Below are 576,716 nucleotides of genomic sequence, written 5' to 3'. Positions count from 1 at the left end.
GATATTGCTCAGTCATGTCTGACTCTGCAATCTCATGGACTATGTAGCCTGCCAAGCTTCTCTGTCCATGGAATTCTCCAGGCAAGAATACTGGAGTGGGTTGCCATTTCCTTCTCCAATAGGTAAGTTTGTTTGTGTCTAATTTTAGATTCCACTTGTAAGTGATATCATATGGCATTTGTCTTTCTCTGTCTGACTTACTTAGTATGATTATCTCTAGTTGCATCCATGTTGCTGTAAAGGGCCTTATTTCATGGCCAAGTAGTATTCTGTTGTATATATGTACCACATCTTCTTTATCCACTCATCTGTGGATGGACATTTAGGTTGTTTCTATATCTAGGCTACTGTGAATAGTGCTGCTATGAACACGAGGGTGAATGTATCTTTTTTAATCAAAGTTTTGTCTAGATATATGCCCAGAAGTGGGATTGCTGGATCATATGATAATTCTATTTTTAGTTTTCTGAGGAAACTCCATGGTTGTACCAACTTACATTCCCACCAACAGTGTAGGAGGGCTTTTCTCCACATCCTCTCCAGCATTTGCTATTTGTAGAGTTTCTAATGGTGGCCATTCTGACTGATGTGAAATGGTACAATAAAGCTAGAGTTAACAGAATAGAAAAGATACAATAGGATGGTGGTGGTGGTTTAGTCACTAAGTCGTGTCCAACTCTTGCGACCCCATGGACTGTAGCCTGCCAGGTTCCTCCATCCATGGGATTCTCTAGGCAAGAATATTGAAGTGGGTTGCCATTTCCTTGTTTATATAATAGGATAAACAAACTCAAAAGTTTGTTCTTTGACAGTTCTAATAAAACCTCTAGCAAGATCAATTAAGTAAAAAATAGGGCATCAATAAACAATGTTAGTATTGAAAAAGGGATCTAACTAAGATTCAACAGAGCTAGATTTAATTAAAAAGGTTTTCATATTCATTACAAACAGTTTCTTTCCAGTATTGGCTCTGATGCTTAATAGGAGTGGACAACAAATGAAGGTTCACTAGATCCTTCTGCAGCTGAATGTTTAGCAGCCTGCTCTAGTCTATCAACATGTTGGCTAATAGCTTCCCTTACACAGGACTCTCTCCACATTACCAGTGTAAGTGACACAAACTTATGATGCCTAACAGTGTGGACATGAATGGTTTTTTTCAACTTTTTTTTATTGAAGTACAACATTCACACAAATGCACAAACCAAATAAACATCTCAGTGGATTGAGGCAATGTAAGCACTTGTGTAATGACTACACAAGCCAAGGTATATGAAGTTACCAACACTTAAGAAATCCTCTGCAAGCTCCCTCCTATCTACTGCTTCTTCCCTCTTCCCCAAGGTAATCACTATTGTGACTTCTAACTTTAGAGTTTAGATATGCCTGGGTTTTGAACTTTAGAGAAATTGCATTTACGGAGAACATATACTTTTGTTCCTGGCTTCTTTCAGTCAATGCTTTTTGCAATTCTCCCATGCTGCTGCATATAGGTGACTTTGCTGTTTTCATTATCATAAGCTAGCTAGCTAGCTAACTATATAAGTGTATTTTTATACATTCTACTATTGATGGACATTTAGAGTATTTTTAGATAACTATAAAAGTGTATTTTTATGGGAAAAAAAGCTAAGTGCCCTCCTGAAAGTTGTGTTTTCCTCTCGGTCACTTTGGCGTTCTCAGTCTTCTGAGTGTTTCATCCCAAAGGCTGAGAGGTTTGAATGCAGTGAAACGGTGAAGTGCCCCATAGGGAAACTTTTCCTCAGCCTTGGCTGTCAGGTTGTTTTTCTCGGAATCCTCAGGAGTAGAAGTTCAGAGAACCACACCAGGATAAGGGCTCCAATTCCTCTTTGAAGACCCAATGTCACCTTAGTGGGTGTATCCTACGAGCCAGTGAACCTCTCTGGGTGTCCCTCAATGTGGAGAAACTTTTCATCTCTAACCTAGATGTTTTATCATCGGTGCTGTATAGATGCAAAAGTCTTGAGGCTACTGTAAAAATAAAACTGAAAACCAAAAGCAGGAGGCTTAAGTCCAAATCCTGAGAACATCAGAGAACTCCTGACTCCAGGGAACATTAATCGATAGGAGCTCATCAAATGCCTCCATACCCACACTGAAACTAAGCACCACCCAAGGGCCAACAAGTTCCAGAGCAAGAGGTGAGGTGAGGTGAAGTCGCTTAGTCGTGTCCAACTCTTTGCTACCCCGTGGACTGTAACCTACTAGGCTTCTCTGTCCATGGGATTTTCCAGGCAAGAATACTGGAGTGGATTGCCATTTCCTTCTCCAGGGGATCTTCCTGACCCAGGGATCGAACCCGGGTCTCCCGCATTGGAGGCAGACACTTTAACCTCTGAGCGACCAGGGAAGCCCCCAGAGCAAGACATACTATGCAAATTCTCCAGCAACACAGGAACACACCCCTGAGCTTCAATATACAGGCAGCTCAAGTTACTCCAAAACCACTGACATCTCATAACTTATTACTGGACACTTCATTGCACTCCAGAGAGAAGAAATCCAGCTCCAGCCACCAGAACTCCGACACAAGCTTCCCTAGCCAAGAAACCTTGACAAGCCACTGATACAACCCCATCCACAGTGAGGAAACTCCATAATAAAGAGAACTCCACGAACTGCCAGAATACAGAAAGGCCACCCCAAACACAGTAATATAACCAAGATGAAGAGACAGAGGAATACCCAGCAGGTAAAGGAACAGGAGAAATGCCCACCAAGCCAAACAAAAGAGGAAGAGACAGGGAATCTACCCGAGAAAGAATTCTGAATAATGATAATGAAAATGACCCAAAATCTTGAAATAAAAATGGAATCACAGATAAATAGTCTGGAGACAAGGATTGAGAAGATGCAAGAAAGGTTTAACAAGGACCTAGAAGAAATAAAAAAGAGTCAATATGTAATGAATAATGCAATAAATGAGATCAGAAACACTCTGGAGGCAACAAATAGTAGAATAACGGAGGCAGAAGATAGGGTTAGTGAAATAGAAGATAGAATGGTAGAAATAAATGAATCAGAGAGGAAAAAAGAAAAACGAATTAAAAGAAATGAGGACAATCTCAGAGACCTCCAGGACAATGTGAAATGCTCCAACATTCGAATTATAGGAGTCCCAGAAGAAGGAAACAAAAAGAGAGACCATGAGAAAATACTTGAGAAGATAATAGTTGAAAACTTCCCTAAAATGGGGAAGGAAATAATCACCCAAGTCCAAGAAACCCAGAGAGTCCCAAACAGGATAAACCCAAGGCGAACACTCCAAGATACATATTAATCAAATTATCAAAGATCAAACACAAATAACAAATATTAAAAGCAGCAAGGGAAAAACAACAAATAACACACAAGGGGATTCCCATAAGGATAACAGCTGATCTTTCAATAGAAACTCTTCAGGCCAGGAGGGAATGGCAAGACATACTTAAAATGATGAAAGAAAATAACCTACAGCCCAGATTACTGTACCCAGCAAAGATCTCATTCAAATATGAAGGAGAAATCAAAAGCTTTACAGACAAGCAAAAGCTGACAGAATTCAGCACCACCAAACCAGCTCTCCAACAATTGCTAAAGGATATTCTCTAGACAGGAAACAAAAAAAGGGTGTATAAACCCAAACCCAAAACAATAAAGTAAATGGCAAGGGGATCATACTTATCAATATTTACCTTAAACATAAATGGGTTGAATGCCCCAACCAAAAGGCAAAGACTGGCTGAATGGATACAAAAACAAGACCCCTGTATATGTTGTCTACAAGAGACCCACCTCAAAACAAGGGACACATACAGATTGAAAGTGAAGGGCTGGAAAAAGATATTCCATGCAAATAGAGACCAAAAGAAAGCAGGAGTAGCAATACTCATATCTGATAAAATAAACTTTAAAGCTAAGGCTGTGAAAAGAGACAAAGAAGGCCCCTACATAATGATCAAAGGATCAATCCAAGAAGAAGATATAACAATTATAAATATATATGCACCCAACATAGGAGCACCACAATATGTAAGACAAATGCTAACAAGTATGAAAGGGGAAATTAACAATAACACAATAATAGTGGGAGACTTTAATACTCCACTCACACCTATGGGCAGATCAACTAAACAGAAAATTAACAAAGAAACACAAACTTTAAATGATACAATAGACCAGTTGGACCTAATTGATATCTATAGGACATTTCACCCCCAAACAATGAATTTCACCTTTTTCTCAAGTGCTCACAGAACCTTCTCTGGGATAGATCACATCCTGGGCCATAAATCTAGCCTTGATAAATTCAAAAAAATTAAAATCATTCCAAGCATCTTTTCTGACCATAATGCATTAAGATTAGATCTCAATTAAAGGAGAAAAACTATTAAAAATTCCAACATATGGAGGCTGAACAACACACGCTTCTGAATAACCAACAAATCACAGAAGAAATCAAAAAAGAAATCAAAATATGCATAGAAACTAATGAAAATGAAAACACAACAACCCAAAACCTGTGGGACACTATAAAAGCAGTGCTAAGGGGAAAGTTCATAGCAATATAGGCATACCTCAAGAAACAAGAAAAAAGTCAAATGAATAACCTATCTCTACACCTAAAGCAACTAGAAAAGGAAGAACTAGAGAACCCCAGGGTTAGTACAAGGAAAGAAATCTTAAAAATTAAGGCAGAAATAAATGCAAAAGAAACAAAAGAGACCATGGCAAAAATCAACAAAGCCAAAAGCTGGTTCTTTGAAAGGATAAATAAAATTGACAAACCATTAGCCAGACTCATCAAGAAACAAAGAGAGAAAAATCAAATCAATAAAATTAGAAATGAAAATGGAGAGATCACAACAGACAACACAGAAATACAAAGGATCATAAGAGACTACTATCAGCAATTATATGCCAATAAAATGGAAGAAATGGACAAATTCTTAGAAAGGTACAACTTTCAAAACTGAACCAGGAAGAAATAGAAAATCTTAACAGACTCATCACAAGCACGGAAATTGAAACTGAAATCAGAAATCTTCCAGCAAACAAAAGCCCAGGTCCAGACAGCTTCACAGCTGAATTCTACCAAAAATTTCTAGAAGAGCTAACACCTATCCTCCTCAAACTCTTCCAGAAAATTGCAGAGGAAGGTAAACTTCCAAACTCATTCTATGAGGCCACCATCACCCTAATACCAAAACCTGACAAACATGCCACAAGAAAAAAAAACTACAGGCTGATATCACTGATGAACATAGATGCAAAAATCCTTAACAAAATTCTATGATCAGAATCCAGCAACATATTAAAAAGATCATACACCATGACCAAGTGGGCTTTATCCCAGGGATGCAGGGATTCTTCAATATCCGCAAATCAATCAATGTAATTCACCACATTAACAAATTGAAAAATAAAAGCCATATGATTATCTCAATAGATGCAGAGAAGGCCTTTGACAAAATTCAACATTCATTTATGATAAAAACTCTCCAGAAAGCAGGAATAGAAGGAACATACCTCAACATAATAAAAGCTATATATGACAAACCCACAGCAAAGATTATCTTCAATGGTGAAAAATTGAAAGCATTTCCCCTAAAGTCAGGAACAAGACAAGGATGCCCACTTTCACTGCTACTATTCAACATAGTTCTGGAAGTTTTGGCCACAGCAATCAGAGCAGAAAAAGAGATAAAAGGAATCCAGATTGGAAAGGAAGAAGTAAAACTCTCACTGTTTGCAGATGACATGATCCTCTACATGGAAAACCCTAAAGACTCCACCAGAAAATTATTAGAGCTAATCAATGAATATAGTAAAGTTGCGGGATATAAAATCAGCACACAGAAATCCCTTGCATTCCTATACACTAATAATGAGAAAGTAGACAAAGAAATTAAGGAAACAATTCCATTCACCGTTGCAACGAAAAGAATAAAATACTTGGGAATATATCTACCTAGAGAAACTAAAGACCTATATATAGAAAACTATAAAACACTCATGAAAGAAATCAAAGAGGACACTAATAGATGGAGAAATATACCATGTTCACGGATCAGAAGCATCAATATAGTGAAAATGAGTATACTACCCAAAGCAATCTACAGATTCAATGCAATCTCTATAAAGCTACCAGCAGTATTTTTCACAGAGCTAGAACAAATAATTTCAAGATTTGTATGGAAATACAAAAAACCTCGAATTGCCAAAGCAATCTTGAGAAAGAAGAATGGAACTGGAGGAATCAAGCTGCCTGTCTTCAGGCTCTACTACAAAGCCACAGTCATCAAGACAGTATGGTACTGGCACAAAGACAGAAGTATGGATCAATGGAACAAAATAGAAAGCCCAGAGATAAATCCACATACCTATGGACACCTTATCTTTGACAAAGGAGGCAAGAATATACAATGGAGAAAAGACAATCTCTTTAACAAGTGGTGCTGGGAAAATTGGCCAACCACTTGTAAAAGAATGAAACTAGAACACTTTCTAACACCATTCGCAAAAATAAACTCAAAATGGATTAAAGATCTAAATATAAGACCAGAAACTATCAAACTCCTAGAGGAGAACATAGGCAAAACACTCTCCGACATAAATCACAACAGGATCCTCTATGATCCACCTCCCAGAATAATGGAAATGAAAGCAAAAATAAACAAATGGGATCTAATTAAAATTAAAAGCTTCTGCACAACAAAGGAAACTATAAGCAAGGTGAAAAGACAGCCTTCGGAATGGGAGAAAATAATAGCAAATGAAGCAACTGACAAACAACTAATCTCAAAAATATACAAGCAACTTATGCAGCTCAATTCCAGAAAAATGTATGACCCAATCAAAAAATGGGCCAAAGAACTAAATAGACATTTCTCCAAAGAAGACATACGGATGGCTAACAAACACATGAAAAGATGCTTAACATCACTCATTATCAGAGAAATGCAAATCAAGACCACAATGAGGTACCATTTCACACCAGTCAGAATGGCTGCGATCCAAAAGTCTACAAGCAATAAATGCTGGGGAGGGTGTGGAGAAAAGGGAACCCTCCTACACTGTTGGTGGGAATGCAAACTAGTACAGCCACTATGGAGAACAGTGTGGAGATTCCTTTAAAAACTGGACATAGAACTGCCTTATGACTCAGCAATCCCACTGCTGGGCATACACACAGAGGAAACCAGAACTGAAAGAGACACGTGTACCCCAATGTTCATCGCAGCACTGTTTATAATAGCCAGGACATGGAAGCAACCTAGATGTCCATCAGCAGACGAATGGATAAGAAAGCTGTGGTACATATACACAATGGAGTATTACTCAGCCATTAAAAAGAATACATTTGAATCAGTTCTAATGAGGTGGATGAAACTGGAGCCGATTATACAGAGTGAAGTAAGCCAGAAAGTAAAACACCACTACAGTACACTAACACATATATATGGAATTTAGAGAGATGGTAATGATAACCCTGTATGCGAGACAGCAAAAGAGACACAGATGTAAAGAACTGACTTTTGGACTCTGTGGGAGAGGGCGAGGTGGGATGATTTGGGAGAATGGCATTGAAACATGTATACTATCATGTAAGAAATGAATCACTAGTCTAGGTTTGATACAGGATTAGGATGCTTGGGGCTGGTGCACTGGGATGACCCAGAGAGATGATATGGGGAGGGAGGTGGGAGGGGGTTCAGGGTTGGGAACTCATGTACACCTGTGGTGGATTCATGTCAATGTATGGCAAAACCAATACAGTATTGCAAAGTAAAAAAATAAAAATAATAAGAAAATAAATTCAAAATGGACATTTAGAGTATTTTTAGTTTTTGGCTATAATGTATACTGCTACCATGAGCATTTTTTACATGTCTTGTGGCCCATACGTGTGCACATTTCTGTTGGATATGCTCCTAGGAACGCATGCTGATCATATGTTTCTCTTTATTGAATAATGCCACCTGTTTTCAAAGCAGTTGAAGCATTTTACACTCTTAACAGCAGTAGTTGAGAATTCATGTTGATTCGCATTCTTGTCAATACTTTGAATTATTGGTTATTTCAGTTTTAGCCATTCTGGTAGATTTATAATGCTCTCATGTGGCACCCCACTCCAGTACTCTTGCCTGGAAAATCCCATGGACAGAGGAGCCTGGAAGGCTGCAGTCCATGGGGTCACTGAGGGTCAGACACGACTGAGCAACTTCACTTTCACTTTTCACTTTCATGCATTGGAGAAGGAAATGGCAGCCCACTCCAGTGTACTTGCCTGGAGAATCCCAGGGACAGGGGAGCCTGGTGGGCTGCCACCTATGGGGTCACACAGAGTCGGACACGACTGAAGTGACTTAGCAGCAGCATGGTGACATTAATTTGCATGGCCCTTGTATTAGTTTCATGTGGCTGTTGAAGCAAATTATCATAAGCCTAATGGCTTAAAGTAACAGAAATTTATTCTCTCACAGTTTTGGAGTCCAAAAATTTGAAATCAGTTTTTGAATCAAGATTAAGAAGTTGTCAGGGATACACTGCTAACAGGTGAGAATCCACTCCTTAAGTCTTCCATCTTCTGGTGGCTGCCAGCATTCCTTAGCCATGTCACTCTGCCTCCATTGTTACATTGCCCACTCTTCTATGTGTCGAATGTCCTTCTGCTTCTCTTTCACATGAACACTTGTGATTACATTTAGGGCCCACCAGATAATACAGGAAATCTATCTCATGATCCTTAATTGTATCTGCAAAGTCCTTTTTTGTCATAGAAGACGATAACATTCATATTTTTCAGGAACAAAGATATCTCCTGAGAAGCCATTATTCAGCATAAAACATTCCTTATTTTGATTAATTTTCATGGGTTTTTTTATCACTTGGGTGTCTTCTTCTATGATGTCTGCTTTAAGTCTTTTGCTCATTGTATTAAATTGGGCTATCTTTTTATTGGGGCTTCCCAAGTAGCTCAGTGGTAAAGAATCCACCTGCCAATGTAGGAGACTCAGGATATGTGGGTTCGATCCCGGAGTTGGGAAGATCCCCTGGAAGAGGAAATGGCAACCTATTCCAGTATTCTTGCCTGGAAAAATCCCATGGACAGAGGAGTCAAACATGACTGAGTACAAGAGCACATCTTTTTCTTCCTGATTTTAAAGCAATTATTTATATATATTCTACATACAAGTATTTAGTCAGGTATATTTATTTAAAATATCTCTTTCCACTTAGTAGCTTACATCTTCAGATTCTCTCTGTCCTGTTGTTTTTTTTTTTAATTTCTTTTGGCCACACCATGTGGCATGTGGGATCTTGGTTCCCCAACAAGGGATTGAACCAAAGCCCTGCAGTGGAAGCTTGGAAGCTTAACCACTGGACTGCCAACAAAGTCCCTTCATATTTTCTTTTTATGAAGAGAAGTTCTTAGTTATAATATAGTCCAATTTATCAGTGTTTTCCTTTAAAGTTGGTGCTTTTTTGTATCCTAATTAAGAATCTGATTTCAAGATTATGATGATATTTTCTTAGATTATCACCTGAAAGCTTTATATTCTTTCCATATATAGATCAGCAATCATTTACATTTAATTTTAATGTATGATGGGAGTTTGAGATCATGTTTTCTTTTATTCCTATGGATATTTTGTTGACTCAGAACCATTCATTATAATGAAAATGTCTCACTGATGTGCACAGTCAAGATTCCTCTTAAATCAATGTATTATTCTGTTTCAGGACTTTCTGTTCTATTCAATTGGTTCATTCCTCTTTCCTAATCAACCCCATACTATTTTATAGGACTTCCTTAGTGGTCCAGTAGTTAAGACTCAGAACTTCCACTGCAGGATACACAAGTTCGATACCATGTCAGGGAACTAAGATCTGCACGGCATGCAGGTGTGGCTAATAACAAACAAAAAATCACACAGTATTTCACCGACTGTGGCTCTATAGTAAGTCTTGATATTCAGGCAAGCTAGTCCTCTCACCTTGTTCTTCAAGTGTGTATTGACCTCTTGGATTTCTATAAATTTTAGATTCAGCTTGTCAGGTTCCACTCAGGCTAGGTTTTTGTTTGCACTATATCTATAATCAATACTGGGAGAACTGGCATCTTTATAATATAGAGTCTTTTAATCCATGAGCAGAATTTAATATTCCTCTTTTTATTAAAGTCTTCTTTAATTTGTCTTCATATTCTTTAATAAATTTTGATATAGAAGACCTCTGTATCTTCATTAGATTTACCCATGGGATTTTTATATTTTTATATACATTTATATTTTATTTTATAAATTTATATATAAATTTTTATAAAAAACTATTATATTAGTCACTTAAACGGTTCATTTTCCAGTTATTTGTACCTGGTATGTGAAAATACCATTGTATTTATATTTGCATTTAATATAACCACCTTGCGTCCAGCAATGTCTAAGTTCTTTTGAATATTCTGTGTATACATCATGTCATCTGCAAATAAAAAGAACTTTATTCTTCCTCTGCTGACTAGCTCATCAGTACAGTGTTGAGCAGAAGTTAGCAATAAAGGATATTCTGTTCTTATTCCTCAGCTCAGAGAGGAAGATTAGAATGTTTTGCAATTAAGATGATGTTTTAAGGTTTTGAAGATACCTTCATACAGTTAACAGAAATTCTCTCCTATTCCTGGTTTGCCACAGTTTTTATAATGAATAGAGTTTAAATTTTATCAGGTGCAACACTTTTTTCCCTACTGAAATGATTACATGATTTTTGGTTTTTATTCTAAAATGTGATACATTAATTACATTGATCAAATTTCAAATGCTAAACAAATCTTGTTTTTCTGAAACAAAACTAACTTGGTTAAAATGCATTGTCCTTGTAGCTTCTGGTAAAAAAGTTTTGCTGACCTCACAAACCAAGTTTGGAAGAGTTATTTCTATTTCTGTTCTCTGGAAAAATTAAATATTCTCTTCATTAAGTGGCAGAAATCACCAACACGCTCTTTGGAATCGGAGTTTTCTTGGTAGAAACATTTTAATTTTCAGATTCTATTTATTTAATAATTAAGGAATTGTTTACCTTTTGCTACATATTCTTGTTTCCTTGGCTTGCTGCTTATTCCCAGGCCTGATTGTGATCCATCCAATATGCATTTTCATCCATTTTGATGTGCTTGTTGTTAGTCTGTTTTTATAGTTGCCAAGATTCTATCAGCACCAGCCTTGAAATGATCCCCTATTTTAGTGCTGCCTGAAGCCCAGTAGTTACTTTCACTGCCAACAACCTTCTTGTTAGCAACTAAAATATCAATCAGAACTCCAGAACATTTATAACAATCAATGGCTCTAAGTTAAGGGTCATTTGAGTGTCAGCCTCAGGGTTGCAGGAACAACCTTTAATACAAAATTTTTAGGAGTCTGCTCATTTGTGGGCTGAAGTTCTCTTAATATCCAAGTGCTATGGTCTGAATGTTCATGTGTGCCTCACCCCACCCCCCAATTCTGCATTCATATGTTTAAATCCTAACCCCCAAAGGTGATGCTATTAGTTGGTGGGGCCTTTGGGAAATGATCAGGTCATGACGCCAGACCTCTCATGAATAGGATTAGTGTTCTTATAAGAGATCCCACAGAGCTCCCTAACCTCTTCCAATGAAAAGCCTCCAATGGAGAAAGCCCTTACTTGACCATGCTGTCCCGCCTGATCTCAAACTTCCAGACTTCCAAACCATGAGAGATATATTTCTATGGTTTATTCTGTGGTATTTTGTTATAGCTGCCCAAACAGACTAAGGCACCAAGCTACAAAGATGAGGGAGAAAATTTGCTGAGTTTCATATATGTGGTTGAAAGTGAGTAATCAGAAAACAGAAGCATCCTAATAAATGGTGTTGCTATATGGTTATATTCTCATGTGATAAGTCTAATTAATCTTCTCTTGATTTAGTATTGGTTCAGTTCAGTTCAGTCGCTCAGCTGTGTCTGACTCTTTGTGACCCCACGGACTGCAGCACACCAGGCCTCCCTGTCCATCACCAATTCCCGGAGTTCACTCAAACTCATGTCCATTGAGTCGGTGATGCCATCCAGCCATCTCATCCTCTGTCGTCCCCTTCTCCTCCTGCCCCCAACCCCTCCCAGCATCAGAGTCTTTTCCAGGGAGTCAGTTCTTCGCATCAGGTGGCCAAAGTATTGGAGTTTCAACTTTAGCATCAGTCCTTCCAATGAATATTCAGGACTGATCTCTTTTAGGATGGACTGGTTGTATCTCCTTGCAGTCCAAGGGACTCTCAAGAGTCTTCTCCAACACAACAGTTCAAAAGCATCAATTCTTTAGTATGGATAGTTGTAATTGTTACTTGGTTGAAGTGAAGTGAAGTCACTCAGTCGTGTCTGACTCTTTGAGATCCCATAGACTGTAGCCTACCAGGCTCCTCTGTCCATGAGATTTTCCAGGCAATAGTACTGGAGTGGATTGCCATTTCCTTCTCCAGGGGATCTTCCCAACCCAGGGCTCGAACCCGGGTCTCCTGCATTGTAGACAGATGCTTTACCATCTGAGACACCAGGGAAGTCTGATATAGTCCAGTCCCAGACTAAAATAATCTGTACTCTGTCTTGATAGTGGCGATGAGAGCTAATTCTGAAACCCCAGAGGTTTAATTAGTAGGAGAGTGGCATTTCCCCTGGCAAGATTACTGCAACGACAAAACCATTAGCTCTGAATACAGGAATTCCCTGGTCCATTGATGTTTGATTCTATGAAAGATGCCTAAATGTGGTATGTGGCACACTATGATCTTGCCAGTCAATTTCTTATCAGCAAAATTATGAAGTCTGTTCCCAAAGACTTCCAGGCCTCCTAACATTCTTTTAGAAATGTAAAGCAGCCTGGTTACTTGTATATTAGGCAATTCAACAGGTAAGATGTCAACACCGGAGCTTCAAGATGAGGGACTGTGTTATTCCTTGCTATGTAACTAATTACTCCAAGACCTAGTAGCTTAAAATAACCTTTATCACCTCACAGCTTCTGAAGTTCAGGAGTTCAGACATGGCTTAACTGAATCCTCTGCTTCAGGGATTCTCACTGGTTGTACTGAAGGTGCCAACAGGTGCTGCAGTCTACCTCAAAGATCAACTAGAGAGGGATCTATTTTCAAGCACCTTCAAATGGTTGCTGGCAGGATTCAGTTTTTTTGTTGACAGACTGAAAGCCTAGGTTCCTCCAATGCTTAGCTCTTTACCATGTGTTCCTTTTCATAGGGCAGATCAAAACACAGCTGCTTGCTTCACCAGAGCAAGCAAAAAAAATAAAAAATAAGGCAAGAGAGTGCCAGTAGAGGGAAGTCACAGGCTTTTAAGACCTAATATTGGAAGAGACAGCCCATGATTTTTGCCATATTCTGTTCATTAGTAGCCATTCACTAGATCTTCTCCACCCACACTCAATAAAGGGATTACACAAGGGCAGGTATACCAGGAAACTGGGGTCATTGAGAACCACTTCAGAAGATGCCTACCACAGGAGCTACCAGCCAACTTAGACATGGTAAGATCCACATCTAATTCATTGGATCCTTCATAACCCTTTCTACTAGAAGACAATCCAAAAATCTTTGATGTTGATTAGTGATTGAGATGATTTTTCTTTTAGTAAGCATCACTCTAATGTCAACCACCTTGATGGAAGGTTCTTAAATTGTCTCTCTACTGTTGGATTTGATTTTGCTCCCAGGAGAGGAAGGAAAATGTAGAAAACCAGGTAAGTTTTAATTTGTTCTGGGATAAAAGTTAATTCTGAGATCTTTAGAAATTTTAAAATTTAAGTTCTCTGACCTTTAGTTTTCTCATATGTAGTAGGATGGAGTTAATACTGTGTGTGTGAGTTTAGTACTGCTTCTACATAGTAACTGAGACAACATAAGTAAAATCTCTAGCACCTGTCCTAGGGACACAGCTATTAAAGAAATGTGTAGGAAAATCTGGATGACATAAGTGCTGTTTTAAATTTCTTTATAAGAAGAAAATTAGCAAATAATGAAGCTCCTAGACAGTTTTATTTAAGACTTTACATATCTGAATAATCAGTTAAAAAGCAAATGTTCATTTTTAGAGTTGCACAAAAGGAAAATAATAGGGAAAGTAATGGCTGGATTGCCAAATTCATATGATGTGGGGCCAATTTCCATAAATTAAAAAAAAATCTAAGTTTTAGAACCTGGAGCTCCAAAACAGCACTTGTAATTAATACTGTTCTTCAGATTCACAGTTTAAGGAAGTCACTACATTTTATTTCTTGATGTTATAGATTTAACAACATATTGGTAGCAACATGTAACTTCTCACATGGATTAGACATCAAGAGTTTGTGTATATAAACTTAAACACTGAAAATGAATACATTCAGCTATTATGGAACTTATAACAAATACAAACTTGTTAACAACTTTCCAGAAGGCACAAAAGACAGCATTAACAAAGAGTGGTCTTTTGCATCATTTTCAAAAATTCTTCCTTGTTTATTTCTCCATCCCCATCATGATCAGCCTCATCAAGCATTTCCTGTAAAATGAAAGGTAAATAGGATATGTGAAATCTACTAAAAAGGGATGATATAAATGAACATTCAAATACACACTCAAAACCAAATTTTAAATTAATATAACCAAAGTAAGGATATAACTAAAAATTATATAAATTGTATAATTATAAATTATAATTATACAAATAAGTGAAGTTTACCTGAAGTTCATCATCTGTTAAATTTTCCCCTAGTTCCTTAGCAACCCTCTTGATATTGTTCAGTGATATACTTCCTGTATCATCATCATCAAATAATTTGAAAGCCTTCAGTATTTCTTCTTTTTCATCCTTTTCACTCTTTAGAAACAGAAACAACTAAATGTCATTAGTCTTTCATTTATTTATTTGATCAGTCTAGATGCATAGGTGTTTGAGGTCTAAAACAGAAATATAGCAGGTAGACTGAGCTTTATTTACTGCTCTTCTGACTTTTGGCAGTTATTCCAGTGCATTCACATCTGCCCTCAAGGTACTGAAACTCAGGGTTTATTTAAGTGGAAGAGCCACAGAATGACAAAGAGAATCTATCTGTTATTGACCTCAGGTAACTGAGCTCCCTTATCAAAAATGTAAGCTCCAAGACAATAGGGATGTTGTCTCATTCAGTGCTCTCTAGGATTATGCCTGAGAAAAAGAGGCAATAAGTTGCTGATTTCAAGGCTTCAAAATGCTGGCCCCATTCTCTCTATCCAGCCAAATATCCTTATTATTTCCTAACAAAAATCCTCTTCCCACACTGGACAGTCTTCATTACTACCCTGAAAATGTCTTTAATCTTGTTATTCCTATCTGTCTAAATACTACCCATCTTTAAAGATGGGTATATTTTCCTCTGATTGCTCCAGCCAAAAAATGTAGAAGGCTACTGCTTGTATTTCACTGAAAAACAAAATCACTACCATACCATTTTTACGCTCATTATGGCAAAAAATTCTTCAAAACTAATGGTGCCAATTCCTTCTTTGTCAGTTTCAGCTATTATCTTTTTAATTTCTTCTTTCTTCGGCTCAAATCCTAAGGCCCGCATTGCAATCTGAAATAGAAAGTAGATAAGTTATAATAGGCCACAGTCTTATTCCTAGCTCTTAGATTACCTGTTAATTCCTAGAGTCTCTCTTTTTCACTCTGGACTAGCTTAAACCTTGGAGAAGGCAATGGCACCCCACTCCAGTACTCTTGCCTGGAAAAAATCCCATGGATGGAGGAGCCTGGTAGGCTGCAGTCCATGGGGTCTCTAAGAGTCAGACACCACTGAGCGACTTCACTTTCACTTTTCACTTTCATGCATTGGAGAAGGAAATGGCAACCCACTCCAGTGTTCTTGCCTGAGAATCCCAGGGATGGGGGAGCCTGGTGGGCTGCCGTCTATGGGGTCACACAGAGTCAGACACAACTGAAGTGACTTAGTAGCAGCAGCAGCTTAAACCTAGAAAGTCAGGTCAGCATGCTTAGGTTCCAATCTCATGATGGGCTTTGGCCTGTGTGCGTGAGTGCTAAGTCACTTCAGTCATGTCTGACTCTGTGCGACCCTATGGACTGTAGCCCACCAGGCTCCATGGGATTCTCCAGGCAAGAATACTGGAGTGGGTTGCCATGCCCTCCTTCAGGGGACCTTCCCGACTCAGGGATCAAACCTCCACCTCTTATGTCTCCTGAATTGGGAAGCAGGTTCTTTATCACAAGGCTTTGACCTACTCATTCATAAAACAAGAGTAAAATGCTTAATAAGATACTCTTTCGGTTAGTGCAGGCCAGGTCTATACACTAAAGAGGCAGGTGTCTGCACTTAAAAGAGATTTTATATCAAGCTTTCAGAAAGCTACTGTTAATGAAAGACTTAAAGATTGCAACAAATCAATGATAAGGTTTTTCAAATGTTTCAGAATTAGAAGTAATTTCAGAACCTTCAGTTCTTTCACATCTATGGTTCCAGACCCATCAACATCGAATAAATCAAAGGCCTCTTTAATTTCTTGCTTTTGAGTTTCATTCAATTCAATTTTTGCTGCATTTTTTTTCCATTGGTCTGAACTTGGTCTGGATGCCTGTAATACACATGTGGGTGAAAGATAAACTGTGTAACTGGGAGAAGTACCAGAACCAGAATTAATGGACTAACTAAATATAACAGACATAGTCAAGCATCCTATTCCATATAATGAACCTCAAGCATTTTCCCCTTTCCCTTTGCTAACATTTATGCTTTTAGTTATAAATATATATCTTGCTGGAAAGCCTGGTTCTTTTTAACATCTTGGGTTTTTCTTTCAACTTAGTGCCCTTTGAGAAGCAGAAAAGGCAAAGAAGACATGCCAGAATAGTAGATGTTATATGGGAAAAAATTGGCCTTACTTGGTATATCTGAACAGCAGTGTTTAAGACATATTTACTTTCATCTGTGCCTGTATGTCTCATAATAAAATGTGTGAGATATGGTTAATTGAAACATCGTATCTTTTCCCACCTTCTCACATACTTTTCTATACAGCAGACTGGGAAATGAAAAAAATACATTTTTCAGGTTAAAAAAATTACTCCAGGGATCTGGAGAAGAATAAAGGTTGGACCAATTATCAATATCCAGGGAAGATGGAAGTCATCTTCCCGCTTCCTGCCATTTTCTGTTGTAGCCTCATTTCAGTATCTTCTCTTCAGCTCTGGGATAAGAGGCAGTAGTATCAGAGATTCCATGTCGCTGTGTATCTAGACACCAGCTTCACATATCTTAAGAGTTGGTCGTGGTAGCAGCGCATTCTTCATCCCTGGACGGCAGCTACACTGGTGTCGTCTTCAGTAGTTCCAATAGCAGAGGTCGTAGCTTCCCCGTCCAGTTTTTTCAGAGTTCCGGATGTCTCTCCTAGAGGCCCATATTCTTCAACAGTTTTAAAGCCTCTTATTCTCTGTATTCAACTCGTTTCTGGCTAGCGAGTGGTTCCTGTCTCCAACGCCTTTGGTAAGACGGTTGCTGGGGTTAAAGAGGGGAAAAAATAAACTGGAGAACCGCTCTTCCGTTGCTAGAGCTACGGACAGTGCGCTTCTATTCGGCGACGAATGGAGGGGTTACTAAGGACACTCGAGGATAACTTAGAAAGGAGGCGAATAATCCATTTCAAAAACCAAACAAAACTTCCTTATTTCAGGGAGAAACTTCAGTCTCAGCCCCAGTAAGAAGTTGCACTCTCGCACTCACCATGTCTCCAACCGGCGCCCCCGGCGGGCACCTCCCAGCTTTACCCGCCAGCCGAGCTGCCCAACACTAGCTCACCGCCCGCAAACCGTTGCTAAGGCCGCTTTCGCTGATCTCTTCTGCAGCCCCGCCTATCCAGGCTTTTTGCCCCCACTGACTGACAGTTGTTTCACCCAATAGTCAGAAAAGAAGACCCTCGAGGCCCGCCCCCTCTCTCTGGTCTCTACCAGTAGCGTAATGGTCTGCCTTTACCCGCCTACCGTTAAGCGGAACTTTCCCTCTGGTTTCTTAGCAACCAAAACTTAGCCCGCTCAGCTGGGCTCGCTGCGCGCTTGCGCAAAATACGAGGCGTAAGGGAAGGTTCTTTACCCTGGCGTTTTGGCTTCCCAGTGCCAGCCTGACGTCGGCGAGCGTCTCGTAGGGATGGAGACGAGAGCGAGGTTAGTAGGGAGGTGTTTCTACCAAATGGTGAGTCTTTGGTGGAGACGTGAGGGAGCTCTTGTTTCTTATTCTGACCCTTTGGGGCCTGGAGGAAAGGATGAGGCTCTAGGGCCTGGTAAATTGGTCCAGGTTTAGGTTTACCATCCGGCCAGATTACTAGAGTCGAAGGGGACTGCCCTTTGCTTGCGCCGCTAGACGTCCCTCAGCCTCCACAGTGTGCGGGCCTTGACTTTTGTAACTGCTTCCCTCCTCCGTGGTTTGCCGGTATTCCCGCCTAGTTGGCAACATTTCTTTCCAGGAGAGGCGTGCTGTGTGCCTGGGCCCTTGGGATTCACCTGAAAACTCCCAGCATAGGAAAGAGTTTTTACCTGTGTTGTAGCGTTTCTTTGCACTTTGGACTCACGTGTACTCGCTATCAGCCTTTTCTACCGCCCCCCCCCACCCCCAAAACGCACACACACACCACCACCACCACCACCACCACCACCACCACCACCACCAATTATCACATTCAACTGTTCCACTGGGAAGATTTTTTTTTGCCATATTTGGCCGGTTTTCCAACCATGTCCAGCATAGATCCTCACTTGAGTCCAGCATAGGTAGCCTAATAATCCATTTGACTCAGTAACCGTCGAGATTTAGATGTCCAAAGCAAATTCTTGTCCAGAGGGCCAGACTTACTGGTTCAGCCCAGGTCTAAATCTAGTCAGGGGCCAGCTTAAGTTTGGGGGGTAGGAATGAAGAGGTGATAGTCTCTTAAAACTTCTAACGCTTATCTGCTTACACGCCGGGACTCTATACCTCCTGCAGTGTCTTCTCTAGAGTAACTTCCAAAAATCATACTGGATTCTCCAACACTGGGTTCAGAAAGAATTAACTTTTGCATAGGGTTTTCCCTTTATCTCCCTTATCTTCTTGAAGGTAAGGAAAGAAAAATGTGCAAAATATATTCTTGAAGTAATCTCCCAAATCACTTCTATTTCAGTAAGTAGAAACGGCACGTTTTCCAAAGCCAACATCTTGTTTTGTTTACATTATATCCCAGGCACATTACAAGCACTGTAATCATTGACTGGAAAAAAACAACTCATTAGGATTCTGGAAAATAGGTGGGCTGTTCTAATGTTAGAAGTGAATTTTATGTGTAAAGTTACCCCAGTGGAAATTAAAATGATGCAAATTCAAGATAGTTTGTGAACTAAGTAAAATGTTCAGTCACTTCACTATACTATATATGGATATTTCAGGCCATTAATCTCACTGAGAAAGTTGCTCTTGATTGGTTTCAAGAACATACACTTCATCTTTACAACTAGTATTAAAGGGATTTCTGAAATAAAAAATGAATAATGACCAAGTAGAAACAATTCAAATTTTTAGACTTTGCTGGATCAAGTTTGATCTCATGGCAATTAAAAGACTGAGTAATGTGTTAACCTGTTTTTGCATCATTTTATAATTTAGGCTTTTGTATTTGGGATATTATAGTGAAAATGATTTTTCAATTATGGGTGTAGATTGCAGTTTCTAGGTCTTAGGAAGTACTCAGCATTGAAAAATAGCTTTTACTAATCTAATTTTACTCTAGAACATTAATAATATTAATCTAGAAAAAATATTAAACCCATATCACTCTTAAATCTACTAAATTTATTTAATGCTTTCTGTATATCACATACTATGCCATTTATTGGGTGAGTTTGAAAGAAACTGAGTGTAGAATATAGAGATGAAAGAAGGCAGGGAACCTAGAGAGTAGTGGGGGAGAAAGGCACAGACATAAACATACCATTTTTAGTTCAGGATGCTAAGTGCCTTAGTAGATGTATATAGAAAGTACTTTGGCAGCCCAAGAAGGAGGTACTACTACTCCTTGAGGAATTGGAAGAAGCTAAGAGTTGGACACGACTGAGCGACTTCACTTTCACTTTTCACTTTCATTCATTGGAGAAGGAAATGGTAACCCACTCCAGTGTTCTTGCCTGGAGAATCCCAGGGATGGCGGAGCCTGGTGGGCTGCAGTCTGTGGGGTCACAGAGTCGGACACGACTGAAGTGACTTAGCAGCAGCAGTACCAAAAAAGTGAGGCATTTGCCTTAGGTCATGAAAGATGTATAGCATTTGCCAAGGTGAAGAAAGGGTAGGATATTCAGAGTAGAGTATAACATGTGCAAAAATGAATGTACATGTGTGTTGTAGTGTGGTAAGATCATGGGGTTTATAAGGAAAGGTGGAAGAGATTAGTCTTATAAATTAGCTGGAAGTCAGATATATCAAGCTAGGAATAAAGATTCTTTTTTCTAAGATAAATGTTTTTAGGCAGTGGAATGATCTGATTAGGTTTGTGTTTTTCAAAGCTAATTCTGACAACCACGTAAAGGAGGAACATTTTGGAAGCAGTTAAAGGGCATCAACTAAGTGCCAAGTAAGAATTATGTTGACTCTAAGGGTGGCTGAACCTTAAATTTATTGTTGAGGAATGCTGACAATGGCATCTGTTTAATCTTGTTTCACTTCTGTACTCAAATGTGAGATAATAAATGTGAAAACCATTCATTTATTTGCCTGTCAGATAGTTGTTGAGTATTTGTAATATGTCAGACAGTGTTCTCAGTATATGGGGTACATCACTGACTAAAACTGCCCTCCTAGGAATTACTTTTCCAAGAGAGGGACATAGTCAATAAATAGTAAATTAAGTAAGTATACTGTACTATTTTATAAGGTGATAGCCCTGGCCACAGGACTGGAAAAGGTCAGTTTTCGTTCCAATACCAAAGAAAGGCAATGCCAAAGAATGCTCAAACTACTGCACAATTGCATTCATCTCACACACTAGTAAAGTAATGCTCAAAATTCTCCAAGCCAGGCTTCAGCAATATGTGAACCATGAACTTCCAAATGTTCAAGCTGGTTTTAGAAAAGGCAGAGGAACCAGAGATCAAATTACCAACATCCACTGGATCATGGAAAAAGCAGGAGAGTTCCAGAAAAACATCTATTTCTGCTTTATTGACTATGCCAAAGCCTTTGACTGTGTGGATCACAATAAACTGTGGAAAATTCTGAAAGAGATGGGAATACCAGACCACCTAACCTGCCTCTTGAGAAACCTATATGCATGTCAGGAAGCAACAGTTAGAAGTGGACATGGAACAACAGACTGGTTCCAAATAGGAAAAGGAGTACGTCAAGGCTGTATATTGTCACCCTGCTTATTGAACTTCTGTGCAGAGTAGATCATGAGAAACGCTGGACTGGAAGAAGCAAAAGCTGGAATCAAGATTGCCGAGAGAAATATCAATAACCTCAGATATGCAGATGACACCACCCTTATGGCAGAAAGTGAAGAGGAACTAAAAAGCCTCTTGATGAAAGTGAAAGTGGAGAGTGAAAAAGTTGGCTTAAAGCTCAACATTCAGAAAACGAAGATCATGGCATCCGGTCCCATCACTTCATGGGAAATAGATGGGGAAACAGTGGAAACAGTGTCAGACTTTATTTTGGGGGGGCTCCAAAAGCACTGCAGATGGTAACTGCAGCCATGAAATTAAAAGATGCTTACTCCTTGGAAGAAAAGTTATGACCAACCTAGATAGCATATTCAAAAGCAGAGATATTACTTTGCCAATAAAGGTCCGTCTAGTCAAGGCTATGGTTTTTCCAGTGGTCATGTATGGATGTGAGAATTGGACTGTGAAGAAAGCTGATTGGCAAAGAATTGATGCTTTTGAACTGTGGTGTTGCAGAAGACTCTTGAGAGTTCCTTGGACTGCAAGGAGATCCAACCAGTCCATTCTAAAGGAGATCAGTCCTGGGTGTTCGATGGAAGGACTGATGCTAAAGCTGAAACTCCAGTACTTTGGCCACCTCATGCGAAGAGATGACTCATTGAAAAGACTGATGCTGGGAGGGATTGGGGGCAGGAGGAGAAGGGGACGACAGAGGATGAGATGGCTGATTGGCATCACCGACTCGATGGACATGAGTTTGGATGAACTCCCGGAGTTAGTGACGGACAGGTAGGCCTGGCGTGCTGCAATTCGTGGGGTTGCAAAGAGTCGGACACGACAGCGACTGAACTAAGCTGAATTGAACTGAATGTTATGGGAAAAAAATTAGAGCAGATAAAGGGAGTCCAGAATGTAGAGATTTCCATAAGGGAAAAGAGGAGTTTGCATTGTTAAATAGCGTATTCAGGATAGACCTCGTTGAAAGGGGGATATTTGCATAAATATAAAGGAGGTGAGACCATAGATTTCTTGGAACAGAGCATCCCAGAAAGAGAGACGCAGCAGAACAGAAACACTAAAGTAGGAGGCATGCCTTACATGTTCCAGGAACAGAAAGGAGGCCAGAGCAGAGTGGTCAAGGGATAGAGTAGTAGGAGACAGAGAGGTAAAGGGGAGTACAGATTCTTAGCACACTTTAAGGACTTTAACTTTCACTTTCGCTTGAGTAAAATGGGAAGGCTTTGCAGAATTCTGAACAGAGGAGTGAAAGGATTTCAGATTATTTTTATAAGGGACTCTTGTGACAGGTATAAAAGCTTTATTTTCCAGGTTGGAGGTTTTAAGCAGTGGAATGAAATGATTAGACTGTATTGGGAAAGGATTAAAGTGAGTGAAGTCGTTCAGTCATGTCCAACTCTTTGTGACCCCATGGACTGTAACCCGCCAGGCTTCTCTGTCCATGGGATTTCCTAGGCAGAAATATTGGAGTGGGTTGCCATTTCTGATTCATAAAGAGTCAGGCACAACTGAGCACAGCATGGTTACAGTCAGTGACATTCTGTGACTTAAACATAGTATAGAGTGACTTCCCTGGTGGTCTGGTGACTAAGACTCTGAGCTCCCAATGCAGGGGGTCTGGGTTCGCTCCCTGGTCAGGGAACTGTGCCGTAACTAAGAGTTCTTGTGCTCCAACTAAAGATCCCACATGCCCAAAGCCAAGTAAACAAACATAGAATAGAAAGCATAGTACAGAAACCATAAACAGACACTGACACCTAAGAGAAAAAAAAAAAAAAGAAAAGGCCTATCCATGTTAAGGGTATGAACAAGGCTTGGAAGAAAGCATAAAAGCTTTGAAGTGGGAAGTGCAGTGGAAGATTCTACAAAAGAGAGTGAGTTAGTATCATGCTGGGTAGAGGGGCCCCCAGAAAGCAATACTGTTTAGTAGTTAATAACCTGGGACTTAGGCATTAGACAAACTTGTATTTTAGTTCTTAACCTTTTACTTACTAGCTGTAAAATTTAATATATTATTTAATTATTATTCATTTTGTACATAATTAAAATAGATTAATGGTAGTATATTTATATATGTGTGTGTTAATTACAGTACAGTAATAGGTTAATCATCTTGTTGTTGTGAGGACTACATTCTGTGATGCAGGTAAACTGCCTCCTACTTAGTAAGCTCCCAAAACGTGTTAGAAATGAAAAACAAAAGCAAACGGCAAGTTTTGGCTTTTCAGGCTTATCTTTTCAACAAATTTTTCTGAAGCAGTCAGTGCGAAAGGTAAGCAGAGATTGGCGTCGTGCTGGCAAAGCCAAGCACCTCTGGGAACAGCCAGAGGCTGGAAGAGGCACAGAGGATTCTTCCCTAGAGCCTTCAGAAGGAGTGTGGCCCTGCAGATACCTTAATTTCAGACTTCTAGGCTCCAGAACCATGAGATAGTAAATATGTGTAGTTGTTAAGCCACACATTTGTGGGTAATTTGGTAAAGCAGACTTAGGAAACTAATAGAGCAAGGGTGTGGAGAAATTTAAAGGCCTGTACATTACTGGTAGGAAAGTGGAATGGTTTGGGTGCTACAGAAAAGTTTGGCAGTTCCACAGAAACACATACAGAATTAGCAAATGTCCACTCCTAGTTGTGTACCTACCCCACAGAATTGAAAGCAGATACTCAAACACTTGTACACAGATGTTTTAGTATCACTTTTCACAATAATCCAGAAGTAGAAGCAATCCAAATGTCCATGAATGTATAAACAAAATGATAGCCACTGACCTACTTACATAAAAAGGAATGGAATACTGGCATATGCTCCAGTGTGGATGAACTTCAGAAGCGTGATGCTAAGTGAAAGAAACCAGACACCAAGGGTCCCTTGTTACATGATTCTGTTTATGTGAAATATCCAGAATAAGTAAGTCTGTAGAGATAACAAAGCAGGTTGGTAGCTGCTGGGGCTTCGAGTACAGGGAAGGATTACTTAACACCACAGGGTTTTCTCTTGGGGGATGATGGAAATGTTTTGGAACAAGATAAAGGTAGTGATTGTACAACACTGTCGGAGAAGGCAATGGCACCTCACTCCAGTACTCTTGCCTGGAAAATCCCATGGACAGAGGAGCCTGGAAGGCTGCAGTCCGTGGGGTCACTGAGGGTCGGACACGACTGAGCAACTTCACTTTCACTTTTCACTTTCATGCATTGGAGAAGGAAATGGCAACCCACTCTAGTGTTCTTGCCTGGAGAATCCCAGGGATGGGGGAGCCTGGTGGGCTGCCACCTATGGGGTCACACAGAGTCGGACACGACTGAAGCAACTTAGCAGCAACAGCAGCAGTACAACACTGTGAATGTTCAAAATGCTGCTGAAATGTATACTTTTAAATGGCTAGGTTTATGTTAGATGAATTTTTTAAACCATAAAGCTTTTAGAAGAAATATGAAATATCCTTTGTACTCAGTGGTAAATGAAACTTTTAAAAATAGAACCTAATAACAATTTTTTAAAATGGATTACAAAAATGGGTTGCCAGGCAGTATTAAGGGCCACTTACAGTTTGAAGTCATGAACTTAAAATGACGCCAGTCAGCATGGTTGTTTGTTTCTCTGTTTATTTTCAGTTGCCTCAATATAAGCATGGAGTAGACAGAGTTGGATTTCATCAAGATTAGTGGTTTTGCAAGGTGAGTAAGATGAACCAAAAGAAAGACAAAGGCTTTGAGGGAGAATATACTGGAGAGTGAGTGTAATAACTGGCAAATGGGAATTTAAACTGGATGAGTAGAGAATTGATACATGGGTTTGTTGTTGTTCAGTCGCTAAGTCGTGTCCGACTCTTTGTCTGACCCCATGGACTGCAACACGCCAGGCTTCCCTGTCCTTCACTATCTCCCGGAGTTTGTGCAGATTCACATCCATTGAGTCAGTGATGCCACCTAAGCATCTCATCCTCTGCTGCCCCTTCTCCTCTTGCCTTCAGTCTTCCCTGTCTGGGGTAGAGGTCAGCAGAAATATGGTAAAATGAGGGAACTGTAAGACAGGATGGGTCTCAGCATGCTCTCTAGAGACATAACTGAATATATCAGAGTTTTATTTTTATTTTACAGAATTGAAAATTTCACAGAAGAGGTTTTGAAGCCAAGTTCAAACAATTTGTTATATTAATATATTTTCCTTGGCTGTACTGGCTTTTCTCCTTAGCCCTTGAAAGCCTGTAGGAAGCTGCTGTTGAGCATCAGTTATGCCGTGGCTTCCTGCTGATCCTGTGGTGTGTCTGAACTGTGGTACTCTTCAGCTTCAGAGATGTATCTCAGTCGTATAGGTACTATACCAGTGTCAAGACCAGCTTTAGAGGAAAAGCAAAACTCTGAGAGTTGTTTGCTTTTTGATATTTTGAATTTAAAAGATTGTGATAAAAATATATAGTTAAAGAAATTAAAGGCTTAGAGTTGGAAGAGAAGTGTATGTTATCTACAGTTTTAGCTTTAGTACTTTTAAGTGCTCGTACCTCACAACTCAGGTTATTTTATTACAGATGGTTTTTCAATTAGAGGGTACTTTGTTAAAAAGTTCTTTTATTGGACTAAAGACTTCCTCTTATAATTTCTTCCTCTAATTTTAGATGTGAATTCTGAAATATTATGTGAAAAAGTCTAATTGCTCTTGAACTTCCTTTTAAATAGTACTTGCTCCCCCTACCTTTATATTCTAATCAATAACCAAATCCATCCTTTCACTTCCATCCCTCTTGCACAGTTGTCATCTGGAAAACCATGGCCTCCAAGCCCCCAGTCTGGCACCCATCCAATCAGTGGTCTACACTGTTACCAGTCTGGTAATATATCCAGAGCACTAATAATAATAAAGTTATTATTTTTATATTTTTAATTTTATTTTTAATATTTTTTGCTTAATTTTATGTTATAAATGTATTATTATTATTGCAAGTACTCATAAGCACTAATTATGTGCCAGGGACTATTCTAAGAACTGTCTACTCACTTAACACCTTATAATAACCCTGTGAAGTAGATTCTGTTATTATCCTCATTTTTCAGATATGAAAACAGGGCAGAGATGTTAAGAAACTTGCTGAAGGCCACACAGTTTAAGCAGTAGAGACAAGTTCAAACCCAGACTTCTAGATTCAGAGTATGTGCTTTCAAATACTACATCAAGGTGTTTCTTCTTCTCCCCTTAAAACACTTCCATATTTCCCATGATAGGTAGGATCAGGTTTGACATGGCGCCTACTACCTTTCATGATCCAGCCTCTTTCCTTCTATCGCTTTGTCTTACTACTTGCTTTATATTCCTGTGAAACTAAATTATGTGTGTTACCCCAATAAATTGTTTTTGTCACATACAGTGCATTTACTACTACTTCTTCAGCTTGCTAGTTATTTCAGATTATTCATGTGCAGCATTACGTTCTTCTGGAAGTATTGCCTCTTGCCTGCTTTATAATCCACTTCCCCCGTTGAATGAAGTATTCCTTCTCCACACACCCATGCTTTTATCATTAATGCTGTGTTATTGCACTGGCTGTATTTAATGGAAACTACATATATCAGAGGGGCTTCCCTGGTGGCTTAGAGGTTCCCTGGAGAAGGAAATGGTAACCCACTCCAGTATTCTTGCCTGGAGAATCCCATGGGTGGAGAAGCCTGGTAGGCTGTAGTCCACGGGGTCGTAAAGAGTTGGACACGACTGAGCGACTTCACTCACTCACTCACATATATCAGAAACTCGTCAAAAGCAGGAACTATATCTTATTTTTCCTTTTAATAAGCATCTTTTAGAACCCTGAATTACCCTGAATAAAGTTCCAAGTTTTCATTTTGTTTGCAGATGATGATTCTTGGTGATGGATTGCAGGGTCATAAACAAAAGAAGGCACACAGGACTGCAACAACTTGCCTCATTTGCCGAAACAGGAAGGACTTTCCTAGGCCCAGTAAAATCATCCAAATTTATTATAGATGAAGAGTGCCATGAAAGTGTGTTAATTAGCTCAACAGTAAGGCTTCTTGAAAGTTTGGATTTAACCAGTGCAGTGGGACAACTTCTCAGTGAAGCAATTCAGGCACAAAACAACACATACAGAACTGGAACCAGTACTCTTTTGTTTCTTGTTGGTGCATGGAGCAGTGCTGCTGAAGAATGTCTTCATTTGGGTGTCCCCGTTTCATTAATAGTGTCTGTGATGTCAGAAGGCTTGAATTCATGCATTGAAGAGGTAGAATCCCTTCAAGTACCTGTCCACAGTGTATATGACCATATAGACAGCACAGAAACGTTTTCTGGACTTAGTGTCAGCTTGTACCCTTCTCTACAGATCCCTTCAGGTACTGGTTTAGTCCAGAAAGAGCATGATCTCAAAGATGTTGCCTCTCAGTCACTGGCCTTTTGCAGTCTTTCTGGGAGACCTGTTAAATCACCTCAACTGTTTAGGCTTCAGGCTAAGTTTGAAGCAGATGAGAACACATCACGAACTCCTCAAACTCTGAAAAACAACCTGCTTGCAGACACCCACTGCCGAAAGTCAGTCCTAACCCACAGTAGACATTTTAGTAGGACAGATCATCATCAGTGGATAAGCAAGTCAGGTGGATTTCTAGAACAACTTAGTGCAGCTGCTCCAAAGACTTACAGATGTAGTGATCTGGCAGAGTTGGAGGTGGGTTTGAGTCACGGAGACCCCAGCAGCATGAGGCTAGTGGACGAAGCAGTACGGCTGCAGCATCAGAATGCAGGCACTCAGCGAGGCAGCCGTACCGTGCTATTCCCCTTTGACATTTCAAGAATCTTCACCTGCTGCTTACCGGGCTTACCTGACACTTTGTCTTGTGTCTGTCCAGGATACATCACCGTTGTGTCAATGTCCAGTGCTACTCTGGTCAAGGAATTGCAGAATCAGCTGGTCCGTATAGTTCTTGTTGAGGGTGACCTCACTGAGAATTACCGCCATCTGGGATTTAATAAGCCTGCAAATATTAAAACAGTGTCAGAAAGCGTCAAGGTTCAACAAGACAGCTCAGAAGAACTGTGGACAGATCATGTATTACGGGTGTTAATCAAGTTCAACGTGAACCTTGTCCTGGCACGAGGAAATGTGTCTGAACACTTAGCTGAAAAATGCACAAATAGTAAGCGGCTGGTAATTGGATCGGTTCATGACAGTGTGCTGCAGGCTTTCGCAGAGGCTTCGGGAGCAGTGCAGGTGGCCTACCTCACACACGTGAATGAAAACTGTGTGGGCAGTGGGGTCTCTGTAACCATGTGGAGAAGCGTTCCCTCAGACACTGTAGATGGGATCAGCAGAATGGCAGTCATGTTAAAAACAGAAGGAATTAATTTGGTTACAGTAGTGCTGACTAGCCCAGTCACTGCCCAGATGCAAACCAAAGAAGACAGGTTCTGGACTTGTGCCTCTCGTCTGTATTACGCTCTGAAAGAGCAAAAGGTTTTTCTTGGAGGTGGCGCAGTTGAAATTTTGTGTCTTGCCCATCTTCAGAGTCTCGCGGGACAGTCTGTGAATAAAGGAGATCAAGACTCTTCAGGGTGGCTGCATAACACTTCCTCTTGGCTGGCCTCATCTGCAGCACTATACAGACCTACGGTGCTTAAATGCCTGGCAGATGGATGGCACAGTTACCTCTCAACTCTCCTGCGTAACACTGCCGTTTACTCCTCAGACTCTGAAGCTGCTACGTCCATTCATTGTCATCTGCAAAATGCTGCAGACTCTGGCTCTCCTTCATCTTACATCTTGAATGAATATAGTAAACTTAATAGTGTAATTTTAAATTCAGGCATTTCAGATAAGCTGGAACCAATTCCAAGAGTTTATGACGTCGTTACACCAAAGATTGAGGCATGGCGCCGAGCTCTGGATTTAGTACTGTTAGTACTTCAGACAGACAATGAAATTATCACTGGACTTGCACACACACAGAAAAGTTCACAGGAAGCAGAAGGCTTTTTATTTTTGTAAAGTTATTGGCTAAGTCTTTGGAAAATTGTCTTTGGTAACATGTCATGCTAATAATAAATTTTCCAGTAGTTAAGTCTCAGTGTCTGAAATGTCAGCTTTTACCAAGAAGAAGATAATTGATATGTGTCAATAACTATACAGGATATGAGATTTTGCCCTACTTATAATCTCACAAGTTAGCCTGTTACTTTTCATGGAATGCTACAGAATACACAAGATGCTTGGATCAGAGACAGGACTTCTATTATTCACAGCAAAAGCAGTACCCAGAGCTTTGGGTTGGTCTATGTCAGGTCCCCATTTCTCTTAAGTCCCACAAGAGCAACAAAAGGGCCACTGATGGAAACCAGCACACTCAGTGTGTGTGTTAGGGCAGAAGAGCACTGAGCTTGGGGTCGCCACTGCTTTTATAGTAAGCAGAAACACTTGTTCTTTGTGCAACAGGAGTTGTTTCCTCATGCCTGAAACATGTAAACACAAGCCTGAGACATGAGCTGGTTAAAGCTAGGCCATGGCACACTGAGAATATGTGCAGTGTCACTCAGAGCCCACGGTGGAGAGCCTCCTCCAACAACTCACTGTTCAACAATTCTCAGCCAGACTTGAATTTTCATGGCTGTTGGCTACTCTGATTACTCTGGCAAAGAGGTTACTTTGTTCTATACCTAATCGACTCAACTGGTCTCATATAGCAACTAAATTAAAGCTACCAAAGTGGACTCTGAGCAGCTGGATAAAATCAGTCTGCAGTATTGACCTCAGCCATGTTCCCCAGCATCTTGAATTGAGTCAAATGTCAATTCCAAGGAGGACCAGTAGGTCTTTTTATTAGCCAGAATGTAGTCTATAATTTGGTGTCCATAATGACCCATGCAAGGGAGCTTTGACTGACTCACTTATCTTTGGTGTCATTGCAAAAATTACAGGAGGCTATAGATGGGCCAAAGGCAGCCCCCATCCCTGGTGGAGATTTTGTGGCCCACACTCCCTACATATGAGCACATGTACTCACAACAGGCCCAGGTCACTATATTTCAGGATTTGTTGTGAAACCTGATTTGAATCATATATGCCTAGTTGCTCAGTCACGTCCAGCTCTTTGTGACCTCAGGGACTGTAGCCTGCCAGGCTTCTTTGTCCATGGAATTTTCCAGGCAAGAATCCTGGAGTGGGTTGCCATTCCCTTCTCCAGGGAATTCGTCCCAACCCAGGAATCTAACCCAGGTCTCCTGCATTGCAGGGAGATTCTTTACCACCTGAGCCACCCAGGGAGGGTCGCAAAAGTCAGACACGACTGAGCAACCAAGCTTGAGCAAACAGAATCTCAGTGAACCTGGCTTCCCTAATTTGAATTAACCACAAATTTAAGTCAGATAGGTATTGTCACCCAATAATTGCAGCCTCAGTTGTCACACATGGCAAAATCCAAGGCTCCTCAGACATTAAGAAAAGCATATGATCAGTCAGATTGAAACAAGGTTGTCCTGGTCCCTGTGTTTGTGATGTGTTCTTATCTGGGAGCTGCCATTGGTGGCATCACGTCCTGCCTCCAGTAGTGAATAAGAGGCTTACCAAGGAGCTGAGCCTTCTTTGTGGTGGGCATGGAGATGGCATTTGTTTGTTTGACTCCCAGAGGGACTGAGTGCTATGAATCTATCCAAATAGTCTCAAAGAACTTTACTTGGCAAACAGTGTTCTGAATTTTGTTAATCAGATAATGCCATAGTCAGGAAGAAAACTGCCACAGTTTGGGCCATTGAGAGAGGCTTCTAACTTGTCAACCTTGTAATATCTAAACACCACCTGTACAGTGAACATTTGAGGCATCAGTGTGTAGAGGCACTCACTCAGTTCCAGCCTGTTGGTGGGTTAGGATGAGGTAGGGCATGGTGGTGATTGGCGGGAAGCCTGTCTCATTTCTCTGCTTGTAGCAATACCCTGAATGGTGGAATCTTCTTGGGTACTTCATGAACATTTAAGTTTAAGCACCTCTTCCGCATTCCAGGCAGACGCTTTAACCTCTGAGCCACCAGGGAAGCCCAAGCACATAACACACTGATGCCAATTGTGTGTTTTTATAATAATAGTACAGTGAATTGGGCCATTGGGCCCCACCCACAGGGTCACTTTTTTCCTTTTTGCAAGATTTGCTCCAATCCTATCAGTTGACTTCATCACTTTTCCTCCATGGGAGCATGGACCAAGAAGGTTAACACTTTCATATTAGGGGCTTTAACAGTTGCCAGGAGATGATGTGATCTCCCTGACTGGGAGCTCAGAAAGGGGCAAAGAGAGAGCAGCAGGCAAGGAGGTTTTTTTTTTTTTCCTGGCTCTTCATTTCAGTGTTAGGGCCAACTTTTCCTTTGTTCTCTTGCCAATATCTGTAGAGTACCCAGGCTCCAGGGATCTTTGTATTTGCCCTCTGCATGCCACCACATCTCCCCAGTACCCTGCAGCCCTAGGTACCTTTGGCCACCCTGTGCCCAGTACCCACTTTCTTCAGGGACTGCTGGGTAGGATGTTACTTGGGCACCTGTATCTAACAGCCATCAAGGTTCAAGTTCCTTTCTTCCCCAGAGTTCCCCCATCACACTCGTGTTTTTCCTTAACAGCTGCTGAGATCAGCGGGGAGGTGCCAGATGTATTAAGTTTAGTGGGAGAGAAGCGCTCCATGCCAGGAAGCAGTGCTTTGTGTTTACTTTTGATTTTGATCAGCTGTGCAACTTGTGCTCAGAAAACTTTGTCCTTTTGTGTCTACTCAGTTGTATCTCTTCATTGCTGACAGCGTTCCTTTCAGCTCTGGGACTTAGCAGCTGCAGCCAGTTTCCTCTCTTCCTTATGCCGTGGAGCATGCTACCTTGTGGTCGTGTTCACTTTCTTCCTCTTCCCACTCAAGGTGAGAGGGCGACCACCAACACACCATTTGGGTGGCTTTTTTTATTCCCACCTCTCTCACATACTTAGTTTCCAAACATTGATTTTCAGGTACAGTAGGCAGCCCATAGTCCCTTCCCCCCTTCCTACTTCTTGAGTGAAAACATTCACTGTTGGAGCCCAGGGATTCATATCTCTTAACCCCACCCACTGGGGCTTATCTTTTCCAGAGAAACATGGCGCTCTCAAGTCAAAACTGGCAAGAAGTACACAGGGTCTGGTTACAAGCTAACAAGTTATTCTATTAAAATTTCATGAGACACTGGCAGAAGACTCGAGACTCCTGGATCAGAGACACAGGATTTTATACAAGTAACCGGAGCTTCCTGTTAGTTTATGTTGGTCCGCTGTGCTCTCAAGTCCCTCAGGGGTGACATAAAGAGCCCGTGATGAATGCCTGAACACACAGTAGTTTGTATTACTGGAGAGGAACACAGAGTTTAAGCAATTCATAACTTTTATAGTAAGCACAAGTAAGCCTATTTTTTGGAGAAAGATATTACATCATCATTCATGGTTGCTCACTGCAAACTCAGCCTTGAGAAATGGCCTGGAAAAAGAGAGCTGGATACCTAGCAAAAACATGCAGTGGTGCCCAGAGCCCATGGCAGACTGCCTATCCCAACAAAGTCTCTTTCGCTACTTAGCCATAAATTGAACATTACAAGACCTGAATTTATGTGTGTAGTTTTGGAAATGAGTATTAGAAGAGCTCTAAGAAAATAATAGTAATTAAGTTACTGTTTACCTACCAGGTTCCAGGCACCCTTCTAAATTCTTTATACATTGCACCAATTTGCTACTGTCACCACAACAAAGTAACACATACTAGGTCACTTAAACAACAAACATTTATTTTCTCACAATTCTGGAGGCTGAAAGTCTGAGATCAAGCTGTGGACAGGGCTGGCTTCTTCTGAGGCGTCTCTCCTTGACTTGTAGATGTTATCTTCACATCTCTCTACCTGTCTTTCTCCAGATTTCCTTTTTTGGTCAGGATACCAGTCATACAGGATTAAGGCCCACCCCAATGACCTCATTTTAACTTAGTTACCTCTTTAAGGACCATATCTCCAAGTATAGTCACATTCTGAAGTACTGGAGTTTGGGACTTCACTGTGTTAATTGGCATAGGGACACAGTTCACCCCATAACTCATGTCTGGTCTCAGTCTTTGCGACATCTATTCTCTCCATTTTATGGTTGAGGAAATTAGCCTAGTAAGGTTAAGAAACTTGTCCAGGGTCTCACAGATAATAGGTAATAGAGCTGAAACTTGAACTAAGGTTTTATCTAGTTCCAAAGTCTATATTTCTAAGCATTAATTGTGACATGAAGCTTTTTTTTATTTCTATGACAGCAAAACAAGAAAAGAGAATGTCTGGTTTATTTACAGGATTAATTTAAATGTATTAGAAAATGTAATTTGATTATCCTCATGGTTGAGAAAAAAATATCATTTTTGCTTTAGTGTTTATCTTATATGTGTCACTGTGAGAACTTTGCACAGATAATCATTTCAGTTATACAGACTTTGTTCAAAGTTAGAATAATAACAGTGTTGAATATTAAATTAACTATTTTAAAAAATATATTATTTTACTTGCTATCAATACTTTTATTCTCCTTCTTATACTATTAACACTCAAGTTTTTGTTAAAATATCATGAAGATTATGAGTGCCACTAATAGTAACATAGATGTTTAACTCATACAGTAGAATTTTTTTTTTGCAAATGTGGTATTTGCATGTGTTCATGCTATTATGAATCATCAAAAAAGCGAGATGGTTCATTCGTTGTTCATTCATTGGATCATCGAAAAAGCAAGAGAGTTCCAGAAAAGCATCTACTTCTGCTTTATTGACTACACCAAAGCCTTTGACTGTGTGGATCACAGCAAACTGTGGAAAATTCTTCAAGAGATGAGAATACCAGACCACCTTACCTGCCTCTTGATAAATCTGTATGCAGGTCAGGAAGCAGCAGTTAGAACTGGACATGGAACAACAGACTGGTTCCAAATTGGGAAAGGAGTACATCAAGGCTGTATATTGTCACACTGCTTATTTAACTTACATGCAGAGTACATCATGAGAAACGCTTGACTGAAAGAAGCACAAGCTGGAATCAAGATTGCCGGGAGAAATACCAATAACCTCAGATATGCAGATGACACCACTCTTAAGGCGGAAAGCGAAGAAGACCTAAAGAACCTCTTAATGAAAATAAAAGAGCGTGAAAAAGTTGGCTTACAACTCAACATTCAGAAAACTAATATCTGGGCATCTGGTTCCATCACATCATGGCAAATAGATTAGGAAACAGTGGAAACAGTGACAGACTTTATTTTGGGGGGCTCTAAAATCACTTCAGATGGTAACTTCAGCCATGAAATAAAAAGACACTTGCTCCTTGGAAGAAAAGTTATGACAACCTAGACAGCATATTAAAAAGCAGAGATGTTACTTTGGCAACAAAGGTCCATCTAGTCAAGGCTGTGATTTTTCCATTGGTCATGTATGGATGTGAGAGTTGGACTGTGAAGAAAGCTGAGCACCGAAGAATTGGTGCTTTTGAACTGTGGTGTTGGAGAAGACTCTTGAGAGTCCCTTGGACTTCATGGAGATCAAACCATTCAATCCTAAAGGAAATTAGTCCTGAATATTCATTGGAAGGACTGATGCTGAAGCTGAAGCCCCAATACTTTGGCCACCTGATGCAAAGAACTGACTCATTGGAAAAGACCCTGATGCTGGGAAAGATTGAAGACAGGAGGAAATGAGGGTGACAGAGGATGAGATGGTTGGATGGCATCACTGACTCAATGGACATGAGTTTGAGCAAGCTCTGGGAGTTGGTGATAGATGGGGAAGTCTGATGTGCTGCAGTCCACGGGGTCACAAAGAGTTGGACACAACTGAGCAACTGAACTGAACATACTATTAAGTACTGAGTAGATCTTGTTATAAATACTCTGTAACTAGAAGTCTTACTCTAAAAATATGTTTTGTAAGTTTTTTTTTGTTTCTGTATTAAAAACTGCATGCTACCATGTGGTTTATCAGCTGTTTTTCTAATTCTTATAATCATGAGAAATATCTTTAAATTTTAATTACTCATGGAACTTTTCTGTTTTTACAAACTGAGGACAGTCCCTCAAATAAACATGATTCATCTAAGTAAGTGGGGTTTTCAAGAAACCCTGTCAGTAAGCAGGTATAGACATTTCTTTTAAAAAATATATATTTATTTTTGGTTGCAGTGGGTCTTTGTTGCTACACACAGGCTTTCTGTGGTTATGGTGAACAAGGGCTACTCTGTAGTTGCAGTGCAGAGGCTTCTCATTGTAGTGGCTTCTTTTGTCATGGATCACAGTCTCTAGGGTTTGTGGGCTTCAGTAGCTGTGACACATGTGCCTCAGTAGTTTTGGCTCCTGGGTGCTAGGGTGTGGGTTCAGTAGTTGCGACGTACAGGCTTAGTTGTTCCTTGGCATGTGGGACCTTCCTGGACCAGAGATGGAACCCATATCCCCTGCATTGGCAGGCAGATTCTTAACCCCTGGACCACCAGGGAAGTCCCTAGACATTTCTTAAAACACCAGAGCAGTGTTGCTGTCTTTCCAACATGCCTGTTGAATATTGCAGACTACAAAGAGGTTTGCAGTTACCCTACATCTACATTATAGCCCATTTTCCCAAAGATAAATAACTCCTCCTAGACCCAGGGTTAACTAGTTCTTCAAAAAATTATCTTGAAAAAGTTCTTGCAACAGAGTTCCTATATATTGCAGGTGTGCCTGCCCACCCAGAGGCTGGGCAGATGCAAAATCAGCAGAAAGGAAGCGGTAAGCTGCAAGGTAAGTGAAGGGTTAACTACAGGTCATTGTGAGCTGCAGTCCCCTAAACTGTACTTCCAAAAGGGAGGGAAATATGAATGGAAAAATGTGTAAGCAAGTTTGAGAGCTAACCTGTGCATCACATTCTAGGTGAGTGCAAAGCAACAGCAAACCACCCCAACTCTATGTGTTTATGTTGTTGACCTGAAATAAATATTTATCTTCAGCATATATATATATATATATATATATATCTTCGGCAAAGATGGGTTTATTTGGGATCAGTGGAGAATTGCAGTTCAGGGTCTGCAACCACGGCAAGCCATGTGCAAGTCCCCATATGGCAAGGGAAGGAGAACACTTTCATAGGGAGGAAAAGGAAGGTTGTAGTAAAACAGAGTGCATGGCTTTAAATTGGCAGAGTCCTTGCCAGGAAAGAAGAGGAGTCTGCTGAAATGCCAGGGTGGATGAATCACAAGCAGGAATCAAGATTGCTGGGGAGAAATATCACCAACCTCAGATATGCAAATTGTACCACTCTAATGATAGAGTGAAGAGAAACTAAAGAGCCACTTGGTGAGAGTGAGAGAGGAAAGTAAAAAAGCTGGCTTGAAACTGAACTAAGATCATGCCATCTATGGAAATCATGGAAAATAGAAGGGGAAAAGTGGAAACAGTGACAGATTTTATTTTCTTGGGCTCCAAAATCACTGCAGATGGTGACTGCAGCCATGAAACTAAAAGATGCTTGCTCCTTGGAAGGAAAGCTATGACAAAGCTAGATAGTGTATTAAAAAGCAGAGGCATCACTTGGCCAACAAATGTCCATATAGTCAAAGCTATGATTTTTCCAGTAGTCATGTATGAATATGACAGCTGAACCATAAAGAAGGCTGAGCACTGAAGAACTGATGCTTTCAAGTTGTAGTACTGGAGAAGAGTTGAGAATCCCTTGGACAGCAAGGAAATCAAACCAGTCAATCCTAAAGGACATCAAACCTGAATATTCATTGGTAGGACTGATGCTGAAGCTGAAGCTCTGATACTTCCGCTGCCTGATGTGAAGAGCTGACTCATTGGAAAAGACCCTGATCCTGGGAAAGATTGAAGGCAAAAGAAAGGGGGAAGCAGAAGATGAGACGGTTAGATGGCATCGCTAAGTGAACATGAGTTTGAGCAAACTCTGAGAGATAGTGAAGGACAGGGAAGCCTAGCGTGCTGCAGTCCATGATGTTGCAAAGAGTCAGATAGGACTTAAAGACTGAACAACAGCAAAATTGTCCCAGGACATGAGAGCTCTCCATTCTGCTAGCTCTATTTAATTGAGATATCTCTCTCTATTTTTTTACACAGTGGATGCAGGAGAATTGATTAGTTCTATGGTGATCTAAGCTCTGAAGAATATCAGAAACATTCAGCAAAGGGCTCAAGTGCTCACGGCACAGAAAGCCAGACTCTGGCAGCAAGAGTTTTCAGCAGAGTAAGGATTTGCTGGGCGGCAAGCAAGGCAGTGGGAGGCAAGCCTCATATCCACTCTGACTGGATCGTTGAATTAGGAATCTTAAAAGGGGGAGAACAGAGGTTGGGGTTAATCATCATCTTGTGGTGTATTTTAATTACAGTTTCAGGAGTCAGGATGTGTCTGGTTTACAATTCTCTGGCCAAGTAGTCCATGGCTTGCTGGGCCTCTATTAGCTCATCTTGTCCTAGCAAAACAACCAGAGTTTGTATGTTAATGATGATATCTATAATAGCAATTTTGGTACATTAATGATGTCATCAACAACAGCAATTTTAGTATATTAACGATGTTATCAGCAGTGGCAATCTTAGTCATCTGACTCTAGTTGATTAGTTCAGTTAGCACAGTATTGACATCAGAGGGTACAAGAACAGGAATAAAGATTTGAATAGAGAGATTGTAATCATAAACTTAGTATGGGAACTCAGTTTTAGGGGGACTTGGTTTCAGTGGTTCGTTCCAGGAGAACTGAGTCACAGTCTGAGTGGGGAAAAAATGTTGGAAGCAAGTAAAATAGAGCCGGATGGGAACACTTGGAATAAGGGTAAGAGAAGTGTTACACTGGGAATGGTGAAACAATGGCATTTTGTATTGGTACCACAGGCTAGGAGACGCTATAAGAGCTCTGAAAATAAATGTGACCTTGAAGGCAAGGTCCGTGCACCTCTTGGAAACACAGAGCTGGAGGTAGAAAATCTTTCCAACCAGACTAAGCTTTGATAAGCAGAGAAGGACTACTCAGAAAGGTTGTATTTTCAGTCCTTCACTTGTAACAGGAGGGAGACCATGAGCTGAGAAACTGGCCCTGGCTATTCCCATCTCCTCCACAAGAATCTCCCACTTGGCGGGATTCACAAAAATCCATGCCGTTTGAACATGAGGGAGAAAAAGATGCCATTTACACTCAAATGACCTTAGGACAAGCAAAGAGGTTAAAATAGATTAAATAATATTTGAAAATGAGAGCTCACCAGAAACAAAAATGGAGCTACAAAGCAGATTAAAAGTAATATTTCTAAATGAGTTAAAAGAAATAATTTACTTTGAAGTGTTTTTTTGGGGAAAAAAAGCATTAAATAGCAATGACAACCTCAGAAATTAGATGGCTAACAAGTTTATGAAATGACAACTAACACAACTCAGAAAAGCATTGGAATAAATTATAGTTGACCCTTGAGCAACATGGGAATTAGGGGCACTGACCACCAAGCCCTCGCAGTCAAAAATTTGGATATAACTTTGCAGTCAGCCCTCTGTATCCACATCTGAGGATTCAACCAACCTAAGATTTTATAGTAGTTTAGCATGTATTTATTGAAAAAAAGAATTATGTGTAAGTGGACCAGCATAATTCAAACCCGTGTTATTCAAGAGCGAACTGTACAAATAACAGAACAAATGAACTCCACAGAAAGCATAGTGAAGGATGTAAATTTCACTCCCAGGAACCCTGGAAAGTGATCTCTTTCACAAATTCTTCTAAATTTCTGTAACATACCTGCAGTGTACCATTTTTCTTTTAAGATGATGATTTAAATAGCCAAACTTTACAAAGGTTGACTTTTCTATGTAAAGCAGAGACCAATCTAATATAGTCACCATTAAAGTCAGTGCCTTTAGTCACTCATTTACGTTTAGGGGCAGCTTTTGGCTCCCTAGTTCATGCCAGAGATCTGCTCTAAAAGTCTCTGTTTAGTGAGGGGCAAGCAATAATGGGTCAAAGGAATCCAGAGTCTCTCAGGGTGGCAGTGGCTTGCAGACACCCAGTGGCAGGCTTTGCATGACCGTAGGTTCACAGGTCCACAGACTTTTTTAGGCTAACAGAGGTAATCATCATCAGCATAATCAACTCATACTAACTAAACTCACAGACAGTTGTGGAAACATGCTAATTTCATATTTATACCAAAACTACAAGGAAAAAGAATACCCATGTGTACTGAGCCAGAATTATTTTCTCCTGTGTATGAAAGTCTCTGGGAAATTAGGAAGATTGCTTGTTGAGGCTAGAATTTCAGCCGAGGGCCTCCTGTGACAGCACTAGCAGTAGTGTCTACCCTTTCTTCAGAAAAACAGTGGTGGGAACCTAGCACTAACCAGGAAGGTGAACGCTTTGCTTACTTCTGTTGTGATACCGTTTATTCAGAATGTTAAGATAATGAATTCAGTTCAGTTCAGTTCAGTCGCTCAGTTGTGTCCGACTCTTTGTGACCCCATGAATAGCAGCACGCCAGGCCTCCCTGTCCATCACCAACTCCCGGAGTTCACTCAGACTCACATCCATCAAGTCCGTGATGCCATCCAGCCATCTCATCCTTGGTCGTCCCTTTCTCCTCCTGCTCCCAATCCCTCCCAGCATCAGAATCTTTTCCAGTGAGTCAACTCTTCGCATGAGGTGGCCAAAGTACTGGAGTTTCAGCTTCAGCATTATTCCTTCCAAAGTACACCCAGGACTGAACTCCTTCAGAATGGATTGGTTGGATCTCCTTGCAGTCCAAGGAACTCTCAAGAGTCTTCACCAACACCACAGTTCAAAAGCATCAGTTCTTCGGCGCTCAGCTTACTTCACAGTCCAACTCTCACATCCATCCATGACCACAAGAAAAACCATAGCCTTGACTAGACGGACCTTTATTGGCAAAGTAATGTCTCTGATTTTCAATATGCTATCTAGGTTGATCATAACTTTCCTTCCAAGGAGTAAGCATCTTTTAATTTCATGGCTGCAGTCACCATCTGCAGTGATTTTGGAGCCCCCCAAAATAAAGTCTGACACTGTTTCCCCATCTATTTCCCATGAAATGATGGGACCAGATGCCATGATCTTCGTTTTCTGAAGGTTGAGCTTTAAGCCACCTTTTTCACTCTCCTCTTTCACTTTCATCAAGAAGCTTTTTAGTTCCTCTTACTTTTGACCATAAGGGTGGTGTCATCTGCATATCTGAGGTTATCGATATTTCTCCCGGCAATCTTGATTCCACTTTGTGTTTCTTCCAGTCCAGTGTTCCTCATGGTGTATTCTGCATATAAGTTAAATAAGCAGGGTGACAATATACAGCCTTGACGTACTCCTTTTCCTATTTGGAACCAGTCTGTTGTTCCCTGTCCAGTTCTCACTGTTGCTTCCTGACCTGCATACAGATTTCTCAAGAGGCAGGTCAGGTCGTCTGGTATTCCCATCTCTGTCAGAATTTCCCACAGTTTATTGTGATCCACACAGTCAAAGGCTTTGGTGTAGTCAATAAAGCAGAAATAGATGTTTTTCTGGAACTCTCTTGCTTTTTCGATGATCCAGCAGATGTTGGCAATTTGATCTCTGGTTCCTCTGCCTTTTCTAAAACCATCTTGAACATCAGGAAGTTCATGGTTCATGTATAGCTGAAGCCTGGCTTGGAGAATTTTGAGCATTACTTTACTAGCATCTGAGATGAGTGTAATTGTGCAGTAGTTTGAGCATTCTTTGGCATTGCCTTTCTTTGGGATTGGAATGAAAACTGACCTTTTCCAGTCCTGTGGCCACTGCTGGGTTTTCCAAACTTGCTGGCGTATTGAGTGCAGCACTTTCACAGCATCATCTTTCAGGATTTGAAATAGCTCCACTGGAATTCCATCACCTCCACTAGCTTTGTTCATAGTGATGCTTTCTAAGGCCCACTTGACTTCACATTCCAGGATGTCTAGCTCTAGATGAGTGATCACACCATCGTGATTATCTGGGTCGTGAAGATCTTTTTTGTACAGTTCTTCTGTGTATTCTTGCCACCTCTTCTTAATATCTTCTGCTTCTGTTAGGTCCAGACCATTTCTGTCCTTTATCGAGCTCATCTTTGCATGAAATGTTCCCTTGGTATGTCTAATTTTCTTGAAGAGATCTCTAGTCTTTCCCATTCTGTTGTTTTCCTCTATTTCTTTGCATTGATCGCTGAAGAAGGCTCTCTTATCTCTTCTTGCTATTCTTTGGAACTCTGCGTTCAGATGCTTATATCTTTCCTTTTCTCCTTTGTTTTCCACCTCTCTTCTTTTCACAGCTATTTGTAAGGCCTCTTCAGACAGCCATTTTACTTTTTTGCATATCTTTTCCATGGCGATGGTCTTGATCCTTGTCTCCTGTGGTGTCACAAACCTCATTCCATAGTTCATCAGGCACTCTATCTATCAGATCTAGGCCCTTAAATCTGTTTCTCACTTCCACTATATAATCATAAGGGATTTGATTTAGGTCATACCTGAATGGTCTAGCAGTTTTCCCTACTTTCTTCAATTTGAGTCTGAATTTGGTAATAAGGAGTTCATGATCTGAGCCACAGTCAGCTCCTGGTCTTGTTTTTGTTGACTGTATAGAGCTTCTCCATCTTTGGCTGCAAAGAATATAATCAATCTGATTTCGGTGTTGACCATCTGGTGATGTCCATGTGTAGAGTCTTCTCTTGTGTTGTTGGAAGAGGGTGTTTGCTATGACCAGTGCATTTTCTTGGCAAAACTCTATTAGTCTTTGCCCTGCTTCATTCCACATCCCAAGGCCAAATTTGCCTGTTACTCCAGGTGTTTCTTGACTTCCTACTTTTGCATTCCAGTCCCCTATAATGAAAAGGACATCTTTTTTGGATGTTAGTTCTAAAAGGTCTTGTAGGTCTACATAGAACCGTTCAACTTCAGCATCTTCAGCATTACTTGTTGGGGCATAGACTTGGATTACTGTGATATTGAATGGTTTGCCTTGGAGACGAACAGAGATCATTCTGTCGTTTTTGAGATTGCATCCAGGTACTGCATTTCGGACTCTTTTGTTGACCATGATGGCCACTCCATTTCTTCTGAGGGATTCCTGCCCGCAGTAGTAGATATAACGGTCATCTGAGTTAAATTCACCCATTTCAGGTCATTTTAGTTCACTGATTCCTAGAATGTCGACGTTCACTCTTGCCATCTCTTGTTTGACCACTTCCAATTTGCCTTGATTCATGGACCTGACATTCCAGGTTCCTATGCAATAGTGCTTTTTACAGCATCGGACCTTGCTTGCTTCTATCACCAGTCACATCCATAGCTGGTATTGTTTTTGCTTTGGCTCCATTCCTTCATTCTTTCTGGAGTTATTTCTCCTCTGATCTCTAGTAGCATATTGGGCATCTACTGACCTGGGGAGTTCCTCTTTCAGTATCCTATCATTTTGGCATTTCATACTGTTCATGGGATTCTCAAGGCAAGAATACTGAAGTGGTTTGCCATTCCCTTCTCCAGTGGACCACATTCTGTCAGACCTCTCCACCATGACCCTCCCGTCTTGGGTTGCCCTGCTGACATTGCTTAGTTTCATTGAGTTAGACAAGGCTGTGGTCCTAGTGTGATTAGATTGACTAGTTTTCTGTGAGTATGGTTTCAGTGTGTCTGCCCTCTGATGCCCTCTTGCAACACCTACCATCTTCCTTGGGTTTCTCTTACCTTGGACGTGGGGGGTGTCTCTTCACAGCTGCTCCAGCAAAGCACACCCACTGCTCCTTACCTTGGACGAAGGGTATTTCCTCACCACCGCCCTTCCTGACCTTCAACGTGGGATAGCTCCTCTAGGCCCTCCTGCGCCCACACAGCCACTGCTCCTTGGATGTGTGGTTGCTCCTCCCGGCTGCAGCCCCTGGCCTCGGACGTGGGGTGGCTCCTCCCAGCCACCCCGACCTCGGACGCGGGATAGCTCTTCTCGGCTGTTCCTGTGCCATCGCAGCCTGGCACTCTTGGCCGCTGCCCCTGACCTCGGACATGTGGTAGCTCCTCTCGGCCGCACTTAGGGCGCCGGTCGCACTTAGGGCACCGGTCGCAGCCGCCTGCACTAGATAATGAATTAAACACTGCTTTTTTATTACTCAGTCATATTTTAGACTTGCCCTCTAGGGGCATCACCCTGCGGCCCCTTTGGGTTTTTTTTTGTTGTTGTTTCTTTGGCTTTTTTCTTATTTTTAAAAAATATTTTTAATTGAAATATAGTTGATTTACAGTGTTGTTAGTTTCAGGTAAACATCAAAGTGATTCATATATATTCTTTTTCAGACTCCTTTCCCATACAGGTTATTACAAAATATTGAGGATCATTCCCTGTGCCATACAGTAGGTCCTTGTTGTTTATCTATTTTATATATAGTAGTGTGTATTTGTTACCCCTGCTCCCACCTTTCCCCTTTGGTAACCATAAACTTGTTTTCTATATCTGTGAATCTTATTCTGTTTTATAAATAAGTTCATTTATATCATTTTTTACAGATTCTACAGTAAGTGATAACATATGATATTTGTCTTCCTCTGTCTGACTTACTTCACTTGTATGGTAATCTCCAGGTGCATTCACATAGCTGCAAATGGCATTATTGCATTCTTTATTATGGCTGAGTACTATTCCATTGTACATCTATATCATATCTTCTTTATTAATTCATCTGTTGATGGACATTTAGGTGGTTTCCATGTCTTGTTTATTGTGAATCATGCCTCTATGAACATGGGGTTGCATGTATCTTTTTGAATTGTAGTTTTGTCTGGATATACGCCCAGGAGTGGGATTGCTTGATCATATGGTACTTCTATTTTTAGGAACCTCCATACTCTTTTCCATTGTCTCTGTACCAACTTACATTCCCACCAACAGTGTCAGAGGGTTCCCTTTTCTCCACACCCTGTCCAGCATTTGTTATTTGTAGACTTTTTACTGATGGCCACTCTGATGGTACCTCATTGTAGTTTTGATTTTCATTTCTCTAATAATTAGCAATGTTGAGCATCTTTTTCATGTGCTTATTGGTCATCAGCATGTCTTTTTTGGAGAAATGTCTATTTAGATCTTCTGCCCATTTACTGATTGGGTTATTTGATTGGATCTATGATCCCACATGTGGCATAGTGCAGTCAAATAGGAAAAAAAAAAAGATTGCTTTGACTATTCAGGTCTTTTGTGTCTCCATAAAAATTTTAAGACTATTTGTTTTAGTTCTGTGAAAGATGCCATTAATAATTTGATAGGGATTACATTGAGTTTATAGATTGCTTTGGGTAGTATAATCATTTTGAAAATATTGATTCTTCCAATCCAAGAACATGGTATATCTTTCCATCTGTTTGTGTCTTCTTTGATTTCTTTCATCAGAGTCTTATAGTTTTCAGAGTACTGGGTCTTTTGTCTCCTTAGGTAGGTTTATTTCTAAATATTTTATTTTTTTATATGATGGTAAATGAGATTGTTTCATTAATATCCCTTTCTGACCTTTCATTGTTAGTATATAGGAATGCAACAGATTTTTGTGTGTTAATTTTATATCCTGCAACTTTACCAGATTCACTAATGAGCTCCAGTAGTTTTCTAGTAGCATCTTCAGTATTTTCAGTATCATGTCATCTGCAAACAGTGACAGTTTTATTTCTTATTTCCAATTTGGGTCCCTTCTTAATTTTTTTTTTTCTTCTCTGATTGCTGTAGCTTTTTCCTGATCTTAGAGGAAATTCAGCTTTTTACTATTGAGTATGATGTTAGCTATGGATTTGTCATGTATGTTTTTTATGTTGAGGTATATTCCCTTTCTGCTCACTTTCTGGAGAATTTTTATCATAAATGGGTATTGAATTTTGTGAAAAACTTTTTCTGCGTGTATTGAGATAGTCACATGGTTTTCTGTTCTTCAGTTTATTGATATGTATCACACTGATTTGTTTGCAAATAATGAAAATTCTTGCATCCCTGGGATAAATCCCACTTGATCATGTGGTATGATCCTTTTAATGTATTGTTGGATTTGATTTGCTAGTATTTGCTTGAGGATTTTTGCATCTATGTTCATCAGTGATACTGGCCTGTAATTTTCTTTTTTGTGGTATCTTTGTCTAGTTTTTATATTAGGGTGATGGTGGCTTCATAGAATGAGTTTGTAAGTGTTCCTTACTCTGCATTTTTTTTTCTTGGAATAGTTTAGAAAAGGTAGGTGTTAACTCTTCTCTAAATGTTTGGCAAAATTTGCCTGTGAAGCCATCTGATCCTGGACTTTTGTGTTGGGGGAGTTCATACATCATAGATTCAGTTTCAGTACTTGTAATTAGTCTGTTCATATTTTCTATTTCTTCCTGGTTTAGTCTTAGGAGATTGTACCTTTTGAAGAATTGATGCTTTTGAGCTGTGGTGTTGGAGAAGACTCTTGAAAGTCCCTTGGACTGCAAGGAGATCCAACCAGTCCATTCTAAAGGAGATCAGTCCTGGGTGTTCACTGGAAGGACTGATGCTAAAGCTGAAACTCCAATACCTTGGCCACCTCATGTGAAGAGTTGATTCATTGGAAAAGACTCTGATGCTGGGAGGGATTGAGGTCAGGAGGAGAAGGGGACGACAGAGGATGAGATGGCTGGATGGCCTCACCGACTCAATGGACATGAGTTTGAGTGCACTCTGGGAGTTGGTGATGGACAGGGAGGCCTGGCGTGCTGTGATTCATGGGGTCGCAAAGAGTCAGATAGGACTGAGCGACTGAACTGAACTGAAGAATTTGTCAGTTTTCTTCTAGGTTGTCCATTTTATGGGAATATACTTGCCTTTACTATATGATTCTTTGTATTCCTGTGGTGTCCATTGTAACTTATCCTTTTTCAGTTCTAATTTTATTGATTTGGCCCCTCTCCCTTTTCTTGATGAGTCTCACTAAAAGTTTACCAGTTTTGTCTACCTTTTCAAAGGATCAGCTTTTAATTTTATTGACCTTTAATTAAAAAAAAAGTACATGAGTCTCTGCTATGCCAGCTACTAGAATGTCAATCTAGTAAAACCCTGATTGTTTTGGGTTCCAAGGGAAAAGCAGAAACTCAACATTCCTAGCATCTTTCTTGACTCTACTCCTCCTCCCCAGTCAAGTTTAGCTACCCCCTCCTATGTTTTCTCAGCAGCTATTCAGAGAAATGCCAAGTACCACACTCTACTACAATCAGCTATGCATTTGTCTCTATCCCCCAGTAGACTGGAATGTACAGTCAGGCTTGAGAATGCTGACATAAAGCGGTGGTTTTTCCCCTTGTTCATTGGTTCTCAATACCTGGCAGCACTCTAGAATCACCTGGGGAGCTTTAGACAAATCAAAAACTATAGTTGGGTCCTAGCCATCTGGATTTTTAAGGCTTCTCATATGATTGTTAGGCACAGCTAGGCTTGATCAGCACTACTAGAACTTAAATGAGGCTTCTCTAGTGTCTTCAGTGGTAAAGAAATATGCCTGCCAGTGCAGGAGACATGGGTTCAATCCCTGGGTCAGAAAGATCCCCTGGAGAAGAAAACAGCAACCCACTTCAGTATTCTTGCCTGGAAAATTCCATGGACACAGGGGCCTGGTGGGCTTCAGTCCATAGGGTCACAAAGGAGTCGGACACTACTTAGTGACTCAACAACAACAGCAACCATAACTTAAATAGAATATGAAGAGGTTAAAGAGAATGTGAAGAGGTATTTTTAATACAAAGCAATTGCTAATCTTTCCAGAGAAAACTGTGTGCCCACCTTCAGGGGGAACACACAGTTGCAACTTAGTAAAAATACAAAAGTCGTTCACTTAGCTCCAGGCTGGGGAGGGCAACGTGGGGAAGGCGCAGTGACAGAGAAAAACAAGGACAGATGCAGAGCTTCATGCATCACTTTATGTGAAACAGCTGCAACTCCTAAAGTAGCAGATATAATTAACTTTAACTCAGCAATCATCCAAAGAAGGATTGCCCCTGGCAGAGTGGTGATCGCAGATCATAGCTACCATTAGACTTCTTCATGCCAAGCCTGATGGAGAGCACTTTACAGGCACTGGCTTGCTTAATCTCCGCAGTTGTTCTGTGAGGCAGGTTCTACTGTTATCTTCACTTTACAGATAACCTGAGGCTCAGAGGCTGTGTCCTGCCCAAAGTACACAGCTGTTTAGAGGTGTAGGCTGGCTGCAGGACTAGAGAGACCCTAATGGCAGCCAGTGGTCTCTGAAGAGGGGCAGACAGAGACGGGAAGGTCCACTGGAGTGCAAGAGGAATATATTAGATTTTCTACTTCTGCTTAACTTTGTTTTCTGTCATTTTTTTGTTATGTAATTTATATATCATTTTAGTTTAATAGGATGTATATTATTTATAAACAAGTAAATGTGCAGATATTGGGTCATATAATCAGAAAAGTTTGAAGACCTTTTTCTGTAGGAGCTGAACGGTATACAAAGAACATGTGGCAGAATGTGAGTCTGTTTTGATACAGTAGAAAGTGATCTAGGAGCTAAAGGGTGAAATAACCTCAGATTTGAGATGACGCCACCCTTATGGCAGAAAGTGAAGAGGAACTAAAAAGCCGCTTGATGAAAGAGGAGAGTGAAGAAGTTGGCTTAAAGCTCAACATTCAGAAAACTAAGACCATGGCATCTGGTCCCATCACTTCATGGGAAATAGATGGGGAAACAGTGGAAACAGTGTCAGACTTTATTTTTGGGGGCTCCAAAATCACTGCAGATGGTGATTGCAGCCATGAAATTAAAAGATGCTTACTCCTTGGAAGGAAAGTTATGACCAGCCTAGATAGCATATTCAAAAACAGAGACATTACTTTGCCAACAAAGGTCCGTCTAGTTAAGGCTGTGGTTTTTCCAGTGGTCATGTATGGATGTGAGAGTTGGACTGTGAAGAAAGCTGAGCGCCGAAGAATTGATGCTTTTGAACTGTGGTGTTGGAGAAGACTTTTGAGAGTCCCTTGGACTGCAAGGAGATCCAAGCAATCCATTCTGAAGGAGATCAGTCCTGGGTGTACTTTGGAAGGAATGATGCTAAAGCTGAAACTCCAGTACTTTGGCCACCTCATGCGAAGAGTTAACTCATTGGAAAAGACTCTGATGCTGGGAGGGATTGGGGGCAGGAGGAGAAGGGGATGACAGAGGATGAGATGCCTGGATGGCATCACCGACTTGATGGACGTGAGTTTGAGTGAACTCTGGGAGTTGGTGATGGAAGGGAGGCCTGGCGTGCTGCAACTCGTGGGGTCGCAAAGAGTCGGACACGACTGAGCAACTGAACTGAACTGAACTGAAAGGGTGAGAATCAGATGAATTTTGGCTAGCTCTAACTTCTTCTGTAGGTAAAAACATTGAGACATAAAAATATATTTATTACAGTGTGTGTGTGTGTGTGTGTGTACTCAGTCATGTCCAACTCTTTGTGACCCCATGGACTGTACACCCCTCCAGGCTCCTCAGTTCATGGAATTGTCCAGGCAAGAATACTGGAGTGGTTGCCATTTCCTCCCCCAGGGGATATTCCTGACACAGGGATCAAACCCATGTCTCCTGCATCTCCTGCACTGGCAGATGGATTCTTTACCACTGTGCCACCTGGGAAGCCCAGATTTTGAAATACTTTTCAATGAGCCAGTTTTTAAAAATCTGTAGTTTCTTTGTTACTTTTAAATGAGTTTTCATCTGTGACCACTTAGTAATGTGTTTTTAATGGAGTTTTAAGACAGCATAGGTCTCCTTTAGACTGGAAAATTTATTAATTCTCTTAGATTGATTCCTGGGATAACAAAATCCACATTGTCCAAAGCAAAGAGAAATGTATTAGAATTCACAGGCATGTGAATTTGCGTGTGCTGCTTGTGGCCTCATTTCCAAGCTCCTCAATCATGCTCATGTTGTACAAGTTCTTACTTTGCATCTGACTTTATCCGTCACCAATTCTGTTGCATATTCTGGTACCTTCATTCTTCCTAAACACTTTTGTCTCCTCATAGCCAAGCCCCATTCTTTGTATCTCTCTAACTATAAGTTGTCTTTTCCTCTTCCCCTGTTCATCCTTCCTGAGATTTATCTTAATATCTTCATTATTCTTTGCATTATTCTTCTAGGACGTTTTCAGAGGAAACTTAGTGTCTTTTTCCCTGCGCACACCAAGACAACTATTATTAGTATCTGGCTTGGTTTTCCCAGGTCTCTTATAGCTCAGTTGGTAAAGAATCTGTCTGCAATGCAGGAGACCTGGGTTCGATACCTGGCTTGGGACGATTCCCTGGAAAAGGGAAAGTCTACCTACTCCAGTATTCTAGCCTGGAGAATTCCATGGACTGCATAGTCCATGGGGTCGCAAAGAGTCAGGCATGACTGAGCGACTTTCACTTATTCTGTGTGTTTGGATGTAGATAGTGTTTTTCAACAATCTCTAAATGGGATCATATGAAACACACTGCCATATAACCTACTTCTGTCAAATAATAGATTAAAAAATATCCCAAATATCATTAAAGAGAGTACAGTAAAATAGTTTCAGTGGAAGCATATTATTCCAACTCAATAACCTACTTTAATATATTTATTTAACCCATATCCTATCAGACATTTAGGTCAGTTACAGTTTGGCTGCTGTTATAAACAAGACAATAAAAATGTATTTATAGCTGAATCTTTCCTCTTAATGATTATATCATTTGAATGATTCTTAGAGATGGATATTGCATCAACAGATAAGTGGATATTTTAGCTTTTCTTGTATATTTCTGCCAAATTGTTCTTCGTAAAGTCTCTGTAAATGAAAGTGTCATTTCCACAGCCATTGTCAACACTGGATATTATTTTTTAAATTTTGCTTCACTAATTTGAATGAAAATGCAGTCTCATTTTGACTAACCATTCTTTGATTATTAGTGAGGAAGGAAGAACTGGTTTTTCTTTATATTTTTTGTTTGTAAAATGTCTATATTTTAAATTTCTTCCTTTGATGTTATGTTTAGAAAGGTACTTCCAGGCCCAGGAGTGTGTTATGGTCACCTGTATAGACGTCTAGTAATTTTAAGTTCTTATTCAAAGTTTACATTTACATATTTAACCCATCTGAAATGTGTTTTAGTAGATGATGTAAGATTCTTAAACTAAAATTTTCTAAATGGTTATCTAATTGTCCCAACATCATTATGGATTTTCATTGTCCACTCAGTTACTTCTTGGCCATGAGAAGAAAAATACCAATAGAAAAAGAAACACCATGTTCTCAGTTGCTGCGAAACATTTTCATGCTGATCTAATTATGGATTTGTACTGTTTGGTGTTCCACCATTCTTTTCTGCTACTGTAGCACCGTATACTACTGAGAAAAGAATATAGTAAAACCCTTGTCACACGAACAGTGATTAGGCAGAATCCCCATTATAGAAGTAGTCCTATGCTATACTGAGAGCTACTCTCTCAAAGAAGTATTTTAAAACATTTTTGCTTCATAAGGGTCATCAGAGATTTACTCTGAAAACCCTTAAAACATTTCTTCTTTCTTTTGACCTGTAGGTGGCAAACTTTCATTCTTATGTTCTTTTAAATATTTGAACTGCCGTTTAAAGCCCATAACACCCGTGGCAGATTCATGTTGATGTATGGCAAAACCAATACAATATCGCGAAGTAAATAGCCTCCAATTAAAATATTTATTTATATCATAAAAAGAAAGTTGAGATTATTTTAGTGTGGCTTAGCATAAACATAATTTAAAGTAAAAGGACAGTAAAAGTAAGAAGCAGTTCCTTTTTAATTACTGTATATTTTGAGAAGGTCAACACAGACCCAGGTTAGCATGGCTCTGCTGTTAACTGGCTGGGCCTAGGGAAGGTAATTCAAGTTCTCTTGGCCTCTGTTATCACATTTTTAAATTACAGAGTTGAATGAGGTCATCCCTATTATACTTTCCAACTCTAAAATTTATGATTCATGTTACAAATTTAAATCCTTGACAGATTTTGAATGATAGTGAAACTCACTTGAAAGGGGGCCCAAATGCCCCAAATTGCTTCTTTAAAGATGATAGTGATAAGGACCACCTTTAAAATTGATTACAAAAAACTATAGTACATGATGTATAGAACATTAAGTGTTCAAAAACTGGCCAATTATAGATTCAAACCACTATTATGACCATATTGCAAAGGAAGAGTAATACAATAGAGTGAGATGAATTTTTTCAATGATAGGAAAGAGAATTAACATAGATCTGTTGTCACTTCAGCCAAGTTAGTAATAATGGGTTCACAAGTAAAATATAAAATATAAAGCAGCAAGAAACCAGAGCATAAAACGTAGAAGCAAGAATAGAATATGCATCACTTTTGTGGATGAGAGTTAAATTCATGGATATTAAAAAGGAGAAGAAGGTATTAACACGATATATATTCTTGTTTGCTCTGCTGTGCTTAGTCACTCAGTCATGTCCAACTGTTATCAGCCCCGTGGACTGTAGCCTGCCAGGCTCCCCTGTCCATGGGGATTCTCTAGGCAAGAATACTGGTGTGGGTTGCCAAGCCCTCCTCCAAGGGATCTTCCCAACCCAGGGATCAAACCCAGGGCTTGTGCACTGCATACAGATTCTTTACCATCTGAGCCACCAGGGAAGCCCACATTTTACTTTACTACAAGAATAAAAACATTTTCAAGTGACAGGAAGAACTAAATGTGACAGGCCATTAAAAGCTTACTATTTTAAATGTATGAATATGTATAATCTGGGCAGCAGTTGGGATCACCATAGCTTAAATCTAGTAACTCTGATAGCAAAAAGGCCTTCTGAGAATTTTATTGTGCCCCCCAAAACACACACACACACACAATTCTTTTGCTTCAATTTTTCCTTTCTTCTCACTGCCCTTGACTTCTCCAGTCTTAGTGTCTACATCTAATCTATCCATTCATTGTACACACTTTATGGGTTTTTTAAAGTACTTTTTCAAAGATCTGAGGAAGTTACAGAGAGAGCAGGTTTCAGAGTGTGGAGTGCTGACCTTTCACAGCTTCCTTCATTACACCCTCCTTTCCTGATTTTTCTCTCTCACTCTCTCGTCTTCCTTAATCAATAGAATCATCCCTAGTTTCAGGATGAGTTTTTCTTACATTCACCCTTGGCTGCAAACACCCAATGTCCCCAAAGGACAGTTCTCCTAAGAGAGATATTAGTAAGTAAAATTTTCTTCATCTAATATCTATAGGGTTGGCATTTAATTCCACTTTAAAAAGGAGAAGCAATTTACAGAAGACTTGGAAAACGCACAGCTTGCTTCTATAATGCAGTGTATACTTTAAAGCAGCACTGTACACTCGAGTAGAAAATATATGAAAGATAAAACTCTGTGTTTTTGAACGTGTGGGAAAGCATGCACTTATCTACCTTGCTGGAAAAAACGCAGATTGGTTCAATTCTAAATTGTTCTTGTTCAAATATGTTAATAGTAGTATTATACAAAGTGAAAACAAGCAAAATATTCCACAGTGGGAGAGTATTTATATTAATATGATGGAATGAGTACTATACTGCTTTTTAAAATATCAACTATGCATTTTGCTTTAACACATAAACAAGGTTATAAATGGTGACAAATTAAAAATCAGAACTAAGGTAATATTAACTCTATGGCTATGTGAAAATAGTAACAATGTTTGGAACTCAGAAGAATGTAAATAATTTCAGTGCTTATTAATTTGTAAAGTTACCAGTTTTCAGAAATGACAATAATTTTATGAGTCATGATTTTATTCTGTCTTGTATTATATCTCTATATATGCTAAGACCAAATATTCGAGTTTTATTTGAATTGATTCTAATAGTGTAAATGACCTCCCAAAGATTTTTTCCTTTTAATATTGCTGTGTCAAATTTTTCTAGTGCATTAATTGAATATAGGAATAAATTAGGTATCTTTGAAAGTTTGTTAGTGTGTGACATTCTAAAAAATGACCAGCACTGCTCAGAACTATCAAGGTGATGTCAAAACAAGGAAAGTCTGAGAAATAGGCACAGAGGGACGTAAGGAGACATGATGACTGAAAGTAATGTGTTGTCCTGGCTGGGATACTGGAACAGAAAGAGGACATTGCGTGAAAACTCAGGAAATCAGAGTAATGGACTCTAATGAATAATTATGTATCAGTACTGACTCATTAATTGTAATAAGTGTACCACACTAAAATAAGATGTTAATAATAAAGGAAAACTTTAAACTAGGGTTTATGGGAATTCTCTGAGTTTTTTTCACAATTTTTCTGTATGTCCAAACTATACTAATATTAAATTTTTATTTAAGAATGTCTTAGTACATTCAGACAATTAAATACCATCTCATGTACTCGACTAATGCATTAAATAATAGAATCTAGTTTACTGTTAGTGTCCAGCTGGTAAGGTGAACAGTTACAAGGTCATGTCTATAATCTGGCAGTAGAATAAGAAAACACTTTAGTAACAGAAGATACCCTTCAATAAAGACAATGATACATTTTTAAGAGCTGAGGATGTGAAAAGTACTATGTGGAACATTTTCCTTGTCCCTGGTAAAAATAAGCCCTCTCCAACAGGAGTACTGACTCTAGCTTCTAACAATATGTTCTTACTTAATCTGTATGTGAAGTTGTTACTATTATATTACAATATGTAAGGAAATCTATTTCAAATTGTTGGAAGATTTCTCTTCTTAATTTTTTTCTCCTTTCCCATTTTGTTTGCCATTTTTCTTGGCAGTTGCATTTTTAAAATTTTCTGATGTGTTTATCTGGTGATGTGAAGAAGATTCTTTGTACATTGTCCACTACGAATGAAAAGCAACTGGTAACTGCACAGTCTGTTGACAACATTGAGACTGGTGTGATGTCTAAAAAAAGTAAACCTGTTTTCCGGTGTTAACCTCAGAGTAGGAGGTGGAAAAGGCTACTTCCCAACAGGTTTCCATTTCAGACTAGTAGCAAAACAAAAGAAACAAGGCAGATGGAATACAGTTTTCTCCTCATCATGCTAAATTATACATTAAAATAATTTCTTTTTAGTGTATTAAAATGTTTTAAACTTGTGTTTTCTTTTTCAAAGGCAATGGAAACCTCTGTTGATGAAGTCATTTATTTTCTTAGAAATAATTATTGGTTTCCCGCAGCATTTTTAAAGCTGTCTTCTTGACAAGAAGCACATGGACCCCTTGTCAAAATGCAGATTCCCTGGCCCACCCTCTCAAGATTCAAGTATGCCCCAGGGCCCAAGAGAATCTGTCTTGTTAACTAGAGCCCACTTCTGGTCAGGTTAAGTCTTCTGATTGGTTGTTTGCAGTAGTTTTTAACCCTGGCTATCCAACAGAATCATCTAGAAAACATTTAAAACCACTAAGGCTCCAGCCCTACCCCCTTCTACACCATCAAATTGTCATTTATGTATTTTGGATGGGGCCTACACATCAGTGATTTTTAACTCTTGAGATTGATACTAGTGTGCAGTCAGGGTTGAAACTACTAGTCTTGTGCCTGGAAACAGAAATAATTAGAAAAGCCTGTGTTTTACTCCTTAGGCTCTATTAAAAAAAAAAAATACTGGCTACTAAACACAGCATATAGATCTCACAAGCCTAACAAACAGTGAACAAAAGGCTACTAATAGGTACAGGAGGGTAGAAGGGAGGGATGGTGGTGGAAATGTTCTGGAACTAGATAGTAATGACTGTAGCACAACATAGAGAATATAGTTAAAAAACAAACCAAACCCACTGACATATATACACTTTAAAGCGGGGGATTTTATGTTGTGTGAAGTATATCTCAAATTAAGAATGCTACTAAGAAAGAGATGGGATTCCCAGGTGGCTCAGTGGTAAAGAATCCACCTCAAATTCAGGAGACATGCGTTTGATCCCTGAGTCGGCAAGATTCCCTGGAAAATGAAATGGCAACCCACCCCAGTATTCTTGCCTGGGAAATTCCATGGACAGAGGAGCCTTGTGGGCTATAGTCCATGGGTTCACAAAAGAGTCGGACATAACTGGGCGTGCACACACTTACTAACAAAGAAAGAACATACGGTTTAATCACTTTTATAAATTTATAAAACAGGCACGTGTAAACCAAAGCATTAGAAATCAGGTCGATGGTTATCTTTGAGGAGGCAGGAGGGATGGTTGTTGGCAAGGAGAACAAGGAGGGGTCTTGGGTGCTGCTGGCAGGGTTCTTATTTCATGGCCTGGGTGATGGGAGAATTCACTTTGTGACCTTTCATTTTTGAGCTATATATTTATGAGTTGTGCTTTGGGAAAAGTGAGTTGTCAAGAGTAGGTTAAATGATATTCAGACTCCTCCACTTAAGAATCCAGGAAAGACTGACTAAGAATCTGTCTTAACCTATCAGAAAAGCATGTCTGTTGAGACATAAAGATAATGTTAGACAATAAAGGTCATCTAATATTAACTTGTTACCAAAGAAGACTATAGAATCTCTGTCTTCAGAACTCTCTGAACAGCCTTGCTGAAGAATCAGTTCTGTTTGGGAATGGTATCTTGTGATAATTGGCTAAATAATGTTTTGAGACTTAATCCAACTCTTTGAGACTACCTTTAGTTTATGTTTACTTTTTATTCTTGGAAATTTGAATTCCTATAACAATACTTGCCAAAGAGAATTAGCTAATTCAAGTATTTTTAGTTACAGCAAACCTTATGGGAATCTGTTTTACCAGTTAGTATCTAACTGTGTTTCCCTAAGCTCAATTTAATTTTCTATTGTCTATTTTTTTTGTTAATTGGTACCGATACACTGACAATTCTAGATTCTCCTTCCTTTCTTTTTTGCTTATTGCTTTTCCAGGCTTTGTGAATCTGGTTGTTTCCCGCTTTCTTTGTTCATATGCTCCAGAGTTTTCATATCTCTTTTTATATTTCTTTAGCACTACTTGTATTTCTAAGACCTTTCGTTTCCAGGAATAACTACAGTATTGTGAGGTTCTAGAAAATGATCAGTTCCTTTTGCAATAATGTTTGTGGGCTAAAACAATATGTTTCAACACTCACTCCTCTGGTTCCAGGATTACATCTTTAAAATTGAGTCAATTTAGCATTGCCACTGATTTCATAAGCTGTGTTTTGCATGCAGTCTACTTCCTTTGAAATCTTTTCATGAATTTCCAGACGTCTTGCTTATTTCGTTAGCCGCTTGTAAACTGTGCTTTTATAGTCTTACATCTAAGGTTTTATTTATTTTACAAAGGAAACAAACATCATTTCAAATTTACTTTGTTCTTAATTGTTCTCATTTCTCTGAGGACATCACTGTCCTATAAGCACTCATAATATTAGCCAGATTCAGGGATAATGAGTATTTTTTTTCAAATCTTAGTTTTTCCAATTGTTTCTTCACTTATTGACAAATCTTATGTCAACTCCTTTATTAATGATGTTATTTGTTTTCATGTAAGAAAAACAAAATTACAGAAGAGCACATTTTTCTTCTTACATATTAAGCAAATGTATGTAAAACATATATTTAAGAATATATATATATATACCTATGTGTGTATATATATTTGTGTGTGTGTATATATATGTGTGTGTGTATGTGTTTGTGTGTATGGTTGTGTGTGTGTGTATTCCCCTTTATTGAGGAACAAGTCCCTGTATTAGCTATGGAATATTTTCTAGCTGGAGGGAATTTTATAGATTCTCTCTTCCAGTCTCATGATTTTATAGACAAAGAAATTGAGGCCCAGAGAAATCCATATAGTTAATTGTTAATAAAGTCATTTTTCTTCCACAAGTCTTTCCTATTTCATTGTACTTAATTTAATCTTATTTTCAACATAAAATTTTAACATGTGAGTACACTGAGCCATTTTGGATTTTTCACTTGTTTAATTTCTTTAAAACTTTCTGGTAAATCATTTAGCTCCCTTTCAGTAACAGATGTTAGCCTAACTACTTCAGCTCCATTTAATATGTTATTATATGTATTAACACAACTTTAAAAACTTCCTTAGAGCAAAGTATTTTTCTTTGTTGTTGGTTTTTCACGTGTGTTTTTTCCTCCACCCTTACTAAATTTTTCAAATACAACCATTCCAAGAAAAGATCCATCCCTGACATTCTCATACTCTTATTTTCTTTTTTAGAGACCTGTTGATTAATAATAACAGTTGACAGATAGTGGACTCTGTTGTTCACTGGACAGTGTTGACCCCATTTTTACTGACAGAATAACTAAGGCACAAAGACAGGCAGAGTGGGATGCTCTTAGGCTTCCTTATTCCAAATCTAGTATTTAGCTCTGTGTGAATTCCTTTAATAATTCTGCTTTTATGTATTTCATAATGTTCGTGATGTATTTACCTGTAGTGCTTGTGTATAATTTCTAAATTTATAAAGTTAAGAATTATCCTCATCTAAAGAGAGGCCTGTCCTTTTCCCTCAGTTCCCAGGAGACATCTCTGAGCCCTTGCAATGTCCTGTCTGATAAGAGTGTTTTTATTACCTGGTGATCTCAGGCTACACTAGATAGTTTAATAATGTGACTTACAGTAGGGCTTTCTGCCAAGTAGCATCGGCCTACATGCATGCGTGCTTAGTCGCTCAGTTGTGCCCAACTCTACAATCCCATGACCTGTAGCCCACCAGGCTCCTGTGTCCATGGGATTTCCCAGGCAAGAATATTGGAATGGGTTGCCATTTCCTTCTTCAGGAGATCTTCCCCACCCAGGGATCCAACCCGCGTCTCCTGCATTGGCAGGCAGATTCTTTACCACCACTCCAGTGTTCTTGCCTGGGAAATCCCATGGACACAGGAGCCGGGTGGGCTACAGTCCATGGGGTAGCCAAGAATTGGACACAACTGAGGGACTGAGCACATGCACACACAGCATCAGCTTGACCTTCAAAGAATCTGAACAGTAAAGGCATGACCAGGCCCCAGTAAAAGCCCTGGACACCACACCTCAGGTGAGCTTCTTAATTGGTAATACTCCACGTGTAATGTCACACACCGGTCCCAAAAGTTAGCGCTATTTATGACCCTACTGGGAGAGGACAACTGGAAACTCTGCATGGACCCCTTCTGGATTCTGCCCTATAAGCCTCTTCCCTTGGCTGATTTTAATCTGTATCCTTTCACTGTAACAAATCATAACTGTGACTATCACACCTTTCAGTGAGAGCTATAAGTCGTTCTAGTGAATTATTTAGTGAGAGTGATCTTTGGGACCACATGAACTTGCAGTTATTGTCAGAAATGAGGGTCTTGGTGACCCCAAAACATGTGATCAGAAAAGTTTGGAGCCCATTAGTTTAGGCAATATTAGCAAATGATTATCTATTTTCTTCTTAAAGGTCTATTCGTAGATTTGTTCAGTGATCTATATTATGATGGTGGTGTAAATGTAGTCACTCACAGCAATAACCAGTAAACGTCAAAATTTACCTGTTCTAAAAGTTTGTCTGTTTCTTTCTTTTTTTAATCTCCTTGGGTTATTTTGTTATCTTTCTGGTTCCTTTGACTGTGTTAAAAATTTTTGATAGCTCCAATCCCTCTTTAAAAAGACTTTCTCCTGGCTGATCCCATAGAGCTAAAGGCTCCTGAAGGCTGAGACCATAACTTATTTGTATTTTTAGTTCCAACGCTTAACACAATGCCTGAGTTTCCTTTGTTAGAAGAAAAAACCAAATCATGTCTCTAATGTAGAGACAGTATTAGAGAAAAAGGCTGATTTCTAGTCCCTGGTGTTTTATTTGCTTTGTCAACAGTGGGTAAGTCACTTACCTTCTCTGAACCTCTGTTTCATCATATGTTGAACAAAGAATGTGGCACTCTTTTCAAATAAAATCTCCCCAGGAAGCCCGGTGGAAGCCTAAACAGGTTGTGGAAGCTATGGGAAGGCACCCAGGGCCCCTCTGCTCAGAATCCTCCCTTACCCTCCCTGGTGTGGCCCCCAAGAGCCCTGCAGGACCCAGTGACTCTGGAGAACAGCCCCAGGAGCTCACAATTCACCGGAAAACTCACTGTACACAGTCTCCGCAGTCCTCTCAGGCTCTAAAACGCTATGTTCCAAAATCAGTATCAAAGTATTTTTTAACAGTTATTATCACCCCAAATGTTATTTAATGTTAGAAACTTTGTTTGATTCAGTGTTTTACTTTGTAGCATGACCTTTACATTGTAAAACAGATTGGAGTTGAACTCTTAAAGGGATGGAACAAATAACAAAGTAAATTGGAAGACAGATTTGTCATTTTCCTTCTCCTTTTCCAACTTAAGTCCAGTAACACCAAACAGATGGTGAGTAGTTAACAAGTCCAGAAATCTTCAGTGACATGGGTGCTTTATCTAGTCAGGAGGCTGCCATTCTTAGCCCACTGGGAGAAAAAGAAGTCATGAAATGAGAAGCAGTTATGCAAAGCTGAGTCCTGAACTTTCTAAATGCCTTGGGAAGTATCTTCCAGATAGTTTGTCTTAAAAAAGGTCATTAATAAAACCTGAACTTGGATTGAGAGTGAACAACATTTTGTTTTGTAACAATAAAAATTTATATAGCATCTAATTTTATTTCATAAATCTTAAGTTTCATAAATCTTACTTTATTATCCAAATATTAATTTGTTGGGACTTCCCAGGGGGCACTAGTGGTAAAGAACCTACCTGCCTATACAGGAGATTTAAGAGACACCGGTTGTGAAGATCCCTTCAAGAAGGAAATGGCAACCCACTCCAGTATTCTTGCCTGGAGAATGGACAGAGGAGCCTGGTGGGCTACAGTCCATAGTGTTGCAAATAATCAGACATGACTGAAGTGACTTAGCACACATGCACACATTAATATATTATTGTCATCAATTCATGCTAATAAGTTTAATATATTTACTTTTATTGTGATTAGTAATACATTTGAACTTATGTTTACCACTGTTTCTGTGTTTTATTTACCATGAGTTTTCTTTACTTCTTGTTTTCTTTATTCTCCTTTTTAAAACAGGTATAGTTTATATATAACATTATATATGTTTCATTTGTACAACATAGTGATTCATAATTTCTAAAGGTTATATTCCATTTTTACTTATTATAAAATATTGGCTATATTCCCTGTGTTTTACTATGTATCTTGTAGCTTGTTTATTTTATACACAGTAGCTTGTATCTCTTAATCCCCTACCCTGATGTTCCCCTTCCCCTTCCTTCTTTCCACTGATAATCACTAGTTTTTTCTCTATATATGTAAATTTCTTTCTTTTTTGTTATGCTCACTAGTTTTATTTTTTAGATTCTATGTATAAGTAGTATCATACAGTATTTATCTTTCTCTAACTTACTTCACTAAACATAATACCCTGTGTGCCTATCCATGTTATTGCAAATGGCAAAATTTAATTATTTTCATGATTGAATAGTATTCCATTGTTTGTGTGTGTGTGTGTATATATATCCCATGTTCTTTATCCAATCATCTATTGATGGATACTTAACTTGCTTCCATATCTTAGCACTTGTAAATAATACTGCAGTGAACGTTAGGGTGCATGTATCTTTTCAAATCAGTGTTTTCAGGGCTATTTGGAAATATTTCCAGGAGTGGAATTGCTGTGTCATATGATAATTATATTTTTATTTTTTTGGGAAACCTCTATACAGTTTTCCATAATGGCTGCACCAATTTATAGTCTCACCAACAGTGTAAAAATGTTCCCTTTTCTCCACATCTTCACCAACATTTGTTATTTGTGTTATTTTTGATGATAGCCATTCTAACAGATGTTAGGTGATACCTCATTGTGGTTTTGATTTGCATTTCTCTGATGATCAGTGATGTTGAGCATCTTTTCATGTGTCTGTTGGCCGTCCGTGTGTGTTATTTGGAAGAATGTCTATTCAGGTTTTCTGCCCTCTTTTTAATCAAGTTGTTTATTTTTTTGATGTCGAGTTGTATGAGTTTATATATTTCAGATATTAACCCTTTATTGATCATATCATTTGCATATGTTTTCTCATATTCAGTAGGTGGTCTTTTCACTTTGTTAACAGTTTTCTATGTGTTGCAAAAGCCTTTTATGTTTAATTAGGTTCCATTTTTTTTTTTTACTTTTGCTTTAGGAGACAGATCTAAAAAATGTTGCTATGATTTATGTCAAAGAGTGTTCTGTGCATGTTTTCTTCTAGGAGTTTTGTGGTTTCCAGCCTTACATTTAGATGTTTACTTCATACTGAGTTTATTTTTGTATATGGTATTAGAGAATGTTCTAATTCCATTCTCTTACATGTAGCTGTCCAGTTTTCCTAGCACCACTTTTTGAAGAGACTGTCTTCTCTTCATTGTATAGTTTTGCCTCCTTTCTCATAGATTAATTGACCATAAGTATGAAGATTTGTTTCTGGGCTCTCTCTTCTGTTCCATTGATCTATGTGTCTGTTTTTGTGCCAGCAGCACAAAATTACTGTAGTTTTGTACATAGTCTAAGTCTGGGAGTGTGATCCCTCCAGTTCTGTTTTTCTTTCTCAAGACCTTTTGGCTATTTGGGGTTTTTTGTGTTTCCATACAAACTTTAAAATTATTTGCTCTGATTTTGTGAAAATTGTTCACAGGGGCATTAGAACAATATATACAACTAACAGGCTGGGGGTTTCTAATAACAGGAGGAAACTAGTTAAGGTATGTATAGCCTTAATTTGATAAGGGGTTGCATTGAATCTGTAGATTTCCTTGGGTAGTATGGTCATTTTAATGATACTAATCTTGTTTCCTTTTTTACTGTCTGTTATCAGTCTATAAGAGGAAGGTTACCATATTATTTCTATTTGTTGAGTGATTACTCAAATTTTAATATGCATATTTAATTTAATAAAGTTTAACCAACATACAACCCTTCTACCAAACAAAGATCTTTAGTATCCAATTGGTCTTCCTCCGTACCTATCCCTGGATAGGTCTTGGAGTCTTCTGGTACCCATTTTATGGCTGAAAGGCCATTTCTGAGCCTTTTGAGCCGCTAGGTTTATGAAGAAACTTCTGTCTATCACCTAACATGCATGGAGCTATAATACATACCTTAACTGTTTTCTCCTGTTATTAAAAATTCCCAGCCCATTAGTTGTATGTCTTGTTCAAATGCCCCTGTGAGTGCTTTTAGCTCTCCCTCACTCGCTACATCTTGGCTTCTTGTTTCCCCTTTATTTCATTATTTGGAGATCTCCCTTTCTGTTCTAAAACTTTCTGGAATGAGTAGATCTCCATTATTGGCCCAAGCTACCAAATAGCTGGAAGTCTCAGAGATACTTTATTTCCTTCCTTCTGATGTGGAAGCTTGCAAGCACAGAGAAGTTATGACTAGCCTATGCCAGCATTAAAAGAAAGGATAAGCAGACTTTACTTCAGATCTTATAACTCCAAGTCCAGCGCTATTTCCATAATGTTGGAGTTATTGTTTCTACCTCCTCCTTACTTATCCCTTGAAGTTGTTCCTGGATTCCTATTGACTCATAGCGCACCAGTCTAATTTTACCCTTCCAAAGAAAGTCCTGTGCATTCATTATGGTCCCAGAAGCTTTAGCCCAGTCTTTGCCAGTATAACTTTTTAGAGCCATTTAAGCATTTTTTTCCCAAGCTTGTATTAAGAAAAAACTAGCGCTCTAATGCCTTAGGTGAATCATGAATACTAAGGTTTACCTCTTGCTTTTTACCTCTCGTAGACTGATACAAAGCCATGTGAACCTTGTCCCCATTATTTATAAGTCCACACCTTTCTTTTACCTTTATGAATAAAAACAAGTTTCTGGACTCCTGTGACCCATGCATAAGAGAGTTTGTATCCATAGCCATAAATGTAATTGGCATTTAAAAACTTATACCTCTGTGCCGTTTATAAAGGCATATTTTTTTCTCTGAAGAATTATTCTTATCTTCACCTTGACTGTATTAATGCTCACTATTCATTCAATAAATATTTGTTGACTGTTGTTCTGTGCTAAGCGCTAGAATTACAAAAATTGGAAGGGAGCAATTACACAGTGAAATCACTGTATTTTTACATCTGAGCCAACCCAGTCTATCTGTCTAGAGCACAGGTTTCTCATGTATTGAGATGCATTTATTGATGGTACAGATAAACTTGTAAAGGTTGATTAGGGACATGGATGACAAATGATTGAGGTGTAGATTCTACATGTTCATTATTGAAGATGAGATTGAGATAGGTAAGAAGCAGAGATTCATCTTATAGTGTGTGTGTGTGTATAAAGTTTATAAAGTTATAGTAATTAAAAAATATGATACTGATAGTTCAGAAAAATAGCTTAATAGACCCTATTATATTACAAAAATCTGACATGATGATGCATTAAAATTCAACAGAAATTGAATATTCATAGTCTAAAAATGAACCTTGATCTATATTTCATACCTTTTATAGAAATTAACTTAAAATGGATCATAGACCTAAATGTAAAACATAAAACTGTAAAACCTTTAGAAGAAAACATTAATCTTTGTGTCTGGTTATGCAAAGAATTCTTAGATATGATACCAAAGGTGGTATCATTAAGAAAAAAAACTGATAAATTGGACTTTCAAACAAAGGCTTTTGTTCTGAGAGCTTTGTTAAGAGAATGAAAAGACAAGTCACAGACTTGGAAAAATATTTGTAAATCACATGCTTGTACTGAGAATACTCATAACAACATAATTAATTAATTGTGGTGATGATTACACAGCTCTAATTATAGTGAAAAGAAAAACATTGAATTATACACTTTTAAGTGGTGAGTTGCATGGTATGTAAATTATATCTCATGAAGACTGTTATTAAGAAGTGGAGGAAAAGTTTGATCACTGAGGGAAGTTTTTTATAGGATGATGAAACTTGATCCTGGTAGTGATTACATAATTCTATGTATTTGTCAAACTGCACACTAAAAGAGTGAATTATACTGTATGTAAATTTGATAGTAAATTTTTAAAATTAAATTCAGCGGAGAAATTAAGGTTTAAGATATAAATGGTGCTAGGAAAATTCATTAGCTAGTTAGGAGAAAACCTTTAAGAGGCTGACCTTGTACTATCTACTGAAACAAATTCTGGAAGGAGTAAAGAACTAATTATTTTGTCATGGAAAATAAAAGGAGATATTTATCAAGACTTTGTTGTGGGGATAACTTTTTAAGTTAGAGAAGATGAAGGAAGTGCTGAATGAAAGATTTATGGATTTGGTTACATGAAAATGTAGAAATCTGGATATCATAAAGCCCCCAAAGTAAACAAACTGGGAAAACATGTATTCAACAAATAGAACAAAACAGTATCTCTACTATATAAAGAACTCATACAGATCAGCCAGGAAATTACTTAAACCAAAATTGGTAAAACATATAATTCCTATTTAATTGTATAGTTACTATTTTTTATTTTCTCTACTATAGCTGTCATGTTCTGTACATTTTAAAGATGATTGATATAATATGTCTAGTATAATAACTGGCTTATCTTTGCCTCTAAAAAATAATTGCTACTATTATTTTATTCAAGGCTTTACCAAGAATTTGCATGGTTTAATGATAATTAAACATTTTGTTAGCACTTTCTTATATATTTTTCTGGCTGAAGTGATACTTGATAAACTTATGATAAAAATTTTCCAAGCTAAATTTATCATTACCCTATTCCATGGGGTAAGAATTTAGAACCTTCTTTTTCTATTTGTTCATCTGCTGGAAACTGACCTAACACTATTGCAACAGTCAGTTATTACTGTGTAATCACACACATGGTGTTTAACAAAAGCATATATTTTGCCCGTGGATCTGTGAAGTGGCTGGGGTAGTTCTGCCTCTGCTTGCAGCCCCTGGCTGTTCTTCCCTTCTGCCAGACTATCCATAGTTTGGGACAGCTCTTCCCAGCATGTTTATTCTTAGACCTAGACTAACAGGGCCATAACTACCCAAAGTAAGGTTGTCTCAGGGTGATAGTGCAAGTGCAAGAGAACAAGCAAAAATATGCAGCATCTCTTCAGGTCTAGGTTTGGAATTGGCATCCTGTCACTTCTGACCATGCTTGCTAATTTGCTTCAGTCGTGTCCAACTCTTTGCGAACCTATGGACTGTCGCCCACCAGGCTCCTCTGTCCATGGGATTTTCCAGGCAAGAATACTGGAGTGGGTTGCCATGCCCTCTTCCAGGGAATCTTCCTAAACCAAGGATCAAGACCCAGGGATCAATACATTTCCTGCATTGGCAGGTGGGTTCTTTACCACTAGCACCACCTGGGAAACACTTCTGCCCAAGCCAGTGGAATAGGTAAATTTACCTTTATAACAGGAGGCACTACTGTGTCGCAGAGCCAGCTCCAAGCTACAGTACAGGATGAGGAGTTGAAGACAATAATAGAATCTACCACAATAATGATTATAGAATCTTGGCCTGCTGGCAGACACTCCCTAATCCTACCTCCTTAAAGAGGCATGTATCCCTGTTAGGCTTCTCATGCTTTCTCAGTAGGTTTAAAATCCCCCAGCTGGCTGATGCGGAGAAGGCAATGGCACCCCACTCCAGTACTCTTGCCTGGAAAATCCCATGGACAGAGGAGCCTTGTAGGCTGCAGTCCATGGGGTCGCTGAGAGTTGGACATGACTCAGTGACTTGACTTTCACTTTTCACTTTCATGCATTGGAGAAGGAAATGACAACCCACTCCAGTATTCTTGCCTGGAGAATCCCAGGGACGGGGAGCCTCATGGGCTGCCGTCTATGGGGTCGCACAGAGTCAGACACAACTGAAGCGACTTAGCACCAGCAGCAGCAGCTGGCTGACGATTGAAGCTTATGATTTTTTCCTCAAATAATAACATGGAATGTCTGCCTATTAGTTACCTAAAAGAGTGTACCTGTGAATTCTGTGCTGCCTCATAAAATCTCATTTTGGAAAACTGTATTTGCAGAGGATTTCCTAATGAATTATCATCCCTCAAATTAAACTAAATTTCATACCTTCAACAAGACAGATTACAAAAAAGTTTCTCTGTACAGCATAGCATGTTGGCTTCTTATAAAGTTGCTTTTACTTAAGTAAACTTGGGTGTTAAGCTCTCTGCCTACATTGCAGAGAATTATAAAGAACTAGTTTATAGACCTAGTTATTAGTTAAGGTTGACATTGGTGTGACCTACATATTGCATTTTTTTTGAATAACCATGGCAGAATTTCCTCTTGGCTCACATAAACAGGAATTTTCCACACTCCTCCTAGTGAATTGGCTTATTTTTATCTTTTAGTCTCTGTGATATAACTGATCATCTTTCCACTTTTATATTGGCCAATAGGAAGCTCTGATACAGATTTATAAGCCATCTCTGCTGGAGCACAGAGCCTTATGCACAGTATAGCCATTATGTGTCAGGCTTTAGGGAATATATTTAGCCATTATGTCATGCTTAAGTGCTTGACACATAGGAAGTGCTTATATGTTGGCCATTTTTAATATTTTATTATTATTATGGATAATAATGGGGTAAGTTTGGTATAAATGAAATTCAATAATATAAGAAACTGAATCATAATATTTGACCTCCTTTATACTTTTGGAATAAAAAGCACTCAATTCATATGTTGCTTTTCAAGACTTTTGTAACCAAATTTCCTAAAGATAAGCAGACCAAGTATCAGATGGGGAAATTTTCTTCTCTTTCTGCTTAACCAGTATTTTCCTGATTAAATTTGTACCAAAATAAATGTCCATTTCTTGCTAAGAACACTTATAAGAAATAACCAAAAGCTTAGATAGGACTAAAATAAATATTATTAAAGGCTGGGAAAGAGATTGAAACTATCTTTAATTATCTGTGGCATGGGGGTTGGAGAGGATAAGACATCCAATAAGGAACTCTCTTCTTCACAACAGTTAGTTTTTGGCCTAAGCCGGGACACTAAGATTGCACTTTGCTCCTTTTTCCTGTAGACTGGGAGGGAGTAACCTGCCTACATTGGTTAGGATCAATAATCTCATAATCTCAAAGATACTATTCCCTCAGGATCTCCTGGTGGGAGAACAGACCAGAGCTCCAGCGTTCTCTCCATTGAGTTTGGTGCACTCTTGCCTTGATGCACACATCAAGTCTGATGTACAGTTTAACAACAAAGAAAGAAAATGGCTGTTTTATCCATAGTCAAAGGGCAAAACAAAGAACACAAACTGTCAACCCCCAGCCGTCACTCTTGACCAGAAGGAAGGACTCAAAAAGTCCCCTGCTAGATAGAGCAAAGTGTCAAGAAAAAATTCCCCACCAGTTTGGGGCTAATTCTGTTATTCGTAAGAGCAACCTTTCACAAAAATAGACACATAAATCAATGGAACAGAAAAGAAAGCCTAGAAGTGAACCCATGCTTTTATGGGCAATTGATTAATGACAAAGAAGGCAAGAATATACAGGAGGAAAAACAGCCTCTTCCGTAAATAACACATGCAGAAACAAACTATACTACTACTTTCTTACACCATATACAAAAATAAATTCAAAATGGATTGAAGGCCTAAATTTAACACCTGAAACCATAAAACTCCTAGAAGAAAATATAGGCAGCACATTCTTTGACATCAGTTTTAACAATATTTTTCTGATCTACCTTGTCAGATAAGGGAAATGAGTAAAAATAAACAAATGTGACTACATCAAGCTAAAAAGCTTTTGTACAGCAAAAGAAATGATCAACAACAGCAACAACAAGAGGCTGCCTACTGAATGGGAGAAGATATTTGCAAATGATATATCCCACGAGAGTTTAATATCCAGAATATATAAAGAATTCATACAACTCAACATCAAAAAACCAAACAAGCCATTTAAAAAATGGACAGAGGACCTGCATAGACATTTTTTCAAAGAAGACAGACAGATGGCCAACAGGCACATAAAAAATTACTCAACATCACTAATTATCAAGGAAATGCAAATCAAAACCACAGTGAACAAACACTTTTTGCTCTTGTCAGAATGGCCACTATCAAAAAGACAACAAATAACAAGTGTTGATAGGATGTGGAGTAAAGGAAATCCTTGTGCACTGCTGGCAGGAATGTAAACTGGCGAAGCCACTGTGGAGAACAATATGGGGAATCCTCAAGAAATAAAGTTATGATCCAGCAGTGTCAGTCCTTAGTATTTATCCTAAGAAAACAAAAACATTAATAAAAATGATACATGTACTCCTGTGCTCATTGCAGCATTGTTTACAATAGCTAAGATATGGAAACAACTGAAGTGCCTATCAATAGGTTAACAGATGAAGATGTGGTACACACACACACACACACACACACACACACACACAGAAATATTACTCAGCAATAAAGAATGAAATGTTGCCATTTGCAGAAACATGCCATTTCACTTAGCATGATGAAATTAGTCAAGGGAAGACAAATACTGTATGTTTTCACTTGCGTGTAGAATCTAAAAAACAAAACAAATATAACTAACCAGAAACAGAGTCACAGATAGAGAGAACAAACAGATGGTAGACAGAGGAGAATGGAGGGGGAAGAAGAGAAATGGGTGAGGGAGATTAAGAGGTGGAGACTTTCAGTTACAAACTAAATGAACCATAGGTATGAAATATACAGTGTGGGTAATGTAGTCCAGAATTTTGTGAAATCTTTGTATGGTGATAGATGTTAACTAGACTTATCATGGTGATCATTTTGAAATGTATAAAAATACCAAATCACTATGTGTGTACCAGGAACTAACATGGTATTGTAGGTCAGTTATACTTAAAAAAAAAAAAAAAAAAGCAAATCCATAGAAGAGATCAGATTTGTGGCTACAAGAAGTGGGGGGTTGGGGAAGGGGGAATTGAATGAAAGTAATTGAAAGGTACAGATTTCCGGTTATAAGATAAATAAATACTAGGGATGTAATGTACATTATGTTAAAGATAATTAACACTAAAGTAAATTATATATAAAAACTGTTAAGAGAGTAAATCCTGAGTTTTCATTGCAAGGCTTTTTTTCCTACTTTAATGATGGATCTATATGGTAATCACCTCATGACATATGTAAGTCAAATCTTTATGCTCTACACCTTAAACTTATATAGTACTGTTATATCAATTTTATCTCAATAAAACTGGAAATAAAAAAGAGCAACTTTTGGACAAAGAGAAGCTGAATTTTAAAATTTTTAAAGAAAAGAATAGAATGTAATATACAAAAGACATGAAAAAATCTATATTAGAAGACATCTGAGATGAAATTTCCAAGTAATAAGATTAGAAAGATTTTACACTTTAAAGAGCATATCTATAGTGAAGATTCTACAAATATTTTATGTCCCAGTAAAGACAGTATAGGGAAAAAGCAGTGAAGTTTGATGTTAAAATGTAGGCTAATTTAATTATCTGCATTAAATTACAGATAAATTAGTTTAAAATGTAGACAGTTGGTTTTTTAAAGACAAAAATGATACCATGCCAGTTTTGTGGGAAGCAGTTTGAAAATATCTTTGAAAATAACTTTGATTTGGACTTTATCCTGTGTGTCGTGTGTGTGTAAAATCAGTAGAATCATATGTGTATAAAATTATGTATATATGCGATTATTTATTATACTGTTGTTTGTGATAGTAAACTATTGGAAATGATATGCTGCTGCTGCTGCCAAGTCGCTTCAGTCATGTCCAACTCTGCAACCCCATAGACGGCAGCCCGCCAGGCTCCCCCGTCCCTGGGAAATGATATAAATACCCATTTGTTGGAGAACAGCTAAATAAATGATGACAATTCATATACTACAATAGGTGGTCATTAACCAGAGTGAGGTGGATATTTGCATAATAATAATACAAGCTTCCCAAGATGTATTTTAAGGAAGATGTGGAACAGAGGATGTAGAACTGGTGTTCATGTAATAATATTTACTTGCATTTACCTGTTTTCACATACACATCCCTGGAAGGACCCACAAGAAAATAACAGAAGTGTCAGTTCCCAGGCAGGAACTGAGTGTCACATATACAGGAGTTTTTTATTCTATACCTTTGAGTTCCTTTTGAAGTTGATGTCATTTAAATGTGTCATATTTAAATTTATTAAAATTTATATCATTAAAGAAATAGAGAATTCATCTGAAACAACAGGAAGCAAAATTGGCACAGTTGCAAGTAATCTGTGATGTAGAGGACAAGCTTGAGAAAAATCACACAGAGAAAACAGATCATCCAAAGACATATGTAGGACATAGCACCAAGTTTAAACCTACAAATAATCAGTATCACCAAAGTATGTGTATTAGGATCCTAACTGTAGAGAAAAAGCTGTGCCTACCAATTACCTTATATTTGTATGTGTAAATATCTCCTTATATATGATTGTATCCTCATCATCAACAAAAGCAGCACTCACCATGTGTCAGTCACTGTGAGTGCGGTAAGTGCCCTATAATGCTACTGTTAATCTTCCCAGCATCTCCGGGAGGTAAGCAGTTACCTGCACCATACAGATGGGATTCCAGGACACTGAGAGCTCAGTTTCTTGCCCCTAGGTCACGCAGTAAGTGATAGAGCGAAGATTTGTGCCCAAGCAGTTTGATTCCCAAATCTGCCTTCTCAACTACTAGGTCACAAGGCCTCCATGTTATATAAAGAAAACTGTTTGGGAGGATAAACAACAGTCAGTTAATATCTGGAGATTAAAACTGTTGGGAATTTCTATTTTCTGTATTAACATGTTTATATCCTTTAAAATGTTATAATAAAGAACCAGTTTTGTAGTTTAGAAAAAAATAGCTATAAATTGAAGACAGGGTATAAAACACTAATATGAGACTACTCTGCTCTCCCTACTCACTCTTACCAGCAGAAGTTTTCTAAGGAACCTTTTTTTAGTTTCAGAAATCCACAGAACCCATAACACACTTCTTCCAAGTCCAGTATTTAGGGTTCACCCTGATGCTTTTGATCTCTTAGTGAAGTTCTCTGATTGCAGGTAAATAATGTTTCCCTTGCTCCCGGTGACCCTCTTAAAAACAGAGTATGCCGGGGTTCCTTGTCTTCAAACCTACAGTTGCCCACCAAACCACTGGGCTCTGGCTCCTCCACATATGTGTTCAGTTGGTCCCTGCTGCTGCTCTTCTAATCACCATGTCAGCTTTAAAGTTCTAGTCTGGATATTGTCCTCTCTGCAAGGATTACTATCTTTCTCATTTCAGTTCAACAATACCAGCATATCGTAGTTTAGCCTGCTGTATCAGAATGTATTTAATTCTATTATTAATAGAAACTTATTTCTCATAGTTCTGAAGGCTGGGAAGGCCAAGATCAAAGTGCCAGCAGATTTGCTGTCTGCTGGGAGCTTGCTTGCTGGTTCGGAGCCTGCCTATGTGACCTTCCCACCATGTCCTCACCAGGCAGAAATGGCAAGATATGTACCTGGGGTCTGATTTGTAAGAGAGCTTTACCTTCATGGCCTAATCACCTCCGAAAGGCCTCACCTCCTAATACTATCTCATTGAGGATTAGGATTTCAGTTTATGCATTTTGGGGAAATACATTAAGTCTGTGGGGGAGCTTCCCTGGTGGCTCAGTGGTAAAGGACTCACCTGCCAATGCAGGAGACACAGGGTCGATTCCTGGGTCAGGAAGATCCCCTGGAGAAGGAAATGGCAACCCACTCCAGTATTCTTGCCTGGGAAATCCCATGGACAGAGGCATATATTATATATCTATAATATATATGGTATATGTCATCAGTACTAATCTATAATATAAAAATTCCATGGACAACACATGTAAGAATTAAAGATTTAAAAAACAAAAACAAAAACAAAAACAAAAAAAAATAAAATAAAATAAAAAGCAAAAAAAAAAAAAAAAAATTCCATGGACAGAGGAGCCTGGCAAACTATAGCCCATGAGGTTACAAAGAGTTGGACATGACTGAGTGACTAACACAACACACACACACACACACACACACATTTATACTATATATTATATATATCATCAGTACATATATAACAGTATATACTATTATATACATGCATACATACACACACACTAGATGTTTAGCATGTTAATAAGGGACACACATAATTGAGTCTATTTGAAATTTAAGCTTTTTACTATGATGTTGTTTGAATAGCTATGTTCCTTATATCTTAAGACTTCTAGTGATAATGGCATTTTCTCTTTCATGACAATGGGATATAGTTAGTAAGGTACTAAGGCTTTTATATATATAACATTTAAAATTATTAAGAATCAGCAGTTATAAAAATCTTAAGAGCATCTTGCTCTCTCAAGAATCTAGATCTCTGTCTAGAGCCTAGATTGCCTTAACAGTTAAGATGATTATAGAATTAACAAATTCAACTTGTTCCTGGTATCCATCAGGTTTATTTAGATGTAAGAACTCCTATGTGTGGGCATACAGTGAAAAAGAGATATGGTGACATGTAACTGTAATAAATGTAGTTATCATAACAGTGTCTATATATCTATGTGGAATGAGGATTCCAGCTTGAATTTATGTCGACAGTTTTCTTGGCAATTCCCACCCTCTCCCACCGTTGAATTATCAGGAATCCATGGAGAGCTTGGCTTGAAACAAAGCCAGTCTCCCAAACATGCCCAGACATGTCGGAACAATGTGTGTTGCCAAAAGATTAGAAATGGTGAAAGGCCATGGGACAGAAAATAAACTCCTGTTGGCCCAGTTTCCTTAGTATTTCAGCCTAATGAGTTAATCCGGTAATCTGCCCTTTTAATTTATTCTTTTAATTCTGAAATCTCTTGCTTATTTAGTCATCTGACTACTAGGAATTATTTTGAAGTATAATATTACAAGAAGACAAAAACCAGAAGTAAGTATTATACACAGGATTTCCTGTTTATAGATTTGCAAAATACTTTAGGATCCTAATTAAATGACTAACGGGGGTGAATGCAATATATCTAAACAATGTACTCACTAAAAGCTTCTACACAAATGCTTTGGATAGCGTGTTCCAATGTCTTGACTCAGAAGAAAGTATTCTAGTGCACTTATGTACATGGAGAAGAACGCTGATGATAGATGGATGCAATTGTTGGGAATGAAGTGACAGTATTAACACTTCATTAAAGTGATTTCATCAAAAAAACAATACTAGAACGCTGAAATGTTTCTTAATTTTAATTATTGATTTACTTACTTTTGGCTGTGCTGGGTCTTTGTTGCTGCACGGGGTTTTTCTCTAGTTGTGGAGAGCAGGGCCTATTCTAGTTGTGCACTTCTCTTCTTGTGCCTCGCGGGCTCTAGAGTATGCTGGTTCAGTAGTTGTGGTCCACGGGTGGAGGCTTAGTTGCCCTGTGGCATGTAGAATCTTCCTGGATTAGGGATCGAGCCAGTGTCCTCTGCATTGGCAGGCAGACTCTTAACCACCGGACTACTAGGAAAGTCCCTGGGATGCTGATATTTTTAAAAATTTATTTTTAATTGGAAGATAATTGCTTTACAGTGTTATGTTGGTTTCTGCCACACATCAATATGAATCAGCCATAGGTATACATATGTTCCCTCCCTTTTGAACCTCCCTCCCACCTCCCACCCCAATGCTGAAATTTTTAAATGATAGCATGTGCTGCTGTCAAATTGTCCAGTGATACTACTCAGTTTCTCTTTCCTTGTAATGTCAACTTCAATCTTCTGTTCTGTTTTTCTACCAGTTTTTGAAAATAAATATGTAAGAAAATCACCAAAAGTAAACTGTCATCATTTTCATCTTTCTAACCTCTAATAAGTGTTGACTACTTCCCTTTTGTACAGTAATTCTGACATGTGGAACAAAGAGATTTTCTGATTCTTAATAGAAGTAACAATGTCATATCTTTTTGCCTTCTCATACTGTAAAAAAACTATGGTTTTCCAATAGTCATGTATGGATGTGTGCATTGGACCGTAAAGAAAGCTGAGTACCAAAGATTTGATGCTTTTGAACTGTGGTATAGAGAAGACTCTTGAGAGTCCCTTGGACTACAAGGAGATCCAACCAGTCTATCCTAAAGGAGATTAGTCCTGAATATTCATTGGAAGGACTGATGCTGAAGCTGAAACTCCAATACTTTGGCCACCTGATGCAAAGAACTGACTCGTTGGAAAAGACCATGGTGCTGGGAAAGATTGAAGGCAGGAAGAGAAGGGAACAGCAGAGGATGAGATGGTTGGATGACATCACCAACTCGATGGACATGAGTTTAAGCAAGCTCTGGGAGTTGGTGATGAACAGGGAAGCCTGGCGTGCTGCAGTCCATGGGGTTGTAAAGAGCTGGACATGACTGAGTGACTGAACTGAATAGAAGTAACAATACGAATTTCAGTGTTTGGGGATTTTTGTTTCTTTCTTGAAATCACAAACTAATCTTTTGCACTCTTTCCAGGAATTACTATATGATAGTTTCTAATCTGATTAAGACTGTTCTTTATCAGTATGCAGAAAATTCAAAGAAAATTACTATTTAGTACCAATTATCAATAAAAAAGAAAAGGAGAAATCTCTAGTTTTCTTTTTTCTCTCCCCTCCCCACAACCTATAACATATATGACAAGAAGTTTCTTAAAGCATTTGAAGAAGAGAAAGAAAACTTTTTTAAAAAGAGAGAAGAAAGAGGAGAAAATGGATACTGTTCAAGTTCGGAAGATTCTTGAATTTGATGAAGTTGTAATAAGAACAGTTTAAGAGAATACAGAATTTGAAAGCAGTTTAAATGTTGGAAAACAAGTAGCAACATGAAGTTATTGCTGGAGCATGCGGCTGCTGCTGCTGTGTCGCTTCAGTCATGTCCAACTCTCCCCCGTCCCTGGGGTTCTCCAGGCAAGAATACTGGAGTGGGGCACCATTTCCTTCTGCATTGCATGAAAGTGAAAAGTGAAAGTGAAGTTGCTCAGTCGTGTCCGACTCTTCATGACCCCATGGATGGCAGCCTACCAGGCTCCTCCGTCCGTGGAATTTTCCAGGCAAGAGTACTGGAGTGGGGTGCCATTGCATATCCCAGTGCTAATTCCTTCTTTCAGAGCAAATCAAAAGTCTTACAGTCCCTTATCTGACCTGTTCTACTCCAGCTTCAGTTTTGTGGTATAGCTTTTCCCAAGATAAATAGCTGTCACCACATGAACATTTTTTTAGATTTTCCAGATTCTTTTTCTTGTTGCCCAATTACAAGGATAAGCAAGTTATTTCTTCTGGGTTATATGTCAAAACTCTTACTAGTAAATAGGATTTTGTAAAGCTCAGAAAGACACTGTACATAAATGTACTTTAAAATGCACAAAGAATCATACAAATATAAGTCAACATCATTACCAGAATCATTTTGTAATGTCTACTTTTTTCTTTTCTTTTTCCTTTTTTCTCATCCTATTTTTATTTTATGAATAATCAACACTGCTCTATTGAAATTATAATGTTATTCAGTTAGGTTCAGAATGTCAAGCATTTTTGATTTTACCTTTCAGTAAAAACTAACAAAAATACTCCACCTTGCAAATTTTTACTTTAGATTGAAGGTGACGGTATGTTAAAAAAAAAAAAAAAAGGTTAGAAAACACAATCTAAAAATATTGGGGCTTTCCAGGTGACTCAGTGGTAAAGAACCTACCTGCCAAGATAGGTGACGTGGGTTTGATCCCTGGAGCAGGGAGATCCCCTGGAGAAGGAAATGGCAGCCCACTCCAGTCTTCTTGCCTGGGAAATCCCATTGTCAGAGAAACCTGGCAGGCTACAGTCCCTTGGGTCGCACAAGAGTTGGACATGACTTAGCGACTAAACAACAACAACAACAAAGTTGTCATTTTCTAAAAAGTAGTTTTTCTTCTCGGTTTTCAGTGATTAACCAGCTGCCTTGGTGGTGGTGGTTGTCATCAAAACTGTCATTGAAGTAAAATTCCACAGCTTGGTATGTAGCCGTTAGAACTCTCGTACTGCAAGGTAATTCAAGTTGTTACAAAAGTCATTCAGGGGAAAGAAATCAGTGGTCATAGTAAATTATTCCTTTTCTTAGTGTTTATAAACAAAGATCTCTGGGAAACACAGTCTGTGCAAAGGAAGGCAGAGAAAGCAAGAACAAATTGTCAGAGTGGCTACAGACACAGAAAGTACGGTCTGTGTCCGGCCTGTGTCCCGTTCCTCAGGGGTTCTGTTCAGACTAGCACTACAGTAAGAACACGTCTTATACGTTAAACACACAAGAAGGCAAAACCAAAACCTGAAATGCAGTCCACTTCCAGTAATCTCCGTGTTTTATAGTTTTTCCTCATTTATCAAATAATGTTTTCTCTCAGATAGGAGATCTGGCTGGCTTCCCTGCTACTTCCCCTGACTATTGCGTTAGTGTTTATTATGGTATTATAAATTATTTTTTATTATTTTCCCAAGTAAAAATAAGAAGGAAAGTAGTAAACCCATTCTTTAAAAAACATAATACATTACATAGAAAAAAAGGATTCAGAGTGTTGCTCCAGCTCATTCTCTAGAATGGGTAATTATGAGGGGTTGTCAGATCAGTGAATACTAAACAGAACAGAGACATGTTCATGAATCAGCCCTCATTCTCTGTTAGCACGGGACCTTTAGTTTATCTTCCCTCTGCTTTTGCTCATCTGCACCAGCACAGAAAAGCCAATGACGATAAAAGAGTATATCTTCCCAATATTCTTCCTTTATAGGCCCTTTTTTACTAAAGCTTGGTCATTTTGATCTCTGTACCTTTAAAAACCCATCAGACATAGAAAAAAGAAATTATAGTTACCAGGGGGTAAGGAAGGGAGGGATAAATTGTAAGACTAAGATTGACAAGTACACACTACTATATATAAAATAAATAATAAGAACCTAGTATGTAACACAGGGAACTCTACTCAAAGCTTTGTAATGGCCTATATGAGAAAAGAATCCAAAAATGGGTGGATATATGTATAACTGAATCACTTGGCTATACACTTGAAACTAACACATTATATTAAATCAACTATGCGCCAACAGTTTTTTTTTAATGCCATCTGAATCCGCATGGAGACTGAATATTGGCAGAATATGCTTCCCCAAAATATGCCATTAGGCATAAAAATTATTTCTCGCTAAAGGTGCCTGAAAAACAGCAGGTACAAGAAAGGTGCTCTGACTTCCCCTTTTCTTCCTGAAAGCAGAAGATAAAACTCCCTTGTGAAAGATGCCCTTACTGTGCCGGGAGGAAAGGGACACTCTTATCACCAGAGATGGGGAGTGGAGGCTGAGAGAACGCGGGACAAACAGACCCTATTAAAATGACTCTGATTTTCCTTTGCTCTCCCCATATATTTTACTTATTTTCCCACAACTTTCTCTCTTTGTTCAACCTAGTATATAAACACTTAGACCTAGCCCCTTCTTTGGGTCTTCAGCTTCAGCTTCAGCATCAGTCCTTCCAATGAATATTCAGGGTTGATTTCCTTTAGGATTGACTGGTTTGATCTCCTTGCAGTCCAGGGGACTCTCAAGAGTCTTCTTCAGCACCACAGTTCAAAAGCATTGATTCTTTGGTCCTCAGCCTTCTTTATGGTCCAACTCTCACATCCATACATGGAAAAACCATAGCTTTGACTATATGGAACTTTGTCGGCAAAGTGATGTCTCTGCTTTTTAATATGCTGTCTAGGTTTGTCATAGCTTTTTTCCCAAGGAGCAAATGTCTTTTAATTTCATGGCTGCAGTCACCATCCACAGTGAAAATAAAGTCTGTCACTATTTCCATTTTCTCCCCATCTATTTGCCATGAAGTGATGAGACTGGATGCCATGTTTTCATTTTTTGAATGTTGAGTTTTAAGCCAGCTTTTTCACTCTCCTCTTTCACTTTCATGAAGAGGCTCTTTAGTTCCTCTTTGCTTTCTGCCATAAGAGTGGCATCATCTTCATATCTGAGGTTATTGATATTTCTTCCAGCAATCTTGATTCCAGCTTATGCTTTATCCTGCCCAGCATTTCACATGAGGTACTCTGCATATAAGTTAAATAAGCAGGGTGAAAATATACCTGAGAATATATAAAGGAGCCTTGACAGACTCCTTTCCCAATTTGGAACCAGTCCATTGTTCCGTGACTGGTTCTAACTGTTGCTTCTTGACCTGCATACAGGTTTCTCAAGAGGCAGGTAAGGTGGTCTGGTATTCCCTTCTCTTTAAGAGTTTTCCACAGTTTGTTGCGATCCACACAGTCAAAGGCTTTAGTGTAGTCAATGAAGCAGAAGTAATTTTTTTTTTTTTTTTTTTTAGAATTCCCTTGCTTTTTCTGTGATTCAGTGGATGTTGGCAATTTGATCTCTGGTTCCTCTGCCTTTTCTAAATCTAGATTATATATATCTGAAAGTTCTTGGTTCACATACTGTTGAAACCTAGCTTGAAAGATTGTGAGCATTACCTTGCTAGCATGTGAAATGAGTGCAGTTGTGCAGTAGTTTGAAAATTCTTTCGCATTGCCCTTCTTTGCGATTGGAATAAAAACTGACCTTTTCCAGTCCTGTGGTCACTGCTGAGTTTTCCGAATTTGCTGGCATATTGAGTGCAGCACTTTCACGGCATCATATTTTAGAATTTGAAATAGCTCAGTTGTGATTCCATCACCTCCACTAGTTTTGTTCGTAGTAATGCTTCCCAAGACCCACTTAACTTCACACTCCAGGATCTGGCTCTAGATGAGTGACCATACCATCATGGTTGTCCGGTTCATTGAGACCTTTTTTGTGTAGTTATTCTTTGTATTCTTGCCACCTCTTCTTAATATCTTCTGCTTCTGTTAGGTCCATACCATTTCTTTCCTTTATTGTGCTCATCTTTGCATGAAATGTTCCCTTGATATCTCTAATTTTCTTGAAGAGAAAATTAGGAACTCCCTGATCCTGTTTCTAAAACGATACTGAGATGTTTTTCAGAGACAGCAGAACAAAACTCACAAGTCTACGGCCAAAGTCTTCCTAGAGGAGTAAATTTCACCAAAAATAACACCTGGAACAAAGCTCCTCCCCAGGGAGCAGAAGGACTGAGATAGGACTAGAACCTGAACCATTTCAGAAGCAAAGGGTCCTGAGGCAGGGCACACAGGTTGTGGTACCCCATGTCAGTCAGTCGTTGGGTCCCTGGTTGGGTGCGGTGTGTGTAAGTGTGTGGTAACCTCCCAGGCAGTTTTGGACAGTTCCCTGACAAGGGCAATTTCTGGAGAAGGGCAGGTCCACAAGCTGCTATCAGCTGACAGTCACAACAGCTGAGGCTGGAGTACTGGTCAGGTAGAGGGCGTGGGGTGGGACCAATGGTGTCTAGTAGAGGGGGCTTCCAAGGCATCCAGGTGTTGGCCATGGGCCTGGATACCTGGTCTCCCACCACTCCGTCATCCAGCACTCTCCTTTATCAGCACTTACTGGCCCGGTGCTGTACAGATACACCGTCCGTGTGGTCTTCAGGTGGCCATCATCAACTGAGATCTGGCTGAGAATTCAACTGGTCCCCAGGTGTGGCCAGTACTACAGCCCCTTAGGGTCCCAGCCCTGGGACCCTCCTCCCTCTCCCTCGCTCCCTCTCTCTCTCACTCACTCACTGTCTGAACCCTCTCGCTGCTCCAGGACCTGGAAGCGCTGACTGCTCTCCGCACCTTCCTGGGTGAACAAGGTGAGTGAGGCTACCCCAGGCCTTGTGTGGTCTCAGAAGGGAGCTTTCTGCTACCCCAGGGCTACAGCTTAGGACAGGAGGCTTCCTGGTCTTGGCATTTTGAAAAATAGATTCTCTTCAGCTTCCCTCCAGGGGCTCAGGCCCTAAGGAAACATGGGTTCGAGTGCTTTCTCTGACCTAACTCTGAGCTGCTTTCCTCCCCTCTTCTGGCACAGTGCTTTTCTAGTCTTTGGGTTGGTAGGTTCTTTATATCTTTTCTGTTAAACTTCACTGGGAGATTTTTCTGTTGATACTTAAAACTATCTTTTTGGAACCAAAAAAAAACAACCTTTTCTCCCTCAAAAAACCCTGATTTTTTTTTTTTTTTTCTTTCATAACTATTGTCTCAGTTCTGGGTTTCAAAAGTTTATTCTTAAAACAGAAAAGCTGGACAAGAACATTGTTTGGTTTTGCATTCCCGCCTTAATAATGCTGATCCTCCCTGAGGCAATGCATGCCTCTGACTAAATAATAAAATCTTTGAAACAAGGATGATTTCAGAAGAGGACACCACCTCAGCCTGGCCACCGGGAGGGAACTACAAGACCAGAGGCATGGGAAAGTGGAACCTGGCTTAGAGGCCGTGGAAGCATAAGGAGTTTGCTGCAGAAGAGGAAGCCTGCCAGAAAGACAAAGGCAAAGGAATGTGGAAAGAAATCAAGATGAGTTGTTAGAGGTTTTTGGTTCCAGGCTCCGTAGGGGAATCCCTAGATCACTGGGCCTGACCTGGGGCTGCCCTTCCTAGGGCATGTCCGGACTTGCAAGGTCTGGATTCTGGAAAAGAGGATAAGATGGAAAAGAAAGAGAAACTACCATGAATTTGTTCAAGATATTTAAAATAGGCAGCGGTGAATATTTGGCCTTGATCTAGATACACAAACAGCCCAGTTGTCTACTACTAGAGAGGAATTTAAAAGACATAGAATGTAGTTCAAGATATGTCAGAGCCAGATAAAAAGAGTCATGTGGAACCAGTAAAAAGAAAAATTAAAGTATAAGTTTTCTTCATTGTAGAAAACTCAGATGAAGAGGGGATACTGTTCTGATTGTCAAACTAGAATTAATGGTATTGGGTCAGGGCAGGCTGCCCCCAATTGTGCCTAAGGGGCATACTGATCTTTTTGAATTTAAGTTACTTAAGAAACAGCCTGTCCAGGGAGGACACTCGGACCTTCCTCTGTCCTCCGTGAAAGCTGGAAATAAGTCCCCGTATGAACAGTGCCTCCCCTAACAGCAGGAGACAGGGAGATGTTCTCCTCACCAGAGCAAGGCCAGTGCTCAGAGGCTGCAGAAACAACACTTGTTACTTCACGACCCCAAGTCCAAACTAATGCGTCTTGTCAGTTTTTCACAAATTTATTTTTTCTTTGTCTAAAAAGTATAAAAGCTTCATGCCTTGATCATTTTTCCTTATCTTTGACACCTCCATGGTACAAAATTTAATTTGATTTTCTCCTGTTCATCTGTCTTGTGTCAATCTGATTATTAGACCAGCTGAAAGAACCCAGAAGGGCAGGGAAAATTTTTCCCGTCTTCAACAATGGCATGGTTGAAAACAGGCCTAGTAATTTAAGTAAATCATGTAAAAGGCACAATGTGTATTCCAGACACTTACCAGGGTAAATTGAGGATTGGCCACATAATTCCTCTTGGTTTCTGATATTTGGGTCAAACAAACATTTCCAAACTGTTTTTTAAAGTATTATCGTCTGTTCATAAATAAACAACAGAGTTTGTTTTCTCTTTAGCCTTTTAATTGATAATTTATTATCAGTCAATCGTCTCTGAATTGATAATCATATCTATATTTACTGAGAGCTTAATATTTGTACTTTACATATAATAACTCATTTAGTCATCACAAAAACTCTGTGAGATGGATTCCCATTTTATAACTGAGGAAAAATTAAATGTTCTGTCCTTCGTACTAAGTGCTTTGTATGTAGTATCTCATTTAATTCTTAAATTAAAAAAATAACTATGGTCACCAAACTTGGGTCTGCTTGCCTGTCATACAGCAAAGCCAATCTAATGACACCAGGTGGTGATGAAGGAAAGTACAGCATTTATTTGCAGGGCTCCAAGCAAGGGAAATGGGCAGGTGTCACTCAAAAGACCTGAACTCCCCTCTGGCTTTCAGGCAAGGGTTTTTAAAGACAACCTGTTGGGTGAGAGTGAGAGTTAAGCTTCTGGACTTTCTTCTGATGGACTGGTGGTGACGTAACAGGGAGCTGTGTCAGGAATCTTAATCATCAGCCATCTGGTTCCAGCTGGTCTGGCGTCTAGCACTTCTGCTCAGCAGGTAGTCACCATCCTTCACCTAGACAGAGAGAGGCCTTTGTTTCTACAGGACAACTCAAAGATATGCATCTGATGGTTACCATGTCTCTTGAGGAGAACCAAGACTTTTATTGCTGAACTCTTGCTTCTTGACTGCTTTTCCTTTGTTTCAGAATTCCTTCACTTCCCTAATTAGTAACTGCTTGCTCTTTGGAACTGAGGGACAGTCTAGGAGACTAACGCCTTTTTCTACAAACCAGAAACAGGTGACACAGGGACTTTTGTACCCAGGAGGGCCCTGCAGGGTGCTGCTTGGTTTCAGTCCCCTCTTTTTCTTTGATACTCCTCAATCCTGAGCAGGGATGAGCCAAAAAAAAGGGAAGAAAGTTTTAGATAGAGAGGTTGGTCATAAACTCAGCAGGGGAATTTGATTTTAGGGAGGAAGGACTCAGTTTTCACTATGAGTTTCTATTACTTTCCCCATTTTGTTGATGAGAAAATAGAGACTCAGATGAATTTGTTTTTGTTTAAAATTTTTATTTATAGTTATGTATTATTTTTACTTTTGGCTATGCTGAGTCTTTGTTGCTGTGCATGGGATTTCTCGTTTTGGAGAGTGAGAACTACTCTCTAGTTGCAATGTGCTGACTTATTGTGGTGGCTTCTCTTGTTGTAGAGCCCAGGATCTAGAGTGCGCGAGCTTCAGTAGTTGTGTCTCATGGGCTCTAGAGCACAGGCTCAGTAGTTGTGGCACACAGACTTAGTTGTCCTGCCACATGTGAAATCTTCCTGAACCAGGGAACAAACCCATGTCCCCTGCATTATGACATGGACTCATAATCAGTGAACCACCAGGGAAGCCCTATGAATTTGTTTTAAGGTGATACAACTAGTAAGTGATACAGAAAGGATTTAACCCAAGCCTACCTGTTAACCCAAATGTAATGTTAAAAATAAGGCAGAGTGCTAAAGAATTGGTGCATTCAAACTGTGGTGCTGGAGAAGACTCCTGAGAGTCCCTTGGACAGCATGGAGATAAAACCAGTCAATCCTAAAGGAAGTAAATCCTGAATATACATTGGAAGAACTGATGCTGAAGCTGAAGCTCCAGTATTTTGGTCACCTGATGTGAAAGCTGACTCACTGGAAAAGTCCCTGAGGCTGGGAAAGCTTGAGGACAGAAGAGGGTGTCAGAGGATGAGATGGTTGGATGGCATCACTGATGCAATGGACATGAACTTGGGCAAACTTTTGGAAATGACACGGGACAGGGAGGCCTGGTGTGCTGCAGTCCATAGAGTCACATAGAGTTGGACACTACTGGGTGACTGAACAACAACAATGTTAAAAAGCTAGAAATAATCTGTTCTCCTCTTCTAGGAGAGGGGAACACATCTTCAAATGGAAATTGATATCACCTTTATGAAGCGAAATTTATGCCCTATTTTTAGGCAGAAAGAGGAAGGCAGAGTTCTTTCTTTGTCAGTTGCTTCTCAGTTGCCTGCAGTTCACAATAATCCTCATGAAAAGTAATATATGGTATGTTCTGATTCCCTTCACAAGCAAAAAGAGAGTCCAGAGTGTTTATCACTGGGGCAGCTGCATGGGCACGTGGCCTGTGCAGTCATGCAGAGCCCTGTACTCAAAAGGTCCTATACTTGGTTCAGTGCTGTGCTGTTTCCATCCTGAAATTCTTAGTAATTATTGAACAAGTTTAGGGGAGGGAAAAAAAATTTCCCTCTACCCTTTTGAGTTCTTGCCTAAGTAAATATTAGTTGCTCAGTCCTGTCTGACTCTTTGTGACCCTGTGGACTGTAGCCCACCAGGCTCCTCTGTCCATGGGATTCTCCTAGCAAGAATACTGGAATGGGTAGTCATTCCCTTCTCCAGGGGATCTTCCCAACCCAGGATTTGAACCCAGGTCTTCTGCATCACAGGCAGATTCTTTACCATCGGGGCCACCATGGAGGCCTTGGCTGAGACCCCCTTGTTAATTAAAAAAAAAGTTAAGAGAAAAAACACAAGTTTATTAATATGTATACCTCATGTATATATGAGAGATACCCAGAAAAAACAAGTAACTCTCCAGATGACTCTAGTATTCTTGACTGGAGAATCTGTTTAAAAAGTAGAAATAACATATATATTCAATAATAAGTAATTAGTTAAGTAAGTTAATGGTGAAGTGAAGTGTTAGTTGCTCAGTCATGTCCAACTCTTCGCGACCTCATGGACTGTAGCCTGCCAGGCTCCTCTGTCCATGGGGATTAAACAAGTTCTGTCTCCCATTTATTTCCTAGTCATCTTCCACAGTTGACTACCCATACAACCCCCAAACCCCTTTTCCTTTACTCCTCCACAATTTACCAACCTTTGTTAAAGAGATACATATTACATAAGTCAACAGGTTTAACTACTTATTGGGATTTTCACTTTTTTTCTGTAAAGCTCCAGTGCATATGAAAATATTAACATCTGTAAAAAAACATGGCTTTTCTTTTATCTGTCTTTTGTCAGTTTGATTGTAGGCTCCTAGATATAGAACCTGAGAAGGTAGAAGAAAAAGTTTTTTCCTTTCCTACACTTATCAGCATTACATTGCTTGTATGTCTTGCTTTGGGAATAAAAAAAAGGCCCTAATAAAGTAATAATAGAAAGGGCAAGGGCATCAACTACAGTGATGGGAGTTTTGGAATCAGTTCAGTTCAGTTCAGTCACTCATTCATGTCCTACTCTTTGCGACCCCATGAACTGCAGCACTCCAGGCCTCCTTGTCCATCACCGACTCCCAGAGTTTACCCAGACTCATGTCCATCAAGTCAGTGATGCCATCCAGCCATCTCATCCTCTGTCATCCCCTTCTCCTTCTGCCCCCAATCCCTCCCAGCATCACAGTCTTTTCCAATGAGTCAACTCTTCGCATGAGGTGGCCAAAGTACTGGAGTTTCAGCTTTAGCATCATTCCTTCCGAAGAAATCCCAGTGTTGATCTCCTTTAGAATGGACTGGTTGGATCTCCTTGCAGTCCAAGGGACTCTCAAGAGTCTTCTCTGACACCACAGTTCAAAAGCATCAATTCTTTGATACTTAGCTCTCTTCACAGTCCAACTTTCACATACATACATGACCACTGGAAAAACCATAGCCTTGACTAATGTCTCTGCTTTTGAATATACTGTCTAGGTTGGTCATAACTTTTCTTCCAAGGAGTAAGCATCTTTTAATTTCATGGCTGCAGTCACCATCTGCAGTGATTTTGGAACCCCCCAAAAATAAAGTCTGACACTGTTTCCACTGTTTCCTCATCTATTTCCCATGAAGTGATGGGACCAGATGCCATGATCTTAGTTTTCTGAATGTTGAGCTTTCAGCCAACTTTTTCACTCTCCTCTTTCACTTTCATCAAGAGGCTTTTTAGTTCCTCTTCACTTTCTGCCATAAGGATAGTGGCATCTGCATATCTGAGATTATTGATATTTCTCCTGGCAATCTTGATTCCATACATGACATATAAATATAGGTATACATGTACATACATGTATAGCTAGATAATTTTTTTCTAATTGCCTTCCTTCCTTCTTTCTTGTTTAAATAATTTGATCCTAAAGCCAGTAGATGAAATTGAGGAAAAGTAAATATCCATATTGGAGAGTGTGTGCTAGTGACCCAGTGCAAGGAGATGGTACCCAAGAAGCATGAGAAAGGCATTTGCATGGAGTGGGTGGTGGTTGCAGCATGTGGCATGTGAGCCCATGCAAGGTAAGGGCAGCATCCACACCATGGAGGGGCAGCTGCCAGGCATGGATGTTGAGGGCAGAATGAGGTGAGGAGGATGTCCACTCAGGGAGCAGTGGTGATAAGAGACTGATTACATGGGGGGTGGATCCAACAAACATACTGAGATAATGGGGGGCCAGGTTTCTCACCATTAGAAAAAGAATTTACAAATATGGAAAGGGAGAAAATCAGAATAAACCTGTGATACGTAAAATTAGAGTTGGATATGTCAGTGATTTTGTGTTTTTGATAGTATGCCTGTATGTTATATACATACGTAGATATATATTCGCTAGTTCTTTCCATTGAGAGAGCCTAACAGCAATGTCATTGCACTAACGTTGAGCATACCTTCTGTTCAAATCCACTACTAAATAACCATTCTCTGCAAAAAAATAAAAATAAAACAAAAACAAACAAAATTAAAAAACCCCAGAGCTCTTTGAAAATATTCTTGATTCTGGGGTTGGTGTTGTAGAAGTGTAAGATAAGCCTCAAAAATTTTTGTGTGTGTGCTAGAAAGTAGTGTTCGAAGAATGATGGGATTATGTCAAAAGAACATGAAAGCCAATCTGAATGAGTTCCCACTAGCCAAATCTGGGACAATTTGAGCATCAGTAAGCAGTGATAGTGGAGAAGGCAATGGCACCCGACTCCAGTACTCTTGCCTGGAAAATCCCATGGACGGAGGAGCTTGGTAGGCTGCAGTCCATGGGGTCGCTAAGAGTCGGACACGACTGAGTGACTTTACTTTCACTTTTCACTTTCATGCATTGGAAAAATGAAATGGCAACCCACTTCAGTGTTTTTGCCTGGAGAATCCCAGGGACTGTAGAGCCTGGTGGGCTGCCGTCTATGGGGTTGCACAGAGTCAGACATGACTGAAGCGACTTAGCAGCAGCAGCAGCAGCAAGCAGTGATAGAAACAGATATTGCCTACTGAACAAAATAAGCATCCATGAGTTCATACTAATAAACATAAATGGATGGATGAAGAGAAGAAGAAGGTTTTCCTTATGTATCTGATGCCATATATATAAAATGCTCACTACTAAATGTGGAGGGAATGATGGATTTAGTAAATCACCATTTGGCATCATAGTAAAAAATCTTACAAGGCTTCTTGACAAAGAATAGGACTTTCAGAGGCAACTGATGAAGGAAAGGTAACTAGACTAGTAAGAGACTTCTTACCTGCAACCTTGGTTGAGTCAGACAGTTTACATTTATATTTACAGATCACTGGAGGTATCCTTCTATCAAAGGCAGATCTCATCTACACGTGAGAGCAAAGTAAAGAAATTTTGGTGTGTTGCAGAGGCTCCAAAAATATCCTGCCCATGTACCTTTCTGAGAAAATGTTCCAACCAAATGAAACTCAAGTCTCATGACAGGGAAAGTGAAAAGTTCAAGAAACATTGATAAACAATGAATCTTCTAATATTTGGAATTATATCTAAATGGATAATGACAGTTAACTGGAGATTATACTCTGGTAGGAATTTTGAAACAGGAGGGAGATTCTGGGAGGAAAACCTCAATCACTGTCTGGGATTGAAATCCTATAATTACCTCATACAAACCCAAGATTTAGGCAACACTGGGAGGACCTGGGCAGTTAAATATTCTAAAGGTTTCACTTCAGTGGAAGGAGTGGAGAAGGATTAAACTAATAATACAGGGTGGTAAGAAGGCAAAGTTTTTACTTATTTTTTTTTTGATACATCAGTATAAATATTAGTTGGGAAGACAACTATTAGTAAAAATGAAAATATACATGTCTGGTAGGAAATGAGCAAGTTGGAGGGTATTATTTAATTTTCAAATATTCATAGAAGTATAAATATGATTGTTAAATCCAGGAACATTATGAGTAGCAGATGGACATCCAATTTATGAGTAGAGGAGGAAAAGCTAAAAAGAAACCTTATCAATCTAAGCGAGGAAAAGAAAGTATAAAAATGCACAATAAAATGGAAGAAATAAAGTTAACTATATAAATTGTCACAATAAATGTGAAATTCTCCCTTCAAAAGGCAAAAATTCTCAGGTTGAGTTTGAAAATCAAATTCAATTATATTCTCCATCAGGCAAGGCCTCAGTAAAATGACACATTTGAAACAGGGTAATTTGAGAACGGTTTACTCTGGAAGCTGTGGGTGGGGAATGGAAGATCCGCAAGGCGTGGTGTTACAGCTGGGTGAATACCAGCAGGGCTGTTGCCACTCCGAGCCCCAGAGGGACAAGGGGAGAGTGGGATTGCCAGAGTCTGGGATGAAAGAATCATGTCAAGTTGGACACCCTGCAGGGAGTAGTGAGTCTCATGTCACAGAGGACATCACAGGAAAGAGCCAAGAATTAACTTCAGTCTACTTCTTTCCCTTCCCATTTAGCCAGAGAGCGAGGGAAGAAGTTGGTGTGGTCCCTCCAAGTCAGCCTCCTTGTAGGGACCAGAAAGATGAATGGTGGGTCCAGAGAGGCAAACAAACCAGACACCTTCCACCTATAACGTTGACAAAAACCATACTTAAAGCAGTGCAGAAAATGTTGAAGAAAGGAAAGGTACATAGCTGTAACAGGATATTGATAGGACTTTTCTATTATCTACAAATTGTGGGATTTAGGCTGGACCCAAAGCTAGGGAGCTATGAGCTCCCTACATGGGGGATTACATGTTCTCCCACGAGAGAAGTATCTGGAAGTCAAGCTGCCAGAATATCCCAGGACTTACTAATGGGCACACCGGCTAGTACCCTCTTCTTCCCACTCTCTGTAAAGGGAGATTTAGGGATGGGGAACAGTGGTTTTTAGGCCTTAAGGAAAGCAGTATTCCTGGAGATAAGAACTTGAAGAGATACGCAAAGGTTGTAAACTAGGTCACTTGTGTCCAGTTTCTTGACTGGATATGTGCTGAGTTGCAAAACACACAGGTCTAATCAGGTGATGCCACCAAAGTAGTGAATAGTCAGAGAGTCCTTACAGGAGTAATGTGATCTCCTGAAGCATAGGTCATGCCAGAATGTGGACACTGTGTCTCCTTCTGGCCTAGAGAGCCTTGAAAATGGCCACTGAGTGAACCCTGCCAGCAGGGCTCATTGATGAAGAATAACCAGGATGATGAGAGAGCTGTCCTCCCATTCCAGGGTCAGCTTGATGTGGCCAGACATTATGGAGGATCTTATACTTTTTCCGGAGTAGATAGAGTATCAGCCACTGTGTAGGATAGCTATATCTCATGTCAGGCTTCCCCCAGTGGCTCAGCAGTAAAGAATCTGCCTACAATGCAAGAGATACAGCTTCGATCCCTGGGTTGAGAAGATCCCCTGGAGGAGGAAATGGCAACCCACTCCAGTATTCTTGCCTGGAGAATCCCATGGACAGAGGAGCCTGGGGTGCTACAGTCCATGGGGTCCCAAAGAGTCAGATGCAACTGAAGCAACTTAGCACACATATCGCATTTTAAATGACTCCTCCACAATATTTTAATATATGGACAAACAATTCACACAAAGGCTATTACTAAATTAGGTACTTAAAGTGCTTAACCACAGCGATATTTGTAACAATAGTAAAATGCCATCTAAATGGCCCAAAACAGTGAATGGTGAAATGAATTACTCACATATCAACTAGATGAAATTTAATTCCTAAAATATGAATTCTTTAAATTGTACCACAAGATAGGAAATTATATTGTCAAGCAAGAAGAGTGGCATAGAAAAAGATTCCTAGTCCATGACTGGCACAGTGTAAGAGAGGGCATACACCAATGAGCAAATACAAGACGGAAGCACAAATAGGACTGAGGTCTTAGGCTCGTGGAATGTGGATGAAGTCTTTTTTGTAGTCATCTCTTTTGCTGTCATACAGTTGCTTAAGTCTTCAGCAATGAATGAAAGCAAAGGCTTAAAACAGAGAAATAAATGGGTGGAAGTAGAAGAGACAACCATTAGACAACCCTTGAAGAATTTTGCTTTAGAGGGAGGCATAAAATGGGGTGGTGTCTAAAATGGGCTGTGGGGTCGAAAGGGAGGGGCTTTTATGATGATATGAAAAGAGCTACATATTTTTATGCTGATGAGAATGATCTGTTAGAGAGGAGCAAAACTGATGCTGGAGCAAAGCCCTTCAGCAAGGGAGAGGAAATGTGACCCACTCTCAAGTGGAGATAAGCAGGGACAGGCCAGGGGCCACATGGGGAATAGGGGCAGAGATACAGGTAGGTTGGCTGTTTGATGGTGGGAAGTTGAGGAAATTCTATTCTGATTGATTCTATTACCTTCAGTGAAATAAGAAGCAAAATAATGAATCAACTAAGAATGGGGTTTTTTGGAAGTTTTGAGATAAAAGGTGAAGAATTAAATGGTCTCAGAAATTGAAAGAGTTAAGGGACCAAGACAGTATGGTAGAATTTCCTGAGAAAACAGAGGATCTTGGGTAATAGGTCTTACTGACATATCCCACTGCAAGACAACTTGTCTCAATTATATGATATCAGTGCCTTGAACACACCGTCTTTCTTTTTTCTGTCTCTTAAAGAATCCAGTTTCAGTTCTATAAATTGCTAGTATCCTCCTTTTTCATTTTATATGTGAACAATGATGTTGAAACTACACTTGAGAGCAACTGTCTTTAAGTATCAGCTTACATCTACTCTTTGAATGTTTTGTCATTATACCAGAACATCTTCTGCAAAGAGAATAATCCAACCCTAGGCACTGACACCATCACCCACCAGAAGCCATGACCTGTGATTTATGGGTGTGAATTAGATCATAGACTCTCAAGAGAACTGACACCCCTCAGCAACTGCAAAATGAAGAAATCTGTATCATTTTGCTTAGGATGAGTGATGTAGGATTTTTTTTTTTTTAATGTAGTGGCTCTAAGAGAAGACAAGGCCACACAAATTGCATGACTAACTCCTCTCAAAAGTCTGATATTTTTTTGTAGCCTACACGCTGATGTCATTAACAGTACTTAATACCAGTGAGGTGGATATGATTGCACAGTGGAGTTTAAGTGGATCAGGAAATGGGGGAGAGAAATGAACATATTAAAAGGAAAACCAAATTTAAATACTTAAAATAATTGACCAAGAAAAATGGTCAGTGTATATTTTATCTTTTGTTCCTTTAAAAATATGTGTTGTATGGAAATTATGATGAGCAGAAAAGAACAGTTCAAAGGTACAGGTACCTAACTGGGTTTTCCTGTCAATTTCCCCAAATGTCTAGCTCATAGGCACCTCTATGGTCTACATCTGCACAGATGAAAATTTTTCTTTAACAGACTAGAAGTCAGAATTCTGAATATTTATAGCCTGAAGTTACTGTCTGTGAATCTGGTAGCTTAGACCAGAGAATGTTGTTTTGAACACTGGTGATTTAGGCACTTTCCAGATAACATTGAAACGACCGTTTCTAAGCACTTGCCAAACTTGTGAAAAAATTTAAAAATCTAAATTAAATAAGTAGTGAACTGACATTTTTTGCATGCCAAAGTAATGCCCGAGATGATACCCAAAGTGAATGTGGAAAAAGAGGGATGCTCATCCTGCTCTCAAGCAAAGTCTGAACTGACACAACTTTTTCAAGCAAACTTGATAAAATGTTCTCCAAAGTTTTAAAACGTTCATTTATTTAATCAAAAGTATTTATTGAGTGTCTTCTATATCAAGTGCTAGACATTATATTCTGTCAATAAGTGAATAAACATTACAGAAATAATTACAAGGGCAATGGCCCCTGTGAAAGAGAAATCAAAAGGACCTTAGACCAAAGTATTAGTCCTAAGAAAGTAATTAGAATTATACAGTTACATATAACCTAAACAAGGAGAACTACTTATATGTCCACAAGCAAGGGATTAAATAAATTATTGTATATCCATGCAATGGAATAATATGATGGAAATAAGAGTAAACTTACAGAAAAATACCTAATGACATGTACAAATGCTTATAACATACTGTTAATGGAAACCACTGCTATAAAAGTGTGTCCAGTATAACCCAATTTGGTGAAAACTAAACAAAACTATTTCTAGATCTCAATCCTTATCCGTCATCAATGAAAGATATACCAGAAAATACTACCAGTCAAAATTGCTGGCTGGGGATATTATAGTAATACCTTCTTCTTTGTGCTTATCTTCATGAACATTCTTGTAGTTTGTAAGAAGTAGTAATAGTGAAGAAGTATAGAATTGGGCATGAGATAAGTGACATTTGAGAGAGAAGACCTAAGGAGAGTATTATTCAACCACTCTTCTAAATTACCTAAAATCTGTTCTTGTGTTAAATTAGATCAACAGAATACAATATTCCCGAAACGCATTTTTAAAATCCCCTCCAGAAATGCTTTCACCAAGTTATAATTGAATGTTGAATTCAACTTTATTAAGGCAATCTGAAGAACATTTTCTTTCCTTTTTTGTGGTGAAGGGAAGTGCAGCATTTATTATAAGGTGCCAGAGTCTAGGACAGTTAGTGCTGGAAGAAACCAAACTCCCATATAGGTTTAAAGAAAGCAGTTTTTTAATTGGAGTTTGTTTGATTTGCAGTGTTGTGTTGGTTTGTGCTGTATAGCAGAGTGAATCAATTATATATATATATATGTGTATATATATGTATGTGTGTGTATATATATATATGTGTATATATATATATGTGTGTGTATATATGTGTGTGTATATATGTGTGTGTGTGTGTGTGTGTATATATATATATCTATCTCAGTATCTCAACTCTTTTTTAGATTCTTTCCCCATGTAGGTCGTGACAGAGTATTGAGTAGAGTTCCCTATGCTATACAGTAAGTCCTTATTAGTTATTTATTAAGAAAACATTTTTAAAGGCCAAATGAGGGAGGACACTTACAGGGTGTGTGATTAGCTTGTGCGCAGTTCTCTGATTGCTGGTAACAGGGTGGTGTCACAGGGGTCAATATTATCAATCCTTAAACTCCAGTAGGCCTGAGGGATGCATACTCCTGTTCATCAAGTTTAACACTGTCCATTTGGTGGGGGTTTTCACAACTGTAAAACAACTCAGAATACTATTATATAGGGACTTCAGAGAGGAGCTAAAGCAGATAATATAGGGGCGGTTCTGTCCCGGGAAGGTCCCATCGAGTCCTATTTTCCTAACTCCTCCATGGTGCTAATCCTAAATGCCCCTCTTCCCCTGCCCCCACCTGCCTCCAAATTCGAGCAGACAGATCTCCATTTGAGAGCCTATTTCAAGGGAACCAGACCCAAGATGCCATCCAATCTGATCTTCTTTTTTCTAAGGTAAGGTTGTCTTGCTATAAGCTTCCCTCTTAGAACTACTTTTGCTACACCCCACAGGTTTTGGGCCATTGTGCTTTAATTTTCACTTCTCTCTAGGATCTATTAGTTGTTTAGTGGCTTATTGTTTAGCCTTCACTTGTTTGTGTTTTTATAGTTTTTTTCTTGTGACCAGTGTTAGTCACTCAGTCATGTCCAACTCATTGTGACCCCATGGACTGTAGCCCACCAGGCTCCACTGACCATGGAATTTCCCAGGCAAGAATACTGGAATGGGTTGCCATTTCCTTCTCCAGGGGATCTTCCTGATCCAAGGATGGATCCTGGGTCTCCTGCATTACAAGCAGATTATTTACTGTCTGAGCCACCAGGGAAGCCTCCTTTCCTTTTTTTTTTTTTTTTTGGTAGTTAATTTCTAATCTCATAGTGTTGTGCTCAGAAAAGATGACTGAAATGATTTCAGTTTTCTTGAATTTATCAAGGCTCACCTTGTGGCCCAGCATATGGTCAATACTGGAGAATGTTCCATGTGCACTTGAGAAGAATATGTAGTCTGCTGCTTTTGGATGGAATATTCTATAAATACCAATTAAGTTCAACTGGTCTAAAGTGTCATTTAAGGCCTCTGTTTTCTTGTTATTTTCTGCTGGATAATCTGTCCATTGATGAAAGTGGGGTGTTAAAGCCCTCCACTATTATTGTGTTCCCATCAATTTCTTCCTTTAGGTTGCTAGTATTTGCCTCACATATTGAGATGCTCCTCTGTTGGGTGCATATATATTTCAGTTCAGTTGCTCAGTCTTGTCTGACTCTTTGTGACCCCATGAACTGCAGCACGCCAGGCTTCCCTGTCCATCACCAACTCCCAAAGCTTGCTCAAACTCATGTCCATCAAGTTGGTAATGCCATCCAACCATCTCATCCTCTGTTGTTTCCTTCTCCTCCTACCTTCAATCTTTCCCAGCATCAGGGACTTTTCCAAGGTGGTCAGTTCTTTGCATTAGATAGCCAAAGTATTGGAGTTTCAGCTTCAGTGTCAGTCCTTCCAATGAATATTTGGGACTGATTTTCTTTAGGATTGACTGTTTTGATTTCCTTGCAGTCCAAGGGAGTCTCAAGAGTCTTCTCCAACACCACAGTTCAAAAGCATCAATACTTCGGGGCTCAGTTTTTCTTTATGGTCCAACTCTCACATCCATACATGACTACTGGAAAAACCATAGCTTTGACTAGACAGAACTTTGTGGGCATATATATTTATAAATGTTATATCTTCTTGGATTGAACCCTTGATCATTATGTAGCATCTTTCTTTTTCTAAGTCTTTGTTTTAAAGTCTATTTGTCCAATATGAGTATTGCTAATCCATCTGTCTTTTGATTTCCTTTTGCATGGAATACCTTCTCCCATCCCCTTACATTGAGTCTGTAAATGTTATTAGGTCTAAAGTGGGTCTGTTGTAGACAGCATGTATATGGGTCCTGTTTTTGTATCCACCAAGCCAGTCTTGGTGGTACATTTAATCTGTTTACATTTAAGGTAATTATTGATATGTAGGAATGAAAAGAAATTAAGACAGCCTAAAGAGACCTCTGGGACAACATTAAACACACAAACATTCACATTATAGGGGTCTCAGCAGGAGAAGAGAGAAAGGACCTAAAAGAAAATATTTGAAGAGATAATAGCTGAAAACTTCCTTAACCTGAGAAAGGAAATTGTCAACCAAGTCCAGGAAGTGCAGAGAGTCCCAGGCTGGATAAACCCAAGGAGGAACACACTGAGACACATAGTAATCAAACTGACAAAAATTAAAGACAAAGATAAATTATTAAAGGCAACAGGAAAAAAACACAAATAGCATACAAGGGAACTCCCATAAGGTTATCAGCTGATTTTTCAATAGAAACTCTACAAGCCAGAAGGGAATGGCACAATATTTTTAAGGTGATGAAGGGGAAGAAACTACAACCAAGAATACTCTACCCAACAAGGCTCTTGTTCAGATTTGATAGAGAAATTGAAAGTTTTGTAGACAAGCAAAGTTAAGAGAATTCAGCACCACCAAACGAGCTCTCCAGGTGCAAAAGGAACTTCTCTAGAAACACAACAGAAGGAAAAGACCTACAAAAAATAAGCACGAAAAAATCAAGAAAATGGTGAAGAACATTTTCTTAATCTTTGGCAAAATTATAGTTCAAAATATTGACCCTTACTGCTCCTTTTATTTATTTTCTTCTTTTTTTGGCTTTGCCCCAAAACTCTCTTGTCAGTGTCTCCCTAAGATATTAACATTTCACATGTGATTTGTTCAAAGTTTAGAGAAATTATACCCGTTTATCATCTGCTCACTAAACATCTATTAATGAAGCCCAGTTATGGTAACTTTGGGGGCAATTATTTACCTACTGGTTTCTACTAATCATGTGATCTTTTATTTTTCTTTTTTCGGTATACCAACAAAACTGATATCCCCATGGCATTTAGGATCCTAGTTCGCTGACTGGGGATTGAACCCATGCCCCCTGCATGGAAGCTCAGAGTCTTAACCACTGGACCACCAGGGAAGTCCCATGTTCCTTTGATAAAGAACAACTAGGCAGGTTTTTAAGAGAATTGATTCCAGGAAAGAGGTTACTTTTCATTGAGTTTTTATCAAACAGCACACATTTGAGAATCTTATTTTTCATTGCCTTGTCTGCCACAAAGATTAGAGCTAAATTCAGGGATCAATTAACATGAAGATTTAGCTCCTGGTACAACTAGTTTTGTCCTTTTAAATGACATGTGCTGCTCATTTTTATAATTTTAAGTTCTTCTGTCTTTTAATAGGCAAATTTCTAAATGGACATGCAAGGTAGAGGGATGTCCAGATGCGCTATAGTAAATAAGCACAAAAAATCGGTAATACTCTTTTGCTCTTTGTACATATCCATAACACTAAAGTTTTAAAATAGTCATCCTTGTAATAGTCAATATGCTTTTCCTAACTTGTTTAGCCTTTTACATGAATAGTGAAAACATTAACTTTATCTCAGCCTCCTTGAATTATAATGGTTTTAAACAGATTCTTTACTATAACTTCATTATTCTATTAGTAAACTGTTGGTCAAAACATTAGTTTTTCAGACAGCATATTGTTTTGGAAAGTTTAAATTAATGAAATGCATTTTCCTATCATAGAAGGAATATTGAGAGAACATTTGAAACTTTTAAGTCTAGCCAATTCTGGTTCCAGCTTTTTAAAAAAAATCACTACTCCTTCTTTCTGTATTAGTTTTGTGAGATGACTTTAACCTTTAGGAACACTAATTTGGGATGAAATTTTGAATTCTCCTAATGACTAGGGGGTGAAGTGTCTAAATGACCTTTTTCATCTCCAGGGAGATAACTGCTGTAGGTCAGGCTTGAGGTCATTGGCTAAAGAATTACAAAGAAAGTCATAGTTTTTGCAGATACAGATAAAGCTACCACAGATAAAGCTGATGCTTCTGTGATGAAAGAGAAAAATATTTACTCCTCTCCTCTAGGCATAAACGTTGGCTATAATCAGCCAGTTTTGGTGGTTTGGAGTTTAAAATATTTCTAAATTTGGTACACATTACCATATGTGGTCAGGTTAAAGTTATTGATGTCTGGGAACATTTCTGGGAAAACAGAAATATTTCCAACAAAAGATGAAGAATCTTAGAACTGTAGAGATGGAAGAACTCTATGGTAGTCTATCTGGTATCTAGAAAGGCTAACAAAGAGTCTGTAATATGCAGAAACTCTCTCTATAAAACCGAAGTAAGATTGTTTTTGCAACTTCTTGCTGTAATGCACTTTTATTTAGCCTTTGCATAAAAGAAACTGATGAAAAGTAGGAATTTGCATGATTACCACAATATATGATTATGGTAATCAGTGTTGCCCTGTCCTGAAAACTAGCTTGTCAATGTCTCCTTAAGATATTAACATTCCATATGTGAAGTGTTCAAAGTTCAGAGAAATTATACCCTATTATCATCTGCTCATTAAACATCTATTAATGAAGCCAAGTTATGGTAACTCTGAGGGCAGTTATTTACCTATTGGTTTCTACTAATCATGTGATCTTTTATTTTTCTTTTTTTGGTATACGAACAAAACTGATCTCCTTTCTTTTCAGATCGTGGATAATCAGAGGTATAGATTTACATGAGGATTGTAGGCCTGGAATTAGGCGATTGAATTTTTAACTTTCATGTCATCTTTTTAAATTGACTTTTCTCTAACCAGATTTTGCCATGCTATACTTGCTCAATTTATTTTTTTTAAACTTAGAAGTAGAATTTTACTATATCTGCTAATTTTATCTTAACATTTCTAACTTGTAAAAAGGCTTTAAAATTTTTATTTCATCATCTGTACTACTAATTGGCATTCCCAGCTTTATGATGCTAAAATTTTAACAAGAATGGTACCTCTATAAAGGCATGAGCACTGTTCATTGGTAAGAATATAACATAGTACTGTCACTTTGGAGGTGAATTTGGCAATGTCTTTTAAAATTAAAATCGAAAATGCAGGAACCCAATAAATCCATCACTAGATAACAGCTCTGGAGAAAAAGTTGAATATATGAGCATGGAGACAAGAACAAAGAAGGATCCTACAGCACTGTTTGTATTGGCCAAGATTTGTAGACAGCCTAAATGTACATCAGTCAGGGAACGGTTAAGGACTATGGATATATTCCTTGGGAATACCCTGTAGCCATTAAAATGAGCAAAGCAGATTCATGTTTCGTTATGACATAAAGAATTCTAAGATATACATTGAGCAAAAACAACAAGTTACTGAGAGTTAAGGAAAAATGATAGCATTTAAGTAAAGATACATATACTCATTGGGCTTCCCCGGTGGCACATTGGTAAAGAAACTGCCTGTCAATGCAGAAGACACAGGTTCAATCCCTGGATGGGGAAGATCCCCTGGAGGAGGAAATGGCATCTCACTCCAGTATTCTTGCCTGGAAAATCCCATGGACAGAGGAGCCTGGCAGGCTATAGTCCATGGGGTCGCGGAAGAGTCATACACTCACACTAAATGATACTGTGTGTTTTCTATGGTATACATACATATGTAAATGCACAAAGGAAAATTTGAAATGATATACACCAAACTGAGAAAAATGGTTTGATCTGGGGAGAAGTGGGAAGTGCCTGGGATTGGAGGTTGAGTCCAAGGGATACTCTCACCATTATCTGTAATGCTTTCATTTTCTACAGAGATATTATATAACTTAGTATTACTATACAAAGTTAATCTTTAGTTAAAACCCAACAACAAAAAGAAACCTAATTCAAGTTGCCAATAAACATGTTTAAAAGGAAAACATCCTTAAACCCATATTAAAACCATACTTCATTTTATAGAAATGACAAATTAAGAAACGGGAAAACAATTATAAGATATTGGCTGCCTAAAAAGCCCAGGAACATCTTCTGAATGGAGGAATCTCAACATGCCTTTGTGGAATTTTGGGGTGGATGGCAATGGGTTAGTTACTAAGTCATGTCTGACTCTTTGCGACCTCATGGACTGTAGCCCAGTTCAGTTCAGTCAGTTCAGTCGCTCAGTCGTGTCTGACTCTTTGCGACCCCATGAATTGCAGCACGCCAGGCCTCCCTGTCCATCACCAACTCTCGGAGTTCACTCAGACTCACGTCCATTGAGTCAATGATGCCATCCAGCCATCTCATCCTCTGTCATCCCCTTCTCCTCCTGCCCCCAATCCCTCCCAGCATCACAGTCTTTTCCAATGAGTCAACTCTTGGCTTGAGGTGGCCAAAGTACTGGAGTTTCAGCTTTAGCATCATTCCTTCCAAACAAATCCCAGGGCTCATCTCCTTCAGAATGGACTGGTTGGATCTCCTTGCAGCCCAAGGGACTCTCAAGAGTCTTCTCCAACACCACAGTTCAAAAGCATCAATTCTTCGGCGCTCAGCCTTCTTCACAGTCCAACTCTCACATCCATATATGACCACAGGAAAAACCATAGCCTTGACTAGACGGACCTTAGTCGGCAAAGTAATGTCTCTCTGTAGCCCACCAGGCTCCTATTACCATGGGATTCTCCAGGCCAGAATACTGGAGTGGGTAGCTGTTCTGTTCCCAACCCAGGGATCAAACCCAGGTCTCCTGCATTGCAGGCAGATTTTTAACCATCTGAACCACCAGGGAAGCCCAAGAATACTGGAGTGGATAGCCTATCCCTTCTCTAGGGAATCTTCCTGACCTAGGAATTGAACCAGGGTATCCTGCACTGCAGGCGTATTCTTTACCAGCTGAGCTACCAGGAAAGTCCCTATTTTATTGTTTATTTCCAGTCTGTTGCAACCACAAGCAAAGCTGAAGTGTGTGTATTGACCAAAAAGTTCATTCCTGTTTTTCTGTGAGATTTTTATATGTATGTCTCTGTGCCCATCTGAGAACTAGAATACTATATCTGATTCTAGGTTTAATTTGCATTTCTTTCACTCCCATGTTTTATATTTTATTTGTATTTCTTTTTCTATGAACTACTTGTTCATGAGCCTTTGCCTGTATTTTCTCACTAATACTTAAGGTCTCTTTGTTTTTTAGATTAACTTTGATTCACAGATAATGTGTAATTTCCCAGCTTGTCATTTGTGTTTTGACTTGGTTTAGAGCAGGGAGGTGTGGCACTGGAGGGGGTACTTCTGTTAAATTTATGTAATTGAAGGGTTCATTCATATAGCTTTCCCAAAATCAAGGAGCAGTCTGTCCCAAAGGTAAATTCAAGTTCCCACTTCTTGCATTGTTGCTTTAAGATAACGGGTTTTTTCCTCCTGTATTTTGCCCATTAAAAAAAAAAAAAAACTGCCTTGTATTGACAGTCAGGATGCCCCCATTTAATATCAAATAAAGAATAGATGGACAAGGTGATTGAAATCTCTCCAATCTGAGCAGACCACACAGAAGATAAAGCATAACATAAAGAAAGGGCCTTTCTGTAAGGGGCGTCTTTGAAATGTATTCATTATTAACAACAGTTTATTTGAATGAAACTAATATAAAGAGGGCTGAGCTCCTCTGCTTTAATATCTTTCTCCATCCAACTCTTACTATAGTATAGAGCTAATTAAAAAACATAGAACATATTACTTCTAGCATCCCTCTCTTTAATAGGTAAAAGAACAAGGCATTGTAGTTGTCCAGTGGTCCTCAGGGAAGCCCAAGATAATTTAAGGGTAAAAGACATCGTGAAGTTTTTATTTTTCTGATTTTAGGAGTTGATTCTGGGAAGGCAAAATCATAGAGCTTATGAGAGGAGACTGATTACTTGATTAATACAGTCATAGATGCCTGAAAACAGTGCATGATTGCAGCTTGACTGTCTGTCTAGAGTGACAGTACAATATTTAAAAATAAAACGCCCTGAGGTGGCATAATTAAGCTTCTTGGCTATTTCAGGAACTTCGGTATGTTTGTTGTTACTTACCTGTTCTAAGAAATCAAGGACACAAAATCAATATAAAGCACAAATCATTATTCTGAGACCAGAACCTGCCATGTAGGAGGAAAGATTAACCTTTTCCTACCTCTCGTGGAGATGGGATAGAGGCGCTCACTCTGCTGATGGTCATGTGGTGACTCGAGAACTAGTTAGACGATTTCTGATATACTAGGCTTTGGAAGTCAGTAATTTATGTATTTTAGTAAACTTTCATAAGGAAATGGGGTTAGTGTGATTTCTTTGAAAAACGGTTCACATTTAGAGTTCCACTGTCATTGATCACACCCATGCATGATGTAGATAAGAAGTTTGGTTTTCCAAAACAGCTTTCTAAATGAAACTAGTGCATGTGTTCATTTAATATATATATGTTAGTTCAGACTCTGCTTATTGCCACTAGGTCCAAGAATACAGCAATGTTTAGGGCAGAAAGATCTCTTCCTTTAAAGCACTTTATATTCTATTGAAGTGAGGTGACTGATAACATATAAGGCAATGAATAAATAAGATACAATTTTAGATAATAAGTTTTATGTAGTAGTGAGTAGCCAGAGGTTATTTTTATAAAATAAAAATAATTTGACTATCCAAGGTAATCAGTACTAACATTTTAATATATCTCATTCTAATATGGGCTTTAACAAATTTAACAAATGGATTATTATTCTATAGTTTTGCAAACTACTTTCAATTCACAATATATTATAAGAATTTGTATTCTATTACAAAACTGTCTATGTGGCTTCACGGGACAGATTGGTTTCTATGACTATAACATGATTTACTAAAATTAATTTGTTCATCTTTAATTATTTAGATTATCCTTCATGTTTTCTCATTATGATCAATTTACTGAACACCAGGGTTGCTAAAAAAAAAAGTATGTGATTTTTTTTCTTGAGAGTAAATTTCTTACACAAAACTGTTGGTCCAAATTAAATTTACATAATTTCAAAAATTTAAGAATGTGATGCACACATTGCCTTTTAAAAATGCTACAATAATTTATCCTCTGATCTGGCAGTTCGTGAAGTTTCCTGTTTATCCTGTCTTTGGTAACCTGTGGTAATATTATTTCTTTTTTTCTCTCAATTTCATAGGAGAACATTTCCATTTTTATTTCAACATGCATTTCTTGGTTTTTTCTAAGATATAATTCACATACCATAAAACTCACCATTTTAAAGTGTATAGCTTAGTGTTATTTTAGTATTTTCACAAAGTTGTGCAACCATCACCATTATCTTAACTCCAGAGCTTTTCCATCACTCCCACTAGTGGTCACTCCTCAGCTGCCTCCTCTCCCACCCCTTGGCAGCCACTCATCTGCTTTGTATTTCTGTAGATTTTTGTGTACCTGAAGCAAAAGTTGCTCAGTCGTGTTCGACTCTTTGCGACCCCATGGACTCCTCTGTCCATGGGATTCTCCAGGCAAGAATACTGGAGTGGGTTGCCATTCCCTCCTCAACGATATCTTCCCAACCCAGGAATTGAACCCAGGTCTCCCACATAGCAGGCAGATTATTTACCTTTATTTATTTATTTTTTTGTATACATGGAATCCTGTTTTCCTATCTGGCTTTTCTGCCTTCACTGTTGCAAGGTTCATCTATGTTTTACCATGTATCGTTACTTTATTTCTTTTTATCTGCCTGCGATGGAGGAGACAAGGGTTCGATCCCTGGGTTGAGAATTTCCCCTGGAAGGGGGAGTGGCAATCCATTCCAGTATTCTTGCCTGGAGAATTCCATGAACAGAGAAGCCTGGCGGGCTACAATCCATAGGGCTGCCAAGAGTCGGACACGACTGAGCGACTAACACACACACACACACTATTCCATTTTATGGATATACCACATTTTGTTTATCCATTTGTCAGTTGATAGAAGGCAATGGCAACCCACTCCAGCGTTCTTGCCTGGAGAATCCCAGGGACGGGGGAGCCTGGTGGGCTGCCGTCCATGGGGTCGCACAGAGTCGGACACGACTGAAGCGACTTAGCAGCAGCAGCAGCAGCAGCAGCAGACAGTTGAGTAGTTTCTACTTTTTGACTATGATGAATAATGATGCTATGAACATTCGTTGATGTGTTTGTTTTTGTGTGAACATAGATTCAATTCTTGTGTGTGTGTGTAGAATTAACGAATGGAATTGATAGTCCATATTGTGAAACTGTAATTTTTTGAGGAAATGCCAGTCTGTTCTGTATATTGGCTATACCATTTTATGTTCCCCCCCAGCAATATATTGAGGTTCCAATTATTCCACACCCTTGACAGCCCTTGTTATCTTTTTTTTAAAATTATAGCTATCATATTGGGTGTGATGACTCATTGTGATTTTGATTCATATTTTACTAATGACTAATTGTATTGAACATTTTTTCATGTACTTATTGGTTATTTTTATAGGTTCTTTGGAGGAATGTCTATTCAAATACTTTGCCTACTTTTAAATTAGACTGTCTTTTAACTGTTGAGCTGTAACAATTCTTCACATGTTTTGGAGACTAGACTCTCATCATATATATGATTAGCAAGATTTTTTCCCATTCTCTGGATACCTTTCATTTTCTTAGTAGTGTAACTCAGTGCACAGAAGTTTTTGATTTGGGTGAAGTACAATCTATCTGTTTTCTCTTATAGCTGTCTCTCTGGTGCCATATCTAAGAAACCATTGCCTAATCCGAGGTCACGAAGATTTCTACCTATGTTTTTATCTAAGAGGGTTCGTAGTTTTAACTTTTACATTTAAGTCTATGATCTATGTTAATTTTTTAATAGTGTGCTGTTCTTATACATTTTTTTGTCCAAATGAATTTCACAATATTGTTATTTAGTTTTAAAATGGTGCCAAATTTTTAAACTAATATTGTTTAATTTGACATTGTTATTTTACTGTATGTTTCCATCTCGGAACACTTAAGTATTTTTTAAGTTCTCATTAAGTCTTTGTACTTTTCATCATTTAGATTTTGAACAATTCTTATTAATTCCAAAGTAATTTACCTTGGTGTTGAGAAGGAAATTCTGGAACCTAATTTAAAAAAAAAAAATAATGGGTTTTGTATCCATCATCTTATAGAATTCTGTTGGTTCTAGTTTTTCTTCAAAATTACTTTTATATTCATCCTTAGAGTTGGGTAAAATGAGAGTATAAGTAAATTGCTCATGGTTCAACTGAGAGCAAATTGATTGCATCTAAGAATATTGTATCTGTCTTTGTGTATCTACAAGTGTGTGTTGAGAAGAGTCTGGTTAGGAACATAAGAACTTTCTTAAGGATGTCTTCTTGGAATTAATGCTATTTGACTTAGAGACCTAGATTCCCTGAGCTGGCTTATCCATTTCCAGTGGTATCGGCTCTCCTGGTTTTGCAAGGATCTAGGAAACAAGAAGTTATTGTACATGAGATGAAGTTCCACAGGACCTGTGGTCCATTAGCATACACACTGCTGTTGCTGCTGCTAAGTCACTTCAGTCGTGTCGGACTCTGTGTGACCCCCTAGATGGCAGCCCACCAGGCTCCCCTGTCCCTGGGATTCTCCAGGCAAGAACACTGGAGTGGGTTGCCATTTCCTTCTCCAATGCATGAAAGTGAAAAGTGAAAGTGAAGTCACTAAGAGTCGTGTCCGACTCTTAGAGACCCCATGGACTGCAGCCTACCCAGGCTCCTCCATCCATGGGATTCTCCAGGTAAGAGTACTGGAGTGGGTTGCTATTGCTTTCTCCAAGCATACGCGTTACTTAACTGCTTGTAACTCTTCCCCAAATTTCTGAATACTACTGTGAAATAAATGGTTTGACTTAGCTTTTATCCCTGTGTGCTTCGAATACTCAGGTTTCTGTGCATGGATTTCAAAGCTTGTTCAAGTCTAACTTGATTTCAGAGTAAGTGGCACCTCAATTCATGCTGCAGTAACTTTAAGCATCCCTGAGGATTCCCACAGAGATATCTGCAAGGGAGCTGTTTGTCTTAGGAGATTTTAAATGCAGCCAAAACCTGTTCATTTTTGAGGGAGATGTCCGAGAACATCCATCAGCCCAGGGAAGAGTATTCCGTGGTTCTTAAAGCTCCAAAGAATCGTACTCCTATTTAACATCCTAGAAATGTGTCTAGAGTTAAACCCATCTCAGAGCCTTACGAACAAATGCACCCATGGATAATCTTTTGAAAGCAAACAAGTCCTTAAATAGAGGAACTTCTGTATTCTCACTTCTTCCAAGAAGCTTTCCCTTACTCCTGCCTATCCTCAAGCTGAGTTACTCCTTGTCTGATATCTCCTGAAACTTTACTTTTCTATCGCCTTGACGTGTTCTACTGTTACTAGTATTTGTGTTACTCTTGGTCCCCTTGTATCATCTTCACTGTGCCAGAAGACCCCGTTTGATCGGGCATCTCCCACTGCACTTACAGGAATGCTTTGCACACAGTAGCATATGAAGTTCTAAAGATGAGTATTTTGCTAATCTGTAGTGCCTGTTATATTCTACTGAAAAATAAAGTGTAATTAACCTCAATTTTGTAGTTTGGGATTTTCAATAAACTACCCTTCCTCCAAGAAGTGCCTAACAGTTTAGCTAGAACAAGACATTAACATGCTGCAGTCGCGATAAGGATTTGAGGGCTATTTTCATCTTTGCACGTTGACTATCAGGTTAGTCAGAGAAAAACCTTTTCCTCTCTGCAACTCAACCCTTTCTCTGGCCTCTCTCCCCACTGCTGTTAGTAAAATACTTCAGCCTCCGCCTTCCCTGTTAACAGTTTGCGTGCCCCTCGTCTTTGGATAATTAAGACGTTCAAAACCTATTCTGACACACAATCCTCCCTGACTTCCAATTCCTCCACTTCTTCGGGGTGGAAATAGTTCCTACGCTTTGAGACGCTGGCAGAGAAAAAGACTCGGGGAGAAAATTGCATTTAAACTTTGAAAAGTTGAGTCACGGCTGGTTGCTCAGCGAAAGCTCCGCAATGTGGAGAAAGTCGAAACGTGGTTTGGGCTGCGCGGAGCTGGGCTGGGGCGACTTCTGGGGAACCGGCGGGGCTGAGCCCCTAGAGCGGCGGAGGCCTGGGCCAGAGCCTCCCGCCGCGTCCCCGCACCTCCCCCGGCCCTGGCTCTCCCCCTCGGGCTCCCGGGGCACGGATGTCGCGCGCTTGCGTCCTGAGGCCCCAGCGCCCGACCCAGACACCCGCCCCAGAAAACCCGGAGCGAGTAGGGGGCGGTGCGCCGGAAGGGAGGCGGGCGGGGGGCGTGGGGGGTCGTGGGCGTCGGGGGTGGAGACGTATTAGATGTGACGCCGCGGCCCGGCGGGTAGCAGACCGGCGGACGCGGTGCCCGCGGTGGCGAGCGGATCCCGGGTGCTGCGGCTTAGGGAGGCGGCCCTCCCGAGAGCGGCGGCCGCAGAGGCATCCAGCCCTCACCCCCCGATCCCGGACCGCCGGGCTCCCCGCGCTCTAGGGCAGGCGGAGAGGGAAGCGGCCGAACAGCTCGAGGCTGGGGGCTCGCGGGCGCGGCCGCGTGCCGCGGGGAGGGAGGCTGGGGGGCCGGGGCCGGGGCCGCGCCCCGGAGCGCGTCGGCGGCCGGGGCCGGGGCGCGGCGGCTCCCCGCGCGGCTCCAGGGGCTCGGGGACCCCGCCAGGGCCTTGGTGGGGCCATGGCCGCCGGGAGCATCACCACGCTGCCAGCCCTGCCGGAGGACGGCGGCAGCGGCGCTTTCCCGCCCGGCCACTTCAAGGACCCCAAGCGGCTGTACTGCAAGAACGGGGGCTTCTTCCTGCGCATCCACCCCGACGGCCGAGTGGACGGGGTCCGCGAGAAGAGCGACCCTCACAGTGAGTGCTCCCCAGGTCTCCCTCGCCGGTGCCGTCTTCATCCCCTGCGGTTCTCTCCCCCGCCCCTGCCTTCCAGCCTCCGCGCTCCTTCTTCCTCTTCACTGTGACCCCAGTGGGACTTGTGGTTTCTCTCGGCTCGGCCCTCGGCGGTTTCGGGCTCACCACTCGCCCCGTCCTGCCCCGAGCTGCGGTGGCGGTAGACGCTCCTCCAAGCTTTGGAGTGTGCCGGCTGCTCAGCTAACCCAGTCCCCTGGGCCCCGAGCCCCGGTGCCCGGGCTTTGCGGGCGGCTCCCTGGGCGCAGACAACCTGTCGCGTCGGGGGTGCCCGGCGGCTGAGCAGAGGTGAGCGGCTCAGCGAGGTGCCGCCCGCGCCCCGAGCCTGAAGTTCCGACCGCTTCTATGGGATGCCCGTTGTCTCCGGGGCAAAGCCAGGAGGGACCGCAGCCCAATTAAAAGATCCTTGTTGGAAAGATACTTTGCATCAGGTTTGAGGATCAAATAAGAGTTTGAAGTGCGCAGAGGACTCAATTTACTAGTCTACAGTTGCATTTTCTGTAATAATAATAATATATCTGTGGTAATAGAAATGATTGGTCTGAGGCGTTAGTTGTCAAACTAAGAGTGCATAAGAATCACCTGCAAAGTGTGTTTGTTGTGTGATTCATGGCTGAACCATCTCCCAGAGTTTCAGATCGCTTAGGTCTGGAGTGGGGCCTCATTTGCATTTCTAACTAGTTCCCAGGTGATGCTGACCTGGGAGCACTGTTTGAGAACCCGCTGGTCTAGAGAAAGAGGAAGGAAAGAGGTATAAAATAGGCTGATAAAAATAGATGAGTTTGAAGTGAGAAAGAGATCAGGTATTTTTTAACTGTCATCCTGTAAGTGTAGGTAAAGCATGTTTTGAAAGCTGTTTGTTCTGCCAGTCCTCCCTTACATGGTTTTCAGGTGGAAAACTTGATCCTCTTTTTCTTTTTTTTCCCGTAAAACCCGCAAGAGGCCTTCTTTACCTTGTGATGCTAATACTGCCTCCTTTGGGGCTTTCCAGGTGATACTGGTGGAGAACCCACCTGCCAGTGCTGGGGATGTAAGAGGTATGGGTTGGATCCCTGTGTTGGGAAGTTCCCCTGGAGAAGGAAATGGCACCCCACTCTAGTATTCTTGCCTGGAGACTCCCCGGGGACAGAGGAACCTAGTGGGCTACCGTCCCTAGGGTCCCAAAGAGTTGGACACTGAAGGAACTTTGCACACTGTCACTCTGGGCTGAGAGTTAGGAAGAGGAGACAACTCTGCAGCCAAACCTAGCTGACAAATTCAGTAATGGGAAATGTCCCTTCATAAGAGTTTGTCTTTATTGATTTCAAAATAGCAACAAGCAAAGGATTCAGGTCTGTAACTTTTTTCAGGCCTGCCATAATTAAACAATTTTCTCAACCACTTACATTATCCAGTAAAACTGAAAAGATGCTTGTAGCCCAGTATATTGGTTAGTGCTCTTTCTCTGTTTTGGTAACTATTTAGGTTTCAAAAAATTATCTTTCTGCGTGGGGTTTATTCTGTGCTTGTCTGCCTGGACGAGGTGCACATGTCCCAGTTAGTTTCGCTCTTTTCTAGTAGCACAAAAAGTAGTATGTTCTTTGACGAGAAGACAGAACTCTTCCCCCAGATTAGGTTTATACTGGGGCTTCCTTTAGTACATTTTCTTCCAGACATTTTATGAGTTGCAGGTATTTTCTTTGACTCTCTTAATGCCCTATTTCCTTTAAAACAAAACTGGATAGGGGCTGGGCTTTCCAGGTGGCGCAGTGGTAAGGAACCCGCCTGCCAATACAGGAGATGCAGGAGATACTGGTTCGATCCCTGGATTGGGTAGATCCCCTGGAAAAGGGAATGGCAACCAACTCCAGTATTCTCGTCTAGGAAATCCCATGAGCAGAGGATCCTGGCAGGCATAGTCCACGGGGTGGCAGAAAATCAGACATGACTGAGTGACTGAGCATGCAGGCATGTATGGGAGTTAGTAAGGATAATTCTGAATTGCATATTACATTACCACCCTCAGAGGTTAAAGTGTCTGCCTCCAATGCGGGAGACCTGGGTTCGGTCCCTGGGTCAGGAAGATCTCGTGGAGAAGGAAATGGCAACCCACTCCAGTACTATTGCCTGGAGAATCCCATGGACGGAGGAGCCTGGTAGGCTACAGTCCACAGGGTTGCAAAGAGTCGGATACAACTGAGCAACTTGACTTAACTTTTTATTCCCAGTTTTGGGCTGGGCCATCATTACTGTATTCTTATTTTAACTTATTTTATTGTATTCTTATTTTAACTTAATGGTCTGAAATAGGAATGATACTCTCCAGGGGACATTTGGCAATGCCTGGAGATGTTTCCACTTGTCATGCCTGGAAGGATGCTACTGTCATTTGCTAAGTAGAGGCCAGGGATGTTACAGTGCACAGGATGCCTCCCTAATCGCTCAGCAAAAAAATAAAAAATGTTCTGACCATAAACTTTAATAGTATTAAGGCTGAGAAACCCTGCCAACCTGATAACTAGCTAAAGACCTTCAAAGGTAGAGAGAAGAGTACTCATCCAGAGTGATGAGTACTGATTTTTAACAATCACCTTGTACCAGGTGATAGACTGACAAGAATACAAACCTGAAAATGATCAATTTAAATGACTTTTGTATAGGCCAACCTGAACAATATGTTTAATTAAGGACAGTGTTTTGTTTTTTCCCTGACATATCAAAGGTGTACTAATAGTTGACAAAACCAGGAGGAGACTGTTAGGAAATATATAGGAGAAACAATGCCATACCAGTATCCTCTTAACCATATCCCCTCCATTCCCCTAAAGGAGCAAAACTGATCAGCAAACGTGGAGAAATAAAAGCTGTTAATGCTTGCTACAGCTTCCCACCGAATTAAGGTTCAGATATCTAGACATATTTGAAACATTGGAAAACCCAAGGCCCCCTCCCTCAAACTGGTTTGTCCATACACCCAAAATCCATCACTGGAGATTTATTCCTTTGGCATAACTCTCTGTCCAGATGTTTCTAAAATGCAAACGCAGTGTGCTCTCAGAATCCACAGTCTCCATCTGTGGTGACGACGGCCGACAGCCCTACACCATTTCCATGAGGGACTTGAGCCTCGGCGGGTGCAGGAGCCTGCGGGAAACCCTGGACCTGGGTCCTCATGGATACGGGACGGAGGGTGCCTCTGGAAGGACGAGTGGAGCAGTTACCTGGTTTTAACATTTCATGTGAATTAAATTGTGTGTGCACGATTTCTTCCCCCAAAGCTGACCAGCAGGACTGCAGTTAAGTGGGGAGGCTGTGAAGTCGGTGGCATGAATGTGGGGCGCTGGTCAGGGGCAGGGGACATGGTTAGGTTCTGAAGGGACACAGGGCAGGGTGGTGTGGGGCCGGGCGGACAGCTGCAGGAAGCGCGGGCCAGTGACACCGCCAGCGTTTCCAGCTTCCCAGTTTTGCTGGAGATCACCTGCGTTTCTCCCCAGGTTCTCTCTTGAATTGTTTTCACATCAAAAGGCCCACTTTCCTGCACTTTTCTCACAGTCCTGAAATAACCTGTATTTGACACGAGTGTGTTGGTAAAAGCAAGATAAAAAGACAGGGCCAGTATGGGTGCCGCACATCCACCTTCCCTTTGGTGTCCCGGATGTTTGGCCAGGCCCCTCCCACTTGCCCATGGGGATGTGTAACGGAAATATATGCTCTGAAGTACTGAACCATGTGAAAACATTCAGAAGAGAGCACATTTTATCCCAGGCCGCACGTTCAACATGTGGTGGAGTATAGTAAGGGCAAAGTGTACTGCTTGTGTACATTTTAGCATTAAATTTATTCCAGATGCTTTTATTTTGGAAAAAATGAAGGTAGTTAGAAGTGCTGGAGCCACCTTTGGGTCTTCTCCTGGGACAGCCTGCTTGCCACACTCCTCCGGCTTCTGGCCTCCAGAAGACACTGAGCCTTGAAAAGGCTGAGGGACCTGCCCACCCCCAAGTGGAGCAAGGTTGGGATCCCGTCTGACTCCCACCCTCTGTGCCACCGCACATATTCCATGCAGCCCCGTCATTAAAAACAAACTGTTCACCAGCCTCATTTTGTAGAAGAGGAGATTGAGGTCCAAAGGCGGAACTGATTGCCTGAGTTTACCTGCCGATTCTTGCCCACCTGCCCCCTTGCGGACTATCCCTGCTGTTCTGGCTTTTTAGGCTTCTTCCACTTCAAAATATTGACATAGTCAGTTGCTCTGGGGAGTTATTATGAGTTCACAGGTTGCCTCTGGTTGTACCCCTGGAGTAATGAAGAAAGCCACCTTTTCTTCTCTTCCTTTATGTCAATGGAACTTTTGATTGATGACACCAGATTCTCCCTCCTCCACACACATACACTTTTTTGGGTAATATCTGGCAAGTGGATCCCACCAATTTACTTTAATAAGCATACTGTTTACTCTAATGCCATTTGTGCGCAGTAAACAAATGAAGTAAGAACCCAATAGCTCATTTAATTGTGGAAATCGTGTAATTGGTTCAGCAATGAAAGGACAATTCATGAGTCATGGATATTACCACACCTTAGGAGCCTTTTAAAATGAGTTTGGTGCCAAGTGACTTCAGCCTAGAACTGGCAATATCCTGTGACATGCCCTGAGGGCTTTCTTTGTGTTTATAAAGTGGCCATTCCATAATTAGATTTTGACACAGGTATGAGAAGTGGATTCTGAGTATTATGTTCAGATTTATGATGTTTTAAATGGATAGCTGAGATTTTTAGGTGTAATTTGAAAAAACGTTATAGACAAAACAAGAGTCATCCTCAATACATTATAATTATAAAATTGACTGTTCATCTCCATATTGATTCTCAGAAATTACCGTCAGCAATATTGAAAAAAGGCAGTGTAAGGTCTCGCATTATTAGAATTGTTATTTTCTGGCCAAAAGATGCCTGTGGAACAGGGAGGTAACTACTCACATGCCATTGCCTTTACTTGTTTTTCGAAACCCCCTGCTTGGGCCCCTTTGTCTTGTAACAAACATCTGTGCGAGACTGGCCTGGGGTAACCACTCTATTACTGGGAATTGGAACAAGACAAGTCAGCACATTTGGACTTGAACCTTAACCTCATTACCGTATCCTCTCCAAACAAGTATTCTTGGTTCTATTTTGTTTTTGAGCTTGTCATTTTCTGCACTCTGAAACCAGGGATCTGGTCTTATGCTTAACTTGTATGTTGTCAAGTGTTTGGCTGTTGACAAAATAACTCAAGTAACAATTACCATTGTGGAATTTTCATTGTGTCACTGGTGGCTCGGGGGTAAAGAATCTGCCTGCAATGCAAGAGACCTGGGTTTGACCCCTAGATCGGGAAGATCCTTTGGAGAAGGAATGACTACCTACTGCAGTATTCTTGCTTGGAGAATCCCGTGGGCAGAGGAGCCTGGTGGGTTACAGTGCGTGGGGTTGCAAGAGTGCGACATGATTTAGTGACTAAACTGCCACCACCACAGCAATGGGAAATGCAGTTGTGGCACCAGGATTTTCAGTGTTCCCTTATTGCATCCACTGCTGCTGCTGCTAAGTCGCTTCAGTCGTGTCGGACTCTGTGTGACCCCATAGACGGCAGCCCACCAGGCTCCCCCGTCCCTGGGGATTCTTCAGGCAAGAACACTGGAGTGGGTTGCCATTTCCTTCTCCAATGCATGAAAGTGAAAAGTGAAAGTGAAGTCACTCAGTCGTGTCCGACTCTTCGAGACCCGATGGCCTGCAGCCTACCAGGCTCCTATCCATGGGATTTTCCAGGCAAGAGTACTGGAGTGGGGTGCCGTTGCCTTCTCCGGCATCCATTGTTAGGGGGTAGCTATTGCTTTCTCTCTCTAAGCTAGGTTATTTATGGCCGTAGGAATTTAGGCAGGGAATAAAGGAAAAATGGCAACTCCCAGGAAACCTCACCCGTTGAGCCATATACCACATAGTTCTTAGAAACTGGATTAGTCCCATTCTCAATTCCTGTGGGATATTTTTAGTTTGAAGAAATTTGGAGGGCCTAGAGGCAACAGATAGCCGATACTCAGGTTTTAATGTATGTCTCCTCCCAGTTGTTCCCTGTCACTCTTCCTGCATAGGGTGACTTTTGAGTTGACTGGTATATCCTTAATACTTACTCATTCACTTACAGTAATCAGTAATGTGTGTGTGTGTTTGCATTTGGATTTTCTTTTAAAAAATTATTTATTTGGCTTCTCTGGATCTTAGTTGCTGCATGTGAACTCTTAGTTGCCACAAGTGGGGTCTAGTTCCCTGAACAGGATCGAACCCAGGCCCCTCCGTTGGGAGTGCAGAGGCTTAGTCACTGGAAAACCAGAGAAGTCGCGGGCATTTGTATTTTCAAAGGGTTACTTACTTCCTCAAATTAAGTTACCCTCTAAATTAAATTATCCCATAGAATTCTAAAGTGTAAAGTTCACAGATTTTTTAGGATATTGCAGAGGGTGGGGAGGGAAGGTTTTTTTTTTTTTTCCTGTTTGTTTTGTTTTGCTTTTTAAAGGAAATTTGTGTAGTGTAGTAATGATCTGGCTACATTCTGTGAGTGGGTTATTTTCTCTGTTCATGATTTATGCACTTTGAGAAAATTTGGCATCTTAAGGTAGGGACCATGACTTCTCCATATAAATAAACATCATAAAAGACTTGTACCTTTTACTCTGGGAATTCTCACTAAAAGTGAGCTGCTGATGAAAACATTCTATGTGGATAACTACTCATGGGCCACATGCTATTCAAAGCCTGGTCAAGGTTTACAGTTCTCTTGGTATAGTAACATATACAATTAGGCACTTAGTCAGCCTTTTAATGAAGATAGTTATATGTGACAAAATTATATTTGGAAAAATGTAATTATATTGAAATATTAAAAAGCTGGCTATTAGCATTTTTGGTGTAGTCTATAAAAAGATGAATCATTGCTCAGGATAATTAGTTTAAAGCTCTCATTATGAATTGTTTTCTTTAAAAAGCGTCTAAGATATTTACCATGTACTGTGTGATGTAAAATTCCTCAGGTATGCTGGGCATTGTTCATTCATTCTTCTGTGACCAGTATCCTAGAATCCTGTACTCTCTTCTACTTCATCTCCTTTTCTCTTTCTAACTCTGGATTGTGCTTCTGGTATTCTACTTAAATCATTCTGGGCCCCGGCAGTCTTCCAGTTCAGTCACATGGACTTATCCAGTTTGTCACCCTCCTTCTGCCACTTGACGCCATTGTCTGCCTCTGTCTTCACCAGAATTCCTTGGCACATTAACCCGGTTTCCTCTCACCCTTCCAACCGTCTTTTCCTCTGGTCCCTCCTATCTTCGGTCTTTTGCTGTTATATCCCCCAAGGCTCTGTTTTTGCCTCTCTTTCCGTCCTTCTGAATACTTGTGATCCTTCGGCACAGATCATTTCAAATCTCTCTGATTTTCTGTCTCTGTGTTAGTATCGTGATCCTGCTGCCTAAAGGACGGATGTACTGCCACAGCCTCAGTTCATCCCACAGAAAACAGAACATAGCATCATTTTCTCCACCTGGCACCCTTCCTACTGAATTTCTGCCTGAAATGAAATTCTTCTTCTAGTCTCCAAAACTAAACACCTGGGATTCATCCCTGCCTCAGTGACTTTTCTTCGCCCTGTCTCTTGGTTTCCTTTGTCCTTTTCTTACCTATGAACAGACCTTCCTGACTTTCCCTCTGAAATATGGCCTACCTTCTCAGTGTTACTTCAGCTGTTTACTATCCACACTCCCCTGATGCTGCCAGCGCTCCCTGCCTTCGTGATTGTCTCCAATCTGGCACAACCATCACTATTACAGTTGGGTTTTCCACTTGTGATCCTTGTTGTTGGAAAATCCTTCTTTATCATACCAATTCTTCTCTCACACCCTGCTTCCACTCTAACTTTTCCCTGAAAAGATCTTTTATGAGCCAGCTCAGTGGTCTTTTCCTTTGTGAAACTTTCCCCTACCTTCCCAGGGAGACTTAATTGTTTCTGTCTGTGCTTTCTTTCCCCATAGCAGTTGGGATGTATTGTAGACTTAACAGTTTTTCTTGTAATTGTTTACATGTCTGTCTCTTGCACTGGGACTGTGAACTCTGTCCACTCAAAGAATGTGTGTTAAGTTCAGTGTGTACCCAACAGATGAGCCAAGTCTTCTGACTTCCTCTCTGACGGCCTTCTGACATCCTTCTTCTCCTCTTAGCCTTGAATCAGGCCGTTTCCCTGAGCTGAAGTGCAGTTAAGTCCTCTTTCCTGACCCCAGTCCTAGGCTTTGCGTCAGACTCTATGGCTTTCACATGGCCCTGTACCCATCTGTCCTCTCCTGCATGCTGTCTAAAAATTTTCTCTAATAGCTTGATGTGTTTTAACCTCCTGTCCCTCAGTTTTACTGGAACTTTCTAGGTGGCAAGGATTTTGAACAATTTAAACATTACGCAGTAGTCCTTGGCTCTCTTTTCTGCTCTGAGGACTGAGACTGACTTTAGGCACTCCAGAATTCCCTCGACTCAAATGAATGACCGCGCTGAGGCCCATGAAGAGGTTCGATGTGTATTGTTGGATGAGCTAGAACTTTAGATAAATAAGCATATACACTTCAGCATGAAGTGTGCAGAGCAGATAAGTTGAACGTAGCATCACTGTGGTTCCTTCTGTGGCCACCTTTCACATTATTCAAAGGAAGCAATAAAGCTAAAACACAGTCATTTCATTAGGATTAATTTTTATTGTGGAAGTTTTTCTTTTCAGCTAATGAAGAACATGTCAACATCTCTAGCCAATTTCAGAACTAGCTGTGATCTAATTAAAAACCATAGATCTGAGAGTTCATACTTGAGTCAGATATTTAATCCTTAAATCCCTTTCTTTCCCTCTGTCTCTTTCTTTCTAAAAGCTGTGAATCATTTTATAAATTAGGATTAAGAACTGTCTGGTACCATTGTTAATATCCCTTTTGGCTGTGAGGAAATGGCACAAATAATTTCATCCTAATATTCAGATTTATGAGCCAGTATTCATCACAACAATCTTAAAACTCTTGAAAGGATAGAAACTGTATGACAAAGTGAGTCATAGTCTTTGTGATGTGATGTCTGCAAGGGTGGGTGGGAGAGACTGTTGAATGACCAGTCTCATTCTGCTTTCTAGCTGAATCATTTTGCAAATAGAAAACAATTCATAGATTTATAGATGGTCATAACATAAATAGGAAATGGAAGACAGTAACAGAGTCAAATAATACCTCTATTAAAAAAATTACTTTTTGAAACATAACACTTGAACAGTAATAATGCATATATTTTGATACCTGCTATATGTCTTTATATATTGTCATTTTTTCCTATTGGTTATGTTTCTTTTAAAAAATTCTCTTATGTAATTTGACCTTTATCTTCATAGCTATTTCTAGCTTTGGCTTATTTGACAATTGCGTGTGTGTTTGTGTGTGGAGGAGGAGGTGACTACTTGTATGGAAACTTGAGAGAAGAAGGTCCCTTTCCTCTTGAAAATTCTGATTCTGGGATAAATAACATAATGCTGCATTTTGCATGGCCGGTCTCCTTTTGTTACTTTTCATCTTATTAGAATTAGAAATACGGACAGTCTCTCTCTGAGTCAGATTTAACCTTTAATGTTTAAATGTAAGATTGATTTACCTTATTTCTTTGTTTTCGTTGAGGCAGAGCATTTGTCAAAACAATCATATGAAAAGTAAACTATTCTAGTTTGAGTGTGTTTCTTGAGTTTTAGAACTTTAGAACTCTTATATTTATCCATTAAACTCAACAATTTAGTAATGGGGATATACAAATAAAATTGGGAAGCTAATTTTTCTAACTGGTTTAGTAGAGGACAGTAGTATATGAAGAAGACATATATTACATTTAATACAACGTGTTGGATTAAAAAATAGTTACAGCAATACCTTCAGTTGTTACAAGGTGGGAAAAGTAAGGCACAGATTACTTTGGAAGAAAGGTATTAAAACCATGACGTGTTGATGGGATCTGTCCAGCCTGAGCCAGACACCGAAGCAGGTTCCATGGCAACTTGGCCATGTCCCTGCGCCTTTAAAGAGGAAGGGCCCATTGTTTGGCCTTCACCAAAGAACTTCACCTGGGACCTTGTTATTTACTAAATGTTTTTTGAATGGATGGATGAAATTCCTGAGAACATGCTGTGTGCCAGCTTTATGAACAGTATGTTTAATCTTGTTATAGTCTTATGAAACAAGTATTATTTTCATTTTACAGATAGGGATAGAGGTTTTGCTATTGGCTTTTCAAACCATGATCTCTTTGTGACTGTAAGTAATTAATTGTGTCTTCCAGATTTGTTAGTGTTTAGAATACAGTTCATGGCCAGAATTTCAGATGGACAGTATAGCATAAATTTGAACAGAAATAGTGATTTTTAAAAATAGTTTAAACTCTTCCCAGAGCCTTTACTGTGCTCAGCAAAGTTAGTCTCTGTCATCTTTTCTTCTACCCCTTTATTGCATCCTTTTTTATTTAGAAAATATTTGTCCTGAATTAATATGAAACAATTCTTTAATATTTTAGGGATTGCTTTCTAAAGAACTCAAAGATTTTTAAATGGCATATTTAAAAATTAAAAGAGTAGGACATAATTAAGGATAAATACTATATAAGAATGGGACAAACCTCAAAGATAGAGTCTGTAAAGATGCAGAATAAGCTAAGGCATGCAGAAAATACAAAGAGAATGATTAAAAGGATGTTTAAAAAGTTAGGCCCTTTCAAGGAAATTTGAGATAGGCTTACTATTTAAGGACATAGTGTAAGGTGGAAAAAAAAAAAAGTAAAAGGAAAAAAAAGCAGATGGACCTGGGCCTATTTTATGTTAATGTTAATCTTCTTCCCCAAGTGAGATTGTCAGTCAACAATTGTTTGAGTGTCTGATTGAGAAAATAAAGACCAAGGTAGACAAAGAGATACAAAGAAAGCACTTAGCCAGACACATCTAGACATGTGTTTATAATGAAACTCCTCTTTCCTTGAAATCACTTGTCCCCCTTTTTTGACCCCCTGTATTTTAAAATATAAAATATATTTAACTTTGTAAATTTCTTGCCAACCAGCCCATCTCGCAGAGTACATTTCTACTCTTCATCTCCCCCGTCTTCACATCCTTGTCTCAGGCTCTGTGGTCTCAGTCCGGCTGTGTCCCTCACGCCCTCCGGGGTCTCTCAGTCCGGCTGTGTCTCTCACGCCCTCCGGGGTCTCTCAGTGGGCTGCGTCCCTCATGCCTTCCGGGGTCTCTGCATTGTTGCCACAGGCGCTTTCCTTCAGTCCCTGACTGGTGCAGCTACCTTCTACTTGATCCCATCTGAATCAGTTTGCTGGGGCTGCCATAACAGAATACCATGGACTGAGTGGCTCAAACAACGGAAATTGATTTTCTCATAGTTCTGTAGACTAGAAGTCCAAGATACAGCTGTCTGCACGTCTGGTCTTTCTGAGGCCTTTTCTGGACTTGCAGCAGCCACCTTACACATGATCACCCCTCTGTGCACACATCCCGATCTCTTCTTGTTGTAAGGACACCGTCCAGATTTGGTTAGGGCCCACTCTATAACAGCCCCGTTTTAACTTAATCCCTCTTTAGAGGCCCCATCTCCAAATAGTCATTTTCTGAGGTACTGGGGCTTCGGGCTTCAGTGTATGAATTTGGGGTGGGGGTACAGTTCAGCCCACAACACCAGTGCGTCAACTGGATATTGTTCCTTGGCAGAGTATCTTTCCAGAGAGCAGCTCTGATCTTGTTATCCCTTTCTTTAGAAAAACTTTATGGACTCAGAACAGTCTAGTCCCCTGGTTCACACATTGCTTACAGATGTGGGCACTGTTGAAAGTCTATGAGAATTACAGAGAATAGGAAGTTAACAGCAGATGAGTGATTGTCTTATATATCAGAAAGTGGGATACAGGTATTTTCTGGAAACTCTAGATAGCTAGTAAGCCTGATGTAGGTCCTTGAAAAAAGTCCGAGAGACTTGAGAATACTGAGAAAGGAAGATAACATAGGAAACAGGAAATAGGGTCGTATATAGTGGGAGAGCGGCAGTATACGTAGGCTTCACATGCTATTTTGGTGGAATATCTGGCCAATTTCTCATAACCACCTTCTGCAAAGGTACATTTTCTTTGGGAGAGTAGAGTTTTTTCATATTTGGGCTTGTAAGGCCAGGACTCAAGGACTGTATCACCGTTAATGAACTGGAAGTATGCTCTCCCTCCCAAAGGTAAAGAATTAAAGATAAATAAAATTGGTGATATGGATTTATTATCCTGATCTGAAAGTATTCTTAATAGACAGCTGAGTCTGTTTTCTAATTACCACTCTGAAGTGAAGCTTTAGATTCTCATTTTAATTCAAAGCTTTTTGCTAGACCCTCCACCCAGCTATTGGCAGTATCACTCACATCCTCGTACAGCAGGAGAATTTTTAGTGATTTACATTATGTTTTGCAGCTCAACGAATTTTTCTTGAAAGGCATTGCAGGAAGCTACGTTACTCCAGAAGTAGATAGTCTTCAAGTGTTTTAATGAGATTAGGGAAAAAAAACACCAGTTGAGATACCTGTTTGGTTACACCTCTGTTGAATATTTTCCAGACTTAAGTTATTTTTGGCTATACTTAATGATGTTGAAATAGATGGGGAAACAGTAGAAACAGTGTTGGACTTTATTTTCTGGGCTCCAAAATCACTGCAGATGGTGACTGCAGCCATGAAATTAAAAGACGCTTACTCCTTGGAAGAAAAGTGATGACCAACCTAGACAGTATATTCAAAAGCAGAGACATTACTTTGCCAACTAAGGTCCGTCTAGTCAAGGCTATGGTTTTTCCAGTAGTCATGTGTGGATGTGAGAGTTGGACTGTGAAGAAGGCTGAGCGCCAAAGAATTGATGCTTTTGAACTGTGGTGTTGGAGAAGACTCCTGAGAGTCCCTTGGACTGCAAGAGATCCAACCAGTCCATTCTGAAGGAGATCAACCCTGGGATTTCTTTGGAAGGAATGATGCTAAAGCTGAAGCTCCAATACTTTGGCCACCTCATGCGAAGAGTTGACTCATTGGAAAAGACTGTGATGCTGGGAGGGATTGGGGGCAGGAGGAGAAGGGGACGACCGAGGATGAGATGGCTGGATGGTATCATGGACTTGATGGACGTGAGTCTTAGTGAACTCCGGGAGATGGTGATGGACAGGGAGGCCTGGCGTGCTGCGATTCATGGGGTTGCAAAGAGTCCGACACGACTGAGCGACTGAACTGAATGATGTTGAACTGTAGAGCTTTTGTGTATAGGATTCTGGAGACTCTTGGCCTTGCCCATGCCCTCACCTCCAACAGTGAGAGGGTGTTCCTACTAGGTACCTCTGTTTTCTGGAAGAAGCCTAATGCTCACCATGGCTGACAGTTAATGTATGTGGTTCTTTATAATTCAGCCTCACTCAAAGAGATACAGTACCTCTTCCATCCAGGTTGGGTATTTTAACGTGGACAGTCCATGAACAAGCTCCAGGTTTTCTATAATCCCTTGAAAATATATATAAAATACTGTATCAAGGTGTTGTTTCTGAGGGGAGAATACACAGCATTTTATCAGATTCTCAAAAAGTTGTCCATGGCCCAAAATATATCAAGGACACTGCTGCTGATAACTAAGGTGTATCTTCTGACTAACCCAGCTGTCAGGAAGAGCTGATTTGAATGTGTTGAGTCTGTAGTTTATGGGGAACGATTCTTAGGAGTAACATCTCTGAGAAACTGGTGTCTGTGTTAATTCTAAGAAATATTTCAAGCTGCTGTTGATCTCATTACATAGTCTCCACTCTGAGGTCTCCTGAGGGAAGTTTCTCTGTGGTAACTGTTGGGACTAGTTCATGCTTCTCCTTGGCAGCCGGTTTATTTTAACCTTATGGACTCTGGGAAACTTGTTATTGCTGCTGGCTTCTAGAAAGCCAAATATGTGGTCCGCTTCTAGCAAGTATGATATTCTCAATCCTGGCTTCACAAATTTTTAACCCTTATTTCCTATTTGCCTTATTTAAAAACCATTTTTTAAGTGTGTGTGTGTGTGTCTTGGTATATTGTCAGTATCTTTGTATCTCATCTTAAATATTATTTGGGGCCAGATAAGTTACATACCTCAATAAAAAATTTTATTGATTTGTTATTTTAACCACAAAAAGTCTACTATATAGACCTATATAACATTGGCTGCTGGAGATTAAAAGTCAAATAAGATAGGCATCTAACACTTGAAACTAACACAATATTGTACATCAGTTATACTTTGATTAAAAAAAAAAAAAAGGTAGGCTTGTGCTCCTTAAGCTGTGTGTTGTCTGACAGGATGAGAAAGATGTAAGTCAGCATTGACACCGAAATGTTACAGCTGTTTTGCTTGTGCTGTGTCCTGGGGGACGGGTGAGATCATGTCAAGGAGGATAGTGATTCTCACGGCAAAGTCAGAAAAAGGCTTCAGACAGGAGTGACTGCTCCACTGGGTGTCGGGAGGCAAGTAGATGTTTGCCAGGCAGCTGACTCTCTAATCACCACCAGAAAAAGATGCTTTAGGTTCATACTCTAAACAAAGTTAGAAACTTTATTCTGACTTATTCTAAACAAATTTTTGCTAGATTAGCCCCACCACTTTTATCAGTGATGTGGCTAATCTCCCCATGCAGCAGGAGAATTCATTTGGTTATTACATACGTGTTTTGTTCTTAGAAAGCAAAGAAGGGCGTGAAGAACAAGGAGCAGCACCAGCTTTGGTGTGCTTTGGGGACTGCAGATATGTTGCCATGGCTGGGGTGTAGGCTTAGGGCAAGAGGTGAGGCCCGCCACATAGGAAAGGGCCCAGAGTCTTTGTTTTTTTTTTTTTTTTTTAATTGAAGTATAGTTGATTTACAGTGTTGTATTAGTTTCTGGTGAACAGCAAAGTGATTCAGTTATACATTCATGTATCTATTTGTTTTCAGATTATTTTCCCTGATAAGTTATTAAAAAATATTGGGTGTAGTTCCCTGTGCTATGTGCTGCTGCTGCTTTTATCCATTCTATATATAATAGTTTGCATCTGCTGGTCTCAAACTCCCAATCCAAGCTTCCCTGCACTCCCTTCCTCTTGGCGACCACATGTCTGTTCTGTGTGTCTGTGAGTCTGTTTCATTGCTAAGTTCACTTCTGTCTTGTTTTAGATTCCTGATATGAGAGATGTCACATGGTGTTTGTCTTTTTCTCACTTCACTTAGTCTGATGATCTCTGGATCCATCCATGTAGCTGCAAATGGCATTATTTCATTTTTTGTGGCTGAATAATATTCCATTTTATGTCTGTGTGTGTGTGTGTGTGTGTGTGTGTGTATATATATATGTATCTGTATAAATTATATCTTCTTTATTCATTCATCTGACAGTGGGCATTTATGTTGCTTCTATCTCTTGGCTATTGTAAATAGTGCTGCTATGACCATAGGGGTGCACGAATCTTTCTGAATTACAGTTTTGTCCTGATATGTGGAAGAGCCTGGATTCTGGTGAGCTTTGTAAGCCATACTAACAATTCGGTCTTGCTCCTCAAGGCAGTGGGAAGTCAGTGAAAGATTTTAATCAGGAGAGTAAGAGTATCAGGTTTGGGCTTCTGTAAAATCACTCAGACCGGCATGGGAAAGACTTAGGGTATAAGGCTGAGAGTAGGGAGGAGCCTTAGGGAATTACTGCAGTAGTCCAGCTGAGAAATGTCATCCTCTTACACCATTGCCCGGCATATCATAAGTGATATAAATGCACTAGAATGGAAAGGTCTCCATTTTGTCAACAGAAAAAAGGAAATTATTGAAACAACACTAAAAATATTACCCCAAGTATAAAAATACAAAAAAGTATTATTTACTTACAGAGTAAATATGTAGGCTGAGATCTGAAAAGGATATATACCAAACTGCTACCTAGTGCTTGTAACTTCAGAAAGGGAGCTAGGATTGAGAGAGGAGAATTGAAGGGGAACCTTAACTTCTTTATCTGTGTATTTGGAAAATGTTAACAATTATATATCCATATTTATATAAAAATTTCTAAGAAAGGTGAGTGGGGGTGAGGGAGAGGCGGCAGAGGTTGGGGTGCGGAGAGCGATGAGATAGTAACCAGTAGGCTGCTGTCTTGGGAGGGTGGAGCTGTGTGTGGAGGTGGTCTTTGGCTATTGGTCGCACAGATGGACACGGCACACTGACTGACTGACTCTTGGACGTCAGTGCTCATTAGAAGTAACCTACTTCTTACTCCTTCATCTGTTCCTTGGCTTATTTTCATCCAATTTTTGGCTTATTTTCTCGTAAGTCCCACTCAAATGAGTGGCCTTGGTCCTTATGAGTGTAAATGTTTTGCTTTGCTTTGGGAAATCATGCTGTATTTGAAAGTAGAACATTATATCTAATTCACTATACTTTCTAAGTAGCATTCACCACAGTTGTGCATAATATATTTTACTCTTCTAAGGTGAATCCTATACTGGTGGAACAGTGGCCTGGAAAAGACATGAAGGGACTGGATCAGATCACAGAGGGGTGGAGTAAGTTTCATGGAAGCAGAGAGACTCCAGGAAGGGAGGAGACGGGCACAGGGGGAGTCTGGACTGACCCTGTGCACAGGGTGTGATATATGAGCAGCAGCGCTCCCCATAGGTCAGTCTGACTTTGGAGTCTCATCACTGAGGCAGCCCTGCTAGTGAAGGTGCTGTGAGCGCAACAACTAAACAGGTGCTCGTCTCCTGATGACCTGGTAGCTCAGTTTGTAGGAAGACTGTGCAGTATGAGTCAGGGTTCTCCAGAGAAACGAAACCATTAGGAGATATCTGTGGGAGAGGGAAGGAGAGATTTAAGAAACTGATTCATGTGATTATGAGACCCAGAGAAGAGGCAGATGTTGTGGTTCAAGTTCAAAAGACTGTCTGCTGGCAGAATTCCTTCTTACTCAGGGAAGGTCAGTCTTTGTTCTGACAGACCTTCAGGAGATTGGATGAGGCCACTCACGTGGAGGACAATCCAATTTACTCAAAACCCATCAGTTTAAATATAAACCTCATCCAAAAACATCCCCACAGAAATATCAGAATGATGTGTGATCAAATATCTGGGGTCCATGGCCCAGGCAAGTTGACAGTGAAATTAACGATCACAGGGCCCTTGTTGGCATAAATCCCAGACTGGCCTAAGTTTTCAACCCTGGCTTGGAGAGTGCCCCCTTATGCACAGCGATATCCCAAGGATGTGGGGGCACATGGTTCCCAAGGGAGGCATAGACTGGCCTCCTGTCAGTGCCAAGGTTGTTTGGTTTTACTTTGGTCTCCACTGAGAGCCCAAGGAGACTCCACCTTCCATGACTGGTACCTGCCAGGGGAGGCGGAGGCTATGTTCTTTCTCTTCCTTCCTCTCCTCTTCTGCCTCCTCCCTTTCTTCTTTCTCCTATAAATTGAGATATAATTGACATATAGCACTGTATTAGTTTTAGTAATGTATCAAATCATTGTTATATGTATATATTGCAACATGATCAAACAGTAAGTTTAGTTAACAACTGTCATCTCTCTTAGTTACAGATTTTTTTTTTCTTATGATGTGAACTTTTAAGATTTACCCTTTCCCTGCAGAGGGAAATGGCAACCCACTCCAGTTATTCTTGCCTGGGAAATCCCATGGACAGAGGAGCATGGTGGGCTACATTCCATGGGTCACAAAAGAGTTGGGCATGACTTCATGACCGAACAACAAGATGCTTTTAACCCTAGCACCAGCTGGCTGAGTGAGTTCAACCTTTCTGAGCCTTGATTTTATCATCCAGTGTTCTCTCCTATAGTAGTAAATATTGTTAGGAATGAAGAATCCTTGGAGGTGAGAACAGTGTTGTAGAGTGTTGGACTTAAATTCTTGTCGCTAAAAATGGGCATAGTTTTGGCAAGTCATGAAGCTTCTATGTCTCAGAATTCTCATCTGTAAAATAGAAGGTGGTTCTTTCCAACCCTGAAATGTAGGTATGTGTTTATCAAGAGCTGAGAGAACAAAAACGTTTCAAAGGTGGAGTTTATAGGTTAAAAAGACTGGCAGCATACAAATAACAGATACTAAGAAGCCAGACATACCATCCATGTTTATATCATAGTGAGTTCTTATCATTATTAGGAGAAGCAAATTTCAGAAAGTAAAAAATCAAACACAGATCTCTTCAGTGTTGAAAGGTTTTATTTTTAACAATATTACCATTTGGATTAAAAAAAAAAAGATTTCTCTTAGAATTTCTAGAGTAAGAGTTTGAAAAAGAAAAAATAAAACATCTACCCTTCTAGCAGCTTTCAGTTACACAACACAGTTTTGTTAACTGTAGACACCGTGCTGTACATTACACCCCCAGGGCTGCTTTCTAATTTGAAGTTTGTACATTTCCTTTATCCATTTTGTCCACCTTCCCAGCTCCTTGCCCCTGGCAATCAGTCCATCAATCTGTTCTCTGTATCTATGAGCTGTTTTTTTTTTTTTTTAAAGATTCTACATGAAAATAATATGCAGTACATATTTTTGTCTGTTGGCCTTATTTCACTTTGCATAATGCTCTTAAGATCCAACCATATTGTCATACATGGCAAGATTTCCTTCTTTTTTAATGGCTGAATAATATGCTCCTGTATGTGCTTGTGTATGTGAGTATTTCACGTTTTCTTTATTTGTTCATCCATCAGTGGTGGACACTGAAGTTTTTTCCATGTCTTGACTACTGTAAATAATGCTGCAGTGAACATGGGTGCAGTTTTTTGTTTATGAGTTAGTGATTTTGTTTTCTTTGTATAAATACTCACAGGTGGGATTGTTGAATCATATGATAGTTTTATTTTTAATTTTCTGAGGAATCTCTGTACTGTTTTTCATTAGCTTTTTTCTTCTGGTTCTCTTTTCCTTTCCCCAACGTATGTGGGTTAGTCTTGCTTCCTTAGGATTTCTGAAAACAAGAATAATGACCCTATTCCAGAAGAAAGGATATTATTAAACAAACAAAAAGGATCCCCAACAAGATCAGAGCAGCACTTCCATGTGGAGACGTCTGAGGCTGCTGTCGCCTGTGGTCATCAGTAGGATGACTGCTGTCCTGGTCTCTGTCAGCTGCCATCTGCTCCAAAGGCCCCCCTGCTCAGCCATCATCACAGAAGTGAACTGGGCCTCAGATGCTGGTTTCTGAGGACCAGACAGCAGAGAGGAATTGAGGCTGCAGTCTGATTGCATAAAACAGGTGCTAGTTTTTCTTTTTTTTTTTTATATCATATTCTAGTCTGTGATTGGAAATGTGTTTCATACATCATCCTCTTATTCTTAATTAAGGAAAATTAGCATTGACTATAAGCAGGGGTATCAGCGTAACTAGAGGTTCTTTTGTTGTTGTAGTCTGAGCCTCATGAGAAATCCAAGTGGCAAAGGAGCAAAGGAAGGGGGGATCAGATGGTTTTCTGCTCCTCAGTACACATCACTGGTGCTGCTGGGAGAGAGCAAGGACGTGAGGGAGTGTGGTGAGCTGTAGGGCCAAGAGCAGGGGGATTTTCCCTTGAACTGTGGGTCTCCCTTACTGCACCTTGGACTGTTGGGTCTCCTTGACTGACTCTCCTGGTTTATATCCTCAGGGACAAGTGCCTCCCCACTGAGAAGCTAAAAGGCCATGCCAGGCAGTACCACCAGATAGAGAGATTTCATTGTGTCCATTTGGTAGCAAAATGGCACAAAATGACAAACCCTCTTTGGTGCCTTAGTTGCTGTTAAAAAAAAAAATAGATGTGTTCTGCTAAATGATGAGCTTAGCTTGGCCAGCACAGTGTGAGTGAATTCATTTTTAGGAAAATGGGAACACTGAAGGACACTGTGTCTGCGATAGTCAGTTTTTTTCTTTGAAGCAGGAGGCAGTGCTGTCTCTGGAAGAGAGGTGTGGCTGTGGGCTGGGGCCTGTAGAGCGTGCTGTAAGTTTTGTGGCTGCTATAGAGGATGGGATAGGATAGAGACGCGAGATGTGCCCACGGCTGCTGACGGCTCACTTCAGGCTGGAGACCCACATTCCTGATAACACCAGTCTGGATGGTTGTCACTTCTGGGTACACTTCCATTGTGTGTGTTCAACAGTGCAAGTGCAGAAGTGGAGAAACCAGATGGCTATATTGGTCCAGAAATTGGAGCTTAGGTTTTAGAAGTGCTAGAAAGAAAAAGCAGAACTGAGAGATGACCCACAGAGTTCAAAGTGATAAGGGAAGCCCAAGAGGCTACGGATGGGTAGATAAATGGTGGCATCAGGGTCAGTTACATCAGCGAGGCTAATAAATCAGCCAAAGGATATAAGGTTATACCTTATCACAGTTTTAGGTGAAGCTGCTCTCGGATGATGGCGTGGCCATGAAAGTGGTGAATGCAGGTTCCTGGAGCTGATGAGCCAAGGATCTTGGAGGCTGTTTAGCGGGTCTTCTACATGAAAGGGGCAGTCTTTCTAGGTGATGGCAGGAGATGCAGGGTGCCAAATTCCAAGATCTTCAGTGAGTGATAGTGGCCATCAGTGGATAGCCCCGACAAGGAGGAAAGGCTTGAGAATGGTGGTGGGAAACTAATATTGTAGATGCCGCGTTGCAGGAAGCCAGAAAAAAGCTGCATATATAAAGAGGGGAGCAGCCCACTCCAGTACTCTTGCCTGGGAAATCCCATGGATGGAGGAGTCTGGTGGGCCGCAGTCCATGGGGTCGCGAAGAGTTGGACATGACTGAGTGACTTCACCTTCACTTTTCACTTTCATGCATTGGAGAAGGAAATGGCAACCCTCTCCAGTGTTCTTGCCTGGAGAATCCCAGGGACGGGGGAGCCTGGTGGGCTGCTGTCTATGGGGTTGCACAGAGTTGGACACGACTGAAGTGACTTGGCAGCAGCAGCAGCCCAATCCTAGTGAAAAATGGCAGTTTGGAAGAACTGGCTGGACCCCAGTGTGCTTAGCTCCCAGTGGTGTTGCAATGACCTGTGATGACCAGCAGCCCTTAGTGTTGCAAGGGGAAAGGTCTGGGTGGAGTAAGGAAAACATCTTTTGGTCGAGGTGACTGTTTCCTATTTTTAAAAATATTGGTGTTGGGACAGGTAATCTGCAAAGCACCTTCCTAATTTAACAGTTCTTTCCATGAACCTAAAAAAATGCATATCAGGAGTTTGATCCCTTGTATTGTCCAGCTGGAAGAAGCCTAGATTCTGAATATTCTTTTCTTCATGGGAAAGTCATCTTTCCCAGAGACACAGAAAGTAGAATACATCAGAAATTCTTGGGGGAGAAAAAGATTTTAAAAAGGTAAAAGGTATGAATTGAGCAAAGTGAGACGTAATTTTGTGTCTGGTTTTGGAAAAGTCTGGCCTCTGTGGTAAAGAATCAGCCTGAAGTGCAGGAGACACAGGAGATGTGGGTTTGATCCCTGGGTTGGGAAGATTCTCTGGAGGAGGAAACACAACCCGCTTCAGTATTCTTACCTGGAGAATCCCGTGGACAGAGGAGTCCAGCAGGCCACAGTCCATGGGGCTGAGAAGAGTCAACGGAGCACACACTTGGAACAGCTTCCTTGGGAGGGTGGCTGTCTTTTAAGCCTGAGATAGAGAGGTTTCAGTTTGGAGCATCTCAAGAAGAATCGCCTTTCTGTGCCTAAAGCCTGTACTTACTCCTCTAAAAATAATGCTGAGACAATGATGGGTACCTTTATTAGATGTCTAATTTTTTTTCTCTTTTTCATAGCCCTCATTTATTTTCTGGAGGAAGCAGAAAGGATAAAGTAAATCAGGGGAGCAGACAGGGTGAGGGAGGTAGAAAGTACAGAGGGAAAGGAAGAAAGAGGGAAAAACAAACACACACCCAAGAATACGCAAGAGAAGATTTAGCCTGAAACAGACTTTCATATTCAGCCTCCTGAGTAATTAGTTGTCCGGGGCTCTTGGCATTCGCTTCAGAGAGTGGTTCCAGATCTGGGAAGGAGAAAGCAGCAAAAGAAACCAAAATGCCGACTTTTCATGGCACAGAGGAGGGAAATACATTCAGTGATTATAATTTTAGGCTCGTTTTTTGGGATCCAAGTGTGAATACTAGAGCCAGATGCTATATGCTTTGCTATTTGTGTACTTTTGTGACTTTTTAAAAATGTTGTAAGCTATAGCAATGAACTCTTTGTCATTTTATTATAAGGAATAAGAAGACACAGTATAAAGCTTTCTTTGGGAAGATAAATTCCCTTGAAAGTCAAAGTGTTAGTCACTCAGTCATGTCCGACTCTTTGTGACCCCGTGGACTGTAGTCCATCAGGCTCCTCTGTCCATGGGATTCTCCAGGCATGATTACTGGAGTGGGTTGCCACTGCCTTTTCCAGTGGATCTTCCCAACCCAGGGATTGAACCTGGGTCTCCCACATTGCAGGCAGACTCTTTACCAACTGAGCCACCTACTTCTTGGTACTTTTCTCCATTTGCCGCTTCCCCTCACCACTCTCTTCATCTTCACACAATTCTCTGTTAGAAACAAGGCACAATTTCAGCATTATTTCAACTAGCTGTTCTTTGAAGAATGGAAAGCGAGAAAACGACTTGCTTTTCAGGGCAGTGCCACTCAGCAGCCATCCAAGAGAGGAGGATTGGGACTGCTGACCTTTAACCCTGGGTCCTTAGCTCAAGCAGTCCACCAGCCTGGGACTCTGCCTCCTTATCTTGAACTGAAAAGTCGTCACTAGATGAGTGCCAAGGTCCAGGCTCTGAGGATTTTTGACTTAGATTCTGTTGGAGGTTCAAAGAATCAGTTTGGGGAAAGGGCTGATAATGTCATCAGAAATAAGCATGGCCAAAGGAAAGACCACGAGCCAAGACAAGAGGGCACTTCATGCCAGGCTTGTCCCCAAAGATGGCCTGACAGTGATGCTCCTAAAGCAGAAAACCTGAAGACCACGAGTGGCTTTGCCTGTAGCTGCAGGAGACACTGCTATCACCAGAGTTCAGTACAGAGGGAGAATGACAGGCAGGAGCCGGCTTTCTAAACAGGGGCTCGACTTCATCATTCCCTCCCTGGACACATCCCCTCACTAGAATGTGTTTTGGACAGCTGTTCTTGAAGTTAGAGAAAAATGCAAAACCGTAAGCAAGTCATTTGTTATTTCTCCCTTAGTCCTGCCCCCCGCAGTCCTCTGTTAAGGTCATTCTCATCTTTCACATTTGTACAGGTAACAGGTAGACCTGGGTTTAGGTCAGCTGTGCCTTTCTAGTTGTGTGATCTTGGGGAAGTAACTTCAAGTACCAGTTGCCTCATCTGCCAAATGGGGATGCTAGCTCATGATAGCTACCATGTTTATATTGTATGAATACGTCAGATGGTGAGCCCTTACTGGATGTCAGCTGTGACTATTGTTTGTTGTTCCTAAAGCTCCCCTTTATAAACTTACATCTTGTCTATCTTCCAGTGCTTGAGATACCTACTGCTGGGTAACAAATGTCTCAAAATTTAATGGCCTAAAATTAGCACTTTCTCATGATTCTGTGTGTCAACTATAGTTCAGCTGGATGGTTCTTCTGCTAGCAGAGTTTGAAATTTGTCATGCAGCTGCAGTCAGATGGCTGGAGCGGGAACACCTGAAATGGCTTGACGTACATGTCTGGTCCTTGGCAGGGAAACTGGGGCCCCAGTAATCTTTCTTCACATGTTCTCTCCATGAGACTCCCTTGGGCTTCTTTACACCGAGGCTGGATCGCAAGAGCAAAGCTCCAGCCTGTAAGCACTGTTTACATCATGTTTGCTAATGTCCCATTGACTAAACTCAGTCAGCCTGGCCCAAGACTAGAGTCAATATGGGAGGGACGGACTACACAAGGTATGACTATCAAGAGGTGTGGTTCATTGCAGCCACCAAAATAAGTCTCTACCACATCCAGTTTCCAAACCCCTACTGTCTGGAAAACATCTTCACTTGGATGTCAGTATTAGTTTGAACATAGCTAATTCACTTCCAATTGAATATAGGCAATTCGTTGTTCTTATTGATGAGCATGGAGCTGGTGCTGGATCATAAAAGACAGCCTCATTTTGTCAGCTTTCCTCCCAGATTATCCCATCAGTTTTCTTCCAAGTTAAAAACCTAAACGCAACTCCCCCCTCACCTTTTTATTTATTTTTAACCAAAGTCTAGATTTCGTGAAACCTTGGCATTTATTCCTTTGTTTTCCACCCTCACTGCCACCATTGAAGTCCAAATCCTTATTGTCTTGCATGTGAACAACTGCAGTAACCTTTCAGTTAGGTTTACTTTAAACACCATTTTCAGTTTGATGCCTTTCTTTTCAAGAACCTGCAGTATATTTGTTGTTCTTACTGAATCAAACCTGCTTGTTTTTCCAGTGCCCTTATTTATCTTATACAACTTATTTTCCACTGTTGTATATCGTCCACCCTTCAGAATCAGAGAATGAGGGAAGGTACTTGAAAGAATTTAAGTGCGTCTACATTATAAATATCTTTGAACACAGAGAGGAATAAAGGAGGTGATGAGGAGGCCGAGCAAAAATCCTGAAGGTAAAATGTGAAGTGGAAGGGATTTTACTGTTGCTGTTTGTGTTTTTGAGAATTAGGTAAGAATTAAAGGAGGAAACTAGGTATTTCAGGGGGTTGGAAATTAGTTCCGTTTGAATGGAACGCCTTAAGTTTAAGAAATCTTGAACTGTCTCGTCCTTCATTGCACTGCTCCTGGCTCAGTTGGGTTTCACATCCGCATAGTTTGTTTTACTGTTGTCAGCGGCGCCAGGTGTATGTTCTGATGTGGTGCTTGGCCCACACTGAGTGCTTCATGAATGTTTGGATGAAAAATATAAGCAGAACTTAGTCAGACTTTTTATAAACTAAAATGGGCAATATCCACAAATTATAAGGAAAGGATGTAGTTCTCTTATATTAAATGGACAGAGATCCAGGAGGCAGTTCTGTAAATTATGTCCACCACTGAAAGCAGATGTCTGTTAGTTAAGCACTCAGTGCATGTGCTCTGGATGCTGACTGAGGCTGGGGTGAGTGAGGCTTAGCTAGTTATGCTGCACAATGAGAGCGCCCATGTCTTCTGTAGATTGGCATAGAAAATGTGTCAGGAATGTGGGAAGAGAGACCTATTAACATTTTTTTTTCTTTTTTAGACCTATAAGCTTTTTGAATTAGATAGCATTTAAAAAATAAGACATTGAAAGCATAACTTCCTGTTCATATGAGGGAACAGCATTATAAAGTGATAAACACAGAAAGGCATGAACCTAAGGAATTGAACAAGCATATTCAGTTAATCCCTGACATTATTTTGATAGTTCATTTTTATTCCAAAGGCATCAAATTTTTTGTGAAATCAGTGATAGTTTTTAACCTCAGTATTTGAGACTCTGTGTAAGGAAATGGACAATGTTTTGAAGAATCTCTCCCATTCCACCAACTTTCAACCACAGTTTCAAATACACTATTTTAAAGAACTTAACTCCAGAGTAGTCCACTTAACTTTATTAACTTGGACTTCAAGGCAGCTGCATTCTTTGGGGTGGAGCCATGCTCTTTTTTCACTATGACCCTGTTTTATTCCTTTAACTTCTCATCACAGCCGAAGAAGGGCCCCTATTTCTTCCTGGAGACTTAGAGGCCAAGGAGCTGTTTCCAGCTTCCTCCTGAGTCCGCCCAGCGTGTCATGCAGGGGCTGCAGGGGAGAGCTGTCCTTGGGAGGGCCTCCTCAGAAGCTCTGGGGATGGGCCTCGAGCTCTTGGCTGCAGTCAGGGTTTTCCAAAGTGGAGGCCGCAGTAACGCTCGTCATTGACTGAGAGACGTGCTGCCTGGGCTATTTTCATGAGGGTCAAATAAAACTCTCTTGTCTTCAGCCTGCTTTGAAAGGTGTTTTCCTAATGATTTTACCAGTCAAACAGAATGACTGTGTGGGAGAGTGTAGTTAAAGAGCTGGAACACTCCGGGCCACTTCCCTTCTCCACCCAGTGCCCCTGCTTGCCTTTCCCCCCGAAGCTCCTCCTTTCCCAGGCACACACTCGCTGCTCTGTTTTCTGTTCTGGAACTGCCTGAATTGTGAGATTTTTGAGGAACTCCTCAATCCAGAAAGAAGTGCCAGGAACACAAACAGCTAACTGGCATTCATTCCTAGGGGAGCTGCATGACCAGCCAGGCTGGTCACATTATCTCCTTGGGGCACTTAGCTTTGAGAGAGACCTTGGCACTCTCAAATCATCCTAGAAGCGTTTCCAAAAGGTCGAAAGAATTGCCAAGAAAAGGCTGTAATCAGGAGGTGCTGTATCTTTTAGGTATGTTGGACTGGTTGCAGAAATACTGGCTGGAGGCAGTGTATATTTTTGCTGTTTATCTTCATCTGATCTGCTTGTGATTTATTTCAGGGAACTCTGGCCAGGTTAATAAACCTTTGAAATGGATTTCTGATTGGTGATCCATAAGCCAAAATGCGACCTCAGCCAAGTGTGTGTGTGTGCACGTGTGCGTGCACACTCTTGGCTGGTGCTGAGCAGTGGCTGGCCTGTCGGTTGGGGAGCACATCCTGTGCTGTATCATGGTCCCCACTATCCCTTCTCCTCCTGGTCTTATCACCAAGCTGCTTGCCTCTTGTCTGTTACACGGTCCCTGCCGGCTTTTGAGTTTGATGCCCTGCTTTTAGTACAAGTGTTTTCAGTGGTCCTCAAATGCTGAACCCCATTTATTCTGAGACAAACCAAAGGAGCTGATAAAAGATTTTTAAGAAAATTTAGGAACATCAACTGTTATTTTTCAGTGAAAATATTTCTCAGCTTCTAGCAGGCTGCCCTTGACTGAAGGTCTGTCTGGCTTGCAACAGCTTGGCCCACGTTAGGCTGTTGACTTCCTCAGGGGCCTTTCTGCTACCGTCTGCTTAGACAACACAGCAGCAGTTCTGAAACCCGGTGCTTCCTGCAGCCTTGGAAGGCTGCTGCTGGAAGATGGTTCCTCATAAGTGGTACAGATACCTGCTCTAAGAGCTGATGCGCATCCTGTTTATTCAGCAAACCCTGTAGGAAATGTGAAGAAATGTGAAGTGCCCACACGTTCCGGGGTCACCAGGGCAGTTCTTAGTGTTCTATTACTGATGAAAAATGTAAAGATCTACAACACTCCGCTATCTGATGCATACAAAATTTTTCAGTCTTTTTTTTACATAACCACCTTCCACCATCTATCTTTTTAATTGTAATTTGGCTCCTTTGTTATATAGCAACTTAGCACCAGCTACACGATAGTGTATATATGTCAATGCTGCTTTCTCAGTTCATCCTACCTTTACCGTCCCCTGCTGTGTCCACAAATCCATTCTTTAGTGGGTTCATCAGTACCATTTTTCTAGATTCCGCATGTATGCTTTAATATATGATACTTGTTTTTCTCTTTCTGACTGACTTTGTATAAGAGACTCTAGGTTCATCACCACCTACCTTTTAAATATGGCAACAAAGAGGTAGCAAAAGTGATATTTGAACTTCATTCTTCCTTCCTCTATCCTGTTTCTTTACCATCTAGTGGAAATACTGAGACGCTGTGAATAGACAATGGAAAAAATTGAGAATCTATGGGGACAGAAGAGCCCATAGACCATGTAATGAGCCTCTGTATAATTGAGAATTCAATAAAATAAGCCATCAAAAAATTTTCAAGTAGTGATTCGTTTTTGAATCATTTCATATTTCCCCATGATTATGAGAGTAAAATCATTAAAATGTGATGTTAACTGAAACTTTGCATCAGATTTGTTATACTGTATTGCACTGTTTTATTCCATGTGCCTAGATAGGACTGAGATCATGGTGATCAACGAGTTGTAGAATGGAAAACTCTACTGCTACTGCTGCTAAGTCGCTTCAGTTGTGTCTGACTCTGTGTGACCCCAAAGACTCCCACCAGGCTCTCCCGTCCCTGGGATTCTCCAGGCAAGAACACTGGAGTGGGTTGCCATTTCCTTCTCCAAGGCATGAAAGTGAAAAGTGAAAGTGAAGTCGCTCAGTCATGTCTGACTCTTAGCGACTCCATGGCCTGCAGCCCACCAGGCTCCTCCGTCCATGGGATTTTCCAGGCAAGAGTACTGGAGTGGGGTGCCATTGCCTTCTCCGATGGAACTCTAGAGGCGTGTATACACTGGAGCCTGATTATTTGGTTTATGGGCTGTTCTACCTATGGGTTCTCAATTCTATCCATTTCTATTCACTAAGGAAATGGAAGTTATAGTAAAAATAATATTTAGAGTCTGTCTTCTTTACTTGGCTTTTTTCTTTCTTAAATAATTTTGTCTCTTAAAGCATATAGTCAAATATGAATTATTAAATGAGATGACATTTTGAATTAGTTGGCTGACATTTTTTAAATGAAAAAATTTGAGATAATTTTAGATTCACTTACAATAGTAAGAAGTAACACAGAGATCTGTGTCCTCTTTGCCTGGTTTTCCCCAATCGTAACATCTTATAGTGCCTTTCACAGTTTCACACCAGGATGTTGACATCAACACAGCCAAGACACAGAACATTTTCCTCATCACAAGTACTCCTCAGGCTGCCCTTTTATAACCACAGTCAGTTCCCCAAGCCCACCTCTGGCAACTGCCAGTCTCTTCTCCATTTCTATAACTTTGTGGGCAGCTTATTTTTAGAAACATTTCTCCAATAGTTGGCCTCTGGGAAGAAAGTAGCCATTAACACTTACACAGAGCAGATGACTTTTGTAGGTGGAAGCTGGTAGTTATGCACACATACTCAGTGCTGACTCGGGTTGCTCTGCCAGGAGACAGTGTGGGGTCCCCAACTGCAGATTACTGAGGTGTCAGAACTGAAACTATTCTTGCCAGAAAATGCCTCTGCCAAAGGCTGTCAGAATTTTCCCTCCTGAATTACACACCTCCACAAAGCAGGCCAAGAAATGACTTGGGTGGCAAGCATTTCTAGCCTCTCTCTGACACTAGAATAGTCACATACTGTCTGGGATCCCTAGTAGCTACGGAAAGGGTGAGGGAAGGTATTTTTTGTCAGTTTGTGATTATCTGCTGAGGGAACTCTTTCCTTTTCTTTCCATCTTTGTAGTTATCTTTGCTACTTTGAAGCTCTGCATTAACCCTGTATTGCACTTAGAGCTTCTGGAATGCCTCAAGGTGCTAAATTGTCTTTCTCCCTTCCTTCTCGTCAGTCTGACTTCATTATCTGGTGCCACTAGCAAAGTAAAAGCCATGGTGTGTGTTAGTCGCTTGGTCTTGTCTGTCTCTTTGCTACTTCATGAACTGCAGGTCATCAGACTCCTCTGTTCATGGAATTCTCCAGGCAAGAATATTGGAGTGTGTTTCCATTCCTTCTCCAGGGGATCTTCCTGACCCATTGTGGGCAGATTCTTTGCCGTCTGAACCACCATTATTGTTGTTCAGTTGCCAAGTCGTGTCTGACTCTCTGCGACCCCATGAACTGCAGCACTCCAGGCTTCCGTTCTTCACTATCTGAGTTTGCTTAAACTCGTGTCCATTGAGTCAGTGTTGCCATTCAGCCATCTTATCCTCTGTCACCCCCTTCACCTCTTGCCCTCAGACTTTCCCAGCATCAGGGTCTTTGCCAGTGAATTGGCTTTTCACATCAGGTGGCCAAAGTATTGGAGCTTCAGCATCAGTCCTTCTGATATTCAGGGTTGACATCCTTTAGGATTGACTGGTTTGATCTCCTTAACAGTCCAAGGGATTCTCAAGAGTCTTCTCCAGTACCACAGTTCAAAAGCATCAGTTCTTCCATGTTCAACCTTCTTTATGGTCCAACTCTCACATCCATATGTGACTACTGGAAAAACCATAGCTTTGACTATATAGACCTCTGTCGGAAAAGTGATGTCTCTGGTTTTTAATACTCTCTCTAGGTTTGTCATAGCTTTTCTTCCAAGGAGCAAATGTCTTTTAATTTCATGGCTACAGCCACCATTGCCATTGTGTTATTAGAAGAATCTAGAATCATCTAATGTCTGCAGCTGTTTGGACCTGTGTTACTTTTGCTCTTACCTGTAGCTCAGGTAGCTCAAACACTTCCATTTTAGGACAGGAAATAGGAGATCCAGTAGATACTGGAAGAAATTGATTTTTATAAGTTTTTATGGATTGGAATTGCTTGAAACAGCCCTGTCTTTGGCATAAATCAGCTGTACATTAAAATTTTTTATTGCAGGAATTAAATGATATGGTTTAAGACATAAATGGCAAATTTGATGTTTCGGACATATTACACTGTAATTGTTTTATATATTTTGTCATCATTGGTAGTCTTAAGTTTCATAATGAAAACAATTTCTACTTTGTAGCTATAAGACTTGATACAGAGAAAGATTTAATCGACTCTCAAAGCCATGTCCTGACTGAGTAGCAAAGAAGTCATGGATTTCTGAGGTCCTTCCCTTCCTTCTTATTTTTGTTATGCAAATTTTAACCTTCTTTGAAAACTGAAGAGTTGCTAAGAATTTCAATGAACTGTGTGTCTAATAATGTTCCTGTTTATAAACTTAAGTAGCCAGTTGAGTTGTGAAGAGAATGGGATTTATGGGTTCTCCCTCCCCATCCCAGGATGATATACAAAAGGAAATGATTAAAAAAAAAAAAAAAAAAGGTTAATGAGAGAGTCAGTGTGAAGCTCATTAGTCAGATTTGTGTTTTGTCCACACAAAAAAGGAATAATTGAATAAATTTAGGTTGCTGATCTTTGTTATCTGATTACTACCCTCTGGTATTCCAGTCATATATGGAGATTTAAAGGTTTTCATTTTCAGGAAGTGTTTCGTTACATGCACTCCTTTGTCAGTTATCTGTGCATTAGAAAGTTTTTAGTGTGGTCTTCAGCATTAAACTGGATGATTTTTGACGTAATAAACCAGTGGGTTATGCCTTGGAATTTAGTTATTAGTTACTCATGAATTACAGTTCCAAGGAGACAGCTGAACCTCAGTTACTTTTTGACTGAAAAATATTTTATTGTAAAGCCACCACACTTTATCATCAAGTTTTAAATTAATGTTGGTTTTGAATGAGTAAGGAAGGAATTAATATGTGTGCAGTGTTCTAAGAGGAGGATGTCAGGAATATGAGTACTGTCAGCTGTAGACCTATATAGTGATCCTTGAAATACAGTATTAGACAACTGCTTTCTGATGATTTTTGTGTACTAAATTACAAATTTCACTTTGCTTTGACTTCAGATTTAAATGAGAAGTAATATTAATGTTGGACCAACTAAAGAACACCATGCATTTGCCACCAGAATGTAAGCTGCGTGAGGGCAGACACTTTGTAGTTCTTGGTTCCTGCTGTATTTCTAGCTCCTAGAACAGTTTCTGACACATGAGGCAAGTGTGATACCATTTTGTTGAATGAATGAATAAATATTAAACACAGGACAATAGGTTGAGAAATTGTATAAGGCCTGTGTCTTCTTTGCAGTAAGTACCTTTTAGTTTACTTCCCTTGAGAATAGTGAAACTATAAATTTATTTGCTATAGAAGTCAGCCTATGGTAGGACGTTATATGCAGCATAAATGACATATTTGTGAAAGGTGCCCCATCTACACACTTTGTAGATCCTACCCTTTCCTAGATATTCTAGATAAGGTTTCCTAAAAAATTATACAATTCTTTGAATTTCAAAACAAAGCAATACAAAGAAGCAGGTGTAAAATAGGGGGGCCAACATCTCTGATGATTACTGTGTACTAAAACTTTTATATATGGGGAGAGATCTAATATCTAATCTTCACCGTATAACCTTGTGCACTAGTAGTGATTTTCAATTGTGCAAATGAAGAGGTCAGCTCAACTGTTAAGCGGGGAAGCCTGATGAGGGGAAGCCTGATGAGTCCAATTTTGTCTGCCTCCAAAATCCATGCATTTGACACTGTGTTTTTTTTTTTTTTTTTTTTTTTTTACTACAGTCTAATTTCTGAGGTTTATTTCAGCCAAACTGCTTGAAGTTTTCTGCATTCACTGTTCTCAAAGTCTGAATAACCCAGTGATGACTACTCAGTTTGCATCACCTCACTTCTTGTGTGCCATTTGACAGTGAAGGGCTTTTCAGAGGTCCCACTTAAGATTTCTGTCTTCACTTGGTTTTTACTCTCCCCTAGTTTTCTACTTCTGACAACTCTCTTGGGGGCTCATTAAATGTATTGACTATTTGGCAGGAAAGTGATATCTTAGCTATATTGAGTCTTTCCATTGGTAAGCATACATAGCTCCCCTTTTAAGTCTTTTCAAAATGACTTTCAATAAACTTTTAGAACTTTCTTAATAAAAGTCCTCGGTACCTATAGTTATTATTAGTTATTATCTCAAATGGTATCTTTTTTAATTACATGTTCCAATAGTTTGTTGTGGGTTACATAACTCCATTGATTTTTGTGTATTCTTGTATCAGGCAACCTTTATTAAGTATTCCCAATAGTTTGTTTGTATTTTGACTTTCAAAAAACTTTCTATTTAGCGGTAATTATAGAAGATTTGTTGAGTTGCAGAGGTTTTACAAGTTCCCCTATGCCTTTACCCAGCCTTCCCTGAAGTTAACTTCTTACATAACTTACACAGAAGTGTGGCACTTTACTTAAAAAAAAAAAAAAAAAAAGAAGCTGATACTGGTACATTACTGTTTGCAGACTTCATTTAGATTTCACCACATTTCCCACTAACATCCTTTTTCTGTTTCAGAATCCAACCCAGAATATTACGTTGCATTTAGTGTGTTAATTTTAATGCAGAATATTATACTACTTGGAAAGAATAACAGTTTTGTGTCTTAGTTTCCAAATCTCTGTATGCATGTGTGTGTGTGTGTGTGTGTGTGGTGGTGGTGTAGGGATTAGGTGTGTATACAGTACATACCCTCACAGGCTGGCTGAGAGTGTGTGTGTGTGGTGTAGGTAGGTATTAGGTGCATGTATAACACATACTCTCACAGGCTGGCTTATAGAGTGTGTGTGTGTGGTGTAGGTAGGTATGAGGTGCGTGTATAATACATACTCTCACAGGCTGGCTGAGTGTGTGTGTGTGTGTGTGTGGTGTAGGTAGGTATGAGGTGCGTGTATAATACACACTCTCACAGGCTGGCTGAGAGAGTGTGTGTGTGTGTGTGTAGTGTAGGTAGGTATGAGGTGCGTGTATAATTCATACTCTCACAGGCTGGCTGAGAGTGTGTGTGTGTGTGTGTGTGTGTGGTGTAGGTAGGTATGAGGTGCGTGTATAATACACACTCTCACAGGCTGGCTGAGAGTGTGTGTGTGTGGTGTAGGTAGGTATGAGGTGCGTGTATAATACACACACTCACAGGCTGGCTGAGAGAGTGTGTGTGTGTGTGTGTGTGTGTGTGGTGTAGGTAGGTATGAGGTGCGTGTATAATACACACACTCACAGGCTGGCTGAGAGTGTGTGTGTGTGGTGTAGGTAGGTATGAGGTGCGTGTATAACACTCTCACAGGCTGGCTGAGAGTGTGTGTGTGTGTGTGGTGTAGGTAGGTATTAGGTGCGTGTATAATACACACTCTCACAGGCTGGCTGAGAGAGTGTGTGTGTGGTGTAGGTAGGTATGAGGTGCGTGTATAATACTCTCACAGGCTGGCTGAGTGTGTGTGTGTGTGGTGTAGGTAGGTATGAGGTGCGTGTATAATACACACTCTCACAGGCTGGCTGAGAGTGTGTGTGTGTGTGTGGTGTAGGTAGGTATGAGGTGCGTGTATAATACACACTCTCACAGGCTGGCTGAGAGTGTGTGTGTGTGGTGTAGGTAGGTATGAGGTGCGTGTATAATACACACTCTCACAGGCTGGCTGAGAGTGTGTGTGTGTGGTGTAGGTAGGTATGAGGTGCGTGTATAATATACACTCTCACAGGCTGGCTGAGAGTGTGTGTGTGTGTGTGGTGTAGGTAGGTATGAGGTGCGTGTATAATACACACACTCACAGGCTGGCTGAGAGTGTGTGTGTGTGTGTGTGTGTGTGTGTGGTGTAGGTAGGTATGAGGTGCGTGTATAATACACACTCACAGGCTGGCTGAGAGTGTGTGTGTGTGTGTGTGTGTGTGTGGTGTAGGTAGGTATGAGGTGCGTGTATAATTCATACTCTCACAGGCTGGCTGAGAGTGTGTGTGTGTGTGTGTGTGTGTGTGGTGTAGGTAGGTATGAGGTGCGTGTATAATTCATACTCTCACAGGCTGGCTGTGAGTGTGTGTGTGTGTGTGTGTGTGTGTGTGTGTGTGTGTGGTGTAGGTAGGTATGAGGTGCGTGTATAATACACACACTCACAGGCTGGCTGAGAGTGTGTGTGTGTGGTGTAGGTAGGTATGAGGTGCGTGTATAATACACACTCTCACAGGCTGGCTGAGAGTGTGTGTGTGTGGTGTAGGTAGGTATGAGGTGCGTGTATAATACACACTCTCACAGGCTGGCTGAGAGTGTGTGTGTGTGGTGTAGGTAGGTATGAGGTGCGTGTATAATACTCTCACAGGCTGGCTGAGAGTGTGTGTGTGTGGTGTAGGTAGGTATGAGGTGCGTGTATAATACACACTCTCACAGGCTGGCTGAGTGTGTGTGTGTGGTGTAGGTAGGTATGAGGTGCGTGTATAATACACACTCTCACAGGCTGGCATGGACTGACCACTCTTCCAGGCTCTACACCCTGTACTCCTCCTGTAAATGTCGGCGCTCCCCAGAATTGCGTCCTTTGCCCTTTAATTCACGCCTGCTACACACTGTTCTGGATCTCATTTTGGTCTTCCTGTGTGGGTTTGGAGCAGCCTGTGCATCCAAGGTAGCCACTGTTTGCCCTGATTAACCAGATCTTTATTCTAGCAGATTTCTTCTTTGAGCTCCATATTCATAGAGCTGACCATCTTTTGGATGCCTGTGTCTGCATTTTCCAGAGACTTCCAGTATTATCTTAAGGGAACATAGCTAATCATCTTGCCAACTTGTCTCTCCTTTTGTATATCCCACCTCAACAAGGAGAAACAGTTCTTTCCTTCCTTGCCTGTGTCCTTACCTCCATTATCTCCATTCCTTTCAGAACTATTTTTGTTTCCTTCATCTCTCACATATTTATCTACTTCTCTCCATCCAATTTCATGCAAAGCACTCATTTTTTCATCCTTTTTCAAATTCCTTAACACAGTATGCAGAGCCTCTGGCCTCACCCTGTCCCATGACGCCCTCTCCCACAGCACACACAGCACCCTCACTGTGCTGGCCGTATCCATGAACGTGACGTTTGTGGCTACGCCATGATTTCTCCTTTGCAAGTGTTGTCAGGATGCTTTTGTTGCTGTCCTACTCTCTTCCTGACAACTCCTGCTAATTCTGTTGGTCTCCATTCAGTTGTCACTGCTTTAGGAAGCCTCTCCTCTCCAGGCTGGGTTAGGTGTACCTTCTGAGTGCTCTTGGGTAGCTTGTGTGAATTCCTCTCATGGCACTTACAGTACTGACCTTGTTTAGTTACCTGTACCATCTGTCTTCTTGACAATACTGTGTTTCTTAAGGTCAAAGACTTATGTATTTCACTCTGTGATTCCTATTGCTCTGCACAGTACCTGGTACATAGCTGTTACTAACAAATGTTTATTGAATTAATAAGTGTATTCCCTGTTCTAGGAAACACTGTCTTGTCTGTTTCCAAAAACCATATTATTTTACCAGGGACAAACCTCTCTAAACGTCAGCTTATTTATATATGAGTAGGGTGCACTGCTGGAGAAGGCAATGGCACCCCACTCCAGTACTCTGCCTGGAAAATCCCATGGACAGAGGATACTGGTGGGCTGCAGTCCATGGGGCTGCGAAGGGTCGGACACAACTGAGTGAGTTCACTTTCACGCATTGGAGAAGGAAATGGCAACCCACTCCAGTGTTCTTGCCTGGAGAATCCCAGGGACGGGGGAGCCTGGTGGGCTGCCATCTATGGGGTCGCACAGAGTCGGACACGACTGAAGCGACTTAGCAGGAGCAGCAGCAGGGTGCACTGCATGACCTCAGTCCTTTATAGCTCTAACAAGTTAGTATTTATGATTTTAAGATTTATCATCCTTTGAGCCTATTCAAAAGAAAATAATACAAATTCCAAAAAAGGAGTTGCAAAATGTTGTGAGCCATAGTGGTCACATTGAAATAATCCTTTGGCTGGCTTTTTGGTTATACTGTGTAACTAAATGTGTCAGATGTTAATGGTCTGAGCACTTGAACATTTGAGTAGTTTACTTACTGTAATCAGAGTTTGTTTCTTTGCTTACCTATCAAAATCATGTTAGAAAGACCATGTAAATTCTTCTTTGCTAAAGACTGTCAAGTAAAAGTAGACAATTGTTTATGGATATTGTAGATGGGATTTAAGATGTAACTGTATTATGATGGGACCAAGTGACGACTAGTGAAGTGTGTGTGTGAAAGTTGCTCAGTCGTGTCCAACTCTTTGTGACCCCACGGACTATATGATCCATGGAATTCTCCAGGCCAGAATACTGGAGTGGGTAGCCTTTCCCTTCTCCAGGGGATCTTCCCAACCCAGGGATTGAATCCAGGTCTCCCGCATTGCAGGCAGTTTCTTTACCAGCTGAAATGGAAAAGCTTCCCCAATGGAAGCTTCCCTAATGATAAGGTTCTTCAATTCGGTGCTTTACAGCTTTTGTTTTTATGTTACAGCAGAGGGGAAAAAAGTTGAATTTTAAGCTTGGATAACACACTATTTTTCCAAGTTTGTCTCTTACTGGACTTAAATATCAACATTAGAAAGCCATGAGAAATCTTATATTTATCAAAATTGTTGACTGTGCTTCCCAAACCTGAACATAGATTGGTGGTCTCCAGCATGCTGAAAAGACCTGGGCTATATCAGGGTTCAGAGGTCCAATTTAGAAAGAAAGGTTTTCTACTGTAGACTATTTTTAAGAACTTTCCAAATGTAAAATATAATGTAGATACAGGAAACCATATAAAACAAATTCATACATTAATGGGTTATTACTAGGTGAACATTCTTATAGTCACCACTACAGAACTTTGCCAGCCACCGCAGATGCCTCTCTGTGTCCACTGCCTCTCCAATAAAGTACACAGATTTCTAAATACTTTGAATTTCTTAGTAGTTTCATCACAGTGATAGGCATCCTTAAATATTCTAGTTTAGTTTTGCTTTTTAAAGTATGAGCTTTAGTCCTTTTTTAGTCTCAGGTCCCCCTTCCATCTTTTTTTTTCTCCATAGTAATTGATTGATTGTTGAGGAAACTACATTATTTGACCTGCCAGGTTTCTCAATCTGGATTATGCCTGTTGCTCGAGCTATCTCAGACGTGGCTGTTTAGGCTTTGTGGCTGTCTCCTGCCTCAGTCCTGAAATGACAATCTGCCTGGAATATAATTTCTTTTAATCTCCCTACCCTGTACCTTGTTTGTGATATTATCTCCTACATATCTTTCAAACCTTAGCTCAAATCTCATCTCTCCTAGAAAGATTCTCGGATTTTTTCATCTGGTAATATATGTGATTTTCCGTAATCTCATAGCACCTGTATAATACTCACATACAATACCAAGGACATTACAGCAATGAGTTCCTTTATCCATTTTTCTTTTGCATGAGATGCTTTCAACTCACCAGATGTTCACAAGGTATTTCTATGCGCCTGGCATGGGATAGAGATAGATGAAGTATAGTTCCCTTTTGGATGATATACTTCTCACATCTCTTTTAATTGAGATACTTCCTCTTCCTCTTGTTACTCGTAAATGCAGTTATTTTCAGTCATGTTTAATATGGCATACACTTGGTATTTTATACAGCATATAAAAATTGGCTCACAATGGATCAAAACCTAAATATACAAGGTAAAACTAAAACACTTAAGAGAAAAGCACAGGCATAAGTCTTCATGACCCTAGGTTAGGCAGTAGTGTCTCCGATACGACAAGCAATGAAAGAACAAAATCAGTACACTGGATTTCATGAAAATTAAAAAATGTTTATGCATCAAAGGATAACATCAACAAAGTGAAAAGAACCCACAGCATGGAAGAATATATTTATTTGCAAGTCAGATATCTGTTTAGGGCTTGAATCTAGAACATATACAACTCAATGTGAAAAAGTCTTAAAAAATGAGCCAAGGATCTGAATAGACATTTCTCTAAAGATACACAAATAGCCAATAAACACATGAAAAGATATTCAGCATCAGAAAAATACAAATGAAAACTAAGAGATAACCACTCTATACCCAATCAAAATGACTATAACTAGGAAAACAGAACAAAAACCCAGGACTACAAAAAAGAAGTGGCCTGGATGTGGAGGAACTGGACCCCTTAATTTCTTTTGGGAATGTAAAATGGTTGCTTTGGAAAACAATATGACAGTTTCTCAAATGATTAAACATGGTACCATATTTACTTTTCAGTATATGCCCAAGAGAAATGAAAATGTGTCTATACAAAGTCTTGTACAGGAATGTTTGTAGCAGCATTATTCGTAACAGCCAAAAACTGGAAACTAAATGTCTATCAAACTGGGTGGGTAAATCAAATATGGTCTATTCAATGGAATGTTGCTGCTGCTGCTGCTGCTACTAAGTCACTTCAGTTGTGTCCGACTCTGTGCGACCCCACATACAGCAGACCACCAGGCTCCCCCGTCCCTGAGATTCTCCAGGCAAGAACACTGGAGTGGGTTGCCATTTCCTTCTCCAGTGCATGAAAGTGAAAAGTGAAAGTGAAGTTGCTCAGTCATGTCCGACTCTTCGTGACCCCATGGACTATAGCCTACCAGGCTCCTCCATCCATGGGATTTTCCAGGCAAGAGTACTGGAGTGGGGTGCCATTGCCTTCTCCCCAATGGAATGTTACTTGGCAATAAAAAAGAATGAAGTGCTGATTCATGGCTATAACGTGAGTGAAACTTGAAAACATGCTAAGTGAAGGAAGTCAGTCACAAAAGACCACATATTGTATGACCACATTTATATGAAATATCCAGAATAGGCACATCTATAGAGATAGGAGGTGGATTAGTGGCAGCCTAGAGTTGGGATGGTGCTACTGGGAACATAGGAGGTGTGGGTGAAGATGTTCTAAAACTGATTGTGGTGATGGCTGTACAACCTTGTGACTGTATTAAAAACCATGGAATCATGAATACTTTACATGCATTGTATCATACATGAATTGTATCTTGACTTAAGAAACAAAAGTACCAGGGGCACCAATAGTTTAGTACAAGAGCCATTGACAGTACTTAAACATCATGGTAACTCTGGAAAAAGAACTTCTAAGCTGGAGTTAACTGATATGAACAATTCAAGTCAGGTAGGCAAATAAGCATAGGATTGCTTACCATGCTGGCAGTTTTTTTTTTTTTTAAGCATAGTTTTCAAATGACGATGTTAAGAGAATAAAGTCTCAGGTAAATGAAACCTACCTGATCTCAAAAGGAAAAAATGTCAGATCAGGTTAGTTGATGATGTTATTCTTATATTCCATATACTTACTGATTTGTCAATTTTTATTTCAGACAATTCAATTCTGTTTTTTTCCTTGAGGTATCTCTCATGATTATGAAATAACTTTGCTCATATCTAGTTATACTAGTTGCCTTGAAGTCCACATCAGATACTAATATAGCCATACCAGCATTCTTAATAATTAGGGTGTGCAACTTACGTATTTTCCTACATTATTTTCAGTTTGCTCATATCTTTGTATTTAAAGTGCTTTTCTTGTAAGCAGCATAGTTGGGTTTTGCCTTTTATCTTGTTGACAGTTTTTTCACCTTTAAAAAGTGAAGTATTTAGTTCCTTTATATTTAGTTTAATTATTGATATGTTTGGGTTTAATTTACCATCTTGGAATTTGTTTACCCCATTTGTTCTTTGTCCTTTTGTTTCTCTTTTCCTGCCTTCTTTTGGGTTGTAGTTTTCCATATTCTACTTTTCTGAGACAAAAATGGCCCAGCTGTTAACTATTGGGGTAGTTCAGGAGTTAACTTTGCTCTTGAACCCTACCTTGTCTTTTCAGATCTCTCTTCATCCTCCTTTTCATTTGGTGAAGGCTCAGTGCTTCTCCGGGGCTCTCAGCTCTGTTCTGCTTCCATTCTTCAGTGGATAGCTGCTTTGCACTCAGCAAAGCCTAGGTGATTTCAGAAGGATCTGAGGCTCTTCTGTTCTGTCTTCTGCCTGTCGGGTGTGATGGTTGTACACTAGGTGCAAGCTCTGTAGGAGAGAACTGGCAGGTGGGTATGGAATTGCTCTTTGATATCAGCAGCTGTTAAAAGTCTGTAAAAGTTCAGCTGGTTTATTCATACTCCCCATTTTGGCAGGATTATTCTTCTATTAAAATGAAAGCAGGTCATCTCTTTTTGGGGGGAAGGGACCCCAAATGTGGAATTCTTTAAGTGAAATTGTGTTTGTTTAGATCTCTTTATACCTCAGATCTGATGGTTTTTTAAAGAAAATCTAGGATTCTGTGGATTATCCAGCTTCTTACTGATTTAGGCTCTGGTTCCTGTCTATATTTTTATGGTTATATGGTAATAAACACTTTTCAGGCATTGACAGTTTACTTTTTAGTGGCTTATCAAATAACGGTATCCAAACGTGAATTCCCAAGGAATCTATGAAAAGCCAATGAATAAATGAATGACATTTACTTTTGCTTCTGAGTCACTGGTATTGACCACACGTTAATATCCATAATCTGCCTTATGAACAGTAATTATACATTTACAAAATGGTGGGCTAGAGCTAGGCTAGTTTATTGATAAAGTGCCAGAAAAAAGTATAGTGATTGTGCAGTCATGAGCATTTATACAACCTCATGAGTTAAAAAGAGATGCTCATGTATCATATATGACTTAACGATCTAATCATTAATAGAATTTTGCTTATATTTGCCAAAAATCTTATTTTCTACATTTTTCCATAATGTTGTGAAAAACTGTTTTCATGACTTGACTATATTCCTTTTACTTTGTATCTTATTTATTTATTTATATTTTACTTTGTATCTTTTAAGGTTCTGCAGAAGAATTTCACCTGAAGTGACTGGTACATTGAGGAGAATCAGACATAAAATTAAATGTCCAATAAATGTTTTTTTTACTTGATTCCCTTTGTGGTAATTTATAATGCAAGTTATGAGAAGCACAGTTCTGAGAAGGCTGACAGTAAAGAGTTAATTTGACTTACCAAGAATTTCTTAAATTTAACTGGCCCCAGAACCTGTTTTTTTAAGTAATCTCTGTTACTCAAAATACATTTTGGAGAATGCTGCCTCTGAATAGCAAAAGAGAAATTTTAAACTTAATTTTCATTGAGTTGATTACATGATTATTTGTCCATCTACCATTATCATGCTTATCTATTTTTTTTTCTGATGATCTGTTTAATATTGACAATGTACTGTAACACATAGGTCATCCTCTTCAGGATCTTATAGTCTGAAAATCTTCATCACACCATATAAGCAAGTTAAATGTAAACATTATTTTTTTGCAAATATCTAGTTGAAAAACAAAATCTATATATCAAAATATGTCCATAAAGAAAGATGAATACATTTGGCATTGTATTGAAGGGAAAGCTAGAAATAAGAAACCAAAGGAAATATAAACCAAAAGATAATAGTGAGCAATTATATTTGTGAAGAACAGGTTAAAAATAGCTTTTAAAGAATTTAAACAGTAGTGTGAAAATTCTAATTGGTTTATATATTTATGTACCCTTCAAATATGTACACTCAAAAAAAGACTTTAGTTAACAAGGCCAAGTAGAGGTAATTACCTATTCAACAAGAGAAATTCTCCATCTGTCCCTCTTATCAGCTGACACTGGAGTGAGAAGGGAGTCTGGAGGCACTTATGCTCTAGTGGGTCACTCGCTCTAGTAGAATTTAGTTGACGTTTCACCTCAGCCCCCAGCTCCTTGCCAGAGTGGACTAGCTGGTTGCCTGCATGTTTCATCTTTTCCCTGTATGTTGCATAAATGTGTTATGTAGATGCTTCATTTTCCTGTGATGCTACAAAGGTAATTTTTCTGTTATTTACAGTCAAACTACAACTTCAAGCAGAAGAGAGAGGGGTTGTGTCTATCAAAGGAGTGTGTGCAAACCGTTACCTTGCTATGAAAGAAGATGGAAGATTACTAGCTTCTGTAAGTAATGCTTTCTGTATTTATATATATTTTTTAAATTTAAATTTATTTATTTTAATTGGAGGCTAATTACTTTACAATATTGTATTGGTTTTTTCTTTAAGCTGTGAATTTACTAGTTTTGGTATTTATTAAATTTTTATTAAGGTTTTGCAAATATTATACCACTTAATCTTCATATAAATAGAGTATTATACTCTTATTTCACAGATGCAAAAACTATAGTTCTGAAGGAGCAATAAAGCAACCAAGAAAACACAGCTCGTGTGAGGCAGTCTGGAGGGCACGCCAGGTGGTCTTGACTGTCTTGACTCCCCAGTAGGCACTCTAATTCACTGCATTTTGCTGCAAACCTATTAAACTTTAGTTATAAAAATATATTGTGCAGTTGTCTGAAGAGCATTGGGATGGACATATAAAATTTTGGGTATGAGTTTTTAAAGCTTCTTTAAAATTTGACATACAAAACACTATATAGAATATTCTTTGCCAATTCCATGTACTGTAGCCTACCAGGCTCCTCTGTCCACGGAATTTTCCAGGCAAGGGTACTGGAGTGGGTTGCCATTTCCTTCTCCAGGGGATCTTCCCAACTCGGGGATTGAACCCAGGTCTCCCGCAATGCAGGCAGACACTTTACCCTCTGTGCCACCAGGAAAGCCTGTGGACTCCTCACCTAGGTACAGATGCTCGCTCTGCCACTTATTAGCTGTGTGTTCTTGGGCAAACTATTCTGAGTTCATTCCCTTATCTATAACGTAGAGACAATAATGATCCTATCTCAGTTTTTGTGCAGACTAGTTTATATCAAGTGCCAAAATCAGGGTCTCTTATACATAGTAGGTGCTCAAAATTTTTACCTCCTCCTCCTGTTCTCATTTATATATAAGGTCATTTATGAGCAGAGACTTTTAACTTTTTATCACTGCCACTCCAGGGTCCTCACTCCTGGTTAGTATCTTCTCCATTAATGCAGGTTCTCTGTCAACTTCCACCATTATAATTACAACTGGGATTGCAAGTGTGTTGACCAGACTGCGTGGGGAATGATGCAGGGAAACAGAGTGGTATAATAGACCAAGACCCTCCTTGTGTCATTGTGGGAGTAGAAAAGACATGTACCTAGAAGTGTGTATATATACAAACCTCAGCCATGATACCAGTAGCAGTTAGAAGCTCTCTATAACTTTCCTCACAGAAGGGATCTAACAATACTGGTGTTTTGAGCTTATACAGATAGTTTTTTATTTTTCTGAGTGAAGATCTTTGGATTTCTTTTTAATTAACTTAATGGTGTGTAGTTGACAACGTCACGTTAGTCTCTGTTGTACAGCAGTGTGAGTCAGTTATACATAATACATTCTCTTTAAGACTCTGTTCCCATATCGGTTATTAGGGTTTGAGTAGCTCTCCCTGTGCTATACAGTAGGCCCTTGTAGTTACCTGTTTTATACGTGTGTATATGTCAATTTCAATCTCCTAATTTATCCCTCCCTCCTGGGTGATTATCAGTTTGTTTTTTACATCTGTGACTCTAATAAATTCATTTGTACCATTTCTTCAGATTCCACATATAAGCGCTATCTTATGATATTTGTCTTTGATTTACTTCTCTCAGTATGACAATCTCTAGGTCCATTCATGTTGCTACAAATGGCATTATTTCATTTTTTTATGACTAAGTAATATTTCATTGTATATACATACCACATCTTCTTTATCCACTCCTCTGTTGATAGACATTTAGGTTGCTTCCATGTCCTGGCTATGTAAATAGTGCTGCAACAAACACTGGAGTGGCGTGTATCTTTTTGAAATATGGTTTTCTCCAGATATATGCCTAGGAGTAAGATTGCTGGGTTATATGGTAACTATTTTTGGTTTTCTGAGAAGCCTCCATACTATTCTCCATAACGACTATACCAGTTTACATTCCCACTAACAGTGTAGGAGGGTTCTCCTTTCTCCACACCCTCTTCTAGCATTTATTGTTTGTGGATTTTTTAATTACCGACCATTCTGACTGATGGGAGGTGATACCTTATTGCTCTAGTAATTAGTGATGTTGAATATCTTTTCATGTGCCTCTTGGTCATCTGTACATGATCTTTGGATTTCTGAAGGGACTGAAACATACTTACAGAGAAAAAGAATATTCACTGAGTGATCATGTGATTAAGATATATTTATTATTATGTTTGTGATTTTTGCAGGATAAAAGTCTAGGTGTAGTGGTGCTTTCTCTCTCCCTTTCTGTAACTAAATAAAAATTTAGAATGATCTTCAAGAATAGTCAGTGTCTTTTGAGTGTACTAGTGGCACCCTACTCCAGCACTCTTGCCTGGAAAATCCCATGTACGGAGGAGCCTGGTGGGCTGCAGTCCATGGGGTCGCTAAGAGTCGGACACGACTGAAGTGACTTAGCAGCAGTAGATACTATGCTAGGCATTAGGATTATAAAACTGAATGCAAAATGGCCTGTGCCTTTAATGAGTGGCAGTCCTGGGGAGGCAGAATTGTAAGTAAGTATTTGTAGTAATGTGTAAGGGGATTGATATGTTCCTTTTCTATCTTGCATGCATGCATAGTAATATAGGAAAGGAAGTAAAATGTTTTGAGATAGGAAATAGTATAGGAAAGGAAGTGATTAAATGTGTCTAGCTTGGGGAAGATGACCTGTAAGAGGATTGAATGGAGATTGGGTTATGGGTAATTTTAGGACATAGCACATGCAGAGACATGGATGCAGGAAGCTTACTAGGAGTCTCTCCAGAAGTACAGTTTACTACTGTGGGAGTGTAAGGTGCAAAGGCAGTACAAGGTAGAAGGGAGGAGATGTGGCTGGAGAGGCAAGTAAACTGTCTGCTGAGGTATCTAATGTGTCATGTTGCAGTCAGCAGTGGGAAGCTGTGAAGTGTTTTAAGAAGACACACATCAGATTTGAATTTGAGACCGTTCTCTTGCAGCAACGTAGAGGATGGATTGGAGGGGGCCAAGACTGGCGGAGACAGACCAGTTAGAAGGCTATGGGAATAGTCCAAGCAAGTGATAAGAACCTGGCAATAACAGGATGGAGCAATGAAGTTGATTAGGTTTAGGACTGGAATAAAGGAAAAAGTCAAAGATGACATCTGGGTTTCCAGTGTGGATGAAGAGGTAGATGAGAAAGGGGTTAGAAGAAAAGAGCAAGTTCTAGGAAAAGGTAATACAGGTTCAAATTTAGTCTTATCTAGTTTGAATTGTCTGAGAGAAATTCAGGTGAAGATGTGTAACTACATAGTTGGAATTATGGGTTTGGACTTTAGAGGAGAGGTCTGTGTTGACCTCGGTGTCATCAGTGTATAGGTAGTGGACAAACAAGTGGAATGGATGAACTTTCCTAGGCAAAAAAAAAATATATATATATATATATATATATATATAGCAATGAAGACTACTTGCACGTCTTCCACTGTTCTTGCTACAAGCCTGTTGTCAGCTCAAGGGATGATGTAATACTTGAGAATGTACTGAAGTAGCATGTTAAATATTTCCAGGACAGTAAATCTAAGGTTAACTCCAGTATTTTCACCTCGGGATGTGACAGATACACACAGTGTGAATCACTTTGTCTTCTGTAATAGTGTTGATTTGGCTACCACCAGACAGTCATGGTGGTGGAGATAAGAAAGGAGATTACAACATTAGCTTCTGTCTTAACTATGGACAACACTAGTCAAAATGGTTTCAAAGCTCCAGACTTTGCTATGTCTGTCTCAGTGAGTGACTTCAGATTCTTACCCTGTGGTTTTCCATTATTGAGATTAGAAGATCCAATAACGTGGTAATCATGGTGTTCCTGTAAGATTGTCACTGGAGGGGTTATTTATCTTGAGAACATAGGCTGGAACACAGGTTCATCTCTAATGATAAAAAGCTCTATAATTATCTAAAGTGATGATAACAAGCTATTCTACTTTATTTAGGAAAACTTTTTTTTAAATTGAAGTTTAGTTGATTCATAATATTTTAGTTTCTGGTATACAGCAAAGTGATTCAGTTTTACACACACTGCACCTGGCAGTTTAGTCTTTGGGGTTGCAAGAACTGGACACTTCTTAGCGACTAAACCACCACCACATACATACACACATTTTTTTCACATTCATTTCCCTTATAGATTATATAAGACACTGAATATAGCTCTCTGTGCTATAAAGTAGACCTTTTTTGCTTTTTTTTATATATAGTAGCTTGTATCTGGTAATCCCAAACTCCTTATTCTTCTTCCCCATTGGTAAGCATTAGTTTGTTTTCTATGTCTATGGGTCTGTTTCTGTTTTGTAATTAAGTTGATTTGTATATTTTTCAGATTCCACATATAAGTGATATGTGGTATTTCTCTTTTTCTGTCTGGCAGACTTCACTCAGTATGACAATCTCTAGGTCCATCTATGTTGCTTCTATGCCACTGTTCTATTTTATGGCTGAGTACTATGCCCTTGTGTATAGATACCACATCTTCTTCATCCATTCTTCTGTTGATGGATATTTAGGTTGAGAAGCTACTCTACAGTGCATCTCTGAAACTACTGGGGTTGTAGAAGAGGAAATTTATGACACTAGACCTAAAAACTGACTTTCTCCTCATTCTTACAGAATACTCTACAAGTTAGAATTCAGAGAATTCTGATTCCTTCTCTTGGTAAATAGGCATTAAGTGTCCCAAACTTGCTTTTGTACCATCAGAAGCATAAACTACTCTAAAATGAACAGTGTTTTCTAGTGTCTCCCTTAGCTAATAAGCAGGACCTTTCACAATGTTTATGGTCACAGCATTTTTAGTCTTAAATATATTTGTCCCCTTGGAAATGTATTAATTCTTCCTGATAAAACAGACTTCCTTTAGATTGGTATATCAAGAGTTAAATCAGCAATGCTCAGATATTTACCACAAACTCTGTAGGGACAAAGCCACAGTTGTTACACATAAATGGAAAATTCAGGATTTATCAGTTTTCTTTGAGGAATGGCACCAGCCAAGATCCATTTGTTCCAGCTCCCGTCCTAGAAGCTATTCCTGCCAAGTTCATGAGTTAATCTCTAGTCTTACGATTCAGTTTGTATGGCTTTCTGCCTTGTGTTTCAACAGCCATCCTCTTTCAGATTAGTCTGGGTGGGCTGTGTCAATTTTCACATGAAAAAGTAAGTATCCCTACTCTCAAACCAGGGAGGTGGTTCAGTAAGAGGCATACTTCTTGGAGCCAGATCCATAGGCATTGGGCTGTGAACAGCAGCTTTTAGATACGAAATTAAAAGTCTTGACCCTTGGCTATTATTATCATCTTGCCAACATTTACTGGGTTGAAATCAATCACTGATGGTAAGACATCCCATAGCTAGGGATGTCACTGGAGACCCACTCAGGTGACTTCCCAGAGACTACTGGGCATGTAAGAAAAAAACAAAACGACTTTGCATGTAAGTCCAAGGTTGTGACCAGTAGCCATCACGTGGGGATGCAGATGTTCCTTATTATGTAGAGACACTGGATTTATGAACTTGAACTTGCCAAAGGCATAATTCTTTCCACTCTTCTTCTACGGGGCCCTATTTCAAACAGCTGTATTATGGCACATCCCTGGTTCTTCTGCATTTCCCCGTGTGTGATTCCTACACAGATTTCTAAAACTTGTTTCCCTCCCCTCAGAAAGAGCATTCTGGATAAGAAAACATTTTAGTTTCTAGGAGTCACATTAGGTTGACTACCACCAGTTGAGACTATAAAAACAAGACTTAAGTTGTGTACCTCTTTTTTTTTTCCCAACATCTTCACATGTTAAGGGTCTTCTCCCCGCTCTTCGAAGCTAGAAAATATAAATGTACAAGCAGTAACTAAATTTATCTGCGAAAGCATAAATTAAGGCTGACATTTGAGTATTCTTTAATACACAAGAGACTCCTTATTCCACTCCATAGCAAGATAAATTTTGTTGCTATGAGCAACAGAAGCCCATAACAAATATTAGAATTTGATTTCTCCAGTGTTCAAAAATTGCATATAATAAGGTTAACTGTGATCTTAAGTTTAAATCACCAAACCTCAGTGTTAGCACTGGTATGAAAAAATTTGCCTGATCTTTATCTGCTAGCCAGTTGCATGTTGTTTTCTATATTATGTGATATATTGTTATAACCTAAACAAAATAACTTAGAATGTATTTGACCTGTGTTGATCCATATGAAATATGCAAAAATTATATTTGAGGATACACATTTAATTACTGTAAAATACTTTTTCACTTATCAAATAGGGGGCCTTATAATGAAATGAAACTTACACACATAGTAAAGTAAGGAAAAGATTTTTGAGGGTTCACTTAGATTGGCAAAATATACTGATTAAATTTGTCAGAAAAATGCAGTAATTAAAGAGCAATATATATCATTTTAATTTTCTTTAAAATCATTTTTAAAAGATAAAAAGCTTCCCTGGTGGCTCAGACGGTAAAGAATCCATCTGCAGTGTGGGAGACCTGGGTTTGATCCCTGAGTCAGAAGATGGCCTGGAGAAGGAAATGGCAACCCACTCCAGTATTCTTGCCTGGAGAATCCCATGGTCAGAGGAGCCTCGTGGGCTACAGTCCATGGGGTCTCGAAAAGTAGGACATGACTGAGCAACTGACACTTAACACTAGATTAGATGCAAACATTACTGCATATTAAGAACTACTGCTTTTTTGTAGAAACCAATCATAAAATTTTACACAGGCTACATATATACTACAATATTAAGATTAAATTTACTTCTAACTTTCCACACTGTGTGTGTCTTATTTTGTTCTGAAATAGTCAACACTGATACTGACATCATGTCTGTCTTTAATTCTCAGAAGTGGGGTAAGCAAAAGCATTTCTGGATTTATGTTGAGCAAACTCATAAGTTAAAACTGCAACATCAAAGTACTGTAAAAGAATGAATAATCCAAAAAACAGCATGGTGGAATGGCCCTAAGGGTCAGTTTAACAGAAGTGGATGAGAATTCTGAGGCCAATATGTAAGGACAGGAGATTGGGGTGAGGGGGAAGGAGAGGAGAATTACTCTAGTTCTTTTTTTTCTTTCTTATACTGTGCCAGGGCTTTAAGATTGTTTGAAGGCTTAAAAACTGTTAAAAACTGGGAGGGATCTTAAAGATCATCTAATCCAATCTTATTTTACAGATGAGAAAAGTAAGGTTCAGACAGGTGAAGAGCTCAAAGTTACAAGTTAGTTAGGGATCAAGGCAAGACTGGAACCCAGGCATCTTGACTCATAAAGATCCTCACAGATATTGTTAGGACAGTCAAACTCTTGAAATGGGCCAACTGGCTTAAGTTTCCTTAGGGACTAAATAGTTCATAAAAATGAGACTATATTCTATATTTCAATACTTATTCTGAATTATTCCTTGGTCTTAGCTCTTTAATGTTTATTTTGATTTTGCAGTTTCACTGAATGGTATTTTACTATAGCCTATATAAAATAGTTTCATTTATTCATTAATTTAATAAATGTTTATTGATCACTTAGTATGTGCCAGGTACTGATACAGCAATAGAAGAAGAACAACAGGAGACAGTCTCTACCCATATGGCATTTACAGTCTGGTGAAATAAAGTGGATATGTATATATAAATAAATGATGTATCTGGATGTTTTAGAGCACAAAAATAAATGAGATGCTTTTATCCATCATGGTGTAACAAGAGTCATTAAATTCAGTTACTTGAAAGATGCTCTTATTGTGGTCACACTGTAGCGCTAGGGTCAGGTTTTAAAAATATTGATTTTAGAATAGTTTTAGGTTTTCAGTCAAGTTGTGAATATATAATACAGAAAGTATCTATGTACTCCATTCCCAGCTTCTCCTATTAACATATTACATTAGCATGGTATCTCTGTCACAACTAATGAATCAATATATTGATACATCATTATTAGCTAAAGTTCACACTTGATTCACATTAGTTTTACCTCATGTTCTTTTTCTGTTCCAGGATTAAGTTCAGGATGCCACATTTAGTCATCCTGTCTGTTCAGTCTCCTCTATACTGACAGTTCCTTAGACTTTCCTTTTTTTGATTTGACAGTTTGAGGAGTACTGGTCAAATAAGGTCTTTCAGTTTGGGTTGAGTGATTAGACATGGGTTCTAAGTGTTTGGGAGGTAGATCACAGAGGTAAAGTGCTATATTTTCATTGTATCATATCAGAGAACAGACTCAGCACTAGTAATATTAACCTTGATCACCTGGCTGAGGTAGTGTTTGTCTCTGCTGTAAAGTTAATCCTATTCACCCCTTTCTGTACTGTATTCTTTGGAAGAAAGTCACTATACACAATCTACATTTAAGAGATTGGGGGGTGGGGATGGGTGGGGTTTATGCTCCACCTCCTTGAGGAAGTAGCTACATAAATTATTTAGAATTCTTTTGTATGAGAAATTTGTCTATTCTCCATTTATTTATTTAATCATTTTTATCAGTATATGTGCATGGGTATTTAATTTAATGCTTTGGGTTATAATCCAAAACTTTGCTATGTATTTGAAATTGTTTCAGCTTTGACCACTGGGAGCTTTTTCAGTTGGCTCTCATGCTCTTTCACATACCCTAGACAATGTGGGCTTTTTTGAATATTTCCTTATCTTATGGCCTCTAAGAGTGCTCCAGGCTTATCTTGTATATTCCCTACTCCAGCCTAGAATGAGCTATTTCTCTAAGGAGCTTGGTTCCTTCTAATACCATTAGAAAATGGTATTAGAAACCAAGATATGGGTGTTTGCTTCTAGGCAGCCTTACCTGACAGGTCAAGGCATATAGGCATATACCAACCAGAATATACATACACATATCTATGAACAGTTCCTGATTTAACCATGTGTATGGTTTTATATTAAAAAATGAGTACATGCTGATGTATCCAACCCTACTCCACTTTAGGGTTGGATCACATGAACCACTTTAGCGTTCCATGCTGGCTTGTCTATAGCCACCTACTCCAAGAGTGAGAAACCTGGTTCCTCCCATCTCCTGCAATTAGTTTTTCATTGTGTGTAAATATCTCACACTGGTTCACTTTAATTTCCTTTGAAATTTCAGAATGTCTAGATGAAATACAAATCAAACTATTAAAAAATGTTGAGTATGCTTTTTCAAACTCTGTTCAGTTCTTTGCTATTTAGATTCCTACAAGGGGTCAAACTTCCAGCCCACACCATCTTTAAAATCATTAGCATCACTCATCAGTATCAACAAATGCTTATTAAGTCCCTTATCTTATTTTATTAAGATCCTAGGCTATGCTGGTTCATGTACATAGCATTCAGGAAAGTCCTAAAGTGTGGTCTACCACTGACACAAGACAGATTTATATTTAACTCTCATACATGTACATCTACATTCATTTTTTAGATTCCATACCTTTTAGAATTGAGAATAATGGTTTACTGAAATTATTGTAACATACTTCCTAGCTTTCAAATAAATTATTACTTTTCAAGTTCCAATTCTGTGGTTATTAGCATTAGTATGAGGGAAAGAAGGTTAAGTGATATCTGTTACATAGTGCTCAGTAAACATTATTTTTCTCCACTAGAATACCTACTATTCATCTCAAACCCAACATGTCCAAAACTGAATTCCAAATCTCTCCCTATAAAACCCATTCCCACTCATAGCCTTCCCCACCTCAGCAAGGCCATCACTGAGCACTAATGTCAGTGCCATCTTTGATTTCTCTGTATCTCTTACCCTGAACATCTGATCTGTCAGGTAACTCTTGACAACTCTACCTGCAGAACACATCCAGGAGGAGACAGCTTCTGATCCTCTCCGGTGCCACCCCTGTGGTCCGAGCCTCCCTCTCTAAGTTCCTGAGCAAGCTGCCAACAGGTGTCTCCACATCTGCCTTTGGTCCAGAGTAATCCTGGAAAAATAGATCAGATCATGCTCAAAAGTCTATAGGGGCTTTTCATTTTCTTAGGATAGAAGCCAAAATATTTGTAATAGCCTACGACTCTTATATCTTATTACTTCTCTGCCTCATTTCCTATTCCTTTTCTCCTCCAAACCCTCTGCTTTATTTAACCCTCTTGCTGCACTTCACACTCTAGGCATGATTCTCTTGAAGGGATTTTACACTGGCTTTTCCCTCTGCTTAGCATGCTCTTCTCTGATATCTGGAGGGTTAACCCCACCTCCTTCAAATTTTTGCTCAGATACCAGAGCCTACTGTTACTATGCTATTTAATACTGCAACCTAGTCTGTACCCCCTACCATTTCCATCTTATCCTATTCAGCTTTATCATATAATTTACTCATTTATGCTGTTTATTGTATATCTCCACCAGTGAGAATTGGAGCAGCAAAAAGGGAGGGATCCTTGTTCAGATTTGTTCCCTTATGTATCCCAGTGCCTAGAAGAAAATATATGTTAACTGAATAAATGTATTATTTGAACTATGTGCTTTTTGGGTCCCCAAACTATTCCTGAATTTTAAAAAATGGAAAATTAAATTTGATGAAAAGGTATCTGATAGATACATGGGCAAAGGGTATCTATAATCTGAAGTTACTAAGAGCCTTGAATCTTGGATTCCTCATTTGTCAATGAATATAATATTGTGTTGGTCAAAAAGTTCATTTTGACTTTTCTGTAATATGGTATGAAAACCTGAACCAACTTTTCGGCTGACACAGTAAATAAAATGCTATGCATGAGAGCAGCCAATAACCATGAATTAAGGGATTTCCTAGCTCCTGGGCCTATGTAAAATAAGGCCTTGAAGAACAAGTTGTATAAGCCCTTAGAAGCTACTTATCTTACTTCCTCTGTGATGTCACTTTTCCTTTTCTCATAAGTTTGAAATGGTGAGCAGTTAAACACTGAGTATAAGAAAAAAGCTCTGTAAATATGTTTATAACGTTAAAAAAAAACTACACTGCATCAATTTTTAACAGGAATACTGACATCACAGCCAGTGAAGAGAATTTGTAAATTCAGAATGGAAGGAACTGAAAATCACTTAAAATGGGATGTTAAATGCCTGTTTTTAGTGAGACTGAATTTTGGCCCTGCTACCCATTAAAAAGATGGGAGTTTGTTTTCAAGTGCAGAGCAGCAGTTCAGGAAACTTACATGTCTGAATGGCACAGATGCAGTTTCCTTCTCGCCTCTCTGTGAAACAAGAAACCCGTTTTAAAAAAATTGTGGGTTCCATGATGTATTATCCACTTAATCCCTGGTATCATTCCTTTTCTCTAAAATATTAGCAGTTGGCTGAGAAGGCATATATTATTGGTATGGTTCATATATCCCATTGGCCAAACATTATAGGTGGGACACCCTTGAGGCTAACCAAACACCAAAAAATGAGCTTATCAACACCCTGAGGATAACTGATGGGGGTTAGGTCTGCTTCTGGGGAATTAGCCCAAATCTCAATGGTGACCTTTCATGTTATCTTTATGATTACATGACTTTTCCTTTAACTCTCCTCTTCTGCTTCTGATCTCAAACCTAGAATAGAGAAGAGGAAGATGTTTATTGCTGGCACTGAAAAATGACAAGATAACCTGTATTACTTTAACACATGAAACACGATAATTTCACGAAATATAGAGTGAAAATACTGGCTATAAAATATTCACATTAGTATATGTATTCCACTGTTATCACAGTTGAATCTCTCTGAAAACCCCAAGATAGTCCTATGTATCCTACAGCTGTTCCTTGTGCAATGTCTGCTTCTTTGTAAGGCTACCTGTGATTTATTTGCAGCAGAAAGTCTGATGAAGTTGCTTTCTTAGTTGCAAAAAATGAGCAAACTAGATAAATTTGCATTTCAATTTATAAAAGTTAACTGTAGTCAGAACAAGCCAAGTAAAATTCTTATCCCTAGAAGATGACTAAAGGAGCTAATATTCACTTTTAGGGCTTTTTCAGTACTTTACTTTTAGAACACTGATTATCATGCCAGTTCTTTTCATTGTTGTACTTACATGCTTTTCTCACACTTTGTGCCACTGTGTTTATCTTAGACCAAAGAATCTGGGAAAAGATTCAAGTCTTTTGAATGTGGATTTCCCTAAACCTCAAGTTTCCTAGATTTGAGTATGTAGAAATCAGCTGGAATCTGGTATGGTCATGATACAAAACCATAGGTTTATGTCATGTATCTGTGTACACATGTTGTATTTATATGTGGAGATATGTGTAAATTTATATGGTTTTCTATATAAAATTATCATCCTACCCTACTTAGTTAACTAATTGTAACGTAAAATATAATTTTTCTTCTCTTCCCTTAAATCGAGTAAGTCACTTGTTGACTTTTCCCCCCAGAGGTCAGCAAATATCATCAGTGCTGCCCTATGAAGCTGATTTTTGAACATTTACCTGAAATAATGCAACAGCTTAATGGACTCTATAACTTGGAATACTATTTCCAGGTCTCACTATTTGTAAATCTAGCTATTTTCCACCTCCTCTAATAAACTGTTGAAGTAAAAGGGCAGAGTAGTTTCCCTTCCCACAGAGACTGTCTAGATTATTTATTCCTCATTATCTATTAGTATTTTGAGAATGCTGTGCTGTGCTTAGTTGCTCAGTCATGTCCGACTCTTTGAGACCCCAAGTTCTGCAGCCCACCAGGCTCCTCTGTCCATGGGAATTCTCCAGGCAAGAATACTGGAGTGGGTTGTCATGCCCTCCTCCAGGGGATCTTCCCAACCCAGGGATCGAACCTAGCCCTCCTGCATTGCAGGCAGATTCTTTCCTGACTGAGCCACCAGGGAAGCCCTTGAAAATGCTAACCGTATTACAATGTTCCAGTACAATTTTTTGGCATTATATACACTGGTAGTTTTCTGTACAATAAATTATTCTCTTTATGCCTTAGAATCAGTGTTAGTCACTAGGAAAACACATAATTTAAGGAATAAATTCTGTTTCTTTGAGTTAAGTATTAGTAAAACCCTTCTTCTTTATGGGAAGGTTACCCATGGGTTATAGTACTAGAGATGGATGGACCATAAGTACCTAAGTAAAAGCCATTGCTTTGCGTTTCCCTAAGTGTAGCATGCTTCCTGTTACTGGATTTATCCTTTGTGGAGACCACTGAAAATCTATATTCATGGGATGTTTTAGGTCTGTGCCAGTGTGGTTTTTAGACCACCTGGGTGCTTTTGCTGCCCAATATCTGACCTGTCCGTTGTGAGGCTGCAGGATGGTCCTTGGACTGCTCCTCCAAAGAGATGTGCTTCAAGTTGTCCTGCTGATATGCTGTGTTCCTGTCCTGCATCTTTCTGCAGAATGAGAAATCTGTGTCAGATTTTGGCCTGTTGAGTCTTGCTAGTTTAACTGTCCTGCTGAACCCAAAGCACTGCGTACTATTCTTTAAATATTTAATATGAAAGTATCACAACAACTACTAATTTTTCCTTTATTTTGCAGAAATGTGTTACAGACGAGTGTTTCTTTTTTGAACGATTGGAGTCTAATAACTACAATACTTACCGGTCAAGGAAATACTCCAGTTGGTATGTGGCACTGAAACGAACTGGGCAGTATAAACTTGGACCCAAAACAGGACCTGGGCAGAAAGCTATACTTTTTCTTCCAATGTCTGCTAAGAGCTGATCTTAATGGCAGCATCTGATCTCATTTTACATGAAGAGGTATATTTCAGAAATTTGTTAATGAAAAAAGAAAAATGTGTACAGTGAGCTGCTCAGTTTGGGTAACTGTTTAGATAACCTTTTATCTAAGAGTAAGATATTTAACCATTGCCTTAGTTTCTTTAAAAGAAAAGACACAATAACAGCAAAAATTCCTGGAAAATGTATACATTTCCACTTTTTATATACCATTCCTTTTATCCAGTGAAACTTACTTAAAGCTACAATCTTTCATACAGTTGCTTTATTTGAAAAGAGGCTTTTAAAATGTGTACAAACAAGTTTTCTTCATGGAAATTATAGACATTAGAAAATTAAAGTCATATTTAGTCATTAACCCAAATGTCCACTACTTCCTATAATATGGCACACATTAATCTACATGTACAACTTAAACATTTTAAAAACATGTAAATATGAATTTAATCCATTCCTGTCATAGTTTTGTAATTGTCTGGCAGTTTCTTGTGATAGAGTTTATAGAACAAGCCTGTGTAAACTGCTGGCAGTTCTTCCATGGTCAGATCAATTTTGTCAAACCCTTCTTTGTACCCATACAGCAGCAGCCTTGCAACTCTGCTTGTGATGGGAGTCGTATTTTTAGTCTTGACTAGATCACTGAGATTCATCCACTCACACTTTAAGCATTCATGCTGGCAAAGATTTATGGTGAATGAATATGGCTTTAAGCGGCAGATAATATACATATCTGACTTTCCAAAAGCTCCCGGATGGGTGTGCTGTTGCCGAATACTCAGGAGGGATCGGAATTCTGATTTTATACCAGTCTCTTCAAAAACTTCTCGAACTGCTGTATCTCCTACATAAAAGAAAATATACAAATCAATAACAATTATACTTTTATAAATTTAATAAAAGATTTTCAGATAAGGAAGCATTATTATGTAAAGGTTCAAAAGGTAAAAGTTTACCCTAAGAAAAGAAAGCTTTCCCTGTAAACTCTGTCCTCTGGACATCCTGAAATAACAAAGTATTTTCTTAGCACTGTATAGCTAAGAAGCTTTTAGAATACTGAATATTTCTTTGGCTTCTACTTGCAAGCTTACCCATCTATATATATGTATTTTGGGAGTCACATATTTTTAAACTCTTCCTGCTTTATTTCCCAAAAGGTGAAAACATAAGTTGCAAAGCTGTAGTTAATATTCCTGTATATTTTTTCATTATTATCTTGTTCCTGATTATCCATTAAAACTGCCTAAACTGATAAACATTTTAGTAAGAAAAAGTGATCCATTCTTCTTTACAGAAGTCTGTAGAGCTGCAGAATGTATAGAACTAGAAAATGATTCAAATCATCCCTGCTCTCTCCTGGGACTGTCAGGCCTCTGAAGTCATAGAGCAGATTTCGTTATAACCGTTTTGTTATGCTCTTCTAGTTATTCTGTCAGTGGAATCCCACCTGGTAATTTCTGGCATTTTCTTTGTTTCTTGCTGTTTCAAAGAACTTGGATTCATTCTTCTAACACCAAAATGCTACAGTCATCAGAAGTTAAAAAAAAAAAAAACTGGCAATTTACAGAATTTTATAATATTACCAGGGTTTTCATTTCATAAAGTTGATTTTTAAATAATATGCAAATTTCTAGGACAGGATTTTTATTGCTATTAACTTATTTTTGTGGCTGCTCTTTCTAAATATCCAGATGAACCTCCTACCTGGGATTTCTGTAATTTTGTGATGCTGTCATTGTCTCCCAAAGTGTTTATGAAGAGCCCTTTAAAAAGCTGCCTTCCTTGTCTATTTTCTGGGAAGTTTCACAATTGCCACAAGTATAGATTTTTGTTCAACTATCTTTTAATGCCTTCATTTTCTTGTTTGTCAGGTTGTAAACTGTATTTGGCTTCTCAGTAGTCCTACTAGTGAGGAATAGGCAAGGAAGAGCAAGTAAACAAGAAATGTTGCAATGTTTTTTCTAATAACAGCTCTGGAAATAAGCACAGGAAAAGTAGTGTGTAAAATATGACATCTGTCTGCCATATTTGAATTCTATGTGAATGAACTTTTTAATTGAGATTTGCCAAAGATCAAATAAACATGGTTAGAAATTATATTTTTAAACTGAAAATATAAAAAAAATTTATGTTAAGAAAAGGGAAACTTGGCTTAAGAAAAATAATTTTTGTTGTATTAAAAAACTTGTATTAAGTTTGTTAAAGATTGTGGCAGTAGTCTTAAATTTTACATGTCATTTGCTGATCTGACTTAAAAATTGTTTAAATGTTTAAAAAGTTCTTTAAACATTTTAAAATGACCATGGGGGTCTTGTTTAGCTCTTAATAACACTAGTCAAGAGTTTAGCATTTAGTTCCTGTGTCTAGCCTGCTTGTATGTTATGGAAGCACAGGATGGGGCTGGTGAGTGAATCTGCCGGGCTTAGCCATCACCACAGCAGCTGATTCAAAATCAGCACTGCCTGGGTATTTTGATCCATTTAACTTGAATCATGATGTCATTAACTAGACTAAAAACTGAATGGGCAAATAAGTGCTTGTAGATCTAGAGGAACCAACCCCTTCTATATTAAGATTGAAATCTCTTTTCCAAGGATTTTATGATGAATTTAAAAATTTTAATTTAGATAAAGTTCTTTATTTGCTTGTATTATTTTAAATGTACTGTAAGTAAACTGAATAATGGTTTTATAGATTTGAAGAATATAGGAAAAACCAAGAGGGTTTTGTTTTTATTTTTGCTGGTTGAAAGATAGAAATGTTTAAAAACATCATAGTGTTTTATTTAGTTAAAGGACAGTAATGGAATGGAGTTTATATTTGTTACTTCTATTTTGTAATATTTAATAACAGGATTAGGTTGAAATAAAATAACAGGAAAAACTGTGTGGAATGTGGATTTTCCTGGTGTCTCCCCCTCACTCTGGTACACTGATGAGCTCTGAGCAGACCCCACTGCTTTACAGACCTTTGGCTATACAGGGGGTTCTCTTCCCATCAGTGCTAATGAGATTTTTTTTCTCCCCCAGAAAGGCAGCTTCTGTTTCTAACCTTATCTATAGATACCTTTGTACTCTGCTTCATTTACCTAATACTTCTCAAGGAATGAAGGATTCCAAACAAATGAGCTTCTTATTTTAACTAGTGTTTACTGCTTAAGAGCCAGTATGAACATTTGCACATTTATGATGGCGGCAGTCCTATTACATACTTTCCTAAAAACAGAGTTTAAAGAAAATAAATAATTCCTGGTTGATTTGGCTTCATCATTAACAGTAATCTATTACTGTACAGTTTCAAAACAGAAATGTACTCTACACAGACATGGTCTTTCAGATCTCTATGTCTCTTATCATTTTTAGCTGCTTTCAGAGTTTTATCACTTCTGAGGCAATGCTTCAGTTTTTCCTACTCCTAGGCAATATGGTAAATGCCAGTTGCTGCTTTTTTCTTAATTCCATATGGCTGGAGGCATTAAAAACAATCTCTGACTAGGTGGGTTGTTGTCATAACCACAAATATTTTTAAAAAGTAGTGAATTTCTAGTTATATGGACTTGAAATGTTCCGGAGTACACTCAAACCTAAAGTGTACTTACCTGGTATGGAAAATGTGTTTATTTACATTTAAATATCTCTGAAATTCAGAATATCGATGAAAACTCAAATGAAGAAAGTTATTCATTTGAGAAGGCAAGGTTCAGAAGAGGAAGTTCTACAGACTTCCTATAGACTGCTGTTTGCCCAGTATGGATTAGATAAGGATGTAAAACAGACACTTAACTAGTTCACATGATCTCATATCACATAAGGATGTGAGATAATCAAGAGTTCTAGAATAAATGGCTTTTTCTTTCTGTACTGGCACTACTACAAAATCCTTTTATTTCAACAGAAGACCTAGGGAAGTCTAAGCTAAAGGTTAGTAAGTACCTAAAAACCAAAATCTGCTATGATATATTTGAATGTAGTGAATTTATTTATAGGATGTTAGGAGTTGGCTCTATACTACGAATAGGGCATTTTCATCTGTGGAACACTAAAAAAATCATTTCAAGTATATATATACATTTAAAAATAATTTAGGACACTGCCTTCATATAAATGATGGCTAAAGAGAATAGGGGACATATACACACTGAGGAAAAACTCACAGAAAAACAGTTAAGTATTGAAATGAGTTATCTATTGATTTATTATGATAAGAACTGCACCTGACACAATGGTTTAAGGAAGAGACAGGAAAACTCAGTTTCTACTCCCAATTTCCTGTAAAATCAGTGACATAAAGAATTCTTAGATTATTTCAAACTACCCTATCTTAAATACTGAGCTCAGTAAATTGTTCTAGGAAATTATCTCTCATTTCAGACTTTCTCACATAAGACATGTTACCATCTTTTGGCATTCTGACTATCCAAAATAAATAGTGGATAAAATTTCCATAAACAGAAGAATTATACCACCACTGTTCAATAATTGCCTTTATAAATATTTCACATTTCATTTAAAAGTTTCTCCTCAACCTTGTGATAAAATGGTCAAGAATTTTTCTAATAGTTCAGTTCCAACAATTTTGCTATGCTGAGTCGCTCAGTTGTGTCAGACTCTTGTGACTCCATGGACTGTAGCCCACCAGGCTCCTCTGTCCATGGGGATTCTCCAGGCAAGAATACTGGAGTGGGTTGCCATGCCCTCCTCCAGGGGATAGTCCCAACCAAGGGATCAAACCCAGGTCTCCCACATTATAGGCAGATTCTTAACTGTCTGACCTACCAGGGAAACCCTCCAACAATTTTAGTCAAATTCAGAATATCCCTTAATGCTAACCTTAACTGTATATCCAAAGCTTCTCATTTTCAAATTAATCTAGAAGCAGTTCTAAGCCAAAAAACAGGTGTTATGCTCTGAATGGTATTATTTATACTAATGGAATACATTATAATGTTAAGTTTTGCTATTAATTTTATATCAGCACTGAATAACTTCATTGAAATTTTCTGACTTAGTCTAAACCAATTAGAAAGCTTAAAATCTCATTCTCAGCTCTAGAGCAAGAAAGTAAACACATAAATTTATTCAGCATTTTCAATTCAATTATAAATATATAAGATACCCACCAATATCTTCTCCAGGCTCTGACAGGCCTCCTGGGAACTTCCACATATTTTTCAGCTGCAGTATTAAATCAGAAAGCAAAGTTAACACAGCTTTTATTTACTAACATACACATACATAGAGATGCCACAGAAGTTACCCATAATTGATCAAGGTGGTTGAGAATTTATTTTTTGGTAACTGCCACCAATTTTTTTCAGCTTCCTTCCTTCCTCACTCCTCCCTTCTTTTCTCGGGAAATTGCTGACTTGTGAAATCTTTCCCATCTTTTTCTTTAGGAAATAGAAGTGGTTTTTTATGTTAATGTGATAAATTCTGTATGAGTGAAACAGTGGGGGGAACATCTACTGAATTTGTGTAGTTAAAAATTTTTGCTGCTAGTTTATTAAAGAATACATGAATCTTACTGATGCTGCTATAAATTAGTAGAAAAAATATATATGTAATCACTAAAGTATGCTATTTTTAATTTTCAATTTACTTTCTATATTGTGTGTCTAATCAGATATATTAAGAGTTTTCTTGTTCTCTGTGTTAATGATTTTATGTAAAAATATAACTGTCTTTCATGGGAAGTGTGAATAAAATTGATTTACATTTCTGGCTTTTTGTATACACCATTTCCTTTTTTTGGTGGGGAGGGGCAGGTGGAAGATCTGATCTAGGACTGGAGATAAATATGAAAACTTGATTTAAAATCATTCTGCAGTAGTATGGAACAATATTCTTATGGCTGACATGATTATTTTTTCCTGTTAAGAATTCTGTTATATCAATCTATCACCATGATAAAAACTGAAGAATTAGAAATTACAACATACTCATAGGTGCTGCAGCTTGGAGCCAGTACACCTCATACTCTTCATTCATAAAACAAGTTTATGGACCTTACTGGTGTGCTTTGTGGACCCACTCATTTCCTGGACAAGAGCTCCTTGAAGAATGTGTCATTTCTCAACTATGCTAGGTTGGAGACTAGTGGCATGGTTCCCAGAGTTTCCACAGACTGTTGATTATGTGGGTACAGAGTTCTGGCTTTCCACCCTTCCGTGTCTGGCTCAGACTTGAGATTAATTTATAAAGCACAGTATGTTTTTTTTAATGTAGTGATATCTCCAAGTATATCTCAACATTAATGCACTGTCATTGGGGTTCCATTTTGAAACTGTTCCAGAAGCTACATTTCTATAGAAACTATGCAGACTTTGTCTGCTAGGATATTAAACTTCACCACTATAAATTCTGCTTCTAAAAAAGAAATGTTATGAGGCAAACAAATGCTTCCCCAGAGCAACCGAAGTAAATTTTGAAAAAATCTTTACCTGGACTTGATTATAAGTAATTGGAAATAGTTGAGCTTACAGTTTATAGAGCTTATAGATTATTATAAGTTCTAAGTGGTAGGCTGAGAGGCATAAGTTTCATCATTTGAAAAACCTGGTTAATGCTGTAGATAATAAAATCAATCACTGAGGGGATAAGTCTGCCATCAACCTTTTTTTTTTAATATTAAAATTACTCCCACTATCTGGGTTTAGCTATGTAAGTAATAATAATAAATACTAGATAACATATTGAATGTCCACTATGTTCCAGACGCTATGCTATGTTTTAAGAACTGTACCCATTTACAGTAACCCCATGAGAAACTATTCTTGTTCCCATTTTTTTCTTTAAATTGAACTATAGCTGATTTATAATACTGTGTTATAGCAAAGTATATAATGTACAGCAAAGTAATTGAGTTATATACATATTTTTTCAGATTCTTTTCCATTATAGATTATTATAAGATATTGAATGTTGTTCCTTGTACTATACAGTAAATCCTTATTGCTTATTGTTCCCACTTTAGAACTAATGAAATTGAGGACAAAAGATTTAATAATTTACCTGGAGTGACACAGTCAGTGCATAGTACACTCATGGTTAAAATCAATATAATCTGATTCTAATCATCTGTTAAATTTTAAAAGTTGATTTGGTATTTTCATACTAACCTTTTACCACTATTCACTGCTTTTTCATGTACTTTTTGATCTTTTCTTCAGTTCTGACTGGAACATTCTATATAAAACCAACTAGAATCTGTTTCTTAGTCTGACATTCCTCCAGGGGTTGTGAATTTGAACTAACACCTACTTTGGTGTCAAATGTCTATCTACCTCTTGCCTATGAGTTCCCTATCTAGAATCTTCTGATTGGCATCAGATTTATTATTTTGTTAGTGATTTACTAAGATTTCCAGTATATGGGTTCATACAGTAAAAATTACTGAGGAAGGAGTAAGGTTGGGCTTTGAATATTTTTTATTTATTATCTGTTTTCATCTTTGTTTTCTATCCAATAAAAGAACACAAAACACCTCTCTGTGTCAAGTATAAAATTCCATGATCCTTTCCCTGCTAATCTTAAAAAAGAAACTTTCCACTCCCTTTTAAAATAAATATTCTGCTCAGACATTTTTGTGCCTCTTTGCCTTCTGGGTCTTACCTAGCATTCACGTATATGACTCCTCCCTACTTTGAGTTAGTGAGGTCATCTAATTCCTGAAGCATATCTGACTTTTACAAACTATAAAAAGGAAATTATCCTTCTAAAGTCATAAAAATGTGGGATTTTAAACTATAGAGTAATTCCATCATATTACAGAATGGTGAATGTGATGATAAATTTTTCCTATACATTTGCCAATTATAAATCTGATGTTTGTGTGTTTGTGTGTGCACACGCATGAGTGGCAAACAGAACAAAGTGTGGATGAGGTACAGTGCTCCCATCTATCACTGAACTGCTAGCCCAAAAAGTAGGCATTATCAACAAAGGGTAACTACTGTTTTTCAATGCATTCTTAATATTAACAGAGTGTTAGGTATTTTCTCTGTTAAGGCTATTTCAAGTTTAATTGCACTGCTGCTTTTAAACCTGTCCTGAAGAAAAACTCCCAAGTTTAGTGTTTCTAAAATAGATAAAGAGGAATGATTCGTTTTCTGATCCTTTTTCTATCAGTCCTATGGACATCTTTTGTTTTCCTAAGCAAATGATTAGCTTCAAGATCTTCCCTGCGTGTGGCTGCTGAAATCCTAACTAGGAATTTGTGTAAACAGCAGCCCCCCACCCCCCAAAAAAACCCCATTACTTTCAAGTCAGAAACTAATCTCTGAACAAGGGTTCAGACTTGCTAGTCTATTCCTTTTGGTTCTCTCGTACTATGTGACCTTCTCATTCCTCCCTTACTCCAACTTGCTCAGATACAGAGACCTCATTAGCTTTTATTTTCATTGTTCTAATCTTTAATGTTACGATTCTCACTTTTCAGAATTCAAAGCTACTGTACTTAGAAAATTCACTGAGTGCTAGGTTTCGGGCACAGAGAAATTTATGCACAATACAGTAGGCCAATCATTCTCTTTTTCCTTGTACTACTGTATTTTTCTTAATAACATTTACCACCACTTTTATATATGTTTTATTATTTGTATCTCATTTAGTTGGTAAGTCGTGTCCGACTCTTATGCAACCCCATGGACTGTGCTCCTCTGTCCATGGGATTTCCCAGGCAAGAATACTGGAGTGGGTTGCCATTTCCTTCTCCAGGGGATCCTCCAGACAAGGGGATGGAACGTGCATCTCCTGGCTTGGCAGGTGGATTCTTGACCACTGAGCCACCCAGGGAAGCCATTTGTATCTTACCTATTTGAATATAAGCTCCAGATGTAGAAACCTTGCTTTGTTCACTGATATTTACCTAGTGCTTAAAACTCATGAACTCTGTAATGTTTAGTGAATGAATGATAAGGCCCCTACCATTAATTCAGCTCTTGAGCACCAGGTTTACAATGTCAAGTCACTGTTAGGTCTTGACAGTGATGGGGCAGGAGTAAAAGAACTGTATGGGTAGGAAAGGAGAAAGGACATGTTTAAAGTATCATTTTAGCTTTGAGTCTTGAGTGTACATTTGCTTACAGTGAAGGTTAAACTTTCCTCTCTAAGACATGCTTGACACTAATGCCTGGGAGGAGTGAATCACTTAAAGAAAAACTGGCTCAGATGTCTGAAAATATGCTGATTAGTTTTTTATGGCTAATAGCTATCATCAGGGCTTCCCTGGTGAGTCAGACGGTAAAGAATCCGCCTGCAATGCAGGAGACCTGGGTTTGATCCTTGGGTTGGGTAGATCCCATAGAGGAGGGCATGGCAACCCATTCCAGCCATTCTTGCCTAGAGAATCTCCATGGACACAGGAGCCTGGCAGGGTACAGTCCACAGAGTCTCAAAGATTTGGACATGACTGAGCAACTAAGCATAGCACAGCTATCATCAACCTCAGATATGCAGATGATACCACTTTAATGGCAGAAAGTGAAGAAAAATTAAAGAGCCTCTTGATGAAGGTGAAAGAGGAGAGTGAAAAAGCTGGCTTAAAACTCAACATTCAAAAAATGAAGACCATGGCATCTGGTCCTGTCATTTCATGGCAAGTAGATGGGGAAAATGGGGAACCAGTGTCAGATTTCATTTACTTGGGCTCCATAATCAATGTGGATGGTGACTGTAGACACAAATTTAAAAGACGCTTGCTCCTTGGGAAGTATAGTTATGACAAACCTAGATAGTGTATTGAAAAGTAGAGATATCACTTTGCCGACAAAGGTTCAGATAGTCAAAGCTATGGTTTTTCCAGTAGTCATGTATCGATATGAAATTTCAGTTATACCATAAAGAAGGTTGAGCACTGAAGAATTGATGCTTTCAAACTATGGTGTTGGAGAAGACTTGAGAGTCCCTTGGGCAGTGAGATCAAACTACTCAATCCTAAAGGAAATCAACTGTGAACATTCATTGGAAGGACTGATGCTGAATCTTTTGGCCACCTGATGTGAAGAACCAACTCACTGGAAACGACCCAGATGCTGGGAAAGATGGAGAGCAAGAGAAGGGGGTGACAGAGGATGAGATGGTTACTGCCTAAGTGGATGTAAGTTTGAGCAAACTCAGGGAGATAGTGAAGGATAGGAACACCTGGCATGCTGCAGTTCATGGAGTTGCAAAGAGTCAGACACAACTTAGCAACTGAACAACAGCAACAATAGCTATCATGCTTAAATTTCACCTAAAACCAAAACAATTACGTTATAATATAACAGCGTCTCACTTTATACTTTTTATTACAACATTGAGCTATACAAGAATACTCAGTTTTCACATTTTATTGCTCCATTAGATAAATCTGGTTATAACAAAAAAATCAAAACCCTAAGTAAGAGTATCACTTCTATTTAATCCACAAAGAAACCAAAGTCTTATATTAATATAATGTGAATTTGTTCCTAACTTTTGCCAATCCCAACTGCCTAGAGGCATAAGGGGAATCATGATTAGATTCTGAGAAGCAGCACTTTCTTATTCTTGAAGAACCAGTCGTTGGCAAGACTGAAAATCAGCAAATGAAGAATCTGGGTGCCCAGTGTTCTAGTTTGGTGGTTCTCAAACTTGACCATGCACCTAAATCACCCAGAGGGCTTGTTAACACATCAATTGTTTAGAGTTTGAAATCAGGCCTGGGGGTGGAGCAGAGGTGTGAGCACGTGTGGTTTCCAAGAAGTTGATGCTATTACTGTCCCTCAGTTTAAAATTCACCCTCCATGCTCTGCCTAGTGATGCTGGAGCTGGGACTTCACTAACCAGTTTGTTTTGCCAACTGACTTCCTTAAGTCTCTACCAACAGACTGTGGGGCTGGGGGAGGAAGAAAGGAGGAAGAAAGCTCCTCCTGTCTGCTTCCTATGCCTTTCCCATGTGCCTGTGGGTCTTGTATTGCTTCAGCATGTTGCTTCATTCTGGCAATGGCAAGTCCTTCCCATAGCAACAGTCATATCCACTTTGCAGTTTTCTAGCATTTCCTACCTAAGCTTCATTGTGCCCTGTCTCCAAAGCTATCAGAAAGCTGATGCTTCATTAACAGAGGTCTGGGCCCCATGTTCTCCTGAGTTCAGAGACAACAGCAGGAGTCGAACAACATTTCTTATTAGAGACTTAATTAGCTATGGGCAGTCCCAAATGAAGGGATGCACAACCTATTAGAATGGCATAAATATGACCTTAAACCACAGACATCTAAGATACAACAAGATGTAGAAAGAAGCCTTTTCTGAGATTCCCTTTATCAGATTAAAGGGAAAGCATTCTGAGAGTGAAGCTGCCATAAATCCCTTCTAGGGGAACTTCCAGCCAGGAAGGAAATGAACGTTTAGTACCTGGTGAGAAACTGTATACATATACTTTATCAGAAGCTGCCATACCTTCTAAAGTTACTCTAGCTCCTTCACTTAATCATCTTCCTTTTCTCCATAGTACCTTTTTCTTCACACTTTTGTTCTAACCTCTCTTTTTGTACTACTTAAAGTATCACTGCTGGTACCTGAATTGAATGAAATTGTTAATCTCAGCAACAGACAATGGCATCTGTACTATATATTAAAAAAAAAACAAAAACACCTATCTCCCTAAAAACAAACCTCATTCAAGTGAAGTCTTGATCCTAATATATAGGCATTGCCATATAACTACTGACTCCCTCAAATTCAGGTATTAATTCATTTTATGCTTTCATTTGCTTTATTTTAATGAACAGATTCCTCTCTAGGCTTAAATTCTCATTCAGTTGTGTAATGATGAAAAAGTTATTCAAAGTTTTTCTGAAAAATGGAGATAATATAGGAAAATTTTTGTGGAAGTATTTTATGTCATCACAGTGATCATCATTTATGTGATTTTATTTCTATTAAATAGCAAAACATGATGGAATTAATTTTTTTTTTAGCCTGAAAAACTCAACATCAGGATCAGGAATGTGTACTATAACAGAAGAACAGGTGACTTGGGGAACGTCAAGTGTTAGCAAATGGTTAGTTATGAATTTTTAGGAGGCTGGAAGCCATAGCAGAGCTGGTGCTACCATTTTACCTGGGTTTTTAATCTTCTTCAGATATGGTTCCAAGAGACACCAAATAAACCATTTAGGAACTTATGCAGAGTTATTTATTCAAAAGTCCCCCCAGCTTAAAGGTATGACCTTCAATTGGCCCTAAAGGCAATTGATACCCCAAAGAATCTTGAGGCAGAAGATGAAAAACTCTCCACTTGTATCTTTGTAAGTAAATGTTACAGGATGTAGAATGGCTAAAACAATGCCACTTTGGATAGGTCTCTTGGAATTTTTGTTTAGTCATTAAGTCTTGGGTCTCCCTTTTTTCTTGACTACCTTGGAAAACACTAGCAATTATTTCTTTGAAAATAAGATGAGCAAAACTAGAGAAGCACTGATTGCAGTCATGATTAACTAAGAATCAGAGTTTTTTTGTCATTTATAGTGGAGTTTACACAAATTTATACATACTTTTGACCACAGTCCTGTTTTAAAAATGTAGCTCTTTTGACCACAGTCCTGTTTTAAAAATGTAGCTCAACTCAATTCTTTCCTTTTCAATTGCTGTAGTACAGATTGCTCTGCAAGTTTGATTTCTCCAAACTGAACTTGTTAAATCATGTCTTGACAGACCTTATAAGGGAAAAAAAAAACACACACCCCCAAAAACATCATGCTGTATAGGTTTGGAGTAAGACAGGTTAGCCCTAACTGCTGGGGAAGCCCTTTTCTTTTTTTTCAGACTGCAACCCAATTTTTAATATTTTTAGACTTAGGTTTGTTTTCTATGAATTTCCATGTTTTAATAAATGAGTAATTATATAAATAGATTCTTTCTTGGTTTATCTACCAAACCTGAAAAATTGCTTAGAGTGGAGACATCATGGTAGCCTGGCTGTCTTTCATCCTCTGTTGAAATTTTATTTGACAAAGTCATTTCCAAAATTGTGTTATTTTAATATCTTAAAAGTTTACCCTTTTCTTTTCAACTGGTATGCTACTATACATGTACATAAGGGTATAGGGAGCATTACAGTACTGGGGTATTTAATTTGTGATCACCAAATCTAACTCAGTTTCATAAATGGTGCAAATTAGGTCCCCAGAGGCTCATAGATATGCCCAGAGTTGTTTCTTTGAACCCAGGTCTCCTGACCCAATTTTGTTTGTACAACTTCTTATGTCACCTGAGCATAGAAAAGAATAAATAAATTTTGGTGATACTGCTGGTTCTTTAAATGCAAGGAAAAGACAATTAAAGGGATACACTTAAAAGATAGTAAAACCTTTTATAATATCTCTTTAGAAGTGTTTTTTATATACCAAAGTATAGATTTTTTTTCAAACTTAGCAAAAGAAATGAACCAATTTATGTTACTTGTATATCCTTGTATAGCATATATACATATATGGAATCTGTCAATAATGTTTGGGCATATCATTCATCTGCCATACTGCAGAGAGTTATAATGCTTTAGTATAAGCCAATTTAACTTAACAAATTCCTAAATAAGTTATCTGACCTTAGGTACTCAATTATATATAAGCCCCTTTGGTCTAAGGGTTGTAAGACTTGAATGATAAAATAATAAAATAATGACTACAGGAACTCTTCTTTTGTGGGTTAGAATAGGATAAGTTAAAGAACATCTGGTGTCCCTCATAATTTCATGGAGAATAGGGAAATAGCTGTATGTCTTTGAAACCTGTAACTCAGTGTTTGAAATTGAGTATGAAGAGAATCGGGTCTTCTTCAGTTCAGTCGCTCAGTCGTGTCCGACTCTTTGCGACCCCATGAATTGCAGCAGGCCAGGCCTCCCTGTCCATCACCAACTCCCAGAGTTCACTCAGACTCACTTCCATCGGGTCTTATTACTTTCAAAGAAAATGAGTTAATTTAGGTTTTGACTGATTTTTTTAACAATTACAGATTCTGAAATTGCACTGACTAGACTGGTTCCACTACTACATTATCTGCATGATTTTGGGTAAATAGCCCCTCTATATGCCTTTCACCCTATCTCTAGTCTCTAGATCTAGCAATTTACCCTATGGTAAAAGATCCTTGTGTGATAAACAACAGAATATAATCATGAATATAATTTCTTATTCACCTTGTCTCATTACCATAATTTACACCTCAAAGCATCATTCCATCTGCAAGTAATATATTTCTTTAAAATATTCTATAATTCAGATTTCCATTTAGATAAAGTTCTCCTCTTCCTCTTTTCTCAACCATTGTAACCTTATGGTATACCTCATTAAATTATTTTCTCCCTTCAGTGAAAACTCCCTCAGAACTCAAACTATTATAATAATGCAAATACAGATGGAGCAAAATTAACATATTAAAAGAAAAGGATAAAAAATACATATGGATCCAGGCTGAGATAATACAAAGCAAAAACCACGTAACACTATGCTATGAGGAGGACCCTGAGTGCACCCTGGCTCAGGTTAACTGATGTTTTCAGACATCCCAGATGTTCTCAGTGTCCTGCACTTTAATATAGTTAACTGCTCCATTAAAGATGTTTCTATGTCTATTTCTGTTCGTTCAAAACAGTCTATAGCAACTTTGACTCCTAATCCTGAACGTGACAATAAAGCAGTACCGTATTATGTTTTTAGTCAAGTCATAGATTATAACAAGTATATTCAGCTCTTACTTATCTGTTTAAAACCAGGCATTTAGGGAGCTAAGCAACATAACTGGTTGGAGATTTCAGATATATCATTTAACTATCCTCTGCTTCAGTGAGAAAGGATCCCTAAAGCTACTGACAAAAGAAAGATCTTCAATTAAAAACCAAGCAGGCTGACTCAGTGGTGGGCTGGTGAAGAACCCTTGCCCACAAAATCATCTGTAACACTCCAGTTTTCTCTCCAAGACCAGGCTGTTCCTGACCCACCATTATAACACAACCAGGGTTAACATCAGAACATGAAGTCGAATAGACACTAATTCAAAACTACTTTTGGAACAAATGTCAGATTTTGATCTGTCAGTGGTTCCATAGTGCAGTTGTCTTACAAAGCAGAAGCTCTGCATCACAACACTTGACTTTTCCTCCATTGAACGTACCAAGTTAAACTGCTAAAGTAAAATAAGGCCTGAAAGAAGTACTGCATCTGAAATTATAATTAAGGCTAAATAAATATGGCTGGTTTGTGGTTCAAACTAATGTGCCAGTGATTATGTTAACCAACAGTTTCACTTTTTGTCCTATGTGCCTGTTTGTGAAGATGGTTCTCTCTCTCCTCCCAAGACCAGCATTCCCAGATGTGAGAGTGAGGCCTCCTTCATGGCTTTGGACTGGATGCATATGTGGTGGCGCTCAAAGGTTAACTTATCAGCACAGCGTTTTTCACGACAGAGTGCAAAAGACCAGGAATGGGCGTTTGCATCACAGTCAGGTCACCATGAAAGTATTTTCTATGAAGATGAACATCTTATCCACCCCCACCTTCTACTTCCATGTCAAATCCACCAACAGTTAGGTGGATCGATACTGAAAGTCATTCCAAAGCCAAAGAGCTTGCCAAAAGCCAGACCCCTCTTCATGAACCAGTTGCTGCTCCACAAGTGGCAGAACATCCTGACTGGCACAAATGATGGCAGGGTTGTAAAGACAACACCACAGGGTCAAACACCCTTCTTACTTGGTTCAGCATTTAACTGGCAGCTGTTAAGGTATTCAGCTGATAAATATGTATCAACATCACAAAAAACATGAAGACCTTTCCCTATTTCTCAAGCTCAGACACCTACATTCAGTCCTTATCTATGATTAAACTCTTCATTCAATGAGACCAAAAAGATGTAATTGTGAAAATTAAGACTTATCTGCTACAGATTTTAGGCTAGAACAGACTCTAGATTAGTCCTTCTTTACAAAATACATCACTATGAGATGAATTCTCTAGTCCTGATGCATATATTTATACCCCTGAAGTTCTGCATAAACTGTGCCAATACTTGAGTTCTTTTAGCAAGTGGCAAAATAAATATTAATCGTGGCTCTAGTGGTCAATCATCTGATTCTTCACTTTCATGAGAGGTCGAAAAGGGTGGGAAGAGGATCAATCACGTGTCTATACACTGTAAGATCTGTTTTCTTCAAAAAAGAGTTGATAATGTGTGCCCATCTCTCAGTGTAATAATACCCTTCTATGATGTCATCTTCATTAAATATTAGTTTCTCTCCAAGAGGACCATCCTCATCTTCCTATTCATCATTTTCATCTTCATGATTAATGTCCTCTAAGCAAGCTTCAATAATTACTACCAATTCATCTCACTTCAGTTCAGTCACTCAGTCGTGTCCGACTCTTTGCGACCCCATGAATTGCAGCACGCCAGGCCTCCCTGTCCATCACCAACTCCCAGAGTTCACTCAAACTCACGTCCATCGAGTCGGTGATGCCATCCAGCCATCTCATCCTCTGTCATCCCCTTCTCCTCCCCAAATCCCTTTCAGCATCAGAGTTTTTTCCAATGAGTCAACTCTTTGCATGAGGTGGCCAAAGTACTGGAGTCTCAGCTTTAGCATCATTCCTTCCAAAGAACACCCAGGACTGATCTCCTTTAGAACGGACTGGTTGGATCTCACTTATCTTTCTTTTTAAAATTTATTTATTTTTAACTGGAGGATAATTGCTTTATAATATTGTGTTTCTTTCTGCCATATATCAACATGAATCAGCCATAGTATAGGTATGTCCCCTCCCTCTTGAGCCTCCCTCCCACCTTCCACCCCTACTTCTCTTTTCTAACAGGCTTTTCCTTAGGATAGTGAATTAGATTCATTATCAACTGCAATACTTTCATTGCAGTAAAACATTCAAAGGGGATGACTCCATAAGGTAGTCTGGCTCCTATGCTAACTTCAGCTTTGTCAATTTGAGAATGAAGAGACTCCAAAAGATCCTAGGTACTTGTTCCTTATTGCCTTGATAGCCTTTGCTATTAGCCCCTATAATACACTCTAACAATAACATCTTCTCACTCATTTCCTGTAATTCTTCTTTTAATTGGGACATTTGGCCTTTCATACTGGTTGCCCAGTTTGATAATGTTCTCACTTATGTAGGAGGGTTTGATAAAACTCTGCCATAACTTTCCATAATGATACTAGTAAGAGATGCATTTCCAGTCTTGGGGGCACATTCCATAAAGTACAGAAATAATAAACTGGAGACTAAAGAGAGACCTAACAGCAGCCAGTAGGTCCTGCTGTGAAGAATCAATCATTTTCTAGGCATTCTTATTAATGTGAACTTGCCTAATGAGATAATTTCTTTCCAGCAAAAGGTTATCAAAAACTACAAGAGTCAAGGAAAGGCATTACATAATGATCAAGGGTTCAACCCAAGAAGATACACAGTTGTAAATATGTATGCACCCAACATAGTAGCATCTCAATATATAAGGCAAATGCTAACCACCATAAAAGGGGAAATCAACCGTAACACAATTAATAGTGGGGAAAATTAATACCCCACTAACAGCCAATGGACAGATCATCAGGAAGAAAATTAGTAAGGAAACACAAGCCTTAAATGACACATTAGACCATACAGACTTGACTGATATGTTCAGGACATTCCATATGAAAGAAGCAGAATACATTTTATCCTCAAGAGCACATGAAACATTCTCCAGGAAAGATGACATGCTGGGCCACAAATAAAGCCCTGGTAAATTTAAGAAAACTGAAGTCATACCAAGCATCTTTCCTGATCACAACACTATGAGATTGGGAATCAACTACAGGGGAAAAAAAGAAACTGTAAAAAACACCAATATATGGAGGCTAAAAAGCATGCCACTAAATAACCAAGGATCACTGAAGAAATCAAAGAGGAAATGGAGAATAAAAAACGTAGAGACAGATGGCTATGAAAACAAGGCAATCCATAACCTATGGGACACGACAAAAGCAGTTCTAAGAGGCAAGTTTATAGCAATACAATCTTACCTCAGGAAACAAGAAAAATCTCAAATAAACAACCTTACACTTAAAACAACTAGAGAAAGAACAAACAAAAGCCAAAGTTAGTAGAAGGAAAGAAAGTATAAGAATCAGAGCAGAAATAAGTGAAACAGAGACAAAGGAAAAAACATCAAACATCAGTGAAACTAAAATCTGGTTCTCTGCGAAAATAAACTGATGAAACCTTTAGCCAGACACATCAAGAAAGGGAAAGGTCTCAAATCAATACAATTAGAAATAAAAAGCAGAAGTTACAATGGACATCACAGAAATACAAAGGATCCTAAGAGGCTACTACAAGCAACTATACGCCAATAAAATGGACAACCTAGAAGAAATGGACAAATTCTTAGAAAAGTATAACTGTCCAAGACTGAACCAGGATGAAATGAAAAATATAAACAGACCAATCACAAGGACTGAAATTAAAATTATGATTAAAAATCTACCAACAAACAAAAGTTCAGGATCAGATGGCTTCACAGGTGAATTCTATCAAACACCTAGAGAATAGTTAACACTTGTTCTCAAACTCTTCTCAAAAATGCAGAGTAAATAATAATCCCAAGCTCATTCTACATAGCCATCATCACCCTGATACCAAAACCAGACAAAGATACCACAAAAAAACTTTTACAGGCCAATAGCACTAATGAACATAGACACAAAAATCCTCAACAAAATACTAGCAAACTGAATCCAACAGTGGATTAAAAGGATTATACACCAGGATCAAGAGAGATTTACTCCAGAGATGCAAAGATTGTTCAATATGTGCAAATCAATCAGTGTGATACACCATGTTAACAGACTGAACAATAAGCATCATCTTAAGAGATGCAGAAAACACTTTTGATTAAATTCAACATCCATTTATAATAAGAAACACTCCAGAAAGTGGGCATGGAGCTAGGGAACTTACTGCAACATAATAAAGGCCATTTATGACAAACCCCTGTCAAACTCCTTTCTCCAGAGGATGAGATGGTTGGATGGCACCACCGCCTCGATGGACATGAGTTTGAGCAAGATCCAGGAGATGGTGAAGGACAGGGAAGCCTGGTGTGCTGCAGTCCATGGGGACTCAAAGAGTTTGACATGACTAAGTGACTGAAAACAATGAAAAAACCCAGAGCAGAGTCTTTTCCAGTGAGTCAACTCTTCACATGAGGTGGCCAAAGTACTGGAGTTTCAGCTTTAGCATCATTCCTTCCAAAGAAATCCCAGGGCTGATCTCTTTCAGAATGGACTGGTTGGATGTCCTTGCAGTCCAAGGGACTCTCAAGAGTCTTCTCCAACAGCACAGTTCAAAAGCATCAATTCTTCGGTGCTCAGCCTTCTTCACAGTCCAACTCTCACATCCATACATGACCACTGGAAAAACCATAGCCTTGACTAGACGGACCTTAGTGGGCAAAGTAATGTCTCTGCTTTTGAATATACTGTCTAGGTTGGTCATAAAGTAATGTCTCTGCTTTTGAATATGCTATCTAGGTTGGGAAAGCTCCATGCCCACTGTCTGGAGTGTTTCTTCCAAGGAGTAAGCGTCTTTTAATTTCATGGCTGCAGTCACCATCTGCAGTGATTTTGGAGCCCCCAAAAATAAAGTCTGACACTGTTTCCACTGTTTCCTCAACTATTTCTTATGAAGTGATGGGACCAGATGCCATGATCTTTGTTTTCTGAATGTTGAGCTTTAAGCCAACTTTTTCGCTCTCCTCTTTCATCAAGAGGCTTTTTAGTTCCTCTTCACTTTCTGCCATAAGGGTGGTGTCATCTGCATATCTGAGGTTATTGATATTTCTCCCAGCAATCCTGATTCCAGCTTCTGTTTCTTCCAGTCCAGTGTTTCTCATGATGTACTCTGCATAGAAGTTCAATAAGCAGGGTGACAATATACAGCCTTGACGGACTCCTTTTCCTATTTGGCACCAGCCTGTTGTTCCATGTCCAATTCTAACTGTTGCTTCCTGACCTATATACAGGTTTCTCAAGAGGTAGGTCAGGTGATCTGGTATTCCCATCTCTTTCAGAATTTTCCACAGTTTATTGTGATCCACACAGTCAAAGGCTTTGGCATAGTCAGTAAAGCAGAAATAGATGTTTTTCTGGAACTCTCTTGCTTTTTCCATGACCCAGCGGATGTTGGCAATTTGATCTCTGGTTCCTCTGGCTTTTCTAAAACCAGCTTGAACATCTGGAAGTTCACGGTTCACGTATTGCTGAAGCTGGGCTTGGAGAATTTTGAGCATTACTTTACTAGCATCTGAGATGAGTGCAATTGTGCGGTAGTTTGAGCATTCTTTGGCATTGCCTTTCTTTGGGATTGGAATGAAAACTGACCTTTTCCAGTCCTGTGGCCACTGCGGAGTTTTCCAAATTTGTTGGCATATTGAGTGCAGCACTTTCACAGCATTATCTTTCAGGATTTGAAATAGCTCAACTGGAATTCCATCACCTCCACTAGCTTTGTTCGTAGTGATGCTTTCTAAGGTCCACTTGACTTCACATTCCAGGATGTTTTGCTCTAGATGAGTGATCACACCATTGTGATTATCTGGGTGGTGAAGATCTTTTTTGTACAGTTCTGTGTGTTCTTGCCACCTTTTCTTAATATCTTCTGCTTCTGTTAGGTCCATACCATTTCTGTCCTTTATTGAGCCCATCTTTGCATGAAATGTTCCCTTGGTATCTCTAATTTTCTTGAAGAGATCTCTAGTCTTTCCCATTCTGTTGTTTTCCTCGATTTCTTTGCATTGATCACCGAAGAAGGCTTTATCTCTTCTTGCTATTCTTTGGAACTCTGCATTCAGATGCTTATATCTTTCCTTTTCTCCTTTGCTTTTCGCTTCTTTTCACAGCTATTTGTAAGGCCTCCCCAGAAAGCCATTTTGCTTTTTTGCATTTCTTTTCCATGGGGATGGTCCTGATCCATGTCTCCTGTACAATGTCATGATCCTTATTACTCAGCCATAAAAGAAAAAATGAAACAATGCCAAAAAACACAGATGGACCCATGGATAATTATACCAAGTGAAGTAAGTCAAATAGAGAAAAACAAATATGATGTCATTTATATGTAGAACCAATGATATAAATAAACTTATCGGCAAAACAAAAACAGACCCACAGACCCACAACAGACTTCTAATTGCCAAGGTGGGGGTAAATGTGAAGTGAAGGGATACATTTGAGGAGTTAGAGATTAATGTGTACACCGTGCTATATATAAAACAGATAATCAGCAGGGATCTGCCTTATAGCACAACATACTACTCAGTATTCTGTAACCACCTATATGGGAAAAGAACCTAAGAAAGAATGGATATACATATATGTTTAATGGACTCAGTTGTATACCTGAAATGAACACAAAATTGTAAATTAACTATACTAGAATAAAAATAGAAACTTTTTTTAAAAAAGAAGGCTGACCACTATCATCTCTTCTATTAAACAGAGTATTAGAAGTCATAGCCACAGCAATCAGAAAAAGAAAAGGTATCCAAATTGGAAAGGAAGAGGTATTTCTCTTATTATATGTAGTTGATATGATTCTTCACATCAAGTCCCCTACATATGAAAGAGTTTGAGTTCTATTCTGAGAGCACATTTATAAGTCCAATTTTTCGTAAGTCAACAAAATCAGTGTAGGTACTCAACTAATACAATCAGCTGTATAGTATTATAAGCTTTATAATTCTTGTCATACAAATAATACATAAAAAATGAACACAAAAATAAAGCATTTTTCATCTTACAGTATGCTACCAATGAAAAGGATAGTAGTACAGTTCAACAGCTGACATACACAGGCTGGCATCCAGTGAACAGGCAAGACTTACTGACTGGAGGAGTGAGAGGAGGTGGGAGTTGATAGAGCTGAAAGATTGTCAGAAATAAGAGACAGATGGCCAAGTTGCAGTTTCACTCATGCTTGACATTGATGTAAAGCTCATTCACATCTTTGAACATATGCAACTTGAAGGTTCATATGTAGGGGACTTACTGTATAGAGAAAGCCCTAGAGACGCCACTCAAAAACTACCAGAGCTGATAAATGAATTCAGCCAGGTAGCAGGATATAAGATTAACAGAATCTGGCTGCATTTCTTTAAACTAACAATTAAATATCATAAAGGGAATGTAAAAAAAAACTTTTCAAAATTGTACCCCCAAAATAAAGTACTTAGGAATATAGCTAACCAAGGAGGTGAAAGTTTAAGACAATAATAAAGGAAAGTGAAGATGATTTAAAGAAATGGAAAGATATTCCATGCACTTTGATTGGAAGTATTCATATTGGTAAAATGCCCACACTACCCAAAGCAATCTATAGATTCAATCTAATCCGTGTTAAATTACATATGACATTTTTCACAGAACTAGAATAAGCCTAAAATTTAATTAGGATTCATAAAAGACCCAGAATTGCCAAAGCCAAGCCTTAGGAAAAAAGAACAAAGCAGGGGGCATAACCCTCCCAGACTTCAGATAATATTACAAAGTTTCAGTGATCAAAACAGCATGCTATTGGCATAGAAACAGCCAGATCAATGCAATAGAACAGAGCACCCAGGAATAAACCCACACAGCGACAGTCAATCTTCAATAAAAGAGAAAAGAATATATGATGGGGGGGAAGTCTCTTCAGCAAGTAATATTGGAAAAGTTGGACAACAACACATAAACTAATGAAGTTAGACACACCCTTTCACCATACACAAAGATAAATGCAAAATGGCTTAAAGATTTAAATATAAGATATGACAGTGTAAAACTAGAAGAGATCACAGGGAAAACATTCTCTGACATAAATCATGCCAATGTTTTCTTGGGTCAGTCTCCTGAGGGAATAGAAATAACAAAAATAAACAAATAGGACCTAATGAAACAAATATTTAAACAGCAAAGGAAAACATAAACAAAAAGACAAACTACAGAATGGGAGAAAATATTTAAAAATTATGTGACTGACAAGGGCAAAATATAAAAACAGCTCATACAACTCAACAACAGAAAAACAAAAATCCAGTTGAAAAATGGACAGAAGACCTAAACAGATATTTCTCCAAATAAGAAATACAAAATGGCCAAAAGTCACAGGCAAAGATGCTCAACATGGCTATCCATTAGAGAAATGTAAATCAAATTTACAATAGTCACCATTAAAAACTCTCCAAATTTTAATAACAAATGCTGGATGAGATGTGAAGAAAAGGGAACCTTCCTAAACTCTGGCTGGGAATATAAACTGGTACAGCCAGTATGGAAAACAGGATGGAGGTTCCTCAGAAAACTAAAAACAGATTACCATATGATCCAACAATCCCATATACCCAGACAAAACTCTCACCCAAAAAGATACACACACGCACCCCTATGTCACATAGCAAAGTCATGGCAGCAATCCAAATCGTCATCCACAGATGCATGGAGAAAAATGTGGTACATATACACAATAGACTACTACTCAGCCATAAACAAGAATGAAATAATGCCATCTGCAACAACATGGATGCAACTAGAGATTATCATACTATGTGAAGCAAGTAAGAGAAAGAAAAATAACACATGGCATCACTTATATCTGGATTCCAAAATATAGAAATGAATCTATCTGTGAAACAGAATCACAGATACAGAACAGACTGGTGGCTGTAAGAGGGACAGGGAAAGGATGGAGTGGGAGGTTGGGGGTAGCAGATGTAGGCTTTAATACTGGGAATGGATAAGCAGCAAGGTTCTACTGTGTGGCACAGAGACCTACGTTCAATATCCTATAATAAATCAGAATGTAAAAGAATAGTAAAAAAAAATAGATATAATTCAGTCACTTTGCTGTGCAGTAGAAATTAACCGAATATTATGAGTCAAATATACTTCAATTAAATTAAGAGAAATATTCTTTCTCTTGAGAAACTGAACAAAAAAACCTATTAGAACTGATAAATGAATTCAGCAAGGTAGCGAGATACAACATCAGTATATAGAAAATGGTTGTATTTCTTTAAAATAAAAATGGAATGTCAGAAAGCAAATGTACTATCTCATTTAGAATAACATTAAAAAAAAAACAACCAAACCCTAGAAATAAACCTAACCAAGGAAGTGAAAGATTTAAACTCTGAGAATTATAGAACTTATAAAGGAAATTGAAGATAACCAGGGAAATGGAAGGTAACCCATGCTCTTGGATTGTAAGAATTAACACAGTTCAAAAGGCCACAATACCAAAAGCAATCGAAGATTTAACATGATCCCTATCAAATCACCCATGATATTCTTCTCAGAAATAGAATAACCCTCACATTTACATGGATCCACAGAAGACCTAGAATTGCCAAAGCAATCCTGAGGAAAAAGAACAAAGTTGAAGGCATATCCCTTTCAGACTTTAGACAACAGTACAAAGCTACAGTCATCAAAACAGCACAGTAGTGGCACAAAATCAGAATTACTGATCAGTGTAACAGAATAGCGAGTTCAGAAATGGCAGATTAATCTTTGACAAAAGTGGAAAGAATACACAATGTAGAAAAGACAGTGTCTTTAGCAAGTAGTGTTTGGAAAGCTGGAAAGCATGTAGATTAGTGATGTTAGAACATACCCGCACACCATACATGAAAATAAACATAAGATTTTTATGAAAATAAAAAAAATAAGAGGAGTTTCATAAAACTTCTCAGAAATAACACAGGGAAAACATTCTCTGACATAAATCTTAGCAATATTTTCTTAAGTAAGCATCCCAAGGCTAAAGAAATAAAAGCAAAATTAATTGTTTCAAGAAGGACATGTGTTCATCTTCTGCCAGAGCAGCAAAATTGCACCTAGCTGTAGAACCACCATTGATAAGACAATGGAACCCACCAAAAAAGATACCTCACATCAAGGACAAAAGAGAAGCCACAATGGAACAGTATGAGGGACACAATTACAATAAAATCAAATGCTATACATGCTACATGGGGGACCACAAACTGGAGAATAATAATATCAAAGAAGTTCTAGGTATGAAGGTTCTAGTCCCCACATCCAGCTTCCTAGCCTGGGGATCTGGCCAAGGGACTGGGAATCTCCAGGGAATCTGACTTTGAAGGCCAGTGGGATTTGATTATAGAAATTCCACAGGATTAGGGGATATAGACTCTTGGAGGGTAAAAACAAAATCTTGTCCACACCAGGACACAGAGAAAAGGAGACCCAAAAGGAGACTGAGCCAGACCTTACTATGAGTGTTTGAGGGTCTCCTACAGAGGCATGGGACAGCAGTGGTGCACTATGGGGACAGGGGCACTGGCAACAGCAGTCCTGGGAGATTCGTGAGTTCTCCAGGAGGTCGCCAATAGCCCTACAATAGTCTGTAGACTCTAGGACTGGGTTACCTCATGCCAAACAACTAACAGGAAGGGAGCACAGCCCCACCCCTCAGCAGATGACTGGATTAAAGTTTTACTGAGTACAGCCCTGCCCACCAGAGCAAGACCCAGTTTTCCCCACAGCCAGTCTCTCCCATCAAAAAGCTTACATAAGCTTCTTATCCTCTTTCACCAAAGGGAAAACAGAAGAAATAAGAACTACAATCCCAGCAGGCCAGAACTAATACCACAATCACAGAAAGCTAACCAAAATGAAAAGACATAGAATTGTGTTCCAGATGAAGAACAAGATACTTCACTCACTTCAGTCTCTCAGTCGTGTCTGACGCTTTGTGACCCTATGAATTGCAGCACGCCAGGCCTCCCTGTCTATCACCATCTCCTGGAGTTTACTCAGACTCATGTCCAGCGAATCAGTGATGCCATCCAGCCATCCCATCCTCGGTCGTCCCCTCCTCCTACTGCCCCCAATCCCTCCCAGCATCAGAGTCTTTTCCAATGAGTCAACTCTTCTCATGAGGTGGCCAAAGTACTGGAGTTTCAGCTTCAGCATCATTCCTTCGAAAAAAATCCCGGGGTTGATCTCCTTCAGAATGGACTGGTTGGATCTCCTTGCAGTCCAAGTGACTCTCAAGAGTCTTCTCCAACACCACAGTTCAAATGCATCAATTCTTTGGCACTCAGCTTTCTTCACAGTCCAACTCTCACATCCATACATGACCACAGGAAAAACCATAGCCTTGACTAGACGGACCTTAGTCGGCAAAGTAATGTCTCTGCTTTTGAATATGCTATCTAGGATGGTTATAACTTTTCCTCCAAGGAGTAAGCGTCTTTTGATTTCATGGCTGCAGTCACCATCTGCGGTGATTTTGGAGCCCCCCAAAATAAAGTCTGACACTGTTTCCACTGTTTCCCTGTCTACTTCCCATGAAGTGATGGGACCGGATGCCATGATCTTCGTTTTCTGAATGTTGAGCTCTAAGCCAACTTTTTCACTCTCCTCTTTCACTTTCATCAAGAGGCTTTTTAGCTCCTCTTCACTTTCTGCCATAAGGGTGGTGTCATCTGCATATCTGAGGTGACTGATATTTCTCCTGGCAATCTTGATTCCAGCTTGTGTTTCTTCCAGTCCAGCATTTCTCATGATGTACTCTGCATATAAGTTAACTAAGCAGGGTGACAATATACAGCCTTGACGTACACCTTTTCCTATTTGGAACCAGTCTGTTGTTCCATGTCCAGTTCTAACTGTTGCTTCCTGACCTGCATACAGATTTCTCAAGAGCCAGGTCAGGTGGTCTGGTCTTCCCATCTCTTTCAGAATTTTCCACAGTTTATTGTGATCCACACAGTCAAAGGCTTTGGCATAGTCAGTAAAGCAGAAATAGATGTTTTTCTGGAACTCTCTTGCTTTTTCCATGACCCAGCAGATGTTGGCAATTTGATCTCTGGTTCCTCTGGCTTTTCTAAAACCAGCTTGAACATCTGGAAGTTCACGGTTCACGTATTGCTGAAGCCGGGCTTGGAGAATTTTGAGCATTACTTTACTAGCATCTGAGATGAGTGCAATTGTGCGGTAGTTTGAGCATTCTTTGGCATTGCCTTTCTTTGGGATTGGAATGAAAACTGACCTTTTCCAGTCCTGTGGCCACAGTGGAGTTTTCCAAATTTGTTGGCATATTGAGTGCAGCACTTTCACAGCATTATCTTTCAGGATTTGAAATAGCTCAACTGGAATTCCATCACCTCCACTAGCTTTGTTCGTAGTGATGCTTTCTAAGGTCCACTTGACTTCACATTCCAGGATGTCTGGCTCTAGATGAGTGATCACATCATCATGATTATCTGGGTCGTGAAGATCTTTTTTGTCCAGTTCTTCTGTGTATTCTTGCCACCTTTTCTTAATATCTTCTGCTTCTGTTAGGTCCAGACCATTTCTGTCCTTTATCGAGCTCATCTTTGCATGAAATGTTCCCTTGGTATGTCTAATTTTCTTGAAGAGATCTCTAGTCTTTCCCATTCTGTTGTTTTCCTCGATTTCTTTGCACTGATCGCTGAAGAAGGCTTTTTTATCTCTTCTTGCTATTCTTTGGAACTCTGCATTCAGATGCTTATATCTTTCCTTTTCTCCTTTGCTTTTTGTCTCTCTCCTTTTCACAGCTATTTGTAAGGCCTCCCCAGAGAGCCATTTTGCTTTTTTGCATTTCTTTTCCATGGGGATGGTCTTGATCCCTGTCTCCTGTACAATGTCATGAACCTCATTCCATAGTTCATCAGGCACTCTATCTATCAGATCTAGGCCCTTAAATCTATTTCTCACTTCCATTGTATAATCATAAGGGATTTGATTTAGGTCATACCTGAATGGTCTTGTGGTTTTCCCTACTTTCTTCAATTAAGTCTGAATTTGGTAATAAGGAGTTCATGATCTGAGCCACAGTCAGCTCCTGGTCTTGTTTTTGTTGACTGTATAAAGCTTCTCCATCTTTGGCTGCAGAGAATATAATCAATCTGATTTCGGTGTTGACCATCTGGTGATGTCCATGTGTAGAATTTCTCTTGTGTTGTTGGAAGACGGTGTTTGCTATGACCAGTGCGTTTTCTTGGCAAAACTCTATTAGTCAAGGCAAACCATTCAATATCACAGTTATCCAAGTCTATGCCCCAACCAGTAATGCTGAAGAAGCTGAAGTTGAACGGTTTTATGAAGACCTACAAGACCTTTTAGAACTAACACCCAAAAAAGATGTCCTTTTCATTATAGGGGACTGGAATGCAAAAGTAGGAAGTCAAGAAACACCTGGTAACAGGCAAATTTGGCCTTGGAATGCAGAATGAAGCAGGGCAAAGACTAATAGAGTTTTGCCAAGAAAGGAACAAGATAAGTTCCCAGAAAAAGAACTAAATGAAGAGATAAGCAACTACCTAGAAGAATTGAGAATAATTATAGTGAAGATAATCTAGGATCTCAGAAAAAAGAATGGAAAAGATGCAACAAAGAGTCAGACATGAATGAGCAACTTCACTTTCACTTTTCACTTTCCTGCATTGGAGAAGGAAATGGCAACCCACTCCAGTGTTCTTGCCTGGAGAATCCCAGGGATGGGGGAGCCTGGTGGGCTGTCGTCTATGGGGTCGCACAGAGTCGGACACGACTGAAGCAACTTAGCAGCAGCAGTAGAAGAACTAAAGAACCAACAGAGATGAACAATACACTAGAAGGAATGAATAACTGAGGCAGAAGAATGGATAAATGACCTGGAGGACAGAATGATGGAAATCAATGCCATAAAACAGAACATAGAAAAAATAATGAAAAAAAATTAATACAGCCTAAGAGACGTCTGGAACAACATTAAATACGATCAATATTCACATTATAGGGGTCCCAGAAAGAGAAAGAAGGAGAGAAAGAGAAAAAAAAGAGAGTGAGAGAAAGAGAAAGGACCTGAGAAAATATTTGAAGAAATAATAGCTGAAAACTTCCCCACCATGAGAAAGGAAATAGTCAACCCAGTCCAGGAAGCACAGAGAGTCCCTGGCAGGATAAACCCAAGGAGGAACACACCAAGATACACAGTAATCAAACTAATAAAAATTAAAGACAAAGATAAAATATTAACAGTAATAAGGGAAAAAAGACAAATAACATACAAGGGAAAACCCATAAGGTTTCAGTTGATTTCTCAACAGAAATTCTACAGGCCAAAAAGGAATGGCAAGTGATGAAAAGGAAGAACCCATAAACAAGAATACTCTACCCAGAAATCCCCTCCTTCAGATTTGATGAAGAAATCAAAAGCTTTCCAGACAAGCCAAAGGTCAGAGAATTCGGCACCAAACCAGTTTTACAACAAATGCTAAATGAACTTCTTTAGGCAGGAAACACAGAGGAAAAAAAAAGCTACAAAAAATAAACACAACTAAGAAAATGGTAATAGGAGCATGCTGCTGCTGCTGCTAAGTCGCTTCAGTTGTGTCCGACTCTGTGCGACCCCATAGACAACAGCCCACCAGGCTCCCCCATCCCTGGGATTTTCTGGGCAGGAACACTGGAGTGGGTTGCCATTTCCTTCTCCAGTGCATGAGAAAGTGAAGTCACTCAGTCGTGTCTGACTCTTAGCGACCCCATGGACTATAGCCCACTAGGCTCCTCCATACATATCAATAATTATCTTAAATGTAAATAGAATAAATGCACCAACCAAGAGACATAGATTGGCTGGGTGGATATAAAAACAAGAACAATATACATGTTGTCTGCAAGAGACCCACCTCACACCTACAGACAGTTACTGACTGAAAGTAGGGGGATGGGAGAAGGTATTTCAAACATTTGGAAATCATAATAAAGCTGGAGTAGCAATACTCCTATCAGACAAAATAGACTTTAAAACAAAGCTGTTATAAGAGACAAAGAAAGACAATAGATAATGACCAAGTGTTCAATCTAAGATGATATAACAATTATAAATACATACACACATAGGAACACCTCAGTATGTAAGTGGAAACTAATAAAGGGAGAAATTGACAGTAACACAATAATAGTAGGGGACTTTTATACCCCACTTTCATTAATGGACAGATCAACCAGACAGAAAATCAATAAGGAAACGCAGGCCTTAAATGATACTTTAGACAAAATGGCCTTAATTGATATTTATAGAGCATTCCATCCAGAAGCAGACTACATATTTTTCTCAGGTGCACATGGAACATTCTCCAGGATTGACCACATGCTGGTTCACAAGGTGAGCCCTGATAAATTTGAAATCAAAACCATATCAAGCATCTTTTCTCACAACGGCATGAGATTAGAAATAAACTACAAGAAAAAACACCTCTAAGAAACACAAACATGTAGCACCTAAACAATATGACACTAAACAACCACTGAATCACTGAAGAAATAAAAGAATGCCTAGAGACAAAGGAAAATGAAAGCAATGGTCCAAAATTTATGGGACGCAGCAAAAACAGTTCTAAAAGGGAAGTTTATAACAATACAGTCTTACCTGAAGAAACAAGAAAAATCTCCAATAAACAACCTAACCTTACACCTAAAACAACCAGAAAAAGAACAGCAAACCAAACCTAAACTTAGTAGAAGGAAGGAAACCATAAGGATCAGAGCAGAAATAAAGGAAATAGTGACAAAGAAAACAATCACAAAGATCAATGAAACTAAAAGTTGGTTCTTTGAAAACATAAAACTGATAAATCTTTGGCCAGACTCATCAAGAAAAAAGAGAGAGGACTCAGTAAAATTGAGAATGAAAAAGAAGTTACAACTGACCACAGAAATACCAAGGGTCATAAGAGACTACAATGAACGACTGCAGGCCAGTAAAACGGACAACCTGGAAGAAATGGACAAATTCTCAGAAAGGTACAGTTTCCCTAGACAGAAACCAAGAAGAAAGAGAAAATATCAACAGACTAATCACAAGCACTGAAATTGAAATCATGATTAAAAACCTTCCCACAAACAAACGTCCAGGACCTGATGGCTTCACAGGCAAATTTTATCAAACATTTAGTGAAGAGTTAACACATATCCTTCTGAAACTGTTCCAAAAAGTTGCAGAGGGAGGAAAACTTCCCAGCTCATTTTATGAGGTCACCATCTCCCTGATACCAAAACCAGACAAAGAAAATAGATAAAAAGCAAAATTATAGGCCAATATCACCGATGAACATAGATGTAAAAATTCAACAAAATGCTAGCAATTTGTATCCAACAATAAAAAGATCATATACTATAATCAAGTGGGATTCATCCCAGAGATGCAAGGATTTTTCAACATCTGCAAATCAATCAATGTGATATACCATATCAACAAATTGAAGAATAAAAACCATACCATTTCAATAGATGCAGAAAAAGGTTTTGAAAAAACTCTGCACCCATTTATGATCAAAACTTTCCAGAAAGTGGGCGTAGAGGGTACATAGCTCAACATAATAAAGGCTGATATATGACAAACATATAGCTATCACCATATGCAGTGGTGAAAAGCTGAAAGTGTTTCCTCTAAGATAAGGAACAAGACAAGAATGTCCACTCTCACCACTTTTATTCAACATAGTTTTGGAAGTCCTAGCTATAGGTATCAGAGAAGAAAAAGGAAAAGGAATCCAAATTAGGAAAGAAAAAGTTAAACTGTCACTGTTTGCAGTTGACATGATACTATACATAAAAATCCTAAAGCTACCAGAAAACTACTAGAACTCAATGAAGTTGGTAAAGTTGCAGGTTACAAAATTAATACACAGAAACCTGTTGCATTTCTATATACAAACCACAAAGGATCAGAAAAAGAAATTCAAGAAGCAATTCCATTTACCATTGCATCATAAAGAATAAAAAACATAGGAATAAACCTATCCAAGACAAAATTAAAAAATGCTGGTGAAAGAAACTGAAGACATAAACAGATGAAAAGTTTTTGTACTGGACAAATCAGTACTGTCAAAATGACTATACTACCCAAGGCAATCCAGACTCAATGTAATCCCTATCAAATTACCAATGGCATTTTTCACAGAACTAGAACAAAAAACCTCCAAACTTGTATGGAGACACAAAAATCCTGAATAGCCAAAGCAATCTTGAAAAAAGGAGCTGGAAGAATCAGGTTCCCTGACTTCAGACTAAACTACAAAATGACAGTCATCAAAACAGTATGGTACTGGCCCCAAAACAGAAATAGAGATAAATGAAACAGGACAGAAAATTGAGAAATAAGCATATACACCTATAGTCAATTAATCTATGACAAAGAGAGGCAAGGTTACACAAAGTTGGAAAGACAACCTCTTTAACGAATGGTGCTGGGAAAACTGAACGGCTACGTGTAAAAAAAAGAAATTAGATCGTTCTTTAACTCCATACACAAAAAGGCTCAAAATGGATTAAAGACCTAAATGTGAGACTGAGCACTATAAAACTCTTAGAGGAAAACATAGGTCGAACACTCTCTAATATAAATCATAGCAATAGATCTTTTTTGGATCCATCACCCAGAATAATGGAAATAAAAGCAAAAATAAACAAATAGGAGCTACTTAAACTCAAAAGCTTTTGCACAGCAAAGGAAACAATAAACAAAATGAAAAGACAACCACAGATTGGGAGAAAATATTTGCAAATGATGTGACTGATAAGGGATTAGTCTCCAAAATTTACAAACAGCTTAGTAAAATCAAAACAAACAATCTGTTCTTTTTTGTTTAGAAGACTTGAACAGACATTTCTCTAAAGAGTACATACAGATGGCCAATAGGCACATGAAAAGATGTGCAACACTGTTAGTTATTAGAGAAATGCAAGTCAAAACTATACTGAGGTATCACTTCACACCGGTCAGAATGGCTACCATCAAGCATCAAGAAATCACAAAGCACAAATGCTGGAGAGAACATGGAGAAGGGAACTCTCTGCACTTTTGGTGGGAATGTAAATTGGTACAGGCGCTATGGAGATCAGTATGCTGCTGCCGCTGCTAAGTCACTTTAGAAGTGTCCAACTCTGTGTGACCCCACTGATGGCAGCCCACCAGGCGGCTCTGTCCCTGCGATTCTCCAGGCAAGAATACTGGAGTGGGTTGCCATTTCTTTCTCCAACACATGCATGAATGCTAAGTCACTTCAGTTGTGTTTGACTCTGTGTGACCCCCACGGACAGCACCTTACCAAGTTCCTCTGTCCACAGGATTCTCTAGGCAAGAATACTGGAGTGGGTTGCCATTTCCTTCTCTAGGAGAAATCAAGCTACCATATGACCCTGTAATCCCACTCCTGGGCATATATCCAGAGAAAGACATGGTCCCCAAAGATACATGCACTCCCATGTTCACTGCAGGACTGTTTATAATAGCCAAGACATGGACGCAACCTAAATGTCCACTGACAGAGGAATGACTAAATAAGATGTGGTACATATATATAATGGAATATTACTCAGCCATTAAAAAGAATGAAATAAGACACTTTGCAGCAACATGTATGGACCTAGAGAGTGTCATACCGGGTGCAGTCAGACACAGGATAAATATCATATGACATCCTTATATGGGGAATCTAAAAAGAAATGACAGAAATGAAGTTATTTACAAAACAGAAGAGAGTCACAGAAAACAAACTTATGGTTGCCAGGGGAAAGGGTTAGTTAGGGACTCTGGAAGGTCAAGTACATACTGCTATATTTGCTATATTTAAAATGGATAACCAACAAAGATCTATTGTATAGCACATGGAATTCTGCTCAATGTTATGTGGCAGTCTGGAGGGGAGGGGAGTTTCGGGGAGAATGGATATATGTATATTTATTCACTGTTCACCTGAAAGCATAATACTGTTAATTAGCTACACCCTAATAGAAAAGGTTTTTGGTGTTGAAAAGACATAAAAATAAAAAAGCAAAATAAAACAGATGGGATTTAATCAAATTTGTACAAGCTTTAGAACAGCAAAGGAATCCATAAACAAAATGAAAGAGAACATACTGACAGAGAGAAAAGATGTGCAAATGGTATGACTGACAAGGGCTTGATTTCCAAAATATATGAACATCTCATACAACTCAATAACAAAAAAACAAACCAATTGAAAAATGGGTAGAAGATATGAGTCATTTCTCCAAAGACAGACAAATGGTCAACAGGCAATGTCACTAACTCTTAGAGAAATGTAAATCAAAATTACAGTGAGGTATCACCTCATACTGGTCAGAATGGCCATCAGCAGTAAGTCTACAAACAATAAATGTTGGAGAGTATGTGGAGAAAAGGGAACCCTTCTACACAGCTAGTGGAAATGTAAACTGATGCAGCCACTATAGGAAAAAATATGGAGGTACCTTAAAAAACTGAAAATAGAACAACCACATGATCCAATAATCCTACTCCTGGTTATATATCCAATTAGCAATAATCATACCTTGGATAAACCTCAGTGGCTACAACAGTGCCACTGCCCAAAGCTTGGGTACATATCCAGAAAGACATAAACTCTAATTCAAAAAGATACATATCCAACAATGTTCACAGCACTACTATACACAAAAACCAAGGCACAGAAACAATCATAAAGAGGAATGAAATACTGCCATGTGAAGCAACATCAGTTCAGTTCAGTCGCTCAGTCGTGTCTGACTTTTTGCGACCTCATGAATTGCAGCACGCCAGGCCTCCCTGTCCATCACCAACTTCCGGAGTTCACTCAGACTCACGTCCATCGAGTCAGTGATGCCATCCCAGCCAACTCATCCTCTGTCATCCCCTTCTCCTCCTGCCCCCAATCCCTCCCAGCATCAGAGTCTTTTCCAATGAGTCAACTCTTCACATGAGGTGGCCAAAGTACTGGAGTTTCAGCTTTAGCATCATTCCTTCCAAAGAAATCCCAGGGCTGATCTCCTTCAGAATGGACTGGTTGGATCTCCTTGCAGTCCAAGGGACTCTCAAGAGTCTTCTCCAACACCACAGTTCAAAAGCATCAATTCTTCGGTGCTCAGCTTTCTTCACAGTCCAACTCTCACATCCGTACATGATCACAGGAAAAGCTACAGCCTTGACTAGACAGACCTTAGTTGGCAAAGTAATGTCTCTGCTTTTGAATATACTATCTAGGTTGGTCGTAACTTTTCTTCCAAGGAGTAAGCATCTTTTAATTTCATGGCTGCAGTCACCATCTGCAGTGATTTTGGAGCCGAAAAAAATAAAGTCTGACACTGTTTCCACTGTTTCCCCATCTATTGCCCATGAAGTGATGGGACTGGATGCCATAATCTTTGTTTTCTGAATGTTGAGCTTTAAGCCAACTTTTTCACTCTCCACTTTCACTTTCATCAAGAGGCTTTTTAGTTCCTCTTCACTTTCTGCCATAAGGGTGGTGTCATCTGCATATCTGAGGTTATTGATATTTCTCCTGGCAATCTTGATTCCAGCTTCTGTTTCTTCCAGTCCAGTGTTTCTCATGATGTACTCTGCATATAAGTTAAATAAGCAGGGTGACAATATACAGCCTTGACGTACTCCTTTTCCTATTTGGCACCAGTCTGTTGTTCCATGTCCAGTTCTAACTGTACCATAGATGGATCTAAAGAATACTTAGTTAAGTGAGTCAGAGAAAGACTAATATAAGATAATAACTGTCAGTGGAATCTAAAAAATAATAGACATGAATCTATACATACAAAACAGAAACAGATTCATGTAACAAAGTTATTAAAAGGGAACATTATTGGGAGTGATAAACTAGGAGTATGGGATTAATAGACACAAAACACTACACATAAAATAGATAAGCAACAAGGATTTACTATTTAGCAGAAGGACTCTGCTCAATATTCTGAAATATTCTTTGCTCAATATTCGGATTCAACTAACACCTGAAACTAACAATATTTTAAATCAACACAGTTTAAAATAAAAAAAAGTTAAAAAAAATTGTATCACGCTGTGTACTGCCACTCCATGCAAATGGAATTTAAAGAGAGCCAAAGAATTCTAAGGAAAACAAAAACAGTTCTAAGAGGGACATTTATAGCAATACAATCTTACCCCTGGAAATAATAAAAATCTCAAATTCACTGCTAAGTGACAAAATAGTTTAAAATAAAGTCTATTACAAAAGACAAAGAAAGATGGTACATAATGATAAAGGGATCAATCCAAGAAGGTATATCATAAATATATGTCCTGAATATAGGACCACCTCAATATACAAGGCAAATATCAATAGCCATAAAAGAAGACATCAACAGTAATACAATAGTGGGGGACTTTAACAGCCCACTTTCATCAATGGAAAGATCATCCAGACAGAAAATCAACAGGGAAACACAGGCCTTACAAGACATATTATTCCTGATGGCCTTAACTGATACTTATAGAGCATTCCATTCAAAAGCAGCAAATATACATGCCTCTCAAGGGCACATACAATGCTCTCCAGGATTGATATCTTGGACCAAAAAGCAAGACTCAGTAAATTTACGAAACTTGAAACCGTATCAAGTATCTTTTCCAACCACAATGCTATGAGGTCAGAAATCAAGTACAGGAAAAACTATAAAAAAGAAACACATGGAGGCTAAACAGTATGCTATTAAATAACTAATGGATCACTGAAGAAATCAAAGAAGCAATAAAAAAATGCCTAGAGATAAATAAAAACAAAAATGGTGATCCAAAACCTATGGGATGCAGCGAAAGTAGTCCTAAGAGGGAAGTTTATAGCAATACAATCTTCCAGAAACAAGAAAGTCTTAAATTCACAACCTAGCCTTATACTTAAATCAACTAAAGAAGAAAAAATAAAACCTGAAGAAAGGAGAAGAAAAGAAATCATAAAGATCAGAGCAGAAATAAATGAAATAGAGACGAAGAAAACAGCAAAGATCAATGAAACTAAAGCCTGGTTCTTTGAAAAGTTAACTAAATTGATAAATCTTTAGCCAGACTCATCAAGAAAAAAGGGGAAATGGCTCAAATCAATAATAACAGAAATGAAAAAGAACAAGTTACAACAGACACCATAAAAATACAAAGGATCATAAAAGACTACTACGAGCAAATATATACCAATAAAACAGACATTCTAGAAGAAATGAAAACCACTTAGGTATAATTTTCCAAAATTGAGCAGGAAGAAACACAAAATATAAACAAACTGTTCACAAATATTGAAACTGTGATTAAAAACCTCCCAACAAACAAAGGTCCAGGACCCGAAGGCTTCACAGGCTCATTCTATCAAACATTTAGAGAAGAGTTAACACCCACTCTTTTGAAATTATTCCCAAAAATTGCAGAGGAAGGAACATTCCCAAACTCATTCTATGAGCCCTGATACCAAAATCAGATGATATCACAAAAAAAGAAAATTACAGGTCAATATCACTGATGAATAAAGACACAAAAATCCTCAACATAATACCAGCTATCTGAATTTTATAATATATTAAAAGGATCATACATCATGATCAAGTGGTATTTATTTCAACGATACAAGATTTTGTCATTTTCTACAAATCAATCAGTGTGATATATCACATTAACAAATTGAAGAATAAAAATATATGATCATCTCAATAGACGCAGAAAAGCTTTTGTAGAAAACTTAAAGACCCATTTATGGAAAAAAAAACACACACACAAAAAGCAAAACTCTAGAAAGTAGGCACAGAGGGAACCTACCTCAGCATATAGGAAATATATGACAAACCCCCAGCTAACATCATACCCAACAGTAAAAAGCTGAAAACATTTTCTCTAAGATCAGAAACATCAATGATGTGTACTCTCACCACTATAATTCAACACAGTTTATGAAGTCCTACTACAGCAATCAGAGAAGAAAAAAAATTAACAGGGATCTCAATTGGAAATAAGAAGCAAAATTATCACTGATTGCAGATGACATGATACACAGAAAATCTTAAAAATGCTATTGGAAAACTACTAGAGCTCACCAATGAGTTCAGTATTAAAGTTTCAGGGTACAAAATGAATACACTGAAACCTGTTGCCTTTCTATACGCTAACAATGAAAGACTGGAAAGAGAAATTAAGTAAACAATCCAATTTAACATCAGTATTTAAAAACAGTATGGGACTGACATAGTAATAGAAATATAGGTCAATGGAACAGGACAGAATGTCCAGAGATAAACCCACACACTTATGTTCACCTAATTATGACAAGGGCTTCCCCCATGATGCACTGGTAAAGAATACAGCTGTCAATGCAGGAGATGCAAGAGACATGGGTTTGATCCCTGGGTCCGAATATGGCCTGGAATAGCCAATGGCAACCCACTCCAGCAATCTTGCCTTAAAAATTACATGGACAGAGGAGTCTGGCAGGCTACATTCCATGGGGTTGCAAAGAGTTGGACATGACTAAGCACACATACACACACTCTATGATAAAGGAGGCAAGAATATACAATGGAGAAAAGACAGTGGTTCCCAGAAAACTGGACAGCTACATGTAGAAGAATGAAATTAGAATACTCCATGACACCACACAGAAAAATAAGCTCAAAATGGATTAAAGACTAAATATGAGGCCAGATACTATAAAACTCTTAAGGGAAAACACAGGCAGAACACTCTGACACAAATCACAGCAAGATCTTTTTTAACCCACCTCGTAATGAAAACGAAAAGAAAATAAACAAATGGAACCTAATGAAACTCAGAAGCTTTTGCAGAGCAAAGGAAAAACCATAAACAAAATGAAAAGACAATCTACAGAATGGGAGAAAATATTTGAAAATGATGAGACCTACAAGGGCTTAATTTCCAAAATATAACAACTCGTACAACTCAGTAACACAAAATCAACAACCCAATTGAAAAAGGGACATAACACCTAAATAGATATTTCTCCAGAGAAGAAATACAGACATCTAGTAAGCACATGAAAAGATACTTAACATTGCTAGTTACTACAGAAGTGCAGATTAAAACTACAACGAGGTACCACTTCACAGCAATCAAAATAGCCACCACTAAAAACTCCATATAAATAACAAATGCAGGAGGAGATGTGGAGAAAAGGGGACCTTTCTACTCTATTGCTGGGAATATAAGTTGGTAGAGCCACTATGGAAAACAGAATGGAAGTTCCTCAAAAAACTAAAAATAGAATTACCATGTGATCCAGCAAAATGCAAATTCAAAAAGATACTTGCATGTTTATGTTCACAGCAGCATTACTTACAATAGCCTAGTCATGGAAACAACCTAAATACCTTCCACAGATGAGCAAATAAAAATGTGGTAGTTCCAGTTTAAGATGGCAGAATAGAAGGATGGGTGCTCATCTTCTCCTGTGAGAACACCAAAATCGCAACTAGCTGTTGAACAACCATTGAAAGGAGGATACTGGAACCCATCAAAAGATATCCCACATCCAAGACAAAGAAGAAGCTGCAGAGAGACAGTAGGAGGAGCACAATCACAATAAAATAAAGCCCCATGACCACCAGGTGGGTGATCCACAAACTGGAGAATAATACCAAAGAAGTTCTCCCACTGTTGTACAGGTTCTGAACCCCACCTCAGGGTTCCCAGCCTGGGGATCTGAAAAATGGACTGGGAATCTCCAGGGGATCTGACCTTGAAGGCCAGTGGGATTTGATTACAGGACTTCCACAGGACTGGGGGAAACAAGGACTCGAGTCTTGCAGGGCACAAACAAAATCTTGCCTGCACCAGGACCCATAGGAAAGGAGCAGTGACTCCACAGGATACTGACCAAAACCCCTGCTAGTGTTGGAGGGTCTCCTGTGGAGGTGTGGGTTGGCAGGGGCTCATCACTAGGACTGGAGCACTGGCAGTAGTAGTCATGAAAGGTCCCCCTTGGTGTAAGCCCTCCTGGGGGTCACCATTAACCCTACTACAGAGCCCTTCACAGATCACTGCCTTGTTGTGGCAAAGGGGCTTGTGTAACTCAATGAAGCTATGAGCCATGCCATGTAGGGCCATCCAAGACAGATGGGTCACAGTGGAGAGTCCTAACAAAACATGATCCACTGGAGGAGGGAATGGCAAATCATCCCAGTATACTTGCCGTGAGAACCTCATGAACTGTATAAAAAGACAGAAAGATATGACACTAAAGGATTAGTCCCCCAGGCCAGAAGGTGTCCAATATGCTACTAGGAAAGAGCAGAGGACATCTACTAATAGCCCCAGAAAGAATGAAGTGGCTTGGCCAAAGTGGAAATGATGCTCAGTTGTAGATGTGTCTGGTGATGAAAGTAAAATCTGATGTTGCAAAGAACAGTATTGCATAGGAACCTGGAATATTAGGTCCATGAATCAAGGTAAATTAGACATGGTCAAGCAGGAGATGGCTAGAGTACACACAGACATCTTAGGAATCCATGAACTAAAATGGACGGGAATGGACAAAGTTAATTCAGAAGACCATTTTATCTACTACTGTGGGCAAGAATCCCTTAGAAGAAATGGAGCAGTCCTCATAATCAAGAAAAGAATCCGAAATGCCGTCCTTCGGTGAAACCTCAAAAACCGTAGAATGACCTGGGTTTGTTTCCAAGGCAAGCCATTCAACATCACAGTAATTCAAGTCTATGCCCCTACCACCAGTGCCAAAGAAGCTGAAGTTGATCTGTTCCCTGAAGACTTGGAAGATCTCCTAGAATTAACACACAAAAAAACGTTCTATTCATCACTGGGGATTGGAATGCAAAAGTAGGAAGTCAAGACACCAGGAGTAACAGGGAAATTTGGTCTTGGAGCACAAAATGAAGCAGGGCAAAGGCTAACTGAATTCTGCCAAGAGAATGCACGGGTGATAGCAAACATCCTTTTGCCACAATACAAGAGACGACTTTACAAATGGACATCACCAAAGGGTCAATACCGAAATCAAATTGATTACATTCTTTGTAGCCAAAGATGGAGAAGCTCTTTAGAGTCAGCAAAATCAAGACCTGGAGCTGACTGTGGCTCAGATCAGCTTCTCAAAGCAACATTCAGGCTTAAACTATAGAAAGTGGGGAAAAGCACCAGGCTAGCCAGGTACAACTTAAATCCCCTATGAATATGCAGTGGAGGTAATGAATAGATTCAAGGGATTAGATCCAGTAAAAAGCATGCCTGAAGAACTATGGACAGAGGTCTGTAATATAGTACAGAAGGCAGTGAACAAACCGACCCTAACAATAAGGCAAAGTGGTTATCTGAAGAGGAAAAGTGAAAAGCAAGGGAGAAAGGGAAAGGTACATCCAGCTAAACGCAGAGAATAGCAAGGAGAGACAAGAGGCCTTCTTCAATGAATGATGCAAAGAAATACAGGAAAACAACAGAATGGGAAAGACTAGAGCTTCAGGAAAATTGGAAATATCAAGAGAACAATTCATCTAAAGATGGGCACAATAAAGGACAGAAACAATAGCGACCTAGTAGAAGCTGAAGAGATTAAATGAAGCTGAAAGAATACATAAAGAACTGTACAAAAATTAACCAGATAACCACGATGGTATGGTTACTCACCCAGAGCTAGACATTCTGGAGTGTGAAGTCAAGTGGGCCTTAAAAAGCACCACTGTCAATAAAGTTAGTAATGGATGTGATGGAATTCCAGGAGAGCTATTTAAAACCCCCAAAGATAATGCTATCAAAGTGCTGCACTCAACATGTCCACAAATCTGGAAGACCTAGCAATGGCTATAGGCCTGGAAAAGGCCAATCCTCATCCCAATCCCAAGAAGGACAGTAATAAAGAATGTTCAAACCACTGGACAATTGCACTCATTTCCCACGCTAGTAAAGTAAGGCAAAGTCAAATTGCTCAGTCACGTCTGACTCTCTGCAACCCCATGGACTGTAACCTGCCAAGCTCTTCTGTCCATAGGATTTTCAAGGCCAAGAATACTGGAGTGAGTTGCCATTTAAGATCATGCTTAAAATTTTGCATGGTATGCTTCAGCATTACATGAACCAAGAACTTCCAGATATCCAAGCTGGGTTTAGAAAAGGCAGAGCAACCAGAGATCAAATTGCCAACATTTGCTGGATCATAGAGAAAGCAAAGGAATTCCCAGAAAAACATCTACCTGTTTCATTAATTACACTAAAGCTTTGCACTGTGTGGATCATAATAAACTGTGGAAAAATCTTAAAGAGATGGGAATACTAGACCTCTTACCTGTCTCCTGCGAAACATGTATGCAAGCCAAGAAGCGTCAGTTAGAACCCTGTATGGAACAACTGGCTAGTTCAGGATTGAGAAAGGAGTACGACAAGGCTGTCTGTTGTTACTCTGTTTATTTAACATATACACAGAGCACATCATGAAAAATGCCTGGCTGGATGAGTTACAACCTAGAATCAAGATTGGCAGGAGAAACATCACAACCTCATGTATGCAGATGATACGACTCTTAACAGCAGAAAGCAAAGAGGAACTATAGAACCTCTCAATGAGGGTGAAGCAGGAGAGTGAAAAAGCCGGCTTAAAGTAAATAATAAAAAAACTAAGATCATGGCATTCAGTCGCATCACTTCATGGCAAATAGAAGGGGAAAAGATGGAAGAAGTAACTGATGTCCTCTTCTTGGGCTCTAAAATCACTGTGGATGGGGACTGCGGTCATGAAATCAGAAGACAAGTGCTTCTTGGCATGAAAGGTATGACAAGCCTAGACAAGCCTTGTGTTGAAAAGCAAAGACATCACTTTGCTAACAAAGGTCCATATAGTTAAGGTTATGGTCTTTCCAATGATCACATATAATTGTGAGAGTTGGAGCATAGAGAAGGCAGAGTGCAGAATAATTGATGCCTTTGAACTGTGGTGCTGGAGAAGACTCTTTAGAGTCCCCTGGACAGCAAGAAGATCAAACCAGTCTGTCTTAAATGAAATCAACCCTGAATATTCATTGGAAGGACTGATGCTGAAACTACAATATTTTGGTCACCTGATGTGAACAGTCGACTCACTGGAAAAGACCCTGGATGCTGGGAAAGACTGAGGGCAGAAGAAGGTGTCAGAGAATGAGATGGCTGGATGGCACCACTGACGCAACGGACATGAACTTGGGCAAACTCTGGGAGATGGTGTGGGACAGAGAGGCCTGGCCCGCTGCAGTTCATGGGGTGGCAAAGAGTCGGACAGAACTGGGCAACTGAACAATAGCAAAAACAGAGCCCTTAGACCCCAGGGCTGGGTATCCTCAGGCCAAACAACTAACAGGGAGGGAGCACAATCCCACCCATCGGCAGTTAACTGGATTAAAGATTTGCGGAGCAAGGCCCTGTCCACCAGAGCAAGACAGAAGAACCACAGTTCACAGGGGCTAAAACAAAAACCACATTAAAGAAAGTTAATCAGGATGAAAAAGCAGAAAGTTATGTCTCAGAGGAAGGGACAAGATAAACCCCCCCCCCCCAAACAAGTAAATGAAGTGGAGATAGGCAACCTTCCAGAAAAAGAATTCAAGATTCTCATTTAGATTTGATGGAGAAATCAAGCTTTCCAGACAAGTAAAGTTGTCTATCAGCCTATCAGGCTCCTCCATCCATGGGATGTTCCAGGCAAGAGTGCTGGAGTGGACTGCCATTTCCTTCTCCAGGGGGTTTTCCTGACCCAAAGTTAAGAGAATTCAGCACCACCAAACCAGCTTTACAATAAATGTTAAAGGAACTTTCTAGGCAGTAAACAGAAGAGAAGGAAAATAAACAGAAATACAGAAAATAAACCCAAAACAATTAAGAAAATGGTAATAGGATCATACATATCAATAATTACCTTAAGGTAAATGGATTAAATGTATCAAACAAAAGACATACACTGGCTGGGTAGATGAAAATATGTGCATGTATGCACTTTCACTTACCACATCACTCTGCTTGGCCCCCCCCTCCAAACTGTATGTAATTATTTTATTGTTAGATTAATCATGTTCCCATTATGGCTTGCAATTGTAATTATCTTTTATTTTTTGTCTGGCTATTGACTGTGAAACTGATCAAAATATTTTACTGTTGTGATTATGTAACTGTTGCTTACTTAATACCATTATATCATGATTGGTCAACAGAAAATATAATAGAATTCTGTATCACCAAAACTACCATTTAATAGAAAAACCTGTAAAAAGATGAGGTACATATATATATATACATAATAGAATACTACCTGTCCACAGAAAAAGAACAAGACAGGGCTTCCCTGGTTGTCCAGTGGTTAAGAATCTGCCTTGCAATGCAAGGGACACTGGTTTGACCCCTGGTACAGAAGGGTCCCACATGCTGGCAAGTTGCTGAGCCCATGAGGAACAATAATGAGCCAGCACTCTGGAGCCTGCAAGCTACGACATGCTACAGTTACTGAAGCCTGAGCACCTGGACCCTGTGCTCTGTAACAAGAGAAGCCACCTCAAAGTGAAGGCTGCACACTACAATGAAAAGTAGGCCCTGCTCAGCACAACTGAAGAAAGCCTGCATGCAGCAATGAAGACCCACCACAGTCAAAAAATTAAATAATCTTTGGGAAAAGAAAGAATGAAATAATGCTACTTGCAGCAACATGAATGGAACTAGAGATGATCACACTATGTGAAGTCAGAAAGATAAATACTACATGATATCATTTATATGTGGATTCTAAAATATGATACAAACTGATCTATGAAACTGAAACAGAATCATGGACATACAGAACAAACTGGTGGTTGCCATGGGGGAGAAGGTTGGGGGAGAGATGGAGTTTGGGGTTGGCAGATATACGCTTTTACACATAGAATGAATAAACAACTAGGTTCTACTTTATAGCACAAGGAACTATACTCAATATCCATCGATAAACCTTAATGGAATAGACTATTAAAAAAGAAATGTGTATATATGTATAATTGAATCACTGCTACACAGCAGAAATTAACACACTGTAAATCAACCATATGTCAATAAAAATACTGACTGCAATAAATAAAAAATATCTTTCTATGTTTTTTAAGCATATCAAAGTTTCCACACTTTATTTTTCTCTAAATAGAAGTAAACATTTAGAAAGCAACTATAAAGAAGAAGCAACTTACTTTATTTCGATCTTGGACAACCAGTATTTTTCTAGCATTTTCATCAAATACAGCTCCTGTTAGGGGGAAAAAGATAATCAAGAAATATGAATCTCATTCACCTCAGATTACTCCCATCTGAAGGCCTAGTTCAAATAACCACCTCATCCTTGAAAAGTTGTAAAATAACTTAAGAAACCAGTTGCTCAGTTATCTTGGGTCTTTTAATGGCTGAAAGTAACAACAATGGTTCTAGCATATGCTATCTTACAGAATAATTATTTGCATCTTGTTATCTAGATCATCTATTCCTGATGATAGTTAAAATATTCTATTCTTTTAAGCATCTAGTGTCCAATTTTAAGTGCTTAAAAATATCCATTGAATCAATGGATTGACTTTTCCACTCTGATATTTATTCCTTGAATCACTACATATAAACATGATCCAAATCTCAAATATCTCAACATTCAGTTCAAGACTTCTTCCTTAAAGCCACTTAAATTCCCTTATCACATTATGTATACTACTTTATAACTTACCAATATATTGCTACAGAATACCTTTTGATCAGCAGTTTATATTTTTAAAGTTCTAGACCATTTATTTGATTTATTCATTCAACATAGACACTGCCCAGCACACTAGGCATTTTGCTAGATATTAGGGACTCAAAAATAAGTTTTTTTCTCTCCTTGGGTAATAGTAGGTCAAAAATAAAATGACACTTTAATGACCTAGAGCTTCCCTGATAGCTCAATTGGTAAAGAATCCACCTGCAATGCAGGAGACCCAGGTTCGATTCCTGGGTAGGGAAGATCTGCTGGAGTAGGGATAGACTGCTGCTGCTAAGTCGCTTCAGTCATGTCTGACTGTGTGCATCCCCACAGACGGCAGCCTATCAGGCTCCGCCGTCGCTGGGATTCTCCAGGCAAGTACACTGGGGTGGGCTGCCATTTCCTTCTCCAATGCATGAAAGTGAAAAGTGAAAGTGAAGTCACTCAGTCCTGTCCGACTCTTCGCAACACCATGGACTGCAGCCTACCAGGCTTATCCGTCCATGGGAGTTTCGAGGCAAGAGTACTAGAGTGGGATGCCATTGATCCACTCCAGTATTCTTGGGCTTCCCCTGTGGCTCAGCTGGTAAAGAATCTGCCTGCAATGTGGGAGACCTGGGTTTGATCCCTAGGTTGGGAAGATTCCCTGGAGAAGGGAAAGGCTACCCACTCCAGTATTCTGGCCTAGAGAATCCATGGACTGTAGTCCACGGGGTCAGAGTCAGATACTACTGAGCAACTTTCACTTAAAAGATCTGCATTGCTGCTGCTGCTGCTAAGTCACTTCAGTCGTGTCCGACTCTGTGTGACCCCATAGACAGCAGCCCACCAGGCTCCCCCGTCCCTGGGATTCTCTAGGCAAGAACAATGCAGTGTTTCTTTAAATGCTATAATTTAAACATTATTTGTATTTACATAATGTGGGAAGATATTGTTAAAAATATATTTTCTATCATTCATTCAACATTAATTGAGCTCCTATATATAATACATGTAGGTTCTATATTTATAGTATATGAATTGAGATCCTTTTTTTGTATCAGGCACTTTTCCAATTGCTAAGGATACAGCCTCAAAGAATCAGACACAATCTACCAACTGAACCACAAGGATAGTGTTGAACAAAATGCCCTATTATGAGGCTCTTGTTCTGAGGCTGGTACGAGGTTACAAATGAAAAATAAATTATGTAGAACATGTGTGCAAGGTGAGTTGATTCAGTAGTGTCTGATTCTTTGCGACCCTATGCACTGTAGCCACCAGGCTCCTCTGCCCATGGGATTCTCCAGGCAAAAATACTGAAGTGGGCTGCCATTTCCTACTCCAGGGGATCTTTCCCACCCAGGGATAGAACCTCTGTTTCTTACTTCTCCTGCATTGGCAGGTGGATTATTTACCCTTAGTGCCACCGGATGGTGCTTAGTCACTTGGTTGTGTACTACTCTGCATGGATTGTAGCCCACCAGGCTCTTCTGTCCATGCAATTATCCAGGAAAGAATACTGGAGTCAGTTGCCATTTCCTACTCCAGAGGATCTTCCTGATCCAGGGATTGAACCCACATCTCCTGTTTCTCCTGTCTGGCAGGCGAATTCTTTGCCACTGCACCACCTGGGAAGCCCATAGAGAACATGAGGTGGTAACAAATATTACAGATGCAATACAGTAGGGAATAGATACATGCAACAAACCGAAGAACAATTTTCTCTGAAATTTAAACATTCCATTTTAGCACTTCAAAGTCAAGAAAGAAAACCACAAAGTGAGATAATTAACATTAATGTTGGCTTCTATTAGAAAATATAAACTATAATTGGTTGAGTGGGCCTGAGGAAGCATTACTACAAACAAAGCTAGTATAAGTGATGGAATTCCAGATGAGCTATTTAAAATCCTAAGAGATGATGCTGTTAAAATGCTGCACTCAACATGCCAGCATATTTGGAAAACAGTAATGGCCACAGGACTGGAAAAGGTCAGTTTCACTCCAATCCCAAAGAAGAGCAATGCCAAAGAATGTTCAAATCAGCATATAATTTCACTCATTTCACATGCTAGCAAGGTAATGCTCAAAATCCTTCAGGCTAAGCTTCAACAGTATGTGAACTGAAAACCTCCGTATGTACAAGCTGGATTTAGAAAAGGCAGCAGAACCAGCGATCAAATTGCCTAAATCCAGTGGATCACAGAAAAAGGGAATTCCAGAAAAACATCTGCTTCACTGACTATATCAAAGCCTTTGACTGTGTGGATCACAACAAACTGTCGAAAATTCTTAAAGAGAAGGGAATACCAGACCACCTTACCTGCTTCCTGAGAAATCTGTATGCAGGTCAAGAAACAAGTTAGAACTGGACATGGAACAATGGACTGGTTCAAAATGGGGAAAGGAGCATGTCAAGGCTATATATTGTCACCCTGCTTATTTAACTTATATACAGTGTACATCATGTGAAATGCCAGGCTGGATGAAGCACTCAATCCAATTCCAGGCTCAATCAAGCTGGAATCTAAGATTGAGGATGAAATATCAACAACCTCAGATATGCAGATGATACCAGTTTAATGGCAGACAGTGAAGAGCTAAACAGCCTCCTGAGGAGCGTGCAAGAGGAGTGTGAAAAAGCTGGTTTAAAACTCAACATTCAAAAAACTACAGTCATGGCATCCCATCCCATAACTTCATGGCAAACAGTGGCATGAAAGTAGAAACAGTGGCAGATTTTATTTTCTTGGGCTTCAAAATCACTGTTGATGGCAACTACAGCCATGAAATTAAAAGATGCTTGCTCCTTGGAAGAAAGCTATGACAAACCTAGAGAGCATATTAAAAAGCAGAGAGATCGCTTTGCTGACAAAAGTCTGTATAGTCAAAGCTATGGTTTTTCCAGTAGTCATGAACAGGTGTCAGCGTAGGACCACAAAGAAGGCTCAACACCAAAGAATTGATGCTTTTGAACTGCAGTGCTGGAAAAGACTCTGACAGTCCCTTGGACAGCAAGGAGATCAAACCAGTCAATCCTAAAGGAAATCAACCCTGAATTCATTGGAGAGACTGATCCTGAAGCTCCAGTATTCTGGCCAACTAATACAGCCAACTCACTGGAAAAGACCCTGGATGCTGGGAAAGATTGAGGGCAGGAGGAGGAGGTGACAGGATGAGATGGCTGAATGACATCACTGACTCAATGTACATGAGTTTGAGCAAACTCCGGGAGACAGTTAAGGACAGGGAAGCCTGGAGTGCTCTAGTCCATGGGGTCACAAAGAGTTGGAAATATCTTAGCAACTTAACAACAAAAGCAAATAATTTAATTGGACTTTACGTGAGTTGAATGCCAAATAAATAACCAAGAAAATCTACTCTTAATTTTTAGTAATTTGTCATTACACAAATCAAACTTTTCCTTAGTTCACTATAAATGAGCCAAAAATAGCACTGGTAAACACAATGTGAGCGACCCCTGCTGGTCACAACACAGAGGCTAAATAAACCCAAAGAAATGGTGAAAACAGCGAAAAAGTGGAAACAATGACAGACTTCATTTTTGGAGGCTCCAAAATCACTGCAGATAGTGACTGCAGCCATGAAATTAAAAGATACTTGCTCCTTGGAAGAAAAGTTATGACCAACCTAGACAGTATATTAAAAAGCAGAGACATTACTTTGTCAACGAAGGTCTATCTAGTCAAGGCTATGGTTTTTCCAGTAGTCATGTATAGATGTGAGAGTTGGACTATAAAGAAACCTGAGGGCCGAAGAATTGATGTTTTTGAACTGTGGTGTTGCAGAAGACTCTTGAGAGTCCCTTGGACTGCAAGGAGATCCAACCAGTCCATTCTGAAGAAATCAGTCCTGAATATTCATTGGGAGGACTGATGCTGAAGCTGAAACTCCAATACTTTGGCCATCTGATGTGAAGAGCTGCCTCATTTGAAAAGACCCTGATCCTGGGAAAGATTGAAGGCAGGAGGAAAAGGGGATTACAGAGGATGAGATGGTTGGATGGCATCACGAACTCAATGGACGTGAGTTCGAATAAACTCCGGGAGTTGGGGATGGATAGGGAGGCCTGGCATGCTGCAGTTCATGGGGTTGTAAAGAGTCAGATATGACTGAGTGACTGAACTGAACAGAAACCCAAAGAGATTAGGGATTCAATTATTGTATTATGATGACTAGTCAGGTACTTGGAGAAGGCAATGGCACCCCACTCCAGTACTCTTGACTAGAAAATCCCATGGATGGAGGAGCCTGGTGGGCTGCAGTCCATGGGGTCGCGAAGAGTCGGACATGACTGAGCGACTTCATTTTCACTTTTCACTTTCATGCATTGGCGAAGGAAATGGCAACCCACTCCAGTGTTCTTGCCTGGAGAATCCCAGGGACAGAGGAGCCTGGTGGGCTTCCGTCTACGGAGTTGCACAGAGTCAGACATGACTGAAGCGACTTAGCAGCAGCAGTCAGGTACTATACTATTTTTCATAATAATCGTGTCAGTGGTATAATTTTGAGTGCCCAACTTCACAAAGCCTTGAAACCGATGTCCTTTCTGGGTCACAAGCAGGTACTCTCACTGTCCAGTACTGTACCCTCACCACACAATTGCCTTTTCAGAGGGCTGACATTACCATTTGAAGATCTATCCAACCATTCATTCAAGAAATATTTATCGAGCACATAGATTATACCAGACACTGTATTTTTGCATGTATGCTCAGTTGTATCCGCCTCTTTGCACCTCCATGGATTGCAGCCTGCCAGGCTTCTCTGTACTTGGAATTCCCCAGGCAAGAATATTGGATTGGGTTGCCATTCCCTTCTCCAGGGTATCTACCTGGCCCAGAAATCCAACTTGTGTCTTCTGTCTCCCCTGCTTTGGCAGGCAAATTCTTTACCACTGTGCCACCTGGGAAGCTTAACACTGTGTTTAGTCTGAGGATTAAGAGGTAAACAAGAGAGATAAAATATTTGCCTTCCTGGACTTCACATTATTGTGGGGACAATTAAGGACATGATAATTGCAAATTGTGATAAGTTCTACAAACAAAAACAGAGCTGGGAACTTCCCTGGCGGTCCAGTGGCTAAGACTCCATGCTCCCAATACAGAGGGCCTGGGCTTGATCCCTGGTGGGGGAACTAGATCCCACCTGCCACAACTAAGACTTCACATGCTGCAACTAAGACCCAGCACTGCCAAATAAATAAATTAATATAAAAAAAAAACCCAGAGCTGGATAAAAGATGACAGGATTGGCAGGTGGGAGGACTATTTTATGCAGGAAGGTCAGGAACTTTTCTGAGGAGATATTTCATCTCTTAAGAGCTCAATAAACAAAGCCCTCTGGAGGAGCACTGCAGGAAGAGAAGCCAGTAGGTTTAAAAGCTCTGAGGCATATAGGAGCTTGCTGTTTGAAGACAGCAGGAAAGCCATAGCTTTCCAATGTAGAGGAGGAAAGATTTTTTTCCCTTTACTCACTTCAGCTGTCAGACCTGAACTGAACTGACATATGACAGATTAATGGTAAGAAATATGTACATTTTATTTGGTGTTAATATTACCATGTGGCCTGGGTGGAGGTCTCCACAGAAATGAAAATCTCCTCAAAGTATTTAGACCCAGGGGCTTATATACCATTCTAGGAAAGAGGGATAAATTGTGCATAAATGACCAAAGAATGAGGGCTTTGTTCTAGGGGAGGTAAATGGTGAAAAAATGCCGAGGAACTAACTATATGGGGAAACTAGCAGAACACAATGGTTGTTTTCATAAGGTTTGTACTGATGGTAAAGAATCTGTCTGCACTGCAGGAGACACCAGTCTGATCCCTGGGTTGGAAAGATCCCCTAGAGAAGGAAATGGCAACCTACCCCAGTATTCTGGCCTGGAGGATTCCATGGACAGAGGAGCCTGGAGGGCTACAGTTCATGGGGTCGCAAAGAGTCAGACACAACTGAGTGATTAACACTTTTTTTACTTGTTATTTCATAAGGTTTGTACAGATTTATCTCAATGTCAATTCCCCATCTCTGGTGATAATGTTCTCTTCATTATGGTAGAAAAATTTATGCCCTGCTTTTAGGTAGAAAGGGTCAGGCAGAGAGCCCTTCCTGCTATCTCTCAATTGTCTTCACTTTGGCATATTTGAGGGTGGTATGTTGTGACTTCCTTAACCAGCTACATCTTGTAGCTTTTAGCAAAAAATGTCAACTATTTTCTCTTCATCTAAAACACTCTATCTTTCTAGAAAAATGTCTTACAGTATCTACCGACCCCTATGGCCACTTCAAATCCTGGTTGTTCTTCAAAACTCTGGTCAAGTTCCAGATCTCTCATCCCCTAAACTCCTATGGCATATCTTAACCATAATATATAGTACTTAGTTATAAACAAGTTCTTTATAGGTGACTCTTTATGCATGTGTTACCAATTATAATTCTCTAGTACTAACTGGAAACTCTAATTTGAAATTCTGTACAATGAACTGATAATTATCTGTATGTCTTTCTAAAGAAGTGTGAGACTGTCATCAAATTTTCAAGTGGTCTTTTGAAGCAGAGATGAATGGAAAGCTGAATTGCCTCTATTTGCTACAGGGTAGTGAGACTGTGGACAGAGAAAACACTAGAAATCCTTGAACAGCTCCTTAGAAGACTTTGAAGATGAGAACTACCTTTTAAAACTTATTAATTATATGAAGGCAAATGATGCTAATTACTAACAATACATATTACTGCCTTGTAATAAATTACAAGGATTTTTTTCCCCATTTTCATGTTTCTGAAAACCTGAGAGTTTTCTTAACCCTCGTTCTCAAAGGGTCATCCTAGAGAACCAGCATCAATACCAGCAGCTGCAGCAGCAGAGAATTTATTAGAATTGCAATTTTCGGGCCCCATCTCAGACCAAATGAATTAAAAACTCCTGAGGCTGGGGCCCAGCAATCTGCTTCAACAACCCCCTCCAGGTGATTCTGATGCACTCTATAGTCTTGCCCGGAAAACTCCTTGGACAGAAGAGCCTGGCGGTCTACAGTCCATGAAGTCAAAGAGTAGATACGAGTGAGTAAGCACGTGCACACACAATTTGAGAACTCCTATCATAACTCAAAGCACTCAAGTTAACCATGACTTAAAAATTCTTTATTTAAATTATACTATTTTAAACAACTGTTTGGAACAATGACTTCCTTAATTCTTTAAGAAGTAATGGCTAACCAACATAATACTGCATTTTTCCTTACTAACACATATATATGGAATCTAAAAAATAAGTAAATATTTAAAAAGTTATGTTCAAATCACTGAAAAATTGGTTTGCTTTACGCTAAATTCAACTTTACAGTTTTATTAAATCACACAATTCATACTAACATGTTGTACCATAATAAAATGATCTATTCCTGGATCCCAGTTAAGTGTTCCTATTTCAGTAGTGAAGTTCAAATGTCTGTGTAAAACATGTTCAAACATAGACTTGGAAAACTAAACTTGCTTGTTCTGTGTGCTGCCCTCTGCTGATTCATAAGGCAAACTTCATCTCTTTAAAGCACTAGTTCCAGTTGGAAAGAAGATAATCATTTAATCAAATTATTCATTCCACATGAATAAAGTATGGCTCAGATGGTAAAGAGCCTGCCTGCAATGTGGGAGACCCGGGTTCAATCCCTGGGTCGGGAAGATCACCTGGTGAAGGGAATGGCAACCCACTCCAGTATTCTTGCCTGGAAAATCCCATGGACGGAGGAGCCCGGAGGGCTATAGGCCATGGGGTCGCAGAGTCGGACAGAACTGAGCGACTTCACTTCCAGCTCTAAGAAGAAATCAGGTAACCCTCTAAACAGTTGATTCTGATTATCTTCAGTTTGAAACTGACCTGCAACTCCCACTTGATGTGTAGCATATCCTGGTAATCTGCTGGGCCCATCTCCCAGCCACAGAGACAGCATAGATGAATCTGATTCTGCGTGATGAAAGCAGAAGCCCAGGGAAGCAGCAGGAGCAATAAATCGACTTTGAAGGATCGGAATGTGCAGCCACACTGCTACTCTACCTTCTGATCTCCATTTCTGTACTGCAGCTGAAACGCAGAAAACAGACATCTATAAATATTTTCCAGAGAGAAAACTGGAATAAATTAAAACTCATCTCTGGGTGTCACTTCCTCCAGTAAGTCATATTTAAGCTCCACTTGGGGGGTGGTGGTGGAGGGGGTGAGGGGGGATCCCAAAATGTCCTATTAACATACATCAGCAGCATAATTTCCCCACCATTTCTTGAAGTCAGTATAGTAATGATCTTTATACATCATCTTACAATACCTGACATACAATTTGTGCTCAATAATTGCAGAATGCACAAACCGATTTAAATAAATTACTGTTTCAATGCTGTTCTTTTTAACAATGAGCTTCAGTCTTTATAAATGACTACTATGGACTTTTATTTACTGTCTCAAATATATGTGTTTTTTTTGGTTTATACATTTTGAGGTGGTTAAAAATTAACTTTGCTTTTAAATCATGTATGGTAGTTCTAGAAAATTTTGAAAATAAAATGAAGAAATCAAAACTTCCCATTAGCACACAGAGAAATTTAAAATTTTGACACGTTTTCCATGAATATAATTTTGGAACTGACATACCACATATAATTTACAACTTTTTTTTTTCAATATATAGATATTTTACCATTAAAATTCTTTAATGAACATATATTTTTAACGACTGCATAATTTTCCTCATACATTTAGGTGTACCACGAATTACTTAACTAACCTAATTTTGGACATGTAGATTGTCTGTTTAGTTCAGTCGCTCAGTGTCCGACTCTTGGCGACCCCATGAACCGCAGCACGCCAGGCCTCCCTGTCCATCACCAACTCCCGGAGTCCACCCAAACCCATGTCCACTGTGTTGGTGATGCCACCCAACCATCTCATCCTCTGTTGTCCCCTTCTCTTCCTGCTCTCAATCTTTCCCAGCATCCCACCCTGATGCTCTCTGCATCAGGTTGCCAAAGTATTGTTGTAATCTTACCTTATTATTAATTATACCATGACAAACATTAAAATATATTTTTGGCCTTTGACTTTAAATTATCTTACTTTATTACTTAAGATTGAGTCAGGGGGAAAAGATGCTAACATTTATCTGGCTCTTACTAAAATCCAGACATTTTAGATACAGTATTTTATTAAGTTCTCACAACATGAAAGGCAAGTACGGTGACTGCGAAATTTACAGGTGAAGAAATGAATACTTAACAGTTTTAGAAAATCTTCTCAGATCACTTTCTCTATCCACCACCTCAATCTTTACAATAATCCTATAGAATGTGTGGAGAGAGGGGAAAAGACTGGATCATTTATTTAATGGTTAGATTCCATTCCTTCCTCTTCTACAGCCTCTGAGGTAAGCATCTCCCCGTTAAGGACCATTGTTTCTCTACTCTTTCAAAGTCAGTGTGACTAACACAGTGACAAACAACTTGGGGCCTTAACAGACTTCTTGATTTGGGGCTATGGGGTCCTGTCACATCCTTCTCACATCGAACTTTCTCTGGTATCTTTTTAAAAACTGACATAGTTACATAAAGTGAAATGCATAAATCCTAAGCGACCATTTGAGTTTTGACCTATGCATTCACTTGTGTAGTTCACATTCCAGTCAGGATTACAGAAGATTTCTATCACCACAAGAAGTTCCCAAGTCCTCCTTCCCAATCAAGGGAAAAAGCTGAAGCTCTGAAAGCTTAGGAAAAAAAAGTTCAGAAAAAAAGTTCTGAAAAAGCTGAAGCCACTTGTTTACTATTTTTTATCTTCACATTCTGACTTGGACAATCTGTCCACTCCCACTGCTTCAGCTAACTATACAAGGATGCTTGCCCAGTCCTGATCTCACTGAACGCTGGATTTTGCTGCTCTCCAGCTGCTCTCATTTTCTGAAGGCTGCTGCTTCAAACTTCTTCATACCCGTATTCAAAACTGACTCATAGCCATCCTCAAGTAGTTTTTATTTACTGGTATACTTCTGGCTCCAATGCTTAAAGTCTAAGAATCAATTTTTAAAATCTTTTTTTCCCTCTTTTTTCGCTAACAAACTTTAATGAGTTTTCCTCCTGCCCCTCATTCCTTAGCTCAAATATATCCTTCAAAGTGAGCTCACATACACCTCTTTTGACAATAAGCTTTCCCTAAATGCTTTCCAAATGTGAACTTAACTCCTCTAATAGATTTACTAGAACTTACTACACAATGCCTAATGACATCTTTTGTCATTTATTTTTCTAATCCTAATATTCTGTGGACAGAGGAGCCTGGTGGGCTACAGCCCATAGGGCTGCAAAGAGCTGGAAACGACTGAGCACGCACACACACAATATTTTGTGCATCTGCAATCCTCCAGGTTAACATATTATGCTTGGGCTCAATTCACATTTATTAAATGACTAACTTGTGTAAAGTCACACAGCTAATGAGTAGCACAGCAAGGATCAGAATCAGCGTTATTTCCCCACTTATGCAGATATTCGTGACACTTAACACCACAATACGTCTTCACCTAAATTTAGTTGTCTATAACAGGAACAGTAAAAGAATAAACCTCATGTGCAAAAAACTACTGCTTATACATTATATACAATCAGTTTTATTTATTTCAGTTTCTTTTTACATCATTCAGTTTTGTTTGACTCAATAACAAAAAAAAAACAGCAATGGTTCTTATAGTGCAGCAAGAACAAATTCTAGAGCCAGGAGAAGTTAATCTGTGTTAGTACCATCATCTTTGAAATGCAGATAATAATAGTACCTACCTCACAGGTTATAAGGACTAAATGAGTTAATTATTTTGAAGTCCTTAAAACAGTATCCAGCACTTATTGGGTGTACTAGGATTTTATTAAAAAGTATGTAAGACTTCAGAGTTTATAAATTAGTCTCGTAATTTATCTTTGATGACCGTACCTATCCAGTAATTAGAGCTGGCATTATTCGTATAAGCAGCCTAAGGGGCAGATATTTTCAGTGATGATTATCCTAACGCCTGGTTAAGCATGTGGCAGAACATGGGACTTGAAACCTGGTCAAAGAGAAAGCCACTCAGTCGTGTCTGACTCTTTGCAACCCCATGGGCTATACAGTCCATGGAATTCTCCAGGCCCAGAATACTGAAGTGGGTAGCCATTCCCTTCTCCAGGGGATCTTCCCAACCCAGGGATCAAACCCAGGTCTCCCAAGTTGCAGGTGGGTTCTTTACCAGCTGAGCCACCAGGGAAGACCGAAACCTGGATGTGACACACCAAATCCAACCCACTTTCTGCTTTGCCTTCCTGATTGAGGTAGAGCTTTAATCACTAACAAATTCAAGTGTGTACAATAAACACCTGTGTCGACCCACACATATTACACAGATTTGATTCTCCTACGGTCAACCCTATTGGCAGTTAACAACTGTTCCCGAGTAGGAGAGAAAATAAGGTGAAGGGGTAAACAGTTTCGAAATGAAGATAGTAAGATTAAAACAACTAGCTCAATTACATTTCCATAGATGCTCACTCGCCATATGGATTCATATTGCTCCAGGATAAAGATCTGAAGTTTCCTTTTTAATGAGAGAAGAGGAATTTTCATGCCTTGCTTTCAATTTGATCCTAAGGACTCTTGGGCAGCTTGAAAAACCGGCTGCTCCACCAAATTAAGGGCTCTCAAGTGAAGGCTCCTTTATTCTGTTATCTTTCCTATCAGTGGACTCAAGGTTCCAAAGTGCTGAGTTTTCCTACCGAGGACTGAAACCACTCCATCAATATCCGCGGCTATTCACAAAAGGCAACCAGCTTTTTGTGAAATAGACGCAAACTAGTTCACAGGCTCCGCAGCTCCTGACCCAACCTGTGTAAAATACGACCACTCAGACCTCTCCAGCCTATTCACTGGCCACCATCTGTACTAGGAAGCGACAGTTTGTCCTAGGCAAAGTGCCGGGCAGAGCCAATTGTCGGTAAAGGTCAGTAAATAATAATAATATTAACTAACATTTACTAAGCGCTAAGTATGTGGCGGAAACTGCGAGGCACTTGATACGCGTTATCCATTTCATCCCTCAGCAATTCCACGAGTTCCTATTACCTGGTTTTACGGATGAGAAAATGGTGGTTTACACAACTTGGCTCGAGGTTACACACTAGAAAGAAGACCCGAAACAACGGCTGCAGATGCCAGAGTCTGAGCTGGCTACCGTTTCACCCAATCGCCTCAGAGACCTCCCCGCCAAGGGCACAAGAACGAAAGGCAGAAAACAGGTGCGGGTCAGGCATGCCCTCTCCTTCCCTCGGCCGCGACTCGGGGGTGGGGACCGCGGTTACTTCACGAGAAAGACTCAACAGCCCGGAGAGCCTCGGACCAGGCCGCACTTGCCCTGCAAGGCCCTCTGGAAGGCGACCGGGTCCAGGCGGTCCAGAGCGTCCAGCCTCCCCAGGCGCACGGAGACGCCTCCGAATCTGTCCAGCTCTCCCCGCAGCTCCTCAGCTCCGAAACGGGAGTCCCGAGCGCAACCTGAACCGCCCGCGGACCAGCGGGGCCCTGCACCGAGCACTGCGCGGCGGGCCAGAGCAAGGACCACACGCCGGTAGCTCCCCCTCAGCAGTGGCGGCATTTTGGCGCCGACCCTTGTTCCTCACGCTGACGCTCCAAATCACTCAACCCGCGTGACCTGGAAAAGAGGGAGATACCGTAAGTTTTAGAAGAGTGCCGCCCAGAGTTACCTCTTTGCAGAGGAGACGGCGAAGTCCAGTCGAACGGTTCCTCTCAAGAATCTGCCCAGATTCAGGAAAGCGGGAGAAACTTTCCCACTACTGCCCTCCCACCCCAACGTACCCCAGCACCTCCCATCCCCAGTTTAATTCAACAGATTTGTTCAGGATTAGGGAAGGCGGCGGATATACGGAAAAGTCCTGTTGTTAAGGAATTTACAATCTAAAAGAACGTTCCGTTCACCTAATCTGTTTTCCTTGGCCATTCAGGAACTCTTCAAAGACCGCGGATTCTGAAAAAGCTCGGTTCTCCTGCTCTTACTGCGCTGCACTCAGGGGATTACGGCTCGGGACGGAGCCTTGCCGGCTTCTGCCCCGGAAGTTTTTCTCTCAGAGAAGCGCGCACGTTGAGCCGGCTTTATCGCTGCTTCTCTCAGGCTGCGTACGGATCATGTCGTCCAAGAAGAACAGAAAACGGCTAAACCAAAGCGCCGAGAAAGGTTCTTCCTCGGCATCCGCTGCTTCCTTTTCTGCAGGGGCCACAGCTTCTGCCGTGGCGGCCGGGACTCTGGTGGTGATCAACTTCTTAGAAAAGGGTAAAGAGTTCTGAGTGGGAGAACCGAGGCCGAGGGGGCGCCGTCTGAGAGGACCGAAAACCTAGCGATTCTGCCTTGAGGTGTAGATGTTTTTAAAAATTGAGCGAGGCAGAAGTGTGAGAGCGCAGAGAAGTCTGTAAAATACCCGAAGTCGCCCCTGCACTGGAGAAGTTAGGCAGAAATGACTTATCAGTGCCTAAGTCAAGTTTTTTGTAAATTGCCTTGAATTTCTAGTAAGTTGTGTTTGAAGCAGCTTTGCGTTAAGATTAACGGCATCTCTAACTGCAAAATCGTTCGTATCTAGCGAGGATAGTATACGAAAACTCTGAAATCCATTTCTGTAACAGTGTGGATTCGTCTTTTGTAAGAGACGTTAATGTGCCTTTAAAACCGAAAGGTGGCTTTTTTCTTACCACACAGGTTCTGGTATTTAACAAATAGCTGTTAATTGCGCCGCGGGTGTTAGCAGTAGGTTGAGTATTTCAGGTATATATCTCATTCACTCTTCTCAAAGCTTTGGGAGATGAGTACTATATTATTACGCTCATTTTACAGAGAAAAATTAACGCGATTCGCCCCCAGGTTAGGCAGGTACTAACTAAATGGCAGAGACTTTTTTGAGTCCATATGTATTTGACTCTAAAGCCATTGAGCTACATCCCAACAACCTTGACTTGGAAGAACGGATTTAGTTGTTATAGCTTTAAGCAGGCTTGACCTCGTGGCAAAAAATTTATGTCTGTGGCAGACCCTAAAGACAGTCTTTCAGTTGACATAGTGTTTTCAGTCTCTCTTGGGATCAGAGGACAACTTGCTCTGTCCTGCATATCAGTCCCTTTTTCGACTGGATTTTTCCCATTGGCATTTAAACCTGCTGATAAAGCTCCACACCCTCCATTCCCAGACTTCTTAAATGGAGCCATCTCTGCCTCCTCAGCTCTCGTTTATTCCTTAGGCCATTCCTGTTTGACATCCATCCCAGTATTCCATGGAAACTGCCCGCTCCCTGATCTCTGATTATCCCCAGGTTGGTAAATCCAGTGGATGGTTTTCATTGCTTATTTACCTGAGCAGCTTTTGGTATTGCCAGCCGTTTCTGTTTTCTTGAAATACTTTATTTTTCTGACTTAAATGTCATCAAACTCTCCTAGTTTTTCTCCCTCTTTTGGTTGGCACTTCATCAGTTTCCTTTGCAGGTTGCCTTCTTCCGCCTAATGTAGAAGTTCCTTTATTCTTAGCCCTAAACTCTCTTTCTCTGTATAAAAATTTTTTTTTCTTTGGCAAGTTCATCCAGTGCCCAGAGTTTTCCATTTACACTCTTATTATTTTTAGATTTATATTTGTAATTTGTTTCTGAGTCATGATTCAATGGTCTTCTAGACCAGTGCTTCTCACACTCTGTAGGGAAAGTTTAAAAATTCCCAACATGTCACAGATCAGCACTTTTGTAAAATATGATAAAAGTAAATTACTGGAAAAATAAATTAAAAAATAAAATTTTATTAGATTCAACAGATGTAAAATTACTCTGTTAAATTACAATAAAAACTACTTAATGCGTATCCTTATTTTCTGAGGTAAGTACCTCTCATGGATAAAGAGTTTGTGGACCACGATTTTTTTTTAACTGAAATATAGTTGATTAACAATATTAGTTTCAGATGTAAGTCATAATCACTTTTAAATACATTGGGAAATGATCAACGTGATGAAGTCTAGTAACCATCTGTCACTATCCAAAGTTATTACAGTATTATTGACAATATTCCTTATGCTGTGTGTTAATTCTCTGTAACTTATTTATTCAGTACTTTATAACTGGAAATTTGTACTTCTTATTCCTCTTTTGCTCAGCCACCCCCACCTTTCTCCCATTTCAGAAACACATTTCTGTATCTGTGAATCGGTTGCTGTTTATATTTTTGTTTTTTAGTATCCACATGTAAGTGAAATCATATGATACTGGTCTCTGACTTATTTCATTTGGCATAATATCCTCTAGATCCATTCATGTTGTTGCAAATGGCAAGATTTCATTCTTTTAAATTGCTGAGTAATATTTCAATATATATGTATAAATGTTCTTTCTATATTTTGGATATTAATTCCATATCTAGTTGTCATTTGCAGATATCTTCTTTCATTCAATAGGCAGTCTTTTTGTTTTGTTTGATGGTTTCCTTCATTGTGCAAAAGCTTTTTAGTTAGATATAATTTCATTTATTTTTGCTTTTGTTGCCTTTGTCTCAGGAGACAGATCCAAAAAATATTGCTAAGACTAACATCAAGTAATTTACTGCATTTGTTTTTTCCTAGGAGTTTTATAGTTTTGGGTCTTACATGTAAGCCTTTAATCCATCTTGAATTTATTTTTGTAAGAAAGTGATTTAGTTCATTTCTTTTGCGTGTAGCTGTCCAGTTTTCCCAACACCAATGACTGAAGAGTTTGTCTTTTCCACATTATATATTCTTGCCTCCTTTGTCATTGATTACTTATCTATATATGTGTGGGTTCATTTCTGGGCTTTATATTCTTTTCCACTGATCTATGTATCCATTTTTGTACCACTACCATACTGTTTTGATTACTATAATTTGAAATCAGAGAGTGTTCAACCTCCAGCTTTGTTCTTTCTCAAGATTGCATTGACTATTCTAGTTCCATTCGAATACGAGCACAGTGTATCTTTCTGTTTATTTGTGTCTTCAGTTTCTTTCATCAGAATCTTAAAGTTTTCAGAGTAAGAAGTCTCACCTCCCTGGTTAAATTTATTCCTAGGTATTTTTTATATTTGATGCACTGATAAATGGGATTCCTTTTTTTTTTTTTTAATTCATGGTCTTCACTTTGAATATAGCACTGTGCTGTACCTCTTCTTTTGAATTTTTCAAAGATACTTCAGGACTGACCTTGTGAACTGGTACTTCCTCCAACAAAACAAATGAGCTCTATTCAGTCTTTCTCACTGTAAAATTCAGAAATCTCAGATTCACCCTTGACACCTCCCTCTTAAATCTCACATTATCCAGTCCACCATCAAGTCCAGTTTACTAGCTAAAATTTTTCCCATGTTACACTTCTGCATTCCTTTCCCACTGCTTCAACGTTAATCTCAGACACCATCCTCTCTCACCTGGGCTACTACACTGATTGCTCCTTTCCAATTCCTTTTCCACTCTGCAAGACAGAATGATCTTTTAAAATAAAAATCCTGTCATGATTCTGCTTTTCTCTATTAACTGGCCTCCAATTACTGTCAGATTGAAGACCAGGAACTTGATACAGCCCACTGCCCTAGGTGGTCTTGACCTTACTTATGTGGCTCTCTTTTTTCTCCCACCTCTCTGCCTACACTTTTCCCCTCAAATGTGCAGTGCTCTCTTCTGTCAAGGATCTCTGTACATGCTGTTCTCTTTATTCAGAATTGTCTCTTTTTCTCTCTCTTCATTGAATTAATTTTACTCTTCCTTCACACAAATGTAAACATTATTCCTTGAAAAAAAAAATTCTTTGATTCTTCTAAGTTAGGTCTGACCCCACATTATATGCTCTCTTAGCATTCTTAGTTGTTATTTCATTGCATTAATCTTAGTTTATAATTATACAGTTATTTAGTGATTGTTTAATAGTTTGGATTCTATTAAGTTACATGTTCCATGACAAAGATTGTGTCTGCTTTTGTCCACCTTATATCCCCAGTGCCTAGTTTACTATTTGCCTTAAGAGTGGGCCTGTGCTGTTTGCTGAATGAGCAAATGAAGGGTAGATGGTTGTTTGAAATTACCTTTATTATCTCACTAGTTAATCTGCCCCATAAGGTGCTCAATAAATTAGTCGGGAGGTGGATGTGTGGATGTAGAGATAGAAAGAATTGGAGGAATGAGAACTAGTGAAGGGAATTGTGCAGTTAACAGTATGTAAGCAGAGAAAACGATGGAAATGTATTAGGAAATAAGGCCAGTGGATGGGAATTTGAATCCATTGGTGGTGGGGAAAAATGGAGGTATTTAAGTGTGTGATTTATCAAATATGGGTTCAGGGTAGGATGGAGCGAAGAGAGAAAGAAAACTTAAAATCTTGTCAGGAATTGAGTACCTCTGCAAGGTAATTATCAAGAGGGAAGGGTAATTCATAGAGGTTTCCTTCGTAAGGAAGAGAGAATTGGCAGAAACTGAACATTACGAGGTTATCAAACAGGACGCTTTGCTGTTAATGATGTGTAAACTGTGTAAGAGACCTGGTGCTCATAGGAAAAGTTGAATTTATTTTCAGTCTCTCATTATAAAAAACGGTTATTTTATGGTCACTCCTGTTAATCTTAGCCCTGGGAGATGCTTTGTTTTTCTGTATTTGTTCATCTAATGACAGAGGGAAAACAAAAGTTTTAGGAAGTTACTTTGCAGTGGCAAAAAATGATGTAAATCAAACCTCATGGTGTTGCTTTTGTTGACTTCAGTTCAGTTCAGTCACTCAGTCATGTCCGACTCTTTTCGACCCCATGAATCGCAGCACACCAGCCCTCCCTGTCCATCACCATCTCCTGGAGTTTACTCAGACTCAGGTCCATCGAGTCTGTGATGCCATCCAGCCATCTCATCCTCTGTCGTCCCCTTCTCCTCCTGCCTCCAATCTCTCCCAGCATCAGAGTCTTTTCCAATGAGTCAACTCTTCACATGAGGTGGCCAAAGTACTGGAGCTTCAGCTTTAGCATCATTCCTTCCAAAGAAATCCCAGGGCTGATCTCCTTCAGAATGGACTGGTTGGATCTCCTTGCAGTCCAAGGGACTCTCAAGAGTCTTCTCCAACACCACAGTTCAAAAGAGTCAATTCTTTGGCACTCAGCCTTCTTCACAGTCCAACTCTCACATCCATACATGACCACAGGAAAAACCATAGCCTTGACTAGGCGGACCTTAGTCAGCAAAGTAATGTCTCTGCTTTTGAATATACTATCTAGGTTGGTCGTAACTTTTCTTCCAAGGAGTAAGCGTCTTTTGATTTCATGGCTGCGGTCACCATCTGCAGTGATTTTGGAGCCGAAAAAAATAAAGTCTGACACTGTTTCCACTGTTTCCCCATCTATTTCCCATGAAGTGATGGGACCAGATGCCATGATCTTCGTTTTCTGAATGTTGAGCTTTAAGCCCACTTTTTCACTCTCCTCTTTCACTTTCATCAAGAGGCTTTTTAGTTCCTCTTCACTTTCTGCCATAAGGGTGGTGTCATCTGCATATCTGAGGTGACTGATATTTCTCCCGGCAATCTTGATTCCAGCTTGTGTTTCTTCCAGTCCAGCATTTCTCATGATGTACTCTGCATAGAAGTTAAATAAGCAGGGTGATAATATACAGCCTTGACGTACTCCTTTTCCTATTTGGAACCAGTCTGTTGTTCCATGTCCAGTTCTATACTGTTGCTTCCTGACCTGCATACAGATTTTTCAAGAGGCAGGTTAGGTGGTCTGGTATTCCCATCTCTTCCAGAATTTTCCACAGTTTATTGTGATCCACACAGTCAAAGGCTTTGGCATAGTCAATAAAGCAGAAATAGATGTTTTTCTGGAACTCTCTAGGTTTTTCCATGACCCAGCGGATGTTGGCAATTTGATCTCTGGTTCCTCTGCCTTTTCTAAAACCAGCTTGAACATCAGGGATTTCACGGTTCACGTACTGCTGAAGTCTGGCTTGGAGAATTTTGAGCATTACTTTACTAGCATCTGAGATGAGTGCAACTGTGCGGTAGTTTGAGCATTCTTTGGCATTGCCTTTCTTTGGAATTGGGATGAAAACTGACCTTTTCCAGTCCTGTGGCTACTGCTGAATTTTCCAAACTTAGTTTCTTTTTAATTACAACAGATCTGTTTTCTGATTATGGAAGAACACGAATACTAGTCAGAGCTCTCTTATTATATGTGACTATAATAAGTTTTATAATAAAGTTTGTGACAGGCATCATAAGTGCTAGCATGGATTTTGTGCTGAAAAGAAAAATACTGTATACTTACTACTGCATCCATTCTTATCACGGATATTTATTATGCAGACGAACTCTATATTTGATGAACTTCTAGGCAGTGCAGCTTACAAAGATGAGTATGACCCAGTTCCTGTCCCCAAAGCAGTATATAGTTTAAAGGAAAGTTGAATTGTAAAATAAATGAATATTATGATGATAAGTGCTAGTATCAGACAATATAAGATTCTGGGAGATGAGAGGAGGGGCAGCTAACCAGATGTGCAGCCTGAGGGAGTGGGTAGGCAGAGCTAGAGATGTTAGGACATCATTTTCAGAAGTTTTGTAACTGGACTGAATTGCAGGCCCTTCTCTGGCCAAAAGTTGAAAGCACTAATGGTCATTTGAGCCAGTGTGTCTTCACCTAAGGAACAAGACCTGTGTTATGGTTATCCATGTGTTCTTGGGAATAGAAAGGAAAATGTGTGATTCCTGTCCTGTGGGTCAGAAGTGGAAACATAACTTAATCCTCTAGAGCCAGATTATGTGCCATTTCCCCAGTTCAGACCTTTCAGTACTAGTAGCCAAGTCAATGTAAGAATTTGTAATAGGAGATGTTCAGAATGCAACTATGAAAAGCCCTATTCCAAGTATGTTCAGTTAGTAATGAAATTAGAGATTAAAAAAATAATAATGAAAACTAATAGCTACCCATAAAATATCCTTTTTTTTTTTTTATTTTTTTTTAAGATTTTTTTTTTCTTTTTTTTTTTTTTTATTAAATTTTAAAATCTTTAATTCTTACATGTGTTCCCAAACATGAAACCCCCTCCCACCTCCCTCCCCATAACATCTCTGTGGGTGATCCCCATGCACCATGCACTATCCTTTTTTAGTTAGCATTCATATTGTCAGTGGAATCTCACAAAGTCTTGGTTTTGTATCTGCTAAAATAAAGAGGGTTTGAAAAATAGTTTCTCCAGGGTATGGTAAGTGCATTCATGTGGTAATGTAGATTAAGGATTTTTATTTAGTCCCAAAGAAATCTTGCTTTAACTTCAGTTACAGAATACTGTGAAAATAATTTTCTTCTTCTTGGTAGATGACAAAGTTCCTAAAGCATTCCAGAATTCTCTTGTTCAACTTGGACTCAATACCATGAAGTCTGCAAATATTTGTATTGGTCGACCAGTGTTGCTTACCAGTTTGGATGGAAAGCAGGAGGTAAGAGTCCTTTTCATTTCCTTTAGAAATATTTGAGATGTTTTTGATTTTCAACACAAGCACTGATGATTGAAAAGCTATATTTTACAAGACCCTCACATCTGTATAAACTTCTCCTTCCTATAATACCCTGGGAGTTGTAGCTCTTAAGTGTCATGATGTGGAGAAGCCTTTCCCCCAGCAGTAGTGACTCACTAACAGCCCTATATTTTTCTGTCTGTGAGTTGTATTTCCTCACAGAAATGTTATTTTGGGTCATTTGTTTTGTATATACATATTTGATTACCCTCTGTTTGTCCTTGCAGCCACTCATCATACCCAAGACTCTTCAGTCCAGGATCTTTCTTGAATCATTTTTGGCAGCTTGGCTTTCTTCTTCTGCCTCTGCCATGTCTTCTGCTGCTGCTTCATCAGTCAGTGTTCTCTCGACTGGTGGGGTCCTCTGGGAGTATTTTGTCATCTCATATCTGCGGATGGCATATCCCATTCCTTTTGTTGTCCTGGGCTTATACTGTAAAAAATCCTTCACTGTGTTTTGTGGAAGAGAAGACTATAAATGCATAAGCTCAGCCCACTAATCTGGAGCTAGAAACCTTCTCCCTTAGAACATAAGTCTGATGAGATCCAGGTTCCCATGGAGCTCTTGTGCTGGTCCTCCCTGTTTCCTAGATGTAGTTTATGCTCCAGACTGAATTACCTTACAGTTAGCTTGCCTTCAGTATTTTTTCTTATCTTCCTCTTATCACCTGTTAACGTCTTATCTCTTTTCCTAAAAACCAACTCTCAGTTCTTCCACCATTTACCCTGTGGGATTACCCCTAATCTTCACCAAAAAAAGATGTAATATTTATCAGTTCAGTTCAGTCGTACAGTCGTCTGACTCTCTGTGACCCAGTGGACTGCAGGATGCAAGGCCTCCCTGTCCTCACCAACTCCCAGAGCTTGCTGAAACTCAATAGTTTTTTTGTAGTTTGTATCTCATAGTATCTCCTTTGAGGCAAAGACTGTGTTTTGCAGAGCCATATACTTGACTGTGCTTAGTTTTCTTTCTTATAAATTAATGATATTCTACAAATACATATTTTCTATTTTTTTGTTTCCTCTGTTCTGGGCAGGTCTATACAGCCTGGCCTGTGGCAGGATTTCCTGGAGGAAAGGTTGGCCTGAGTGAAGTGGCACAGAAGAATGTGGGTGTGAGGGTTGGTGATGCCATCCATGTCCAGCCTGTTTTGGGTGCTGTGCTGCAGGCTGAGGAACTGGACGTGGCTCTCAGGTTTGGCTCTTGTTGTTGGTGATTGTCTGGATTAGTGCTGCCCAGTAATACAATGAGTCAAATGTGAACCACATGTGTTATTTTGCATTTTCTAGTAGCCACATTTAAAAAGTGAAGAGAAAGAGAAAGTAATTGTATATTTTATTTAATCAACATATAAAATTTTATTTGAACTTATAAGTACAAAAAGTTATTAACAAGATTTCTCATTCTGCTTTTCAAACTGAGCCTTCAAAATCCACTGTTATGTTACCTTTGTAGCACATCTCAGTTTGAGCTAGCCACATTATTAGCACTTGCTAGCCACAAGTGTTGAGTGGCTAGTGACCTACTGTATCAGACAGCACAGACTAGATGGGTGTTATGTCATTTATGGACTATAGGCTTTCTAATGTCCTGTGATTATAGTATGCTCTGACATTTTAGGTAAGAGGAATTACTATTGATGGATATTTAATGGTGATTTTCTCTCATGGTTTGTGGTGTAATCAGGGCTTCCTGTTTTACAGTTGTAAAGACAGTAGTAGATTACTGTGAGTAGGCAAGAAACAAGTTTTAATTAAGACTGCTCAAGCAAAGTATGTGAATGTTTTCTTCACTTTTGCTACTTTTGTAGATTCCAAGCTTAAGCTTTAGCTTATTTTCCTTTTTATAAACAGGAAACTATCTTCAGTGCATTTTATAACAGTTTAGTGAGCAACAAAGTAAAAGGCAGAAAGGAAGCAAGAACACAACATATGTTGAGCACCAACCATGTGCTAGGACACAAGTGCATACACTTTTCCCATTTTTCTTCCCTCATTTAATCCTCTATCCTGCAAGGTGTCCATGTTTATCCATTTTTACAGGTGAGAGAATGGGCTCAGTGAGAAGTAACTTGCTGATTATTTTATGGTAATTTTTTAATTAACTCAGGTTAAATAGGATTAATCTTTCAGTTCAGTTCAGTTGCTCAGTCGTGTCCGACTCTTTGTGACCCCATGAATCGCAGCACGCCAGCCCTCCCTGTCCATCACCAACTCCTGCAGTTCTCTCAGACTCCCTTCCATCAAGTCCGTGATGCCATCCAGCCATCTCATCCTCTGTCGTCCCCTTCTCCTCCTGCCTCCAATCTCTCCCAGCATCAGAGTCTTTTCCAGTGAGTCAACTCTTCACATGAGGTGGCCAAAGTACTGGAGCTTCAGCTTTAGCATCATTCCTTCCAAAGAAATCCCAGGGCTGATCTCCTTCAGAATGGACTGGTTGGATCTCCTTGCAGTCCAAGGGACTCTCAAGAGTCTTCTCCAACACCACAGTTCAAAAGAGTCAATTCTTTGGCACTCAGCCTTCTTCACAGTCCAACTCTCACATCCATACATGACTACTGGAAAAACCATAGCCTTGACTAGATGGACCTTAGTCGGCAAAGTAATGTCTCTGCTTTTGAATATACTATCTAGGTTGGTCATAACTTTTCTTCCAAGGAGTAAGCGTCTTGATTTCATGGCTGCAGTCACCATCTGCAGTGATTTTGGAGCCCCAAAAAATAAAGTCTGATACTGTTTCCACTGTTTCCCCAGTGATGGGACCAGATGCCATGATCTTCATTTTCTGAATGTTGAGCTTTAAGCCAACTTTTTCACTCTCCTCTTTCACTTTCATCAAGAGGCTTTTTAGTTCCTCTTCACTTTCTGCCATAAGGGTGGTGTCATCTGCATATCTGAGGTGACTGATATTTCTCCCAGGAATCTTGATTCCAGCTTGTGCTTCTTCCAGCCCAGCGTTTCTCATGATGTACTCTGCATAGAAGTTAAATAAGCAGGGTGACAATATACAGCCTTGACGGACTCCTTTTCCTATTTGGAACCAGTCTGTTGTTCCATGTCCAGTTCTATACTGTTGCTTCCTGACCTACATTTAGGTTTCTTAAGAGGCAGATCAGGTGGTCTGGTCTTCCCATCTCTTTCAGAATTTTCCACAGTTTATTGTGATCCATGCAGTCCGAGGCTTTGGCATAGTCAATAAAGCAGAAATAGATGTTTTTCTGGAACTCTCTAGGTTTTTCCATGACCCAGCGGATGTTGGCAATTTGATCTCTGGTTCCTCTGCCTTTCCTAAAACCAGCTTGAACATCTGGAAGTTCACGTATAGCTGAAGCCTGGCTTGGAGTATTTTGAGCATTACTTTACTAGCGTAAAGTAATCTTTAGACTGTTCTAAAATAGTCCTTTAGGCAGTTATCAGTTGACTGTATATACAGTTACTAACAAGTGTGACCTCTTGAGGGCGCAGGAGTCTTAGGTGATAACGAGTACCTATTATAGAGGGACTTTTTATGTATTAAATACATGAAGCTTTTTTTTTTTTTTTAAGAATCTTGTTTTAAATGTGGCAGCAGAACTTAAACAAGAAACTTAATTTTCAATAAGAAAAATCAGTAATTTTAGTCTGCTGCTTAAATTCTTCAGGTGTTATCTGAAAAATTTTATTACTAATGTTAGAGCTCCTTCTAGTGGAAATGATTTTATCTGCACACATTCTTTTTTTTTTAAAACAAAACTGTTTACTTTTATGTATTTTACATATTTACAAATATTTTCTATTCAAAGTTTAATAAGTAACAGTCTACATAGTTTCAGAGTTCTATAAACAAGTAAATTTAAGTATTTAAGGAAATGCATAAAGTTTCCTCTTTATACACACATTTGATTCATGAAATTTCCTCCTTTTTTATTTCAATAAATAAAATAATCAAATCATCATTTGCAGTAGTTAGGTTACATGAAGTTGCCACATGTGTGTGTGTTTATTTAACATGTAAATATATGAAAATATATATCTTAAATAGATTATAATTTATAACTTATAACTCCCTGAACAACCCATTCTGGTAGATTGTATTTTCTTTACTTTAGAAAAGATAAGTGGCTAAGAAGTATTAACTGACTTGCCTGAGGTCACCCCATTCAGAGGTGCCAGAGTTAGGATTCAAACCCATCTCTACCTGGTCCTGGAGCTGCAGCTTTTTGCTCTATATTGTACTGCTCCCTTCCCTCCCCAACTTCTGTCTTCTGGTCACCTGTGAATGAGAGTTGAAATAGAGGCTTTTTTTAACCTCAGCTGGGATAGTGTTGGGTAACTCACATTTTTGCCTGTTCTGTTCTCTTTCACAGATGTCTGGGAAAGCCCTGCTAGTATTGATTTGGGGGTTACAAACATATTTTAGCAAGTAGATGAATTTGTATATGGAATCCTGAAATAAGTTTGTATCAGTTTTCTTCCTGATAATGTGATTGAGAGCATGGCTTAGATTTGAACCACATGGGCCTGCTAATACACCTTTTCCTGAGCTAAACCATTCTCCCTCTGTGATCTCTGTCAGAATTCAACAGCCATAGCCTGCTTCTCCTGATACTGACTGCTTACACATGGAGGAGGAAAAATGCATGTTCTGAGAACTCTCCAAGGATGTGTTTCGTTACAAGTATAATGATTTTTAGCCATACTTCTGTAGTCAAACAAGCAATCTTCCTGGAAAACACAGTAATTGGTCAGAAGAAGGCGTTTTCATTTTTTTTAGGCATGCCCTTTCTCTTGAATAAACTTCCATTGTACCATTACCTTGCTTTTTTCGTACCTCTTCAGATAATGTACTCTGTAGGATTTAAATTTCCTTAAAGGTAATTTATAAATGATTCATAGAGAATAAAGTAAGCTATTAATAAAAGCCTTTATCCAAGCTGGGCAAGTTCAGAAAGGAAATGATTAATTGAGGCCAGTGGTTTTTTAAAAATGTTTTTGGCTATGATATACAATAAAAAACACATTTTTTGTTTTAATTTATTGTACATATACTACATCCAGAGATGTAGTGCATAAATGTATACCACGTTTGTACATGTATGGGTGTGCTCAGTTGCTTGTACATGTATGCACCTGAGTATAAGGGGGTTGTGTGTGTGTGTATGAGTGATATGTAAGATAGTAAAAAAAAAACATTGATTTAGGCTTCTAGGAAACGAAATTACAAATGATTTCATGGCTGTAAGACATATCTGAAAAGTATAAATCGTTTAAAATAGTATAAACTTTTTCTAGGTTGTAAACTAATGATTTTCTTGATTAGGTCTGTGTTATCACAGTGTACATGTCATTTTATATTACATTTTAGTTTCTGGTGTACTTAATGCTGATTTTTATTTCTCCCACCCTTCACAGTGACAAAAATGCAGATATTAATGAAGAACAACTGGCTGGTTGTATTTTGAGAAAACTAGGTGAGATTTTTAACTATTTTTAATAGTTTCTAAATTTTGAAAAGCAAGGCAGCAGCAAATAAACTAATGTGTCTTCTAGGTCTTGTGTGCATAATACTTTTCTTTGAAATAGCGTAGAGAATATTCTTTCCAATGAATTGATATCCCTTTAAGATAGGAATGTAGTTTCTCTCTCCTTCCCCCCACCCACCCCCCCCAGCATTAACTTCAGCTGCTGTGTAATTGACTGATAGTTGAGCTATGGAGAGAACATATGACTTAACCTGTGGACAGTTGGTGGTAGAACTGACACTTTTAACCCTTGAGCTCTGTTCTTTTCAGTGAGGAATGTTGGAGTGTTAGTTTAGGTGTGCCATTTTAGGTTGGTTCATTGTTGAACATGGAATGCCTGGCCATATGGGAATATAGTTGATAGAATCATACATGTATTGAGTATAGAGGATTTCAGAGAATCATCTTTTCCTTCTGTCTGCAAATAGTGCTGTATCTTAGGGGACGAATTTTAGGTCCTGTTTTTCATCTTTGGTTTAGTCTTTTCAGGCATAATTATGTTAATAGATTAAATTGCTATTCACTCTTTAAATGAATGAAATTGTGCTGACATATATATTTAATAAATTGTTTTCCAGATGGCAAGGTTGTTTTACCAGGCAACTTTCTGTACTGTACATTCTATGGACGACCGTGCAAGCTGCAAGTGTTGAGAGTGAAGGGGGCAGATGGCACAATGTTGAGAAGGGCTCAGAATGACTCTGACAGTGCTGCCTGGGGAATGGCCTCTGAGCTGTCCAGCAGAGATCCCAGCACCCTGGATATATCCTTACAACTAAGCCAGTTAGATCTGGAAGTGCCCCGATGGCCGGCATCAAGTAGTACTCCTTACAAACCAGTAGATGACAGAATGATGAATAAAGCTGGTGGCATTTCGTCAGATGGTACACAGAGCCCTGGGAGTGGCAGTGGACGTGGACTAGAGGAAGTCACAGGGCTTGCATGTAGTTTTGAGTCTTCCAGGGAAGGAAGATTGCTAAAGTCACCCAGCGTGGGAGCACAGAGCAACACCGATACCTTTTATTTTATTTCTTCAAAAACAAGAGTCAGTTTTATAAAGAACCGTACAAATTCAAAAGATCAAGCCAACCAATTAAAAGTGACTTATGACATGATAGGTGGCTTAAATAGTCAGCTGAAAGAAATTAGAGAAATTATTGAATTACCTCTCAAACAGCCTGAGCTTTTCAAGAGTTATGGTAAGATTTTTTTCAGTGTATTATACCCAGAAATGTTAAACTAGAAAGCAGTTGGCTCATTGCACTTACCTAATAATTGTTCACATTCTCTTCCTGTTTTTCTTTCCTGAGTGGGACGTGTGGTATGAGTTGCGAGTTGCTTTGGGAAATGCCTTTTAATTGAGCCTTTTGCTATGTTCCGGATCTAATACCTAATGCCTCTGATGTGGAGCTGATGTAATAATCATAGAAATAAAGTGCACGATAAATGTAAAACACTTGAATCATCCCTAAACCATCCCAATCTTCCCCCCTACCTCTGCACCCCTGGTCAGTGGAGAAATTATTTTCCACAAAACTAGTCCCTGGTTCCCAAAAGTTTGGGGACTGCTGCTTTAGGGTATAATGTGAGTCAGTCATAGTCTTGTCTGTTTTAACTGCATACTACCACAGTTGTTTGTATTGGATCTGGAATAAGTACCATGCTAGATTAACTGTAATGACTAAAGGAATAAACCAAACATTAAATAGTTTGGGTTTCTTTGTTAGGCAGTGTAGCTGAATGCTGATCTCTTTGTATTGAAACAAGTGCAGGGAGTGACTTGACTTTTAGAAAACTCAGGGCTTCTGAAAGATTACTGCCCAGATCCTCTGCACATATGTGGTGCATACCATGTCTTACTCCGTTTTTTTGCTTTTTCCTTTTTCATGAATCTTTATATGTATCAAGTGAACCCTTGAATTGACATTTTGCTTGTAATGCTTATATTCTCTGAGATGACTAGTTGGATGAAAACTGGGATTGGTGGCTTCTTTTGGATGTCTTTGTTTGGGTTTTGTTTTCTGGTCATTGGACAATGCTGTGTGGATTGGGGCATGACAATAGTGTGGGTATCCAACCAGTTTTTTACTAACCACTCTGGCCTGGTTGGGTCTACACAGAGAGAAAAAGTCGGAGATGAGTGTTTAGGCTAGTTGGCATGTCGAGGGTGGGGTGGGGGGAAGTTCTGACTCTTACTTTAGTTTTGATGCACATAAATTCATTTTATAACACGTGTTTGAAGTCATGTGACAGTGCTTACCATTAACCTACTAATGCTGAATCCAGTGTTCTCTACTTCTTCTAGGAATTCCTCCCCCTAGAGGAGTGTTACTCTATGGCCCTCCGGGTACGGGAAAGACAATGATTGCCAGGGCTGTTGCTAATGAAGTTGGTGCCTATGTTTCTGTAATTAATGGCCCTGAAATTATAAGCAAGTAGGTGCATAATTTAATAGAATAAACAATATTATTAGATATACTTCTTAAATGTAGTTTAAAAAAAATGGCTACATAATATTCTCTCTGGATGTTTTACACACTGAAATGTTAAATTTGCTTTTAATGTGTATAAAATTTAAGTTTAGAAAATATTTTTTGAAAGTAGTTTTAAGTATTCTGAAAATATTTGAAGTCAGATGAACTTTTATAGGCAGAGCTTTAAAAATGATAAGAGTTGGTCCTTAAACGTAATATATTTCTTACAGATTCTACGGGGAGACGGAAGCAAGATTACGTCAGATATTTGCTGAAGCCACTCTGCGGTATTCTTTATTTTCGGATATTTGGAATTTTTTGGATATAGTCAAGGCTATATTAATGAAAGTAGAGATAGTAGCACTTTATATGAAACAAGAAAGAACAGAACAAAAATAGTTATAGCACTGGAATTAGATTATAAATTTAATGAGGTTCTAATCCAGTTTTATCTAATTTTATTTTAGAAACAATCTTTAGAAATATGGTTTTAGATAAATAAGTTACTAAATTACATAATATAATAGCAAAAGGTACAAACTTTCAGTTATAAATCATAGAGATCTAATCTATAGCATGGTGACTATAGTTATATAAACTAAAGAATATATATAAACTATATAAAGAAAATTTAAACAAATAATGAATAATAAAGAATGTTTCTTACTTTCTATCCCTTGAACTTTAAACCACAAGGAATAGCTTCACTGGCCTCAGTTTCTGAATTGATCAAGAGATAGCAATTTCGGGGGCCTTAGTGGGCAAGCTCTGTCTGAGCATTTGCTCTCATCTCATGAGCTATACAAGTTCTCAGTATTCTGCTTTTTATTGAGGGCAGATCTACTAGCATGTGATATTTGTGACTTAATAATTGAGGCAAGAATTAATCTAAGATTTTTCAGCTTCATATTCTGTTGCTTTTGTCTTTGATACTAATTCTAAATTTGATGCATTGTGTTTCAATCAAAAAAACATCAATTTTTTAATTGAAATGCAACATATCAAATTTAAAAGCTAAATGTGTGCTAGAGAATTCATTTTGCTTGTTTATTTTTAGGCACCCATCAATTATTTTCATTGATGAGCTGGATGCACTTTGCCCTAAAAGAGAAGGAGCTCAGAATGAAGTGGAAAAAAGAGTTGTAGCTTCACTCTTAACACTGATGGATGGTATTGGTTCAGTAAGTGTAGCACCAGTATTGATTTCTTTAGTAGGGGAGATTTTCTTAATAATATGTAGTAGCAAATACTATCAAGTATGTCTGAGTTTTTTGGGATCTCTAGGGCTGCAGTCCATGGGGTCACTAAGAGTTAGACATGACTTGCAACTTAACTTTCACTTTTCACTCATGCATTGGAGGAGGAAATGGCAACCCACTCCAGTGTTCTTGCCTGGAGAATCCCAGGGACAGGGGAGCCTGGTGGGCTGCCGTCTATGGGGTCGCACAGCGTCGGACACGACTGACGCGACTTAGCAGCAGCAGCAGGAGCAGCAGGGTAAAGGAAAAAATATTAGCTCTAAGAATTGGAGGACCAACACCCATAAAATAATTTTCTCCAGTAATTTCTTAGTAATAGCAAGGACAGTATAACCTGGCAAGTGTTTTTCTAGCATATAAAATTATTTACATTGATAAATCTCTTTTTTTAATAAATGGTATTAACCTAAAAACCTGAAGTAAAAATCAGTGAGGAAAATTTAGCAGTTAAACTTAAGGGGAATTTACTAAGAAATTTCATGAGTAAATCTCATATAACTCTTGTAAAAATTAGTTTGGTGGGAGAGCTTTAAGTTTTGCAAGTGAAAGGACAAAGTGAGAATCATGGGAAATGTACATTTAAAAAAAGTTTACTCATGTTGCCAAATTCTTTGTATATAGTGCATGCAATCTTATATTAATAAGAACTATGTGCTGATTATGAAAGGAAGACCAGTAGAACTAATAGGGAAGAGGAATGAAGAAAAATTCAGACTCCTGGCAGGCATTTATCAGAAGAATACACTTCTTACACAAGACTGTAAAGAACTCAGTTTTTAGAATTTTAATAATTGTTAGAGCCTAAAGAAATTTTAGAAATCATGGAGTCCCATGTCCTTCTTTTGCACATTAAAAAACTAGAGAGTTGGAGCCTTTTGGTTTTACTACCTATTGGTAGAAACTGAACATATGAAAATAACAAACTTTTGGTTATTATTTCTGTTATTTGCTTACCTGTGCTACAATTTTAAGAGTAACCTAAGAGAAGGGTTGTTGCCTACGGCGCTCTGGATGACCGCCTGGTTCTCAGTCTTAGGGAAGTAACCTGGGTGTGATTATAATGTCCCAGGTTTGGACCTCAGCTTACAGAGCGTGGGAGGCTTCCCCAGTGGCTCAGTAGGTAATGAGTCTGCCTGCAATGCAAGAGACACAGAAGAAAAATCCTGTGGACAGAGGAGCCTGGCAGGCTGCAGTCCATGAGGTCACAAAGAGACACAGCTGAGCACACAGCACACATACACTACAGAGCTGGAGGAGTCAGTGTTGTTAGTTTATTGGAGAGTTTATTAGTGGGGCTCTGAGGACAGGCCCATAATAACAGTACTCTCAAGAGACTGATACATACAGTGGGACACCAGTTTGTCCATTTATAAGAAGTACAGTTGTTAAGCTGACCAAATGCCTTGTTTATAAACAACTCTTTTCATTCTTAAAAATACATGTGGAGAGCTATATTATAATTAGTAGTTTTTTGGTGAGTAGAAATCTGATAGAAGGCTCTGTGTTGGAGGATCTTAATTACTATGTCATTGCTATTTCTTTCTCTGCCACTGGGATAGGCTGCTGTGAACTGATGTTCTTGCCTTTGGGCAGGACTGGGAGCAAGCATGTGACACTAATGTTTTGGCCTGGAAATGTTTAAGGGCCTGTGTTTTTTGTCTTCTAAAGTCATAATTCATAGATTCATTGTAGTCCATGCATTTTCTGTTGGCACATCCAGTTTAATTGATTAGGTTTAAGTTTTCTTACTTCAAATTACATTTCAGTTAAACTTGTCTCTGTGAGATTGCACTTAGGTCATCTGAATAGAATGTTGGATAATTTCTACGGATGGCTTATTGTGATCATATTGTTCCAAGTTTTATCCTCAGGGTAAAAATCCATATGTATTCAAGGGTATCTGATACTTGGGTGTTGGTTATATTGTGTGTGTTTCAGGAATTTGAAGATTTATCAAAACAAAAAAGAAATAGTCCATATGTAGGAAGATTTCTTAGACAACTGTGTAATAGAGCCTTGTTCTGTTTGAAGCACATGTAGATCATAATTTTAATGACTGTGAGTCATAATCTTAATTTCAAGTGGGCGAAAAAAACAACTTAAAACAGTTAAACTAAAACTATATGGTACAGGGTATAAATGTTATATAGATTGTTAGTCATGAGACTTGTGTAGTTAAGATGCCAGAAGTGAGAGAGACGTCACTTACAATAGATGGAGAATTAAGTATTGGAAACTTTCTAAGTGAAGGGGTATTTAGAGTGAGCTTTGGGAAATGTGGGATGAATGATGAAATTTGAGAAAAAAGGGATAGGACTTAGCAATGTGAACAGTTAGATCTATCCTTGTCTGTATAACAAGTGCATTTTTTTTTTTAATTTCGGAAGAATATGTAATATATTTTTATTTTATTTTGTTAGGAAGGAAGTGAAGGACAGGTGTTGGTCCTTGGGGCCACAAATCGCCCTCATGCTTTAGATGCTGCACTCCGAAGACCTGGACGATTTGATAAAGAGATTGAGATTGGAGTTCCAAATGCTCAAGACAGGCTGGATATCCTCCAGAAACTGCTTCGAAGGGTACCCCATTTACTCACAGAAGCTGAACTGCTACAGCTGGCAAATAGTGCTCATGGATATGTTGGAGCAGACTTGAAAGCCTTGTGTAATGAAGCAGGTGAGAGTGATTGCTATAGTGAGTCTGTACTGATGGATTTAATAACTCTGGTTTATTTACAAGCTGATAATTTATATCTCATTACTTTCCTATTGGAAACAGCTAATTTTTTTCTAATCATAAAAATATATATGTTTTTAAAAACTCAGGTAATTCAGAAAACTGTAAAAAGAAAAAAATCACTCTTAATCCTTCGTCCTAAAAATAACCAGTGTTACAGTGTGTATCTTTCTTCCTAAGTACACAGATACACACAGACACGCACACACGTAACTAGATGCATTAGTGGCAGTATTGATGGTGAAAGTGTTTATTGATATTGTCCTATTAGAAAATAGAAGTGCTTGCTGGAGAATGAAAATTTTTGTTACAGGGCAGCTTTGTATTTGTTGAAGTGCTAAAAAAGTACTTAGTGAGACCTAAGAATTCTATGCCTCAAAATGTGACAGTGATGTTTCAGTTTGAAAATGTATAAAGGCTGTTATTAATCGGTTGACTCTGACTTTAACCACGGCATAACTGTAGTTGCTTTGGAAGCTCTTAAGACCTGTTTTTTCAGGGTAATTTTAGCCATGGAAAATGTAATCAGATCAGAGCAGTTTTTATAGCCTATTAAAGTATTTGATGGGCTTCCCTGGCGGCTCAGACGGTAAAGCGTCTGCCTGCAATGCGGGAGACCAGGTTTCGATTCCTGGGTCAGGAAGATCCCTTGGAGAAGGAAATGGCAATCCACTCCAGCACTCTTGCCTGGAAAATCCTATGGACGGAGGAGCCTGATAGGCTACAGTCCATGGGGTCGCAAAGATCAGGCAGGTAAGACTTTATTGAAAATGTCGAATAATCTTTTGTTGTTGTTGTTCTGAGAGTATTTATTTCTAGAAAAGGCATCTTTCCTAGAAAAGATATCTTTCTTCTAAGACTGGGTGTATACTTTATAGCATTTTTAGTTTGCCAGGAATCTTAGGTTCCTTAAATTTATTTTTTCCTCTAGTATGGACGTATGTTTCTAAGTCCTTTTATATTTTGGAGGAATCTTTTTTCATTTGTGGCATTCTGTTCCAGTTTGTGACCTATCCAGTATTTTCATAAGGTGCTTTAAATAAAGTTTAACCCTTGTAGGTCATGAAAGAAATTGAATTCTTAAATTGGGAATTTAGTTTCTTGGGGTTTTTTTTTTTTTTTTTTTTTTTACAGTTTTGGTATAGAAATATGGTAACTTTTATTTGCAAAGCTTTGGTTCATAGTTAATCAAATTTACTAGGTTCTGGACTCTTTTATTAGTCATTTGATCTTTCTAATCTGACATGGGGTGTAGGGAAACAGTTTTGAGAAGGAAGAACAAAATATATTTGGAAGAAAGAGATAATTTGGATATCTTATTTTTTGTATAAAAAATAAGTTTTAATTCATTCTATTTGGTCATTTTCACAATTTCCATTTTAGAGGACACACAACTAGGGAGGACTGTAGGTTACGCAGACGACAAGGCAAATATGAACATTCTTCTGGTACTTTATGGTCTAGGACAGAGTCTCTTTCTGCCTAGTTTCTTGTTCTTCATAACATTGATGAGTTTGATCATGAAAATGAATTTCCCTGCTGATCAAGAAACAGAAATATCAGTGGTTTACTTTGCTTCCTTCATTCCATTAGGTGACAATGAAGAGTCTGGATTACTCTTTAAGCATTACTTTGTACTTGCTTATCTAGGCAAGGATTCATTCCTCAGCATCCTTTTTCAACTTTCTAATAGATTTCATGCTTTCTAGAAGGTTCTGGGATTCATGCTGTCTAGAAACATACAATCTAATGAAGGAAAAAGATCTGTAAAGAACTGTACAGTGGGATAGAGCTTCCCTGATGGCTCAGTGTTAAAGAATCCTCCTGCTAATGCTAGAGACGTGAGTTGAATCCCTGGGTCTAGTAGATAACCCTGGAGAAGGAAATGGCAACCCACTCTACTATTCTTGCCATGGACAGAGGAGCCTGGTGGGTTGCAGTCCAGGGCGTTGCAGAGTCAGATACGACTTAGTGACTAAACAACAACAATACAGTGAGATACATACTCAAAACTAGGGAAAAGTGATATTGTAACTCACATACCAGATATAAATAGGATCATCTACTTTCTAGTCACATACTAGATATAAATAGAACCCCACCCCCCCACCCCACCCAAGAACTTTAGGAAGATGGCAGGAAAACTTAATTTCTACTGCTGTGTTACATTTAATTGAAAAAGTTGTGAAAGGGTCAGAAGGTAGGGTAGAGAGAGAACGCTTATTTGAAGATATGTACACATGAAAAGGATGTATAGTACATGGCATATACAAGCAGTAAATAAATATTAACTGCTGTTAATATGACTTAATGATTTCAAATCATCAGGTATTTAAACTTCTGTTTCCCCTAATCTAGCAGTGGATCAGATTTTGAGAAGCTAATTTTAAAAATGATTTAGTCTCAGAGCTGAAGTGTCCAGTAGGGAAAATAATGTGATTTTCTGTATACTGTCTTAAATACTAGCCTGTGTTGTACTACATAGTGTTGTTCTCTAATTTTATGTAGAGAATAAAGCTTAAGAACAGTGTCCTAGAAGTTTTTGCAAGGGATATTCCTAAAGAGGTGGCAGGGTGGGGAGTTATAGTAGAAAATGGATTTTTAGTAGAAAATACCTTTACGATCAGACTTGTGGTCTTGGGCAAGTTCTTTACCTTATCTGAACCTTAGTTTTTTCCATTTGTAAATTAACAGAGTTATGGTAGATGATATCTGCTGCTGCTAAGTCACTTCAGTTGTGTCTGACTGTGCATTCCCGTAGATGGAAGCCCACCAGGCTCCCCTGTCCCTGGGATTCTCCAGGCAAGAACACTGGAGTGGGTAGCTGTCCCCTTCTCCAGGGGATCTTCCCAATCCAGTGATGGAATCTAGGTCTCCTGCATTGCAGGCAGAGTCTTTGCCAGCTGAGCCACCAGGGAAGCCCATGGATACTGGAGTGTGGGTAACCTATCCCTTCTCCAGGGGATCTTTCCAACCCAGAAATCAAATTGAGGTCTCCTGCATTGCAGGCGAATTCTTTACCAGCTGAGCCACCAGGGAAGCCCATAATTACTGGAGTGGCTAGCCTGCCCCTTCTTCAGGGAATCTTCCCTAAGTTGGGAAGATCAAATTGGGGTCTCCTCCATTGCAGGTGGATTCTTACCAGCTGAGTTATGAGGGAAGCCCCTACTCCTCTTGGTACAGTAATAAAAACATTTATTAATCTCAGGATTGAGTTCAGTTTTGTCTTTAAACTCCTGTCTTCTTGACCTCTGGTGCCTTCAAAAATCCCTGCTCTGTGCTAAAGGAATAACTCCAGGTGATTATTGCTACCATCATAGGTAGCAGTAGACAGATGAGGAAGTGTTTTGTGGTGCCTTAAATGTGTGCTCAGTTGTGTCTGACTCTTGTAGCCCTGTGGACTGTAGTTCTCCAGGCTCCTTCATCCATGGGATTTTCCAGGCAAGGATACTGGAGTGGGTTGCCATTTCCTCCTCCAGGGGATCTTCCTGACCCAGGGATCGAACCCACGTCTCTGGTGTCTCCTGAATTGGCAGATGGATTCTTTACCATTGCGCCACCAGGGAAGCCCCCTTAAATAGCTACTGCTGTTTTTTGTACAGTTCCAGTCAGTTTTGGGTTTCCCCCTGACAAGATTTCTCAGGTCTAGTTCTGACTGTGGATTTAACTACATCTTGGTTAAAACCAGACTTCCGTGGTGGCTCAGAGGTTAAAGTGTCTGCCTGCAATGCAGGAGACCTGGGTTCGACCCCTGGATCAGGAAGATCCCCTGGAGAAGGAAATGGCAAACCACTCCAATATTCTTGCCTGGAGAATCCCATGGACAGAGGAGCCTGGTGGGCTGTAGTCCATGGGGTTGCAAAGAGTTGAACACAACTGAGCAACTTCACTCACTGGTTAAAACCAGTGCTTTTTAGGAGGCATTTTCATTGTTCACCAGTTAGGTTGTGTTTAAGTGGACAGCTTGAGAAGTCCCACTGGCACGTGTAGGAAGTAAGACACCTAAACCTCCAAATCCCATGAGGACAGAAAATCCAGCTCCAGGAGATGTATTCATCAGTAAACAAGTTAATTCTTCCTCTATTGTATATTCTCTTCTGCAGAATTCATTCATTTCACATGTTCTCAATTCCAGACAGATCACTTGGAGTTGAGGTTCTCAAACTTTATCATGCATCAGAATCACTTGGAGAACTTATTAAACTACAGTTTTCTAAGATGTCTGGCTGTGCACTTTTCCCAGAATTTCAATTTCAGTAGGTCTGGGCTGGTGTCTGTGAATTCCTAACATGTTTCAGCTGCTGCTGATGGCAGTCGGTCTGGGGACCACACTTTGAGAGCCACTGACATAGGTTATTGTTGCTTAAACCTTGTCATGCCTTAGGTTGACATACACGCTCCCTTTCCATACTTGATTGAATAAAGGAAGTGGGGAACTGGAATCAGTGTTTGTAATGTTTCCCAAGTGATTTGAAGTAGCCAGTGTTGAACTTGCTTGTGAACAAGAATTTGTATTATTAACTTAGGCCAGTGTTTCTCCTGTGTTAAACTTATGTATGAGAATTAGTTGTAGAGCTTATTAGGACACAAACCTAGGCTGCATCCTACTGGTTTAATAGGTCCAGGCCAGGTACAAGAATTTGCATTTCTCTCAGGTTACAGCTGATACCAGTGCTGCTATCCCAAGGGCTATACTTTGAGAACCACTGATCAAGGCCACCCATCTCTCTGATTTTTGGAGTTCCTCTGTAACTGATTTAAATAAGTGCATTAAGTTTAGGTTATATAATTTTGACTCTTTGACTGATAGTGTTGAGTTTCTTCCTAGTTTTTTTGTGATAGTGATCTACTGTCCTGAACCACTATGTCATTTCTTCTAGAAGATGAGTGTCCAGGTTTGTTTTGCAGGTGTGTATAATGGTTTTGAATAAAACTTTAAAGTGAAAAATAAATCTATTCATAGATTTTTTGATGATGGCCACTCTGACCGGTGTGAGGTGATACCTCATTGTAGTTTTGATGTGCATTTCTCTAATAATTAGTGGTGTTGAGCCATCTCTATGTCTTTGGAGAAATGTCTGTTTAGGTCTTTGACCAATTTTTTTATTGGGTTTTGGTTTTTTGATAGTGAACTGCATGAGCTATTCGTATATTTTTGAGATTAATCTTTTGTCAGTTGCTTCATTTGCAAATATTTTCTCATTTGAGAATTGTTTTTCTCTTGTTTATGGTTTCCTTTGCTTTTAATTAGGTTCTGTTTATTTTTGTTTTTATTTTTTTACTCTAGGAGCTGAGTCAAAAAAGATCTTGCTGTTATTTATGTCACAGGGTGTTCTACTTAGGTTTTCCTCTTAAGAATTTTGTAGCGTCTGGCCTTACATTTTAGGTTTTAATCTGTTTTGACTTTATTTTTGTGTATGGTGTTTTGAGAGTGTTCTAATTTCATTTTTTTACATGTAGCTGTTCAGCTTTTCCAGCACCACTTGTAGAGGAGACTATCTTTTTCTTCATTGTGTATTCTTGCCTTCTTTATCACAGATTAGGTGACCGTAGGTGCGTCTGTTTATCTCTGGGATTTCTATCCTCTTCCATTGATCTATATTCCTGGGTATATACCCAGAGAAAACCATAATTCAAAAGATACATGCATCCTAATGTTCATTGCAGCACTATTTACAATAGCCAGGACATGGAAACAGCCAGAAGTCCATCAAAAGAGAATGGATAAAAAGATACAGTACATATATACAATGGAATATTACTCAGCCATAAAAAGGAATGAAACTGTGCCTTTTGCAGAGACATGGATGGACCTAGAGCCTGTCATATAGAATGAAGTCAGTCAGAAAGAGAAAGACAAATATCTTGTAATATCACTTATATGTGGAGTCTAGAACAGTAATACAGATGAACTTATCTGCAAAGCAGAAATAGAGACAGAGATGTAGAGAAACAAATGTGTGGATAACAAGAGGGGAGAGGGGGTGGGATGAATCAGAAAATTGAGATTGACATATGTAGACTACTATGTGTAAAGCAGATAGCTAATGAGAACCTGTTGTATATCACAGGAAGCTCTACTGAATTCTCTTCAGTGATCTAAATGGGAAGGAAATAACAGAAAAGAGGGGATATATGTATACATATAGCTGATTCACTTTGTTCTACGGCAGAAACTAAAACAACATTGTAAAGCGGCAGTACTCCAATACAAAGTTAATTAAAGTAACAGGTAAAATGAAAATAATTTTGAAAGCTAGGAAGGCACAATTAAGGAAATATTTGAGGATTAACAATGAAGAATACAAAGAAGAATATAGATGTGTTTTTCCTAGAACATCTGCTTGTTTATGCTTTGTGGACATATATGTTCTTTGAGCTTTTTGTGTGTTGGCTGCCTGATGGTTTTCCTTTCTTCTGAACTGGCCTCTTAGTTGGGGAAACTCTGCCCTTTTTAACAAAAGTGGTGCATGGGTATATCTAGTCATTGCATACACTGAAGTGATTCAGAATTAATAAAACTGAAGTGCACTATGTTCCTGATTGCTTTGGTAATCATAAGGTTATTATTTGTGGTTTATTAATACAAAAGGTCAAAATCCTTGTAGTATATATGTTTGTGCATGGTTTTCCAGAGGACAGAAGGTTTGTAGTCGCAATGTGTATACTCTCAGCTTTTCTGCTCTTCTATTCTAGTGTTACTGGATATTATCCATATTTTTTAACTTTATGTCTGTAATGAATAAGAAAGTTGGAAATGCTACTGTAGTGTTGCTTTCAACACTTGTATCTTGTTTTATCTGAGCAGATACAGTGTTTGATGTTGAATGCTGGGTGTGAAACTGATTTTCAAATGTTATATTTTCCGTATAATTAATTTTGAGCTGGAGTGTGGTTTGATAAGTCCTGACTTGTCCAAAAGCCTAATGTTTTGTAGTTCACCTTTTTAAGCAAAGAGCAGCTGCATTTTGAAATGTTTTATCTCAAGCAGACAAGCTGTTTTAAAAGCTCAACTCTGACACATCTTGACATTTAATGTCTATGTTTGTATCTGTCCTGGGATTAGGCTGCCTTTCTAATTAATTAGTTGCATAACCTTTTATTAATTCCCTCAAAATTTATAATATTTTAAATTAACAGCATAGATAAGCATACCATGCTTTTTTAGAAAACATGAGATGTTAATTATGCAGCAGAGACTGAATTATATAAACTCTGCTGAATGTTAGAGGATGCTTAGCAACAATGTTTTCCAAATGCAGGGATTTATTATAAACTTATCCTTCTAAGGCTGCCTGTGCCATTTCAGGAGAGTGAATATAAATAGAGCTTGATTTCTTCAAGAAATGGACTCAGTCATTTTGTTTACAGTGGAAGGAAGCATTCGCTTCACATCTCTAAGAATTTATCTTTAGCATCCTTGTTGATTACACAGCATTTCAACATATTCATACCAAATGCTTGGGCCTTGATAAGATACCATCACAGAACAGGAAGAACTAAAACTCTTATTTAAACAATGGTTTTGTCATTATTACACTTATGTAGGTCTAGTAAAAATACTGAATCTAATTACTATAACATAACTTTTTTTGAAATGGAAAATTTTATCTGTCTTGTGGCAGAGTTCTTAGATATTTATAGCTGTTAGTCCTCCCACCCTTCACTAGCTTGTTTTAATAGGAATTTATGGAGGATCTACTCCATCCATTCCAGCTCTTAAGAAAGGTTCTTTTTCTAACATTTTCCACCATTTTTTGAATTCTGCTAATGTAATTTTCTAAGTTAGAATTAAAATATTGATACTGTAAAAATTCTGTATTTTTAAATAAATTGCAGGGAAATAGTGGAGCTTTAAGGAAAGCCACGGTAAGCTCTAGTTTCAAATATTAACACTACCTCCTATCAGCTGAGAGTCATAGGGCAAGTCATTAACCTCTTGAACTGTTCTCTCACCTGCTAAATAGGGATAACATTTTTCTAAAGAGTTCTTAAACAAGATTTAGAAGTATAGCCTGACAGCAGTGTTCGTGGTTTATAGAGGCTCTTGGTAGGTGTCACTTTCTCTCTGTTTTGGGGAAAAAATTGTTTTGTGTGTATTTATGCACTTCTCTGGTAGATGTTTATTTGAATTTTGACAGTATTCTTGATTTTATGAAGTATTTGTTACTCTAGTACAAGAGATCTCAGGGAAATATAGCAGATTCCATTCTCTTCTAGAGTACTGATTTTTACTGAATCTGGATCAGTTAAAGTCATGCCCATCAATAGAAATATGCAGACTAGACTTAGATATGGCTTTTGGGGGTTGGGAGGGGTGCCTCCCTGACAGATGTTCTTGCTGAATATGAGAGCTCTCCTGTCATACACAATCAGAGTCACAATCTCTTCCCTCCCCTCCCCACTTCGTCTCACAAGTGAGTCCACTGTAGGCCTGTGGTAGAGCAACAAAATAAAATTGATGTATGAATCACGATTGTCACTCTAATTAAAGCATTTTATAAGGGAGCCTATCTTTACTTATTACTGTAACTGGATAAATAAGCAGTAATTATGCAGTATAATATTTCATATTGCAGTGAATTTTCCCCTCTGGTTTATAATTCTGAAATATAGTGATAGTTATATTTGTGATGTTGGGATTTTTCCTACTGCATAAATATTATGGATATTATATAAGAAGTGGAATTTTTTTTTGGTTAGTGATTTGGGTATCTTAGTATTACGTTTACTGTTCATTTGAAATGACTGGAGTTGAATGGTTTGTTTTAGGAAAACAGGTGGTAGTTTAAATTCTGGTTAAGCTCTAAGTGATATATACCATTTACTTCACTAATGGAAAATTTTCTGAGTTGCCTTGCCAGGGCTATAAAAGTAGAAAACTTGAGGAAAGGTTTTCTTTCTAATTAAAACAATTGCAAAAATAAAATCAGTCTTTTTAAATGGAAGTTATTTCTAAGAGTTATTCTTGACTGCTTTTTTTGTTACTCTTTATCAAATCCTGTCAGCTCTTTTTCAAGATTTATTTGGAGTTTCAACTTTAAAAGATTTTTTTAAACATCGTAACTATTTTGATTACTCTTGTCTGAACTGTAGAGATTTTTCTTCCTGTCTACTCTGTCCTCCACACTCTGTCCTCCACTTTCTGTCACTTTTTATTCTTCACATTGTCTTAGCTTCAGGACTTTAAATTGCAGGTTTTGGAGATGAGAGTTTTGGTTGGATATGTGGGTCAGCGAGTTCTCAGCAGTTAGATGATGACTGAAGCCATTGAAATGAATGAAATCACTTAGAATGAGCAAAGTTTATTCATTCATTCATTTCTTGAGTCAGGCACTGCACGGGGTGCTGAGGCTACCTCAGCGAGGAAGAAAGAATTGGACTCTCAGAGCTCACTGGAGAAGGCAATAGCAACTCACTCCAGTACTCTTGCCTGGAAACTCCCATGGATAGAGGAGCCTGGTAGGCTGTAGTCCATGGGGTCGCTAAGAGTTGGACATGACTGAGCGACTTCACTTTCACTTTTCACTTTTATGCATTGGAGAAGGAAATTGTAACCCACTCCACTGTTCTTGCCTGGAGAATCCCAGGTATGGAGGAACCTGGTAGGCTGCTGTCTATGGGGTTGCACAGAGTTGGACATGACTGAAGTGACTTAGCAGCAGCAGCAGCGGCAGCAGCATAGAGCTCACAGAGAAGGCAATGGCACCCCACTCTGGTACTCTTGCCTGGAAAATCCCATGGACCGAGGAGCCTGGTGGGCTGCAGTCCATGGGGTTGCGAAGAGTCGAACACAACTGAGTGACTTCACTTTCACTTTTCACTTTCATGCATTGGAGAAGGAAATGGCAACCCACTCCAGTGTTCTTGCCTGGAGAATCCCAGGGACGGGGGAGCCTGCTGGGCTGCCGTGTATGGGGTCGCACAGAATCGGACACAAATGAGGCAACTTAGCAACAGCAGCAGCATAGAGCTCAGGGTGCACAGGGAAGTGCAGCAGTGTAACAGGTAAGATTATAATACATTTGTGTTGTATTTGTGAATGATCAGGGAGGTTTTAACATGCTAATGAGGAAAGAAGGGATCCTGGGGACACTGCTGTTCAGAGGTTGAATTGTTGGGAAAAGTAGTAGGAAACTGAAGAAAGGCAAGAGAGAGGGGAAGAAAACCCAAAAAAGTGGTGACATTTAAAATGAGGGAAGATTCCAGGGAGAAAGTAATTAGAAATAATATGTTATTAGTTACCACCAGTTGAGTATTTAGTGTCAGCCATTGTTTGAAGTGCCTTAACACAGAATAATTTCTTACAGCCTCCTTTATATGGTTATCTTCATTGTATAGGTGAAGAAACTTAGTTCAGAAATTTAGTGATGGAACTTCACCAAGATCACATAGGAAGTAAATAGTGAAGCCAGGAGCAGTGTAAGAGACCACAGGGATATCAAGTGCTTAGTACCTGGAAGGTCATGAGGTCCTTAGAAGAGAGTGGGTCTCTGTAGCTCGCTACTAGATTGCAGTAAATTGAGGGGTGATTGAAAGTTGAGGGAAAAGAGACAGTGATTGGAAATTTTTTTTTTCAGTTTTAATGATGTGTTATTTAGTTTTTGTACCTTCCAAAAAAGAGATAAATATAGTTGGGTTGCCCACCCTTCCTGCCCCCTTTCCTCAAGTCAAAGTCAGACCTGGCTCTATCCCTTCATTATTTTCCTAGTTCCTCTCTTCCATGGGCCTTGCGCTAGTCCACCAAGCCACAGAGCTTCAACCTTTGTTGGCATAAAAATTGTCCTCTAATCAATTGTCCTTTTTTAAAAAACTCTACATTTTAATAGGGTTGGTAAGCCAGATGAGTAAATAATATGACATCAAGAATTTGAATCTAAAAGCTGTATTTTTGGGAAAGTTTGTTAAAACCTGGGACTGGTGAAGTGAGTTAATTCTGATGTTTTATGGGACTTCCCTGGTGGCTCAGACTGTAAAGCATCTGCCTGCAATGCTGGAGACCCGGGTTCGATTCCTGGGTCGGGAAGATCCCTGGGAGAAGGAAATGGCAATCCACTCCAGTACTCTTGCCTGGAAAATCCCACGGACAGAGGAGCCTGATAGGCTACAGTCCATGGGGTCGCAAAGAGTCGGACACGACTGAGTGACTTCACTTTCAGAAGACTTTACCCAGAATCATTTAGTACATTCCCTAATTTCACAGATGAGGACAGACTATGCGACCAATCCAAGCTCAAGCAGTTAGTGAAGTCTTGGCCCATAATTTGGGTCTTGAGACCCAAACTGCTTTCCATAGTGCCATTCCATAGTGCTTTCCATAGTGCCGTTATTTTAAGAGCAACTTTTAAAAGTGATAGGGGATTCAGAATAGACTTGGCTTCTGCAATCAGTTTAAGTTATATCAATCATTTGTAATATAAATAACAGAAGAACCACAGTACCCTCTTTGAGAGTATTCTGTTTAACTTCTTTTCTATGAATAAGAAGTGAGAAATAGAACTCTCCCAGTGATATATCGAGTGATACTTACCACCTTGTCTATACTTAATGCTGAGTTGAGGGAGAATAAATACTCCAGATAAAACGTTTACTGGAGCTCTACTATTTTGAGGAAAGTTTATTTTAAAAAAAGACCAGATTTGTTACAGTTGCTCCCAGACTTCATATTTCTGAGTTTACTACTCAGAAGTTTTATGCATGACTTTTAAAATTCAAATCTGAGATCCAGATGCCTGTGTTTCATGTTGCTTCTTTATGTTAATTAAGTATCTGTAGGGTAGACAGTAATTCTAAAAAACATTATTACTCTTGTGATCAATTTAGTTTTTAAGAAGGAACTTAATTGCAGTCTCAGAAAATAACATTATTATTTAGCAAGCGTAAATTGTAAAATTGTAGGATGCCATATGCTTGGGACAAGGTGTTTGTTGATTGAATATGGAGCATATGGTTTTGAAGAGCATGAATTTAGAGTAATTACTCTTATCCAGAACTGATTATATCTAGAGAGTGATATGGGTCTTAAGGAGAACATGTCATATACTGGAAAGAATGTGTTGGCATTAGGCTTGCTTGGGGCATTTTGCCTTTTTTTCCTTTTCCTTGCGTCTTGTTTTCCATTTCAAAACTTTGGAGATCATTAGAACATAAAATAATGAAAACAAAATGACACATTTAATTAGCTAAATCTGTTTTTTGTTTCAAAGTTGTGTTTCTTAAGAGCATAGAAGTATTGCTTCTGTTTTTGTTTATATTTTTAAAATCAACTTTAAACTTAGTAAGGAAAGGAAATGTCACAGATGGCTTGCCCTAAGCTATATATTCCTTGATGATGTACATGTGTCCATTTGCTCCCGTAGTTAATTATTTACTTCCAGTTTATAAAAATGTATGTTTTTTTCAAATTTTAATTACTTGGCATAGATTCGAATATGGCTTCCTTAGGAATGGTGATGTCCAATAATTTAAGCTTAGCATCATAGAATTTTAAAGATAAAAAAAGTAATTTAGAGAAAATATATTTTATTCTTTCCATGTAATAAATGAGATAACTGATGGCCAAAGGAGCTAAGTTTTATATGTAAAGTGACACCTGAGCTGGTAGCAGATCTAGGACCCTGGAAGACTGGTTGCAATAATATGATAGCTTCAGAAATTTTTAATTTTTCAAGCTCTGATATACACTTAACATATAATTCATATAAATTCTGTTTCAACTTTGTTGTTTTCAAGAATAGCATTTTTATAAAATACAATACCTTTATATATAGAGTCTAGAAACATTGAACTTCATATTGAGAAAGAATCTGAAGGCCTATGGCTGCAATTTCCAGTATCCCTTTGTTAGGTTTTGCAAATCTGTAATCCGTCTTTCAGTTTTCCCTTTCTGACAGTCTGCCGTTCTTTATTTTCTCACATATCTGCAAATGAACAGAGTTGGATTCAGTTTTTAGAACATGTTTTTTCTTTGTAAGAGTGAACTCTATAAGGACAGAGATTTTGTCTTTTATTGTTCTTCAGGACCATGTAATCTCTAAAGCGTTATGCTCATTCTTGTCCCTAGGCCTTTATATATGCTATCATCTGAATACTCCACTGCCTCTTTGGCCTCAATTCCCATATTATCAGTTTTTCATCAATTCATTTTTCAGGTCTAACTACTTGAGCTTGTACACATGTTTTAGTCTCTCTTCATTTGTGAAATTAAAGAATATTCTGAATGATTTCTGTGAGAGTTACCTAACTCTAAACTGTCACTAATCCTACTAAACTGAGTTAGATTTCCCTGACTGTTTTTGTGCTACTTTGTTCTTTCCATGTCATTGTACTTGGCACGGCATATAATAATAACAGCTTCTTTAATATGTCTTCTCTATTAGACAGTTAGCACTGTGAAAGGTTTATCTGCCTTCTTGCACTTTTGCATTGTAGCATGAAAGAGTTCAGTACATTGCTGGGTAAGTTAAATATGCCTAGGAGTTTCTCAGTGAATATTTTGAATATATAAGTAGGGTTAATATTGAAAAAGAACACTGTGAAAGAGTAACTTGTAGTCAATGGCTGAATCTTCTCGGTGGCTTCATGACATAATATTTTATGATTTGCTTTGCTTTAATATGCATAGTACTGAATTGGCAAGTAAGTAATACAGGTCCAGAATAGAGATTCTCTCATTGAGAACTGTTCTTTAAAAATACTTGCAGATTAATTAACATAGGGAATGCTCTTGTCTCTCAAGTCCAGTTCTTTTCTCCCTTTTTTGTAGTGTCTTTATTTATAATTTTTTTCCCTTTAACTTTACTTTTTTATGTATTCTATTTTTAAATAAACTTCTTCCTGAAATATATATAGAAAAATGAATAAACTATAAGATCTATGCATTTTCCAATGTGAATGCATTTATATAATCACATGAGTGTTTTTATATAGGTAACTGGATATAAAGCATTATTAGTACCCTAGAACTTATATCAAATTCTCTCCCATTCACTACTCCTCACTTCAATCCAAAAGGCTTCTAACACCATAGATTAGTTCAGCATGATTTGTGCTATCTTCTTTCACTCATATTATGATTTGAGAGCTTCATCATTTTATTCTGTCTCATTAGTTCATTTTTATTGCTATATTTTATTGTATAAGTATTGTGACTAGTTATGCCATCAATATTCATGCACATAGTTTTTTGGTGTGCAAATGTACAGATTTCTAGTTGTATTATATCTAGGGTGAAATTATAAGGATATGGAATATGTGTATGTTCTTGTTAGTAAATGCTGTCAAACTATTCTGTAGTGATTGCATCAATTTACTCTTCCACTAGTAATGTGTGAAAATTCTAGTTTCTTCTCATTCTTGCCAGCATTTGGTGTTTTTTTTTTTAAACAGAATTTCATTGTGGTTTTATTTCTTTGATGCTTTGTTGAACACTTTTTTATGTATGTATTGTCCATTTAGATATCCTCTGTTGTGACATGCCTACTGCGGTGCTGTGCTTGTCGCTCAGTCATGTCCGACTCTTTGTGACCCCGTGGACTGTAGCCCTCCAGGCTCCTCTGTCCATGGGGATTCTCCAGGCTAGAATACTGGAGTGGGTTGCCATGGCCTCTTCTAGGGGATCTTCCCAAGCCAGGGATCAAACCCAGGCCTCCCACATTGCAGGCAAATTCTTTACTGACTGAGCCACCAGGGAAGCCCAAGAATACTGGAGTGGGTAGCATATCCCTTCTGCAGGGGATCTTCTTGACCCAGGAATCAAGCTGGGATCTTTGGCATTGCAGGTGGATTCTTTACCAGCTGAGCTACCAGGGAAGCCCATGACATGCCTATCAACTATCTATTTAATTTTTCTATGCTGTTGCTTTTAAAGAATAATTCCTCTGTTTATAGTGTCTTTGAGGAATAGAAGTTTGTTTTATTTTGGATATTATTATTCATTGTATTCTTTACCTCTGTTCTTTTCATTATAGTTTGCCTCTGTTAAAATTTTCACTATTCCTCCATTCTGTTCCTGAGTTCACTGAGCATCTTTATGATTATTACCTAACTCCCTATTGAGTAGATTGCTTATCTCCCCTTTGTTTAGTCCTGTTTCTTAGGTTTTGTCTTATTCCTTTGTTTGGAACATATTCCTCTGTTTCCTCATTTTGCATATTTTGGTGTTTCTTGTTTTGTTTTTCCTGTGTGTCAGTACAGTTGACAGTACAGGTCAATTGTATTGAGTGATTTTGGAGAAGTGCCCTTTTGTAGGTGATGTTCTGTGAGGCCCAGCAGCACACTCCCCTCTTGTCACTAGAGCTGTTAATACATGCTTTAGGGTGTGACCCCTATGTGGGCTGCACAAGTCCCTCTATTTTGGTGAGGCTGACTGCTGCTGGTGCACTAGGAGACAGAGCTGTCCCCAGATCAGTTGCCAGCCAGTCCCTCTCTCATGAATTAGCTACTGGCCTGCTGGTATGTGCAGTTGGGTTCTAAGCTGGCTAGCTATGAAACTCAGGATATTCTGGGACTGGAGATAGTCTGCTCACAGGCAGGGCAAGATCCTGGTGTGACTGGGTGTCCCAGGAGGATAGGGTCTGTGCAGTTGGATTCTAAGCTGGCTAGCTATGAAGCTCAGGATATTCTGGGACTGGAGATAGTCTGCTCACAGGCAGGGCAGGATCCTGGTGTGACTGGGTGTCCCAGGAGGATAGGGTCTGGTGCTGGCCCACTAGTGGGTGGTAAGCCCCTGGCACTAATATGCTAGAGGAAGGACTCCACAGTAGTGCTGGCAAGCACCACTGTCCTCATGACAAAATGAGCTCCTAAAAAATGACTGCTGCCAGCATCTGTGTTTCCAGCAGAAATTCCATTTGCCTCCTGCCTTTCTAGAAGGCTCTCCAAGATTAGCAAGTAGATCTGACTCAGGCTCATTTGAAATTACTGCCTCTGTACTGGACCCATAGTGTATGAAATTTCACCTGACCCTTTTAAGAGCAGAGTCTCTGTTTTGTACAACTCTCTGACTCTGCTGTAAAGAAGCCCAGCTGGCCAGATATTCTGGGGGCTTGTCTTCCCTTCTCAGTTAGGGCAGGATCCCCAGGCTGGGGAGCCTGGTGTGGGGCTTGGGCACCTCACTCCTTGGGGAGAATTTTGTAATTGTGATGATTCTTCTGTTCATGGGTCACCCTCCTAGGTGTATGGGTATTAACTGTGTTGCATCTCTGTCCCTTCTACTGCCTCATAGTTCCTTCTTTTTATCTTGAGTTGTAGAAATCTTTTCTGTTAGTCCTCAGGTTGTCCTCATAGATGGTTGCTCTGTAAATAGATGTAATTTTGGTATCCTTGTGAGAGAAGATGAGGTCAGAGTCACCCTATTCTGCCATCCTTTTGACACCCTCCCTAAACTCTAGGCTGCTTTATTCTTTTGCCTTTTCTGTCTCCTCTGGGAATATACTGCTATTCCCTTGCTATCCTCGTAGATGTGAAATTTTTGCCCAGCTCTATGTTCTGTAGTTTGTATTTGAACTTGTAGAGGTTTTGTTGTTTTAAAAGTATACATTTATATTATAATGTTGTGTATGATTTTAAAAACCATATATTGCTTTGTAATTTGGTATAGTCACTGTGGAAAACAGTATAGAAGTTCTTCAGAAAAATAAAAATAGCTTTATCATATGACCCAGCAATCTTTAACTATATCTGCTGCTGCTGCTGCTGCTGCTAAGTCACGTCAGTCGTGTCCGACTCTGTGTGACCCCATAGACGGCAGCCCACCAGGCTCCCCCATCTAGACAGAGCTATAATTCAACATGTACCACTATGTACCACTATGTTCATAGCAGCGCTATTCACAATTGCCAAGACATGGAAACAGCCTAAATGTCCTTCAACGGATGAATGGATAAAGAAGATGTGGTGCATATATAGAGTGGAATACTACTCAGCCATACAAAAGAATGAAATAGTGCAATTGTCAGCAACATGGGTGCAACCAGAGATTATTATACTAAGTTAAGTCAGAAAGAGAAAGACAGATTCTATATAATATCACTTATATAAGTGGAATCTAAAATGTGACACAAGCAAACCTACCTATGAAACAGAAACAGAATCATGGGTGTGGAGAATAGATTGGTGGTTGCCAGAGGAAGGAGTTAGTGAGGGAAAGGAGTGGGGTGTCAGGGTTAGCAGATGGAGGCTTTTATATATGGAATAGATAAGCAGCAAGGTCCTACTGTATGGCACAGAGAACTGTGTTTAGTATCCTGTGATAAACCATAATGGAAAAGAATATTTTTAAAAAGAACATATATATGCATAACTGAATCACTTTGCTGTACAGCAGAAATTAACACAATATTATAAAGCAACTATATTTCAATTTAAAATCTCATATACTTCCTATCTTTTCCAAATCCCTTTCTCAAATTAAAATTTTGATTTCTTCTATTGTCAAACTTTTTGCTTCATGCCATAAATTTTGGAAAATTATTAGACTACTTCCATTGTTTAAGTTTTTAGTATATCACTATCAGTAAGGTATCTGATCTAAATTAGAAATGTTGACAAGTATTACCAGATAGCCATTTGAAACATGCTGCTGCTGCCGCTAAGTCGCTTCAGTCATGTCCGACTCTGTGTGACCCCATAGACAGCAGCCCACCAGGCTCCCCCGTCCCTGGATTCTCCAGAAGAACACTGGAGTGGGTTGCCATTTCCTTCTCCATTGCATGAAAGTGAAAAGTGAAAGAGAAGTCGTGCAGTCGTGTCCGACTCTTTGCGACCCTATGGACTGCAGCCTACCAGTCTCCTCTGTCCATGGGATTTTCCAGGCAAGAGTACTGGAGTGGGGTGCCATTGCCTTCTCCTTTGAAACATGAAGAAGTGTTAAATTCTTTTGGTCTTTTGATCACTTCCATTCATATGAGTTTTTTTTTTTTTTTTTTTAGCACTGCTTACATTCTTTCAGGTCACCAAGGTGCCTTACAATCAGTGCATCATTACTGAAGTTTTACTTATTTAGTTTATTATGCTATTACACTGTTTCACTAAAAGGTTTGTTGGGCAGTGAAACGACCTAGTTTAAAGTAAACTTTTATTTTCATGTCAAGAGCTGTGAAGGATTTGAGATTTTATCCTACTTGCAAGCTAACAAGGATCATAAGTTCTTGCAGAGGACACAGTATTCCTGGGTCAGAGTCAAAGGATAGACAGTTACTTATAGCAACAGAAATAGCCAGAGCAGAATAATTTGCACCAGCTCCTAGAGCCTCACTTTTCCCAGAGAGACACAAAGACTGGGTGACATCTGAGTCTGTATAAGGTGGCATTACAGGAGGAGAACCTAAGCTTAGGGAACCTGAATCTTTTGTAATGGGCAATAAGTATATCTGCCCTTTGCTTTGGAGGGAGGCATTCTATCTTCTGTACAAACATCCTTGAAAAGATAGTCTATAAGAGAGGCAGTTAATGCTGCAAAGATAAGTAGAAATTTGAGAGACATGAAGAAGAATTATCTTTCAGCGACTTCCCTTGTGGTCCAGTGGCTAAGACTCTGCACTCCCAATGCAGGAGACCTGAGTTCAATCCCTGATCAGGGAATTCGATCCCACATGCTACAACTAAAGATCCTATGTGCTGCAACTAAGACTGATGCAGACAAATTAATTAATTGTTTAAAAAATAAATTACCTTTCAGTGTTTTTGGAAGGCAGAAAACCAAATGGGCATTTATAAGATAGACTTAAATAAGTGACTTACAGATTTTAGATTTCAGAGAATGGCCTAAGAAAATTTCCCTAGAAAATAGTGATCTTTTTACATAATATCCTTGATTTCCTCTTTTATATCTTTTTTCTAGTTAGCTATTATCTCAAAGACCTCCATGAATATTAGACTCACAATGATAGTTTCCTTGGGAAAGATTATTATGTACCTGTTTTCTGAGTGGTGTCCTAGTATTCAGTGTTTCCCTTAGTAAAAAGGAAAGATACCCAAACTTTTGTTGGAGGGGATTTATGTTTGCCTTCCTTTCACCATTGCTTCTGTTTCAAAGTTCAAATAAATGAAAGCAAGTAAAATGACTATTATGGTATTATTTTAATTTGGCAAGATTCACTGAGGCATAACATTTTAGACAAAAGACATTAAAAATGATGGAGCTAGCTAGTGTCCAAGGGCAAGTTCAGTTATTCAGACTGGATTTCCAAGAGGTCTCTGAGACTTAAATTCTTCAGAGTGGAGCTTGATTTGTACTAGAACATAAATATAGTACTTCATTACAAAAGACCCTAAAGCCGAGAGCACAGGGGGACTATGCTGCCCTCTAGACTAGAGATTCTTATCACAGATCAAAAGGCTTTAAATCTGACAACTTAGATTTGGAGGGGATGAGTTGGGGCTTTCAGTTCTGTCAGTGTTTAAACTCCAAGCAAATAGCAAAAACAAAGAATGTAATATCTTTAACTTTTTAGGTCAGCATGATCTTTTTAAAATTATTTTGTATCTCTCTAACTCTGACTTAGTTGATCATTTTTTAGCTTTGTGGCATTTTACTATCTCTCTATCTCTGCCTATTCTCTCTATTGTCTTACACCATCATTTCTTTTATTCTCCTCAAATGATCAACTTTCCTAAGATTGAAACTTCAGCCACCATTCTTCCATCCTGATCCCTCTTTAGCTTCCCTTTTATAGGTTGCTTCTCCTCCTATAATTTTTCATATATATACATATAACTCTGAAGTTTGATTCTTCCTTGAATTCCAAAACCACATTTCCAACTGCCAGCTGAACATTTCCTTCAAGATGTTCTGCAAATACTTTATAAGACCTGTAACTCTGATTTGTATGTACTAACAAAAAGGGCAGGGCAAAAAGTATGTTCAGTTCAGTTCAGTTCAGTTGCTCAGTCGTGTCCGACTCTTTGCGACCCCATCAGTCACAGCACGCCAGGCCTCCCTGTCCATCACCAACTCCCGGAGTTCATTCAGATTCATGTCCATCGAGTCAGTGATGCCATCCAATCATCTCATCCTCTGTCGTCCGCTTCTCCTCCTGCCCCCAGTCCCTCCCAGCATCAGAGTCTTTTCCAATGAGTCAACTCTTCGCATGAGGTGGCCAAAGTACTGGAGTTTCAGCTTTAGCATCATTCCTTCCAAAGAAATCCCAGGTCTGATCTCCTTCAGAACAGACTGGGTGGATCTCCTTGCCGTCCAAGGGACTCTCAGGAGTCTTCTCCAACACCACAGTTCAAATGCATCAATTCTTTGGCACTCAGCCTTCTTCACAGTCCAACTCTCACATCCATACATGACCACAGGAAAAACCATAGCCTTGACTAGGCGGACCTTTGTGGCAAAGTAATGTCTCTGCTTTTGAATATACTATCTAGGTTGGTCATAACTTTTCTTCCAAGGAGTAAGCGTCATTGAATTTTATGGCTGCAATCACCATCTGCAGTGATTTTGGAGCCCCCCAAAATAAAGTCTGACACTGTTTCTACCATTTCCTCATCTATTTCCCATGAAGTGATGGGACCGGATGCCATGATCTTCGTTTTCTGAATGTTGAGCTTTAAGCCAACTATTTCAATCTCCTCTTTCACTTTTATCAAGAGGCTTTTTAGTTCCTCTTCACTTTCTTCCATAAAGGTGGTGTCATCATTATTGATATTTCTCCTGGCAATCTTGATTCCAGCTTGTGCTTCTTCCAGCCCAGCATTTCTCATGATGTACTCTGCATAGAAGTTAAATAAGCAGGGTGACAATATACAGCCTTGACGGACTCCTTTTCTTATTTGGCACCAGCCTGTTGTTCCATGTCCAGTTCTAACTGTTGCTTCCTGACCTGCATACAGATTTCTCAAGAGCCAGGTCAGGTGGTCTGGTACTCCCATCTCTTCCAGAATTTGATCCAGTGGATGTTGGCAATTTAATCTCTGGTTCCTCTGCCTTTTCTAAAACCAGCTTGAACATCTGGAAGCTCTCGGTTCACGTATTGCTGAACCCTGGCTTGGAGAATTTTGAGCATTACTTTACTAGCATCTGAGATGAGTGCAATTGTGTGGTAGTTTGAGCATTCTTTGGCATTGCCTTTCTTTGGGATTGGAATGAAAACTGACCTTTTCCAGTCCTGTGGCCGCTGCTGACTTTTCCAAATTTGTTGGCGTATTGAGTGCAGCACTTTCACAGAATCATTGTTTAGGATTTGAAATAGCTCCAACTGGAATTCCATCACCTCCACTAGCTTTGTTCATAGTGATGCTTTCTAAGGTCCACTTGACTTCACATTCCAGGATGTCTGGCTCTAGATGAGTGATCACACCATCGTGATTATCTGGGTCATGAAGATGTTTTTTTGTACAGTTCTTCTGTGTGTTCTTGCCACCTTTTCTTAATATCTTCTCCTTCTGTTAGGTCCATGCCATTTCTATCCTTTATCAAGCCCATCTTTGCATGAAATGTTCCCTTGGTATGTCTAATTTTCTTGAAGAGATCTCTAGTCTTTCCCATTCTGTTGTTTTCCTCGATTTGCATTGATTGCTGAAGAAGGCTTTCTTATCTCTTCTTGCTATTCTCTGGAACTCTGCATTCAGATGCTTATATCTTTATTTTTCTCCCTTGCTTTTCACTTCTCTTCTTTTCACAGCTATTTGTAAGGCCTCCCCAGACAACCATTTTGCTTTTTTGCATTTCTTTTACATGGGGATGGTCTTGATCCCTGTCTCCTGTACAATGTCACGAACCTCATTCCGTAGTTCATCAGGCACTCTATCGATCAGATCTAGGCCCTTAAATCTATTTCTCACTTCCACTGTATAATCATAAGGGATTTGATTTAGGTCATACCTGAATGGTCTCGTGGTTTTCCCTACTTTCTTCAATTTAAGTCTGAATTTGGCAATAAGGAGTTCGTGATCTGACCTGTTTTAATTATTTACTCTTTTCAAAGAAATTCTCCAAACAAATTATTTTGACACACTTTATGTTCTTTTTTATGGGTGGTGTTTTGTACATTTTATTTCACGTATGTAAAGCATCTATCAAGATCAGTTTGTCATGTTTTCACTGCCAAAACCAAGCAGTTAGATTTTTGCCTTTATCCCTCCACGTTATTCCACCTCCCTCTCTACCCTTCCACCGCTATACGCAGGCACACAAAATTTGAATGTTATAATATGCATGAGGTTTGGGGTTTTTTTTTGTTGTTGTTTCTGTTGGTAGTGGTTCAGTAGGTATTTATGAGGTAGAAGATAAAGCTTGTGTTACTTTCCTCTTTGCAGGTCTTCATGCTTTGCGGAGAGTTTTGAGGAAACAGCCTAACCTCCCTGACAGCAAGATGGCTGGATTGGTGAAGATTACTCTGAAAGATTTCTTGCAGGGGATGAATGACATCAGACCCAGTGCCATGAGGGAGGTAGCAGTTGATGTCCCAAATGTAAGTCATTTGACTCTCATGCTAGCCACACTGTTTGAATTAAATTGTGAAAGAAACTAAGATCCCAGGGAAACTACCTTCCTAAGCTAACCTTAAAAAATTTTTTTAATCAAATTTTTTATGGAGATAATTGTAGATTCATTACAGTTCTAAAAAATACTTTAGGGAACTCCTGTGTAGCCTTTATCCAGTTTCCCTCAATGGTAGCATCTTGCAAACTGTAGTACAATATTATAAGCAGGATATTAATAGAATCATCGATCTTTTTCAGATTTGCTCAGTGTTTCTTCTACTCATTTATGGGTATGTGTGTGTGTTTAGTTCTGTTCAGTTTTTTTACATGTGAAGGTTTGTGTGTTTATCTCCAGAATCTAGATACTGGGGAGTTCTGCTACCACAAGGATCCCTTTCTTTGTCTTTCATAATCATACCCACCTTGTTCCTGCATCCTTTTCTAAAATTCTGTCATTTCACAAATGTTATATAAATGAAATTAAACAGTATGCAACTGTTTGGGATCAGTTTTTTTCACTTAATATAATTCCCTGGAGATTCATTCAAGTTGTTATATATCAATAGTTTGTTCCTTTTTTGTGCTGAGTATTGTTCCTTGATACATGTGTACAGTTCTTTGTTTAACCATTCACCAGTTGAAGTGCATCTGGGTTGTTTCCAGTTTGGGGCTATATGAATAAAGCTGCTGTGAACATTTTTCTACAGGTATTGTGCAAATATAAGTTTTCATTTTTCTGGAACAAATCCCCGACAGTACAGTTACTGGGTTGTATACTAATTCCATGTTTACTTTTATAAGAAAATGTCAACTAGGCTAATTTTAGAACAACAAAAATATCTTCTAGTTATGATACTTTTGTACTAATGATGCTTGTTATTTCTTTGGGTTTCTTTACATATGCTTCAGCATTTACCATTTCTCTAATCTTTCAGTCAGATCACCATGAGGGCAATAGAAGTTACCTCTTATTGCATGAACCACCTGTTATGTTATTCATGACACACATGGGCCTGATATTTGAGGGAGAAATGGCCTTATAGTTTTCTTTGAATATACTAATATTTTAAGAAAATACTGAAACAAGTATTGGCAGTGTCTTCTGTATTATAATATGTCATTGTGTATTTAGTTTGAAGTATCAAAAGCAGGCTATGATTTAAACTTATTTCACTGTGGACCATGTGGAGCAGAGACTTTCTGCATTTTACAGTGTAGATTGCAAAAAATGACCACACTTCCCATCACTGTGTTTGCCCATTTATATTGCACCCTGAAGTTTCTGCTGTAAAGACTAGGGAGTCAAGTTTTCTGTCCTTGTATCTGCACTTGGCAGTGTAACTTGTTTGGCCAGTAGACTATTAGCAGCCGTAATACAAGCAGGCTTGGAAGTGCATAGGGCTTGTCTTTACTTGCTGATCTTTGATCTTGTGTTAACTTTCTTGAATCTGTAGTAACTTCCTGGAGGATGAGAGACTCTGTGGAGCAGAAATGAAATATCCTCATTCCAGCCGAGATCCCCTCATTTTAGTCATCACCAGTTATCAGACATGTGATACCATTGCTAGACTATTGTACCCCAATGGAAGTTTGCCCCAACCAGAAGAAACCACCCAGTTAACACTCAGAATTGTCAAAAATAATTAATGTTTTGAGCCACTAAATTTTTTGGTAGTTAGCAAAGGCTAAGTGAAGCAGGCGCTTGTTAGATTTTTATAGAACACACATGTTTTATAAATTTGGGCTGGGAAATGGTACCTTGGAGATAAGAACATTCCCACGGACTAGCTGCTATCAGGTTGATGCAAAAGTAATTGCGGTTTTTGTATTGGTGAACTTTGCTGTTTGATATTGGAATATATTCTTTAAATGTGCTTATGTTATACATCATTTTAATGCACATTCCTTGCTTTTTTTTTGCTAATGAGTTATTACTTGCTGTTTATTTCATATTTATTTTAGACTATGGAAATGATGTTAGACAGAAAGCAAATTCCAGCAATTCTCTTATTCGAGCTCAACATGGGTCGTAAAATAGCGGAAACAACTCGCATCCTCAGCAGCGCATTTGGCCCAGGAATTGGTAAAGAACGTACAGTGCAGCAGTGGTTCAAGAAAATTTGCGAAGGAGACGAGCCTTGAAAATGAGGAACATAGTGGTCAGCCATCAGGAATGACAGTGACCAAGTAAGAACCACCATCAAAGCTGATCCTCTTACAGCTATGTAGAAAGTTGCCAAAGAACTCAGCATTGTCCATCCTACAGTTGTTTGGCATTTCAAGCAAATTGGAAAGGTGAAAAAGTTCAATAAGTGGTTGCCTCATGAGCTGACTGAAAGTCAAAGAGATTGTTGTTTTGAAGTGTCATCTACTTTTATTCTACACAGCAACAACAATGAACCATTTCTCAATTGGATTGTGACGTGCAATGAAAAGTAGATTTAATGTGATAGCCAGCAATGACTAGCTCAGTGGTTGGACCAAGAAGAAGCTCCAGAGCCAAAGTTGCACCTAAAAAAGGTCATGGTTACCATTTGGTGGTCTGCTGCCCGTTTGATTGACTACAGCTTTCTGAACCCTAGTGAAACCGTTACACTTGAGAAGTATTCTCAACAAATGGATGATATATGCCAAAAGCTGTAACACCTGCAGCCAGCATTGGTCAACAGAAAGGGTACAGTTCTCCACTACAATGCCTGATTGCATGTCAGAGAACCAATGCTTCGAAAGTTGAATGATTGTCCTACAAAGTTTTGCCTACTCCACCATATATTCACCTGCTCTCTCACCAACTGACTTCAAGCATCTCTGCAACTTTTTGCAGGGGAAATGTTTTCCAAGAGTTCATTGAATCTCAAAGCATGGAGTTTTACACTACAGAAATAAACAAACAGTATATTTCTCATTGGCAAAAATGTGTTGATGGTAATGGTTCCTATTTTGATTAATGGAGATGTATTTGAGCCTAGTTATAAATAATTTTAATATTCATGGTCTGAAACCGCAATTACGTTTGCACCAACTAATAGTTTAGGCTGCCTAATGTGATTGTGAATTCTTTTTGAAACATTTTCAGATTTATTACTGAAAGCTCAACTTTGGGTTTTTCTTTTTTTTTTTTTTCAGAAGCTCCATAGAACATACTAATTGAGTATGAATAATTTGAGTTATAGAATAAGAATAATTGATGTTGAGTTAGAAGCATTTCATTTCTTTGGAACTTAGGGTCTAAAGTTTGGGGACATCGATTGATACGAATGCTTTTGTTTGCAGTATTTATAGTTTATTGGTTACCATTGCATGATATGTCAGGTAGATGCCTAATTATCAAATGCCACATGTGAAAATTTCAGGAGATAGGGTTATAACCAACTATACCATCCCAAGACATTTTAGTGATTAAAAACATTTAGAAACTAAAGAAACATGTAGTAGGCTTTTAAACTTAGTTACTGCCGGTGGAGAATGTTTAAACAGTGGCTGTTAACTCTTAGAATTGCTGAACTGATTTATTCATCACAGGAACTAGTACTACAACTGCATTTTTAATTGCTCTAATGTAAGATTTTTTCCCTTTATTTCCTTTTGATACAGTATTTACAGTCCATGGACTTGTGCCATTTTCCATTTGGCATTTTATTATTTGGCCTAGGGCCATGGTGTACTATGATGTTACTCATGGTCTCCAGAGTGATTAGCCTTGGTCAGAGTACTTTGTTACATTGCTTTTCATGTTCACTTCAGATTGTAAAAGTTTTCCTGAGAAGTCAATATTTCTATAACTGGATTCCTAAACTTTACTCTTCTGATTTCTATTACACCAACAAAAATATCTACAAGTTATTTCTGCAGAACCTGTTTTAAGTAGCTCATTAACTGCAATTTTTTTAAAAATAGTAAATTGAGCATTCAGCATCTTTTGAGAAAAGATTTTAGTGTGTGAAATTAAACCTTCTAAATCACACTTGCTAAAGTTTGAAAGAAATGTCTTAAAGTGGGAATGCATATAATGCCAGTTTTAATACATTATTAATTTCAGGAGAGCACAAGCGTTAGCCACTTACTTTAATATTTCCTTTTTTTGGATATTCTGAGTTGGTGACGATAGCAATTGATGTATTAAAAGTCAAATGTATTTTACATTTGATCAATGATAAATGTCAAGTATATTTCTTTACTGTAGGGATTCTTAGAATCTTTGAATATTGCTAATATGCATTGTGAGATTTCAGTTTTTCACACAGAGATAACTGTTAATATTGTATTATAGTTCCAATAGATTTTTTAGAAATTTATAGATACTTTTTTGTGCATAGATTCTTTACCATCTTAGCCGCCAGGGAAGAAGCCCTCTAACGTAGTTAATAAAAAATTTAATATTTATATTTTGCTTTTTTTCACCTAAAGTTATATGATAAACATTTTACTCTAAACTTCTTTACAAACATCTTTTTTGTTGACAGCTTAATAAACTATTATGTTGATAAACTGTAATTGTCTTATTTTTCTTTCATTCTCAAATATTAAGGGTTTTTTTGCTGTTTTTTTTCTCTTATGTTTTATAAGCATATTTGTCCATTTTTGATTCCCAGAAGTGGAATTACCAGACTTAAATACGTGATTTTTAAAGTGTATGATGAATATCATTGTTATTTTTTTCCCAGAATGTTCTGATTTTTAATTATGTAATAAATATGTAAAATTATGACGTGCTTAAGGAAAATCTCATTTTCACTTTAGTTCTTTTCTTTTTTTACTTTCCACTAGTCGGTTTTTTGACTGAAAAGTTCTTTTGCAAGGAATAATACTGGATAAGTTTTAGAATAGAGATTTTAAAAACAGAGTGAAAAATATCTGTTAGTTGTATATCTTCTCCTTCCTATAAAACCGTTAAAGTTTTAGATACAGGGTATACGTGGATGGTTTTTTAATGGATTTTAAGTTCCATAAAAGAAGAAGGTCTTACTTTTATTTTTATCCTTAGTATTAATATTTAGCATCGGACTAGCACATAATGGATGTCCAATCAGTGTTTGTTGAATAAATGAGTGAATAATTATAATTTTCATGAAAAAATATTACATGGTCAATTTCATTCAGATATTTGAAGAATGTTTGCAAAAGAGTATCTAATCCTTCTTCTGTACCAAGGTATAATATAGGCCATTATTACCCTCATGTAGCATTCTTTGTATTTTTCATGTTTTATAAAGCAGCTGATTTCTTTAGTGAATTATAGCCATATTGTTAGTGAATGTAACACTTTTGGAATACAGATGCCTATAATAGTGCTAAGCCTGTCCACTCTGGAAGGATATACAGTAATCCTTTATATTTAATGCAGATCATGTTACTTTCTTGATCTATCATTAAAAATTCTTACTTTATTAAGGTAAACAAAACAGTACTTTTAAAGAGTGTTTATATTAATACATTACTGTTGTAGTAAGTCGTTGTGTGTACATCATAGCAATCATCACCGATAAGTGGTATTCTTAATGAAATATATGCAGGTTAGTTCTATCGTTTATGTAATTCATATGTGTATCTTATGAATAAGGTACACTCCCCTTCCCCCTGTTTCATCTTATGTAGTTTAGGTTATCCCTTATTATTTATAAATAATCTATCTGTATGCTTCTGATATTACCTTTGGATTGCAGTTTTCAGAATTTGGACCTTTGGTTTAGAATAAGCCAAAAGCCAGGTAAAAATAGGACTCTGCTCTGGTATGAACCCACTTTTGTAAAGTGAACTGCAACAGAGCATCGATACTAACTGTATAGCCCCAAACTCATTTGCAGTCTTTAATCCAGGTTAAATATCTCTATAGTTGGTTGTCAAATTGAATGTCTGCCAAATGTCATTAGTTAAATAAACATTCCTCAGTTACGGGCTTCCCTGATAGCTCAGTTGGTAAAGAATCTGGCTGCAATGCAGGAGACTCCGGTTCAATTCCTGGGTTGGGAAGATCCGCCTGGAGAAAGGATAGGCTACCCACTCTAGTATTCTTGGGCTTCCCTGGTGGCTCAGCTGGTAAAGAATCCGCCCGCAATGTGAGAGCCCTGGGTTGGGAAGATGCCCTGGAAAAGGGAAAGGATACCCACTCTAGTATTCTGGCCTGGAGAATTCCTTTGACTATTTAGTCCATGGGGTCACAAAGAGTCGGACACAACTGAGCAACTTTCACAGTTACCCGCGTTTTAAAAACTAGGCGACTTCTTAGTTATATGAATAATCAAAAGGTTGTTTACTAATTACATATTCAAATGTTGCTGCTGTATTTTTCATTTGATGCTTTTTTCAAGATGAGACTAGAACATCAGAATGTGACAAGTGAACTGATTTCCTCGGATGAGCTAATGAGCATTATTCTTCTGTTGCAGAGATTGAATTAAATAGTTTAATTGACCATATTTACATTTCATTCTTTTATCCTCAGGATAATTAGAAGGAATTGGATTGTCTGCTTTTTAAAACAGTACTGTATTCTGTAACTTTTATTTCTTACAAACACAAAAGATTGAGGGTTTCTATGATGCTTTACTAAATAAATAGCACATTGCTTTCTTTTGGAATAGACAGTACAACCTGTGGACACTGTATTAACTCCATATTGGTTCTTGGCAGGGCTTTGGAATTTGGTTTCTTTTGATTTTGCTTCTTGTTATCTAGACAGAAGAGGGTCTTCTGTCACTTCCAAGGTCCTAGTCTTCCCTGCCAACTTCTCTTGTGCATTTTTATAGCTTTAAGTAATAACAGTTGAATGGGAAAACACATTTAAGAGAGTCGATTACTTTTAACTAGGAAATACTCTGTGCCAAAATCACAATTGTAGCTTTAACATTATTAGCTATTGTAGAAGTTCAGCTCTTTCATTCCACTCTTCTTTTTTCTACTGTACTTTTCTCAGGGTTCTATAGGGGAAGAAATGAGTGGAAGGATCACTAATTTCCATTCTCAGCTCTGATCCCAGTTAACATTGATGAAATTGAACATTTTTCTGTTCAGTTTGTAGAGAACTCTTAATTTGTGGTTTCTGATAGGTGTCTCCTTATAAATAATGTTGAGGTTGTCCTAGAAGGATATGCCACACTTGTATATTTAGTTGATCAGTACTCAATATAATAAGCACAGCTCATTTTGTTGTGTTTCACTTTATTGCGGTTCACGGATACTATGTTTTTCCTAATTGAAGGTTTGTGGCAATTCTGACTAGCAAGTCTACTGGAGCCATTTTTCTAACAGCATTTTGTCTTACTTTATGTCTCTATTACATTTTGGTACTTATTGCTGCCTTTCAGACTTTTTCATCATTATTATATTTTTAGGGTAAGCTTTGATCAATGACATTTGATGCTACTATTGTATCAAATAATTATTTTAGGGTCCACAAAATGCCCCCATATAAGATGATGAACTTAGCTGATAATTGTTGTGTGTGTTCTGACTACTTTAATGGACTAGCCGTTCCCCTATCTTGCTTCCTCTCCTTTGGCTTCTTTATTTTCTGAGACACAACAGTATTAAATTTATGCCAATTAATAACCTACAGTGGCCTCTGAGTGTTCAAGTGAAAGGAAGAGTCAGATCTCTCATTTTCAGTCAAAAGCTAGAAATGATTAAGCTTAGTGAGGAAGGCATGTCAAAACCCAAGATAAGCCACTAAAAAAGGTAGGGCCCATTTGCTGTATGATGCAGGGAGCTCAACCCAGTGCTCTGTGACAACCTATGGGGTGGGAAGGAGGTTCAAGAGGTAGGGGACATGTATACCTGTGGCTGATTTGTATACAGGTATGGCAGAAACCAATACAACATTGTAAAGCAATTATCCTCCAATTAAAAATAATTTTGTTTTTAAAGCTAAAGCTCTTGTGCTAGACAGTTAGCCAAGTTGTGAATGCAAAGGAAAAGTTCTTGAGGGGGGTTTAAGTGCTACTCCAGGGAACACATGAATGATACAGAAAGTTTGCATGGTCTGGATAGACAAACCAGCTACAGTATTCCCTTAAGCCAAAGCTTAATCCAGAGCAAGGCCCTAACTCTCTTCAGTTCTGTTAAGGGTGGGATAGGTGAGGATGCTACAGAAGAAAAGTTTGAAGCTAGCAGTTGTTGATTCGTGATGTTTATGGGAAGAAACTGTCTAAATAACATAAAAGTATAAGATGAAACAGCAAATGCTGATGTAGATGATGAAACAAGTTATCCAGAAGATCTCGCTAAGAAAATTTAATGAAGGTGGCTACATAAACAATGAAACAGGTTTTTCTTTGTAGACAAAACAGCATTATATTGGAAAAAGATGTCATCTAAGACTCTAATAGCTGGAGGGGAAATGTCAGTCAGTGCCTGGCTTTATTAAAGGACAGGCTGACTCTCTTGTTAGTGGCTAATGCAGCTAGTGACTTTAAGTTGAAGCCAATGCTGAGTTCAGTTCAGTTCAGTCGCTCAGTCGTGTCCGACTCTTTGCGACTCCATGAACTGCAGCACGCCAGGCCTCCCTGTCCATCACCAACTCCCGGAGTTCACCCAAACCCACGTCCATGGAGTTGGTGATGCCATCCAGCCATCTCATCCTCTGTCATCCCCTTCTCCTCCCGCCCCCAATCCCTCCCAGCATCAGAGTCTTTTCCAATGAGTCAGCTCTTCGCATGAGGTGGCCAAAGTATTGGAGTTTCAGCTTTAGCATCATTCCTTCCAAAGAACACCCAGGACTGATCTTTAGGATGGACTGGTTGGATCTCCTTGCAGTCCAAGGAACCCTCAAGTGTCTTCTCCAACACCACAGTTCAAAAGCATCAATTCTTTGGTGCTCAGCTTTCTTCACAGTCCAACTCTCACATCCATACATGACTACTGGAAAAACCATAGCCTTGACTAGATGGACCTTTGTTGGCAAAGTAATGTCTCTGCTTTTGAATATGCTATCTAGGTTGGTCATAACTTTCCTTCCAAGGAGTAAGCGTCTTTTAATTCCATGGCTGCAGTCACCATCTGCAGTGATTTTGGAGCCCAAAAAAATAAAGTCTGACACTATTTCCACATCTATTTCCCATGAAGTGATGGGACCAGATGCCATGATCTTTGTTTTCTGAATGTTGAGCTTTAAGCCAACTTTTTCACTCTCCTCTTTCACTTTCATCAAGAGGCTTTTTAGTTCTCTTCACTTTCTGCCGTAAGGGTGGTGTCATCTGCACATCTGAGGTTATTGATATTTCTCCCGGCAATCTTGATTCCAGCTTGTGCTTCTTCCAGCCCAGCGTTTCTCATGATGTACTCTGCATAGAAGTTAAATAAGCAGGGTGACAATATACAGCCTTGACAGACTCCTTTTCCTGTTTGGAACCAGTCTGTTGTTCCATGTCCAGTTCTGACTGTTACTCCCTGACCTGCATATAGGTTTCTCAAGAGGCAGGTCAGGTGGTCTGTTATTCCTATCTCTTGAAGAATTTTCCAGTTTATTGTGATCCACACAGTCAAATGCTTTGGCATAGTCAATAAAGCAGTGCTGATTTACCATTCTAAAAATCCTAGGATTCGTAACAATGATGCTATATCTACTCTGCCTGTGCTCTCTAAATGAACAACAAAGCCCAGATGACTACATTTGTTTACAACATGGATTTCTGAATATTTTAAGCCCACTATTGAGAACTAAAACTCAGGGAAAAAAAAAAGATTCCTTTCAAAATGTTACTGTTCATTGACAATGCACCTGTTCATCCAAGAGGTGTGATGGAGATAAACAACAAGATCTATATTGTTTTCATGCCTGCTAATAACATCCATTCTGCAACCCATGATTCAAGGTGTTATTTTGACTTTCAAGTGTTATTATTTAAGAAGTTCATTTTGTAAGGGTATAGCTGTTATAGATAATGATCCCTTTGATGAATCTGTGCAAAGTTAATTAAAAACCGTATAAAAAGGATTCACCATTCTAGATGTGGGTATGCTATTAAAAACATTCATGATTCACAGAAAAAGGTCAAAATACCACCATTCCCATCATCGAAATACCACAGGAGTTTGGAAGAAGTTGATTCCAATACTTGTGGATGACTTTGAGCTATTCAAGACTTCAGTGGAGGAAGTAACTGCAGATATGGCAGAAATAGCAAGAGAACTGGAATTCGAAGTGAAGCCTTAAGATGTGACTGCATTGCTGCAATCTCATGATAAAACTTGAATGAATGAGGAATTGCTTCTTATGGATGAGCAAAAGAAAAATGGTTCCTTAAGATGGAATTTACCCCCAGTGAAGATGCTATGAAGATTGTTGAAATGACAACAAAGAATTTAGAACATTACCTAAACTTTGTTGATAAAGTAGTGGCAGAGTTTGAGAAGATTGACTCCAGTTTTGAAATTCTCCTGTAGTTAAAAATGTAAACAAACATTGCATACTACAGAGAATTTGTTTGTGAAAGGAAGAGTTGACTGATGTGACACACTTCACTGTTGTCTTAAGAAGTTGCCGTAGCAACCCCAGCCTTCAGCAGCCACCACCCTGGTCAGTCAGCAGGCATCAGCATCAAGGCAGGACTCTCCCAATACCAAAAGATTACGACTCACAGAGTGCTCAGATGATGATTAACGTTTTTTAGCAATAAAGCATTTTTTAGTTAAGGTATGTACATTTTTTTAGGCACAATACTATTGCACTCTTAATGGACTACAATATAGTGTACACATAACTTTCATACACACTGGGAAACAAAAAAATCTGTGTAAATCACTCTATTGCTATATTCACTTTATTGAAGTGGTCTTGAACCAAACAAACCTACATTATCTCTGAGGAATGCCTATAAATACTTGATGTGTTGTGCTTAGTCTTAGTCGCTCAGTTGTGGCCAACTCTTTGCAACCCCATGGACTGTAGCCCACCAGGCTCCTCTGTCTATAGCAGGCAATAATACTGGAGTGGGTTGCCATGCCTTCTCCAGGTGAAGTGAAGTGCAGGTCACTCAGTCATGTCAGACTTTGCAACCGCATGGACTATATATATATAATATATATATGCTGCTGCTAAGTCACTTCAGTCGTGTCTGACTCTGTGCAACCCCATAGACGGCAGCCCATTAGGCTCCTCTGTCCCTGGGATTCTCCAGGCAAGAACACTGGAGTGGGTTGCCATTTCCTTCTCCATTGCATGGAAGTGAAAAGTAAAAGTGAAGTCGCTCAGTTGTGCCTGACTCTTAGCGACCCCATGGACTGCAGCCTACCAGGCTCCTCCATCCATGGGATTTTCCAGGCAAGTGTACTGGAGTGGGTTGCCATTGCCTTCTCCATGATATATATATTTAGTCCCTGAAATTCTCCAGGCCAGAATATTGGAGTGAGTATCCTTTCTCTTCTCCAGGGGATCTTCCCAACCCAGAGATCAAACCCAGGTTTCCTGCACTGTGGACTGATTCTTTACCAGCTGAGCCGCCAGGGAATCCCAAGAATACTGGAGTGGGTAGTCTATCCCTTCTCCAGCGAATCTTCCCGTCCCAGGAATTGAACCAGGGATCTTCCCAATCCAGGGATTAACCCAGGTCTCCCTTATTGCATGAGAATTCTTTACCAGCTGAGCCCCCAGGGAAGACCAAATACTAGAGTGTTTGCTAAAAACGGTTTTTCATTTACTGTAAAGGAAATCATTGGTAGGGTTAATGTTTCTTTTGTGGTACCACTTTTTCACTTCACCTTATACAGATATGGAGCAATTACACACTCATCTGATCTTGCCCTTTTTGTTCATCGGTCCCAACTGTCTTAAAAGACATTAGCATAACTACCTATTGATAATCTCTAAAATGAAGTCTAACCTCTTTAGCTTATTCATAACCTAATACCTATTCATGCCTTCTTCACTTTCATCTTACATTGTTCTATTCAACCATTTTGTACTTTTGCACATTGTCCTTTGCCTGAAAAATTTCTGACCTCTGTTACTAAAGATCTTGTAATTTGATTCCTAATACACACATGCAAATCTTACACATATATGCCTTGTGGTTCTTTTGTCTTATTCATCTTTATATCCCCTCTGTTTGGCAAATAGTACCAACTAAATTTTGTTGAATAACTGAATATTTTGTCAAGCGTTTTGGCTCATAGTGTTTCTTATTTTTCAGAAATATTTATTTTTCCTTTTTGTATAAAAATACATGTAAATATATTTGGTAACAGCTTTATTGAGATATACTTCATGTATTAATCATTCACTTACTTAAAGGGTACAGTTAGTGTGGTGTGCTCAGAGCAGGGGCCCTGAAGAAATGGCTTACTGTTTACAACACACCCAACAGGAATCTGGGTTCATTGTGACAGGAGACACAAAATACGTGGCCTTTCCTTGAACAAGTACCCAACACATGTTCCCCTGCACCTCCATGTGGCTTCTGGGCAGGACCAGTGAGACAGGGCTTAATATTGGAAGAAAAAGTACAGTATTTAGTGGGGAAGCTTGCTACCTAGAGTTTTCCCAGTCCACACATGGGTGGGCCATGATTAGTCTTATAAAGGCTTTGAACCTCTCTTTTCAAGGAGAAATAAAAAAAGAAAAAGAGATTCCAACTATATGCCATTCTGGAAAAGGCGAAACTGTGGAGACAATAAAAAGATCAGTGGTTGTCAGGAGTTTGTGGAGAGATGAATATACAGGGTAGAGAAGTTTTTATGAGCAGTGAAATACTTTGAATGACTTTATAATGATGGATACATGTCATTATGTGTATGTGCTAAATTGCTTCAGTTGTCCAACTCTTTGCGGCCCCATGGACTATAGCTCACCAGGCTCCTCTGTCCATGGGATTCTTCAGGTGAAATATTGGAGTGGGTTGCCATGCCTGTCTCCAGGGAATCTTCCTGACCCAGGGATCAAACCCATGTCTCTTCAGCCTCCTGCCTTGGCAGCTGGGTCCTTTACCACTAGCAAAACCTGGGAAGCCCATATGTCATTATACTTTTGTCTAAATACATAGAACGTGCAACGCTATTCTCATAAAAGTGAACTCTGAGTGAACTGAGGACCTTGGTGATTATGAAATGTCAATGCAGTTCATCCTTGGTTTAAAAAGAAAAAAAAAAGTACCATTTTTGATAATGGTTATCCCTGTGAGGGAGGGGGTATATGGGAAATTTCTGTACCTTGTCAATTTTGTTGTAAACCTAAAACTGCTTAAAAAGAAAAAGTCCCCCCCCACCCAAATTAATAATACTCACTGTAGACATTTTTGGCAGAACTTTCATTTCACTTTAATATTCATTTCACTTTAATAATACTTATTATATATGTGTGTGTGTGTTTGTTGAATTGTGATGTAAAATGTATGTTTTAGATCCAAAAAGTTTGCAGGTCACTGTAGTTATTTATTTTGGCAAATGAAAACAAATTCACATCAAAAAAAGGATACAATTTTAAAAAAGGGTCTAGTATATGCAAATAGTTGTACAGCCATAATTACATTAATTTTAGAACATTTTCATTATCCCAGAAGGAAACTCTGTACACTTTTTCCATCATCCCCCAACCTGTCCATTCCCTCAGCCTTAGGCAAGCACTTACCAATTTTATGTCTCTAGATTTGCTGTTTCTAGATATTTCATGTAAATTATATCATAAAATATGTGGTTCTTTGTGGCTGACTTCTTTCATTTAACAAAATTTTCAAGGTTCATCTGTGTTGTGTCATGTATCACTACTTCATTCCATCTTACTGCCAAATAACATTCTATTGCATGGATATAACACATTTGATTTATCCATTCCTTAGTTGATAGACATTTGGATTGTGTCTATATTTTTGCTTTCATGAATAAAGATGCTAAGAACATTCAAACATTCATGTACAAATTTTTATGTGAATACCTGTTTCCTTTTTTTTTTTTTAGTTAATTTAATTGGTGGATAATTACTTTGTAATATCATGATGGTTTTTGCCATACATCAAGATGTATGTCCACACATATATATGTGCCCTCCCCATCCTGAGTCCCCCACCTACTTCCTCCCCACCCTATCCCTCTGGGTTATCCCAGAGCACTGGCTTTGGATGCCTTCATGCATTGAACTCACTGGTCATCTGCTTTACATATTGTAGTGTACATATTTGTTTCAATGCTATTCTTTCAAATCACCCCACCCTCTCCTCCTGCGGAGTCCAAAAGTCTGTTCTTTAAAATCTGTGTCTCTTTTGCTGCCCTGCTTGTAAGATCATTGGTACCATCTTTATAAATTCCATCATTCAGTTCAGTTCAGTTGCTTAGTCGTGTCCGACTCTTTGCGACCCCATGAATCGCAGCATGCCAGGCCTCCCTGTCCATCACCAACTCCCAGAGTTCACTCAGACTCACGTCCATCGACTCAGTGATGCCATCCAGCCATCTCATCCTCGGTGGTCCCCTTCTCCTCCTGCCCCCAATCCCTCCCAGCATCAGAGTCTTTTCCAGTGAGTCAACTCTTGGCATGAGGTGGCCAAAGTACTGGAGTTTCAGCTTTAGCATCATTCCTTCCAAAGAAATCCCAGGGTTCATCTCCTTCAGAATGGACTGGTTGGATCTCCTTGCAGTCCAAGTGACTCTCAAGAGTCTTCTCCAACACCACAGTTCAAAGCATCAATTCTTTGGCGCTCAGCCTTCTTCACAGTCCAACTCTCACATCCATACATAACTACTGGAAAAACCATAGCCTTGACTAGACGGACCTTAGTCGGCAAAGTAATGTCTCTGCTTTTGAATATACTATCTAGGTTGGTCATAACTTTTCTTCCAAGGAGTAAGCATCTTTTAATTTCATTGCTGCAGTCACCATCTGCATTGATTTTGGAGCCCCCCAAAATAAAGTCTGACACTGTTTCCACTGTTTCCCCATCTACTTCCCATGAAGTGATGGGACCGGATGCCATGCTCTTCGTTTTCTGAATGTTGAGCTTTAAGCCAACTTTTTCACTCTCCTCTTTCACTTTCATCAAGAGGCTTTTTAGCTCCTCTTCACTTTCTGCCATAAGGGTGGTGTCATCTGCATATCTGAGGTTATTGATATTTCTCCTGGCAATCTTGATTCCAGCTTGTGTTTCTTCCAGTCCAGCATTTCTCATGATGTACTCTGCATAGAAGTTAAATAAGCAGGGTGACAATATACAGCCTTGACGGACTCCTTTTCCTATTTGGAACCAGTCTGTTGTTCCATGTCCAGTTCTCACTGTTGCTTCCTGACCTGCATACAGATTTCTCATTAGGCAGTTTAGGTGGTCTGGTATTCCCATCTCTTTCAGAATTTTCCACAGTTTATTGTGGTCCACACAGTCAAAGGCTTTGGCATAGTCAATAAAGCAGAAATAGATGTTTTTTCTGGAACTCTCTTGCTTTTTCCAGGATCCAGCGGATGTTGGCAATTTGATCTCTGGTTCCTCTGCCTTTTCTAAAACCAGCTTGAACATCAGCAAGTTCACGGTTCATGTATTGCTGAAGCCTGGCTTGGAGAATTGTGAGCACTACTTTACTAGCATCTGAGATGAGTGCAATTGTGCGGTAGTTTGAGCATTCTTTGGCATTGCCTTTCTTTGGAATTGGAATGAAAACTGACCTTTTCCGGTCCTGTGGCCACTGCTGAGTTTTCCAAATTTGCTGGCATATTGAGTGCAGCACTTTCACAGCATTATCTTTCAGGATTTAAAACAGCTCAACTGGAATTCCATCACCTCCACTAGCTTTGTTCGTAGTGATGTTTTCTAAGGCCCACTTGACTTCACATGCCAAGATGTCTGGCTCTAGATTAGTGATCACATCATCATGATTATCTGGGTTGTGAACATCTTTTTTGTCCAGTTCTTCTGTGTATTCTTGCCACCTCTGCTTAATATCTTCTGCTTCTGTTAGGTCCATATGTATGTGTTAATATATAGTATTTATATTTCTCAGTCTGACTTACTTCACTCTGTATAATAGGCTCCAGGTTCATCACCTCATTAGAACAGACTCAAATGTGTTCCTTTTCATAGCTGAGTACTATTCCATTGTTTATATATATCACAACTTCCTTATCCACTGATCTACTGATGACGTCTAGGTTGCATCCCTGTCCTCAGTTCTGTTCAGTCGCTCAGTCATGTCCGACTCTTTGCGACCCCATGAATCGCAGCACACCAGACCTTCCTGTCCATCACCAACTCCCAGAGTTCACCCAAACTCATGTCCATCAAGTCAGTGATGCCATCCAGCCATCTCATCCTCTGTTGTCCCCATCTTCTCCTGCCCCCAATCCCTCCCAGCATCAGAGTCTTTTCCAATGAGTAACTCTTCGCATCAGGTGGCCAAAGTATTGGAGTTTCAGCTTTAGCATCAGTCCTTCCAAAGAACATCCAGGAGTGATCTCCTTGCAGTCCAAGGGACTCTCAAGAGTCTTGTGCAACACCACAGTTCAAAAGCATCAATTCTTTGGCGCTCAGCTTTCTTCACAGTCCAACTCTCGCATCCATACATGACCACAGGAAAAACCATAGCCTTGACTAGACGGACCTTTGTTGCCAAAGCTATTCTTAATCATGCTGCAGTGAACATTGGGGTACATTTGTCTCTTTCAGTTCTGGTTTCCTTGGGGTGTGTGCCCAGCAGTGGGATTGCTGGATATTGGTTTCAGTTCTTTGGGGTATATAGCAAGTAGTGTTATTGCTAGATCCTTGATAACCACTTGTTTAACCTTTTGAAGAGCTGCCAAGCAGTTTTCTGAAGTGGCTGCAGCATTTTACATCTTCCACAGCATTGTATGTTCCTACATTTGTATCTTTTTGAGTGTAGCTATCCTAGTGGCTGTGAAATGGTATCTCATTCTGGTTTTTGATTTCTATTTTCTTTGTGGCTAATGATGTTGCAAAGCTTTTCATTTGCATATTGACCATTTGTATGTGTTTTCTTTAGCGAAATGTCTATCCAGGTTTTTTGCCCTTTTAAAAATATTTTTATTATTGATTTTATTAATATATGCAATTGATTTTTTTGATTTTGATTTTATTAATATATACAATTGAGTTGTATACAACTAGATAGAAGCCCTTTTTTAGGTATCTGCTATCAGGTGGCAGAGTGGTAAAGAATCCACCTGCCAATGCAGGTGATACAAGTTTGATCCCTGGTCCAGACGATACAGAAGAAATGGAAACCCATTTCTGTCTTCTTGACTGAAAAACCCCATGGACAAAGGAGCTTGGTAGGGCACAATTCATAGTGTCTCAGAGCGTCAGACACGAGTGAGCACTCACACGTCAGATATATGTGATTTGCAAATATTTTCTCCCATTCAGTGAGATACCTCTTTTCTTGATAATGTTCTTTGCGGCATGAAAGTCTTTACGTTTGAGAGAATCCAGTCTCTCTCTTTTTTCTTTTGTTGTATATAGTTTTGATACCACGTTTGAGAAAGTATTGCCAAATTGAAGGTCAGGAAGATTTAGCATATATTCTATTTTGAGAGTTTATACTTTTAGCATGCACATTTAGGTCTTTGGTTAATTTTTTTTTCCCCCGAGTATGGTTAACTCTGCTTCTTTACTTGTAACCATGCTGCTGCTGCTAAGTCACTTCAGTCGTGTCCGACTCTGTGTGACCCCATAGATGGCAGCCCACCAGGCTCCCCCGTCCCTGGGATTCTCCAGGCAAGAACACTGGAGTGGGTTGCCATTTCCTTCTCCACTGCATGAAAGTGAAAAGTGAAAGTGAAGTTGCTCAGTCGTGTCCGACTCTTAGTGACCCCATGGACTACAGCCTACCAAGCTCCTCCATCCATGGGATTTTCCAGGCAAGAGTACTGGAGTGGGCTGACATGTGTAACCCATGGGACTATAAAACTCCAACTATAGCTTGGAGTTATAACCATATGAGGAAAAAGATTTGTTGTGTTTTTTTTAAACTGTGGTAAAATGTGCATAACATGAATTTTACCATTTTCACCAGTCTAAAGTGTATAATTTTGTGACATTAAATATATTCCCATTGCTGTGCACCCATCACCACTGTTCGTCTTTAGAACTCTTCCTCTTCCTTCACAGAAGCCCTGTACCCATTAGAGAGTGACTCTTTGTTTCCTCCCTCACTATTAAATATGATGTTGGCCTTGTTTTTTTTTTTTTTTCTTTTAAAGATGTCCTTTACTAAGTTCCTTTGTATTCCTAGTTTAATGAGAGGTGTTTTGTTTTTTTTAAATCGTGAATGGATGTTGAATTCTCTTGAGTGCTTTTTCTGTTTCTATTGAAATGCTCATATGGTTTTTCTTAGTCTGTCAATACAAAAAATTACATTGAGTTTTTTTTCACATGGAATTGTTCCTATAGTCTTGGATGAACTCTACTCTGCTGTGATATAGTATCCTTTTTATATATTACTGGATTCTATTTGCTAACATTTTGTTGAGAATTTTTCCGTATATCTTCATGGGAGATATTGGTGTGTAATTTTCTTATAATGTTTTGTCTGGTTTTGGAATTAGGATAATGCTGGGATTATAGTGAGTTGCAAATGTTCTCTACTCACTTATTTGTTGGAAGAAAGTGTGTAGAATTAGTATTGTTTCTCCCTCAAATGGTCTCTATTGAAACCATTTGGTCCTATTATTTTCTTTATTTGGAAGGATTAAGTTATATTTAATTTTGTAGTAAACCTAAGATTATTCAGGTTTTCTGGTTTTTATCTTGAGTAAGTTTTGATAGTTTGTATCTCTTAAAAAAATTGGTTGATTTTGCCTTAATTTTCTGATTCATGGACATATAGTTGTTTATGGTCTTCCTTATTATCTCTTAACTGTCGGTGGGATCAATAGTGATATTTTGTCTTTCATTTCTGATACTGGTAATTTATGTCTTCTCTTTTTTCACAATAAGTCTGCCTGGAGGTCTGGCAATTTTATTGAATTTTTTTCCCAATCACCAGCTTTTTGTTTTATTTTTCTGATTTTGATTTCATTTATTTCTGTACTCATCTTTATTAGTTTCTTTTCCATCTGCATTAGGCTTAATTTGCTCTTCTTCCTTTAGTTTAATGTGGGATATTGAACTTAATATGTGGGTTAATGAACTTACTTCTGTCTCTTCTAGGTCAGTGTTCAGTGTTGTAAATGATCATTAGACATTGTTTTAGCTGCATCCCTCATATATGATATGTTGTACTTTCACTTCCATTAGTTTAAAATATCTTTTATTTCCCTTAAAACATCTTTAACTTAATATGATCTAATTTTAAGTGAAAATGTATCACATGTATAGTGCAAGAATCTTAAAACAGTCTACTTGTATTGCTCCCCTCCTGGCCTTTGTGCTGTTGTCATATATTTTACTCTGAGTTCAGTTCAGTCGCTTAGCCAAGTCTTACTCTTTGCAACGTCATGGACTGCAGCATGCCAGGCCTTCCTTTGTCCATCACCGACTCCTGAAGTTTACTCAAACTCATGTCCATTGAGTCGGTGATGCCATCCAACCATCTCATCCTCTGTCAGCCCCTTCTCTTCCCACCTTCACTCTTTCCCAGCATCAGGGTCTTTTCAAATGAGTCAGCTGTTTGCATTAGGTGGCCAAAGTATTAGAGTTTCAGCTTCAGCATCAGTCCTTCCAGTGAATATTCAGAATCCTTTAGGATGGACTGGTTGGATCTCCTTCTCTTCAAGGGACTCTCAAGACCCAGAACCACAGTTCAAAAGCATCTCTTCTTCAGTGCTCAGCTTTCTTTATAGTCCATCTCTCACATCCATATATGACTACTGGAAAAACCATAGCTTTGACTAGATGGACTTTTGTTGGCAAAGTGATGTCTCTGCTTTTTAATATGCTGTCTAGGTTGGTCATGGCTTTTTTTCCAAGAAGCAAGCATCATTTAATTTCATTGCAGCAGTCACCATCTGCAGTGATTTTGGAGCCCAGAAAATAAAGTCTCTCACTGTTTCCCCATCTCTTTTCCATGAAGCGATAGGACCAGATGCCATGATCTTAGTTTTCTGAATGTTGAGTTTTGAGCCAACTTTTTCACTCTCCTCTTTCACTTTCGTCAAGAGGCTCTTTAGTTCTTCACTTTCTGCCATAAGTGTGGTATCATCTACATATCTGAGGTTATTGATATATCTCCTGGCAATCTTGGTTCCAGCTTGTGCTTCATCCAGTCCAGCATTTCTCATGATATACTCTGCATATAAGTATAAATAAGCAGGGTGACAATATACAGCCTTGATGTACTCCTTTCCCGATTTAGAACCAGTCTGTTGTTCCATGTCCAGTTCTAACTGTTGCTTCTTGAGCTGCATACAGGTTTCTCTAGAACCAGATCAGGTGGTCTGGTATTCCCATCTCTCTCAGGATTTTCCATAGTTTATTGTGATCTGCACAGTCAAAGGCTTTGGCATAGTCAATAAAGCAGAAATAGATGTTTTTCTGGAACTCTCATGCCGTTTCAATGATCCAACAGATGTTGGCAGTTTGATCTCTGGTTGGTTTGTCTGTCTTTTCTAAAACCAGCTTGAACATCTGGAAATTCGTGGTTCACATACTGTTGAAGCCTGGCTTGGAGAGTTTTGAGCATTACTTTGCTAGTGTGTGAGATGAGTGCAATTGTGCAATAGTTTGAACATTCTTTGGCATTGCCTTTCTTTGGGATTGGAATGAAAATTGACCTTTTCCAGTCTTGTGGTCACTGCTGAGTTTTCCGAATTTGCTGCCATATTGAGTGCAGCACTTTCACAGCATCATCATTTAGGATTTGAAATAACTCAACTGGAATTCTATCACCTCCACTAGCTTTGTTCATAGTGATGCTTCCTAAGGGCCACTTGACTTCACATTCCAGGATGTTTGGCTCTAGGTGAGTGATCACACCATCGTGATTATCTGGGAGATAATCTTCGTGATTATCATGAAGATCTTTTTGGAATAGTTCTTGTGTGTATTCTTGCCACCTCTTCTTAATCTCTTCTTCGTCTGTTAGGTCCATAGCATTTCCTTGTGCTCAGCTGGTAAAGAATCTGCCTGCAATCGGGGAGACCTGTGTTTGATCCCTCGGTTGGGAAGATCCCCTGGAGGAGGGAAAGGGTACCCACTCCAGTATTTTGGCCTAGAGAATTCCATCGACTCTATAGGCCACGGGGTCTCAAAGATTCAGACATGACTAAGCGACTTTCACTTCGTTTTGCTTTTCATGATGTAAACCCGTATTACATTGTCCTCAGTTTTGCTCTAAAGAGAATATCCTTTTGAAGAGATTGAAAAAATAGTAATAAAAAATCTCTATGTTTACACAATGTAGTTACCACTCCAGCTCTCTCTAGTCTTTTGTGTAGATTCAGGTTTCCATCTGGTAACTCTCTCTAGAGTTTTGTGTAGATTCAGGTTTCCATATGGTAGCATTTTCCTTCTTCCTGTAGAGTTTACTTTAATATTTCCTGTAATGTAGGTGTGCTGGTCAAGAATTCTTGCAGTTTTTGCATTCTCACATTCTTTTTTTTTTTTTTTAGTCCCAAAAAAGTCATTATTTTGTTTTTATTTTAAAAAGATATTTTTATTGGAGAAAGAAGTTAGATTGACGATACCTTCCCCTACCCCACATACCCTTAGTTCTTTAGTGGTTTGTTCTACTGTCTTTTTCACGTTGTCTTTGAAAAGAAATCTTCTGTTTCTGTTTTCTTTTTCTGTGCGTAGTCTTTTTTCCTCTGGTTGCTTTTTAAGATTTTCTCTTTAGCTCTGATTTTAAGCAATTTGGTTATCTTGTGCCTTGTTAGTTTTCTTCATGTTTTTTTTGCTGATTCCTTGAACTTCTTGTGTATGTGGTTTCTGTAGTTTTAAACAAATTTGAAAAAAATTTGGCCATTATTTCTTTAAGGATTTAGTCTGTTTCTTTCCTCCTTCACAGGGTAATAAAAATACACATGTACATTTGTCTGCTTGAGATTCTCCCAAAACTCAGTGATGCTGAGTTTTCAGTCTTTATATTCTGTTTTCTTTTACCCTCTGCTTTGTTTTAGAGAGTCTCTGTTTCTGTGCCTGTCAGTTCACTAACCTTTTTCCCCATTGAAGTGTCTAATCAGCTATTAATTCCATCCAGTTCATTTTTAAAACTATGAACACTGTAGTTTTCTTCTCTAGAAATTTGATTTTTATCCTTTTTTATATTTTTTCTTCTCTACTTAGTGTTTTCAATGTTTTCTTCATTTGAACATATACAATAGACTTAAAATAATGTTATAATGTCCTTGTCTACTAATTCAACCTATGTTATTTCTGGATCAGATTCAATTTGTTGATTTTTCTCCTTATTATAGATTATATTTCCCTGCTTCCTTGCATGCATGATACATTTTGGTTAATTTCCAAAAATTTTGACTTTTGTTGGAAGCTGAATATTTTTTATACTCATGAACATTCTTGAGGTTTATTCTGGGGTGTGATGGTTATTTGGAAGTAGTTTCATCCTTTTGGGTTTGCCTTTAAATTATCTTAGGTACTCACATCCATCGAGTCGGTGATGCCATCCAGCCATCTCATCCTCTGTCGTCTCCTTCTCCTCCTGCCCCCAATCCCTCCCAGCATCAGAGTCTTTTCCAGTGAGTCAACTCTTCGCATCAGGTGGCCAAAGTATTGGAGTTTCAGCTTTAGCATCAGTCCTTCCAAAGAACACCCAGGACTGATCTCCTTTAGAATGGACTGGTTGGATCTCCTTGCAGTCCAAGGGACTCTCAAGAGTCTTCTCCAATACCACAGTTCAAAATCATCTATTCTTCGGTGCTTAGCTTTCTTCACAGTCCAACTCTCACATCCATACATGACTACTGGAAAAACCATAGCCTTGACTAGATGGACCTTTGTTGGCAAAGTAATGTCTCTGCTTTTGAACTTTGGAAGGAATGATGCTAAAGCTGAAACTCTAGTACTTTGGCCACCTCATGCAAAGAGTTGACTCATTGGAAAAGACTCTGATGCTGGGAGGGATTGGGGGCAGGAGGAGAGGGGACAACAGAGGATGAGATGGCTGGATGGCATCACCGACTCAATGGACGTGAGTTTGAGTGAACTCCAGGAGTTGCTGATGGACAGGGAGGCCTGGTGTGCTGCGATTCATGGGGTCGCAAAGAGTCGAACATGACTGAGTGACTGTACTGAACAGAACTGAGACCAGGCAATGTTTTGTCTGGGGTTAATTTTTCCTTATTAGTGAGCTAAGATCCTTATCAATATCCTACCTGATGCTCTGTAAATTATGAGGGCCCACTCTGGCTCTTGGGAGTAAGCAGATTTCCTTCTGTTCTCGTTTTTGTTTTTTTCCCTGGCTTCACTGTTTTTTCTCCCAGCATGTATTAATAACAATATTTATGGAGACCTTCTTTAGATTTCAGACATTTTCTCTTTATCTACCTCTTTTATCTCTAATACCCTGCTATACCTACTTCTTTGGCTTCCTCATACTCCTAGTTTCATCATTTCATCTCAGGGAGACTGTGGACTCTGCCTAGGTTTCCTCTGTGCTGCTGCAATCTGTGGGCTTTCTCCAGGCAGTTAGTTGGGCACAATAATAAGATTCACCTCATTGTTTCCCTTCTCTCAAGAATCATCTTCCTTCATTGCCTGGTGGCCAGTGTCTTAAAGAGTTTGTCACCTTTTAAAGTTTTTTTCTTTTTCAGACAGAAAGCTGAATCTTATCTCTTTCTCTTTGGCTGGAAGCAAAGAGCCCTGATTTGGCAGTTTTCAAAAGTCCGATGTTTAATAGTTTATATCTAATCTGGGTGGGGCATAGAATCACTATTTCAGAATCTCATGTCCTCTTTAGAAAAATGCTTTGCAGTTTTTTGTGTAAGTGTTTTTCTTTTCTTAAGTGTAGTAAGAGTGAACATTCTTCTGGTTTTGACTCAATAGAAAGATCAAAGCTTTGAAGTGGATGGAATGTAATGCCAAAGGTGAAAAAGGTGGAAAATTGAGAAAATGTAATTGAATATTAGCAGATGTCTGAGAACTCCAGTATAAACATGAGATAAATTTAAAGATGCATTTAATTGCTTGAGATAAAGTTTCCTTAATGTTCAGGCCTGTAGATGGGTAGTAGGGGAGTAGGTAGGAATGTGAGTTTTAGGGAATTTTAAGTTGTTTGTAATTTTTTCATCTATCTGTCTTTGTGAGGGTCCTCAGACTACCCTAGGCTTGATGATTCACTAGGTCTCACTGAACTCAGAAGCTATTATATTCATGCCGTGTCTTGCTAAGTTGCTTCAGTCATGTCCAATCCTTTGCTACCCTGTGGACTGTAGCCCACTGGGTTCCTCTGTCCATGGGATTCTCCAAGCAAGAATACTGAAGTGGGTTGCCATGTCCTCCTCCAGGGGATCTTTCCAACCCAGGGATGGAACCCGTCTCTTTACGTATCCTTCAATGGCAAATATGTTCTTTACAGTAGCGCCACCTGGGAAGCCCCATTATAATCATTGTGATGCTTTATTACAGTGAAGAGATACAGATCAAAGTGCTCAAGGGGAAAAGTCACTTGAGATGAATTCCAGGATCAACCAGACACAGGCTTCTAAGTGTACTTTCCCAATGGAATCCATTGGGAATACACTTAATTCTCCCAGAAACAGTGTGTGACAATATGCATGGAGTGTTATTGACCAGGGAGGCTCACATGAACCTTAGAATCCAGGGTGTTATTGCAGGTCAGTCATGTAGGTATACAGCACCTGCATGTCTGACTTTCACTACTTAGATTCTAGCCCTTCCCAGAACAAAAAGGAGTGTCCATAAATCATATTGTCAGGGTAAACTTAGCCTTGTCAAACTGGTAGAGCATACCACAAGGCTTCAGGCATAAAAAACACTCTTAGAGGCAACATATTTAACAAGCCCAGAGAATATCTCCTAGTAGACTGGCCTTTCTTTAAAATGGGCAGGGATTGAACACCCTGATGTTCTGAGTAAGCCTGTCTTGAATACTATTTATTAAATTCCATACTTTGTTTGTATTTCATTAGTTTCTTGTACTATCCTTTGTCTGAGAATAAATTCTTTATGTAGACAGCCCATCAGCCTAAATTCTGTCTACATAAAGAATTTATTCTCAGTGACTCTTTTTACTAGTATACAACAATCCTCTTCCCAATAGTTCGCCATCTCTAATGTTGTCTCTAATGTGCACAAACTCAGATTTTCCCAGAGACAGCATGGAAAAGAAACCAGAAAGTATGACAGTAACTGGTCAAGTCATAAATGAGGGGCCAAAATGGATCTGTTTTACTAAATTGAGTCTGGTATGATAACCAGTCAAGTATCTCAGTATGACTGGCATTATGCTCAAATGTTTCTTTCCCTTCTTCAAGATGACTAAAAGCCAGTATTAGGGCCTACAGATGGTTCAGTGTCATTCATTCTCTTTAGTTGCTTGATTCCTACTCATCTTTCCTGCTTGTTTAAAGGTCAGCTCTTCTAGAAAGCTGTACTTGACACTCCTGGACCCTCTAGTCCTATTATATGCTCTTTGTGGCATTCCATACAATTTTTTGTATAGTTTTTAAATTAAATACTTCAGTTGCTCAGTCGTGTCCGACTCTTTGTGACCCCATATACTGCAACATGCCAGGCCTCCCTGTCCATCACCAACATGCAGAGTTTACTCAAACTCATGTCCATTGAGTCAGTGATGCCAGCCGATCATCTCATCCTCTGTCATCCCCTTCTCCCACCTTCAATCTTTGCCGGCATCAAGGTCTTTTCAAATGAGTCAGTATAAATACGTATTAATTAAATACTTATTTGTTTAATCTACTTCTCCTTTAAACCTGTAAGCTCCACCCTGGTGGCTCAGATGGTAGAGAATCTGCCTGCAATACAGGAGACCAGGTTCAATCTCAGGTTTGGGAAGATGCCCTGGGGAAGGGAATGGGTACCGACTCCAATATTCTTGCCTGGAGAATTCCATGGACAAAGGAGCCTGGGGGGCGACAGTCCCAAAGAGTCAGATACAGCTGAGTGGCTTTCACTTTCTTACAATGTCTGCTTCTCCTTTTAACCTGTAAGCTCCACAGTCATGGGCCACGTCAGTCTTGTTCATTTTTTGTATCTCACCATGTATACTGTACCAGTATTCCTAGAGCCTGGCTAAGCACTCAAAACCTAACAGCCTTTTGCACCAAGATGAATGTATCTGGATGAATGAGTAAATAAATGAGTAAATAAATGAATATTTTATATTAAAGCCTCAGCTAGATTATCTATAGGAGTCTGACTTTCTTGTTGACAACTGCAATACAGGAGACCCCCCATCCTTACCAGAAGTTACAAAAGATGGCACCATTAGGCAACTTTTACTGTAGGATAATTAATTATTGCTCAGCAGTCTTTCACTTACACTTGGTCAGTTCTCTGATACTTGTTTGATCTGTCTCCATGAACTCAGTATATACCTAGGATAAATGTCTTAATTTCTCTAGGCAGCTTCTTTCTCCAGGGTTTTCTCGTGGCATCTTGCAGCTTGATTCTCAAGTTGATCCTGTCCCACTAATATTCATATCACTGGCTATTACATGTAGCACAGTTAGCAGCCAGGGACCAGCTTTGAGTATAAAGGTAAAATATTTTATTCTTTTTCTAAATATTGCCTATTAAGACTGTGCTGTAAGGATTGTTCCCTAGTACCTCTTTCACTCTTTATAGGGGCTTTCTCCTTACACCTGTTGTCCTCAAATGAAGATATCGGCAGCAGTCCTGTTTCCCTAACATCTTGGCTCTCTGGCCAGCATTGGCTATTCTCTGCCATGTAAGAACTTCCTTTCTGGTCTATGTCTCAGGACCAAGTCGGGACAGCTTGGGAAATTTGCTGACAAGAGTTTGCTCAGCTTTCTGACAGAGAAGGGCCTCTTCCCTTTGCCTTCTATTTAACAAAACTTAGAGCCTTCCTCAGTGATCAGTGCAAAGAAATAGAGGAAAACAATAGAATGGGAAAGACTAGCGATCTCTTCAAGAAAATTAGAGATACCAAGGGAACATTTCATGCAAAGATGGGCTCGATAAAGGACAGAAATGGTCTGGACCTAACAGAATCAGAAGATATTAAGAAGAGGTGGCAAGAATACGCAGAAAAACTATTCCAAAAAATATCTTCAGGACCTAGGTAATCATGATGGTGTGCTCACTCACCTAGAGCCAGACATCCTGGAATGTGAAGTCAAATGGGCCTTAGGAAGCATCACTATGGACAAAGCTAGTGGAGGTGATGGAATTCCAGTTGAACTGTTTCAAATTCTAAAAGATGATGCTATGAAAGTGCTTCACTCAATATGCCAGCAAATTTGGAAAAGTCAGCAGCGGCCAGAGGAATGGAAAAGGTCAGTTTTCATTCCAGTTCTAAAAAAAAAGGCAATGCCAAAAAATGCTCAAACTACGGCACAATTGCACTCGTCTCTCACTCTAGGAAAGTAATGCTCAATTTTCTTCAAGTCAGGCTTCAGCAATATGTGAACCGTGAACTTCCAGATGTTAAAGCTGGTTTTAGAAAAGGCAGAACCAGAGATCAAATTGCCAACATTCGCTGGATCATTGAGAAAGCAAGAGAGTTCCAGAAAAACATCTATTTCTGCTTTATTGACTACGCCAAAGTCTTTGTTTGGATCAAAACAAACTGTGGAAAATTTTGAAAGAGATGGGAATACCAGATCACCTGACCTGCCTCTTGAGAAACCTGTATGCAGGTCAGGAGGCAACAGTTAGAACTAGACATGAAACAACAGACTGGTTCCAAATTGGGAAAAGAGTACATCAAGGCTATATATTGTCACCCTGCTTATTTAACTTATATGCAGAGTATATCGTGAGCAATGCTGGACTGGATGAAGCATAAGCTGGAATCAAGATTGCCCGAGAAATATCAATAACCTCAGATATGCAGATGACACCACCCTTATGGCAGAAAGTGAAGAAGAACTAAAGAGTCTCTTGATGTAAGTGAAAGAGGAGAGGGAAAACTTTGGCTTAAAGCTCCACATTCAGAAAACGAAGATCATGGCATCTGGTCCCATCACTTCATGGCAGATAGATGGGAAAACAGTAGAAACAGTGTCAGACTTTATTTTGGGGGGCTCCAAAATCACTGCAGATGGTGACTGCAGCCATGAAATTGGAAGACGCTTACTCCTTGGAAGGAAAGTTATGACCAACCTAGGCAGCATATTGAAAAGCAGAGACATTACTTTGCCAACAAAGGTCTGTCTAGTCAAGTCTGTGGTTTTTCCAGTGGTCATGTATGGATGTGAGAGTTGGACTATAAAGAAAGCTGAGCACCAAAGAATTGATGCTTTTGAACTGTGGTGTTGGAGAAGACTCTCAAGTCCCTTGGACTGCAAGGAGATCCAACCAGTCCATTCTAAAGGAAATCAATCCTGAATATTCACTGGAAGGACTGATGCTGCAGCTGAAACTCCAGTACTTTGGCCACCTGACGCGAAGAGCTGACTCATTTGAAAAGACCTTGATGGTAGGAAAGATTGAGGGCAGGAGGAGAAGGGAATGACAGAGGATGAGATGGTTGGAGGGTATCACCGACTGAATGAACATGAGTTTGGGTAAACTCTAGGAGTTTGTGATGGACAGGGAGGCCTGGTGTACTGCGGTTCATGGGGTCGCAAAGGGTCGGATGCAACTGAACTGAACTGAACTGAACTGGAGCATCCTTTTAGCCAGTCTTGGCAGGAGATTTTTCTCTTCATGTATGCAAACATTTTTATTATCAGGCAACCATCAAAAGAGATCAGAAGAAATGGTCTGAATTTATGACCCAACTATTTGGATAGATGTGGGCTAGAAAATGTTTCACAAAGCATATGTATGGCCCAACACTTTTACATGTTGGCAACATTTTTGACTACATCTGACCACATGTGTTGGTTAATTCCTAACTCCCTAAATCTCCTATTTTTCCATCTCACCTCCTATAGTCTATTTTCTTGTCATTTCTACTCTTCTGCCACTTTTTTTTTTAAATATAGCACAAATGAAATTTGCATCTGCTCATTTATTTATTCCCATACCAAACATTGAGCATCTATAATGTACAGACACTGTTAGGAAGGTCCTAGTGATAGATACACACATAACAAAAGAATCCTTCTGTTTGGTTATATTATTCACTCATATCACAGACACCCAAAGAAGAATAATCTGAACAAAACTTAAAAAAAAAAAATCTTTGCTATTTGAAAGTTTTCTGGGCCTTTTATATGATTTCTTTTAGTTTTGGGGGCATTTGGCCATATATTACATGTGGCTGATTTAAAATTCACTTGAGAAACTTGTGTATATGTGCTTCTTTGGTCCCGGGGCTAGGGGCCCAATCAGCAGAAGTCCCAGTCTTTTTCTGCTGTTCCTGTATGTTTCATGTATTTTAGCCATATTTTTATCTTTTCCCTATTGTGCTATGCCATAGTAAGAATGGCAGAGGTTAGTAAGTTTCCTTAAATAATCAAAGAATTTTTTGCTGAATGCAGTTAAATTATTCAAGGAATTTGGTGAATTAGCAAAAATATAAAATATTTTAATGAGACATGAAGAATTTTCTAAGTGAACCTTTGTCATTTTCATGATGTGAGTTTTATTGTTTTTTTAAAGAATATTGCTGCAATTGGGGTTTTTTTTTCTCGTTAAGTTTCCATTTTTTTTTTGGTGAGACTTTTCATTGTTTATCAGACAAAAGTAAGTTGTTTTTTAAAAGCTCATTTTGGAAATAGTTAACCATTTTTAAGTTGAAGTAAGGCATAAAGTTTTTTGATCTAAGGGCGACTTATTTATATAATTATTATATTTGTAAGTTTGACTTCAGGATAGCCAGCTCTCTGAGCACAGATCATAGTAGACTCATTAAAGTGTGATTGTAATGTAAATGATGTTTTAGAAATTGAACTCAAGTTTTAATATAACCTCTTAACTGATCAAGAAACCTATAGTTTGAAATTTGGTTACAGTATTTGCCTTGAAGCTGATCATTATTGCCATGGTTTTTGGAATATCTTTTTATTTACTGGCATAGTTCCTTTCTTCTTTACCTTAATGTTTTCCTTTATTAATTAGAATTAGAGAACCATCTGGCTCCCATAACTTTTATGTTTCAATGAGATTCTCAAATGTGATTTACTCAACAACAAAATCACTCAGATTAGTAGCAGTTTGTAATTATTAGCAAAGTTCTGGTGTACAGTTTCTTATCTTCTTTCTCGTCTACTATTTTTTAGCAGTTCTTTCCTGTGAAACTGTTAGGTATTTCAACCTAGCAACCTGATGCAAAATGGAAGCAGGAAAAGGGGAAAAGCTGAGTCAAGGGAGAAGAGAAGGGAAAAAACACTGCATGTTCAGCCCCTTCCACCACCTTGTACAAGGCCTTTCTCCGTATTTTTATTTGCCTTATGCTCCACTCTCCTTTTACTTTTCAGAGTCCTTATGTAGTTGGGTTTTGTACTTTGTCTGAAATTCGTATTTTTAATCAGTGGGGCTGGGAGACAGAGGCTGTATATGGTTTATGGTACTATAGTGGAACTGGAACTTAGACTTGTCTTTCCAGAAACCTCAAAATAACGTTCATTTATTTGAGTTTTTTTTCATCAGGGCATAGTTGCTTTACTCAGTCCTGTCCGACTCTTTGTGACCCCATGGACCATGGAATTCTCTAGGCCAGGATACTGGAGTGGGTAGCCTTTCTCTTCTCAAGGGGATCTTTCCAACTCAGGGATCAAACCCAGGTCTCCTGCATTACAGGCGGATTCTTTACCAGCTGAGCCACAAGGGAAGCCCCCACAATGTTGATGAGGTTTTGCTCTACAGCAAAGCGAATCAGTTGTACATATATCCAGTCTTTTTTAGATTTTCTTCCCATTTAGATCACCACAGATGACTGAGTAGAGTTCCCTGTGATATACAATAGGTTCTCATACACAGTAATGTATATATGTCAATCCCAGTCTCCCAGTTTGTCCCACCCCTCTTCTTCCTTTGAAAACCATAGGTTTGTTTTCTACAAACAAAAGTCACCCATCTGTGACTCTATTTTTGCTTGTAAATAGGTTCATCTGTGACATTTTTCTAGATTCCTATATGAACGATATTATACAGTAGTTGTTTTTCTCTTTCTGACTTACTTCATTCTGTACGTCAATCTCTAGGTCCATCTACATCTCTGCAAATGGCACTGTTTCTTTCCTTTTTATGGCTGAGTAATATTTCATTGAACATATGTACCACATCTTCTTTATCCATCCTTCTTTCAACGGTCATTTAGGTTCCTTCCATGTTTTGTTCACTGTAATAATGCTGCTATGAATATCAGGGTGTATACATCCTTTCGAATTGCAGTTTTCTCCAAATATATGTCAATGAGTGGGATTGCTGGGTCAGATGGTAACTCTATGAATATTTTTAGTTTTTTACTGTTTTCCATAGTGGTTGTACCAATTTACATTACCACCAACAGTGTAGGATTGTTCTCTTTTTTTCCCATCCTCTCCAGCATTTATCCTTTGTAGATTTTTTGGTGATGGCCATTTTGACCAGTGTGAAGTGATATCTCATTGTGGTTTTGATTTGCAGTTCTGTAATAATTAGTGATGGTGAGCCTCTTTTCGTATGTTTGTTGGCCATCTGTCTTCTTTGGTGAAATGTCTGTTTAGGTCTTCCACCCATTTTTGGATTGGGTCTTTTTTTTTTTAATACTGAACTGCATGAATTGTTGCTATATTTTGGAGATTAATCCCTTATCAGCTGCTTCGTTTGCAGATATTTTCTCCCGTTCTGGCAGTTGTCAGTTGTCTCTTCATTTTATTTTAGAATTATTTTTTAAAGCAGGAGGAAAAGTATTTTGTCTTTTCACCATATAAAGCTAATGGCTTTCACTTATTTTTACTTTGATGTAAGAATACTTTTTAAACACTGTTTCCTAAATTTGATTTGTCTTCATTAAAGAAGCATCTGGAACCTTTTTTTTTCTTTCAAATCTTGGAAGTTAGTTTTCTAAGCTTATCTTTCTGCATTAGTTATTTGGTATATTTATGATTTCTTATCAAATTAAATGTATCTTAAATACTTGAATTGTCACGAAGCTGGTGTATGACCCAGCAGAGAATTTGGAACAGGTGCCAACCCACTTGCTAGGTGCCTGGCTTCTTGTCCTTATTTCGGGACTTGTTAGTGTGCAAGAACAAAGTGAAAAGCACTCTTTGTTGCCATATATTCTATAAAAATTAACACTTTCAAAAGAATTTTTGTTCCTGGCAGTGTAATACTTGGCACATAGCAAATAAGAGAATCTTGAATCACAGGTATATAAGGACACTGTCAGCTCCTCTGGAGCTACTGAATTCTTTTTTCATAGTCATTTTTCTTGTTCCTTAATTTTTATTTTGTCCTCTTGGAGATTGTCTGTAAAAGTTTTTTTTGTTTGTTTTAACCTGATCATCAGGTCTTCTGGCTTCTGTAGATGTGCAGTTTGAACTGAGTTTTTGTTTGTGCAGTTTGAATTGAGTTTTTTTGGGTGGGGGTGTTTTTGGATTCGTGTCAATGTTGGATGCTTGTTCAGAAAGTACTTATTTGGGAGGGGCATTTCCCTTTGGGAAATTTATTTCACTGTTCTGTGCTTATTTGACAGCTGTTCCTTCACTTCTAACTTTATTACTAATTTAAAATGTTATAAAGCCATATGTGAGCAGCTGTTCACCATTTTCATCAGAACAAAATAAGAAAGAAAGGACCCAAATATTATCAGGAATGATTTACGTTAGATTGTAAGAATAATTTTTTTGGTAGTTATGGTATAGTGTAACTTATTTAAAAGACAGTTATAGAATTAAAAATGATTTTAAAGAGCATAAAATAGTATTTGTTGAAAGATGAAAAGACTTGAAAGATGAAATACTGACTGAAGGAATGATAGTGAACCAGCTAGTTTTTGAATTCTTGTTCTAGAATTTTATGATTTCATGGTGTTTATTCTTCTCTTACAACAGACCTTTTCCCATTACTTTCTGTGCTTTAAGACTCTTCTATGCAATAGTATTCTAAAACCAATTTACATTTATTTTTAATAGGTTTATTAGCTATATAAAGGCATTTATTTGGCATGCATTTGCTAAATAAAAGTGCAAAACCTGTTTGCCTGTAGTTTAAGAAATGTGATAATACATTTCTTAATGTATTTTAAGAAAAATAATAGAAAAGTTATGGTAATTCACTATTGTTCATGAAACTACAAATGTTATGGCTTGATTGTCCTTAATCTCCTATCACTAGTCCTTCAAAATATTACTATTCATTGTAATCATCTTTCAGACATTTAAAATAAAAATAATACTTATGTAGTGTTTATTAGTTACCACGTGCTAGGCAAAGTTCAGCTAATGAAATATATACTAAACTGTTTGATTCTCATAATAATCCTGAAACTTTAGGTTTCGTTGTCCCCTTATTATAGATGAGAGAGAAATTTACAGAGATTAAGTAAATTGGCCCAAGTGATACAGTAACTAGTGAAAATGAAAGTCACTCAGTCCTTTGCGACCCCATGGACTGTATAGTCCGTGGAATTCTCCAGGCCAGAATACTGGAGTGGGTAGCCTTTCCCTTCTCCAGGGGATCTTCCCAACCCATAGATCAAACCCAGGTCTCCCACATTGCAGGTGGATTCTTTACCAGCTGAGCCACGAGGGAAGCCCAAGAATACTGGAGTGGGTAGCCTTTCCCTTCTCCAGCAGATCTTCCTGACCCAGGAATCAAACCGGGGTCTCCTGCATTGCAGGCAGATTCTTTACTGAGCTATGACGGAGGCTAGTAACTTCATACAAAATGAAGTGTATGAAGTTTTTAAAAAGTAGAATGTACAGTTGTGTTTATATTATGCACAGGCACAGGCATTTGAAAGACTAGAAAGTACTACCCCAAAATATTAAAAATGGTTCTTTTTAGGTTATGAGGTAACAGGTAATTCTTACATTGTCCTTCATAATTTCTTGTAGGTTGTACTAGCTATAAGAGCTATAATACCTTTCCTCATAAACATATGAGGTGGGAATTGACATAAGTCTTTCATATATGCCACCTTTTCCAAATTTCTGTCCTCCTCATCTCACATATTTAAGAATGTTAACCTTTTTATTTTTTCAGTAGTTTTTATATTATTTTGTGTGTAGACAGATGTTTTATGTCTTTAGCCAAAGACTATGTCTTTTAGGATACTTTCCGTATTCCTCTTTCTAGATTAAAAATATTTGAGGACATTATCTCACTTTCTTTTGTGCCCTTACACTCTCTAAGACAAGTTGAGCACAAAGAAGACATTAAAGCTTATTGAATTTATTTCCCTTGTAAATTCCTCAGTGCAATTGGAAACTAATTCTTTTCCCAAATGTATTTTTCTCTCTTTTAATGTAACTTTCAATTATACATTTCCCCAACTCTGAATCCTTACTGTTAAGCTTGACTTCATTTTCTTTTTTACATCTCCTCTCAAAATCTAATTATTATTAAGACTCATTGATTAGCCTTATAAGATAAAGTTTAATATAATTTTAATCTTTTTTCCTCTATAGTAATGCAGATTACCACAGTCTCTTCTAAGAATTAGTGTAGAAGCCTCTCCTCCCCATCTTCCCAGTTTTAATCCCCACTCTACCTTATAACCACGGTGCTCTTCTGGAGATCTGATCACGTCATTTTCCTTATTAAGTTGCTCTCCATTGCTCTCAGGATAAAGTATAAATTTCTTGATGTTTTATGCATCTTCAGTGTTTGATAGCTTCATATGTTGGCTGACTTCTTTTGTTTCTCTTCTCCTGGTCTCAATTCTAGCCACACTGAATTACCTTTATTTCTCCTAATGTTTGATACTTTTTTTTTTTTCTTTTCACACCTTCTCTTTTCCATGGCATTTGCTGTTATTTTCAGCTGTTCATCAGATCCCACTTCATATGTCACTTCTGAAAAGCTTTTCTTAACCATCCATTTAAACTCTGTGACTACATAGAGGTACATATGCTACATTTTAGCATATACCAGGCTTTATAGTAATTACATAACTATGGAAATATGCCTTTTTAAGGAAATATTCCATCAAGTCAGAAACTCAATATGGAAGGAAATATTCCATCAAGTCAGAAACTCAATATGGACAAGTATTACTTTGTCCCTAGGAACTAGCATAGTATGAATAGGCATTTAAACAACATTTAATAGATTGATTGATGTTTTGCAGATGACTTAGCTTCTATTTTCCTGAAAGGCTAGTTTCTGATATAACTTCCTGCTTTCCTGCGAGTCTTAAACTTACCTTTATCTTTTTACTCTCCTTCCCTGTCATTGCTTGGGAGGATAAATACTTCACTGAAGTATAAAATGGAAAACATAAGTGCAGTAGAAGTAGAGGAATATGAACTATCTTTCAAGAAGTTTAGCAGTGAGAAAGAAGGGGAATACAGACGTTAAGTAGAAATAATATCAACGTAAGGTTGCTTTGAAGCATAGGGAGAAATGGGAAATATTTGTAGGCTGAGGAAAAAATACAGATTCATGTTGATGTATGGCAGAGGCCATCACAGTATTCTAAAATAATTATGCTCCAATTTAAATAAGTAATTTTTAAAATATTTATATAATTAAAGCAGGAATAGAGAGAGACAACTGGTGAAGCAAGAGACCCCAAACATCAGGAGATAGGAAGGGGATGGCTTTGTTTCACTTCAGGGCAATGGACCAGCACTTTGGTATAGATGACTAGGCCATGCAGTGACCTTGTTGTTTTGGCCTGTTGCATTTCCAGTGAACATTGAATTTTCTGGTAAGAGCATCTTAGATTTTCTTGAGAAACAAGCCTTCTCTAGCTTTTGGTCCAGCTGACACTGATTACTTCTATTCTCTGATCTGTAACTAAAGAGATTATTTTTATGCTGTGGATTTCCTTATCTTATATTTTGGTGATTTCCATGTATGTTTCATGGAGGTGCTTCAGGAGTTTAATATCTGATATTGGGTTCTTTTAAATGATTCTTTTTAAAGATTTTTTGAAAGGCTGATTAAAAACAAAATATACTCAAATGTATTAAGTTTTATCATATTGAAGATTATCAGATTATATTTCTAGTTATAGTTTCATATAAATCTGAGAAAACCATTTTCCTCACCATTTATAAGCATACCATTGAATTTTGTTTTAAATGCTATTGATTAGGAAGGATGTAATTCTATACTAACTTTTAAGAAAATTCTATCTGTATATGTGTGCTTATGTAAATTTTTGTTATTCAGTCGCTAAGTTGTGTCTGACTCTTAGCAACCCCATGAACTGCAGCACACCAGGCTTCCCTATCCTTCACTGTCTCCCTGAGTTTGCTCAGACTCATTGTCCATTCAGTCACTAATGGTTATCTCATCCTCTGTCACCCCCTTGTCTTGCCCTCAGTCTTTCCCAGCATCAGGGTCTTTTCCAATGAGTTGGTTCTTTGTATCACATAGCCAAAATATTAGAAGTTCAGCTTCAGCACAGGTTCTTCCAATGAATGTTCAAGGTTAATTTCCTTTAGGATTGAGTGGTTTGATCTCCTCACTCTCCAAGATCTCCTCACTGTCACTCTCAAGAGCCTTCTCCAGCACCACAGTTATAAAGTATCAATTATTTGGTGCTCAGCCTTCTTTATGGTCCAACTTTCACATCTATACATGAATACTGGAAAACCATAGCTTTGATTATATGGACTTTTATCGGCAAAGTGATGTCTCTGCTTTTTAATACACTGTCTAGGTTTGTCAAAGCTATTCTTCTAAGGAGCAAGCATTCTGCTAAAGGCTTCCCTGGTGGCTCAGACTGTAAAGAATCTGCCTGTAACACAGGAGACCTGGGTTCCATCGCTGGGTCAGAAAGATCCCCTGGAGAAGGGAATGGCTACCCACTCCAGTATTCTTGACTGGAAAATTCCATGGATAGAAGAACTTGGCAGCCTACAGTCCATGGGGTTGCAAAGAGTCGAAGATGACTGAGTGAATAACACTTTCATTTTTTCAAATATTCTTCTGTAGTATTCAAGGTATAACTCAAATATGCTTCAAGGCATGGTATAGCTGCTCCTCATGGAGCATGTTCTCCAACAGAATGTGCTGTTCTCATTGCATAGGTACGATAATTGCCTAGTAACAACTGAATGGGTATCATGCAGCATCATATCATTTGAAGTCATAAAAGTTGCTTCTCTGACTTATGTGTTTATGATAGTTATAAACACAGCTTTTATCCATTAGATAACATACATACCCTCCCTCTCTATATGCATGTTTGCATGTGTGTATGCACGTATGTGTGTGCTGTGTGTACGTATATATGCCACTTCTGAAAGGGATAAAAATAAAAACTACTGATTGAATTAAGCAACTATCCAATAACCACATTGCCAGATCTACTGATCATTTCTTCTTAATTATCTCTAGTTTCTGATCTGTAAATTTTTTGATAGTTTTTGACTACCATTAACAACTACCCATCAGGGTATGACAACTCTGCTGTATTTCTGCTTATAGCAGGCTTTGGCTACACAAATAATAGTTGCCGTCTGTGATAAACAGTCACTTGGACTCCACTGATGATAGCTACATGTTTTTAAGGTAGTAAGATCATGTGCACTAATCTTAGGTTTAATTTTAGTTTTATTAATTGGTGAAATCAGCAATCAGTTAGGAAAAACAAAGACAAAGTAAAACCCAAGGCTGATGATGCTTCAGGGAAATATACACATATTCCTCATGGCTTTAAAATGGATGAACTGGTTGAAATAGCAAACGGCGTTAAGATCGTTTTTCTTGTTCAGTCGTGCAGTTGTGTCCGACTCTTAGAGACCCCATGGACTACACCACAGCAGGCTTCCCTGTCCTTCACTATCTCCCAGAGTTTGCTTAAACTCATGTCCATTGAATTGTTAATGACATTAGGTATTAAGAGACCTAAAATGTTCATGCCTTTTAATCTAGTAATCTCACTTCTTGAAATAAATCCCAAGAAAGCAATTTAGAAAAAAAAAATAATTAAATCTTATCTCAGTGTTACGGTCGATAAGACAGAATTATCCTGGTTCTGTGTACAAAAAACAAAAACAACAGAAAGAAAGAAAGAAAGAGAGAAAGTGAAGTCACTCAGTCGTGTCTGACTTTTTGCGACCCCATGCACTGAAGCCTACCAGGCTCCTCCGTCCGTGGGATTCTCCAGGCAAGAATACTGGAGTGGGTTGCCATTTCCTTCTCCAGGGGATCTTACCGACCCAGGGATCAAACCCAGGTCTCCCACATTGCAGGCAGATGCTTTAACCTCTGAGCCACCAGGGAAGCCACAGAATCCACCCCGCCAAAAATGCAAATTTATTTGGAAAAAATAATCTTTACCTGATAGTAACAAACAAAACCTATCTCTTTTTTGTTTCTATCAATAGATTATTTGTTTCTGACTTTTCTTCCTCTTTCTTTTCCTCTTTCCTCTTAAATGTAGGTAGCATTCATTGACCTTACTTTTACCCACATCTCTCTTCTCATGGTTGGCAATTTTAGTTGATCTCATGGTTTCTATTGTTTGTAGGTGGATAACTCTGAAATCCAACATTTCAACCCTAATATCTTTCCAGAGTTCCATTTGTGACACATATTCGACTCCATTTGTGATATGTATTCAATTGTGAATATATGCAACTCTGTTCAGTTCAGTTCAATCGCTCAGTCGTGTCTGACTCTGTGACCCCGTGAATCGCAGCACGCCCGGCCTCCCTGTATATCCCCCCAAAACTCTTACTTTCTCACCTACCAATCATTTTTACTGTGGTCTATATTCTTACCAATCCATCTTGAAATCTTTAGCTTCACATTCTCCTTCTTTCTTTCACTGCCTTCATAATCCTCAGCTGTAGACCTGCAGTATTTTTCTGGTGTGTCTTCATCATTTCCATGTGATTACTGTAGTTCAGGCTTGCCTTTTTTTGGTGGGGGGCAAGGTGCTTCCCTGGTTACTCAGCTGGTAAAGAATCTGCCTGTGTTACAGGAGTCCCTGGTTTAATTCCTGGTCAGGAAGTTTTCCTGGAGAAGGGACAGGCTACCCACTCCAGTATTCTTGGGCTTTCCTGGTGGCTCTGCAGTGCTGGAGACCTGGGTTTGATCCCTGGGTTGGGAAGATCCCCTGGAGAAGGCCAAGGCAACCCACTCCAGTATTCTGGCCTGGAGAATTCCATGGACTGTATAGTCCATGCATAAAGAATTGTACAGGCCTGAGCACATTCATTTTCACTTTACTTTTTTTTTTTTTAAGAATGTTTGTGATAGATCCTTAATTGTTCTCTCTGAAGACACCCTCCTCTCCAGTGAATCTTGTTAGAGAAGTCTTTCTGAAGCACAGATCAAAGCATATTGCTTTCTAGATTTAAAACCTTCAAAGACTTCTTATGAATAAAGAGATTCTTGAGCTCCATCTAGTCTTCAAGGTTATCCACTAGATGGCTTGAATTTGCTTTTTTTTTTTTTTTAGAAAAAAGAACTTTCTTTTTTGACTTCCCTCTCAAGTCTTTTTTTCTCTCATGTTCTTCATGTTTCCTTCTGAGCCTTTCATAATTTTTTGGCTTCTACCTAACCATTTCTCTATTTTCATATTTCTGGATTTCATCCATGCTTCAAGAGTTGGCTTTCAGATTTACCTTCCAGCTGGGAATAATCTTTTCTCCCTAGGAACTCCCAAAGGATTTTTCTGTTTCTTTGTCATTGTGCTTAGTATACTTTGCATTGTACTATGGTTGTTTATATGTGTGTTACTGATATTTGTTAAGTTCTTTAGGATCTGAATTTATGTCTCATCTATTTCCTGTGTACTTTATATGGTATGTAACACACATTTATTAAGTAAATAAACATAAAGAGCTCTCTTGTTTGGGGAACATTTTGAGAAGAACAAAATTTTGAGGATTCTTATTAATATACCAAAGGCAGAAAAGATTATATGTTCCATAAGGACCTACAGAAGTGTATTTGAAAGTAATTTTGCTTTCAAGAAAATAATTTTTGCTTTCAAGAAAAGAAATGTAAGAAATTAGATATGTAGATTTGACCATGAATCACTGATTCAAACTGTTTTCAAACAGATGAAAGCTAGTTTTTAAAGGCATGTAGAATAGAATATAGACTTAACAGTATATTAAATTGTTTAAACAGTTACTTATACAAGTAAGACTTGCAAGCAGTAACATTTTGGTTTTCTTTAGTATTTCTATAATACGCAGCTCACATTTTATAAACTCCTAGCTCTTGTTGAAAATTTTTTAAGGAAATTATTGATTTTTAAATAGTTCTCTTTTCTTCCTTGTATACATATGTTTTAAATTTTTTCTTTGTTTCACAGGTATCCTGGTCAGATATAGGAGGACTGGAAAATGTCAAGCTGAAACTAAAACAGGCTGTGGAATGGCCCTTGAAACATCCTGAGTCTTTCACCCAAATGGGTATTCAGCCACCCAGAGGAGTTCTTTTGTATGGGCCACCTGGATGCTCTAAAACAATGATTGCAAAGGCTTTGGCCAATGAGAGTGGACTGAATTTCCTGGCTATAAAGGTAAGGTTTAAGTTTATTAAATTGTTACTCTCTCTCCAGCAGCCCACCCCCCCCCACCCCCGATTCCTACCCTTAGGAGAGCATGGACCACCCTCTTAAGGAGTAGTTGAATTTTTTTTTTTTTGCAGTTAATGGCAATATAATATAGGGAGATGAGAGATAAACAAATTAGTGCCTATAATCAGCAAATCATGGTTTAGTTTCTTGATTTTCAGTATTTCTTACGCTCACCCATATGTAATAGAAACCGATTTTCTTTTTTTCTACATTTTTAAATTGTGCTAATCACTTTTGCTGAACCATGACTTAAATATGAATTTAATTATGAATTTAATAAATTTAATATTTATAAACATAATAGTTTCAAAGAACTCAGATACTTTATATGGAAAAAATAAATTAAAAAAATATTTTTCTAGTCAGAAGGTATATATATATTGTTTATATTCTGAAATATACATACACATATTGTTTGTTCACTGCATGCTAAGTTGCTTCAGTTGTGTCTGACTGTGCAACCCCATGGACTCTAGCCTGCCATGCTTCTCTATCCATGGGATTTCCCAGTCAAGAATACTGGAGTGGGCTGCCATGCCCTCCTCCAGGATATGTACACACACGTACACACACACACACACACACGTACACACGTACACACATACACATGTACACACACACACACACGTATGTATGTAAAGCCTTAAATTCATCTCTGTAGACTTTATCACAGAAATACATATTTAAATATGTTAACCATCAAAGTCATTTAGAAAAAAGGCACATGATAATTTATTTTGATGTTGTCAGGGAATTTTTTTCGTAATAAAATGTTTTCTGTCTTAAAACATTGAAATCATTGGCAGTTTTCGCAGTTAGTTTAGTATAAACATTTCAGAAGGTCAGTCTTTTATTGATACTTTACTGTTGATTCTTGAACACCCTAAGTTTGAACTGTGTGGTTTCAATTATACAAAGGTTTTTTTTTTTTTTTTTACAGTAAATACTATGATATTACATTATCTATGGTGGATTGAATTGGCGGATATGGGGGAACTGTGTATATGGAGTTATAGTTAAGTTATACTTAGATTGCATGGAGGATCAGAGCCCTCACCCCCTCATTTTTCAAGGATCAGCTGTACTTTTTGTGGAATGTTATTTAGATGTATTTAGGCTGTTTTCTTTTTAAGAATCAGTATCATCACAGTCACTAGTGTTTGCCTGTTTTTTTTAATCTTGTCGAAGATATTGGATATGAATTTGGAGAGGGGACCATTTTCACTATGATTAGTTATGCTGACTCACAACCATAGTTTTAAGGGTTGCAGTTTTAAATGTTGGAGTAATGAGTGATTTTGAAATTTCCAGAGACATCTTGATTTCTCTTTGGTCCTTGTTCTCTTATCTTGTGAACATGGCCATTTTATTGGCATTTCCTCCTTTTTTTCCCCCCTGTCATCTTCATTTCTCTATGCTTACCTTCCACAACTGTATAGTCATAATTTTTGAATTTTTCCTGTGTACTGGATACCTGAAACTTATTTAATCAGGACTTAGCTCACAGTTATTTACACTTGAATATCAAGGAAGAAAAAGCATATATATTTCCTTACAAATTAGTATCTCACTCTTTTGTGATTGAAGATAACAGTTGCTACCAGGACTGCTTTCTGGCCTACCCTAGGATTACTTAGAAATATATCTATTACAATTTTTGACTATGAAACCTTTCATAACTTTATAGTTTCACTTTGGTCTTTTTTCATGGTAAGAAAATAGTGAAAAGATTTTTTGTAAGGTTTATCTTGGACACTGTTCATATAAAATAATCATGTGTCAACTTATAAATGCCTTTCACTAAGTATTTAATTCTTTTAGGTCACATACACAAAAGATACATGATATTAAGAAATTTTCTTCATAAGTTGAGTTTGTATTTTCTTAGAGAGGGTTACATATCCTACTTATTAATTTTTATTTAACGTGGACTTTTATTCATTATACAATTTCGTGTACTTTGAAGGTATTAATCAATTTTTGAATCTGGGTGGAGGATATAGTTAATGAACAATGGATGTTCATTTACTGTTCTTTCAGATTTTCCTATCTGTTTAAAAATTACAAAAGAAAAAATTAAGAACACAAAAATAATTTGCTTTTCTATGCATTTTCATTGGTTCTTTCATCTTGGTCTGATTAATTTATGAGAAAAGTTAAAGTAGCTATGGGCTTCCCAGGTGGCGCTAGTGGTAAAGAACGTGCCTGCCAATGCAGGCGACATAAGAGATGTGGATTTGATCCCTGGGTCGGGAAGATCCCCTGGAGGAGGACAGGGCAACCCACTTCAGTGTTCTTGCCTGGAGAATCCCCATGGACAGAGGAGCCTAGCGGGCTACAGTCCACAGGGTCACACAGAGTTGAACACAACTGAAGCGACTAAGCATGCACAAAATAGCTGTATCATATAGTTTATGTATGAGGAAATCAAGTTAAAGAAGTTAGGGATTCATGTTGTATTCTTGCAAGTTTTATTTTCCTGTGAAAAGTTGTCTCGTTTTCAACATAGATATTTGTTTTCTATGAGATTTAAATATTATGATTAAATTTGAACTTACTGCAGTGACAAATCTTACACATTTTGAAAGTGACCAGAAAAAAATAGATACCGATATTGGGAGACCTAAGTGTTTTGGATATATTGGAAAGAATAAATTCCCTAACACTTTTTGCAGTGGTGATTTCCTTTAATTTCCAAGATATAGAGTTTTAAAACTTTAAATGTTTCTTTCAGTTAGTTTATGAAAGAACCCTTTAGCTCCCCCTGTGCATCTTTTCTAAACAGTGATTACAAGATTTATATTCTACTCAGAGTTAAGTCTTCACCTTGGCTTGTGTGGGCTTTTAATATCCTTTGGCATCTGTATGTGTTTTTGTACAGACTGTAGCACTTGACATATGCTTAAGTTTGGTTTGTCATCTGGGTCAATTACGTCAAAATATTTTCCAGTTGAAATTTCCTCTCTGCTTCTCTCTTGCTTTTTGTCTGGAGTGCTACAATAGATTAATTACCCTTGAATAGCTGGGCTACTTCACTTTATGAAGAACTGTTACTGATTCTGGAAGAAGGGGGGTTAGGCCTCTGACAGGGATTTTCGGCAAGTCCTTTATGAACAGTATTGGCAAGTAGAAGAATATAATGAACCTAGTGTATTCTTGACTTTTGGAAGAAATTTTTTCTGATACATCTCTCATAGAGGAATTGTCCAAAATATATCCCATTTTCAGAAAAACAAACAAAAAAATACAACCCTGTATTTTATTGAAATCAGTGCACAATTCAGAATAATTACTATTGTCCATTTAACTAGATGCCCTACTATTATTCTGTTACCAAAGGTACAAGTTAATCTGAACTGTATAAATTCCATGTCTATCTTTAAGCTTTTTTAAAAAAACATGTAGGCTAGTCTATAAATCATAAAGCTTTCATTTTATAGATACTACATGGAAAACTGCATAGATACCTCTTTTATATACAAAATGCTTTAAGATTAGTTTCTAAGATGACAAATAAGAATAGTGATGTTTAAGAAGGTGAAGTGACTTTTCCAAGTCAAAGAAATGGTGATAGAACCGAAATTTGATCTCAGGACTTCCTGACTCCAGAGTCTAAGCTCTGAACCACTGTATAATACAATCTTCCTTTTTTTTTTTTTTTTTTAAATAAAACTAGTGTCCAGTATTTTTTTTCATTAATTACACCAAGTTACTAGAGAAGGTAGTTCAGGCAGTTTCTATAGGGCAGGTTCAGAGACATGGAAAGACATTTCTGGGACCTAGTTTAAAAAATAATTTTGCTTCTCAAGGGCAAAGAAAACTGAATAAAATAGCATGGCTTTGGAGTGGAAGTTGGTTGAATTAATAAGAAAGGGTAAGCACTGCCAAAGAAACAGGAATCTGATGAATTAAATGGAAGTTCAGGAGCAAAGGCTACAGGTTGAATAATGTAGAGCTTGAAATTTACTCATTAGAATATAGTTTGTGCCCTTGAAATTGAGTGTGTTACAATGAAAAGAGCATGAAGCTGGGATTCAGATAGCGTTGGTTCAGTTTCTAATACTAGCACTTTTTAGGTCTATAGCCTTAACAAGTTCTGTAAGACTTAGTTTTTTCACCTGTATAGGCCTTTGGAGAGAATTATATTAAAAACATAAATGAAAGTTTTAGAGGGCCTAACTACTTAATCCTGCATATAGTTATGACTTCCTTACCGAGGATTCAGTGTGGAAAGGAGGGAAGCGAAGAGTTACTTGGTAGTGGAGAAACCTCCCTCAGCCAGGTGATCAGGGTTAACATCATTAGGATTAGTCATGTTGTTAGTATGTACCCTTGTATGTATGATGTGATGAGAATGGTACTTTATTCCCAAGGTCTTCCTCCCAAACACTCACAACCCATGTTTACCTATGAGAAAAACAGCAGGCAAACCCAAATGGAAGGACATTAATTCTGTAAAATACCTGACCACTACTCCTGAAACTGAGTTGTGTCTGACTCTTTCAACCCCATGGGCTGTAGCCTGTCAGGCTCCTTTGTCCATGGAATTCTCCAGGCAAGAATACTGGAGTGGGTTGCCATTTGCCAATTCCTTCTCCAGGAGATCTTCCTGACCCAGGGATTAAACCATGGTCTCCTGCATTGTAGGCAGATTCTTTGCCAACTGAGCTATGAGGGAAGCCCCTGAAACTGTCAGGGTCATCAAAAATAAGGAAAGTCTGAGAAACTGTCACAGCCAGAAGGAGCCCAAGAAGACAGAAGAGTGAAATATACTGTTGTGGTTTCCTGGGTATATCATTACTGTTTCATTGGTTGTAACAAATATACCATATTAATAATATATGATAAGAATAGGAGAAACTGGGTGTGTATTGGGGTAGGAGTGAATATATGGAAAGTCTTGGTAGTGTATGCTCAGTTCTTCTATAAACCTTGCATGAGTGCTCAGTTGTGTCTGATTCTTTGCTGCCCCATGGACTGTAGCCTGACAGGATCCTCTGTCCAAAGGATTTTCCAGGCAAGAATACTGGAGTGCCATTTTCTCCTCGAGGGGATCTTCCCGACCCAGGGATTGAACCCATGTCTTCTGCATTGCAGGCAGATTCTTTACCACTGAGCCATCAGGGAAGACCTCTGTAAACCTTAAACTTTACCAAAGAAAAAGAAAAATCTGTGAATTTATTTAAGTATTAAGGCCAGTATCACAGATCGAGCCATATTATGACCTGACTGAGTATAACTGAAGTTTTAAAGGCCAGCTCAGATTTTTGTATTGTGCTGTACATGATGGGTGGAATGCATGGAAGGACAAGAATCATGGGGAGATTGTCAATTCCTTGGGTGAGGGCTTTGGAGGAGACCTGTTCATCACTCTCCTATTCATGTTCCCCAAGTTAGCGGAAAGTTATTGAGAAAAGCCCTTAGAGGGGGTTGGCTGGAGAAAACTGGGTTTGGGGCTGCTATGAGCTTGGCTGTTTCAGTTCTCTGTTGAAGCCAATAAAGGTATGTTGGTTCTGGCCCCAGACCCAGACCTCAACATTATAAAGAATACTTGCTTTTAGTGTTTTAGTTATATTTTTTCTTTCACCTTGGGTGCAGATTCTAATTTAGAGTCTCACCAGTAACTATGTCCAATTCCATGCCTTTTGTGGACCCTAAGTCTTTATTCTCTTTCTACAGGTTTTTATTGCTATTTGGGCTCCTCTAGAATGTGAAACCATTTGTTTCTTTTTAACTTCTGTTAGACTTGTGTTTTTTTTTTTTTTAATTTAAAATCTCCGTTATGTCTCCAAATAGGGTTGTCTTATGTGCCCCATACTCTTTGACAGTTACTGACGTCAGAGTTAAGGACATATACTTAGTTAGTAATGTTTAATGCTACTAGGGAATAACTAATAGTTCTCTATTTTTCTTAGGACAGATAGAATAGTTACTGATCCATGGTCAGAAGCACAAAGTTATGTAGGAGTTAGATTGAATTTACTTAATTTTTAAAAAATTTAAATTTATTTATTTTAATTGGAGGCTAATTACTTTACAATATTGTATTGGTTTTGCCTTTGTGCACTATATGTGCTGCCATGTTAAAGCTGAGATATCATATATTAAAACCGTATGTTAATTATTTTTTTTAGTTGAGTTTGTATCAAATTGATGTCTTGACATGGAAGTATTCTATAACATTTGGCTAAAAGAAAAAAAATGACAATGTATAAATAAGAAATAATAAAACCTTTAGTATTTGGAATCCAGGAAGACCTAGAGAAATATAAAAGAAAAGAATGCTTTTACATTTCCAGGAAAGAGAAATAGAATATTTAATAGAAAACTTTGTTATTGTGTTAGTTTAATTTTTTACTTGTGGATTTCAGCTGAGAGAGATTGGTTATTTTTTCCTTCTTTTAAATCTCCTTTGAATGAAATTTAATTCATGTCTATAACACTTAAGCTATTTGTAAATATTTTACTTTGTAGCAACAACTCAAATATATATTAAGCACCTTCTGTGTGTCAGGCACTGTACATGGTAAATGAAGTGGTTAGAAGGGTTTCTTGCTACCTACCCAAACTCATAATTTAGTGAGAATAAACAAATGAAGTAGCAAAATGATTAGCATTTAGAATCTTGATGATTAATTATATTGAGAAATGAGAAAGAAGTTAAAGGTGATTAAAATTTTGCTTTTAATGACTGGCAGGAAGAGTTAGCGGATGAGGAAAAGTAGGTTCGAGGTGGGAAAGCAGGTACCATTTGGGATTTAGACTTGTGGAGTTTGAAATGCCTTTAGAATAGGATGACAGAGATGTCTAAAAGGGTGTTGAACACAAATTTGTAGCTGAAGGGGGCTTCCCTTTAGTTGAAATGGTAAAGAATTGGCCTGGAATGCAGGAGACCCTGGTTCAATCAAGGGAGGGAAGAGCCTCTGGAGAAGGGAATGACAGTCCACTCCAATATTCTTGCCTGGAAGACTCCATGGGCAGAGAAACCTGACGGGCTGCAGTCCATGGGGTTGCCAAGAGTCAGACATGACTGAGCGACTAACACTACTACTTCTACTACTGTTTGTAGCTCAAGAGAATGGTCATTTCTAGGGATGAAGAAATGGAAGTTGAGACCTCACGTTTAAGATTCTGTACAGTAGTCAGTAAAGAAGATTGAGAGCGATGAGAGTGATCAATAATAATAGAAGGGATTTTTCCGGGGCCAGGGAGTGTGCACAGGCACACTATAGCTAGCTGAATTGTAGTCAGCATGGTGCCCGCATTGTTAAGTTCCAAAGAAATGTGTCCTTTTCTTTTCTTGAATGAATGAATTGTGGGGAAGGTTTGTGTTATAATTTTTGAGAAAACAGTTTGGATTCTTTTCCTTCCTTGTCAGCCGCTCTCACTTTTTTAGATTTTTTTACTCACCCAGGCATTTCTTGCCTAGTACCTAATGCCAGTTTTCAAACTCTTTGAGGTACCTTCCCAAAGTGGCCTTTTCTGTGTGCTAATGCTGTACTTTTTACTAATTTTCAAGATCCTTTACTCATGTTTCTATATGTAATTCTACCTCATGTGAGTTTGGGTTTTTATGAGCTTATTCCATAATATTTAACCATAGTTAACACTTGGGTTAACTTGCCTTCCCTAGACATTTTGGAATTTATAAAAGCTGGATATGAATTGTAAAAGCCAAAAGTAACAGGCAGGTGTCAGACACATTTAAAAGCCCTTGAGAAGACTGGGAAAAAGCCCTTGAGAAGACTGGAAAAAACCCAGTAGTGATTAAAGGGGCAAAATTGGAAGAGCATAATCTATGACTACTGTACTTGAATTTGTGGCTGGAATGGTGGAAAACACTAAAACAAAGAGATAAGTCAGGTTTAGTTTCCACTAGATTAATAGAACAGTCGGACATATTTTTACATGTATTTATGTTATTTTTGTTGTTTTATGAATTTAAGCAGTTGAAATCTTTGTCACGGAAAAATTAAAACTAACACCCCAATTTATGGCAATTTTGGTGGGTTTATTGGTCACCCTTATCAATGAGGCACTTATCTAGTCAGGTGAAATGTGGCAGGACTATCATAACATAGTTATTTTGGCAAGTAAAACTAGAATAGAAATAACCTTATCTAGTTTCATAAATCTTATCTATTCTAGGGATTTATTATTCCTTTTTTTAAAAGTTAAATAGTTTATTAGGAAATGTGAGACTCCATATGTATCCAACCCTTGTAAGTAGATACTATTAGTCTCTCAAAACTAGTTATCAATAAAATTCTTTTTTTCAAAGTAACCTATGCTCAGTTCAGTTCATTTGCTCAGTCATGACCAACTCTTTGTGACCCCATGGACTGCAACATTCCAGGCTTCTTTGCCCATCACCAACTCCTGGAGCTTGTTTAAACTCATGTCCATCAAGTCGGTGATGCCCTCTAACCATCTCATCCTCTGTACTCCCCTTCTCCTCCCACCTTCAATCTTTCCCAGCATCAGGGTCTTATCAAATGAGTCATTCTTGGCATCAGGTGGCCAAAGTATTGGAGTTTCAGCTTCAGCATCAGTCCTACCAAAGAATATTCAGGACTGATTTCCTTTAGGATGTACTGGTTGGATCTCCTTGCAGTCCAAGGGACTCGCAAGAGTCTTCTCCAACACCACAGTTCAAAAGCATCAGTTCTTCAGCACTCAGCCTTCTTTATAGTCCAACTTTCACATCTATACATGACTACTGGAAAACCCATAGCTTTGACTAGACAGACTTATATTGGCAAAGTAATGTCTCCGCTTTTTAATATGCTGTCTAGGTTGGTCATAGCTTTTCTTCCAAGGGACAAGCATCTTTTAATTTTTTTGCGCAGTCACCATCTGCAGTGATTTTAGAGCCAAAATATATAAAGTCTCTCACTGTTTCCATTATTTCCCATCTATTTTCCATGAAATGATAGGACCACATGCCATGATCTTAGTTTTCTGAATGTTGAGTTTTAAGCCAACTTTATCACTCTTCTGTCAGTCAGTCTCATCAAGAGACTCTTTAGTTCTTCTTCACTTTCTGCCATAAGGGTGGTGTCATCTGCATATCTGAGGTTATTGATATTTCTCCTGTCTGTCCTTCAATACTGTCCTTCAATAATTATTAATTAATAGTTTATTGGAAGTGAGTGACAAAGGTTATTCATATTTCTACTGGCAATCTTGATTCTAGCTTGTGCTTCATGTAGTCCGGCATTTCACATGATGTACTCTGCATATAAGTTAAATAAGCAGGGTGATGACAATATACAGCCTGACATACTCCTTTCCAGATTTAGAACTAGTCTGTTGTTCCATGTCCAGTTCTAACTGTTGCTTCTTGACCTGCATACAGATTTCTCAGGAAGCAGGTCAAGTGATCTGGCATTCCCATCTCTTGAAGAATTTTCCAGTTTGATTCACACGGTCAAAGGCTTTGGTGTAATCAATAAAGCAGAAGTAGATGTGTTTCTGGAACTCTTGCTTTTTCGATGATCCAGTAGATGTTGGCAATTTGATCTCTGGTTCCTCTGCCTTTTCTAAATCTAGCTTGAACATTTGGAAGTTCACGGTTCATGTCCTGTTGAGATCTGGCTTGAAGAACTTTGAGCATTACTTTGCTAGCATGTGAGATGAGTGCATCCAGTTGTGGATGTGACTGGTGATGGAAGTAAAGTCCAGTGCTGTAAAGAACAGTATTGCATAGGAACCTGGAATGTTAGGTCCATGAATCAAGGCAAATTGGAAGTGGTCAGACAGGAGATGGCAAGAGTGAACATCGGTATTTTAGGAATCAGTGAACTGAAATTAACTGGAATGGGTGAATTTAACTCAGATGACCATTGTATCTGCTACTGTGGGCAAGAATCCCTTAGAAGAAATGGAGGAGCCATCATAGTCAACAAGAGAGTCCGAAATGCAGTACTTGGATGCAGTCTGAAAAATGACAGAATGATCTGTTTGTTTGCAATGCATACCATTCAATATCATAGTAATCCAAGAATATGCCCCAACCAGTAATGCTGAAGAAGCTGAAGTTGAATGGTTCTATGAAAATCTACAAGACCTTCTAGAATTAACACCCAAAAAAGATATCCTTTTCATTATAGGGGACTGGAATGCAAATGTAGGAAGTCGAAATACCTGGAGTAACGGAAATTTGGCTTTGGAGTGCAAAACAAAGCAAGCCAGATGCTAATAGAGTTTTGCCAAGAGAATGCACTGGTCATAGCAAACACCCTCTTTCAACAGCACAATAGAAGACTCTACACATGGACATCACCAGATGGTGAATACTGAAATCAGATTGAATATATTCTTTGCAGCCAAAAAGAAAGAAACTCTATACAGTCAGCAAAAACAAGACTGGGAACTGACTGTGATCAGGTCATGAACTCCTTATTGCCAAATTCAGACTGAAATTGAAGGAAGTAGGGAAAACCCCTAGACCATTCAGGTATGACCTAAATCAAATCTCTTAAGGATTATAGAGTAGAAGTGACAAATAGATTCAAAGGATTAGATCTGATAGAAAAGTGCCTGAAGAACTATGGACAGAGGTTCATGACAGTGTATAAGAGGCAGTGATCAAGACCATCCCCAAGAAAAGAAATGCAAAAAGGCAAAATGGTTGTCTGAGGAGACCTTACAAATAGCTAAGAAAAAAAAAAGAAGCAAAAGGCAAAGGAGAAAAGGAAAGATATACCCATTTGAATGCAGAGTTCCAAAGAATTGCAAGGAGAGATAAGAAAGCCTTCCTCAGTGATCAGTGTGAAGATATAGAGGAAAACAATGGAATGGGAAAGACTATAGATCTCTTCAAGAAAATAAGAGATACCAAGGGAACATTTCATGCAAAGATGGGCACAGTAAAGGAAAAATGGTATGGTCATAACAGAAGCAGCAGATTTTAAGAAAAGATGGCAAGAATACACAGAAGAACTATTCAAAAAAGATCTTGACCTAGATAACCACAATGGTGATAATCACTCTGTTTGAGCCAGACATCCTGGAATGTGAAGTCAAATGGGCCTTAGGAAGCATCACTACGAACAAAGCTAGTGCAGGTGATGGAATTCCAGTTGGGCTATTTCAAATCCTAAAAGATGATGTTGTGAATGTGTTGCACTCAATATGCCAGCAAATTTGGTAAACTCAGCAGTGGCCACAGGGCTGGAAAATGTCAGTTTTCATTCCAATCCCAAAGAAAGGCAGTGCCAAAGAATGTTCAAACTAAGCCATGCCAGCAGCTATTTATTGAAAGTTAAACTTTGCGCTTGCCACTTGATCTCTTCCAACAAAAACCTTTGAATTTGAATTGCCAGTATTGTGTCTAGTCTTAGGACATTTCCTTATTTATTTATTTATTTATTTTTAGAACTTGAAAATCAGAAAACATACGGTTTTTAGAAAGTGTAGTATTAGTAGTCTGGAAAGTCAAATACTCTATTTTCTGTCATTGAGTTTGTCTAGGACTTTTGGTATTTCACTTAATTTCTTTTGCTTTGTTTTCCTCAGGCTTTACGTGAGATAGCTTAGAGTAAATGATTCTCCTGAAGCTCTTTCACTAATAAAATTCTGTGAGTAGCTCACATAATGTTTGTATTCTAATCTGTTGCTTATCTTTTTTGCCTATTGGTGGCTAACCATTTGGGGCATTTTTTCTAATTGTCAGCATAACAATTAAGAGGCTTCAATATCTGTTCTGTCATCTACTAAGTTGTGTGACTGTGCAAATTACTTAATCTTTTTTTCACTTTAATATTTTTTTCTCTAAAATTATGATAAGTGTATTCACCTCAAAGGTGTGTTGTAAGCAGTTAGGGGGATAATGCATATTAAGCATTTTGCAGTATTTCATAAAATTTGCTGACGCTAGTTGCTGTTTTCTTCTGTTTTTAATAATTGGATGTATATTTGACCTCAAATAGGACAAAAAGCATAGCAGCACAGCTTATGATCCCTTAATAAGGTTTTCTGTTAGTGTTAAAATGTATCTATCTTTAAAACTGAATTTAATCTTTTACAGTTTGTTGTACCAGAAAATAAGAAATTTTTGGCAGTTGAACTTCAAATTCAAAATTACCTTCCTTAGTGATGATGACTTCATAAAGAATTTTGGATTCAGCCAGCAACATAGTAAAAAGATCATACATCGTGACCAAGTGGCTTTCTCCTGGGGCTGCAAGGATTTTTCAGTATTTGCAAATCAATCCGTGTGATATACCATATTAACAAATTGAAAGATAAAAACCATATGATTATCTCAATAGATGCAGAGAAAGCCTTTGACAAAATTCAACACCCATTTATGATAAAAACTGTCCAGAAAGCAGGCATAGAAGGAACATAATTCAACATGAAAGCCATATATGGCAAAACCATAGCAAATGTTATCCTCAATGGCAAAAAATTGAAAGTATTTCCTCTAAATCAGGAACAAAACAAGGGTGCCCTCTCTCACCACTACTATTCAACATAGTTTTGGAAGTCATAGCTGCAGCAATCAGAGAAGAAAAAGCAGTAAAAGGAATCCAGATTGGAAAAGAAGTAAAGCTCTCACTGTTTGCAGATGACATGATCCTCTACATAGAAAACCCTAAAAGTGAAAGTGAAAGTGAAGTTGCTCAGTTGTGTCTGACTCTTTGCGACCCCATGGACGAGAGCCTACAGGCTCCGCAGTCCGTGGGATTTTCCAGGCAAGAATACTGGAGTGGGCTACCATTTCCTTCTCCAGGGGATCTTCCCAACCCAGGGATTGAACCCAGGTCTCCTGCTTTGAAGACAGACACTTTACCGTCTGAGCCACTAGGGAAGCCCAGAAAACCCTAAAGAAGCCACCAAAAAGTTACTAGAGCTAATCAATAAATATAGTAAAGTTGCAGGATATAGAATTAATACAAAGAATTCCTTTGCATTCCTATACACTAAGAGAAAGTAAGGAAACAACCTCATTCACCATTGCAACAAAAAGAATAAAATGCTTAGGAATCAGTTTACCTAAAGAAGGAAAAGACCTGTATATAGAAAACTATAATAAAGACCTGTATATAGAAAACACTGATGAAAGAAATCAAAGATGACACAAATAGATGGAGAAATATACTATGTTCATGGATTGGAAGAATCTATATAGTGAAAATGAGTATATTACCCAGAGCAATCTATAGATTCAACTCAATCCCTATGAAGCTACCAACGGTATGTTTCACAGAACTAGAGCAAATAATTTCACAGTTTTTATGAAGACACAAGAAACCTTGAATAGCCAAAGCAATCTTGAGAAAGAAGTATGGAACTCGAGGAATCAACCTGCTTGACCTCAGACTATACTACAAAGCTACAGTCATCAAGACAGTCTGGTACTGGCACAAAGACAGAAATATAGATCAGTGGAACAAAATAGAAAGCCCAGAGATAAATCCATGCACCTATGGGCACCTTATCTTTGACGAAGTAGGCAAAGATATACAATGGAGAAAAGACAATCTGTAACAAGTGGTGCTGGGAAAACTGGTCAACCATCTGTAAAAGAATGAAACTAGAACACTTGATAACACCATACAAAAAAATAAACTCAAAATGGATTAAAGATCTAAATGTAAGACCAGCAACTGTAAAGCTCTTAGAGGAAAACATAAGTAGAACACTCTCTGGCATAAATCACAGTAAGATCCTCTATGACCTACCTCCCAGAGTAATGGAAATGAAAACTAAAGGGACCTAATTAAAAGCTTTTGCACGATGACGGAAATTATGAGCAAGGTGAAAAGACAGTCTTCAGAATGGGAGAAGATAGTAGCAAACGAAGTAACTGACAAAAAATTAATCTCAAAAAGATACAAGCAGCTCGTTCAGCTTAATACCAGAAAAATAAACAACCCAATCAAAAAATGGGCCAAAGAACTAAACCTGACATTTCTCCAAAGAAGACATAAAGATGACTAACAAACACATGAAAATATGTTCATCATCACTCATTATCAAAGAAATGCAAATCAAAACCACAATGAGGTACCATCTCACACTGGTCAGAATGACTGCCATCAAAATGTGTACAAACAATAAATGCTGGAGTCAGTATAGAGAAAAGGGAACTTTCTTACACTGTTGGGAATGCAAACTAGTACAGCCACAATGGAGAACAGCGTGGAAATTTCTTAAAAATAGTGAAATAGAACTGCCATACGACCCAGCAATCCCACTGCTGGGCATATACACTGAGGAAGCCAGAAATGAAAGAGACACATGTACCCCAATATTCATTGCAGCACTATTTACAATAGCTAGGACATGGAGGCAACCTAGATGTCCATTGGCAGAAGAATGGATAAGGATGTTGTTGTACATATACACAATGGATTATTCCTTAGCTATGAAACATAATGCATTTGAGTCAGTTCTAATGAGGTGAATGATACTGGAGCCTATTATACAGAGTGAAGTCAGACAAAGAAACACCAATACAGTATATTAACACATATGTGTGGAATTCAGAAATATGGTAACAACAACCCTGTATGCAAGACAGCAAAAGAGACACAGATGTAAAGAATAGACTTTTGGAATATGTGGGAGAAGGCGAGAGTGGGACAAGTGGAGAGAATAGCACTGAAACATATATGTTACATATGTAAAATAGATGACCAGTGCAAGTTTGATGCATGAAGCAGGGCACTCAAAGCTGGTGCTCTGGGACAACCCAGAGGGATGGGGTAAGGAGAGAGGTGTGACGGGGGAGATACATGTATATCTGTGGCTGATTCATGTTGATGTATGGCAAAAACCACCACAATATTGTAAATTAATTAGTCTTCAATTAAAATAAATAAATTAATTTTTTTAAGTCATACAAAAAATAGAATTTTGGATTCAGGTAACATATCAGTTCAGCTAGTGGCATTGCACTTTTAGGTCAGGCATCCAGATATAATTCCTCAGCATGTACTGTACAAAATCACATGTTTTCTAGAGGCCTTACAGAAATTTTCATTACTACTGTGACCTGTTAGTAATACATGAATTATTCTAACCCAGATTTTCTTCTCAGTGCTAACTTCCTAGGTTTGATTTTTGTTTTTGTTTTTGTTTTTGTTTTTGTTTTTTTCCTTTTGCTTTTGGAGGAAAAAAGCACTCTTTCTTACCCACAGAGTTTTCTGTAGCCTACTTCTAGGTAGTAATGGAATAACCCTTCACTGGTTAAGGCTATAGGCTGTATTTTCACATTTTCAACAAAGTATTTATTGTCTGTTTGCTTGTACATCAGATTTTTAAAACAAGTTAATCTTTCTGTTATCAGTAGCAGCATATTGTATTCTCATATCATGAAATGATCATAGTCTTGTTCCAGCACTGATATTCAAGTCATCTTTTGAGTCAGCTCTATGGAGATCAGTAATCATTTCTCCAAGTTATCTAACTACTTTCCTTTAGTTAAAGCCAGATAATTAAAAGGTGGTATATATGCATTAAGTAAGTATATTGCTTACTTAAAAAAATGGCTTCAGTAGATTACTATTTTATGTTATGCTATTGACTTTTATGGAGAGTTGCTGTAAGAACAACAGTAATACAGAGTTTGTGTGATAATGATTAAAAATAATAGTGACACCTGTAGTTTTCTTTCTTATTTTCACTAGGTCAGTTCAGTTTAGTCACTCAGTCATACCCGACTCTTTGTGATCCCATGGACTGCAGCATGCCAGGCTTCCCTGTCCATCACCAACTTCTGGAGCCTGTTCAGACTCATGTCCATAGAGTCGGTGATGCCATCCAACCATCTCATCCTCTGTCATCTCCTTCTGGTCCTGCCTTCAATCTTTCTCAGCCATGAGGGTCTTTTCTAATGAGTCAGCCCTTCGCATCAGGTGGCCAAAGTATTGGAGCTTCAACCTTAGCCTCAGTCCTTCCAATGAATATTCAGGATTGATTGCCTTTAGGATTGACTGTGTTTGATCTCCTTGCAGTCCAAGGGACTCTTCAAGAGTCTTCAACACCACAGTTCAAAAGCATCAGTTCTTTAGCACTCAGCCTTCTTTATGGTCCAACTCTCATATCCATACATGACTATTGGTAAAACCATAGCTTTGACTAGATGGAACTTTGTCGGCAAAGTAATGTCTCTGCTTTTTAATATGCTGTCTAGGTTTGTCACTGGAGAAGGCAGTGGCAACTCACTCCAGTGTTCTTGCCTGGAGAATCCCAGGGATGGCGGAGCCTGGTGGGCTGCTGTCTATGGGGTTGCACAGAGTCGGACACAACTGAAGCGACTTAGAAGCAGCAGCAGCAGGTTTGTCACAGCTTTTCTTCCAAGGAGCAGGCATCTTTTATTCATGGTTACAGTCACCATCTGCAGTGATTCTGGAGCCCGAGAAAAGAAAGTCTGTCACTGTTTCCATTGTTTCCCCGTCTATTTGCCCTGAAGTATTAGGACCTAATGCCATGATCTTAGTTTTCTGAATGTTGAGTTTTAAGCCAGCTTTTTGACTCTCCTCTTTCATCTTCATCAAGAGGCTCTTTAGTTCCTATTTGCTAAAATGGTGGTGTCACAAGGGTGGTGTCATCTGCATATCTCAGGTTATTGATACTTCTCCTAGCCTGTGCTTCATCCAGCCTGGCATTTCGCATGATGTACTCTGCATGTATGTTAAATAAGCAGGGTTTCGATATGCAGCCTTGATGTATTTCTTTCCTAAGTTTTAAATAATGTTGTTCATGTCCAGTTGTAACTGTTACTTCTTGACCTGCATACATATTTCTCAGGGGGAAGGTCAGGTGGTCTGGTGTTCCCATCTCTTTAAGAATTTTCCACAGTTTGTTGTGATCCACACAGTCAAAGGCTTTAGTGTAGTCAATGAAGCAGAAGTAGTTTTTTTGAAATTCTGTAGCTTTTTCTATGATCCAGTGGTTGTTGGCAATTTCACACTTGCCTAATCATTCACCCTAAACTAAATGAAATTGGCATAAAGTTTTCTTATCCCTTCCTCACTCTCCCCTGCTCCAAACCCTCCCCAACAAAAATCCAAACTTGTCTTATTGGATGGGCTCTGTTTTTTTTGTTGTTGTTTACTTTCTTAATGTAGTCCCTTTTCAGTTAAAGTGTAATTTATATGATATATTATGAATGTACAGACCTTGTTTTGTCCTGCAGTGCAGGAGTGTAAACATGGTCATACCAGCTGTAACTGTGGAAAATGACCTTAATGATCAGCGGGGAAAATTACAACTGTTTCATGACTTTTGAGAATTGGGCAAAACATTAGGATCTCTCTACTCTTGGAGAAAATACCTCCAAGTTTATGTCGCTGATAGTTGGGAGATGGATTTCATTAATTTAAGTTTTATATTTCTGTTATGTAGTCTCAGTTTTGTGTTTCTGTTATATAGTCTAACCTGTATCTAAAAACAAGCTTGTTAAATTCGATTGGTATTCAGTTATTATTTCTTTATCCTTTAGAAAGTGAGAGCATTGTGTTTCAGTATTATTAATGTGTCATTGTTTGTCTTTATTCAAGTTAAAGTTATTTTGAACTACTTCATGCTAAGTTGCTTCAGTTGTGTCTGACTCATTGCTAAGCCATGGACTGTAGCCCGCCAGGCTCCTCTGTCCATGGCATTTTCCAGGCAAGAATACTTGAGTGGGTCACCATGCCCTTCTTCAGGGAATCTTCCTGACCCAGGGATTGAACCCATTTTTCTCAGTATGGTGTGTATCATTTCAAATTTTCATTTGTGCATTTACATACATATGTGTACCATAGAAAGCACACAGTATTATTTAGTATGAGCGTATGTGTGTGTGCTTAGTTGTGTCCAACTTTTTTGTGATTCTGTGGACTATAGCCTGCCAAGCTCCTCTGTCCATCAGATTCTCCAGGCAAGAATGCTGGAGTGGGTTGCCATGCCCTACTCCAGGGGATCTTCCCGACCCAGGGATAAAACATGCGTCTCTTATGTCTCCTGCATTGGCAGGCAGGTTCTTTACCGCTAGTCCCATCTGGGAAGTAGAAATTAAGATAATTAAATCGTTGGTGATGAGGTCTCTGTAGTACTTTTGAATTAGCTTAAAAAACGTTCTTTTGTGTAAACATGATTGCTTGGAGATTGTTTAAGTACAGTGTGCTTAGTGATACACTAAATATAAATAACATTCAGTCATCAAAAGCACTGTCCCAAGCAAGTTTTCCTAATAACTTTGTTTCCAGATAGTTTATGCATTGCTTGGTTGTTGGTAGATTTCAGTCAGATGTAGAAGTACTTTTAAATATTAAATAATATTTTGTAATATATCACAATTACGCTTTTCACGGATATCTGCCCCTTAATTAGCCTAATATAGATTTTTATAGTAGGCATAATCTATTACTCTGAAATAAGTTGAAAAGATTATTTTTAAAGATAAGAGGAAGCTAGACAAAGAAGTAGCTGAAAGTTTTCTTTGTTGGGGGAGGAGAACATTATAATTAGCCTTGTTAATGTTATATAAAATTTATTTATGCTATATTTTCTATCACTCAAAAAAATCAGGCAGAAAGATAAAATGCCCTTTCATTTCTTAAGGATTTCTGTATTGATGCTATCAGATAACCCACTGACTGGTAGTATCTTTGGAGAAGCTGATTTTGTCCAGCTGAACTTTGAGTTATTCTTCCTATCCTTTTCTAATTCTTATCCTTGACTATTTTCCCCTGATCCCCACATGTTCTAAACTATGTACTTGTTACCACGTTATCCTGTTGCAGTATTTTTGAAGCACCCATTGTGGAGGTCTTATAAAAAATACTAAAAATTTGTCTTCCTTCCATTAGACATGTTTATGATTTGAAAGACTGTCAATGCCTGTAATTTTGTTCATTTGTCTGATCTGTTTTTATTTCCTCCCTTTCCCCACCGAGTTTTGGATTAGTTTATTTTGGTATTTTAGTTTATCTCCCCTGTTTTCTTGATAGCTCAACCGCTTGGTTTTACCTTTTAAAAGATATTTGTTCTAGAATTTAGAGTATACATATTTAATTTGCAATCTACCTACAAATAACACTATACCACTTAATGTATAAGATTCTTAAAGCAGTTTGCATACCTTTGGATGGGAAATTTAGAAACCAAGCTCTATTACCTTATGGCGAGCCTCTGCTCTGTGGACAGTTCTCCATAGCTCTCTTGGTCTCTGACATCTCATGCTAGGTGGCTACCACCACTCAGCCCTGCACTGATGTTCCTCCGTGGGCCCCACCTCCACCCTGACCAATTCTTCCACCTAGGACTCGCAGACTCTATCTACACTGTCTGCTCTCTGCCCCTTGTGGCATTGCTCTTTTTGCCTGGTTATTCCCAACATGTTGCCCCAAAACCTGTTTTCTGATGATGAACTCCATTGTTTCCAGATATTTTATGTCTGCATTCTGGCCGTTTCCTTTATGGTAGCTTTTAGTTTTCTATTCTAGTTTATTAACACCTTCTTTCTGATATCATTGCTATTCAAAATTATTCCTTGATTCCTTTACCTGGAAGAATCTTTGTTTTCTTTTTGTTTCTCTTCATAGCATTCTCTATCTAGTTGTGATATTTTCTTCTCACTATAGTTATAATTTATAAGAATATAATTATTATTATATTTTAAGAATAAGATTATGTTAGTAATCTTTTAAACCATAAACTCACTGTAGGCACTTAATAAATAGTCCTTGAATGAAAAAACGAATGATTCAGTGCAACTGGGCTTCCCTGGTGGCTCAGAGGTTAAAGCGTCTGCCTGCAGTGTGGAAGACCTGGGTTCGATCCCTCGGTAGGGAAGATCCCCTGGAGAAGGAAATGGCAACCCACTCCAGTATTCTTGCCTGGAGAATCCCATGGTCCGAGGAGCCTGGTGGGCTACAGTCCATGGGGTTGCAAAGAGTCGGACACAGCTGAGCGACTTCACTTTCACTTTCAGTGCAACTGTATTTCAACAAGGAAATAAGGTGCTAAACATTTGTTTCTGATCTTTCCTGCCTTTGATTTTGTGTGGATCTTTATTTTACTTACAGATGGAAAGTCATCCTAGTAGCTTTGCATTTCTTTGTCATTTACATGACTCAGTATACTTAAAGTGCTTAGAAGAGTTCATGGCACATAAGAAATGTTCAATAAATGTTAGCACTTATGTTTATGACTAAGAGTTTTTAACTTTAATCATTTTGGGTGATATTTTTTAATGAGATACATTTCTGAGAGTTGTTACACTGAATATATTGGGCATCCTTCTTTCCTTTATGAATTAAATCATTGTGAACATTAGCAATATATAATTTAAATTTGTTAGTATTTTATATTTCTTTTTCACTTTCCCATCTTGCTACTCCTAAGAAATTAAGCTGATTTTACCTTTTTAAATAGTTTATGTAGTTCTCTCCTCATTTCCATTCCACTGTTTTACCTTAAACCTGTGCCTCATCATTTCTTGCTAATGTCTTAGGAATTTCATAACTGCTGTCTCTATTTATGGTCTCATATGTTTCTTCAAACCATCCTTTATATTGTGGCTAGAGTCATCTTTCCATGATACCCCTATTGTTAGTTAGCTCCCCTCAGATTCTTCCCATTGCTTGCAGGATAAAATTTACACTTGTTTTTGACATGGCCCTGCCTCCCACTTTAAGTACCCTTAACTTTTGCTACATTCTTTCTGCCCCCTAAGCTCCACCTGTTCTAAACTCTTAGATCAGTTCAAACTCAAGTTTATTAGTCTTGTGTATAACTGAAAAGCCAATGAACTCTTGAGTTAACACCCTAAGAGTTATTCTGCAGTTTAAGTGCATATAATAATATCTAATATAGCTCACCACAAACCTTTTGGATTTATTTCTGGGTCTTGATGGCAACCCAGTCCAATATTCTTGCCTAGAGAATCCTGTGAACAGAGGAGTCTGGCAGGCTACAGTCCGTGGGGGTCTCACAGAGTAGGACATACCTGAAGTGACTTAGCACACTTGATGTATTTCATATTTTTGAGGGTAATAAGTCAACTATCAACTCACCTGAAATATTACTTTCTCTGGGAGCATTCTTGACTCTTAAGTGGTTCCTTTTATGTGTTTTCAGTGGCATCTAATCATGCTTCAGTACTAGTACTTGCCATGCCATACCAGTAATTTTCTTTGTAATATGGTGTCTTAACTGAAGCTAAGTATTACCCATACCAGTTTGTAGCATTAGTTGACATTCTGCTAGGGAATGTCCATGTGCTTCAGTCAGTCTGATTTTTATGTGAGTTGTGTAAATTGTTTAGGAAATATTCAAGTCAGTGTCTAGTTACATCACTTAAATTATCAGGACCCATAATTTGCATGGGATAGAACATAAATCTTATTCAAAATAAGATGTGTGTGTGTGCACGTGTGTGTGTGTGCAACTGCACAAGCATGTATAGAGAGAAAAGCACACATACTGTATCTGCAGTTGTACCAGGACGGGTATCAGTAGAAGCCAAATGCTGGAAAGAACAAAGAAAGAAAGTTTGCATAGCCAAGAAAGGCATCTGGCATTTGTTGGACAAACTTTATACCAAATCTGAAGGGAATAGTTGTGGTTCTCAGGACAGTATTATTATTCTTATTTAATACCATGGCTTCTTGTGATATTATGACTCTATAGCATGAGAAAGTAGATGTGATGAAAAAGAAAGCCTACCATTTCATATTGCATATTAATATAATATTTTAGGTACTTAAGAGAGAAAAGTCTTACTGTTCAGAAATGTTGAATGTTGAAAAAAAGTGCATCTCTGAATCAGAGATAAGCAGGATAATCACTGGGAATCCATCCACTTTTCTGAAGATTGTTCTGTTGATGGCCAGTTAGTAAAAGTTGGTAGAATTTTATTACTGGAAGACCACACCTTTCATTCTTGTTATCCCTTCTAAAACAGCTGAACACAGAAGAGAAAGGAGATTTATCATCAACCGGATGAAATGCCTAGTAGCAGATATCTGAAGGGAGATACAGACAGAGGCTGAGTGAATAGACACTTTGGAGGATAACAAGAGTCATTGTCATTGTCCCAGTGTGATACTCTGAGTGACGCTTAGCAATGTTGGTGGTCCTACGATTTTGACTGTAGAAATTATCTGCTTTGACTGGAAGAGTGGCTGAGAAGAGCTCATTTGGCCCTGCAGATCCATAGAGTCAGTGTCTACATGGCCAAGTCAAATGAGACCAAGGAGCTGGAGAGCAGCATTTATATTGGAAACACTCAGATAATGTCATTGATTACATGATTCCCATTCCTTTTTTGAGAATTATCATAGAATCATAAAAAGAATAGCCCTGAGATCTTGCTTCTTGTCAGATAGCCGTGCTGATCTAGTACGAGGCTGTTCTGTCTTCAGTGTCTAGCACCATGTTTGATACATAGTAAAAGTATGGATGGATGTGTGGGTGGATGATGAATAAGATGTTTAACTATCACGTTTCGTCACAGATACTGTTCAAAAGCAGAGACATGACTTTGCTGACTAAGGTCCGTCTAGTCAAGGCTATGGTTTTTCCAGTAGTCATGTATGGATGTGAGAGTTGGACTGTGAAGAAGGCTGAGCACCGAAGAATTGATTGATGCTTTTGAACTGTAGTGTTGGAGAAGACTCTTGAGGGTCCCTTCTTGGACTGCAAGGAGATCCAACCAGTCCATTCTGAAGGAGATCAGCCCTGGGATTTCTTCAGAAGGAATGATGCTAAAGCTGAAACTCCAGTACTTTGGCCACCTCATGCGAAGAGTTGACTCATTGGAAAAGACTTTGATGCTGGGAGGGATTGGGGGCAGGAGAAGAAGGGGACAACAGAGGATGAGATGGCTGAATGGCATCACTGACTGGATGGACGTGAATCTGAGTGAACTCCGGGAGTTGGTGATGGACAGGGAGGCCTGGTGTGCTGCAAATTCATGGGGTTGCAAAGAGTCGGACACGACTGAGCAACTGAACTGAACTGAACTGTATACTGATGTGCAATTTTTAGAATACAAAATGGTTTTAATTTTTGAAGCATAAATAACTCCCAATAAAAACAAGCATGCAAGAGGAACTAATTTAACGAAAAGCAGATTTTCGGTTTTTTTTCCTTTTTCTTTTATGTGTGTATTTTCTCTTTTATTAGACATAATCATGTGACTGGGTTTGTAAAGATGCTGAACAGTTGTTTTCTTTTCATGCAGGGGCCTGAGTTAATGAACAAGTATGTTGGTGAATCTGAAAGAGCAGTTAGAGAGGTAAGATTTTGCCTTAAAGTGGAACTCTGCATAGGAGAACCACACTTCTGTCCTCTAGTTTCCATTTTGTATGGGGTTACAGATTTAGAATTTCCAAATCTAAATTCTAGTGGTATATTTTTTTTTCTTCAGGCAAATATTATTTTTAAATGTAATTTTGGTTATCTACAATACATAGTCTTTGTTTTTAAACATCATAATATTTCTAGCCTCTAGTTTTAGCAAATATATTTTTTAACAACTGTCAGCATCTCATTAAAAAAAAAAAAGGATATGTTTATACTTAACAACTAACACATGATGTTAACATGAGATTTAATTCCTTTAAACCAGGTAGTCCTTTAAATCAGAGAAGCTTATTAGTATATGAAAATTTCAATGTACTCTACCTTTACTTTACCTTTGACTAGTGATTTAGAAAATGCATCCTCCTTCTCTCTCTTAAAGTTAGTGATTGGCCTACTGATTACTTCATATTGCTGAAGCTGCACAATTGGGAAATTCATGCAAAATCAAGGAACTGAAGTGGGGTGAACTATAGCAGTTTGACCATAAGTTTTGGCTCTCCTAAACAAAGGCTGGCCTGCCTCACATAGACATCATGTATCTTCTCAGATGCTGTTCAAGGACAAAAATACATAAATAGCAGTGGAATGGATTGTCTCCATCTATGAAGTCTATGGGTACCAACCAAGAGTATTAGAGATTGGAATACTTTGTTTTGCATCTGAGAAAAAGTTTTAAGTTACTTCTTATTTCTTTGTCTCTTTGAAATATAGATGATGGTGACCATATAAAATATTAACCGATAATGATAGCACCTTTCTTGATTCAAAATATGAAAAAGGTGGTGCTTATTAATACTAATGTTTTGGTAACTGTTGTGTATTTTTATGGTCATCATAATTGTGACCAGAAAATGGGGGCCTGGTCACACAAATTTGTGCCAGTTAACACAAATTTGAATTTCTTTCTGCCTGTACTGACTTTTTCTAGCCCATTTCTGCATATTGCCCCATGGCTGTCCAGCCAGTCTTTGATTTTGATAGCCTGATTGACTTCTGGTCTATCCAACCTATTCTCTTCCAAGTTTTAACTATGTTTTTCCATATAGTCTTCAGAGAAATGAGCAAGGCATGTGACTTTTAGGTTTATGGGTATTTTATATTCTAAACTTTGGCTGATTTTATACATTATTATTTTTCTTTTAAACTTGTGTTTATGATAGATAATCAGAGAAGGCAATGGCACCCCGCTCCAGTACTCTTGCCTGGAAAATCCCATGGACGGGGGAGCCTGAAAGGCTGCAATCCATGGGGTCACTGAGGGTGGGACATGACTGAGCGACTTCACTTTCACTTTTCACTTTCATGGATTAGAGAAGGAAATGGCAACCCACTCCAGTGTTCTTGCCTGGAGAATCCCAGGGACAGGGGAGCCTGGTGGGCTGCCGTCTATGGGGTCGCACAGAGTCGGACACAACTGAAGTGACTTAGCAGCAGTATGATAGTTAATAATAACTATCATTTACTGAGCTGTTACCATGTTCCAGGCATTATACTAAATGTGTTGCCATCTTTTTAAATTCAGTTTCTTAAACTTTTGAGGCCGGCATTTATCATAATCTCCATTTTTAGAGATATGGAACTTGAAGTTTAGAGAAATAAAGTTATCCACTGGAAATCACACAGTTACTAAGTGGCAGAGGCGGGATTTTAACTGAGATCGTCTGATTACTTAAGCCAGATTGTCTCCTACACACCTCTAAGAATATGTATTGATGTCTTGTCTGTTTGCAAGTAGAAGGTATTTTACATCCATTATGAAGTGTGAATACATCTGTTACAGGTTGTATACAAAGTGATTAAGCTGGTTGACTGGTACATAATTGATTTGGTTCTAATAGTTTTCAAACTAAAACTAGGGATAGAGTTTTCTGAAGTTTGCTGATCTTTAGCTAATGTGGCACTCTTTCCACCAGATCTTCCGAAAGGCAAGAGCAGTGGCTCCTTCCATTATTTTCTTTGATGAACTTGATGCCTTAGCAGTTGAAAGGGGCAGGTAAGAAATAATTAAGACTGCTGCTAATAACTGTATATTAGCAACTACAGTGTAGAGTAACTAGCACTTTTTATACAGATTTTATTTTAATATTATTAATACATTTGGCTTAAAAGAAAACTTTCAGGTCACTTTTTTTTTCTTATATCCTTAAAATTATTTCATATTACCACTTTATTACTTCTGAGGTAAGATGGAACAGAAGGTTACAAATAGCTTAAGTTCACCTTGATCCAAGGGAAGAATAAGAACCCAGAGAAGTTTGCTGAATTAGGGTGATCTGCCACATTTATGTGCCATCAGAGACATCTGTTTTTGGAGCCTAAAAAGGAACAGGATGGGAAGCATTGTTAAATATGAACCAGATGGTAGGTGGAATATATAGGAGAATTCTCATAAAATACCTTTGAAATATACTAGTGTGAGAAACCAGACAAGATACTTGTTAGGAATAACCTGGTTTTGTAGCCATTTTGGTTCAGGAGGAATTGGCATATGTATTAGAGATGTGAATAATTTGCAGCCTCTAGATAGCATTTTCTCTAACCGTCTTCATCATATTGTGAGTCCTTCCATAGTGACTCATTCAAATAAATTCTATGTAGTTTCTTTTGCACAGAAAAATTTTGGTCAAGTTAGTTGACACTTTGAAAACAAAGATAAGGCTGACTACGAAATGTAATGTTAATAGTCCAAATAGAAAATTTCACTTGTACTTTAGCTATACTAAGTCTTTATCAGTTTGGTTCTTACAGCCATAAGAATCACATAGAATGATACTCTGTTTTCAATAGTTTTTTCCTGTAATTGTATAATGAGCCAACATTGCCTAGAAAGTTATTGTTTTGTCTAGTTAGAGTGCTATTACCTGAAAACTAAAACAAACAAAATCTCGACACATATGTTTTTGTTCTTTAGCCATTTGAATTGGACACAGTTTCTAGAAATTGGAAAACACATCTGTTGATAGATAGCAAAGTATAAAATTCCCCAAATACTAAACCAGGTTTAGGCATTGTTAAAGAAATAGAAAACATAGGAAAACAGGGGAAAATTTTTAAATTCCATAAACTATTAATTTTCTCTATAATTTTATGCATTGCTTTCATTTTTTTTATTTTCTATGATAACATTCAGATCAAACTCATATGACTAATCCAGAAAAGATAGTGCCTAAGAAAACATTCTTCTTATCACGATTTAGATTTCCACATGTAAGATGTTTAACAAATTGAGCCATGAATTACAATATATGCTAGTCCATACTATCCAGGGTGTTAATTCAATTATTTTGACTATTTGAATTTACTCAATTTAGCCATGAAACTGAGGTTTGCAACCTGCACATTGTAAATAGAGTATAGACATACCATTTGCTTAGCTTTAGAAATATTTGTGCTTTCAGAAAGAGAGACTTCTACTTATAAAAGTATCTTATTTCATGCTCACAAAAGTGTCTGCTTATAACCATGAATGTCTCCTTTCCTCTGCCCCATTTAAGTGTCTGTGGGACTTCAAAAATAAGTAAGCCTAATATTTACTTCTCATTTTCTGTATGCCCATTTAAATTATGGGTGTTCTGAATAAGATTTTTTTGTCTGATTTCATTTTGTGAGTTGGAGGAAGTGTTGTAAGATTCCCTTTGTGAAGTGCTTTAATGATCTCTGTAATATTTGGGAAAACTGAAAATGCTGTTGAAGTAGCATATCTCTTTGGAAGTTGGATAATATGGTAGGGAGAAAAGGCACTGAGGTAGGGAAGAGATTTGAATTATCCTGAGCTAATAATAATATTGGGGAACATTTATTTACTGCTTACCATATTTTAGAAACTGTTTTAAGTGCTTTACAGATCCCTGCATTTAAAGCAGGTTATTGTACAGTTGGCTCCAGTACTCTGCCCTGCCTCCCAGCTAGCTTAAAATTTTTCCTTTTTCAGGATTATAGTCGGGAAGGGCGAGCACTCTGGGTAGTACATCATCAGTCAGTTTTGTCTTAGGCAACAGTTCTGTCCCCAGAGGTGAAGACATATAGGGTGGTTCCCCATATACTATATTCTCTTGGCCCAGACTCCTCTGACTGAGGGAATGGCCACTAGACTAATCCAGAGATTCCTAGAAAAGCTTTCTCTTTCTCGGATGTTCCAGCTAGTCACTGGATCCTGAATCATCCTCAGTAGCTGGCATTAATTGCCTGGTCATTCCAGACTTCAAGAAGAACTAGAAATTTGAAACTAGAAATATATTTCTGAAGGTTAGAGTCACTGACTGCAGAGGCCCATCTTATTAATTTAACTTACAAATAGCATCACTCCCTTTGGATTTCACTTACCATGTTATGGCCTTTTGTTCATGTTAACGTTTAATCATCACCACGACCACAGGAGGAGTAGGTCCTATTTTCATCTCCAATTTACAGGTGAGAAAACTTAGGCATCTAGTCCATATATATTACAAGTAGCAGAGCTGAAATTTGAATTTAAGTATTTTGACTCCAGAGCAGATACTCTGAGCCACGTTTTTTATTTGACTGTCACACCACAGGTCTCAGGATTGCATGTCTAAGTAGTTAATTAACTAACCTTTAAGATTGTATTTATTGTACGTTCTCTTTGTGAGCCTGTGAGTATAAGACTCCCTTGCAGCATTCATTCATTCACTTGTTAAGTAAATATTTATTGAGTGCTCTTTCTGCAGTAGGCTTGCATGGGGGTAAAACAGAGAACAGGAACTATAGCAATTACCTTAACCTCTTTAAGCTTTAGTTTCATTTGTAAAATGGAGATAATAGTAATAAATTTTAGTTTGTTGGAATTAAATACATGTAAAGTGCTTTATGTAGTGCCTGGCGTTTAGTAAGTGCTTAAAAAACTTGTTTCTCATAATTTCTGCATTGATAGTCTTATAAAATGATCATTTCCATATAATAGAAATACAGTAATAGAGATAGAAATGAGTCCTACAACAGGAATTAGATTGTAGTGGAGGATATTGAAGCATTTGGGAAATCAGAATATTCTGCAGGTGACAGGCACTATGGCATTTCAGCAATCTAATTTGCTATTAGTTGTAAGACATACCATTATTTTACTTACCATTACTGAAGAAAAATGCAGCCCTAAACTGTGAAATGGTATTGAGAAATCAACTCCAAGGAATATCCTGATTTCAAAATTTTAAATATGAAAAAAGTTTGTATTTAAGAAATAGAAGAAAGACATTATATGGGAGAATAAGATGATCTATTGTGATTTATAAAACTTAAGGCTACCATATAAAAATACTTGATATATTGTTCTATGACTAGAGTATTAAAGAGATGGTTAAATATATGGAAAAATGAAAAGATTAAGTGTTCTGTTAAAAGCTGACTGATATATTCTGTGAAGTATTAGAGAATCTGTGATATTAATAACTGTTTTCTTATATAGCTGTTTCTGCACTTAAAGTCCTGAATTGATTTCCATTTGGAGTGGTCAGGGGAAAAATAAGTTCTGAGCCAGCTTTCATTGAAAATGAAAATTCCAGGCTTAGTAACATTTTGAAAAGGGCTCTGACTGTTAGAGTAATGGTCAGGAAATGGGGCAGCCTCTTTTGCAGTATTTCCAGATTTCAGGTAACTTGAGTGAATTCATGACACTGAACACTATAGAAGAAATTTTTGTAGGCATCATTCTGTAAATGACACTTTTCAACGAGGGTTATAAATTTTTAAATGTGATTTTATAGCAGTATTTGGGCTTCCCAGGTGGCTCAGTGGTAAAGGATCCACCTACCAATGCAGGAGAAACAGTAGACGTGAGTTTGAACCCTGGGTTGGGAAGATCCCTAGAGGAGGCAATGGCAACCCACTCCAGTATTCTTGTCTGGAAAATTCCATGGACAGAAGAGCCTGGCAGGCTATAGTCTATGGGTTCACAAAGAGTCTGGCATGACTGAGCACGCCTGCATGCACATGGTGGTATTTAAAATTTCATAAAATCATAAAATTTTGTAGCTAAGAAAGTTCTTAGAAATCATCTAGTTCAGTTCAGTTCAGTTGCTCAGTTGTGTCCGACTCTTTGCGACCCCATCAGTCGCAGCACGCCAGGCCTCCCTGTCCATCACCATCTCCCAGAGTTCACTCAAACTCACGTCCATTGAGTCGGTGATGCCATCAAGCCATCTCATCCTCTGTTGTCCCCTTGTCCTCCTGCCCCCAATCCCTCCCAGCATCAGAGTCTTTTCCAATGAGTCAGCTCTTTGCATGAGGTGGCCAAAGTACTGGACTTTCAGCTTTAGCATCATTCCTTCCAAAGAAATCCCAGGGCTGATCTCCTTTAGAATGGATTGGTTGGATCTCCTTGCAGTCCAAGGGATTCTCAGGAGTCTTCTCTAACACCACAGTTCAAAAGCATCAATTCTTTGGTGCTCAGCTTTCTTCACAGTCCAATTCTCGCATCCATACATGACCACTGGAAACACCATAGCCTTGACTAGATGGACCTTTGTTGGCAAAGTAATGTCTCTGCTTTTCAATATGCTATCTAGATTGGTCATGACTTTTCTTCCAAGGAGTAAGTGTCTTTTAATTTCATGGCTGCAGTCACTATCTGCAGTGATTTTGGAGCCCAAAAAGATGAAGTCTGACACTGTTTCCACTGTTTCCCCTTCTATTTCCCATGAAGCGATGGGACCAGATGCCATGATCTTCATTTTCTGAATGTTGAGCTTTAAGCCAACTTTTTCGCTCTCCTCTTTCACTTTCATCAAGAGGCTTTTTAGACACCTCTTCACTTTCTGCCATAAGGGTGGTGTCATCTGCATATCTGAGGTTATTGATATTTCTCCCGGCAGTCTTGATTCCAGCTTGTGTTTCTTCTAGTCCAGCGTTTCTCATGATGTACTCTGCATAGAAGTTCAATAAGCAGGGTGACAATATACAGCCTTGACGTACTCCTTTTCGTATTTGGAACCAGTCTGTTGTTCCATGTCCAGTTCTCACTGTTGCTTCCTGACCTGCATACAGGTTTCTCAAGAGGCAGGTCAGGTGGTCTGGTATTCCCATCTCTTTCAGAATTTTCCACGGTTTATTGTGATCCACACAGTCAAAGGCTTTGGCATAGTCAATAAAGCAGAAATAGATGTTTTTCTGGAACTCTCTTGCTTCTTCCATGATCCAGCGGATTTTGGCAATTTGATCTCTGTTTCCTCTGCCTTTTCTAAAACCAGCTTGAACATCAGGAAGTTCACGGTTCACTTATTGCTGAAGCCTGGCTTGGAGAATTGTGAGCATTACTTTACTAGTGTGTGAGATGAGTGCAATTGTGCGGTAGTTTGAGCATTCTTCGGCGTTGCCTTTCTTTGGGATTGGAATGAAAACTGACCTTTTCCAGTCCTGTGGCCACTGCTGAGTTTTCCAAATTTGCTGGCATATTGAGTGCAGCACTTTCACAGCATCATCTTTCAGGATTTGAAATAGCTCCACTGGAATTCCATTACCTCCACTAGCTTTGTTCGTAGTGATGCTCTCTAAGGCCCACTTGACTTCACATTCCAGGATGTCTGGCTCTAGGTGAGTGAGCACACCATTGTGATTATCTGGGTCGTAAAGATCATTTTTGTCCAGTTCTTCTGTGTATTCTTGCCACCTCTTCTTAATATCTTCTGCTTCTGTTAGGTCCATACCATTTCTGTCCTTTATTGAGCCCATCTTTGCATGAAATGTTCCCTTGGTATCTCTAATTTTCTTGAAGAGATCTCTAGTCTTTCCCATTCTGTTGTTTTCCTCTATTTCTTTGCATTGATTGCTGAGGAAGGGTTTCTTATCTCTTCTTGGTATTCTTTGGAATTCTGCATTCAGATGCTTATATCTTTCCTTTTCTCCTTTGGTTTTCGCTTCCCTTCTTTTCATAGCTATTTCTGTGGCCTCCCCAGACAGCCATTTTGCTTTTTTGCATTTCTTTTCCATGGGGATGATCTTGACCCCTGTCTCCTGTACAGTTTCAGGAACCTCATTCCATAGTTCATCAGGCACTCTATCTATCAGATCTAGTCCCTTAAATCTATTTCTCACTTCCACTGTATAATCATAAGGGATTTGATTTAGGTCATACCTGAATGGTCTCGTGGTTTTCCCTACTTTCTTCAATTAAGTCTGAATTTGGCAATAAGAAGCTCATGATCTGAGCCACAATCAGCTCCTGGTCTTGTTTTTGCTGACTGTATAGAGCTTCTCCATCTTTGGCTGCAAAGAATATAATCAATCTGATTTGGTGTTGACCATATGGTGATGTCCATGTGTAGAGTCTTCTCTTGTGTTGTTGGAAGTGGGTGTTTGCTGTGACCAATGCGTTTGCTTAGCAAAATTCTATTAGCCTTTGGCCTGCTTCATTCCATATTCCAAGGCCAAACTTGCCTGTTACTCCAGGTGTTTCTTGACTTCCTACTTTTGCATTCCAGTCCCCTGTAATGAAAAGGACATCTTTTTTGGATGTTAGTTCTAAAAGGTCTTGTAGGTCTTCATAGAACCGTTCAACTTCAGCTTCTTCAGCATTACTGGTTGGGGCACAGACTTGGATTACTGTAATATTGAATGGTTTGCCTTGGAAACAAACAGTTCATTCTGTCTTTTTTGAGATTGCATCCAAGTACTGCATTTTGGACTCTCTTGTTGACCATGATGGCTACTCCATTTCTTCTAAGGGATTCCTGCCCACAGTAGTAGATATAATGTTCATCTGATTTAAATTCACCCATTCCAGTCCATTTTTGTTCACTGATTGCTAGAATGTCGACATTCACTCTTGCCATCTCCCGTTTGACCACTTCTAATTTGCCTTGATTCATGGACCTAACATTCCAGGTTCCTATGCAATATTGCTCTTTACAGCATCGGACCTTGCTTCTGTCACCAGTCACATTCACAACTGGGTATAGTTTTTGCTTTGGCTCCATCCCTTCATTCTTTCTGGAGTTATTTCTCCATTGATCTCCAGTAGTATATTGGGCACCTACTGACCTGGGGAGTTCCTCTTTCAGTATCCTATCATTTTGCCTTTTCATACTGTTCATGGGGTTCTCAAGGCATGAATACTGAAGTGGTTTGCCGTTTCCTTCTCCAGTGGACCACATTCTCTCAGAGGTCTGACAGAAACCATCTAGTACAATCTTTTATTTCTTAGATGGAATCGAAGCCCTTAGAATTGAAGAGAAGAAGTGCATAACTTCTTTGTGGCCTAGACAAGGCTAGAGCTCATTTCCTCTAATTTAGTGCTCATTGGATGATAATACTACTACCTCTTAGACTCTCAGGATTTGGGATAGAAAAGATATGTTCATATCAGGGTAAAACTTTTCATGTATCTAAATATTTAATGAGTTTTTTTTATGTAAGAAACTCAAGCAATAACAACTTATTAAATACTTTTAACTATTTTTACTTTGTATATCTCTGTTTCAAGTTGCTAAATTCATTGCATATTTCCTGGTATGCAGTTTTTTTGTAATTTATACTTCATCACCTCATAGTTTTTACATTGTTGAACTTTTAATATTAAACAGAACTGCTGAAAGAAGCAGAGTAAAAGAAGAAATGGAACATGTGTAACTGATTTCTTATTTTAAGAGTTTTATGAAGTATAGCAGATTTCTATGAATATTTTGTATTTTGCATTTTGTCTAAGCATTGTGGCTGAGTACTATAGAATGGATTAAAGGTAAGACTTTGCCTAGAGAGATGGCCTGATGCAGCATTTTACTAGGAATTGGGACTTATTTCTTGTTGTTCTAGGACATGTTAAGTCTCCTGTAGCTATCTTGGTTTTAAAATGAAAATTTGCTTGCCTTTTGCATGCAGCAAGAAAATTACCATAAGTAATGCTTATGTTCAGGGCAGTATATGTCTGTCTATCCTTCCTTGGGTCTTTTTCACACCTAAATATTGACCTTGAAAGGATGGGAGGTAGATTTTAAGAAACAAATTCAGATGCCTGCCATTTGGGATTTTTTATGACATTTGAAAATTATACTAGAAAAAAATTTTGAAATATAAATTGAATATATCAACTGTTGGTCTATAATTTAAAGATCATATGAAGGGACGATAGGGGATTTTATTTTACTAAAGGAGTTAAAAGGAAATGCATAATAATTTTTTTGAAATTTTTACTACTGAAAAATAAAATCAATGTAATATTAACATCTTGGTGGTGAGATTTCTTGAAGATGAGGGTTAGCAATGTTTTCTGAAACAGGCTAGTTCATAAATATTTTTTGCTTTTTTTGGCCATACAGTTTCTGTTGGAGCTATTCTCCTCTTTTGCTACCATGCAAAAGGAGCTACAGAGAATATGTAATCAAATAAAAAACAGTTGGCTGGCTAGATTTAGACTGTGGCTGTAGTTTCTTGACCTGTTTAAGATGTCATAAAGTCTCTTCAGTGCATGGCACTGTGACTTTTGAAGGGGGGTAATTTGGGAAAGGGGCTTGACTCCTGAAGGGAAAAGAAAATTAATGTCTTGGAAAAGTCTAATTTTAGTACTTTCTGTAGCTGAACATTTTTTTCCATAGTTGTGTTGCCTTTATCTCTAGCAGATAATAAAGTTTTAAGATCATTTCATTATGTTAGTGATTACACATTTATTCTTAAACTTGAAGTTGGTTTTCATTTCCTAGGATGTCAGTTTTATGGATTTTGTTTCCTACTGCAGCTTTGAAAGTCAGCCAAGAATATTTCTCAGTTCATAAAACATTTTCACTATGCTATTCTCCAACTAGTTCTCAATGATCTGTGGAAATAAAGGGCAGAGGCAGCATGGGAAATGAGAATCCAAAGAATTCCCTTCACCTCATCTTCAGCATTAATTATAGCTCCCAGTTTCTCTACAGATAACAAATTGGACCAGTATTATACCTTTCTGTTTAGAGGCATTCTGCTAGAGGTATCAATACCTTTCTGAATTGCTAATATTTTTATTGAAATGAATGAATTAAATAACTTAGATGTTCTATGTTACCAACAGAGACTAACAGAATTTTGAAACTAGAAGGACCTGTATACTATCTAATCTAATTCCCTTATTCATATATGTCAATAATTAAGACACCCTGAAGGGAACGGTAACATCTTTATCCTCTTACCTCAGGTGTCCAGCACAGTGTCTAACAGAGAAGCACCCAGACATTTAATTTTTGAATAAGGAAATGTAGGCTTACAGAAACTAGAGTTTAAGTTCAATCAGCTGGTGGTTAGCAGAATCTGATTTCACCATATGTTAGTGTCTTTTATGAACTGATTTTACTTTAAAATTAAACACCGAGACAGTCTTTTGGAGTTTTGTCACTTGCATTATTTTCATAGAAGCATCATCATCCGTATTATAAAGAATTATTTGTAAGCTATGGAATACATTCACTTGTCAAAGAGCTCCAAAAAGAATTAATGAAGTGCTAACTGTTGTGTTTTTCTCAAAAAATTCAATAGTTTTTGTACACAGTAACTCTCAAAGTGAGTCTGGACTCAGAAAACTTTGTCAGTTGTGCTCAGGGTACAGAAGTGATAAATGTTCTTTTCAACGTAGCAGATAGCAACAGTATTCAAATCTAACAGAGGATGACAACATAGATACTTAACTACAGTGAGAAAACATTTTGAAAGACTATGGACGTCCTGAGTATACTAATTAATTTTGTAGAGAGATCACCATGTTACCCTCTGCCAGAAGGCCATTCAGTCACACAGTGTAGGGGGATCAAATTGAGTCTTTTCTCATGCATTCAAGTCATTGGGTTCCAAATCCTGTGTATCTATAATCACAGTTAAAGTATTATAAATGAAGATCCTGAATCAAATATCCACCTGCCCCCTACACCCCTACACCTCCCAAGCCCCACACGAAAAAAGGCTCATTTAGAAGACTCAAAAAGAGGATAGACGTAACAGATGACGAGAACTTCTTTTGATATCGATCTGAGAAACCAAGGATGTGGAGATTTCCTTTTCATTCAGTTTCAAGCACTTCTACATTTGAGCAGTCTTACAGTATATTGGTTTTTTCCCATTTTAGAAGGTTTGCAATTTTTTTTTAAGTCATTTTTAAATTATAAAAATATCTGAGCAGTATAAAGATCTCCTTATCTGGAAATTTTTGCTATTCAAAATATATTGTGCCTTGAGGACTCTGAGGAGCCAAACTCTCACTGCATTTGAACAGCTAGTATATAGTTAAGACTAAAATGTAAAGAAGTCTCATTACAGTGTATAGTAATTTCCTTCTAATACATCTTGTATAAACAAAGTATTTCTTAGTAGTTTATTTATTAGGCTCACTGTTTTGGGCATCCTTATGAAGGGCTCAAGAGGAGTAGTTTTTATCTTAAACTTAATCTTAGCCAAAAGGCCGAAAAGCAGTTCAGTTTTTACCTTAGCATTATGTTAGTGGTTTTCATGGAGAAGTTTAAGGAAGTTTTATACTTGCTACCATGTTTTAAGTAAAGCTAAGTAAGGAACTGACAGTATGTATCTGCTGACCTGTTTTAACTTCTGAAAATCTTTAATCATACATCATGTTCATGTTTTATTTCAGTAACATTTATGTGCCACACGTTCCTTTTTCAGTTTAATTGGTTAAAATAACTTGTAAAAGGTTATACACATCACCAGTAACCAGGGTACAGTGGTGATAATAGTTATAAGAATTATTATTATAATTATTATTGATCTTTTCTTTGCACTAAGTATTATGCTAGATCTTTTATACATTTTATTTAATTTTGAGAGTGCTATGGGTCTTTCCATGTTTGAGACAACCGAGGCTCAGAGAAGTATCTCTTACACAAGATTACACTAAAAGAAAAGTGGTAAAGCTGGCAATTGAACACAAGCTTACTGAGTATCATCGTGGTTTAGTTGTTAAGTCGTGTCCAACTCTTGCGACTGCATGGACTGTAGCCTGCCAGGCTCCTCTGTCCATGGGATTCTCCAGGCAAGAATACTAGAGTGGGTTGCCATTTTCTTCTCCAGGAGATCTTCCCAACCCAGGGATCATACCTGGGTCTCCTACATTGCAGGCAGATTTTTTACCGACTGAGCTATGAGGGAAGATTTCACTAAGTATCACATCTTAGCTCTTTTCCAAATTCAGAGAAGCCTTCCCAATAAGTACTGATCAGTGAAGATTTTACTGGAGTGATTTGTAAAACTTTATATATACTTATTTATTATAATCACTGTAAAATTTTAGTTTTCCTTGTCACCATTTCTAGATCTGTGGCATTTAAGAAAATGACACGTTTATAAGCATTTTTTCTGCTTCAGTTTTTAGCTTGTTGTGAGAAAAATGTTTGAACTTACATATGTTAATTTTCCTTATTTTCCTTTTGTTGGATTATGTTTATAACAGCAGCATAGGGAGGGCCAAGATTGTGAAAAATTCCCTTCAAAAAATTGCTTTGAGGCTAAATTGAGTCAAAACTATAGAAGTGTAAGGAGCAAAACTATACAAATGTAATGCCTATGTTAGCTTGGAATTTTTACTGGGAAATCATGGCAAAATGAAAAAATACATACTTTCATGTCATTCTCTGTGTTAACAGTTTATACAAAGCTGCAGTTATTCAGAGCACATGCAGCTTCCACAGCTCTCAGACAGCTGGGGAAGATAACTCATTATATTAATATATGTCTGTCTGCTTTTATAGGGTATGTTGTTAATCTAAAGTAATTTATTTACTATTAGGTTCAAACTGAATATTGACCATAATATGACAGCATAGATATCCTGTAGTGGTCAGCTGGAATATTCAAGGCATTATTGATTTTTGATATTCCTTATCTTGGATTTTGGTGTCAGACATTAATTTGGGGAAATTCTTAGTCATTATCACTTCAAATATGCTCTACTCTGTCTTCTCTTTTTGGTATTTTAGATATACGTATATTACATATTTTGTTGTCCACAGTTCTTGGATATTCTTTTCTGTTGTTGTTGTTTTTTTTTCCGCTGTTTTCTTTAGTTCAGTTTTCTCTTTGCTTTTCCATTTTGAATGTTTCTGTTCACTTAAACAGAGATTATTTTCTCAGCCCTGTGTAATTGACCAATGAACCCAAAAAGGGGATTCTTTTTTTCTGTTACAGTGTTACATCTCAGCATTTCTCTTTGAGCCTTAGAATTTCCATTTCTGTGCTTATGTTTCCCTTTTCTTGCATGTCGTCTGCTTTGTCCACTAGAGCCCTTAGCATATTAGTCATAGTTTTAAAAAATTACTGATCTGATAATTCTAGCATTCTTGCTGATTTTCAGGTTCTGATGCTAACTCAGTTTCTTCCAGCTGTGTTGGTTTGCCTTTTATTCTGCCTTACATTTTTTTTCTTGATAGACATGGTTTACTGGGTAAAAGGGACTGTGGCAAGTAGGCCTTTAGTAGTGTAGTAGTAAGTGAGCACACAGTGAGAAGGTGTCAGTTACCAGCCAGAGGAAGAGTTCTCACCTGACCATGCTGGCCTCTTGATCTTGGACTTACCAGCCTCCAGAGTGTGATAAATGCAGTTTTATTGTTTATAAACCACCTAGTCTGTGGTATTTTGTTATAGCAGCCTGAACAGGTTAGGGTACTTGGGTCTCACATTTCTGAGGGGTCAAAAAGAATTGTTAATTTTTCAGTTTATAGAGCTTTTTACTTGTTAGGAGGAAGTTAAGGCTTCTAAGATTCTGACCAATACTGCCCAGTTAGGGCTACCCTGATAGCTCAGTTGATAAAGAATCTGCCTGCAATACAGGAGACCCCGTTTGATTCCCGGGTCAGGAAGATCTACTGGAGAAGGGATAGGCTACCCACTCCAGTGTTCTGGCCTAGAGAATTCCATGGACTATATACTATATACAGTATATACTATACTGTATATACTATGTATACTGTATATATAGTATACTGTATATACTATATTATATACTGTATATACTATAGTGTATACTATATACTATACTACATATGTAGTAGTATATACTACTATATATATACTATAGTATATACTATATACTATACTATAGTAGTATATACTATATGCTACTATATATACTCTACTATACTATATATATATACTATATAGTATACTGTATATACTATATACTCTACTATATATTATATACATATACTATGTATACTGTATATATAGTATACTGTATATACTATATACTATACTATATATACTATACTATATACATAGTAATATATACTGTATATACTATACTATATACTATGCTATATATATACACTATATATATACTATACTATACTATATATATACTATATAGAATACTGTATATACTATACACTATACTATATATACTGTATATATAGTATATATACAGTATGTAGTAGATATACTGTATATAGTGTAGTATATAGTATACTGTACTATATACTATACTATATATACTGTATAGTCCATGGGGTCGCAAGGAGTAGGATACCACTGAGCAACTTTCAGTTTCACTTCCCAGTTGTAACCTGTTTTCTATATTGTAGCCATTGTGATCCTCAGAAACATAAATCTGATCTTGTCATGTCTCTACTTGAAACTTCCTATTGGATAATAAAGCCTTTGTCACACACCCTTGGTTTATCTTTCTCTGCTGATCTTTTACATTTTTACATTAATGCTGCTGCTGCTGCTAAGTTGCTTCAGTCGTGTCTGACGCTGTGCGACCCCATAGACAGCAGCCCACCAGGCTCCCTCGTCCTTGGGATTCTCCAGGCAAGAACACTGGAGTGGATTGCCATTTCGTTCTCCAGTGCATGAAAGGAAAAGTGAAAGTGAAGTTGCTCAGTCATGTCTGACTCTTGGAGACCCCATGGACTGCAGCTTGCCAGACTCCTCCATCCATGCTGTGCTATTCTGAAGTGGTTTCCATTTTCAGTGTTCTCTCTCTTCCCTCTATTTTTTGACTGTCTGATCCCCACTCATTTTTTTAGGTTGTAGGTTAGAAATCATTTCCTCTGGACAGCTCACCTTGACTCTCCCAGGACCTGATCCTGTGACCTTCCATAGCACCTTGTAGCGTAGTACCACAACTAATTATTAGGAAAGTTAGATATAATTATAGGCCTCAGATGTAATCAGTTGGCATTTTTAAATATTTATATGCTTGTAGTCATCATGCAGGAGCCCTAGAGCTTTTGCTAGCGATGTTCCTATCTAACATTTGGATAAGTTTTATCATGGAGCATTTTTGGAAGGATCAGGTCAGCAGATTCATACACCTGCCAATTGTTTACTTGCAGAAATTAGTGCTAACTAAAACAAATCTCACTGGCTTCTCTGATTCTCCTTGCTTGCTCGCAAAGTTTTTTGGCACTGGGAAAGACCATTTCATAAATTGACAGTGTAATTTATATAATAACCTGGAAGAACCAACCATTTAATTGATAGTAATGATTTATATAACAGCCTTATGTATTTGATTAGTGTGAATTAGAGGCTGTTCTCCTGTGTGTCAAGTTTTGGAACTTGTAATGCATGCTGAGATTTAAATTCTTCTGTTTAGAGATCCTGATTACTTTATTACTAAATGTATTATGTGATGATTGTATGAACATTAAGGTGTACTTGCTGTCATGCTAAGACAAGAGTATGGGGTGTGGTTTTCTACCCTTACCCTCCTCTCCCACTCTGAACTGCATCTGGTTGAATTTATACATTTAATACATTTACAGTGTTGTTTCACTCTATAATTGTCCACGCAGATGTTTATTGTGTATTTCTCAGTTCTAAACAAATTTTAGTAAATTCCAGCTAGTGCTAATGAGAATTATTATTTTGAGACTTTGATTGTGTAATATCAGGATTTTGTTCACTATTAAGACCTGTTGGGTTTACTTCTTAAGAATTAGATATTCAGTATTTTTTTTGTGATCAAAGGAAATGACATTAAAGTATAGTTTCTCCAGGAGTAGCTTTGTAATTGACCTAGAACATGAACAAAAGCAACAAAATAAAATGCTTTTTTTTGCCTGCCTCTCCAGATAAGTGTATTGTGGTGACTCCTTATCTGCTGATATGTTTAAATATACTCTTAATATTTCTGAAAATATCAAGATAGGTCAAAAATACCCCATTTGTTATATGTTTGTAAGGAGTTTTCTGTCTCATGTAAGCTGTGAACTTCATGTGAGAATGGATCTGTATCTTACTCATTTGTTTATTCCCAATTCTTGTCAGTTTAATTGCCATATAAAATGTAAATATCAATTAAGTAATTATGTATTTGATGAAGCTTTAAAAAATAATCTCATATCTTACTTCCCAGATCTTTTATATTTGATGCTTTTTAGCATTTCATTCTTAGGGAGAAAATAATCATGGTTGATGATGGAAGAAAAGAAATTATTTCAATCTAGTTAGTTCTTGAATATGATAATTCAACAAGTAATGAATTCTGAAGCATGCATTTTATAATTTGAAAAAGACATAATGTTTCTTGGTACAGAATATACAGTGTTTTTAAGATAGTAGAGTGTTTGGGGATAGGTAAATAGATTTTTAAAACTGTGTTTTTAAAAATCAGTTCTTCAGGTGCTGGGAATGTAGCTGATCGTGTCTTGGCTCAGCTCTTGACGGAAATGGATGGCATTGAACAGTTAAAGAATGTGACAGTTTTGGCAGCTACCAATCGTCCAGATAGGATAGACAAGGTAAGGAAAGAAGGCTGTGTGGGTGTTGTATAATCAAGAACTGGATCATTTGATTATATTGGGTTCTTTTTTTTTCTGTCAAACTACTTTTTAATCAGTTTGTCATTTAGAGGATATTGAAAGATCTTTAAAGGAAATGAGAACAGAGAAAAAGTTTTGTTTGTTTTTATTGCTTATGGTTTGGTATTAATGAAACTACTTTATTATCCCTTGAGTTTCTTCTCCCTCACTGTTGCATTAAACTCTCAATATAGTTCCCTATGGTATTGAAGTTCTGAAATTCTTTTTGTGTTTCATCTGATTTATTTTGAGAAGTTTTTTTTTAATATTTTCATTCATATTAGGATAAAATTCTGGATATTCACTAAGTAGTTAGACTCAAGTTATTTTCAACAGTTTTCTAGAGGTCCTGACCTAGCAATTGCTCTCAGAGTAAATAGAATCAAAATGATAATGAGTTTTATTTCTGTTAAGAAGTTACTTAGATTATACCATTAAATTAAGCTATATAGGTACAAAATTAATACTATCTAGCTGATGGGAAGAGCTGACTCATTTGAAAAGACCCTGATGCTGGGAAAGATTGAGGCAGGAGGAGAAGGGGACGACAGAGGATGAGATGGTTTGATGACATCACCAACTCAATGGACATGAGTTTGGGTGAACTCCAGGAGTTGGTGATGGACAGGGAGGCCTGGCGTGCTACAGTTCATGGGGTCACAGTCGGAAATGACTGAGCGACTGAACTGAACTGATTGCTACCACCATTTTTCCCCCAAGTCATGTTTTAACAAATGAGTTCACTTAAATTTTAAGAGCCTAATTTATACTTAATGTATAATTTTTTAACAAGGGTCTAAATTGAGTGTAAAATTTACTCCCAGGGCATCAACCAGTTTATCAGCTTTTGTTAATGTTATTGCCTCATGTACATGACCTTATAAACTTTTTCCTCCTTGTGCACATATATACAGACTTTCAGTTTTAAATATGGGATTAAAAAAATCATCTTTTTGAAAATATGAAGGTAGGTTTTATATGGGAAGAAAGCCTTGCTTTCATTCAATTTGGTATTTTGCTATGTTATGAAGTCCTTTGGTTAAATGCAGATGAGAAAGCTTTGAACCTTAATAAATTAAATTGTTCCCTTCCTGATTCAGTGTTTTATAAGAAGCTGGTTGAGTTATGAACATCTGTAGGATGTGGGTTCATACCCAGGCATTTCTCATGTCTATTAAAGATAGGACTATATCTTAACAAGAATTATAGAAAGTGCTAAAAGATACCTTAAAGATGACCTAATCCAACCTTTTGGTTTCAGTGACTCTAGAAGAATCATCTTTTTCCTGGTAAATACATATTGTATTTTATGATCTTTATCTCCTAGTTACTATGGCTAATAAGCTTGAAAATTTTCTTAGATTTCTTTCCCTGTAGTGTCTAATCTAATGGCCCTCTTTGGTATTTTAGTGTTGTATGTCTTGATGTTAGACACATTTCTTGAAGTAGGATTTGGGGCTTACTGTAAACTTCTTGGGTTCTTCTAAATCAAGCTATATGACTGAGCTTGATTAGTGCATGTATTAAGTTTGTCTTACTGTGTAACAAGTTACCTCAAATTTAACAGCTTCACACAATATTTATTACTATTTCTCTAGGTAAGTCAAAATCTGGGCATGGCAGATGCTCAGGAATTACAAACACTCTTAATATCTTAATTTAAGTATGTTCATCTAAGATTAGTTTGGTAAAAATGTTGTATTTCTAAATTTTAAAAAATGAATCAAAGTATATACATATGTATGTGTATATGATGCATGCTCAAGAACTCAACAAGTTGTTGGCCAACTATGTTCTTGTCCTTACTTGGTATTCCTCACCTAATTGTGGCTACATTCAATTCTTGTGATTGTAGACCTAAGAACTAAGTTTCCTTTCTAGCTGTCACCTAGGAACCACTCTCAGCCCCTTGAGACTTGCATGGCCTCTTCCATTGTCCCAAGATAGCAATGGAGAATCTCCATCATATTTTATCCATCTTATGCTTTAAATTTCTATTGCCAGAAAAAGCCTAATTAGTGTCATTTTAAGTCGCACCTGATCAAGTTAGGTCCATCAAGGAAAGTCTCTTCACCTTCTAGTCAGCTGGTTCAGGACCGTTTTACATTTGCAAACCCCTTCACAATAGCATCTTGACTGAGCTAGAATTCTTCCTGCCACAGTACTCTTCAGCTTCTTCTCCAGCCCCTATGTGAGTTCTCTTCTGGGCACTAAGAATAACTTCTAACTTTCACAGAGACCAACTTATCTTTGCCATTCATTTGATTGGGTACAAACCTGCTCCTTTGAAATATTCTTTTCTGTGGAGTCTGTCGTCTTCACATAGAGTATTTCTGTGCCTTGCCTTGTCCAGATATATCTTCAATTATACATATAATCTCTCTTAAAGTAGAAATGGTTAAATGAATTTAAACTCCTTTATTTAAAGGATACATTTTTCATGTTCTTTATAACAGTAAGCCTGTTGTTTAATACAGTGAAATTGTTGATGTCATCTCTTTTGCTAACTTTTTGCTCTATAAAACCTACATCGAACCTCAACCTCTTGTGTTTTGCATGGAGGTGAAATTTATCCTAGTTTTTACCTCCACGTGGTAGAAAAGACCTAAAGAAGTTTTTAAGATAAACCTGGAGATTACAAGTTATCTTGTGTCACTCTAAGGTTTTGGACCTTTATTCGCCTTCATTTTAGAATACGTCAAATACCAATACCCAGAGGTAATGGTAGATGGCTTCCATTCTTTTAGGGATAATTTTGTTTGTGGATATCTTTGCTCTCTTGGAGAAAATGCTTAACCACTTTGGGCAGAACTTGTCTCCAAAGGTGGGAGATTGAAGGGAGGGAAGTGGTTCTTTTATGCTTTATTTTTGCATTGTTTTTAATGCGTTTATTGCTTGCTAGTAATATTTGCCTTTGGACGCAGATGCTCTGTTTTATTATGGCAACTCATAAGTGGCAACCTGCAGTATCACAGACTTTGAGAAATTAAAGTTGGGGAAATAACTTGCCAAAATTCTTGTCATGTTTTTGATCTTTTATAAAATATTAACGTCTTGGTTCTAAAATCACCTAATTGTTGAAAATGTGTGTTTTAAGTACCAGTATTGTTACACACTGGTAATGACTTTTGACTAATTAACCTTTGCTTCTAGATGCATCAGAGAGGTGCAAACATATACAAACACATATATGTATATATGTGTATTTATAAGTATGCTTGTTTGTGTGTATGCATGCATCATATACACACACATATGTATATACTTTGATTCATTTTTTAAAATTTAGAAATACAGCATTTTTACCAAACTAATCTTAGATGAACATATTTAAATTAAGATAGTAAGAGTGTTTTTAATTCTATGCTGAAACTTAATTTTCTAGGTCAGAGGATCTAAAGGCCTTTACTACTCAAATTTTTCAAAATCGGTAGTATCTAATTTGTAATAGATGAAATTATATAATTATGACTGGCAGCAAAGCAAAACTGGTAAATGGAAAAAATATTTTGTGATAAAACAATAGCTTCAAGATCATCAAATGATACATGGTGTGCTTTCAAGTACAACTCTGAATTTAGTACATTGAACCATGGTCTAAATGTTCTGCATATGTTCTATAGTTGTGCAAAAGACAGTACCTTAAATAGGCAGTGATTTTTGTAAAAATGTTTTAAACATTTTCTATTTCAAGTAGAATTCCATATTCATATTTAGTATGAATTTTTTATTAACTATACTTCTCTTATTACTCAGATGATATAAGCTATATCAAAGGTGTATTTTCTAGATTTTTTTAATGAACTGTTATATTATTTGTTTATTATTTAATAGTACTTTTGGAAAAAAACGGTTTTAGCACATGTGTGATTAGAACATGGTTTTCAAAATGTGCCCTGAATGTGTTGTTAGAAACAAAGCAGTCTTAAGAGATGATTTAACAAAGAACAACTTCCTGTTATGAAATGCATAGACGTAGTTTTCACCACCTGTCTTGTCTGGGAAAAACAGTAGTAGGAAGAGAATAGGCGACAGGAGAATTAAAGTAAATTTCCTGTGCTGATGCTGAAAGGTAGAGTTTTTTTTTGACGTAAATCTGGAAAGAAGAAGGATTGTTCTAATATGAAAGATATGATGCAGTTAGTCTAACTTGGGTACATTTAATTAAGGGGTTTGGCCATGTAAATTAGCTTGCATACTTTACAATCCTGTTGCCTGTTGACTTACAACCTCTGTATCATGATGACCTTAAGTTAGTATATTGGAATGGAAAGAATTCTTGGACTGTCAGAGAAGTGAAATTGATATCATTCTGTGTCCCATATATTGTGCATTTTTAGTATCTTTTTTGGACAATATTTCAGTTCCATATAGCCTGGGGATACTAAAGCTGGAGTTTCCTGAGGATTCAGCAAGGGAAGTGAGACACATACCTTAAGAATCACATTATCCTACTTCCTGCTATGTCATGTTTACATGTTAAGCACATTAGCTGCAATGTAGCTCTCTAGGCTGAGTGAAGTGATTGCTTGGAGTCTCCAGTGGTATACTGAAGCCACCATAGACCTTTTACCCACTTACCCTCGTCTTTCAGCTTTTAGGTGAGTGAAGAGAGGTTGCATCCTTTAGAGCCCGTTTTACATTAAGAATGACAGAATGTGAAGGTCAGATGAAGATAAATGAGATTGTGATGTCAGGTCATTGCACTTTTAGATTGATGATGGCCTGGATTTACGCAACATCAGGAAACAGAGCAACAAATAATTATTTTTGATGCCCAAATAATGGTTTAAAGCTCAAACTCTGGGAGTTTATATTGTTCTTTGTTAGGCGGTAGCTTACATAGCACCTTTAGAAGAGTATAGTGTTCAGTCCATGGTGTTTCATGCATTTATGTTGGATATTAAGGAAGAAATGATCATGTTTTCTTACCCTAGTGTTAAACAAGGTTCAGAATGGTTTAATTTTATGAATATTTTAAAATATAGTCCCTTTGGCTACTTTTAGTACTGATGCTTGGTATGGCTGCTTTTAGTACTGATGCTTGGTATATAACAGGCTCTCAATAATGATTACTACTATAATGATTATATCTAGCCTGAAACCTAGTTTTCTTATAATAGTAAATTTGTAGAATGTTAAAAATTATGCTCTAAGCCATCTATGGAAGAGATTGCATAATTGAGGACATTTTTGTAAATTATGTAGAGGTCGTGAGTGATTCAGTATTCAAAATTATTTTCTAACTTAGTATTTTAACTCATGGAAGTTATAAACTGGAATTAATTTTCCTCCTAGTTTTTCTGAAAGACAGGTTGATTGGTTAAATATAGCATAATATTTTTATTTCTTAAATACTATAAATTAAAAGTTGACTTTATTGATATCTCTGTAACATGGAAAAATTAGCATGTTTAGAAATGTCAGCAGATGAGAAACTAAATAGATGAGAAGCTAAATATATGTAGCTTCCAATTTTCAAATGAATATGTATTCCAGAAATACCTTCAGACAGGTTAAAAATACATTTGTGAACAGTTTTCCTCTCCACCCTTCCTAGTTATAAATTAAAAGTCCTATTCATTTGTTACTGCTGTTCTCAGATAAGTCAGAACTAAAGAACAAGCTGCTTGATCTAAGAAAAATTAAAAGTTTAAATGAATCATAATTCTTTACTTTCCTGTAAGTATTTACAGGATGCTTTTTGATCTTTGGGCTTCCCTAGTGGCTCAGACGGTAAAGCGTCTGTCTGCAGTGCAGGAGACCTGGGTTTGATCCCTGGGTTGGGAAGATCCCCTGAAGAAGGAAATGGCAGCCCACTCCAGTATTCTTGCCTGGAAAATCCCATGAACCACGGAGCCTAGTAGGCTACTGTCCATGCGGTCGCAAAGAGTCGGACACAGCTGAGTGACTTCCCTTTTCACTTTTTGATCTTTAATATTTATCAAAATGATATGGAGAGTCTTAGAGTGTTAGAAGGTGAGCCACAGTGTGGTCGGATGTGGGAGGCTTCTTGCAAGGTCATTGGTCAGATGTGGGAGGCTTCTTGCAAGGTCATTTTCCATTTTCAGTTTTACCATCATTTGCAAGAAGTAGTTTTGTTATTGTTGCTGTTTGTGTGTGGGTTTTTTTGTTTTTTTAAAAGTGTTAAGTGTTTTCAGTATATTTATTATGGCAGCAGTTAACAAGGGTTTCAGCTTCAGGAACGGGGGAACGGAATTTTGTCAGAGGTGGTATGCATATGTGAGTCATGTCTCATTTAGAGATTAAGATAAAGACTGTCCTTCCCAGGGGTCAGCAAACTATGGCCTGTGTGCCAGATCTGTTATCACTTGTTATTTTGCATCTCATGACCTAAGAATGGTTTTTACTTATTTAAATGGTTGACAAAAAAGGTAATTTTTGTGATGTGAAAATGATATGAAATTCAAATTTCAGGCCTCATAAATAAAGCTTTACTGGTACAAGGTTACACTATTTTTTTTTTTTCAGATTTTAAAGCTTCTATATTATACTGGAATATAATCATTTAACAGTGTGATAGTTTCAGCTACACAGCAAAGGACTTAGCTATACATGGATACACATGCATGTGTCCATTCTCCCCCAAACTCCCTTCCCATCCAGGCTGCCACATAGCATTGATCAGTGTTCTCATGCTATACAGTAGGACCTTGTTGGTTATCCATTTTAAATATAGCAGCTGCTGCTGCTAAGTCACATCAGTTGTGTCCAACTCTGTGTGACCCCATAGATGGAAGCCCACCAGGCTTCTCTGTCCCTGGGATTCTCCAGGCAAGAACGCTGGAGTGGGTTGCCATTTCCTTCTCCAGTACATAAAAGTGAAAGTGAAGTCGCTCAGTCGTGTCCGACTCTTAGCGACCCCATGGACTGTAGCCTACCAGGCCCTTCCGTTCATGGGATTTCCCAGGCAAGAGTACTGGAGTGGGTTGCCATTGCCTTCTCCGAATATAGCAGCTAAGTTACACTAATTTTTGATGTATTGTCTGTGGTTTCATTTGCACTACTTAGTAGTTATGGTAGAGACCTATGACTTATAAAGCTTAAATTTTCACTTGGAACTTTGTAGAAAAAGTTTACTGACCATTGGTCTATCCTTGTAAGCTTTTAGCAGTTTACTAAAGTCTCTAATGTCCATTGTTCACACAAGAACCACAACGTTTTTCTAAAGGTTGTTTAAATATATTATTTCATAAATATATATGACCCATAAATATGGGTCAATATGCTGAGGTTAAAATAAACCAATAATAGTAGAGGGATTGTATTAACTTTTTGTTCTTTAAAGTACCTTCAATATCTTCTTGAGCTTTTTTAATATTTCATCTTTAAAATACATTTTCTTGGGCTAAATCATTATTTTTCCAACTGAATGACTTACCAAAATCCATAAATATGGAAGCAAAATTTTTATTATATGAAAAAATAGTATTCATGACATCTCAGTCTTAAAGTTACATTGTTTTTTTGCTTTCTATAATTGTGAGTTGAAAGACCTTTGTAGTGTTTTCATTGTTGAGATTTTCAGACTAGATGTTTAAATTTTGAGGAGTTAAGACTCTGTAATCACAGATAGCTGCTTTGTACCTGATTTTGCCTTTTCATTTGTTTATGTGTGCCCCAGTGTGCCTGCTGGCTTCCCTGATAGCTCCTGCAATGCAGGAGACTCCAATTCAATTCCTGGGTCAGGAGATCTACTGGAGAAGGGATAGGCTACTTATTCCAGTATTCTTGGACTTCCCTGGTGGCTCAGCTGGTAAAGAATCCACCTGCAATGTGGGAGACCTGGGTTCGATCCCTGGCTTGCGAAGATGCCCTGGAGAAATGAAAGGCTACCCACTCCAGTATCCTGACCTGGAGAATTCCATGAACTGTATAGTTCATGGGGACACGACTGAGCGACTTTCACTTTCACTTTTTAGTAAATAACATTTGATTATGTCACCATGCAAATGAGAGTCTGTTTAATCTTCTGTTAGGGCTTCCCTGGTGGCTCAGATGGTAAAGCGTCTGCCTGTAATGAGGGAGACTTGGGTTTGATCCCTGGATTGGGAAGATCCTCTGGAGAAGGAAATGGCAACCCACTCTAGTATTCTTGCCTGAAAAATCCCATGGATGGAGGAGCCTGGCAGGCTACAGTCCATGAGGTTGCAAAGAGTCGGATATGACTGAGCGACTGAACTGAACTGAATCTTCTGTTAGCGTAATAATAAAGGACATATTGTCCTTGCTACACACATTCTAAAAAAATTATTATTTTTTTAAGATTAGAAAACAACTAGGACAATTTAGTAGTCTAGTTATGCTTCTGATATATTGACCCTGTTATAAAATTTCTACCCCTCATTTCTCCATTCTTTGTTTATTACTCACCTATACTGATGAGGAGTATGTTAACTCGTGAAATAGACCACTTTATCTTTGACTCAGACTACTAGGAAACTCTATTCTGCTAAATAAGCAGCTGTTTTTCTGCCTAAAGCATCTGCATACCAGCCTGATTCTACTCCAAAATGCTATAAAGAACAGTTTTTATTACCTCTTCTATGTAGTTATTTATATTTGAAAACTGTATTCTGTGTCTTATTTTTACATTCCGCCTCACAAACCAGTCTTTATGTCCTCCAGGCTTGGCATTTTGTTTTATTTCATATGATACCTTTATTGCATCTTCAGAAATCTTACCCTTGTTGTAGATACCACAATTTCAGAAAGAGAAAATAAAAAGCATTCAAATTGGAAAGCAAGATGTTAAAACTGTCACCATTTTACAGATGACATGATATTGTATATAGAAAACCCCAAAGACTCCACCAAATAAAGTATTAGAATTAATACTAGTAATTAGTAATTAGTAAATTATCAGGATACAATATTAATATACAAGTATCTGTTACATTTCTATATATTAACAAAAAACTATCAGAGAAACTAAGAAGGCTCTTCCATTTACAGTTGCATCAAAAATAAAATACTTAGAAATTAGTTTAAACAAGGAGGTGAAGACCTGTACTCTAAAAGTTATAAGCTGTTAATGAAGGAAATTAAATATGACTCAAATGGAAAGATATACTGTGCTTATGGATTAAAAGAATTAATATTTTAAAATGTCCCTACTATCCACATCAGTCTCAGAGTCAATCCCTATCAAAATTCCAGGGGAATTTTTCATAGAGCTAGAACAAATAATCCTGAAAATCTGTATGAACTCATAAAGGATAGCCAAAGCAGCCTTGTGAGAGAAGAACCAAGTAGCAGTCATCATGCTCCCTGATTTCTAACTATACTACAAAATGTAGTAATCAAAACGATATGATACTGGCACAGAAATAGACATATCGATCAACGCAGCAAAATAGAGAACCTAGATATAAACCTATGCTTGTATAGTCAACTTAATTATGTCAGTGGTGTCAAGAATGTACATTGGGGAAAAGACAGTCTCTTCAATAAATGATGTTGGGAAAACTGGACAGCAGCATGTGAAAGAATCAAACTGGATCACTTTCTTATACTAAGTGCAAATAAACTCAAAATAGATTAAAATATAAGACCTAAAATTACAAAAGTCCTAGAAGAAAGCATAGTAAGTTCTTTAAGATTGGTCTTAGCAATATTTTTTGAATCTGCCTTCTGAGGCAAAGGCAACAAAAGCAAAATAAACAGATGGGACTACATCGAAATAAAAGCTTTTGCACAGTGAAAAAAAACTATCAATAAAATGAAAAGGCTACCACCTGCTGAATGGGAGAAGATATTAGCAATGATATATCCAATAAGGGAGTAATATTCAAAATGTTCAAAGAACTGATACAAGTCAACATCAGTAAACAACTCAGTTAAAAACTGGGCAAAGAATACACATTTTTCCAAAGTGGAGACAGATGACCAACAGATACATGAAATGATGCTCAACATCATAGTCATCAGGGAACTGCAAATTAAAGCCACAATGAGATATTGCCTTATACCTGTCAGAATGCTATTATAAAGAAGATAACAGGTATTAGCAGAGATTAAATAGATACTGCCATATTACTCAGAAATTCCACTTCTCAGTATTTATTTGAGAAACAGAAACACTGATATAAGAAGAGAGATGCATCCCAGTGCTTATTGCAGCATTATTTACAACAGCCAAGGTAAGGAAGCAACGTAAGTGCTCGATGATAAGTGAGTGGATAAAGACATGAGATGTAGATACTGTATACACATACACATAGGGGCTTCAGTGCTAAAGAATCCACCTGCCAATGTAGGAGATGGGGGTTTGATCCCTCAGTCGGGAAGATAACCTGGAGTAGGAAATGGCAACTCACCTAGTATTTTTGCCTGGAAAATTCTGTGGACAAAGGAGCCTGGTAGACCATAGTCCTTGAAGTCACAAGAGTCAGTCATGACTGAGCATGCATGCATGCATACACACACACACACACACACACACACACACACACGGAATATTACTAAGCCATAAAAACTATAATCTTGCCATTTGGGACAACTTGGATGAACCTATAGTGTGTTACAGAGAAGGCAGTGGCACCCCACTTTTTCCATGCCTGGAAAATCCCATGGACGGAGGAGCCTGGTGGGCTGCAGTCCATGGGGTCGCTACTAGTCGGACACGACTGAGCGACTTCACTTTCACTTTTCACTTTCATGCACTGGAGAAGGAAATGGCAACCCACTCCAGTGTTCTTGCCTGGAGAATCCCAGGGACGGGGGAGCCTGGTGGGCTGCCGTCTCTGGGGTGGCACAGAGTCGGACGCGACTGAAGCGACTTAGCAGCAGCATAGTGTGTTATGGTAAATGAAAAACGTCGGAAAGATAAATACTGTATTTCACTTACATGTGAAACCCAAAAAGCATAACAAATGAACAGACTTAACAAAACAAATAGACTCATAGATACGAAGAATAAACTGGTGGTTGCTAGAGTAGAGGGAGAAGGAGATGGCAACCCACTCCAGTGCTCTTGCCTGGAGAATCCCACGGACAGAGGAGCCTGGTGGGCTGTCGTCTATGGGGTCACACAGAGTTGGACACGACTGAAGTGACTTAGCAGCAGAGTAGAGAGGAGTGAGGGGATAGGTAAAATAAGTGAAGAGGATTAAAGGTTATAAACTTCCAAGTATAAGATAAGTAAGTCATAAAGGTATAATTGTACAGCATAGGAAATATAGTCAATAACATTGTTATAACTTTGTGTAGTGACATTAAGTAGATTTATTATGATGATCAAATGTATAAAAATGCCAAGTCACTATTTTGTGTACCTGAGCCTAATATAATATTGGAAGTCAGTTATACTTCAATTAAAATGGCATGAATAACTGATACATACAACATGAGTGAAATTCAAGGATATTTCTCTAAGTAAAAGTAGAAAAGATTGTATATTATTCCATTTGTATGAAATTTCTAGAGAAGTCAGACCTGTAAAAATAAAAAGCAGATTATTGTCTGATGCTAACCCTTGGAGAGCAGGAGCAAACCAGTCAATCCTAAAGTCAGCCCTGAATATTCATTGGAAGGACTAGTGCTGAAGCTGAAGCTCCAGTACTTTGGCCACCTGATGCAAAGAGCTGACTCATTGGAAAAGACCCTGGTGCTGGGAAAGATTGAGGGCAACAGGAGAAGGGGATGACAGGATGAGCTGGTTGAATGGCATCACCGTCTCAATGGACATGAGTTTGAGCTAACTCTAGGAGATAGTGAAGGACAGGGAAGCCTGGTATACTGCAGTCCATAAGGTCAAAAAAAGTTGAACATGACTTAGCGACTGAACAACAATAGGCGTGGGAGAAGAGACTGATGGCAAAGCTGCTAAGGGAAATTTTCCAGATTCTGAAAATATTATAAAACTAGATTTTGTTGATGGTTGTACTACAAATATTGAATGTACACTTTAAATGAGTGTAGTTTATGGTACGTAAATTATATCTCGAAATGAGCCTATTTAGGGAAAAAAAATGTGATACAAAGAGATCTTGGTTTCTAACTCAAGCTCTGTTGTTATCAAACAGTGTATTCTTTGAAATTATTTAGCCTCTCTGGACCTCTATTTCTGTACCTGTCAAAGATGTACTACACAATCTGTGATATGTCTTTAAGGTTCTCAGTTCTTTTATTTTGTGACACAGAAATAGTAATAGAGATTCCAAATGCTGCATTAAGGGTTGATATTTACCAAACAAATTTCTGGAGTTTTTATTTTGTCTTTTGAGGTTTTATGCTCGTTTTTTTTTTTTAAGTGTTTTTTCAGGTATCACCTTTTCAGATGTTCTTGTTTTTGAAAAGTTCCTTTCTTCATACAGGTTATAAAGTAGGCAAATATCATCCAGGTGCAAAAGTGACTTTTCTTTTTAACCACTTGATTGTCAGAAAATGGGGGTGGGGGGAGAGCCATAAATCAGCCTTAAAGGTACTGTTGTGAAATAGAAAACTTAGCTGACAGTTGAAAAACACCTTAACTTCTTCCCTGAAAATTTATTACTCTTTAAAAAAGGAAAACTTGTTGAGCTGCATATTTTCTCTTTTCATAGTTGTCTGTTCAGCCTGTAATATTTTGGTCTATTTACTATGCTGTTTAAAACCTTCTATTAATGTAAAAATAATTATGAGTTATACCAGAAATGTCTGACTATGATTATTTAGAATTGAGTCCTTTTTAAAGTTGAAAAATCTTCTCTTAGATTATTAATACCTATAGAATCTCATGTTGTAGCCAAGAGCTAAATCTGGAGCCATTTTTTGACTATTTTAAAGTCAAATAGAAGAGCTAGTTTGGTGATTATTTTTAAAGTGCTTATAGAGGGGCAATAGTAATATGCCATATTTTGGTCTGGCATCATATTTTCTTTTGTGTTTGTGTGTTTGGAAGTGGTGTGCAAAAGTATCAGACAGGGGCATATAAGAAAATTCAGCTCTTAAGATTTGTGCCGTCTAATTTGAAATACAGGTAAATTTTGAAGTAGTATAATCATAAAACATGAACAATGTAAACTTTGTATACAGTAATTATTGGTGTATTCATTAGAGTAAATTTGAAAAATGGATTTTAGATCTCATACTTTAGTCTCTATTATCATCTGTGTTCTATATTTGACAGTACATTTGGTACTGCAATTACTCTTTTTGAACACAAGATGGTGATGCTCACCTGAAATGTTTCCTGCATGTAGGATGTATTGCTTTCATTTATTTTAGTCATCAATTACATTTTAATTTATTCATTTATTTTACCTATTGACTGAAGTATAGTTGATTTACAGTATTATGTTAGTTTCAGATATATAGTATAGTGATACAATATTTTAAAATTTATCCTCCATTAACAATTATCAGAATATAATGGTTATAATCCTCAGTACTACACAATATACTTCTGTTGTTTATCTATTTTGTACATAGTAGTTTGTGTTTCTTAATCTGATCATGGCATCTCGTCCCAACACTTTATGGAAAATAGATGGAGAAACAATGGAAACAGTGACATACTTTATTTTGGGGGGCTCCAAAATCACTGCAGATGGTGACTGCAGCCATGAAATTAAAAGACTTTTGCTCCTTGTAAGGAAAGCTATGACCAACCTAGACAGCATATTAAAAAGCAGAGACATTACTTTGCCAATAAAGGTCTGACTAGTCTATGGGGTCGCACAGAGTCGGACACGACTGAAGCGACTTAGCAGCAGCAGCACCAGTCAAAGCTATGGTTTTTCCAGTGTTCATGTATGGATGTGAGAGTTGGACTATAAAGAAAGCTGAGCACCAAAGAATTGATGCTTTTGAACTGTGGTGTTGGAGAAGACTCTTGAGAGTCCCTTAGGACTGCATGAAGACCCAACCAGTCTATCCTAAAGGAAATCGGTCCTGAATACTCATTGGAAGGACTGATTCTGAAGCTGAAACTCCAATATTTTGGCCACCTGATGCAAAGGACTGACTTGCTAGAAAAGATCCTGATGCTGGGAAAGGTTGAAGGCAGGAGGAGAAGGGGATGACAGAGGATGAGATGGTTGAATGGTATCACCCACTCTATGAACATGAGTTTGAGTAAACTCTGGGAATTGGTGATGGACAGGGAAGCCTGGCATGCTGCAGTTGATGGGGGTCGCAAAGAGTCGGACATGACTGAGTGACTGAACTGAACTCTTCTGAGTTTGTATTTCTTAATCCTATACTAACATACCCTCTCCCCTCTTCTCTTTCCCCACTGGTAACCACTGGTTTGTTTTCTGTATATGTGAATGTGTTGCTCCTTTGCTATATGAATTCATTTGTATTGTTTTTTAGATTACAATTATAAGTGGTATCATAACAGTCTTTATCTTTGTCTTATTTCATTGTATATAAATAGTTCATACAACTCAGTATCAAAAAAACTTACAACCTAAATAAAAAATGGGCAGAAGACCTGAATAGACATTTTTCCCAAGAAGACACACAAATAGCTAACAAGACACTTGAAAAGATGTTCAACCTCACTAATTATTAGAGAAATGCAAATAAAAACCATAATGAGATATCACCTCACACTTCTCAGAATGGCTATCGTCAAAAGTTTACAAACAATAAATGTTGGAGAGGATATAGAGAAAAGTGAACCCTTACACTGATGGCATCTGGTCCCATCACTTCATGGGAAATAGATGTGGAAACAGTGTCAGACTGTATTTTGAGGGGCTCCAAAATCACTGCAGATGGTGATTGCAGCCATGAAATTAAAAAATGCTTACTCCTTGGAAGGAAAGTTATGACCAACCTAGATAGCATATTAAAAAACAGAGATATTACTTTGCCAACAAAGGTCTGTCTAGTCAAGGCTATGGTTTTTCCAGTGGTCATGTATGGACGTGAGAATTGGACTGTGAAGTAAGCTGAGCACCGAAGAATTGATGCTTTTGAACTGTGGTGTTGGAGAAGACTCTCGAGAGTCCCTTGGACTGCAAGGAGATCCAGCCTGTCCATCCTAAAAGAGATCAGTCCTGGGTGTTCATTGGAAGGACTGATGCTGAAGCTGAAACTCCAATACTTTGGCCGCCTGATGCAAAGAGTTGACTCATTGGAAAAGACCCTGATGCTGGGAGGGATTTACCGACTCGATGCACATGAGTTTGGTTGGACTCCGGGAGTTGATGGACAGGGAGGCCTGGCGTGCTGCAATTCATGGGGTCGCAAAGAGTCTAACATGACTGAGCGACTGAACTGAACAGAACTTGCACTGATGGTTAGAATGTAAATTGTAGGCACTATGGAAAACAATATAGAGATTCCTCAAAAAATCTAAGAATAGAGTTACCATATGATCCAGCAAGCAATCCTACTCCTGGATATATATCCTTAAAAAAATGCAGAAACTCAATTTCCAAGAAGATGCATGCATTCCAGTATTCATATTATTCAAGATATGAAATAAATATTCACAATAGCTAAGATATGAAAATAACCCATGTCCATAAATAAATGAATAAAGATGTGGTGTATATATATATGTACACACACAATGGATATTACTTGGGATCTGCTGCTGTTAGAGCTTCTGCTCTGCAACTGATAAATGAACAGCTTAAAGGGCTGAGTAGAATTGGTTTTGCTTTAAAAAGTAGTTGAGGGCTTCCCTGTGGCTTAGTGGTAAAGAACCCATCTGCCAAGTGCAGGAGACATGGGTGCTATCCCTGGTCCGGGGAGATCCCCTTTGCTTTGGATCAGTAAAGCTCATGTACCACAACTACTGAGCCTGTGCTTTAGAGCCTGGGAACCACAACTCCTGAGCCCATGTGGTGTAACTACTGAAGCCCGCACACCCTAGAACCCATGCTCCCCAACAGGAGAAGCCACAGAGAGAAGCCAGTGCACCACAGCTAGAGTACCCCCCACTAGCTGCAACTAGAGAAAAGCTCGCGCAACAACGAAAACCCAGCCCAGCCAAAAGTAGATAAAATTATAAATTAAAAAAAAAACAGTGGTTGAAATTTTTGTCTCTTCTTCTGTATAGCTTACTTAACAAACAGTGATTTATGTTTAACTGCAGGTTTATGTAAGTTTGGGTTTGGGGGAGTTGAGAACATTAAGAAAATGGGAATTTGAACAGTGTAGAGAGAACAGTCATTAGGCATATACTGTGCACCAGGCATGTGCTGGGGAATTTGCATATATTATCTAAGTGATTCTTGTTCAATGTAAGCAATCTGTATTTTACACAGTACCAGTGTATTCCTTTGGAGAAGGAAATGGCAACCCACTCCAGTATTCTTGCCTGGAGAATCCCATGGACAGAGGAGCCTGATGGACTGCAGTCCATGGAGTTGCAAAGAGACGTGACTGAAAGGACTTAGGACACAGTGTATTCCTTAACTTGATAAATTGCAGGATTAGTAGTGTGTTCTCTCTCATAAGAACTATGGTATACCATCCGTTTAGTATCCTGTTTTAGTGAAGTTATCAATGTTTGTCTTTTTTTAATAAAAAATTTCTTATATAGTTAAATATATCCTTATCATACATATAGCCACTCTAATCCTAGGTGTTTGTCCAACAGAAATTAAAATATTTGTCCACACAATGACCTTTAAGTTAAACTTTTTAAAGCAGCTTTGTTTGCAATTACCAAAACAGGCCCAAATATCTATCAGTTGATGAATGGATAAAGAACTCATGTTCCTACAGTGAAGTACTGTTCAGCTATAAAAAGACATAAACTGATACATGCAACAAGATGAACGAAATCTTAGAATTGTCATGCAGGATAAAAGAAGACAGGCTACACAGTGTCCCATTCATGGGACAGTGTTCAAAAGGCAGGATGCTGCTGCTGCTGCTGCTAAGTCGCTTCAGTTGCGTCCTACTCTGTGCGACCCCATAGATGGCAGCCCACCAGCCTCCGCCGTCCCTGGGATTCTCCAGGCAAGAATACTGGAGCGGGTTGCCATTTCCTTCTCCAATGCATGAAAGTGAAAACTGAAAGTGAAGTCACTCAGTTGTGCCTGACTCTTCGCAACCCCATGGACTGCAGCCTACCAGGTTCCTCCGTCCATGGGATTTTTCAGGCAAGAGTACTGAAGTGGGTTGCCATTGCTTTCTCCGAAAGGAAGGATGATAGGATCAGAAATTGGATTTGATAGTTGGAGGGAAGGGCCATGGACCACAGAGGGCAATGAGGAAACTTTCTGGAATGATGGAAGTTTGTATTTTGGTTATATATATTTTGTAGTTTGTATTTTGGTTATACTGATGATCAATTGGACTGTACGTGTTTGTCAAAATTTTCTGTCTATAAAACTAAAAATAGATAATTTTACACTATTTAAAGTGAATTTCAATAAATGTGACCATTAAACACATTTGGCGGGAAAAAAAAAGCCACATGTTTTAATTGTAAATGCAAAGGAAGAAAGGTCAACTTTATTTCAGCAACAGTTTCTTCCCAGTAGTACATTTTTGGAGGTAAAGCCTCACACATCCTGGCTCTTTTCCTGGTGTTTGTCTTCTGATAACCCATTTATGCAGACCTTCCTCTGTCAATGCCTCGGTAAGCTCAGAACTACCTCAGCAGATTTTGCTCTCAGACATTGCTACCCAGCTTTGAAGGCAGAAGTAGGTGTTAGAATTTTGATGCTGGGACAGTTAGAGAATTTGGTTTCTTAACAAAAATTTGGCAAACTAGAGATTTTACAAATAAATATTTTAGAGAAGTTATTAAATACCAGTCAGTTAACTTGTTATACATGTATCATGGACAGTTTTTAATCTAGTTTTTATTGTAATAGAGTGTAACTAAAATTATGATAATATACTTTTCCTTCTTATTTTTTTTAAACACTAGATTATACTCTTGTCTCCTGGAGGGGACAATGCAAGTGAATCAGATCAGTGCTTTAGACCAATCATTATACTGCATATCAAGTAATAGTGTTTATCTTCCAGTAACCTTCTAATCTCTTATGCCAATAAAATTTATGGTCCAAAGGTTACATATTTGATGACAGACTTATTTAGTTACATTTTGTTAAGGAGAAAAGTATAAGTCAATCATAATACTCACACCTTTTGGAAATCTTGATTCTCAAACTTTTTTTGTATTAAAGTACAAAAAAGGGGTTATGATCTAATAAAATAAAAACAAGAAGTGGTATAGTTTATGTAAGTAGACAGGTGAAGAAAATTAAATGTTAATGTGTGGGTCAGTAAGCAAAATTATATTTTTAAGTACATTTTAGCATACTTTTGGAGAGTTAAGAGTTCTCCTTCATTAATCCTTTATTTTCAGGCTTAATGATGTACTCATTTCCTCCTCTGGATAAAATGTTAGGTGTGCTCTTTCAAAGGCCAGTGGAAGGCTGATATTTTATTGAGTGCAGCAACTTTATGAGGTTGGCGCTGTTATTGCCCCTGGTTTACAGTTGAGGAAACTATTACTTTAAAAGATTTAAGCAAATTGCCTGTTTCACTGGAGCTGACAGTTTAACAATTCACACAATTTCCAAACTCACACTCCTAACGACTGACTAAATTAATTCTTAAATTCTGTATCAGACTTAATATGTTTGAATTGTTTGCTTATTTAGTACTTTGAGCAGCTTCTGCATTTGCCTTTATTTACCTGAATTCAGTCTCTGATATTTGCATCGTATTACCAGATGGCTGGTAGTGCTACGTGTGTGTGTGTGTTCTCTCTCACAAAAACTATGGGATAACATTAGCTAGTGTAGTACCTTCTGTCCCAGTTTGAGTGAGTCTCCAATTTTCACTTAAAAGAGAGAGGGAAAGGGAAAGAGAAAAGACAAAAGAAAACAGGGAGGGAGAAGTGGAGTTTGCATGGGTTGTATTTGTTGTAATTATGTTTTGTTTATTTGAGTTAGTTGATTAGAATTGAAAAAGTAAATATATGCAAGTAGGTGATTAATTTGCTTTTATTCTTGAAGGAAATTTTAACTGAAGACTTAAACCAATTAGATATAGAATAAACTAAGAAGAGATTGGAAAACTCCTGTGCTGATTGCATGTTTTTTATACATTAAGTTTTATTGGAACACAGCCACACTCATTACTTGTTTGGATGACAGTCTGAAAATGTTTATTGTCTGACCCTTGAAGAAAACCCCTGAACAAATTTTGGGACCCAAACTGTTCAGATAAACTATTTATGGCTTGGATTGTCATGCAATAAATACTTATTGAACATCTTTTATGTGTCAGGCCATGAGCTAAGAGATAGAGAGGCAAAACTAATGTTCTACAAACATGTTTGACTCTCACTTTTATTACTAATTATAACACCAGTTGCAGAAAGGTAGTAGGAGTTATTAGTGCTATGAAATACTCCTAAGACAGACCTAATTTCTGAAGCAATAATAATGCTGTATCTCTTAGGCAATAGCCTTATCAGTTATGACACCATAGATACTTCAGTTCCTTTTCTCTGGTTTTCCTGATTCTCTTCTCGGCTACTCAGTTGTTTATACACACACAGACACACACACACACACACACACACAATTTTCTATCATATAGTTTTCTTACAGTGTTTATTACTCTCTATCTCCCCTTGTCCCAGTGTTAACTCCATAAAGGCAAGGATTACTGTTCTGTTTACTGATGTATTTCAAGTACCTGGAAGACATAGTAAGCAGTTAGCATGAAGCAAACCTGCCTTATATACTCTTCTTAATAGCTATATTAGCTTATTTGGAAAGCATCAGTGTTTTCATATCAGCTATAATTTTGTTGATTGAAAAAAATTTGCAGGGCTAAATTGTGTATCTTTTTGTTTTATATGTTCTTTAAAAGTTAGATAACTTTAGTAAAAATCGTTTTGTGTAGTTGAGTAAAATTATTTATTGAAAAGTGCACACTTTTATGTGCACAATTAAAACTTATGTTAACTGTTCTGATAACCTTGAGGAAGTAATGTGGTTGCACGTTTAATTACTGTTAAAGTAATAATTTCTCATAGAACTTCTTTTTCTCTTAGTTACATTTGTAAGTATGTTTTGCTGATAGTTGATTACTCTGCCTGCATAGTTTGCAAAATTAGTAAGGAGAATGGTATTCTGAAGCCAAGTTTCCATGACTTGATATTTCACATTCACTTTTGTGACCTGAACCTGTATTCCTTCAGACAGTGAGAAAAGCCAAATGTTCTCATAAGCAGTGAGGATTTTCTTCATGGAAAACAAAGACATAAAAGTATATTCCAGATAAAAGTATATTGTGTATATGGAATATTATAGGCAAATCTACCAATATAAATATGAATAAATGCTTTTAAGCATTTCATTGTAGGATTTTGGCTTGGTATTATTTTTAAGGTAAAAATTAAAATAAAAATTGAATATATGAAGGGAATCAGAAAAATCCAGAAATATTACAATTAATTGAGCACGCAACAGCATCTGTAATTCTAATGACCCTGCAAAGTAGTATTTCTGTTTACAGAGATGAGAAAATTTATGTTCAGGGAGATTAATAGCTTGCCATGGTTCAAGAACTAATAAATAATAAAGGCAGTATTGTACGGCTGGACTTTCTGTCTCTGAATACCTTATTTATCCTATAGCATGTCAGTTTCTCCTATATTGTCATGACGTATCCCCCAGATAACTATATTGATACTTCATTTAAAAGTGTTACATATGTACATTTTCACTCTATACTTTTAAAATTTAAGTTTTTGTAACACAGTATGCTTCTAAATAACCTGGAAAGGGTGTTCCATGAAAGGAAATGGTTTCCTAATTTCAGGGAGTGGTGCATGGAGGAAATAAATGCCTCCTTGTCTTTCATTTTAAAGCTAAAGCCATTGCTTCCAATTTTCAGCTGACATATATTCTTCCATTTTACCTCTCTCATCTCACTAGCATACTAGGCATTATATAGCCACATATACACATGCCCATAATCACAGTATGATTTTCAAAATATTTTATTTAAAATATTTAATATTTCAAAAGTTTTTAGTTGAAAGTACTGTGTATAAGAACATTGACCAAAGACATCTTTATTATATAAGCCGAATGCTGAAGAAAGTGGGATGTTATATGGTACTTTTTATGACTGTAGTATATATTGTTCATATCATTAACTGGAATTAGCCAGCCATGTTAGCCAAGAAATTGAGATAACATAACTAAGTAGCCCTTTATATAAAATTCATTTCTACTTTTACTAAATTCAGATGTTTAGTTGTTTTAAGAATAAATACTTAGTTCATTTAGTGAGTTTTCCATTTTTAAAGCATTAAGAAATAATGTATTGTTTTCACTGAGACTTGAGGGTAAATGACCTATGAACCCTTGTAATCTGGTTTAGTATAAAATTTGATGTTATCTTGTTATATAGACATCTACATTCTCAAATAGCTCTCAGATTTTACGTTTAGTAAAGACACTGAAAAGGCTTATTAAACTTTTTACTTAATAAAAGGCTGAGAAACCAAAGGGCAGTGAAGGGATTAGCATTTCTGATAATGGTTATACATTCAAGTCTTGTGGTAGCATATGGAAAAGAATCCTAGTCTTAAAAAATTGGGAAATTTAAGTTTTAATATTATATTTGATTCTCTAACTTTTAAGTGACTCCTTATAGCTGCTTCTCATTTCTGCCTCTTTTTCATCACAAATTTAACTTTTCCCCTTTTAGAGTAGATCATAAAACCAAAAAAGAGTGAAAGGTTAATTATAATATTGTAGTAAAATTATTTTGTATGTATTTAAACATTAATGTGTGTGTGTATGTGTGTGTTTAGTTGCTTAGTCATGTCCGATTCTTTGTGACCCCATGGACTGTAGTCCCCCAGGCTCCTCTGTCCATGGGATTTCCCAGGCAAGAATACTGGAATGGGTTGCCATTTCCTTCTCGAGGGGATTTTCCTGACCCAGGGCCTGAACCCACGTCTCCTGTGTCTCCTGCATTGACAGGCAGATTCTTTACCCATTGAGCAATTAACCCAAATATGACACATTTAAACATTATTTGAATGTTAATTCTTATTATAGTATTAATGATTGCAATGATAGAGGACCTTATGGATACTGTTTATTAATACCAAGGATTACCTTAAACTAGTATCTGTTGAATGAGTATATGACTGAATGATTGTATGAATTTAGAGCTCTGGGCTCCTCCCTTTGAATGGATGGTCCTTCTCCTTGGTTTTGAAAATATTATTTTTAAAAAACAGCTTAATGGGTTTTTTTAGTTATTTTATATAAATGCCAAAGAGAAACCATGGAGTCCTCCTAAAGACAAATGAGGTAAAGAAAAACCCCCAAAATTGATGAGCTGAATTGTTAATTTCTATTTGTTTTCTATGTTTCTCAGTTCATGGAAATTAAAATTCAGGTAGGGAGGCAGTCCTCTTGAGTTTTTTGTTTGAGTCTCTCAAATTTGTTCTTTCTATATCAGACAGTAATACTGCTCAAGATGATTCTTGATTTAAGGATTTTTTTTTTGTATTTCATATTTGTCTATTTATCAGTTAAGTCATATGAAACTTAATTACTTCCGTCATTCAGATCTCAGTTTCTTTCCCATCAGAGAAATAGTGGTATGGAATCATTTTGTGTAAATAGTTGGCTGCAAGTACAAAGATAGAAACTTAAATACAGAATAGTAAATTTGTTCGTATTCTTCTTTATCTGATTCCCAAGCATTAACATTTTTCTTCTGGTGCCAGTGTTTTTAAGAGTCTTCAAAAGTGTCCCTGGGGCACAAAAATTCTGTTTAAATATTTCCTTGTGCTTTATTTTCTTGATATTTTAATTTTGCAGAATGAATTTGCCATTTACTTTTGATGAAGTTAGTATCTATATAGTATCTTTAGATTATTATTTCCTTGATTTAGAGGATAATTTGAATGTTAGGGTTTTTTTAAATACATGTACATAGATGGCTATTAGTAATCAGATTTGGTTTGCAACTAATCTACTGTAATTTAGTTATCAGGAGCTGGTGGGGAGTCATTCACATATTTTTATTTCCTATGTCATGTACTTACAAATATTTGATAGTCTTCATTGGCTTTTTTCTCTGATGTGTTTTGAACTTCAAAGAATGAAGCACTACATACTTATCTCTCTGTATGTGCATTTTCTTGTGTTTTTATTGGTTTTAAGTAATCTACTATACATTTAAATGTACATTTAAAAATGATAGTCCTTCCAAAAGCTTTGCTTGGGGTCTTTGCTGGGAGGACAATTTAGAGGGATGAAGAAGGTCGCTTGCTTTACTGTTTATCATTTTCCCAGACAAATCCATGGAGACAGGCTGCTGATAGGATAGGAGAAAAACAACAAAAACAAATACAGTGCTTTGGCCTGGAACTGAATTGTATTATCTGCACTGTCAGCTAGAGTCTTTGCTCACTTACCCAGACAATCTCTACAGGGATTAAAACATCCCCCTGCATTAGTAATAGCCTTTAGTATGCTGCAGCCTCATATCCAGTTAAAAATAAATCCAGCTGTAAACAGTTTGTAATAGCTTGCAAAATCCTCACTAGTTCAGCCTTTGAGGAGAGTGATTATGCTGAAAAATCAAACAGGAGTGTCAGTAATTAAATTACTAATTACCTGTATTTCATTTTTAGTTTCCATATATAGCTCCTTACAACCCCCACTTTGAGCCTGATTTGGAAGGTTGACATTTTGTCATTTTTGTCAAAGTTAACAAGAAAAACATGAGCCCTTACAGTAATGGGTACACTGGTAATTCAAGACTATTTTTAGGACATTTCTCTTATTTTTTAGATTTATAAGAATTTTGACTCTATAAGAAAGTTTAGAGGGAGAGATTTATAGAAACAAACAAGAAGAAAAACTTCAAAAGATGCTGTAAACCAAATAGAAACTATTAGAACCAGATTCTGTATCAATGTCTGAGCTATCCAGAAGCTGATTATCTATTCTTTCCTCTAAAATTTTTAATAATGGGGATTTTGTAATCTTCTCTAGCAGTGATTCTCAACCTGGTGATTCCTACTCACCACACCCATTGGACATTTGACAATGTCTGAAGACATTTTTGGTTGTTGCAAGTAGAGTGATGATATTGACATCCAGTAGATAGAGAGCAGGGCTGCTGCTGGACATCCTATAATGTACAAGGGAGCTCCCATAACAAATATTATCTAGCCAAAAAGTCAGTCATGTTGAGGTAGAAAAATCTTGCTCTCAAGCATGAATTTTATCCTGATGGTAATTTTCCAAAATGAATAGCCACACTGATACATAGAATGTTTTATAGGGAGATTTTGTTTGATTTGTTTGAATTACTAAGAAGAGAGAAAAGAGAGTTTAGATGTTGATTTGGGGACTTATGGGCATGGTAAATATAAACATTCTTTGAAAAATATTCATGGAGACAATATGGTGATCTCATGATACAGAGAAATGAAAATCTTATCATAGAAAGGTGAGAAATTTTGTGTAACTTCTGACCTTCACAAATATAAAAGGAAGCTTCTACTTTGTAGGAGATGAGGTTGTAAAGAATTTTTTCTTTATTGATGCTTAAATCATTTAATTAAAAAATAATAATATGTAAAATTAATTCTCTTAGAGTATTCAGCAGCCTGAAGCTTTGAATTTACTTCATAGTTGAGACTATGGTTAATTTATTTAATGTCTAAGCCTCAGTTAACATATCTGGAAGTCATGTGGTTATTTTATACTTGTCACATGGATGTTTGCTAATTTGTACTGACCCTAAACTTTTCTCGGATGAATTAAAAGAATTGTCCAACCTTTACCTAATTGATTGTTGCTTGCAGTGTAAGAAGTAGGCATTTCCTTGTTGATTCCACCAGTGGAGCTATTATACCTCCATTCGTTTTCATCATTGTCTGCTAAATCACAGTAATTTGCAGTAGGAGAAAGTATATGTAAACCACACATGTATAAACACAAACACATCTAGTAACTTAGTGGTAGGGAAGTTAGAGACTGATGAAAAGTGTTTATATTGCCTTCCAGAGATCTAGGTTTTTGGAACCTGGCCTGTTTCCAGGGTATTTCTATTATAGCTGTAGGGCTTTGTGGCAGTATTACATAGAGAAGAGCATATAGCCTCTTAAGAGATTTAATAATATTTCATCCATTGTATGTCCCCAACATACATTGGGGACTAAATGTAAGTGATCTCCTTAATGCCACAATATGTAAAAAATTGCAATTGACCTTGTTTTTAAATAGTTGCATTGTTTGCCATACTTCCTATGTTCCATTAACTGAGTACATTTTATGACAGTTATGCTTACTGTAGAAGGTGAAAAAAATGCAAATTGAGGTTACAAATTATATCTGGTCACTCACTTTTTCATGTTTAAGACGTCTCTTTCATGGAGACATGCAGGAAATCTACATTCTGTCACCACCAAAACTCTTCATAGGATTTTGGTTTTGTTTTGTTTCTTTAAATTAAGGGACCAGCCAGAGCTGTGAAGTTAGTATAGAGAAAAAATGGTATCTCAGTTAGAGGTGAAAAATGACATTTGATGATTTCTTCAAGAGTGTAATGTATAAAATAAATTTTTTCACTGGTAACAGAAAGCAAAGTAATAAATATCTTCTTATCCTGTATTCTATGTATATTTGAGTTACTTTCACCTTAAAGACTATTTTACATGATATTTTGATATCCTGTAATATAGATCCAAAAGATCTAAAGTGTTTAGAAAGACCTGTATGCTGATATCTTGCTCCTACCTCTGTATCCCAATCTTGTCTTCCTCACCTGATTTTTATTAGTCTCTTTCTCCTTCCAATGCTGTTTTTAATGCAAGCAAATATGCATATATTTTACGTCTTACACCCATGTTTCCCGCAGTTCAGGTCAGTTCAGTCTCTCAGTCGTATCTGACTCTTTGCGACCTCATTGACTGCACTATGTCAGGTTTCCCTGTCCATCACCAACTCCCGGAGCATGCTCAAACTCATGTCCATTAAGTCAGTAATGCCATCCAACCATCTCATCCTCTGTACTCCCCTTCTCCACCAACCTTCAAACTTTCCCAGCATCAGGGTCTTTTCTAATGAATCAGTTCTTCACATCAGGTAGCCAAAATATTAGAGTTTCCAGCTTTAGCATCAGTCCTTCCAATGAATATTCAGGACTGATTTCCTTTAGGATGGACTGGTTGGATCTCCTTGCAGTCCAAGGAACTCTCAAGAGTCTCCTCCAACACCACAGTTCAAAAGCATCAATTCTACACTCAGCTTTCTTTATGGTCCAGTTCTCACATCTGCACATGACTACTGGAAAAACCATAGTTTTAACGATATGGACCTTTCTGTCTAGGTTTGTCATAGCTTTTAATCCAAGGAACAAGTGTCTTTTAATTTCATGGCTGCAGTCACCATCTGCAGTGATTTTAGACCCCAAGAAAGTATTCTCTCACTCTTTCCACTGTTTCTCCATCTATTTGCTGTGAAGTGATGGGACCAGTTGCCATGATCTTCATTTTTTGAATGTTGAGTTTTAAGCCATCTTTTTCACTCTACTCTTTCACTTTCATCAAGAGGCTCTTTAGTTCCTCTTCACTTTCTGCCATAGGGTGGTGTCATCTGCATATCTGAGGTTATTGATATTTCTTCTGGCAATCTAGATTCCAGCTTGTGCTTCATCCAGCATGGCATTTCGCATGGTGTACTCTGCATGTAAGTTAAGTTAAATAAACAGGGTGACTGTATACAGCCTTGACATATGCCTTTCCCAATTTGAAACCAGTCCATTGTTCGTTGTCCGGTTCTAACTGTTGCTCTTGACCTGCATAAATATTTCTCAGGAGACAGGTAAAGAAAGAAATAAAGTGAAGTCGCTCAGTCATGTCTGACTTTTTGCGACCCCATGGACTGTAGCCCACCAGGCTCCTCCATCCATGGGATTTTATAGGCAAGAATACTGGAGTGGGTTGCCGTTACCTTCTCCAGGAGATGTTCCCAGCCCAGGGATTGAACCCGGGTCTCCCACATTGTAGGCAGATGCTTTATCGTCTAAGCCACGAGGGAAGTCCAAAGTGAAGTTGCTCAGTCGTGTCCAAGTCTTTGCGACCCCATGAACTGTAGACCCCCAGTTTCCTCCGTCCATAGGATTTTCCAGGCAAGAGTACTGGAGTGGGTTGCCATTTCCTTCTCCAGAGGATCTTCCTGACCCAGGGATCGAACCTGGGTCTCCCACATTGTCAGCAGACCCTTTACCGACTGAGCCACCAGACAGGTAATGTGGTCTGGTATTCCCATCTCTTGAAGAATTTTTCACAGTTTGTTGTGATCCACACAGTCAAAGGCTTTAGCATAGTCAATAAAGCATAAGTAGATATGTCTCCCACAAATACATGAAATATAGAAAAATGCATACTACTCAGTCCTTTGCTTTTTTCCTTTAGCTTTGTATCTTGAAGATCTTCCCTTATCAGTCTATGGATATTTTCCTATGCTTTTGAAGGTACACAGACACAATTGCATACAAATAGTCCCCTACTGATGGACACTTAGGCTGTTGCCAATCTTTTGCCATACCTAACAGTTCCCCTGGAGAAGGAAATGGCAACCCACTCCAGTATTCTTCCTGGAGAATTCCATAGACAGAGAAGCCTGTGGCGGGCTACAGTCCATGGGATCGCAAACAACTAACACTTTCACTTTCTTTTTCAACAGTACCTCAAAGAATAACCTTCTCCAAGAATTATTTTGTACTTATACGCATTTGCTGTAAAGTAGAATTTGCTGTCTCTATTGATTGGCTTTCTATAAGGAAGAATGTTCCCTTTTTCCTTGTTTTTATCACTATGAACTTAGGAATTCTTACTTTATTCACTTTTGAGTTTTTACCAGTATTTATCTTGATGTTCAAATTGTCCCAGTTTAGGCCACTTGGATCACCTTCCACTCCCATACTCTTTTGTTTTATCTCCATCATTCTTTTTTATGTTCTTTCTGGCAGAATGTGTTCTGGACTAATAATCCTGAAATCTACCACTTCTTCAAGAGGAACTGATTCCATTTGATGGAAAACAGTATTTAGAAGCCAAGTTATGCATGCTAAGTGTGTTTATAGCTACTGGGGTGTCCAGGTCCAATTTTAACTAAATTTTTAGTTTCAAGTTTAGGGGCTGTATGTGTAGTCTTATTAAGACTCATGATTATAAGTTCTGTGGAGAGTCTTTTTTTCTTTATTTCTCTTTTACATAAGGCTATGAACAAAGGTCCATCTTAGTCAAGGCTGTGGTTTTTCCAGTAGTCATGTATGGATGTGAGAGTTGGACTGTGAAGAAAGCTGAGTGCTGAAGAATTGATGCTTCTGAACTGTGGTGTTGGAGAAGACTCTTGAGAGTCCCTTGGATTGCAAGGAGATCCAAGCAGTCCATTCTAAAGGAGATCAGTCCTGGGTGTTCTTTGGAAGGAATGATGCTGAAGCTGAAACTCCAGTACTTTGGCCACCTCATGTGAAGAGTTGACTCATTTGCAAAGAGTCTGATGCTGGGAGGGATTTGGGGCAGGAGGAGAAGGGGACGACAGAGGATGAGATGGCTGGATGGCATCACCAACTTGATGGATGTGAGTTTGAGTGAACTCTGGGAGTTGGTGATGGACAGGGAGGCCTGGCATGCTGCGATTCATGGGGTTGCAAAGAGTCAAACACGACTGAGTAACTGAACTGATGATGCCATATCCTAGAGTCTCCCTCTGTAGCCTGGGTTAGGCAGTGTTGACCTATTTACAGTGTCCATTTGGGACTCACTTCTTTTTGTACTCTCTCTGATTCAACCATCCTCGAAGGCAAGGCCCTTGATTTTTTTGTTGTTGTTCTTTTTAAACCTTCACAGATATATGGCAGCCATTAATTTCTGGATTACAAGGAATCCTCAGATATACTCAAGGCAAATGCCTGCTCTAGAGTTAGCTATTTTTCATTAGCTTACCTCTGTAAATTTGTATTTTTCTTTTTGTTTCTCTAGAATTCTCTTATATTTCTGTCACTTTTTAAAGATACGGTTTTTTAATTTTGTGTTTGATATTTTTAGGTGCTGAAAACTTAGGTTTTCTTTATGTTGGGAAAAATACAGCTCTATAATTTTAAAATTAGATATAGTTGAAGCTTTCTCCAACAATGTAGGATTTTGCTTAAAGAAATTATTTATAAAAATATTAAAGCAAAAATTCAGGTAGAGTGTCTTAGAAATAAGGAACTCTTTATGAAGAGTTATAATTGACTACTTTAGTGCTGAAAGTTAGAAGATAATCCTAGGTGTGATCAAGTTTCTTGCATTATTTCAACAGGTTATTTTTTCTACCGTTTCATTCTGTCTATTTCTGTTTCTTGCTCTTGTTTATGAGGAGACTTAGGATCATAATCCTGGCTTCAGGAGAGAGAGAAGATAAACAGTAATTAGTTGCACTCATTTCACATGTTAGCAAAGTAATGCTCAAAATCCTCTAAGCTAGACTTCAACAGGATATGAACCAAGAACTTCCAGATGTATCAGCTGGATTTAGAAAAGGCAAAGGAACCAGAGCTCAAGTTCTGAACACCCACTGGTCACACAAAAAGCAAGAGAATTCCAGAAGAACGTCTACCTCTACTTTATTGACTGCGCTAAAGCCTTTGACTGGAGAAGGAAACGGCAACCCACTCCAGTGTTCTTGCCTGGAGAATCCCAGGGACGGGGGAGCCTGGTGGGCTGCCGTCTATGGGGTCGCACAGAGTCGGACATGACTGATGCAACTTAGCAGCAGCAGCAAAACCTTTTACTATGTGGATCACAACAAACCGAGAAAATTGTTAGAGTTGGGAATACCAGACTACCTTATCTGCTTCGTGAGAAACCTGTATGCAGGTCAGGAGGCAACAGAACCAGGCATGGAACAATGGACTGGTTTCAAATTGGGAAAGAAGTAGGTCAAGGCTGTATATTGTCACCCTGCTTATTTAACTTATATGGAGAGTACATCATGCAAAATGATGGACTGGGTGAAGCACAAGCTGAAATCAAGATTGCCAAGAGAAAAATCAGTAACCTCAGACATGCAGATGATACCACCCTATGGTAGAAAGTGAAGAGGAACTAAAGAGCCTCTTGATGAAAGTGAAAGAAGAGAGTGAAGAAGCTGGCTTAAAACTTTAGTTGTACTCAGGTTCAACTAAGTACATCCAAAAACCTAAGATCATGGCATCAGGTCCTATCAGTTCAGGGGAAACAATGGAAACTGTGACAGACTATTTTCTTGGGCTCCAAAATCACTGCAGATGGTGACTGCCTCCATGAAATTGAATGACATTTGCTCCTTGAAAAAAAAGCTATGACAAACCTAGACAGCATATTAAAAAGCAGAGACATTTCTTTGCTGACAAAGGTCTGTGTAGTCAAAGCTATGGTTTTTCCAGTAGTCATGTACAGATGTGACAGCTGGACAGTAAAAAAAAGACTGAGCGCTGAATAATTGATGCTTTTGGACTGTGATGTTGAAGAATACTCTTGAAGACTCCCTTGGATTGCAAGGAGATCAAACCAGTCAATACTAAAGGAAATCAATCCTGGATATTCATTGGAAGGTCTGATGCTGAAACTGAAACTCCAATACTTTGGCCACCTGATGTGAAGAGCCCACTGATTGGAAAAGACCCTGATTCTGGGAAAGATTAAATGCAGGAGGAGAAGGGGATGACAGAGGATGAGGTGGTTGAATGGCAGCACCGACTCAATGGAGATGAGTTTGAGCAAGCTCTGGGTGATGGTGAAGGACAGGGAAGCCTGGCGTGCTGAAGTCCATGGGGTCACAAACAGCTGGACACGACTGAGTGACTGAACAACAGCAGTCCTTTATTGTCTTTCTACCATTTCTCTTCTTAGGCTTAAAAAATTTAGATGAAATAGAGTAGTGTGCAGGGTGGAGCTATCTTCACTCCCAGTTTGGCTTTCATTTTGTAACTTGTTATTCTTGGATATCTTAACATTTTCTGTGGAATTAATCGATAAGCTAGATGTGCTGGGAATTAGAGAGCTTTAGACCAGATTACTAAAGTAAAGGTTCAGTTTAGAGAGTATTATGTTAATGAGGCCATAATTATGGGCTATTTCATTGTAGTGACCAGTTGTTTTCTAAACTCATGTAATTTATTATCAACCCTGACCAGCCATTTCAGTTGTGTCTTAATTGTTGCAAGTACTGGTCAAGGGAATGTGGATGGATCCCTGGGAGTTAATCACTCCTGTTGAGGAAACAGTTCATTACATTTAAATTTCTACAGTGAGTCATTAACACAGTTCTCCTATTTAAAGTTCTGCTTGTATCTTTTCTGACATTTTCTATCTTGCCTTTATTCACATAGCCTCTCAGAGAAACTAAAAACAAACAAAAAATAATGATTAAGGGATAATTATGATCAAAGGACTTTGATATTCTGGTGATATTTTATCCATCAGTATTTATGTCTAAAACAGATAATTAGTATTAACCATCCTTTCAATTTACATTATTTTTCTTACTGTGTGTGTGTGCTGTCATCATATATAGGACCTTAACATGTTCCTCAGACAAGAGTAAGTAACTCTTGGTGAATGAGGATTGTTACTGCTGTCAAATTAAGATACTTTTTTCTGTAACCTTATCTAAATAGACCATTTTAATTGAGTCAAATCCCAAAGGCCTTTTTGTATCCCCTTGGAGCATAATGACGTTTTCCCTCCTAATTCTTAAAATATGAGTATTCCAGGGTGATTGTTTACAAAACTTTTTAGGGGGCAAATCCAACTTTTTAAAATTGGCTTCATCACTCACTCTCAGGGACACTATCATCCCATAGTTTTCATTTCTGACCCAGAGGCCAGTGTATGCTCTCATTTGCTTAGTTTTTTTGTTTGTTTGTTTGTTTTTCATTGTTTTATCGTCTCACTAATGTCCACACATCACCTTCTATATCCAATCTGTATGTTCAAAACTTACTTTAGTGTCGAGGGTATTATTTATGGACTTCTCAGGTGGTGCTAGTGGTAAAGAACCTGCCTGCCAATGCAAGAGACATAAGAGATGCGGGTTCAATCCTGGGAAGATCCCCTGGCATGGCAACCCACTCTAGTATTCTTGCCTGTAGAATCCCATGGACATCGGAGCCTGATGGGCTACCGTCCATAGCGTCACAGAGAGTTGGACACTGCTGAAGCAACTTAGCACACAGGGTATTATTTAGATAATTAGGTCATTATTTCTGTAGGATATGCTGATAAGAAAGAGCTAGATATGATCTGGGATAAGTATGTTTGTTTTAACTATGCTCCTCTCAACATAATATTGCTACTTTTGATGTTTAATGCAGTAACAACTAATGAAGGAAGATACCAGGAAGAAAGATTTTTAATATTGTATTGATAAACTGTTCTTTCTGTACTTAGGACTATTTCCTTGTATTTTTATTAGTCTACTTTAATGAATATAGTATAAAACTATTAGCTTGGCTGTGTCATCTTTTTTCAATTACATGTTTGTTAGACAGCATTTTCAGTTGTAAGCAAGTGTTTTGAAATATACCTCTGCCCTTCATCCAGATGTGTCCTACGTTCAGTATTGATTTAAATTTGCTTTACATTCCTTAGTTAAAATGGTCATTCCTTTTGTCTTCTCATACGTACTTTACTTTCTGAAAACTGACCTCTTCGTTTTTTTAATTTTACTTTTTTGTGGGGAAATCTCTTGTCAATGGAACTTTTATTTCGTTTTCAAAACACAGTTGCCTTGGAAAATCCCATTTTACTTGAGTCTGAAAATGGAAAGGTGACATTTTTAATTGCAAAAGGTGTTTGAAATTTCTAAAGTAACTATTGCTATAAAATGTGTTCATGTATATAAAGACTAGAGGATGATATTCAAAAAATTGAAAAAAGGTTAATTATTTTTATAAAATTTTATTTAATAACTTATATAGTCATTTTCAATTTAAAAGGAAGAAGACATTATCAGATCTCTGCCTGTTTAACTTTAGAGAAAACTTTTGTCTATTATGTAGACATGCAGCCAGTATAGCACTTTATTCATTGTACAAATACTTATGATTTTTCATCTTTTCTAGGAAATATCAATTAGTGTTAATATCTCATATCAATTTTATTGTAATGTTTTGAAGATTTAGTCATGAAGAGAAATAAGGCCTTGCTTCAAAACAATTGGTGTCCTCTTCAATAAAATAATAAGTTCTTATTGGACCTCATTATATCCTGGGGTTTTATTACATCATTTTTGTGAGTGTGAGTTTTAAGAGGAAACTTTTATCATTTCAACATTCAACTTTTAAAAAATATTTGTTCTGTGCTATGTGCTATGCTGAGTCGCTTCAGTCATGTCCTACTCTTGACAGCCCTATGGACTGTAGCCTGCCAAGCTCTTGTGTTCATGGCATTCTCCAGACAGCGATACTGGAGTGGATTGCCATACTTTGCTCCAGGGGATCTTCCGGACCCAGGAATCAAACCTGTGTCTCTTAGGTCTCCTGCATTGGCAGGCAGGTTCTTTATCACTAGCACCACCCGGGAAGCCAAAAAAAGTATTTACTATTTATTTATTTTATTATTTATTTGCCCTGCCAAGTCTTAGTTGCAGCATGAGATGTCTTCAGTCTTTAGTTGTGTCATGTGAACTCTTATATTACACTTCTTTCAACAAAATTTCTTTACAAAGAAAATGTAACATAAGGTTCAGAAATTATGATTTCTTTTGTTTTTGGTTTGTGTGTGTGTGTGAGATTCTAAAACAAGAGTACTGTTTTATCTTAGGAGATACATTACTTTTCCATGTGGTCTTACCTTTGCTGCTTTTACCTGTAGCGTGTGAATAAAGTCTTGTTATTGAGCTGCATGCTGTATTCCAGATGAATTCACAGAAACTGTATTTGGAAAAACTATGTGTGTGTCAAGAAGCAGTGTCATCAGTGGGTCAGCTTTAAACTTTTTTACAAAATAAGACACAGATTTTTCTAGATAGGTATAGAAAAATGAGAAGTGTTGGCTAGAAGAAGCCATTCCGTGGGACTGGTCATCTCAAGTAGACACTGGATTCCTGGGCAGAAATGTGGTATCAAGTATTTTCCAGGTTTTTTTCTGAATATTGATCTATCATTTTTCATTTTTGAAAAATGAACTTGGAAGCTGATTTATTGAGATAATTGAGACCATTTGCCATGAAATTCCTCGTATAGCCCATCTTGAACTGTAAAAATAGCTCTGCCCTGTTAGCTATATTCTCCTCCTTTCCTCTAACCTGAGATGGACATATTCTCCCTAAAGTGAATTCCTCTGCTTTGTTTCTATATCTCATCTCAGTTTTTTAAATTTTAAGCTCTCTAGTTCCTCCTTGGCTGAACAACTTTAATAAAAGTGAATATGTAAGGGTCACCATGACTACCACACAAAATTTAATGGCTTCTTAAGAGTTCTTATTTGTCTTCAATTTCACAAATTTGATTCTGCTGACTACTCACATCTCCTTGAAACTCTGTATCCCATTAGCTCCAATGACACTACAATTTTCCCTTCTGTTAACTTTTTGCTCACTGCTTCTCTTTTATTTCAGTTGAGTTTAACAATTATTTAATATGGCATAAGAATTAGACAAAAAGCTGAATCCAATTAGGCACTCAGTTTTGTTCTTACCTCAAAATGTGTCTCAATTTCATTTCTTTTTTCCATTCCCTTTGCTTCCATTCTGGTTGACTTCTTTCCTTGGCTTCCTATAGTTGTCTTCCAGTTTTCTCTGCCCACAGGCTTTTCTTCCTCCATTTCCTCTTTGTTTCTGTTTCACAGTACTCTTCCTGAAGGATTGTCTTTAACCAGGTTTTATGCTGCTTTACCCCATTATTATACTGTTTTACCAGGGTATCATGCTGCTAAGGAACCTTCAGTGAATCCTTGTTTGCCTCAAGTCTTGCTCTTCATTCTAGCCTTTTTAGTTTCAAAAGTTGGTGCCATCAATATTCTCACTAAACATTTGTCCATTTATTCTGGAAATTAAACTCTTCCGGTGTCCTGTGTTCTGTGCATTCTATGTTTAGGATTTCCTCCAGGCTTCTGCTTATTTTGTCTCTTTTATGTTTTCTTAACTACATTTTCTCAGCTGTCTTGGTTTTATAGTTTTTTAAACTAATTTGGCCCTACCAACCTCTTTCCCTAGCTTACTTATCTTTAGTACTATTTAGTTTAGTTCTTGATTTTCTCTAATAGTTTATTATTTTTCAGATTTTTCCTGTTCATCTAATAACTTGTAAGTATTTTGAGGCCAGAGAGATGAAATCATATTTTTGATAAGTGTGAGGCCATAGATATTCCACAAATATTTGCCTATTGAGTGAAAATAAGACATAGAGGTTTAAGTATTTAAATCTCCTTCATTTTCAATAAGAAATGAAGCTAACATAGAGGTTTAAGTATTTAAATCTCTTTCATTTTCAATAAGAAATGGAAGCTAAGTTGTGAGTAAAAAATAGTTTAACTATTATAATTTTAACTTCTGTAGTTTCGAAAATTTTGCATCAGCAGGGGGCAGTCAAACCAAAGTTCATTCTGCTATCATATAAAACATTAAAATTAATCTCTGAGACTTACTCTACTTGGGTTCCCAGTTACACTTTATAATCTACTTGTAAGAAAAGTTGAAAACTCTTTAGTAGTAGGTTTGTAGAAACTTTTTTATTTTTTACTCATGGAAGGTAAATTTTTTTTAAGTGAAAAAATGAAAAAATATTTTTTAGAACATAAAATGCTGTATTTGTTGTTTTTGATGGTTGGCCCCTTTACATAGAAATTTATTTTTTCTGTCTCCAAATTAGTTTTTCAATAAAATCAACTTATTAAGCTGTTTTTCATTCAACAAAGTATTAACTTTGATAGACTACTTTTATTTTCTCCTGTGAACTTGAGAAAAATGAGTTTTTTATTAGACGCTATAGTGTGATACTTACTAAAATGCAGTTTGGCAAATTCTTAAAGTTTAATTGGGTTTTTTTCGCTGAACCTTTCCTCTGGCTGGCTGCAAACACCTAGTGGTTTGTGTTTATAGATGTGCTCATTTTCACCTCCTTCTCCTGGAGGTTAACCTAGTGCTTATTAAAAGAGAAACACAGTTTATACTAAATAGTGTTTAACATAGACTGATGGTATTACTGTATTTCCTGTTTTGTGTTCACAATAAGAAGATTCTGAAAAAAACTGCCTTTGTATAAATACTTCACTGACATTCCAGACAAGTATAATCTTGTCTGCTGGTAGGCAGGAAAGAGTGATGTCCTGGAATGCTGTTAAGAGAAGGAAATCTCTTTGTGTTCCACAAATGATACCCCTAAACCTTTTAAGAATATAATTTAAACATGACAACTCTGTATTTGCTTTTCCTTCCGTTTATTAACTTTGTATGCTTTTAGTTCAGAAATGAATTTAGTCAGAAAAAAAATCCATTGTGTCTGAGAAACAAGCATCTTCCTGGTAGTTTGCTAGAAATGGCTGGTAGAAACACCAGAGGGTAAACATGAAAAAAGGTTTAGTAAATAATTATTACTTTTTTCCCTCTTAGCATGAAACTTATTTTGATACTTCAGTCAGGCTTTTGATAATTCTCTGCCGGCTTAAAAGATGCAGGATTTTCTACTCCTTTCCAAATTCCAGTAAAGAAATAATTTGAAGATTGTTTTGAGAATACAAATTATATATTTTTAAAGTTAGATTGGGAGTTTTTATGTTATTCTGTTATTGTAAACCATTAAGATTTATAAAAATAAATTGTATTACTTTAATCTTGAATATTCTAGTATGTGGGTTTTCTTATACTTAATTATGATAGTTAACAATTCAATTAAAATTGTACTGAAGTTTGTTTTCAGTGACTGAAAAAGTAATAGTCATGATTAAAGCTTTGAATAATAACAATGACAAGTAGCACAGACTAAACCTATGTCTGATTTCTAGATTATTTGTGCTTTTTCTGCTTTCTTGTTATATTCATTATTAATGTGAGAAATAACCTAATTACTTATATTGACTCTCTACTTCAGCCCTCATTCCTTCTAAAAATCCAACAAAACAAAGAATCATTTGTGAGTATTTTTAAATACATACAAACTTTAAAATGCTTATCAGTTTCAAACTGTAGAAATCTATCATGTGCTTTTTGTGATTAGGTAATTCTTATATCATTGATATGTACATGTCATATGTTGTGCCTTTTGTTTACATATTTGCTTTAAAATGTGTTGATATCATTCTTTGTATATGCCCCTTGTCATAAATCTGCTTTGATGAGTTCTAAAATACTGTGACTGCTGTATCTTCAGTTAAGAGTCTTTTAAAGGGAGTAACAACACAGCGGAGCCGCTAACTTGATATGGAGGTTCCATGGTGTCAGAAACTCAGATTTCCTTCTATCTTGCTGCTGTACCGTTCCTTAGGCCACATAGTAAAAATCTCACTCTTATGTCACTTCAGTTCTCAATCAGGTGAGCGGGAATGAGGGATGAGGTAATGAAGAGCTCGGTCTCTCACTTTAAGGACATAACTTGTAAATTTGTTGTTGTTGTTCAGTTGTGAAATCATGTCCAACTCTTTTGCGACCCCATGAACTGCAGCACACCAGGCTTCCCTATCCTTCACTGTTTCCCGGAGTTTACTCAAACTCATGTCCATTGAGTCAGTGATGTTATCTAACCATGTCATCCTCTGCCCTTCCCCCCACCCCCAGCTCTTCTCTTGCCCTCAATCTTTTCCAGCACCAAGGTCTTTTCCAGTGTTTTACATGGCAATAATCTGGTTTTACTTGTATTTCTGTCTCCTCTTGATGCCTTTACATATTTATTCTCCTCTGCTTAGCCATAAAATGTTGAAGTTAATGAAAACTGGGTGCTGTGAGCCCTCTTTTACTTTTCTGTCCATAGGCAATCTCATCTATACCCATGGCTTCAGGAATCAACATGATTGGCCTTGATTCATCTCAGAGATTTGCTTTGACCTCTTCATTGAACTGCCTACTTAGATACCTCAGAGGGATTTCAAATTCAGCATATCCTGAATCTAAGTTTTGTTCAAAATATTTTAATCATTAAATCTTCAATACAGTGCCATACTTGATCCTATTGGTAAAAACTGAGATGTAGACAAGTTAAGAAACTTTACCAAGGTAATAGAGCTTAGTAACTTCTGTATAGTTCTCTGAGTTTTTGATAAACGTGCATAATTGTATAACTACCACTACAATCACAATACAAAAAAATTTATTGCAAAAAGTTTCTTCACGCTGCACCTTTGTAGTCAAACCCTCTTTCTGCCACTAACCCCTGGCAACTATTGATCTGTCCCTATAGTTGCCATTTCTCTTGTCATATAAATGGAATTATATAATATGTAGCCTTTGAACATGGCTTTTACTTAGATTTTTGAAATTTATTTATGTTGTCTGTATCAATGGTTTGTTCCTTTTCTCTTGCTGGGTAGTATTCCGCTGTCTAGAAGCGCTACAGTTTGTTTATCCATACATTCCAATTTGTTGAAGGATATTTTAGATTGTTTTCATTTTTTGTTATGAATAGTGAAAGTGTCAGTTGCTCAGTCCTGTTCCACTCTTTGTGACCCCATGGACTGTAGCCCACCAGACTCCTCTGTACATGGGATTTTCATGCAAGAATACTGGAGTGGGTTGCCATTCCCTTCTCCAGGGGATCTTTGACCCAGGAATCGAACCTGGGTCTCTTGCACTGCAGGCAGTTTCTTGAGCCACCAGGGAAGCTTCTTTGTTATGAATAGTGCTGCTGTAAACATGAATGGACAGATTTTTGTGTGAATGTAAGTTTTCCTGTCTCTAGAAATAGTAAGTCATAGGGTAACTGTTATTGGCAGTTTGTGTCTTCTTCCTCTTTTGAGGTTTCTCAATTTTCTTGATCTTTTCAAAGACCCTGGTTTCACTGATTTTTCTCTTTTTCTTTTTAATTTTCAATTTAATTGGTCTCTGTTCTTGTACAGTTTTCCTTCTTCCTTTGAGTATTTTTTGCTCTTTTTATTCTTGTTTCATATAGTGGAAACAGGTTACTGATTTGAAACCTCTGTTTAGATGCTATAGATTGCTCTCAAAGCACTGTGTTAGTGGCATTTCACACATTTTTGATATATTTTTATTTTATTTTCATTTAGCTCAAATATTTTCTAATTTCTCCCCTAAGATTTGATTTCATTTTTGATTACAGATGTATGTTGCTTAATTTCCAAGTATCTGGAAGCTCTCCAGATAACATAGTGCTTTTAATTCCTAGTTAATTGTTATGGCAGAGACATTTTTGTATGATTTCAGTTCTTTTAAATTTGATAGGTTTCTTTCATGATCCAGGATACCATCCTGTCTTATTAAATGTACATGTAATTTTTAAAAGAATGTAGTTTGCTGTTGTTGGGATATCTTTTCTATTCTTTTATATATAACATATCTATTATTTTATTTCATTTTAGTTTCATATAGAGAACATTTAGTTCTCGGATTTTTTAATTGATGTGTTTATAGCATTTACATTTAGTAAAATTGTCAGTATGTTTGGGTTTAGTTCTATGATTTGTTTTTCTGTTTGTTTCTCTTTCCTCTACTATCTTTTTTCAGCTTCCTTTTGAATTACTGAAATATTTTTCAGTACTCTTGGTTTCTATTTTGTCTTTGTTATTGTATTTTTTTGTATGCTTTTTTTTTCTTTTCTCTTCCTAAAACATGCCATAGTTATTTAATTCTCCCTTTATAGTTTTATGCAGATTATTTATTGAAGTATTAAAGTAATAAAATGTACAAAAATCATGTGTACCACTTAATGCATTTTTACAAAGGGAATATACTCATGGAAACAGATTTAAAATCAAAACAGCACATGAAAACCCAGAAGTGTTTGTCTGCGCCTTTGAATCACTACCTTACCTTTTCTCCCTTACATCAAGGGAAATCATCACTTCTAACATGACTTCTAACATTATAGCTTAGTTTTTGTTCTTTTCAACTTTTATAAATAGATTTATACAATATGTACTCTTGTGCCTGACTTCTTTTATTCATACTATGTTCATTAGTTTTATCTATATTATGTGTAAATGTAAGTCACTCATCCTCACTGTGTGGTATACCATTCAACACAATACTATACTTAGTATATCTGTTTCCTTATTGATGGACATATTGGTTTTATGAACATTTCCAGGTTGAAGTAGTTATTATGACTAGTGCTGCTATGAATATTCTAGTGCATATCTTTTGTTTTTTTTTTTATTTAATTTTTTTTTATTTAATTTTAAAATCTTTAATTCTTACATGTGTTCCCAAACATGAAACCCCCTCCCACCTCCCTCCCCATAACATCTCTGTGGGTCATCCCCATGCACCAGCCCCAAGCATGCTGTATCCTGCGTCAGACATAGACTGGCGATTCAATTCTTACATGATAGTATACATGATAGAATGCCATTCTCCCAAATCATCCCACCCTCTCCCTCTCTCTCTGAGTCCAAAAGTCCGTTATACACCGCTGTGTCTTTTTTCCTGTCTTGCATACAGGGTCGTCATTGCCATCTTTCTAAATTCCATATATATGTGTTAGTATACTGTATTGGTGTTTTTCTTTCTGGCTTACTTCACTCTGTATAATCGGCTCCAGTTTCATCCATCTCATCAGAACTGATTCAAATGAATTCTTTTTAACGGCTGAGTAATACTCCATTGTGTACATGTACCACAGCTTTCTTATCCATTCATCTGCTGATGGACATCTAGGTTGTTTCCATGTCCTGGCTATTATAAACAGTGCTGCGATGAACATTGGGGTACATGTGTCTCTTTCAATTCTGGTTTCCTCTGTGTGTATGCCCAGCAGTGGGATTGCTGGGTCATAAGGCAGTTCTATTTGCAATTTTTTAAGGAATCTCCACACTGTTCTCCATAGTGGCTGTACTAGTTTGCATTCCCACCAACAGTGTAGGAGGGTTCCCTTTTCTCCACACCCTCTCCAGCATTTATTGCTTGCAGATTTTTGGATCGCAGCCATTCTGACTGGTGTGAAGTGGTACCTCATTGTGGTTTTGATTTAAAATTTAGTTATCCTAGTTACTATAATATTAACACTTCATTTTTCAGATTCTACTTAGATTTACTATATTATAACTTAAAGTGAAACCTTGCAACCATCTAGGTCAAGAAAATTCAGCAGATATTTGATGACAGCTAGGTATGTGCCTCAGAAGACATCCTTAAGTTATTTGCTCTTTAGCCTCTTCTTGGCTTAATCTTTTCTGTACTACCTTTAATCATTTGTTTTGTTCTATACTACTTTCAGCCTGTACTGTACAAGTATGTAGAAAATAACTTTATTCATGCCTTTTTTCTTGGAATTATTTTTTTAATTCAATATTAGATTATTAATATAAATGAGAAAACTGAGATGCTAAGAAATTTAATTGCCTAAGGTCACATAGCTAATAAGTGGCAGGTCTTGGATTTTTACTCTGGCCCTCTTGCTTTAGGGTAGGCACATTTGACCATAATGCTACTGACTATATTTTACTTCAGACAGTAGTAGAGCTTATGACAAATCTCTTACTCTTTTAAGCATAAGGTTTTTAAGTCTACTTATTACCATATGTGTGGGTGTTCTAATTTATTAAGTTTTTAAAATGTACTTTTTTTCCTATCTTCTTTTTTTTAATTTTTTTATTGGAGGATAATTGCTCTACTGAATTTTGTTGTTTTCTGGCAAACCTCAACATGAATCAGCCACAGGTATACATATATCTCCTCGCTTTTGAACCTCCTTCCCATCTCCCTCCCCATCCCACCCCTCTAGATTGATACAGAGCCCCTGTTTGAGTTTCCTGAGCCATACAGCAAATTCTCTTTGTCTATCTATTTTACATATGGTAATGTAATTTTCCATATTATTCTTTCCATACATCTCACCCTCTCCTCCCCTCTCTCCATGTCCATAGGTGTATTCTCTATGTCTGTTTCTCCATTGCTGCCCTGGAAATAAGTTCTTCGCTACCATTATTCTAGATTCTGTATATATGTGTTAGAATGAGATATTTATCTTTCTCTTTCTGACTCACTTCACTCTGTATAATAGGTTCTAGGTTCATCCACCTTATCAGAACTGACTCAAATGTGTTCCTTTTGATGGCTGAGTAATATTCCATTGTGTATATGTACTACAACTTGTTTATCCATTCATTTGTCAATGGACATCTAGGTTGTTTCCATGTTCTAGCTATTGTAAATAGTGCTACAGTGAACAGTGGGATACATTTGTCTTTTTCAGTTTTGTTTTCCTCAGAGTATATGCTTAGGAGTGGGATTGCTGGGTCATATGGTAGTTTTATTCCTAGTTTCTTTTAAGGAATCACCATACCGTCTTCCATAGTGGCTGTATCAATTTACATTCCCACCAACAGTGCAGGAGCATTCCCTTTTCTCTACACCCTCTGCAGCATTTATTGTTTGTAGATTTTTTTATGATGGCCATTCTGACCTGTGTGAGGTGATATCTCATTGTGGTTTTGATTTGCATTTCTCTAATAATGAGCAGTATTGAGCATCTTTTCATGTGTTTGTTAGCCATCTGTATGTCTTCTTTGGAGAAATATCTGTTTAGGTCTCTTTCCCACTTTTTGATTGGTTTGTTTTTCTGGCATTGAGTTATGTAAACTGCTTGTTTGTTTTAGAAATTAATCCTTTGTCAGTTGTTTCATTTGCTATTATTTTCTCCCATTCTGAGAGTTTTCTTTTCATCTTGCTTATAGTTTCCTTTGCTGTGCAAAAGCTTTTAAGTTTAATCCGGTCTCACTTGTTTACTTTTGTTTTTATTTCTGTTACTCTAGGAGTTGGGTTTTAGAGGATCTTACTTTGATTTATGTCATCAAGTGTTCTGCCTACATTTTTCTCTAAGAGTTTTCTATTTTCTGGTCTTACATTTAGGTCTGTAATCAATTTTGACTTTATCTTTGTGTATGGTGTTAGAAAGTGTTCTAATTTCATTTTTTTACATGTAGCTGTCCAGTTTTTCCAGTGCCATTTATCAAAGAGTCTGTTTTTGACCCATTGTATGTTCTTGCCTCCTTTGTCAAAAATAAGGTACCCATATGTGCATGGGTTTATTTCTGGGCTTTCTATCTTGTTCCATTGGTCTATATTTCTGTTTTTGTGCCAGTTCCATACTGTCTTGATGACTGTAGCTTTGTGGTATAATCTGAAGTCAGGAAGGTTGATTCCCTCAGCTCTAATCTTCTTTCTCAAGACTGCTTTGGCTATTCAGGGTCTTTTGTGTTTACATATGAATTGTGAAATTTTTTGTTCTAGTTCTGTGAAAAATGCCATTGGTAATTTGACAGGGGTCACATTGAATCCATAGATTGCATTTTGAGGTATAGTCATTTTCACAATATTAATTCTTCCTACCCAGGAACATGGAATATCTCTCTATTTGTTTATGTTGCCTTTGATTCCTTTCTTTAGTCTTATAATTTTCTGTGTACACTTGTTTTGTCACCTTAGATAAATTTATTCCTAGATATTTAGTTCTTTTTGTTGTAGTGGTAAATGGGATTGATTCCTTAATTTCTCTTTCTGATTTTTCATTGTTAGTATATAGAAATGCAAGTGGTTTCTGTGTCTTGATTTTGTATCTTGCAACTTTGCTAAATTCACTGATTAGCTCTAGTAATTTTCTGATACTATCTTTAGGATTTTCTATGTACAGTATCATGTCATCTGTAAACAGTGAGAGGTTTACTTCTTTTCTTATCTGGATTCCTTTTATTTCTTTTTCTTCTCTGATTGCTGTAGCTAGGACTTCCAAAACTATGTTGAATAATAGTGGTGAAAGTGGACATCCTTGTCTTGTTCCTGATCTTTGGGGGAATGCTTTCATTTTTTTTTCCCATTGAGAATAATGTTTGCTGTAGGCTTATCATGTGGCCTTTACTGTGTTGAGGTAGGTTCCTTCTGTGCCCAGTTTTCTAAGAGTTTTAATCATAAATGGCTGCTGAATGTGGTCAAAGGCTTTTTCTGCATCTATTGAGATGATCATGTGATTTTTATCTTTGTTTGTTAATATGGTGTATCACATTGATTGATTTGCATATATTGAAAAGTCCTTGCATTCCTGGAATAAACCCAGCTTGATCATTGTGTTTGAGCTTTTTGATGTGTTACTGCATTCTGTTTGCTAAAATTTTGTTGAGGATTTTTGCATCAATGTTCATCAGTGATATTGGCCTGTAGTTTTCTTTTTTTGTGTTGCCTTTGTCTGGTTTTGGTATCAGGGTGATGGTGGCCTTGTAGAATGAGCTTGGAAGTGTTCCTTCCTCTGCAGTTTTTTGAAAGACTTTTAGAAGGATATGCATTAGCTCTTCTCTAGATGTTTGATAGAATTCTCCTATGAAGCCATCTGGTCCTGGGCTGTTCTTTTTGGGGAGAATTTTGCTCACAGCTTCAATTTCAGTGTTTGTAATTGGGTTGTTCATAATTTCTATTTCTTGGTTCAGTCTTGGAAAATTGAACTTTTCTAAGAATCTGTCCACTTCTTCCAGGTTATTCATTTCATTACCATATAATGTTTCATAATAGTCTCTTATAATCCTTTGTATTTCTGCATTGTCTGTTGTAACCTCATCCTTTTTCATTTCTAATTTTGTTGATTTGATTCTTCTCTTTTTCTTGATGAGTCTGGCTAAAGGTTTGTTACTTTTGTTTATCTTCTCAAAGAACCAGCTTTTAGTTTTATTAATCTTAACTATTGTTTCTTTCTTTTTCATTTGTTTCTGCTCATACCTTTATGATTTCTTTCCTTCTACTAATTTTGGGGTTTTTGTTGTTGTTGTTCTTTTTGCAGTTGTTTTAAGTGTAAAGTTAGGTTGTCTATTCAATGTTTTTCTTGTTTCTTGAGGTAGGATTGTATTGCTATAAACTTCCCTCTTAAGAACTGCTTTTGCTGCATCCCATAGGTTTTGAATTGTTGTGTTTTCATTGTCATTTGTTTCTAGAAATTTTTTTTATTTCCCTTTTGATTTCTTCTGTAACCTGTTGGTTATTTAGAAAAGTATTGTTTAATCTCTATGTGTTTGTGTTTCTTACAGGGTTTATATTGTAATTGATATCTAGTTTCATAGCATTGTGGTCGGAGAAGATGCTTGATACAACTTCAGTTTTCTTAAATTTATTCTGGTTTTATTTGTGACCCAAGATGTGGTCTATCCTGGAGAATGTTCCCTGTACACTTGAGAAGAAGGTGTATTCTTCTGCATTTGGATGGAATGTCCTGAAGATATCAATGAGATCCATCTCATCTAATGTATCATTTAAGACTTGTGTTTTCTTATTAATTTTCTGTTTTGATGGTCTGTCCATTGGTATGAGTGGGTTGTTAAAGTCTCCTAGTATTATTTTGTTACTGTTAATTTCTACTTTTATGTCTGTTAGTGTTTGTCTTATGTATTGAGGTACTCCTATGTTGGGTGCATAAATATTTACAATTGTTACGTCTTCCTCTTGGATTGATCCCTTGATCAGTATATAGTGTCCCCTCTTATCTCTTGTAATATTCTTTATTTTAAGGTCTATTTTGTCTGATATGAAGATTGCTACTTCAACTTTCTTTTGCCTCCCTTTTGCATGGAATATATTTTTCCATCATCTCATTTTCGGTCTATGTGTGTCTTTAGTTCTGAAGTGGGTTTCTTGTAGACAGCATATACATGGGTCTTGTTTTTGATTCCATTCAGCCAGTCTGTGTCTTTTGGTTGGAGCATTTAATCCATTTACATTTAAAGTAATTATTGATATGTATGTTCCTATTGCCGTTTTCTTAATTGTTTGTGGTTGATTTGTAGATCTTTGTTCTTCTGTATTTCTTGACTATATAAGTCCCTTTAACATTTGTTGTAAAGCTGGTTTGGTGGTACTGAATTCTCCTAACTTTTGCTTTTCTGAAAAGCTTCTTATTTCTCCATCAATTTTGAATGAGATCCTTGCTGGGAACAGTAATCTTCATTGTTGATGTTCCCCTTTCAGTATGTTAAATATACCCTGCCATTCACTTCTGGCCTGCAGAGTTTCTGCTGAAAGATCAGTTGTTAAGCACATGGGGTTTCCCTTGTCTGTTGCTTGTCGCTTCTCCCTTGCTGCTTTAAATATTCTTTCCTTGTGTTTAGTCTTTGTTAGTTTGACTAGTATGTGTTTTGGCGTGTTTCTCCTTGGGTTTATCCTGTATGTTACTCTTTGTGCCTCTTGGACTTATTTGACTATTTTCTTTTCCATGGTGGGGAAATTTTCAACTATAATCTCTTCAAAAATTTTCTCATACCCTTTCTTTTTCTCTTCTTCTGGGACCCCTATAATATTCAAATGTTGGTGCATTTGATATTGTCCCAGAGGTCTCTGAGCCTATCCTCAGTTCTTTTCATTCTTTTTACTTTATTCATTTCAGAAGTTATTTCCACCATTTTATCTTCCAGCTCACTGATTCATTCTGCTTCATATATTCTGCTGTTGAAAGTTTTTTTTTAAATTTTAGTAATTTTGTTGTTTGTCTCTGTATGTTCATTCTTTAATTCTTCTAGGTCTTTGTTAATTGATTCTTGCATTTTCTCCATTTTGTTTTCAAGGTTTTTTGATCATCTGTATTATCATTATTTTGAATTCTTTTTCAGGTAGTTTGCCTATTTCCTTTTCATTTATTTGGACTTCTGCAGTTCTACTTTCTTCCTTCATTTGTGTAGTATTTCTCTGCCTTTTCATTATTTTCTTTTTTTAACTTACTGTGTTTGAGGTCTCCTTTTCCCAGGCTTTGAAGGTTGAATTATTTCTTCCTTTTGGTTTCTGCCCTCCTAAGGTTGGTCCTGAGGTTTGTGTAAGCTTTGTGAGATTTGTGTAAGCTTTTGTTTGTTTGTTTTTCCTCTGATGGGCAAGGCTGAGTGAGGTGTTAATCCTGTCTGCTCATGATTTGGTTTGTATTTTTGTTTTGTTTGTTGTTTAGATGAGGCGTCCTGCACAGGGTGCTACTGGTGGTTGGGTGATGCTGGGTCTTATATTCAAGTGGTTTCCTTTTTGTGAGTTCTCACTGTTTGATACTCCCCAAGGTTAGTTCTCTGGTAGTCTGTGGTCTTAGAGTCAGTGCTCCCACTCCAAAGGCTCAGGGCTCGATCTCTACTAAAAAGCAGAGACTCAGATTGGCTTAAAATTCTGCCATATACTGCTTATAAGATACATGCCTGTAGAATTTCAGATGAGACTAAAGTACCATTTGACATGTTTTGCTTTCCATATTCCATGCTTTAATTATAAGATTTGCTATGAACTACAGTTGGGGCACCTGGTGGGCTGGCTCCACCCCAGCCATGCCCCAGGAGAGGCCCTGAGGAGTAGGTTGTGACATCCTGCTCACCTCCTGCTCCCATACTTCTTAAAATGGCTCATTAAAATTTTGTTTCAGCAATTTTTAACATTTTTGAGTTAGTGGAATTAGTTTTTGGTGTCAAAACAATTTGTGGATTCCCATATGATTGCAGTTAAATTTTCTCAATGTAATTGAAAAACTGTTTTCTGGGAAAATGGTACTGAAAACTGTGTAACACTTATTTTCTTTCCTGTGTTTTTGTAATCACAGCATGTTTACATATATTTGAAAAAACAATAGCAAAATATGTGCTAGTCATATTATTTCTTCATTTTTAGATAATGCTTGGTATTCATTAGGGTCTTTAAGTACAAGAGTTTGCAACCCATGGACTATAAACCACACTTTAGACTATTAGTGAATAATAATAACAAAAGTAAAATTTGCATTTTTTTCCTAGGATGCTAGAGTTGAATAGATTCAGATTTAGGGCGAAAATATATATACATACAGATAAAAGAAAACTCTAATTTTTATCAAACACAAACCTTACCATTAAAATGGAAATATTCTTCATATTATCCACCTAAAAGATTCCTATTACATGTGAAGTGTTAACTGGTATAATTTTTGGAATTTTTAATAGCTGTCTTTTTCTCTTTCAGCTTTGATTATAGTATATAATCTTCTCAAATGGAAATAGAAATTTTTCTTATTTAAAATATTAAGATAACCAAACAGTTGGTGTATATGAAGCAGATTATTTCAAAGAATATGAAGCTAATTGATCTGAATATGCTTTGAATTTGACTGCTTTCTTTTTCTTTCTTCTTTAGTAATCATTATATTTTCCTAAAGAATTAGTACTCAGGGCCATTTGAAAAGATCCATTAAAGCCATCAATGCAATTGTTCCGAACAGAGTTCTTTTAAGCAGCCTCTATTTTTGTTTTTTAGCCTTGGGCACAATAATCTTTTCTTCTTTCTGAAATCAAATGAGTTTTAAAGATTTGAGAAAATCAACACTAATGTTTAGAGGTTAAAATGGATCCATTCAACAGACTTTTGATTCAGAAAAACTAGAAATAAAAATATAAATTCTAGTTTTACAAATATAGTAATGAAGATTATAATTTAGTGGTAACTTAATCTCCATATTAGAGAATTAAAAGCAATGAATTTCAAAAGATCTGATTGATAAAGTAACATCTGGATTAATGTACTTTGTTTAAAACCATTAGGAAGGAATGACTAGTCATATAAACTGAACTTTTATTTTTCATTTAAGTAAAAATATATGTTGTATTTTTGTTCCGTAAAAGTTGACACATTATTATACTACTTCTATAGTGTAAATAGCAATTTGGGGACAACTCTGAATGATTACTAATTTTATAAATCATTTAGTTTATACATTCTTTTAAATTTTTATGCGTATTAGTTAGAATGAACTTTTTCCTGTTTTCAATCGAGATCCATTCCTCTCCAGCCAAAGCAAATGAATAGATTTTCAGGATAATACAGTTTAAAATACTATCCTCACAAAGAGATAAGAGGTCCTGTAGCTAAAGTTGAAGAACTCACTTTCTTCCTTCTTTTTACGACACACAAAGCGTAAAACGCAATGATTTATCCTGTTCATTGCCATCAAGATTTGCATGTTATAATAGCCCCACTCTGTCATCTCTGTGTTGACTACTCTCCAGAATACTGTGGTAAATCACAGGTGGATTAAAAAGATGCGCAAAGAGCCCTCAGGAATAGGCAAACAATCAACTGACAGGTCATTGCTGAATCAAGGAATTATACCCTTTTCTTTGCCATATCACAGCTCATGAAGGCTAACATTTTGGTGACTGTTTCAGGAAAAGAAATCCTGTACTGTATTTCCTCTCTTCCCTTCAGTGTCTGTTATACAAAGCAAACAAACTTGTTTACAGAACAGCCAGCCTTTGATTGAGTAAATGACAGATAGGAAATTAAGCTGTTAATACAGGAGGATGACTAAGTGAGGAAATCCGTCTTTTGTCAACCACTCATATATTTTTATTATTTTCAGATAGAACCTGCTTTCAGTTTCATTGGGAGTGTTAGATGTATATGGCTTAATGGATTTTGTACTTGAAATTCTGGCTTCCCTCTTTTGCTTACAATCCAACATCACAGTAGAAAATAATGCAAATAGTCTTCTAAACGATTGATATCCAGTGATGATTTAGGCTTATTTATTGAGTCAGAGCTCCGCACCTGTTCTGTGTCATAATAACTTCCTCCAAGAATGAGTTGTTGTTGTTGTTTTTTTTAAGCCATCCTTTCTTGCAATGCCAGAGGCATTAAAAATCTCTAAATTGAATAATACTGAATTAAATTTGTTTCTCATTTAAATCTATTTAAAAGTAACCCTTTGCATACTTTCTGTTTTTTTTTAGTATGGATTGTTGATTATCACATTGTATGTATATGTGTTTATACATATATTTATACACACATATATGTATGTATATGTATTTCTTTTTTATAAATTTTGATAAGTTATTAATCTTGACATTTATCATAACATGAAGAATAATCCTAACATTATTTACAACGTTCTTCCCCTAAATGAAAGCAACTGTAAATTCTTACATTTAAGTTCATCAAAGTAAACATATATAAGATAAACAAGACCTTACTTATTTGGTGGTAAATGGAAATTCAAGCTCACATTTAATATGTCATGAACCTACTAAAAGATGCTTATATCATTTTAGGCTTCATTAATGACAGTATCTAGATCACATAAACTAATGTTTTGAGGTGTTCTGTCCTGGTCAGGTCACAACTAGAATATAATAAACAATTTTGAGATCTCATGGTTTGTGAATAATTTTAGATATAACAGGTATGGATCAGAGCATGATTTTACCTTGGAGAATAGAAAAATACATGCAGATACAGTTATCGCCTTCAGATGTTTAAAAGTTTATAGAAGAGACAGACTTAAAAGGTTCTGGTGAAACAGAACAAATTCCCAATGAACTAAAATTGTTCACTTATTACACTCTTATTGCAAGTTTTTTAAAAAAGGGTTGATTATGCTAAATATCTGCTATATTGACTCAAAATTGGAAAAATCATTTTTTTTCTTTTACAAATTTTTATTTTTACTTTATTTTGCTTTACAATACTGTATTGGTTTTGCCATACATTGACATGAATCAGCCATGGGTGTACATGAGTTCCCAATCCTGAACCCACCTCCCACCCCATATCATCTCTCTGGATCATCCCCATGCACCAGCCTCAAGCATCCTGTATCCTTTATCGAACATAGAATTCTAAATTCCATATATATGTGTTAGTATACTGTATTGGTATTTTTCTTTCTGGCTTACTTCACTCTGTATAATCGGCTCCAGTTTCATCCACCTCATTAGAACTGATTCAAATGTATTCTTTTTAATGACTGAGTAATACTCCATTGTGTATATGTACCACAGCTTTCTTATCCATTCATCTGCTGATGGACATCTAGGTTGTTTCCATGTCCTGGCTATTATAAACAGTGCTGCGATGAACATTGGAGTACACGTGTCTCTTTCAATTCTGGTTTCCTCGGTGTGTATGCCCAGCAGTGGGATTGCTGGGTCATAAGGCAGTTCTATTTGCAATTTTTTAATGAATCTCCACACTGTTCTCCATAGTGGCTGTACTAGTTTGCATTCCCACCAACAGTGCAAGAGGGTTCCCTTTTCTCCACACCCTCTCCAGCATTTATTGCTTGTAGACTTTAGGATCACTGCCATTCTGACTGGTGTGAAGTGGTACCTCATTGTGGTCTTGATTTGCGTTGCTCTGATAATGAGTGATGTTGAGCATCTTTTCATGTGTTTGTTAGCCATCCGTATGTCTTCTTTGGAGAAATGTCTATTTAGTTCTTTGGCCCATTTTTTGATTGGGTCGTTTATTTTTCTGGAATTGAGCTGCATAAGTTGCTTGTATATTTTTGAGATTAGTTGTCAGTTGCTTCATTTGCTATTATTTTCTCCCATTCAGAAGGCTGTCTTTTCACCTTGCTTATAGTTTCCTTTGTTGTGCAGAAGCTTTTAATTTTAATTAGATCCAATTTGTTTATTTTTGCTTTTATTTCCAGTATTCTGGGAGGTGGATCATAGAGGATCCTTCTGTGGTTTATGTCGGAGAGTGTTTTGCCTATGTTCTCCTCTAGGAGTTTGATAGTTTCTGGTCTTACATTTAGATCTTTAATCCATTTTGAGTTTATTTTTGTGTATGGTGTTAGAAAGTGATCTAGTTTCATTCTTTTACAAGTGGTTGACCAGTTTTCCCAGCACCACTTGTTAAAGACATTGTCTTTAATCTGTTGTATATTCTTGCCTCTTTTGTCAAAGATAAGGTATCCATAAGTGTGTGGATTTATCTCTGGGCTTTCTATTTTGTTCCATTGATCTATATTTCTGTCTTTGTGCCAGTACCATACTGTCTTGATGACTGTGGCTTTGTAGTAGAGCCTGGAATCAGGCAGGTTGATTCCTCCAGTTCCATTCTTCTTTCTCAAGATTGCTTTGGCTATTCGAGGTTTTTTGTATTTCCATACAAATTGTGGAATTATTTGTTCTAGCTCTGTGAAAAATACCGTTGGTAGCTTGATAGGGATTGCATTGAATCTGTAGATTGCTTTGGGTAGTATACTCACTCATTTTCAATATATTGCTTCTTCCAATCCATGAACGTGGTATATTTCTCCATCTATTAGTGTCCTCTTTGATTTCTTTCATCAGTGTTTAATAATTTTCTGTATATAGGTCTTTAGTTTCTTTAGGTAGATATATTCCTAAGTATTTTATTCTTTTTGTTGCAATGGTGAATGGAATTGTTTTCTTAATTTCTTTTTCTACTTTCTCATTATTAGTGTATAGGAATACAAGGGATTTCTGTTTGTTGATTTTATATCCTGCAACTTTACTATATTCACTGATTAGCTCTAGTAATTTTCTGGTGGAGTCTTTAGGGTTTTCTATGTAGAGGATCTTGTCATCTGCAAACAGTGAGAGTTTTACTTCTTCTTTTCCAATTTGGATTCCTTTTATTTCTTTTTCTGCTCTGATTGCTGTGGCCAAAACTTCCAGAACTATGTTGAATAGTAGCGGTGAAAGTGGGCACCCTTGTCTTGTTCCTGACTTTAGGGGAAATGCTTTCAATTATTCACCATTGAGGATAATGTTTGCTGTGGATTTGTCATATATAGCTTTTATTATGTTGAGGAATGTTCCTTCTATTCCTGCTTTCTGGAGAGTTTTTATCATAAATGGATGTTGAATTTTGTCACAGGCCTTCTCTGCATCTATTGAGATAATCATATGGCTTTTATTTTTCAATTTGTTAATGTGATAAATTACACTGATTGATTTGCGGATATTAAAGAATCCTTGCATCCCTGGGATAAAGCCCACTTGGTCATGGTGTATGATCTCTTTAATGTTTTGTTGGATTCTGATTGCTAGAATTTTGTTAAGGATTTTTGCATCTATATTCATCAGTGATATTGGCCTGTAGTTTTCTTTTCTTGTGGCATGTTTGTCAGGTTTTGGTATTAGGGTGATGGTGGCCTCATAGAATGAGTTTGGAAGTTTACCTTCCTCTGCAATTTTCTGGAAGAGTTTGAGTAGGATAGGTGTTAGTTCTTCTCTAAATTTTTGGTAGAATTCAGCTGTGAAGCCGTCTGGACCTGGGCTTTTGTTTGCTGGAAGATTTCTGACTTCAGTTTCAATTTCCGTGCTTGTGATGGGTCTGTTAAGATTTTCTATTTCTTCCTGGTTCAGTTTTGGAAAATTGTACTTTTCTAAGAATTTGTCCATTTCTTCCACGTTGTCCATTTTGTTGGCATATAATTGCTGATAGTAGTCTCTTATGATCCTTTGTATTTCTGTGTTTTCTGTTGTGATCTCTCCATTTTCATTTCTAATTTTATTGATTTGATTTTTCTCCCTTTGTTTCTTGATGAGTCTGGCTAATGGTTTGTCAATTTTATTTATCCTTTCAAAGAACCAGCTTTTGGCTTTGTTGATTTTTGCTATGGTCTCTTTTGTTTCTTTTGCATTTATTTCTGCCCTAATTTTTAAGATTTCTTTCCTTCTACTAACTCTGGGGTTCTCCATTTCTTCTTTTCTTGTTTCTTGAGGTATGCCTGTATTGCTATGAACTTTCCTCTTAGCACTGCTTTTATAGTGTCCCACAGGTTTTGGGTTGTTGTGTTTTCATTTTCATTCGTTTCTATGCATATTTTGATTTCTTCTGTGATTTGTTGGTTATTCAGAAGCATGTGTTGTTCAGCCTCCATATGTTGGAATTTTTAATAGTTTTTCTCCTGTAATTGAGATCTAATCTTAATGCATTATGGTCAGAAAAGATGCTTGGAATGATTTCATTTTTTTTGAATTTATCAAGTTTAGATTTATGGCCCAGGATGTGATCTATCCTGGAGAAGGTTCCGTGAGCACTTGAGAAAAAGGTGAAATTCATTGTTTTGGAGTGAAATATCCTACAGATATCAATTAGGTCTAACTGGTCTGTTGTATCATTTAAAGTTTGCATTTCTTTGTTAATTTTCTGTTTAGTTGATCCGTCCATAGATGTTAGTGGGGTATTAAAGTCTCCCACTATTATTGTGTTATTGTTAATTTCCCCTTTCATACTTGTTAGCATTTGTCTTACATATTGCGGTGCTCCTATGTTGGGTGCATATATATTTATAATTGTTATATCTTCTTCTTGGATTGATCCTTTAATCATTATGTAGTGGCCTTCTTTGTCTCTTCACAGCCTTTGTTTCTTACCTCGTCAGTTTTGATTGAAGTTGATTAGGAAGCTGGAAAAGATAAGTCTGATCTGTTTTCAATTTTGAATTGAATTGGCAAGCATAAAATGATTTTATTATTCAGTCACTTAGCATATATGTGAATATTTACAAATTTAAAATTTAAATTTTGGGACTAATCTTTGAAAATTACCTTTGGCCCTATGAATGTTCCATGTATTGTTACTCTGTTATGTTTTATCTTCTTTTTAAATGATAATTCCAAATATTTATAAAAAAGGAACCATCAAAATTTGGCCCAGGCCATTTAAATCCAGTCTGAAGCTAGAGGTAGGAATGAGAATGAATAATACAGGTCCCCTGTTTAACATGTGAATCCCACTTTTCCAATCATAGATGAAAGTTGAACATTAAGAATTTAAATGGACAGTCTAATAACTTACTGCTTTCTTTGAAGCAAGCATGGTTCCACCTCAAAAGGGGGGATATGTATTAGAATTTCATTCTTTCACAGTATTGTCCTTTGAACTCTAGGCTGACTGAATAGATAAGCTTTTTGGTTCATCTCATCTTCCAAAACTTCCTGACCTTATTCTCCTTTCTTTAATGTTTTACATATTTTAGAGAGTGGATAGTAAATATAGCTTATATGTTTGTGTAGAATTCAGCAAGAGATTGGGTGCCTTGCATTAAATATTAATATCTATGTTTCTGTAAATCTTAATTGCTTTTAAATACTAGTTGACATTGAGTAGCATACAGAAAGTACCTATTACATAAACTTACTGTGGAATGTAAAAGTGAAAAAATGAATATGCATATGCATGCATCCTTTATAGTTACAAGATCAGTGATCATGTTTTATTGATGGCCTAGTCTTAGGGTCTTTTTTGACACTCTCAAGTCCTGATTAACATTTGTCATATAATAAATATATCAATTTAGGTAGCAGCAGATAGATGTTAGCGTTTGAAAAGAGCAGATAATTATCATTTAAATGATTAGCTTATTTCTTTGTTAAATTATGAATTTTCTAGGGACTCTATACATATGTTGACTTCATATCAATCTAAAACAATGCATTGAATAAGCATATTAACTTTAGTAGTCTGCCATAACTTCACTCTATTCTTGTGAACATTAATTTAGGAGAATGGTAGTTCTTGATGCCCTCTCAGTATTAATCTCTGGAAAACAGCACAAAAGTTTCCAAGATCTCAAGGAATCTGGAATGGTTGTATATGTATGATCCTCATCCATTGTCAGAAATTCAGCTACTTAGGAGCTTTTCCAGTTTTCAGTTTTTTGGCACATATGTAAATGGAATTTTCTGATTTCCTCAACTCGGTGACTAAATTTTTTGTATTTTTAAATTGGTCTGGATTGATACCTTCTATTTGGAGAAGGGTAGGCTGGAAAGTGTTAAGCCAGAGACAGGAAGACTGAAGATTGAAGCACCCTGTCATTCATTGTACACATAGTACCTTATTTTCTGCAAGGTTCTTGTTGAGCCTATGTGACTTGCCTTACAGACTTTCCAATACAGTCTACAACATATACTGAATAAACTACACCATCTGTATCTGTCTATTCTAATCTTGGTCAGCATTTGCATAGCACTTCTAGTAGAATTGCATACAATTTATGAGCTCAAAATAAACACAATGAAGATTTAAGCTTTTCATCTTTATTCTAGGAACATTCCCCATGTCCAAAATATTTATATTATTGTGATTCTACTATGAAATCATAAGACAAAAATTGTACCATCCCTTCAAATCAGAACTTTATTCAGTTTGTGACTCTGCTTGGAATAAGAAAAAGTTTAAAGAACACATTTTTTAAGTGCCACTAGTGCGAAATAAGGAAAAAAGTGTTATGTTAATAAATTTGTGTTGTATGCACATTGTTGGTCTCCCAATCTATAGAAACATGAAGAATAGAATTCATGTTTTTCATTTCTCAGAGACCAGTAGGATTTTAACCTGAAAGCTTTGTCACTCAGTTGTGTCCAACTCTTTGTGACACGACAGATTGTACCCACCAGGCTCTTCTGTCCATGAAATTCTCCAGGCAAGAATACCAGAGTGGGTAGCCATTTCCTTCTCCAAGGGATTTTCCTGACCTAGGGATCAATCCCAGGTCTCTCCCATTGCGGGCAGATTCCTGACCATCTGAGCTATCAGGGAAGCTTCAGTAGGATTTTAACAAATTTGTAAATGGAGCAGAAAAGAAAAAAACTGTTGAAAACCTAAAGCCTGGCTTCATCCAGGAATAAATATAAATTTTTCTTTTTCTGTCTTTAACCTGAAAGTATGTTCAGAAAGTCAGACCTCACAAGAAACATTACTGATGTTCTGTAGGACAGTACTTTTTTCAGTTTATGTCCTTTAGTTCAGACTTTATGTTTAGTACTAGGAAATATTCCCACCAATATTGAATAAATGAATTTATACAAAAATTTATGTCTGAGCAAAAACTATGCTAGAGGCTTTTGATACCTGGTTCCAGGTGGTTTGATACAGTAAATGTTACAGTTCAGAGAGCAGAGAGATTATGGAAAGTCAGAATACTTAGGAAAACATAAACACACTTCACTTATTTTTAATTAAAAAGTTCATTTTCTATGTGACAGACTAAGTTGTTTGCATATGCTATATTGTTTCAGTCTGCACAATAATGCAATTAAGGTAGATATTTTTCATACTACTTTGTAGGTAAAGAAATAATATCACAGAGGTTAAGAAATTTGGTCCATGATCCTAATAGGTAGTAAATTATAATGAATACTACATTTGTTCATTTGGATTTTCTTTCCAGAAATCAGTGACTTTCAATGGCCTTTAAAGAATCTGAACTGGTTAATAGGGTTGCTACACCCCTTGGGAGTTGCTGGGAATGGATTTAAAGGCATTGAGAAAACCTGACAATGGCAAATGAGTGGGAAGTTGAGTAATCCATCTAATTCTCTCTACAAAAAGTAAAGTCAGTTGCATTATATTCCTCTATCATTGACCTGAAAATTTTCCGAGTGTGTAATCTTGTGGTGAGTGGTGTGGGTCATCCAAGCTTGCTTTACTTTTGGCAGATTCCAACTGAATCAAAGAAGTACCTGCTTCTTATTTACAAGATTTTAATTTGCTTAAGAGACAAAACTGTTTGCAGTTTGAGGGACCTTTCATGGATGGTGGTGTTCAGTAATACCTTTCTTACAAGCATGCCGTGATATCTTATTTACAGTAATGTGAGGTAGAAGTCAAAATCATTTCAAAATAGATACTGTTCACTATACCATTATTGGCATCTTATTTTAGCATACCAGTAATTATTATTAGGGAGCTAATTTTATATGGCAGTTTAACATTGTTTAGTTTATTGATGCTAAGCTGCTATAGCTTAATATTTAATGACTAAGCATATGGACTCAAGCCTTGGGTTTGAATCCCAGTTATATCTCGTACCATATGTATGACCTTTGGCAAATTAGTGAATCTATGTGACTCTTGTAAAATGGAAATTACAGTCGTACCTATTACAGAGAGTTGTTGTATTAAATGAATAATAAATTTGAAATAACTTAAAGCAACACTTAATAAATGTTGTTTGTTAGCCTTCTTTTTAAAAGTTTGCCACCATTTTTATTTGATTAAACTAGGAGCCAGGAAACATTCTTCCTGGATTTTTCGCTCATTGTGGTATTTAAATACATTATGAAATGTGGTTGATTTATATGTAATAGATCACCTATATATTCATTTTAATATACTATTTATATATTAATCTGGTAGGCTAATACACATGCATTCTTTTTGAAAATAATTTGTGCTTTTGGAAATCTGAGATCCTTCCCAACATTTAGGTATAATGAATTTCAAAAAAGAAAATGAATGTCAGATTTATGAGATACATGGGAAGATTCTGTTCCCATTAAGTGAATAATTATTATTAAATTCCTAGTTATACTTGGGCTTTATTAAAATATTTTCAGCATTTTGTTTGTTTTCTAGTGTGTTTTGCTCATTTGTTTTTAAACCTACCAAAAAAATATTTATTTAGATCCTTAGTATGTATAGTGTTAGGTGCTGGGAATACAAAAATGAATAAATAGATGGAATTTCTTCTCATGGGGCATACAGTTTGGTGGTGGTTACAGACAAATGAACAGTGAACTACAATAAAGTATGCTAAATTCTGTGATGGCAGAAGTGCAGAGAACTCCACGGGGAAGGGGATAAGACAAAGAGAACACTAAAACTAGATTTAGGGAAAAAAGAAGAGTTTCTTAGAATGAGCCTGGTAAGGGGGCTAGAAATAATGAAGTGGAAGTGATGAGATGTTTCAGAAAGAACATAACATTATGTAGAAAGGCCTAAAGTAGAGAGAGCACGTGATACATTTGTAGTTCAGTATGGCTTTGCTGTGGAGGGAAAGGGGAAAATGGCAGGAGGAATCACACTGTTATGGCTTAACCATAACAGTTTTTGAATGCCATGGCACAGAATGTTTCTTTTGTCTTGGAAGCAAGAGTAAGCATTAAGGCAGTTAAGCAGGAGGTGACATAATCAGATATGTGTTTTAGAATTATCTGATTATAAGAAGGTGGGCAGTGAGGGTCTGCTGGTAGAAGTGACTTTTCGGATATCTAGGAGGAGAATCAGTGGTCTGAATTAGGGAATGATGAAGGTGGGATGAAAGGAAGTAGTTGGTTTCAAGAGATCCTTAACAGTGAGTAGAATGCACAGGACATGATGGTTGATTAGATGATGACCTTGATTCTACTTTGACAGGATCAGCTTCATGAGTATGCATGATCAGCTTCTATAGATGCCAGAAGGGCCTCACTGTTGGTTTAATGCTGTAGTTGCTTTCTTTAAATTCTTAATAGTTTTTGAACAGAGAGCCCAAAGTTTCCTTTTAAACTCCACCTTGTATATTATGTAGTCGGTTCTGGTCTCAAAAAGTGGTTGGATAGTGGTATGTTTCAAAGGGAAAGAGAAAACATTTGGGAGAAAGTTAAAGAGCTATCTGTATGGGATATATTGAGTTTAAGGTACTTAAAATATGTAATAGCCTTTGGACCTTAGTTCAGCTGGTTGATGATATAAATTTAAGACTTAGCATTTTAGTGATAAGTGAAGCCATTGGAATGGATAGTATCTCCTAGGGTAAGTTTATAGTAGCTGAAGAAAAGGTTGAAAGGAAGAAATCCAGGTGCATTCTAATATTCAAGGGTGGGCAGAAGAAGAGAAGTCCAAAATGAGGACAGAAATCTATAGTTAATCCTTTCTAACCTTAAGAAAAGAACATTAAAATGCTGGACATTAAGACATTAATTGCATTCCTTATATTTAATTTCCACTTTTCACATTTGTTACCTGTAATTACACCAAGATCTATTTCACCTACCCTTTATAAAACATTCTACTTTGTAATAATTATATAATCACTTATTTACTTTTTTAATGTTCTAACAGATAAATTTCTGTCTTGCTCAGCAAAGTTCAATTTAAAGATAGCTGTATAAGTGACCTAATTCATTTTCTTTACATGCTTCAAGTAATATAGTCATAATTATGCTTTCCCTTTTGTTCTGTTATCATCTGAAGCCAGATTATAGTTTTATATACTATGTTCTGCACTGGGAGCCAGATGCAAGGGAAGCCAGTAAATAACTTAATAATATCCAGAAAGATCCCAGCTTTAGTTGAAAAAAATGGATGCCTTGTAAGTAGGACCATTGTAAACTACACAGTAATTATAAATCTCTGTAATTATAAAGGGGCATTTTCTCTTCTTTCTTTAACCTGTCTTAAGTATTAGATATGTTTGAAAGAAGTGTTTCTCTCAATAACAAGAAAAATATTACTTATTTTTACAGTCAGTTTTTAAAACAAAAGGAAAAACTCCACAGGGATAAAAATATGTCCACACAGTGCCTGCCATGTAAAGTTTTCCAGACTCATAGAGACGTGAACCCTGCTTTTCAGTTATTTGATGAAATTGCTCATACTAGTTTATAAGTAGTTCTGAATGTTCTTGTATTCTTTTTCATATAAAATATTTTAAAATGTGTCAGTTTTGGTTTCTCCATTAGTAGATGTACCTATGGAAAAGTGGGTCTTGTTTACAAAACACTTTGAAAGCAAGAGTTTTCCCAGCCTTGAATAATTTATTTTCTCTTTCTTCGAATCTCTTGTGGAACGTATTATCTAGAGTATCCACTGAACATTTAATATATATGGCTTTAAATTGCTATTTATCTCTGTTTATTCCCACATTGCGAGCTTCTGAAAGGCAGAGATTCACTCTCTTGCATGTGATTCACCTAGTACCTGTGTCTTAGATAGAATTAGTTTATAACAAATCATTATTTATTCTGACTAAAATCATGGCATCTGATCCTATCACTTCATGGAAAATGGATGGGTAAACAGTGCAAACAGTGGCTGACTGTTTTTCTGGGCTCCAAAGTCACTGCAGATGGTGATTGCAGCCATGAAATTAAAAGATGCTTAATCTTTGGAAGAAAGTTATGACCAACGTAGACAGCATATTAAAAAGCAGAGACATCACTTTGTCAACAAAGGTCCAGCTAGTCAAGGCTATGGTTTTCCAGTGGTCATGTATGGATGTGAGAGTTGGACTATAAAGAAAGCTGAGCACCGAAGAACTGATGCTTTTGAACTGTGTTGCTGGAGAAGACTCTTGAGAGTCCCTTGGACTACAGGAAGATCCAACCAGTCCATCGTAAAGGAGATCAGTCCTGGGTGTTCACTGGAAGAACTGATGTTGAAGTTGAAACTCCAATACTTTGGCCACCTGATGCGAAGAGCTGACTCACAGGAAAAGACCCTGATGCTGGGAAAGATTGAAGGCAGGAGGAGAAGGGGACGTCAGAGGATGAGATGGTTGGATGGCATCGCCGACTCAATGGACATGGGTGTGGGTGGACTCCAGGAGTTGGTGATGAACGGGGAGGCCTGGTGTGCTGCGGTTCATGGGGTCGCAAAGAGTCCGACACGACTGAGTGACTGAACTGATACTGATACTGATTTATTCTGAAAGTTTCTTTTACCTGTTATACAATTGGGGGAATAATTTTAGCTAGCTACACTAACAGAGCTTGTATGTCTATGCTGACTCTTTTACTCATTTGCCTAGTTGTTTAAATGAAACTGAAGCTGGAGACAAATCAAGGAAAAAGGACCAGTGCTATGAAGACACAGGAGTTTTGAAGGTGGCTGCAATTTCATCATTTAATCTCATCAGTGACATAGAGTTAGTCAAGTAAAACATGTCAGTGACAAATTGAGCAGTTGGTACTACAGCACATCTAATAATGACAACTCATGTGCTTTCAATTTGTCAATATGCTAGGCACTTTACATTATTTCTTCCTTTTGCAAGAGAGAATCTGAAACTTAGAGAGTTTATAAACTCCCATGGATTAATGTAGTTCTCAGTAAGCGGATTCATACTCTGTGAATCCTAGGAGTCAGAAAATGTTAAACCTTAAAGAGACTTTAGAGATGATCTTAGCCTACCTCCCAAATAGGGAGGTAGAAACTGTCTTTATTATGTAGAGGAAAGTCAAGAGCCATTCTAGAGGGATCATAAAGCTGAGAGTTTTCTAACTGAGCCCTTGTCTCTCCTCCATAGTGCCCTTTCAGTTGCTCACTCTGTTTTTAGTATTAGGCAAGAAAATTGTAGTCTAGTGCCAACTAGAGACAGCACATTAGTATCAGGACAGTATGGGAGCCTGGCTTAGGAGGCAGTATTGTGTTAGGAGTAGATTTAGGTATCTTAACTCTCCTCACTATGTGGACCAGGCAACTATTGCTAGTATAGAAGCAGGAAAGCCCCTAATAATAAAGATGCCTAGGGTGGAGAACCTTAGAGATTAGTAAATAGAGGGCCTGGGGAGGTGGGGTTGGAAAGTAAAACCAGGAAACTGAGTTCACACTGAGACATCTGCTGCTGCTGCTGCTGCTAAGTCGCTTCAGTCGTGTCCGACTCTGTGTGACCCCAGAGACGGCAGCCCACCAGGCTCCTCCGTCCCTGGGATTCTCCAGGCAAGAACACTGGAGTGGGATGCCATTTCCTTCTCTAATGCATGACAGTGAAAAGTGAAAGTGAAGTCGATCAGTCATGTCCAACTGTTCACAACCCCATGGACTGCAGCCTACCAGGCTCGCCCGTCCATGGAATTTCCCAGGCAAGTGTACTGGAGTGGGATGCCATTGCCTTCTCCGACACTGAGATATCAGAGGAAATTAAAACTGCTTTGGAAAGCACAAGCTAGGGCCCTTCCACCTAAGTCGAAATTATTAACTGAAGCAGCTAAAAATCACACCATAAAATGAAATGGTAAAGACAGAAGAGAACTGTAGTATTAATAGATGTTCTTAAAGATGATAAGGGAGAAAACTGGATTCATGAAGAAAAAAAGCAAATAGTTATAACCAATAGATATATTGAGTTTGAAAAATTGCCACTTTTTAAAACTAAAATGCAAAACAAAAACCTGATAGGTAAAATAGCACAATGAATACAGCCAAAGAATAAATTCATGATTTAGAAAATCAAATCTAGAAATCTTTTTAGAAACATCAGGAAAAGATAATGAGAGGGAAAGAATGTGAGAAAAGTCAAGAAATATAAATGATAGAAATAGTTATGTATGTCATTGTTTGTGTACTTGAAGTCTCAGAACCACAGGCAAAAAGTAAATTGAGGGGAGAAAATATTAAGTAAATAACTGAGAATTTTCTCTAATAAAAGGTACAATTAAAGGTAAAGATTAAAAGGTTCAGAGAAAGCTGAAGAAAACCTACATCCAGACGTATTGTATTCAAATATTAGGATATCAAAGCTAAAGAAAAAAACTCTAAAAGCTTTCAGGTAGGAAAAAACAATGATCAGACTGGCTTTAGAGTTCTAAACAATACCAGACAGAGGGGGAAACTGAAGTGACATCTTTGGAATCTGGCAAGAAAGTAATTTTGAACCCAGAGTTGTATTCAACTTGACTGTCACCTAAATGTGATAAAGAAGGGAGGATATTTTCTGATACACAGGATCTTAGAAAATTTACTATGCAAAAGTCCCTCTCTGAAAGAGCTCTCAGAGCATGCACCCAGGCAAGAAGAAAACTGAATCGAGGAACAAGTAATGAGATATACAGGTAGTAATAGAGAATACAGAATCCAAGAATGTGAATGTGCTTTATAGATGTGTGTGTGCTCAGTCCATCTGACTCTTGGCAGCCCTTTGGACTATAGCCTTTCAGGCTCCTCCATCCATAGAATTTTCCAGACAGAAATGCTGAGGTGGATTGCCATTTCCTCCTCCAGGGGTCTTCCCAACACAGAGATCAACCCCATGTCTCCTGCATTTGCAGGTAGATTATTTTACTGCTGAGCCACCGGGGAAACCCTGCTTTGTAGATAAGCAATGGCAAAAAAAAAGGACGGGGGATACTAATAACCAAACATCTCACAGCCTAGAATTAAAACTCCGGGTAATATTAATCTTTGGGAATTTCTAGGTGATAAGAGGGGTAAGGTGAAGAGAGAAGTTGGAGACCAGAGGAGGTGAAACTGTAATAAGGTTGTTGTCTTCTTCATGGAGAGTACAAAGACATTACATTAGACATTTACAATGAAGAATAAGCATAGTTATAGAATCTCTTTGCTTGATAATAGATAACATGAGCAGATCACTATACATTGGAAAGAGTTGCAATATTGAACAAAACAAATACCAGTTTTCAGATGCCTTGTCATTTTACCATGTTTGAGAACCATTGTGTCACTTAAATCAGGGCTCTAATATTTTTATTCTTTGAGAATGCAGCAGTGCATACCAAACTTCTCATTTCTACCTCAGCATTCCACCCTATGTCAAATGCCCATGGTCTGAACAGATAAAACAGCTTTACTATGCTGTCATGTCATATTGTTTGTAGAACCATAAGTAACTCCTCTCATGGACATAGCTCTACCATTCTAGACCTTTTCTATTCTGAATCATTTTTCCTTCCTTGAAGTATTGCATTTTATGAAAAACTTGATCTTGCTTTATTAATTTTTATTATTTGCATTGTAGTTTTACTCTTCGGTTGTCTTGACTCTAACACTTAAATGCTATATGGCCAGTCTTGCAGAAGTTAATTTCTTTAATTCATTTTTGTAAACCAGGAGACTTCACTTATGGGAGTGCATGCTTTACATAGGAATAACAATTTAAAGAAATTCATTTCCAGATCTTTAATGCCTAGAGGTGGTCTGCCTGAGAACATACTTGTGTTGAGAGTGGAAATTCCCCCTGTCCAAACTCTTCATTATACCCCCTGTCCAAACTATTCATTATAAACCTCTGAGACACCAAACAAGAAGACAGTGGGAAGTTAGAGGTTTGAAAGAGTGGATCACTCTGAAGCACCAGTTTTCTAAGTGTGGTCTGGAGATTAGAATTACAGTTTGCCCTTTTCACTTTCGTTTTCTCAGGAGTTGCAGTTTAAAAGGGTTTCCCTGATAACTCAGTTGGTAAAGAATCCACCTGCATTGCAGGAGACCCTGGTTTGATTCCTGGGTCAGGAAGATCTGCTGGAGAAGGGATAGGCTACCCACTCCAGAATTCTTGGCCTTTCTTTGTGGCTCAGCTGGTAAAGAATCCTCCTGCAATGCGGGAGACCTGGATTCAGTCCCTGAGTTGGGAAGATCCTGTGGGAGAAGGGAAAGGCTACCCACTCCAGTATTCTGGCCTAGTGAATTCCATGGACTGTATAGTCCAAGAATTTTAAGTTGTCCCTTGTTCGTCATCTTTTCTGAGATATAATTCAGATTTCAGAGAATTGGGAGGTGTCATTATATGAAAATTTCCTATACTCTCATTTATGTGAACAAAGTCTCTCTGTACTTTATTCCATTAAAAAAAATTTTTTTTTTTAATTTTAAAAGAATTGAATCCTCCCGATGAGTAGGATTTACTGCTGAGTATGGCTCAGCAGTAAAGAATCTGCCTGCAATGCAGGTGCCACAGGAGAGGCAGGTTTGATCTCTGGGTCAGGAAGATCCCCTGGAGGAGGGCATGGCAGCCCACTCCAGTATCCTTGCCTGGAGAATACCATGTACAGAGGAGCCTGGTGGGCTAAGGCCCATGCAGTCGCAAAGAGTTGGACATGACTGAAACACCTGAGCACACGCTCAATGAGTAATAGTCTCCCATGTTTACAAGAACATATTTGGGAGAAGGAGACTAATGAGGTAATTCTATCAGTCTCTTTAAGAAGTGAATTTCCAATAAACTTTAACTTTTTATGCTTAATATTTTGCCTGAATTGATAATATGTATAATGGTACCTAAGTAATTGTAATGCCAATTCAATGCAGAAGAAATTTAATACTTAGAACCTTTTGTTCATTTGAATTTTAAAAAATTTATTGTGTATATGTATTTTTATTTGTTAAAATTATTACAAAATGATTCATGAGGGAAGGAAATTTTCTTGGATTAGTGGAATGACAGTACAAATTTATGGAGAAAAAAAATCTGTTTAAAGTTTCTCAGAACTAGTTTTTAAATGGATCATAGGATTAAATTATTTAAAATCTGTTGACTACATTGGTGAAAGTTGAAATAGAAATCATATTTTAAAATACCAATATTTATAGTATTCTGGACGTTCATCTTTTACTACTGTTTAAGCATGGATACATGTGAGAAGGCAATAATCTCACTTTCCTCTTTAAAATATATGTATAATTCCTTTTTAGCACTAGCAAGAGCTACATGTACCCACTGATTAAGATCAGAACCCTACATTTTTGGAGAATGGGAGGGAGGTAAAGAGAGAAATGCTTTTAAAATTAAGCAGTGAAGCTTTTCCAGGGAGTGACGAAGAGTGGGTACTTATAAAATGATTTTGGAAGCAGATCAGCCAGAAAGGTGAAAGGATCAGAATGCTGATATGGCAAAAGATAATGGAGTTGGTCCCTAGCTAGGCTGTAGCAACTGCCTTATTATATTTTAATATGTGCTATTAGCTATATATCTTGATTCCTTTGACTTTCTGCCAAATAAATGACTCTTTATTACTGTAGTCCTTAGAAGTGAGTTGACTGGTCTACTGATACCACCACAGCTTTTTCTAATCCATTGTATATTTATATAGTGGGATAGGAGGATGGTGGTGTTCCTTTGATTACCAAATAAAAAGTACCCACCTTGATTTGTTTTTAAGACTTTTCCTCATTGGTTTTTAGCAACTTCATTATGATATCCCTTAGTATGGTTTTCTTGTGTTTATCTTGCTTCAATTGCTTTATGCCTACTTATTCTTGAAGCTGCTTTTTTTCTGTTGGGGTGATAGTTTTATGAAATCTGAACCAATTTTGGCCATTATTTTTTTCTTTTTTTTTTGCCATTATTTCTTTACATCTGTTTTTTCTGATTCTTTTCCCAATCGACCCCACCCCCCACTCCCCAGAATTCAATTTCACCTATGTTAGATTACCCACTAACATCCCTTAGGCCACCGAAGCTCTGATCTTTTGTGTATTTGTGTGTGTGTTGTGTAGTTTTGTTTTATGTGGTTATGTTTTGGTTTTTGCCTTTTTCTTTCTGGGTTTCAGTTTCAGCAGGTTCACCTACCAAGAGCTTACTGATTTTTCAGCTAAGGTTAAGTTCACCTAGCATTCCCTTTTAAATGGAGGCACTGGGAAAGATTGAAGGTGGGAGGAGAAGGAGACAACAGAGGATGAGATGGTTGGATGGCATCAGCAACTCAATGGACATGAGTTTGAGTAGACTCTGGGAGCTGGTGATGGACAGGGAGGCCTGAGGTGCTGCAGTCCATGGGGTTCCAAAGAGTCGGACATGACTGAGAGACTGAACTGACTGACTGACTGACTGACTGGCAAAACAATTCAAACAAGATAAACACAAGCAAACCACACTAGGGTATATCATAATGAAGTTGTTAAAAACCAGTGAGAAAAAGAACGTCTTAAAAGCAAACCAAAAAGAGGGAAAAAAGAAAAAAAGGCATGTTAAATACATTGTCAGAAACAGTACAAGCCAGGCAACAATGGAATGATATCTTTAAAATGCTGAAAAGAAAAAAACCCATCACTGCAGAGAAAGCAGAACCTATGCAACTTAAATAATCAAATGTTTTCTTTTTGGAAGTGTCCTTTCCATTTATAGTCATAGAAACCAATGCTGAAAAGGACCTTTGATTTTATTAGTCCATAGTAATGGGAGTAAGATTAGACTGACTACTCTCTAGAAACACACACAGGGCTTTAAGTTTGTCCAATACACCTGGAAGCTTTCTCACAGACACCCACCCTCTCCCCTCTCACTGTAGCATTACTAGGGCAGTGAACCTCTGTGTGCAATGAGACTAAGGTCATCTCGGGTTTGTTGAGGCAGAAGACAGATTGAGAATCACTGACAGTCCACATCCCCACTTTATACACAGTATCATTAAAACTTTGAGAAGATAAAATGACTGTCTTCAAATCATTTTTGACAGAGAAACTAGTACACTTGAGTCCTAGATCAGGCGCTTCTCTATTTCTTTTGCATATTTAAAAAATTGGGAGTCCTCTTAGAATTTGTTTATGACAATGTATTTGCAACAAGAGGTAAATCACAAGAATTTCAGACAAAATTTTGTGTTTATGTATGTGTGCGGGGGAGAGTTTTTATATCAATGTAATTTTATATAAACTCTCAGTATATAAACACTAGGGTTTACTAAGCTATTAATTTACTAAGGCATAACAGTAATAAAGATGAATAAAACATCTTTCCAGTATTTCATCTCTCTCCTTGACACGTGAAGTTCTGGGTGTGGTAATACCTATTATGGAGTGACTCCTCAAAGTTCAAGTCCAGAAGTACAGAGTACATAGACAGTATATAAACATGCTTATTGTTGCATCATGTCAGGGGAAGAAAATACAGAAGGAACATTTGAGCTCCATAAATCTCTGCCAAAGAGAGCGTTACTTGCTACAACCTGTCTGCAGCAATCAGAGGAAGGAAGTCAGCAAAAAAGGGAAAGAATGCCAAGTTGCAAGTGCCAAATTGTCTCATCACTTGTAACTCAAGAGAAAGACCAGATTCCTATAACTCAAAACAAGGTTCAAATTCAGTTACTAAAATTACAACACTGTCCTAGATTTTAGAATCCATTTTGCACATTTTTCCCCTACCAGTAAAAGTGATCTTTATCCAAATGTCAGTGAAAGCCATGGAGGAGAAGTGTTGAAAAGAATCATGTCAAAACCTCTTATTTTCAGATGGGATAACATGGATCAAAGAACATTATTTGACTCCTCCTCCAGTGGTCTGTCCATTAGACACTGTTAGGAAGAATAATTCTAACCAAATCACTTTCAGATTCCAGGTAAATCATGCCTCATCCAAAGTGTGTCTTTGTTATTTGGTTCTAGTTATTAAGTATTCCAAGGAACTAATTCTGAAGGATTTATGGGTATTATTTAGTTTTCTTTTATAAAGGTTTTGACAAGTTTTTAATCTGATAGTCTGATTCATTTGGGAGCTACCAGATGTTGCTTTTAAAAGTCTCATTTCTCACTCAAAATACAGTTTTGATAAAACAGGCATGATTCTGTGGGGGAGTATTTTGGACACATAGAGAGCCAAATCAGATGGGAGACACAGAAGTGTTAAGATGCCACTGATTGGAAGGTGTATCATTACTTTATAGATTACTGAGATAGAAAAATGCAGCCAGTTAAATTATGATGTACATCGATTCCAAGATAACACACCCATTTCTGTGTTGTTAAAGAATGAAGAAACGTGCTCCTTAGAATCAGTGAAATATTGAAGGTAGTTGGTTAGGAAAGGTAAGGACATTTCTGGAAAAGCAGGAAGCAGAATGGATATAGGAGTGCAGAGTAGAGACTAGATTGCAGAGCATATGAGCCTGGCTAAAAGACTCTTGGAGAGCGCTGGGAGAGAACTGCAAGCCAGCAGCACCTCGGGCTGGGGTAAGGTAAAAAGAGTAAAGCCCTTAACCTGAGTTTCATCCTCCACGTGAACAAGAAAATGTACCAGAAATCGAGTCTTAACAATTTAAATGGGAGAGCAACTCTCAAAATCTTTGAGACTCTCCTAGGATTTAGAAGACAAGATTGAATGCTGACCTAAAGCATTTGAACCTTAGATTTTAGTCAGTAGTGAGCTCTGAAAGAGAAATAAAAAGAGTGTTTTAAGAAGATGAATCTAACTAACAATGGTGTGAAAAGCTATAATCTGCCAAAAATACTGTCTTTTTTTTTTTCCCCCCCCCATCAGCAAGTACTCTCTCTGGAGAAAAATAGTAATGTGATCACTAGCCTTTTTTTTCTCCCCCATTCTTTCTGGTTTTTTTCCAAGTTGTGCTACTTCTTTGAGAAAAATCTAAGTCCTGCAAATGGTAGTAAAGAAGCTAGTAGTTATTTACATGAGCTTGTAACCGACTCTCACCAGTAAGCTAAAACACAACCTTCAGTTACATCTTTCAGAGGGGAAAAAAAAATCATTCACTTTGGGTGGAGTACAGACTTGCCCATAGTCTTCAGTTTTACTGCAGGCAAAACAAAGACACGCCTCTTCCTGAAAACATAGACAACACAAATTACTGTGGCCAGCCCTTTGTATTATCACTTTTACATCAGCTCATCCCTAACTGCTAACCACCTAATACTACTAATGTAAAACACCTGCCCTTTGCAACCACCGGGCCTCCTTTGGTGTAGTATTCTGGGATAACCTCTCATTCCACACTTAGACATTTCTTCTTCCTATAAGATTTTCTCATCTCTGTATTTTATCACCTCCATCATATCACTATGAACAAGAAATTTCCTTCCTGTTTGTTTGCTCTGCTAAATTCCTACTTCTTTTAAGAATCAAATCTCCTCATATGACTATGTTCCTTAAGAATAAGATTTCTCTCTCCTTATCATAAGTGCTGTTCTTGAATGGTTGAACACGTCTCTAATTCTGGGATCTGTTGAGGTCTCACTTGTGGGACGGCCTGCCTTTTTCTCCCCTCACTCTGCTTAGTAATTAAAATTGCAGCTGCTTAAGCATATAAGGATATTAAATTTTTTTCCATTATAAAAAAAGAATCAGATCTCCTGATCACTCCCAGCAGAAACTGGAGGTTCTTCTATGCATAAAGCAGTTGTTTGTCCATCCTTCCTTTCTTCCATCATCCTTTTGCCCCTTCCTTCCTTTCTTTTTAAAAATACTTTAGTTCCTTCATTGTATTGTACACTCCTTGAAAGCACAGGCCATATCTCTTCAGATTTATATCCCAGAAGCTTAGCACAGTGCTTCATACATAACAGATGGTCACTAAATGTCTGCTGAATTGATTGGTTGGATGATGGAGATTTATATCATCAGCTAGCTATAAAGTTTGTATTTGCTATGAACAGTATTGGCTTAATAAGATATATTCACTAGACTCAAAATCACAATCTAATATTAACTTAAGAAACACAACTACTTTAAAGACAAAGAATCCAAAATAGTATACTAGAAAGAGCAAAGAGAACATCCAGCAAGGGCAGATTTCTTCCAGCAGGAGTGACTGAGATTATAATTATGCTGAGTCTTGGGTGAAAGGATATTTCAGGAAATAGGAGAAGAGTAGGTAGCATTGCATATGGAACTGACACTGTAAGCAAAGAACATAATAGACGTGAAAACAACGAATATATTTGTGAAATGATGAATATTCTAATTTGTATGGTTAAGAATTATAAGTACAAGATCAGTGGCTGATAGAGCTGGGCAAATCAGTTGAAGTCACATCTAGGGAGAGTTCAGCTTTAGTAAACTGGAGAGAGAATTTCTGAGTAGAAGAAAGAAACTGTCATGAGATTTTAGGAAGATTAATCAGTGCTCAGGCTGGATTAGAAGAGGCAGAAACTAAAGACTGGGGTGAAGGGTTGCAGTACTTTTTTAGGAGAGGAATTTAAGACAGACTAAATCAAAAGGATATATGTGAGTGACATGGAAATATATTTTTTTAAAAAAGGTGTCTCACCCTGTCATGTGCTGGCCAGTTTACATTTGGATCACCACATTTATGAGAAACAGTGGTAAGCCAAGGTAAATCCGAAGAAGAGCAGTCAGAACTGGGGTGGGACGGAGGCACAAGGGTCTGCAAACTGTGAGTTCCTGATGAATCAGGAGGGGAAAAAAGGCTTTGAAGAAGTGTTGTGATAGGCAACTTCAGTTAACCCAGAGGACTGACATCTGGAAGAAATGATAGCATCCTTATTCTGTTGCTCCAAGGAAGCAAGGAGAGATACTAGGCTGTGTCCAGAAGAGTGTGACCTAGGTGTAGAAACCGTGTCACAGAGGAACAATAATTGTGATGTATTTCAAGAGGATGAATTTTTATGATAAAGGAGATTTGGAAGGAACTTGAACACTGTCTTCAAATACATGAAAATTTGGCCACCCAAGAAAGGGTCTGGTGAGCAGATTTAACTCTGTACGTCAGAACCGTTTGTAAGTTATAGATAAGTAGCTTTCTCTCTTTTTGAAAAACATATCATCTTAACTATTTTAAAAATAATTTTTACTTGTTAATTTCTTTTTGGTTGGACTGGGTCTTCAGTGCTGCACGCAGGCATTTCTCTAGTTGCGGTGAGCAGGGGCTGCTCTCCCGCTGCAGTGCGTGAGCTTCTCTTGTGGTGGCTTCTCTTACTGTGGAGCACAGGCTGTAGGGTGCACAACCTTCAGTAGCTGCAGCATCTGGGCTTAGTGGCTGTAGCTCCCAGGCTCTGGAGCACAGGCTCAGTAGTTGTGTTGAATGGGTTTAGCATGTGGGATCCTCCTGATCAGGGATAGAACCCACATCTCCTATGTTGGCAGGCAGATTCTTTACTATTGAGCCACCAGGAAAGCCCCAGCTTTCTTTTATCATAAGAAACCAATGGCCATTCAGCAGAAATATCGTAAAAAGTATGTTAGTATTGGCAAGTGGTTTTAAAAGGACAGATTAATGAGTCCGTTGGGTTTATCTTATTAGTATATATTTCTATTATCAGAGAGTAAAAAAGAATCAGTGGACCCACCAAAGTCTTAGAACTTTATGTCCATTCTGTTTACTTATAGAATGACTATTTCAGAATTTGTAGCTCTAATCAGAAAATTTCAAAGACATATAAGGAATCTTAGGTACCCATGTATCCATAATAAAGTCATTTTCTTAATCTGAATGCCAAATAAGGAGGTATAGTATAATAAATATAAAGAGCCATGGGTACATCAGACATTTCTGAATTTTAAGCCAACTCTGCCACTTACCAGCTGTTTTAACTTTAGCATGTTACGTGGTCTCTCTAGGTCATGGTTTAAACAGGGATATAATTACTCTCTTCCAAGGTTATTACAGAGATTGATAATAATGTTTATTCAGTATATAGAAAATAACCTAGAACATCTTTGGTATTTTTAAAAATAACAACAATTGATGTTATCTGAAAAGGTTTTAAATAAGCATTCTTCATAGATACAAAGTAGTAAAATGAAAAGAACAAGAGCTCTGGAGTCATATTGATGTCACTTTGAAGCCTACCTCAGCCACTTAATTAGCAGTATATCCATAGCAACCTATTTAAGCAACATGAACTCTGATTCTTTATCTGTAAATTGAGAACAGTACTTATCTACTCTACAGGGTCAGAATATTAAATTATGTCACATTTATTATTTCTGTGTTTAGCAGAGTCTGGTGTGTAGTAAAACCTCAGTTTAATTTCATTTCATTTCCTCAACTGTATGAATAGACAGTATCCCACTCATGACCTGTTAACAGTATTTTACATACTAGATGGACTGGAAGTCCTCGCTAGGCTTCCAGGTCCCTGAAGGAAGGAACAGCTGTTCCTGTATGCCTGTGCCAACTCCTAGGACTGATAAACCTAATAGACTTCCCTGTATTATGCAACCCTGGAATTTAAGAGATCAAGAGGACAGAGATGCAAATCTTGTTTTATACCAAACTAAAGAGTTTCTTATTAACATCTGTATGCATGCACGCTTATTCACCTACAGTCGTGTCCACTTCTTTGCAACCCTATCAGTTCAGTCGCTCAGTCGTGTCTTACTCTTTCAACTCCATGGACTGCAGCACACCAGGCATCCCTGTCCATCACCAACTCCAGAAGTTTACCCAAATTCACGTCCATTGAGTCAGTGCTGCCATCTAACTATCTCATTTTCTGTCATGCCCTTCTCCTCCTGCCTTCAATCTTTCCCAGCATCAGGGTCTTTTCAAATGAGTCAGATCTTCGCATCAGGTGGCCAAAGTATTGGAGTTTCATCTTCAACATTAGTTGTTCCAGTGAACACTCAGGACTAATCTCCTTTAGGATGGACTGGTTGGATCTCCTTGCAGTCCAAGGGACTCGCAAGAGTCTTCTCCAACACCACAGTTCAAACGCATCAATTTTCCGCTTTCTTTATAGTCCAAATCTCACATTCATATATGACTACTGGAAAAACCATAGCCTTGACTAGAAGGACCTTTGTTGACAAAGTGATGTCTCTGCTTTTTAATATGCTATCTAGGTTGGTCATAACTTTTCTTCCAAGGAGTAAGCGTCTTTTAATTTCATGGCTGCAGTCACCATCTGCAGTGATTTTGGATTGGGACCGGATGCCGTGATCTTAGTTTTCTGAATGTTGTGCTTTAAGCCAACTTTTTCACTCTCCTTCACTTTCATCAAGAGGCTCCTTAGTTCTTCTTCACTTTCTGCCATAAGGGTGGTGTCATCTGCATATCTGAGGTGATTGATATTTCTGCTGGCAGTCTTGATTCCAGCTTCTGCTTCCTCCAGCCCAGCATTTCTCATGATGTACTCTGCATAGAAGTTAAATCAGCAGAGTGACAGTATACAGCCTTGATGTACTCCTTTTCCTGTTTGGAACCAGACTGTTGTTCCATGTCCAGTTCTCACTGTTGCTTCTTGACCTGCATACAGATTTCTCAAGATACGGGTCAAGTGGTCTGGTATTCCCATCTCTTTCAGAATTTTCCACAGTTTATTGTGATCCACACAGTCAAAGGCTTTGGCATAGTCAATAAAGCAGAAATAGATGTTTTTCTGGAACCCTCTTGCTTTTCTGATGATCCAACAGATGTTGGCAATTTGATCTCTGGTTCCTCTGCCTTTTCTAAAACCAGCTTGAACATCTGGAAGTTCACAGTTAATGTATTGTTGAAGCATGGCTTGGAGAATTCTGAGCATTTCTTGATTAGCGTGTGAGATGAGTGCAATTGTGTGGTAGTTTGCGCATTCTTTGACATTGCCTTTCTTAGGGATTGGAATAAAAACTGACCTTGTCCAGTCCTGTGGCCACTGCTGAGTTTTCCAAATTTGCTGGCATATTGAGTGCAGCACCTTCACAGCATCATCTTCCAGGATTTGAAATAGCTCAACTGGTATTCCATCATCTCCACTAGCTTTGTTTGTAGTGATGCTTCCTAAGGCCCACTTAACTTCGCATTCCAGGATGTCTGGCTCTGATCACACCATTGTGATTATCTGGGTCATGAAGATCTTTTTTGTCCAGTTCTGTGTATTCTTGCCACCTCTTCTTAATATCTTCTGCTTCTGTTAGGTCCTAAGGCCCACTTGACTTCGCATTCCAGGACGTCTGGCTCTGATCACACCACTGTGATTATCTGGGTCATGAAGATCTTTTTTGTACAGTTCTGTGTATTCTTGCCACCTCTTAATATCTTCTGCTTTTGTTAGGTCCACCATTTCTGTCCTTTATTGAGCCCTTCTTTGTATGAAATGTTCCCCTGGCATCTCGAATTTTCTTGAAGAGATCTCTAGTCTTTCCCATTCTATTGTTTTCCTCTATTTCTTTGCACTGATCACAGAGGAAGGCTTTCTTACCTCTCCTTGGTATTTGGAACTCTGCATTCAGATATTTATATCTTTCCTTTTCTCCTTTGCTTTTCACTTCTCTTCTTTTCACAGCTATTTGTAAGGCCTCCTCAGACAGCCATTTTGCATTTTTGCATTTCTTTTTCTTGGGGATTGTCTTGATCACTGCCGCTTGTACAATGTCCCAAACCACTGTCCATAGTTCATCAGGCACTCTATCCGATCTAGTCCCTTAAATCTATTTCTCACTTCCACTGTATAATCGTAAGGGATTTGATTTAGTTCGTACCTGAATGGTCTAGTGGTTTTCCCTACTTTCTTCAATTTTAGTCTGAGTTTTGCAATAAGGATTTCATGATCTAAGCCACAGTCAGCTTCTGGTCTGTTTTTGCTGACTGTGTAGAGCTTCTCCATCTTTGGCTGCCAAGAATATAATCAATCTGATTTCAGTGTTGATCATCTGGTGATGTGCATGTGTGGAGTCTTCTCTTGCGTTGTTGGCAGAGGGTGTTTGCTATGACAGTGTGTTCTCTTGGCAAAACTCTATTAGCCTTTACCCTGCTTCATTCTGTACTCCAAAGCCAAATTTGCCTGTTACCCCAGGTGTTTCTTGACTTTCTACTTTTGCATTCCAGTCCCCTATAATGAAAAGGACATCTTTGGGGGGTCTTAGTTCTGAAAGGTTTTGTCGGTCTTCATAGAACTGTTCAACTTCAGCTTCTTCAGCATTACTGGTTGGGGCATAGGCTTGGATTACCATGATATTGAATGGTTTGCCTTGGAAATGAACAGAGATCATTCTGTCGTTTTTGAGATTACATCTAAATACTGCATTTCGGACTCTTTTGTTGACCATGATGGCTACCTCATTTCTTCTAAGGGATTCTTGGTCATCTGAGTTAAATTCACCCATCCCAATCCATTATAGTTTGCTGATTCCTAAAATGTTGACATTCACTCTTGCTATCTCCTGTTTGACCGCTTCCAATTTGCCTTGATTCATAGACCTAACATTCCAGGTTCCTATGCAATATTGCTTTTTACAGCATCGGATCTTGCTTCCATCACCAGTCACATCCACAAGTAGGTGTTGTTTTTGTTTTGGCTCTATCTCTCCATTCTTTCTGGAGTTATTTTTCCACTGATCCCCAGTAGCATATTGGGCACCTTCTGACTTGGGGAGTTCATCTTTCAATGTCCTATCTTTATGCCTTTTTATACTGTTCATGGGTTCTCAAGGTTAGAATACTGAAGTGGTTTGCCATTCAACCTATGCAACCCTATGGCCACTTGTAATTTCTCCTTTTTAAACCTTATCTTTTAATACTTCTAAAGCTTTATCTTTACCAGAAATGTATAGTGATCAGAGGAGAGATTTGAAGTCACCACTGATAACCTAGTTTTTTGCCCTCTTGTCTTCAGCTAAATGTTGCAGTTAACTTATATTGACTCTTCCTCATTGAATTACTCATTTGTTTGTGGATGTGTGCACGTGCACTCAGTTGCTCAGTTGTGTCTTGACTCTTTTTGACCCCATGGACGGTAGCCCTGCCAGGCTCCTCTGTCCATGGAATTTTCCAGGCAAGAATACTGGAGCAGGTTGCCATTTTTATTCCAAGGGATCTTCCTGACCGAGGGATCTAAGCTGCATCTGTTGCGTCTCTTGCATTGGCAGGCAAATTCTTTACCACTGCACCACCTGGGAAGCCTATTGAATTACTTAGTTTTAGGTATTTGTTGAGGATTTTTCCAACACTTAATTGCTTTGTTCAGTTAATTTGCCTTTGAAAATTTTCTTAGCATTTCTGATTTATTTTCATAATTGGAAACAATAAGATTTTGTAACTAGGACTCCCTTAATGTAAAAGACTCACTAAGTGTTCTTACTCCTAATGCAACTTTTTTTCTCCTAAACATGATACTGAAGAAAACAACAAATGGCACTTCTACTTATTTAATGATTGTACAATTCTGAATTATGATTAATCGAAGTAAGAGTGTAACATTTGAAGATTCTTTTAGTATCTCTGAAAAGTCTCAGAATTATGTATAGATGCTATAATCTCTGATAAACATCTGGGATTTTCATTTTCACTTGACTTTAAGGGTAACTTTGCTTTCCTGATAGGTCAGTTCATAAAAAATCTGCCTGCAATACAGGAGACCTCGGTTCTATTCCTAGGTCAGGAAGATCTGCTGGAGGAGGGATAGGCTACCCACTGCAGTATTCTGACCTGGAGAATTCCATGGACTCTATAGGAATCTATAGTCCATGGGATCACAAAGAGTCAGACATGACTGAGGACTTTCACTTAAGGATAACTTTATTTGGAGAATCCTGTAAAAAGAAAAAGTACATTGAACTTTAGAAAAATTCTTCTTAGTATAAAAAAGCTAATAAATTATATGATTCTATTTATGTGAACTAGCCAGAGAAGACAAATGTAAGGAAATAAAAAGTAAAACAGTAGTTCTCCAGGTTTGGGAGATGCCTGAGGGATTAACTGTAAGCAAGCATAAGGCAACTTTGTGGGGGGGTGGGCAATGAAAGTGTTCTGAAACTAGATTATGATAAAGGTTGTACAGCATGGTAAATATACTAAAAATCAGTGAATTGCATACTTAACATTGGTAAATTTTATGGTGTGTAAATTAATTCTTCAGTAAACTTGTTAAAAATTAATTTATGAGATTACATGGTTAGATTTTATTGTATAATAAATTGCCCAAAGTGATAATGTTTCTAGTTTGAAAGGCAAATATATTGATTCACATTATTCCAATAGAAAAGCAAATTATTGCTACTCTTTAATTGTTACATTGATGTATGAAATATTCATGAAATTCAGATAATTTCTCACTGATATCTATGATTTTCAACTCTGAAAATAATATAATTATTTCTTGCCTATTTAAATCAAGACATACTACTAGACTTAATCATAAAGTGAATTTTTTCAAAGGAAATATTCTTCATATATTTCTATGATTAAATTTGCGAGATAGTCACACTGGGAAAAAATTAAAACTTGGTAAGTTATAAACTTGACAATGGAAAGTTGAATCTACTGGCTTAAATTTTTGCTAATCTCTGCTTACTGTCCTATTTCCAAGCATGAGAATTTCCCTTATGCTGATGTTGTTTGACTTTATACTTTTAGGTTATATTCCTAGATTTGTATTCTTATACTAATTGAGCAGTAACGCTGATTTTTTACTTCACACATATGCTATCAGACAGGAAAATTTACAGGTGTAAGAGACCTTAGGCATTATCCAGTTCAACTCTTAAACTATACAGTTATTGTGAGATCCTAGGTGGTGAAGGAACTGGTTTGAGTGTATAGAGTTACATAGGTAGCTCTTAATTTTCAGGGAATATTCACAATAAACCAACCTAATTTCCTCACCTAATCAAAGAGAAGAGAGTTGGACTGATTTGGTCAGTTCCTTGAACTTCAAAATTACATAAACTCTCTGGATTTGAATCTAGCTCTGCCTGACATTTACTGTGTGACCTTGGACAAGTTGTTCACCCCTTCAGTATGGTGAGAATAAAAGTCTTCATAAACTTGTGAGAATTAAATGAGTTAATACATGGGAAGTGGTTAGGTTAGTACATTGAATATAGTATAATAGGAACTCACTATGCTTAACAGTTAATACAAGTTGAACATATTGGTCAGAAGGAGTAAAAAGTCAGATCTATATTAGTAGCTTTTTTTCTCTCAGTCTTTTTCTCCTCAAAGGTTTAATTCTGGAGCTGTGTTTCTTAAACTTAACATAATGAATGCTTGCACACATTTTAAACAAAATAATTCTATCAGGCTTTAAGAATATATCTGAAAACCAGTGAGGAACCTGCATTGATTAAATGTTGTCATTTCCATAATAACACAATCAGAAATACAAATGCAAATTTATGTGCTTAAATCAAGTTAGCAGTAGCCATTATGAGGTGTTCATTCATTTGATCTAGCATTATTAAAATGCTGTTTACAATTTTAAAAATTAATTTTGAGGTTACCATCAAAATGAAACACAAATTTAAACTTTTCTTGGCAATACTTCAGCATACCTTACTGTAAGAACTGTTGCATCAAGCAAAAATAACCTGTCTCATGTGCAATGAGTCTCTCATTTTATATGTATCCAGTGCTCTATTATTCCTATTTGTTTTGATCGGTTGAAATCACTGCAGGGTACTACCAGATCTGACTGCCAGTGGTGGTAGCAACTGAAGCTGTCTTTGGTCAGATTACAGAAGAGCAAGGACAACCAGTGCTGGGGCCTGCTCTAGGTATAATGATAAAATTGGTTGTAACCTCTTTGTCTTCCTTCTCTATCATCCCACTAAGCTCTCATGCCCTTCCTCCCATCTGATAGGTGCTTACATTTCCCAGAAGATTTACTTTTTAAAAAAACTGTTCTCAGGCCCTGAAAGACTTTAAGATTTATTAGAATCTCTTAAAGTATAGTTTCCAATACTCTGACAGTTTTAATAACAGGAAATATTGATATATATATATTTTATATAATTTTTTATGTTTGTAAAGCAAGACTATGCCCTCTGTAGTAAATTTTGAAAATGCAGTGAAACAATGAAAAAACATTCTCAACTTATGAAGACAACCAATTATAATATTTTTGTTATATTTCTTAACATATTTGTTTGGCATTTTAAAATAGTATTAAAACAAAACTGACCAGTTTCATATTTTATCTTTTTCATTAAACATTATAAATGTCCATTTTTCATGTTTTTATAAACTATTCTAAACATTATCCTTCATGATTGTTTACTATAGATTTACTAGGTTATGAGTACTTGTGATGTTCTTTATACATATTGCTAATAACATTCCAGAAATTTTGTTCTGTATTAGATTTCAACCAGCACTGTATCACTTTATTGCCATATTTTAATTAATTTGTGAAAATGGTATCCTTAAAAATAGTTTCCAGTTTCCAATTTTTTGTTAATTATTTGATTTTCTCTTATGTAAATGTGCTGTTTATATCCTTGCTCATTTATCTATTGAAATCATAATATCTTTCTTAGCAATTTGGTTAAATTTTTTATATAAATTAGTTATTAATCTTTCCTTGGAGATATTTACTTTGTAATTTCACTTTTAATGTTCCCTAACATACATAAATCATCTCTGCAGATTCTTCTTTGCTTTTAAACTTAGAAAATCTTGAGGGGAAGTTATTTGGAGATAAGATGGGACTCTATTGCTTTTCAAACTATTAAGATTTATATTTTTTAAAAAGCTAAATTTGCATTAATCTCTAAGCAGTTTATTAATGAAGGGACAAATGATATCAGAGGTTTGTGTAGAGTCTTCTTAATTGTGATAACAGATAAAGGGAAAATGAGAAGACAAATCTCAATTACTTACATTTTTATTTTTATTTCAGATGATACAGTAAATGATGTAGTATCTAACTGCTTTTAAAAATATCTATAAGACAGGATTTCTAGTATTTAAAATTATATGTCCAACTAGGTAATATCAGGTTAATATTCAAAACATTGGGTGTTTACAAAAAAGTTTAATTTTAGAACTTGGTACATTGACGAATACCGTTATTAATCTACTAGGAGTAAAGGCAGAGTAGTCTCCATTTTTGCTTAAGTAAAGTTTGCTTATAAAAACATAATGATCATAAGGAATTAATTGTGTATAAATTGGGGATAATTATATATGGAATATTTTGGATATATATTAATATAGAAGTTATTTAAAATATGAAAGCATTATGTCATTTTGAAAGTCTCTTTCTTTCTTTAATTTTGGGAAGAAAAAAGCCAAAGATTCATTTTGTATATATAGAGTACTAAAAGCTATAAATATTATTGATTTGTATCTGATAGCTTGTTATAGAAAAGGAAAAATTGGTATTACCATAAATACACTCCATTCTTTGACTGAGTTGTTGAAGCTAATTGTAGGTGATTGGTATTTCATTTTGTTTCTGGTATCATGTTTAGAATCTTATCTTATGACATGATTTGTTTTAGAGTAATGCTGGCTTGCAATTAAGTACATCCATTACTGTAAACATGGTTAAATAGTACCTGTCCTCAGTTGGTAAATGTCTGCTTGTATGATGATTATGCAGTAACAATCTGGATATAACAACTGCAGTATTAAATCTGTGATGATGAGATGGAAACTGTCTTGTTAGTTTAGTACATTACTGGAAGGTTACACGTTTTAATGGGGCTGGGAGAGGACAAAGCAGTAGCTTCTTCTTACTAGAAGTGAAGTGAAGGCTTGTATGAAGATCTGTTACATTCCTTGAATAATCCCTTAAAGGGTGACCTTTTTTCCATCTTTACTTTCAGTTCTTGCTTATACAGTGCAAATAAAGTCAGGAACCAGAAATACGAGTTTAATAGATTCTCATGTTTATATTTACAAGCTATAAGATTTTAATCAATAAGTGCCAAATGGAAGAAAGAATTTGTATTTTCTTCCAACCTATGGCGCTTCTATATTTTCAATATAGTCATCAGAATAACCCTATAATTCCAGAGAGGATTAATGACTTATCCAAAGAAGGTCATTCAATCTCAAACAGGTAGAGCCTGCCCTAGTATAGTATAATTTCTGGTTAGTGCTGACTGTGTGTGACAAAGAAAGGACAAATTGCTCCACTCTGTAATAATCAGGAAAAGCTATGTGAGGATATAGCTTGAATAGGACTCTAAATTGTGGGTGAATGGGATATCTCTAGAGAGATATTGGCCTTAGGTGGAAAGAAGACTTTTGGAAGGTAACTGTTGCTGTGTGTTTAAAGGAAATAGGGCTTCCCTGCTGGTGGTGGTGTTCAGTCAGTAAGTGGTGTCTGACTCTTTGTGACCCCATGGACTGCAGCATGCCAGGCTTCCCTGTCCTTCAGTATATCCTCCAGTTTGCTCAAACTCATGTCTATTGAGTCAGCGATATCATACAACCATCTCATCCTCTGTTGCCCTCTTCTCCTCCTGCCACCTATCTTTCTCAGCATCAGGGTCTTTTCCAATGAGTTGACTCTACACGTGAGGTGACCAAAGTATTAGAGCTTCAGCTTCAGCCTCAGCCCTTCCAATGAATATTCAGGGTTGATTTCCTTTAGGATTGACTGGTTTGATCTCGTTACTGACCAAGGGACTCTCAAGAGTCTTCTTTAGCACCACAATTTGAAAGCATCAATTCTTTGGTGCTCAGCCTTCTTTATGGTCCAACTCTCACATCCGTACATGACTACTGGAAAAATCATAGCTTTGACTAGATGGACCTTTGTTGGCAAAGTTATGTCTCTGCTTTTGATATGCTGTCTAGGTTTGTCATAGCTTTTCTTCCAAGCAGCAAATGTCTTTTAAATTTCCTGGCTGAAGTCACCAGTGCACTTCCCTGTGGCTCAGTGGCTCAATGCAGGAGATGTGGCTTCAGTCCCTGGGTCAGGAAGATCCCCTGGAGAAGGATATGACAGCTCTTTCCAGTATTTTTGCCTGGGGAATCTCATGGACAGAGAGCCTAGGGGTTTGCAGTCCATAGGGATGCAAAGAGTTGGACACAACTTAGCGACTGAACAACAACAAAAGACAAAAGGGAAGATGGTCTCTACGTTTCTTAAGAGTGTGGTCTTGGTTATTGGCATCTCAGTTCTTAGCGCAGTACCTGACACCCAGGTATATGTTTAACAATGTTTAAATGGTATGTTTGTTGAAAACATTCTAGGAGATGAGAAACATAATTATTGAGAGCGTATTGCATTGTTGGCGGTAGCAGAATTAAGAGCACTTTACCCAACGGTGTTAGCCTGGTATGGGAGCTGGAAATGGGCAGGAATGGGGAAAGAAAGAAAGAAAGAAAATGAGCACAAATCAGCTTTTCCTCTGATTTAGATTAATGGGTCAAAAAAAGTAGAACTTTTGATGTCATGAGCAAGGTTGTTGAAAGAATTAATACCTGATGCCCTTAGCCAGCTTTGAAGGAGAAGAGACTTCTTGAACCGCTCAAAGTGAAAGTATTAGTAATACAATCATGTTCAACTCTGATATCATGGACTTTGGCCCACCTGGGTCCTCTGTCCGTGGAATTCTCCAGAAAGAATACTGGAGTAGGCAGCCATTTCTTTCTCCAGGGGATTTTCCCAACCTAGGGGTCGAACCTTGGTCTCTTGCATTGCAGGCAGATTCTTTACTGTCTCAGCCACCAAGGAAGTATTGACAGAAGTAGAAAAGATTTGGATTAGCCATTGAGGAAAGGGCAGAGGTGTTCATAAAAAGAATAGCTATATAGCAAAGCAGCAAGGACCAAGCTGAAATTTAAGAACTAAGTTTGAGTTATCTTTATTTCACAAGGTTTTTCTGTTTTCTTCTCAGAAATCTGATGTGCAGAGCAGAGTTCTACCTTACATTTACCATTCCAAATCTAACATGCAGTCATGAGTTTCTGTACTTTTTTCAGGTCATGAGATCCAACTGTACATGTATCCCTAGGCCTCTATGCAGGGTTGTAACAGTGCGTCAACACAAAATTTAAAAAAATATTCAACCAATCAATCTTTCAAAAATGCTTTTAAAAGCTTTAGGTCACACAGCTCAAGTCGTAGAGCTGGAAAAACAATTTTGTGGAGAAAGCTAATGGGTTTATTTTTGCAGTTCTAATAATCGTAGTATTTTTAGTAGTTAGGATGTAGAGCTCTGTCTTTCCCACCATCTAATTATAATGTGCAAGGGCTGATTGCTTGTGCTCTTTGACTACCCTCCTGGCACTAAGAACCATAAGCAAAGCTGCAGGCACTAATTACCTCCTTTTCCTAATCTGAATTTTGATGTGCTTTTGAACTAGTAAGTCTTCTAGCATTCTAAGAGGGCTTCCCCTACTATTGGAAAGACTTCTACTTCGCCTGAATTCCGGGAGCAAGATTTTGAATCAAAGTTTTTTCTGGAGGAGTTTTTAATGCTTATCATTTTACAGCAACAGAAATAAATTGGTACGGCTATATTTGTTTTATATATTCAAAGCAGCACTACTTGTATATGAGAAGGAGATAATTATAGACGTTTACTCTTAAAATACTCATGAAATGTGTGTGCTTTTTGATAGAAAATATAATGGAGACAGAGGATTTATTTTGTCTCCTAATTGTCAGATTCTATCCATAACTGATCAATAATGTGATCCTGTATCTCTTTTTGATGTGCAACCTGACTTTCTTGTGGTAACACTAAGAAAGTAGAAACAAAAATTAACTTTGGGTTTATGTCAACTTAAAGGAAGGTGATGCACTGACTGCTGAGAAGATTTGAAAAATGAAAAACGACAAGGCAAAGTCTGTTTATTCCTTCTTGGTTAAAGAACCAGGAAACAGTTTTGACTAATGGCATTGCAGTGAGTTAGATTTGTTATCTTGAAGCACAGAACTATTGTTTTTCTCCACTCTTGACCGAGAGACTATGGTTTCATATAAAAGTAAATATAATTTAGTTTATCATTTTTCTTTTAAGAAAATTCTATACATTTAATTTTTTCTTACTCCTTTTTAAAATTATTATTATTAATTATCTGACCTGAGCAACTCTCTCTACTTCAGTTTCCTTATCCTTTAATGGGGTTATTAACTGACCTATTTAACAGAGCCTTTGTGAGGATTAAATAAGATCATGTCTGTGTAATGATTATTAATAGAATGACTAGAACAGTACCTAACAATTGATGAATATTGGCTGTTGTTTTCAATTAAAGCAGAATGACTTCAACAACACTGTCAGGGGTGATATTTCCGTTCCGCCCTTTACTAGGAAAGTTACTTAACCTCTTTGTAGCTCATTTTCCATATCTGTAACATGGAATAATATCAATGCCTTATATATTTTTGCAAAATAAATGCATATTAGAGTGCTTAGAACGAACTGGCATTTGTAAGCTTATTACTGTAATTATTTTCAACATTATCACTTTTTGTTGGGAAAAATTTAATAAAAATGCAAAAAAAGTGCTATAAATGTGCATAATTCTACATCATGGCCAAGTAGGGAAATAAAAGTAGATATTCTAAAATCATAAGACATGAGGGAAGAAAAAGAATACAGATTGATAGGAATCTATCTTATTTATTCTCTCTCCCTGTGTGCATGTTTACACTGCCTGCTTCTATAGTCCTTACTCTCATTCCCGTTCCTAACAGTGTAAAACATGTGCACACAGGGAGAAAGAACAGATAGTAAAGTTCCTAAAAGTTTTTCCTACTACTAAAATCCATTTACTTGTTTTACACAACACACATCCAAAATATAATCTTAGACTGTACTTGCCTTGTGGTCGACTATCTCCCATCACTTCACAATATTTATTATACTATACTCTGATTGCTTGGTTAATTGTCTATCTTCCCCCTCAGACTTCAAGCTCTCTGAAGGTGAGAAGCATGTATGTCTTGTTAATCTTTGAAATGATTGTGTCTAGCACATAATAGGTGCACAATTGTTGTTGTTTAATCATTCAGTCCTGTCCGACTCTTTATGACCTCATGGACTGCAGCACAGCAGGCTTCCCTGTCCTTCACCATCTCCTGGAGCTTGATCAAACTCATGTCCATTGAGTCAATGATGCCATTCAACAGTCTCATTCTCTGTATCCCTCTTTGCCTCTTGCCCTCAATCTCCCAGCATCAGGGTCTTTTCCAGTGAATGAATGGGCTCTTCACATCAGGTGACCAGAAAGAGTATTGGTGCTTCAGCTTTAGCATCAGTCTTTCCAGTGAATATTCAGGCTTGATTTCCTTTAGGATTAACTGTATTTGATCTCTTTGCAGTCCAAGGGACACTCAAGAGTCTTCTCCAACACCACGGTTCAAAAGCACCAATTCTTCAGCACTCAGCCTTCTTTATGGTCCAACTTTCATATCCATACATGACTATTGGAAAAACCATAGCTTTGGCTATACAGACCTTGGTAGGCAAAGTAATGTCTCTGCTTTTTAACGCACTATCTAGGTTTGTCATAGCATGGACGCTCTCAGTAAATATTTACATTTCAAAAATAGGACTTTGCAGGACTAACTTGGATTTTCCCATCGATTTCCCCCCCCAATATTTCCTATAAATATGTCTTAAATATTAAATATGTGTGTATTTTGAGTTCATTCACTCAGTCGTGTCCGACTCTTTGTGACCCCATGAATTGCAGCATGCCAGGCCTCCCTGTCCATCACCAACTCCTGGAGTTGACCCAAACTCATGTCCATTGAGTTGATGATGCCATCCAGCCATCTCATCCTCTGTCATTCCCTTCTCCTCCTGCCCCCAATCCCTCCCAGCATCAGAGTCTTTTCCAATGAGTCAACTCTTCTCGTGAGGTGGCCAAAGTATTGGAGTTTCAGCTTTAGCATCATTCCTTCCAAAGAAATCCCAGGGCTGATCTCCTTCAGAATGGACTGGTTGGATCTCCTTGCAGTCCAAGGGACTCTCAAGAGTCTTCTCCAACACCACAGTTCAAAAGCATCCATTCTTCGGTGCTCAGCCTTCTTCACAGTCCAACTCTCACATCCATACATGACCACAGGAAAAACCATAGCCTTGACTAGACGGACCTTAGTTGGCAAAGTAATGTCTCTGCCTTTGAATATGCTGTCTAGGTTGATCATAACTTTTCTTCCAAGGAGTAAGCGTCTTTTAATTTCATGGCTGAAGTCACCATCTGCAGTGATTTTGGAGCCCGAAAAAATAAAGTCTGACACTGTTTCCACTGTTTCCCCATCTATTTCCCATGAAGTGATGGGACCAGATGCCATGATCTTAGTTTTCTGAATGTTGAGCTTTAACCCAATGTTTTCACTCTCCTCTTTCACTTTCATCAAGAGGCTTTTAGTTCCTCTTCACTTTCTGCCATAAGGGTGGTGTCATCTGCATATCTGAGGTTATTGATATTTCTCCTGGCAACCTTGATTCCAGCTTGTGCTTCTTCCAGCCCAGCGTTTCTCATGATGTACTCTGCATATAAGTTAAATAAGCAGGGTAACAATATGCAGCCTTGACGTACTTTTTTTCCTATTGGAACCAGTCTATTGTTCCATGTCCAGTTCTCACTGTTGCTTCCTGACCTGCATATAGGTTTCTCAAGAGGCAGGTCAGGTGGTCTGGTATTCCCATCTCTTTCAGAATTTTCCATAGTTTGTTGTGATCCACACAGTCAAAGGCTTTGGCATAGTCAATAAAGCAGAAATAGATGTTTTTCTGGAACTCTCTTGCTTTTTCCATGATCCAGCAGATGTTGGCAATTTGATCTCTGGTTCCTCTGCCTTTTCTAAAACCAGCTTGAACATAAAACTCCTTGACTGTGTATAACAAATGTGCCTTTAATATATATAACATCTTTGTTTCTAAAATTTTTGTTTTAATTTTTAAGTCTCAATACTTATAAATACCAATGCTATTTAACATAATAATGCTTACCACATATTTAGGAAAATGCAGTCTTATTCACCGCATTTATGTCATGTTAATTTTTCTATTATTTCTTTTCTTTCAGAGTCTATTATTCTTTTTGTTTGTAAATCAGCATGCTTGATGCTGCAACCAATGGCTTTTTGCCATGCATTCTTAGTACTTCTTGGAACATTTGGTTTAGGAAGTAGGGTAATTAGTATATAAACATTGTGTAGCAGAACTACTCTAATTAGTGCCTTTTGGCCTGGGTCCAGTGATAAACAAAGTAAGATGCACGTCAGTATTTGTCCTAACAGTTTATAAAAATCCTGTTATGGCACTGTGGGACAGCATGCACAAGATATATTAAATAATGTGGTTGTTGAGATCATGAGAAAGGGTTCCATCATGTTGATTTAATAGTCTTCACATAATAAATTAGCTGCCTAACTTTGAAGCCTTTCATTAGTCTTAATTATTCAAAAATCCTAACATCAAAGTGTAGCTTCCCTGGTGGCTCAGTTAGTACAGAATCTGCCTGCAGTGCAGGAGACCCCGGTTTGATCCCTGGGTCAGGAAGATCCCCTGGAAAAGGAAATGGCTACCCACTCCTTTATTTTTGCCTGGAGAATTCCATGTACAGAGAAGCCTGGTGGGCTATAGTCCATGTGCTCACAAAGTAAAGTGAAAGTCCCTCAGTCATGTCTGACTCTTTGCAACCCCTTGGACTATACAGTCCATGGAATTCTGCAGACCAGAATACTGGATTGGGTAGCCTTTTCCCTTTTCCAGGAGAAGTTCCCAACCCAGGGATCAAACCCAGGTCTCCCACTTTGCAGGTGAATTCTTTACCATCTGAGTCATAAGGGAAGCTCAAGAAGACTGAAGTGGGTCACAAAGAGTCAGACACAACTGAGCAACTAACACTTTCATAGTACCCCTAATAACTTTCCACATCTTTAATGAAATGTTGTTTCTTTGAGAAGTCGCTCAGTCATGTCCAACTCTTTGCAACCCCATGGACTATAGCCTACCAGGCTCCTCCATCCATGGGATTTTCCAGGCAAGAGTACTGGAGTGGGCTGCCATTCCTTCTCCAGGGGTTCTTCCCAACCCAGGGATAGAACCTGGGTCTCCCAGGTTGTAGACAAACGCTTTACCATCTGAGCCACCAGGGAAGTCCTGAAGTTGTTTCTTTAATCTATACCTAAACCAATTTCTTTTTGTTCCTATAGTCTGCTAGCTGAAGAGCATTCATTGATGTAGACCATCAAAATGAAATAGATTTAAAAACCAGGTTTAGAGGCAAAACGTTTCTCAGTCACTTTATGACTGAGAAGATTTCCTTTGGCTCAGTTCACTGTTTCTTAAGTTGCTTACTTCTGGTAAGTACTACTTCCTATTTTTGAAGTAGACATGCCCAAGAAGACTTTTCTTAATAATATGTTGTCCTGTGAGTCCACATTACTAAAGCTGATATCCACATAGGGACAGATCATTTCTTTCCAACTTTTTGCCAGCCAGCTTATATTTTAGAGATACTCCGAGTTTAAAATTAGGGACAGAGTATGAGGTCTCAGTGCTGCTGCTTTTGAATCTCATTTGTGTTCAGACGATTGGTTGTCAAAAACTTCTTTGTGATTAATTTCCTCATAAGAAACCACTGAAAATGGAAAGTAAATATATATAAAAGTAGAAAACTTAATGGTCAAATATTTGTCAAAGAAATGGAAATGATAATCAAAGCTCTCCCTAAATTCTGCATACAAACACCTGAATAAACCTGATCTCAGGTGGCCTCAGCCTGTAGCAGCTTGAAGCAGGATTTCAGTTCCTGGCCAGAGATTGAAGTCAGGCCTCAGCAATGAGGGCGTTGAATCCGAACCATGAGACCAGTGGCCAGTGATAAGGTCCTGGCCTATCAGCTGTGTAGAAATGAATTCCACATAGAGATGGCAAGTAGTGAAACAAGTGTTTATTAGGAAAAGAATGCCTGTGGATAGATACACAGTCTCAGAGAGAGTCATTCCCTTGTGGTATCAATAGTTTGAAGCACTTATGTGGGACATTTCTTTCAGGTTTCCTTTGGCCAATTACCTAGCTTTGCCTGCTTCTGAATCTGTATTTTGTATATCTTAGGGTCCTCCCAGGTGTGTGCATGCATCTCTTAGTCAAGATAGATTCTAGGAAAGAGGCCAATGGATAGGTCAGCTTCACTTATTGTGAGGTGATGTCTTCTTTCTTTTGGACCTTCAAGGAGCCTTTCTGCACATGTGTAGTCAGGAAGGTCTCCTTGACTTGAGAATGAGGAATATGTGTTTTTCTCTCTTATCTAGGCAGGGCTTCTCCTCGCCTCCTGCCATTTTGGAGTGTATCTGTCCACAGCAGATGAACTCTGGCTCCTCGGCCTGGGACTCATCCATCTCCTGCCTCAAACTGACACACCTCCCCGAGTTAAATGAGTTTTACAAAATACTTTTTACCAAACTTTCGCAGGTTTTTTTGTTGTTGTTGTTGTTTTTGTTGTTTTTAAAGGGGAGAGGGGTTGGGAGAATGGTGCCTGGCTAATTTTGTAAGACTTGTACAACCTTAATTCCAGAAGAATAGTAAAGAAAAGAAAATTATAGGTCCATCTCACAATGACAACTGTGGGAATTTTAAATAAAATACTTGATACCTAACTTCCAACAGCAGATTTTATATATATAGTATTTATCTCTGAGGGTGAAGATGGTTTAATATCAGAAGTATCAATGAATCTGTTAATAGTGAATATAATTAACCAAAAACGTTACATAATTGTCTGAAAAAGTGCTTTAAAAATATTTAACTCCAATTTGTGACTAAAGGTCTAAAAAACTAGGAAAAGAAGGAAACTTTACAAGCTTGATAAATGTAATATACTAAAACCTATAGCATGGCACCACACTCCAGTACTCTTGCCTGGAAAATCCCAGGGACGGAGGAGCCTGGTAGGCTGCAGTCCATGAGGGCGCTAAGAGTCGGACATGACTGAGGGACCTCACTTTCACTTTTCACTTTCATGCATTGGAGAAGGAAATGGCAACCCACTCCAGTGTTCTTGCCTGGAGAATCCCAGGGACGGGGGAGCCTGGTGGGCTGCCGTCTATGGGGGTCACACAGAGTCGGACACAACTGAAGCAACTTAGCAGCAGCAGCAGCAAAACTTATAACAAACAGCAAAACTTTAAACAAACTTAAGATAAAGCAAGACAGATATACCCACTAAGATATATTCTTGATATAGATCTAATTCAATGTGAAAAAAAATAAAGTACAATAAAGATGGACAGAGGTGGGGATGGAAAAGAGAAAAAATAACAGACAAAACAGCTCTTATTAGGACATTATATGATGTCTATCTGTGTAGGCAAAGTATTAGAACTAGCAAAGCAAGGTATATGCTTTGAAAAATCAGTAGTTTTGTTCCTGTACATTAGCCATAACTACATTTCAAAATTCACAGTAGTTAAAATATGTGTGTGTGTGTGTGTATATATATATATATATATATAAAATGTATTGAGACATTAACCTAAAAATACATAACAACTTTATAAAACAAATTTTAAAACTTAATTAAAGGATGTGAATTATAGCTTAGATAAAGGAAGAATTATAACACATTCATTGTGGGGCACATGACAACATAAGATGTCAATTCTCACCAAATGCAATTCTGATTAAAATTATAGTGGGATTTTTTTTGAGAACTTCAATAAAATGACTATGATGAGCAACAGAAATCTCCAAATATCTAATAAGTCTATTTGAAATGGATCTGGAAAAAGATTAACCTTTTATTTTTTTAACCAGATTTTAATTTAGGTTAATAAAAGCAATTTGAAATAGGCACAGAAACAGATAAACAGACTAATGAAACAGAGGTGAATACTCAGAAACAGATCCAAAGTGGAGAAGAGATATGTTGCTTAGTCGGTTCTTATAAAAATGGATTATTAGATGAAAAAAGTGAAGTTGGGTCCCTGCTTCATATCATATGCTATATATGAACTGCGAAGAGAACAAAGACCAGCCTAAAAGTAACAGGTAAAACTATAGAGCTAAAAGAAAATGTTAGAGTATCTTTGTGACTGTGGTATGTGAGAGAACGTAAACCCTTTCCTAAAAGCACAGGCTTTCAGGGATAAATTGGTACCTTTACAATGTCGAAACTAAGGATTTGTGTTCAGTGAATTATAGGGTAAAACAAAACTAACATTAGAGTTGCAGGTTGGAAGAAGATATCTGCAGTATTAAAGCCTGAAAGGAGATAAATATGTTAACTATATGAGAAATGCTTGCAAATTCATACATGTGTGTGTGAGTGTATAATGTGTATATTTTATATATATATATAAAATATATACCATATATATGTGTGTGTATATATATATATACTGTAAATATATATATGGTTTATATAAGGTTATAAGGTTTATATATATATTATATATATATATAATAGATATACCATATATATGTGTGTGTATATATATATATAAGCAATGGTTATTACTAAACAATTCATGGAAAGGAATTCCTGAGCAGCTGTTTGGAGAGAGATGTTTATTTAACCTTATAAGTAATTAGAGAAATGCTAATTAAAATATGAGTAATATACCACTTACCACAGTAACATCTGTGGTAACAGTAACATCTCATATACCACAACTATGTGAGAACAAAGTTTTGAAAAATCAGCAGGTAAATCAAAATATCAGTAAAAATTTGGAGTGGTGGGGACACTTCCTAGCTAATGCTGGGAATCTAGACTGCTGCGACCAGTTGCTGAATGGAATTTCTCCAGCTGCGGTGAGCGGGAGCTCCTCTCTCTAGTTGCGATGCTCCGGCCTTCTCACTGTGGTGGTTTTCTTGTTTGGATCATGGGCTCTGGGGCACCACGGGCTTCGGCAGCTGCAGCACATGGACTCAGTAGTCGCAGCTCCCGGGCTCTAGAGCACAGGTCCAGTGCTTGCAGCACACAGGCTTAGTTGCTCCGTGGTGTTTGGATTCTCCACCACTGAACCACCAGGGAAGCCCCTCTTTTTCTTTATTTACATCATTTTGTAGACAGGCAAGGGAAGAAGTATCCTGTGATAGTTCATATGTCACCAAATCTTGTTTTGTCATATCTGTAATTACTTGAACCTTTATTAACATTATAGGAATAAGTATAGAACTTTTTAAAGCATTCAAAACCCTGAAATTAGTTTTTAGGGATAATTACACTTTATTATATTACCTCTATAAATCCATGGCAGATACCTATCTTTTATGTCCAATAATAAATAAAATGAATATTTAAGAAACAAACATACCTCCATTCACATTCTTGAACAAAACCTCAATTGGTGAATTACTCTGGAATTTTGCTTATGAAAATATAACCTATGAAATCTCTGTATTGTGTAAGATCTCTGTTTTCTTAGAGAGAAGTGACATTGTTTTTTATAGAACTTATTCAGACTTCTGAGTTTGATCTCTTGAAATGTCTGTGTTTCATCTCTAAAAATATTTAGCAAATTCCATTTGTTTTATGTAGATAGGATTAAGAAGGAACTGTCTTCTCAAAATTGTGTTGTACATAAATTGTCCAAATTCACATTTTCCTATAAAGCAGTATTAAGAATGCTAGCTCACAGTTTCTTTGAAACCCATAATATGACTGACATGTTTTCAATAAGGAATGCTAGAAAAATAATACTCCTATAAGCATACGTAATAGTCTCTAATTCCACATGTCCCTGTACTTCTGTTAATACATGCACATAGGCTTCCCACGATTGCACTGGTCCATTCCAGATTCTGAAACTCTATTTACACTAAAATGTGAGTAAAAAATGTTTGACCAACCTTTGATCTTATGAAACAGAGGGATCTAATGGACAGTGGTACAATATTATCCCTCTCCTCCCCTCCAACCAGTTTTCCTTCCTAGTATGTTTTCTATATCCCCTACACCCTCAGGCCCAAGATTAGAAAGCATGGCTAGAAGCCAAAAAAGATTACTTTTAGAGGAACTTTTTTCTAGTTAGCGCACCTTGGGGCTTAAGCAGTTTTTCCTACAGATACTAGCAATCTGGGAGGAGTAAGATGAGAGCAGACAGGTTGCTGCTTCAACTGAATAACGGAATGTGTTTTTTTGCAAACTCTTCAAATTGTCAACCCACATTCTTTAAGACTGTACTTAATATACCCATATCAGAAATGGAACTTGACACACTTTTCTCTATATGGACCCACACATAATAAATGTCACCCTCTTGCAACTGCTAGAAGAATCAGTGCTAATAGCATTGGACATTCTGTTAAAATCATTAACTTAAGATCATATTCTGTACAGGGGAAATTTTATCAGAAAGGCTATAAGGTGTTTTAAGCATGTGATTCCAAAGGAAAGGAAAAGCTAATAAAGAACTTCATAGTATAACCATTGATTTAGCGATTTTACAGGCACAGTTTGAAACTAAAGTGATTTTTTTTTTAAGACTCTTTAGACACTGTGGTGGTAAGAGACAGATTTCGTATATATAGAGGTTCGCATGTGGTACATTTGGCTTTAAAAGTAATTGTGTTTGGCACTGTAGTAGGAAGTCATCTACGGTGATGCTGACATCTAATACCGGGGTTTCTGATAGCCATGGGCCAGAGTTTGGTTTGGTTTTTTGAGAAGGGGATTATATGTCTATTTAGGCAAGGTCAGTTCTTTCTTTTGGCATTCATACTAAAACTCTCTATTCTGATTCTTAGGTTTTTGTACATAATAGACAAATAGTAAATACCGTGATTCTCCAAGCAGAGAAATTCCTGAGAATATAGGTGTTTAAAACCTGAAATCAGTTGACCTTAAAACATTTCAGTGTTTTGAAGGAGAAAAGGATATTGTCTTAATTCCCCCTTTACAAAGAAGTTTTGACTATATTTTAAAATTGTGTTTATTACCTGATATACCAGGGGTGTATGGCTGGTATTCTTTTTGTTCCTATGTCTCAGTATCTCTGTTTTTCTTTAAAGCAAGGTCAGCAAACATTTTTTGTAAGAGCCCAGACAGTAAATACTTTAAGACTACATAGGGTTTCTTCTGGGGCTTCCCCAGTGGCTCAGCAATAAAAATCCACTGCAACGCGGGAGCCGCAGTAGACCTGGGTTTGATCCCTGGACTGGGAAGATCCCCTGAAGTAGGACACAGCAACCCACTCCAGTATTCTTGTCTGGAGAATCCCACGGACAGAGGAACCTAGCAGGCTGTGGTCCATAGAGCTGCAAAGAGTCGAACATGACTGAAGCGACTTAGTATGGCAGCATGGTCTCTTTTGCATCTCTCTTGGTTGCACTGTCCTTTTCCGCATCTCCTAATCTCTTTGTTACAACCTTTTAAAACTGTCAAAACCATTGTTACCTTGAGTGGCCTATGAAAATAGATTTGACCCCATTTTAGTTGAGTCCTCAGTTCTCGACCCAGTTCTGTCGCACACGCACTTGTGATTGTTGGCAGTTGGTATGATTGGCTTCTCTTACCCTTTTATGAATATAACCTAATAGTCTTTTCCAACTTGCAGAATCTATGAAATGCCTATATACTTGCTTTTGTTCTTTCATTTTAGATACACAGTTTATTAATTGCAGAAAAGTTTGGTTGTGCTTCAATTAAATTTCATAATGCTTAGATTAAAATTATCTAGAGCCAAGTCATCTGGCATGTGAACTCAAGTGTCAGAAATTCTGAATTTGAATCTTTTTTTTTTCCCCCACCACTTATTAGGCTCTTGTGGTCTCAAGCAAGCCACTAAACCACTCTGACTTCCAATTTCCTCTTCATCAAATTTAGGAAATGACACCAACTCTGCCAGCCTCTTAAAGCTGCTTAATTTTCTAATTGAAATGTAGATACTGAATATGCTTTGTAAACTACAAAACATAAAATCATCAATATGTAGCATTATTTTAAGCTCCATGCTTTTATAATTGTGAATTTCCCCTTATAAATTTTATTATAGGAAAAATATGTTTTCTTAAAACTACTAGCTTAAATGACATTAGCCAAAAGGACCAATGAAGTCTTCTCAGTTTAACATCTGGAATATGACTAGTCAAGGCAGCAGTAGCTTTTCATAGTATCAAATGCAGTTTCTAATATAGTCCCTTGCACATAGTAGCCACTCAAACATTTGCTAACGTTCTGTAGGACCTTAGTCCACAAAGGCATCAGATGGTCCTATTTCCCTTTCAGCTGTAAATAATTACGTTTTTATACTTACAATATTAAACTGTGGGCCCTCCTTCTTTCATAGTTGTTGTTAAAGAAATTCTCCACAGATGTTTGCTCCATTCCCTCAATGATTCTCTTTTTCTATTTTCCTTCTTCTATGATAGGAGAATGAAAAGAAAAATATTCCCTGAGACTGGACAGGTTTTGTCTAATTAAAAGGGAGTTAATTCCCAGTTTACTTTCTTTCCTTAACCCCCTCCCATCAGTTATTTTCATCAAAAGGCTCTTTAAACCAATTTTCAAGTAATAAAAGCTATGCCTTGATTAATGAAAGTTGATCTGGGTGGAGGCAGGTGGGAAGGAGACTCCCTAGAAATCTGAGATGGATTTCTCAGATTTATTTGGTTTTGTGTTATATATACCCTATAGGGAAAGAAACCAAAATAACCTAGTGCAGTAACCCCCAAACCTGGCTTTAGATCAGAATCACTAGAGAAACTCTGAAAAACCAAGGATTTCCTGGCCCTGTCACAGACTTACTGAAGTAGAATCTTTGAGAGGGTCAGGCCTAGGAATCCATAGTTTTAAAAAGATACAGCCACGTTTGAAAACCAATGGAGTAGTTACTACTGTGGTCGGAAGAGTAGTAAGAAAGATGTAAGTTTAAACTCTGGCTCTATTACTTATACTTCTTATATGAATTTGAGCAAATTAGCCTCTCTCCAATAAAGTAAGATAATAATAAAATTATATTTCATAGACATCTTCAAGGATTAGCATGAGATAATTTAGCATTTAAGTGCTTGACACATAGCACTTAGTAAATTGTTTATCATTTTATATGACTATCTCACTGTTTTTCTGACAAATACTGTATTCCTTGGGAAAAAAGGTTAAACCGAAGTTAAATTTTGAATATAATCTTATTTGAATAGAAATTTATTTCATGACAATCACAAATTAAATTAGTCATGCCACATGTGACTTTTCCACATCTCATTAATAGAAATACGTATTCACTCTGAAGTTTTCTTTTGAAAACTTGATACTTTTTACAGCAGTAATTTGTATATGTTGCTAATAGGCCAAGTGGACAAGTCATGTCTATTTGGTGACATGTCTATTTAGAATTCAACCCAATGCAGTAAAAGAAAAATTGAAAAGAAAGAATGCAAAGTAATTTTGTGTTCACTGCTTGATTTTCATTAGGCTCAACCTGATTTTATTTTCCTAAGACCAAAGACACAACTGAGCCTGGGGATGCTGGTGCATACAAGAATATGATACAAACATGGCAATTTTAGCAACTACTTTTCTTTAAAATAAGATTTTAAATACTATACCAGAAAGAAATGATATCAGCATTTTATATGTGCTAAAATAACTATCTGTACAGACTGCTGTACAGATACTGTGACAACCTAAATATTATGAAATTCCTTAAAAAATTTATTCTGTACGTTTGTTTATATGTAAAATAAAAATAAGTCTTATGAAATATAAGAGTGCTTCATCCAGTACTTCTCATATCATGCTAAGTATTGTCTTACTATTTTAAAAGCTGATTTGCCCCGTAGTTTGAATGTGTTCTATGAAACACTGAACAGCTACCACGATTATGTATTGCTGAGAATAACCCTTCCAGTAAGGTCTAGGGTAGCCATTTCTGAAGTGACAGTGAGCAATGAAAAGTCATCATTTAAAATAGCCAATTATGTTGGTTCTTTGGTTAGAATGAAATTCCCAGTAATAGCCATGTAAATTATAGCATTGTATTGATAAGCTGAATTGGGCCAAGTTTTGGCCAAATTCCCAAGATGGATTCTTAGAGAGTATTTACTATTAAACATTGAAAGTCACAAATTCATGATGAGTATAATGCCAAAATTTCCATAAGTTTTAGTAATTAATAGCATAGTTTTCTAAGAATCCTGATACAAGGATTATTTTGGTGACAGATCATTCATGCATTTCTGTTTTACTGACAGCAGTATGACTGAACCTGGTAATGTATTGATTCATCTTAAGTGGATATTATGACTCCTGAATAATTAATGTAGGGATGATTTTAGCATAAGCAATGGAGAAGTTGGGTAGAAATTATTAACAGTAGAAGTTTACTTCTTCAAAATAGTGGCTTTTCAGAATATGAGGCAGTTTTTCATTATTGTGGCCTGCCTTATGTAGCTTTTAAAGTGAAGTGAAGTCACTCAGTCGTGTCCGACTCTTTGCCACCCCATGGACTGTAGTCTACCAGGTTCCTCTGTCCATGGGATTTTCCAAGCAAGAATACTGGAGTGGGTTGCCATTCCCTTCTCCAGGAGATCTTCCCAACCCAGGGATTGACCTGACCTCATGGACTGTAGCCTACCAGGTTCCTGTCCATGGGATTTTCCAGGCAAGAATACTGAAGTTGGTTGCCATTCCCTTCTCCAGGAGATCTTCCTGACCCAGGGATTAAACCCGGGTCTCCTGCATTGTAGGCAGACACTTTAATGTCTGAGCCACCAGGGAAGTCCCTTTTTTAGGCAGCTTTTAGAGTTTAGTAAACAGCTATTAATATAACCTATTCTTATAGAATTGGTAGACCTGTGAAACCTGAGTGCCTTATGTTCCTAAAAAGTAATGGGTTCTTCTAATTTGTAAGGTTTAGTTTGCTAAAATCTAATAACCTTGTAAAAGATAACATTTTTTGTTTGAATTCTAGTTTGTCTAATCAAATGCTTTCAATCATGTCTTGTAGTTTTCCTGAAAATCTGAAAAGTGTTGGCCATTAGTATCATACAGGAAAATAATGAAAACTATATTCCTGAACATATACGTTGTTTGGGATGTGAGGTATAAACCTCTTAGGGATATGCCTGAGACGATACCTTAATCGTAAGGAGAGTGCCATATGCTGTTCTTTGGCCTTTCAAAGAATGAATGTACATTCAAAAGTGCTCTGGCATATGAAGGGAGTGTGAGGCAGCCTGAACTACCTAAAAGACGATGGTCATTGCAGTGGTTCCTAGACACTGCTTTTTGAGGAGGTGTTTCATATGAAGGAAACGACTTGGGAAGAAGAAACATCCATTATTTTCTGAGTGCCTCTCCTGTTTTCATTGCTTTTTAAATAAGAAGGCAAACACATGTAAGTGACCAAAAGCATGAATGGCCACAAGAGAGGAGCCAGGGCTCAGTCTACTTTGTTTTTACATCTGTTTTTTATGGTTTGCGTTTGTGTTTACAGTGTTCTCTGAAACAAACCTCCCATAATCACTTTTTTGGTAACTTCTTTACCAGTCATTATCTCACTTTTATGAAGTGGTTTGCATTAATTTGCATTTATAATCATTCCCTAAAATCACTCTAGAATGATTGAAACCACTTATAAAAAAAAATATCTAAAGTATCTATTGGCTTAGGGTGTTAACTTATGGTTGCTGAATTTTGCTTTTGACCAGGAGTGTATTGACATTTACATGCAGAAATATATCATTTTCTTTTTGTAATTAGAATACATGTGGAGATCATAGTCTTTATTTATTAATAATGTTAATAAATATTTTGAATATTAATAAATATTATTTTGGATATTTCTCTTTGAAGCTTAGAAAATTTTGGCATCAAAGGTAGATTTATTGCTGATTATACCTAATAATAAGGGATCTTCCTTCATAGCTCAGTTGGTAAAGAATCTGCCTGAAAGGCAGGAGACCCAGGTTTGATCCCTGAGTCGGAAAGATCCCCTGGAGAAGGAAATGGCAACCTACTCCAGTATTCTTGCCTGGAGAATCCCATAGACGGAGGAGCCTGGCAGACTACAGTCAATGGGGTCACAAGAGTCAGACACAACTTAGCAACTAAACCACCACCACCATACCTAAATATTTTATCATTTGTACCGTTTATATCTAAACTAAAATAATTCTCCAGAACTCTATGCCCTAGAGAAAAAGAGACTGAACTCTAGTCTTTAAATTTATGCTTCTGGATTTTAAGAAAAAAGGAAGGAAATAAAATTACTATTTTATTCTTAATATTTTATTTTATTTCCTATTATTAAATATATACAGCACAGTATTATATAGTGCATATAAATTTAATAATCTATATTTAGGGGGATTGCATATTCTAGTATCTGTTCCTTAATAGAATAAGTACATTCCTAAAAAATTTGCTCTACAACAACTTTCTATTTATTATATACCCTGGTGGCTCAGACAGTAAAGTGTCTGCCTTTACTGGGAGACACTAGTTCGATCGAACTGGAGACCCAGGTTCGATCCCTGGGTTGGGAAGATCCTCTGGAGAAGGAAATGGCAACCCACTCCAGTACTCTTGCCTGGAAAATCCCATGGATGGAGGAACCTAGTAGGCTACAGTCCATGGTGTCGCAAAGAGTTGGACACGACTGAATGACTTCACTTTCTCTTTCTTCCCAGAGATTTCCATTATAATATTAAAATTGTAAATCACTTTTTCTAGTTCTGACATTAACTATCATAAAATCACATTTGTTTTTAAACATCTATATTCTTAAAAGCAATAGTTCTCCCATAAGATACTAACAGTCTTGAAATATTAACAGTATTTTTTCAGTGTACTCAAGACCACAGTCTTTGGCAGCTTGTCATTATCGTCTTCACAGACTGTTCTCCAGTCATGGACAATCATATGAGCTTTAGTGATTAGGCTACGCTGATTGCTGGTGTGGAACTGCACTACCACTTCAAATGTTGTCTCCAAGTTAACAGTGTTTTTTCATCTTAGCCATTTTCCTTCTCTAAACCTTACTATCTTCTCCAAAAGTCTTGATTTAGACATCTTTTAACATGTTGATCTTAAAAAATAATTCTGTTTTAATAGAGTATCTATTATATATGAATCATCAAAGCGTCATTTTATAAGTAGGCATCCTAATAGTCATAAATGTTGTGTTGGGCCCCAGAATTCTGTAAACAGTTAGTTCTTGTTCTATAATGTTGAGGCAGTTGACAAGTTCCAAAAATGCGAGGTTTAACAAGTAAATTTACAGTCATTATTCCTAAAGGTATATCCTTCTTATAGTACTACGTGTATGAGATAATTTCTTTGAAACATGATGAATCAAGCACATTTGGTAGTTAAGGCTGTCACAATCTAAGTCAGCCTTCTTCCCTGGGTCACATTTTCCCTTATCTCCAAGGACTTTTCTTTGGAATTTTTATCTTTGGCCTCAAGAAACATGATGTTGGTTCAGGTTAACTCAGCACCGAAGCACACGTGGGTGGTAAGCAGTTGGAGAAAGGTTAAAAAATGATGGGGCTATCGTATAAACAGTTCTCCAATCCCTCTTTATATGAAAATATATCTTTTATTTGTCTTCCTAGTGGTTTCACTGTGACCCACATAATAATATGTGAAAAAGAGAACATCATTTAGATGATAGAAATAAAACATTCAGAGGCAAAGAATCGAAATTGCTTATCATTCCCCAACTTTGCTTTGAGCACCATCCTGCGTTAAAACAGATTAATGTAAAATAGCAGAAAAGTAATATTAAATATGAGTATATATGAATTTTCCTGGCCAGGCTTGTTTATTGGCTTCTTGATATAATTCCTGAATTTCAGAATCCAGACCCCAGCATGTACTTTAGATGAATGTTTTTTAAAAATTTGAAATACAGAGAATATTATTATATACTTGGTTATTGGAAGTTAAAGTTCTGAAATACATCTGTGTATAACAGATTCTCTCCATTTTACTAATTCACCATGTAGGAAGGGATCTGAAGACCTTAAAGAAAGACTTGATCAGAGTTAAACCCTATACTTCCAATCCTTTGGTTCAGAAGAGTAGTTGCATACATATTTTCATGACTTTGTACATTTTGTATTCCTTTTATAGAATTCCTGGCTGCTGACAAGCTCTAGCTTATTCTGTAAAGCTTAGTACAGGTGTCATATCCCCTAAGGCAACTTCCTGACCTCCCCACACTTAATTAAGTTGTTGTTTGCCTCCTTTGTACTCTCATCATTTTCTGCACACCTACTGGAGCACTCTTTCTCAGTCACTAGGATCTCAATTTCTTGAGGGCAGAGACCAGGTCTAATTATCTTTGTTTCTATTTAACCTGTATACAATAGTTTATACAAATACAAAGTAAATGACCACATTAGGAATCAGTGACTCAGTGAATCCAGTTATACCCTGAGCTCAGGAACACATGTTCCATCCTTACAAGTATATTTTAGGTGATTATCAATCTGTGAACATTATTGGGTATACAATATCCATATTTACCCATAGGTTAATAGAGTTGCTAAAGAAAAAAATTGTAGATAATTAGGGAACAAAGTTAGAACAAAGCAAGAAGGTGACTCAGATCCTAGGCTAGACTGAAATTGCATTTTATAGTATTAAATCATATTAACAAATGAGCTATTTTATTGAATACTAAATTATATCAACAAATACAACTATTTCTACTATGAGCAAGGCATTATGCCAAAGTTAGTTATGGATTCTCTGTTATAGAAAAGCTTTAACTTAGGTAGCAAGACATAAGCATATGAAAAGTGGTTATATGCCTCTGCAGTTTTCAACATTAGTTCAAAATACAAGAGGTCATGGTGGTGGTGGTGGTGGTGAAGTCGCTCAGTCGTGTCCGACTCTTTGTGACCCCGTGGACTGTAACCTACTAGGCTCCTCTGTCCATGGGATTCTCCAGGCAAGAATACTGGAGTGGATTGCCATTCCCTTCTCCAGGGGATCTTTCCGACCCAGGGATCAAACCCTGGTCTCCCTCATTGCAGGCAGACACTTTAACCTCTGAGCCACCAGGGAAGCCCCGGTTATAAGAGATGCCAAATGATTTTACAGATCAGTTTAAAACCAGGAGAAGAACTACTGTATTGATTCCTGGTCATCTTAATGGTATGACAACTAACAAATTACCATTCTCCATTTTAGGCAGCAGAAGTGTTATACTGCAAAAATAACTAAAATTTGATATGGATTGTATCACTAAAGCAGTGGTTTTCAGCCAGAGGTGTTTTTTCCCTCTGAGAGACATTTGGCAGCATCCAGAAACATTTTTGTTTGTGGTCTGTGTGCTGTGCTGTGCTTAGTCACTCAGTCCTGTCTGACTCTTTGAGACCTCATGGACTGTATCCCACCAGGCTCCTCTGTCCATGGGGATTCTCCAGGCAAGAATACTGGAGTGGATTGCCATGCCTTCCTCCAGGGGATCTTCCCAACCCAGGGATCGAACCCAGGTCTCCCTCATTGCAGGCGGATTCTTTACCGTCTGAGCCACCAAGGAAGCTGTGTAGAGACCAGGGATGGTGCTAAACATTCTATGATGCACAGGATAGTTCCCCCATTTCAAAGAATACTATGGACCAAAATGTTAGCATGGCTGCGATTGAGAAACCCTGCTCAGTGGTGCAGTATAAAAACTCTTCTGTATTTTCCTTTCCTTTTACAGGAAATTTTATTCATCTGTAATTATTTCTATTTTGTTCATTGTTTATCATCTGCTCAGTTGTAAGTTTACCACAAGTGAGACCACGAGCATACCCCCAGGGAACAGACCACACCATAATTCAGTTCCTCATAAGTTATTTCCTAGAAGAGCCTCCTTTTCTTTCTGCTAGAACCCTTCAGAGGCCTTTTTTTTAAAAAGGCTTTTCCAGCCCATACTAACACCAGAAGTCTCCATTAACCCCCAACTTATACAGATTATATTCAGACCGAGTTTATAACCACAAGGTAGAAGCTTTCATTGTGCCCACAAATATTAAGATAGACTCTCCAAGGTGGCCATACCCTGAACAAGCTTTCTGCCACTATTTTTTTCTCTCTAGTTTTTCTCTCACTTTGACAACTGCTTCAGCCTTCATTCCTGATCTCTGCCTTCCCTTTGCCTGCGCTGACTTGTTGCCTGGATTGCTTCTGTGAGTTTGATCTGGGCTAATTTTAATCTTAGCCATTTGCTAAGATCGGTTGAATATTGGAAATGCCCTCTTCCGAGGCAGCAGTCCCAGGATATTGTAACAATACTGTGATTATTCTCTTTTTTCAAAAATGCACACTGGTTTAAATGTTTAAGAGATGGGGAAGAGAAGGTCTTGATGATGTGCACACCAACGTAACAGCTGAAGTGGTGGCTATATATCTCTGCTTCAGTAATAGCACTCTTGGCATTAATCCACTATCCAAATTAACTCCAGAAAAGTGTGTGTCACATTTTGTTTCGCCAGTTTTCCATCTCAGCCTTAAAGATGGAGGCAAAAAACAAAGCAGTGTGCTTTATGTATCTAACCTAATTTCATAGTCATGGCCAGATTTCACACAGATGAACAGAGGACTTTGAGGTATCAGTTTTCTTGTTAGATTTCTGTCTTTGCTGTGTATATTTAATAGAGCCAGCAGAATGAGAAAGGGTCTGAAGCGTACCTCTGTCTTTGCTTCCTCCTCCAGTGAAAGGACTTCCTGTCATAGATAGTGGACAAGGGTTAATAATAGCAGTATTCACAGGAATAAAAGAATAGCTATGCATGAAGGAAATCAGGTGTTACTGTAGGTGTGTTTATCAGAATTCTAACTTCTGTACTATGTAGTAGTGTTTGGAACATTTGTTGTTCATATTTTATAGAATACCTGATTTCATTGTATAATAAGAATGTTAATATGCCAGTTTATAGATGAACACTGCCTCAGGTTTCAAGATCTGTGCTTACACCTAGGTGTCAACCCTTTCACTGTGACGCTACAGAGGAGCTGCATCTGTCACCTGAAAGCTGTCTGAAAGAGTTGTTGTTCAGTCACTCAGTCGTGTCCAACTCTTTGCGACCCCATGGACATGCCAAGCCTCCCTGTCCTTCACTATCTCCCAGAGCTTGCTCAAACTCATGTCCATTGAGTTGGTGATGCCATCCAACCATCTCGTCCTCTGTCATCCCCTTTTCCTCCTGCCTTCAATCTTTCCCAGCATTGGGGTATTTTCCAATGAGTTGGCCCTTCATATCAGGTGGCCAAAGGATTGGAGCTTCAGCTTCAGCATCAGTCCTTCCAGTGAATATTCAGGATTGATTTCCTTTAGGATTGACTGGCTTGATCTCCTTGCTGGCCAAGGGACTCTCAAGAGTCTTCTCCAGCACAACAGTTCAAAAGCATCGATTCTTCAGTGCTCAGCTTTCTTTATGGTCCAACTCACACATCCATACATGACTACTGAAAAAAAACATAGCTTTGACTAGTCAGACCTTTGTCAGATCTTGTCTCAAAGAGTACAGAGGTTGAAAAAATTGCTCCCATGTAAAACTTTACAGAGATGTCACTTTCTGCCTATTACTCTAATAAATGCCCTCATCTTGCTATCTAGGAAGCACCTTTCATGGACTGCTACCTTCTGGTACATATGTATCAACTACATGGAATTTGACAGGAAAATTCACAAAAGTTAAGATATGGGGATATTGTTTTCAATTAGTCACTTAAAAAGTGAAATTACAATTTGATTCATATAATTGATATAGACCCTGTCATTAGATATTTCTGTCAAGTATTACCAGCAACACAATGTGTCACTTCTATGAGAAGTGACCTTTGGGTAAAGGAGCCAATCATACCCTCCTCAACTCATCCTGGGCTCTTTTTTTCTTTCAGAACTCCCTGGAGGCAGAAAGGTTCCATGGTACCTACTGTACCAGGCAATAAGCTGACAGAAAAAAGGTTTTGCCCCTAAAGGGGAGCCTGCAGTTGGCTCATGTGACTATGACTCTTAATGAATCAGCTCTTCACATCAGGTGGCCAAAGTATTGGAGTTTCAGCTTCAACATCAGTCCTTCCAATGAACACCCAGGACTGATCTCCTTTAGGATGGACTGGTTGGATCTCCTTACAGTCCAAGGGACTCTCAAGAGTCTTCTCCAACACCACAGTTCAAAAGCATTGATTCTTTAGCACTCAGCTTTCTTTATATTCCAACTCTCACATCCATACATGACTACTGGAAAAACCATAGCTTTGACTAGACGGACCTTAGTTGGCAAAGTAATGTCTCTGCTTTTTAATATACTGTCTAGGTTGATCATAACTTTCTTTCTAAGGAGTATGCGCCTCTTAATTTCATGATTGCAGTCACCATCTGCAGTGATTTTGAGGGCCCCCCAAAATAAAGTCAGCCACTGTTTCCACTGCCTATTTGCCCTGAAGTGATGGGACCAGATGCCATGATCTTAGTTTTCTGAATGTTGAGCTTTAAGCCAACTTTTTCACTCTCCTCTTTCACTTTCATCAAGAGGCTCTTTAGTTCTTCACTTTCTGCCATAAGGGTGGTGTCATCTGCATATCTGAGGTTCTTGATATTTCTCCTGGTAATTTGATTCCAGCTGTGCTTCTTCCAGCCCAGCATTTCTCATGATCTACTCTGCATATAAGTTAAACAAGCAGGGTGACAATATGCATCCTTGACGTGCTCCTTTTCCTATTTGGAACCAGTCTGTTGTTCCATGTCCAGTTCTAAATGTTGCTTCCTGACCTGCATATAGGTTTCTCAAGAGGCAGGTCAGGTGGTCTGGTCTTCCCATCTCTTTAAGAATTTTCCACAGGTTATTGTGATCCACACTGTCAAAGGCTTTGGCATAGTCAATAAAGCAGAAATAGATGTTTTTCTGGAACTCTTTTGCTTTTTCGATGATACAGCGGATGTTGGCAATTTGATCTCTGGTTCCTCTGCCTTTTTTAAAACCAGTTTGAACATCTGGAAGTTCACAGTTCATATATTGCTGCTTGGAGAATTTTGAGCATTACTTTACTAGCATGTAAGATGAGTGCAATTGTGCGGTAGTTTCAGCATTCTTTGGCATTGCCTGTCTTTGGGATTGGAGTGAAAACTGACCTTTTCCAGTCCTGTGGCCACTGCTGAGTTTTCCAGATTTGCTGGCATATTGAGTGCAGCACTTTGACAGCATCGTCTTTCAGGATTTGCAATAGCTCAACTGGAATTCCATCATCTCCACTAGCTTTGTTCGTAGCGATGCTTTCTAAGGCCCACTTGACTTCACATTCCAGGATGTCTGGCTCTAGATGAGTGATCACACCATTGTGATTGTCTGGGTCATGAAGATCTCTTTTGTATAGTTCTTCTGTGTATTCTTGCCACCTCTTAATATCTTTTGCTTCTGTCAGGTCCCTACCATTTCTGTCTTTTATTGAGCCTATCTTTGCATGAAATGTTCCCTTGGTATCTCTAATTTTCTTGAAGATATCTCTAGACCTTCCCATTCTATTGTTTTCCTCTATTTCTTTGCATTGATCACTGAGGAAGGCTTTCTTATCTCTCCTTGGTATTGTTTGGAACTCTGCATTCAAATGGGTATATCTTTCCTTTTCTCCTTTGTTTTTTGCCTGTCTTTTAACAGCTATTTTTAAGGCCTCCGCAGACAGCCATTTTGCTTTTTGGCATTTCTTTTTCTTGGGGATGGTCTTGATCCCTGTTTATGTTTTATGTTATCTTTTATTATAAGAGATTTTTTCTTTAATATAACAGTTTATCGATCTTTTCCTTTTTGTGTTCTTTATGTCTTCTTGAAGAAATCCTTCTGTGTATCCAAAATCATATTTTTTAATGAAATTCTCTCAAGTTTTACTTTTTATATTTGGGCTCTTGATCAATCTGGCATTTTTGATGTAATAATCAGTGCTACAATGAATATAGTCATGCATCCCCTCATGTAGATATACACTGTCCAACATAGAGACCACTAGTTACCTAACTATTTAAATTGTTTAAAATTAAATAAAAATTTTTTTTAATTCAGTTCTTCATTCTCTCATTAGCCACATCTCAAGTGCTCAGTAGTCCTTTGTCGTGATGACCACGCTATTGGACAGCACACTTATGTAATACCTCAACACTGCAGTAAGTGGTTCTTTGCTCTTCAGGTCTTTACCAATACTCTCTTCTTAGTGGGTTTTAATTTTCTTTTTTAAATTTATTTTTGCTTGTACTGGGTCTTCATTGCTGCGTGCAGGCTTTCTCTAGTTGTGTGCCGGAGCTACTCTTTGGTGTAGTATGTGAGCGTCTCATTGCAGTAGCTTCTCTTGTTGTGAAGCAGAGACTCAAGGCATGCAGGCTCAGTAGTTGTGGCACATGGGCTTAGTTGCTGTGTGGCATTTGGGATCTTCCTGGACTAGGGATCGAACTAGTGTCCATTGCATTGGCAGGCAGGTGTCCACATGGTACCATCAGGGAAGTCTTTGGTGGGTTTTGATTCCAGTTTCTGGCCTCCTGAACATAAGCATGTTGAAAAGGCAGCTGGTTTTTTATCTATCAATAACTTCTTCTAGGAATTAAAACTGCTCCCAAGTGAAAAGTTACCCTAAATACAGATTTTTATCTCTGTAGTCCTCCTTCTACATCTTGGCCTTGTTGTTACTTGTTAGTTCTCTAATTGCTTCAGCTAGATATTTTTCTCCAATTTGTCTAGTTATTCTGAACAGGTGAGTTTCTTCAAATGACCTAGACTTCCGTTAGTAAGAATGCAACTACCCAGTGTTCAAGTTTTCATTGTTCATTTATATATAAAGATTCAATTCTCTTAGCCTTAATTTTGAGCTCATGCTATTTAAATTAAATATATTTTCTTTTTAAGTCAATATATTTTTCTTCCCAAATCCAGATTTAGTTTTCTGTTCTACCTTTGATTACGTCTGTTAAGTAAATAACCTAGTCCATGTAAAGATAATACCATATTCGGTATTAACTTTGAACATAAGCATAAATTATAATAAATTTTGCTTAGTATTTCTAAGGCATTCATGTGAATAAATAATGAATAAATCTAGGCGTTATCTGAAAAAGTACATTGTTCATTTTTTTAAATATGTTTTGCTTGCTCATTGAATAACTTTATATATTCTGAAGATACCAGCAAACTCCATGTAAATACAAATAGTCTTGGAAACATAAAACTTTCTAGGAAAACTTTGCTGAAACAGTTTTGTGAGGAGACTTATAAACTTGCAGATTAACACAGTGACAACCCAACTTGAAGCGTTGAAAGCAAATTGCCTAATAACAGATGTCAGTAAAGCTATCATGTGCATCTACACATTAACATACTTGGTGACATTAATGCAGTGCTACCAACTGTAAAGTACTGCAGGCTTCAGTACACTCAGCATATAGGAAATTGAAAACAGCATTCTTAATGTTTCTGTTTTTTTAAATACTCTTTAATGTTACAAGATTTTAATATATTTACCCATAGGAAGTTTGACCTATAATACAATATGCAGACAATATAAGATTGAAGATAACTGTTAGTACTGATTATTCCTAATAAACTTTGTTGCTGAATGTTATAATAATAAATAACAATCTTCACTTTAAAGTACCATAGATGGAAGTAAAGCATAATACTTAACAGCTAATTAAGAATCCATCTGCAACGCAGGAGACCCCTGTTCCATTCCTGGGTTGGGAAGATCCGCTGGAGAAGGGATAGGTACCCACTCCAGTATTCTTGGGCTATCCTTGTGGCTCAGCTGGTAAAGAATCCACCTGCAAGGCGGGAGACCTGGGTTCAATCCCTGGGTTGGAAAGATTCCCTGGAGAAGAGGAAGGCTGCCCACTCCAGTATTCTGGCCTGGAGAATTCCATGGACTGTATAGTCCATGGGATCACAAAGAGTCAGACAGGACAGAGCAACTTTCACTTTCACTTTACTTTCTTAATAAATGATTTAGCATTTTAAAGCATTTAATAAGGCTGAAGTAGTCAGTATACCTTTGTTTCTTAATAAAAATGTGGGAATTTTATTTTATTAACATTATTTCATTAACATTATTTCATTAGCATTTAAACCAGACTTGACATCTTTAAAATATGCCTCAAAATTTAGAAGTATAGAAATGTCATCACTTACACAAATAAGAAAAAACTAACACATATATACTCCATCTCAGTCATTCCTAAAAGCAAACTACACAACAAATTTACGTTTTTAAGCCAAGAAGACTTTAAAATATAGGGGAGGAAAGGAAACTTAATGGCCTCAGAACTAATGTCTTCTGCGTATTGAAAGGAAAGTTCTAGTGTAATAGGGCAAGTATTCTTCCGTCAGCCTCTCAGTTTACTTTCCACTGATTTTTAGAGTGAGAAAGTAATTCATTCTATGTACTTTATTGAATCATAATCATATATTAAACAACTTGAAATGACATATAAAATGTCTTACATGGACTTCAGTCTTTGAGGGACAAACTAATCATCAAATCTCTTTGTATAAGTTTACAGGATTGCACTTTTTCCATTTTAATAATGTAACATTATGCTGCTTTACTTTATATTTGACCATGTTTTATAAGTGGCTCTTAGAAATTTTAAAGAATTTGTGCAGTTCAGTATTTGTTCTTGGGTAGCCCTGCAAGATGGAAGGCAGGATAATGCCAGAGGGAATCATCTACTTTTCTTCCAGAAGAAATACAAGTATTTGCAGGGAATATACAAGTTCAGATATAAAGACTAGAGAAAAATTCATTGAAACCTCAGTCCCACTTTTTATAATAATGTTTCTTAGGGATACATTAAGACTGAGCCATTTTTTAAAAAGATACTTTCTCTATAAGAAATGGCAAGTCTGTCTTATTGAATAATATAAAATCTAAGAGATTTGGAAAATTCAAAAAATTATTTAGAAAATTTATCAGTATTTTGATTGCATTTCAATTATCAAGTATATTTATGAATAATGTTTAAATTTTTAAATAATTAATTCAAAATTGATGATCAGTGCATGACTTTAAACATGAGATTTCCTAGCTTTGTAGTGATGACAGAATCGAAGTTACTAAGCTTGTGGGAAAGACTGGTACTTATTAGAAGTAGTAGAAGTAGTAATAAAAATAATGATTTTTTTAGAATAATACTCCTTAATTGCCATCTATTCACCAATTTTCTTTTAAGATGCTCCTCCTAATATTATTATTCTTAAATAGCAAATAGGGAAAATAAGACATAAACAAGTCAAATGGCTTTAAATCTTTGTTTTTCCATTTATTGCCTCATTAGTTTATTCACTTCCCTCCTAGTTTCTAAAAGAATATTAAACTATAATAGCTTAATGATAGACATCATATGGTGGTGCTTAAACAAGTGACATAGTAAAACAAAAGCATGAATATTTTACACACTTCTCTCATCACTGAGGCATTATGTCAGTTAATCAAATACAAAATAAATGTCAAACCAATTTGTTTTATGTAAAGAGGGCATAATCCAAGTCATTCCCTTTTCTCAGTTATTTGCTGTCCTGAGAATTGAGTCTGAATCATGTTGAAGCTAATTTATAAGATACACATCAAAATTTATCAGAAATATAAAGCTCCATGAGGTCAGTTTTATAAATTTCACATTGTAGTTTTTTGTAATACTTAAAATAGTTTAAAGCTTCAATTAAGAAACCTCAGATTCAGTTAAAAATAATACTTTTGGATGAAAGAATACACAAAACATGTCAAGAGACGGAGTTTGAGTTTATGTATGTGCAGATATACAGTGTTTTAAAATCTAGATTAGAAAACATACAAAATTCAAGTTTAACAGCATATCTTATTAAGATAGGAATCTTAATCCTCTATGAAAAGAAAAACAAAACAAAGCCTGGATAAGAGGTTTCTTTTGGTGGTGATCTACGAGGTATTAGGGATACGATTTCCCTCTTGTTCTGCTGTCTCCGTGTCCCTCAGTCATCATAGGTAGCCCATCACTCCAATAACTCTTCCTGTCAGTATTGGTGGCGGCAGCCAGTCTGACCTGAAAAGAAACCAACACTCCTTCCCAACCTGGAAATGTTGGTAATTTATTTCACCAGCTCCTACCCCCTACAACTGCCCCCCTCCCCGCCCCCTAACAGCAGGCTTTGTTTATTTAAAATACAGAATACCTCTCTCAAGTGTAAGCCGATTGGATTCTTCAAGTACTAATCAACTTAACATAGTTTTCCTGAACATTACACATAAAAAGAAAAAGCCTACAATTTTTTTTCCCCACATTAGACCATTACTTCTGAGCCATTCTACTTATTTAAAGAATTTCTTATGGTGGATGTTGTAATAGGAATTGTTTTATTTGCTATTTGTTGGTCAGGTGTAACTAGATGCAGAGGTTGGCTGAGGAAAAGTAAAGAGAAATTACAGAAGCATACTTCTCAGGCTCTCGAAGTTCATTACTGTTTAATAGTATTAGAAACAAAATCACTGTAATTTCCTTTCCCAGCCCTATATATAGTGTTAATAATATGCTTGTCATGGTGTCTTTACTATTCATGGATTTATAGGAGCCATTTTCCTGGCAATCCAAAATCTTAGACACAAAACATTGAATAAAATTAAAGTTGAAAACATTATTAATACTATTAGGCAAAAATGCTGCTCATTAGCTTCAGAGAAGGTGACGTCATCAATATTAACAGTGGCACTTGCTTTAAAAGAATAAGTATCCTACTCCTGTTTCTCATTAGAATACAAGTGAGAGTACTAACAAAGTCTTGTTTGCAATAATCAATCATTCGAAAGACTTGTCTAAATCTATTAGATTTACACACTTTATATTGGCCATATTCAAGTTTATTTTGAGTAGTCAAATACAGTTAAAGTATATATTAAACCCACCAATTCACCCAGTACGATTTAGGGAGACACTGATTCTCTTACTTTAGACAATATTAGCTCAAACATTAGTGTTTGTTATAATTATATATTTTCCCTTACTCATCCCTAATTATTCATTTCTGTTACTTCTTAAATCTACCTCTTGGTTAAGAGAACATAGACATTTGCATGTTACTGTAAAGACAAATAAGATAAAAAAAGAAAATACATATAAAAGTCCCAATTAGGCTCCCTGACCATGCTCACTAGTTGCATGCTAGGTTTCTTTTTTATAAGCATTTTGTACTTTACTTTCATGGATGTGTTCGAAGTGTTAATTAACTCTGTTAACAGTTTTTGAATGCTGAATTGCGAATTCTATTTAAATAACATTAGCAATAGAAACTGTGAAGCCCCCAACATAATGGTGCATTAAGAGGATAATAAAAACCAATTTGAAAGTATCTCACCTACAATTCCTCAAGCCTCCTTTCCCTATATCATGGGCCCATTTGCTTGGTATTACGATATGGGTGTCTGATTGTATATCTGTGTGTTTTCTGTTACTTGTTCTAAAGCGAAATATGAAAGAGATGGGAGGAGACAGATAGTGTGTTGACATTTGTGGGGATTAGATCCAGGAGATGAGGGGTAAACTGGAATTCTGGGACTTCTGGTGTTGGTATGACATAACATAGATGAAGGGCAACATGAAATTAGCGTCAGCAGATTCAAGCCATAAATTGTAGTGGTGTCACTGTGAAGGGTGGGAGAAGGGAAGATCGGGTATTGGGGGCTTCCTCTTGAGCCCATTTATAAAGGTAAATAGTCTTAGTAAGTGAACCTAAATCCCAGTGTACAGAACTCATGCTTAACCTGGAGTGGGGAGGAAGCCTCCATGTGAGAGCTTGTGCTCAGTCGTGAAGTTGTGTCCAACTCTTTGCGACATAGTGGACTATAGCCCGCAGGCTCTTCTGTCCATGGGAATTCTCTAGGCAAGAATACTGGAGTGGGTTGCCATTTCCTTCTCCAGGGGATCTTCCCAACCCAGGGATTGAACCCAGGTCTCCTGCATTTTTTTGCAGGTGGATTCTTTACCATCTGAGCCACCAGGGAAGCCCCGCATGTCAGGGATGCTCCTCTTCTTATAGGTCAGGGCTATTCCTTGACATCTGTGAGTTACAAACATTCTGGATCAGTAAATAGATGGCAGGTGTAAATATAGAATCTGGTTAGGTATATAAAGATACAAATTTTGAGCTCTCCAAACATCAAATATAAAATAATGTTAATGTTTATTATACAAAAGGACTTTTAAACAAACTGAACTTGGAGAATTTAGATGACCCACAGAGACGCTAATTTCCATTATGAGTAATCACATCATTGTTTTAATTTATGAAAGGACTTATAATTAGGGCTTCCCTGGTTGCTCACATGGTAAAGAATCTGCCTGCAATATGGGACACCCAGGTTTGATCCCCGGGACGGAAAGATCCCCTGGAATAGGGAATGGCAACCCACTCTGGTATTCTTGCCTGGAGAATCCCATGGACAGAGGAGCCTGACAGGCTATAGCCCATGGGGTTGCACAGAGTTGGATGTGACTTAGCGACTAACACACACTAAGAGACTAAAATGTAGTTCTACATAGATAATGTCACATTGTTTTCCACATTAAAATTTTAAATTTGTCATCTTATAACCACTAAATAAAATAAATACAGAATGTTTTTTTAATGAGATACCCAGGTTTCTAATGTTTTATCAGTTGTCTTTCCTACAAATCTACTTATGGATCCACCAATCTGGCAGAGTGTATAAAATAGCAACCTCTATGTGATCCTTATTTTGTATGAAATATTTACCTAAACCAGGCTTTGGTTTTCTTCTGCACTACATTTTTTTAAGTATTTCAACATACATACATTTAGCCTGGTTCACCCACTTCAGTATTCTTTCCTGGAAAACCCCATGGACAGAGGAACCTGGCTATAATCCATGGGGTCGCACAGAGTGGAACACAACTTAGTGACCAAACAACAAAAAGAAATGAAAAATATCTTTAGTTTCTTTAAAACTACTTTTGTTAATTCTTTGTCCTTACATCTCTCTCTCTTTTATTGATATGTGGAGCAAGAATGATTTTTCTCTTTTCCAGACTTTGAAATGAGAGATATGTAGCAATTCACATTATGATTATTTCTGAGATGAACTTAAATATATAGGATCTTAGTACATACTGATCTTCCCCGGTGGCTCAGCTGGTAAAGAATTCGCCTGTAATGTTGGAGACCTGGGTTCAATCTCTGGATCAGGAAGATCCCCTGGAAAAGGGATCAGCTACCCTCTCCAGTATTCTGGCCTGGAGAATTCCATGGACTATCCATGGAGTTGCAAAGAGTTGGACACAACTGAGCAACTTTCACTGTCTTTAGTACGTACCAGCCCTAATTAAATGAATACGTAAAACACTTGCACCAGTTATTGTGTTCCAGAAAAAAGTCCACATTCTGTGTGCTGTTTTCTACCATAGCCATTTCATATGGGACTCAGAATTATGAGAGGAAGTGCATTTATTTACTCTAATTGTGCATCATCTTGAAAGCCCGAAGGTATGTTGTGTTCAGAACAGCAGTTTGTGCTGTTGTTCAGTACATACCAATAACAAACTTAAAAAGTTGTGGGTACCTGAGGGGCTGATGCAGATGTCATGTTAAAACATTTATTTGAAGAGATAACTTGTGTTTGCCCAGGGTTGCCCATTTGGGAATGCTCCTGGGCATACCATAAGCTTGGCCCTCAGTTTGTCCCTGCTCATAGTTTGGAGTGGCTTCTTTCATTGTTTGAATTTGGTTGCACTGAAAAAGCAAGCCTGTTACTTCATTGTAAAAAGAAAGTGCTTGTCCAAGCACGTTGTATGTTGGCAGTTTAGAGTCTGCTCTTTTGCTGTCTGGAACTTGGACAACTTTTTAACCTCTCCAAGGCAAGGTAGCTGTGACAAGGTGTCAGTTACTTTAAAAAAGTAAATAAATCACGGGCTTTGAGTTTCGGTGTAATAATAAAGATCCAGTGTCCTCACATGAGTTTCTCATTCCATGATTTTGAATCATATTTTTTGTAGTGAATGCTCTACCTTCAAAGTAAAACTTTAAATAAAAGAGAAAGCACAGTTTGAAGAGCAGAGCATTCTGAGAGGAAGATTTTTTAAGAATTAACAATGAAAGAACAGTGTGTTAACTTTAATAAAGTGAACTAAAGAACAACAAAAAAAATTAAAGATGTATTTGAAACTTAATCTTTCCTTGCCTGTTTTCTTTACCAAATCAGGAAATACCAGGATAGCTATAGTGTGAACATCATGGTACTAGAGGGTGTGACTTTCAGTGTTTAAAATATTTTATAAGCCAGTTAGTCACTTGCTGTAAATTCACCAAAGACAAATTTCCATGAATAATTCTAAACTTACTCTATAGAACAATACCTCAAAAACTGACAAATCCAGAGATAGAAGTCTTTATGACTTAACTCAGATTGGCTAATATCAAACAATAGTCTACATTTGCCAGATTCCTTCCAAAATCATAAACTGTACTTTTTTAAGAAAGAAAATAAAAACACTAGTCATTAATTAAATAAAGAGATTGTTTGCCTGATAACAAAGTGGTCTGCAAATATATGAAGCTTGATTTTGCTAATCTTTACCAGTTAATTTTCAGGCTATCCTGGGAGCTCAGCCTAAAGAATCTACCTACAATGCAGGAGATACCAGTTCGATCTCTTGTCGGCAAGGTCCCCTGGAGAAGGGCATGGCAATCCACTCCAGTATTCTTGCCTGGAGAATCCCCAAGGGCAGAAGAGCCTGGCAGGCTATAGTCCCTGGGGTCGCAAAGAGTTAGACAGGACTGAACACCCACATACCAATTAATTTCCAGGGTTTTTTAACTATGTGTAATAGAAGAATGATACCTTGCTGAGCAAAAATTATGTTTCACTTTTAGTTTCATTTGTTCTTATAACCTCAACAAAATATTTCTACTTAGCAGTTTTCCAAACTTATTTCAGTATTTCTTGCTTTTACTGTTTAATGCTAGGGTAATATTCTGGACATAATATTGTGCCAGAATACTATATATATTACATTTTGTTTTTCACTGTTTAAAAAAAAAATAGGCTAATAACACATGAGAGCATTGGTCTATCAACTTTTTTATTACATATTCCTGTGATTACTTTTTAGCATGAACCACCAATATATGCTTGCTTGCTAAGTTTCTTAGTCGTGTCCAACTCTTTGTGACCCTTTGGACTGTAGCCTGCCAGGCGTCTCTGTCCATGGGGATTCTCCAGGCAAGAATACTGGAGTGGGTTGCCATACCCTTCTCCAGGAGATCTTCCCAACCCAGGGATCAAATATGCGTCTATTATGTCTCCTACATTGACAGGCAGATTCTTTACCATTAGCACTGCTTGGGAAGCCCAAGTAAATGTAGTCTAATTAACATTATACCCATAACAATATTCCTGGTTTTAGTATTATTCTGCAGTCATATGAAACACCGCCATTGGGGGAGTTGGTGAAAGGTTCATGGGAGTCTATGTACTGTTTCTTACAGTTGTCTGTAAGTCTATAACTATGTTAAAAAGTTAAAAATAAGATGAAAGAAAAATGATCCACTGGGTATAAAATTAAGACAATTCAGTACAGTCACTCAGTTGTGTCCGACTCTTTGTGACCCCATGGGCTACAGCATGCTAGGCTTCCCTGTCCATCGTCAACTCCTGGAGCTTACTCAAACTCATGTCCATTGAATCAGTGATGCCATCCAACCATCTCATTGTCTGTCGTCCCCTTCTCTTCCCACCTTCAGTCTTTCCCAGCATCAGAGTCTTTTCCAGTGAGTCAGTTCTTTGCATCAGGTAGCCAACGTATTGGAGTTTCAGATTTAGCATCAGGCCTTCCAATGAATATTTGGGACTGATTTCCTTTAGGATTAACTGTTTGGATCTCTTTACAGTCCAAGAGACTGTCAAGAGTCTTCTCCAACACCATAGTTCAAAAGCATCAATTCTTCAGCACTCACCTCTCTTCATAGTCCAACTCTCACATCCATACATGACTACTGGAAAATCATAGCTTTGACTAGATGGACTTTTGTTGGCAAAGTAATGTCTCTGCTTTTTAATATACTGTCTAGGTTGGTCATAACTTCTCTTCCAAGGAGCAAGCGTCTTTTAATTTCATGGCTGTAGTCACCATCTGCAGTGATTTTAGAGCCCAAGGAAATAAAGTCTCTCACTGTTTCCATTGTTTCCCCATGTATTTGCCGTGACGTGATGGGAGTGGATGCCATGGTCTTAGTTTTCGGAATGTTGAGTTTTTAGCCAACTTTTTCACTCTCCTCTTTCACTTTCATCAAGAGGCTCTTTAGTTCTTGTTCACTTTCTGCCATAAGTGTGGTGTCACCTGTCTGAAGTTACTGATATTTCTCCTGGCAGTCTTGATTCCAGTTTGTACTTCATCTAGCCGGCGTTTCGCATGATGTACTCTGCATATACGTTAAATAAGCAGGGTGAAAATATACAGCCTTGACGTACTCCTTTCCTGATTCGCAGCCAGTCTGTTGTTGCATGTCCAGTTCTAACTGTTGCTTCTTGACCTGCATACAGATTTCTCAGGAGGCAGGTCAGGTGGTCTTATATTCCCATCTCTTTAAGAATTTTCCACAGTTTTTTGTGATCCACACAGTCAAAGGCTTTGGCGTAGTCAATAAAGTAGAAGTAGATGTTTTTCTGCAATTCTCTTACTTCTTTGATGATCCAGTGGATGTTGGCAGTTTGATCTTGCCTTTTCTAAATCCAACTTGAACATCTGAAAGCTCACAGTTCACGTACTGTTGAAGCCTGGCTTGAAGAATTTTGAGCATCACTTTACTAGCGTGTGAGATGAGTGCAATTGTCTGGTAGTTTTTACATTCTTTGGCATTGCCTTTCTTTGGGATTGGAGTGAAAACTGACCTTTTCCAGTACTGTGACCACAGTTGAGTTTTCCAAATTTGCTGGCATATTGAGTGCAGCGTGTCACAGTATCATCTTTTAGGATTTGAAATAACTCAACTGGAATTCCATCACCCCCACTAGCTTTGTTTATGGTGATGCTTCCTAAGGCCCACTTGACTTCGCATTCCAGTATGTCTGGCTCTAGGTGCATGATCACACCATCGTGGTTATCTGGGTCATGAAGATCTAGTTTATACAGTTCTTGTGTGTAATTCTTGCCTCCTCTTCTTAATATCTTCTGCTTCTGTTAGGGCCATACCATTTCTATAAGGCATGAAGTCTCAGAACCTTTCACCAACTCCCCCAATTATGATGTTTCATATGACTATAGAAGAATATTAAAACCAGGATATTGTCATTGGTATAATAGAGTTAATTAGACTATTTTAATTAATAGTTCAGAAATTAAAATTAAACTATTTTAATCTGTAGTTAATTCAACTACAGATCTTTTTTAGCTTTCTGCAGCTTTTGAATGAACTCCTTTGTGTCTGTGCCTTTGCCTCTGTGTACTTGAATGTGTGTGTGTGTGTACGCTGCTTGACCCCATTTATAGATTCATGTAATCACTACTACAGTCAAGATATAGCATTGTATCTTAGATCACCACAAAGAATTCTTTTGTATATTCCTTTGTAGTTGAATATCCCCCTATTCCTTTCATCTCTGTCTGTCACCTTTCCTGTTGTCCTTTCCTGATTGCGAATCAGGAAAGGCAGTCACAAGTTGGTGTCCATCTCCACAGTTTTGTCATTTCAAAAATGTCATATAACTACAGTCATACAGCAAATATGTAATTATGGGAGATTGGCTTTTATCAATAAACATTATGTTCTTGGTATTCCATCCAAGTATGTATTGATGGTTATAACTTTTGTTTAATTGCTGAATGGTACTCCACTGTATAGATATATCTGAGTTTGTTTAACCACTTACCTGTTAAAGGACATTTAGGTTATTTCCAGATTTGGGCTCTCATGAATAAGTAAAGCTGCTTTAAACAACCATATAAAGATTTTTGTGTGAACAAGTTTTCAGTTCCTTGTGACTAAGTTTACAGTTGGTCAGTCACATGGTGTATTAGTTTTCTATTGTTGCTGTAAGAAATTATTACAAGACTAGCCACTGAAAAAACAAATTTATCATCTTCCAGTTCTGTAGGTTAGAAGTCCAATATGGATCTCACTGGCTAAAGTCAAGGTAAATGTCAGGGCTGCATTCCATTCTGGAGGCCTTAGGGGAGAATTGTTTCCTTACCTTTTCCAGTTCCTCCTGATGTCCTTGCCTACTGGTCCCTGCCTCCATCTTCACAGTGAGCCAGGTTCTATCTCACTGCCTTTCTTCCATAGCCACAGTCCTCATCTGACTGACTCTCTTTTACCTCTCTCTCCACTTGTAATCCTTACCTAATGTTAATCTCCCATTTTTAATCAATTCATCAGGAACCCTAATTCCAACTATAACCTTAATTCCTTTTGCTAGGTAAGGTTCCTATTCCCAGGTTCCAAGGATTAGGATATGGACATCAGTGGGGTAGTGGAGCCAGGTGTGTATTGTTCTGCCTACTTCATGTGATCTGTCTTTAAAAACTGCTAAACTATCACCCAGCAGGGCTATACCATTTTATGTTCCCACCAGGAAGTATAGAATCCAAGTTTTTTATATCCTTACTAGTATTTGGAGTTGTGATAACTCTGTAGTGATATCTCATTGTAGTTTTAATTTGCATTTCCATAATGGCTAATGATATTTAACTTTTTTATATGCTTATTTGTCCTTAATATCTCCTCTGTGGTGAAATGTCTATTTATGTCTTTTGCCCATTTTATAGTTGAACTCTTTGTTATTTTATTGTCATGTTTTGAGACTTCTTTATGTATCCTAAATACAAGTTCTTTGTTGGATATGTGCCTTGAAAATGTTTTCTCTCTGTCTGTAACTTGTCTTTTTATCTTCCTTAACATGTTCTTTTGCTTATGGGAAGCTTTATAAAATCTCATTTCTTGCCTTAAGTAAGTGATGCCATGTACGGCAACCATGAATATCTCATGGGGTTTTAAAGAAATTTACACAGTAATTGTTACTGAAAAGTGTTTTTTAGGTAATATTTTGAGTTGATCTGGATGCATTTAGAGTTGGATCCAATGATATGCTAGAACTAGCTCTTACCAGTTTACAAGAGCAGCTTTAAATTTTTTCCCAAATGTTACAAATCAATTTTAAACAATTAGTACAATGTCTTTGTCATTAATGGGAAGTTAAGTAAGTAACGGAAACAGATTATGACACAGTTCATAATTATAATATGTGAAAGAATTTAAAATACAGTATTAACATTGGTCTTATTGAAATTATTTCTTTTGGCTGGATGTTAATTGCTTATTTTTTAAGATATATTTTTAAAAACTTAATATTATGTGGATATAAAAATTAGGTCAGATATTCAGTTCAGTTCAGTTCAGTCGCTCAGTCATGTCCGACTCTTTGCGACCCCATGAATCGCAGCACACCAGGCCTGCCTGTCCATCACCAACTCCCGGAGTTCACTCAGACTCACGTCCATCGAGTCAGTGATGCCATCCAGCCATCTCATTCTCGGTCGTCCCCTTCTCCTCCTGCCCCCAATCCCTCCAGCGTCAGAGTCTTTTCCAATGAGTCAACTCTTCGCATGAGGTGGCCAGAGTATTGGAGTTTCAGCTTTAGCATCATTCCTTCCAAAGAAATCCCAGGGCTGATCTCCTTCAGAATGGATTGGTTGGATCTCCTTGCAGTCCAAGGGACTCTCAAGAGTCTTCTCCAACACCACAGTTCAAAAGCATCAATTCTTCGGTGCTCAGCCTTCTTCACAGTCAAACTCTCACATCCATACATGACCACAGGAAAAACCATAGCCTTGACTAGACGGACCTTAGTCGGCAAAGTAACGTCTCCGCTATTGAATACACTATCTAGGTTGGTCATAACTTTTCTTCCAAGGAGTAAGCATCTTTTAATTTCATGGCTGCAGTCACCATCTGCAGTGATTTTCAGTTCAGTTCAGTTCAGTTGCTCAGTCGTGTCCTACTCTTTGCGACCCCATGAATCACAGCACGCCAGGCCTCCCTGTCCATCACCATCTCCCGGAGTTCACTCAGACTCACGTCGATCAAGTCAGTGATGCCATCCAGCCATCTCCTCCTTGGTCGTCCCCTTCTCCTCCTGCCCCCAGTCCCTCCCAGCATCAGAGTCTTTTCCAATGAGTCAACTCTTCTCATGAGGTGGCCAAAGTACTGGAGCTTCAGCTTTAGCATCATTCTTTCCAAAGAAATCCCAGGGTTGATCTCCTTCAGAATGGACTGGCTGTCCAACACCACAGTTCAAAAGCATCAATTCTTAAGTGCTCAGCCTTCTTCACAGTCCAACTCTCACATCCATACATGACCACAGGAAAAACCATAGCCTTGACTAGACGGACCTTAGTCGGCAAAGTAATGTCTCTGCTTTTGAATATACTATCTAGGTTGGTCATAACTTTTCTTCCAAGGAGTAAGCGTCTTTTAATTTCATGGCTGCAGTCACCATCTGCAGTGATTTTGGAGCCCCCCAAAATAAAGTCTGACACTGTTTCTTCTGTTTCCCTGTATATTTCCCATGAAGTGATGGGATCGGATGCCATGATCTTTGTTTTCTGAATGTTGAGCTTTAAGCCAACCTTTTCGCTCTCCACTTTCACTTCCATCAAGAGGCTTTTTAGTTTCTCTTCACTTTCTGCCATAAGGGTGGTGTCATCTGCACATCTGAGGATACTGATATTTCTCCCGGCAATCTTGATCCCAGCTTGTGATTCTTCCAGTCCAGCGTTTCTCATGATGTACTCTGCATAGAAGTTAAATAAGCAGGGTGACAATATACGGCCATGACGGACTCCTTTTCCTATTTGGAACCAGTCTGTTGTTCCATGTCCAGTTCTCACTGTTGCTTCCTGACCTGCTTACAGGTTTCTCAGGAGGCAGGTCAGGTGGTCTGGTATTCCCATCTCTTTCAGAATTTTCCACAGTTTATTGTGATCCACACAGTCAAAGGCTTTGGCATAGTCAATAAAGCAGAAATAGATGTTTTTGTGAAACTCTCTTGCTTTTTCCAGGATCCAGCAGATGTTGGCAGTTTGATCTCTGGTTCCACTGTCTTTTCCAAAACGAGCTTGAACATCTGGAAGTTCACGGTTCACATATTGCTGAAGCCTGGCTTGGAGAATTTTGAGCATTACTTTACTAGCATGTGAGATGAGTGCCATTGTGCGGTAGTTTGAGCATTTTTTGGCATTGCCTTTCTTTGAGATTGGAATGAAAACTGACCTTTTCCAGTCCTGTGGCCACTGCTGAGTTTTCCCAATTTGCTGACATATTGAGTGTAGCACTTTCACAGCATCATCTTTCAGGATTTGAAATAGCTCCACTGTAATTCCATCACCTCCACTAGCTTTGTTCGTAATGATGCTTTCTAAGGCCCACTTGACTTCGCATTCCAGGATGTCTGGCTCTAGATGAGTGATCACACCATCGTGATTATCTGGGTCGTGAAGATCATTTTTGTCCAGTTCTTCTGTGTATTCTTGCCACCTCTTCTTAATATCTTCTGCTTCTGTTAGGTCCAGACCATTTCTGTCCTTTATCAAGCCCATCTTTGCATGAAATGTTCCCTTGGTATCTCTAATTTTCTTGAAGAGATGTCTGTTGCTGATAAGTCAGTTTAGTCGTGTTCAACTCTGTGCAACCCCATAGATGGCAGCCCACCAGGCTCCCCCATCCCTGGGATTCTCCAGGCAAGAACACTGGAGTGGTTTGCCATTTCCTTCTCCAATGCATGCAAGTGAAAAGCGAAAGGGAAGTCGCTTAGTCGTGTCTGACTCTTCGCGCCCCCTGGACTGCAGCCTGCCAGGCTCCTCCGCCCATGGGATTTTCCAGGCAAGAGTACTGGAGTGGGGTGCCATTGCCTGAAGAGATCTCTAGTCTTTCCCATTCTGTTCTTTTCCTCTATTTCTTTGCATTGATTGCTGAAGAAGGCTTTCTTATCTTTTCTTGGTGTTCTTTGGAACTCTGCATTCAGATGCTTATATCTTTCCTTTTCTCCATTGTTTTCCACCTCTCTTTTTTTCACAGCTATTTGTAAGGCCTCCCCAGACAGCCATTTTGCTTTTTTGCATTTCTTTTCCATGGGGATGGTCTTGATCTCTGTCTCCTGTACATTGTCAAGAACCTCATTCCATAGTTCATCAGGCACTCTATCTATCAGATCTAGGCCCTGAAATCTATTTCTCACTTCCACTGTATAGTCATAAGGGATTTGATTTAGGTCATACCTGAATGGTCTAGTGGTTTTTTCTACTTTCTTCAATTTCAGTCTGAATTTCTAATAAGAAGCTCATGATCTGAGCCACAGTCAGCTCCTGGTCTTATTTTTGTGGACTGTATAGAGCTTCTCCATCTTTGGCTGCAAAGAATATAATCAGTCTGATTTTGGTGTTGACCATCTGGTGATGTCCATGTGTAGAGTCTTCTCTTGTGTTGTTGGAAGAGGGTGTTTGCTATGACCAGTGTGTTCTCTTGGCAAAACTCTATTAGTCTTTGCCCTGCTTCATTCTGCATTCCAAGGTCAAATTTGCCTGTTACTCCAGGTATTTCTTGACTTCCTACTTTTGCATTCCAGTCCCCTATAATGAAAAGGACATCTTTTTTTTGTGTTAGTTCTAAAACGTCTTGTAGGTCTTCATGGAACCATTCAACTTCAGCTTCTTCAGTGTTACTGGTTGGGGCACAGACTTAGATTACTGTAATATTGAATGGTTTGCCTTGGAGACGAACAGAGATCATTCTGTCATTTTTGAGATTGCATCCAAGTACTGCATTTTGGACTCTTCTGTTGACCATGATGGCTACTCCATGTCTTCTGAGGGATTCCTGTCCACAGTAGTAGATATAATGGTCATCTGATTTAAATTCCCCCATTCCAGTCCATTTTAGTTCGCTGATTCCTAGAATGTTGACATTTACTCTTGCCATCTCTTGTTTGACCACTTCCAATTTGCTTTGATTCATGGACCTGACATTCCAGATTCCTCTGCAATATTGCTCTTTACAGCATCGGATCTTGCTTCTATCACCAGTCACATCCACCGCTGGGTATTGATTTTGCTTTGGCTCCATCCCTTCACTCTTTCTGGAATTATTTCTCCACTGATCTCCAGTAGCATGTTGGGCACCTACTGACCTGGGGAGTTCCTCTTTCAGTATCCTATCATTTTTGCCTTTTCATACTGTTCATGGGGTTCTCAAGGCAAGAATACTGAAGTGGTTTGCCATTTCCTTCTCCAGTGGACCACATTCTGTCAGAAGAAGGTCATATATTAGTGTTATTTTAATTAACTTTTGGAATAAATCAAAATTGAAAAATAATATTCATCTCTGCTCATTTTAGGTATTGAAATAAATATGTAATGACTTCATATAAATCCAGTCTAAAGCTAAACCAGTTAAGACAGAGTTGACATATCAGATTTGACCACTTTTCTATGAAGTATTTTAATGGTTTAATCAGACCCTGAATCATCTTCAGGTCTTCCCCAATGGCTCAGACTTCCCTTGTGGCTCCGCTGCCAAAGAATCTGCCTGCAATTCGGGAGACCTGAGTTCGATCCCTGGGTTGCAAAGATCCCCTGGAGAATCGAAAGGCTACCCCCTCCAGTATTGTGGCCTAGAGAATTTCATGGACTGTATAGTCCATGGGGTCGCAGTGGGACATGACTGAGTGACTTTCACTTTCCCCAGTGGCTCAATGGTAAAGAATCCACCGCATTGCATGAGACACTGGAGATGCAGCTTCAATCCCTGGTTCAGGAAGATCCCCTGGAGAAGGAAATGGCAACCCACTCCAGTATTCTTGTCTGGAGAATTCCATGGACAGAGGAGCCTGGCAGGCTACAGTCTATGGGGTCGCAAACAGTCAAACTGAGTGACTGACCAAAATATCCCTTTTTTTTTTTTTTTTTTTTTTAATGGCTTAAAACAGCACGAATTTATTATCTTGCAGCTCTGTAGATCAGAAACCTGACACCAATCTCACTAGGCAAAGATCACAGTATCAGTGAGACACATTATGTTCTGGAGGCTCCAGGAAGAATCCATTTCCTTTTGTTTTCTGTCTTTTAAGTGTTGCTTGCTTTCCTTGGCTCATCCCCATTTTCCTTTATCTTCAAAACCACCAGAGGCAGGCTGAGTTCTCATGTTGCCATCTCTCCAGTTCCCTCTTCTGATACTCTCTTCTACTTTTAAGGACCCTTAGAATTATATTGGGTTCACCAGGATAATCCAGAGAAATCTCCTATTTTAGAGGCGTCTGGGTAGCAAACTTATTTCCATTTGCCACCTTAACTCATCTTTGCCATATTACTTCACATATATTCATAGGTTAGATGGATTAGGATATGTACATTTTGAGGGGCCATTATTCTGCCTGCCACAACTTTCTATCTAATTATTTATATATACATCCTGGGAAATACAGTGAGTCATTTTAAAAATTGTATTCATATGCCAACTCTGTTTCCCAAACCCAACTCAGTTTTCCCACTCTAACCCCTCCAAAAAAAGAGAAGAAAACTATCCAAAGAAACAAACCACAGAATGAAATAATTGTAAAGCTAAAAAAGTTATGTTCTGCTTTTGCTATATGAGTTTAAGAGATCAAGATCTCCATAGGATCACCTGTGTGGGAGTTTATGTGTGAAAATCTAAGTGCTCATAAGTTACGTCTAAGTCCTGCTCCCAGATTGAATAGATATGATCTTGTTATAATCTGCCCACTGTTTGCCTGAAATTGTTTAAGCCCTTTTCTTTTCATTGAGATATAACTGACTTAAAACATTTTGTTTTAGGTGTACAATATAATGATTTGATATGTGTTCAGTTCAGTCGCTCAGTCGAGTCCGACTCTGCAACCCTATGAACCGCAGCATGCCAGGCCTTCCTGTCCATCACCAACTCCCGTAGTCTATCCAAACTCATGTCCATCGAGTCGGTGATGCCATCCAACAATCTCATCCTCTGTCATCCCCTTCTCCTCCTGCCCTCAATCTTTCCCAGCATCAGGGTCTTTTCAAATGAGTCAGCTCTTCACATCAGGTGACCAAAGTATTGGAGTTTCAGCTTCAACATCAGTCCTTCCAATGAACACCCAGAACTGATCTCCTTTAGGATGGACTGGTTGGATCTCCTTGCAGTCCAAGGGACTCTCAAGAGTCTTCTCCAACACCACAATTCAAAAGCATCAATTCTTCATTGCTCAGCTTTCTTTATAGTCCAACTCTCACATCCATACATGACTACTGGAAAAACCATAGCCTTGACTAGATGGACCTTTGTTGGCAAAGTAATGTCTCTGCTTTTTAATATGCTGTCTAGGTTGGTCATAACTTTTCTTCCAAGGAGTGAGCGTCTTTTAATTTCATGGCTGCCATCATCATCAGCAGTGATTTTGGAGCCCCAAAAAATAAAGTCAGCCACTATTTCCACATCTATTTGCCATGAAGTGACGGGACTGGATGCCATGATCTTAGTCTTCTGAATGTCGAGCTTTAAGCCCACTTTTTCACTCTCCTCTTTCACTTTCATTAAGAGGCTCTTGAGTTCTTCTTCACTTTCTGCCATAAGGGTGGTGTTATCCGCATATCTGAGGTTATTGATATTTCTGCCGGCAATCTTGATTCCAGCTTGTGCTTCCTCCAGCCCAGCATTTCTCATGATGTGATATCTGTATATATTGTGAAATGATTGCCTAGTCTATTTTGAAAGCCCATGTTTTTCCTACTATGTATTTCACAGTGCCTCCCACTTTTTAACTTGCCACATTCCAGATATTAAAGGTTTTCCTATTTTGCCTCAACACCCACCAAGGAAAAGTTCCTAATCCACATTCTCTGCCTCCAGGGATATTTATTGCCTGAATGCATCTCTAATTAGGATTCTCAAATAGTGTAACAAGATGAAGCAAGCGTTGTAATGTCAGAGGGGCTCTTTTGGGGGCCATTGGGTCCACTGATGTGGAGGCTCTTACGTCTGCCCTAGTTCCAGTCTGGCTTATTATTCCTTGTTCTTTAGTTCACTTCTGAAATGTGTATGGTCTCTAAAAACCCTAGGTGTGTCCCGTCACCCCCCCTTTTTTTCTTTTAAACTGTGTGATATCCTAATAATGCAAGAATAAAGGAGAAAGACTTTTCAGCAAAATAGATGGTTTTTAATTTGGTAATTGTTAGCAGACACTTAGTGCCCTGAATTTCATGTTCCAGGATAGCAGAATATATATAGGCAGCACAGTGTCATGACAGGTTTTTCTTGAACATTTCTAGATGGCATTCTACATTTTTTTCAGTATCATACATTTCCATATTATACTTTTGAAAATATATATAGATTAAAGTGCATGTGGGCATAAATTAGCATAAACTTTCTAAAAGGTAGTTAATATATAACAAAAAAACTTCTAGTGTTCCCCTTTTGTCCTACTAGGAATTTATCCTAGGATATAATAAGCAATCCATGCTGTTAGTGTAAAATGTTCATTGTAGGATTTTTATAGATTGAATCTCTAAATAAGACTAATGGTACCCATCTATCTTAAGAGTAGTTTTGAGAATTGAATATTACATATGTGCTGTATGTATGTAACAATAATGAGCAGCTATTAAAATGGTGATATGTATTATATGTATCGCAGTAAAAGAAATCCATACACTACAATTCCTGGGAAATAAAAGTAGGTTATAAAACATTCATAAATAGCACAACTTTATGTGAAACAGCATACATTACAGTGGTCTGGAAAATTGCTCCCCAAAATGTTGACAAATATTACCAAATATTTAATTCGGTAATTTGTTGTCGTTGTCGTTCAGTTGCTGGGTCAGATCTGAGTCTTTGTGACCCCATGGAGTGCAGCATGCCAGGCTCCTCTGTCCTCCACTATCTCCCGGAGTTTGCTCAAATTCATGTTTATTTTCTAATTAATGTAAATCAGTGTTGTGTCAAAATTGTTTACAATCTATGTGTAATTTTTATATTCACAGAAATCAGTTCATCTTTATTTTTAAAATAAACTGAATGAGTATAATGTTGCTATTTACTAGTAATATGGCTTTTAATTTATTCTAAACTTCCTTCTGTATAAAAGGAGAATCATAATAAACTTTCAGTTTAAGTGTCAGTTGTAATCCCCGTCCCATCTTCCTTCCGATTTATAAATCCTGAGCCATTCTTGGCTGCATAATAGCTGAAATGAATGAATGTCTTCTCAAAGGATGTGGGGTCAGATTTCTCTCATCAGCAGCTTCCTTAGCACAAGTCACGCTGTCAAAGAAGTGGAGGGAGGGGGTGAAGGGAAACCAAGATGTTGATAGAACCCAGGAGAGAAGTCAGCCTGTTGATTGCAAGGAATATTGGCAAAATTGAGAATTAAGTTGCAGTGTTAAGACTGTATTTAGTTTTGCTTATTGTTTAGAACTGAGTCATGTTTTAAACATTATCTTGGTGAAGTTCAGGAAGGAGAGACCACCTTTCATTTGGACTCAACAGTTTTATTTTTAGGTGTATACATAGAGGAGAAATTCTCTTGGTTAAAAAAGAAGAAAATGTTTTTTTAAGGAAAAACTTTATAGACAGCTGAAGTGAACGGTAATCTGAGTGTACATGTGAAGGGTGTACTAAATGACTGTGTGTCATATCCCTCCCACCCACACCAGAAGTTTTACCTTGAAACGTAAATGCTTGTTCCTGGCTATTCTCAGACATAACACACTTTTAAAGAATACTGTATAATCAAATCCGAGGTGTTTAAAAATAAATGAAACAAGGTATCCTGTGATACAGCATATGGCTCTTCAGCATTTGCAGGTTATTTTTTCTTTCTTTACTTCCCCATTTGGTTAATATTAGACAATAAACCCATTTCAGAATTATTCACTGAGAAGGAAATGGTTTAACAACTCCCAGCTGTGGCTGCATAGGTCATCAACAGCTCCCTGGAATTTAGGATCAAATCTTAGTCGATATTATCAGACTACTTCTGCCCAAGATAATAAAATTTGAAGTCCTGTGTTTTAAGAGGACTGACATGTGGGCAAGTACTTGAGGAAGTGTATTTCAAGTATTTTTGTTTCAGAAAACAGGAGAAGAAGGAGTGCAAAACCAGGATACTGTATTGGGGGTTTTAGTTTAAGATTCCTCTTACAGTTTCTTTCCCTAAGAAATTTTAGTTCTGTTTAGCAACGTGGTTGTCAAGTACTATAGTGAATCTTACAGAAAATACGAAACTGGGGAAATGAAAAAATTCACTTGCTATTTGTGCTGAGATTGGGTGCAGGTGTAATAAAAGTGGGCATCTGATACAAGAACGAAGAGAATTCTACTTCATTGAGCTGAAGTGAATCCCATATCTATATAGGTTGATAGGTTTAGAGGTTTTTGTTATGATTATTTTGTTTAGGAAAGTTATACAAGTTTTACCTTTAAGAACAAACTTTTTGAATCTCAGGGGTCTCATCATGAATTGAAACTTATGTGTTTACCTGTCATTTCCACTCTGTAAGCTCTTTTTAAGATACGGATGATACTGCTTATTTTTGATAAATCCAGTACCAGACGTAAATATTTGTTTGGTTAGCTAATTAATTCATTTTGCCTTCTAACACAGGATTTTTGCCTAACAGTAGTTTTATACACACAGGCTTACCTTTTATTTTCTGCTACTTCTAACTTCAGGAATTTGGGAATGGGAATAGTTTTGGTATAGCACTTTACAAAATTTTAGCATTAAGGGATGAAGTTAAAATAAATTGAGTGGGAATTGGAAGGAACAGTAATATTGGAAGTTGTTTTGTATTTTAATTTTTATGTGCTAGATGATAGGAATGCAACTATGGCCTTCACTGCATTCAAACACCAAAATCTGTGACAAAAATGAATTAACCACCCCTTTCCACATTGCCACTTAGTGTGATACGTCAATGCTAAATGTGGGATAATTAATTTACATAATTTCTTTCATATTTTAATTCCTATGGATAATATCTATATCCATAATTTGCACATATGTAAATATAAATAAACATCATAATATCTATTTCAGACAATAAGACATAAAACTTTACTTCTTTGTGTGGTATTTGTGTGTATATATTTAAACAAACATACATACATACACATATACATAATATTCCTAGTAGAACTTACCAAGAAGACTTTAGCTCCATTTCTTAAAATGAATATAAAATTCTAATTAATAGACATTTTTCATATCTCTGAACTCAAATGAGTTGAAATCATGAATTTCTGGTAAAAGTCTATGACTAGAATTTGGGACCCAGTGTCATTGGAACAGTACCATTCTATTACACCCTTCTCTTAACAAGTAAAATCTAAATGGTTTACAGGATTATTTCACTTTCTAACAATTTGTGCCTCTAGTAGGAATCTAAACAAGAGTTAAAACAGAGTTCAGCGTAACTGAACAACAAATTGAAATTTTACTTGGAAAACACCTCTATTGTCACAGGTTCTATTTTCTAGTGAGTTTTAGAAGTGATTATTTCATTGTTGTTATTAATGCGCTAACTATTTTTCAGCAGATAATGATTCATTTTTAAAATGAATTTACACATTTTAAAATTATTATTAGTGACAGTAAGCAAGAGTGTTTTGGAGAGGAAGATGCTCTCTTGTGACGGAAGTTGATGGGACTGATTAATGCTTCCTTAAGGGTAATTTATCCAGTGTTCTAACAAACAGTTTAGTTTGTATTTGAGAATGGTTTCTTCAGTGAAGGTCTCCACAAAGCCTAGAACTGCCTGGCCAATTTGGTAGCTAGTGGCAAAGTGTGGCTGTTAAGCACTTGAAATGTAACTTATCCAAATCAAGATGTGCTTTAAGGTGGGAGGAGGAAGATGGCGGCTGGCAAGAGCGACGGCAGCGCCGGGGAGATTACTTTTCTGGAAGATGGAGAAGTCTAGAGGCTACTGTAAAAATAAAACTGAAGACCAGAAGCAGGAGGCTTAAATCCAAAGCCTGAAAACATTAGAGAACTCTTGAATTCAGGGAACATTAAGCAATAGGAGCTCATCAATTGCCTTCATACCTACACTGAAACCAAGCTCCACCCAAGGGCCAACAAGTTCCAAAACAAGACATATCACTCAAATTCTCCAGCAACACAGGAACACTCCCCTGAGCTTGAATATACAGGCAGCTCAAAATTATTCCAAAACCTTTGATGTCTCATAACCCATCACTGGTCACTCCACTGCACTCCAGAGAGAAGAAACCCAGCTCCACCCACCAGAACTCCAACACAAGCCTCCCTAACCAGGAAACCTTGACAAGCCACTGATAGAACCCCACCCACAGTGAGGAAGCTCCATAATAAAGAGAACTCCACAAATTACCAGAATATAAAAAGACCACCCCAAACGCAGCAATATAACCAAGATGAAGAGACAGAGGAATACTCAGCAGGTAAAGGAACAGGAGAGTTGCCCACCAAACCAAACAAAAGAGGAAGAAGTAGGGAATCTACCTGAGAAGGAATTCCGAATATTGATAGTGAAAATGATCCAAAATCTTGAAATCAAAATGGAATCACAGATAAATAGCCTAGAGACAAGGATTGAGAAGATGCAAGAAAGGTTTAACAAGGACCTAGAAGAAATAAAAAAGAGTCAAAATATAATGAATAATGCAATAAATGAGATCAGAAACACTCTGGAGGCAACAAATAGTAGAATAACGGAGGCAGAAGATAGGATTAGTGAAATAGAAGATAGAATGGTAGAAATAAATGAATCAGAGAGGAAACAAGAAAAACGAATTAAAAGAAACGAGGACAATCTCAGAGACCTCCAGGACAATATGAAACGCTCCAACATTCGAATTATAGGAGTCCCAGAAGAAGAAGACAGAAAGAAAGATCATGAGAAAATCCTTGAGGAGATAATAGTTGAAAACTTCCCTAAAATGGGGAAGGAAATAATCACCCAAGTCCAAGAAACACAGAGAATTCCAAATAGGATAAACCCAAGGCGAAACACCCCAAGACACATATTAATTAAATTAACAAAGGTCAAACACAAAGAACAAATATTAAAAGCAGCAAGGGAAAAACAACAAATAACACACAAGGGGATTCCCATAAGGATAACAGCTGATCTTTCAATAGAAACTCTTCAGGCCAGGAGGGAATGGCAAGACATACTTAAAGTGATGAAAGACAATAACCTACAGCCCAGATTACTGTACCCAGCAAGGATCTCATTCAAATACGAAGGAGAAATCAAAAGCTTTACAGACAAGCAAAAGCTGAGAGAATTCAGCACCATCAAACCAGCTCTCCAACAAATTCTAAAGGATATTCTCTAGACAGGAAATCGAAAAGGGTGTATAAACCCGAACCCAAAACAATAAAGTAAATGGTAACTGGATCATACTTATCAATAATTACCTTAAACGTAAATGGGTTGAACGCCCCAACCAAAAGGCAAAGACTGGCCGAATGGATACAAAAACAAGACCCCTCTATATGCTGCTTACAAGAGACCCACCTCAAAACAAGGGACACATACAGACTGAAAGTGAAGGGCTGGAAAAAGATATACCACGCAAATAGAGACCAAAAGAAAGCAGGAGTGGCAATACTCATATCTGATAAAATAGACTTTAAAACAAAGGCTGTGAAAAGAGACAAAGAAGGCCACTACATAATGATCAAAGGATCAATCCAAGAAGAAGATATAACAATTATAAATATATATGCACCCAATATAGGAGCACCGCAATATGTAAGACAAATGCTAACAAGTATGAAAGGGGAAATCAACAATAACACAATAATAGTGGGAGACTTTAATACCCCACTCACACCTATGGACAGATCAACTAAACAGAAAATTAACAAAGAAACGCAAACTTTAAATGATACATTAGATCAGTTAGACCTAATTGATATCTATAGGACATTTCACCCCAAAACAATGAATTTCACCTTTTTTTCAAGTGCTCATGGAACCTTCTCCAGGATAGATCACATCCTGGGCCATAAATCTAAACTTGATAAATTCAAAAAAATCGAAATCATTCCAAGCATCTTTTCTGACCATAATGCATTAAGATTAGATCTCAATTACAGGAGAAAAACTACTAAAAATTCCAATATATGGAGGTTGAACAACACACTTCTGAATAACCAACAAATCACAGAGGAAATCAAAAAAGAAATCAAAATATGCATAGAAACTAATGAAAATGAAAACACAACAACCCAAAACCTGTGGGACACTATAAAAGCAGTGCTAAGAGGAAAGTTCATAGCAATACAGGCATACCTCAAGAAACAAGAAAAAAGTCAAATAAATAACCTAACTCTACAACTAAAGCAACTAGAAAAGGAAGAATTGGAGAACCCCAGAGTTAGTAGAAGGAAAGAAATCTTAAAAATTAGGGCAGAAATAAATGCTAAAGAAACAAAAGAGACCATAGCAAAAATCAACAAGGCCAAAAGCTGGTTCTTTGAAAGGATAAATAAAATTGACAAACCACTAGCCAGACTCATCAAGAAGCAAAGAGAGAAAAATCAAATCAATAAAATTAGAAACGAAAATGGAGAGATCACAACAGACAACACAGAAATACAAAGGATCATAAGAGACTACTATCAGCAGTTGTATGCCAATAAAATGGACAATGTGGAAGAAATGGACAAATTCTTAGAAAAGTACAATTTTCCAAAACTGAACCAGGAAGAAATAGAAAATCTTAACAGACCCATCACCAGCACGGAAATTGAAACTGTAATCAGAAATCTTCCAGCAAACAAAAGCCCAGGTCCAGACGGCTTCACAGCTGAATTCTACCAAAAATTTCGAGAAGAGCTAACACCTATCCTACTCAAACTCTTCCAGAAAATTGCAGAGGAAGGTAAACTTCCAAACTCATTCTATGAGGCCACCATCACCCTAATACCAAAACCTGACAAAGATGTCACAAAAAAAGAAAACTACAGGCCAATATCACTGATGAACATAGATGCAAAAATCCTCAACAAAATTCTAGCAATCAGAATCCAACAACACATTAAAAAGATCATACATCATGACCAAGTGGGCTTTATCCCAGGGATGCAAGGATTCTTCAATATCCGCAAATCAATCAATGTAATTCACCACATTAACAAATTGAAAAATAAAAACCATATGATTATCTCAATAGATGCAGAGAAGGCCTTTGACAAAATTCAACATCCATTTATGATAAAAACTCTCCAGAAAGCAGGAATAGAAGGAACATACCTCAACATAATAAAAGCTATATATGACAAACCCACAGCAAACATTATCCTCAATGGTGAAAAATTGAAAGCATTTCCCCTAAAGTCAGGAACAAGACAAGGGTGTCCACTTTCACCGCTACTATTCAACATAGTTCTGGAAGTTTTGGCCACAGCAATCAGAGCAGAAAAAGAAATAAAAGGAATCCAAATTGGAAAAGAAGAAGTAAAACTCTCACTGTTTGCAGATGACATGATCCTCTACATGGAAAACCCTAAAGACTCCACCAGAAAATTACTAGAGCTCATCAATGAATATAGTAAAGTTGCAGGATATAAAATCAACACACAGAAATCCCTTGCATTCCTATACACTAATAATGAGAAAGTAGAAAAAGAAATTAAGGAAACAATTCCATTCACCATTGCAACGAAAAGAATAAAATACTTAGGAATATATCTACCCAAAGAAACTAAAGTCCTATATATAGAAAACTATAAAACACTGATGAAAGAAATCAAAGAGGACACTAATAGATGGAGAAATATACCATGTTCATGGGTCGGAAGAATCAATATAGTGAAAATGAGTATACTACCCAAAGCAATTTACAAATTCAACGCAATCCCTATCAAGCTACCAGCCATATTTTTCACAGAACTAGAACAAATAATTTCAAGATTTGTATGGAAATACAAAAAACCTCGAATAGCCAAAGCAATCTTGAGAAAGAAGAATGGAACGGGAGGAATCAACTTGCCTGACTTCAGGCTCTACTACAAAGCCACAGTCATCAAAACAGTATGGTACTGGCACAAAGACAGACATATAGATCAATGGAACAAAATAGAAAGCCCAGAGATAAATCCACACACATATGGACACCTTATCTTTGACAAAGGAGGCAAGAATATACAATGGAGTAAAGACAATCTCTTTAACAAGTGGTGCTGGGAAAACTGGTCAACCACTTGTAAAAGAATGAAACTAGATCACTTTCTAACACCGCACACGAAAATAAACTCAAAATGGATTAAAGATCTAAATGTAAGACCAGAAACTATAAAACTCCTAGAGGAGAACATAGGCAAAACACTCTCCGACATAAATCACAGCAGGATCCTCTATGATCCACCTCCCAGAATTCTGGAAATAAAAGCAAAAATAAACAAATGGGATCTAATTAAAATTAAAAGCTTCTGCACAACAAAGGAAAATATACGCAAGGTGAAAAGACAGCCTTCTGAATGGGAGAAAATAATAGCAAATGAAGCAACTGACAAACAACTAATCTCAAAAATATACAAGCAACTTATGCAGCTCAATTCCAGAAAAATAAACGACCCAATCAAAAAATGGGCCAAAGAACTAAATAGACATTTCTGCAAAGAAGACATATGGATGGCTAACAAACACATGAAAAGATGCTCAACATCACTCATTATCAGAGAAATGCAAATCAAAACCACAATGAGGTACCACTTCACACCAGTCAGAATGGCTGCGATCCAAAAATCTGTAAGCAATAAATGCTGGAGAGGATGTGGAGAAAAGGGAACCCTCCTACACTGTTGGTGGGAATGCAAACTAGTACAGCCACTATGGAGAACAGTGTGGAGATTCCTTAAAAAATTGCAAATAGAACTACCTTATGACCCAGCAATCCCACTGCTGGGCATACACACTGAGGAAACCAGAATTGAAAGAGACACATGTACCCCAATGTTCATCGCAGCACTGTTTATAATAGCCAGGACATGGAAACAACCTAGATGTCCATCAGCAGATGAATGGATAAGAAAGCTGTGGTACATGTACACAATGGAGTATTACTCAGCCATTAAAAAGAATTCATTTGAATCAGTTCTGATGAGATGGATGAAACTGGAGCCGATTATACAGAGTGAAGTAAGCCAGAAAGAAAAACACCAATACAGTATACTAACACATATATATGGAATTTAGAAAGATGGCAATGACGACCCTATATGCAAGACAGGAAAAAAGACACAGCGATGTATAACGGACTTTTGGACTCAGAGAGAGAGGGAGAGGGTGGGATGATTTTGGAGAATGGCATTCTATCATGTATACTATCATGTAAGAATTGAATCGCCAGTCCATGTCTGACGCAGGATACAGCATGCTTGGGGCTGGTGCATGGGGATGACCCACAGAGATGTTATGGGGAGGGAGGTGGGAGGGGGTTTCATGTTTGGGAACACATGGAAGAATTAAAGATTTTAAAATTAAAAAAATAAAATAAAAAACTGAAAAAAAAAAAAAAGATGTGCTTTAAGTATAAAATATGCTTCAGATTTCAAAGGCTTTATATAAAAAAGTAAACTGTTTCTTTAATAATTTTTACATTGACATGTAAATAACACTTTATATTGATATTTAAATAACCCTTTTGTATTGTATTAAATAAAATATATTATTAAAAGGAAGTTTACCTTTTTTGAAAACTTTTAAAATGTAGTTAATAGAAAAGTTTAAATTATATTGTATATGTGGCTCACACTCCATTTCTATTGGGGAGCTCTGACCTCAGTTTTACTCTTATCATTGTCAGAGTTTAAATGGATGATGATCTTTGACGCTGAAGATATAATCAGAATGGAAATCTCATGCTTCAGAGCTAAAGGGTCCTGAGTCAGAGGTGGTTTCCAGCTTTTACTTACTTTTTACTAGTCTCAATTCTGTCCTACTTTTTGTAGAAAATACAATTTTTCCTGAGCTAATAGGATATCAGAATATTTCTTCACTTCTCTAGATCTGGTAAAATAAGTTAGAATATTATGACAGGAATGACTCTAACATATAACACTTTCTTGTGTGTCTGTTATTTTAAATTTAAAATTCTCTGTCAAAGCTCCAGGATGGCTTTAGCACATGTTTCTCCTTGCTCTGAAAGCTGTTATTTTCAGGCAACAAAAGTTCTCAAGCACTAATATTCTGGTATGAAGTTGCTCTGTGTTTTATAATGTTACTGGCAAAACAGCCATGCATGGTTTTAATCTTTCGATTAAAGGGGTATCTTTTCAAGAGGATGTTATTTTTATAGTGTTGTCAAGGGACTTGCCTCACAATCACATCTGAATGTTTCTTCTGTGACAAAGGTTAGGGATTCATGCTGAGCAAAAAGCAAGCCCCCAATTTTAGAGCTGTTTCAATTACTTCTTACAATCCCCTAATTTATTATGCTTATAGATTATTTAATCTTTCCTTGTAGCTCAGTTGGTAAAGAATCTGCCTGCAATGCAGGAGACCAGGGTTCAGTTCCTGGGTCGGGAAGATCCCCTGGAGAAGGAAATGGCAACCCTCTCCAGTATTCTTGCCTGGAAAATCTCATGGATGGAGGAGCCTGGCAGGCTACCTACCATCCATGGGGTTGCAAGAGTCAGACATGACTTAGCAACTAAACCACCATCATAGATTATTTAATGTTGCTTTTTGTATGCAGATCATTGGGGAGAGGATTTATAAGAAAGAATAAGTTTCAATAAGTCTTTCCAATTAATTCTTTCATCACATGGCCAGGGTGAGGGGAGATGGGTAGAGAGAGAGAGGATGAAGCCAGATAGATCTGTGAACTGAGGAGACTGGAGCCAAGAGAATAAAGTAGAGTGCATTTTTGTTACTGTTTATTTGGTACTTCTCCAAGTTATTTCCTTTTAAAGTTCTTGAAATTTCTAGTCAAGTTTGAATTAAAATCCAAACTGATGATGATTTGCTTCCTGGATTTGTAAAAGAAGTACTTGAGGTAATACCCTTTTAGCAGAGATCGGCAGAAGTTTGATTAGGGGTCAGGGGATCATTAAAAGCCCTAAAACATTTTGTGAAGCTAGAGTTCTTAGTCTGAGAATCTAGGCCAACAGAGTTTCAATAAATTAAATCTTATCATGAAGAATTATAAAGGCAGCCCCTATATTCTTTTTGGCTAGGCACCTAGAGATGTAATGGTGATACCATTTATATGCAGTGATCATACTTCTTATATTTACTTTTGAGTTCTTTTGAGTTTCTTACTGAAAATTACTTAATTATAGAAATTGCTTAAAATAATCAGATGCTTTATCTGTCATTTCAGAACCTCCTTCTGAAAAAAATCTAAACATTTCATTGAAGCTCCTGAAAGTAAACTGTGGTTTCCCAGATCATATCATTTACTCCTAATCTGTATATTTTTTCACTCTCCTAGGCAATAGTCTGGTATGTTCTCTCTCTTCAGGCTTTCAGTAGCATCTGCCCTATCATCGGTCTCACCTGATGTCTTTTTAATAAGAAAACTGAATAATCAGAAGGAAAAGCATTCAAGAGAAAATACACCAAGATAACAGGGATGATAAATTTAAGGAACTATAAAGCAGCTATTATAAATCTATTTAAAAGTTTAAAGGAAAACATAATTAAGAGGAGATACATGGAAGGTATGAAATAAATCAAGTGAAAATTCTAAAGCTGGAATATGTAGTATCCAAAGTAAAGATTCACTGTTTGGACTTAACAACAGATTAGATACTACATAGCAATAAAAGTGTCCAAACTGAAGCGCCAAAAGAAAAAAATACAGAGCAGGGGTCCGGTCATGGAAAAAAATACAGCCTCAGTAACCTGTGGGATGATATCACATAATCAGAGCACTTAAAAAGAAATCAGAGAGATTGAGGCAGAAAATTATTTGATAAAATGGTCACAAAAATTCCAAATATGATAATAAAATATATATTTTAATAAGCCCCAAGCGGAATATACATAAAGAAAATTGCACAAGGCACACCATGATTAAATTGTACGAAATTCATGATAAAGAGAAAAATCTTAAAAGCAGCTAGAGAAAAAGTGATTTTATACACAGATTAACATGATAATTCTGCTGAGTACTTGTAGAAACCATGCAAAACAGAATGCAATGAAATGACAAAATCTTAAACAAATGAGTGCACAAAGCTAAACATTTCCTAATAATGATAACTTCCATTTTGGTTAGTACATGTTATACATCAAAATTATAATATTAGATTCAATATACGTTATCTCATTTCATCCTTAGAACACCTCTGAGAGGTAATAAAATAACCATGTCTTAGAAATGAAGAAAATAAGTCTCAGAGAATCCAAATAAGCATCTCTTATTAAATATTTCTATTTAAAAAATAATTTTAAATATTTATTAAAATAATTGTAGATATTTAGAGTGCTTTGAATAAATACCAAGTGCTGTGAAAGCATGCAGGAAAGGGATTCTAACTTAGTCTGGAAGGTTAGGGAATGCTCCCCTGGGCTGCTGATTTCTAAGCTGAATCTAAAGAATGAATAGGCTATTAGCCAGAAAAAGAAAAAGTGGGGTGCAGACGATCATACTATTCAAAGGGCTCAGCATTTGAAAAGACATCAAGGCTGGAGAGAGGGTAGTGTGTTCTTTATTTCAAGGACAGTGGGAAACAATTGATGGTGTTAAGAATGTGATTGCAGAATGGCTGACAGTTATCCCGTTTGCTTTGAAAAATCATTTCATCAGTCCAGCACTCTGTTATGACCAATCTTTGAAATTCAAGAATAGGATGCAAGGATAACCATGGAAAGTCTCTCAAACACTGAAAATGGGCCAAAGTTAGAGTCCACAGAATCTGGCGGGTTTGAAAGTGGGAAATGAGAAAGAAGAGACATCGTTCCTAGGTTTCTGGGTTGGTGGAAAGGCTTTTTACTGAGAATGGGAAATATTGGAAATTTTGTCAGCTTGGAAATGAAAATTATGAATTATGTTGGGTATGTATGGATATACCTTTGTGACATCCAAGTAGAGATGTCAGTTAGAAAGTTTTACACAGAAGCCTGGAGCTCAGAGGAGAAATGTAGGCCTGCCGTTTAGATTTGGGGAATCATTTGTCTATAGATGATAACTGAAGTCAAAGAATTAATGGAAAAGTGAAGAGAAGGAAGAGAAGATTAAGTGTAAATTCTGAGGAACTTCAGTCTTTAAGTTTAGGTAGAGGGAGAAGAACCAGTCAGCAGGCAGGGCTGAGTAAGAACATCCGGAGAAATGAGAGGTACAGTGTGGAGTGTCAAAAGCCAGGAGAGACGTGTTTTAAGAACAAAAGAGTAATTTAGCTTTCAGACCCTGCTGAAAGTTTAGGCAGGATATGGGTAGATAAAGTGTTTTTTAGTTTAACATTAATGACACTTAGTTGTTGATTATCTTAATCAGGGTCCTTTTGGTGGTGTGATAGGAACAGATTGGAGTCAACTGAGAAAAGTGACAGATGAGTAACTAGAGACAGCTATTGCTTTACTCTCTAACTATACATGGGGAAGAAAGAGTTGGGCAGTAGTTGGTTCACTGGGTAATGAACCAGGGTTTTTGGTAGATAAGAGGTATGTGAGTGTGGTTAAACCATGATGGAAAAAAGAAAATAGAGTCAAACTTGAATTTTCCCAGAGTGAGGACAGTTGCAATGCTATGTTCAATGTTGGCAGGATGATGTGGGTTTGAAGGGAGAGCTGCTCAATAAGAAGGCTAGTTGGCCTGATAAAAACATACCATCTAGTCTAAATTTCATTTCTTACCATCACACTGAAACCAGGTGAGGACATTGCTTGCTGTTTCTAAAGGAAATCTTTTTTATTAGACCAAAAAGGAAAACTAACCCCAAAAAAGCAGATGAAGATACTGAACGGACATCAAGGAGCAATATCAAGTAATAAAAAACAAAATTCATTCATTGTTTAAATCATTAAAGCAGAGTTGTCTATTTGAGAACTTTTATATCTGCAGTCCTATTAATTTTAATATCCAAGTGTTAATTCATGATCTATATGATTTTTAATTCTTTCTTAGAGAATGTGGTAGACTTTAGTTGCAACTTTCAAACTCTTTAATGGTTTGTAATATTTGCCTAGAATTCTATTTTTTCTTTTTTTCATATGGAGATCTCTGTCCTCCCCCACCTTCAGAGTAAGATTTGAAATGATACAGTCACATCTGTTAGAGCTATGCTAACCTCTGTTGTCCAGCTGTTCTGGTTCTATTTTCTTTCCCTTTCCTCTCCTCCTAGTCTCCCAAATCTTTAAAAAAAAAAAAAAAGTTGGGATAGAAAACAAATTGTGTCTCTTTTATATTGATATTTAAGGTGGAATAAAGGTAGTTAAAGCATCTGTCAACATAGCACTATCTTGCCAAGCTAAGTATTTGGGTTGGAAATCATTATTTCCCAACTGCTTCAAAATAGGAAGTATCTCTGTTAAATGATAGATAGCTCCCTGATGCTACAGGGAAGGCCTCTTTCATTTCTCTGCATTTTTTAGCAGTACAGTGAGTTCTGCAGTTTCATACATAGGAGCCAAATATATACATACCTAAATACATACATGTGTATATATATGCACACATGTATACTAAAAAATACATTTGCAGTATGTGTTCACACACACATATCAGTACAGGCATATCTCATTTTGTTGTGCTTTTTTTATGGTTTGCAAACACTGAATTTTTTACAGATAGGTTTGTTATTATCCTGTGAGTCTATAAGCACAATTTTTCCAACAGTATTCGCTCACTACATTTCTCTCTGTTATATTTTGGTAATTCTCTAAATATTTTAAGCATTTTCATTGTTATTAAACTTGTTATGATAATCTGTGATCAGTGATTTTTTAAAAATTTTATTTGTTTATTTTTTAACACCAAAAACATTTTGTACTGGGGTATAGCCAGTTAACAGAATTGTGTGTTCTGATTGCTCCACCAATTGGCTTTTCTCATCTCCCTCCCTCTCCTTGGACTTTCTGTTCCCTGAGACACAATATTGAAATTAGGGCAAATAATAACCCTACAATGTCCAAGTGAAAGAATCAATTGATGTGGCAAACTTCATTGTCTTATTTTAAGAAATTGCCACAGCCACCCCAACCTTTAGCATCCACCCTGATAAGTCAGCACTCATCAATCAACATCAAGGCAGGACCCTCCACCAGGAAAAATATTTTGACTTTGAAGACTCAAATGATGTAACCTATTTTTAAGGTTACAAATACAAGAAAGTATTTTTAAATGAAGATATGTACATTGGTTTTTTAGACATAATGCTATAACTTTATAGGCACTAGGAAACCAAAAAATCTGTGATTCACCTTATTGCAATATTCACTTTATTGTGGTGGTCTGGAACCCAACCTGCAATATCTCTGAGGTATGCCTGTCTGTATGTGTAAATATATGATAAAATACCTTCAAAGGTTTTAAACATAGAATTTCTTTTCATAAGCCAGCCCAGGCACATCCTATCCAACAATTCAGGCAAAGTTCTTGAATCTGTCAGAAACAGCCTATAGGTTTGCACTGGGTGATTAATTGCCAGGAGATTCTGGTTCTATATTTCATTAGATATAATTGTTATCTTTTCTAAAGGTGTGCTTTTACTAAGCTCCTACCTTAAACATACACACATAACTTACATTCCTGATGCTTAGCACTTCTTACAAAAAGAAAAAGGAAAAGTTTAGCTTAATCCAGTAACAAAGGCCTATTTGTCTTGGTTTACAGATGATTTTTCCCCCAGTTTTTACTAAAACTTAATAATATTTTAAATTACCTAGAAATTTGTCTTGGTATAGCAGTGTGGAATAATGGAATATAGTTTAGTTATCATGATCTGAGGGTATGGAATTAAACCTTAGTTCAAATTCCAGCTTTGGTATTTAATGTTCCTCTGACCTCTGGCAGTTATTTAACCTCTTAAGCCACCATTTTTTGTCTTATAAACTGCAAATTAGAATATCTCCTTCTGAGTGTTATTGTGAGGATTATACGGATTACCATAGTAAAGCATTTATCACAGTTGTGAATATATAGAAGGAGCTCAATAATGTTATCATTTTAAACATATTTAGAATGCTTCCTCTAAATCTGCCACTTAATCATGTATGACTTTTGGCATTAATTTATGTTCTGTGGACTTATGTCTCCTTAGCAAATGTAAGAGTTTAGAAATGAGAGAAATCTATATGACACCGATATCCTGTGACTTTCTAATTATCCTGAGGTCAAATTAAGGAAATATACTGCTTTAAATACAAATTATTCTTGCCTTCCCTCAAAACTGAGAAAAGCAAGGAACCTAGCTTCTGTTTACAGGGTAATTTTTGCATTACTTTCAACTGTGAGTATTCAGTAGGATGTACTTTGGTGTAGTGACTGAATGTGGACTCTTAAGACTTCTAACATTTCCCCCAGCTCGCTTACTGTATAACTGGGCAAGTTGTTTCACCTCTTCCCTACCTCAGTTTTGTTATCTGTAAAGTGGGATTAATAATAGTATCTAACTGCCAGTGTTGTGAGGATTAAATTAAATGAGTTGTGTTATGTAATGGACTTAAAACAGTGTCAGGAATACATTGTCTTCCATAGGAAGGTGTTTAATTGTTATCATCATTTTCATCCTGGAGCAGCTTCTCCATTGCCTTTAAAAAAAAAATTATTTATTTATTGGCTGTGGTGGGTCTTCGTTGCTGCACATAGGCTTTCTCTAACTTCAGTGAGCTGGATCGGGAAGATCCCCTGGAGAAGGAAATGGCAACCCACTCTGGTATTCTTGCCTGGAAAATTCCTTGGACAAAGGAGCCTGGCGGGCTAGTCCATGGGTTTGCTAAAGAGTCAGACACTACTTAGTGAATAAACAACAACAGCAAATTCTACCTATTATGATAGGCAGTTAGGGTTTGGTTTCTCTAAAACACAGGGACTATTTATGACTATAGTCCTATGAATATTTAGGACTAAGATCTCTAAAGATGCACACATACCAACAGAGTGAGAGCAGAAAATGTTAGTAACTTATAGTCATGATTATTTTGTGTGGCATTTTTTTAATGTACATTTGTGTGTGTTATATCGGTGGTCATGTATGGATGTGAGAGTTGGACTGTGAAGAAAGCTGAGCACCAAAGAATTGATGCTTTTGAACTGTGGCGTTGGAGAAGACTCTTGAGAGTCCCTTGGACTGCAAGGAGATCCAACCAGTCCATTCTAAAGGAGATCAGCCCTGGGATTTCTTAGGAGGGAATGATGCTGAAGCTGAAACTCCAGTACTTTGGCTACCTCATGTGAAGAGTTGACTCATTGGAAAAGACTCTGATGCTGGGAGGGACTGGGGACAGGAGGAGAAGGGGATGACAGAGGATGAGATGGCTGGATGGCATCACTGACTCAATGGACGTGAGTCTGAGTAAACTCCGGGAGTTGGTGATGGACAGGGAGGCCTGGCGTGCTGTGATTCATGGGGTCGCAAAGAGTCGGACACAACTGAGCGACTGAACTGAACTGAATACAGAGATACATGTATATACTTTCTGAATAAATACAGGAATACTGGGAGAAAGTGCTCAAATTGATTTTAATAATATGAATAAAAATCGAAAAGTTTGAGGACAGCAGTCCCAAGAGCCAGTGCCTTCCACACTGACCTGGCTGTCAGCCTCAGTTGTCTCCCAGTACTCAATGGAGACAGACACGTGCTGAAGAATCCAATCAAACTTAATCTCATAACTCCAGAAAGACCTTAGCCAGGGAGTGATTCTTTGCTAAAGATAGGGTAAACACAGTGTGGAATCTGGGTTATTCTGGGTGTTTTGACCACTTGGTATGACTGAATAATGAGGTGACTAAGAGATGTCAGATCAATCAGTTCTTTTCAGTACTCATATTTGGACTTGACTATGTAAGAAAATTCTGCTGTTCTCAGTATCCAGGAATCACAAAAACACACTTTGATAGGATAACCAAAATCTTCTTCTGCTTATATTAAATGGCAATATAACAGAGACTTTTCTGACACATTTAAAAATATTTAATTATAAATATACTTCCATAGGATTGAGGAAATGATTAATTTTTTTTTTTTTTACTTACTCTGTTTAGAAAGCAACAGGAATAAAAGAAAGCCAACACATTTATTTCTTGAGTGGATTCATTTTAAGCCAGGGTAGCAGCATTTAGAAATAATTCACAATGGGTTTTTTGTGTTTTGTTTTTGTTTTTGGTCTCCATGACAAGTTTTCCTAATGGGTTAATAAGGCCTATATTCTAGGACATAGATACTTTGAGGTAAGTGACCACACTCATCTCTTTAATAAGTGGATACTTTGGGGAATCTGATGTATATACTCTGTGGAAAATGTGCATATACAGTTTTTGCATACCAAATTTGGCCTCCAGTTGTTTTTTTTTTTTTTTACTTTATTTTACTTTACAATACTGTATTGGTTTTGCCATACATTGACATGAATCCACTCCAGTTTTAAGAGTTAACAGGTACTCCCTTCCCTAGGGCTCCATGAACCTCTAGGTCATTGAGATCCTCAGACCGGTGAAGGGGATGCAGCTATGTTTGTACTCCAACCCATGAGCCACTGTGTAATCCCTGTAGTACACGCATGCTGCTAAGTCATTTCGGTTGTGTCTGATTCTGTTCGACCCCATGGACTGTAGCCCTCCAGGCCCCTCTGTCCATGGGGATTCTCCAGGCAGGAATACTGGAGTGCATTGCCTTGCCCTCCACCAATCACTGTAGTATTGACCCCGTTCTTTAAACCATTTATTTTCCAGGTTTGACTTCAGAAAGTCATTGGTACAGTTCCTAGTTTTATGTCTTGTTTTTACACTTGGAATTGTGTTTAAATACGGTATCTGTATTACCTGCTTGTTATGTGCTTATCTGCTTACAAGCGGATAGTTGACAGAGCATGTCTTATAGCAAACTTATGAGATAGGCAAGACAGAAAGAGTTGCATTTTACAGATGAGAAAACATAGACAAGAACAATTAGGGTGATTTGATTCATTGCTGACGTGGGGACAAGGGACCTTCCAAGTTTACCTGTTTTTTTCAAGCCAGCTTCTACAAACTATGTCTCTCAGAGTCTAGTCTCTGGACTCCCTTCATCAGAGATCGCTTGCATACCTATTAAGCATGCAGTCTGCTGTCTCCCTCCAAGCCTAATATATCCCAGTGAAAGTGAAGTCGCTCAGTCATGTCTGACTCTTTGCAACCCCATGGACTGTAGCCTGCCAGGCTCCTCCATCCATGGGATTTTCCAGCCAAGAGTACTGGGGTGGGCTGCCATTTCCTTCTGCAGTGTATCTGAGTGGACTATAAATAGGACATGAACCCTCCTGGATTAAAGAATAAGTCAGATGATTCCTGAGGATGTTGAGGTTTAAGAAATGAGAAACTACTTGAACGGTGGTTTAACTGTGACTCCACATTGCAATTATTTGCACAGCTTTGAGAAAATACTTTGCCTGAGCCTGGACCAATAGAGTAAAACTCTCTGAAGAAGTGAATGATAGAGTAAAACTCTCTGGAGAAGTGAGTCCAAGGAAATCTGCTTTTTAAAAGGTTGATTATAATGCCCAACAAGGATTAAGAGCCACTTTGTAAAGGATTTGGAAACTTTTCCCGTAGAGGATCACATAGTAAATGTTTTAGGTTTTGCAGGCTGTATCTTATCAGTTGCAGCTACTCAACTATGCTGTCCCAGAATGAAAGCAGCCACAGGTAGCACTTCGGTGACTGAACACAGCTGTGTTCCACTGCCACTCTGTTTGTAAAACAGGTGGCAGGACAGATTTGGCCCACAGACTAAAATTTGCTGAACTCTCCACAGGTACGTGGTTCTTCACATGCCTCACTGAGCCACCTTTGGACTGTGGCTCTATATCTCAGGTACTTTGAGTTATTTGACATGAGGGTTGAAAACTACTGTATTAAAACTCAACTAATAAGTAATTAAGTCAGAATTTTTAACTATGTGAAAGCAAGAGAGGAAAGAACCTGGTAGTGTGTATTATCAAAGATAATATCAAAACAAAAAGGTGTTAGGTACGTGGAAGAAGAAGGTGCACTGAACAGCCAGAGCAGATAAAGCAGGTGCAGTATTAATGGTCATAGAGCTCAGAAGTGGGCTAGGATCAGTCTGAGAGTTGTTTGTTTTTGTTTTTTTTTTTAAAGGAAAGGATAAAGCAGTCCTTCACTCTCAGATGGTGGAATTGATAAGAAATAACTTCGTATACTTGTTATTTTGAACCTTCAAAAATTGGGTTGTTGGCAACAGTAGAAAAGAGAATCATTCTGTTTGGAGTGAGAGGCAGAGTAACAGTCAGCTCAGTGGCTGGAGAACAATCATGAACCTTGCCGATACAAGGAGGGAGGCCATGTGTAGAGCTCTGTAGTGCTGCTCTGCAATACCCTTCAGCCTTGTGCCCATTCAAGTCACACTGTGTAAATCTGTCACGCTGCATCTCTATCATTGATAGCTACCTTTAACACAGAATAACACATGCGAGGGGGAAAACTTTGAGTCAACAAGAAATGGTTCATTTACATTTACATATCATCTGTTCAGTTCAGTTGAGTCGCTCAGTCGTGTCTGACTCTTTGCGACTCCATGAATCGCAGCACGCCAGACCTCCCTGTCCATCACCAACTCCTGGAGTTCACTCAGTCCATCGAGTCAGTGATGCCATCCAGCCATCTTATCCTCTGTCGTCCCCTTCTTCTCCTGCCCCCAATCCCTCCCAGCATCAGAGTCTTTTCCAAGAGTCAGCTCTTTGCATGAGGTGGCCAAAGTACTGGAGTTTCAGCTTCAGCATCATTCCTTCCAAAGAAATCCCAGGGCTGATCTCCTTTAGAATGGATTGGTTGGATCTCCTTGCAGTCCAAGGGACTCTCAAGAGTCTTCTCCAACGCCACAGTTCAAAAGCATCAATTCTTCGGTGCTCAGCCTTCTTCACAGTCCAACTCTCACATCCATACATGACCACTGGAAAAACCATAGCCTTGACTAGACGGACCTTTGTTGGCAAAATAATGTCTATTTTTCAATATAGTATCTAGGTTGGTCATAACTTTTCTTCCAAGGAGTAAATGTCTTTTAATTCCATGGCTGCAGTCACCATCTGCAGTGATTTTGGAGCCCCAAAAAATAAAGTCTGACACTGTTTCCACTGTTTCCCCATCTATTTCCCATGAAGTGATGGGACCATATGCCATGATCTTTGTTTTCTGAATGTTGAGCTTTAAGCCAACTTTTTCACTCCCCACTTTCACTTTCATCAAGAGGCTTTTTAGTTCCTCTTCACTTTCTGCCATAAGGGTGGTATCATCTGTAATGGATTAAATACCCCAGCTACCCAGGAAATTAATATTCTCAGCAATTTGTTTGTACCACCCGATATTTCTTGTATGCATCTGGTAGGTATGCTCCTGCATGTGATAGGTATCTGTAGGTAGGTCACCTTAAATTTTGACAAAATGATTTTTTTTTTAATTTGGACAAATATGTGTCCGTTGAATACCTTATAGTCCAGTGGAGGCATTAAAACATATAAGCAAATGTTGTAGTGTAATCTATTCAACAGACATGTAAACAATGTTTAGGAGTAATGTAGAGCAGAAAATAGAAAACTATTCCATTCTGTGTGCAGAAGTGATTTGAGGGAAGAGCCAGAATTTTCATGGAGTACATAGCATAGAGGTGGCTGAGTAGGACTTTCTGAAAGATCAGCATGTATGGAGGTTCAAAGCATATGCTATTTTCCGTGAATGACAAGGTGTTTAGTGTTGGTAGAAAACAAAGAGCAAAAAAGAAAGAAAACAAAGAGCAAAAAAGAAAGAAAACAAAGAGCAGAGAGGAGTCAAATGATGGGAGCTGATAATGGCAAATAAGCAGGGGACAGATCATTTCTCCCCCGATAACCACCTCTCACCTTTTTCCCCCATTACCAACCTATGGGTTTATTTATATTTAAATATTATAAAAATTGGTGTTTGCATATAAGGAAGTTTCCACCCCTTTTCAACCTTATGGAGAACTTTAAAAAGTGCATTTTTATAGAGATATTGGAAAGATTAACTGTACTATTTTTAGTTTTCCTCTGTAGTATATCAAAAAGCAGATTCACTTTTTATAAGAGGAATAATTGATTATAGATAAATGCTGTTTTGGTTTTGTAAAAGAGTTCCTTAATAGAAGTGGGTGAAGAATATAACATTCTAGTAGAAGAACTTAAGTGTGTGTGTATGTGTCTGTGTGTTGAATTATTTTTGTTATATTTTCTTCCCTGTTTTGTACTCCTCATCAAGTACTGCCATTTATTGTGATACATTCTTCCTAAACACCTGCTGTCAAATGTATCAAGTCTTTTCTTGCACAGTGCTACGGGTTTCTACAGAACTGAGCAGGCCCAACATTAGACAGCCTACAGACTGATTGATTTATTTGTTTTAATACAAACACATGCTCAGATGTTGTCATACAGAAATCTTTTTAGAAGAATTATTTTTCAAAGAACAAAGAACGTTGTAACCCTAGCACCTAATCCTGTGCCTGGCACAGAGTAGATACAAATGTTTGTGGAATTGAACAGTTCTGTGAAGTCTCAAACTGAATAGTAAAAACTTCCTCAATTCTAGGGATAACTGAATATCTTAAATAGCTATAATATGAACTGAAATGTTTAAAAAGCATTTCTAGCAGTTTAAAAATGAAGTTGTGACATATTGTAAGATCCAGATTTTAATTTGGCAAGTATTACTGTCTTTGCAGAATACAAGTACAAATCTGTTTAAGAGAAATCCTGCTTTATCTTTCTTTGCAAAATGGGAAGGCATTGTCAAAAGCAGGAAATGTCTAGTAATAAGTTGAAAACTTTGGGCAGTTTTACCTCAAAGATACATCTTAAATTGTCCTTTTCTGGTTCACTGCCTCTGTTATTATTTATGTTCTAATTTAAGACCTCAAGATTGTATTCTTTTCCTAACTGGAAGCTGCACTTCATTCCTGTGCTACCTCCACACTGCAGCCAGATTTATTTCCTTAAGCAGAACATTGAGCCTGTCCTTCACCTGATTACAAACCTTTCACAATTTCCTATGAACTATGATGTGAGAAAGACCAAAGTTCTTGGCATTGCCACCATATGTAATAGAGTCATACTTGTGGAGGATATTTGTTTGTTTGTTTGTTTTACTTCATCTACCTCCATAGTCCCATGTTTCATGACAAGACATGTCATACATGGTAATAATAGCCCAACAAAGTTGCTACTGGACTACCTGGAGCGTCTGGCTTCTTTGGATTCCTGGCCCTCCTGAGACCTGAAAAAAGCAATGTCCTAAGCACACCTGTAATCCATTCTTGGTGCAACTGTTGGAAAGGTGAGCACAGTAAACCCTTTGCCTTCCCAGAAATGATTTGTACATGGCTGCACCTTTAATTCTATGGACACAGTATTTTTATCTGCCTTTTCCCACCTTCTCAACCTGGTAAATTTCCCCTATTTGTCATTTAAGGGCCATCTCATTTGGTTCAGGGTACTGTTTCTAGATTTTTTAAGGCAATTTGAAAGTCCTTATTTCCGAAGTCTTATCTCAAATTAATTAACCTTGACTCTCAGAACTCCTTACTTTCCATTATCTGAATCAGTTGTAATAAATACAAGTGGACTACTAATGAGTTTATGTTTTAAAACTACAAATAAAATTTTTGTTTCCTCAGATTTGGGGGATTCTTTCCCACCTAGATTATATTCTCCATGGTTTCAAATATACCTAATTCAAAAGGGCTATTTATTTAAAGGATGGTGTGTATAATGCAAATATATATATCATTACTACTTACTATACTACAAAATTTTAAAATCTCAAATGATTTCTTATGAAAAGGTTTACTAAGCTAGAAGCTGTAAGAGAAGAATTATGAAAGTGGGTTTCCTTGATCTGACAGAACCTATTGCTTGTTTTAAGTGTAATTGATCTCAAACACGTACCTGTCAACTCTCTCTGCCTTTCCAAATGTTTTATATATGTATTAGGTAAATATTGTTGGCTTTATCTCATTAAATGAGTGGTTTTTCATTTCGCAGCATCTATCAAGTTGGAATTTGATTCTCAATTCATCCTAAAATTATTAAGTTAGCACTTTTTCATGTATTTTGTCACCTTTTCTACTACTGTCTTAACTCATTAGTCACAACTTACTGTATTTAACTCTTTGTACATCGACTTTTTTCCACTTATGAAGTGTAAGTTCTTAAAAGTTCGGGCCAAGTCATAATGCTTGGTCGCGCTGCTCATCGTGCTTTGTACAAAAACAACTCATTTGGTGTTTTTAAGTTACTTTAAAAATATCACATGGGTAGTTAAATTTTTGTAATTTAGATTTTATGTAAAACCTATTTCTGTTTTCTAATTTCTATTCGACAGATAGTTCCCTCAATTTAAGTGCAATTTATATGCTTCCCCATTGCCCTAAAAGCTTAATTACCAAATGATATAATGTAGAGTGTTCCTTTCGGGGGCTTACATGGTTTTTACTAAATATTACTTATTTTATTGGTCTCCAAAGCTATTCTTCCTTCAGTCTAATTACTTTTAAAGTTTCCTGAATTTCATACAAGACATTATGAAATTATATTCCTGAAATATTAAGAATTTCAAGCCTTAAAAAGATCATAGCTAAAGTGAAATAAGCAGATGAAAACTAACACTATGTGGTATCATTTATATGTGGAATCTTAAAAAAAAACAAAAGCCAGTTTCATAGAAAGAGAATAGAATGGTGGTTGCTGGGGCAATGGACATGGGTATATGAGGACATGTTGGTCAGAGGGTATAAACTTTCAATTATAAGATGAGTAAATTCTGAGGATTTAATGGACAGCTTGGTGACTATAATTAATAATATATTATTATGTTGCACAGAGTCTGACACAACTGAAGCGACTTAGCAGCAGCAGCAGCATATACTTGAAATTTGCTGAAAATAGATCTTAAGTGTTCTCATCACATACACATAAAGGAGTTAACAATGTGAGGTGATGGATATGTTAATTTTCTTGATCTTGATAATAATTTCCCAATGTATATGTATATCAAATCATCATGTTGTATACTTTAAATACATACATATGTATTAATTTTCTCAATAAAACTGGAAATAAATAAATTTAAAGAGCAACTAAATTTAAAGATATAAATCATTTCCATACCAGCAAATTGGACAAGCTAGAAGAAATGGACAGGGCTCTCTAGAACCATACAAGCTGCCAAAACTGAGTCAAGAAAAAATAGATAATTTGAACAGATCAATCACTAGAAGTGAAATAGAATCTGTAATTTAGAAACAGAAAAAAAAAAAAACCCTTGCAAACAAAGGCAGGAACTGGATGGCTTCACTGGGGAATTCTGCCAAACATATCCAAAGAAAAACTTATACTATCCTTCTCAAGCTATTCTAAAAAATCGAAGAGGATGGAATACTCCCAAATGCATTCTATGAAACTGTCATCACTCTGATACAAAAACTAGATAAAAACACTAAAAAAAAAGAAAAGAACAGGCCAATGTCTTTGATGACTACAGATTCAAAAATCTTCAACAGAATACGAGCAAACTAAATCCAATGATAGATAAAAAGGATCATACTGAGAGGGTAATAGGTAGAAAGGCCAAAGGTCCCCAAGCAGCAGGAGGAAATAAACTGCAAGTGGCAGATGGTTTTATTCTTTTTCTACACAAAATTAAAAGAATTTTCTTTTAATTCTGTGTTCCCTGGTAGCTTAGCTGATAAAGAATCCACCTCCAATGCTGGAGACCCTGGTTCAATTCCTGAGTCTTTCTGTCCCCTTCTGATTTCTATGTCAGAAGCTTTCTCTATCTCTTTTTATACTTTAATAAAACTTTGCTACACAAAAAAGCTCCAAGTGATCAAGCTTCATCTCTGGCTCTGAATCAAATTCCTCTCCTCTGGAGGCCACGAATCCCATGTTGTTCACAGTTCATAGCAGCAATACATCGTGATCAAGTTGGTTTCAGTCCAGGGTCACAAGGATGATTGAACAGTGCAGAAGTCAATTAATGTGATATACCACATTAACAAAAGGAAACACAAAAAACACATGATCATCTCAAAAGACACATAAAAAACACTTAAGAAAATTCAACATCCATTCATAATAAAAACTCTTAAAACAAAGTAGATATAGAGGGAACATATCTCAACATAAGAAAAGCCATTTTGACAAACCCATAGCTAACATAATACTCAAAGGTAAAGAGCTGAAAGCCTTCCTGCTAAATTGAGGAACTAGACAAGGATACTCACTCTCTACTTCTTCTATTCAACATAGCACTAGAAGCCCTAGCCACAGCATTCTGAGAAGAAAAAGAAATAAAAGGTATATAAATAGAAAGGGATAATATTTGCAGATGATGTGATAATCCATGTAGAGAACACTAAAGCCTCCACACAAAAACTGTAAGAACTGATAAATTCAGCAAGGTAGCAGGATATAGAGAAGGCAATGGCAACCCACTCCAGTACTCTTGCCTGGAAAATCCCATGGACAGAGGAGCATGGTAGGCTGCAGTCCATGGGGTCGCGAAGAGTCGGACACAACTGAGCGACTTCACTTTGACTTTTCACTTTCATGCATTGGAGAAGGAAATGGCAGCCCACTCTAGTGTTCTTGCCTGGAGAATCCCAGGGATGGGGGAGCCTGGTGGGCTTCCGTCTATGGGGTCGCACAGAATTGGACACGACTGAAGCAACTTAGCAGCAGCAGCTGCAGGATATAAGATTAACATACAGATATCTGTTGCATTTCTTTATACTAACAATGAAATATCAGAAAGTATTTTAAAAATCCCATTGAAAATCACATCCAAAGAAATTTCTGGGAATAAATGTAACAAAGAGGTAAACGACCTATATGCTGAAAACTATAAAACACTGATAAAAAAAATTGAAGATTCAAAGAAATGGAAAGCTGTCCCATGCTCTTAGATTAGAGGGATTAGTATTATTAAAATGACCATACTACCCAAAGCAATCTACATATTTAATACAGTCCCTATCAAAATATCCATGACATTTTTCACAGAACTATAACAAATAAACCTAAAATTTGCATGGAATCATAAAAGACCCACAATTAATTGCCAAGACAATCATTAGGGAAAAAAAACAAAGCTGGAGACATAACCCTTCCAGACTTCAGACTATACTACAAGCCTACAGTGATCAAAGCAACATGATACTGATACAAAAAAAAAAGACATATAGATCAATAGAGTAGATTAGAGAGCCCAAAAAAACCCATACAACTATGGTCACTTAATCTATGACAAAGAGGCAAGAATGTGTGATGGATAAAAAAGTCTTCAACAAGTAGAGCTGGGAAAGTTGGACAGCTACATGTAAATTACTGAAATTCTAATACTGTCTCACATCATATATACAAAATAAATTCAAAATAGCTTAAAGACCAATGTGACATGTAAAACTCCTAGAAGAAAACATAGCCAAAACACTAACATAATTTGTAGCAATATTTTCTTAAATCATTTTCCCCAAGCAAAAGAAAGAAAACAAAACATTTTGTTTCCTCAACAAAATGGAAAGACAACCTCCAGAAGAATGGGAGAAAATAATTTGCCAACATTGCAGCCAGCAAGAATTAATATCCAAAATGTGCAAACAGTTCATACAACTCAATACCAAAAAAACAAATAACCCAGTCATAAATGGGCAGAAGAACCTGAATAGACATTTTTCCAAAGAAGACATACAGATGGCCAACAGGCACATAAAAAATACCCAGCATCCCTAATTATTCAGTTCAGTTCAGTTCAGTTGCCCAGTCGTGTCCGACTATTTGTGACCCCATGAATCACAGCACGCCAGGCCTCCCTGTCCATCACCAACTCCCAGAGTTGACCCAAACTCATGTCCATCGAGTCAGTGATGCCATCCAACTATCTCATCCTCTGTCGTCCCCTTCTCCCGCCCCCAGTCCCTCCCAGCATTAGGGTCTTTTCCAATGAGTCAACTCTTCACATGAGGTGGCCAGAGTATTGGAGTTTCAGCTTTAGCATCAGTCCTTCCAATGAATACCCAGGACTGATCTCCTTTAGAATGGACTGGTTGGATCTCGTTGCAGTCCAAAGGACTCTCAAGAGTCTTCTCCAACACCACAGTTCAAAAGCATCAATTCTTTGGCGCTCAGCCTTCTTCACAGTCCAACTCTCACATCCATACATGACCACAGGAAAAACCATAGCCTTGACTAGACAGACCTTTGTTGGCAAAGTAATGTCTCTGCTTTTGAATATACTATCTAGGTTGGTCATAACTTTCCTTCCAAGGAGTAAGTGTCTTTTAATGTCATGGCTGCAGTCACCATCTGCTGTGATTTTGGAGCCCAAAAAAATAAAGTCTGACACTGTTTCCACTGTTTCCCCATCTATTTCCCATGAAGCGATGGGATCAGATGCCATGAACTTCGTTTTCTGAATGTTGAGCTTTAAGCTAACCTTTTCACTCCCCTCTTTCACTTTCATCAAGAGGCTTTTTAGTTCCTCTTCACTTTCTGCCATAAGGGCGATATCATCTGCATATCTGAGGTGATTGATATTTCTGCTGGCAATCTTGATTCCAGCTTGTGCTTCTTCCAGCCCAGCGTTTCTCATGATGTCCTCTGCATAGAAGTTAAATAAGCAGGGTGACAATATGCAGCATTGATGTACTCCTTTTCCTATTTGGAACCAGTCTGTTGTTCCATGTCCAGTTCTAACTGTTTCTTCCTGACCTGCATATAGGTTTCTCAAGAGGCAGGTCAGGTTGTCTGGTATTCCCATCCCTTTCAGAATTTTCCACAGTTTGTTGTGATCCACACAGTCAAAGGCTTTGGCATAGTCAATAAAGCAGAAATAGATGTTTTTCTGGAACTCTCTTGCTTTTTGATGATCCAGTGGATGTTGGCAATTTGATCTCTGGTTCCTCTGCCTTTCCTAAAACCAGCTTGAACATCTGGAAGTTTATGGTTCATGTATTGCTGAAGCCTGGCTTGGAGAATTTTGAGCATTACTTTACTAGCATGTGAGATGAGTGCAGTTGTGTGGTAGTTTGAGCATTCTTTGGCATTGCCTTTCTTTGGGATTTTAATGAAAACTAATTATTAGAGAAATGCAAATCAGACAACACAAGAAACATTCCCAGAAGTCAACTGTGTTCATCTCTAGGCTGAGTAATGTGGATCAGCAACACGAAAAGATTTAATAAATACAGGCATATTCTAGGACCTCCTCTCTTAATGATTCCTTTATTAGATTCCTGATGAAGAGAGCAAGCATATTTCTATAACTTCTCCCTTCCCTATTACTAAAAGTCTCATTTCTGAGACTATGATAAGATGCAGGGAGAGGAAGAGGCAAGTTGAAAGTTGTGAAATAGTAATCCCTTTTAAACACTGAGATTTAGAAACATAAATCAAGAATCTGTATTTTAACCTGATTTGTCTACTGTTGTTCTAACCTCGTGGTTTTAGAACATTTATTCTTTTATTCATTCAAAGAACATTAATGCTTACCTTGTGCCAGGTTTTAGGATCCAAAGATAACTAGCATTCCCTGTATTCAAGGAGTGCAGTCAAGTACTAGGATAATTATACAGGAACAGTAACGATGATAATAACATCTAAATTGAAACATGCATGCCATGTACCAAGCACTGTGCTGAGCCCTTTATTTAGATTATATGATTCAATCCATAGAGTCATCCTCTTGAGTAACTAGCACTGTTAAGGATTTTAAGGTACCAAGAAGTTTAAATGATTTATCTAAACACACAGATAATATATGATGGTGCTAGAATTTTAACCCGGTTAGACTGATTCTTGTCCCCTCACTTTTAACCTGTATGCCAAATTACAAGTTATATGGTACTCAGAAGAGTCATAGAAGGTTGTATAAAAGAAAAGACTTTTAAGTTGAAACTTGAACAAGAAGTGGAGTTCACCTGATAGGCTAGCAGATAAAATGTCATTCAGAGCTGAGAGTGACTTATGTGTGAGAACAGGGCTGTAGAAAGCAGCATGGAGTTTGGCTAACTCTGAATGCTTAGATGCTCTTGGAGTCAGAGGATGAGAAAGGAAAAGTAGCTGGAGATAAGTTGAGAGAGTTACACCAAAATTATAGAACCCTGAAATAGTATGCTTGAATATGACTTTTTTCCTTGAGGTGCCATTCAGTGATTAGAAAATAGGGAGTTATAGTATTTGCAGTTAGAATAATTAATCTGCAATGATGTAGACACAGAGAGGGAGAAAAGGAACGAGTAAGACTGCTAGCAGAAAAACAACTAGCAATATAGTTATGGTATTCTAGACAAGAGATTATGTTGGCCTGACTTCATTGAGTAAGCATGTATTGAGTGCCTTGAATATGAGTGTATATGAGTGTATTGAGTGGAAGAATATGATATCTGCCATTACATTCCGCCTGCAATCTGTTGGGAAAGACAGACAATAAACAAACACACGAACATATGGAGAAGATGGAATACAAGTGACAGTTTCAAGAGAGATTTAAGAGGTAGCATTAACCACACCTATTAATCAGTTGAATTTACAGAGAAAGATGCCTAGAGTAAGTCCAAGGTTTCTTTGAAATAAATCAGAGCTGTTACCAAAGATCCACCTCTTTCTCTACTTTCTGGAACTGTTTTCTCCATGAGTCATGATACATTGATATGTTTTCATCAGAGTAAAATGTAAAGGCTCAGTATTGCTTTTCTTCATAACAGAAGATATTCCCTACACTCACATACACACCCATGTTGATCATTTTCTTTCTTTCTTTTAAAGGGGGTAGGCATATAGTGTTTATTGAACACCAGCCTGTGCCAGACACAGTGCTAGATGATTTACATATATCATTTCTCTTAATCCTTCTAAAAGCCTTGTTGATCATTTTAAATGAATAGGAGCCAACAGAACCTAATTTTTCAGAGTGTCTGTTATAATACTTGGGTGTGAACAAGTATTTCTGTACTAATTAAATTAGATTTGGACATTGATAGAATATAAAATTGCAAGTGTTGAACTTCAGAATTTATAAGAAAGAAAAAGTAGAGTTCATTTTGTAAAGGTCAGAGGAAAGAAAGGGAGTAGTGTTAGTTTAATTAAGTAGTGTAATTACTAAAATTAAACTAACACCTTTTCAGTAAAGACCATGTTACAATAATCAGGCATTGCCTTGAGTAAGATAGTGTATGGGATTGAGTCCAGAAGACCCATGTAAAAGGTCATCTAATATAGTCATGCTTAGTGCGAGGTGCACAAGCAGCTTTCACTTGAACTCAGTGGAATTATTTGCAGAATTGCGTGGGGATGATTTCTCTTCTTGTGTATTTTGAGGGAAATTCTTATCAGAAGTATATAGGCTTCTCTGATTAAAAAACCACTGTCATTTTCACTTGTGAGGAAACTGAGGTTGTTAGAGGTATAGGGACTTGCCCAAAATGTTGAAAAAGTCCTCTTTAAAAGGCTGTTTGCCCAACAGTTGTTTAGCCTAGAGTTAATATAAGGCTACAGTGTCCGTGTCCTTGCAACCAAAAAGTATTCAGTTTTAGGAAGCCTGGGCTTGTTTTTTCATTGAGAATTGTCATATGGTGATTTAAAAATAACAGCCATCATTCAGAATACATTCTTCCACCCTAGTATTGCAGAACAGTATTTTTAAAGAAATTCTAGGAAGGGTGTTAACTCATTCAGGGTTTTACAGGAAGGAAAGCTCTTTCCTACCTTTTTTTAAGCTAACTTTCACTGACAAGATTAAACCAGAAAAAGCTTAGCTGGCTGCTGGCCCAGACAAAGCTATAATCGTTGAAGTATACTCAGCCTCCATTGCCCGGAGAAAGCTACGGCTTAAGGGAGAAGGGGTGAGGACGGAGCACAGATGCTTGCTGAGTGTTGTTCCAGAGACTCAGATGACGCGTGTGCTCTACATCCTTTGCTGTGTTATTCTTTCAATTATTAGAAAGGAAATTTTAAAATAGCCTAGAATGACTAGTGTTCCCAGAAAGGTGAAAAGGATACTTCAGCTTTAAAAAACTAACCAAGCCATTCACAGCTGTATCCCTAGCAACTAAAAGGGAGCCGGGCACACAGTAAAGGTATAATCTTTTTGTGTGTGTGTGTGTGTAAAAGAATTCTTTAAGTTATTGTGTCACTTATGTTATATTTCAGAACAAGAATTTTTTTCCTTCGTCCGTTGAGACTGAGTATCATATTGTAGTGGCAAGATAGTAAAAAAGAAAAGGTGTGACTCAACATTCAGAAACCTCGTGATTTCAGTTCAATTTCTGTCATTTAATGCATGATCTTGGGCCTCATTTTCTTTCTTATTGGGGGGTATAACAATATCTAATTCACAGAATTTAGAATAATATTAAATGAAATTTGCTATGTGAAAATTGCTTTATAGATTCTTAGTTAAATCGCTCAGTCATGTCCGACTCTTTGCCACCCCCATGGGCTGTAGCCTACCAGATTCTTAAGGGCTATATAAATATTAATGTTGATCTATTTTTAATAATTTGAAAAAAATGTGTTTACTGATATCATCCTAATGTCCTGAATCCTGAATTTGTTCATTTTAGGTAGGGAAGAAGTGATCCCAGTGATTGAGATACAGGTTCTAATTCTATGATAAAATACATTTCAAGATAATCATGCGTCATTTCTACCTAATGAACTAATGTTACGTGTGGAGAATAGTCTGAAAATAATTAAAGCATTCATTTTTAAACAAGGCATTATATTTATTATTTATTTGTTAATTGACTTTTTGTTTTCTAATTTGTACATGACTTAAAAATTACTACATATTTATTAAATGCTCAACATATTCTAGGTATTGTGATATGTGCAGAAAGTACACAGCACCTTTTTCCAAAGTGGAAATGTAATATTAACTTTTGAGATATTCTATTATGAGAATTTGGAGTAGAATTTCTATATATTACCTGTAGTTCTGTCTTGGAGATTTCTCATACCCATTAGTATCAGCTCCAAAAATCCCTGCATGTAGAAACCTGTTTAATTTTGTTTCTACCCAGCGTTGCCCTAGCTTATTTTAACAAGAAAATCCTTTTTTTCTTTCTTTTTATCTGCTAACATTTTTTGAGCAGTTTATGAAACACCTGTTTAAGATACATAGTATTGACTCCATGAGTTTTAATATTCTATTTGCAACTCTAAATATAAATATCAGGTGATTTTTTTAAAAAGTGGAAGATACACTTGTCTGGAATTGGAATGGTCGTGATGCCTGTCATCCATCAGTTCAGTTCAGTCAGTTCAGTTGCTCAGTCGTGTCTGACTCTTTGCAACCCCATGAATCGCAGCACGCCAGGCCTCCCTGTTCATCACCATCTCCTGGAGTTCACTCAGACTCACGTCCATCGAGTCAGTGATGCCATCCAGCCATCTCATCCTCGGTCGTCCCCTTCTCTTCCTGCCCCCAATCCCTCCCAGCATCAGAGTCTTTTCCAATGAGTCGACTCTTCTCATGAGGTGGCCAAAGTACTGGAGTTTCAGCTTTAGCATCATTCCTTCCGAAGAAATCCCAGGGTTGATCTTCAGAATGGACTGGTTGGATCTCCTTGCAGTCCAAGGGACTCTCAAGAATCTTCTCCAACACCACAGTTCAAGAGCATCAATTCTTCGGTGCTCAGCCTTCTTCACAGTCCAACTCTCACATCTATACATGACCACAGGAAAAACCATAGTCTTGACTAGACAGACCTTAGTCGGCAAAGTAATGTCTCTGCTTTTGAATATACTATCTAGGTTGGTCATAACTTTTCTTCCAAGGAGTAAGCGTCTTTTAATTTCATGGCTGCAGTCACCATCTGCAGTGATTTTGGAGCCCAAAAAAATAAAGTCTGACACTGTTTCCACTGTTCCGCCATCTATTTCCCATGAAGTGATGGGACTGGATGCCATGTCATCCATATACATGGCCAAATCATAGAAATTGAGCTATAATAGCTTGTTAAGAAAATGTTCTTTCTCTTATTGAATGGTTATATTACTTTTCAAAAACTGCTTAGTCCGAGAACACAGTCTGTTCAAAATGATCTGAAAACATCTCTAGTGCCCTTAAGTTTATTGATATTTAATATTGAGAATCTCAATATTATACATCAATATAATATATGTTGATATGTAATTATATAATACTAAGAAGTTTAATCATCTTTATTTAGCTATACTTTGCATATAGTAAACTGCATCAACTTAAAGAGTATAATTCAACTAATTTGTGTGTGTGTGTGTGTGTGTGTGTGTGTGTGTGTGTGTGTGTGTGTGTGTGTACCTGTGAAACCACTTCTGCAATCATGATGTAATAATAGAACATTTTGGTCAGCCTGAAAGGTTCCTTTTGCTCCTTGGCAGTCCATCTTTCCCTTTACCCCAGGCTCCAGCCAGCCACTTGTTTGCTTTTTATATAGATTAGATTGAAAATTTTTACATATTTTATATAAATGGAATTTATAGTATGCAGTTTTCAATGTCTGCTCTGTTTAACTCAGAACAATGGTTTTGAGACTTGTGCATGTTATTGAGTGTAGCAGTAGTTTTTCTTTTTTATTGCTGAGTGGTATTCTATTATATGTAAATACATATTTGTTCATTCATGAATTGGCAAACATTTGGACTATTTACAGCTTGGAGCTGTTGTAAATTAAGCTGCTATGAACATCTGTGTACAACTCTGCATGACTATCTGGGTTTGTTCCTCTTGGATAAACACCTGTAGAGTAGCTGTATTGTTCTCGTGGGAAACTTTCTAAACTGCCAGTTTTCCAAAGTAGTTGTGCTATTTTATGTTTCCATTAAGAGCCTATAGTTTCTAATTTTTCTATATCCTTATTCAATCTTTGGTATTGTCAGTTTCTTTAGTTTTAGTCATTCTTATGAGAAAGTAATGATATCTCATTGTGGCTTAAATTTGCATTGATCTGATGAACCATGATTCTGTGCAGCTTTGTATTCAACATTTGCTTGCTTGCCAGTCCTATAGCTTCTTATATCTGAATCTGTTTAGATTTCTTGCCTACTTTCTGTTGGGTTGTTCATTTTCTTATCATTGAATTTTATGGTTTATTTCTATATTTGAATACAAGTTATTCATTAGATATGCCTATTGTAAATATTTTATCCCAGTCTGTGGCTTGTCTTTTATTTTCTTAAAGGTATCTTTAGAAGAGAAGTGTTTATTTTTATAAAGACCAGTTTATCAATTTTTTAATACTTCTAGTAGTTTTAGCTCTTACATTGAGATTCATGATTCATCTCAAGTTAATCTTTGAGTTTGCAGTGAGTTAAGAGGTCAGTGTTCATTTAAAAAATGTGAGTATCTAGTCATTGAGCATCATGTCTTAAATTACTTTCCTCACTGAATGCATTAAAAATAAAAATCAATATGGACTCCATATTCCCTTCTATTAATCTGCTATGTCTGTCTTATAGACTTCATCACACCATTTTGTTTCTTAATTAGCATTATAAGTTTTCAAGTCAGATAAATCCTTCAACTTTGTTCTTTTTTTAAGTTTTAGCTTTTACTATTCTCAGCTATTTGCATTTCTGTATAAATTTTATAATCAGTTTGTCAGTTTTTTTTAAAGTCTGTGTAATTTTTATTGGAATTGCATTGAGTCTGTAGATAAATTTGGAAAAAAAGAATATCTTAATAGTTTTGAGTCACTGTTTAAATTGGTCTTCTTTAATTTCTCTCAACAGTGCTCTGTAATTTTCAGGGAAGCATTCTGTTGTTACTTTTAGTCCTCCTTTATGTTTTTATATGTTTCCATTAGGTGGATTTTTTAAAACTGTATTTTCTAGTTTGCTGCCTAATACATCTTTTCTAGTTTTAAACTTGTATCCTCTAATCTTGCTATTAGTTGTTCTGTAGATTGCTTAGGAGTTTACATAAACTATTTTATATCCTCGGTAAAGGAGGATAGTTTTTTACTCTTTACTCTTCCGAGTTCTATACCTCCTTTCCCCATACTCTCTCCACTCTGGTTTTACCTTATTGCAAAGGCTAGTACTTCTGTTATAATGTTAGGTGGAAGTGGTGAGTTTTTTACCTTGTTCTTGATCTTAAGTAGAAAACATTCAATATTTTGACATTATGATGTGACCTGTAGGTTTTTATAGCACCATATATTATATTGAAGAAGTTCCCTTCTATTCCTAGTTTGCTGAGAACTTTCTTATCATGAGTAGATCTTAAATTTTGTCTTTAGTTTTTCTGCACATACTGAAGTGATTATATGGTTTTTCTCCTTTGTTCTGTTACTGTGCTGAATTATACTCAATGGATTTTGAGTGTTAAACTAACCTTGCATTCCTGGGATGATTCTTACTTGGTTATTATGATTTATCCATTTTATATATTGTTAGATTCTATTTGTCAATGTTTTTAAAGAATTTTTAGGTCTGTGTTTATGTCATCAGTCTGTAATTTTCCATTTTTGTGATGTCTTTCTCAAGTTTTGGAGTTAGTATCATACTGGCTTTTAAAACAAGTTGAGAAGTGTTCCCTTTTCTGTATCCTAAAGTGATTGTGGTGTTCTTTCTTATAATTTTGGTGTTATTTCTTCTCTGGTAAAATTCAGAAGGGAAGCCATCTGGTTTTGGATTTTTCTTAATGGGAAGGTTGGTTATAATGAATTCAATTTGAGAAGTTAAGTTCCATTTAAAAAGTGTAGAGCTATTCTGATTTTATGTTTCATTTTCTGTCCATTTTCATCTTGAATTTCTCAAGAAATTTGTTTATTTTTATTGTCAAAGTTGTTCATAATAATCAATTATCCTTTCATTATCTTTAGGATCTTTTAGTGATAAACCTCTTTTTCATTTCTAATTTGTTCTCTCTTTTATCCTTGTTCAATCTAGCTAGAATTTAATCAATTTTAAAAATCTTTGTGGAAAACCACTCTTAACCTTTGATTTTTGTCTCTTGCTTGTTTCCCATTTTTATTGATCTCTGCTCTCATGTTTCCTTCCTTGTACTTACTCTTAAGTCATTGATTTTAGACTTCTTTACTCTTATAAACATTTAAAGTAATAAATTTGCCTCTAAGCACTGGAAATGGCAATCCACTCCAGCACTCTTGCCTGGAAAATCCCATGGACGGAGGAGCCTGATAGGCTATAGTCCATGGGGTCGCAAAGAGTCAGACACGACTGAGCCACTTCACTTCACTTCACTTCACTGCTTTAAGTATATTTCACACATCTTCAGTTGTTAAATTTTCATTATCATTCAGCTTGAAACATTTTCTAATTTTGTTTGTGATTTCTCCATTGACTAATGTCTTATTTAGAAGTATGCTGTTTAATTTCTAATGTGTTTGGGATTTCCCTCTGTCTTATTTTTATTCATGACTAACTTATCTTCTTGTATTCACAGCTCTACTCTATATGATTTCACTTGTTTTGAATTTGTTGAGTTTTGTTTTACTGCTTATCATATGGGCTATCTTGATGAATATACCCAGTGTACTTGAAAAAAATATATGTTCTGCAGTTATTGGACATGATGCCTATATATAAATTTCAGTTAGGTCTGAGTAATTGATGGTCTTGTTAGATCCTCTCTGTCTTACTGATTGTTTTCTGGTTCTATTAATTACTAAAAGAAGAGTGTTAAAATCTCCTATTTATGTTGTGAATTTATGTTTATTATCTTTTTAATCCTGTCAGTTTTTACTGTATATATGTTAAGGCTTCATTATTAGGAACATACATATTTGTACGAAGGTTCTGAGACTTTACCCTATTTGAAAGCTAACAAGTTAGCCTGCCGTAATTCCATAGAGTCTGGCAAAAGACATGAGACTCCTGAGTCAGAGACAAAGATAATTTATTACTCACAGGATATCATCATTTTTTATGCCAGCTCCCTAAGAACTAAGTCCCACAGAGCAACTATATGAAGTTTCAATGTTTGTGTTTTCTGTAGTGTTTTGTGTGTGGTCCCAGCTGCATGTTTAAGATTTTGTTTTTTGTTGTTATTGTTGTTGTTTTAGGTTTTGTAATAAGATGGTAACGATAACCCTGTATGCGAGACAGCAAAAGAGACACAGATGTATAGAACAGACTTCTGGACTCTGTGGGAGAGGGCGAGGGTGGGATGATTTGGGAGAATGGCATTGAAGCATGTATAATATCATGTAAGAAACGAATTGCCAGTCTAGGTTGGATGCAGGATACAGGATGCTTGGGGCTGGTGCACTGGGATGACCCAGAGAGATGGTATGGAGAGGGAGGTGGGAGGGGGGTTCAGAATTGGGAACTCATGTACACCTGTGGTGGATTCATGTTGATGTATGGCAAAACCAATACAGTATTGTAAAGTAAAATAAAAAAAAAAAGATTCATGTCTGAGTTCTTGTCTTCCATACTTTCCGTATTCCTATCATGTCTTTTTTCTAGATATTTCATATATAAATACACATAAAAAATACACTGTTTTGCATTATAAGTGAGTATCTCTTATATATTCAAGGAGTACTGTTTCTCATTATGCCAGTAGCAAGAGTAATTTTTGGCATATTTAAGGCATCTACATGTTTGTGGTATTTCATTTCCAATCCACTTTCTTTCTTTCTTTCTGAAGATTCAGTTTTTCATCTCATGTCATTTACCTTCAACCTTAAGAACTTCCTTCAGCATTTTCTATGGTGTAGATCTACTGGTTTTCTTCCAGTGGAAAGGTCTACTGGTAGATATTCCTTGGTTTTGTTCCATCTGAAAGTGACTTTAGTTTTCCTTCGTTATTGAAGAGTACTTTCACTGGGAATAGAATTCTGGGATGACATTTTCATTCTTTCAGCATTTTAAAGATGTTGTTCTACTGGTTTCCACATCATTTTGATTGAGAGTCATTGGTGATTCAAATCATTGTTCCCTGTGTTCACGCTGGCGTCTTTAGTTCTCAGCTGTTTGACTGTAATATGTTTGTGTATGGTTTTCTTTGTAGTTATTTTCTTTGAAATTTATTGAGCTTCTTGATCGTGTCAATTCATGTTTGTTTACCAACTGGGAGGAATTTTCAGCTTTTTCATAAAATAATTTTTTCTACTGCGTCTTTTTTTGGATTTTTATTATATATATGTTAGACCTTTTTTGTCCCATAAGAATGATCTTTTCATGTAAATCTTATCATTTCACCTTCCTGCTTAAAGCCTTCCAATGGGAGTTTAAGGCCTTATAATCTGCCTGTGACTATCTCTCTAACCACATTTCCTACATCTTTTCACTTGATTCAAGATTTCTACCACAGTGGGGTTTTTTATTTCTCTGGAACATACTGGTCATCTGTGCCTTTACACTTGATGTTTCCTTTACTTTGAGTTCTCTTTTCCCTAATTTCTGTATGGGTGACTTCCAGGAGTATCAGCAAAATTTATTTCTTCAAAGAGGCTTTCTCTGACTGCCCCCACTAAAAGCTGCTGCATCCTGTCAACAGACACACTTTAGTTATTTCTTTTAATAGTTTTATTAAGATATATTCACATGCCATAAAATTCATCCACTTAAAATATACAATTCAAAGGTTATTAGTATATTCACAGACATGAATAACTATCACTTTAATTGTTTTTACACATACCTATCTTATTCATACCTATCTTATTCATGCTATTTCCTAGAACCAAGAACAAAGTCTGGTGGCTCAGATGGTAAAGCATCTGTCTACAATGCGGGAAACCCAGGTTTGATCCCTGGGTCGGGAAGATCCTCTGGAGAAGGAAATGGCAATCCACTCCCAGTACTATTGCCTGGAAAATCCCATGGACAGAGGAAGTTGGTAGGCTACAGTCCATGGGGTCGTGAAGAGTCAGACATGACTGAGCGACTTCACTATATTTGGTTTTACACATACCTATCTTATTCATGCTATTTCCTAGAACCAAGAACAAAGTCTGGTATATAGTACATGCTCAATATTTTTTTTCTGAATAGATGACTTCATTGTTTCTAAGATAATTCAGGCATTAGCCTTCAATAAAATATTAGGCAAGTTTTTTGACTGCCATCAGCTTTTAGAAGTATTCTTTGATCTGAGCTGTTATTTTGAGACCTCTGGAATAGCTTAACCCATATTTTAAGAATTACTGCAGGAAGTTATCCAAACACAAATCTTTTGATATGATGAATGCAAGTCGTATACACATTTCCTTAAAAGAGAAGAGTCGTCTTTTACTGACCTGACAGTTGCAAGGGAGCAAAAAGCCGTTCAGAAGTACTGCTTTTCTGTTTCCAAAAGTACTCTGACATTGTTATTTGTTTGAGTCTTTGATGTAGATATAGAATCACTGGTAGTCGTTTTAGTTACTAATTATGATAATAGTGAGTTGTTCATAAGCTTCTGGGCATCCTCTTTCCTTGTGTACCTTTCATGAGGAATGTCATTTCTGAGCTTGGTTAATCTGTGTTGCCCCCTCTTCTTTATATAGGCTTTGATGCGGCCTGGAAGAATTGATAGAATCATCTATGTGCCTTTACCAGATGCAGCAACAAGAAGAGAAATACTTAACCTGCAGTTTCACTCTATGCCAATCAATAACGAGGTTGATCTGAATGAACTCATCCTCCAAACAGATACGTATTCAGGAGCAGAGGTAAGACAGTTACCCTCAAAATACCTTGGTGAAAGGAAAGCAGTGGTTTGGGGTCTTTAGCAAAGAACATTGCTTGATGCCAGCTGTTTTAAATAACTCCATATTAAGAAATCTTAAAACAGGAAATACAGTACATGACAGATAGTCACTAAAATTAAATTACATTTTACCTGGCCTACAGTATTTCATTTGCTTTTACCTGGCTTATCTTATATCTCAAAATGTAGTCTTCAGAGAGGTAGCATAATATAGTGGAGAGATCACTGGACTAGAAGTGGAAGATTCTTTTGAGGCTTCTTGATATAGCAACTTCCAACCAGTTACACACTTTTCTGAACTTTGACTCCTTTTCCTAGCAAATGGAAATAGTGTACAACTTTCCCTACTGTGTTCTCATAAAGATCATAAAAATGAGATTAAGATATCATGAACATACTCCGAAATACAAAAGACTTGATTTTCTTATCTTTTAAGCTTTTGGAAAATTATCTCAGTCTACAAAGATTCTGTGATAAAAACCATAAAAGGGACAGCCAGCCTGCTCTTAATAGTAAAAATACACTTTGAACAAGAACAACAACACCTCTGTGAAAATATGAAAATTTTAAGAATGGCATATTAAGTAAGAGATAGTTTTCTCTCCTTAGCAGCTGTTTACTTAGGCTGTTTTTGTTTACAGAATAAAATTCCACTAAAATATTTGTGCAACTTTTCTACATGTGTTCAACACAGAAATGTCTTCTGAATACCACTGATACGGGTTTGTACTAGAAAATTAATACTCTCAAAAATATGAAGTTGCAGATTCTTTTCATTCTGAATTATCCAGCAGACTGGGACTCCACTTTCTGTTTTACTTGGTGTTATTTTTATCTGTCTTCTATAAAAACCAGAGACTAATACATAATAAACCATATGATAATTAGAGTCTTGTAGATAAATTTACATATGGAATTGGATTTAGTATATCATGCAGTCATAGCTAATAGCAACAACCAAAACAAATCTCAGATCTACTAATTGTTTCTGCAACTGTGAACTATGTATATTTGATTTTCCCCCTTTAAATGTTTAAATTCCACTGGGGTGGAAAATTCTTGTAGAAAGCTTGAGAAGCAGTTAAAGTGCTGTTACGTTTAAAGTCCTGTCTAAAACAGTAATCTTTATGAGCATCTCTTTGGCATGACCATCCATTAAGTTAAAATGAACATATAGTTACTGCTAGCTGACTGCTGTAGCATTTCTTAAATTTAGTTTTTGATGTAAGAGCAAAGGCTGGCATCCTGTATATGATATGTCAGTTTACAGGAAACAGCCAGGAGAAGAAACCATAAATCTTTCATTTGAGTGAAGTGGAAGAGCAGTTAGCAAAGTATAAATATGCCTTTCTCACTTTGAAGTAATTCATGATAGTAACACAGAAGTGCAAAACAAAAATCAAAGCCAGTGAGGTCCTGTCTGGCTGAGAAGTAAAAACTCATTTGGTGCCAGGAATTATTATACCAGCTTGCTAATTCTTATGTAGTGCGTGCCTTATTCAGCCTGAAATATAAGCACATTCATTTCTGATTAATTTTTATATCAGATCTTCTAAAAATAGTCATAGAGAAAGTAACAGACATTTCTGTCCCTCGCTTTACATTTTTGTGTCCCATAATGCTTGGATGAGGGAAGGGTATTCCACTGTGGTCCTAATTATAATTAGTATATGACTACAATTTTGTAGACATTTATTCCAGACGTATATCTTGTAGTTCTGCGTTTTCAATTTGGACAAGACGGATTAGTTACACAGTTTTTGTTTTGAGAGGAGGGTTTGGTCTCAATATTTAGGTAATTCACACAGGTGCCCTATTATTTGAAAAGAAATACTAACTTTTTTAAAGTCTTAAAATTAATCAATAGGAAATTTAAGATAGATTAAACTTAGTTTCACATAAAATATAAGGTCTCATCTTTTTTTCTTCTCTGTATCAGAATGAAAATGGCACGACAATGTTTGAAAGCCAAAATTAGTTTTGATCGGTTTTTAAATAGTAAAAACAAAGTCAAAGTTTGCATTTCAGTCATGTGACTCCTACAGACTCACTGCTTTATCACTGATGTAACTAATTTATTTCTTCCCCCAGCAAGGCCAGGTCCTTCAGCACAAAGCCTACTACATAGAATATACTTAACAAAGACTTAATAAACTGAAAAAATTATATTTAGGAAAAATAGACTTTCCCTTCTCATTTGTCATATAGGAAACTTCTTATAGCAATGCGTCCTGCTATAGGCACAACCTCTTTTTCAGGGTTGAACTGTCTCTGTGACCACTTTTGGTATAAAAATGAAACTGCCGACTCAGTTAATTATTGTCTTTTCAGTAAAGTAGTATATTCAGTATTCAGTATATTCAGTATTATATCAAATTAATTTTACTTGGCTGTACAGTATCAGCTATTTAACAAAAATTTGTCTGGGTGAGCCAGAAATGAGGAAATTACTGGCACTCTGTTTTTTTGGAAACAGAAAATGTTTACTTTAACTGTGGTGAGTATTTTATTTATCTTTTTAATTAAAAAGTTGTAGAGGATGATTGGGATGGGGATGATATCGGCACTTATTAAGCAACTGGGATAAGAGGGGTTACTTTTTCAAAAAAAATTTTTTTGTCACCTGGTGCTTTTGTTTCCTGAAAGCTTACAGACACCCAGAGTTTGAAATAGCTCCTTATACTGAGTTACTTCATTTTCCCTCCTTGGAAAGGGTCTACAGGGAATTAGAATATATTTTTTAATCCTTAGGAGAGTCCCAAAGGGAAGTTTGTCTCCTGCTGAAAGAAGAAGGTGGTTCCTAGGGAGCATCTTCTGAGGAGAGGCTGAAGCAGGCAGCATCCATCAGCTGCCCGTGCAGCCCTCTATTCCCCCGTGGCCAGAGCCTCATTGTCTTTGATTTCTTGGCTGTAGCTTCCACTTAATGGAAAAACATGTTGCCATTTAAAAGCAGATGGGAATTCAGCTCAGGAGGAAATAAGAAGTCTTTTTTGGTTATGGCTATTGTTTTCTTTTGCTTTGATTTTTGTTTTTTAAGTTATTTGTAGCAGATTCCACTTCATGTATTTCTGCTGTGTCAAATTATCCTAGTTCCTTTTGGAAAACTTTTACCACTGGCAGGAAATCAGCAATCATAAATATATGTATATGAAGCCATAACTGGGCCCATTACTCGTGTGCCATGTGCTTGAAGAGAGAGGTGATGAATAAGATACGTAATTTCCTCAGTATAATAATTTGCTGCAATAGACTGACAATTAATGTCGGTAAAATTTAGATTCACTATTTGCATTTGGATGTTATCCTCGTTTTAGTGATTATCTTGTTAAATTGACAAAATATCTAAGAGCCAGCTATCAGCTATACATTTATGAGCAATCATAGCATTTATTTCACTATCAAGATTTGAGAATTCAGCTTTCAAGAGAGGCAATTAAGTAGGAGAAAAAAACAATTTTAATGATACAGTCAGGTAGACTTTTAATAGAATTGTAGCTCATTTCTTCAGAGTTGCTTCCGACAAGTTATTTAATATTTAACTTCTTTGAGTCTTAGTTTCCTCATCTGTGAAATACCTGCATGACAAACTGTTTTGAGGGTTGAGTGAGATAATAAATGTAAAAGCAACAAGGCCTGACACATAATGAGTGCTTCATAAATGTTATTTCCCTTCATTTTATCCTCCTTATATCAGTTCAGTGTTTATATTTACCACTGCAGTATTGAATGATGCTGCCATAAGACAGTTTTGCATGGTCTCAATAACCAGATAATTTATCTGAAAGCTGTTAATAAATAATCATTGAGTTTGCCTCTTACACTTTTCTCCAGCTGTAGAAATCTACTTAATATAGTGACCCTTTTTAGAGTCATCTTATGAATCTAGCTCTAGCAATGTGTTAAATACATTTCACAATTTTTCAAAAAGCTTTAACTTCATGTAAATTTAGTCTTATCTTTGTTTTACTAAAGTGATGTGTCTTGCCCTGAATTCTATTTTGTAGTCTAAGTCAGGGCCCTTCTGAGTCTAATAAAAGCTCAAAATCTTCATGTCAGCTTGACATTAAAAAAATCACTTTCAGTGTGCTTCATTAATTCCAAAACGGTTCTATGCACTGTGCTTGAGCTATTATAGCTAATAAAGTTGTTGTTCAGTTGCTCAGTCGTGTCCAACTCTTTGTGACCCCATGGGCTGCAGCACACCAGGCTTCCCTGTCCATCATCAACTCCTGGAGCCTCCTCAAATTCATGTCTATCATGTCGATGATGGCATCCAACCATCTTGACTTCTGTTGTTTCCTTCTCCTCCTGCCTGCTTTATTGTCTTGCTGACTGACTGTTATTCTTTTAACATACTTTCTCTTTTCTCCTACCCAGTGAAAACAGAAGGAGCAATTATAATCATGTAGGATATCTGCACTTTTCATCCATGAATGCTCTTGTGACTATTTTCCCTAATCTAAAAATCAAGATCAACGTACTGGAACCTGACATAGATTGACTCTTTATATGACCAGTCTAGCAACACATCTGAGATAGGACTCAAGATCCTCAGGCAGGACAGGACACGTTTTGGCTCCCTGTGCAGTGCTGGTGGAGAGCGATTAGCAGCAGTGTTCACATCTCTAAGTGCAGCAGGCATCACGGGACTTAGCACCCTCCTGTAGAAACACCCGCAATCTGCTTATCCTGCCTAATCAGAAACTGCCCTGTGAAATCGTGCTGTTGTGACCATTTGGTCTACTGCTCTTATTTGAGATCTTTGTTCTCTCCACTCTTTATTGTGCATTTACCCTAAAATTCTATATCTATAGCTCAGAGTTTCAAAGTACTCTTTGCTCACACAGCCTACTGAAATCACTGCTTTGTCATAAAACCATCATGACAAACCCACCCAAAAATGGCTTCTCCTTTTGAATGCTTTTACTCTGATTTTTGTTTCATTTTTTTGGCTCTTAGGATATTTTCTCTTCTGGTTATTTTAATAAGGGCAGCCGCCTCATGTCCCGCCAAACAAACTGTAAGATTGTCTATGGCAGAAACTAGGTTCTGTACTTCTTGGACTTCCAGCACAGCAATCACTGTGTCCACTGCATCAGTGAACTATATGGTGAATGGATGATTTGTGGGTTGATTCTAAGTAATCCTAATGAACAAAATACCAATTTTAACATTCACTAAAGTGACACTTGCAGTTTTAAACTTTTTTTGATACTGATTTATCTAAAGTCCCATAGCAAATAAATGTGACAGACCCAGAACCAGAAATCAGATCCTTGAACGTGTCCTGAAAGGCTCTTCCTGGCTCTGAGTCAACAGAAGGATCTTCGAAAATGTTCCATAGTCCCTTTGACATCTCTGATCTTTGATAAAGGTTTGCCTGCTCTTGTGGACAGTGGGTATGAAACATCTTGACACGTTTTTTATATGTACTTGTCTTACAGTTATTGTCTTTACCTACCTGGATGTCATCTTCACAAAAATTATAAGCTACTTGAAGTTAGGAACTGTGTTTTTCTTTATTTACTTACAATATTTTCCCAGGTATTGTGAATAAGATCTTCAGTTTAGAGGGAAAGACATATAAATAACTAAGTTCTATATAATGTGTTTGTGTGTGTGCTGAGTTATGTCTAACTCTTTATGACTCCATGGACTGTAACCCACCAGACTCCTCTGTCCACGGGATTTTCCAGGCAAGAATACTGGAGTGGGTTGCTGTTTCCTTCTCCAATACAATGTGTTTATGTGACATGATATAGTCATGTGCAGAATACTGTGGGAAAAAGAAGAAGTTGTAACTCTGCACTAAGTAGAATTGAAGGAGGGGATAGCTGATCTGAGTCTTAATAGGTGAATAGCAGTCCGCAAGTATAGGAGGGCTGGAAAGGGGAGCGTCCCTTGGCATACAGAAAGGTAGAAATGCATAAAAGTACATAGTGCGTTCTACATTCCGTTAAAGGTTGAAATATGAATAGAAAGAGTCTGAGAGTAGAAATGGTAGGTACTAAACCAGGGGAAATGAGTCAGACAAGTGTGAAGGACCTTGGACATCACATCAGATAGCCAAAGTATTGGCGTTTCAGCATCAGTTCTTCCAATGAATATTCAGGGTTGATTTCTTTTAAGATTGACTGCTTTGATCTCCCTGTTGTCCAAGGGACTCTCAAGAGTCTTCTCCAGCACCTCAATTCAAAAGCATCGATTCTTAAATTCTCTGCCTTCTTTATGGTCCATCTCTTACATCCATACATGACTACTGGAAAAACCATAGCTTTGACTATATGTAATGTCTCTGCTTTTTAATACACTGCATAGGTTTATCATTGCTTTTCTTCCAAGGAGCAAGCATCTTTTAGTTTCATGGCAGCAGTCACCATCCACAGTGATTTTGGAGGCCAAGAAAAGAAAGTCTGTCACTGTTCCCATTATTTCCCCATCTATTTGCCATGAAGTGATGGGACCAGATGCCTTGATCTTAATTTCTTAATGAGTTTTAAGCTGGCTTTTTCACTCTTCTCTTTCACCCTCATCAAGAGACTCTTTAGTTCCTCTTTGCTTTCTGCCATAAGGGTGGATTCATCTGCATATCTGAGGTTGTTGATATTTCTCCTGGCAATCTTGATTCCAGCTTATAACTCATCCAGCCTGGCATTTTGCATGATGTGCTCTGCATATAAGTTGAATAAACAGGGTGACAATAAACAGCCTTGTACTCCTTTCTCAATTTTGGACCAATCAGTAGCTACCCTGTTTAAATGAATCATGATAAAGTCTTCCAGTGCAAAAACCAGATATACTGAAAGCATGTATTAGGCTATGACTTTTAAGCCAGTCCTCTACCCCTCTCTCTTACTGTTTAGTAAAAACCAAGACCTAGACTTCAATCCTGTCTTGACCACTTACTACAGTATTAATTTGGCCAGATCAGTTATCATCTCAAGAACTAATTTCTCATATTTTAATAAAAGAGTAGAGATATGGTCTTCATGATCCTTCCTAGTGCTAATAATGTGTACCTATACCTGTCATAGATTAGAGTAGTCCTATAAGGAATTCCTTAGGGATTGTACCTCCAGAGACGTATAAGACAGTTATGTTTTCCTTACAATGCTCCTGGAAACCTGGAATCTTGGGATTGTGGTCATTATCTCTAAATACTTGCTTCTATGGCCTAGAGACCCTAACCTTGGCACAAGAAGAATAGGAACCTTGAAAGACTCTGACAGTTCTTAGAATTTGGATCTTAATAAAAATTCTCCTGGGAACCCTGGAAGTCCACTGGTGAAGACTCCATGCTTTCACTGCCAAGGGCCCTGGTTCAACCTGTGGTCTGGGAGCGGAGATTCCACAAGATGTGTGGTGTGCCCCGCCCCCGCCAAAAAAATCTCTTTAGCAAACTTGAACAATTTTCCACTGAATGGAAATGAAAGTTTTAATCGCTCAGAGGTTCCCGTGCCCATTGATTTTTTTTCCTTGATACCTTTGGTTTTCCTGCTTTTGATCCTTCTTAAGAACAACTTGTCAAGTTCAGTATCTATGATTCTGGAGGCATTAGAATAAAAAGTCTTATAAAATGAAAATATGCATCAGCCTGCTTTTTCCCTAAACTGTTTGTTAGGATAGTAAGTAAAAGCTACAAAGTTATAATGTTCATTTTAACTTACAGTTTTAAAAATATACAGTATATAGAAATGTAACATTGTCTATATTTCCAAACATGAACTTCTACTTAAATTGGCAATAAAAAGAAACCTTAATTTGGCTTACGCAAAGGCTATTTTAGATAGGCTGTTTATACCAAAGCAAACCATCCTCCAGAACACCTTGTGCTGCCATACCTGTATTACTGACTCCTTGCCAGTTGTTTAAAACTGCTGTCAGATTACAAGAAGCATTAGTCAGAAAGGAAATGAATGTTGAATGAGAGGCTGGCTGGCAACAAACTTAATAGAGCATTTTATTACTGAAAGTATAAAGTACTGAAGCCCATTTGTAAAAAGAAGTGGTGTTATCAAGGCAACAAGTTCATCAAGACCTACCTGATAATCTAGTCCTCAAGGCTGGTATCCAGGCAAAGTAAGTATCTATGAAGAATTACTCAGGCCAATAGTAATGGCATTTTAACAGCCTATGTTGTTTCTCCTCTTCCAGATTTTCAGTCTCTCTATTGATCCATGCTGGTCCACCCAGAATTTTTGTATAAACATTGAATCTGTGCTTCTTCATCTTCAAAAGAATGATAAATTTGGAGGTTTTACCAACTTGGAAAGAGCGCATGATTTTTTTAAAAAGTGTGTAGAGCATGCTTTTGGAGAAGGAAATGGCAACCCACTCCAGTGTTCTTGCCTGGAGAATCCCAGGGACAGCGGAGCCTGGTGGGCTGCCGTCTATGGGGGTCACACAGAGTTGGACACGACTGAAGCAGCTTAGCAGCAGCAGCAGAGCATGCTTTAATTCTGTGGTATAAATCCTGGTAGAGTTGGACATTTTTGATTATTTGAGGTGAAGTAGGCTCAGTCCAGTTCAGTTCAGTCACTTAGTCGTGTCTGACTCTTTGCGACCACATGAATTGCAGCACGCCAGGCCTCCCTGTCCATCACCAACTCCCAGAGTTCACCCAAAACCATGTCCATCAAGTCGGTGATGCCATCCAGCCATCTCATCCTCGGTCGTCCCCTTCTCCTCCTGTCCCTAATCCCTGCCAGCATCAGAGTCTTTTCCAATGAGTCAACTCTTCGCGTCAGGTGGCCAAAGTATTGGAGTTTCAGCTTTAGAAGTAAGCTAATTTGTAATAATAATTTAATTGATCTATATATGAAAATCACTGCAGGTGGTGATTGCAGCCATGCAATTAAAAAATGCTTACTCCTTGGAAGGAAAGTTATGACCAACCTAGATAGCATATTCAAAAGCAGAGACATTACTTTGCCAACAAAGGTCCATCTAGTCAAGGCTATGGTTTTTCCAGTGGTCATGTTTGGATGTGAGAGTTGGACTGTGAAGAAGGCTGAGTGCTGGAGAATTGATGCTGTTGAACTGTGGTGTTGGAGAAGACTCTTGAGAGTCCCTAGGATTACAAGGAGATCCAAACAGTCCATTCTAAAGGAGATCAGTCCTGGGTGTTCTTTGGAAGGAATGATGCTAAAGCTGAAACTCCAGTACTTTGGCCACCTGATGCGAAGAGCTGACTCATTGGAAAAGACTCTAATGCTGTGAGGGATTGGGGGCAGGAGGAGAAGGGGACGACCGAGGATGAGATGGCTGGATGGCATCACCGACTCGATGGATGTGAGTTTGAGTGAACTCCGGGAGTTGGTGATGGACAGGGAGGCCTGGCGTGCTGTAATTCATGTGGTCGCAGAGAGTCGGACATGACTGAGCAACTGAACTGAACTGAACTGATATGTGAAAAGTATGCCACCAGTGTAAGTGAAGACTTGTTCTTCTTTTAAGAACAGTTTGGGGACTTCCCTGGTGTTCCAGTGGCTAAGACTCCGCACTCCCAATGCAGAGGGCCCAGGTTTAATTTCTAGTCAGGGAAATAGATCCCACATGCCAGAACTGAGTGTTCACTTTCCTCAACTGAAAGAACTCACCTGATGCAATGAAGACCTGCTGTAGCAAAATAAACAAAAAAAAATTGTTTAAAGAAAAGAACAATTTGTACCGTGTGAAACTGCATTATAGTTAGCAGATGGGTTAATGAGAGAGATCTGTTGCCCAGAATAGATGAAATGATTCATACAGTAAGTACATAAGTGTATTTATCCTCATACATATAGCAGGTGCTCAGTAAATCATTTTTGTTGTATATTTGTATAAATCAGCAAAATCAATTTCATTGCTCTCTAATATAAAGAACTTACAGTTTGTTTAATATTTCCATATTTTGCTGCCTTAGATTTTATGAATACTCATGAGTGTTTTATGTATATGTCATGTTTTTAGTTTTAATGGTATGTTCTTTAAATTCAGACTGTAATTCATAGTTCCATGCAGAATTTATTTCAGCTGATTTAGATTTAAACATCTGAAACCCCTATTTTCATTTGTTCATTTTTAAAACATGTATACTTTTTTTTTTCATTTTCAAATACATAAACCTAATATTTCCTTGCAAACTGTCTACATAATATCCCTATTTCAGTATATTAAAGTAATACTTGGTTTCTTGGGTACAATGTAATTTTTTAATATGTTTTATTGAAAAGAAAAAAATGGTACACCTAGCATTTCTACTAGAATAATTGTTCAGGAAATACACATACCGAATTACTGTGCCCTTTCAATTTTAGCTTAGAGTTGAACCTGAGTGTTTAGGTAAGGCTCAGAAATCTAACGCAAAGGACAAAAATACTTCCTGTTTGTCATCTGGTGTTAGATGGTGACACATAGATGTTCTTATTCTTCATCCTCAAGTGACAGTGGTTCTGAGTTCTCAAAAGTGTCATTCTATTAAAATATTACCCAAACTGTAAAATAGTTTAGAGTTACAATACAGTCATTGAATTGTTTTTAAATATAACCTCTCCTGTGTTTTAGAAATTTAAAAACTGAATCTAACCTTGCCTTGGGCTAGAAAGAACAGTACCAAGAATTAAGATTTGCATCTCTCTTTTGTTTTGTCTGTTTTTAACCTCCAAATACTATTTCTGGTGGTTTTTAATAACAACTAGCTCTCTTTTTTGCTTCGAATCTGGAAAATGGGTTTTGCTTTTATATTTGTGGGAAAGTTTCCCTGTTCATTTAGACGGAAAAATTAAGATACAGTACACATACCAATTTTATCATTGTAGAAGTTCCAAATCATAAATTAGTCATTTTCTCTTTTTCTTCAGAATTACGCAAAAAGATGGAAAATCACTTAAATTGTTTTTGGCATTTGGAAAAGACCTTCTTTCTGTGATAGCAAAAGTAGTACTTTGGCATATTTTTATTCACTTCAAAAGAACCCTTAAGGAGTGGTTTTATGTTTAAACACAAGAATTATATTTGTTTGCCTAGCATTAACTTCTTGCCAGAATTCTTAAAAATACAAAAGGTTAAACACTGAACAGTGGTAGTCCTCAGCATTTCTTTTTTTCATTTCTTCTCTATCATAAATCTGGGTCAGAACTGGAGATTTGGGGGAGATGAATCCAGAAGTGTCAATTCGAAGTGAACTTTCTTATTATACAATTGAATTGGTCATATGAATGAGTGAGTGAGTGAGTGAAGTCGCTCAGTCGTGTCCGACTCTTTGCAACCCCGTGGACTGTAGCCTACCAGGCTACCCCATCCATGGGATTCTCCAGGCAAGAATAAAGGAGTGGATTGCCATTTCCTTCTCCAGGGGATCTTCCTGACCCAGGGATCAAACCCGAGTCTCCCACATTGGAGGCAGACGCTTTAACCTCTGAGCCACCATATTGGGCGTAAAGTATGTATACATCCACAAGTTTATGGACACTGGGCTACCATTTCATCCATGGCTTCTTTCGAGCTTAATAAAAGACGTTTATGCTATAAAATTAATATTGTGCTCCTGCTATAAAAAGCACACCAAAATTTTTTGCCATGTCTAGTTTCCTGATATTTGAACCTTTAGGGATAGTTTTATGAGTAAATTATATCCTTGGTGCTTTTAAATTACATATTTTAAAAGATATTTATTTATAAAATTATAGAATGTTTATTTTATAAAGCAAGTTACATTAATATTTTCATTCACTTTGCACTTGTATCTAAAACTAGAATTAGTCATTGAGTTTTAGGAATATAATAAAATAACTCAAATGTATAAGACTTGGTCCATATTATACAACATAATAAATTATGTAAAAATTGAAACACATCAAAGTCCTGCTGTAACATGATCTAGCTTATTATAAAATCCAGTTCAATGTGGGCATGACTTGGATCCTACCACAAGTGGTTTATTTTCAATTACTACCCTAAAACCTCATTATAATAATTTTTATAATAATATCTTATAGCATAAAGTAGTATATAGCTGTGTTCTGTATTGTTTTGAACTTTTGTTTTTGCTACTCCAGTAGTGATATAGCCTGAGGACCTCCTGAATTCTTTTTTGATAACCAATACTTTAGATAATCAAGATGTGATTCATTCTGAAAGTCATATAATAGGCAAAATATAAAATATTAAAGAGAGTATTTCTCCCATTTTATGTGCTTCACAGAGAGAACCACAGGCTGATAAAAGAGAGGCAGAGATCTTAGTGCCTAATAAGTTTGAAGTTTTCTTTTCTCTTTTTCATGATCATAATTGCTTATAATTTTTTAAAGAGTGGCTATGAACCAAAATCTGTCCCTGAAAAATTCATATGTTGAAGCTCTAACCCCCAATGCAATAATATTTGGAGATAAAGCATATAAGGAAAGGAGGGAACTAGGATTAAATAAAGTGATGGTTGCTGCTAAGTCACTTCAGTTGTGTCCGACTCTGTGCGACCCCACAGACAGCAGCCCACCAGGCTCCCCCCGTCCCTGGGATTCTCCAGGGAAGAACACTACAGTTGGTTGCCATTTCCTTCTCCAGTGCATGAAAGTGAAAAGTGAAAGTGAAGTGGCTCAGTCATGTCCGACTCTTAGCGACCCCATGGACTGCAGCCTACCAGGCTCCTCTGTCCATGGGATTTTCCAGGCAAGATTATTGGAGTGGGGTCTAATAAAGCCTCCTGAATGTACAGGGGAAAGGTCATACATGACCTAGGTTACTATGATACTTTTGGATGTCTACAGGTAGGAAGGGAGCCTTCACCAAAAATTGACCCTGATGACACTCAATCTTAGATTTCCAGCTGTGAGAAAATAAACTTCTAGCGCTTTGGCCATCCACTCTGTGGTATTTTCTATGGCAGCCCAAGCAGACTAACACAGAGTCCATTACACCTCACATTATTAAAGAACAGGTCATGTTATATTTTTTATTTCTTTTTTTCTGACTAATAAAGATGATTTCTCTTAGTTAATAGTCATTAATTTCATCCTGAATTATCTTTGAGAATAGGGTTAGTATAGGCAATTCCTAGTTTATACAAAGTTAACTCTGAGTTGCCTCTTAAGGATTCAAAGTAACATTTATTTCTCAAAGCAATGCTTCCATTGGTGAATAGTTTCCAAGCTAGTTCCCTGAAATGTAGTACAACACAGTATAAGTAACCTAACAGGAGTGGGTATAAATTTTAGTTCCTGGAAAAAGAAGGACATGAACTATTAGAGCCAACCAAAGGAACGGGGGAGATTTTTTTTTCCCCTTGGCACAAAGCCAGTCCTATGCAAATTAGATTCGAGAAGGTTTGTCTTCACTTTTTCTGTTTGTATAACTTTTCACCCTTCATCTTCCAAGTTCCTTGCCCGACACCTAACATCCTCCAGACCTACTTTTCTGAGTTCTGTTTTTGACAGTCTCTGTCAGTTGTCTGGTTGAAAAGCAATCTAATTAAATCAGTTCACTACATAATGTTAAATAATCAAGAACATTCACAGAAGTATCTGCATTTTTTTTAAATTTTACTCTCTCAAATTAATTTCTTAATTGGTGCATTTTGGGATTATATTTTTTAAAATAAATAGAAAAGAATTTAGAAGTATTCTAGTATGTTCCCTATAGCTTTTCTTGTTCTTTACACTTACAGTTCAGTTCAGTTGCTCAGTCGTGTCCAACTCTGTGACCCCATGAACTGCAGCACTCGAGGCTTCCTTGTCCATCACCAACTCCTAGAGCTTACTCAAACTCATGTCCATTGAGTCAGTGATGCCGTCTAACCCTCTCATCCTCTGTCGTCCCTTTCTTGTCCCACCTTCAATCTTTCCCAGCATCAGGGTCTTTTCCAATGAGCCAGTTCTGTGCATCAGGTGGCCAAAATATTGGAGTTTCAGCTTCAGCATCAGTCGTTCTAGTGAATATTCAGGACTGATTTCCTTCAGGATGGACTGGTTGGATCTTCTTGCAGTCCAAGGGACTCTCAAGTGTTTTCTCCAACACCACAGTTCAAAAGCATCAAATCTTTGGCACTCACCTTTCTCTATAGTCGAACTCTCACATCCATACATGACCACTGGAAAAACTAGATGGACCTTTGTTGGCAAAGTAATGTCTCTGCTTTTGAATATGCTATCTAGGTTGGTCATAACTTTCCTTCCAAGGAGTAAGCTGCTTTTAATTTCATGGCTGCAAACTCTATCTGCAGTGATTTTGGAGCCCAAAAAAATGAAGTCTGACACTGTTTCCACTGTTTCCCCATCTATTTCCCATGAAGTGATGGGACCAGATGCCATGATCTTAATTTCCTGAATGTTGAGCTTTAAGCCAACTTTTTCGCTCTCCTCTTTCACTTTCATTAAGAGGCTCTTTAGTTCTTCACTTTCTGCCATAAGGGTGGTGTCATCTGTGTATCTGAGGTTATTGATATTCCTCCCAGCAATCTGGATTCCAGCTTGTGCTTCATCTAGGCCAGGGTTTCTCATGATGTACTCTACATATAAGTTAAATAAGCAGGGTGACAATATACAGCCTTGACATACTCCTTTTCCTATTTGGAACCAGTCTGTTGTTCCATGTCCAGTTCTAACTGTTGCTTCCTGACCTGCATACAGATTTCTCAGGAGGCAGGTCAGGTGGTCTGGTATTCCCATCTCTTTCAGAATTTTTCACAGTTTGTTGTGACCCACACAGTCAAAGCCTTTGGCATAGTCAGTAAAGCAGAAGTAGATGTTTTTCTGGAACTCTCTTGCTTTTTTGATGATTCAGCATATGTTGGCAATTTGATCTCTGGTTCCTCTGCCTTTTCTAAAACCAGCTTGAACATCAGGGAGTTCACGGTTCACATATTGCTGAAGCCTGGCTTGGAGAATTTTGAGCATTACTTTACTAGTGTGTGAGATGAGTGCAATTGTGTGGTAGTTTGAGCATTCTTTGGTATTGCCTTTCTTTGGGATTGGAATGAATACTGATTTTTTCCAGTCCTGTGGCCACTGCTGAGTTTTTCAAATTTGCTGGCATATTGAGTGCAGCACTTTCACACCATCATCTTCAGGATTTGAAATGGCTCAACTGGAATTCCATCACCTCCTCTAGCTTTGTTCATGGTGATTCTTCCTAAGGCCCACTTGACTTTGCATTCCAGGATGTCTGGCTCTAGGTGAGTGATCACACCATCGTGATTATCTGGGTCATGAAGATCTTTTTTGTATAGTTCTTGTGTGTATTCTTGCCACCTGTTCTTAATATCTTTTGCTTCTGTTAGATCCATACCATTTCTATCCTTTATTGAGCCCTTTATGTGAAATGTTCCCTTGGAAAAAGATCTCTAGTCTTTCCCATTCTATTGTTTTCCTCTATTTCTTTGCACTGATCACTGAGGAAGGCTTTCTTATCTCCCCTTGCTATTCTTTGGAACTCTGCATTCAGATGGGTATGTCTTTCCTTTTCTCCTTTGCTTTTTGCTTCCCTTCTTTTCATAGCTATTTGTAAGGCCTCCTCAGACAGCCATTTTTCTTTCTTGCATTTCTTTTTCTTTGAGATGGTCTTGATCCCTTTCTCCTGTACAGTGTCATGAACTTCTGTCCATAGTTCATCAGGCACTCTGTCTATCAGATCTAGTCCCTTAAATCTATTTCTCACTTCTACTGTATAATCGTAATGGATTTGATTCAGGTCATATCTGAATGGTCTATTGGTTTTCCCTACTTTCTTGAATTTAAATCTGAATTTGCCAATGAGAAGTTCATGATCTAAGCTACAGTCAGCTCCTGGTCTTGTTTTTGCTGACTGTATAGAGCTTCTCCATCTTTTGCTGCAGAAAATATAATCAATCTGATTTTGGTTTTGACCATCTGGTGAAGTCCATGTGTAGAGTCTTCTCTTGTGTTGTTGGAAGAAGGTGTTTGCTCTGACCAGTGAGCCCATTCTCTTGGCAGAAGTCTGTTAGCCTTTGCCCTGCTTAATTCTGTACTCCAAGGCCAAATTTGCCTGTTACTCCAGTTATTTCTTGACTTCCTGCTTTTGCATTCGAGTCCCCTGTAATGAAAAGGGCATCTTTTTTGGGTGTTAGTTCTAGAAGGTCTTGTAGGTCTTCATACAACCGTCCAACTTCAGCTTCTTCAGCATTTATTGGTCGGGGCATAGACTTGGATTACCGTGATATTGAATGGTTTGCCTTGAAAATGAACAGAAATCATTCTGTTGTTTTTGAGATTGCATCCAAGTTTTACTAAGCCTTATTAGCATGAGGGACTTTGGGGTAGAAACTAAAAGATAGGTAATAGTAATAGAAAATTCAATAGTAAGTGATTTTATAATTGGAAAATATTTATATTTTAAAGACTAGTTTGAAGCTGACTCTAAAAGCACCAGGGTTTCTCTTGGTGGTCCCATGGCCAGGGCATAGGAGCAAACAGGAAGAAAAATCCTAGGACCCCTCATCTGGACTGCATTGAGGGGAGCAGCTCCACTTAATCTGTAGAATTTTGTTTGATAAGAGGGATTAGTTTCTAAAAGAATTTTGGTTTAAGTTCCAAATTTAAGAGGAAATTCATTGTTAAAAATATAAAAAAACTGGGAATTTCCTCCACAAGCTCAAAAAGACAACTGCGTTAAAGAATAAAAGTCATAACTAATTTCTGCCCCTTCTAAGAAGCTTTTCTTCATTAGACATTTTTATATAAAATTTTTGGAGATGTATTAGAAGGCACCCGGTAAAGAATTTCCAAAGAAAACTATTTATAAATATTTGGTCACTAATTCTTAAACATGACCCCTAAAACTAGGACATACATGCTTAAGACCATATTTTTCTAGTATTTGTATATAAAATCTGAAAAGTACCATTTTCTATTAACAAAGGACCAAAATTCTTTTTTTTTTTTTCAGGGATGCATGTCTATAACTTGAAAGTTAACATTTAGGAGTCATATTTTTAAACATCTATCTCACTAGAGAAATTAAGATTATTTCTTCTACATTGCTAAAAGATATTCTTTTAATAACTAAAATTATCTCTTATGTGACATTTTAAATTATATATTTTTATTAATAAATTTTATTTTCTGAGCAGTTTTAGGCTTACAGAAAAATAAGTGGAAAACATAGAGGATCCATTCACTTTCTCACCTCCTTCTCCCATTTCCCCTATTATCATCTTTCATTATTATGATACATTTATTAAAATTATTGAGCCATTATTGATTTATGATTATTAACTAAAGTCCATAATTTATATTTCACTCTTGGTGATGTACTTTCTATGGATTTTGACAAATATATAATGACACTTGCATATGACATTTGACAAATATCTAATGATATATCATATAGAATGGTTTCATTGCACTAAAAATCCCATGTGCTCCACTTATTCACCCTTCCTCCCTAACTCCAAACCCTTGATGTTTTTACTGTCTTCTTAGTTTTGCCTTTTCCAGAATGCAGTATAGATGGAATCGTCTTTAAAATAGCAATTTGCATTTAAAGTTCCTCATGTCTTTCTGTAGCTTGGTAGCTCATTTCTTTTTATTGTAGAATAATATTCCATTGTCTTCCTGTACCAGTTTATCTGTTTACCTACTGAAGGACATCTTGCATGCTTACAAGATTGATTAAAGCTTTTTATAGATATTTATGTGAAAGTTTTATTTATGGACTTAAGATTTCATCTCTTTGTGGTAAATACTCAGGAGGGTGATTGCTGGATCATAGAGTAAGACTACGTTCAGTTTTATAAGAAACTGACAAGCTATCTCCACTGTGGCTGTACCATGTTGCAGTCCCAACAAGTTTCTTGTTGTTCCATATCCTCATCAGCTTTTGATGTTGTCAATGTCTTAGATTTTAGCCATTCAGATACATGCATAGTGATAGCTCATTGTTAATTTGCAGTTCCCTAATGATATATTATATTTAACATCATTTCCTTATTTGCCATCTATATAACTTCTTTGGTGAGTTATCTAATCAAATATTTTGCCCACTTTTAATTGGATTGTTTTCTCTTTTTTGGATTTTGAAAGTTCTCTATATATTTTGGATATCCTTACTTTATCAGATTTGTGTTGTCTAAAGAGTTTTTCTTAATTTGTGGCTTATCTTTTCACTCTAATCTAAAATTTCATAGAGCAGAAAGTTTTTATTTTAATAAATTCATATCTGTTTTTCTTTCTTTAATAGGATATTAAATGTATTCTTTCTGTAAGAAAAAGATACCTATTTGGAATCATGTTATGTTTTGTAAATGTTTATAGGTAAAAACAGCCATATTTGTGCAATACTTTTTGTCCCCATAATTGTGATGATTTATAACTTATAATGACAAGGGAGAATTATTCCCTCCAAGAACTGTTAGCCATCAAGAAAAACATTCTCTTTTGAACATTATGCTGCTGTATTTGAATTAGATGTTTCCACCTGTATGAATAGAAAAACATTCTCCTCAAAATTGGGATTCACTACTCAACAGGAGCATTTTTAACTTGGGCACATGCAGTATTTTATATGTAGATGACACACCACACAATGGCCATACTATATGGCAATGCTTTAAAACACAGGATAACTGTGCTGGGAGGTGATGGATGAGGGGAGGGACCTTTTAAATGACAAAGTACATTATAGAAAGAAGTTTTCACACTTTTAAAGTTCTGTCTGATTCAAGAACCTTGTCACATCACACACTGGCAGTAAGGTGACAGAATTTATATATTCAGTAATCTCTCTTTAATGGCACAATTTTAATAATATCAGAATAAGATACTGTAGTAAAATAATACAGAGCAATCTAGTATAATTTTTCTTTTTATGTTGGCTTAGCTTTACCTGTATTTTGTGGATTTTTCTGTTGCCACGGGACATGTATGTATATATGTTCACCTACACACCAAGCTCATACACAGATCATAGAAATTAGAACTTCAACCTTTGCTGAAACTAAGTTATTTTTCATATCATGCAGTTTTCCACAATTAACAAAACTACCTTATGGGAATCATACAGCAAACTGGAGCCGTTTATTACACTGTTTAAAAGGCCCATAGAATGGGTGTACTCTACATATCACCACAGCTTTAGAGAATGACATCTTGGCAGGAGAACCCAATACACAGTTATATTTGGGTGGCAATAACAGGCTATCATTTGGAGTTTAGTAGAGGTGAGAAGCATTCACCTTTGCTTTTTACTCCTGCTCTCCTGCTTTCCTCTTTCTTCCCTCTTGCTTTATTGAAATGTAATTGACAAATGTGTGTTAGTTGCTCAGTTGTGTCCGACTGTTTGCAACCCCACAGACTGTAGCCTACCAGGCTCCTCTATCCATGGAATTCTCCAGGCAGGAATACTGGAGTGGGTTGCCATTACCGTCTCCAAATTGACAAATAAACTGTAGGATATTTAAAGTATCCAATATGGTGGTTTGATAAACATTATGAATAGATTTCCTCCATCAAGTGAATACAACCATCACCTCATGTATTATGTGTATGTATGTGTGAAAGAGAGAGAAAGTTTAGCTTCTACTCAGCAAATTTCAGCTACACAGCACAGTATGATCAACTTTGGTTACCATATTACACATTAAATCTTCAGACCTTTTATTCATCTTATTACTGAAAGTTTGTACCTTTTTACAACATCTCCTGGTTTCCCCAACCCCCCAGCCTCTGGCAACCATTTTTCTCTTCTGTGAGTTTGATTTACCTTTTATTTATTTATATATTTTTGTTGTTGTTCTTGTTCAGTCACTAAGTCATGTCCAACTCTTACACAACCCCATGGACTGCAGCATACCATGCTCTTCTGTCTTCCTCTATCTCCTGGAGTTTGCTCAGATTCATGCCAGTTCAGTCAGTGATGCTATCTAAGCGTCTCATCCTCTACTATCCTCTTCTCAACTTTTGCCTTCAGTCTTTCTCAGCATCAGGGTCTGTTCCATTGAATCAGCTCTTCACATCAAGTGGCCAAAGTATTGGAGCTTCAGTATCAGTCCTTCCAGTCACTATTCAAGATTGATTTCCTTTAGGACTGACTGGTTTGATCTCTTTGATGTCCAAGGGACTCTCAAGAGTCTTCTCCACCGAAGTTCAAAAGCATCAATGTTTTGACACTCAGCCTTCTGAGTGACACAACTGAGCAACTAACACACATTGGTCCAACTCTCACATCCACACATGACTACTGGAAAAACCATAGCTTTGACTAGATGGACCTTTGTCGGCAAAGTGATGTCTCTGCTTTTTAATATGCTGTCTAGGTTTGTCATAGCTTTCCTTCCAAGGAGCAAGCATCTTTTAATTTAATGGCTGCAATCACTGTCTGCAGTCATTTTGAAGCCCAAGAAAATAAGATCTCTCACTGCTTCCCCTTTTTCCCCTTCTTGTCATAAAGTGATAGGACCAGATACCATGATCTTAGTTTTTTGACTGTTGAGTTTCAAGCCAGCTTTGTCACTCTCATCTTTCACCCTTATCAAGAGGCTCTTTAGTTCCTCTTCACTTTCTGCCATTATAAGTTTTTAGACTTCACATTATAAGTGATACCATGAAATATTTTGTCTTTCTCCATCTTCAGTTGTCATAATACTATCCATGTTTGTGTCACAAATGATAGGATTTTCTTCTTTCTAAAGACTGAATAATATTCCATTTTATGTGTATTTATAAATATTTACATAGTTATATATATACATACATCACATTTCTTATCCTGTCATCCAGAGACAGACACTTAGGTTGTTTCCATATCTTGGCTGTTGTGATTAATGCTCCACTGAACCTAGGAGTATAGGGGTCCCTTCAAGATAATGCTTTCATTTATTTTGTATATGTACCCAGAATTGGGATTGCTGGATCATATAATAATTTTGTTTATAACTTTTTCTAAAGTAGCCTCTGTACTGTTTTCCATAGTGGCTTTATTAGTTTACATTCCCATCAACAATGGTACAAGAACTTATTTCCATATCCTTAATAGCATTTATCACCTCTTCTGTTTTTGATAATAGCCATCCTAACAGGTGTGAAGCAATAACTAACTATGGTTTTGATTTGTGTTTCCCTGATAATTAGTCATGTAGAGCACCTTTTTATGTTGGCCATTTGTATGTATGCCACTTGGAAAAAAATAACTGGCCTTTTCCCATTTGTTTTTTTGATGTTGAGTTGTATCAATACCTTCTATATTTCTATATGTTAGATATTGACCCCTTTTTGGATATATAATTTGCAAATATTTTCTCCCATTTAGTAGGTTGCCTTTTCACATGTTGATGGTTTCCTTGCTGTGTAGTAGCTTTTTAGTTTGATGTAATCTTACTTGTTTATTTTTGCTTTTGTTGCTTTTGCTTTTAGTGCCAAATCCAAAGCAGTATTGCCAAAACCATTATCAAAAGAGCTTACCTCCTGTATTTTCTTCTAAGAGTTTTATAGTTTCAGGTTACATTTAATCCATTTCAGGTTGGTTTTTTTATGTGGTATAGGATATGAGTCCAATTTCATTCTTTTGCATGAGGATATTCAATTTTCCCAGCACCATTTGTTGAAGAAGCTATCATTTCCTGATTGTATATTTTTCACTGCTTTATGAAAATTAATTGACCAAATATGCATGAGTTTATTTCTGGGCTCTCTATTCTGTCCCATTGATCTATATGTCTATTTTTATGCCAGAATACTGTTTTGATCACCTTAGCTTTGTAATATAATTCAAAATCAGGATGTATGATGCCTCTAGCTTTGTTCTTCTTTCTCAAGATTGTTTTGACTATTCAGAGACTTTTGTGTTTCCATACAAATATTAGGTTGTTTCTTTTATTTCTGTGAAAGATTTCACTGGAATTTTGGTGGGAATTGAATCTGTAGATTACTTTGGATATAAGGACATTTTAACAATACTAATTCTTCCAGTTTATATTCTTTAAAAAGATATAAACACAGTGTATCTTTATTTGTGTGTTCTTCAGTTTCTTTCATCAATGCCTTGTTGTTTTCAGTGTTCAGATCTTTTACCTCCTTGGTTAAATTTATTCCTAAGTATTTCATTCTTTTTGATACCATTATAATTGGGATGTTTTATTAATTTCTCTTTCTGATCATTCAAAGCCAGAGCGCCAGATGTGTATACAAACTCCTTCCAGGGAGATACTGGCAACTTAATTTCATTGTTTGAACTGGCCAAAAAGAAGGTGGGAGAAGTGCTTGTAGGCCTCGGTGAAGAATTGCAGCCAGCTCCTATATGTATGCTACAAGTACAAGCTGGACCCTTGGGCAGCAGTTTATAAAGTAGGCATTTAGACCTCTTTCAGAGAAGGACTGGGAGAGATAGGTGTTGTTATTGTATCCCTGTACTGAGTCCTGGGGAGTGGGAGGAAGGGATAACTACAGTGGTTACTTATGCACCAGTGAAGCATTGCTTCTTCGTTAGCTGTAATCGTCTGGGTCTTATGAACACCAACGCAAGCCAGGTGGAAGTCTTAAAAGTTGAGGCCTTAGATGTTCAGTCCAAACCCTTGCTTCTCAGGGAGAAGCTGAGAATTTGGAGTTCTCTTCAGATTTTATGGCTCTGGGCCAGGAGTGGGGTTTATGATGAGTGCATCTCAGCCTTTCCTACCCATTTCAATGTGGGTATTTTCTCATTCAGTCTGTGTATACAAGTCTCTCAGCTTATTTATGGATTTATTTCATAAGTGATTGCTCCTTGTGCATTCAGTGTGTACGTGGGAAGAGAGAAGTTCAGAAAACTTCTTTGTTGTCATCTTGCTCAACTTCCCTCTTGCTTTCCTTTTTATAGTATAAAATCACAGTTATTTTACTGGTATCGAGCACTGTAAGGGATGAGCAAAGGCCAGACCAGAAATGGATATGTTTCTTTGCCAGGGTTCTGTTGCTTATGTTAAAAAACTAACATGCCAAAAAGAAGTTATAATAGAACAGGATGTAACTTATGGTCTAGATTCATCTTCCTATGTTTTTTTTAATGAGTAATTTGGAAGCTTTGTTTGAGGAATGGTGAGGTTAAGCAAAACTCTGGAAATAATGTTTTTTTTTAACCTGGGAGACAGGCTTGTTTTTGCTTAGGACTGTTCAGTTTCTTATTTCTCTGAGGAGACCCATGGACTTCATTTGCTGACCTTATTAACAACAGTCTTCTAGCATATTAAAGATTGAAGTTTCACCTGCTACCAGTTTAACTTCCTGTGTAATACCTTGTCTTTAAAGCACTACGCTTTGCTTTTCCTGCTCTCTATCAGCTGCAGAGCTGCTATTGTCTCCCTTGTTTTAAAGGCTACATTGTCTCTACCCATAAAATGGGGAAGGACTTCCCAGGTGGCGCTAGTGGTAAAGAACCTGCCTGCCAATGCAGGAGGCATAAGAGACTCCGGTTTGATCCCTGGGTTGGGGAGATCCCCCGGAGGAGGGCATGGCAACCCACTCCAGTATCCTTGCCTGTCAGTCCATGGGCTACAATCCATAGGATTGCAGAGTCAGACACAATTGAAGTGACTTAGCACACATTTCTTATTGAGTGGGAAAACAAACATATTTAGGAACATTTTACAGAATACCTGAAGCTTCGAAGAACTATTAATCTTAGTTCGAATCTTTTGTACCCACCCACTCAGCTTAGAAATAACTTCTTCCAGAAAGTCATTTCTAACACTTCTAGCTCAGATTAGATACCTTCACTCTGTATCCCACGGGCTTCCCTGGTGGTCACAGTAAAGAATCCACCTGCCAATGCAGGAGACCCAGGTTCAATCCTGGGTTGGGAAGATCTCTTGAAGGAGGAAGTGGCATCACACTCCTGTATTCATGCACAGGAAATCCTACGGACAGAGGAGGCTGACAAGTTACAGTCCATGGGGTTGCAAAGAGTCAGACATGACTTAGCAACTAAACAACAACAAATGTATCTCATAACACCTTGCACATTTTCTGTTCTTATCTAGATTTTTTGGTTTTTTTGTTTGTTTAAGCTTTGTGGAGAGCGAATTAGTAAAACTAGCTGTACTTGGTTTTAAGAATCTTGACTTATGAGTTCGAATCCACATAAGCCAGTAATTTTGGTAACTTTAAGTTAAAACGGGTTCCTCAACCTAGCATTTGGTGATGATGGGAAAAGTTGTCAAAAATACCTTAACATATGTAGCATAATAAAGCTCTAGCAGATTTTACTTTCTTATCTTTCTTGTAATAGTTTCTGATAGATTCTCATTCCTCCAGTGTGGCTATGATAAATACTTTGGATCACTTTGGAAGCTCAACCAGTAAAAACGTTTTTAAGCTTCTCCGTGTAAGCTGATAAGGAAAAGTCATTCTTTTCAGATTGCCACTATTTGTCTGACTTGCTTTTCAATTGAGAATGAATAATAAGGAAGACTAGGAGGTGACGATTACATCAGTTACTCTTAGAAATTATAAGAGCAAAATATTGTCTAAAAAAATTATCATGTTCTTTCCATCTCTTCATTCCAATCCAGAGCTGTGTTTCTCCATGGAAGCTTTATTTTAGAATTCAGTGTTAATCTTTTCTATCATTTTTGAAACTAAAGAAGAGTAGTTTCTGAAAGATTTTAGTAGCCGAAACTTGTTCTCTCCCTCAGACAAAACTTTTTGTAGAAAGTTTTGTTCGTTGTTTAGTCATGCAGTCATGTCCGACTCTTTGAAACCCCATGGACTGTGTAGCCCACCAGGTTCCTCTGTCCATGGGATTCTCCAGGCAAGAATACTAGAGTGGGTTGCCACCAACTCCTCCCTGCTGGGGATCTTCCCGACCCATAGATCAAACCCACTGGCAGGCAGATTCTTTACCACTGAGCCAACCAGGGAGGCTCCATGTAGGAAGACCATTAAGATAAGAATGAACTGCTTTGGTTGGGGCCTGTCCCACCTACATACCTTTCCCTCCTTTTCCTGCTGTGATCTCAGAGTCACCTTGGAGACTGCAGAGTGCTTTAAAAACTGTTTCACTAACTAAGAAAGCTACTGAACACATGGCTTATTTCATTCTTGTTTCTCAGAATTATAACCTGAGTACTTATTATTTTCTTGAACTCAAGAAGCAGAACATGGTTGTAAGGTTTTGTACCTCTGTGTGTGTGAAATGCACACTGAAATTCCATCTTGACAAGTTTGCACCTATCTGATTATAACAGTCCTGTTTTTAATGAAATGTCTTTGCTCCAGTTTCAAATAAAAGTTGGAACTTCCAGTTTTTACATTCCTGACATTTTTAAGTTTAAAATTAGTAACTTATATTTCTTTTCCCTTGTACACATGAGCTGAGGCAAACATTGACCATCCAAATATCACTGTATTAGGGGAGGGGAGCCTGCAGTTCAAGTACTCCTTGTACAACATCCCTTGTCCCTCTTAATACTGTCCTTTCTTTTTCCCATGTCACCCCTATAAAAGAAACCATTGACAGATTTATAGTTTTAAATAGCTTCTGAGATACGATCTTCTCTGGTAAATAAAGCTAAAAGATGAAGTTAAAGAATAAAAACAGATAACTGAATGCTATGAGAATTTGAGTTTTTGCATAGTGTAGTCATTATGTCTTTCACATTGGAATGGAACCTGCCTGTTTACCTTAAAAATGTAAAACACAAAATAGTAGAGCCTGGCAATAACCTCAGTTTGAAAAGTGATTTATCATTAGTGAGTGAAGTCGCTCAGTCGTGTCCAGCTCTTTGCAACCCCGTGGACTCTAGTCTACCAGGTTCCTCTGTCCATGGGATTTTCCAGGCAAAAGTCCTGGAGTGGGTTGCATTTCCTTCTCCAGGGGATCTTCCCAACCCAGGGCTCGAACCTGGGTCTCCTGCATTGTAGACAGATGCTTTACCATCTGAGCCACCAGGGAACATTGGTGAATATTAAAAATGCCAACTTGATTGCCTTTATTAGCTGTATACTTTCTAGGGGAAGGGTATTCCCTAATGAAACTTTTTATGAAATGAGTTAATGTTTAATATTTATTTGTAAAGCTTAGAAATATAATGAAGAAATAGCTATAAATCTTGTGTGCTTTGTACATCAAAGAATTTAGGTTCATGTTGCTTTCCCATTCACCTATTTGTTTGGAGTTCGTCAATAAAATAATGCAAAAAACATAGTTTGAACTTAAAAGAGGAAAATAATGTTTTTTAAAAACTCTACCTTTTATATCCCTACCTGTAATTTTGAGAATTAAAACCCTGAGCAACAGTGTGTCTTGGCAAGCAAATTATTTTAACCTGAAGCTTGATCAAAGTACAATTAGAAGAGCACTCTGAATTATAGCTAGAGATATTATTATCTTCTTATGCTCAACCTAAAAAGCGGATGCACAGATTACCTTTTCAACTCAGGATGTTTTCATCTTTAAGACCATGAAAAGTAATGTACATGGGAAAATCAATGTAACAGTCCATCATTTTTATCCCTCATTCATTCTCCAAGGATAGTTTTTGTGACACCTGTGAAGAAGCTTATCATGGAGTTATGTGCACATAGGTAATAGGATATACCCAGGTTTAGCATGATTGATGAAATCCTTGTAGTCTACTGCAGTGCAGTGCTGGAGAGTGACTAGCACTCTGGGGAAGTCCCTCACTAAGGAGTTACTTCCAAGGCCAAAGTATTACTTAAACATACATTTAAGGAAAATTGTGCCTTCCCAGCTTGGCAAGAAAATAATAGTTGGAATAGTGTGAGCATGTTCTTCAGTTCTTTATCATCTTCTGGTTTTCTGCCTATAGAAAGAGTTAAAAAAATATATCCATACGTTTTTACTTTTCTTCTTTTGGTTTAATTTAATGAGGATTCTTTTGTTATCAAGGTTGACAGCACTGGCAAATTCCTGCCAGCAGGAACACAGCAGTGCACAGTTTCAGGGGGGATCCCTGTAAATATTACCTCTTGACTCAGGCAAGACTCAGTTACTGTGTCTTGCTTGTCAGCTTCATTTTATATAGCTCTCCATGAAAGGTTCATGGCTTGAAGGATGTCCTAATCCCTGTGGGTTAAGTTTCCTCCTTTTCTCCTTTGGCATACAGCTAGCTTACCCATTACTGAGAACAAAAATCTCTGGGTACTTGAGATTCATTGTTCATTTGATGAAACTGTGGTACATGTGTGTGTGTGTTAGTCGCTCAGTCGTGTCTGACTCTGTGATCCCATGGACTGTAGCCTGCCAGGCTCCTCTGTCTGTGGAATTCTCCAGACAAGAATACTGGAGTGAGTTGCCATTCCCATCTCCAGGGGCTCTTCCCAACCCAGGGATTGAACCTAGGTGTCCCACATGGCAGGCAGATTCTTTACTGTCTGACTCACCAGGGAACTCTATGATGCACATACATTTGAGTAAATTTAAGTTTTTCATTTGCCATGTGTAACTTACACTGAAAAGTCATCTGGTCCTACAGTTGAAATTCTGCCCTGGGCATTCTTAATATTTCAGGTTTTTTTTTTTTTTTTTTTCGTCATCTGAGATGGTATTAATTTGAGTTTGTTCATTGGAGCATGAATATGATTTACCTTTAGTAATTTTGAAAAGGTTTCACATGCTGAGAATCACAATGTCATTAACAGTAATGCACTGAAGTACACAGTGAGATTCTTGGAGGCGTTGGCAAGAATGATCTTTCCTATCAACCAGTCAGCAAAGGCAGTGCAAAATTTCATCACTCAGTCTTGATGCTCAGATAATACCAGTAGTCAGGGTGACATTGTTGAGCTTCTTTCTGCTAGAAAATATTTTGCTTTTTGTTTTCAAAGATGGCTGTTGACAGATAATTCATTCTCTATGTGTATGGATGTAATGAAAATACTTCTGTGAATTTAGTAGACCCACACAAAATCCATCTTTAGGATTTTGCTACATCTTTGTAAAACTTATTAAATAGTTGTACACAACTATGTCTCCAACCTGTAAACTTCCTTTCTTCATTCCTTTACGCTGTTGCTGTTTAGCAGTGCATTCCCCTCAGTCTCCAACATTGGATGCTAAATGGCTATAAAAATTAATTTCAAGTTGCTTTGCTTATAGTTGTCTCATATCAGAATTCCATTTGTCAGCTTCAGTTTTTTACTGGAAGACATTCCAAGGAAAAGCTGGAATTTTAGGAATTAGAAACAAATTACAACCGAAAGTGAACATTTCCACAAGTAGAAACATAAGGATGTATGAGATAGAAGCCTCCTAAACCACTCACAGTGACTTCCACTTGAATTAGGTTATAAATAATTTGCACTGGGAAAAAAATGATAGATAAATCCATAGCCATATCTTCATTATACACTCAGTAATCAGGTTATATATTAATGATATTAGTAAATGTTTGCAGCAGTTTTGTTGAACAATTACTATGATATTGCTAGACAACTAGCAATAATGTCATGTAATAACTAATTTAATACAATAAGCCTAATAATTTGTTGTTTAATTTTTAATACAATAATCCTATGAGACACAAAGTTATCTGGTTTAATACAATACCCCTATGAGAAAAAAATAGTACACTCATTTTACAGAGGAAGAAACTGTAGCTTAAAATAGTATTTTTAAGATCTCACAGATAAAACTGGTAAATCCAAGTACTCCAAAGCTGGTGCCCTTAAATCTTAATTTCCTTGAATATCCATTGTTTCTTTAGGATGGTTTTGATTGCATTCAGTAAATGTGTGTGTGTGGCTGGGAATTTGTGTCTATTAAGCTTCTGCTCTAGCTTTTTCTTACTTTCTGACTAGCTTGATAATCTAGTTTCATCTTCAGCATCACAAGGAATTAATCTATATAGTATGTTAGTTGTAACTCAGTGTCATCTTCAAGAGTTTTTTGAATTATTTTAATAGTTGCCCTTCTGCAGTGATCTGAAAACACCACTTACATTTGCCAGAAATAATGCCTTTCTAATGCCAGTGTTAAAGCTTCAGAATCTTAGAATCAATTCATTGATCAAAGAAGACTGTTAGTGTCTGGCCTGTAGTTTGTTCTTAATAAATGTTTGATGAGTGAAAGACTTCATGCATACAATGTTACTTTTGTGAAAGTTTACCACACTGAACACTCTACCATCTTCTCTGGACAGAAGTAGTATATGTACTTTTTGGAGTATCTAAAACTGTTTTATCTTAACTGTATTAAAAACAAACACTTATGTGAGTCCCAGGCATTTGCCAAGATAATCACTGGAGATAAAGAGACTTCTCCCACTGCCTTTTACCTTGGGTTTGAGTTTTGATATTTGATGATAACAAGTTGGGATCAGTGCTAGGCTGGGCAAGGTTCAAATTAATTATATAAAAGGGTACATCATTTTTTAAACCCTATCATATCCTGTTACCCAGTTCTCTAGTTCAAGTGCTCTAGGCACTGATTTAATCTGGAAATGATAATTGGACTCCCCACTAGAATAGCCCATGTGTTTTGAGAGGCTGTCTGGTAATGAGAGGATGTCATTCTTTTATGAAAGAACTTGAGGCAAGAATCCAGGATGAAGAACTTTGGTTGATCTCACCAGAGTCCTGGCAACACTGTGATCTGAATCATTTTGGTCAAAGTCAAGTTTCCTGAGGGTCATAATTTTCAGTAAGAGGAAGAATCACAGAGTAATTTTCTAGATGGGTCTGAATAAAAGAACAACTCATTGGTTGCGTAATTGAACATGTTTGCTTTTACTTCTTGAGTTGTGCAGGTATGTTAACTTTCATATCCAAGTCTGTTGGAAACAGTTTTTATTTTAATTGAATTATGTTTATGTTAATTTTCTCTGCAGTACTTTTTCCTCAGACCCTTGGATGGTTGTCTTTTTTTTTTTTTTAACCCCCTTCAATTTCCACCGTTGTCCACTCTCTTGTGATCCAGTTAAATGGAAACAACCACAAACAACAGCCACACTGTGGGAAATATCCCATTTCTACCCTTGAGTCTACTCATTTACTTTTCTGATAAATGACTTTTGGGGCCTGCAGAACCAAGGGATGAAAACTCTGGAGGTAATGTTGATGCATTTATAAGCAGTGTTTGCATAAGTTTCTGGTAGCCTTGGTCTTTTAAACTGCCTGACCTACCACTGTTCTTTTGTTTTTGTTTTGTTCATTATTTTAGTCTGTTTACAACCAGAAAAATGACTTGGTAGGGAAAGGAAAGTTTTATGGCAATCCTTATATTCTTAGCTAACTGACCTAATTGGCTTATCATTTAATTTTTGTTTATTAAAGTATAAAAACATAAAGCATGTGATAAATGCCGAGTTAGGGTACTGATACTTTTCCTTAAGTTTGTACATTCCAGAAATTTGTTGTTTCCACATTAGGGGAAGTTGTGAGCTAAAGTTTTAAGGGGAAATGTTATGTCTTAATCTATATGTCTCTTATTAAATGGCATTTTGTGGATGTTGAAATAAACCCCTGGATTTAGGACCCTGGTAAACAAACCTGAAATTATTAATTTTTCCCTTACTGTGAGTTTATATTACTTCTGATTGAAATGACAGTTTTTTTAAAGCTTCAGCTAGAAGGAATAAATTCATATAAAAATATTCACAAATTGGAAGTATGGCAGAGATGAAAATATAAACCTCAGTCTCTTGAATGAGGCAATCCTGGATTTGAATCCCATGTCTGATATTTACTAGCTCTGTGACCTGGGTAGTTTTCTCATATATGTAGTCATTGTAGTAATAGTAAAAGAAGAATGACTACCAGAGGCATGGAAACAGCCAAAACGTCCTTCAGTAAGTGAGTGAATAAATAAACTAGCGCATCCACACAGTGGAATCTTTCTTATTCAGCACTGAAAAACAATGCACTATCAAGCCATAAAAAGACCTGGAGGAACCTTAAGTGTATATCACTAAGGAGCCAATCCAAAAAGGCGACACACTACGTAATTCCAACTATATCACGTTCTGGAAAAAGCAAAAAAACTATGGAGGCAGTAAAAAAAGATCATTGGTTGCCAGGGGTTAGAAGGGATGAATAAGTAGAGCACATAGGATTTTTAGGAAAGTGAGACTAGTCTGTATGATACCGTAATGGTAGATACATGTCATTACACATTTGTCCAAACCCATGGGATGTACAATGCCAAGAGTGAACCCTGAGGTAAACTCTGAACTTTGGGTGATAATATTGTGTAGGTGCAGGTTCATTGATTGTAACAGATATACCCCTGGGTGAGGGATGCTGATTATAGGGGAGGCTATGTATATGTAGGGGCAAAGGGTATCTGTACTTCCCACTCAGTTTTACCATGAATCTAAAAACTGCTCTAAGTGTACTAAAAATAATAAGGATACAGCATGGGAGGAAATGAAGAAGGAGAGAAGAAATAAAAAGACTGCTCTCAAGGCCACCGCCTGTTTTACACCCTCAGCCTTCCCCCTCTCTCTGCCTCTCCCTCGCCTCCAGCCTCAATCGTTTCCATGTGGATGGTTAAGGCAGCTTGTTTCCCCACAATGAATTCCTAGAGACAGTGCCATAAAGCAGACCACCACAAAACAGGTCACTGTTGGGAGAGTTCTGTTTCCTTAAACAGACAATATTATAATAGAGGATTGCATTCCTGACCAGAACTTGCCGTCAAATAAAAATCTGGGTTCTAAATTCTCTAAAGCAAGTGTGATTATCCACTCCACATTGATTGCAATCCTGGGTACCGTGAGTGACCGGGCCATAAAAATACAACTCTGGAGATAATCCGCTTTTACAACCATTTTGGGGTAATATATTCATTTTTTAAACCTTCCCCGAATCATTGTTCATCCTCGGGACACAATCTGTCCCAACCAGCTGCATCTTGCAGCTACCCCTGTGGTACCCACAGTGCTACAGGGCACCATGACCACACTGTAAAGGGTTTACCCACAGTACTGCAGGGCACCGTGACCACACTGTAAAGGGTTGGTGTGGCTGAGGAGCAGTTCCCTGAATAAGAATTCCTCATCTGTTCAAGATTACTAAGGAGAAGTACTAGGAATATCCGCTCAAAAAAAAAAAAAAAGGAATGCTGTTTCCTACTACATCAACATAGTGAGACACCTACCAGGATGTTTTGTAAGAGGTTTTCTCCTTGAATGCAGAAAGAAAAAGTCAGTGTTTTTTCCATAATAGAACATTTAATGTATAAAAATTATTTTGCTTCACAAAAAACTGTGAATGTACATGCTTTGCACTTTTATATTTCCTTTGTTCCTGGAAGTCTAGGTCAGATGCTCCATAAAGTTTTTATCACCATGTGATCTGTAAAGCATATGTTCCACCAGAAAACCCTTCCAGTACCCAGCTCTCTGGTTTCCATAGAGGTGATGATGGAAATTTATGTGTAATTGCTGACTAGTGTTATGCTACAAAGGATGTTTATAAAATATTAACTTCTGATAAAGGGGATAATATTTTAAAACACCCTTGATCCTTGAATAATGTTGCATATTAATGGTTATATAGCATTTGGCTTCAAAGTTTCTTACTACATAAACTTTGGTTTCTTACTTGTGTAAGCATCCCCCTGGAAACAGATAGAGGTACTTGTCTTTTTCACAGGGTTAGAGTCTGCTGTATTGTCCAAGTAAATGCTTTTCCCCATTACTACTGTTTTTTTGTTCAGCTACTGACCAAAAAAAAAAAAAAACAGTTTTTATTACCTAGAATCCCCCAAATCTGAGTCAAGCCTAGTTTCATAGGAATGCTCTATCTGAATGGGGGTGGGGGTTGGGGCAGCACACTAAGTCTGCAGGTCAGATATGTCCCACAATCTGTTTTTGTAAGGCTCATAAGCTAAGAATAGTTTTATGTATTGAAGTGATTGAAGAAAAATCAAAAGAAGAAAAATACATGAAGTTCTAATTTCAGTGTCCATAAAGTTGTGTTGGCACACAGCCACAACTCATTCATTTACATACTGCCTATGGCTGCTTGCGAACAACAAAAGTGATTTGAATAGTTACAGGAGGGACTGTGTTCTCCACAAAGCCTAAAATATTTGCTCTCTGGCCCTTTGCAGAATAAATTTGCTAGTCCCTAATCTAAATAATTTTTCACTAAATAATTTGTTACTCTATCTACACACGTATATTCTTAGTCATTCTTTCTCTCTCTCCCGCTCCTTTTCCCCTTCTTCCTCTCCCTCCTTTCCTTCCTCTTCAAACATATATCATTTTGAATCTGGCAATTACAATTGCAAAGAAATCAAATTGTGAGCCTATCATAAATGCTAAGCGGAAACACGTTTTAACTTCCTTTGACTTGTCAACTCTCTTCCCCTCTCTACTTTCCCTTTCCTCTACTGCCTGTATATAGAATTTCTAAGGCCATGCCAGTTTCCAAACACATTTTGTTTTTAAGGTGGGGGTTAGATCTTGATACATTTTTTAACTTCCATGGAAAGTTCCCTGCTAGTATGTGGTCCCATTTTTAACCTATTTGTAGACACCCCCGATTATCTAAAATCACTTTCACATGGGGCTGAGGTTAAGCTTTATTTCTCTTGGCATGTCCCTGCCATAGCAGACACTTCCTCTTTGCCTTGAAAGGACAAAACGATGTTCAGCTGTCTGGGCTCAGGCCCAGTATTTGATTTATACATTATTTAATTTCCTCCTCAGAATTGGAAGCAGGACTTTCAGGAATGGAAGTCAGTATTTTTCATTTGTTTAAGAACACTTTTAGGTCTAATATAATCATCGGTAGTAGATGTCAGCATGATTAGGGGGTGACTTAAGGTAAAGCAAATAAAACATGAATACAAACGAAGATTATTTGACAGTGGAAAAGATCTGAAGTTTTGGAATAATCATATGCTATGTGTTAGTAGGTGTTTTGTGTGCTAGTGTTGTGTGCTAGTCTGTGCTTACACTTGAGGGTACCTGTCTTTACCCACTGGCAGAGAAACCTCTAACCATTATGCTGTAGCTGAAATTGGGGGATTAGAAGTTTGAAAAGAACTTAATGTAACCGTTCCTGTAATTTTACAGAGGATTTTTGATTTCTGTCCGAGCTGCTACTGCATTTATCTCCACAATTAAGTTCATGCACATGCCAGGATATGAGTGCCAAAAAGGTTTGAAATTCGTACAGCAGTGAACTCAGGAAATTAAAAATTAACTCTGGAAATACCATTTCTTGTTTTACATCCACTTTTGGATAGTATATTCCTTTTTAAACCTCCCTTAGATCGTTGTTACTCTTAGGTTACAGCCTGTCTCCATTTTACCACTGAAATTCTCAAAAGACTGGAACACTTACTGCCTCCAGTTCCTCGCTCCAAAGTCACTTTAGAAACCCTGGCAGCCTGGCCTCTCTCTCCCTCCACACTGCTGAGCTGACCTCACCAACCGTTTCCTCGTCTCCAGTCCAGGACCCAAGCTCCAAGCCCTCAGCTTCCCTCACCTTTCTGCTCCATCTGCCAGAAGCCATACCCTCTTCCGGAAATGTTCTTCTGGTTTTCATGTGAACTCTCGTAGGCTCCTCTGCTTCTTCCTGTCTTTTACAGACTCTCTCCTTGTATCACACTAAGCTGAAGTGTTCCCCAGGTTTTGTTCCTTCAATCACTTCTTTCTCTACGCTCTCAGCTGTTTCCCTCTCATCCTTCCTCCATGCCCCAGACATTTGACGAGAACCCGGAGACTACAAGGAGCACAGTCTGAAACCACCCCAGTCTTGTGAAACTGCTTTTGAACCTCTGAATGCAGCCTACCCTGTGCTGCCTCTGTGCCTTGCTCGGGAGTGTTCCTGCACATGGAGTGCCTCGCTGCCAGCACCACCATCTTCACATCTCCCCTTCATTTAAAGCTCATTAGTAAGGGGCCTTCTCTTGATTAGTGAGCTCCTGGTAGATGTTTTCTCCTCCTCATCAGAGCTACAGTGAGGGCCAGATAGCCTGAGAATGATAAATGGTTCGAAGGTACTGGAGTCATGCAGATACGGATTTAAACCTGGATTCAGCACTTACCTGATTATATGATACTGAGCAAATATGCCTAAATGCTTTAAATGTCAGTTTCTTCATTTTTAAATTGTGGGGGAGGGGGACTGCTGCTTCCCTTACTTGGCCTGTCGGATAGATTAGACATGTGAAGATCTAGGACATTTGGGAGTCAGTCAGTGGTGGCCCTGGTGGCGGTGGTAGTAGTCGTAATGACAACTATTACCATCATCATCAGCATTGTTCTTCCATGCCAGTATTCTATGTTTCTCACATGTCACTCACTTCACTTTCTAAAAAGCATTTGTACAATTTGTCTTATTCCCTGCTTCTGAATTCTAGGCTCCTGCAGGTTGACTTTATATTCCCTCCCCAAGAGCATAGAGCAATGTTTTGTGCATTGGTTTTCCTGAATGAATTGAGTTGAATAGAATAGCCCTTCTCTTTCCCTAAATACTGGCTTCACAGTGTTCTTGGGATTCAGAGCTGCTGTGTTTGTGGCTATATCTTCATGTTTCTGTCAGATATTAGCATGAAAAGTCTTTGCCTGTTGTTCTGTTTTGTCACACTGAATCTTGAAACTAGCCTCTAAAATCATTGCATTTTAATTTCTCAGAGACTTAAGGACCTATACATTTAGAGCTAATCTGAAGTAATTCTTATTTTTGAAAAAAAAAAAAAAACTACTGAACTGCTTTGTATTTGATATATAAATGATATCAGTAGTAAAATACTTAATGTTTATACTTAAAGTTTTTATATTAAATTGTTTTTTGATTTTCTACTTTTTATAAAAACAAATCCACCTGCAGTTTTTTTGGCTTATATAACTAGCAATTTTTCTTTTTTACAGAATGTTTTTCCTTGTAAAACCCTTACTTTCCATCTCTGAACATATTCCTAGAAAGCAGATTTTCTGTTTCTCAGAAGTGTCACTTCTTCAGAAATCACACATTATCCTGGTTACAGTATCCTGTAACTGCTTTGTTTGTTGTTCAGAGGACCAGGAATGTAGAGCAGATTTTGCTGATGATTTTTGAAGGAGATAGCAGAAGACTTGTTGCACTGCTGCTCATCTGAACATCAGTAACACTGAGGTTACAGTGTCTGACACTAGTGGGTTTGACTCATAGACCAGGTAGGCACTGAGGCCTTATGAAAACAGCACAGATCACATGGAGGATTTTTTTTAAAGTACTAGCACCCAAAAGTCACTGAGATCCCCCTGATCAGGCTTTCATCAGTCAGAGAGCCTTTCTGGATTTGCAGTTTTGCAGAGCTCTGTATTGGGTGGTGTTCTCAGAGCTTCAAACCAGCTGTGCAGCACCTGAGTGTAGGATACCCCTGTGTGAGCCATGGGTTAGGGTAGTGATGGGGTCAGGGACAGACTGAATTTACATTTCAAGTACTTTCAGGAGTTATTTGCAAGCACTCAGGAATATAAAATGGTATCACAGCTGAGAGCTTTATTTAACATTCCATTTAGCTCTAATCTCTACTTAATCTCCACTGTTTTTATTTGGTTACTAGGTATTTAGCACAGCCCCATTTTGTGGAAGGCTGGCCAAAAGCACACTTCAAATTAATGGTAGTCAAAGCTTGCTCTACTGAATCTAGATTGGAGCATGAGCAAGAGGTTCATTGGTTCTGAAGTTGTTTTATAGAGCTTTTTTGTTTTTGTTTTTAACAATCTGCCTCAGCAGTATATACAGTATAAAGTTATAAGGAATAAGTTCCACATTTGGTCAAAAATCAAATTGTTAGGACAAAAGTCCTAACTTTAGTTAACATTAAGTCAAATATCAGACTTGTCCTCATTCATTCAACATGTATTTATTGAGCACCTACTATTAAGTAAGTTTCCAGTCACTGGTGCACAATAGCAAACATACTAAATGAAAGTCTATGAATTTGTGGGTCCATTTTTGTGAGGAGAAAGAGCACATCAACGAAATAAGTTAAAATGTAATATATTAGATGACAGTAAGAGAGGAGGAGCAAAATAAAGCAGAGGAGAAAAGGATTCTAGAGAGTAGGCAATAGGTTTAAATACAGGTGGCCAGGAAGAGCTTACCAAAAAGGTGATACTGGATCAAAGCCTGAGGTAAGTGAATTGTACAGTTTGTTATCCAAGAGAAGATCATTCCAGAAGGGGAACAACAAGAGTGAATGATCTGAACAAGAGTGAGCCTTTCTTGTTTAAGAGCAGTCAGGAAGTCCGTATAGCTGGAGTGAAGAGAGTGGGCGGTGTTCCAGTGTCCAGCTGAAGAAAGTGGGAGGGGTGATTGATAGCAAATGATAGATCAAGTTAATTGACGACTGAGGACTGACCATTGGATTATTTGACGGAGCAGTTCAGTGGAAGGTCAGAAGTCTCATTTGGATGAGTTTAAGGGAGAATAGAAGGAGAGGAAGTGGAGAAAGGCAAATAAAAACAGCTACTCCAAGGAGTTTCACTGGTGGTGGATTACAGCAGATGTGGGGGGACTTCCCTGGTGGTCCAGTGATTAAGACTGCACGCTCTCAATGCGGGGGGTGAGGGGCTGGGGGCCGAGGGGACAGGGTTCAATCCCTGGTCTGGGAACTAGATCCCACATACTGCAACTAAGACCCAGCACAGCAAGCTAAATACATACATGATACATACTTCATAAAAAAAATTAAGCAGATGTGGAGACATGGGAGGTGATTATGCTTTTAAAATGAGTAATTACAACATATTGTTATGCTGATGGGGGAAATTGATTATGCATGGGGAAGCAATTACAGCAGCAAATCTTGACTTAGGAAAAAGCGAATGGAATCCAGTGATTAAATAGGAAGACTACTCTTAGGAACCCAGGTAGAACAACCATTGAAGCAGAAAGGACAGTTAAGCATGCGAGTACAAGTAAAGGGAATACTGTAGACTTGATGATGGAAGCATACTGAAAGTTCTTCTCTGCCATGGAAGCAAACTTTCTTCCCAGTATTTGAATAAGGTCTACAATAGTCCTATCACATGGTCATGAGTTTGAGCAGGCTCCAGGAGTTGGTGATGGACAGGGAAGCCTGGCATGCTGCAGTTCATAGGGTCACAAAGAGTCGGACATGACTGAGCGACTGAACTGAACTAATAATTGTTTACTGACTATCCCTAGAGCTATCTACATCTGGGCAGCTTGTGAATTATTCATGGGTTTCTTTTATTGAGCAGAAACCTCTCTCCTGCAACCTTAGTCCTAGATCTGCTTTCTAGAGCCTCACAAGATCAACAGTTCTAACCCTTTCGGTAAGCACCTTGTAGGTACTGAAGAGTTGGAGTGATTTCTCACTGCAGCCCTCATTCCTCTGCTATCACAGTTGTCCCATTAGGGTTTCTGTTGGGCTGTGGTTTGGGCCGCTCTCACATCTGATCACTTTCTCTACTAAGAGGAGCCAGGCTTATTTCATCAATTTTGTTTGTTAATCAGGACTCATTCACCATGTCATTTGGGATCTTTTTTCTCCTAGGCTTGTTTTTTTCCCCAAATATTCAATGGTTCTAACAAATATTCACACTTGATTAGCATACCAACAAAGATCTTGTCTAATGTGTTTATCCATAGACTGCATCCAAGGACAAAGCACAGGTATTCAAGAATCCCCTCCAACCTGACTTTACCCATTGGTTAGCCCTTTCTGGGTAGAATTGTCATGTGATGCCAAGTAAATCAACATCTGATTCAGGAGAGGTGGTCAGATTAAGTGGTATCAGGCCAAGGAAAAGGGCTATATGATTAGTGGATTCAAGCCTGGATGTCAAGATGAAGGGCATATCCTTGAAAATGAGTTAGTGAAGCAAGCAGTTCTCTGATCAAGGTGACACATCTGATTGTGGACACTTTGGGTTGCAGGGGCCTGGAGAGATGCCTTATAGCTGAAGATAAACATTTCAGAGGCATTGGCATAGAACTGATGTTTGAAGACACAGAGTAGATTCATTCTTTGAGAGGGGATAAGTAAAGGCTAGAAACTAGGGACCTAGAATAATATATCTCTACTAGGAATGTCTATGGCATATTAAGCATATGATCTTCCAAGAATTCAGAGCTAGTCCCAGGACATTACCGTGTACATGAAAAATTGATTTGGAGAACCACACTGGTTTGAATCACAAAAATAAATAAGAGAATCCTGATTTTTCTGTTATCACTTCCTAAGCCTGTGATTGCTCCACTGCCAGCCCCATGAGCTCTGCTGCTGCCTCTGCCACCACCACATCAGTGTAGCAGCAGTGTTGATTGCCAGAAGGCAGAGACTGCAAGTGAGACAGTTCCAGTCACCAGGCTTCAGACAAAAGCCAGATCAGTTCTGTAGCAGGAAGCCACTTAGAGATGTGAAGAACGTGAGCCGTAACTAGAGCTGGCTGAGGCTGAAGGCCTTTAAAAGGCTGGTTAGTGCAAAGCAAGGTGAAAAATGGGAAAAACAGGCACATACAGGAGCCAGAAGGTGTGACTTCAAGACTCACTGTTTCTAAAATTTTGAACAACTAGTGGTTGAGAAAGCAATATTCTTTAATCATACTCATGCTTCAGTGAATAGGAGCTTCTTACCAGGTGGATGACTCTTCTTTACTTTGTCCCACTTGATTGTTTGTAGACTACTATTGACATATAAATAAGGGCAGAAAAGACTGGCAACAACTCAAATGTCCATTACCTGGGGCCTGGTTGAGTAAATATGCATCTGTTAAAAGAGAAATGGCTCTCAGTATAGCTATGAAGTGACTTCTTGGACAAATTGATGAATGGAAAAAGAAAGGATTGAATAGTATACTAACATTTATCTAAGATGATGTCAAGAAAGGTATGGGAAAGCTTCCCTTCTATAAATATATCCCAATCAATAAATGAAGAAGGAATACCAGAAAGATGATGGTACTGCGTTGCAGCCGTAGTGGAGTAAAGGACTTAGGCAATCATGAATGACTAAACCATAAAAAGAAAAATAGCCAGGCATTATATGAATCTCAATATCTTTGAAGTATTTGTCCCCAAAAAATCAAACCTGAATATTTTAAAGCTTCTAGATCTTATTATGAGTTTATAGGAAATAAGGAGAGAGAGGAACATTCTAAATCACACCACAGAAATGCTCAGGAAAGTAAAGAATGTGGGAAACTATATCAGATATATGATCCAGTTTCTCCAACATAAATTGTAAGGGAAAAAAGGGAGAGAAATGAGATGTATTTTTTGAAAAAGAAAGAAATGAGATGTATTAATGCAATGCAATGCATAGGTCTTCTTTTAATCCCAGTTCAAACAAATTAGCTGGAATACATGTATGAATAATGGGCAGAATTTTAACTACTGACTAAATATTGACTATATTAAGGAATTATTGCTATTTGTAATGTGGAATAATGATGCTATCATTACGCTTTTTAAAAAATCTTTTAGAGATATATGCTGAAATATTTGTGGATTAAATATTATGATTCTGAGACTTGCTTCAAAAAATTTAGTGCAGTGTTGGGAGTAAGGATTAAAGTTTAGATAAAATAGGGTTGGCTGTGAGTTTATCATTGGTACACGTGGGTAACAGGTGAATGAGAGTTCATTATATATTATTCTCTGGGCTTCCCAGGTGTTGCTAGTGTTAAAGAACTGCCTGCCAATGCAGGAGACGCAGGTTCCGTCTCTGGGTCGGGAAGATCCCCTGCAGAAGGAAATGGCAACCCACTCCAGTATTCTTGTCTGGAAATCCCATGGACAGTGAAGCCTGGTCAGCCATAGGGTTGCAAAGAGTCGGATGTGACACAGACACACACAAACACACACAATCTACTATTGTATATGTTTGAATTTTCCCTAGTTTAAAACAAAAAGCTAAGGGAGATGGAAAAAAATATATTATTCTTTCTCTAAATGTTCACTAAGGACTCAGTTTCATCTACCTTCCCCTTTTTCCACTATTCTCAAGAGAAAGAGCTGGTCAAGTTTACAAAGTGGGGTTGAGCTGGTGTGAAAGACACTTAAAATCATTTTCAGACACTTAGAATGGGTACAAGTTTTTTAAACTTGGAATACTGTCCATTTCATTCTTCCCTTCCTTAAGTCTTGTCAACACACATTTCTAGTTTAACTGAATTTAGGAACTGTCTTCAAGTTAAATTTCCATAAACTTCCAAACTGAACAGCTCCAGACTCAAGTTTTGTAATCTATTAGCTATATGACCAGAGAAGGCAATGGCACCCCACTCCAGTACTCTTGCCTGGAAAATCCCATGGATGGAGGAGCCTGGTAGGCTGCGGTCCATGGGGTCGCTAAGAGTCGGAGTCGACTAAGTGACTTCACTTTCACTTTTCACTTTCATCTATTGGAGAAGGAAATGGCAACCCACTCCAATATTTTTGCCTGGAGAATCCCAGGGACAGCGGAGCCTGATGGGCTGATGTCTGTGGGGTCGCACAGAGTTGGACACGACTGAAGTGACTTAGCAGCAGCAGCAGCAGCTATATGACCTCTTTCACCATAAAGGAAGTAGAACTTTTATTTGCTTTCTTTTCTGATTTTCATTGAGACTTCTCTTGTTCCTTAGAAAGAGAATGGATTTACCACAAAGATAACATCTATTTTTGACCATGATCCAGTTAGAATCATCACTCAAAAAGAATAGCTTTAATTTTTACTGTAGATTCCATAATCATTGCCAAAGAAGTTGGTCCTTGAGGTTTTTCAACTTTATCATATTTTGTATAAATACTGCACACTGATTGCTCCACTGGAGCTCCATCAGTATCATATTTTGGATGATCCGAAAATCTGTTGTACAGCCCAGATTGTTATCTGGACCCCTAGTGAGCAGCATGATCTAAGAAAAGGGCAGCTAGAAGCAACTGGCTGCACTGAGGTGTACTGAGCGCTATTTTTGAAAGTATGGCTGGCAGGCGGGCCGTTGCACTGGTGGGTGCAAGATCAATTTGGCATCTTTTCAACAGAATGTTTTGAGGTAATGTGTTGCTAGACAGCATTTGAAGCAATGTATAAGCAACACAAGTTTGCATATAAATAAAGAAGGGCAGAGGACACTTTAATATTCTCTCTCACCCTTCAACCAACCAACATAGGTCTGACTCCAGTCACCTATACTTAAAGGATCCCAAGGATTTTCACTCCTCACAAAAAACTACAGAGTTGTCACGTCATCACATGAGAACGCACACACGGTTGATAATGGTGCAGAGGAAATGATCTGCCTCACTTTGACCCCATCATAATATCGACAGTGACTGGGGCTAAGCCATTCAGAGACTTGCCGTAGGAGTTTCGGTTAGTGGAATGAGAAAATGACTTTCTTGTGGCTAAAGCTGTAAGATATAAAACACAGACACTGTGTTGCTGTGCTTCCAACCATGTTTAAAAAACCATTATGTAGTGAGTGAGGAGATCAAAAATACGAGAGAGAATGAGTGCCTGGTCCCAGTTGGCCTGCTGAGGCCCAGCTACACTACTGTCTTCAGGTTCCATTAGACCCAATAATAGCATTATAATAAATTTCCCCTTTGATGCAAATTGAGTTTCTATCCCTAGCAGTCAAGGACTAACCTACAGCAGATGTCACAAATGATTGTTAATATTTGGAAACATAAGAGAAACTGAGGCAGAATTTTATCTGCCTCACTAAGAGGTATATGGAGTGTGAAAGGTATTCATGAGTCCCTTTTGATTAAGGTTAGCTTGGTTGTGTTTGTTATGGCAATGAAAGAATACATATCTTAAAGTCTTTTCAGGACTTGGGTTTCTTCTTAAAGAAAATAAAAGTGTTCATTAAAAGGTTGATACAAAAAGTTAGTAATTATGAGGTTAACCCAAAATTTAGCATAATCTTCCATGGGAACATTTGTATATGTATGTGTGGGTTTTAAATTCCATAGATAGCACTAAAATGAGAAACAGGCAAAAAGGTGTTTTAAAATACTTTGTTTCAGCATGTAAAATCTCGTTTTATTACAGAATTCTTTTGCTAAAGGCACAGCTCTGCTGGGTTGATGCCAGAGTGATGGGATCTTAACAACCTAGTTAATTTTAAAAGATTTACAAATGCTGGGCTTCGAACTACTGATAGTAAAATATACTTCACACTTTAATATAGTGCTTAAACTCATGCCGCATCTTGTGGACTTAATATTGCATCTGCTCATGAGTGTGTGTATGTGTTTGAATGTAGATATGTTTATTTCAAAGAGAAGAGTTGGTGGGGGAAAGCACGACAGACCTGTAAAATAACTCAGAATTTCTCGTGACTCTCACATTCTTCAGTGTAATTATAAAGTATGTACAGAAGATACATGAACACACTGTATCAAGGATGGTATGGGTTTATTTACAGTTAGATGCCAGCATAATGGGCTTCCCTGATGGCTCAGATGGTAAAGAATCCATCTGCAATGGAGGAGACCCAGGTTCAATCCCTGGGTCAGGAAGATCCCCTAGAGAAGGGAATGGCTACCCACTCCAGTATTCTTGCCTGGAGAATTCCATGGACAGAGAAGCCTGGTGGGCTACAGTCCATGGAATCACAAAGAGTCAGACACAACTGAACAGTTAAGGATGCACACACACCAGCATAATAAAACAGAGGTTCTTGTTATCAAGGTAGCCTTTCTAAAGTTTCGTGATTAGATCTCCAAATAAAAAAACACAGCCCTTAACAGGAAATTCTTGGCACTTGCTCCAATTTTCTCCTCTTTACAACATTATAGGGTCCTTTTATGTGTATATTTTATCATGTATAATAGAGAATACATTGACTAAGATTGCAAAATAGTGTCCATCGTATGGTACTCCCTTGTGTCCAGCTGACTCATCTCCATGAAAAAAAAAAATTCTGTTCATTTAGAGATATCTACTGCTGTCTTTCCAATGATGGATTTTTTTTGATGGTTAGAAAAAGCTGATGGTTAGTTTAAAATGATGAGGTAAAATATATGAATACAGTCATGAGATTTCTAAATACACATACTCAAATTCACTCAATTTTACATCTTTAGATTTTAAAAATTACAGACGAATAATCTATGCTTTAAAAATTCACCATTAGCTCCTTAAGTATAACAACTGCTGTGTTTCTGATAACAAACCAATCCCAAGTGATAATTTAATACATTAAAGTTTAGAAAATGTTAGATGTTATTTTTTCATTATCAATAGGTAGTTTCATCTGTTCTCCTTTTTCATAACCCTTTCCATATCTGTGGATTGCTTTTATGGCCTTTCTCATAGTTTTTAGTGTTTCCTTTACAAATGGACATTTTTCAGTCTCTGGCTCTTTTCATCGTTGAACTTGTCACAAACCTTATTCTCTCATTAGAATTATTGTAAAAGAGTTTGGGTAACAGTAGTTAAGAAAGAATATTTAAGTTTCATACACCATTAAGTAATGGACTTTATGATCAGAAGAGAAAAAAAAGAATGTTTTGGTTAAAGCCTTCATAAACTGAATCATCTTTATTGTTCACTTTCTTCTGGATTAAGGGTAACTATAATGAAAATGATTAGCCAATGTGGCTCTTACAAGTATTTGTAATTTCTCTTTAAGTTATGCCATATATATAATTTTTTAATTGTTAAAAGACAAGCACTGTATCTTACTACTGCCTTTTAAATTGGTGAAATAAGACAATGCTGATTTATAATTATGTGAGTTTAAAAGAATATAATATGTGCTTCTAAGCAAATGGCTCATAAGCCACACAAGCATTATCCATCAGAGGAAACAGAGATCACCTTAAAATGTAAAAGTGAAAGGACTTCCCTGTGGTCCAGTGGGTAAGACTCTATACTTCCAATGCAGGGGGCTCAGGTTCAATCCCTGGTAGGGCAACGAAGAGCCCACATCCTGCATGGCATGGTCAAAAATAAATAAATTAATGATACTAACAACTATAAAAAAAATTTTAATGTAAAAGTAGAGAAGATATGTGAATATATACTGTCAGGTGTTCTAGAATATCTTATCTGATGGTGATATCATTTAATATAGATCCTTTTAAAAAAGTATTTATTAATTTACTTTGGCTATGCTGGGTCTTAGCTGTACCAGGTGGGGTCTAGTTCCCTGACCATGGATTGAACCCAGGTCCCCTGATTGGCAGCACGGAGTCTTAGCCACTGGACCACCAGGGGAAGTCCCAGTACAAATCCATTTTTATTTATTTATATGCTACTGGGAAAGAAGAGCTCTCTTTTCTTTCAGGACAGTACTACTGTAAATGAGAATGACATCTATAAAAGAAGTGTGAATTATCATGTCTTCTCATTCCCTGTCATGAGCTAATGGTGTATTTAACATAGTGTTTGCTCCCTGGAACCTAACTTCATATGTCCCTTAGCTAACTAACTATTGTCAGGCATTTTTCTCTGTTTAACACAGATAGCCATTATCATTATAGCATACTCTTTAAAATGACTCTGAGAGTGGGAAAGGAGAAATGAGCTCATTTAAGTCAAGACTGGGTGTAGGGTGGGTGAAATGGGTGAAGGTGATAAAAAAGTAAAAAACTTCCACTTATGAAATAAGTTAGTCCTGGGGATGTTATGTACAGCCTGGTGACTGTTAATGACACTGTATTGTGTATTTAAAAATTGCAAAAAGAGCAGATCTTAAAAATTCTCATCACAAGACAAAGAAATTTATAACTGTGATTATTTCACATTATAGACACATAGTGAACCATTATGTTGTACAAGTAAAACTAATAAAATGTTTTATGTCAGTTATATCTCAAATAAAAAAGAGGGTATAAAAAGTTCTAACTTCCGAGTATTCCATTCCATAGTCAGAGTCCAGAATCTCAAGGTAGACAAGATCCAAGGAAGAATACCTGAGGCATTCCTGAAGCTCTGAAGTTTCAAAGGAGGCACTTTTGCGCAGGTGTTGGTGGGGCATGGTGTGGGAGTTGGCAGCGAAGACAGTTGACAGATGATGAAACACAAGGTCTATTAAAACTGGCTGAATACCCCTGCTTACCTCCTCCCTCCCCCAGCCACTTCTTCCCAAGCTCCACAACCCTGGTCCGGAGGATCTGACCCCTTCAGACATGGGGTGGGGGGCGGGGGGGGGGGGCGGGTTGGGGGTATGTTAGCTGAACTTTGTTTGCTCTCCCCTTTCTTGACTATCTCTTATCATGCTCTTTGCCTGGGGCCAAGCACTCCCATTCCTAAATGCTTTTTACCCAGTTAGGTACCTCTTCCAGGGCCTTAATAGCTTTCCAGGCATAACTTGTCATCAGCACCCTCCCCTGCCCCCCAAGGGTTCACAGATACACACCTCATATGACCCACTGTGCTCCAGACAATACTGCTTTTTAGTCCAGAGAAGACAGTTATTTTGGCTGCAGTTGTCACAGCAGGAGCTGTGTTTGTGTGTATTTAAAACAAAACAAAATATAAAAGCTACTTTCTCTGTTCAGAGATAGCTTAGCAGTAGCCCTTTTCGTAGACTCCCAGAGGTTAAGGGACATGCTAACTTGGTATTTTGGGAGAGCGCAGCAGGGCCAAGGCTGCCAGCTTTCATGGGCCTTCTCATCTAGTGAGGGAAATAGACATTTACTACTAGTAACTCTGTCCTGACAACTGTGAGATAACTGCCTGGTAGTACAGGTTGCTTCCAGAACACAAGACGGGTGATCTGAAGCAACCGGGTGTGGGGAGGGAGTGAAGTTGCTGCTGAGAGTGCCGCTCAGTGGAAGCATTCACACTGAACCTTGAAGGAGTAGGTACATTAACCAGTACTTTCCACAGTCTTGTTCCCTGAAAGCAGGACATTGTTTTCTTCACGACTCTGTTCCCTAGGGCCTGGAACCTTGTAGGTGGTCAATAAAGATTTCTTGAATAAATGAGTGAATGGAGGGTTCCCAGCATCCATTTACCTTCTCACCCCTCTTCTGCTCTACCACTGGGCTTCTTATGTTCTCTCTATAGCCATACCAGTTGGTGTGTTCTTTTCAAAACGAAAAATACTCCTTTTTAACTTGTTAGGGTTCAATTAATGTTAGAAACATTTCAAATTCCCACAGCTGCAGATGGTTGCAGAAACAATAAGAATAAAAACCCTCAGTCTTTACCCCTGTGGGATGGTCAATTCATTTGTAAATTTTTCAAAAACAAAAACTATTATGGGTTTCTCCACGCAAGTAATAATGATTAGATGTACACTCAGCTATATATTTCAGCGATCTCATAATAACTTTAAATCAGCAAAATTAAGCAACCAAGGAGTTTTCCCCCCTTCTCTAATATAATTAGACTTTGAACATCTCCTTACAGACCTCATTTTCTTTTGATTCAGTACTCTGCATGGCACTCTAGATAGTTTTCAACCTTAATAATTCCAGATGAAGTCGCATCATAAAGCCTATTTTGCATACAATCCAAGGGATTGTACGATTCCTTAAATCTGAAATTTGTCCTCCAAAATTCTCACCTCTAGCATCCCCAAGTAAAAGTTTATCTGTGAGGTGAATTGTGAAGAACTTTAAATCAATGCCACTGGCTTCCCTGGAATTCCCTTCCTCGACTGGCCCCGTTTTCAGCTCTGATCTGCGTTCTTGGCCATTTGGGGCTCCCCTGGCCGTTTGTGCCTGTGACAGTCAGACTCCATCTGCTGCTCCGCGGCCAGGAGCCCGCTGCGTGCCCTTCAGTCACATTTTTCAGGCGCGGCCATTCAGCCACCTTTCACCGCATCTCAGTGGGCCCGGGAGAATGGCCCTCGGCCTTGCAGTAGTACATAATCTCCCAGGTAGCCTCCTCCTTGAAGCACCTCCAGTGGCAGGCTATTCGCAAACAGCGGGACACCACTCTCTACTGGGTTCCTAATCCCTCAGACACACAGGGGAAGAAGGTCGCGGACTCTGAAAGTGAAAAGAAAAGCGAGGGGGCGGGGAGCCGAGCACACACAATGTCCCCCCGCCGCCCGCATCACAGTCAGCGCCAGCTGCAGCCCAATTAAGCTCAACAGGTCACAGGTGTTCCACACAGACGATGCTTTTAACAAAACCACTTTCTTGAAAATACCTAAGACGTCGTTTTAAAGCACTGCAGCCCATTTCTTTTGGTGGATTGTTTAAAGCTATTTAGTACACTTGAAATACAATGAAGCTGAAAAGCATATTTAGGCCTCACTGGAAGGCAAGCTTTCTTGGTTCCAAACAGCAGGAGCCAGGAGAGAGGGGAGCGCTGCCTCAGCGTGGACTCAGCGGGTAGTTGCCCGAGAAAGGGCTGGAGGGGGCATCTCTGACAGCCCTAGTTCCCCACAGTAGTCAGCTCTGCACCATGCAGTTCACCTACTTGGGCAAGAAACTGCTGCATGGCCATCTCCTTGCACCCATAAATTACTGTCCCCAGGATGCAGGTGTAGTTTCCCTCTGAACTTTTAGGAAAGCAACCCTGACAGGCGCTGATTAAGTCAGGTAAAGGAACTCAGCGCTGCAGAGCCGCTTTTCTCATTATCTGAGGTCACCCTATAAATAAGCCTCCTCTTCCCCCACATTTAAAATCACTGACAAAGTTTCTCCACAGACCTGAGTACACACTCTGGGCCCACAGGATGGGGTGATGGGAAGCAAACAGAACTTGAGTTGGTTGTTTAGGCCACTTTCAGAAATGTGTTACTCTTCCACTTTTGGAGGATACAGATAATCTCTGAAGGTAGTTGGGAGCTTAGTGACAGTTCCCTTAGGATTTCAGCATCCCTGTTGGAGGTGAGCAGCTCCAGGCCAACTCCACAGGCCTGCATGCAGCAGTGTCCCTTCTTCCTGACCTCACCTGCCACTCAAGGCCAGTGTTCCTATTGTCGTCGTCTTCATTCTTTTACAGTCAGTAGAAGAGACGTGCACATACTACCCCAGCCTTATCTGGAATGGAGGGAACTGTGCTTGAAGTTGCTATTGGGCTCCTGTTTTTCAGTGCCCCAGGAAGGCAGGTCGTGCTGCTGTGACACTGAAGAAAACAGGGGAGGGAGGGCTACAGTCCAGGACGAACAAGTACCCGAAATAAGTGCCCTGCATTTTCAAGCTTTCCTTCCTGTTGATTAGCTTTTGGTAAACAGTTTTTGCCTTGATGGTCAGTCTTAACAGCATCAGTTAAAAAATGCTGCTGCCTGTTTAGAAACCATGTTGGTTTTAATTTTCACAATATGCCTCTTTCTGTTTTACAAAGCTGAGCCACCTGTTTAAACTCTTCTTGTTTCATGGACTGGGGGAAAGAACCATAGGCCATGTGTAAGAGGTTTCTTTTTTTTTTTTTTCCTCAGTGAAGTAAGACATTGTTCTTATTCTTCGTGGCATTCAAAATTCTGCACAATTGCCTCTTTTGCCCTTTTGCATTTAAAAGTGAGGTAATTAGATTTCCCAAGGTTCAATGGTCAAGAGCCCTCTCATCCTGGGAAGTTGCTTCCCCACACCCCTCGCAGGAGGAGTTGTCTCACGTAATCCAGTTATTGCTGTATTGTTGTTCTAAAGGCACTGCTTTTTCAGAGGGCAGGCGTAGCAGGAAAATTCATACTCATATGTCCCTTTGCTGATATTGCTGAGTTTTTTTTTTTCCTGCAGTTGAATACAATTACTATTTTCTTCATTGACTTTGTTTTGAGGATTTGTAAACATTTTCAGAAAAATATTTTCCTTTCCTACCTTTTAGGAGTTCATCTCAAATATGCCTAAATCTTTCATATAGAGTTTTCCTATTTATTTTGCTATTTTTCAGATATCTGATAGATCTGTTATGACTGTTGAACAAATGGAAAGAGGATTTGTAACATGTTGGCACCAAATAAATGAGTGTCATGGACACTGAAACACAACCTGTCTTAATCACTCTGACAGTGAGATCTGAGGCTTTTTTGGTCTTGTGTACGCATTTACTCAAATAGAGACTAACTGTTTTCACCTTTCAGCAAAGCACATATATATTTTGAAAGTTTGGGTATTAATTTTTTAGTCAAAACTGAAAAGGAACAGAACCATATACTCTCAGCTTTATGGAGTCGGCCAAAACATTTTGCTTTTACAACATAATGGCAAAAACAACCTTATTGGTAATTGGCTAATAATTCATTTAAATGATGTGGTCTGCAGCCTATGGGGAAAGATGACAAGATGGTGAAGGGATTAGGGGAAAGCTTTCAAAATCCTCTTTGCCAAAGATGTTAAAGCGTCCAAGTGCTAAGAGTGTTCTATCTAAACAGGTTAGTTCAACATTCCAGACAGTCTGTGACTCAAATTAGTGTATTGGTCTACACTTCTCAGTGAGATTCTTCTGTGGCCCCATGGGAAGAATTCATCTGAATTCCCCCATCACTGAAACAGTCCAGACTCTGATTTGAAAGTGAAACCAGCAGAATGATGAGCTGTGTGGTCCCCGTGTACACTGTAGAGATATCCATACATGTACACACATTTACTAAGTTTCCTTAAAGCTTCAGAGACAGTAATAAGAAAGGTCCTAGTTTAAACTGAAGGCCCTTCTTCTCAGCTTCTATAGGATTCATTCCTGAATAGAGAGGTGTATTCTCAATAGCGAATTTATCTGAAAAGACCTCACCTCTCCAAGCTCAATACAGAAAAGGAAATCCTTCAGTAATGAATTGATGCCAGGTTACTTTTACCAAGTGAGGCAATAAACTTTGGCACAATTTGTTAAAACAAATCTTCCATTTCAGTTATCTAAACCAATATATATTACTGCATTGTTGGAAAATTTACTTTCCCTGTATAACAAATTTTGATACCTAAGAAAGCATCCCACAAAATAACAGGCATACGTGTATTCTCGCTAAAATTTCTGATCTATATCACTTCTAAGGAGAGAATTAGACTCAAAGTGATGCCCCAGACCAAACATTTGCTTAAAATGAACATACATCAGTGTTAACTAATTTTTCCTATTGAGTTTATCATTCCAAAAACTTAAATATAACTGACAAAGTCTAGGTCATGATAGACTTAAATAAAAATATTACAGAGTATTGGCCAAATATTAGAAATGTGTGTATAACATACACTTTTGAAAAACTTATTAAAGAACTGCTCAATTCAGTTCAACAAATGGATATGTATTAGGTATAGGTCCAATGTACAACTGTGTACTGTGGCTGCTGCCTTTTAATCCATTAAAAAGACTGGCCCTCCTCCTCTCTCTCTTCCTCAGTTCTTTCCCTTTTCTCTCTGTTCTGGAATTTGTTATTGTTGTTCAGTCGCTCAGTCATGTCTGACTCTCTGCGACTCCATGGACTGCAACACACGAGGCTTCCCATCCTTTACCATCTCCCGGAGCTTGCTCGAACTCGTGTCCATTGAGTCGGTGATGCTGTTCAACCATCTCATCCTCTGTCGTCCTGTTCTCCTGCCTTCAGTCTTTCCTAGCAACAGGGTCTTTTCCAGTGTGTTGGCTCTTCGAATCAGGTGGCCAAAGTACTGGGGCTTCAGCATCAGTCCCTCCAATGAATATTTGGAATTGATTTCCTTTAGGATCGACTGGTTTGATCTCCTTGTAGTCCAAGGGACTCTCAAGAGTCTTCTCCAACACCATAGTTCAGAAGCATCAATTCTTCGGGGTTCAGCCTTCTTTATGGTCAGCTCCCACATCCATTTATGGCTACTGGAAAAACCATAATTTTGACTAGATGGACTTTTGTCGGCAAAGTAATGTCTCTGCTTTTGAACATGCTGTCTAGGTTAGTCATAGCTTTTCTTTTAATTTCATGGCTGCAGTCAACATCTGCAGTGATTTTGGAGCCCAAGAAAAGGAAGTCTGTCACTGTTTCCTTTGTTTCCCTATTTGCCATGAAGTGATGGGACCAGATGCCATCTTCGTTTTTTGAATCTTGAGTTTTAAGTCAGCTTTTAAACGCTCCTCTTTCACCTTCATCAAGAGGCTGTTTGGTTCCTCTTAGCTTTTTGCCGTAAGGGTGGTGTTATCTACATATCTGAGGCTATTGATATTTCTCCCAGCAATCTTGATTCTAGCTTGTGCTTTATCCAGCCCAGCATTTCTCATGATGTACTCTGCATTAAAGTTAAATAAGCAGGGTGACAGTAATCAGCCTTCATGTACTCCTTTCCCAATTTGGAACCAGCCCATTGTTCCATGTCCAGTTCTAACTGTTGCTTCTTGACCTGCATACAGATTTCTCAGGAGGCAGGTAAGGTGTTCTAAGAATTTTCCATAGTTTGTTGTGATCCACACAGTCAAAGACTTTAGTGTAATCAATGAAGCAGAAGTGGATGTTTTTCTGGAATTCACTAGCTTTTTCTGTGATCCAACAGATGTTGGCAATTTGATCCTCTACCTTTTCTAAATCCAGCTTGTACATCTGGAATTTCTCAGTTCACAGACTCTTGAAACCTAGCTTGGAGAATTTTGAGCATTACTTTACTAGCATGTTAGATGAGTGCAATTGTGCAGTAGTTTGGCATTCTTTGGCATTGCCCTTCTTTGAGATTGGAATGAAAACTGACCTTTTCCAGGCCTGTGGCCTCTGCAGAGTTTTCCAAATTTGCTGGCATATTGAGTGCAGCACTTTCACAGCATCATCTTTCAGAATTTGAAATAGCTCAACTGGAATTCCATCACCTCCACTAGCTTTGTTCGTGGTGATGCTTCCTAAGGCCCATTTGACTTCGCATTCCAGGATGTCTGGTTCTAGGTGAGTGATGACGCCATCGTGGTTATCTGGGTCATGAAGATCTTTTTTGTATAGTTCTTGTGTGTATTCTTGCTACCTCTTCTTAATATCTTCTGCTTCTGTTAGGTCCATACTGTTTCTGTCCTTTATTGTGCCCATCTTTGCATGAAATGTTCCCTTGGTATCTCTAATTTTCTTGAAGAGATCTCTAGTTTTACCCATTCTGTTGTTTTCCTCTATTTCTTTGCACTGATCACTGAGGAAGGCTTTCTTATCTCTCCATGCTGTTCTTTGGAACTCTGCATTCAGACGAGTATTCTTTCCTTTTCTCCTTTTCCTTTCACTTCTCTTCTTTTCTCTATTTGTAAGGCCTCCTCAGACAACCAATTAGCCATTTTGCATTTCTTTTTCTTGGCGACGGTTTTGATCACCACCTTCTGTACAGTGTTACGAACCTCCATCCATAGTTCTTCAGGCACTCTGTCTTATCAGATCTAATCCCTTGAATCTATTTGTCACTTCAACTGTATAATCATAAGGGATTTGATTTAGGTCATACTTGAGTGGCCTTGATGCTTTTGAACTGTGGCGTTGGAGAAGACTCTTGAGAGTCCCTTGGACTGCAAGGAGATCCAACCAGTCCATTCTAAAGGAGATCCGTCCTGGGTGTTCTTTGGAAGGAATGATGCTAAAGCTAAAACTCCAATACTTTGGCCACCTCATGTGAAGAATTGACTCATTGGAAACGACTCTGATGCTGGGAGGGATTGAGGGCAGGAGGAAAAGGGGACGACGGAAGATGAGATGGCTGGATGGCATCACCGACTCGATGGACGTGAGTTTGAGTGAACTCTAGGAGTTGGTGATGGACAGGGAGGCCTGGCGTGCTGCGATTCATGGGGTCGCAGAGAGTCGGACACAACTGAGCAACTGAACTGAACTGAACTGAACTGAGTGGCCTAGTGGTTTTCCCTACTTTCTTCAATTTAAGTCTGAATTTTGCAATAAGGAGTTCATGATCTGAGCCACAGTCAGCTCCCTGTCTTGTTTTTGCTGACTGTATAGAACATCTCCATCTTTGGCTACAAAGAGTGTGAAAGTGAAAGTCGCTCAGTCGTGTCTGACTCTTTGCGACCCCATGGACTGTATATTCATGGAATTCTCCAGGCCAGAATACTGGAGTGGGTAGCCTTTCCCTTCTCCAGGGAATCTTCCCAACCCAGGAATCGAACCAGGGTTTCCTGCATTGTAGGTGGATTCTTTACCAACTGAGCTATGAGGGAAGCCCGTACAAAGAGTGTAATCAATCTGATTTCGTTATTGGCTGTCTGGTGATGTCCTTGTGTAGAGTCTTCTCTTGTGTTGTTGGGAAAGGGTGTCTGGTATGACTAGTGCATTCTCTTGGCCAAACTCTGTTAGCCTTTGCCCTGCTTCTGGAATAGGGGAGAGCAAAGGTAAAAAACGGATGTAAGATAGGCAAGAGTCACATTGTGCCTAGACTGGATTGTTTGTTATGGGTTAGCATTTCCCAGAGTGCATACAGAAGATCAGCAGTAACCCTACAGATAGCTATTTGTAGGCATTTTGCCAAAAGTGGAGGACAGATGGAGAGTTCTGGGGGAAACATCAGGTTAAAGAAAATTCAGGAGACCATCATGGCTAGGCTTCCCTAAAGTTAACAAATCTTTAACATTCTACCGTGCATTGTGGGAAACAGTATATATACTGTTAACACTTATTTGATCATGCAATACTTCTTCCTCTGAAAAGACACTAGTATCTCAAGGGGAATGCTGGCATGGGCCATGAAAACAAGCAGGAAGCTGCACCTCTCTTGGGAAACATGGAAGCTTGAAACGCATGCCTAAGTAAGTGACCCAGAGCAAATAGAAACCAGTCATCATGAAATGCACCTCCGAAGAATACTTGCATTTTCAGGCCTGTCTTTTTATTGGAATTAGGAGAGAAGAACCAATAATCTAATTACTGCTTTTCCTTCTGGGATGTCTACTAAAAAGCCCTTTTATGGGGAAAAAAGTAAAAACAAAGGCACTTTTAGGAGTTATGCTCTGTCAGCTGCCAGTGCATCAGCTGCTTTTGAATTGGGTTTAGAGATGACTGTCATTGACTACCCTTCACCATCATTATGGCCCACAGGACTTCATTATTTTTAGTGACATTTTAATGATAGAATTACTCTTTTCCCCTCCATTTTTGGATACTGAAGCTGCTGCTGCTACTGCTGCTAAGTTGCTTCAGTCGTGTCTGACTCTGTGCGACCCCATAGACGGCAGCCCACCAGGCTCCCCCTTCCCTGGGATGAAGCTAGATCCATGTGATTCCTGGTCTTTTTCTCCCCACCTTGCTCGCTCTATTTCTTCCACTCAGCATGTCCTTTCTTCTCCTATGTCCATATCTAAATTCTGTCCTTCCCACTCCAGTTTATGAACCAGTAATTTCTTCCTTGTTTCCACACCAAAGCACTTTCCTTTTGCTTGCTAATAGTACCTCTTAATACCATGTTTTCTGTGTCTCTGGATCCTCCACCTGCCCTCACATACTTGTTGCATAGTAGCTGTATAGTGTGTGAATTGATGACTGACTGGTTAATTATGAGTAGAGCTGTGTCCTCTCAGTAACTTGTATATTGCTAAGCAAATACAATAGGAAAATAGAAGTGGCAGAAAGGATTGCCTAGTTGTCTGGTTCTTCAGGACATCCCTTGTAAATAAAAAGCAACAGGATAAGGTTTATTGAAGCAAGTGTAGAATTCAGGCAAGCCCTCAGCCACCTTTGAATTGCGAACAGCTGGACTCCTTCTACGCAGCGGAGGACAGCTTCCTATGAGGTGCTTGAGCACCAGTATTCAGCTGCTCTGTTTCCCTTGTCATCATCTCCCAGAGATCCTAAAGGTCATCTCTGTCGAAACCAAGCATTTCTTAGTGCTTTAGTCAAAACTCTGCCCAAGTTTTCTGTATCTCACAATTCTATAGAAATTGTTAATCAAGGGGCAGGCCAGTACTAAATATAGTAGGCCAATTACTATGAAATGTTAGCACATACTGGAGGCCCCAAGTCACTAAGCATCCAGCTTTCAAATGGCAGTCAGTGCTCTGACCACCGCCACTGTCACTACCATGGAAGCTGAAGGCAAAAAGCAGTCTAGCTTAGGGGAAAATCTATAGATGCGGATATGAAGGAAAGACAAGAGGAATTGCTCAAGGGAGCCAACCCCAAGGACAGCCTTGAAGGCCTCAATGACTCACTTCCCACTCCCTGTATTTCCCTACCTTGCTGTGTTAGGTTACCCGAGATTCCAGTTATTAGAGGAGTGTAATCATTTCTTCTCCCTATTGAATTACTGTGTCTTGAGAAAAGAAGCCTTACTAGACTGTGGGTTCATTTTCTTAAATGTGCTATTAGCCACTTGCTATCTGGCCACATGAGCTGAATTCCAGGAATTTTGAGAGGTTCCAGGCAGCCTTGCACCTCCCCTTCTTTCCTCACCCCAACCTCCCTACCCCACCACCCACCACCACACCATTTGCTGGTTTCAGACTTTTTGCGCCTACCTCTGCTATGAGATCAGTGCATGTGCAAAACCTCGGAGCACTGGTCACATAGCAATTAATTAGTAAAGTCATTAATAATAGTCTAGCACACATAGTAGGTACTTAGTAGATGTTTGTAGCCATTCATGCTGGGTCTAGTGTTCTCCGAGGTATCAGGTAAAGTGTGTAAGACAAGGCGTTGGCCATGGGATGGTAACCTTTCTACTCTACTTAGCCTGAGGAGGGAGCCACACAATGGAAGCATTTTCTGTTCTGAGAGAGGGAGCTGGAATTGCCCCAGTGAGCGGTTAATCCCTTCCTCTCTGCCTCTCCCAGTGATTTGGCTTCCAGCTTTTCAGCCTTGCAGCCACTGCTTCAGATTCCTGCACACATGAGAGAGTGCTGCTCAGATGGTGGGGCTAGGAGGACACCAAGCTCTCCCCACTCGGTCCCGCCACCTCCTCATAGAGGTCCCCAAGGTCCCTTTGGAACACAGTGGAACCAGTTTACCATGTGGGCATTTTATGTACTTTCACTGTGCTTATTAAATATCACATCCCATTTTCAAAATAGCCCTTTTTGCACCAGAATGTGTGATGAGGTTGTTTCGCTAATCCCTAGAAGTTTTGTTTCTTCCTTCAACAAGTCGGTAGCCATTCTTTTGGGAAAAGCATTAACATGCATAACCACTATAGTCAACTTCAGTGCTCATTAATGAAGCCCAGAACTAACAGTTACATTGTGGTAATTTGACAAAGCCATCTAAATCTATGCATGTTTTTTGAAAGCTCCCTAAACATGCTGCTAAATCCCCTAAAAAGCTACTAAACTGCTTTGGCAGCCATTAGCCCAGCATAAGCAGAGGAGCTCTTTTCAGTAAGTGAACAAACAGAGAAAATATGCTGAATGGCTGGACAAATGTGTTTCAGCTGGCCCTTTCATTTACCGATATAAGGGTGCAGTCAATATCAATCACTGTTTTCCCTGTTGCCCTGAAAATCACAATATCTCTTTTCATCCACCAAGCTCTTTTCACCACAGTAATGTGTCTTTAGAATGACACTGGCATCAGCCTGCTTCCGCTGTCTAAAGTCCAGAGAGCTTTAAACACATTTCAGGATTCAAGACTGGAACCTTCCTCCCTTCCGTTTTCCTACCGCCCACTTTCTCCTCCCTCCCCCAGCATCTCCTCCACACCCCACCCCCACCCCAGATTCTTTTCAATTCTCCCAGCTTTCCTCACTGAGTAAACAGAATTCACCGCTCTGTTTTAATACAGCTCTCCAAAGTAAACGGAGACAACTCTATCTGATATTCCTAAGATTTAAGAACTCATTAAGGAGATGCACATAAAGAAATGCTTTTACATGTTGGTAATAGATCAAAGGTGGAAAGGAATGTGGAAATTCTATTCTCTGACAAGGTGTGCTGATGCACGGGACCTCACTCTCCATCAGTCTCCTTCCTCAGCCCTGCCCTTATCACTGGTCTCCCACCTTCCACATCACATGCACACTCACCCTTTGTCTTCCTATGTTAGAGGTCTTTGTTGAAGTTGAACTATATGTGTTCAATCCTGTCCGACTCTTTGCGACCCCATGGACTGTAGCCCACCAGGCTTCTCTGACCATGGAATTTTCCAGGGTATCTTCCCAAACCAGGACTCGAGCCCACGTCTCTTGCATTGCAGGCAGATTCTTTACCATTGAGTCACCTGGGAAGAGGTCTGTGCCTGTACCTTTACCATTTTAAGTTCCTAAGCACCAATGTCATAACAGAACATCTTTTTGCCTCCTGGATCTCAGCACTTAATATATTGTTTTGAAATTAAAGTGATTACTTCTTATCCCTTTTGAAAACTCAAGAGGAATGACTCTCAGAGATCAATGTGGATAAGTTTATAGTTGTAGAAATTAACCATAGATGAATATCTGAAATGTGAACATTTCTAAAGAACGGTATGATTGTTTTCTACTTTTTTTTATTATTATTCCTTTTTATCCTATTTTTGTTTTTATTTGTTTGTTTTGTGTCAGATCATAGCTGTCTGTAGAGAGGCAGCCCTGCTGGCTCTGGAAGAAGACATTACAGCCAACTGCATTATGAAAAGACACTTTACTCAAGCCTTGAGCGCCGTGACACCCAGACTTCCTGAATCATTGAGGCGTTTCTATGAAGATTATCAAGAGAAGAGTGGGCTGCATACACTCTGAGAGAATATGCACATTTGTAGAGAAAGATTGTTTCAAAATAGTGTCAAAATAGCATTTAAGTGAAATGTCTGAAATATGTTGACCAGATTGAGGGGCTTCCATTCTTGCAGACATTTTAAGTCATATGGTTGCAATGAAAATATCTGGACAAGAGTTAAAATTAGTTTTATCTAGAAATGTGTGCTGAGTTTTAAAAATCAAACTTTTGTATTTTCATTATTGACCTGGTTTATTCCTCCCATGGTGCTTTCCTTTCTTCAGAATCTATTTCAGTGCTTTTCCAAAAAACAAAACTGTGGGCATCAGTTTTATACATGAACATAGAAAATGCATGTAGTTGAAAGCATGGTTTAAAATATTCACAAATCTTTTATTTTTGAAGGCCAGCCCGTGAAATGGCTAAATGCTCCAGCCAGGCTTATGTGACCTTGTTTCCAATTACATATTTATTCTCATTATAACTCATGCATACATTTTTGGCATTACCCTTCTTAGGTCTATACTCGTGGCAATGAAACAAAGAATTGAGAGTTATTTCATACACTATAATGCCCTTTGAAAGATTAAAGATTAAAAAATTGGAAATATAAGCTCAGTCCAGGTCTAGAGAAGTACTTGGTTTTTTGTGTGTTGTTTTTTTTTTTTCCATGAAAATGCTATAAATAAACCATATGAGGTGTTCATGTTTTAACTTGTACACATTTCCAGGTTACCAATAAACTTTTTGAGTTCAAAGAAGAACCAACTTGTACTGTTAATCATATTGTCTTACATTGCATTCTAAATATCTATGTTTATACTCCAAATTATTTGTCCTTGAGATTTCTTGACACTAGTACTCCATAAATATCCTTGAAAAAGCTGTTGGAAATTGATTCCTTGACTTCTGCTTCAGAAGCTGGTGATGGGAAAGAATGTGCACTTAAACCTAGTCACTGTAAGTCTTTTAAAATTCCCAGAAAGACCATTCAGGTAAGAGATACCTGATTATGAAAATAACGGAACTATACAGTTTTGTGGTTGTGGATATTCTGAAGTTGTGTCTCAACTGTTTCATCCTTTGACTCTCAAAAGTAGATTTTGTAAGAGTTTTTTTTCTCAGACTACATTGGTTTACTAGTACATAAAATCACTCAAGGGATGAAGGATATTACTGCTATTTAGAAATGTGCTATCAAATAAATAGTGGAATGTGGCTACTTGAGATTTTAATTAAAATTAATAATAAAAATTTACAGGACTTCCCTGGTGGTCCAATGGCTAAGACTCTGCGCTCCCAAGTCAGGGGACCCAGGTTCCATCCCTGGTGAAGGAATTAGATCCCACATGCCACAACTAAGACCCAACACAGCCAAATAAATTTTTTTTTTTTTAAAGAGAAAGAAAGCCATTTTTAAGGTTTAGTTCATCAGACCTGTTAGCCACATTTCAAGTGTTCAAAGGCCTCATGTGACATGTGTCTGCCATATTGGACAGACTAGATTGTGGAACATTTCCATCACTTAGAAAGATCTGTTGGACTCTGCTGATTAGAAAATATGGCTTACACGTTGAAATAAATAGAACCTCGAAGTTACTTTTGTGCTTCCCACTATACCTTTAGTTATTAAGGGACCGTAACTTCTTTAAGTGCTAGGGTACAAGAAAATGAGAGAAAAACTTATTCCAAAAGGCCTAACCAGGAAAATTAAATCCTGTTGCCTATAAACTACAAACAAGAACAGGAAGCTTGAACCAACACTGAGACTCTCAGACTGGGGCCTGGGTGCTGGGGGCAGGAGGAAGGCAACCGCTACACAGAGTTTAGGTATTTATGGCCACTCAGACCCGTTAGCCCATATGACATTTGAAATTGTGACTGAGTCTCATACATAATGTTCAGATCTTTAGAGACCAACACCTTGAGTGTAAGAACAGACTAACATTGTCCCACAAGCCAGGGAGACCACAAAGAGCTTCTCTTACTTGGTCTGTGCTTTGAATTAAAGAACTAAAATCCTGCTTGTTGTAGTTTAGCCGTTAAATTGTGTCCAACTCTGCAAGTCCCCGGACTGCAGCCCACCAGGCTCCTCCATCCATGGGATTTTCCAGGCAAGAATAAGAATACTGGAGTGGGTTGCCATTTCCTTCTCCAGGGGATCTTCCCAACCCAGGAACTGAACCTGTGTCTCCTGCATTGGCAGGTGGATTCTTTACCACTGAGCCACCAGGGAAACCCCAAAACCCTGCTTACAGAGTTTATAATCCCAAAGGGCGTATGGGGCCTCCACACTCTCCTGGTGGAATATAAATCGGTACAGCCACTTCAAAAAGCAAGTAGCATAACTAGTAATGTTGAAAACCCTATAATCCCAATGGTTCTCCCAAGTGTATAACTCAGAGCAAGTTATTCAACAAGGTAATGAATACGAAAATCATATTACCATTATTTGTAAGTAGTAAGAAACTGGAAACAATATCCATCGGTAAGAGATGGAATTTCTATGAAATACTCATACAGTGCAGTAACTATGGCAGTAAAATAAAATAGCTATATGTAAAACAGTAATCTCAAAAAGAAGGTTTCAGAAGAATACTTAATATTGAAAGTTTTAAGGCATGCAAGGTAATATGTTACTTAAGGGTATGTGTAGTAGAACACTACATGGATGGAAACCAAACACTAAGTATTGGAGAACAATTTCCTCAGAAGAGAAAAGTTGAAATGTTACATATCTTAAACTGAGTGATGGGAATACAGATATTGAATGTAATACAATCTGTAATTTTTGTATACCTAAATATTTTACACTTTTTAAAAGAGGACCTTAAAGTGACATGTTTTGACGCAAGGGCAAAATGCACCTATAGCCATGTTCTGCATTCTAACCAACATCATAATCATAAATTCACCCCATTCCATGGACTTCCAATGCAATCTGCCACATTTCTATAAAATCAGGAGTACCAGGCATGATGGAATAAAATGCAGACAAGTAAATAAGGATCAGGTTTTCAGGACCCAGGAAACAAGTGGAAATAATTTGTTTTTTTTTTCCTACTAGCTTTTTTAATTTTTAGTTTTATTGAGATACAATATACAGCACTGTATAAGTTTAAGGTGTACAGACAGCATAATGATTTGACTTACATCATGTAATGATGACCACAATCAGTTTAGTAAACATCCAACTTCTCAGCCTGATCCAAAATTAAAGAAATATAAAAACAATATTTTTTCCTTGTAAAGTTGGAAGAAATTTGTTGGTGAAAGTTAGTATTTAGGTGCTACTCATCTTGCAGTGGGTGGGAGAAATTAAACCTCAGAGTCAGTCCATGGCACTGTGATCAGACAAAGAGGTGGAAGTTAAGGATTTTAAGAGATTTTATATCACTACATCTGTAGTCGATTCCAAACCAATTATTTTATATAAATATATCTCTAGGTAGCTAACGATTGCCACTGAAAAGGCAGTGATCGTCCTTTACTTGAAGTTTGTGCCTTTTCTACAGCAGTAACAGTAAAGGTCTGAGTTGCAAAAAAGAGCAGGTCAGGTGTCACTGATGAGAGTTTACCTAGTTTTATCTCTATAACGATTTGATTTCTCCTTCCAGAGTGTCCTGTTTATGGATTTGAAATGGTGTATTAACCTATTATTTTGGATTGTTTGTGACTGAATACACAATACAATTCATGGAAAATTTAAGTTCAACAAGGAAAGAAAATGCCCAGCTTCCTGTCTAAGGACAGCTTGGTTTTGGGGCATCTAGTTGGTCCAAAGTATCTCACTGGTTCAGATTCTTTCCAGGGTTTGGAAAGATTCACATTGACACTTTTTGCAACATTCCATGGGACTTTAGTTTATATAGTGAAACTAATATTTCCTTCTAATAACAAAACTTAGAATAGCTTTTAAGTTCTTTGCAAGCAAGAAAATTTATTTATAAGTTTAATACCGACTGCCCTAACCTAGCTTGAAAAGTATTCAGGTCTGTGCTATTTCTAATGCATAAAACAGATTTTTAAAATAATATATAAGCTTTCCATTTTGGAAAAATAATTATTGAATTTTATAGAAAAACCTGAGTTCTGTTTCATCTGTCTTAAGCAGAAGGCTATAGAAAAGGTGCTCAAAAGATAGAATAAAATAATGTCCCTGGCCTGTTATTACTTCAGTCCTTGAATGTGAGGTTGTTAGAGTCTTGGTTCATTTTGCCGTGTTTTCCTGAGTCCTTCCTTTAAAGATGAGCACCCACCAGAGCACTTTTTGAAATTATATATGCATTGATTTAACAATACTTTCCAAATATGGTCCATGTAGAAATTCTAGTTCTCCAAATTGCTTTGCTTTCCTCCCTTCTGTTTTCATTATGCCAGTTGTGTGCATGGATAGACTTTATCTAACTTCTATGTTAGATATACCCCCATAACTTGTATCTTTTGGGGAACAGAATTCACTAGCAAGTTTAAGCAGAAAGAGATAAGTTACAAGTTTTTTAATAGTCTACAAAATCATTGCAAAACATGTAGATTCTTCTTTCAAGACTTAGCCACAGGCTTCCCTCGTGGCTCAGTGGTAAAGAATCAGCCTGCCAGTTCAGGAGGCATGGGTTCACTCTGTGATCTGGGAAGATCCCACATGCCACTGCGGCCACAGTATCGAGCCTGTGCTCTAGAGCCCATGTTCCACAAGAGGAGAAGCCGCGCAGTGAGAAGCCTGCACACCACAACTAGGAGTAGCTTCTGCTCGCCACAACTAGAGGAAAGCCCACGCAGCAACAAAGACTCAGCACAGCCAAAAATAAATAAAATTCCTTTTTAAAAAAGAAACATAGTAATAAATTAATGTGTCACACAACACACAACAAAACCTA

General features: G+C 38.0%; 5 protein-coding genes, 3 non-coding genes and 1 pseudogene across 9 annotated transcripts; 4 read left to right on the top strand and 5 right to left on the bottom strand.

The window, feature by feature from the left end:
- Positions 1 to 14,474: 14,474 nt before the first annotated feature.
- On the bottom strand, positions 14,475 to 19,057 carry LOC138093537 (centrin-4). Its single transcript, XM_068989605.1, has 5 exons — positions 19,001 to 19,057; positions 16,490 to 16,630; positions 15,490 to 15,618; positions 14,745 to 14,882; positions 14,475 to 14,564 (listed from the first exon to the last, which is right to left on the bottom strand). The coding sequence occupies exons 1-5, from the start codon at positions 19,055 to 19,057 to the stop codon at positions 14,475 to 14,477; spliced, it is 555 nt and encodes a 184-aa protein (XP_068845706.1).
- Positions 19,058 to 27,326: 8,269 nt separating this feature from the next.
- On the top strand, positions 27,327 to 29,456 carry BBS12 (Bardet-Biedl syndrome 12). The gene has a single exon (XM_068990269.1). The coding sequence runs from the start codon at positions 27,327 to 27,329 to the stop codon at positions 29,454 to 29,456; it is 2,130 nt and encodes a 709-aa protein (XP_068846370.1).
- A 77,259-nt stretch (positions 29,457 to 106,715) lies between these two features.
- Positions 106,716 to 162,893, top strand: FGF2 (fibroblast growth factor 2). Its single transcript, XM_068989890.1, has 3 exons — positions 106,716 to 106,893; positions 149,130 to 149,233; positions 162,708 to 162,893. The coding sequence occupies exons 1-3, from the start codon at positions 106,716 to 106,718 to the stop codon at positions 162,891 to 162,893; spliced, it is 468 nt and encodes a 155-aa protein (XP_068845991.1).
- Positions 162,894 to 163,122: 229 nt separating this feature from the next.
- NUDT6 (nudix hydrolase 6) lies at positions 163,123 to 220,588 on the bottom strand. The gene is made up of 5 exons (XM_068989495.1): positions 220,581 to 220,588; positions 216,330 to 216,533; positions 207,917 to 207,972; positions 168,027 to 168,081; positions 163,123 to 163,751 (listed from the first exon to the last, which is right to left on the bottom strand). Exons 2-5 carry the CDS (start codon positions 216,400 to 216,402, stop codon positions 163,354 to 163,356), a joined length of 582 nt encoding a protein of 193 aa, XP_068845596.1. The 5' UTR covers positions 216,403 to 216,533; positions 220,581 to 220,588; the 3' UTR covers positions 163,123 to 163,353.
- On the bottom strand, positions 178,155 to 180,218 carry LOC138094062 (chondroitin sulfate N-acetylgalactosaminyltransferase 2-like; annotated as a pseudogene).
- On the bottom strand, positions 197,186 to 197,322 carry LOC138094192 (U4 spliceosomal RNA). The gene has a single exon (XR_011146222.1). It is a non-coding gene; the product is annotated as a U4 spliceosomal RNA (small nuclear RNA).
- A 1,066-nt stretch (positions 220,589 to 221,654) lies between the features above and the next one.
- On the top strand, positions 221,655 to 572,401 carry AFG2A (AFG2 AAA ATPase homolog A). 2 transcript variants are annotated; one of them, XM_068990112.1, is made up of 17 exons: positions 221,655 to 221,799; positions 222,269 to 222,271; positions 228,855 to 228,976; positions 230,092 to 230,249; positions 234,446 to 234,504; positions 235,134 to 235,754; positions 236,861 to 236,990; positions 237,260 to 237,316; positions 238,087 to 238,210; positions 240,709 to 240,964; positions 263,288 to 263,442; positions 303,830 to 304,039; positions 327,285 to 327,338; positions 329,320 to 329,399; positions 344,943 to 345,069; positions 513,353 to 513,517; positions 571,686 to 572,401. In XM_068990112.1, exons 1-17 carry the CDS (start codon positions 221,655 to 221,657, stop codon positions 571,860 to 571,862), a joined length of 2,643 nt encoding a protein of 880 aa, XP_068846213.1. In that variant the 3' UTR covers positions 571,863 to 572,401. The 2 variants fall into 2 exon arrangements, with proteins under 2 accessions (XP_068846213.1, XP_068846212.1); XM_068990111.1 differs by lacking the exon at positions 222,269 to 222,271.
- LOC138094178 (small nucleolar RNA SNORA11) lies at positions 275,694 to 275,822 on the top strand. Its single transcript, XR_011146214.1, has one exon. It is a non-coding gene; the product is annotated as a small nucleolar RNA SNORA11 (small nucleolar RNA).
- On the bottom strand, positions 539,335 to 539,406 carry TRNAC-ACA (transfer RNA cysteine (anticodon ACA)). Its single transcript has one exon. It is a non-coding gene; the product is annotated as a tRNA-Cys (tRNA).
- Positions 572,402 to 576,716: the final 4,315 nt, after the last annotated feature.

The sequence above is a fragment of the Capricornis sumatraensis genome, chromosome 17 (assembly GCF_032405125.1).
Source record: "Capricornis sumatraensis isolate serow.1 chromosome 17, serow.2, whole genome shotgun sequence".
NCBI lineage: Eukaryota > Metazoa > Chordata > Mammalia > Artiodactyla > Bovidae > Capricornis > Capricornis sumatraensis.
This window is presented reverse-complemented; position numbering and strand designations above follow the sequence as displayed.

Bases quoted from the DNA above. Each gene is read 5' to 3' on its own strand.
- BBS12 (XM_068990269.1), top strand. From the start codon at position 27,327: ATGGATTGCAGGGTCATAAACAAAAGAAGGCACACAGGACTGCAACAA.
- AFG2A (XM_068990112.1), top strand. From the start codon at position 221,655: ATGTCGTCCAAGAAGAACAGAAAACGGCTAAACCAAAGCGCCGAGAAA. The intron at 238,211-240,708 runs GTAAGTGTAGCA...TTATTTTGTTAG, and splicing joins TGATGGATGGTATTGGTTCA to GAAGGAAGTGAAGGACAGGT. The intron at 327,339-329,319 runs GTAAGATTTTGC...TCTTTCCACCAG, and splicing joins CTGAAAGAGCAGTTAGAGAG to ATCTTCCGAAAGGCAAGAGC.
- LOC138093537 (XM_068989605.1), bottom strand. From the start codon at position 19,057: ATGATTTTTGGAAGTTACTCTAGAGAAGACACTGCAGGAGGTATAGAG. The intron at 16,631-19,000 runs GTAAGCAGATAA...TGTGTATTACAG, and splicing joins GAGGTATAGAGTCCCGGCGT to GCATCCAGACCAAGTTCAGA. The intron at 14,883-15,489 runs GTATGGTAGTGA...CTGTTTCTAAAG, and splicing joins CCATAATGAGCGTAAAAATG to AGTGAAAAGGATGAAAAAGA.
- NUDT6 (XM_068989495.1), bottom strand. From the start codon at position 216,402: ATGCTGTCTCTGTGGCTGGGAGATGGGCCCAGCAGATTACCAGGATAT. The intron at 168,082-207,916 runs GTAAGTTGCTTC...TTAATACTGCAG, and splicing joins TTGTCCAAGATCGAAATAAA to CTGAAAAATATGTGGAAGTT. The intron at 163,752-168,026 runs GTGGGTATCTTA...TCTTTTATGTAG, and splicing joins AGAGCCTGGAGAAGATATTG to GAGATACAGCAGTTCGAGAA.
- FGF2 (XM_068989890.1), top strand. From the start codon at position 106,716: ATGGCCGCCGGGAGCATCACCACGCTGCCAGCCCTGCCGGAGGACGGC. The intron at 106,894-149,129 runs GTGAGTGCTCCC...TGTTATTTACAG, and splicing joins CGAGAAGAGCGACCCTCACA to TCAAACTACAACTTCAAGCA. The intron at 149,234-162,707 runs GTAAGTAATGCT...TTTATTTTGCAG, and splicing joins ATGGAAGATTACTAGCTTCT to AAATGTGTTACAGACGAGTG.